The sequence below is a fragment of the Dryobates pubescens genome, chromosome 15 (assembly GCF_014839835.1).
Source record: "Dryobates pubescens isolate bDryPub1 chromosome 15, bDryPub1.pri, whole genome shotgun sequence".
NCBI lineage: Eukaryota > Metazoa > Chordata > Aves > Piciformes > Picidae > Dryobates > Dryobates pubescens.
In genome coordinates, this window is record NC_071626.1 from 7304147 (window position 1) to 7880862 (window position 576716).

Below are 576716 nucleotides of genomic sequence, written 5' to 3' on the forward strand. Positions count from 1 at the left end.
AGGGATGCTTCTCCACACCCATCCTCCACCTCCCCTCCATCCCTCTGGGGAGCCTGTGGTAGGAAAATACCCTCAGCAGTGTCACCTGCTCCTCTCCAAGCATAGCCTGGGGGTCTCCAGACAGCAACAGCTTTTGCTCAGGCTGGGGTAAGCAACCTGGGGTACCAGTGGCCATTGAGCCCACCCAAAGTTCACTGCTGAGAAGCTCACCCCTTCACTCTGTGGCGAACCAGCTTCCAGGATGGAAGCATGGGAGATCATGGTGAGCCAGGGAGACCAGCAGTGGATTGGCCAAGTATTGCTCACAGGTATTAGCTCTGCACCTTGCAGGTGCCTCTCTGCTGTCCCATGATGGCACCAGGTTTTTGCTGCTCAAGAGCAGTGTGAGAGCATTTCCATGCTGATGAGGGGAAGAGATAGTGCTCCCCACCAAGAATGGTCCCCTCCTGCTGGGACATCTGCTTGCCTGCTTGCTCCTAGGAGCAGTGTCTTGGATAAGCACAAGCAGTGACTTAGTCTTGGTCTGCCTCTCTCCATTTCTTCTTTGAGTTATCTACCCAAACATTCTTCTTGGATGCTCCTTTTCAGTTGAGGGAATGAAACCCACAGTTGGGGAAGTCATGTTGCTACCATCTTCTGCCCTGTTGCCTTTGGAGGGGGGAGTTATCCAGAAAGAGCAGAGGTCTCTCCACATGGGTGCTCAGCTCTCTGCCTGCACTGACATTGCTGCAGCTCACACAACACTGGTGCTGCTGGACTCAGCCTTGCAGTAACTTTAGTGAGCATTTTGTGGCCCTGGACTGCCTCGGGATGCCATTAGCTTCTCCATTAGGAACTAGTGGGAGAGAGCTGGCAGATGTTGGTGCCTTTACTTGACCAATCACACAGATCATGGACTCATAGAATCATTTTGGTTGGAAAGCACCTTTAAGATCATTGAATAAAACCATTATCTAACTCTACCAAGTCTGGTGCTAAACCATGTTCCTTAGCACCACATCTGTGTGTGTGTGTTTTAAACACCTCCCAGGATGGCAGTTCAACCAGCTCCCTGGGGAGCCTAGTGAAGAAGTTTCTTCTAATATGCAGTGCAGATGGTGCTCCTGCCTCCCCTCTTGAAGGTGTATTTTCCAATGCATGGGTGGGATTTCACCATCCTGCCTGACTACACAGTGATGGAAGCAGCTCCTGGGACTCCCATGTAAGGGTTGCATGCACAGGGCCACCCAAAGCAGTTGCAAAGCTTCTTTATTCCAACCCAAACATCTGCATTTCCAAATATACTCCTTCACTATCTGAGGCAGGAGGACACAATCGTGACGTTAACTTCATGGTGTGGTGCTACGTGCCTGACAAACTGGTTGAGGCTTCAGCCATTTCTCTTAGACAACAAACACCTTTCAACCAGCAGACTCCTGCTGACCTGACATTTCTTTGAATGTATGTCCCAGAGTGGGAAACTCCTACCCATCCCCTACTTCCACACACACCAGCATGCTGTCTCGGTGCCACATGGTCCAAATTCTGGCATTTCAGTGCAAGAGCAGTGAAGGATTTGGTGCACAGGGTACAGCCAATGCTGCACAGCACCTGGAGCTCATTGTCTCCTTTGTGAAAGGAAGAGAAGGAAGCTGTGGTCTGGTCATTTTGGCCTGTCCAGAGCACTCGCCACCAGGGCCTGCTCAGCAATGCAGCTTGCCTCTGCTGATAGATTTGTGGAAAGCATCAGAAATGTTGAACTTGTCTTCTGCTCCACAGCAGAGCTACCAGTGCTTTGTTTTGCTCTAAGCTGGGCAGCTGCTGGCTACACTGCTCTCTGCACTTGTAATGGTCATTGTCACAGCATCATGGAATCACCCTTTGCAAAAGACCTGAGGCTCATCAAGTCCAACCATAGCCTAACACCTCCCAGTACACAACTGTTAAACCATGTCTCTAAGCAGCTCATCCAAATGTCTTTTAGACACCTCCAGGAATGGTGACTCCACCACCTCCCAGGGCAGCCTGTTCCAGTGGCCCTTTTGGAAAAGACATCTTTCCTAACATCCAGTCTAAACCTCCCCTAGTGCTGCTTGAGGCCATTTCCTCTCATCCCATCATGTATTACGTGGGAGAGGAGGCCAGCCCCCAGCTTGCTACACCTCCTTTCAGGTAGTTGTAGAGAGCCATGAGGTCTCCCCTCAGCCTCCTGTTTTCCAGGCTGAACAACCTAATTTTGTGGGTCCTGAGTTCAGATCATCCTCCCTTTTTAGAATGAGTGAACGACACTGACACAGCCATCACTTCTCCCCTGCACACCTACCTTCCCCTGGGATGCTTAGAAAGGTGTCGGAGCCCTCCTTCCACACCACACAGCTCTCTATTCTGCAGGAAGGGGTGGAAGCTGTACTTGAAAACGATTGTTCCTTCAGGAAAAAAGAAGAAAGGCGGTGGGGACAAATGGGTTTTCTCCCTCCCACCACCATGTCCAGCGGAGATGGGAGGTCAAACTGTGAGTTAGGACAGAGTGATGCCAGCCTGAGCATGCAGCCATGCCCTGGGGAAATGGGGCACTTTGTGTCTCTGGACAGAGTATTGCCTCTTACCTTTGCTCAACGCTGCCTGTGCCACAGAGCTTCTCTCTTAGGTGGTTTGTTGAAGCTTTTCCTCCTTCCCCCCACCAAACACAACCCTTAATGTGCTACAGTAAATGGGGCTGCCCTGGCTCATCACAGAGCTCAGGCCCTTTGCCGTAGGAGAAGCAGGAGTAGGGCTGTTTCAGCGGGCAGGAGCTGAAGAGAGATTTTCTTTCCTGGGTCTGTAAGCAATCGCTGCTCTACAGTCTGTATTTTTCCACTTGGGAAAACCAGGTTTGGGACAGATGCTACAACAGCAATCTGAAATCAGATTTAACAGTTAGGGCTTTATGCACTGCAGCAGAACAGAGGTTCAAAGGGGAGGGAAGGAGAGAGCCTGCAGCTTGCCAGTTGGAGGGATCCATTTAAAGAAGCAATAACAAAAACACACACACGCACCACCCCCCCAAAGAAAGCCTTCTTGCAGGCACGGCCTCAAGTAGATGCACATGAAGCCACAAAAGAGAGGGAACTGCCTGCACTGATGTGTCTGTCCCCAGCCAGAAAAACATGCTTAGGGCAATATGCACAAACTGAAGAGAGACAAACCAGGATGACATTGCTGGACCCAAAACAAAGTCCTCAAGGAAATAAATTCCCTGATCAGTCGGCATCTGGGCTCCAGGTCCTGAACAAACAAATACGGCACACAAAATGGACAACCATAACCAAGGACATCTGACATTCTACTCAGCTGGATGGGACATTAAATGGGAGTTCAGATTTCAGGGAATGGCATTTAACCTGGATATCACGCTGCCCAGATGAATACTTTCTCCACTGCTGAGGTCATCTTCTCCCTCCTCTTCTGTTTCAGTCCTGTTTCCATCACCAAAACTGTCTTGCAAATTCAGGATGAGCTCTCTACCAACTACACACGGTAAGTAAATCATCTAGCTTTAAACTCTCCTGATTCAGGCTGTTCCTCTCTTCTTCTTCAGGGTGGAAACCAGCAAACCATATCACTTCAGAGCAGAAACACCAGCTGATAACATAATCCTGACATTTGCTTGCTGCAGATTAAAGAAAGCTGTAGTAATTACTGGAAAACCTGTAAGTTTTGGTTCTGTCAATAGCCATCTGTATTCTCTATCGCTAGAGCACACTGATGTTTGATGTCAGATTTCCCACCCCCGGTAACTAGCACAGTGTTGACCCAAAAGTAGCATTGTGAAAAGTCATTGAAAGAACTTCACTGTATGTATCACTGCTGACACCACAGAACACTGCCTCTTGTAGCAGGAAGAATTTCTGGGACCTTTGATTTCCCAGCATCTGCTGAGGCTGTTGACAGATGAGTCACAATTTGATGCAGTGAGGGTACCAGGCCCTTTGGTAGAGAAGACATCACAGAAAACATTATGGAGCTTTCAGGTTTTGGCCAGTGAGAACTACAACCTGGCCTGAACTGGGAAAACACCACTAGAAAGCCAACCAAGAATTAGTTTATTCATAGACTGCTTACTTTCAGCTTTGCAGCCAACCTAGCTTGTGAAGCTCCTGAGCTGACTTTCACCTGGTGCATGGAAGTGCTTTATGAACCCAGGTAAAAACTAACATTCAGTTAATGGCCCACAAGCTAAACAGACAGAACTGGGACACTTAGTGAAATTCTCCTCTCCAGGGAAGGTGGTCTGGTCAAAGCCAAGAGTAGAAGCAAGAGTGAGCAGTTTCTAATGACACAATCCCTAATTGTGTAAGTCATCACTTTGACTCAGCTCCAAGAAAGCATGTCCACACAAAATGCTATTTGCATTAACTACACTTAGCCAGGCCAAGTCCTGCACCCACTGCACTTACATGGTGGAACTTAATGTTGACCTCAGTGAGTCACAGGCACAGTTCTCAGTTGTGTGGGAGTAAAACCAAACTCACAGTCAAAATCTGGACACAATAACAAAGAGCTGCCCATCTTGAGTTGTCTAGCTCAAGCCTCTGGTCTGCAGGTAATTCTCCTCCCTCATTCACTGACCGCCCACTCCTGAACACAAGACAAAAGACTTTGACAGGAAGCTCCAGCAGATTTTATTCAATGGTATACAATAGGGAGAAATTAAGATTACAGAAGAATTGTACACACTACTGATGTTTCAAGTCGCTAAAACAAACCCATAGTGACAAGAATGACTGAGGCTGACAACGTAACAAGAAGCATGGTGACCATCTCTCTAGTGTCCATACCTGCAAATACACAATATGTTAATGCCTTTTAAAGAATCATGTTTCCTACTAGTGCTGCTAGATTTATTCTCATTCCACCATGAAGTAATTAACAGGTAACACAGATGAAGATGCTGTGGAAATCTCAGGAAGAGCTCCACATTTCAGTTCCCCCCAAAGCCTATCCAGATACTAGTCTGAAGGAGCTTCAGCAATTCACAATACTGCATGCAACAGACCCTCAGTATAGTCATCTTTTGCCTTGAGTCCCATGGCAAATATAACCTGCATGGAAACAAGGTCAAGGCTTGTCTGAGCACCAAAGGCCTTACTGAACACCCAGAAGATGATGTTCATCCACGTCTCCATTTCTCATCATGCTGCCTATGCAATATTACATCACAAGCCAGGCCATATGGGCTCAGTTTTCCTTATGTATTCATTAAACATCTTCATATCAAAACTACGGTGCCTGTCATGTCAATTTGCACAGCTGCCTGTGAACCAGATCCCAAAGGTAATCCTGAACAGTCATAATACTGGTTTTGCTTTGTTTTAATTTGAATTAATTATTAACAACAACAACAGAAAAAAAAAAAAGGGATGGGGAGAGGGAAAATCCACTTGAGAAAAGATTCATGGATAAATGGTGCAGAATGATGCAAGTAACTGGCAAACTTCCTAACTACTCTCAACATTACAATTCTCTCTCAAAATACAATTAGCCTTCCAACCCATCCATGGCTCTCCTATTATTATTCTAACAATAGACCTTTGAAAAACACAAAACAAAATAAAGAATACAAAAATGATGAACAAATGGGCCGAGGCTGTAGCAATGGCTACATGGACATTTGATTTCCAGATGCTAGGAAATCAGTCTATTAATCTCTGAGCCTATTAGAGCTATAAAACAAATCACCAAGATACAGAGGGACCCAGTAAGACTTCTGGCACCTCAGCAGAAATGCTCTTGAACACAAGCAACTAAATTCAGGTCACTCGAATTGCCCATGTGGCAGTATTCACCTGAGGCTTCACTTGCAGTGAATTCTGCTTCTCTTCTGCTCTCCATTCTTTGGAGAGAATGTCAATAGAAATTGCTGTTTTGTAACAACTCTCACTTACCCCACAGCTATTTGGGCTTCCTTCAGAGCTCATCTAGCACCGGGTGACTAAGGAAAGGTCCTTATCAAGGAAGGTGTAGAAAAGGATTCTTTCCCAACAGCAACTATGTCCTCAAGCCCACAAATGAGAAAGACTATCTGCATATCTGACATTGATCATTTCTATTAACAGAAGGAGAATTGGATTTCTCATCTTGAGATCTGTGCAGGATACCTACTTTTGGAACTCCCATTCCCTGTTGTCCAGCGGACATACTTGGCGAGTTTTGAGCCAGCGAGAGATGCAGTGGAAGTGGAAAGCATGCTGGAAGAGAAAGTCCAGATCACATCATTTCAGAACACATGACTGTATCTCAATGTGAAAACTACCACTGAAAGCACCATGGTAAGAAGAGTGCATGCAAAGGTGGGGAGGACTCATCAGCCAGCTCGCTGGTAAACACCAAGGAGTTGATCCACATTTTCAGGGAGGAAGGGAAGATTAGGGAAATGGCAGCAGGGAGCCTGTTCCACAGTGCATGCAATGGCAACTGACTCACTTCTGAGGAAGGAGAGAACAGAGTTTAGCAGCTGCTAAAATTGGCAGAGCAGATGCTGATAAGAAGCATAATCAGAAAGACAAGAAAAAGGATTTCACAGTGAGTATCAGGGATGATATGTATGTATAAGTGCTGAAGCTTTCTGCCAGTCTTCTGGACAAACCAAAGCCTGAATAAAAATGAGCTTGCAAAATTACAAAGAAAAAAACCCCAAAACCTATTAAATGCTTAATGAAAACACCCTTTCCCATATCCCATACAGCTACTCAAAAGCAAGGTTCCACTTGGTAACTCTTTGCAGACAAAAACCTAGTTTTGATACTGGCATGGTTAAAAGAGTTGCTCTCGTTCTCTACAAACAGAAGTGGAACATTTATAATCCTGTTCCAACATTATCACGCTGTAACTTGATCCCATAGCATAGTGAGGATGGGACTGAGCCAGGGGAGATACAGGCTGGATGTTAGAAAAAAGTTCTATACAGAAAGAGTGATTGCACATTGGAATGGGCTGCCTGGGGAGGTGGTGGAGTCACCATCACTGGAGGTTTTTAGGAGAAGACTTGACGGGGTACTTGGTGCTGTGGGTTAGTTGCTTGGGCGGAGTTGGATTGGTTGATGGGTTGGACGCGATGATCTTGAAGGTCTCTTCCAACCTGGTTTATTCTATGTATTCTATGTATTCTATGTAGTTATTCCATTATGGAAAATTTATCTTCCAACTCAGGCCCAGGCTAGCTAAAAGGTATGCAAGTTTGAGTTCACATGCTAGTGGGACCACGTACAAAGGAGCGCATACGGCAACGAAGAGCCGGAGATTATACGCTGCAACTGATGTGATCTTCCTCCAAAATGGGAAGCAAATCACCTAGTTACCCCATACTGACTCCTTGAATCAGCCTGCACAAAGACAAATCAAGCATGCTGACACCCAAGTAATCCTATTACCAGGAGGGAAAAAAAGGCACAGCTCCCAGGCAGACTCTTGATCAGGAAAATCATGCTCAGAATGAAAGATCTGTTCTTCTTAAAAAAAGGGACAAAAAACAACAGGGGGAGGGGAAGGGGGGCAGGGTGTGTGTATAAAGGTCTATCTTCCTCCCTTCTCTTCTTCTCTATTACATCTCTTCCCACTCCTGCCTTTCCCCCCCGCCACTTCTCTCCCTCTTTTCTACACTCTCCTAAACATACAGTGTTTCAAGTGATTTTTTTTCTGGTGGATTATCTGGAAGATTCCATAGAACTTGTTTTGTCCAGAGTCATGAAAAAAGGGGGAGAGCATCATTACACACAAGCTCTGCAGTAAATCAGATTTCCTTACATTGCAGACACCCCATGCAACTGTGCACTCTTCAGAGGTAGCTGATGCTTGGTTTGCTTGACATTCTATGCCTGTGAAAATAAACACATATATGCAGGAGCAGACACACATGCAACACCCAGTGGTAAATTTCTTCATAATGACAAGTGAAAAGGAGGAGGAAAGAGCAACTTGTTTCATTTAATACATCAGAAAGTGTCAAGAGCTATGGTTTAATGTGTACTGCTTTCCCAAGTGTATCAGAACAAAATATACCTCATCCTGCTCTCCTCCATCATCTGCTGTTTCAAAGTTCCAGGGGACAAGGGTACACAGCTCATCTAAAGACAACCTGGGTCTGCCTCCCTACTTTTACAGATAAATGGTTTTCATTTGTTTTTCTCCTCTGTTTTGAGAGCTGTCTTTTGATGATCAGGTGAAGATATATTTACTTAAACTTCCTAGCCAGGTTTCTCTAAATATCAATGCACTGTCCTCTCAGACATTATGTACTACCAGCTGTATTTACAAATTCCTTTGCTCATGTAATGCCGGAGTTTGCTTGTCTTTCTTCTGTAGTCTTGTGGCAGGCACAATAGGAAATAGTTTTTAAATGTATGCTTAAAATCTTTTATATCTTGAAGCTGAGGACACAGGATGATCACAAAAAGGATAAAGACTATGGGTTTGGGTTATAGTTTGGGGGGTTTTTGTCAGGCGGCATGGGTGAAGATGAGAGAGAGTGAGGAAAGAGGGAAGAACAGCACTGAGAAAATAAATGCAGCAACCTGATTCTTCATTTTAGACCCTGAACAACTCACTTCTGCTCCAGCTCAAGAAGAAACTTCAGGAGGGAAAAAAAGCTACTTTCAACTCCTCAGTAGTCAACAGCACAAACCTAAGACTTACATTTTATTGTCTGCTAAAGGATGGTTTCTTTAAAAGTCAAGCCTAAATGACTTAAAAAGATGTGCTGATAGATGATCAGTTTAGAACTCAATACATGGGCTTGTTGCTTGCTTGTTTTTCAGATCTTATTTTCCTGGCAAAGCAAGTGTCTGAATGAGCTCCAATTCTCTGTTCACTGTTCATGTGGCCAAATATGCTCAGAGGAGAAGGAATTTGATTCACCAATTAAAGATTAAAACAAACCAAACCAAAACAACAACTTTAAAACCTCACAGGTTTGGCTGGAAACTGTGATTAAGAAAGTGGAAGATGGTCAAGAATCTTGAAGGGCATTGGACATTTGTTTAAAATGTGACACCCAAAATTGCTGCAATAACTTTGCTGCTACTGCAGTGTAGACTCATGATCTTACTGAGCTCTAAATAATTGGCATGAGCCTCTACAGTAACAGAAAAGGAATAGTAGGAAAGGGAGGGGAAATCAATTTGCAAGAAGAAAAGTCAACTGGTAAGCAAACTTTAACTCAAGAAATCTCTGCTGAAAGCAAGGAAAATACTTTAGCACATAATACCCTTAACTTGGTTCTTCTCCTCTTTCCCTGGTGGACACAGGATTTTTAGCATATTAGATCTGAAGTCCATCTAGCCCATTTTTATTTAATTTTCCCCAGGCGTTTAAGCCATCTCTAGTTTGACTTGGAGTGAGAGGTTTAGCCCTTTGAGGAGCAGCTAAGGACTTTGGGTTTGTCTAGTCTGGAGGAAAGGAGGCTAAGGGACAAGCTCATTGCTCTCCACAGCTTCCTGGGCATGGCAAGTGGAGAGGGAGGTGCTGATTTCTTCTCCTGGTTATCCAGTGGTAGGACACATGGGAATGGTTCAAAGCTGAGACAGAGGAGGTTTATACTGCACATTAGGAAGCATTTCTTTACCAAGAGGGTGGTAAAACACTGGAATAAGCTTCCTAGAGAGGTGGTTGATACTCCAAGCCTGTCAGCATTTAAAAGGCATTTGGACAATGCCTTTAATGACATTTTTAACTTTTGGTCAGCCCTGAACTGGTCAGGCAGCTGAACAAGATGATTGCTGTAGGTCCCTTCCAACTGAACTAGTCTAGTCTAGCTTAGTCTGTTCCCCCAAAATGCAGAGTGAGCTCTTCAATTTAGTTTTTCAAACTTCAGAATTTTACCCTTGTAGTTCTCTCCAGTTTCTTAGAATTATCTGCAGATTTCACTGAATACTTACCCTAAGTTCCCCTCCATCATACCATCATATGACTCCTTCTACTTATAACACCCATGTAATACACTCAGTATTTCCTGTTAGTATCACACTCTCAAAATATATGTACTCAGCTATCATCTTCCATTCCTACTTATGACTTAGCAAACTATATATACTGAGTTCTGTTCTTTTATTCTTCTCAGAAATTTCAAATCATTCAACCTGTTAAGCATCTTGAGACTCCTCTTCAGATTCTATGCAATATGTCTGTCTTTGTGAGGCTGGAATATCAAATATGGTATATCAGTTGTGCCACCAAAGAAAAGAGAAATGTGGTATATCAATTATGCCACCAAAGAAAAGAGATGTTATTTTGGTGGCTCATTTTACACAGTTCAGAACAATGCCAGTTACCTTAATGCAATACTACATTCCACATTGTAGGCCAGAAGATAATCCACTATACTCAACATAGTGTTTAGTGACCACTCCCCAACTTACCATGTTGCAATGAGAGTACCAGAGAGCAAGCCTTTGAAGAAATCAAGAGCACTCCTCAAGTAAAATCTAAGCAGGATCTGGGTCTTTTCAGAGAAGACTGAAATCAAAACACTGAAAATCTCCTCATTCCTCCTGTGCACTGAATACAAACCTAATTGAAGGTAGGGGGAATCCTCAGACTATATTATTACTGAGTCATAATGTACATTCATGAGGAGAACTGCATGACACCTTAACATTGATGCCTGACTTTATAAAGGTAACAATCTCTTGTTAGCACAGCTGGCATTACCTATTGCTCTTTTCATGTCCTCCCTTTCAAGGTTTCTCCTCCTCACTAGGAGAGGGAGCTATTTGCATCCTGCATTTTATCAAATTGAATCTTGTGCTGTTCTTCCCTGCACATTCTATTAATTTTTCCTCAATTTCCCATCACTTCACATCTTATGCTTGAAAATCTAATTAAAGTGTTGTTTAACAACATTAATGATCTGTTAACAAGGAAGTAAGTAAAGCCAGAGCCAGCACTGATCTCGGAACACCAATTTAGATACTCCTTCTACTCTGTACACTGTCAATATTGGTCTGTCATTTGCAGTCCAAGCTTTTCATAGCATTGCTCATACCCAAATTAATAACAAGTTATGCTGGAGGAACTAAAAAAAATGACACAAACAAACAAACAAAGCTACTTATTTTTCCTTTACTGTTTTTCCTCATCTACATGCAGGTTCTCAACCCCGCTCCCATTTTGGCAGGATCATTAGGGTTTCATTACTGGAAAACAACACTGGTCCACTCTCTCTCCAGGTCCTCCACACCTCTCTTTCATCCTCATAGGTCCTGTTTGCTATTTATAAAAAACAGCAAATAAGTGAGACAGCATTGGGTCTCTCATGGGAGACAGCAGTGATTTGGAGGCAAATCCATAGAATGAAACACATCAGCATCCACTATTTTCCAACACAGCCCACTTATTATGAATAATTATCCTGAATGACAGGATTATATGTATTTTTATATAAACATATTTTTACATACTTACATATAGATATATAAAAATGCTATAAATGCAACTTCTGTTCCACACAAATCCTTAAAGATTCCATTTGCCTGTCAGTGATGTGCTTTCCTTTCCAATATATCAAAATACAAACAGATCTGTCCCAAAGCAGAGAGGTGAACTGGCTTAACCCATGTTCAGGCCTGTGTGTTACAGTGTGTTTTCACGAAGTACAGCAATGTCTGAACATAGCTTTGCAATTATTATGTAAATATGAGGTAAAATCAGGTGCATCTCTCACCAGCTGGGACTATGAACTTGAGGTCTCAATTTTCTCAAGCAGTTTATTTTCATGCAGGCTTCCTGACAGCAAGTTACCATTACCAGTAGTTTCAAGGGTGATTGCATAAAATCAAAGTGCAACAAAACCATCACAATGTACCTGGCTCCTTGTTTTGGGGGTTCCACAATCTTCACATTTTAGTAATACAGGTGAACAAGACAAATTTCTGTCTTGGGGATATTAAAGTGTCACACATCCCTCATAACTGAAACCAGATGGACAGCTATGGTGTCAGCAGTATCTTGTCAGTTTTGAGGGAAAAATAAAAAGGTTTTGTACTCATTACCAATTCTTTAAGGGACTGAAAAGCATGCATACCTATTTCATGATAGAAATTTGCATACTTAGTTCCATTGTCACTTTCTTTTCCTACACAGCAAATATGACTATACAGCAAGAAATCAAACCAATACTAGCAATATATTGGTTTTGATTTAGGCATTGGACTATCTTCCTTTGTAAATGAACAATTAATTCTCTAGGTGGCTATAAAACTCCTCATAACACTAAATTATTTATGCAAGGTAGTCACTGCTCCAAGCCCTTTCTGGCCAGAAAGTGTTAGAAGATTTTTATCCTAATAAGTGTTAATAAAAAGTTGATACCCATAGCAACATCCCCAACTCTAAAATCTAATATCTCTCTTTATGAGCAATAGCTGTTGTGTCAATAATTTCAGTTCCTCCTGGCTCTTTATTATTACTCCCTTTCCTCTCTGTTGCATCTGAAATAGACTCAGCAGCATCATTTTGTCTGAGGATGTGGTATCAAGTGATGCTACTCTTTACAAGAACAGGGTGAGGGAAAAGCAGTAGGGTTACAGAGGTCACAAAACCAGGTTATAGGACTTCAGCATTACAAAAACTAGAGCTTAACATTTGCACTGTGAAGAGTTAGTTCCTAACTAAAAGATGCATTTTCTCCATTATACCCTCAACAGGGAAAGTTTCAGCTGTGCATCACATGCAAGTCCAAAGTGTCACTGTCTCCCCCACCATTTACTTACATAGATCCATAATATGGTTTCTGCAAATGGCACAGTTATCAACCACAATGTCCCATGCCCACAGAGCTACTGCGTTCCACTAGAAGGGAAAAAAGGGAAGAAAAACACAATTTTGATTCAGTTTACAGCACACAGAAATTCTTCTTATTCCTCAAGATCCCATGTAACTTTTAAATTTAAAAGTGGGGGTATTTAAAAGAAGATTTTAGAACTTCAGAGCAATTATTTTTCATGATTGCTGGTTACTAGAAAACAGGGGTTCATTCCTCTCACAAACCTCCCAGACTCTCCTTCCAGCCACAAGGCCAAGATAATTCCCATAGCTGCCCCTTTTTTTTTGTGAAACAAATGCAAACACCTCCATTTCTATTCAAAATCCAGAGGCAAGGATGCAGCTCATACATCCTCAGTTCTGATGGAAAGGGCAGTGCCTTGCAGAAAGGCCAATCCAGGTGTCATTTTGTTAAGGGAAATTTCCATTATTTGCAGCAGTTTTTATGGTAATCACCCCCCCAGAGCAGCTGGGGTCAAGAACTAAAATAATCTCTAATGCTACCCTTCACTGGCCCCTAAACAGTCTCCTCTGCAAGAAGGTTGCTAGACAATGACCTACCAGCATGGCTGAATATAAAGTTCTGGAAGTACTACTAAATTAACCTTTCAAAGACAGACTTTGTTTATAAAAAAGAAACAACAAGGAGTATCTCTGTCCCATACTACTTCAGGGGAAGGGCTGGCTACAAATTTCCATGGCAACTTTAGAAAATTGATTCAGAATAAGGACTTTAAGAAAAGCTATGCAGAAAAGCACAGCACCTTTTCATTCCTCCACAAAACCCAGAGTCAGGTGTTCTGTAAATTCATTAAATAAATGGGGTTGCCTTCAATATTCAAAGCAATCCAAAATCACATTGGTAGTCAGGATAATCTTCATTTATTACTTTAGTGGTGTAGATTTTTTTTCCCTTCCATTTTTTCAGGATATGATTGTACTGACTTTCTACTGTGTGCCATTTATGTCTCAATGTTTTCACTGCTTTCCCCCAGTTATGAATTCTGAAAGAGGAATGCACACTGCCAAGTATTGATAAGCAGTATCCATTTTGATAAGCACTTCCAATTTTTCATTAGTAGTGATATAAAAAGTCATCATAATACTACCAGATCAGTAGTGATCTCATTTTTAATCCCCCTCTTCCAACTTCAAGTCTAGCCAGCCTTCTGACCGAGGTACTCATCTCTCAAGGACTTCATCTGCACTCAACGGCAGCTAGGATAAAAGCTCCCAGCACCCTTATCTGTCACACAATCTCAGGTACTTAATCTCTTGCTCCAACATAAACCACTCTTGTGACCTGCAGACCCGTACCGAGTCACACGTGTAACAAGTACCCCTTGCTGGGGAGGAGCAATGCCACTGACACACAAAAAGCGTCCCCGCCTGCTCCTTTCATATACTATTATATCTGTCCCTGTTTCCAAAGAGCAAGCGATCATGTCACCCAAACAGCTCCTCCTGCATAGGCCTGCAGCCCTGTGCAGATAAGGGTTTCCATCGTCGCTGACGGCAACCACATTTCAAACCACATCTACAAGCAGGAATCACAAGAAATGTGTGCCAATATCTAATCAGAGGCCATTTCTCCTCAAATTCTACCTCAGTACAAGTCCACATAGCCACCCCGCTTGCTCTGCACAGGCTTGGCCTATCACCACCATCCAGCTGACACACTGGTGGCACTGGACAGAAAGCCGTATTATGGCTGGCTAGGGGAAGCAAAGCCAGGTTGAGAGGAGAGAGTTTACTGACTACATACACATCGTTGTAATTTCCTTTGAAAAAGTGGGGTGTGGGGGAATAATCAACGACACAAATTTGTGCCGAGTGTCTTACGCAGCACATGGGCTAGCTCAGCCGGCTGGGCCAGAGCAGCCGCAGCTGAGGCGGCAGCAGGATTCCACCCCTGCTCCTCGAGACGAACTGCTCCGACGCTCCATGCAGCGCGGCTGAACCGGTAAAGAGACCGAACAGCCGAGGGCGGCGGAGCCCCCTAACACGGGCAGCCCCCTCAGATCTCCCTCCTCCCGCCCGCACAGCCCAGGCCTCCCGCGCCCGCTGATTGGCCAGCCTCTGCTCCACGTGCGGCGCCCCGCCTCATCCATTGGCCCGGACGCATGCCAAGACTCCCCACAGGCACCGTCCCACCCCTCCCGCCGCGCCGGTGCGGAACCGGGCTCCCGGCTCCGTGAGGGGAGCGGCAAGTCGCCTCTACCGCGCCCCACAGGCCAGCCCTGGCCTCTCCCCCCTCTCTGTGGCCAGCTGGAGGAGCGAGCCGGCGGGCCTCACTTTTTTCACTTCGAAGCGCTTCTTGCCGGCGCCGCTGTTGGTGCCACTAGGAGTATCCACATCCATTGCGGCCGCCATTTTGGATGCGTGAATCGCCCGTCCTGCTCCGCGCGCGTGCGCGGCGGGGAGGGGCGGAGCACCGAGACAGAAGGAGCGGGCGGGGCGAGCGAATGGGCTGGGGCTGGCGTTCGCCCCGCCCCGTCGCCAACAGGTGCGGGGAAGGCCGCGAGAGCCGCCGGGGTAGGCCGGGAGCGCGGTCACGTGAGGGTGGTTCTTAAAGGCGCCGGCCGGGGCGGGGCCGCGCGCGTCCTTCCGCCGTTACCTCATCGCACCCCACCCCCCCACCCCCCACCCCCCCCCCCCGCCGCGGGGTTGCACAACCCGAGGGGAGCGGGAGAGCGAGGGGGCGGTGGGGGAGGCGCATTAAAAGGCCTACGCCGTCTCGATTTTGCCTTGTGCGGTGTTGCTGGGCGAGGCCCGGTCGCCCGTCAGGCGAAGCAGCGAGCGGTTCACCAGTCTGCGTTGGCCCTGCGACTCTTTCTCTTCTTCCTCCTTCTTTCTCCGGCTCCCCGGCAGAAGGATAAATTTTAAGTACTGCCTCAGACCCTACAAACCTGCTGTTCATACTCGGGCCCTGAGTTTCATGTAGCACTTCTCTAAAAATCACTTGGGATTTGTCTGACCTCCTATGAAGGGCTCCGGCCCTTGAACTTCCCTCTTGCTTTCATCCGTCGTAATTAGCAAGCGTAGAACGGGGCAGGATTTTTGGTGTTGCTCCTGTACCGCCAGTTTGCTGTTGTTCGCTTGCAGCCCAGCTTTTATTTTAAACAGAACATCGAATTTCTAGAGACAGAATTTGAGTTGTTCAAAATGCTCTTGCAGCACGCAACTTAGGCTGACAGTAGTTCTAATCAACACGAGATTAACTTGAGTGGCTGGAGCTGCCCGAGTCCTGCCTATTCTGTGGCAAAGCTGGAGACAACGGGCGGTGGAGTTCGCGTTCAGAACTGTCAGTACAGCCCAAAGCACTCTTCTGAGAAGGTCGGTAAGAGTATACCCCAGAATGTGGAAACTGAGGGGATGATACTTCCCAGCAGGTCCTGAAAACATCACCCAGCTTTGCAGATCCTTTTAAATGTGCTACCTCGGCAGAGTCAGCTCCTTTGAAGCAATTTATACACCGTGTAACTGCATGGATGCAGGAAGGAGGAGGTAATAGAAGCCTAGGAAGAACGTTATTTTATATGCATATAGGCAAGCAGTATCTGTCTTGAACCTGTCACAAGCATTTGGGCTAAACAGGGCTATTTCAGTCTGCCTCTATAATTTCCATCTTGCTGAATGCATGGAGGTTTTACCTGAGATCCAGTGACCCCTGGGATGTGATGTCTAGAAGTCTCCAAATAAAGTAAAGCCCTGTGGTAAGAAGAAGACAATGCTACTGTTGGATGTTTGGGGATAATTTTCAGTGGTATTCAAATCTGAAAGAGCACATTTGTGCCTTGACTTAAGTACATCAATGTTCCGCAGAGTCCAGCTGCACATGGAAGTTGCACACACGGATTAATACACCTTTTAACACCTCTAGTTGCCTGCATGGAGAGCTTCCATGTCACTTAACTGCCCCTTTCCCCAAGTGCTGCTCAGTAATGGTACATCTCTTACTGATGACAGCAAAATGAAGTTTCACAGATTCAGGATTTTGTCTCAGTGCTCCTTATTCAGGACTGCAGTGTGAAGGCCATTGCAAAGGAGAAGATTGAAAATGAGAGGTAGGGTGCTTGAGAAAATGGATTTTTCACCTTCAGGAAAATAGCTCTTTTCAAAGCAGAAATTTGCAGGGGTTTATTTATAATGGCAACATTAATTTTAACTCTAAATCTGTGGGCAGCAATGTCCCCAGCAGGACATTGCTCAGTAGGACTCTGGGACAATGAAGAAACATGTACACTAGGATATAAGCATACCAGACAAATGTTAACAGTCATTTTCATTTTAAGTGACTACTGCAATACAAAAGTGTGGTCTGGCCACCTCAGCTGATGCCACCACGGGGTGATGGTTGCCAGTAGCCAGCAATCATATAGGCTGGATTTATCTTTCTGTATCTGGCAGCAAAAAGAATGTAGCAATGCAGATCTTAAGTCTCACTGAAGAGACAGTGGTGTTTTCAGAAAAGAAGGTAACAAACATGGTGCAGAAGAGAATTTATATCTGTATTTAATTAATACTTACTGAATCAAGTATGCAGATACACAATACATGCAATGGGAAGAGTATTCAGAGCTCTCCAGCATGCTTCCCAAAGTGAAATTAGTCATTATAGTCTTCAGTAGTCTGCACTTCATATAAAGGTCTAAGCTACCCTCTTTACATGAAATAATGTGGGGTTTGTTGATTTTTCTGCTATCTCTAATTTCTTTCCTCAAAGTGCAGCCCCTCAGACCTGTTTCCCTCCTCCTAGGGCTATATGCTAGAGTGTCAGTAGCTGCTGCAGAAAGAAAGGCTGCACCTTTGAAAAATGTCAGCCTCAAAAGAAATGAAACTCTGTGGTGCACATTACCAGGGATGCTTTGAGGAATGGATCATTTTTCAAATCATCAGGACATGCAGGGGAAAAAGAGGAGACTGCTAAGACAAAAAAAGCAGGGAGACAGACAGGCTAGGTGACACATAACAACTGCTCTGAATATGGTTAGTCCCAATTAAAATGAGACAAACTCCCTCTCCTAGTTGTCAAAAACTGTTCCAACAGACAAGGTACCAACAACCTGATGACTCTAGTGCACTTACCTTCCAAAATTAGTGTATTTCATTTTGGTCATTGCCTGTCTCCTTTACTCTCATTCTGTTGGTAGTTTGTTGGGTGTTGGTTGTTTTCTGTTTGGTTTGGGGTTTGTTGTTATGGTGGGTTTTTTTCCTTTTTTTTCTTTTTCTGCAGCCACCAATATTTTTCTGTATGGGATTTGTCAAAATTATCTGACAAATGATTCCCCCCTTCCCCATGCACCCTTGGAAAGCATGTGCCTGGCTGGGCTGCTGTGGAACTGCTACTGGAGGGGCAGCTGCTTGTGGCCCTGGCTGTTCACAGCTGCACCCATATAGCAGGGATGGGGTAGAAGGCCTGGTAGTGATGCTTCTGACAAAATTTGTCCCTCCAAGGTGCCAAGACAGAGGCATCCACAACACAGTGGAAAGATGCCCCACAACTAACTGTGTCAGAAGGAAAACACACAGAGAAAAGGTTGCTTTGCTTTTCAGTCCTCGCTGCCTGAGCCCTTTGCATTCCACTTCCCAGCCCTGCTGGAGCACCTCCCCTATGGCGGCAGGCTGCAAGAATTGGGTCTGTTCAGCCTGGGGACACCTTAGAGCAGCCTTCCAGCATCTGAAAAGGGCCTACAAGAAAGTTGGGGAGTGACTTTTTGCAAGTGCTGGTAGTGATAGGATGAGAGGGAAAGGACTGAAGCTGGAAGAGGGTAGATTTAGACTGGATATTAGGAAGAAATTCTTTACAGTGGGGTTGGTGAGAAACTGGAACAGGCTGCCCAGGGAGGTTGTGGATGCCAGCTTGGACAGGGCCTTGAGCAAACTGGTCTAGTGGAAGGTGTCCCTGCCCATGGCAGGGGGGGTGGAGCTAGATTAAAGTCCCTTCCAACCCAAAACATTCTGTGATTCTATGACAAGATGAGCTGTGTGTCCCTCTGTTCACCCTCAGCATACACTCCAGTGCCACAGGATCTCTCTGGAGCCCTCAGGTCACTCTCAGAAATGAAACTACTCTGAAAGAGAGAACTGCAGCACTTTCAAATGCTTTCCAGAACAGCAACTTTACTGTAACAGTCATGAGTAGGGATGGGCTTTCCAAGACTACCAGCACCAGAGTGGGGGAAAAAAGAGAGGTGGCCCCTTTCTGAGTGCTTAGAAACCTCAGGTTTTTCTCTTGTTTTTCTGTGCTTCACCCTTTCAGTGCTGCCTGCTTGAGGTGTGGTTTCTGTGGCACCCTAAGCAGCATTGAGCAGGAGTTACCTGGTATATGAGTCTAATTCCTATTCAATGGTTACAAACCAAGGAGTAAAATTCAAGTGCATTTTATTACTTTTTAAAGCACTGTAGGGCTGTCTGGCTGCCCTCCAGTTGCTGATGCTAATAAAGCCAGCTGAACTAAGTTGGGATTTCCAGTGCCCTTTGCTTTTGGTTGCCCAGGTCCACAGACAGCATTCACGAGTGACTGTTGGGGCAAAACTGAATCTACTGTCTTTCCTTGTTGCCACAAAACTTCTTGAAGTTCACCAAGTAAGCAGACAGTCTCTCATCGAGGTTCTGTAGTATCCCCAGCTGATTTAGCATGCTTAGCATAGGAAAGCTGAATTCAAAGAACAGAGCTAGAGGGATAGATCAGACAATATATCCCAGAGATTTTTGGACCAGGCTGTGCTTGGTTTGTGCAGAGACCCAACCCCCCTGCCTCTGTGCATGTTTTCCAAATAATGGTTACATTATACCACATGTAGTACCAGGGCTTTGCAATGCATTACTAAAACCTCAAGAGGCAAGTGGAGCCCCCAGTCCCCAGTACTGTAGGTAAAAAGAACAATGAGGTTCTGAGAGAGGAGCAGGTTGCAGCATTTACTGAGATGGTGGTGAGTTGTTGCTCTTCCTTTCTCGTGGCATTTTACCTAAAGCTGCTTGGTAACTTGCAGATAAAATAACACACAACCAGCATGGCAGCTTGAGGTAAGAAGGAGCTTGCAAACCCCAGGATATATAATGACTGTGCCCAATCTCCTGCAGACAGCCTTTCCCCACACATAAGGGGGGAAAAAAGCAGCCGGGGGGTGTGGGTCAAGGCTCAGTGACTGACACTGTCTCCGCAATGGGCGTCTCAGCCCCACACCACACTTGACAGTGGGCTGCAGTTGATACAGAGAAAGATGATCAGGATAGATGGACCCCAGTGCAGTAGGTGGGAGAGGATGTTGGGCTGATTCCACTGTGCTTCGATAAAAGGTCTCAATATATGCCTCCTATGCATCAACATCCTAGTGGTCCCCATCCTAAACCTCACCCCCAAATGAGGAGCTCCACCTCAGAAGGAATCCAACACCATCCCCACCTCCTCGCTGCCGCCCCTTTGCAGTGCTGGGCGCCAAGCTGCAGATGCTGATCACATCTGGCTGTGCTGCCACCTTCCGAGAGAAACCAGCATCCCGGCTTCTGCTCCGAGGAGAGGACATGTTCTGCAGCCAGGCCTGCAGCCTACGCCTGGGTGCCCGGGGAAGCCAGGGCTCTCCTCCCTGCCCATGGCCTGGGGAGGCAAGACGGGGGTCCGAGAGTCACTATGCCTCAGCTACAGCCAGCTGCCGCCAGCTGCCTCTTTTATTCACAAGGCTGAAGAAGAGGTGGAAGAGAGAGACTGCATACAGCAACTGAGGTGAAAAGTGCACACGGAGAAAGAGTGAGGGCTTGAGAGAGAAGAGTCCTGCTTTAACCTGAGCTGGGATCCTGGAGAGATGTCAGAGACAGACTGGGATTGTAATTCAGAGAGGGGGCGAGTCTTTCAGAGGGTAACAGGAAAGTGCTAGCAGGGAAGTGATTGTTTTCAGTCTGAACATACGTCCCAGAAGAACTGCATAAGGCAACAAGAGGCTATGGGACAAAGAGGCTACTGTCCAAGTGAAGGAGACAGCATCACTAACCACAGCAGAGACATCATTTGAGCACTAGGTCACAGTCTGGATCTCTTTTGTTGCTTAGACAAGAGTTTGCCAAGTGCTTTTTATTCTTCTTAAAGAGAGTGCAAAAAAAGGGAGAATGTTATGATAGCTTAACACAAGTAGTTATATTCATCTACTACTGCATGTAAGCAACATTGGAAGATCTGCCAGGCTACTTAACAGTAGCCAGGAAAAACCACAAGAGTAACCAAAGTAGTAGCACAAACTTGCCTGTGTATCAATGAACTCCTACTGATTTGAGAAATCCATGAACCTTCAGTAACACAAGGAGAGGCAGTTCCAGACTGCTGTGTGGGAGACATTAAAGCACTGTTTACAGATATTCTTATCTACAGCTTCTCCCTGACAGTCTTGAATGTGAGAGTCACAGAGGGAATAAGCACTCAAATGAGAAACAAAACCCCACATTATCAACAAAAGGAGGTCTGGAAGCTACCTCCACTGAGTCAAAGGTTTTCATGCTGTTTGAAAGGAGGTGAGAACTATTGAGCTACAGCTTTGCACTTGTCTTCCCCCTGTAATTCTCTGTCTAAAAATAAATAAATATACAGTATCCCAAAATTCCTCCAAAGATCTCTTCTAGCTGAATCAAGTTCCTAACTGTAGGCCCTGCTCAACAAGACACAGTTCACAAGACACAAAGAAGCTTTTGCCATCCTGCTTTGTCTTAATAGGAGAGCGGCTGCTAGCAGTAAAAGCATTTTGTTGAAGCTCCTGGTAGTCATAGCAAAGGCACCATGTGGCAAATGAAAACTGTAAAAATCCAAATCCATGCTTGTCTTTTTAGGGTGGGGAGTCTTGAAGGTGGAGTTCAGATGTGATTTTAGAGGGGGGGAAAAAGTAAAGGAAAATAAAAGAAAATGACACCACATCTTGGAATGACACAAACAAATGGGAGAAAGAGATGATGTGGCCCATGGGCATGGCTATTACCAGTGCAAAAACTATATGGCTATTACAAAATAAGCCAAAAGTGAGTGAGCCAGCAGTCCCCTGCCTCCCACACCACCATAAGCAGGAACAAAAAATTCTGCTACCTAACTTGGGACAGTTCTTAGAAGGCAGGATTTATGCCATTTAACAACTCTCTGTCATGAATGCCTAAATAAAGGTAATATACTGAGTTTAGCCTTACTTTGGGTTCCACTGGAAAGTTCATTACAGCTTCTAGGTCAGTGACTCCCACCAGGGATGGTCTGCCTGCCAGTTCTACACTGAACAATAAAATGAATTAATAAGCTGTCATATTTCTTTGCAGGTTCATATACCTTGCATGCACTTTGCTGTGTCAAATATCCTTCCCTTTAATTTTCAAGCTGAACACAATTGGATTTCTAGAGGCCTAATGGAAAAAAAGGGACATATGAAGCAGCGAGCTTTCACTGATCATACAGCATGAGCTCCCCAATCCTGACAGCTTCAGGAAAAGCAGAAAATAGGAGCAAGCAGAGAAACAAGTGTAAGGCACAGGGCTGGTGCTTTGCTAAGTTTTGCTTTTGGTAATTTACCATTGCAAAGCAGTATAGTCCCTTCCTTTCTCCACTTCAGTTACTGGGATGTGTGTGTTTTGTGTGTTGTTCTGTTCCTTTTTCTCTCTGCTCACCACATTCATAAATTTTATTTCTCAACTCAGTGAAGGATTAACTGATTCCTGTCTGTGCTAGGAGAAAGAGGAAAGAGCTATGTCCAGCACTAGGAATGTTCTCCCACCCACCTGCAGCATCATCAAGACTTTAAGAAGAATAGAACAATAGGGAGGTTTCAGCATGACAAATAGAAAGTTCTGTACTGAGTGAGAGTTTACTACAACTATCAAGGGGGTAATTCCTTTACCTCAATATACAGAAATACTCATGAAGTTACCATGGAAGATTCTTATGTTCAAGTTCATTCTCATCCCATAACCTTCTTCACAACTCTGCAATCATTCAGACAACCAGTTGCACAGATTTGAAGGGGAATATTATAAATCATTTGGAGGAGCCACTAAAGCTGGAAAAAGAAAGAGGCCAGAGATCTGGCAATGCTATACACATCCAAACCATCATCACAAAACAAAGCCTTACCTTCCTTTGTTCAGAGAGTGACAAAGTACCTACCACTGCATTTAGAGACATTCTTCCTGCTGGGGGTTGGACTGGCAAAGACAGCTTCTGCAAATGCACATCAAACAGCAGCCTTTGGGAGGAAAGGGGTCTGAACCTGAGGAAGAGGCCTTCACACTCGTCTTTTGTACAGCAAAACTGTCAATTGGCTAAAAGAAAAGTGCAAGAAAACAATTCTTCAGTTCCAAGACAGGGGAATATGGAGCAGATGACAATTTATCTGGTTAAGAGTGAGGTGGGGGAGGTTGAAAGACCAACAGTCTCCAGAAGCAACTTGCATTCCCATGTTATTTCATAAATAATGAAGGTGGCTGCTCATGCTACACCACTTGCCCATTTCCTTCTGTCTTCCCCTTCTCCAAAGAGCCCTTTAATTCCATCTCTGCATTACCAGTCAAAATGGAGCATGGAGCATTTTGCATCTCCCATTTCTTTGCTGAGAGAGCAAAATCTCTCTGTGGAGAGAGCTTTCTACAGAAATTTCCCTATAGGTTTAGAGGTTGTGAAGATAAAGGGGCATCTCTGCAGTCCTCCAAGCACCTTTAGTGAAGCCTCAGGAGAGAGGAACAATAATCTACTCTGTGAAAACACCAGAGCTGCTGTGAAAGAAAACTAAAGGTAGGAAACCTTAGGTGTCTCAGTCTCTAGCAAACACAAACTAGAGGGGATTTCCTTTAAACTCACTTTGGATCCTTTTAGCCTGTGATACTCAGAGGAGGCCTTCTCCTGCCACAGTCTGGTGAGTGGTGGTGTTCCTGATGCCACCCACGAGTAAAGGATGTCCGTCGTTTGGCAGTGAACAGCTTTATAAACACAGCTTTCAGCTGAACCTTCCATGTTTGGAAGCTTCTTACCACAGTTCATAGTCACCCCTCCTTTCCTGACAGGGATGAGCAGATTTCACTCCATTAACTGATCTCCCTCGGGTTCACTGTTTAACTTGAAAAGAAAGTTCTTAAAGAACCTGGAGATGTCATTTGGGATTTGTGTACAACACAACAGTGGTTTGCTGGCAGCAGCTTAATTTAAATTGGATTTCACATCAATTCATTGACCAGCTGAGGAACCCCGTGTGGACACACTGATGTGCCTTAAGACTTGGCTTAAAATCAGCTCCTAATCGATTTAAGCTCCACTGATCAGGTTTAAATATGTATTTAAAAGGTCAACACGGCCTTGTGCATTGATTTAATGAGATGATATTGAAAGCCACGCTCGGGTACACTGCTGTAGCTCTGTGTAAGAACTGTCCAAGTTAGTGTAATATGGATTGTCAAAAGATACAGAAACATTCCTACCCCTTGAAGCTTGCAAATTCATTCTCCTGATTGAATGCTAGCAAGACAGAGGCTGATGGATCTCTCCTCTGACGGAGCCACATATTGATTTTATCATTAGTTATACAAAACAAATGCCTGATTTAGTAAGAGGCATCTTTTATGCCTTCCCTTGCTAGTGTCAGTCTTAGCCCTACATATATATATTTCAGCTCAAAATCACAAATATTCCCTCTTCCATACAGAAGTTCAGAATTCAGGCCAGGAGATGTTTTCAGGTTATAGAACAGAATAGAGTAGAATAGAATAGGATAGGATAGGATAGGATAGGATAGGATAGGATAGGATAGAATAGGATAGGACAGAATAGAATAGAATAGGGTAGGACAGAATAGAATAGGATAGGATAGAATAGGATAGAATAGAATAGAATAGAATAGAATAGAATAGAATAGAATAGAATAGAATAGAATAGGATAGAATAGAATAGACCAGACCAGACCAGACCAGGTTGGAAAAGACCTTTGAGATCATCAAGTCCAACCTATCATCCAACACCATCTAATCAACTAAACCATGGCACCAAGCACCCCATCCAGTCTCTTCCTAAACACCCCCAGTGGTGGTGACTCCACCACCTCCCTGGGCAGGAGATTCCAGTGGTCAATCATGCTTTCTATGAAGAACTTCTTCCTAACATCCAGCCTAAACCTCCCCTGGTGTAGCTTGAGACTGTGGCCTCTTGTTCTGGTGCTGGCTGCCTGGGAGAAGAGACCAGCCCCTGCCTGTCTACAACCTCCCTTCAGGTAGTTGTAGAGGGCAATAAGGTCTCCTTTGAGCCTCCTCTTCTCCAGGCTAAGCAACCCCAGCTCCCTCAGCCTCTCCTCATAGGGCTTGTGCTCCAAACCCCTTTAAAATATTATAATCTAGACCTTTTACAAAATTCAGATAAATAACAGCATGAAAGGATCACTCATGCCAGGAACCTATTGCACTGTTCAACAGGTGCAGGTAAGATACTCAACATAAATTAAATCTCATTTGTGCCAAGAGGTTGAATTGCTGAGGAATCACTTTATTGGTATGTGAAATATTTACTGTGTGTATCTGGACAGCTTCCCAGGAATTCTGATGAAACAGAACTAATGCACAGGGAAGAGAACAACATCATTTTTTCATAAGATTTGTGAAAATGGAAGCTTTGCTCCTCTCAGTGGCTTAGAAAGAATTTTGAAAACAATCTGACTTGTCCCTAAGAGTTTATCTGGAATAACTGTTTAAAAAAAAAAGATCATTTTAGGTAGAAAATTTTGTCTCCATTGAGTAAAGCTTCTGCTCTAGACATGAATATCCAAATTAGAATACACTTTCATCTAAATAACATTTTTCTTCACCCTATTTAGAAATTGGGTTTTTCCTATAGAAGGGTGAGAAACCAGTTTTGCTTTGGACCATTTCAGGTGCCCAAAAGAGAAGAGTGCTGTTGGGATAGCTTAAAATAGCACATGAACCTAAAAGCCAGTCACAAACATTTGGCTGGGAGTTACTTGCATGTGTCCTTTGAGTAAGAGCTGTGAGCTGTTTATTCTGCACATTGGCCACAGCAACCCCATGCAGTGCTACAGGCTGGGGTCAGAGTGGCTGGAGAGTGGCCAGGCAGAGAGGGCCCTGGGGTACTGGTCGATGGTAGGCTGAACATGAGCCTGCAGTGTGCCCAGGCAGCCAAGAGGGCCAATGGCATCCTGGCCTGCATCAGGAACAGTGTGGCCAGCAGGAGCAGGGAGGTCATTCTGCCCCTGTACACTGCACTGGTTAGGCCACACCTTGAGTCCTGTGTCCAGTTCTGGGCCCCTCAGTTTAGGAAGGATGTTGACTTGCTAGAACGTGTCCAGAGAAGGGCAACAAAGCTGGGGAGGGGTTTGGAGCACAGCCCTGTGAGGAGAGGCTGAGGGAGCTGGGGTTGCTTAGCCTCGAGAAGAGGAGGTTCAGGGGTGACCTTCTTGTTCTCTACAACTACCTGAAGGGAGGCTGTAGACAGGCAGGGGCTGGTCTCTTCTCCCAGGCAACCAGCACCAGAACAAGAGGAGACAGTCTCAAGCTGCACCAAGGGAGGTCCAGACTGGATGTTAGGAAGAAATTCTACACAGAGAGAGCGATTGCCAGTACTGGAAGATTTGCTTCCTTGATGAATTGTGAACGGCCCTGTTATGCTGCCCCAGGAACTCTGAGAAATACAACTGAAGGGGGACATGAAGTTCAGAGCTGTAGATACTTATATGGAAGTTCAGACAGTTCCACAGTTCAAGGCTAAACTGAACCAAGAGCAGGTGTCCAAAGCTCTTCATTAAACATATAAAGGTTCTCCTTATCTTCCCTATAATGCCTTTGGGGGTGCAAGGAGGAGGCAAAAAGAAAAGGCACACAGATTTTTAATGATGGGGTGGTTAATAGCTGGAACAATTCCCCACCTCATCCTTCTCCCTCCCCCACCCCTCAGATCAAGGCTTGATGCTTTCCTGAGGGATCTGCTGTTGTCACACACCAGCTACCAAGCTCAGCACTAAATTGAGGAGGTAAAATGCAATGGCTGTAATAGGAAGGTGCTCAAGCTACTTGATCAAAGAGTGGCTTCTACCCTTTCATTCAGTGACTCTATTAACTGAAGACAGGCAATATTCTAGAGGATTTTCAACAGTCCACTATTAGCTTGTGATTCATTAAAAACTGAGGCCTTAAGAGATGTAGCATTTGGTACATTTCTTGTCTTAAATGAGCTTAGAGAAACAGCTTATCAGTCTTCTAATTTATTATTAATATTCACTGAAATTTCAGAGAGAGTTGCACACTGGAGGCAAATAGCTCTCATATGTAATTGCTGAGATTAATTTGCAGTTATCAGTATATTAGGAATTTAGACTTTCACTACAAGCCTCCTTTTCATTAATTGCTACACTTGTTCTGTTTTATTTATCTAAGAAACTAAGTTAGAATTATGCATTTGGGTTCAAAACTCCATGTAGCTGAGAGTTCTGGATTTCAAGAGTAATAATCACATCCTTCAGACAGCACATTCTTACCTTTTGGGGAAAGGCACTCCTCAGGTGAGGATCACTGAATGCTGTCGCCTCAAAAGCCTCAAACTGCAAGGAAATTACATTACAAAACTGCAAAAAAAGAAGCCCTGAAGATGGAGGTAATGTTAAGGCCACAGGACAGTGATTTACAGTAAAATGTGTTAAAGAGATACTGCAGTTATTCAAACCCTAGGAATTATAAACCCTGGACATCCTTAGGCAAAGTGAAATTGAACGACGAGTCCAAATAAAGCAGAAAGAAATGAAGAGTGAAATACCTAAATAATAATTTAGCTTGGAGAAAAAAAATCTCTTCTAAACTCAAAGTAGAGAAAAGTCACCACATTTGTTTGCATAATGTGTGTGTGTGTGTGTGTGCTTGTGTTTAGCCTGCACATGCTTTAGAAGGTGATTCACACCTTTTCACTTGGGAGTGTGTAACTGAGAGTTCCTGAGAAAGCACTGTCTGCCCTGCAGGGAAGGGCAGAAAATACAACATGCCTTTAAAAATAATAATAATAATAAAAGAATAAATCTCTTATTCATAACCAAGTCCACAAATGTAGAACCATCTCAATATGAACTGGATGTTTTTGCCTGGTTACAGTCACCACAGTAACACTCATGTAGCTGTTGAAAAGCTCCTCTCCTGGAAAAATAAGAGGGGGGGGGGGGGAAAGATGAACATAAACCAGCATAAAATGGAAAGCAATCTACATACCAGAGAGCTGCAATGCATCACAGGAACCTCAGCAGTACCTTATGGACTCTGACAAGAAACAGGTCAGTACAAGGAGCACTCCAGAGGCTCTTTTGGCTGCAGGCTGGTGGCTCTACAAGTTCAGAGGGGAAAGACAGCTGGAGATTTAAGGCCTCTGTGCCAGGGGCGGTTGCACGGGGATGTGAGGACTGGAGACTCCCGAGCTGTCAGTAGGGCCCTTTCTCTCTGCCCCTCTGAGAACACGTACAGCTGGGCTGAAGGAGCACAGGCACCTTGTGTGAGGAGTCAGCCAGACCAGGCTCCGCCGCACTTCGTCCTGTGATGGGAACTCTCCTAATCCCTGACGCTACATCAAACCTTGTCTCTCCCAGAAGCAACGTAAAAAACGTTAAGCTGGTACTGGATCAAAACGGGATCCTGATGGCACATTAGGACAAGCACAGAAATGTCAGCACAGAGAGGCTACTAAATAGAAAGGACTCATCTGGCAAAAGGAGGTGGGAAAGGGTGTTTGTAGGTAGCATTCACTGCCTGTTTATGTAGCCTGGTAAGATACTCGCACTGACAAAGCTTAAACTCCCACCCCTTCAATACCATCAACAGCTGCACTTCCTCTGACTACAATGCTGACTACCATGTCCATAACCAAAATGCAAGTCTACTAATTACAGAGATATTGCTTGTAGTTGCCATAGGCAAACCTGATGGTGTGTGTTGCCCTCTGTGTGCACACAAACTAGAAAAACAGTTTATTACCCCAAACTTAAAGCACTGCCTTTCTGAATAAAAGATTCACATGATAAGAAGTTACCTGAGATCTGCTGTTTCCTGGTACAATAATCAGACTGCTCAATCTTAAACTGAATCAGTGGCCATCCCTGGTTTGTATTAATCTCTCAAAAGGGGGCATGGTCACGGAAGCCTTGTTTTGCCTAGGAAGGAAAAGAAGCTGAGCCTCTGTCCACTTCACACAAGAGTCTTCATAATGGCCCAATTTACTGACAAAACAAAACAAAAGAAGCAGTGAGCCTATTGCCCTAAATTTAATTGCATTTCGATCAGTTTTTGCTGGATTGGCAACTTCTCCTGGTCCTGATCATTGAATCACAGGCTGTGTTCCCACCTCCTGATGCCATGATATTCCTGCCTGAATCATGAAAAAGGAAAAGGAAAAAGAAAAGGAAAAGAAAAAGGAAAAGGAAAAGGAAAAGGAAAAGGAAAAGGAAAAGGAAAAGGAAAAGGAAAAGGAAAAGGAAAAGGAAAAGGAAAAGGAAAAGGAAAAGGAAAAGGAAAAGGAAAAGGAAAAGGAAAAGGGAAAAAGAAAAAGGAAAAGGGAAAAAGAAAAAGAAAAAGAAAAAGAAAAAGAAAAAGAAAAAGAAAAAAAGGAAAAAGAAAAAGAAAAAGAAAAAGAAAAAGAAAAAAAGAAAAAGAAAAAGAAAAAGAAAAAGAAAAAGAAAAAGAAAAAGAAAAAGGAAAAGGAAAAGGAAAAAAGAGATTCCTTTAAAAAGCCACAGGCTCTTCATTGTTTTGAGAAAACCAACAAAGAGCTTCAACCACTGTCAATTCTGGCCCACCACAGCATGTCTGAGACCCAAGAAGTTCCCAAACCAAGACTGCACATCACTCCTGCAGTGCTACTTGTTTTTCCAACATCAAAAGGGAAGGAACATATCAAACAGTAGCCATTCTTACTCCTGGGACTGCAGTGAGCTTTCTTGTTACTTGTTCCTTTGCTCAGAGATCTGCTCATCAGGCTTTCCCCCACAGGTATTTACATTTTTCCCTTTGCCATTGCTGATGGATAACTCTGTCAGAGTAGTTAAAAAAGGCATAGTTGGTATGAGTCAGCAAGAGAAGGTAACACTCATGGAGGACATGGAAATTCTTTCATGTTCTTCCCATCTTCTGAATAGTCTAGTTTTGGTTAGCCAAATGTCAGATGGTGCTTCAGAGACACAAGTAGGTGGGCTGAGGCATAACTTGCCACAGACAGGAATTTATTGCTCCACTTGCTGCTAGTCAAGAAGGCTCAGAGCTGGCACCCAGTTAAGAGGGCAAGAAAAACTCCAAGAAGCTGAGGAGAGAAACAGTGCCACTGAGGTTACAGTGCCTCACAATACATTTTGATTATAACTTCTGCTTTAAAAAAGTAACTTAATGAATTTTGTAAGTCAGGCCCACTCCTAGAGCCAGTGCTGAGCAGAGTGTTTAAATGATGATTTTTAATCAAGTAGAGGCTAAGCATGCATGTAGGGAACACATATACCAGAGATGCTGTAATGATCTCAGAAGATGATAAACTTAAATGCAGTTTAGATCTGCATAGTAATGAAGAGATGCCTACCTAGGCTTCGAGAAAACTCGATTTAAAAGAAATCAAGAAATGTCAGTTTAGTGCAGGGCAGAATTTCGTGATCCAATTACACAAAGTATTAAGCATCTCATCATAATTAAAGCATTTATGTCAATTATCTCACACTTCCCCCCCCCCCCCCCCCCCAATTTAGCACTAACTCTTTGCTTTATGGTAATTCTCCTGGGAGTAATTACTAACTTTCTATAGCAGTTAATCTGGGTAGCAAAAGAGCATGTAAACTCAGCCTTGCTCCCTCCATCACAGTGAACATCTTACCTAGAAATGTACTTCCCCACTCCTTGACATAATTTAAAATATGACACATGATCAATAATGTGAAACTATAGGAAACTTTCTCATATGATAATTCTATATTGATTTCAAACAGAAATAATTAAACTAACTGTTAAGACCAAGTTCATCAATACCGTTTGACTCCTTTGTTCCCCCACCTCCTGAGTAGGAAAAATCAATCAGGATCTCCTGGTTAGCATAACCAGTTTCCTGGAGCTATTGCACCACCCTGACAACACACTGAATAGCTATTTTACACCCTGTTGTTCTCTCCTTGCTTTCACATCCACCTGCACACATCCCCACAGCTCCAAATCAGCCCCTTCTCCTGCATCTCCTTTATTGCATTGTACAGTCCCAAGCCCCTCCGTCTCCATTCTCTTTTACGTGCTCGCTCAGTTTGCCTCTTCCTACACCATCAGGTTCCTTTGCAAAATAATGAATGCAATTTTAGGAAAGGCATATTCTATTTTTTCCCCAGATAATAGAGACAGAATGCCAAATTGTGTTAAATGCCAAGTCCCTTTTCACACTGATGACAGAATCACATCTGCGGATTAGCACCACTGCTCAGACTGTTACTTTAACAACAGGACTTCACTGCTAACTAGTTCTCTGCAAGGCAAAGCAGGCCCCTGGTAGAAAGTGAAATGGGAAAGCAAAGGAAAAAAAACTCCTGGGCTTCCTCTGAAAGCAAAGCAGCTTCTCTACAGGGATGGGTGGCTTTCATTTGGAAATTTTCTCCCTTAGTCTGGATTTCCTCAAGACCTGTGCCATAGCCGCAATAAAAGAGAACTTGCATGCATCTCAATTTCTCTTTCACTTTCAGTGACCCCACCACCGCCCTTACCATGCACCTGGCAACTTGGGCTGCCACCAAGAGCAGCTCCTGCACCCAAGTGGTGGGAGTGAGGAATCTCTTCTGTGGCAGAGACCCTAGCAATCCAGCAGTATGGGACAGGCCAGCAGGGAGGTATGCCACAGGTACGTGCCAGTGGAGAAGGGATTCTTTAAAGTTTCTTGACGAAGGTCACACAAAATGCTTATGGATTTAGTTGTGTTTAAGGGACACTGCACCATGTGTGTTGGCCCCAAATGGTACCCTGGTGATCCATTTCTGCAACAAGTGAGAAAATGCCTTAAAAAATGTATGCTGACAAGACTCAAATTTAATATATTCTGCAAAATGCACTCTTGTTTATGTGGAACAAGAGACTCAAAACATTAGCAGCAGTTGATGCTGAAGAAATGGCTGAGCACTGGAATTACAGCCAAAACCAGACACGCTTGGCATGGTGGGGTACAGCAGCCCTAGCAGATCCATTACTCCCCACTCAGCAGGGTTACAAACACTTCTTTACCGACAGAAATATTCATCCACAACATTGCTGAGATCTACTGGTGTCTGCATGTTGCAGGATTTTCCTGAGAGGAGTAGGAATTAGTGTGTGCCTACATTTGACAGTGTTATTTCAAGTGCAAGATAGGTCACAGAATGTTTTGATTTTTTTTTTCCTGGAGGTGCTTTTACCTGTTCCACAGCCATGAAACTTGATGGCCCAAGAAATAACTTCATACAAGTTGTTTGATTTTAAAACCAATGGGGTTTTTTATATGTATTTCCAAGGCTTATTTACAGTAAGTACAATCATTAACTCTGTTGGCTCCATGGGTGCAGATCAGCACACACATGTAACTCTCAAGTTAATGTGATTTTAAGCTTCTTACATAGTCCAAAACTCCAGGATTTGTCCCACTTGACATGGGTCTGACAGGTGTCACTGGAACAACAAATGTGTTAACAGATCATAGCCCCAAAAGTATTCATCAGTTCTGCACCCACACTTACCAAGCCTTCCTTCTAACAATTCACACTGTACATGTCACTGTAAACATGCTCATCTAACAGAGGCCTCCATCAAAGTTTAGCAGATTCTCCTAGATAGGTGAAACTTGATACACTGAACTGTGTAAAAGCATTTCCTTTTTGTCATGTTTAAAAAATAAAATGATGGCATGTCCTGGCTGCCATTCAAGTGCCAAATCTGAACCTCAGTGCATAAAGCCAGCTCCCATTAAAAGCAATGAGAGATAAAAGACACTGTTCACTTGGCCTTCATTAAGTGAAAAGAAACATGGAAAAGAAGGGAAAAGGAAGAAAAGGAAAAAAAGAAAAAAGGGCAGATTTCACTACAAGTTAACACAGCAACAGAGCCAGAGGTTGAACTTGGGAACCCTGCCAAACCTTCCCTACATGATTCTGACAACATCCACTGTGCAGAATTAAGGCAAACTAGGGGGAAGAGGCAGTGACATTACCTAGAAAGCAAAATGGATTAGAAATCAGTGACACTATAGTGGGTCAGTAATAGAGGATATGAGAAGAGAAAAAGAAAGATTATTGAGAATAACAGACAGAAAATACAGAAAGCTACCATCAGGAAGGAAGTAGGATATGTTGCAACAGCAAGCATAAATAAAAGGAGATGCACTGATGAGAGGCATCTTTCAGACATGTTAAACAGCTGATTGTCAAAATATTGTCAGTAAATACACAGACACCATGTTTGCCTCCACAGGTGTATTTACTATGGCATACAGTGGCCTGGGTGGTAGATCGATGTTGAGAGAAGACAACTCTTCTCTTAATTCCTCATCCTGCCTAGCTCCTTATCACATTTGCAGCTCCCTCAAAAACATTACCACAGAGTGCCAGTTACTGACTACACTTGGCAATACCCAAAAGGCAGCTCTGATCATGGACTTGAGACTTGCCGCCGGGCAGACTCGTCAAAAACACACCGCTGAAGTTGCTGGCACTTACAGCACAGAACAGAAAAGTGCTGTGACTGTCCCACAATCAGGCACCTCACAACTAGCAGCTGACCAGTGGGGTCCAGCAGAGCCAACCAACATAGCCCTGATTCCCAGGATAGAGACAGGTTGAGAGCAGGAGACTGGAACGGACACTTGGGACAAAAAAGAAGGGAATGTGGAAGACAGCAAGAACGGGTCTGTCCGACCTCCTGAGCTCTATCTGTCCTTTTTGAAATTACCAAGCACTCCAATAAACTGAAACATCACAACAGATGCTTTTCACTGCTGCTGGCTTATTTTGCATATGTTTGAACAAGGTCCAAACATATCTTTATCCTTAAAATACTAAAAACATTCTCCACAGGCTCCAGTTAAAACTATCTCCCAACCAAACCCATCTTTCTGACTTCCAAAACCCTTCCCTTTCAGAGCTCTGTGAAAATCAAAGCTGTTTGATGAGACTTTCTTTCCCCCAAGCAGCATTTATCAAGGCTTCATTTTTAAAATCTGTGGTGAAAAGGGACTGTTGTGTCCAGGGTTTAAAACAGGCCCTGGTTTCAGTGCTTGCACCTATGTGTCCCGGGAAGGACCACACAGAAGCCCTGCTGGTGGGACTGACAAAATTCATCCCTCTAAAGGCACCAGAAGAGATGGATCCGCACAGCAGAGGGATGAATTCACTTCTTCATATCCTGCAACAGCTCAACATTAGCACTAATCACATCAGAAGGAAAATTCACACAGAAAAGGTTTCTTTACTTTTTCATCCCTGGGCACCCAAGCCTTTGGCATTCCACCTCCCAGCCCCTGCTGTGGAAGGAGCCATCAACTGTCCACATCATCCACCTCTTGACAGCCACAGCCAGCTACAAGGATCTGCATCCCCGGAGGGCTGTGTCTCCCAAGGAAGGCGAAAGAGGCAGAGAAGGAGCATCATGAGCTGCGACCACAGATCTGCTCAATGTGGTAGATCTCCTTGGGACAGTCAGCAGACAGGACGAGAGGAGCATCCTCAGTTATCACAACATCATCCTCGATGCGCACACCAATGCCGCGAAACCTCTCCGGGGCACTCACATCATCCTCAGGGATATAGATGCCTGAAAAAAGAAGGGGAATAAACCCATACAGCACCCTGCAGAACAACATCTTTCCCTTACTGCCCCACCATGAGAGCAGGGCTGGATTTTCAGCAATCTGAGTGTGATCCCAACATGTTTTCAGTAAGGAAAGCCCCTCTCTTTTATCCCTCACTCATGGCCGATGGGAGGCAAAGGAAGAAAAGTGTCCCTCAGTGCCTACAGACACTAACATATTAACAAAAAGCTTCCACCATTACAGCTTGTCTTTCCACACTTCTTGCTCTCAATGCTATGTTCACAATGATGATTTTAACAATGTTCTGAATAGAGAGAAAGAGAAAAGAGCCAAGCATTAAATACCAAATTCCAGCTGACAGCTCCAAATCCACTGGCAAGCAGAAAGAAAGACTCATCACAAAATGCCCAACTTGCAAAGCTAAGTTATGGATGCCTGTAACTGCAGACTGCAAGGCTTGAGACACCACCAGGGACTGGCAGTAGTTCAGTCACAATAACGCAGGACACAGCACAAGTGAACTGACTCTGCTTCTCTGCACTGCAGTTGACCTGTACTGCTGCAGGTCAGACACTATCAGTTTGAGGTCTTCATTGCTCTGCTTTCTGCTGCACAGGCACTTTCTGAGAGCTTGCTCCCATCATTTGTTACCTTGGCTGTACCTGGAAGGGAAATACAGTACCGACTTTGGGTTGGGGATAACTTTAGGTTTTCCAACTCTGTAACCATTTTCAGTTTCACCAGAAAGGACCTGAATGCTTTGGTCCGAGGGACCAACTAACTACTGAAAGCAATACTGTTATCCTCAGTGCTGCATGCTTTTGTCCACCACTGGCTGCATATCTTTTTACCTGGTTCGATGGTTATCACCATGCCTGGCTGGAGCGGGAGCGATCGGGACATGTCTGGCGTGTCATGAACATCCATGCCCAAGTAATGGCCTACGTGATGTGGGCAGTACTTTCGAACAGCCTAGCAGAAGACAAAACAAGTGTCACAGAGGCAGTTAAAACATATCCCAGTCTCTTGTTCTAATAGAAAAGATGGGGAGAAGAGGCAGAATAGTTGTGTGTTTAACTAGTAATCTTACTGCCATGACTAAGTCATCAGGGGCTGCCTTCCATTTACCAGAGCTGGATGGCCCTCAAAACCCATCAGTACCAGGTGCCTGTTGTGAGACTTGCAGACTGCCTTTTCCCCCACTGAAAAGAATAGTCCAAGCCCTTCAGTGTGTCAGGCAAGACTTCAGTTTTCTGCTCACTGAGCTTTGCTGCCCTAACCCTTTATATTCTTTAAACATCCAAGTTCTGTGCTCCCAGCAGCAGGCCCTGACAACCAGCGGTAGCTGATAGAGCTGCTACATGGTGTGGCAAAAAGGTCTCCTATGCAGGACAGAGAGAATGCTGTGCCAGTTTCACTCAGCAGCTACAGCAGGATTTTAATCCACCTCTGCAGGGCACAGACACCACCTCCCCCTGCAGCATCCTAATACCCCTCCCTCCAGAGAGGAGATCCTTGACAGCAGGAATCCAAGAGCTAATTCCTCCTCTGTCTCACGCTCCTCACATTCACTGGGAAGGGAGCTGCGAGCGCTGGTCTCATCTGGCTGTGCTGCCGCCTGCCGAGAAGAGCTGGCGTGGTAGGCTCCCTTCATGTTCTGCACTGACACTTGTAGGACAACCAAATCGGGTAGAAATCTGTCCTGCTGCCAAAGGGGTGGTTCCAACACCTGGTTCCACCTTCTTTCTTGTATTGGCATCAGCAGTCATGCAGGTTTGCAGTGACTGGGACTGGATGAACTTCTCTAACCACAAGCCAATCCTATTTTACCTGCAGGTTCAGCTCTAAGGCAGACTAGTTTCCCAGCCTCCTTCACCAGGCAGCTCTGTGAATCCCAATACTGACACAAAATAGCACAAAACAGACAACAAGTAGGAGGACTGAGAAGAATGGGCTGCACCTCTTGGTAGCACTGCTGATTTATGTTGCTACACAGATCATGAAACTGTGACTAAGTGCCTGCAGCCAGCCCTGGACCCAGAATTCAGTGTTAGTGCCAATGTCCCTGTAGGTCCCTTCAGACTGCCTGTACTCTAAAGCTGCATCTACACTAACAAGTACTGTCCACCAACAGGAGTGGACCTGCAGAATGAAATAGCAAGTGCAGAGGAACACATCACAGAATCACACATGCAATCACAGCATTGTAGGGGTTGGAAGAGACCTCTGAAGATCAAGTCCAACCTCCTGCCAAGGCAGTTCACCTACAGAAAGTCACACAGGAATGCATCCAGGCAGGTTTTGATGCCTCCAGAGGTGGGGACTCCACCACCTCTCTGGACAGCATGTTCCAGTGCTCCATTATCCTTAAAGAAATTTCTCCTTATGATTAGATGGAAGTTATCACATTATGTGCATACAAGACTGAGGGGGTTACTTCACAGCAAACTGATCAAGTTTAGCCTTGTCTGAGACAAATCCAGTCCTGATACCAGCCCACAGCATGAATTCAAGCACAGTGCGTGGCAGCAGTTAGAAGATACACCTGAAAAGCACATTCCTGAGCCAAACTAGAGCCACTAACATAACCCGAGGGAAAAACAGTCAGGCTGAGTACCTTGAAGTAGTGGCTGTCAGTGACACTGCTCTTTAGGACCCCCAAGTCTTTCAGTTTCTGTCCAATAAGACTCAGCATGAGGCTGTAGATATTTTCTAGACTCATGCCTGGGGAGCAGAGGCTCAGGCAGGACTTCTGGATATCCAGGACAGCCTGGTATAGCTCTGCTTGGGGTTTGGTGAACCTGTAAATCATTGAGAAAAGGAACAAATGACATTTCTCACAACTAAGCCTCTACCTAGAACCTATTCTGGGGACAGATTCAGCTCAGCTTTGGAGCAGGGAAAGTCAGAAATGAAAGCGATTGGCTCCATATAAGAAGTGCCAGACAAGCATCACTGCAATATGCCAGTCAATACACTGAGGCAGGGGTTCTCAGCTGACAGCTTAACCCCAAAGTAAAGCAAGGCAAAGCTACTGCAGGAAAAAGAATGCACTTGAGCCAAAACATACCAGATTCAAAGACACAATCACAAGGACATCCCAGCAGCAAATTCAGAACTGACAGAGTTGTATGTACAGGTCAACTAAACTCCTGTTTGCTTACACACAATCTAAGTCAGTCACAGCTGAATGCACAAAACCCCTCCCTGCACTTTAAGCATGCTGCAACAGCTGAAAAAAGCAGTAACCACATATATCCATGCAGCAATGAATAAGGCAGCCAGATTAGTTTATATGATTTGATTACTCTGAAGAACCACAGAATGGTACATGTTGAAATTACTCACAAGGAATACACACATATATTAAACCCATCAATAATTTAAGAGCTTCTCAAAGTTCTTCAAAGCAGCCTTATCACAGCATACCTTCCATTGACGGGCCAGGTACGTGTGATGTCACTTACGTAGCAGGAAGACTCACATCCACCATCTAGCAAGACCAGTTCACCATCCTGGAGAATAACAGGAAAAATGCCCTATGAGACAGTCCAGCCATTGACTGGATTGATTTTTCTGTCTGAGAGCATGAAAGGAGATTATGTTATCTATTTTTGCAAAGCAGCTGCAGAGATGTGAATTCCTTTTGCAGACCAACACTGCAGGTGCAACTGTTTTAGAAGTAGGCTAATTCCAGTTGGATTGTTCCTCTGCATGGCAGTCTTTCTGTTATGCTTACCACTGATTTTCAAACACTTGAACTATTCTGTGCTCTAAGACATCAGTCCTATTTATACATGGATTGCTTACTCCAGCAAATTGAAGCAGTGACTCCTTTCACTAGAAATTCTCTGCTAGTGACTGAGATAGAAGAGTTCTGCAACAAAACCGTAAGATTTGTGAGCTACCCCCATGATCACTGCCAGCTCAAATTTAGCTTTGTCACAAGGTAGGAGGACCCAACCAAATCACCCCTCTGACAGTGCATCACTACTGTAAATGTAATTTTGAAGAGCTTGTACCATCTTCCCACCCTTTTGATTGCTCAAAGATATACTTCTGAATCTACCTGGTGATGAAGAAAAAGCTTTTGGAAGTGTGAACTTCCAATTCACTTCAGCAAGACTGTTCCATGTCAATTAAATCACTGACTGCACATCTTCCAGAAAGCCATGCCAAAAAGACAAAGGGCTAGGAATAAAACTGCTGCCTTGCCTTCCCTCTTTAAAGAGGCTGAAAACAAAGGGAGCAGCAAGATCTGTAAAAGGTTTGAATTAAACTCTCTAAGGATTTACACTACATGTACTCCAAGGCCTTTTATAGAGATCCACGACTGTGCCAGCAGCCATGATGTGGAATGACATAGCACATTAACAGAAAAAATAAGCAGCAAATGTAATTGCTAGCACTGCTTCCAGTGCTAGCTGCTACCATTTTGTACAGTGAAGTGCCACAAACACCTCACAGTAGATAAACAAGCAGTGAACAGATCTCACTTTCCCAGTGAATAGACAGAGCAGAAACTATTCCATTTAAAGGGTTGGGGTTTTTTAATCAGAACAGCTGAATCATTTGATTCTTTAAGTAAAACATGAGATTATAACACCTGCCCTCTTCCAAGCAATTAAACAAGCTAAGTAACAATTGATTGGCTAAGTCAATTCAGCCTGTGGTTTGATTGTCCAGTAAGTGCCTTATGTCATGCATCTTGTTCTCTTTCTTTAAAGCTGAGTCCACTAAGTGGTGGACTGAATAAAGCCCACATAAGGGCTTCAGGTGCCTTCCAAATTAGACACTTTGTTAGCCCATTTGGCAACAAGATCTATAGGAAGTGTCACACAAAGGAAGAGTCAAGTTTGTGGGTTTAACCTCCTACTTAACAGCTCTGAAAAAACCCAAGTGACAGTCATTTAGCTGAACAACTTTAACAGAAGCAACTGGAGCTACATGAGCACGCCTGACCTTGGATGACAGTACAACAAAGGAGGCTTCTTTCTGCCAAAAGCAGCCTGTCATATCTTTTGTATGTCTGTCTCTGCAGATCATTTCAAGGTCTGCTAGCATGCCAACTTCAAGAAAAGACAATGCTAGTGGGAAAGCTTCACCCTGCATTAAGGCAGAGGAAAAACACGCTTCTCTGAAAAATGAATCATGAGTGGAACAGTAAGGGAATACTGCTTCTGAAAATACTTATCTGAATCTAAAGGTGTATTGTTAGGAAAGCTGGAGAGCATTCAGTTCAATGTGAATTTTCAAATTAAGCCATCTAAGCCACCCCTCACCACTTAACACTAAGCCTTTCCCTCTGTGTTCCCCTTTTCTGCTTTGCTGGCCTACAGAATCCAAACTGCTTTTTGGATTGACAGCACCCAAAGGGTGGCTGTCAATGGGTCCATGTCCAAGTGGAGGCCAGTGACAAGTGGAGTCCCTCAGGGATCAGTACTGGGACCAGTCTTGTTTAACATCTTTGTCGGCGACATGGACAGCAGCATTGAGTGCACCCTCAGCAGGTCTGCTGACGATACCAAGCTGTGTGGTGCAGCAGACATGCTGAAGGGAAGGGATGTATCCAGAGGGACTTTAACAGGATTAAGAGGTGAGCCCATGACAGCCTCATGAGGTTCAATAAGACCGAAGGCAAGGTCCTGCATCTGGGTCAGGGCAATCCCAAGCACCAATAGTGGCTGGGCAGGGACTGGCTTGAGAGCAGCCCTGAAGAAAAGGACCTGGGGGTGCAGGTGGATGAGAAGCTCAACATGAGCCACCAGTGTGCACTTGCAGCCCAGAAAGCCAGTCACATCCTGGGCTGCATCAAGAGACGCATAGCCAGCAGGTCAAGGGAGGTGATTCTCCCCCTCTACTCCACTCTGGTGAGACCCCACCTGGAGTACTGCATCCAGTTCTGGAGCCCCTATTATAGGAAAGATCTGGAGGTGCTGGAACATGTCCAGAGAAGGGCCACGAGGATGATCAGAGGGCTGGAGCTCCTCTTCTATGAGGACAGACAGAGACAGTTGGGACTATTCAGTCTGGAGAAGAGAAGGCCCCAAGAAGACCTTATTGTGGCCTTCCAGTATCTGAAGAGGGCCTACAAGAAAGCTGGGGAGGGACTTTCTTGGGTGTCAGGTAGTGACAGGACTAGGGGGAATGGAGAAAAACCTAGAAATGGGTAGATTCAGATTGGATGTTAGGAAGAAACTCTTCACCATGAGGGTGGCGAGATGCTGGAACAGGTTGCCCAGGAGGTGGTGGAAGCCTCATCCATGGAGGTCTTTAAGGCCAGGCTAGATGCGGCTCTGAGCAACCTGATCTAGTGTGAGGTGTCCCTACCCCATAGCAGGGGGGTTGGAACTAGATGATCCTTGAGGTCCCTTCCAATCCTAACAATTCTATGATTCTATGATTCATGAAGGCAGGAATGCAGTAATGCACCTTATGCTGCAAAGCAAGGCCAAGCAATGCAAGAGATGGCAGAAGACATCTTCCGCCCCCCCAGCACCTTCACGCTGCCAGCTGCAGAGGACCTCTCTTTTGTGAGGTTAGTAACCCACAGAGCACTGCACATTGCTGCATGGAGTGGGAGCAGACATGCTCACTAAATGAAGTACTTGCAAGCTTGCATTCAAGTCCTCCCACTTCTTGAATAAACACTGCTGAGTTAGGCAGCAGTGTTGAGGAAACACTGCAGCAAGTGCAAAGAGGAGAAGAGGCTAGATGGAGTGAAGTTAGTCTGTCACTGACAGTAATTCTAACCAGGACAGGATTCCTTTCCCCTGTTCACTTGAAAATACTTATTTAAGTGTTTTGGTCTGTTCAGTCCAAACAAAGAGCAGCTTGGGGACTTCCATGGGAACAGTGTATCACAGCACTGCATTTTAAGTTACTGAACTGCATATGGTTTACCTTGATGAGCTGATTGTTCTTCACATAGTGCAAAGTGTTTGATCTGTTGCCACCAGCAACAACAGGGGGGTACGCCAAGATGTCAGCACCACGAGCTCGGCACTCAAATTCAAACTGGAATATCAATTTAGAGAGGAGGAGACCATTAGTGCTGACTCAGGTGATTAAGTGCCCTGGGGCTATTCTAGTTCATGTCTTACAACTATTTTCTTAATTTGTGTAACACAAAAGTAAAACTGGAAGGATAGACAACATCCACCCCCATCTGTCTCACCTCCAGCTACCACATACTCACCTTTGCATACAGAAAGGCTTCATCCACCGGGGATTTGCTTGCAAACATTGTCTCTATGAAAGCCTAGGAAAAAAGAACAACCTTTCAGTTAGCAAAGGAGCCTGAATTTAAGGGAAGTTTGGTTTTTTTACCTGCTGTCTTTTTAGGAAGGTCTAAAATCACCTGGCCCAGAACAAAGGACCAGAGGTAGCTGAAAATGCAGTCTTGTCAAGACTAGAATCAATTAAACTCTGTTTCCTGTGGCACTGTGTTTAGAAGAGGATTGATTCTAGTTTTTAAAAAAGGATTAGATGATTGAAGCTGATCCCAAGGGTTGGCATTTTACAAGCTGCCTCACCTGTGGAGTCTCTCAACTACAATAGGAGTGCCTTATGCAGCTTTTCTTTCAGAGAATGACAAGCTGTGCCTCTCTTTTCTATTTGGCTATCTATTGTGATAATAGTCACAAAACTGTAACAGCATTTCCAGCATCTTTCAGATTTGTTTAGAATTGGCCAACAAGTTCTAAAGGAGTTTTTGAAGGAGAAGGGAGAATACAGACACAGGCAGTGTGTTCACAAAAGCCCTGTTTCCTCAAAATCAACTGGATAAATGGGCAAGAAAATAGTGTGGGGAAGGAGAGGGAAAGGTGGGGAAAAACGTGAAGAGGCTACCCTTGCTCCTGAACAGATACTGCTTTTTCTCCAGGCTGGGAGAGAGTTAATTTTTCTCCTGATAGCTGGTACAGTTCTGTGTTTTGGATTTAGTGTGAGAATAATGTTGATAACACACTGATGTTTTAGTTGTTCCTAAGCAGCACTTATCCTAAGTGAAGCATTTCTCATTTTCCCATGCTGTACTAGCCAGGTGCACAAGAAGCCAGGAGGGAGCATGACCAGGACAGCTGACCCAAACTAATCAAAGGGATATTTCATACCATAAGATGTTCAGTAGATAAATATGGGGGGAGTTGGCTGGGAGGGTCAGCAGGTTGGTGAGCAACTGCATTGAACATCACTTATCTTTTCTTGGGTTTTATTTCTTTCTCTTTTTACTGTGATCATTTTCATTACTAATTATTATTATAGTTATTAAACTGTTCTTATCTCTACCCATGAGTTTTGATTCTCCTCCGCCCACAATCTGGGAGGAGTGAGCAAATGGCTGCACAGTGCTCAGTTGCTGGCTGGGGTTAAACCACAGTACTTAAAAGTCTACCAGCTGCTAGCTTGTCTTCGATGGAATTAGAGTCATTGGGAGAAGCTGGCAGTCCAAGCAGTCTTCTTGCTTCTCCTTGTGACGTGGAGGGAGCCGAGTCCAGCCAATGGTTGCAACAAAGCAGTTCAGTAACAGATTAGACCAAAGCTATCCATGCCACCTCACAAACAGCCCTCTCCCCTTTCTTCTTTAAAGGAATGTATTGGTTCATTTGGAGAGCTTACAATCCCTTACCTCTGCTGTCACTCGCCCAGCTATCTTCATCCTTTCAATCTCCGCAGGAGATTTGATCAGCCGAAGGTTTTGCACTAGGTGTCGGATGCCCTGGATATGGTTTTTGCTCCTAGCTTTTATCTCAGCCAGTGGCTGCATGTAGTCAGAGTGTAGCTCTGTGTGCACTGGTTTTCTCATGTCATACCAAACAACGTTTGACTCACCTGGAATACAAAACAAAAGCTGACACAGATGAAAATAAATGTAGAAATGTCCTCCTCATATTGAACAAACTCACTCCTGAACTAGACCTGTTGCTTTATTTGAGACATGAACTTCCCCTGACTCTGCATTTACAGGCCATATAGATGCTTTCCCTGTCACAGGACATTAGCAATCTCTTCAAAATCTGGAAGATTACCAATCAACAGCCTGCACAGCTGACAAATCCCCACTCCTATGCAAATCGACTTCCAAACCCGTACCATTCAGGCCCTGCAAATCACATCTCATCTCATTCTCCCTCCATTCTTTGTTACCTTTCAGCCTGGCCACCAAGTGCCTGAACTCCTCGATGGTGTAAGCTTCGTCCACTCCTGTGAGAGCAATTGCCCCATCCGTGCCTGATCTGGGCCCATCCCAGAGCTCTCTGCTTGGATCTCTCCGGGGCACAAAAAGTATGGATTTGTGGGAGGGCAGCGCCTTGCCAGGAATGCTCTGCAGCACCAGGATGCTGTCAGGCTCCTGGAACCCACAGAGGTACAGAAAGTTAGTGTCCTGGTGGAAAACATAGGGGATGTCATTGCTCATGTAGTACGTGGGGTTGGCCAGCAGAATCACTGTGTGTTCCAAGCCATCCCAGGCCTGGCTCTCTTTCTGGATCAATGCCATCAGCTTGTGGCGGCGAAGCGCATATTCCACTTGTGACAGTCCTGGGGTTACCTCTCCTACAAATACAAAACAGAACAGATCAAGAAATTCAAGGCACCCTGCATATTTTGCCTGATTCCTGCCTAACCCCTGATGCCTTTCATTGTGGCTCCTCAGTAGCCTTTCCGTGCTTTCCCATGCATCCCTTCAGCTCCCATCCCCCTACAGCACATCCTCACTCAAACTGCTCCTCCATCATGCAAAGCCAGCAATTTGTTTTAACAAATTGGATTTTCTGTTATGCATTTCTGTGCAAAAGCAGAAATCATAAAAACCTGGTAGATTTAGACATACATCCAAAACAGATGGATGCTTTCAGACAGATGTTTAAAAAAGGGGAAGGGGCAGAACAAACTGGACTTTGACTGCTGAAAACTGATGGGGTTTATAGTACCTGAACATTGAACAGAAGATTATCTCCTGAGGCACTGATTTCCTCAGATAAAGCTAGAATGTCTATTCAAATACACACTAAGTCAACTCATTAAGTAACTAGTTCTAAATCCCAAGGGGCAGTTTGAGTGTTGCAGATACTGGGAGATCAGGCAGAAACACAGGGGTTGCAGAGTCTAACCAGTCACAAGACTCCAGGCAGAAACAAACCACCAGCTGTAGGCTGGTGTCAGACTCTGAGAGAAGGAATTTTCTCCAGGGCAGATGTAGCTTTTCTCAACAATTAACACTTTGGATTTTTCCAAAGTTGGATACTATTACTTCTAATGACTCTAAACAAATGATCTCTTAAGATAAAAGTACATTTTAAATTGCTGCAGTGACAAAGGATATGAAGTAGAGCAACCAAGACACTCACCAAAACCGGACTGAAGCTGGAAGAACAACCAACAACAGACAAAGTATGTATGTTTAAAAACATGAGGCTGTGATTTCAACTAATACATAAACCTTAATCAATGCTTTGGCTGATATCCTCTTTTAACACAGGTTGCATTTTCATACAGCTAACTGTCCACTTTCATAATCTTTTCTTCCACTTTAATGTATTAGTAGTGGCAATTCTAGAATCAAAGTGGACATTTGACTTGTACTGTAAGTAGGTTCTTTCATGGGTGGCGTGGCGTGGGCTGGGCAAGTTCTACCCAGAATACTTTCCCCTCTAAAAAGAGGGTTTAAAAAAAAAATCATGTATGTGGTATTTGCATTTAACTTTACACCATACAACCCCAACACCTATTTGGTGTAAAAGGTGGTGGGGTTTAAGCAAAAAGCCAAACCCACAGAGTCTGGTTTACTCTGCAAAGCTAGAAATTACAGAGAACACAAAACCTGGTTTGTTGCGATCTGATCCCCCAGTTCTACAATGTTACGCTGTCAGTTCCTTATGCTCTGCTGCATTTCAGTCAGCTAACGACCACAACAGCCCAGTGAAGTTCAGAAGCTGCAGCAGGGTGGAACATGGGAACTGTGTTTTTCCCTTTGACTGCAATGTCTGGGAATTTTCCTTGCCCTAAAAGCACTTGCTTTTTAAACCAATAACCGAAATAAAACAATGTTGTATGATCTTAAGGAAAACACTTTATTAATGGAAAATGAATCTCCAGTGTTTCAGCTGTGAATACTTTCAAAGTGTCAGCCTCATTTCCAGTGAGCTGTTAATTAACCTGATCTAATATTGAAGTTAGCTCATCTTTGAGCAGAGTCATAGACTCATAGAATGGTTTAGGCAGGAAAGGACCTTAAAGATCATGTAGTTCCAAACTCCCTGCCATGGGCAAGGACACCTTCCACTAGACCAGGTTGCTCAAGGCCATCCAACCTGGCCTTGAACACCTTCATGGAGGGAGCATCCAAGACCTCCCTGGGCAACCTGTTCCAGACTCTCACCCCCTCACTGTGAAGAATTTCCTCCTAGTATCTGCCCTCCTCAAGCTTCAATCCATTCCCTCTTGTCCTAGCACTCCAGGCCCTTGTAAAAGTCCCTCCCCAGTTTTCTTGTAGGCCCCTTCAGGTACCCGAACACTGCCATAAGGTCTCCCCAAAGCCTCCTCTTCTCCAGGCTGAACAGCCCCAACTCTCTCAGCCTGCCTCCATAGGGCCAATTCTCCAGCCCTCTGATCATCTTTGTGGCCCTCCTCTGGACCCGCTCCAGCAGCTCCATGTCCCTCTTATGCTGCAGATACCAGAACTGGATGCAGTACTCCAGGTGGGGTCTCATGAGAGCAAAAGGGGAGAATCACCTCCCTAGTCCTGCCGGCTATACTTCTTTTGATGTATCCTAGGATACAGTTGGTCTTCTGGGCTGCAAGCAATCGTTGCTGTCTCATGTTGAGTTTATCATCAACTGACACCCCCAAGTCCTTCTTGAGACTGCTCAAGCCACTCCTTGCCCAGCCTATATTTGTCCTTGGGATTGCCCTGACCTAGGTGCAGAACCTTGCACTTGGCCTTGTTGAACTTCACAAGGTTGGCTTGGGCCCATGTTTCAAGCCTGTCCAAGTCCCTCTGGATGGCATCCCTTCCCTCCAGCATGTCACCTGCAAACTTGCTGAGGGTGCCTCAACTCCACTTTTCATGTTGCTGACAAAGATGTTAAACAGCACTGGTCCCAGTACCAATCCCTGAGGGACACCACTTGGCACTGGTGAGACTGACCGACCTACAGTTTCCAGGGTCTTCCTTTTTCCCCTTCTTAAGATTTGGGCTATATTTCCCCTTTTCCAGTCAGCAGGGACTTCACCAGATTACTGTGACTTTTTGAATACGATGGACAGTGGTTTGGCAACTTGATCACCCAGTTCCCTCAGGACCTGTGGATTGATATCATCAGGCCCCTTGGACTTGTGCACCTTCAGGTTCTTCAGATGCTCCTGAACCTGCTTTACACTTACTGTGGGACCAATAACTTCCTAAGTTCCTTCTGACCTGAATTATTCTACATTTAAATATGCAAGTATATACTTAGATATTAATCTGTTCTCTCTGTATACCTATCTAGGGATAAAGAACACAAACCCAGAATATTTTCCTGGGCATATCCTGGAATATATTTTTACTTCAAATTTCTTTTAGATTAATCATGATCCCCTCATACCCACATGCTCATTTTCATTAATCTCATAAAAGTTCACAACCTCATGTTCTCTGTCATCACCACCTTCTAACTTTATAGCCACAAGTTTCTTTCTTCTTTTCCTCACAACTTAAATACTCTTTTGCATGGGGTATATACTTTAGACAAGGGCTGTCCAACTCTCAGTATGTCTTCCCTGATCTCCTTTTCTAACATCTTTCTTCTGTGACCCACAAGACATTAGATACAAAGCAGTTCAGCTTGCACAAAGGACTCCTTCCTAATATAAATTGTATTGTATTTGCAGGACAATGAGCTCCTAAATATGCCACTGCCACCAAGCATTCCATAAGAAAAAGGTAAAAAGCTAACACATGAAGCCTATTTTTGGAATCAGTATCATCACAGACAAGGAAATTAAATACTGAACATAATTACTGTCTAATGAGGCTAATCCTAAACAGCTGAGATCATGGACAACTGTATGATGCAGCAAATCAATACTCTGTCCCAGACAGCTCAGAAAAAGAGAGGCAAGAAAGAGTAGCAATGATTGGCTTACGCAGGGCCTGAACCTAACCTGGTTTGAGAAGGTGTGGGTGTGTGAAAGGGCTGGGCTGGCCCAGATATCGGCTTGGAATCTTCTGCTGGGCAGGCTGGATGGAAAATCTTCGGAGAGCACATGACTCACAAACTAGAGAAAAAGAAATGCACCAGGTCAAGGTAAAACACCTTTCCAATTAGCAAGATGAAGAATTATACTTCAGACACCTAACTCAGTAGCATTCATTCACCTTGCATCACATAAATATCCCCCCTTCTCAATTTGTTGTGTACCAGAACAGCTTATGAAATGATGTGCACGACTCAACTAATGATCAGGTATTCATAAAACAGATTAATATGCTAAACCTAACAATCCAGCAAGAAAACTCAGAAAGCTATGCTGGTTTGCAGAGGCCTGATTTCTGTACTTGGTGTTTATGCTGCACTCAGAGCTCTTCCTGGCTCACTTCACTCAAACACTGCAGGGCTTGACATGCACTGTTTTCTGTAAGATTCCCTGTTGATGTATTTACTTGACAGTAGCATTAACTGAATTGAAAACAGTTCCTCAGAAGCATACAGTTATGTGTCCCTCTTCAAATCCACACACAGCCAAAGTAGACCACTTTGAAAGAGAATTACAAGCATGCATCTGGGAGCTGGGAGTGTGCATGATAAAAGATAAAATTATATCTGTCACAAACTTTACCAACTTTGGAATTCTTAGTCACAGCCTTTTGCAGCTAAAGAATTGCTTCTTCCTACAGACAAATAAGCACGTGGAAGAAGACAGCTTTTGCCTAGACACAATTAAACACATGGAAAGAGATAGTAATCAATCTCCTCACATCTACCAGCTGATGTTTTGGAATATGGTTCTCTATTATGCCACTTGCTATGTGCCTACGATAAAAGCAATTCATGTTGCTATAGCATGGTACTGGATTCTTAGACTAAAATTTAACCAACTCATCACTAGCACAAATAAGTACAACAAAAGCAAACCAGCTGCCTGCCTTTCAGGGAGCTGAGGCTCAGAGACAGCAGAATATACAGGCTGTGAGTTTTCTGTGGGAGCTAGTATTATTAGCCAGTAATTGAAGAGTACTTATGTATGACAAATGATAGTCATAACAAAGTATTCACTATGTAATGACTGCCGGCATTAACAGTCTGGAAGCCCAGGCAGTGAAATGTAATTACAGCTTTTTGTGAAGTTTTGAAAGTGTTTTCACCGTTTCTCTCCACCTACACTGGAGAAAAACACGATGGCTTACAACGAAACAAGTGAACACAACAAGCACTAAATAAAGCAGTATTCTGAAGACAGCAAGAAGCTTTCCATATCGTTGCTTTATTTTTCAAACAGGCTGTTCTTTCCTCGGATTGAACCGTGACTAGGGCTATAACTTAGCTTCCAGAGAGAGATGCCTTCCGGCACCTCTCGCACCTACAGCCCAACGGAGGCGAAGGCGGCCTCACAGCTCGCCCGCTCGCCTCTCAGCACCGCCACTGGGGCAGAAGGGCGGGCTCTAACCGGCAATAACACTTAGCGTGTCTCGGGCTGTCGGTTACCAGAGCCCTAATGTAGGAAGCAGATACAGGCGCGGGGCTGGACAGGACCCGGCATGACCGAGCTGGGCTACACCGGTGAAGTACGGCGCGTAGGGGGAATAGGAGTCTCTGACCTGGGAAGCCGCGCCAGCCCCTCACCGCCGCCACAAGCCTCCGAGCCGGAAGGCGCGACATGCCCGAAGGACACGGCAAGCGCGGGGTTCTCCAGCCCCCCACACCGGCCCCCCCCGTGCGTGGCAGGGCCTTCTCGCGCTGCGGCGCTAAGCGCTGACGCCATCAACGAGCACGGGCGCTAAGCACCGCCCACTTAGCTGCCAATGAGCGGCGCTACACCGGTTTAGGCGTCCGACAAGGCTGCCTGTCTCGCCGCAGTAGAGATGCGAAGAGGAACCCGGTCCTCAGCAGAACTCCGACAGTGCGGCGGGGGCGGGCAACAACACCAAGGAGAATAATGTTGCCGCTTCTGGCGGGACTGGGCCGCTCACCAGCCACCTTCCCTTCTAGAACGTTCCCGCCACTGCCCGGCAGCGGGGCGGGGCGCTAGGCCCTGGCGGGGGCGGGGTTCGGCTGGCGGGGGCGGAGCCTGAGGGTAGGAGGGGCGGGCTGGAAGCTTCCGCGGCGCCGCGCGGCGGTTGGGTCGGGAAGCAGCGGGCAAGTGAGCTTGGGCTGAGTGGTGTTGCTGCTACTGCTCCGCCATGGACTCCCGCAAGCTGAGCGAGCTGCGGGCCTTCGTCAGGCTCTGCAAGCAGAACCCGGGCCTGCTGCACACCGAGGAGCTGGCTTTCCTCCGCGAGTGGGTGGAGAGGTCGGTTATGGGCCGCGCCGCCGTTCAGGTGGCCGTGAGGGGAGGTGGCGGGCTTGGGAGGGGGAGGGGTGGTTTGTGGTTTCGCGCGGGACGCGGGGCGGGGAGGAGGGGTCGCCTCTCGTCAACGGGAGAGGGGGGTGGCGGCACGTGCCGGCGCGCAGCCCTGCCGTGTCGCGGGGAGGGGAGGCGGGGGCCAGGGTAGGGGTTGTCGCTGCAGGTCCGGCTCGGTCCTGTGCGGCGGGGTCTTCGCCGGGGAGCGGCTCCGGTGGCTGCCTTCTCCTCTCTCTTGCCGCCGTAGGGCGCGCCGGTGTTACAACTCGGGCATTAAAAAGACTTATTTTTGTCTTTTGTTTTGCTTTAAACTCTGGCTCTTCCCGTTGCAAAAGCCTGCCCCCCGGCCATCTCAGTTGCTCAGCTTTCCAGGCTGGAAAGCCCCAGAGTAATACTTAACCGAGCCTAATTCTCGTATTATGCAGCAGAGTTGGCTAGCCAGTCTGTCTTAAAAGGAGCCGAGTTTGCGGGGAGGTGAGTGGCGTTGACTTACATCCTGGTACTCAAAAGCATAAAATACTTGACGGTTTAACGGGCGGAGTAGTTACAGGCTAGAAGATGGTTCGCCCCTTCAAGTTCCGCGTGTCGCGTAGTTGTAATCTTGCCTCCCCTGCGAGGCGCTTCAAACGCCTGCTGGTTATGCTGCGCAGCGCCTTTGCACGTGTGGCCTGTCATAGCAGAAGCCTCTCTGTAAGCAAATCAGCCTTGGTTCCATCCTGAGCACCCAGAAAAGCCAGGCTCGAAAGGTCCTTTGCTGCTGGCAGGGAATCCATCAACACACTGTATTCAGCTAGGGTCCCACTGCTTGGCTTTCGTGGCTGCAACCCTCCTTATGCTGAAGAACTCGGAGAAGTGAGGAAAGTCCTTGCAGATAACACATTTTTTCATGAAATGGGAAGTGGAAAGATTATTATCTAGTGGTGACCTGAGATTTGTTGTAGAAAACGTGCTTTACATTTTAATCTGAAAGTATTTTAGCTGTACTTTTTCTGCTATATAGCTCTTGCAGTTAGTTGAAAAACTGGCAGGGCTTTGTGTGTATATATAGGTAGATACTGGCATTTCACAGTATGTCATGTAATAACAGTGGCCTGCAATGGACTACTGTTGTTGGGAGGGTTTTTTTTCGGTTGCTTGTTTTTTGGTTTCGCGTTTTTTGTTTGGTTTATTTTGTTTGTTTTTCCCAGGGGTGTTTAAACCTTTTTATGCATCCGAACGTTGGCATGGCTATGAAACCACTCCTGTTCAACCTCACTTTGAAGTGCTAATAGTATCTGCACGTATGCCTGGGAAGGAGAGGCACGTCTCTTAACCTTCCTGCGGATCTTTAGTTCCTTTTGCTACCGTGAAAAAAGACTGAAGTGCCTCACCCTAGATTGAGTCCTTTCTTCTGTTGTGTAATTCTGAAGGTGTGGACAGAGTATTTTGGAAGGGAGAGGAAGAATGATAACTTCTTTTGGCCTGAGAAAGCATTAGGGAACAGAAAGCTGATCACTTGATTTCTGACTTTCTTTGTGTTAATGGGGAGGACTCTAAATTCCACATGAATTTTGTTTGGTTAATAGAAGGATGCTTGTAATGCCAGTATAAAAATTAGATTGTGAAATGTGGAGTGTGGAGTTTTTTTTCCATATAAAGTCTTAATTGGGTATTTTATCTCAGAAACTGAAAAATATTTCAGAATAGAACCTTCTATAGCCCTCTGAAGGTTTCTAGTTTTCTTTACATATTTTGGAATGGTAAACAAATAAATTTTTGTGTCAAAATGGAAGTCTGTTGAGTTCCCCTTTGCCCTTCCATAGTAGTGCTGTTTGCAGTAGGATAATTACATGTATTTGTAGCATCTTCTCATTCTTTGGAAACTGCTGGAAACCTAGCATGGCTGGGTGGGAAAAACTCTACAAGTCCTATACCACTGACAGGTATTAAGAAATGAAGATATAGGCTTAATCACTGCTGTGGGTGGTTACAGAATAATAACTAAACTGTACTAGAATCCATCATTAAATTTTTCAACTAAAATTCTGATGATCTACCCTTCCTTCTCCCCCCCCCCCCCCCCCCTAAAGCTAGCAATTCTAGCTTAAATGATGCTAACTGCTCATAAACCCAGAATGGGATGCTGTTAATATTGCATCAGAAACATTGTCCTACCTGTTTTCATCCACTTGTTCTCTTCTAAGCTGTGGGTCTGGCTGTTGTGTTTGATTTCTGTATAGGAAAGCATACACTAGCGTACGGTCTTGTTTGGAAAGTGCTTTGACATCCCTTTTAGTCATGCCTGCATTTTCATAATTGCATAAAACACAAATATTTTGACTTGAATTGCTGTGAGATGAGTCATTAAAGGGAACACGTTTCAAAAACCTGCAATTCAGTGAAGAAACAATAGCTAGTCCTTAAAAGTAAAGCGCAGAATCCATTCCAACAAGGCTTTTGGCCTTGTTTTCTTCTTTGGTGGTGGTGGTTGTTTTCTTCACATATTTTGGCCACTTTGAATTCAGGGTGATTCATTTTTATTTTTTTAAAGATAATTTTGTTGTCAATTACAAAAGTGGCTGCAGAAATAATGGTTGCAGTTCTTCCAACAAGTCGTAAAAGCAGCAGTTTTCCCTCACTGATGAGTGGAAGCATGGAGTCATTGTTGCATTAGAGCCCTGACAGCTCCCCAGAGTTGTTGCTGGAATTGCACAACTTTGGTTTAGCACAAAGGTTTCATTTATTTTTTTTTTCCCCTCCTCTCTGTGTGTGCTATTTATATAACTCATTACCTGCCTTTCCTACAAGTGTCTCAAACATCTTGAGGCTAAATACATTGCAAACTTACATATATGTCCTTGCTATGCATTTAATCGTTGTAATCAATATTGGTATAAGGAATTTTAGAGTAACTTGTGTTTGAATTGCTCTGGGATTGTAACTCTAGTTTAAATAGATAGTAAAAAACACTTTCAAGGACTAGAAGTCAAACTCTTTAGCCTTTGCAGTTCATGAAATAGCATGTTATAAAATATGCATGTGTATTAGTAAAACATCTTACATATTCTAAGCTTGGATAGTTTTGGGTGGATGTGCAGCAGGTAGAGAAGATGAACCAAGTTGTTTTGTCCTTGAGATGATTCAAGGTGTCAGGCTTAAAACCAGCTGATCTTGAGACCCATAATTTGGAACTGTTCAAGAACTTGTTCCCTGTGTGGTTTTTAGCTTGAGGTGTTCTTAAATACACGATTGGAAGCTGTGGATGTTACTGACCTCTCTGAGTTAGAGGGTTCTCAGTCTTTTTTTCAAGTGAGGCAGGCTCTGAAAGGCTCTTACTGTTAGGAAATGAAAAAGAAGTGGTGCCAACAGGCATTAGATGACTTCTAATTTGTGAGCATTGTGTTATCCTCTTAGCTATCAGCACTACTAAAATTCTTCAGAATTCATAGTTTCCTTTGTGCAGAAGAGAAATTCCAAGGGCTTCCTTAGACAATCCTTCTAATCCTAGAGAAAGCTTCTATTTTTCACAGACTGGTAGAGAGCTGTGTGCCCTACTGTCAGCATGTGAAGGTAAAATTTTGGTAGGAACAGTTATTCCATGTCTTGTGTGTTACCGTTTGTCAGACTACAGTTATTTTGTCCTTGCAGTGTAACTTGATTAACTAATGTCAACATTCCAAGGACACATCCTGACTTTTGCAATAAGTTCAGAAGATGCCAGCTTTTGTAGCTTGTGACTTTTTCTCAACAGTTTATCCTTGTAAACTAGAGGTAATGTAGTGCTGTTTGCCTGGGTTTTGCTTCAGAGCCTTGTGCCAGGGCCTGTCTATCTTGCCACCTCCTCTTCCTTTGTCTACCCTCTCTCCCCCTATTCATCCCTGTCCTCATTCTGTCTCATCCAGGTTTGTTTTCAGCCAGTTTAGGGTCTGACTCTGGGATGGTGTTGGGAGGGAAGAGAGCGGAGAACAGGATGCCAGCAGCCTGACTTTAGAAGCCATAGAATCTCATCCATAGGGTATAGTTTTATGTTGCACTGTTTCTTGAAAACACATAGTTCTGCACACTTCTAATTCCTCCTGCCCACTCCTGTTTGCCCACATCGTTCTTCCCTCCCCTGCATCACATCTAACAGTGCTGTGGGGCCCCAATGAGTTGGCTGAGTCTGAGTTTGTAAACTGTTAATAAGTGGGAATATGGAGCAGAGGCTGGGTGGGATTGGCAGTCCTTGTGGCAGCCTGCCATGAGGTGTGAGTAGATGTTGCATGAAATAGCTGGAGAATTCAGCCTGTGCTTATTTTCTGGCTGCTCACCAAAGTGGGTATAATACAGAAGTTATTCTATACTGAAAGCATGCTGTGTATACTGGGGGTGCTCCTTAACTTGTAGCTAAGAAAAGGCCTGAATATTGCAATACATGAGAGAAATTAATTAGTGTCCCCTGGGCAGCAGTTTAACTGCATAAGCATTTTAGGCCATGGTGATTCCCTTAACTTGTTTGGTCTCTGTTCTAAAACCAATTATAATTTTAGTACCACCTGTAGTACTGTTTAGTTTTCACTTTAAACATACATTGTATTTTCAGGAGAAAATGAATTTTGGCTAGGGAGGCAGGTTTTTCTTGTGAGAATGGGTGGGTGGGTGGGTGATGGGTGAGGAGCATTGAGTACAAGTCACAGTGGAGTTGTAGGTGAAAGAGCCAGCAGACAGTGTGCACTGTTACGCTATGGAAAGCATGGTGGATGTGTGCTTTTCATTTGCTGGCTTTACAGTGAATTGGATCATCATGTTTCTGTCACTGCAAAAAGCTGGGATTATCAGAAGCATTTGAAACAGTAAAACACGTGTCACTGTCTTGATAATCTTACTGTTTTGTGGTTGTTTTTTTTTTCCTCTTTGTTTTGCTGAAAAGTATGGGAGGCACAATACCACCTGCTCCAGCCAACACCTCCACAGAGGACAGAAGTAAGGTGAGATATGAATAATTTATGATTGCAAACTAACATTTGGATTCTCTGCAGATACAGCTGAGCAGCAGGAAGGGGAAAAAGTGCTGTCAATTTTTGTTCAGACAGGGTGGGTGAATACACTAGGGCGAGTGAGTGTGACAGTTCAGTTTGAAGCCTGCCCACTGCATGTTGTAGATGCCTTGTTACAGATGGCTTCCTAGTTTATTTCAAGTATTATCATGCTCCATTTCCTTAATCCTGAATGCCTGATGTTCTGTGCAATGCAAATGCCAAAAAAAGTCTCAGTTTCTCTGCTTCTTTTTATGTTTGTTGTGTTTATACACCTCCTCTGTAGTCTTCAGTGGATTAATCAATCATCTTTGCATAAAAAGAAATATTAATGAGGGTGATAGATCATGAAGTGAAGAGTTAAACTGCCAACTTTTCCAGGCAGTATTGTGGAAGAGGTTTTTGTTGGGTTTTGTCCATTTGTTTTGTGGGAGACAATAAATTTGCCATGTAGATATATATAGCAAGGTTGTCCTAAGACTGAAATTATTTAGGAAGAATTCTTGGTTTGGATTTACTAATACAGTGGATGCTGGAATTGCTGGCTGGTAGGAACTGTACAGAGGGATTGTGTGTGTATGTAGTGAGTACAGTCTGTGACACTGAATAGTAAGACAAGCAGCTTCTGTCTGTGATTAAAGCAGGATGTGCTAAGTTCTGGGATTCAAAGGAAGGAAGTAATATAGTTAGAAGCTGATGGGAAAGTTATTTGAAAGACCTCTCACTATGGCAAGTGAAAACAATATTTTCATCAGTGACACCAGTTTATTGTTCACTGCTAAAGGCCCACAGCCTAATAGTATTTGATGGAGAGAATTTTTGATCCAGAGAATGTCTGAAGAAAGGCAGAAGAGTTGGTTAGTATTTATTGCAAACCAGGCTCTGAATTGAGTGTTACCTGGATTTTGTTTGTTTGTTTGTTTTGATTATTGAATTACACAATTTGAAGGACAGGCTTTACCAATAATAGAAGTTTCTAAGTCAGGATCTGGGCTCTGAATTGTTTGCATGCATGATAGACTTAATCTGAGAGGAGGAAAAAGGGGATTTGTATCTTAAAGCGGTTTGGCCACAAGGCAGTCTCATGCTTTGCAAATGAATGTTGGGATTTTGGATGCATTGTTATTTGTTACAGTAGCAATAGGATAGCAGTCAGAAATAATGTATAGTTATAAACACTTTTTCTTTTCCTTTCAGGGCAAAGCTGAGCAACAGCCAGAGGAGCCAGTTAAATCACCTGAACCAGAAAGTGAAGAGAGTGACTTAGGTGTGGAAAATAGATTACTTTATCACATTTCACCACTTTCAGCATGGTTCTGGAAATCCTTTCTCTGTTTGTAGAAGGAGCTTAATCTTGGTGGTGTTTTGTTTTTTATTTTCCATTCCCTACCAGAAATTGACAATGAGGGGGTGATTGAACCAGACAATGATGACCCTCAAGAAATGGGAGATGAAAATTTGGAGGTAAGCACACTTGTTTTCAGCGTCCATGGCTGTAGGGAGCATAGGGAGAGGTTTCAAGTTTAGTGAAGGATAGAAGCTGAGGGGTGGTGAGCACAATATTAGCTGCACAGCCAGATGTTGCTTTGCCTCTAAGTAGAAATAGAAAATGTAACTGTCTTAAAACCTTCTTATTCAAGGTTAAGAGTTCATCAGAGAGCTCAGTGAGGAAAATCAGGTCAGAAAACACATGCACACACACTATCAAAACACCAGTGAGAAGCAGATACATAGAAATGTGCTGTTATTCAACTTCTCTTTTAAGCATTTCCTGGCTAAAAATAACGGTGGCTAATGTCTCCAAGCTGAAAGCAAAGATTTGTTTTGTTTTTTAACAAAATAAAGGTTCTGGAATCACAAACTGGAGCTCTTCTCTTTGGCAGTGTCATTCTGGCATGGCCTCTACAGCTTCTGTTTTGTGTGGGTTTGATTTTTATTTGTTTTCTTAGGTAACGGAAGAGATGATGGATCAAGCTAATGAGAAGAAGATGGAAGCCATAAATGCTCTAAGTGAAGGTGGTCAATTGTTTTTTTAGTACTTAATCAAGGACATTGGGGTTTGGTTCTCCTTTTTTAGAAAATAAACAAGTATGTTGGACCATTTGGAAGGCTTTCAAGGAAGAGAAAACCATCTTCCTGTTGGATGGTATCTGCAATTAGCCCATGTCTGGGGATAAACTGTAGCAGTTGCTCTGTTGCATGATGACCCCTCCCCAGCTGAGAAGAGAAATCAGGAGGAGGAAGACACCTCTGTGTTGAAATCAGAAGGCTTTAGGGAAATGGCAATATTAATACTAGTACCAATATAAAGTACATGAACCTGTGTCCAGCCTGATGAATGTGTGGCAGTTACAATGAATGAATCACTTCAGGAATGGTGACCCTTGAAAGGAGGAGCCTCCATCCTCGGCAAACTTCCCCCTCTATCATGAGAGTGGTGTTTGTGGTATGGGATACACCACCTATGAGCCAACTCAAGTCAGCTGCCCTGGCTTTTGCCTCTCCCAACTTAAGCTCCTGGCTGATTTGAAACTGCTGATGGGCTGCATACTACAGCTGGCCTGTGATTCTGTCCCAGTGAAACCAGGGCAGATAGGCAAAACTAACCACAACATGAAAGCTTCTTTAGTACTGTCTTTTCAATGTAGCTATAGTCCTGGGCAGGGGGGATTGAGGTACAGCAGCAATTCTATTACAAATAGATTGTTACAGTACTTCCCTATATATTCTTAGGAGTGTCTCTAGTGGGTTGTCTTAATGCAGTGAAAAGCTGTGTAATGAAGAAGTCACCTCCTATTTAATTTCATGCAAAGTTAAATGTACCAATTCAACTGGTAGAAGTCTTTCCTCCCAGCATTAATTTTTAGAGCTTGTACTTCAGTAACACAGCAAGCAGGAGAGTGATTTTTCTTTTGTGGATAATGTTCTACTGAAGAAGTGCCCAGGGATGTAATACCCTGTCAGGCAGGTTTGGCAATTTGGATGTAATATCATTGTATAATGATTGAAAATTAACTGTAACTCATGTTTAGGTGAACTGCAGAAGGCTGTTGACTTGTTCACAGATGCTATCAAGCTGAATCCTTGTTTGGCCATCTTGTATGCCAAGAGGGCAAGGTGAGTCATTGCAAACCAGTGATTTATATGCCTGCTTGTTCTGGGTTTTCCTTCAAGAGTCTAAATACAATGGCAACTTCAGGATCTATGTAAACTTAAACTATGTGAGGGAAAGAGGAAAATACACTTACTGCATTATTTTTTCCTGGATATGATTAAGCAGATTTGCTAAAGCAGCCATACTCTGAAGTGTCTGTTGTGATTAAGGTGATGACTGAAATCATGTCCTTTTTAGATGCAAAATTACTTGTGGATCACATGACTCCTCTCTCTTGCACCTGCTAAATCAGTTGGTTCCCTGTGAAAGAGACTTGTTTCTGTTCAACAGTCCTCCATTTGAGCAAGACCCCTATTTTTCAGCCCATTCAATACCCACCTTGGTGCTAGTTCCATCTTCCAGACCGCAAATAATGCGGTGGGACCATTGTCGGGTTTGGCGTAATGCACAAACAGTTCTATGTTCAGGATTCTTGAGGAAAGGTGGGCAAGCATGGGTTGAAGAAGCAGAAGTTCCCAAAGACTTTTTTCCCCATTATTATTATTCTATTTTCTCCTTTTACACAAACCCACCCCACCACTAAACATGGGTGATCTGATACCTTTGTAGATCTTTTTCATAGCAAGGTATAATTCAAAGAGACATTTGGCTTTTGATGGCTTCTATGTGATTGAGTAGTGTCCTTTTAACTCTTACATTCCAGTACATCTTAACTGGTAAATTATGCCTTGCTGTTTTTAACCTTTCCATATCAAAGATTTTGCATGTAGCACAACTTGTGTACCTTAATACTCTGTTGTCACCACAGTGGTATTTTTACAACACCTTGCAGTGCCATATCTTCTCAGGACTAGAATTAGCAATGAAAAATAAGTGTTAGGAGAAGCTTAAAAGTTACCTCAGTTTGGTCTGTTGTAGAAGTGAACAATGTATTAGGATATTGTAAAGCCTGCAGCGTAACCGCAGTGAGGATCAAGTGCTGTGGCTCATCTGCCTCTCTGCTTGGGGTTCGGTTCTGAGGGAGTTGATCATTTGGAAGATGAGGGGGTTTATGCAGTCAGCAGCATTGGTGTGTGTGGCTTTGAGACAGTTTCTTGGCACATTGTCCAGCTGTTTGTTTCTAGAAGGGAATGTGTGACTTTGTGCTTGCTTTCTAACAGGCCTTAATGATGAAGCTGCTGAGGGGCGTTCTTAGTTGCTGATTATTTTCAAGCAGATGTAAAAGGGCACAAGTCCTGACTTGGAGTATATTGAATATCAAACACTTCTGTTAATTCAGGAATGGTTTTTTTTTAGTGATTCCTTCAGAGTTTTTTTAATTTAAAATGCCTGAACCTCCTCAAATACTGCCCTATACATGGGATAGACTTCTGCATTGTAAAATTTGCAGTTACTTTGCTTAACTCTCAAGGGATTTGGGCTGCTTTGTGGGTTTGTGTTTTATTTTGCCTGTTTTGGTTTTGATGACTCCTCTCCTGTAGTTTCAGATCATTCTTAGCTGTTGATTCTTGTAGCCTGTATGATAACTCATGTTTGCTTTGTCTTACTCTTTTAAAGACTATTTAATACAGTGTGTATAATATTATTGTTCAAATTGCTAGTTGCTGTTTAAGTGCCAGACACCATGAAACTGAACTGCCCATAGCATTCATGTATCCTTTCCTTGTGCACTGAAGTCATTCTTGCTGGCAAGGCTTGAGTCTGAACAAGCAAAGCTTCTGCAACTACAGTGGTGGGGTGGAGGAACTAAATTTCAGTTATTTCATTATCACTACAAAGTCTTTTTGAGCTTAGCTTTTCAAATGTATTATCTCACTAGCTTGCCTGTTAGTCATGCAAAATTATCTCTAGCTTGACGTAGTAAGTTGGTATTTCAGTATACACATTGAATGTTCTCCTTCCCACAGTGTTTTTGTGAAGCTACAGAAGCCAAATGCTGCCATTAGAGATTGTGACAGAGCCATCAAGATTAATCCTGACTCAGCACAGACCTACAAATGGAGGGGGAAAGCACACAGGTAATGGCCTGCATCCATACTTGATAATCACTTTACTTAATGGGGCTGAACAGCTTTGTTCAGAGACACAGAGAAGACAATGCATGAACTATCTGTCTTGCAATTGAGAGCAGTAGCCAAGAAACCATTGTGCTGAGTGTGTGGCTTGCAAAAGATTGTAGTGGTTTATTGATGGCAATTTATGAGCAGTCTTTCTGGCACTGTCTGTCTTTCCTTCTGTTTTAAATCTCCTTGTAACAACATTTTCTAACCATTTGCTGCAAGATTGAGTCTGAGGATTGTGGATTTTATTTGTTTGGAGGCCTTTTGTTTTCACTTAGGGTTTTGGGGGTTTTTTAAATTTATTTACTAATCTATAATTCTGAAACAATTCTCTGCTGCCTTTATTCCATTAGATCCTAGAGCTCTTACATAGTAAATGGATCTCTTAACAACTAGGCAGTTCAATTTGTTGTGATTGAAGAGTGATTTTTAGCAAGCTGTGCTTATTTTAAGTAGCATTAAGCCAGTGTGCATCCCCCCAACTATAGTTAAAGGTGGGGTTTTTAAATGACAAGAGGTGAGGGGACAAAAAAGACAGTTCTTACAGTATGTATAGAAGTGGAAGGAGTAAATGGTAATAGAACTTAACAAAACAGATGTTTTAAACAGTGCTCAGAGAGCAGTTTGCTGATGTCTAGAGTTCTAATAAGGAACACAGAGCCTTAAAGTGAGAGGCCTGGAGCATAGGTTGGAGTAACACCTCTGCCCCTATGCAGAAGTGCTTTGGCCATTTAAAAATACCCCCCATTTGCTTAGTTTTTTGATTATCAAGAGTTAACATAAATAAAGTTAAGAGGTGTGCACAGTAATTCATGTGACCTCTTCAGTTAAGACATAGTGCCTCCTGTTGGCTAGGATGTTTTGAGTGCTGAGTAGAGAGGGTCCTTAATCTTGGTGTAGAGTTGTACAGAACACTGAATGTGTAGTTTCAATGTGAACATGTCCCTAGTGGTGCAGAGTGTTTTTATTAGTGTCCTTCATGTGTTTAGGTAGGTACCTTCTCCCTCTTAGACCTTTCTTGTTTATAACAAACAACGACACTGGTGAGGGAATTTTGTGTTTTCCTGAGTGTTACTTCATGCAAAAGTTACTGTAAGGGTATAAAGCAACCAAGTTGTCTCTAATGGCACCACAGTGTGTGTAGGTTACAGCAAACACCAGGACCATTAAACTGCTGTAAATCCATACAGCTGCAAGTGAAAATGCTGTGTTGGATGCTGCATGGTTTTAAATAGTGTGAAGAGCTGTGAGAGTTCAGTTTGCTTTTTCCTTCTTCTGAATTGCAGACTTCTGGGTCACTGGGAGGAAGCTGCTCATGACCTTGCTTTAGCTTGTAAACTGGATTATGATGAAGATGCTAGTGCCATGCTGAAGGAGGTGCAACCAAGAGTAAGTGGAGGAGGCATAATGGGGGTCCCTCCTCTATTTATTTGAGTGACATTCCTTGCCTTCAGGGTCGTCCAGTATGTATTGTCTTGTGGGAATGTGTTCATGTCATGTGACAGATCAAACAGCATTTAGAAATACCTCTGTCTTTGATCACAGCTGTTGATGGCAGTGTGTGGAGAAATTGAGCCTCTGGTGCTGGGCATGTAACCAGACAATGAAATATGGTTCTTCCAGAATACCTTAACAGAAAAATCTGAAGCAGGCTCTTTAGAATATAGCCTAAAAACACTCAGAAGAGCAGGAGAACACTTAATGGTTTGGGTTTGGTTGGTGGTTCCCCTCCCCACCACCCCCCCAAGATGTTTGAGTTGATCAAAGCTTCATCCTAAATGTGCTTTACAAAGGAAGCCTTCATTGCTTGATTTGTACTTTCTTTAGTCTACCCCGTGAGGGCAGCACAGCCTCTTGAAGAATGCTGTTGGCCCCAGCATTCTTCTAAGGGAGAGCTTTTGTGTGACAAATGTGGCAGTGTTGATAGCAGCCTTTCTTCTTCACCTGTGTTGTGTATTGTTTTAAAATGGTCGACAGACCACAGATGGCAGCTGTTGCACTTCATCGGATTTACATGGCAAGGTTTAGGGGCAGTGGAAACTGCAGTGATGGTCTCCTGCAACAAGAGATGTAGGGCTACCCCTGTGTCATAAAAAGCCAGTTCCATCTGGCTGCAAAACAGACCCTGCTGGCCAAAGCTGAGCCAGTCCGTGATGCTGGTAGTGCTTCTGTGGTAGCATGTGTAAGGAAGGATTACAAAATGCAGTGTAAGAGCTGGGAGAGAGGTGAGGGTAAAGTAAGAAAAGAAGCAACCCTACAGACACAAAGGTAAGTGAAGGAGGAGGAGGAGATTTGCCAGACACAGGAGCAGAGATGCCTCTGCAGCCTACGGAGAAGCCTGTGGTTAAGCATGTTGTCCCCCTTGAGCCTGCAGAGGTCCACAGGGGAGCAGATTTTCACTCTGCAGCCCGTGGATGATCCCATGCTAGAGCAAGTGGGTGTGCCCTGAAGGAAGCTGCAGCCAATGAAGAGTCCACACTGGAGCTCATTCCTGTCAGAAACTGGCCTGTGGAGAGGAGACCACGCAGAAGCTGGTTATCTGGCAGGAGATGCAGCCCATGGGGTACCCATGCTGGAGCAGTCTGTTGTTCAAGGACCGTGCTCTGTGGAGAGGACCCATGCTGGAACAGTTTGTCAAGGGCTGTATCCTGTGAAGGGGACCCCATGCTGGAGCACAAAAAAAGTGTGAGGAGGAAGGATTGGCAGACTTGCAGTGTTCTGAGCTGACCACAGCCTCTATTCCTCTGCATTGTTGCTACTGGTTGTAGAGAGGAGGTGAAAGAGTGGGGAACAGAGTGAAGTTGAGCTTTGAGAAGAAGGGGAATGCAGTAAAATGGTTTTCAGTTTTGTTGTTGTTTCTCATTCTCCTACTCTATTTGTACTTTGCAATAAGTGAGAGTCTATTTTGCCCATGATGGTAGCAGATGGGCAATTTCCTTGTCTTGAGATAAAGCCAGGAGCTTCTCCATCATCTTTTCCTCTCACTGTCCTGGTGAGGAGGATGAGTGAGAGAGCAGCTTAGTGAGTATCTGGCAGCCACCCAAGCTTAACCCACCACATAAATAAACATTCCTGTATTGAATAACTTCAGCTTTCAGTTTTCCTACCACGTCTTTGTAGAAGATTCTGTCTCCAGGAAAACAACAATGAAAACCATCTTACAGCCTATTAGTCATTTGTGTTGGTGCCTATTGATCTGTGGTAAATCTAATTAGGTCTTGAGTCCTAGCCCTCTTTGTAAGAGGCATTCTTTATGCTTGGCTAAGGGGGGAAACTGTTTTATTTCCCTCTTAATCTGCTGTACAGAAACAGCAGAATATGTCTGTGAGACATTGATGTGTAGTTGCAAATGGGAGTTTGTCTGTGTAGCTCAAGGAGAAGTAGATGACCACTTTATGGGAGACTTCCTTTTTCTTCCTTTAATTAAAGTGAAGATGATCCATTCACTTCCAGCTTTCCCAGAACTCTGAGACTTTCACCTGCAAGTACAATTCTCAAAGTACTGAGTTCATGCTGAGAAATATTTAGAAACAATGAAAATCAAAACTCTGGAAAATTTTCATGTTTAATTAAAACATCACAACAAATAAATCCACACAAAAACCCAACCCAAAGCACACAAAAGCAAAATGAATGAGAGAAGCTCCCCACAAACCCCAAACCCACTTGGCCTCTCTCTTAATGCATTACTGAGGGGTTGTAACACTGATTTTTGATAACACAACTGCATTCAATGTCTGTCAGTCCTGCTGTCTGCCCTGTGCCTTCTCTGACAGAAGTACTTCCAGGATTGGATTACAGTACACACTGGGGTGTGGCTGGAGAGTGGCCAGGCAGAGAGAGACCTGGGGGTACTGGTTGATGGTAGGCTGAACATGAGCCTGCAGTGTGCCCAGGCAGCCAAGAGGGCCAATGGCATCCTGGCCTGCATCAGGAACAGTGTGGCCAGCAGGAGCAGGGAGGTCATTCTGCCCTTGCACACTGCACTGGTTAGGCCACACCTTAAGTACTGTGTCCATTTCTGGGCCCCTCAGTTTAGGAAGGATGTTGACTTGCTGGAACGTGTCCAGAGAAGGGCAACAAAGTTGGTGAGGGGTTTGGAACATAAGCCCTATGAGGAGAGGCTGAGGGAGCTGGGGTTGCTTAGCCTGGAGAAGAGGAGACTCAGGGGTGACCTTATTACTCTCTACAACTACCTGAAGGGAGGTTGTAGACAGACGGATGTTGGTCTCTTCTCCCAGGCAAGCAGTACCAGAACAAGAGGACACAGTCTCAGGCTGCGCCAGGGGAGATTCAGGCTGGATGTTAGAAAAAAGTTCTATACAGAAAGAGTGATTGCACATTGGAATGGGCTGCCTAGGGAGGTGGTGGAGTCACCATCATTGGAGGTGTTCAGGAGGAGACTTGATAGGGTGCTTGGTGCCATGGTTTAATTGATTAGGTGGTGTTGGATGATAGGTTGGACTTGATGATCTTGAAGGTCTCTTCCAACCTGGTTTATTCTAATCTATTGATGTCATGTGGGACAAATATCTCCTAGCTAAAACAATTTCTATCAGAACTTAGAATGTTCTTCAAACAAATGATTTGTATGAAAAAATAGAGGAGTAGCCACTGTAGTTATTGTCCCTGTTCTTGAATCTTGATTTTTGCCATGTTACAGGAGTAGCCATCATAACAATTTGTGAAATCATAAACCATTTTTTGCAATGCTGTCCTGATTTCAGGAATGCAGCCCTATGGTTAGGGCTTGTTGTAACAATAGAACCCTGAGTGAGGAGCCTTGAGGAGCTCCTTGCTAACTGCTCTCTTCTGCTGTGGTTGTAGATCTGACAGACTTGAGAAGAGCTTATAATAGGAAGCAGACTTTCTCCCCACTGGCCCTTTCTTGGTTTGGTTCATTAATTCTTTGGTCTGCTTACATCTGGCTGTATATGCTGCAAAGACACCTGGAACAGCAATAACACTATCTAAAAAATTTGTGCAGGAGGAGTCATATTTCCTGTGGTACCAGTGAAAATCCCCTTTTGGGGGGATAGTTGCTGTTTTTAGCTTGGAGGAAGTAATATTTCAAATGGACGTGGAATCATAGAATTGTTCAGGTTGGGAATGACCTCTGGGATCATCAAGTCCAACCATTGGCCCTGCTCTACAAAGTTCACCCCTAAACCTTATCCTCAAGCACCACATCTAAATGACCTTTAAACACATCCAGGGATAGTGACTCAACCACCTCCCTGGGCAGCCTATTCCAGTGTCTGACTAAAAGCTTTTCCTAATGTCCTGTCTAAACCTACCCTGTGGCAGTTTGAGGCTGTTCCCCCTTGTTCTATCGCTAATTACCTTTGAAAAGAGACCAGCACCAACCTCTCTACAACATCCTTGTGGGTAGTTGTAGATCATAATGTGTTTAAGCTCCAACTATAGTGCAAGCCCCAGAAGTCTGGCAAGAAAGAATGCTAAGAGTGCATGTTCTGGTGAATCCAGTTAGGGCTGAGTACACCTGGATAGCTGACTGCCTTAAAGAGCAAGTAGCAAATGGCTCCTAAAACAAAGGGGTTTCTAGGATGTGAAGTCAATACAAATACATGTATTTTGTATTGAGGTGACACATTTCTAGCATGTCACATGAGGTATGAAATTGTGGTGTGGTGTTGCAACAGGCTCAGAAGATTGCGGAACATCGCCGAAAATACGAGCGGAAGCGCGAAGAAAAGGAAATCAAGGAAAGAATGGAAAGGGTGAAGAAGGCACGGGAGGAGCATGAGAGAGCACAAAGGGTAGATACTTAAGCTTTACTATTTTAGTCATTTGGAGAGTGTCATTGTTATTTTGGTGAAAATGAATTGCAGAGAAGAATTGCTTTAAGTCTTGGAGAAATCAACTCTCTAAAATTTCATTCTCCTTTTTTACTTGATTGCTAACAAAATATGGAGGAAAGAGAGTAGTCTTGCATCTGCTGTTGCTGCTTGTGACAAAAGCAGGCTCTGGAATCTCTACTAATGCTGTATTTTAATACATTGGTTCTTGTATAACTGCACCAGAATACTTTCTGCCTAGTGTACTTCTGTCTTCCAAAGTGGGAGGTGTTTTCATTTCGGGGTAGCACTTTGCTTTTTGTCCTGACTTCCTGACACAGTTTGGGGTTTTTTTCATCATGCTTTCTGATATATTTTAATATGTTGGAAGTAGGAGTTCTGTAAATACAGGTTGAGGAGCTAAACCAAATGATGCAGTTTATATTCAAGGAAAACATAACTCTGCTTCATTTATCTACAAAACAGACTAATTTAAGCGTAGATGGGACGAGCTCTTGTCAGTGGTTCTGTATGTAGTGGGGTGCTTTGTTTGTTGCCATAGCCTGCCTGAAACAGTCTCAGCTATTTTTTTTTTTTTTCCCTCCTAAAAGCAGTTGAGCTATAGAAAACAGGCTGCAGTTCCATTACTTTGTGTGGAATGATGTGCTTTCATCTGTGCAGGAGGAAGAAGCAAGACGACAGGCAGGAGGAGCTCAGTTTGGTGGTTTCCCAGGTGGCTTCCCAGGTATTTTATTTTTGAGCACCTATATTTGAGGTAGAGGTGACTGTTGTTTCCATGGGGAGTGTTATAACCACAGCTTTTACAGCATTTGTTCTCAGTACAGGGAGAAGAATATTGATGAAGTCTAGAACTTGTCTGCAGATAAGTGTTTGAGCGCTGGTGGGAAGAGGGATGGGATTCTTTCCCTGAAAGAGGATGGATGCTGGGTAGCAAATAGAGCAAAGATGGAAATCAAGGTCTCAATAACATAAAGAAAGGATTTAGGTCTGAAAATACAGAGATGCAGTATTTGCTTAATATGTGCTGAAAGTGAGTCTAAAAATGTTTTCAAAATTACCCAAGGTGCCTTGAACTGCTGAAGGAGTTGTAAAGTTGGAAACTTTGATGGAATATTAGGGAAATCTGTGCTGATTGCAGGCTACTGTTGAACAAAATAGATTCTCATAGGAGGTAGTGCAGTTTACCTTGTAGAAAAGCTGTCCTTGGCAAGTTCCACAAAACTCAGGCTTTCCATGTTACTTTGGGGTACAATAAATTGGGGAGAAACAAAAGTACTTGAAGACTGAGCTGTAGTTGAGGTAAGCAGTGTGCACGCTTTAACGGGATCAGCCTGCAGGGGAACCAAATAGAGAGCAGATCTGCCCTGTTTAGCATAGTTTGGGTAGCTGCTGATTATAGATTGGAAGACAGAACCTCAAGAATTTTTCCTTCAGGGATTTTTTAAATATTTTTTTTTTTAATTTGGTGTTAGAATTTCCTCAGAGTTCCAGCCAAGAGTGGAACATGCCTGGGACATACTACTACTGCCCTGCTTTTTTTTTCTGACTTGTTCACCCCAGGTACTCAAACTCCATACATTTCTGGGTTTGAGATCCACCTGTTTTAAGTTAACCAGGAAAATGACTGCATCTCTTCACAAGGTGATAGAACCCAACCCTCATTACAAGCCTCTTACTCAATTGGGTTAGAAATAATAGGTAAAATAAGATATATGTCTTCACAGAAGGTGAAGACTAGTTGTAGCTTTATGGAAGACATGGCTTTAGAGGTGTGACAAAGGAAGTGAGCTTCTTGTATAGACAAATGTTTATCATCTTTCATTATTCTTGTCTTGGGTTTTCAGGTGGATTCCCTGGGGCTATGCCTGGAGGTATGCCAGGAATGGCAGGGATGCCAGGTCTCAATGAGATTCTCAGTGATCCAGAAGTTCTTGCAGCCATGCAGGTGAGTATTAGTTAAAATCAGAGCTAAACATTCTGAACAGTGGAACAGCACCTGTGAGCTAAGGGAAGGAAGAAAGATGTGACCTTCAGGTGTGACTGCCCCTGGAGATAGTCAAAAGTGAGGCTCGACAGGGCTCTGGGCAACCTGATCTAGTTGAGGATGCCCCTGCTTACTATAGAGGGAGTTGGACTAGATGACCTTTAGAGGTCCCTCCCAACCCAGACCATTCTATGACAATGGGATGCTTGCTTGTTTCTGTTGTGAAAACCCCTCCTTGTGTGTGTGGGATCACTGTCTGGAAATAATGTTAGCTGTTTCTCAAACTGATGGCAACTTAATTAACAATCCACCCTCATACTTGCCTGTGATAGGCAAAACTCTGCTATATAGAGCTCTCAATCTCTTTTGAGTCTCTTGAATTGTTATTTTCCACTCGGTGTAATTCACTTGCTGCTTCTTTGAAGGGACACACATTGTGGTGAGATAATTATGCCCAAACAAAGAAAACAATGATTGTTTATATTGTTGCAACACAAATATTACAATAATAGTGAGATGAATGAGCATCTATTTTCTCTTAGGGGATTACTGTTTGGTTATTACCACAGGCAAGCAAGCATCAGAATAGTTCTGCATCTGGCATTTTCTAAATTCATGTTCAGAAAGCTTACTTTCCTGGTGGGCTTGCTTAATTGTTTAATTAGCAAATTGCTCAATGTCATGGCTACTTTTACACAAGCAAATTCTTCCAGCAGGTTAAATAGAGTATATCTGACATCAGTTTTAAGGGCAGGTGGGCTAGGAAAAGTCTGAGCTATATAGATACATTTGTGTACAAACATGATCAAGTATAAGAGTCTTGTTACTTTTACTGGATTGCTCTGCTGTTTCCAGCTCACTGGACAGCTATGATCCCCATCTAAATCAAAGCATCACAAGGGACCCTTTCGTGCTGTGCTCTCAAATCACAGCGAAGGCATCACTTTCCATGCAGCAGCTCATGGGTTCCCTCAATGTTTCCAAACACCAGCAACTGAAGCTTTATTTAGGCTGCCACAATTGGCAATGTTAACTTCCATCCAAACCATCTGGGGGAAAAAAAAAGCTCATAACTTGTAGTTGTATGCATGGCATGGCTAATTTATGCTGCAATGCAGGAGTTTGAAATTCCAGTTGTTGAGAACAGAGCTTTGGGGTGCAGCTCACATGACTTTAAGAAGCCTTCACTGCATGCTAATCATGCATAGCCCAGCACAGTGTAGGCCTCTCTTGCAAGAAAATGTTGATGGTGTTTCCTGATAATAAAGGCAGGCTTTAACATGTAGAGTCTGTAAGGAAAGACTTGGGTTTTGCTGATCTCTTTAAGAACTTTACATCTAGATACTGTTTATTCATCATTTTGCCTATGTCTGCTCTGCCATCTTCTCAGATGTCCAACTGACTATATTCTGGTTCTTTCTGAATTGGAAGTGCAAACTTTAGTCTTGAAAGAATGGTTTCTACTGCTTGGCTTCTGCTCCATGTAGCTATGGAATATGTTGATGGATAATGGTAGCAGGCAGTTACTATGTAGCTTATATCTGAGGTGTTGTGGAAAAATCTGAAGATACTGAATCACACAAGCCTCTCCCAATTGCTAATGTTAAGATCATGTTTTAACTGGCAGTAGGTAGAGGCTTCTCAAAATGAGGAGTTACTGCTGAAACTGGAGCTGCAACATGGTGTGATGAGGGCTAACAAGGTTCTCTTCCAATTGTGATTCCTTGGAGGAGGTGGGGAATGACTGAGAATGAGAGATTGATTTATGGTTGGTTTGCTTATTTATTGGTTGGTTTATTTATTTAAAGTCAAATGTTGCCACATCATCTGCTTGCAGTCCCACAGGTAAAAGTTTCTGCTGCTCAAACAAAGAATTGAAAGGGATGAGTAGCAGCTGTTGCTCAGAGGAGGGTTATTCTGTTGTGCATGCTACATGCAAAGCTCCTGCCTTCTTCAAAATACATTTGAAGATGCCTGAAGTAATCCAGTGGGTGTGGCTGTGATGCTTGGCTCCTGTTTTGGGGAAAAAAAAAAATTTCATCCCCCCTTCTCTTACCCCTCTTCTCACACGCTGAGCTATTAGTGTAGCAAGTTCAGTAATGATGGTGGTGTTTACTGATGCATTGTTAACAACATGCACTGTATCATTGGGCTCTAAATAGAGACCTTGTGCCCAAAACTGTCATTAAAAGCTGAGCCAGACTAGATTCATGTTGGAAGCACATAACCACTAACTTTTGTGGACTAAATGCCCTATTTTTTTTTTGCTTTTGTCCTGCAGGATCCAGAAGTCATGGTTGCATTCCAAGATGTTGCCCAGAACCCAGCAAATATGTCCAAGTACCAGAATAATCCCAAGGTTATGAATCTCATCAGTAAATTGTCTGCCAAATTTGGCAGTAAACCATAAAATCCCTGGTTCTTAAAAATCATATCTGAATGGGAAGGTTTGGATTTGGCTGACCAGTGTTGCAATAAAACAAACCATTGTACCTCTGATCTTCTTAAGAAGAGAAATGGGGTGTTCAAAGGAGACTGCTCTTTAGCCCCAAGTTTTGACTTTACTCAATGATTGGTTTATAGCACTCTGATTATATTCAGATGGCCTAGTTTCAACCATCCCTCCTTGTCCTAGAGTTGCAAACTTTTGCTGTAAGTACTGCAGCCAGTTTTCCTCTGAATTAACACTCCTATAAAAGATGTAATATTCTAGGAGTGTAAGATAAAAACCTGCTGTTGTGGTGTTTGGGATTGTTTTTATTATTATTATTAATTACTCTCAGTGAGCAAAGAGGAAGGAACATTAACAGTTGAAGCCTGTCTTAATCCCCTTAGGACAGAAATGTTGGCCTAGTCACAAATAGCAAAGGTGGGACAAGTCTGAAGAATTAACTGGATAAAGGAATTGTCTTCAAATACAAGTCCTTAATTATTTTTTTTTTGAATGGGTGACTGACTTTATATAGCTGTTTCAATTGTCAATGTAACCATGCTAGCTAGATACACACTGGAACTTCTGGCAGTACTGCAAGTTATGTAATGTGTTTTGATCACATCTGTGCAGCAAAGGTACAGTTCTATCCTTTGCACACCCTGGCATGAAGTACATATTGCAGAGGCCACAGAGGTTTTGTTATTTGCTCAGTTTTTGTCCAGCACCGTTATGTAACGTTTTATTTATCACTTTGGGTGTGGGAGAGCAGCTTACTGTCTGCTTGTGCTCTTGTCCTTTCCCAGTTGGCAGGTCCTCCACTGGTTGCACTTGCCCTTCCTTGGGGCCATGCTTACCAGCTTTTATCTATTTGGAAACTTTAGGGAAGGAATCTTACTCTCACCACTACCTCTGTCCCACTGAATGCAAGCCATCCAGAGCATGTAAATGCAGATGTACAAATCAGCAAAAGGGAGAGAATACACAACAAAATTGCAGCTCTGTGTTCTGAGTCAGTTTGAGTCCTTACATGCTTACTGATTACAATATTTTGGCCAAAGTCCTGCTGTCTCTGTAGAAGTGATGACTCTTCCTTCACCACATACTGTAGTCTTCCATCTTTTCTTGTATCTTTTTCCTCAAAAAGCAAACACACACACACACCAGGGGGAAAAAAATCACAACCCACAGAAAACCCCCCAAAAAACACCAAGCTGTGGTCATAGGTTCACCCTTTTGTGTTTTTGACACTTGTGATATGAAGAAAAAGGTTGAAGTATTAGGAGCTGACAGAACACCGGTCTCACGCTTGTGGATTACGAGCTAGTGGGCATCCTTGAAGCAGTGTCTGTTGATGAGGTTCAGTTGATTTGTCTCCTGATAAAAGACAGTTGTTGCTTCTGTTTGTCTTAGCTAAAAACATAGCTGTTCCGTGGAAAAATGACCGTAGTTACCTGTTCACCACTCGAGTCTCAGCATTTGTGTTAACTCTTTTGTAATTCTGTATCTTAAGCCATAACTGATGTTACCATTTTAAAACAAATCTGGATTGATGGAGGAACTGGACAACAGTTGCAAAAAAAAAAAAAGGCAAGAAAAATCCCCAAATGCTTTTTGTCACACTGATGACCCTGCAGGAAGAAATGTGAATTGTTTTTGCTTAAGAAATATAGTTCTGAATACTTAGCCTTTAAAAAACACAAAATAAAGTATGGTTTTGAAAAATAAAGCTTTTTGGCTTTGTGTAACTTTCTGGTAAAAACTGTTTTGCTTGAATTAAATATGGAAGTGCTTTAATTAAACTGCAAATCACACATCCAGTTTAAGTTGGAACTAAATGCTTAAGGGCTTGTCTCTGTGACCAAATGAACTCCAAGGACCGAGTGTTGCTGTGTGCTTGGCTTTTGATTTGTTTCTTTTCTTCCTGTTCCCCAGAGGAGATAATTTAAGTAGGTCCTTCCTCTGCATGGGCTGACACTCAGCTTCTTTGTTCAGGCATGAATTAGAGTATTTTGAATATATAGATTTACTCTCTGCAGGTTCCTGTCGCTGTCTTGGCCGTTGATGTCTGTTTATCCGTGACTAGTCAAAAGTGGGAAGTTGCCCCTAGCTAGTAAAAGTGACCCATTGTCTGTGTCCTCCCTGCTTGCTTACACATCAGTTGCCCTTATTAAGAGTCAACTGACTCCAGGAAAAAAACAAAACACATTTTCCCCAATTTTGGTGTCAATATTAGCAGTCTAGCTGAACTCTTGTTCTTTGGGAATGCACATCCCATGACTCCCTTAGTGTGGTGAGGTTTATGGTTTTGTGTTTTTGTTGTTACCTGGTAGGTTACTTGAGGAGACAGCTGGATGTCAACCCTGTTCCCCAGACTAGCATGTGGGCATCTAAGCAGCTAAACTGGTTTGAACAGAAGTGTAGAAAGTTACCATCATAGCTCACCTTCTGTGCTGTTAAGTTCCAAATGTAGGGTATAAGTAACTATATGAGGATGTTGGTATTTACTGGGAGCTCCGTTAGGTGACTTGTCTCCATTGCAGCACAGAGTTAGGTGTGGCTCTTGCAAGCATCGTGTTAGTAGTAGCTCAGCTGACCGTTTGACTAAAAGCTGCCAGCATGTATGTGTGAATGGCTCAGGTGGTGCAGTGTATGTTGGAGGTGCTGACCCAGAGCCAGGTGTGCATTTCAGCTATCAAAAGCAAGTCCTGCACTGTGCTGTTTGGCCAACCCAGTGCCACAGTTTAGATAACCTCATCTGCCAAAAAGTAGGATGATATATCTGCAACTGGCTGGTGGTAGAGGGTCATAGCCTTGTTACTGTGTTTGTCTGAGTGACTTGTCTGTCCTTTGTTGTCCAGCTGCCGCTCTGAGGAATAATAAATGTCAGGTCAGATGCCACTACCAGGCTCTACTACTGCACAGTGCTTCTCATTGTGTAGTAATGTGGAGAATGCAAGACTCGGTGCCTTTACTAGCATTTGTCTGAAAATGTCTCTCACTTCAGTGTCAGGCTGTGAATAAAAGCTATTTGCTGAAATGGTTTGGTTTGTCTTTGTTGGAAGGTGGTGATCAGGTGGGTAGGAGCCTGACTGTTTCCAGTTAAGTGAAGCTATGTAGGACAAGACTGGACAGAGCAGTGATAGGCCAGAGTCAGCATGTGTCAATGAGTATTGAAAAGCTATGCAAAGGTAAAACCATGTAGAAACAGCTCATTGCCAGTGGCCAGCAGTAATATCTGTGGTTTAAAATGACTCTTAAACACCACTTCATTATTCTTGTTACCTTCAGGCCTTTTGCATAAAGGTCATAGAAGCCACACTTGTATATGCTTGTACATAGAGTCACAGAATCACATCCCTTTTCTGTATGATGCAAGAGCAAACTACTGCTGTGGGAACTGCTGTTTGAGTCCTTTGCCCAAAGTGATAAGTTGTGGAGCCAGCTAGGGTGAGTTGGAACCAGGTTGGCTTTGGCATGTACCTTCCTGCAGACCGTTGCATTTTCCTTACCTGAAAGTATTTGGCAGCTCTTTGAAATCCCACAGGGCATCTAGGTTGAGGGATATGGCAGTGCTTTTGGGGTTGTAGGGCAAGCAGGTTGTTGGAATAGTGGTAGAGGCTAGAGGGTTGTTTTCTGTTCCTTAGCAGCAGGTTAGCCTGGTACGGATGTGGATTGGCATCCTCAAGCAGGAGGAGGATTCACTGAGGTAGGTATCTCAAACCTCATTCAGAGCTTTGCAGAGGTGGGCCTCAACCTTACTTCATGCATGACAGACTGAGGATAGTGTTGTAGGAAAGTAATTCTGGATTACCAAAAAGATGAAAAAAGGGGCAGCTTCCAATTGGACACAGAGACCACTATGCTGAGTACTACAGGACAAGTCATAGGAGGTCAGTAGTGTAATAGAAGCAAATGTGAATCGGATGAAGCAGGAACAGTTTTAATGTAACAAAAGAGATTCAGTAGGTTAGGTGGTGTCAAGTGGATCTGTGCTATGGAACAGCAAAAAAATTCAGGTGACTTTGGGCTACAAGTTACTGATCACCTTGTGGATCAGAGCTTAGGTAAGTCATGTTTTCCTGGTGTGGTCCTTATGAAGAGGAACTTTATATGAGACATCTCTTGCTTCATCCCCACTAACTAGAGGCCCTACTGAATGTAAATATGGAGGACTTTTTCCTGTAAATCTGAACCTTTATGACTAACCAAGATGTTAACACTTCATTAGCAAGATTACAAATTATTACTGTGCCTGTCCTTGATGTACAAATATACTTTGAAATATATATTCTGGATGGATGGTCTTGGGCAAGCTTAAGGTCTTGTCAATAAATAAATGCATTTGCAGAATGTGCTATGACTCTTTGTTAAGTGGGTAACAAAATTTGGCAGCTTTGTGGCACACATCTACTAAAACCAGGATATTTTTTAGTGTACAAACACTTCAGTGGCTACAGCAAATAGAAGTTGCTTCTACCGTTACAGAAATTAAATGCAAGAGATTACAGGCTTAGGAATAGCAGTTTATCTTGGAATGAATTTCTGAAGTATAGCAGCTGAAGCAGTCAGAGGGTAAGTATAATTTGTATGGAATAAAGGTATTGAGAAAGACAAGCTACTTCTTACTGAACTGTAAAGAAAATAATGTGACATCTAAATCAGTTAACAGTTGGCCTACGTTAACACAGCCCACTCTCACAAGACCCCCTCTCTCCCCACACAGATGGGAGGGAAAGTAGCACACGCAAAAACCTCTCTGGGTTGGTATCAGGAGTTGAGATAGGCTCAGAGACATCAGAGAAAACTCTGTGAAGTATATTGAGACAACTCAGCAGCATTCCAGAGGTTCAGTCAAAATCTGTTCCACCAAAATGTGCTCACACATCTACTTTAAAACTGGGCCTTTGAATACATTAGTGTTTGTAATGCTTGCCCCTGGAAAGGTATGGTCTTACACTGAAGCCAAATCTTGCTGTGTTTGTGTGATCAAACACTGAGCTGTTTAATTAATTCAAATTGTCAACACAGTGTCATATGTTAATCTCTGGTTGCTTTAATGTATGGTGCACTGGGAGTATGATCCAGTTTATCAGCATTTTCTGAAAGATAAAGTTTTGCAACAAGAGTCAAAGTCCTTTTGAAAGTAGTAATTAAATCTGCCTTAACATGTTTTTCCTCTAGTGAATTGAATTACTAAGCAAAAAATAGTAAAGGGAGACATACCTGTCAAAATATGTAATTTTTTTTTAATTAATACTGGAATAAGGTAAAGTTGATTTAGGTTCAGAGTTCGTCTTTTATTTGCTAAGGAAAGAGTGCAGAGACAGTAAACTTGACCTCTGGAGCAATTCACAGTGTCCTCTTTCTTTGTCATAAATCAGGAACAAAGCTGTGGCCTGTCCAAACAAAATCTGTCCAGCTTCAAGTTTCTCAACATCTGTTACCTGTGTACAGGAATCTTCACCATTAAAATTGTGCAAGTAAGGAATGGCAAAGATGCAGTTCACGTACAGAGAACGTGTTTGTGTTGGTGAGTGTTTAACTTGATTCACTTTTTCTAGCAGAACTGACAAATTTGAGGAAAAAGAGAGAATTTGTGCCTTCTGTCCTTCAGTAAGCTCTGCCTGCACAAATCGCATGGTTACCTGGAAAACTGTTGAATTTGCAGTGTTTGTGTGAAGACCTAAGGCCATGTCCTTCATTAAATTTTTTATAGGTAGGTTCCATTGTTCTCCCTCCAGAACACCCTGGCATGTTTTAATATAACCTGTGGTTTTTCTCAGACAGCTTTGCTAGGTCTGTGTGCCGCAAAAGCAAAGTCTGTTAATTTGAGAGTATTGCAGTTGTTGCATTACCTGTTAACGTTCTGGTTTTCAACACATACAGGGCATAGTGTTGTGTGAAAAGTGCTGGTAAATAGAATAGCAACAGTACAGAAAGAGCTGGCTGCACGTGATGGGAATCTAGTCTGCGGTACAAACTGACTCTTGGTGAAAGCGTCCCTGGGCACAATAGAGACAGAATCAAGAACAGCAGTAATTTGAGCTCGAGTCTTGCTTGGGGCATTTCTCCCAAAGTGCATGTACCTAGCTATGCAAAGCCACGTTGTGTAATTGTTCCCAGGGTTTGTAAAACCTAAGGTGCTCCTGGCTGCTTTAGTGACAGGAAGAATTAGGATTACAGAATTAAGCAGGTTGGAAAAGACCTTTGAGATCAACACCATCTAATCAACTAAACCATGACACCAAGTGCCTCATCCAGTCTCTTCTTAAGCACTTCCAGTGATGGTGACTCCACCACCTCCCTGGGCAGCCCATTCCAATGGACACCTCAATTCTAAACCCCAATACATTTGAGTCTTTTGCATGTAGAGGGGTGTCAGAGGTGAATTAAGAGAAGTCATTGGTACTTGGTGCCATGGTTTAGTAGTCATGAAGTCTTGGGTGACAGGTTGGACTTGATGATCTTTGAGGTCTCTTCCAACCTTATTGATTCTATGAAAAGGATTTCATTAATGATTAAATGATGGTCAAGTGATAATTGACCGAATGAAATGGTAACTGAATGGTTATTAAGCAATAAGTAGTAATCAAACAGTGATTTTGACAATGATTTAAATAACTATTTAAACAATAATGTAGACACTGGTCAAACACTCTACTGCTTACTGCAATTCTAATAATTATGCTATAGTTAGATAGGTATATAAATGCAGTATACCTTTAGGCCTAATTTACAATATTGGTTGCCTCATTACAGATATCAAATGCCAAGTAAGGGGTCTTTCTACATCAAAGAGTAACCTTGAGAGGCATCCCTGCTCCAGGAGATCATCATTAAGCAGCTCACTGCCATATAGGAGAGCTCAGTTGGCTCATAGGGGCTACAGAAATTCATAGTTTGAAGTGACTGACTCCTAGTTAACCCCCCTTTTGGTGTATGCACAGCTGTGCAGCTGTAGCAGTTTCAGTTTGGGTCTAATCCCAGCTCAGGCTGGTACTTTTGACTTCTGAGACGTGCACAGCCCAAGTTCCTTAGTTCCTGAGAAGATGTGACATAGAATAATTCTCAGAGTTTGTACTTCAGAGCTGATTTCTGACAGGTCTGTGTGTTGGTGCTGCCTGAACTAAAGCTCTGTTCACTCTGACTGTTCATCTGTCGCAGGGACCCTGGTGGGGGGAAAGTAAAAAAAGCGGGACTACCAGTGGTAGTCAGCCTGGCATAAGAGAACTGACAGTTATGGCCTCTTGGGTTGCTCATGTCAGCATCCAAAGTTGGAGCACAGGGATGCTGCAGCACTGCACTGGAAGAATGTTTTTCTTAAACTGAAAGGTTTGCTTAGGCAGAGTATCTCATGTTCTTTAGAGCCCCCCTCCTTCACAAAAGATCATGGGATTTTCCTCACAGAGGGGTAAATAAAGACAAATGGTCTGTTATTAGGTCACCTGATGAAAGAATGTCTTCCTAGAAGGAAATGGCTTACCTGCCTGTGTGGTAGTGAAGCTCTTGGGAAGTGTGTAATGTGCTCTTGTTCAGGTAATGTGATTTCTGCCACAGGTGTATGTGCCAGGAGCTTAGCCTGGAGAGGAGGAGACTCAGGGGTGACCTTATTACTCTCTACAACTACCTGAAGGGAGGTTGTAGACAGACGGATGTTGGTCTCTTCTCCCAGGCAAGCAGTACCAGAACAAGAGGACACAGTCTCAGGCTGTGCCAGGGGAGGTTCAGGCTGGATGTTAGAAAAAAGTTCTATACAGAAAGAGTGATTGCACATTGGAATGGGCTGCCTGGGGAGGTGGTGGAGTCGCCATCACTGGAGGTTTTTAGGAGAAGACTTGACGGGGTGCTTGGTGCCGTGGGTTAGTTGTTTGGGCGGTGTTGGATTGGTTGATGGGTTGGACGCGATGATCTTGAAGGTCTCTTCCAACCTGGTTTATTCTATGTATTCTATATGTATTTTTGCAGCTCAAGTGAAAGGCAGCTGGTGAATTGTGGTTGAAGAACGAAGTATTTCAAAAGTATTTTTACTGCTAATTATAGTTCTTTCCAAAGTACAGGTGCAGCTAAGAGAAGGATTGTAAGCACAGGCAAAGCCTTGAAGCTGTCTGGAAACTAGTAATGTATGTCGTGAGACTGGGCAAAAAACACCAAGGCAGGAACAGACAGATCATCCTGAGTGTGGCATCTCCAACCTCATTTCCTCAGCTTCTTCCACCTTGCAGAACCTTTTCTACATAAAAGGGGGCTGTAGGATTCTTGACATTTTCTAAAGTGCATTTAATAGCTTTGGCACTGTGTGACCTAACTGCTGAGAGCTGTGGGTACCCTGCCCTTGGCCATCTACCAGTGCAGCTACTCCTTGTAGCACTTCTCATTCTATCTCCAGCTAAAGGGAACAACGTGCATAGAGATGCTGTTTGTAATGGTGTACTGTCTGTGGGCACTGGGCAGCCTCTCAGCTGTGAAGGCAGAAGAGAAGTAAGGGTTTATGGTCCAGAAACAGGAGAACATTAAGTAGCTAGAAAAGGCAACAGGCTTGGCTGGTCCACATGGAGTAAGAAATCATTGACTTGAAAAACCGTTTTAATTTTAAAGATACTGGGCTTTAGCTAGAAGGGGCTGACAGAATATCCCCTTCATAATTTAATGCTTATGTTAAGTGTTTGTGAAAGGGAAGCTAGAGATGAAAGACATTATTGCAGTTTCAGAGAAGGAACAATGGAGTTCCTCAGTATTCCCACGGGGTAACTACCCTGATTTTCTATATATATATATATATTTAATACTCATCAATTATTCCAAGCTTTTATGAGGTAAGGACTACTCGGAATAGAGGGGGGGGGGGAAACCCCAACAATCTGACATACGAATCTAGATACAGAAAAAGCCGTTCAGATCTGAAGAGTCTTCCCATCAACCAGCTCTTCAGTGCCCAGACTATCCATTCACCCCGCATCTCCCCCGGCTTGCTGCTTTACAGCTAAAATTCCCGCCTAAGGCTCTCCTTCCACCCACTCCCGCCGCGCCTCCGCCGCAGCCTCCGCCGCCAGCCTGCCCACAGCGCGCAGGAGCTGGCGGCGGCGGGCGGGGCAAGGCGGCACGTGACGGGAGGGCGGGCGCCATGGCGGGACAGGAGGTGGAGGCAGGCAGCCCGGCTCTCGCCGGTGCCGAGGTGCGGTCGGACAGGCTGGCGGCGGAGCCCGCTAGAGTTGTGGCCATGTCCTCCATCGTCTCTTACGAGAGCCTGGTGCACGCCGTGTCTGGCGCTGTGGTGAGCGAGCGGGTCGGGGCTCCTCGCGAGCGGTGCCGGGTTGGGGGAGGGGGCATCTCGTCGGCGGCCAGCGACGGGGCCGAGGCGGGGGTCTGGTTGACGAGTGGAGAGGAAGGGCAGGCAGGGTGGCCTGGCAGGGGGGCGCTGGGGAGGTCGCAGGCCTCCTTACGCTTTGGTCTGGGGGTCCGCGCCTGAGGGGGCGGCTTCGGAGGTGTGCGGAGGGTAGGGCGGTGCGGCCTGGCAGGGCTGGGGTAACCCGGCTGAGGTGCGACCCCTGCGCGGTCGTACCCGAGTTCTTCGTAGTCACAAGGAGAGGGGTTGGGATGAAGGCTCCCCGACACCGAGTCTCTTCTCTGGCACTCATCCCGTGTGAGCACGCCGCTCGCAAAACCCTCGTTTTGCTGGTCACTGATTTTGCATGTGGATTTTGACAACTGGTTGAACGTAATCCAGCAGTGTGCTCAGGTGGCCGAGGCGGCAAACAGCATCCTGCCTTCTACAGGGAACAGTGTGGCCAGCAGGAGCAGGGCAGCGATACTCCTCGTGTTCAGTACTGGCGAGGCTGCACCTCGAATACAGTGTGCAGGTGTGGGGCCCTCGCTACAAGAAAGACATTGAGGCTGCAGTGTGTTGAAAGAAGGGCCGCGAAGCTGCTGAAGGGTCTAGAGAACAAGTCTCATGAGGGGGTGGGTGAGGGAACTCGGGTGTTTAGCCTACAGAAAAGGAGGCTGAGGGGAGATGTTACCGCGCTATACAACCACCTGAAAGGATGTCAGTCTTTTTTCCCAAGTTAGAAGCAATAGGACGAGACTCAATTTGTTTGCAAGTTGTGCAAAGGGAGGTTTATATTGGATATTACAGAAGATTTCTTCACTGAAAGGGTTACCAAGCACTGGAGCAGGCTGCCCAGTTGATGCAGTTCTACTCTTGGGTTATTCCAGAGAGACAAGAACATCTAAATGTGTATTTTGGTAATTGCTGATCCATTCTTCTGGCAAAGCTTCCCCTTATGAGTCCTTAACTCACAATGCCTTATGTAGGATGTAAATCACTAAATGTTTTTGAATAATTAAGGCTGGTTCTAAAAGATAAAAACTACTCTAAAGTGTGTTTTGCCTTATCATATATAAATAAATGAGAGATTGTCTGTTCTTTAAAGTGTTTACATCTGCTCACTTAAGCATCAGAGGGATTTTGTTTACACTTTCAAGAAATGATCACATTATTGAAATACTTCCTGCTCTCCTTTTGCTGATTTGTATGGAGTAGGTAGTAGTTTCTAGTCCTCACTGGTAGTTTCTTGCTCTCAAGTGCAGACCACTATAATCAGACTGTGTTCTTGAACAGATTTTGTGATATAACCCAAATTTGTGAAACCAGCCATAAACTTTAAATTGGTAATGAAATGGCATCTCAGGTTCCTGGGTAGTGTTAGTAGGAATTCTTTATTGTATTGATGATGCTTCCATCTCAGCAGTGATGTCGTCATGAAGGGATAGAACACATTTTGGAGCGATTGGACTTCCGTGTGCTCGTGTCTTCCACCTACTGTCACTAATATTCATATACAGTTAAAGTTCTGAAACAAGAGTTTTTAATGATGTGACTTTTTCTTGGGATTTTTGTTTGGGGGGTTTGGTGGTTGATTTTTGGTTGGTTGGTTTGGTGTAGGTTGTTTTGGTGGTTGTGTTGGTTTTTGGGGGGATGGGGAGTTGGTGTTTGGTGTGTTTGTGTGTGTGTGTTCACACAGCCTTATGCTGGAAGCCTCAATTCATTGATTTTTCTTTTTATAGTAAAGATTTCTGTTTGCTGCTGTAATACTTAAATTTTGGCAAGACCTTTGTCATGGGTATTAACTTTTCTGATATTGCCTCACCATTTATTTAAATTATTATGAAGCACACTGATATGTGGATGTGATGCAAGAATTAACCCACAGAGCTGTGCTGAGGTAACGAGTCAGAAGAACATGTCAGATCACATGTGATAGTTTTTGTTTCTGTTCTAGTATGGCGAAAGTTCATTATCTTCTAGGCTAGCTAACTAAGCCTGGGACAAATGAATACTTCAGAGGGCAGCAAAAAAAGAAGTGATTGACTTCTGTGAATGTTAATTGAATTGCATAAATATTTCATAACTCTGCTTATAAAGTAACCTTCCTCCTACCCAAGCCATAGGAACGAGAGTTTTGTAGGAGTGTCACGCAGTAGTCAAGCTGCATTTTTTGACTCTGAATGTTGTCTGAAAACGTTTTTTATTTCCCCTTCTAATATGTATTAAAATGTTTATTATTTAGCAAATCAAACTTTAGGCTGTGCTCCTGCACATCGCTTTTTGGTAGCAGTAGCCTCAGGCCATTTGTTCTGGCCGCTTACTGCCTCTTCTTGGCTACTGCACAGCTGTTTATGTGCTGCTATGGCTGATGAGGGAACTGCTCTGACTGAAGTAACCCAGTGGAAAAAGTTACTTTTCTGACAAATTTGTTTCCTTGCCTGCATCATCGTGTAAGTGCCCCAAAAGCTAAGCCACTAAAACAGAGGAGACCGGAGCACAAATACAGCTGACCAAGACATGGGATTGCTTAAGCCAGTTTGTACCTGTCCTAGTGATTATTCAGCAACAGCACAGCTTGGCAAGCTACCAAGGTTCAGCACAGACAGGGAGGTGGTGGGAAGGCTGACTTTGAACTTCTCCCTTTCAACAGTGCAGGGCCCTACGTTTTCAGGATATGTTCCTGCAACCAATAATATGAGTTACTATGGAACTGTTGGTCTCAAGTGCAATTCATTGAGGAATCTGAGCCCATCTCAAGGGGTTTTTTTTGCTGCTGGAAAAGTCCTCTCTCATCTAGCTATGAAATCCTGTCTTCTCCATATAATGCTTCTGGCAATCTTCTCACCATGCTGTTGAGTTGTTACTTTTTTCCTGGGTTTATAAACTGAACTCTGCTTTTCTGAATTTCTTTTTGTGTTTAGAAAAAGGAGGGTAGAAGGTACCAGTTATCTTTTACTGGCAGTAATCTGTCAGATCAGCAGAATTGTGAAATAACTCTGCTGATCTGTACCTTAATACATGTTTTAAAGCAGTTCAGGCTTGTGCAGGAGTGCTTCGAAACTGTGCCAGGGAAGGTTTAGAGTGGACATTAGGAAGCATTTCCTTTACTGAGAGGGTGGTCAAACACTGGAACAAGCTTCTTACAGAGGTGGTTGATGCTGTAAAACTCTTAGTGTGTAAAAGGTGTTTGGACAATGCCCTTAATAATATGCTTTAACTTCTGTGCAGCCCTGAAGTGGTCAGGCAGTTGGACTAGATGATCATCGTAGGTCTAACTGAAATATTTGTTCTGTACCTTGTGTCTACCCATTTCTCCTGTGTGCCATTGCCCAGACTACTTCCCCATTTTCTGATTTTGAGTGCATGTGTGTGTGTTGCTGTAAAATTGATTGCATTGAGAGTAGGACTTAAGATAAATACCACTTTGGGAGGGTGGAGGTAGGATAAATGGAGTTGCAGAATGCTGGAACTTGCAGTGACCGTGCAGTCATGTGGCTGTTTTGTGTATAGCTGTGTGTGACTGTTTTGAGATTGTTTTCAGAGCTGCCATAATGCAGCTGTCATTAGGAATCTGTTTTGGCTCTTTCTGGCACTTTTTTGGTGCTGGTAGTAGCCTTCTAACTGAAATTTATTTTTTGTAGATTTCTAGTCAAATGGGTCACTAGTCCTACTGGCTGTCCAGCCTGTGCACAGCAGATACTGAGAATAAGCACACAGGAGTATATGGGAGAGCAGAACCAACCTTTTGGTTAGAGCCCTAAGCAAATGAGTTAAAAGAACCAGGTAGTTATGGCCCAGTGTTTCCTTTCTTCTGCTACTGGCTGTTATGAAAACTGGAAAAACTGAAGTCTTGTTAAGATTTCAGCCAGGAGTTGTCTTGGAGGAACACCACCTGGAAAATATTCCTCTCTTGCTGGTTGCAGAGATAGGTCCAAGCAGCCTACTTGGGAGCTGGAGTGTTTCCAGAGGCAAAGCTTGCTTAAATGTATGGCATAACCTAGCTCTAGAAAGTTCAAGTCGGACTATGCCTTGTGCTTTAAACACAATGTGTGTGTGCCTTGTGGTACCAGACCTTTCCAGCATTTGCGTGGCTGATGAGGGGACAGTGCCACAGCTTCAGCAGCCACTTAATGCATTTAATACTACCATGGAGTGTTAACAGGCTTACACCAAGCCAGGGTCTTTTTGAGTTTGAGATCTTTTCCAAGAGCTGTGCAGTATTAGTGTTGGAGTGCTAAAGAAAGATGAAGCTGAATGCTAGTGGAGAGAGAGAGGGAGCAGCTGCTTGATGAGCATTTGCAAGTACAGTATTTAACCCTGTTGTAAAGGAGAGTGGCTGCTGGCTCTTGCATGTAGAAGCTCTAGTGGTTGGATAGCACAGGGCATGAAGAAGGTGTTAGATTCACAAGGAGTTAATCTGGTGACATCTAGTCACGATTTCATGTCACTCCTGCCAGAGTGTGTCTTAGTAGGCAGATCTTCATTGCCTGCATTGAAATTTCAGTATAAACCTGGATTAAGTCCCAAGAAGTATGTACTGTCGGTTTTTAAATGAACAAAAGTCTATATGTTGGGAGGGTTTTTAAGTCAAAACAAGGTTATTGTAATACAATGTTTGCTTGTGGTGAAGTATTTTACTTTATTTTTTAAACCAGAAGTTGGGTACTGAGGCTAATGGGAGGTAGAGAAAGTGCCATATGATTGTCTCCTGGAGCCCACATTATTACTTCTCAGATTTCAAAAACTTTCTCTTTTGGGCAGAAAGCTTCTAATGGTTTTAATGTCAGCTTGATCTAATACAAGAGGTGAAAAAACTTGTAAGTATGGGACCAAACCTCCCATTCAAACAGATGTTGTTATGCATGGAGTTCATCCTCCTTTTAAACTTACTCAGTGACTGGTTTCTGGATGAGGAGTGAAGAGCTACAAAAGGGAGTACAGAGCTACCAATATGCTATATAGCCAGTTTATTTTGTTTTTCAGGGCAGTATGACTGCAATGACTGTATTTTTTCCTTTGGATACAGCTAGACTTAGACTTCAGGGTAAGTGTCAAACTCTAGTTTCTTTATATGGTGGTGTTTTTGTTCATCTTGGCTTGGGCACTTGTAAGGGTGGTTGCAGGGGGACCTAGGAATGGGATGAACGGGAATCTTATCTATGTAATACACTATTTGATCACTCATACCATTTTTCTAGCTGAGGGGTAATTGTCCCTTTCAAAAGTATTGGGCAACCTTCTAATTGGCTGAAAAGGCTGTGTGATCTATTGCCAGGCATGGCTTTTAAATTGTTATCTAAGACCAAAAAGAAGGATGTGAGATTACCCAGGGCTGCACGTGTGTTGTTTGCTTTTGGCTGCTGCTAACACTCCAAAACGCAGGGGCAGCATCATGGAAAACAAATCGAGAATCATTCCTGAGAATGGTTTAAAGGGAAAAATGAGGGTTAAAAACAGGAGTAGGAACATCAAGTGTTTACAAAAAAAACATCTGGGTATGACCTTTTTTGTTCTAATGCTCTGTCTTCTAATCAAAAGTCACGGAATCACCAAACATTTTGGTGCTGTCACTAAAGTGCTGTTGAGAACTAGCAGGAGATCATCAACCAAATCATTAGAAATATGTGGTTGAGAAATGAGCACCATATCACTATTGAGCAGCTTTCAATGCAGGAAGAGACAGTGTTTTGTTAAGGCTTAGCTGTCTGCAGATTAAGAGATTGCTCTGCTAGTGGTGCTAGTCTGGCATGCAAGGAACAACTTCGTGAGCAGCTAGGCAGGGCAAATTCTAGTCTGTTACCTGAGGGGAGCTTGCCTTCAGTTTATGTCACAACAGTTAGAATTGGTAACCACAGATGCTGTGGTGCACAACAGAGCCAGCTAGCCTGGGGAAGAATTAAAGAAAAAAACTAAAGGAGAAGTAGCCTTACCTAGCAAATTAAAATAAGGACATGCTTTCTGGAATTGCTGCAGAAAGGGGGAATGTCTGTCCTTTATTAGAAAGAAGAAATGTGCTCCTCTGGGGTATGTTCAGAATAGGAAGGATTAGGACTTCAGAATGTGTGCTAAAAATAATTTAAACGTTTGATTCTTCTGTTTTCCAGTTGATGAGAAACGGAAGTCTAAGACAACACCAGCAGTTCTACTGGAAATAATCAAAGAAGAGGGCCTGTGAGTAGATACTCATTTTCTGCCTGTCTTCATGTAGACAAGCTCTGAAACTAATTTGAATTTGCTTTTAAAGTAGAATAATTAGCCCCTATTTGAGTGGACAGTGTTTTTTATTCTGAATTAAAATGTCTCCATGTCAGTTTGATAGGACTTGCATAATCTGGTATCCTTGACTTCAACTAATTTGGATTAACTTTCTTGAGCACTTTATGCAATTGATCTGTTCAGTGATGTAACTGTGCCTCCATGAGTGAGGTAGCTGTGCCTCCTTGGAAATGCAGGTTTGTACACAACTGTCCCTTCAGGTACCTGATAAACCAGCTTCATCTGCCTGGATTCTTGGGTGTGTCTGTTTCTCACAACAAGGATGAAACTCCTGGGGTGGCTGAGCCACTTTCAGCAGGAGAATTGAGATTGTGTCCCAGTTACAAGGTTTTTTTTTTCTCCTGAGCATGTGAAAGTAAATAACAAGTGGCTCTATGCTGGTGAGATTCAAGATCTAGGAACTTTCAGCAATGCTGTGCTTTAGTATTTGTCACATAGCCTGGGCTGAGCTGATTGGGAAAAACAGCGGTTTGTGTGTCCTTGTTACAAGTATTTTCCCAAGTAAATCCCTGGAACTGAAGTACAGCAGAGGTTTCAGGATGCACAAGTTGAGAAAAGTTTAACTTGGCCAGTAATGGTTTACCACCTTTTAACTTGAGCAGTTGGCAGTTGTGTGCTCGAGTACTTCTCAGAGATCTGCTTTGTTCACATTCCTGCATTACTTTTGCCACATGAGGGTGGCAAGTAAGCTTCAATTATTGAAAGGGGAAAAAAAAAAAAAGGTTAAAAAGGAAAGAACCAAGAAGTCAACTGAAGTGGAGAGATTGCAAAAGTGCTCATCCTCCCTTTCCTGTAAAACAAAACAAATTCTGGCAAATGGGGAGCATTGTTTCTTCCAAAAGTACTGGGAAGGCCTGACTAAGCAATGAGAGATGTTCAGAATAACCAAAGAAAGCCACAAATGACAACAAATCTGAAATGTGATGCAAGATCATAAACATCTTGTTTGCATTATCTTGTAGAGTCTTGTCTCACATAACACGTGTGTGACATTGCTTTTCTCATATGGATAACGCACATGGACTTTCTGTGTTTATCAAACAGCTTTACTTTCTTCCCTGTGCTTTTGTCCTTTTCTAGGACTGACATCTAAAATCAACCAGATCACATAAATACCTTGCTGATCCTTCCTGTGACTTTTTCCTCTCTGTCAGGTTGGCACCATATCGAGGATGGTTCCCTGTTATCTCCAGCCTTTGCTGCTCCAATTTTGTTTATTTTTATACATTTAATAGTCTTAAAGCCCTCTGGGTCAAAGGTCAGAGTTCCACAACTGGGAAGGACTTGGTTCTTGGGGTTGTTGCAGGTAATTCTGAAAAATCTCCATTTCATTCAAAATGTGTTTTTAAGTGTATTATAGCTTTTTTTTTCCCCCCTTTATGAACTCTACTGGAGGTCACTTTGAGTGCTTACACCTCCTGCTGTGTGCACTGCTTCATTGTAGAGTTCCAACTGCTCTTCTGTGCCTTCCCTGCCTCATAAGTAGATACATAAATTATTGCTGTTGTGAATTCTGGCACAAAGCACAGCACTGTTGTCATCTAGTATTTTATTTGTGTTTGAGATGTTGTTTACCATGGTCTCTAAACATCATTATTTAGATGCTGAAGACAAGTGGCAGGGGGAGATGATAATTTTATTTTTCCAGAGGAATGAAATAGATCTATTTCTTATCTGTCAGTTCTGAGATATTTTCAACTGCAATAATTTAAGAGTTTTTAATGTGAGTGACAGTTTTCAGGCTTCTTTTTGGGTTGTCACCTTAAGGTGACAGTAAATCCCTACTTAAATACAGGTGCAATGGGACTATGAGTTATTCATCCCTTCCTCCTACTTGGATGCTGCAGTGGTTTCTTTGAAGGGACAATGACATTAGTGGCTTTTCTAGCAAATCCACTGTGAAAAATTGCTACTCTGTGCCTGCTAGAAAATTCTGCAGGAACAATTGCTCATGCAAGGGTACTGAGACAAGCTGGTTTTAAAAAAAATCTTGCAAAAAAGGCCTGGGTTATGGGCTGGTTTTGTTTGGGGTTGGTGGTGGGTTTGGTTTTCTTTTCCTGTTGTTGCTTGGTTATTTGTTTTGGGATTGGTTGGGTTTTTGTTTTGGTGGGGTGGTGGGTAGAGGAAGGCTCTTGTTTCTTGTAGGCGTAATGAATGGTTGAATACTTGAGGGAAGTAAGGAAGGAAATTAAGTTGGCTTTTCTGGCTTTCAAGCTTTTCTGTTGGGGTTTATAACTGCAATCATGTCATCTCTGGCCACTTCTGAGCCTTACTTGAAATTTTTGCAGAATCCTGTGTTTCCCCCCTTAAGTGTACTTATGCTGTGTCATTTCAGGAGTGTTTGAATTGGGGTAAAAGGGTGCAATAAAATGTTTAAAACCTTCTTGTGGGTCTTGCTGATTTTCTTTGTGCTGTATTATGCCTTAGGTGTAGTGAATGTACTCTTGACTACTCCTCTTTGGGTAGTGAACACACGTCTGAAGCTGCAGGGAGCAAAGTTTAGAAATGAAGACATTGTACCAACCAATTACAAAGGCATAATAGGTAAGCACCTGTTCTTGTCTTCAACCAAAGAGAATTTCATCACATGAAATACACCAAGGCCTCTCAAGTTCAAAGACCTTGATTTATGTAATAGATTTCCCTCTGGAATCTCTGTACTTCCCCCTGCCTTTGCAGTCACTGAGTTTTACAGGGAGCTGCACTTCGCCAGTTCTGATGGTAATGAAGAGTTTGTAGTATACACACCTGTAACTGAAATACCTTTTGCCTGGGCACGCATCTTCTAACAAAAGTTACATGCTCACTTTTGGAGCAGAGTAGCTTCTGGTAGCTGGGACAGACAATCTGCAAGTTAAACTTCACTTGCCTCAATCTCTTAATCACCTGCAAGTTCAGGCTATCTTAGTTGAAAATTAAAATAAAGATTGATGATTTGAAGAATGTTTAGAAGACCTTGATGTTGATGCTGAGCTTGTACTAAAACCAGTGTAGTTTCCAAAAAGAGCTTGTACTAAAAAGAGCAGATGATAAGTTTTGTTTATGGTAATGTGAGCAAGAACCAACTTGGTCACTATTTTTTCCATTACCACCCAGATTAGAATGGAAGCTTTAAAAAGTCCCATAAAAGACTACAGTGGATTTTTATGCACTTCGAATTTTAGGCTTTAAGTGTAGCTTGTCCTCTTCTGCAGTTAGAATTTGGTACTCAGTGGGTTTTTTGCTATTTTTATAAAGATTTTTGTACACCTTTTTCCTCAGATGCCTTTCATCAGATAATAAGAGATGAAGGAGTCTTAGCTTTATGGAATGGTACTTTCCCCTCCTTGCTACTGGTCTTCAACCCTGCCATACAGTTCATGTTCTATGAAGGCTTCAAACGCAAGCTTTTGAAAAAGCAGCAGCAAGTGAGTATGTTTTGAGGCCAGGTAATGGGACATGCTCCTTTATAAGAAGTTCTTTGACATGTGTTACTTGAGCAAATTCTGGAGTGTAGGTTTGGGTTTGATTCTTGTATTTTTTGAGTTTCTTTTGAGTTAATGTAGCTTCTAAAAATTGCATCATTGTGAAGTGAGACGTGAATCTTTCACATCCCTAGGGAATGTATTCTAAGGATGAATTCCTCTTCCAGTAAAAATAAAAGTGCACTTCTTATCCACATTTGTTTAGATTTGTTCACAGGTCTTGATTTAAAGTAGAGAGTTCAATTCTGATATATCTGGGGTTTTTAAAAATTTTAAATATAACTATGGATGTACAGGCTGTTCAGAAGTCACCTCTTTAACCCTTTCTCCAGTAAATCAAGCACATAGAGCCTCTGAACTATCACAGATTTGTTCTGGGCTCTGTCATTTGAGCAGTGCTTTTCCTGAAGCCCTCAATTTTCCAATATTCTTTTTCCAAGGATGACCACTAGAACTGAACATGGCATTGCAACCACACCTCCCTGATTCTTTAAACTGAGGTAGAATCACTTTTCTGTCCCTGATTTGCAGTCCCTTTTTTCTTGATTCTTTTTCCTTATAGCAGCTCACCTGAACTCATGTTCCTTTTACGTTCTAGCAAACTGAACAGCATTTGGTTATAATTTATGATATTGTCATAACATATGTATGAGCTGCAGTGCTTTGCTATTCATTTGTGACTTCAGAATGCATTTGGCTGTGTTAAATTGCTGGATCATATCAATATGTTAAAGCCATTTTGGTTCTTCTCAAGACACAGTGAAATTATTTTCACATGAGATCATGCCTCATGGTAAAAACCCAAGCCTCATTTATCTGTAGTCAAGACTACAGCTGTAGCACTCTGTACCTAATGGCTCTGTCCAGCTACAATGGACAATACATTTTTTTTGAGCAACAAACTGAGCTTCCCTCTGTGTTGTTGTTTGTCTGTTGGCCAATTGCTATGTTTATTTCTTGTGTTTCTTTTTGGTTACTTAGTTCTGCCTTAAATTAGGGCATGTTTTGTCTCTGATCAGTGGAGAGGAAGCATCCTTTTTTTTTCCCCCCCTAGCAATGTTAATTTTTATTTTGGACAATATTTTTCCTCCTATTTTATCTTTTCCTGATTAAGTATATCAGATTCTTTTCAAAGCTGTGCCTCTGTGTGTGTATTTTTGATTGAAATCAACATAACTTATAAATTTGGGGCATGGTTTGATAGGGGCACCTGCTTATTTTCAGTGATAATTCACAATGTTAGACTGAGATGCAATGTAATTAGCTTAGGTGTATTTGGTGCATCATGGAATGTTGTGGGCTTTGGAGATGAGGATGGGCTTTCAGCAGGTGTTCTTAAGGGATAAGGCTTTTTGCCTATGTCATCAAGACTAAGATTCTGCCTGACAGCATAGTGATTATGTATCAGGGCTACAGAGTGATGTTCAAAGAGTCTTTTAAATGTCACTTTTTCCACAAGTGATGTGTAACTTATTAGCTCACATGTTGCAAAAAGCTGAAATGCTTATTGATTGGTGGTATGTTGAAATGCTACTCCCCTATCTGTTGTCTACTCTTGGTGCTTTAAACTGATCTAGTCATATAGCTCCACCACCGCTTTGTTTGAGTAACCTAGTTATAGTGAGGAATTCAAAAGCTTATGAGCAGGTAGAAGTTACAAATAAACTTTAGTTGGTTGAACTATAGCTAAGTCTTTAAAGTGAGAAGACTTGATGAGATCTTTATGCCAAGGCTATTTAAATAACCTGGTAGCAGGTACCAGAACCCTCGAACGCATATGGGTAACTGAGTGGTTTGGTTCTCTGTGGAAGTAATATGTTCTTTATCTGTTGAACAGCTCACATCTTTGGATGCTTTTGTCATTGGTGCAATAGCCAAAGCAGTTGCCACCACGCTCACTTATCCTCTGCAGACAGTACAGTCAATTCTGCGGGTAAGTAATAATTCCATTTCAGGGCAGCTGCCTCTGACTTGTTCTCTATAATGCGAGCCTTGTGTGTATGGCTTTCCTTTTTATCTATGGCTTTCCTTTTTTGTTAATGAACCCCTCACTTTGGGAGCTCCTTTTGCATGATGCAAGTCACTGAAAACAATGCCTCTCTTTGATCCTGTACTGGCAGATTCTGATAGAACTTTGAATTCCTGATGCACATTTGTTGCAGATGGCTGCTAGGATTTGCAACATAATGCATTGGTCCAGTGTCTCACAGAAGCTAATGCTCCATGCTGCTGCTATGCATTACAAAAATGTACATTTAGTTCTTTGAATATATATTTTGTGTCAAGTGGGCAGTTAAAATTAAATCCTCTAAAGCTAGTTTGTTTCTAAATGATCTGGGGTAATCCAAAAAAGTTCTCTTCTTAGGTTTTGTTTTATTTGTGTGGTGGCCTGCCCTTGTGAGTAGCCAGGATGTGAATCATCAGGGGAAGCTGAGCTCCCTCATAAATAATATCTTTAACCACTTGCCTGGCCTTGTGCACTAATTGTAATGGTAATGGAAACACTGGAATTTATTCTCACTTGTAATCTGTATGTATGCTGGATAATGCTGCTGCCCTCAGCATGTACCAATATTGTTGTAATATTGAAACAAGATAAAAGTTGGTGAGTGGAGAAGAGACCTGGCCATACATGAACAAGCATTCTGTGCCTTTAAATCTATTTTTGTAAGTTGCTTCTTGATGACTTTTGTACCAGTTAAATATTAATGAATGTTTCCCCATAAAATTTAGGGATGTGTTCCAAAGTGAGGAGAAGCCTTAACTTGCTTGCATGGTAAAACCATTATCATGTTCTGAGATGTGTATAAATTTGCTGAATTAGTAGAATTATTGAATATGATCCTTCCATGCTAAAGATACCTCTTTGCAGACTTGTCTAATTGGAGAGTTTTCTTGTTAATTGTTCATCTGGTTTTCATGCAAGTGGTCTTCATGCAAGTTTTCATCTGGTTCATGCAAGTTTTCATCTGGCTTTCATCAAGTGGCTTTCATGCAAGTTTTGTGATTAATTTAGTTTTTCTTCTCTCTAATTGGAGTGGACTAAATGTGTTTTGATTTTTTGGATAGTTTAGATGCTCTATTTCAAACCAACAGGACTTGAATATATTTACTGTGTGTTTGCTGCTACCCCGAAAAGACACTAGGTAAAACTTTTCTGTCTGCAAAGCTTTCTGCCTTACCACCCTAATGGTGCCCAGAATGGCACCTGCACTGTTGATGTGTCAGCCACACTGTAGTTTTGTCAGCAGTCACCTCTTCTGAAGTTTGATGATAGCTGAGCTATTACCTTCATTTGGTGTCTTTGCTTTTAACAGCCTGGACACATCTCAGAAGTTAACCTAGTAACAGAGACTTCTACTGAAGTACAGATACAGAAGAACATGTGAGCAAATATAGCTTCATTTGGATGAGTTGCAGCATCAGTGTGTTTTAAATCTGTGCTGCTTTCTCTGCTGGTGTGAAGCAGGACTGGAAGAAAGTTGGAGTGGTCCAGTTTAGCTTTACATTAGAATACATAGAATACATAGAATAAACCAGGTTGGAAGAGACCTTCAAGATCATCGCGTCCAACCCATCAACCAAGCCAGCACCACCTAAACAACTAACCCACAGCACCAAGCACCCCATTAAGTCTTCTCCTGAAAACCTCCAGTGATGGCTACATTGCATGACAGGGCAGTTTTCATAGGGCTGTATCAATGTTACAGCTTCAACTCTTGTTCTTCTCTGTGCTTGCTGTAGAAATGGTTACTAGGCTTTTCATGTTCTGTCTGTCTCCTTTTGGCATTGTGAAAATTCTGTCTCTTGGTGACATTCATTCTTCAAAACCAGGGCAGTTCTGTTAAGTTGTGCTGCCAGCTTGATTTGCAAACCAGCTGCTGCATATTGCTCACCTCTGCTGAAGTCAGCTCGTTCACTGCTCACTTGCCTGAGCAGTGATGAGCTTCCTTTCTGCTGGACCACAGCTAGCCAGCAGTGTCATGGTGGAAGGATTTTTCTCCCAGCAGGCCACTGTGAAATGGGGGCCTATATGCTACTTGTCAATACCAGTCCATCCTCTCCCTGTGATAATATGGAATACAAGGACCTTGTCTGTAGTTCTGCAGTCACTATGAGTGATTTCTTTCCCTTTCCTCTGTGAAAGAAGTAATAGCCAGAAACCCTGAACACTTCTGTCCAGAACAGCAGAAGCATGCATCTGTGATGCTTGTGCTGTCCAGTTCAGACTTACACTACTTGGCAATTTGCTTTCTAATCTAAAGCTGCCATTGTTAGATTTGATGAAATCTTTGTTATTCACACGAAGTGACTTAAAGAGTTATGGCTAGAGGTTTAGTATTTTCATAAACAAAATGCTGCAAGAAGTATATTTTGTATAGCTGTGGGCTTTTTGAAACCATTGCAGCAGATTTACAAGCTAGTAGAAACTTGACATCATTCATAAAAACTTGCACATCATCATCATGTTCTGTATAACATATAGGTATAACTACAGGACTCCTCAACCTGAAAACATCAGAAACTTATTGTTTGAAAATTAGTGGGGTTCTCTGTAATGATGTCTCTACACCTTTTGCTTTCACCATTTTGACAAGGCACTCTTCTGCTTCCTGATAATGAACAGTTATTCTGTGTAATGGATAGTGGGAAGCAGCTTCCAGCTTTGTCATTTGGTATGTCTATCTCCTTTTCAGTCATTAAAAATAGATGGCACTGGTGTTACTCATTATGCAGTGAAATTGTTCTTTAGCCTATGTGTCAGTAAACAGTAGGTAAATTAAATTTGCCTCTGGAGAGAAAGCAGTACTGTTAATGTTCTCACTGATCCTGGGTGAAAACTTCTCTTCAAAAGCCTCTTTTCTCTAGTGTAGAGAATGCTAGTTCCTTTGGGAAATCTTCTGCAGCAATCAGTGAAGTATTGATGTCCCAGGAGAAATCAGCTTCCCCTGCACAAACCTTTGTTTGCAGTACAAAAATAGCATGATGGTGGAAAAAGAGGAGGAGGAAGCACCGAATCCTGGTGTAGTTTGGAAAACTATGAGTAATCTGGGCAGTGACAACTGGCATTGTAATTTGAAACCTCATTAGCAATGTTTTGGGGCATGTCAGAGTTTCTGGCAATAACCTTTAACATTGATTTATCAATATCAAATGAGTTAGTTGCTGATGAGAAGATAATGGATCGTGAGCATGTATTTGCCTAATAGAGATTTCCAGTAGTATTCTGTTGCTGCTGTTTCCATCTGGGTTCTTAAGACATAGCAAAGGATCCTGTGTCATCCCTGTGATTTCTTACAATTTCTGAATTCCCTACATTTGCTTGTGCACTCTGCCCACTGCTGATGCTGATTTCTTATGCCTAAGAAACAACAGTTGCCTAAGTTTTGGAAGAAACTCATCCACAAGCAGTTGCTCAAGTTCACCTCTCTTAGCAAATAAGCATAATAGAGGCTTCAAAAGCTATTTGGCTATGTTGTTATAAATACAAGTGTGGCAACCCTTGTTTATTAATAATTCATGTTTGCAGGTTGCTGAAGGTACTGTTGATGTGTTGTTGCTGAAATTTCTGGTTGAACTCCCAAGACATAAAATTACAGCAGCAGCTATCATACCTACTGAAAAAACAGTTTGGGGATAAGAAAACACAGTGTGTAAAAGAGAAGTAGTATTTAGGCCACAAGTTTGGATTGTTCCATAGCAGTTAACCTGTAAATGTTTTCCTCCAAGACCGTTGTTGGGCAGATAAGTTCAGGGTTCAACTATGCACTCTCAGTGTAGTTACACTTTTCAGACATAGGAGGCTTTGAATCTTTGGTAAATGAGAGTTGATCAGGTCAGAAAGAATAGAATACATTTAACCAGGTTGGAAAAGACCTTCAAGATCAACACATCCAACCTATCACCCAGCACCATCTAATCAACCAAACCATGGCACCAAGTGCCTCATCCAGTCTCCTCTTAAATACTTCCAGTGATGGTGACTCTACCACCTCCCTGGGCAGCACATCCCAATGGCAAATCACTCTTTCTGTGAAGAACTTGTTCCTAACATCCACCCTAAACCTCCCCTGGTGCAGCTTGAGACTGTGTCCTCTTGTTCTGTTGGTGGTTGTCTTGCTGTGAATGTCATATCCCTACTAAGAATCAGCAAATGCTTTAGAGATCATGAAAACTGTTTCCTCCAGAGCAACTGGAAGAGGGCAAATATGGCCACGTGTAAAACTTTCTTAGAATCCAGAACAAACAACTGCAGTATATCCCAGACCATTTTAATGTCTACTGTGTGAAGGTCCATAGTGTCAGCTTTGGCCTCAGTTCTTCACCAATGGCTCGTGTAACCTGGAAGATGTTTTGACATGTGTTGGCTTCTCTGCCTGGCACCATGGGGAAACAGCACAATGAAACACTCTTCCTCTATTTCAGTTTGGGCGCCACAGGTTGAACCCAGAGAACCGAACACTAGGCAGCCTGAGAAATATTCTCTACCTTCTTCAACAGAGAGTGAGGTGAGCTTTCCAGGTGTTTTTTCCTAATGTGACAGAAGACTGGATTCTTGCTAATATGTTGAAAATATTGCTGGATCTGACTTGGGGGCTTTTCCCTCCCTGAAAGTTGCCATTTGGGTCCATTTGGCTTTCCTTATATGTTGCAGAGTAAGTTCACGGAACTAAATTCTCCTAAATACCTGTACAGTAAGCAGTATCAAGGATATCTGTGGGTACAGATTACTTCACCTCTCATCTTTAAAAGAAGCAAGTTTCTTGCACAGAAGACTTAACTTTCTGCAGAATTTTCTCTTCAGAATATGATTATTGAGCAGCTGTCACTCAGGCCAAGAATGAGTTTAAGATTCTTACAGTTGTCATTAACCTGTGATGTTGGTTTTTCTGTGTATTGTACTGATTTACAGAAGGTGGTTCATTCTTGCTTCCATGTTTGTTTCTTTCCTCCTTAGGCGTTTTGGATTAATGGGACTCTACAAAGGCCTTGAAGCAAAGCTTCTGCAGACAGTCCTTACTGCTGCTCTTATGTTTCTAGTGTACGAGAAACTGACTGCTGCCACCTTCACAGTCATGGGATTAAAGCATTCACGCAGACAATGAACAAGGAACCGATGCCAAAGATTATGGGGTCTAGAAAGCACATTTCCTTTTCTGAGACCAGGCTGGGTAACAAAGGGTCCTCGCTGTCTCTGTTTCTCTTTCCGGTTAGTCACTTCCATGTCCAGTATTTGGAGGAATTTGGAACATACTTTTTAGGACCTGTTGCCATGAATTCAGGGATAGCCCATTCCCTGCTCTTCTGTGGACTTGCTCTGTTACAAAACAAAGCAGAGACCTTATTTAAGCACTTGACATGAAATTTTGAGTACTATATGATTTGTTTGACATTCTTGGAATGAATTAATATCTCACCATACTTTCCTCAAGTCATCATCAGCTATTCTTCTGTCTTTACCTTCTGCCAGCAGCTGGTGGGGCTGCTTTCATGTTATTTTCCTTGATCTGTGTTTACATTGCTTCATATTTGATTCATTAAACTAATTAATAATGAGCAAGATTTTGGACATAGTTTTCTTTTAACTGCAGGATATTGCCCCAAATACCTGTGGTGAGGTTTCTGAACTGTTAGAATATACATTACCAGTGAGCAGACACACTGCCTTCTTGGATCCATCTATTCTGAATCTTGGCAATTTTGAATGCATGTACTGGCTAGATAGGAGGAACAAAACCTCTTGCTTTGCCAAGCTGAGTACTTCAGGCTGCTTCAAGAAAATGGGCTTGTTAACACAGACATGCATGAAGTTCTGCAACCCTGTCCCTTGTAAGAATATGTGAATTCATGTCAGGCAGGGAGCTCAACCCTATGCTGCAGAAGTGGCATGCCCTCTCAAAAATGTGCTTTAATTATTTTTCCACTAATCTTTCCAGACATTTTCCTGACCATAAAGCATAAAAGTCATAACAGTTGTCCCAGTTACTGCAAGTTTCTTTGTTCTTTTTGCATAGTTTTTTTTCAATAGTCCTAGCCCATAAAATCCAAATAAGTCCTGCTGTGTCTGTCATGAAGTGTGCAGTAGGATTGTTCTGAAGAAGAGTTTTACAGGATCACAGAATGCTGGGGGTTGGAAGGGACCTCTGGATATAGAGTCCAACACCCCTGCCAGAGGAGGACCATATAATGTAGTGCAGGTCACACAGGAATGCATCCAGATGGGTCTTGAAAGTCTCCAGAAAAGATTGCACAACCTCTTTGGGGAGCCTGTTCCAGTGCTCCTTGACCCTTACAGTAAGAGAAGTTCCTCCTCACATCGAGGTGGAACTTCCTGTGCTGTAGTTTATATCCATTGCCCCTTGTTCTGTCACAGGGTACAAATGACAAGAGCCTGTCCCCCTCCCTCTTCAAATACTGAGAAATTCCATGGTAGTTCTAACACCAAGGATATCTGGAAGAAGAATGAAGTGCTGCAGGAAATGTGTTACTGAAATGCTCTCAGTTGAGCAGCTCTAAGTAGGAAATTGGAATGCAGTTCTGCAGATAATGCTGTCTTTTGGTCAAGAATAAACCCTTTACACTGGCTGTTTCTTTTAAGAGTATTGGGAGTATCTGTATACAAGAAAAATGCTCTTCATTGAGTGCTGGCTGCTTTTCGGTCCACATGAAATTTACATACCAAATAAGAATAAAAAAAGCATAATGGGCTGTAATTATACTTTGATAGATGACATGAAATTTAATGAGAGACTACAGACCTCACCATGGGAAAAGAAACAATCAGAGTTCTGAAAATTTCAGTGAAAATACTCTTGGCTGAAATGAGTTATCCTGTGGAAAGACACTCTGCTGTCTTTTTGATGTTTTTAATTAGGAATTCAGCATCAGTAGTGTGTGGCTGCTCTTGATAAGCTACCTCATTTTGAAATTCCTGCTGTGGGGAAATGGAGAAGCTGGTGGCTTTACACAAATACAAAGTGCTTCTTGTTGCTACTTTGGCCGGAGTCTGTGCGGCTGCTAGAAGATGCAGTTCAGTATCTCTCGGATTTTTCTGGTCTGTGACATGAAAGAGCAATTCCTGCACATACAAAAAGGGTACCTGAGCTAGTTGAGGATGTCCCTGCTTACTGCAGGTGTTGGACTAGATGACCTTTGGAGGTCCCTTCCACCCCAAACCATTCTATGATTTTTCTGGTTGGTATAGCTGTAAGAAGAAAGCAGATGATTGCCAGCTAGCCAAAAAAGCCTTGCCTGCTGGCCAATGTTGTTTCAAAGGGATAAAGGAGTAGCTCACTCTTGCAAAAAGAAAACAACAAAACCAAACCCCAAAACAAACCAAAAGCTGGATACATAAAAACTGTAGAGAAGAGTGCTGGCCTTGGTTGTGTCTGTGTTAAACCTGGAACAGATAGCCTGTATTAAACTTTTGTTACAGCTTTCATTTGCTTCCAACTGAACTGGTCTGGCAAAGTTAATGTCTGGGGGGGGGGGCTGTGTGTGTGGAATTTCATCCTTCAGTTTGTGTTTTGAAATAAACAGGCTCCAAGACTTTTCTGACAAATAACAACTAAAAAGAGATCCATCTACTATTTGCCTAGCAAGTTTGCTGTTTGTAGCAATGTAGTGAACCTGTCAAAACAGCTGTGAGGACAGTGCAGCCCCTGTAAGGTAAAGGGGCAGAAGCTTGCACAGAGATACTTATTTTTGTGTCCTCTGCAGTTCAAGAGGTACCAGTGCAGGAGACAGAAGAGCTGTAGCGTGGTGGTGGAGTGGTGAGACAAGGGTCTTCCCCCACAGCTAGCAGTGATGCACAAGTGATAGCAAGGGTTAAGAACTCTCCGTGAGGGCTTCCCTGTACATCTTCAGCAGGTCAACAGATCCTGACGCAGCACTTGCGCGGCAGCGCCTGGCTCACGGGGGTGCTGTCGCAGCGGCAATGAGCTACGCAGTTCACATCATCCCTTCCGGCTGCATCGGTGGCGAATCTTCGTTTCTCACAATAACTGCCTCATTTGGAGCCCAAATGGTCTGGATAGGATTTTTCCCTTGTAGAATACCCCTTTATTCGGTGCTTTTAATTTGTGGTGTTTCTTGCTCTGTTTTCAAAGCAGCTGCAGAAAATAATAGGCGTGTCCAGGTTGCTGGTATTTTCACTTGGATTTTGGCTGCTAAAATCACATTAAAAGGCTTAGGAGGTCTCCCAGCTGATATGCTAGGTTGTAACCAAGTCAGAAGCAATTTAAAAGGCACAGGGTTACCGGGCATATTGGGAACAGCACCTCAGAGGAGTAGGTTTTAACAACAGTGAAATCCTCTTCACATAGTTTTATGTGCGGCTTTAATGCCAAATGACAACAGGTGTGCTGGCCTCAGGGCTAGCTATGCAGAAGGGGCCTGGGGTTAAACCCTGCCAGCCTCGGGGCAGTGGGATCAGCCCCAGTTTAACCATAAGAAACCATTTTTTTCTGCCTTTCCCCAGTGCTCAGCTGGGAGAATTGCTTGTTTTCCAGCTGGCGTCACAGCACGCGTTCGTCTTATTCTTAGTAACAGCTAATCTCTGCTGAAGGCTTCCACCCAGATACGGAGGACGTGGTTTGTTCCCTTTTTCTGATAGGATTTATTTGGAATTAGAGACAAATGCCAGCCAGGCTTTGGCAGGCTCCACTATGGCTTCCTTCGTGAAAATCATCGCTTTACAATTCTTGGCCTGGCCTTTCTGATCTTAATCTCTGATGGACAGAAGATTTCAGCATGTCTGGATGGATTAGAGATGCGACAGGGCCCTGCTGAATGTCCCCCTTAGCTGAGTGGTGGTGTGCCAAGAGGCCCAGAGTTGCTGTTTTGAACACACAGAAAAAATCTCTTGCTCTTAGGAAGTTTGACATTCTTTTAATGTCCTTGAGGAGCTGTGCTGACTTGCTGATGTGAAGGGTTTATGAAGTGCTGCCTTTCTTGAATGCTGATGTGAGAAAACTAATTTGATGGATTTTTCTCATCGTCTCCTCCTGTGCACGTGTCCGTGCAGTCCTAAGCCTCAGAGTCACCTGTTGCATACAAAATAAATGTCATCCTTTCTTCTGAATTATTTCTCCTCGGCTTGCCTTGTGACCATGGACCAAAAATGCTTTGACACCACGGTTTTATAGTTTTGAGACTCCCCAGATGACAGCAGGCAATGGATGAGGAGCTTCTGATTTTTTTTCCACAAGGGAAGAGAGCCCATTATCTCCCTGATGCATTTTTTTACCCTTTCTATAATATCTTCAAAGATAACAGGTTAGAGACTTCATCTGCTGCTTTCAAAACTCTCCAAGTGTTTATCAAGAATAAACCAAAATGTTTCAGGAAAGCTGAAATACTTTTGCCTGTAAGTACTTTAGTGTTAGAGGATAAAGGGGGAACATTTTCTGCTTTCCTCATAAGGAGAGAAGAGGACAAAGAAATGGAGAAAGAGGTAATAAATTCTTTCCTCGTTGGCAATAAGAGGAAATTCCCTGCTTTTCTCTGGAGCAAATGCATGTAAACTTTAATGCTGAAACAGAAGAATTCATGGAAGTCTTTCTGTAATGGAGTGGCATCCTGGCCTCACATTTGAGAGGGTGTGTGTTTGGCTGACCTTTTAACAATGAAAATTTACTCTGGAGACTTTATAGCTCCTGTCTGCAAGATGTTAACCACTCCTGTAGCATTCCATGAGCTTTCATAGCCAAGTCTGAAACTGTTACTTTGTGAAGCTCAGCAACCCGATTATACACCTCTTCTTGTGGAGTCTGGTTTATTCTTTCTGAGATAAAGGGGGCTCTATCTGGGGATGTGTCTGCATTTCTGCATTTTTGGTGTGTCGTGGGCTTTGCTTTGGGTTGGTTTTTTTTCCCCGGTGTTGCTCGCGGTTTTTCGTGTGCCTGGTGGAGGAAGGAGCTGGGCACCGGCAGAGGGCAGCCGAGCCCTGCTCTGCCTGCCGGGGACCGAGCGGCGCAGGACCCGGGGCGGAGAGGCTTGCACGTGATCCAAAAGAAATCAAATTGCAGTCTGAAGATTTTGAACCTTAGCCTGCGGGAGTGGCACACCAGGAGCTGGTGATGAGGATAGGCTCAATGCCATTCTGTGTAGAAAAGCTGCACCCCCTTGCAGGAGGAGGCTCATAGAATCGCTTGGGTCAGTGTCCTGGATTTGCTGGGACAGAATTGTAGGCCCACCATGGTCTCCAGACCATCAGCAGTCTCAATGCAACCAGGACAGCTGACCCATGCTGGCTCATGGGTGTATCCCATGCCATAAATGTCACACTCGTGAAGCGGGAAGTTTGCTGAGAACAGCGGGGAGGCCTCCCGCTCGGGCCCCTGCTCCAGCTCTGGCCCCCACTCCCTCTTAGTTCCCTCCTGCTCCTGTTTACTGTGGCCACCGTGCATTCACAGGGCTCAGTATAACCTTGCTTTATATTGGCATTTGATATTTCAGCTATAAGGTTCCCCAAGAGTCTTCTCTAGGCTGAACAATCCCAGCTCCCTCAGCCTATCATAGCAGAGGTGTTCCAGCCCTTGGAGCATCTTTGTAAAGCGATTGTAGCAAGGAGTTGTGTTTAAATTCAGGATGCTCCAGGGGTATGGTGGGATAATAGTTTCATATTGCTGCCACCATCACCAAAACCTGCTTGGCCATTTGAATGCAGTTTTTATTCTGCAGATTTGGTGTGATTTTGTGAGATGGAGTGAATTGGGTTGGAAAAGGTCGATGTTGTTGCTCTGTCTGATTGTTTGCATTTTGGGCAGATTCGTTGCAAGCAATTGGCTTAAAGCTATCACCAAATAATTTCACAGTGCTGCCAGCAGTCATAGTTTCAGTCTCTGCTTTCTGGTTTGTACAACTGAGTCTCTTCTGATGAACTCAGCCTAAGCCATACTTCCCTCTGCTCATTTACAACTTCAACACAGCTGTCATCCTGCCTAAATATACTCCTTTTCCCTGAGGAGTTTGCTTTCCAGTCGCATTAGAAAGTCAGAGGTGAAGGAATGAATGCAGCCTGATAGCTCTGGAAACCTGCTTTTTCAGTTGTAAACGCCTGTGCAGTTTGTAGGGTGGCTGTAGTCATCTATTTTCTTTGTTCGAGGCAACAGATGGAGACTTGGAAGTGCTGTTAAGAAAACTGGCTCTTTGCAACAAGAACTGTCCCAGGCAGCCACCTCTCCAGCCCATTTGCTTCCCAGAAGCTAGAACAGTTTAAGTTAGCTGCCACAGGGCAGTTATCTAGTGCTGTATACACTGAAAGAAATGGGGAGGAAGTATCAAAATCATCTGCTAACTGGACAGCACACTGACCACAAACCCTTTTATTCTGTCCTGATAGATCTTAGTGTGCTGTTGTTTACTGCTGCTGGAAAGATGTATGTGGTTCTGGTAGGCAAAGGAAAGGAAAAAGTGATGTAGCCTCACCCTGCCATGGCACATCAGCCAAGGACAGACATGCTTGTCAGAAGATCTCACTGCAACACTGCTCTGCAAAGGTAATTAACTTTAAAGCCACACTAATGAATCTTGACTCTCCCTTCCTAGCTGCTTGAGCAGCTAATGTGATGTATGTTGTGATGCCTAAGCATGAAGCTTGGCTTTCCAGTGTAACACTGGAAGACATCTGACTGTCCTTGGCAGGGGATGGGAGCAGCAAAGCTGCAGCAGAACCTCCCCAGACCCTACTTGGCCATCTGCCTTCAAAAGCAAAGGCACTCACTAGCTGTGTCTGAAGGGCAGGCTGTGGCCCCTGCCTGGGGCTTCCTCCTGGCCCTTCTCCTTCCCAGTCATCTTTCAGGCACAGGCTGAAGGAATTGCTCTCTAGTGTTTCCTCACTGCAGCCCTTCTTTGCTGAGGGACTCTGAGCTCTTTGGCCACTCTATAAGCAGAAGTGGCACTGTGGCCTGTGATGTGAGGATGATGGGTCCCAGTAAATGATCGTCATCTGCATGCAAGCTGGACCATGTGGTGAGTTGTGCATGTTATCACCTAACATCTAACCAGCTCTGCTGTGTGATCCAAAAGTGAGCATGTGGCATACAGTGCAGTTTGGCCCATGTGGAGAGACTTTGAGTAATTCCTCTAGAAGGTACATGGGCTACCAAGCTCAATAGTGTGGATGGCTGTGATCTTCCAGCCATCTTAGGTTTGGTTCAGACCATGTCATAAGCCTTTCCCAGGTGTCTCAAGCTGTGCAGAAAAGGGAACATTCACTTTATTTTACAGCAAAATGAGGTCCTTTTGTCTGTCTCATGATTGGTAAGATGGGGGATAACATCTGACCATGCTCCCCAAAAGGAAGGGACTTTATAAAAGGAATTTCCTTCTTTAGTGCCTTGGGGTCAGTGCACTGCAAATATGACCAGCTTTTAAGCTTGAAAATTAAGCTGGTTCAATGCTGACATTTGCAGTGATCACTGCTGACAGAATACCCTCAGCTTGCAGAGACATGGCCAAATCAGGTTCAGGGCAGGTTACAGCAAAGTCCTCTCTCAGCTCACAAAGAGATATGCTTCCATCACCCTGTGTACCCTGGCAGTACTTTTAATAAGATGAAGCAGGAATTACAGCTTGGTCTCCACTTACAGTGTTGCCACTCATCCAACCACACATGTGATGAGAGATGTGAACCCAATGCACCTCCTGGTTTTGATAACCACAGGCAGAGGAGCTTAGAAGAGCCCAGTATTACCACCAGGAGAGGCTCTGAATAACCTAGAATGGCAATTTAACATCTTTCTTCTCTTGGCTGTGAGGCACCTTGTGGCTGGGGTGTGTGCTAAACCCTCTTAGCTAGTGGGGGACTTTTAGGAGACTTCCCAAATCTCATCTCAGAGATGACATAAGCCCAGGAATTCCCTGGGTGATGGCTGCTTTGATGAGCTGGGCTGAGTCGTTTGATGCAGTCACCTGCTTCTGGGCACAAGTCTACACTGTACCAGCACCATTACAACTGGTAATGATTAATTCCTGCCCTGTCTTTCAAGGAGTTTGGTAAGAGAAGCCAAAAATTGCAGGAACTGTAAAAGCTGCCTTCCTCCTGGTCTCCTACTGATTGTCCCTTGTGTGATGCTGCATCTTCTGGTGGGCTTGTATTTTTTGTCTGCTGTTGCAATCATCTCTTCTGTGGAATACAGGCAAGAAATGCAAGTATGGTTTGAACTCACTTATGATTGTTTACAGTAGAGGAATCCCTGGAAAGATAAGTTGGGCATGCTGGTTATGCAGAAGACATCAAAGATCTTCTTACTAGCTCTTTTACTGAGAAAAGATCTAGCAGGAAGGAGGAGAGGCTCTATCAGGCCATTGTTTTGTAGTTCTGCTCTCTAGTGTTGATCATTTAAAAAGATGTGAACAGAGAAGAAAGAGCAGGCCTCCTTTTCTCTTCTGCAGAACCACAGAATGGTAGGGCTTGAAAGGGACCTCTGAAGATTATCTAGTGCAACTAGAGAGGATCATGTAGTCCTGCTAGAGCAGGGTCACTTACAGTAAATCACACAGGAACATGTCCTGTCAGGTTTTGAATGCCTCCAGAGATGGAGACTCCACCTCTCTGGGCAGTCTGTTCCAGTGCTCTGCCACTCTCAATGTAAAGGAGGTTTTCCTTATGTTTACATGGAACCTCCTGAGCACCAGTTTGTGTCCATTGCCCCTTGTCCTGTTACTGGGCACCACTGGGAAGAGTCTGGCTCCATCCTCCTGACACTTCCCTTTTAGCTATTTCTCTTTCTGCCTCCGCTGTACAAACACTGTACAAACTGCCATGGTGAAAGGTGGAAACCTTAAGCTTCAGACCCTTTCCAGTGGTCCTGGCAAATGTGAAGTTTCTGCTTTAGTTTCCCCTGTGTTACTTTACTAAGACTGGTACTAAACTGGAAAGGAGACAAGATACATAGAGTGGGGAAATAGTTTTCTTCTCAGTGGCTGGAGTTCTTTGTGCAAAATAGGGGTGCATGCTTTTCAGTCTTAGGATGCAAAGCTGGGCTGAGTGGGAGTCTCTCCTGAGGGGAGAATTATTAGTTTTAGAGAGAATGAGTAATCCTTCCCCTCATCCTTTTTCATAGTGGACTCAGAAGGAAAAAAAAAGAAGAAAGAAAGAAGTAGTATTGGAGCTAAAATGACTCATTTTTCTTGTGGTTGTCCTTATCTGGGCTACAGGACACTCAAGGGACTTGCAGCACTGCAGATGGATCTTTCATAACCCAAGCAGGATGGGTCAAGGGATGATTTTGGTCGGGAGTTCCCAGCAGCGGAGGGTCCCCTGCTGCTTTGCCTAAGGCCTGTGATCCAGGATAGGAAACAACTGCAGCCCACTGAGTGCAACCAGCAAACAAGTTCAGGCTGACTTCTGCACTCACACAAGCAGCTGATGAGCAGTTTTCCTCTTTCTCCTTCCTGCAGTCACTACTGATGTTTCACGTCCAACTTAACTGTATCCATTTTCCCACTCTCCCAGGCTTGCTGCTAAGCTGGAAGAGGTAGCCTGGGGAGTCTGCTGTGGAGTTGGGTGGTTTGTTTGCAGACAGGAGTTGAACAGCATCTTATTCTGAGTATAGGGGATCATCATCTCTCCTGCCTCCTTCCACCACCATTGGGACAGCCTTACCCCAAGGTGGGCTATAGCCAGAAACATCTGGAATCACTTAGGATGGGGTTAGTGGTTGACTTCTAAAACTTCATTCATACATCAGAAAACAAAAGGAAGGTAAACCTGGTTCCTAGAGCACACAAAAGAGCTTGAGACTTTCATCTAGGCTGACCATGGGTCTTGCAAAATTTGGGCTGTTTGGTGGATGGCTGCAATTTGTGATGAGAAGTTGTGGGATTGGTGTTGATTTTCCAGAGAAAGTGCCTCTTGCTCTGGATCAATTCTCAGGCAGGTCTCTGGTTTGAAATCAGAGAGCAGCCACCCATCCTGTATTCAGTACTACACTGGGTAGTTTAAATATTTTTTTAAATGAAAGATTACTCTTTTAAATGAAAGATTTCCCTTGTGGCTCCCATACATACAGTCTCCATCTCCCTTCACAACCTAAACCAGGTCTCTAAGCTTTCATAAGTTTAATTCTTGGATAGATTGGTTGTTCATTAAATTGGATTGAAGCCTGAGGCAGGGTGAATAGAGCTGGTGCAGGTGGAGTAGGAGAAGCTGTTGCTACATCCCCTTGAGCCAAAGGATGTTGAGATGGAGCAGTCCCTGGTGCTTCCAGCCAGGACAGGCAAGGAATCTGGTTCTGTCTTACATAAAGGGCCTTGCACTCATGGTGGCTTCGTAAAGTGCCTTCAGGGTCTCTCAGAGAGAGCTGCAGCCCCTTTGAGATTCCTCAGTGATAGCAGAGGAAGGAGATCCTGCCAGTTTTTACTTGCACAGGAAGGTATTTGGGAGCAGTTAGTAAAAATGAACTTTGTGTAATTGTGGGAACAAGCAAGCTCCTGTCTGCTGCTTGGATAAATCCATGTTGCTCTTTAATTCCTGTCAGCTTTTGCAGGTGGATTTTTCCAGAGGGGACTGATGGCCCTGTGGCAGGCTGAGCCAGGGACTCTCTGGCTGCCTGAAGGAAATAATACCCCTGCCCCTTCTAGGCCCTTTCTTTTCACAGCACATACTTAAAGAAAGTGTAAAAGAAAAACAAAACAGAAAACCAAACCAAACAAAAAAGACCCCGAAACAACCAAACAAAACCCCACAAAAAGCCTTCTTCCCTTTCTACTCCTGCCTCTGACAGACATTCTACCTACCTCATGCCTGCCTAGATACCACCAATTTCCTGCTCCTCTGTGCTTGATGAGGGGGCTGTGGAGTTTCTCGTTGGCTGGCTGCTCCCTCAGTGCTCTGAATAACTTTGCTGGCCCTTCCAGGGGTGACAGTCAACCCAAGGGGCACCAATTATTTTTAAGTTTGGAATTTGACAGCATGGACATTCATGTCCACCAGTGGCCTCAGCAAGTGCAGATGGGTTACAGGTGTCAATGGATGAGCTCCTTTTCCAGGCTTTGAAATTAAGAGATAAGTCCCTCTCTCTCTTTTAGCTGTTCTTAATAAAAGCCCTTCTTACAATCACGGAATCAATAAGGTTGGAAAAGACCTCAAAGATCATCAAGTCCAACCTGTCACCCAAGACCTCATGACTACTAAACCATGGCACCAAGTGCCACGTCCAATCCCCTCTTGAACACCTCCAAGGACGATGACTCCACCACCTCCCTGGGCAGCACATTCCAGTGGCTAACAACTCTCTCAGTGAAGAACTTTCTCCTCACCTCGAACCTAAACCTCTGCCGGTGTAGTTTGTGACTGTGTCCTCTTGTTCTGCTGCTGATTGCCTGGGAGAAGAGACCAACTCCCTCCTAGCCATCATTTGGTGCTCCTGGCATTTCGTGCCCATACAGCATTGCTTCCTCCTGCCTCCACCCCAACCCACTCTCCCACTAATTCTTCTTTATGCTGAAATATTTGTCTGTTGGGCATTTGGCAGCTTCATCCACCTCAACATGTCAGCAGCCCTTCAACCAGAGAGAGGGGCACACTTAGAGAAAAGGGAGGGCTTTGTTTTAGGAGGTGTCAGACACCCTGGGTGCATAAAAAACTGCTGAGGGAGGCACTGTGCCAAGGCTTAGTGATGGGAAAGAAGGAAACTGAAGTCTGGTTTTGTGCAACATATCACTTCTCATTGTGAGTGTGTGTATCAGGGCAGGTGGGCAAGAGCCTATGAAGCCCTCAGAGGAGGTGCTGTGAGGACTGGTGGCAGGGATTGCTGCTCTCCTGCTTTTCCCACCTCTCTTTTCTCACTCCCTCTCTTGTTTTCCTCAGTTGATTCTGTGCTGACTCAGCTCTTTCTGATGGGAGCTCAGACTAAAGTTTTAGCAGGACCTGGAGTGCTGGCAGGGAAACGTGATCTTTTCTCCTGCTGGTTTTCTCCTTTTCCCTCTTCTTGGATCAACTTGCCTAACAATACTCACTTACTGGCAACAGAACCCCCATCTTTTGGTAACAGTTTACAGCTTCTGTCAACTCCCAGCCCCATGACAGCTGCTGGGACCTGACAATACTTCAGCAAAGACAAATTAACCAGTGAGAGAGGTTCAGGAGAAGGCCTCAGCAGTGCTGGGGGACATGGGAACAAGGAGCTGCATGTAGGCTCTGGCCACGGTCCCAGCCCCAGACTGATGATGATGTCAGATCCCAGCCCCAGGCTAATGATCAGTTAGGACTGATCTGTGGCCTGGATGTGAGGGTTTTGCTGTGACTGAAGGAACTCCTGTCCTTGTCCCATGCCTGGCAGTGCTGTCTGTGCCTGCCCCCATCTTGGGATTCATTCCCACACTGGGGACCCTGTGGGAAGGGAGTACTGTCATCTTGACCTCTTCATGAGTGGGTGAGAGTTTCCCTAAAGCCCACTCTCCTTCTGATAATCTTGTACCAGGTGCAATCCAGAGCACCACAGTGGACACCAGAGCAATGTCCCACATGCTCCCTCCTGTCTGCATCTTAAGAGGGAGTTGTGCACATTGCCTTATTTTATATTCCCCAGTCACCAGGAAGGGACAGAGGATGCATGGAGACATCCATGTGAGTGGGATGAGGTGTCACACCTCCATTAAATGGCATTAGATACCATCACCAGCCATTTAAAAGGGGCCAAATTGCCATTTCTGCTCACAAGCCACTCTGCTTGGTCTATTTGCTTTCAATGCATCAAGGAATCCTTCACGTCTGATGCATGAGCAAATGATCCAACTAGCCCCCCAGATGGGGACAAACTGGTTGTTTTTTGAAGGAAATCTATTTAAAACTGAAGGGAAAGGTGATTGTTGCCCTGTCTGAAAATGCTGCTTTTCCAGAAGGCTGCTGCAAGGTTGTTTCTGTTTAAGGTTTCTTTTGCAACAGGAATTGCAATTTTGGCTTCTTCTGAGGAGGAGAATCTGCACTCCAGCTTGTCCAGGATACAGAAATCAGCAGGATATCCTGCAGAGCTACTGGCAGAGGTGTATTCTCTGGGCTACAAAGGTATCACGGCCAACATGTTTCCAGTGTTTATTCCAGAGCGAAGCTGCCCGCTGGGACTTTCAGCCCTCTGTCACTGGCAGAGGTCAGTGAGGTAGTGGTGGCTCCAGCAGGCACATGGCTGGTGCAGATGCTGTTGCAGTGGCCTGCATGGTTTCTCAGGTGGCTTTTCTCCATCTGTGTCAGGTGAATGGAAACTCCTGGCAGGGACAAGTTTGCACCTGAGGCTTTTGGGACACACACCTCTTTCACCTTGTTTGCTTCATGATCATGTCTGACTGAACTGAACAAGGATGTTGGCTTTGTGGCATATGCAGGAGGTCACCAGGAAGGCTTTTCTCTTAAAATCTCTTTTTGCTCTCAAGGGCAAACTGTGTGGATGGGTTTGAGGTGCTGATGGCACCTGGTGCTCGCAGAATCCACCCTGCAGCATGCTGCTAGATGCATCTGTCCTCAGCCTCTCTTCTCTTTCCGTAAGGACTGGGCCAGTGCAAGCCAGCAGGCTTCCCTGCCAAGCCCAATTCCATTCATCACACTGTGCCCATGGCAGCTGGTTGACATGATAACTGCATTTCCCAGCATTGCTCCTTAGTTTCCTGCTTGGAGCAGTGTTTCTAAGTCAGGACCAAAAATGCCTCTGGGCATCTTCTGGGGATGAAGGTAGGACGTGGGTACCATGGTATGGCTGCAGTATTGCCTCAGTCCCCTTTGCTCCCAAAATTCACCTTCCTGTGTGCTTCAGACAGGATTTTTCAATAGGCCATTCCTACTCTTAGGCTCCCTGTCTTTTCCCTTGACTTCTTGGAACACTGGCTGCAGCCACTGCCAGCAGCCAGTCAGCCTTGTGAACACCACTTCCAACTAGCATTCTGGACTCTTTTTCTCCTTCTGAACCCTTGCACCTCTCCATTTTCCCAGTAAAATCCCCTCATCTCCCTGACAGACTGTGAGCTTTGCCTGGTCCCAAGTGTGGTGCAGGGCTGGCACCTCAGGGACCCTCTGACCTCTTGCAGGCTCTGTGGAAGTTGCCAGCTGCTGCAGCCAGAGCCTTAGTGAGTGGAGATGTTTGATGGCTTTGCAGACGACCACATTGCAGACTGCTTCTGTTGGAGGGGCCTCAGCCCCACCAGCTCGTACCTGTGCCAGCCATGTGCAGCACAGTGCACAGCGAGTGCTGCCATGGGTGATGCAGTGAAGGAGCCACATTGTCCATGGGAGCTCCCCTCACTGTCAGACTTGTGGCTGTGTGAAGGGACACTGATGGCTGAGGGAGGAAGGGCATGGCAGCCAGACCATTGAAATCATATTTGTTTCCTCCCTGGATAAACTTCAGGCAGAGATGAATGGCTTCAACCCTCTGAGGGACACAGGTATGGGGTTGAAGAGAAGCTGCATCTTTTACAACAATAATTAGCAATGTTTCAAACATATCTGGCCCCAGGGCTGCAGACAGCCATGTTTGTCCTGCAGCACATGAGAAGGCCCCTAAACATTCCAAGGTCTTGGGGAGCTAAGCTCAGCATCACCTTCCTTTCCCTAGCTGTTTATTCCCTGCTTCAAGCTGTCCCAAGCATTCATGTGGTCAAACAGCTCAGGCCATTCTGCCTCACCTGGTTTATTTTGCATCCAGTGTCCCTTCCTCCAGGGCTTTTTATCACCTGGCCAGCAGTCAGCCAGGGCCAGGGTAGGGGGTAGCAAGTCTGGTATAATCCTCACTGAAGCCTTTAATATGCCAGTGCAGGGAGCAGCAGATCTGACAAGAAAAGGAAAAAAAAATAAGCAGCAGCTTTTCTGTTTGTTCTTTTAAATCTCTGCTTAATTGATTTATTTTTCAAACCAGTATTTTTCTAAATTCTACCCACTCAAACGGGTTCTCCGTGGGCTCAGATGGCAATGTTGTCATGGGTAGCACAAGGAGAGTTAGCAGGGTGGCTTCTCTCGGTGGCAGAGTTCTCCTGCCCAGGCCAGGGGACCATCCCACTGGCTGTGGAAACACAAATATTGAATCACCAGCCAAACTTCATGCCTGCAGAGCAACCAGCATCAGCACTCTCAAGCCTTCGCAGCTTTGTTTTCCTCTGCCCCCATCCAACAGAGACAGACTAGCAAATGCAATTACTTGAGTGATGCTAATGGGATGAAACATGCAGGGCCTCAAATGCAAGGACAGGTACATGAGACACGGAGGACAGGCAGCAACGGCCTGGAGGGTTTTTCCTGCCTACAAGTGAGCTTAGGCCTGAAGCAGAGCTTCTTCCCTTCTGTGGTCGTTTGAGGCTGTGCCTTTAAGAACAAACACTGCTGGAACACACTGGCTAATGTTTTTGGTACTAGAACCAAAACATTCTGATATTCTAAACGAATTTCATTGGTTGATAAACAAAAATGCAGCTTTAGATTGTGAAGCAGTTGGAATTTTTTTTTTCCTGAGTTCAGTTCGGTTTGGGGAGTTGGGGGAGTTGGAGGTTTCAGCCTATTCTCCCTGCCTGCTTCTTCTGTGAACTGCTGGAGTTGGCCTTCAGATAAGCAAAAACTAATCCTGCATGGGCTTTTGAAGCTTGCTAACAACTCTTTTCCTTAGTAACTTGCCTTTCTCTCTCTCTAACCCCTTTTTGGGGAAAAAGGGAGGTAGGGGGGGGGAGAGAGGGGGTTCCAAGGAGGGGATCCCTTCCTCATGGAGGGATTTTTGTTGTGTTATTTCTCTTTGCTGTGTATTTCTGTGTATATATTGTAAATACCTGTCTATATTGTGTTATATATAACCTGCTTTCCATATATGCTTGTAAATATATAACTTGCTCTTTCGACTGGGCTAGTTGTGGTTTCTTACTCTGTGGAGGAGGGAGAGCTAAGCCCTCTCTCAACCTACCACACCTTCCCAGTGAGTGACTTGGGTCAGTTCTTCCTGGACTTGGCTTGATGCAACCAGACCTAACAGACCTAGTGAGAAATGGTTGGGGCCATGGGGATTGAACTTTATCAGGGCCTCTTGAAGAGGTTCTCGCTCAAATAAGGCTTTCAGGCAAGGGCTGGCTGAGTCATGGCTGTGGGAGAGGCTGCAGCCGGCAGATAGAAGGTCTGCATCAGCGGGAGCTGTCGGGATGAGTGTTAAATTAAGTGTAAGAGAGACATGCTGTGCTTAAGGCTCAATTTACTGTTCCTTTTCACCGTGAAAGCTCTCACTCATGCTTTTACTATGTCCCATGCTTGTTAACTGAATTCTGACTTTCACCAACTACTCAGCAGTGATGTCTGCCTGGGGCTCAGCCCACGTCTGTGTGTGTGGGCAGCTCTCTCAGGGCTGTGGTTGAAGTGAATGATGAACTTCAAAAGGACAACCATATGCAACAATCTATTTCACCAGTCGAGTAAACAGAGCTCAGGCTGCAGGAGGCTCTGGGTCTGAGGTAGCCATCAGCTACAGTGGCAGTGTGAAGCCCAGAAGCCACGTAAGAGGAAGCTGAAGTGCAAGTAGAGCTGTGGTCCGTGGCTGCGGTTCAAGGGGGTGGTGTTATTAGGGCACAACATGGCGAGTGCCATCCACTCCTGGGAGGGTTTGTATTTGCAAAGCCAATTTCCCTGCAATGTCCTGTGTGATGGTTGGTTCCCTATTGCTCTTGGAAACTTTACCTTTCATTGTTTTCTTTCTGCCTCTCGCTTATTGGTCCCCCTCAGTGGCACACAGAACTCCAGGTGGTCTCAAAGAACTCAGTTCTTCCTCAGATTCCCCCTGAATGTTGCTGCAGCTGGTTGCTCACACAACTGCTCCTTCTTTATCACCAGAAGCTTTTGAGACCTTTTGCTAAGACATAAATTTCTGACACATTGGAAAAATTGGAAGGTGAGGAAGGGCCCTTTCCCAACCACTTGAGAAGAGTGGAGGGAGAAAGGCACACTCCCCCTTATTTTTTGCCACATGAAGAATATCTCTGAACACAGAAACAAACCTGGTCAGTAGAACAAACTGAAGCAACTGAAGATGGGTTTTGTTTGGCTTTTCCCACCTCAAAAGGTCATCCCCATGGCCTGTGGGTTTCCAGCCCTGAATAGGCTTCAGGGTGTCTGGAAGCACCAGTATGGCCCCAGATTATAGGATGCCTGATGCCCACCCGCTCTGCTAGGGAAAGGAAGGCAGGACTAGGAGGGCCCCATGCTCACACCAGTCAGTTATGCTTGGGGCTGGCTGAGCTTCAAGGTCTGCATTTTCCTGGAGGGCTTTCTATAGCAACAGACAGAGGTCTGGCCCTCTTCTCCTCCTATTTTATTGTGTTTTCAGCCTTGATCATTCACCTGATAGGAACACATCATGCTGCAGAGGTGACAGTGTGCTGAGATGCACCTGAAGGGAAGGAGCAGATGGAGGTGTAGGGAAGCAATGGTTCCATGAGTATCAGTATTGCTAGTGAGGGCCTTCAGTCAGGAGATGATGGCCTGAGACTTCTGTCCAGAGATCTACTGCATAGGCTACAGAAATAAAGCCACAGAACTGGATCTTTTCCCTTGAGGGTGGCTGTTGCCAAGCCCTTCTTCAACAACCCCTTGGATGGCTCTGCTGATGGAGATGTTCCCCTGCACAGTGAGGTGCACAGGAGCTCATGCTGCTGGGTCACAGAGCTCCACTCACAGCACATCTAAACCACAAATAAGCATGGACTGAGATGGCCTGATCTTGCTGATGTCTGTGTTTTCCCTCTTGATATCACTAATGAAACACCTCTTGAGCTGGCAAACATAAGAACACTTTGCCTAGTTAGGACAGTACCTGATTTGGGACATGGATGTCTGAAAAGACACACAACCACCTTTGCTCCTGCTGAATCTGACATAGGCTTTGTTCATCTGCTTCCATGGTCACATTTTCAGTGGCATGCAGAAATCCCTTTGGTGATTCCCTGGTGCTACAGACCCATCACTAGCAGCAATGGAGAGATGGATGCTCACAGAGACTGTAGGTGTTCTTCCTCCACTCCACAAGCCATTGTGCTGGATATCGCTGTCCTTTTACATCGCTGCCTCGGCCACAAAACAAAAGGATAGCAAAACACTGCAGCTTTCTGCAGGCACGTGTGGCTCCTCCAGTGTCACAGCTAGCAATAAAACTGCTGACCTGGAAAGATGAGCAGGGCTAGATCTCACTATGGGAGGTGCAGGGAGGAATACAAATAGCTGAGTTTACCTGACCCTTCCTCTTAGCAACTCTCATTTAAAGTTGCTGATAACATTGACTAGTGGTATGGGCAAAAGTCTGCCTGTGGTCTGTGTTGTCTCTGGGAAATTCCAGATAAAGAGACTTCAACCCTGACTACGGGAAACAAGATCTGTTACTGTACAAAGAAAACCACATCCCCTTTCCTTAAGATTTTCTAACAACCACCCTAGTGGGACTTCAGACATGATGCTGGGCTCTTTACTACCCCCTGGTCCATGCCTGTTGAGATTATAGATTACAAATATTTAAATAAAAAGACAGAGCACCACTGACATCTCTCTCAGCATGGGCAGGTGATGCCTCCACAGCATGTGCCATGCTTGGATGAAGCAGAGCTTTCCTGGGGATTGTTCCTCCCAGCAGCAGGACACTGTTACATTACTGGCATTATTTTGCCTGGTTTATATATGGTTGCAATTATTATATGGCATCATGTTCAATTATTGCATGAATATCAATGATACTCATAATGATAATGAAACCAATAATGATAACTATAATGATAACAATGTTGAGAGAGACTGCTCTTAGCATGTTTAGTGTATTTATGTTGAAGTGTAGGAGCTGAGTATCACAGTGTCACAGTACAGTAGAGGTTGGAAGGGACCTCCAGAGAGCATGGAGTCCAACCCCCCTGTCAAAACAGGATCGCTTAGGGAAGTCTGCACAGGAATGCATCCAGGTGGGGTTTGAAAGTCTCCAGAGGAAGAAGACTCCACAGTCTTTCTGGGCAGCCTGTTCCAGTGCTCTGTCACCCTCACTGTAAAGAAGTTTCTCCTCATGTTGAGGTGAAATCTTCTATGTTCCAGCTTGAACCCATTGTTTCTTGTCTTATTAGTGCACACCACCAAAAAGAGCTTGGCCCCATCCACTTGACACCCACCCCTCAGATGTTTGTACACATTGATGAGATCCCCTCTCAGCCTTCTCAAGACTAAAACAGCCCCAGGGCTCTCAGAGGAGACAAAGTGGTCAAAACAAAAATCAGCAGATATGGGGAAAATATCAGTGGTAGAAATCTGGGGAGCAGAGGATAATAAACAGAACCAAAACCGAGGGAAGGATGGAGCTTGGGAGGGGTAAGATGGTGCAGGACTTGGTCACAAAACAAGCAAGAGGAATTAAACCAGGGCACTGTAGTTCATCCTCCCAGCCTGCATTGGCTGAAGCAGTCCAGAGTCTCCACTAGCACATCAGCAGTGCTGTCACACCGAGGGTTGCTGTGGAGCAGAGAAAGAGCAGAGCACTGCCGGCACGGCACGGCACGGCACGGCACGGCACGGCACGGCACGGCACGGCACGGCACTTCTGCCCCGCCGCTGAGAGCTGCAGCAGGGCTGCGGGCTCTGGCCCGGGGCCAGCCGGGGAGCCTCTCCTGCAAACAACGCCAGGCACCTCTTTGAGCGCTGATTTCTGCTGTCTCAGACGGGCTGGCAAGCAGCAGGCCCGCGGGCTTTGTCTGAAGGAAGGCTGCAGACGTTTGTGCTGGCTGGTAGTTCCTGGGCTTCTGATGTACATCCTGTGAAACACGCCGAGCATTTTCCCAGTTAAAAAAGGGCACTTCACCTGGCAGTTCCAAACACACGTGAGTGAAAACATTCTGAGAGCACTGCCCTTGAAACAAAATGCCCAAAGCCTCAAAAACATGGGGAGTGCTCTGATGGCAACACATTCCTGTCCCCTGCCTCCTCCCTGCAATCAATCACTATCCTGCTCTGGCCTCAGAGCCCCACGGACAGATGAGCGCTGGGCCAGGCGCCTGTGGTGCAGAAACCAGGGGTGCAGGAAGGAGCAGAGTGATGGTTCTGCATAGCCTAGCCCTGCCAGGGCCAGGCAGAGTGGAGTGGGGTGGTGACTTGCTGCCTGGCACTGCATTGTGCCCTTTTAAAACTGTCATCCTGCTTGCCAGCAGGAATCCCAGGCTTTTTCATCCCAGCATAAACACGGAACAACGAGTGCTCAACGACTGCATGTTTGTTTGGTTTAAGACCCAAAGTTTATATAGTTTAAAACTTCCACATACTGCTTTCAGGGGTGCCTCTGCAGCCTGGTAACTTGTATGTGACAGACAGAAATAAGCAGCAGAGCACTTTAGCATGATCTAACATCAGAGTTATTTGATCTGGGGTTTGGTATGTACTGAAAATACCAGTGGTTAATGTACTGTGGACATGGCACAGCAGCTCTTTGCCTCCCTGCTTGTGTAGGAGTTAATCCTTCAGAAAGCTGACAAGGTTGCTCTCCTTTGCAGCATCTGTCCCACTGATTGAGAGACCAGCCTTGTTTGACACACATCCACCAAGGTGCAGCCATTCAGGTATTTCTAGCCTTCATTTTAAGAAACCTTCATCAGAAAATAGAAAAAGTCGACCTGGGAAGCTCTGCTGTGATCTCTGCTTTTGACCCTTAGCCTGACTTTCTATTTCCACACCTTTAAACGTTTTGTTTAGCTACTGCTACAATTTTCTAGCACAGTGAATACATTTAAAGACTGCTTCTGTTCCTGCCTGAAGTATTTAACATTTCCTCCACATGCTTTGTCACATCTTCTAAACCCCAGGGACACTCCAGTGAAGAGAGGGCACTGTCAACCTGAAAAGCAGTGACATTTTCTCAGTTTCAGATCTCTCATCTGCACCACGTTCTTACCCAGATCAGACACCTCTTTTTTTGTAACTCTCCACCCCCCTCCTCCTTTCTGCACTAGAAAACTCACCATGGAATGGAGGAAACCAAAAAAAAAAAAAGAGAGAAAGAGGATGAAATCTGTAATAAGAAGATAAATCACTCTTGTGCAATTTATTTCTCTCCATAAGTGGAAGAAATGCTTTTTATAGGCTTTTCATTTTAGACATGGAAACTTATGATGTGTGTGTCCCCTATGCGCGGTGCCCAGCAGAAGGTTGTGCCATTCACTAGCTGCGTCATTTGCTACACGCGCCAGCTTTCTGCTCACTTCTAATTTACTGCTTCTGAGGGGTTTCAGCCTCTCCCTTTTGGGGATTATTCAAATCAAGCAGCAGTTATTATTGTTGGCTCTTTCCATTTTAGGCAGCCACCATCACCACGATGTTTTTGAGCGGCTCCCATATAAAAACTCACGACAAGAGTGAAGCTTGCAGCGAACTCAGTGTAGTATCTGGTACTTTTCCTCTTTCAAAATAACCACTTGGAGGAAAGGTTTTGTTTGGTTTCTTAGGCTTTGTGCAGTTACTTATTTTAGTTTGCTTTATTTAGTTTATATTTTTGTTCCTTGTACTGAGCCAGAATTTTTCCTTTTCTCAAACCCACTTGAGTCCTTCTGGTTATCACACTAGCACCACTGTAACTATTCCTCCTTCCTCCACTATTTATATCCTCCAAAGTTTAGTGAATCATTATTACCATTCTCTTCTAAATTTATATAGCTGTCATCCAACCAAATTATACAATGGATTTCTTTAAACATTTTAAAGCCTGGACTCACCAGGGAAATTAAACACCCTTTTGAAGTCTTTCTTGAATCCAGGCACCTGCATGCAACACTCAGTATCCCCTTTAGTTCAAATACTTTTAATCTTTGGCTTGCTATTTGCCTCCTGGGAAAAACTGTGGTCAGTCCCTGCCTGTCCTGGACCACTGACCTGAAGAGAGATCCAGTGACAGCTCTTGTGACCCTCCAAGAACATAAGCCAGCTCTGTCTACAGCCCAGGGTGATGTCCACATTTCAGGTGCAAGAGCAGATGACAATCAGAGACTATATGTATCTACAGAAGCAACTGATACCATGTGCAGCAGATAAAGACCAAGAATACAACAACTGCAATTTCTGTGGCTCTTTTCACCTAAAGTTGGGCACTCTGCTGGGCAGCTGGAGGAGAAGAGCCAATCTCTTGAATTTTCTGTTTGCAGGTAGCACTATGTGAGGAGTGAAGGCCACTCACACAGGATGCAGCCAAAGTAGGGACTGTGAATGCCACAGTCACTGGCACCATTAGAGCCACGATGAACCTGCCATGAAGCCAAACCAGGGTAATGCTCATGAGGACATGCCCACTGGAGGCAAATGTCCAACTCAGCAAGAGGAGACTTCCAACATCAGAGGGAGAAGATTGGTGAATAGTGTCTAAACATCATTCTATGCACACAGAAGTGAGAACAGGGGTGCTGGGGAACTGTGACTTCCATAGCAGGGGGATTGAACATGGAGTTGCCCAATGTGACAGATCCCACTGCCCAGGCACTGGTAGATCCCAAAGATGAACCGCCATGGAAAGACTGAAGACATCTGGAACATGGTGGCACCGGAGAAAGTTGGATTTCTTCACTGCAGCAGAAGTGGCAACAGAGATGAAGACAATGTCCAGAAGATAGATGATGCCTAAGATACAATCTTGGGCAATACTAATCTAAGAGATGCTCTGAAGGCTGGGTTGCTGTGAAAAAAATCCCACATCTGGGATAGAATTGAGTGGTGGAAAAATCATGTCAGTCAGTATACCCCTATCTACATTTGTCACTGCTTTTCTGTCAGTGAAAAGGGGCCTGGAAACAGTCTCTGAAATTCCAGCTCATACCTTTACTAACACACCCTGCAGTAACAAACATACTGAAAAAAAAATATATATACCCCTGCAGGCTATCCTATCTAGGAGACAAACCAGCAGAAGATTACTCCCAGAAAAGTTCAAGAGAAGAATAGGATAATTTGGCCACCCAAGAAGTTAATTCTCAGCCATGAGTTTTCTGAGGTTGCTCTATGCCTTGAAGGTAGTGGGATTTTATCCCTCAAACGTGAAAGAGAGAATAAAAGCAACAACCTCTGATTATCCTCTTCCCCTCTCCCCCCTCCGGCCCCTTCTAATCTTATTTAAGACTTAAGATGACTCCTGTCCTCAATGATGCCCCGTGAAACTCTCATTTTTCTGTAGTAAATGCATTTCCTGTACACACATAACATAACAACTCTCTGTTCCCTTTTCTGAACATCTCCTTGTAAACTAAATACTCACAGGGTGCTTCAGTATAGCAGCCTCTCCCTCCCTTTAGTCATATCTGTTCTTCAGATTCCAACCTACCCCCTTCCTCCAGCATCCATTTATTTGAAATGAGATCTCCTGCATATTTCAAGCAAAGCTGTCTCCTGATATTGCACACTGGAACCATGCACATTTCTGGAGAAATCAGCTCTGCAGAGAGCACTCTATCATCAGGCCCTTTAAGCAGACATTTAACTCTGACTCTGACAAATGGCTCCCTGTGAGCAGAAGGAGTTGGGGAGTGTTGGCATCCAAGATGCTGAGCAGTCCCCAGCGCTAACCAACTGCCCACAGGCGCTCGTCTGGTTTATGTGGGCTTCGTCAGGAGAGCCCTGGCCAGGAGCCCATCACTCTTGTTATGTTGCCAGCAGTTGGAAGAGTCTTTGGTGTCAGCCAGGCAACTCTGCTACACAAGGATATCTTTCTTTGGGAGCAAATTAATCTGCTCAGTTTCAGTGTTGTGCTGCAGCAGGGGCAGAGGCGAGTGGAAAGCAGCTCCACTTGATTTTCATTCCTGCTTCCTTTGTTCATGCCTCGTTTTTTTCTCCCCACTTTCCCCCTGGGATGCTCATTTCTGGATCTGTTATTTTTAAAGGAGCATCAGGCCTGTCCAAGAGAGCCTGCTGCTGTGCTCCCCAGACAACATTAAACACTCGTTCTTCTTTTCCTTTCATTTGATCCCTCTTTTCTCAGACATAACTCAGCATACTCTGATTTCCCTCCAGAGCTTTCCCCTCCACTGCTTTTAATATATATTTTAAATCACATTTTATAATGTTTATTATCACCAAAAAAATATAATCTTGTTATTAAATCTGGAAGGCTGAATGTTATGTTAACAAGCCTTAGCTGGACTAGGGAGATGGAAATACCAGGCATAGTAGCTGGCCGAGGTGAAGAGATAAATGTAAATTGAAGCAGAAGAGGAGCTTGCAGTCAGGTTGCTGAGTTCCAGCATGCTCTGCCATTGTGCCACACAATTTCTTTGTGGACCACCTTCATCTGTGCACTGCCAAATTCTTGCTCCATGGACTATGTGATGCAGCTAAGCTATGTGAAGGTGATTGGCAAGACTTAAATGTCGAAGCAACCATTTCCCAGCAGATGGTGACTACTGCCTTCTACTCATTTCTGCTGCTGTGGTCTGTTTGCTTCGAAACCCGTGGGGTCATGGCAGTAGTGTCCAGTTTTCACTGAGCCTCTCAAAAGCACACTCTCTGTCTAGCACCTCTTCCAGAGAGTGGGACCCCACACTGCAACTCCCTGGTGCAGGCTCTGAAAATAGCTCTGAACTTTCCCAGCCTCTGCATGTGTTCCTTGGAGCTGCAGCCCTGCTGGGTGAGTCAGCTCTTTCGGGATGATATCGCAGCTGAAATCAGACCCGGGCTTTACAAAGAGAAATCCAAAGATCCTCTTGTACTCATTTGCTCCACGGGAAACATCTAAACAAAATAATGATGTGAGTGTCACACACTTCCTCTACCCATGCTGATTACTCACCTCTCTGGGGAGCCCCAGGGTTGTGTGGGGCTCGAATCTCTTCTTCACAAATCCTTCAGCTGCACAATCTCTAGCAATGAAAGAAAGTTGGACTCCTTTGAGAGCAGACTTTGGACTTAGAATGGCAGCTGGGAAGTAATAGTCTTGATGAGGATTTGCTAAACCAGAGTGGGCTCCAGCACCTTTTCCTTCTTCACAACAAGCCACTGGAAGAGAAGGCTCAATCCGCAAGACTGCTCTGTCCCCAGAAAAGCCTTCCCGGCCTCCTCAGTTGTTTGACTCTCACAGGCTCTTGCTGCATGTCTGTGAAAGAGCTAAAGTACAGGGGCTGCTTCAAATGCAGTTGTAGGCATAGAACCACAGGGATATAAAACTGGATGCAGAGCAGTTGCACGTTTGTGTTACTGGCATATTTACTGACACACAGCCTCCATGTTTCAATTAGTCTTTCATGATTCAGTCTGAACGCTGAGTAACACAATAGTAAGAGTGTCCCTTTAAATTTAATGATCTTTTGAGAAAACTACCTGCCCCAGATGTTTCCACAACACTTTCAAGTCTGGCGTAATGAAACTAGTTGCCAGGTAAGTAAAATCAGTGTGGAAATATTTACTCTTGCCCTTTACTGGGACATAAGCAGCTTTGCACTGTTCTGAACACAGGTGCTGAGATGCCTTCCATGGCTCTTGAAGTGAGCAAAGAAAACACTGATTCGCAGTCAGGAGCTATGATTTCCTACACCCAAAGGCAGGAAATGCTCACTCCTTACCCTGTAATGCTCTTTTCTCTGTTTGGCTGATAGTTGAGTCTCTCTTCTTTACACATTTAATTTTTTTAATCAAATTGCTGTAATTTAGCCATCACTTTGCAAGTGGCTGAGACTGTAGAACCCTCTCTATTCTCTGAAGTTTCTGCTTTCATTTACAAGTCATTGTACTGCATCTGTAGATCCCAAACGTTTTGCAAGTGGAAGGCCAGAGTCACAAGACCTGGTAGAGCAGAATTTTGCCCAAGATCACAGTGGAAGGAAGAAGCCTCCAAAGCCTATTTCCTAAGACCCTTTCCTACTGCTTTATCCATTCAAGAAGCATAAAAATAGACCAATAGCCAAAGCTGTGCTACAGCATGTAGTAAGAAAGGTAATATTTATGACATCTGAAAAGCATATCCCCTTGAGCTGAACGGGAAAGTCAGTGTCAGATCAGTGCTTTCATGTGGCATTGCCTGCTGCTGCCGCACTGTGGGAACAGACCCGAGAGAGAAGGAAACAGTATTAGGGAACCGGCCTAGGGGAATGGGCAGGAAATGGGGCTTGGGGACACACGATAACCTCTCCTACTACAGTTCTGCTCTGTGTTTTTGGGGAATCTGCATTCGCTGCTGGTGAGTCACCTGAAGGTGCACGATGTGGGTTTGGCTCCACCTATGGGAAGCAGTAAATTACTACAATAACCCCCAAAACGCGCTGCTGTCTGCTCCAGTCCTCCCAGGCAAAAAGATGATGGCCCAACTTCAACTTTTCTTATGAACCACAGCGTAGCTTTATCACTGCACTTTTGCATCGATCAGTTTGTAAACATTTTTCTACCCACGTGGATCACAACTTGGAAGCCACAGTCTTAAGTCAATAATTTATGTGTTCTTTGACAGGAGACACAGTAGTTGCTAAGCCTGAACTCTGATACTAGTCCACACACTTTGGATGTGCACTTACCACTTCCTCCAACAATTTATCAGAAATTCTTGTGCCTGGTGTCTGCCAACAGGACATACTTTTTAAAGGATGTCAGTTGCTTTTGCTCTCCTTTTCCTATATGTTACTCTTTCTCTGAGCAGCTAAGCACATAAAATCCTCTTTTTGTGAAAAACAACAGATCAGAAGCTTGATTGTTTGCCTAGCAAAGCTTACACTGATAGAAATATGTTGATGTTTACCAGACTGAAACCACTGAGCCACTTCAAAACAGAAAATCCTCAGTATGAGGAAAACTGGTTGTCTCTAATGCTTTGAACAGTCATTGAACTACCCCTGTAAGATGTTTATCCTCTCCTAACTCCTTTCCCAAGAGGCACTTGTACCGAGGGGATTATAGGACAGCAACCAGCTGATGATGTGCAGGACATGGAAAACAGGAATGCAACCATAGAAAGAACATGATTCAGTTAGAAGTGCAATCTACTGACCTCTCTGAAGGCAAGGAATCATGTCTGGCACTTCCTCTGGTTGTATCTTTACTCTTACTTGTCAGGACTTGATAAACAAGGCTGAGAACATACCATCTCCTCCCAGTTTTACAACACAACCCCATGGTCAACCACTGCCTTTAAAGCTCCCACATAGCAGGACTGCAGTGCTACCCGAGGTGGCTGCAAGCAGCTGCTTGCTCACAGCTGGATCAGGGACAGAATGCAGTCTTCACATCCATTTTCTCTCCATTAGGAGCCCAGTCTTAAGCATCTACACCCCACTACTCCTCCTGTGTACTCAAACACACATGCCTGAACTCCAGTAGCTGCTTCTGCACCCACCTATTCCTTTTCTTAACCACCCCTGCCAGGCACACCCTCCTTGTCAACTTCATCCCTGCAGCCTGAGAGGGAAGTGTAGGCTTTGGCTTGAGGCCATACACAGAAGCTGAGCTTATCAAGTGACTGACAGTGCTTGGTCTGGTGGAAGAGCTCATCCAGCCTCGACGCAAGCAATTACCACCCAGGAGAAACCATCTACACGCAAATGCTTGCCAGGGCTGCTGGGGGAGAGGCACTACAGAGGTGGCTTCCACTGTAGCCCAGGCCAGTGACTTGCCTGGCCATAGCAGCTGGCATACAGGCCCTGCCTAAGCAAAGGGCTGGCAACCACCTCTGTTTGGGGAAATGCCTCTAGGAGGATTTTTTTCTGGGCCCTGGAAAGCCCCTGCATACTCTCACTTGTGCATGCACATACGTGAGCATCTGTTGCTGTGGCCTGGACAAACCACTGGAAAACCTGGGATCTTCCTGAGCTGCTAAGATGCATACAAATAGTCAGAAGCCAAGTTAGCAGAATTCATCATTAAACAGAACAACCAAAAAAACCCAAAACAAAACCCCCCAAAACCCCACACCAAACAAAACAAGAAAAAAAGAAGCTGGACTAGGTAGCTGAGCTGACCCAGTTCTTTCTCCATTGGGAGATGATTTGTCCATCAGCCTAATGTCAAGACAATAAACATCATTAGGCATGTTCTGAGTTGTTGAGTCATTAAGGTTTCTTTATTAGCTTAAGGTTTTAAGCAGAGTCATCTTTAGATGGCTGAAGGCCATCCAGCCTTTGAGGTTAAGCTTAGCACTAAGTCATTTTAAGAATTTTACCTTTAGAAATACTCTTAGGGACACCTTTGAGCTTTGTTCTAATTTGCTGGGTTTTTCCCACATTCTTCTTGCTTTTCTTTAAAGGAAATCCAAGTGCAAAACCAAATGTAATGCTAAGAAAGTGATGACCAAGAGAACAGGACAGGAAAATCAAATATTTCTGTGGAAGATTCTAAGCTTGGTTGCTCATGGTAGGCAACCAAAGTAACATCATCATTTTGTAATTGTACAGTTGAACTCAGAATTAGTCTGTACTTAGAGTCAGTGCCATTGTATGTAGATTGAATTCTGCTGTGTTCCATCATAACCTCACGAGTGTTCTCTTAGCTCAGGGTAAATCTTCTACCATTAAATCAAATGGAAGTCATTTAATATACTTCATCTGCTGCCTTTACCAACACTGTTGACTGTTCTTACACATCTCTTAATAAAATGTTAATTTAGTTCATTCATTATAAGTCTTAAGGTAACTGGAAGCTACTGAAAATGACAAAGAGGTCTTAAAGAATAAGACAAAAAACCACAGCTTGCATAATACATGTTCTTCACATTCCATTATTCCTGGTGAAGACAGAAGGCCTTTATGGGCAAGCAGATCTCTTGATTTCTCTTTTTCTCTTCTGTATCTTTACCAAGGTCTGTAAATACCTTTGGAACTTTAGTAAAATGTAGTAGTAGATATCAAAACCAACCAGTAATACGTAGAACATGTGTATGAGTAAAGACATTAGCATAGAAATAGGATAGAAGCTAAGGGGAAGGCTTCCATCTCTTAAACATTCATCTGTTTGAAGGAAGATACAGCCTGGTGAGTAGGACTCTGGCTTGTGAATTGACAAAATTGGCATAGCTGTGATTTTTGTCATCAGTTTGTGGTATGCCCTCGAAGACATCATCACTCTGCCCACATGTAAACAGATCTATTAACGAGTCTCCTAAGCAAAGGATTTCAAGAACATGCCCCACATCATTCTAAACCCAGCATTGTAAATGAAAGAAACCCATGCTCTCCCATCCACTTGGAGCTTTCCTCTCAGATCATTAAAGAGCTGTTCTTAACAAACATGGGAGAAAAGGAAAGTAAGTATCTCTGAGTTGTCATTAAACCTAAACCTCCCAGAATTACCATCGTGCCTGAGAATGTTTCATAGTTTTGACTTTACTTTTTCACTAAACTACCTCTGGAGGGCTAACCCTGTCAAAGAGCATTGAAAAGAATTACATTGCATCAAGATGTACGTGTAGAGCCAAAGCTGAACGAGATCTCTGGGAATGAAACACAAAGAGCAATAAATGTCTGGATTAGAAACTAGGGCGAGATAGTGGCAGACTGGCACTAACTGGCCTTTTGGTTCTTCTTGCATCATGAAGCTTCTTATCATGAGTTTCATAGGTTAATTGTACATGGCACATTTTTTTCCTATTTCACATACACTGCTTTGCAGTTATATCATGTCCTCTAGTTCTTTCACTACACAAGAGGATAAAGGCCTATCTTGCCTTCTTCACATGTCCCTCCTCACGTCCCCTTTTGTTTTCAAAGGCAACCCTATTTTTTTTCCAACTTTGCAGTGTGAGATAATCCTTCACTGAGCATCGTTACAGCTTCTGTTATGATTCATGCCCTTAACATTCTTTTAAGATACAATAAGCAGGGGTGAGAACAACGCTGCAGGTAGATGTTCACCAACTATTTATAATAGCACTGTAATAGTCTAACTATAATCCTCTGCCCAACTCTTTATGTATGGCATCATTCCTTTATTTTCTCAACCATCTTTCCCAAGTTAACCAAATTTTTTGCTATGGAAATTTCACCCATTTACTATGTCTTTCCCCAGCTTCAAATTAAATGCAGAAAAACCATGCTCCTCCAAGAAAAGGAGACTCACTCATCCAGCCATGCTGATGTTTCAGCCAGCGGAGGTCACAGGTCAGACAATGATGGCAACATGGCTGCTGGTCTCTCCCTGCCACCACTGGCAGAGCTGTCCTGTTCCCCCAGGGCCAAGCCCCAGCCCAGGCCCACCTAAAGGGATAGGGGTGGGTGGCATTGGGTAAGCAGGTCCCGGGGCTGGGGTAGGCAACGGAAAGGGAGTAGATGGCAGGCTGGCAGCCCGCTTGTCCTGGACTCCTAGCACGCCTTGTCTAGTCCTGCGGTGCTGTTTCAGGTCCAGGGGGTCTCTCACTTGCCCACTGACGCCAGCCAAGAATTTGCCACGCTATTCCCATACTCCCACTTGGGAGAAACAGCCCCCCAAGAAATAATAAAGAAATAACCCCAAAAAAGCCTGGCCCACTCCAGACACACTCCTCCATCCACACCGCTGTCCCTTTAAGGGCTGAACCCGCCCCTCCCCGCCCCCGCCTTCCCGGGGACGCCCCGCCCCCACGCCCCGCGATGACATCATCCCAGCATTTCGATTGGCTAGTAGTCCCGTCAGGCACAGAGAGCCCGCCTCCTTCCCGCCCCCTCGCCCTGCCTCGGGCCTGTTAGCTTCCCCAGGTGCTCGCGGGCCATTGGTGAGTCCCGATGGCGCTCACCCGCACAACTCCGCTCTGACTGGTGGAGCCTGGCGCGTGTCGCCGAGACAGGGAGGCGCGGGGCGGGCGCTTCCGCGGTTGCGAGGCGCCGGTCGACTGTGGCGAGGCCGGGTGGCAGTGCTCGGGGGAAGCGCGTTCTCGGCGGGTGGCGGCGGCGGCTCCGCCAGCGACGGGCGGGGTCGGAGCGAGATGGAGCCGTGACCAGGTACCGTACAGAGCTGCGGCTCGGCCGGGAGCTGCGAGGCGACCTCCGCGCTCAGGGGCAAAGAAAGGCGGGGGTGGGCGCGGGCCCGCCTGCGGGGACCCGCCCCAACGCGGGTCTCGCGTCGCCGCCCGGCCCTCTCCTCAGCCGCGGCTGTTGGTGTGGAGCGTGAGGGGGCACCGCCTGTCCCCTGCCCACCCTCCTGCTCACCACGGCCTCCGGTCGCGGGGCGAGGCAGGTGCCCGGCGCGGCTGGACAGCTCCGCTCCGCGGGGCCCCGGACAGCCTTGAGGGGCCTCTCTTCACTGGGGCATGGCCGCTATCTTCAGCCGTGGGCCGGCTTAGCTCCTTCCGAAGCCCCCGCGTCAGTGTCCCTTCGGCCACTGTCGCTCCGACCGCTCTCCGCATTCTCCCTCTGCGAGGGGCTCGTTGCACCGCTTCCCTCTCTGTGGTCCCGGTCACCTGGAGTTCAGTAGGTCGGTGGTGGCTTTTTCTTCGGTGCTGTCTCACCGATTTTACAAGCCTGGTAGCGCTGACGGTAGTTTACAAAGGTTCGTGCAGCAGCAGTCGCCCGCTGTCCCCACCGCTCCATGCACACACCAGATTGTGTTAAGCAGGGCTGTTTTCACCACTGGGAAGATGCTTGTGCGTGCTATAGCTTGATGTGTATTTAAAGTAACATCAGAGTGTCCTAGACGCCGGTCCAATGGGGACTACATCGCCCCCGTCTGTGACTAAAATTTTGTATCCAAGAGGGCTTTAATTTCATGTACCTTCAAATCAAGGGTGAAAACTGACCTTTTGCCGTGTAAGTGGCAATACACTTGTGAGGCCTTTATGCCCTTATCTGTGTACCCCTATGCTGCATCATATGAAGTTTTTGTTAATATGATGATATGGTTCTCTTTTGCAAGATCAGCTTTGAGTGGGCTGAATAAGAGTTTTCAGCTTTGCTGCTTCTTACAGCTCTTCCTTTCTTGTATCATGTTCGTCCAGACAGTGTCAGGGTCTCTGCCATGAAACTGTCTTAAGTCTACCATCAATAAAAAATACGTTTTGAAGGCATTAAAGATTTTTCTGTTTAAGTCTGTAGCTTCTTTGCTGGATTATGGAAGCAAAAATGTGCTTCTTATTTCTTGGTAGGATTTGAAGACACAGCTCTGAATATTTGGAAATGAGAAAATGTAGCTTCTTTGGGCTGAGTGTGTCTGTCCCAACGTTTCCAGTATGGGCATGGAGAAAATTCAGTATGCTATTCTGTCTTTAAAGTTGCATTTGACATCAGGGCTAGTTAGGCATGGCATAGCTAACTTACTGGCAGTGTGTTTAATTGTGTGTGTTGATTTTACTGTCAGGTAAAGACACCGTTAAAATCCCTGCTGTAGCCCTGCTAGAAGTGTAGGTTAGGCCTTCAGTTCTTCATAAGTATTGCCAAAAATACTTCAGTCATTTCTGTGTATGAACTAAGAGGGACACACATTTGTTCCCATTTGCTGCAGTGATTAAATGAGTGATCTAATAGTTGTGATTAAATAGAATCTAATAATAGATTTAAAAATAAGTGTATGATCTTAGGCTGACTGTGAACTCCTTTTCTGTTCTTTAGATTTGTGCTTTCTGCTAAAAGAGATTCAGGGCTGGAAGCAAATGCCATAAGCTTTTCACAAGTAGGTGAATTTACCCTTCTTCACTACCAGATATTAACACAGTGAGCCCTTTTCAGTCCTTTCTCACTTATAATTTAGATCCCAAATGTGATTTCAGGATAAGAGTGAGATATCGGTCGTTATGGCTTCTTGGACATCGTGTCGGCTGTACAAAATGCAAGTAGTGCTGTGTTTGCTGGTTCCAGCAGATGTGGAAGCAGCTGTAATTAAGGCCATCCGCTCTGACATTATGTGGGAGACTTCCAAATCTTGAGCAACAAGCAGATCATGAAATAAAATGCAAAGAGAGGGAGTGCAAAAGACATTTTGACACAGGCCTGAGAGAATATGGGGTTTTCCCGAAACAGTGGTTTAGTCTTCTTCCCCTTGAATATGAACTGATTAGGAAGGTCTTGGTTTTAGGGAGGAGTGCTTGCTTGAGACTGGTTTTTATAACTCTGGCTTCTGTTGGCATGGTATAGCAGTAGCATTTTTCACATCCTTGAACCCTCAGGTAAAATGCATGTTCAGGCAATCAAAATACTCCGGAATTCAATAGTATTAATAATAAAAAGCCCTACTGGGTTTCCTTCACTGTTGAGCTGTGATCACACTGCTGTATGGTACTAGGTGGGGGGCAGCTGTACTAGATGCAGATTAGGATCAGGGCAAAAATGATTTGAATGTTAGAGCAGAAAGCAGATAAATTCTTAGGATGTGTCAAAACATTCTCACAAGATGAATTGTTACACTCCCAGGGAATGTGTGAGGTGTCTCCATAGATGCCCTTTACCTGAAAAGCACAGTTTATAGCACTTCCAAGAGTCTTCTGTCTTTACTTTCTATACTCAGCTGTCCTTCTTGTGTTGTGGGTGACATAATTGGACTGTCTCAATGTCTGTTTACTTACTGATAACTCAGGCTGATGATTATGATCCCTTTTGAAGAGTACAGTTCATTTCCTTTGTGTGAAAAGAGGTAACAATTAGTAAATCTTATTAGGGTTACACAATGCTCTTCCTTGAAAGGTTTTTTTTTTTAAAGTGTGTCCTGAGGGTCACTGTCTTTTCCTGAGAAACTTGAAGAGGAAGCAGAAAAAGAAGCAACTGTTCAGCAGTCTGAAGCCGTCAAACACCTACTCTGGGAAAGCCAAATCTAATTATTTCCTGCTGGACACATTGCTGAACTGAGACTGAAAACGGAGGATGTGGTTACACGACGTTTCTTTTAGTGGTGGGGCTGTCTTAAACAGCTCATATTCCCATCTGCCTTTTTTCTCTCTTCTCATTTTTTTTTTCTTCCCTCCCAACCATGTGCTGTCACCTCAGTGGTGATGGTATGTCTGCGGGGCTGCCTGCTGAGCCAGGTTAGAGACCTGATTTTTAATCTGTGCATGTTCTGTTCTTCTCCCTCTCAGCCCCCAAAATAAAAGATGGAGGAGGGCCGAAGGAATGCATGGCTAGGGTGGAGGGAGTGCAGGAGCCGATCACTAAGAGCTAAAGCTAAAGGGAACGTTTTTGGAACGGTTGTTTAAAACTGTTCGGTGATTGGTCTTTTATGTGTGTGCATCGGATGAAATGGATGAGTTTGTGTGAATTCAGAAACCCGGTCCTTTGTCAGATACTCTGCTCACTCCTTCGGGGACATAATGTGTGGTTAATGTGTCCGTTTTACCTTCCCTCCTTTGAGTGCTTTATGGAGTGCAAACACTGTTAAGTGGCTTCTTCAAGGGAAATGAGTGGCATTGGGGTGAGGGCAGTTTACATTACCGGGCTTAGCTATGCCATAGTGGTCAGTCAGTGCCTTCAGGTTTTTAAATGCAGGTTGTCCTTGTGGAGGGCAAATGGTGCATGCAGCTTATAGCAGAAGCTGCCATCAGTCTGATACTGTGTTTTCATAGTATGGTTTCATGCTGGTAACAGTATCTCACTTTCTTAGATCCTTTTCTATTTCTGATATGAGATGCTTATTTTTCACACAGATGGATTTTAGAGTTTGTCACTGAGCAAGGTCAGTACCTTGTATAAATTGTGCACATTAAATTGGTTTATGTTTCAAAAGCTGAAGTAATGAATTTTGTTTGTGCAGCATTCCTTTCCCCTTCCCTCCCCCATTTTCTTGTGTGTGCAGCAGCATCATTATTCTTGTGTGAAGAAATATTTTGGATTTGGGCACACAGCCACATTGATAACATCTCTGTATGATGGTGAAATTTAACACACAGTCACAAGTCTTTTTAAGTCTCGAAAGCTGGAGGCTGAGCTTTTAATTAGGGATTTTCTTTTGCACCTTAACCTCATGCCATCCATCTACTTTTGCTCTTCTACCACAAGCTAGCATGTCGACTGCTTGTTCTTATCCTTCTTAATTAACTTGTGCTCCCTATTTCAGCTTGTTTTGGCCCTGCTGATCCAGAAAAGCAGGGTTTTTGTGGAGCACAGCAGAAGAAAGCGTGGTACCTACTGCATGCACCAGCATGTTATTTCTTAACAGCTGATCACTGGGGGCTGCTGCTGTGGCACTGAATTTATTTCCCTCTCCCTCCCCTCCTGGATGTGGGCAGAAGCTGCTGCTGCTGCTATTGTCTCTGCTTGCCACGAGTGCATTTTGAAGTGTGTATGTACCACAATGCAGGCGCCTCTGGCATAAAGCAGTGCAGAAAGTTCCCTGGTTTGCCATCTTCCTGTGAGGCAGATGAATGTGCTGACTACACATCATCCTGCATGCTAGGGGAACAGGAGACTGAAATGCTCTATCTAGGTTGGTGAAATTGGTTCTGTTTTGGGACAGAAGTCTACATCACAGATTGTTTCAACCTCAAATTAGTGCTTCCTGTAACATGTGGCAATTACAACTAGTTGTAGCCACACTAGGGAGGGGCTGTATGTATACTGTGGTTCCTTGAGTTCTGCCCTTTCTGTGGTTTAGTAGAGACACTGAGGATATGTCTTACTGCACGATTGATCCATTGGTCTGCACTATTTAGGCTTACTCAGATGAGATCATCCTTTACACACAGCCATCCCTATTACGATGAACTCATTCTTTCTTTGTGTGTGTGAAGGTATAGCTCTGAGCAAAGGTAAGACAGGATTCACTTTCAATTACAGGGAAACTTTTCCTTCTTCAGGAAGAAACTTCTGGAAAAGCATTGAAAGGCTCTGCTCAAATGATTAAAAAGTAGTTTGTTTTCCCCCACCCCCCTTGTTTATTTTTGCTTAGCAATAAGAGAAGTTTCCCATAGAATGTAATTACAGTCTGCATTGTAACTTAATTACTATTTCATTGTATAAGATGGACCCAAACCCAGGAGAGAGGTTTCTGAGTGTTTGGTAGGGCCAAGTTAATGTAAGACCTAATAAAACCATGTCTCTACATTTGGTCTTGTATGTCCTGTCGGGCATGCTTTACAGGAACAGATCACTTGGAGTCTGAAGCATTTCAAAGGCTCCCAGAGGTAGCATGGCCATTAGAAAGATGGGATATGGAATCTGCATTGCCATGTTCAGATCAGACTTGCAAATCATGTCAGTGAGTTTCTGTGTTGTTCAGACATGCTTAAGCTCCAAGTCACCAGTGAAGGCAATAAGCCATTGTAATCACTGGAATAGCAGCCATTTGGCTTGAACATGTAAACACTGACATATAAACATTTCCATTGGATGGAGAAGTTTATCAGCAAGATGAGACTTCTGCATTTCTTAGAGATGACACTACTTTTTTCTTTCTTCCTCAGAAGATGTAGGACAGTAGACCTTTGGCTGCTTTAACTGTATAGTGAGAGGAAAAAGGAGTGTTGGAGGAGTGTTTTGATTGTACTATAAGCAAAGAATAATAAAAGCAGTTTAGCTGTGGAATTTTGCCAGAAAATGTTTCAGTTATCAGATTAATCTTTGTTCACTTGCTGCAGTATAGAAAGGGCAGTAAAGAGCTTGTCTTTCATTACAGTTGTGAGGCTCTTGTGCCACATTTCTGTCAAGTCTGACTTGTTATTTTGAAGGTGGTGGTGTGGGGGGGGCATATCTGTGTTTTCTGTTGTTCCCTCTTCAAGCTGGGTTGCAGTTCTGTAGGATGACTGAATAAGGATAATCATAGAAATACATTATATCTGCACATCTCTTAGCTGAATGGCACATGTATATTAGGGGAAAAATAAGTCAGTGACTGTCCATGACCTTTGCAAGCCAGTTTATCTCATAGTTGGGGTTCAGGTGACTAAGCAGTAAATTGCAGGATGCAATACTTCAATCACCTAAGGTTGAGCAGGAACTTCCTTGATAAATAGGACTGAAAGTTTTAAAGCTGGCCTCGTATTCCAGACAGTCTGTCCAGTAAAACTTTAGTTCTTAGTAGGGAAAGAAAGAGAAATATGTGCTGTCCTGGAGGATGAGTTATGTGTGGGAGGAAAAGGATCTCTGGGCACCTGAGAAGTGCTGGAAACTCAGGAGAGGCAAATAAACTGAAGCAAGAAAGTTACTGAACCAATTTGTCCTGTTTTCTGAGCGTGTTTGCATCTACACATACACAGACATGCACGTTCTTTTCTGAAGGGTAGTGCTAAGTTTTTTGCACAGATGCCAAGGATCACTGAGTGTATGTGTGTATTCATACATGTACTCTTCATCTGTATGCATACCTTTAGAGGTAAGACTTCAAAGTCTTCTATAGTTGTGCCAGGTGAGATGTGTCCAGTGTCTTGTGTTGGCTAATTGTTGTATTGAGTGCCTTAGAAAGGATAGAATAAACAATAGAGTAAACCAAACCAGGTTGGAAGAGACCTTCAAGATCATCGTGTCCAACCCATCACCCAGCACCACCTAATCAACTAAACCATGCAACCAAGCACCCTATCAAGTCTCCTCCTGAACACCTCCAGTGATGGTGACCCCACCACCTCCTTGGGCAGCCCACTCCAATGGGCAGTCATGTAGAACTGGGGGTCTACTGAGAGTGTTTTTTACTGGTTATCTGTTAAAGACTAGCAGATGTCTTGTACCAGGTAGCAGGAGGGGCAGACCAAGGGAAGGCTTCTTGGAGCTGCCTTGTCTTGGCTCTCAAATGAGATTCAGAAGAACATGAATCTTAAGTGCTGCAAATTAAATGGAGTAACATGATGATTGTCCAGGTTTATCAGAGCTGCTGCTGTCTCACATTGGGAGAGAATATCCAGGGAACCAGGTTCACTGAAAATTTGAGATTGTCCAGCAGAAATCTTCAAATGAAATGCATCTCTGACTTCTTCACACTTTCATGTGTGAAAAGCATTTTTAAGGGATGCACTCAATGGAAAAAAAAACCACACTCAGATAATAAGAATAAAAAAATCCCACTCAGACCCAAATGATGCCAAAAACTTGCACTGGAGTAAAGAACTAATATACAGACAGACTTCACTTGCTTATAATTTGTGATTAACAAACAAACAAAACCAAATCCAGCACCCCCTTCCCTCCCCAACCCCACCATCACAAGCAAATGTTCCATAGTGGAATTTGATGCTTAATTTTATCAGAAGAACGCTCCAGCAAAATTATGTTGTCAGCTTATATAGAGCACTTTGGTCATCAGATTGGACTATCAGATTCTTAGAATAGAATAGAATAAACCAGGTTGGAAGAGACCTTCAAGATGATCGTGTCCAACCGATCATCCAACACCACCTAATCAACTAAACCATGCAACCAAGCACCCTGTCAAGTCTCCTCCTGAACACCTCCAATGATGGTGACTCCACCACCTTCCCAGGCAGCCCATTCCAATGGGCAATCACTCTCTGTAGAACTTCTTCCTAACCTCCAGCCTAAACCTCTCCTGGTGCAGCCTAAGACTGTGTCCTCTTGTTCTGGTGCTGGTTGCCTGGGAGAAGAGGCCAACCTCCACCTGTCTACAACCTCCCTTAAGGTAGTTGTAGAGAGCAATAAGGTCACCACTGAGTCTCCTCCAGGCCAGGCAACCCCAGCTCCCTCAGTCTTTCCTCATAGGGCTTGTGTTCCAAACCCCTCACCAACTTTGTTGCCCTTTTCTAGACATGTTCTAGCAAGTCAACCTCCTTCCTAAACTGAGGGGCCCAGAACTGGACACAGGACTCAAGGTGCGGCCTAACCAGTGCAGTGTACAGGGGCAGAATGACCTCCCTGCTCCTGCTGGCCACACTGTTCCTGATGCAGGCCAGGATGCCATTGGCCCTCTTGGCTGCCTGGGCACACTGCAGGCTCATGTTCAGCCTACCGTCAACCAGTACCTCCCTGCTCTCTGCCTGGCCACTCTCCAGCCACTCTGACCCCAGCCTGTAGCACTGCCTGGGGTTGCTGTGGCCAATGTGCAGAACCCGGCACTTGGATGTGTTAAATCTCATGCCGTTGGACTCTGCCCATCTGCCCAGCCTGTCGAGGTCCCTCTGCAGAGCCTCTCTACCCTCCAGCAGATCACCTCCTGCCCCCAGATTGGTGTCATCTGCAAATTTCCTGATGATGGACTCAATGCCCTTATCCAGATCGTCAATAAAGATGTTAAAGAGCATGAGGTGGTTAATGGAGTTAATAAGAGTGGTTAATAATTTATTGTCTTTGGGGAAGGCTTTCCTAGAGTTCTTGAAGTCTTTTTGCCTTGCCTTTTAGGAAATCAAGGCTCTGCAACTCTGTAGAAAGTACTTTCTAAGTGTATACTTGGTTTTGTAGCCTTGCATCAAGATTGAATTTTAATTACAGTTGTATCAGTTTGGCTCCTTCATTAAAGCAAAAAATAATTGCTTGTTATGGGTTCCCACATTAAGTGGTTGTAAGTAGTTCTAAATATTGACTCGATGACAAACAGTGCAGGAGGTGACAGAAGGACTTCTTAATTCTGTAGCAGAGCCATGTATGCTGACACACTTTATTCAAAGAAAAGTTGAAACATTCCCTGAGAGGGACTGTAAGGGAAGTTTCTAAAGTAATGGTTTCCTTACTTTGGGTGGTGGTTGTTTTTTCTCTTTTCCCCTCTTATTTTTTCCTCTTTCTAATTAGTATCAGTATTCTGAAACCCTTCTCCTACAAATGGTTAATTGGAGGAGAATTGACCAAGCAGATGTGCAGTTCCTTACCTGTAGCTCCTTCTGAACAGCTTCCTTTATTTATTTGTTGGGGGTCAGGGAACTCTTTCAACTTTTGTGGCAGGGTAATTAACCAAGTGTCTAGGTGTGGTCATTTTTTTTCTTCAGAAGAGACTAATCAGTCTCGAGATCTATTTCTCTTTTTACACTCCAGCTCTATTAATGCTTGTGTCCTAAGTCCATCTGCTCTCAAGTTTGTATTTAGGGAGGTGCCTGGGTTTCTTTTGTTTTCTCTTATGGACACATCTGTGGTTCTGCTGTCTAGGAAGCCTTCAAGTCTGAAAAGCTCAGATGAGGAAATAGAATAGAAACTTGGTGTTAAAATCTTTATATAGTGATTTGTATTTTTTGGTCTTAAAAATAGCTGAGGAAGTAGTAGTGAAAGTATCAACTTCTGGCCCTTTCTATTGCCATTTGAGACAACAGTCTTCCAGAATCTCCAAAATAATTATTTCCTAGTCAGGTGCTGCTGTGCACACCTATTAAAACTGTACTGACAGTGAAAGATGACGTGTTACTTCAGTACATTATGAGTTTTTAAGGTGTGCAGGATGTTTCCATCCACTCCCACCTCCAAAATGGGATTCCCACTGCTGTCTTGACAAAGGTCTGAAATGTACTTTTTTTCCCCTCCCCTTCTCTCTTTTGGTTTGGATAGATAACATGGTGGAACGAACTAGTCATAACAGTCTCCAACTTCTACTATCCAGTGTTTAAGAATGATTTCAGGACAAGGACAGGAAGATGGAGTGCAGCATTTTGTGAATATTTTGGCTTAGTAAATCTCAAACAATGCATTCTTCAGAACTGACAAACCAATAGTCCTAAAGCAAAAGTTCTGCTCTCCAAGTGCCATGGGTATGTGTATACAAGTGTTGCAGTCTTTATGGTATTTCAGTCTTAACTTCTGTGGTGTGTGCCAAGTCAATTAAAGATTATATGAAAAAATAATCCTAGGTAAAGAACTTTGCTCCCTACTCTTAAGGGAGAAAATGGGCTGGGTTTGAGTTGGATTGATTTATTATTGTTTTTTTTAAGATTTCTGAGTATTTGTGTCCTGTTTTCCCTTTTAGTGACTAGGGGAAGAGCTGCTGGCATGGAAGTGAGCTGGGTTTGTCCATGGGAACTGTGAGTAAGGTATGTATTGTGTTCTCTTTTCTCTCTGTAGTGTGCACCTTGAAAATTGCTTATAGTCAGTAAACACAAGAGGTAGTAGTGCTAGGCATGGAATATTTTGAATTTGTACAGATGTGACAGCTGTCCAGCAAGGACTTCCTAGTGTAAGAGTGGAAATGGCATGCTTGTCCACTTTCCACTGCTGCCTAACGATTAGACTTGTCACAAGTCAGCTGTTACTTACGTGCCAAACCTTTTAGTGTTACTGATACTTGCTTCTCTAGACTGATTTATATAAAAGACTTTCTTGTCCCAGCCTGCCCCAAATCCACATTCAACATGAGTGCCTGTAAACTTTCAGTCCCTGAGTTTTCCTGCCATGATTTTCCAATTCAAAGTTCATATCTGGCTGCAGATTGTCAGCATTCACTTTTCTAGCTTGCTGCAGCCTTCCTGCTTCCCTTGGCCACTGGCATCTGTTGCCGTGTGCCGTTGCTTCATCTGCTCACCCCTCTGGGATGGGGAGGCACGCTCTGCCTCCAACATGAAGGAAGTTTTAAAAGCTGCATCAGACAGCAGTTTCAAGGAAGTCAGTCAGAAGGTGGTGGAAAACAAGCAGTCATGTTCTAAACACACTGTAGTTCATCAGGCATTTTTTTGGCACCATTGCAGGCTTAAACAGCTTGCTCCCTTTCACAGCTCCCTGTGTTTTGCTGGCATAGCTGTTTCTGTGGCCATGGTGAGCCACCCTGGGGAACAGATCCTCTTGGAAAGAAGTGGGTTTTTTTTCCTAGATTATTTTTCATCTGGTCCAGTACATGTTGTCTCTGTGAGGTTTATACTATCTTTACAATGAGGAAGGCATGAGAGAGAATGTGTAGCAAACTGCCTAAGTTGGCACCACTGCTAGTTGTTTAAGTGTGCTCTTTGATGTTACAGTTAAGTTGATCTTTCAGTGAGCAAAGGCTGGTCAAACCTCTATGCAGCTGTGCATTCCTCCTTTGCATCAGAGCTAGTGACTGTGCAGCCACAGGGCATGTCCAGCTAGCTGACTGATCCTGTAGAAAATGGTTTCTAATCTTTTGCAGAGTTAATTGTCTGCTGGTGCAGCTGACCTGAGTCACCCCCGTGGGTGCACACTCATTACATCAGACAAAAGGGAAGCAGCAGGATCCAGTAGCTCAGTAGCAGAAGGCTGGATTCCCCTTTTAATTCTGATGTTGAGCTGTATCATGACCAAGACCTAAAATATACAAGAGTGACACAAGACCTGAGCAGTACATCTTTTTAACTCTCTTTTGTTCTTTGAACTTCAATGGAACTTACTACTTCTTTAGTAGCTATCTTTAGTCTCACAAGCTAGGTGATTAATTCAACAGAGACTGAGAGCTATGATAGAATTAGGTACCTATAAACTGCTTCACCAGTTTAAGGCTCAGTGTCCTCTGAAATTAGAAGAATGTCTTCCACCATGCTTTAGGCTTAAATAAGAGCTCCAGAAATAGGTGGGCAGTTCATTCTTTTTCAGCAAGGATTGTTTATCACAAATACCATTGTGATCCTCAAAACTAGCTTTGGTATTATCAGCTCTTCTGTGTGTGTAGAGCTCCATGAGCTTAAAAGCCACAAAGTTCTTTCTGAATCATGGAAAGTATTTCTTAAAAAACATCTGGAATGCCAAACTACATTTCTTAGCCTGCTAGATGTGGTTTTAAGAAGTGGAAGTTGGATGATGATTTTTCAAGACAGCTTAAAGATTTTCTATCAGCGCTGTACTGAGCGAAGCAAATGGTAATGTCTTACAGAGGAAATACTTAGGGCTTGGGAAATAGGATTCTTTATGAGTGGCTGTTAAAGGCATGTCTGAGGCTGTGTTTGTCTGCAGCAGCAATGATGCAGTCGATTGCTTTGCACTGGATGTATTCTTTGCATCTTTTCTCCCTCAAGTCTTAACATATGGAGTCACAGTATCACCAGGGTTGGAAGAGACCTCAAAGATCATCAAGTCCAACCTGTCACCACAGACCTCATGACTAGACCATGGCACCAAGTGCCACGTCCAATCCCCTCTTGAACACCTCCAGGGACGGTGACTCCACCACCTCCCTGGGCAGCACATTCCAATGGTGAACGACTCGCTCGGTGAAGAACTTTCTCCTCACCTCCAGCCTGAACTTCCCCTGGTGCAGCTTGAGACTGTGTCCTCTTGTTCTGGTGCTGGTTGCTAGAGAGGAGAGACCAACCCCTTCCTGGCTACAACCACCCTTCAGGTAGTTGTAGAGAGCAGTCTCTCCTGAGGTCTCCCCTGAGCCTCCTCTCCAGGCTAAACAATCCCAGCTCCCTCAGCCTCTCCTCCTAGGGCTTGTGCTCAAGGCCTCTCCCCAGCCTCGTTGCCCTTCCCTGGACATGTTCAAGTGTCTCGATGTCCTTCTTAAACTGAGGGGCCCAGTGTAGCCATGGCACTTCAGGGCATGATTTAGTGGGCATGGTAGTGTTGGGTTGATAGTTGGACTCGATGATCTTAGAGGTCTGAAACAGTTTTGTGATTCTATGATTTTAGCTCTGTACAGCTGTTCATGCCTTTTTGTCTGATAAAAAGTATGCTCAGGCCAGCAAGAAAATGGCAGGAAATGTTACTAGACTCTTGTACAGATAGATTTGCTGGAGGTGGTAATGGAGAGATATTTCTGGTGATGATTGAAAGATGTCTTCTCTTAATGTAGTGTTACTGGCACAGCATTTCTACAGACTCAGAGTATTTATTGCAGGTAGGAAGTTGTGCTCATCCATGTTTTACCAGCAGGTTTTGTTCATATATGTTACAATCTTTGAATTTTTAATAGGGGCTTTGTAGGGTAGTAGTCTGTGGCCATGGTAAGATGGACAGTTTACACCTTCAAATCAGTGGTTCTGATCCAGAATGAACTTGGTCTGAAGAGAGTCTAAAGACTCACTCTTACTCCGTTAATGGCTTCTCAAGCTAATGCCACATTTTGGTTTCCATCTGCTGCAAACTTCACTTCTCCTGGGTTATTCTTCTGATTTGTGAGGATCTGGGGGTATAGTTGCTTTTGGGTATGTCATGGCATTCATTCTCTTTCTTGCCTCTCATTCATTGCAAAGATTCGTCCACTTAAAGCCACTGTGACACAAGGTTGCCTCTTCTCTTGGCTGGATGATCTCAGCTGGCATAATCATTTAACAGAGAGCTGCTTCTAAGTTTGAAATAAAGGAACCTGACTTCTCAAAATAACCCAGCTGCACACACATGCTGTTGCTGTTAGGTGCTGTAGGTTGCTTAGCAATTCTTATATTGGTAGGAAATTGCTATTACCCTGGCAACTCAGCACCAAAATGCAAACAGGGGAAAGTTGTTTGTAGGTATCCTTGCTTGATTTGGGAATTGTGCTCTTTCCCTCCCCCCCCTCCCCTTTTTTTCCCCCCTCTGCCACCAGCTTACTTCTAAATTCCTTTTCTTTCATGTTTAATTATTGAGGTTTCATGTTAGGGAAGATGGTATTGCTCTTTGGTTCATTTAAATACTGGCTGTCAAGGTCTTGATTATGCCATGAGCATGTGTAATATTGGCAAAATTGGGAGCAGTCTAATGCATGAGGACCTGCTGCAGGTGTCCATGTCCAACATGAATGTTGGATAGAATAAATTGTGTAACTACAAAAAAGCAGCCAGCTCAGTTTCTTTTCTAATTCCTTGTGCCTCATTCTCCCTCATGCTCGCCCAGGGTTTTGTGAGGCTAGGTGGCAAGCCAGAGCAGGAACTGCTGCAGATTAAAGCTGGTAATTGCGTGTGTGGATGTGACCAGATCAGATTGAACACAGATCAGTTCTTTGATCTGGTTCAGCCTGTGATGGCCCACAGAAGGTGAGGAATGAGCAGGCTGGACTGCTCCTTTTGTTGGCAATGCCAGTTTCATGTCTGACCAGAAGATGTGGTCTTGTGATGCAGCTGAATTGATCTAAGGTAGCTCTTGCCAAAAGGGGTGGTCTTGGATGCAGGCCTTTTTTTTGCTTCCTTGTGCCAACATTGGTGGTTGTCTGCCCTTATGATGGGATGATTAATGAAACTAAAATGGCAGGAAACTAATCCTAATCCCTTCTTCCCCCTCCCAGTGTTCTTTTCACTTAACACTGTGAAGTAGTTTACTGTGGGTCAGACAGGTTTCAGTACTGCACGTGTCTGTCTGTTTTGTTTCCTTTTGACCTCTCTGAGCTATCTTTCAGTGATTCTGCACAAGCAGATTTATGAGAAATTTCTTTAAGTAATTTTGTCATATGGTAAACACAAAGCAAATTTCCACCAAGGAGTGAGCTAATCAGATTTCCTGTGATATGGTGTTGTCATGGCAAGAAAATGTGCCTAAAAAGCTACCATGTAGAGGCTGCAGAGGAATTGAATCTTCTGTAATTTGCAGGTCTGATAATATTTTCCCAGGAGTTTTTATTAGCTATGGTTCTCAATCCATACACAAAACTGACTCTGCCTTGTTTATCTGAAATGGAACTTTCTTAGTTGCCCCCAGAAGTTAGAAAGGGATAAAGATAATTATATATTTATAAGTAGTTATCTAATGTCTCTTTTGAACAGCTTCATCTTCTCCCCAGTTGTGGTCCATGTTTATATTGTTGTGACAGTGGTTTTTTTGCTCTGTAGCAACATAATTTGAGTACTCCTAGCTCCTGAGGTCTTGCTGTTTCCCCTGCATTAGGGTGACACAACTGTGTCAATGGACTAGAGTGGGGAACTGATTTTGCTGAATATCCAGGAAAAGATGGCTGGTTTTCATCTAAACTGATTCTCAGGTTGAAGAAAGGACAGTCTAGGTACAGAAATGAGCAGCTGGACAGTGGAGGACTTGTAGGTTGCTTAAACTGATGTTACTGCTATAGAACATCTGTGGGATCATAGCTGCTCTTGTCCCAGAAGCAGCTGGCTCTAAGTAGAAAAATGCCATGATAGGAAGCTGATTTCTGGTTAGGCAACAAATCCATGAGGGCACTCACCCTGAAACCCTTACTAAGGATAAGAAATACTTGCTCTTAACACTGTCCATCAGCTTCTGGAATGACTCACTGAAAGATCGTGGTATGGCGCTGTTCTTTTGTGGGAAAGTTTCTGGTCTCCTCAGAAATGACTGAAACCCAAACATTTTAAAAGTTTCATTAGGTTCTAAATATTAATGTATGTCACTAACTGATTGATCCTTCTGCAATGACAGTTGTAGAGTGGGTAGTGTAGAGTCTGGGAAGTCTAAAAACAGCCTTGCTGTTGGTTGCAGAAAAGGATCCCATGCCTTTCACAGGACTTCCAAATAACGTAGCATGGATGATTATAAATCTTTAAAGCATCTTCCAAATCCCCCTATGTCCTTATCAGCCTTTAAATTGAAGACAATAAAATCAAACTCATCCAATTAAAGCTTTTACTGCAGTCTTGTGGACTGGATGCTTTTTGTTGTTGTTTAAAGTGGGGATATGTTGCTTACTAAGACTTAACATTGATCTGAAAACATTTCTCTTTCCCTTAAAAGGTGGCGAGATGTTTGGATGTACAAATGATGTAAGCAGGTTCTCCCCCTGTGCTGTGCTGGCACAAGTGTTGGTGTCTGCGTGGCAAACTGCACCAGGGTCCTGATCTAGCTGGAGTGTGAACCAGAAGACTTTCACACCTGGGTCAGTTTGCTCATTCGTTTATTATGTGTCACTGTAGATTGTTGTGCCAGCCTGAAATGGGAGGGGGTGTGGAGGAAGGAGAAGGCAGGAGGTCCTAATGCATTTAATGGTTCATCCCAGTCTAGATTTGTTTGAGCAGCAACCCTGCTTGAAGTAATAGATTTGTTGTCCAGGCTGGTTGAGATGCACTGAGTCAGACTGTGAGGTTTTTTTCATTTTGTGGCAGTGTCCTCCTGTATTGTGCTGGTTCAGCTGTGGCTTGTGTAGTGGAATTGACCCAGCAAAAAAATCATGTAGGAAAAACTGCATTTCAGCCAAATCAGCACAGTGCAGGATGCAGTGGCAGGCGAGGAATGAATGTCAAGGCAAGGTTTGCTTAAGCTGTTCAACCTCTGATGTAGGACAAACATTGTATGACATGCCAACTAGAATTAAGAAGAAGGTACCTTCCATCTGTGTCATCTTCTGCATGAGTTAGGAAACCTGCAGGTTCAGGTGCAACTCCAGATAATCCAGCCTCTGTGCTGAAGTTTTGTTCAGCAATGTACTGGAGAAACTCTAATTTATAATCCAAGTACCAGTTAACACCACTTGGTATGGTGTTGCTCAGGGCTGCATAGCAGTGTGGGAGTACTGATGCCTTGCTCCACTTTTGCTGCAGTTGGCTGGACTAGACTGCTTCCAGTGCAGCTCGATATGGTGCTTTTACTCTAAGGATATAATTTCAGTGGACTGGCTAATGTGAATATACCTAAAATGGTGTTTGGAATGTGATTTTTCTTTTGTTTTTCTTTTACAAGATACAAATTCCTGTTGAAAAGAAAACCTGCTATGTCAGAAGTACATCTATGGTTTAGCTAGGAATTTCCCACTTTTAAAGGCATAGCCTAAAACTGCCACAGTGGGTGAAGCAGTTCTTACATATTTGAGACATGTCAAGTTTTCCCCCTCCCTGATTTTGGGAAAAGGAAGTAGCTGCTTTTCTAGGGTAGCTTGAGGAGGGAAAGTTGAGTCTCTTGCCATCCCAAGTCCTTGTGGGTAGGTGTTAGATATGTCAGACATACATGTCTGTGGGTTCAGGGTTGGCTACCTTTGTCTTCTTGCATGATCTCATCCAACCATCATGTGGTGCTAGCAAAGTGTAATGTCTCCAGTGCATCTCCTTTGCTAAAACAAATGGCTTTGGCTCCACTAAGATGGTGACAGCACTTACCAGCCTGCCTCCTCACTGAGTAATTACTCTTCCTTTTAGCCCCTTTCCACAGGCCTCCCATCCTACGGGGACAGGGCCTGACGACAATTATATTGGTCATGATTTAACTCTTCCTAGCCTTTTCAAGGATTGTTATACTTGGCAAACTCTGTTGTTGCAAGTCTGTGGTTTAAGGGTATATGTTTCCAGGCTTCATGTATCCATTGTAAGGAGAAGGGCACAATCCCAATTTTTTTCTCTTTGCAGATCTTACCGTTAGAGTTTGCTGTCAAATGGACGTGAGCGATGTTTGCTTTGGACAGGAAATATATCAAAGAGGGAGTAGGCACTTTCTAGCCAAATTGTAACTGAAGTAAAAGCAAATACTTCATATGGCAGTAAGGGTTGGCTCAGTCTCATTTGTTTTGTTGTAGCAAGCACCAGCTTCAGTTGGTAGGTTTTCTTTTCTTACTCCCCCCCCCATGTTTTTTTTCCTTGCTTCTCGTCAGATCATGACATAGGGTCCTGGGAATGGAATGTATGACAGTATGGATGAAATAGTGTGTGTTCATTACCAGTAAATTCTGGCTGTTGCCTTGAATATACACTTAACAAAATTTTGAAACAAATGTACTACTACTTATAACTTTGTTCTGAGCATTGCTGAGCAAACACTACTAATCAACTCAAGTACAAAACTGAAATGGAAGTGGGGAAAATGACTGTTTGAGCTACTTTATCAACTATTAATGTGCTGATGTTCTCACACTCATTCAGGTTAATAATGAGTGTGAAGTGGGGAATACTTAATAAAAACTATTGTTAAAGAACCTTACCCCAAGTTCAGGGTTTCTGGTTGATTTCTGGAGGCTTATCCTATGTATTTTACTTTGCTTCTTTGCAGCTTGCTTTACTTGAATCTCTTTGAAGTTGAAGGTTAGCCGCTGGAAACACCTTTTGCTTGATAAATGACTACAGAGCAGCAGAGTCCTGTAGTGGTAGTCTTCTGAGTTCAGAGTGGTTGAAACAGCAGCATACTAAGAAGCAGGAGACTTCCATCTTCATTAATCAAACCCAAATATGATTGCCCTTGTATAATGTCCGTTACTGTTTGAATGTTGACACAGTAACCATTAAACTGGAGGCTTCCAGCTGCTTTGTTTCTGTTTAAATGACTGAGCATAAAAGGACTATAATTTTAACCTAGTGGTGGCTGGTGGCCCTTTAATACTTATTAAAAGAAGTATGGAAATATCATGAAACATTTAAAAATGGCTTGTTTCATTAAAGCCCTTTATATATTACACATTTCTGATACTGTTGCAGAGGTTTTAGGAGAGATTTTTTTTTGTTTACTTCATGTGGAATATTTTTCTTCCATTCATTTTCCCTGCTCGTGAATGGGGAAGGGAGGATGGAGCAAGGGAATTATTTTGCAAAATGCAATTGATTTTCTTTGAAAATCCTCATTTGTTGTAGTCTGCTGTCCTGCCAGGTTTATTATGAGAAATTACTTTACCTGACTGGATTTCCAGTTGTCCTATTAGAGCACCATTGTTGGTATGAAAGTACGGTAATCAAGAGTTCAGCAAGGTTCTAGAGAGGCTGACTTCACTGGAGCAACTCAATCTGTGCCTTCTCAAGGCTGTGTTTCTAAAGTACCAAAAACTTGCAAATGTTCTCATTCTTTTTCAGAAAATGACAAGAATCTGTAGTTTTGGTAAGAGTTTCTGTGGTGGCACAGTTGGAAGTTTATGCAAGAAACCACTGAGTTCTAGCAACTTTCAGTCGCTAGTTGGGTTTGAATTGGTGATGCCACAAAGACTGTGCTAAAGACCATGTTTCTCTGGAGCATGGAGACACCATGCTGAGCTGGCCTTACGGCTTAAGGCTCTCATGGGAGATTTTAAGTGTGGTTTTTGTCTGCTTTGTCCGGCAGGTAGCCATCACGAAAGCCAAAGTGGATTTCTCCGGGGTGGTGTGCCTGCCCCCTTCCGTCATTGCTGGAAATGGGCTGGACGGAGGAGGGGCTGGCGAGAACGACGATGAGCCGGTGCTGGTGTCGCTGTCGGCGGCCCCCAGCCCGCAGAGCGAAGCTGTTGCCAATGAGCTGCAGGAGCTCTCCTTGCAGCCCGAGCTGACCCTCAGCCTCCATCATGGCCGAAACCCCAACCTTCCTCCACTCAGTGAAAGGAAGAATGGTAAGTGGTAGAGTGCACTCATGGCCCCTGTAGCAGTCCTCGCCAATGGAATACTGTGGTGTTGTCATGGTGTGCCTTGTGATGACGGGGCTGCCACCTACTGCTTCTGACAATGTTTTGTCTGTATGAAGAACTAATAATAATCTAAGTTGACGAAAGTGATTTACATTGTTTGAAGGGAAGGATGGATATTGCTGGCTGTGGAAATTCCAGAGAGCTCCAATGAGAAATGCTTTAGATTATTGTTTTAGTTGAATACCAGGAACAAACTCCATGTGCTTTGTGGTTGCTGAAATTGTACTAAGCTGAGACAGTCAGTCAAAGGAAGTGTTAGCTCATCTTCACACCATAGCCATCTGTAGATTTTTTTTTTCTTTGCCACCTTGATCTGTACTTAACAAGGATGAGTAACTTTCTCACTGCAAATGTCCAAGAGGTACTGTCCAACTTGTTAGGAGGAGGAACCAGACCTGGAGTTAAAAATGCAATATGCCAGTAGACCTTCTCATCCTAGAGTGATAATGACCTGTTTCGCAGTTTGTGGGTAGCGTATGGGTATGACTTCCCCTAACTGTTTGGTGGCTGACAGTGGAATGACGAAATATAGGGTCACTTGGTGACCAGGATTCCTGAATGTGGAAGAATGTGAACTCTCTGAAACTTAGGATCACCAGGCTGCCATGGAAGCCTTCGCATGCTCAACAGCATCACGTGACAGACTGGTGAAACCATCTGAGAACTGCTGCCTCGTCTGTGAATTCTTCTTGGTGATCTCCTTCTTGCAGGGTTGGTGGCTGGAGTCTGAATTCTTGCTGTCAGCTTTACCTGACATGCTATGGATTTGGGCATGGTTAAGTCCTGGGTGCCTTACAGTGTTGGGCATTATATGTCACATTATATGCATTACATAGAGTTGTTTGGCACAGCATGTCAAAAATGCAGGGGAGCTTTGGAGTGGCTTTGCAGCCAGAATGTAATGCTGATGTTAAAGTGATTACTATGGGACAGTAAACTGGATTGGAGGAATACCTCACTTGACATGCCTGGTTCTTTACCTCCAGAAACTGAGCATGCTCTTCTCTGAACAGTGTATCAGTGTTTTGCTAGTTGGAAGAATGAATTAACTTCAACCAAAACTTTTTTTTTTTCAGGATAATAAAAGGAGTTTCCTCATTCATATGCATTATACTGTCATGGTTATAGTCAAGTTACCAGGCCTTAAACATGGAGAAGCTAGATACTGCAAAAACAGAATAAAAAGCTTCTAATCCTTAATGTTTGCAGTCCTCTAAGTACAAGATAAACCAACAGATGGATTTAAAGGTGGTAGTAAATAAGAGAAGAAATTGGAATGTTAGTCAGTGTGGTAGACTGTGATGTCAACACATTTCAACTAGTGGTAGACTTCAGCATTTTATAGTTATGAAGGCAAGAAGAGATTTCAAATGGAATTTAATTGAGGTGGCTTTGAAACTGCTAGGAGGCTTGAAGCCAGCATGGGAAAAACACATGAACCTTTGTTTCCAAAACCTGACACCTAAAGGTGACATTGTGGATTTACTTGAGGCAGGGTTCTCTCCTTAATGAATACAGCATGATTAAGGGCCCTGAATTGGGAAGAAGCAGTTTATTCTTGACTCCATAGGGTAAGGGGAACTAGTGCTGGCTATAAGTAGAGTACCTTTTAGGAAAATGAAACTTGTAGCAGCACTAATGATGGATACAAGCAGGATACAACAGCATTTGTTACAGTCAGGGGAAATAAATGAAAGAGTTTTTATATGATTCAGTTGTTTGGATAGGCTTAAAAATTGGTGTCTTGGGAGTGTTTTACATAAATAGATTGTTTTCCTGTGTCAGAATAATGTTATTTTTATGGACTTGACTTCAAAGCTGTATCATTGTGGGCTGCAAATCTGCTTGACTGTAACAGGTAAAACAGAGTTGGCTTTTAAGAGTATTTGAAAAGGAACACCTCTGCCCATACCTTTTGCCAAAGAAAATGAGGATATTCCCGGAAATGACTCATTAGGTGGGTCTCTTCAGAGCTGATTCTTTATCAGCCCTCTACACAATAGTGGGAACTTTACTGCTGGAGGTGAAGCTTTTCAGACAAAGCATAAAGTCCAAAGTCCCTGATCTTGGCTACCTGGAATATTCCTTGTCTTCAAAGGCATACAATGCTGTTTTCTCCTAGGCTGCAGTGTGTTGTCATATGTTGTTTGCATGTACACTCATTAAAGTATTGTGGGACATTATAGTGCTGTTGAAATACGGTTATCTGCAAACTGTCACAGCAAGGAGACTTGGCTTAATGAGCTGTTGAGAGACTTAGCTGGTGCCTTTTAAATTAATAAACTTGTTCCCTCAAATGGGGAGCTTTCCAGTTTTATCTTGGGGTAGAGGTTGCCCAGCTGTTGAAAGCTGATGAGCTTGTTAAAGCTCCTTTTTCAAGTGTGGTGTGTCTTTATTGTTGTGCCTTTGGCTTCAGACATGTTAAAAAACCTTTAGAGATTATCTGGCAGTTGAGATGGCAATCTGCTGAAACATTTGAGCAATCCAGCGTAGTTGTAGAAGCATATCTTGTGCAGTGAAACTGCTTCTGTGACAACCTGCCAAACTCAAGGTATGAGGAAGATTCAAGCTGAGGGGCAGTGGGAGGGGAGGAGATGGTAAATGAGAGACTTGCTGGAAGCTGTCTATCTGTGTCAAAGGGTCTCCTGTTTGCAGTTCTAGACAGGCATTGCTGACTCACAGCTGAAGGAACTGCTTAGGCTGAAGCTTCTATCAAGTTAACTCTTTGTGTGTAACTTCTGCTTATGGAGGACTTTGTTTATCTGTAGATGTCTGTAGAAAAACATTACGTGGTTTTGTACTCATTTTTTTTTACTGGTTCTGGAACATGAACTATCAACTGAGTTAAAATAGAAATTGATTTGGCATGTGAAGCACCAAGGAATTATGTATCCCATGGGAGAACTGGGAATGCAGTTCTGTATGCACATGCTGCCATATGTCCTAGAACAGAAGATTCCTTTTTTGTTTTCCTCCTGCTCTCAAAGATCTGAAGAGCAGCAAGAGAGAGTTTCTGGGGGGTTTCTTGTTGGGTTTGGTTTGTTTTGGGGCCAGACTTCTCTTCTCCTTGTATGTGTATGTACCTACAAGGATAGGTATACTGAGGTAGGCAGGTTTAGAGACTTTAAACATCTCAACTGAATATTTGTTAAGTAACATGAAATTAAAATGAAATAAAAACCATTAAAGGTGTGTGTGAGGTATTGGCATGTATCAGAGAGAAAGGAAACAATCTTTTGTCACTTCTGTGGAGGGAAACTGTATGTGGTAAGGCGGTAGTAAAATATTTTGACACGGTTCTTAGGTACTATTGAGCCATCAATGGAACATTTAAAGTGTAGTTTTAAAGTTGTCTACTCCAAATTCCCATTCCTTCTCCTTTTTTACCAATGTTCATCAAGGCCTCAACTTTCTTAAACTATGAGGAGTTACCTGTGACTGACTCATTCGTTGCCATACAAGTCAAATAGAGGTCATTACTGAGTTTCTGAAGCTCTTAAGTTTATCTTGATTTTTCTCAGAATGTACTAAGATGCCAAGATAACTTTCCCCACCCCTTAGAGCAGGATTAGAGCATGCCTCTGATGAATGTTACAAAACCCAGAAAACCAGAAAAAAACCCTGGTGATGAATATACAAATCTTAGCAGTTTGGTAATTTCTGATCAAAATTGTCTTTGTGTTTAGTTTGAGGTAATTGCTCCACTAGCTCATTGATCCTCTCTCCTAACCCATTTTCCCCAGATGAATTCATAGTTAACTCTGTTAACTTTTGCTATTAGAAGGTTAGCACAGTCCTGGTTTCTTCTCTCTGGAGATTTGTTGAAGATGAGGCAACATTCTTTCAAATGAAGTGTTGCATTTGGGGGTTATAGGTTTCAACAAGACTTGTACCAGCTTGTCGACTTTTGGGGTGCCCTGGATCTGGGACGCTTGATGTCTACAAAGTACCATACGTGCTGGGGGGAAGGAGACTAGCTGGAATGTGTGGAATTTCAGTATGACTAAGTCATATAACAGGCATGTGCTTTAGGTATCAGAAGGTACTCCTGTTACTGTATAGACTGAGTGCTGTGCAAAGCGTGGGATTAACTGCTGCCACATAAGCTGTGGGTGATTATAGTCACGAACAAACTGCAAAGTTGAACTCTTAAAATGGTTCTAAGGGGCTGATTTAGTGCTGATGTCCCTGTGCCCATTTACTGTTAGGAGCAGTACTTTGAAAGTTTCTTAGGGCACCCTGGTTTATTTTAAAGCATTATGTAGGTGATTGATCTTATAAGTCTTCTTATTAGTTTATATGTTCCTATCTCCCTCTTCTTTCCCTTCCCCACCTGGATTGTTATTACATTTGAATGTAGTCAGATTCAGGATTTATTTAAAATATAACTACTTACATTGGTTTTGCAGATTTTGTGTGGCACTGATCATAGAAAATACTGATAATGTTTTCTTAAAATCATGTCATAAAAATGCCCTTTTAAAAAGTGAACATTAGAATAGAATAGAATAGAATAGAATTAACCAGGTTGGAAGAGACCTTCGAGATCATCATGTCCAACCTATCATCCAACACTACCCAATCAACTAAACCATACAACCAAGCATCCTGTCAAGCCTCGCCCTGAACACCCCCAGCGACGGCGACCCCACCACCTCCTCAGGCAGCCCATTCCAGTGGGCAATCACTCTCTGTGTGTAAAACTCATTGAAGAAGTCAGCTGTGCTTGTTTGTCAATAATGGTGGTATTTTATTCCCAGGAAGAGGTTTTAAAGATGTAGGAATTATTCTGAAATTATTTTCTCAGGTTTTTGGTGTGACTCAAAATTACATTTAGTTACCAAGTAGTGGCTGCTACCTCATCCAGAACTTCTGGGTGAAGAAGATTGTCTGTATTGTAAGGAAAGGACCAAGACAGGAAATATACAGCATTCTCAGATCTGCCCTTCACACACATTCCAATGAGGCTTGCTGTTTTCTCTTGTGTGTGAGTAAGGGGAATGCTTGTTAGAGTAAAAACAACCAGTCTGTCTTGGATAGATTTGTGTTAAGAGACTTTTTGTCCCAGGAGGCTATAAATTTAGCATGCTGTCTGAAAGTTTCTGATAGAGCCATGAGATTGAGAGCATGATAGAAATGACTGGCCTGTTACTGTTGGGAGCTACTAAACAGCTGAGAAGTGGTAATCTCTTGAAGTATTTAAAACAAACTTTTAAATAGTGATGGGGGACTAGTTGAGCTGGAAGGGGTAATGCCAAAGGCAGGCTTTAATTTGGTGGCTTTAACAAGTTAGCGCTCAATGCAGTTTTTGTTTGGTCCTGATCAAGTTAACAAGATTAAAGCCCTTCTCCAATCACTAGTTTGTAATATTCCTCTCCCTTCTGTTTCTCCTTGCCAGGTTCTCTCTTACTTCAATTTCCCTTTGAGGTTTCGAGGTTCAGGGCTGATAGAGTAGGCACATAATTTCATAGCTATTTCAGAAATATTCCTTTTCCATGAATTTAAACTGCTTGCTAACCAAGTCAGGCCCAAATCTAGCAGCTGGGTTGCCTGTATGAGTAAGGACTTCTGTTGCTAACTTTGCTTTTTAGGTATTACAGGTAGTAATGGGAAAAGGAAATTTGGCTCTTTAAAGAGAGAATGCCATTCTCAGTCTGTTCTATTTCCACAGTGACTGAAAGGCTGCTTCATGCAAGAGAGATTGCGCTAATTCACAGTAGTCAATTGCTGCTAATACTTAGCAAACTGAATCCTAGGTTTGGGGGTAGCCTGCTTCTGTAATATGTGGCTTTCCTCATGAAAATAGTGTTTTCTATAATTCATTTTTATTGGGACACTACGAGCCAGTTCTGCAGGCTGTAACTCTCCCTCTGCCACAATCAATATGTTACTACAAAGTACAGTGAAGAAATCTCTGCCCAAAGACAATCAGAACTGCAGTCTTCATCATCTTTGCTGGTCAAATAAGCAACATATTGATTAATGCTTTAAATTTCATCTTATCTGCTCGTGGTCAGTGACAGTGCATATGTACATACTGCAGGGAGTTAAGTGATGTCCCTGGACACTGTAGGAAAGATTTCCTTTCTGCTTTCTTTTTGCTGCTTCCCATTATATTTTCCCATATCACCACAAAAATAAGCATGGATTCTGCTGAAAACTGATGGTTACCTTTGTGTTGAGCATGGATATTCAAGCTGGGTGTTACAGTGACTTTTCTGGCACTTGTGTCTCTGAATTCTCAAGATAATGCACCACTGGAGGTCCTCTCTTTCTTGCACAGCAAGAATGAGTATTTAGGCTTGCAGTTTTTGTGGAGTCTGGCTGCAAATCTAGGACAGCATAGGTGATGTTTCAGTGTGAGAGAAGCCCAAATGAGCTGATTCACATCCTTTTACAATATGCTACTGGTGCAAGGAAATCGGAGAAAGGGTACAATACCATCACTGTAAGGGGCTTTCCTTTATTGTTTAAAGCTGCCACATGAGTTTCTGCTGCCTCCTTTGAAACCCCAGATGAGTTTGTGTGGGGGAGGGAAGATGTTGCTAAAAGCTGCCATACTCTTCTCTCAGCTGTGGAGCAGCTGTTTGGAAGTTCTTGCATCTGAGTGCTAGAGAAGCCCTGAAGTTGTTAAAGATTTGAGGGCTTAGAAAACAGAGTATAGGGACAGGAGAGGGATTCTAACTTGCTAGAAGGGAATTTAAAATCTAGAAATTGGTCTGTATCTTTTGATGCAGAACTTGGTGCAAGTATGTGCAGATACTTACTTGACCTGCTGAGAAATCACAATGAGCCTTGGGGAAAGATGGGGAATAAGGAAAAGATGCTCTGGGGACAGGAGGGTTGGAATTAGTTTAAGATAATTAAATTATCTGTTGGGCAAATTACTTGAGACTCTTTAGAGACTGAAATTGAATTTCCTTTCTGTTGGGAGCTCGAGTTATCTAGTGAAGAGTAACTTAATTCTATTTTTATCTTCTATTCAAGAAATACTTGCCTAGAAAAGTTTTGTCCACTATCCCAAATAATTGGAGAATAATCATCAGGATGTGGGACATATGGTTTAAATTTTTTTTTGTACACCTCTAGACAGGTTGGATGAAGGGTGTGATCCACAATGGGAAAAGTCTGAAGGAGAAAGGACATTTGATTTGTTTGTTTTAAGAAACAAATCCCACCATGGAAGAAGTTTCAGTCCTTTGTTACAGTGGCTCGAGTTTAGTGGTCAGCAAAGGGAGTTGATAGGGATAGGGGAATAGTGCCTTTATTAAGAAAAAGGGCTGATAAAGATTGAAGAGAAGTGACTGATCTGTCAGCAAGATGGATATGGTTTGGCCAAGCTGTTTCAGAGCTGAGGATGTCTGCATGTTTATGTTAACACTGGGTCTCCTTGTCCTTGGAATGAAATTGCCTCATCAGCAGAGCCCCTTAGGGAATTTAAAGTCTACCCAACACGTCATCCTTCCCTTTTAAAAAGGGAAAAAACCTGCCAGTTCAGTGTCTCTGACCCCTTCCTCCCCCCTCCCCTTTACATACAGAGCATCAAGGGGTGGACCTTATTTTTACAAACTACATATCTTACGTTCCCCTTTGAGTATTCTTTTTTTCTCCTAGCAGCAATTTGATTCGGGGCTGTTCCAACTTGTCTCTAGCAAAGAAGCAGAGAACTGCATGTTGAAAGACTGAGTCTTCTCAGTAGGCAGAGTTTTCATCATCTAAAGATGAGAATCTCTTGCAAATTTTGAATGAGATTGGACTTGAGAAGTCCTATTGATTTTTTTTTGTTGTTATTTTTTTAACATAGCTTTATCTATCTGCTTATAAAGAAAGATTTTTAAGGGATTGTAACTGGTGAGAAAAGGATCAACATGACATTGCTGGCACCAGAAATGCAGATGACAACACTCCAATCAGGTATCACCCCGAAGAGATCCCATGGGCAGATTTTGCTAGGGAATCATGGTCGCTGAACTATATATGGAGTGCCAGGAGGCTGTGTGACTTTGAGTAAAGACAAATTAGAGAGCTGTGGTAACTTCATGTGCAGGTTGCAGATGGGTGCTGGTTGGATGTTAACTACTGATCACTTGAGAGCTTCTTCAGAGATAAAATTGTCTTTCTGTTCTTGGTTTGTTGGTCCCCAGTGTGACATTTAATTGTCTCACAAAGATCAGGAAATCTCAGGCAAATCTAGGACTTGTTCTGAAGAAGTTTCCTCTCTTAGCTTTTGGTTGGTATATGTGGGTTTACTGTTAGTTATTTTCCAGTGAAACACATGCTTTATGAGAGAGGGATGGAGACATTTTCAGTTGTGTCCTTTTGGAAAAACATTTCTACTTTGAAACATCCCAATACTTGGTTTACATCCTGCAAGACTATTTCCTTGAGGATGATGATGATGTGTTGATATGATTTTGTCCTAAATACTACGCTGATTTTTGTGCTTATCTGTTAGATACGTTAAGAGTTGCATTTCTGACGCGTAAAACATGCTAGAGTGAGAATTATCTGTTAATGGTAGTGTGGTGCAGTTCTGTAGGGCATTATTATCTGAGGCTTTGGAACATTCAGTACTCATGAAGCTTAACAAATATGTATAGATATGAGTGACCTCTCTTCTGTGGTTGGGAACAGACTGTAACCTTGGTAAGATCTGACTTCAAAACTAGCAGTAGCTTAGAAGTTTAGGTTTGCATTTGTGTCCTCTTCAGCTGTTGTACAGTGTTGCCTGAAAAGCAGCCCATGTGTAGTGCTGAAGGTGTCAAGGCAGACTTGTTCCTGAAAGTTAAATGCTTTTTCTTTTCCTTAAGTAGTGCCTTGGAAAGAGAGAACTAAACCAGTAAGTTCACAGTTTAATACAGCCTTTTCCAGAAATGGCTGTGTGGCTTTTTCTCTGAATTAGCAGCACTGATTTTCCTACCTTTAAGTTCTGTAAAATATCTGTGAAGGCTGTGTGTGCCTGCAAAGATCTTGTCTGACCTTTATTTTATAGTTCTGGCATACAGTTGTATTCTTCATTGTTTAGAGAAGCAAAGTACATTTTTTTCCCCTCCACGTCCTGTTGTAGATAGGAAAGGCAAGAGAGGTGTTATGGCAGGAACACTTTTGTATGAAATACATAGATTTTGTCTGTGTTCAGAAGGGTGTTGGGGCATAATACATCATTCCTCTAGTCATACTCTCGGAGTCTTTGAATTTTGGAGGTAGGATTTAGACTTTGGCAAGGTATGTAGTGTTGAACAGGATGTGTATAGCAAGACAGTGCCTAATCTGTATTCATTGTAAAGAAATTTTTTGTTTGTTTTTCTTGATCAGACAGTTGTAACATCAGGCCTGAAAAAGATGCTTAACTCGTTGTGCTTTGTTTCTAATAGGTTTTGCAGTTATGGTAGGGTTTAGTTTTGCAGACAAAGAGCCATGCAATCTGTATTTTCAGGGTTCTTACAACTGAATTCGTGCATGATATGCTTGGGACTTTCACAGGATAAATTGTTAAAAGCCCTTCATACTGGCATTACTTCCCCCCAAAAAACTTTATTTGTGGCTATTTTTCTCATGTTTTCCAAATTATGAAAATTCCTGAGGCTTCCATTTAATTCTTCTGGTGAGAGTTCCTCCCACTACAGAGTGCTTGTGTGTAGCTTCCGCTCAGGTCAGCTAACCCTGGTCCTAGATGATCCAGTGGCCTTCTGCGATGTTGAGGCAATTTCCTGGCAAGCTGAGCGTACCTAATGAGGGATGCAGATTTATTGCACCTCTTCCATCAGTGGCAAGTCTCTTTTCTCCTGGATCAGCCACTGCTGGAAAAATATTAAGTGAGAAGCAGACAAATATTTACTTGAACAGATTCGCGAGATTGGTGGGGAAATTAAGTCTGCCAACAGGATGTAGCCCATGTGCATAGTGACCTGTAAAGATCAATCTCGAATAATGGAAGTGTATTACGAGCATCTAGATAAGGAAAATGGCTACTTGATGCCAAGACCAGAGGATGAAACCTTTTTTTCAACAAAAAATATTTTGTGTTAAGCTGCTACCATTGTTTTGCTTAATGAAGTAATTAAGTTGTCTGTAGGCTAAACTACTTAAGACTTCTTAGGGACTGAAACTCGATCTCTTTTCTGTTGAGAGCTGGAATCATCTAATGAGAAAACACCTAACTTCTCAAGGCTTCTTGGTTCTGATGCTTGCCTCCAGAAGCCCTGCTGGAAAGATGAAAGCTGGAAACAGCTGTCCCAGTCAACTCATCAGGTTTCTGAACACCCATTAGAGAAGTATGGTCTAAGCTAGGTAAAGAAATTATTGTGATAGACTTTACAGAGCCTGCATGCCAGAGACCAAGCATTCTTAAAGCATATGGGTCATAAGACTCTACTTTTTTAATGCTGGGGTACCAATGGGAGTCCATTCAAGAAGCCACAGCATCTGAAGCTGCAGTTGACTTACGAAATAATGTTTGCATTCCATGTTGACTGGCACATAAAAAGAAATGCCTTTGATGTGATGAGAAGATGAGAAAGCATTCTTAATAGAGAAAGAACTGAGGGAGAGAACACAACTTCTATTCTGGGAGCAGAATAGCTTAGGCAGGGAGGGACTATTTCTTCAGAACAAAATGTAAGTGAAGCAGGAACAATATGATTAGTGAGGTGCACGTTGTGTTAGAAAACATTAAACACCTTTCGAATCGAGAAAAGGAAGAGCAGAAAAATATAAACAAGCGATGACAGCCCAGGAAGAAAAAGTGAAAGTGAAAAATCAGGCTGAAAAGACATGTGAAAATAAGTGGAAACATAAACTGCTGTATTTGACATCTCCTTGGGCTACTGAACTCATTTGAAGAGCAAGTGTTAGTGACCCAGTCACTCAAAAAGTGAGTGCCTTTTTGTCCTCACTCATACACAGTGAGGAAAACTCTACATTGCTATTCAAGGATATAGTTTTGGAAACTGTGTGTGTTTTCATTCTGTTGAAAATGAAACTCATGTGCAGGTCTCTATCAAACTCTTAGCATTTGCATTTTTCTCCAAGAGTCACTTGGTCCTTTTTGCTGCCTCGATTCTTAGCATCTGACTCATTTTGGTTTTCTTGTATGCATTTGCTGACTCCAAAGGCTTGCTGATTCCTTTCCATTATCTACTTCCATTATAATGTCCCCGTGTAGCCTCTTTTTGTTCCCTTGAAGCCTTTGTGTTTTTCATGTCACTGCCTAATTATCCCATATGGAGAGCTTGTAAATTCTTTTGCTGTTGGTCACTGTTCTGTCAAGATAGGGACTGAGTAGTTTGTTGATATGACCTGTCTTTGTTTTGTAATAGGCTGCTTGACCCATTGAAAGAATGAGTCATGAATATTGGTGGTTTTTTTCCCCTCTCTCTTTTTTTAATGAAGAGGGAGAGTGTTACAAGGATACTCCTGTTTTAAACACAATCTACAGTCTGGTAACACTTAAAACTCTTGTTGAACAGCTGTATGAAAGACTCGTGCAAGAAGGGGAAATCTGAGGAGTTGTGCTGCTGGCCTCTCTATGCAAATGTTGTGCTTAAATGGCATATACAAACTTTCCAAGAGAATCTTTAAACCCACTAATTTTAGTTATTGTTTTTCACAAGTTTCTTTTTATGACTGCTAGTAGGTGGCTGGGCAGAAATATATGTGGAGCACCCATAGAGAGATGCAATCAGCCAGCTAGATAAACCTTCAACAGCAGCTCATTTTTGTGCAGACCTTTAGCATGGGTAGACAAGAGTTATGGCCTCTTAGGGTCACTTAGAATCTAGCATTGTCAGAATGAATGGATGTTAGCACTTTGCCAAATGACTACTTTTGTTAATGAATTCTATTTCTCTGAAATTTCACTCTACTTAACCTTCTTCATTTACTCTTCTGGGTAGCGCTGGTTTCCGTGTACTGTACTGTGGTTTGCACTGTCACCATCCCTATTGCATGGTAATAATACTCTGTCTTAAACTTAATTTCTTTCTGCAAATACAGTGGAAAAACAAATGAAGAGCTCTTCAACACAGAGTGATCTATTGCATAGCATCTTTGGGTTTTAATATGTTGTTCCATTGACCTGCAGAAAAAACAATCTTGGAGTCTGTTAGGGCTCAATCTGGGTATGCAAACCAGACGCAGATGGTTCTAAACCGTTGGAAGTGCAGTTTAGATGGAGAAAGTCCTTTCCATGCACATTTAGAGAACAAAAGAGGGGTTGTTTCGAACTTAGCCCTGTAAATACGCAGAGACATAATTCAGTTCTCTACAGTGGATAAAATTTGACTTCTCTGGTCTAATTTGCTTTGTATCCAACTGGTTCTGAAAAGGCAACAATCATTTCGGCCGAAAATTAGCGTCGGCTTGAATCAAATGTAAAACTTCACTCATTTTCAGGGGAAAAGTTGCATTTTTGTGCTGCTTCAGCTGGTTATGGGTATATTAAATTCAATTTAGGGCAAACTGATGCTGATCACATTCACTCTTTCTCTCAAAACAGCTCCCGGGCTCTTTCTCTTCCTTCTTTAAAGTATTTAATTTGAAGTGCTTTTAGGGATGACTGTTGCTAATGGGAAGAAAGGAGGCAGCTTGTCTCTGTATTCATAGAACGGAGGTGTCCCCCTCTCTTTAGCTTTCAGGAGTGACAAATGTCAGAGCTGCAGTTTTTATGGTTGATTTTTATCACCTGTTTTAAATTAAGTTGAAATTCACTGCTGGCTTTCATGCAGTGGAATGCCTTGTAACTTCACTGTGTCTTTGTCAAGCACCTGTTAGTAGGATCTTTGCTGTGCTCTTGTTTTTGTGTCCTAGTTTTCTAGTCGTGATTCCCCCCCCCCCCCCCAAATTCTTGGCACTTCATTTTGTTTGCATAGTAGTAAATACTATGCATAGTACTAAATATTTGTTTTTCTTCTCTCTCTCTTTATTTTATTTCATTTCTATTCTTACTTTTCTTCTTCTTCTTTCTTCCCTCCCCCCAGCTTGCGATTTCAAGATGAGTTCTTGGGTTAACACAGCCAGGGTTTTGGTTTTGGATGGAGGGTGGAGGTGAAGGAAAAACATTCCTAGCTTTATAGTTTGCATCAATCACCACGTTAAAAATAGAACTTTTTATTTCAGTTTGGAATCTATGGCATTTGGAAATGTAACATTTTGTATCTAGGTAGCAAGTTCCTGGGAAGTCTAAAGAGTTCCCTGGACGCTGGTGCAGTTCCCTGAGATGTGTATACTCTGACTAGTGATAAAATTACTCTTCACTGGCTTTTAACCAGAATCCTGCATGTGATCCAAAGACTGAACAAAGTTATGTGAGCTTCATCGTCATCATGCAGTGGGAATTCTTTCCGAAGCAGCAAATGGGACGTTCCTGAAGTCAGCTTTAAATATGGAAATTTTTATGCTGGAGCTACTAACTGCGTGAGGTTCTGACTTGGCTGTTATAAGATGTGGAGTGAGGAGTGCACAACTGTAAGCTGCACATTACCAAGTTATTCCATTCATGAAAGATTTGACCATAACCTTTTTCTGCCTTTTATCCCTCCGATTAACTACTGAATAATCAAATCACCGTGGTGGTGTGTTAGCCAAACTAGAGTTAAAGGATTGTACCGAAGCTAAGGATTTAAAGATTGCCTTTTTTGTGTGTCAAGAATGACAGCCTACAAAAACCCAAACCAAACCCAAACCAACAACAACAAAAAAACCCCACACCAAAACAAAGAAAGAGATTACTCATTACAGTCATTTAGTTGAGCAGTACCTTTTATCCTGCCTTCCTTTCTGCCTTCCTTTCTGCCTTCCTTTCTGCCTTCCTTTCTGCCTTCCTTTCTGCCTTCCTTTCTGCCTTCCTTTCTGCCTTCCTTTCTGCCTTCCTTTCTGCCTTCCTTTCTGCCTTCCTTTCTGCCTTCCTTTCTGCCTTCCTTTCTGCCTTCCTTCCTTTCCCCCTCAATTTAAACAAGAAACTATTGGAAATCTGTTAAGACTTGCAGTATTTGTTGAAGTCTTGCCTTTTTATAATACTGATTTTTTTTTTCCTCTGTCTGCTTTGGAAACACTCCTAATTCATTTTATGCTGCAAGTGTTACACTACAAGTTGAGAAAGAGGGAGCATGAAAGAACCACCCAGACAGCTTTTTTGTCTTTATCCATTCTGTGAACTAAGATGAACTTGCAAGGTCACACAGGCTGCATTTGTTCTAAGCCGGTAAAGATGTGGTAGACATGAAACAATTACTCACCAATTGCTTTGTTTTCTAACCTTTCTTATGGCTCCAACTTACTTAAAAATGTAACTATGGAGAAATAACTCTGGGGTGTGTGTGTGCATTTTAACCAGTTTCCAGTCTACATACCAAGATTGTCATCACCATACTATTTTTTTTTTGCATCATTCACCAAATACCATTAAAAACTAAATGAGAGTTTAAAATGGATGTAAACTCATGACAGGTTTTATATGGTGTAGCTTCAATCAAAGTGCTTCGTGCTGTGAAATTAATGCCTTGTGTATAATGAGCTGTGTTTAATTGCTCTCATAATATTCTGTAAGTTACCTGTTCATTTGCATGATTAATATGAATCAGCTTTTCCTTAGGAACATAGTTCAAGTGTATGAGCAAAATGAAGTAAAAAGGAAATATTTAAATCAGTTCTTGGGTTTTTTTAGGCATAACTGTGTAAAAACTGCTTAAAGATAATTAAAATAAGCTCAGACTGATCATTATTATCTTTGTACCTCAGACCAGTCATAGTCACCTCTGTGGCCTGCCACTAATTCAGGTTCTGAACATGTGTTGTGCTGACTCTCTCCAAACTGGTATGATGATTACATCATGCATGCTTTGCCTGAAGGCATACAGTGTAGACACACATCCGTTCTGCCTTCCAGTTACCTGGTTACTCCTTGCTATCCAGTGTTTGCCAGATTTGAGATGAGCAATGTTTAACAAAATGCTCAAGTTCCATTCCTGTGTGATAGCAGAAGTTTACATTAGGGTTTAGATTCAGGATTATTATTATTTTTAATATTGGAATTCCTGTCCAGTCTACCTTTTAATTATAGGCATTAAAATATGATAATTTTTTTATATCTAAGCTTCAACATAAATCTGTCTCTAACACATGCCTAGAGCTGTTCAGGTCAATGGTAGGGATTATAGGTAACTGTTGAGGTTTTGGGAATGTCTGTGATGTTACTGTTTGATGTTATGTGGAAAATGACATTGATACATTTTAGTATTTAAATCTTTGCCATCTGCTTTCATCATTCTCAGATGACTCCTGCAGCACAAAACCAAAAGACAACACCCCTCCCCCCTAATACCAACCAACCAAACTGTACAACCCAAACACAATTCCCCACGATAAACCAAGCTCCCAAACCTGAGTAACCTACTGCTTTGTGTTGCATCTGGGTAGTCCTTGTTGCTGGGCTGATGCACCTCACTTCAGACTTACAGCACCCTCTGCTGTTCTAACCTTAGGGCTCTTCCAAGAAGTGACTGACACTTGTTTCAAAATGTCTTTTCAAGTGGAAAAACCTCAGGTGGTTGTCCTGAGATAGCCTGAACTTCTGGTCATTTGCAACTAAGGAAACGTGAGCCCTGCTTTATGGAGGTGAAAACCAGAATCTTCAACTGAAAGGAAGAAATATTGCCCTCCTCTCCCCTCAATTTCTTTAAGAGAATTTGACTAACAGAATCAATATGGGAAAGTAGATTAATTACATTGGCACAGCTCCCTTCCATGATTAACCTCAGTGTTGTTTTAGTAGGTAAGGAGCCGTGAAGAAACAGAACTTGAATTACCCTTGAATTACCGAGCCCACTTCCCTGCTGCTCCAAGCAATCAGGTCATACACTCCCCTTCAGAATTTTATCCAGCACCACTGAAAAAAATATTTGATTTCACTCTTACCAGCAACTCCTATTGGAAAGCTGTCCCAGAATGTATCTCTTTCTTTAAAAATCTTCTAATTTTCAATATTAAATGAGCATGTGTGTCACTGTCTTTTAGTCCAAATAGCTTTTTGTAGTTCAACTGATGGAAACCTTATTGCAGGTGAAATATTTTTCTGCAGAAGAAGCTGCTTCCCGTTAAGAAAAGCAGGCAGGTGCTGTAATAGTGTCTGCTAATGTGACCTGCTGAATACTTTCTCTTTTTTGTTTCTGTCTTTCTGCTGTGATGCGTATTTGAAAGCATATCCTCTAAGTAGTGTTGATATTTCCTAGTCATTATATACAGCATTGGAGTCTCAGCAGGTTAGGAATCTATTAATTATCCAGTATGAGAAGTAGGTTGAGAAATGTATTTATGGTTCTTTGTAGTCTTTTCCACTTTCTTTGCCCTGATAGTTTTTTTTTTCAGAAGTGAGTGTATCCCAAACAAAGAAGTTGCAGCTTCCAGTGAAGCAGAAGCTGGCTTGATCAGCCTGTAATAAGTGACCTTGCTGAGCTCTAAAAATATATGTATATATATTATTTTTCTGCTGATGATACTCTTCTTGAAGCTGGTTTTCTTTGTCTGTGTCTTTCAGTAGTTGAGATTTGGACTTGGGGTTCACTGCTGTCAGCTCATTGAAGACATGCTTTTTAAAAATCAATTGGGTAGTTTTGGTTTATTAAAGTTACTGTCTGACTCTGGGGTACCACCAGTTAAAAAGTATCACAGTATCACCAAGGTTAGAAGCGACCTCAAAGATCATCGAGTCCAACCTGTCACCACCGACCTCATGACTAGACCGTGGCACCAAGTGCCATGTCCAGTCCCCTCTTGAACACCTCCAGGGATGGTGACTCCACCACAACTCCCCAGGCTTTTGGTTAAGCTCTTCAGAAAGTACCCTGAACTTGATTTATTGCAAAACACTCCCAAGACTTGGAGCCTTCAAGATTCTTCCACTAAAAGATGAAATAAACAGAATACACTTTGCAGCATGACTTTGCTGTGACCCCATCTTACCTCAGCATAAGCAAGAACAAGATCCAGATTAGTGGGCTCCTTATGGAGAAACCTCTGCTGCTAATTTTACCCTGAAAATCCAGAGTCATGCATGTGAGTGCATGGAACTCTGTAGTGTATGGAATTTGTCTCTCAGGTAGGAAAAAATCAGCCAATTTAAAGCTCAAAGCATCTTTAAGTTTAAGCTGGGAGGTCACTGGCAACCTGAATGGACCAGGAAAGAATAGCAGTTTTACACAGTAGTGCAGTATTCTACAGAAGTTTAAGTTTGGGGGTTTAAAACTTCTTCATTTTTGTTTAAAATGTTGATTTCCATGTAACTTTAAATGTACTTCATACAAGTTTATTTCTGCTGTGTGTTTTTGTTTGCTTTTGCTTCGTCTTTTTTCTCCTTTCATTTTGTTATGCTGTATTTTCTTTTCTTCCTTGCATTGTGCTTTTTTGCTTTATGGTGACAAACTAAGTGACTGCTTATAATAAGAGACTGCTCCACTCCTCCCAGTTTTCCTCAGATAGAGGCACTTACTGTTTGCTGTGGTTGTTGATTTAGTGCCTGGGAAGAATGAGTTTCTTTGGACCACTTCCTCATCTCTCTTGCTAAGGGAGCCTGCGTCATTGAGAAATGTTTAACCTTCTGGCCCTGAAGCAGGGCTGGAAACTTTGCTGCAAAATCTAGAAGCTCAAACTAGATCTTGAAAATGTTTTTTTTTATGCAAACTACTCTTTCCTGTGTCTTAATTAGGACAGGAGATTGCAGAGCTTGATTTAGAGTTTTGAGCAGCTAATAATTTGGAGAGTGAGCAGGAGGAAAAAATTAGTTCTTTAGTGAAGAGTGGGGAGTAACTGATTTAGGGGAGGAGGAGAAAAGAGGCAGAAGACAGAAAAGTGTGGGAGGACTATGTGGGGAAAGGCTGGCCTAATATAATTCTGGCATTATCTAATGCTTAAGCAGTTCTCTCTAATTTGTGTAATGGATGACTGTGCATAATTTCATGCCTTTGACATGATGGTTTCAAGATGCTGATAGCTGAAGCACATCCTGAATAAGCATTGTGGAATGGGAGTTATCAGACTTAAGCTTGAAGCATGGATTGGTTGTGGAGACCTAGGGACCTAAAATGTGTTGGGAGCTTTCATTTCCAGAGGCTTGATCTAACAACAGATAATTGCATCTCCTTGTAAACTTTGGTATGACTCCTATACGTCATATATATATGTTTCCAGACCGTCCACTTCCTCCCCTCCCATCTGGACCATGAGAGATCTTCTAAGACTTGTGCAGAGTTTCCAGATGTTTGGCTGCCCTGCTGGAACTACACCCCATTAACTGACAGGGCAGAAGACATCCAGAAATCCCAGACATTTCTGCAGCATTATCATAATAAAGCTGACATGTCTTGAACATGTTGTGCTTTTGCAAATTAACTGTGGAGTGTGCTTGTAGTTCAAAGAGTAACCCTGATGTGTTCACAGAGTGTTGGGCTTATTGTAAATGGCGATCTACACGTCACATGCTTTTTGTGTTTAACTTCAGGATGTTCCAAACAGAAATGTAGCAGCTTTTGTCTCTCAGGGTCTAATCTATTTACTATAAAGAGACTGAAACTGAAATGAAGAAGCTTGACTCAAGGGTGAAATAACAGGAAACAGTTTGAACTGACCTAATGATCAATGGAAGGGAAGGGGCTGTACTGATCTTCACTCTTGGTTTTCATCATTAGCTGCTCAGTGCAGCTGCTGTGTAGCTCCAGCTAGCTTGGATGTAAATAGGATGATTGGACTGTCTTGTGAGTAGTCCATCTCACTTTTATTATGATTATGCTGCAGAAACATTTGAGATTTCTGAATGTCTTCAGCCTCCTTAGTTAGTACTTCAGTCCATTATCTTCATGGCCAAAGTATCTCCATGTCTCCCCTGTACTAGAAAGCCCAGAAATGGACACAGGACTCCATGTGTGGCCTCACCAGTGCTGAGTGAGGATCACCTTCCTTGGTCTGATGGGAGCATTCCTTCTAATGCATGTGAGGATACCATTAGCCTTCCTTATCCCAAAAGCACATTGGTGGCTCATGTTCAGCTTGGTGCACCCACCAGCATCCCCAGGCACTTTTCTGCCAAACTGTTTTGCAGCCACTCAGCCCCCAGCATATGCTGGCACACCCTCTGGACATGGCTCTTCAGGTAGTTTTCAGTCCACCCAACTGTTTCTTCATCTAACTCAAGCTGCCATCAACTTCTTCATGAGGATGTTGTAGGAGACAGTCTCTAAAGCCTTAGTAAGTCAAGGTAGACAGCATCCACAGCTCTCCTCTCTTCTATCATGTCTGTCTCTCCACATTGTAGCTCAAACCTGAAGGCAGTTCTGCCCAATAGCTGTCTCACTTAAGCAAAAATATTCTCTGGTAGGAGAGAATTGTGAGTTTATAGTAAATTCTGGACTCACTGTAATGTAGTTGCCAAAAGTAAGCATATGCCAATGTCTATACTATTGAAAATGTTTTTGTTCTAAAGAGTTTGTTTGTAAGTGACTTCTGTTAAGCCAGCTGTTAGATGTATTGGGAGTGAGCAGCCAAGTCCTGTCAGATCATAAGAACTGGCAGGCATATAAAGCCCATCTATTTTTCAGTTGCATATTTGTCTGTTCAATTAGATCATCAACCTGTTTGCTTTTATGTGCTCCTGCCCAATGGTCCCTCTCTTGGGTCTGGATTTATAAAACCCACTCAGTAGGCAAGGAAGGATGCTAGGATTTCTAATTCAGGTTCTGATACACAGCCTTTGTGTTACGTGGTAAATCTCTCACTTGCTTTAACCCAGTTCATCAAACCAGAGGGTTTTTAATAGAATTGAATTGTTTAGAAACCATAAATACAAGGTCCTGTTTGATGAGTTCTGGTAACTCACACCAAAGCAACAAAAGATATTAAATGGGTGTCAGCCAGCTGCTGAAAGACAGCAACCAAAGAGAATTTTCTCTGCATGTTGTTTCAGGTGAGCTCATTGATTTAGGAGGAGGGAACCAGACCAGATATCTGAGTACTGAATCAGAACACAATGTTCCATGTGGAGTTATCTTCACAGTTACAAGCAGTTAGGGTACAGCCTTTCAAAGCTTTTAAGACAACTGGGGACTAAAACTCGTAAGGTTTAGCGAGTGTTGCTGGGGCAACAGAAGAGGATGTGCACTTCCGGTTACTTGCCTTGTCTTTGCTTTCACAGCTGGGATTGCCAGAACTCTTGAGTCTGAGATAAAACTAATTTTAAAAGTCATCATGCTCTGTGCAAAGGAGATCTGTATCTTTGCTTCCACCTTGTGCTCCCTTTCGGGTAACCACACGCAGCATTTTATTGTGCTTTCCCTCTCTCCCAAGTCTCTTGCCAGCGAGGGCAGTATCACTTGAAAAATTGCAGTCTTGCTTATTTAGAAAGGTCTTTGGGGCAGGGGCTTGGAACATGGATAATGTGCAGGCTAACTCTAGGAGATAAAGCTGCAGCATATTGTTTTGTGGCGATTCCTTGTACGGGTGAATGTAACGCTGAGATCCCAAACAGGAAAAACAAGGTAACCTCACCCCAGTGTTCACTGAAGGGAGCTCTTTATGGCTCTGTCTGTGAAAAATGACTGATTCTTGCTTGAGCCTGGGTTTTGGTGAGCTGCTTTTGCCATCCAGACATGGTTCTTTTCAAATGCTTGGAAAACAGGATTTCTTGTGAACTGCATTGAATAGGTTGGGTTTATATTCAGGTGGTTTGGGGAAAATATTCCATTTTGGTCTGGTACCTGCAAGTGTTGTGAGCAAATCGCTAGGGAGAGGCACAAATGATGTATAAAATGGGAGAAGTTGTACATTTCACACCAAGAGTCTGTCTTTTGTTATAGCCTTGAACAGCTTCAAGGAGAATAAACCTTTGGTTTGGTTAATGCAGTACACAATGTACTGGAAAATGCAGTCTGTGGAGAAGGAGCGGTGGTCCCATCAAAACCATAGCTTCCTGAAGTGATAGGCAAGTGACTCCCATGAAGTTGTTAAAGGACTCCTTAGCATACCCAGACTATATTTCCTGCTAATCAAAACCTGAATAATGTAGTAGTATGCTGATTAAAAACTCTCCCAAATCCAGTCTTATGCTGTCTCTCTCTTGACATTCATACTTTGTGTTGCACTAAAGGTCTGACATGTCTGCACAAGTAGAGGGGAAAGGAGTCTATACGAGACCCTGGAAGCCCTTTCCAGGACCAGTGCAGTCCATTCCATGAGATTAAATGGTTGCCTACCTTAACATTGTTTGTCTTATTTTATGATGTAGTTAAGGATTGCAACTTGCACATACCATACCATTTTATGTGTGAAACATAAATTCAGCTGTTGAAGCTGCCATGAAGGCTTGAGATTGGCATCTCTCCAGGGAATAGCTGAGTTTTGGCACTAAAGGAGAAGTTTAGGCATTTGACATTGGAGGTGATTTATAGGTCTTTGGCAATGCAAGAACTGAATTTTACATTCCAAGGACAAAATGATTTCCTGTCTCTAATAATCCTGTTTTTTACTGGGGGGTGAGATAAGCATCCGTGACCACCATTTTCAGTGGCAACTAATCACTGGCTTGGCTTAGAAGTGTGATAAAACTTCCTCGCCTATTTTACCTCATCCAAGCCTGCACTACTGCCTGACTGTGGAAAAAGAACTTGAACCATTTTTAGAGTAGAAATTAAGAGTCAAAAAAGCCACATGTCTAAAATTCTTAGCATTAGTTCCCTATTAATAAGTGGGATGGTTTAAATAGAATAGAATAAACCAGGTTGGAAGAGACTTGTTTCAAAAGAATTTGATCTCCGTTAGTGCACAGTTGTTTCAAGTTGGGAAGCAGTTTTCTGCAACCATAAAGAGTAAATAGACATTTAAATGAAAATCCAGGTTCTGGGATTCTGTATCAGATTAACCAAGGATAATTGCCACATTGAACCTCAGCAATGTTGTTACTGCCCATGTAAGTGATGCGTCTGGAGGAGGAACAGTAACTTTGTGGGTAAAAGTCACAAAGCTGTAAGAAGAGTTTACCTAGTAGCTATTGAGCTGGTAACAGAAGAAAATGAAGAGTTTGCTCATCTTTTCTTTCCATGAGCAGCGCATGAACATCGAATGCAGACCGGCTGTTTCCCAGCTTGTTTAAGTGGTTTTAAAATAGACTGCATTTTCCAGGTGTTTGCAGGTAGCTCCTTTGTGCAGCAGAGAAGAAACTTTTAATTGCCAGGAGCTGAAAGGATGTGGGAGGGAGAAGTGCAGGGTATCTTCTGCTCAACAACCACAGGAATTAGTGACATAACTTCTCAAACTCTTAGACATGCCTTAACAGGAGAGCAAGGATCTCTTTCTTTTGTCCCTTCCCAGTTATTCCCTCCTAAAAAGAAATTGCTGTTTTAAGACAAATTTGATTTTCCTCCTTTTCTGCTCTGTCCTGCTCACTGTTCTCCTTGGTCTGTCAGCCAGAACTTTCTTTTCTACTTTCAAGAGCAAACCCAAATGTTTTGGCATTTTTCATTGTCATTTGTTCACAGTGGTTTAAACTAAAGCTTGGAATATCTGCAAGATATGTTTTGAAAATTCTGGATTCCTGTACTTAGTGCTCTTCACTGGGCACAGTACATACTTGCATGTCAGTCTTTTTGCAGCCTCTGGATGTTCCTGCCTCTCTGCTGTGGTGGTAGTGGGGAAATACACATCTGTATGTGTGAGCACATCTGCCTACCCCTGGAGCGGGTGAAGTTATTTAAGGTGCATGTGGGTGGATTAGCAGATCTAACTGTAGGTGGGAAGGCTGATGAGAACAATCCTAACTTTATTGACTGTCTCTGGCTTGAAACCTTTGATTCTTTTATAAGAGGTAAACTATTGCTCTTGGGTAAGAGCAGGGAACTGTTACTCTCACTTCCTTTGATCTCAAGTGATTATTTTAGCGCAAGAGAGGTAATAGCTGAAGCACTTCTGTTGCAATTCCAGCTGGAGCAGCTCTCGCTAAATCCCCTCCACTACAGATACCCACTCCACACTGGAGATGCTGTACTTGATCTGTGAGATCTCACTGTGAAGATTGTTGGCTTAGCAAAGGTAATTCGAGCTAATCTTTCTAACTTTGCCCTGGAACAGAGTGAGAGCGTTCATACAACCCGTTCTGAGGGCTCAGCACAGGGTGTCATTTGAAGAAGGGCTAGTGACTTTGAACTATAAAGATGCATGCAACAGTGTTTGCATCTAACCAGGATTTGTCAACCAAAATGGTAAAAACCCCCCAAATACAATGTGTTTTGATATGTGCTTCTAATTTACTTGTTTGGTTTTACTGAGCTCATATGTGTAGTAGACTGCAGTTGTTTGGCAACTAGCTATAAAACTTCTTCCTCATAATCTCTCCACTTTCCTCCTGCTCTCTGCTGTTCCATTGTCTGTTGTGGACAGGTCCTTTCACTGCATTAGCTAGGGAAATGCACCTATTAATTGCATTTCTTCTCTACCTAGGCAATGCTGTTTTGTAGTCAAGAAGTGTATGCTCAGCTTTCTAGACAGCAGCACTGACAGAGCCATTGCCAATGGATTGCAAAAGAAAATGCAACAAATGCACCACTTTCTGTGTCTGGGTAGACAACACATTCTGAGAGGATATCACACTCCAGTGTAGTAATATTAGGAGCATGTGCTGCATAGTGCTTCTCTTTTGGTGTGATCTTGAGTAGGGTAGACTTCTGGACCATTTCCTTCTCTGAATCATAGAATGGTCTGCATTGGAAGGGAACTCCCAAGGTCCAACCCCCTCTGCAGTAAGGAGGGGCATTCTCAACTAGATCAGGTTCCCCAGAGCCCCAGCTTCCTCTCAGTACAACAGGTCTTGGAGGGAGGGAGGAGGAGAGACATGAACCATAAGCAAACCAACATCTCTGCTTCCCTTCCTCTTTTTCCTTCCTCTTTTTCCTGTCCTTGTAGCAATATTGCCATAGTCTTCTTGCAGATGACCTTTGGTGAACAACACTGCCCAAATGAGTTCTTGGTTTGTGGAGGGCAGAGGTGAGAAAAGCAAAGGTTTCAGTTTCCTTCTACCTCTTCCTCCTCTGGTCTGCAGAGGCAGGGCTGAATGACTCAGTCGTAGGGAAAGGGGGATGGGGCATCGCTGCTGCTGTCTCTCCACACCTCGCTTGAGAGGTTGCCTTGCCTTGCTGGTTGGAAATGGCTTATCTACGGAGTTAATCAAATGCAGATCAGTGCTGCATTCCTTGGGCTGAACGGATTCTTCTCACTCCTTAATCAAATGCAGATCAGCGCTGCATTCCGTGGGCTGCACTGATTCTTCTCACTCCTGTGTTTTGTAGATAGGGATCGTGGATTTCATGTGCATGTTTTCAGGGAAAGACAAACTGACATCTTGGCTGAATCCCAAGGAATGGGGTGGGTGGCAGAGTTTATATATGTGCTGGGGGGGTGATTTGGCTTTAGCTGCTGTGTAAAGTTCACTACGGCAGCTGAAAGATGCAGAGAGAAGCACTTTCAGAATTAGAGACAGTGAGGTAATGAGAAAGTGACATAGGAAAGGAAGTGGTGAGGGGGAGGGGAGGGCTCAAAACACGTCTTGACATCATCTGATAGGTTTTCCAGCCTGTGCAGTAGCTATTTTTATGCTTTCAACTCGAAGTATTTACAGCTCAATGACAGCCAACTTGCCAAAAGTGGGGGTGGTGGTATATCCCAGAGTGGGTTGGGGGACTGAAGAGCTGTTCAAAAGCTATGACAAAGGTCCAGGTTCCCAGGCATGCCTGCTGCTGTTGCCTTTTTTTGTTCTACATCTGCATGGTGGTTTACCTTTGGCTACCTGTTATGTCTAGGAGTTTTGTGAATGTTGACTGGCAGTGATAGCTGTCACCAGCTAGTTGAAAATAGTATGTAAACTTCAGGCTCTTCCTAAGAACTGGAGAAGTAAGAATGTACAGTGCTCCCAGCTTGGCATTTATACCTCTTCCTGAAGGTCACTGTTGGTGGGAGGCAGGATCCTGGGAATATCCAAAGCAAACTCACATTACATAAATGTGATCCTTAGCTGAGGAAAAGTGACACAAGTGTCAGTGTGAAGACTGTGTTTATTCTGAAGTATAAAATTAATAGAGTCATGAGACATCAAAGCTTTACAGTGATGTAGGTGAAGCATTCTATTATTTTTCCACCTTTTGTCTGCTTGCTTGAAATACCAGAGACAGCTCTTCAAATATAGTGGGCTCATACCTCTTTCTGAGGCTTCTTCTGGCTTAGATCTCAACTGAGATCTTGCTCACGTTGCCTGAGTGATCATATATTGCAGCTGCTTGACAGTTTTTAGGGGAACGTTGTATTTCATCGTTAAATTGTGTGCATGCAGATCCTTGCGGGCATGGTGTCGCCTGAGGACATTATTAGTGGGGGAAGAAAGACCAAAAACCTGCATTGAGCTGCTTGGAGGACTAGAAGTGCAAGGTGGAAAAAAACCCTGCACATTTTAAGTAGATGTGTGTGGGGTGTAAGTGCATTTCCTATCTGTTCATTAATTTGAACTTAAAGAATGCATTAATTTGGGGGGATAAACCTAGAGATGCAGTTTTGTGTTACAACTGAACTGATCCAAAGTCTAGCCTGTGCCAAGACTGGTGAAGCCCCTCTCTCACTTCCCGGCAGTCTTCAGCAGCCATCAGCTACCAGCTGTGCTGTTCATCCCACTTGTTGGTAATGATACTTAGTAGGTTGAATTGGCTCATTAAGATACTGCATGAGTGACAGAACTGCTATTAAGGGGGCTAAGAGAGTGCATAGCTGGGAGAAGGGCAGGAGAAGGTGAAGTGGGAGTGATCCTTTTGGTGGCAGCAAGCTTTAAGCTATAGCACCTTGTAGTTCTGAGGCAAATTTTTGTGTGCTCCTGGACTTTAAAGGTTCCAATATCTACAGTGGGGCTTGCATTTTACCAGGAACTGGTTCACTCTTCCATATTTCTCTTCTAGCACAGAATGGGAATTTGAAAATGGTGCTGCTTATGTGCTGCCTTGGTTTTGAGGATAGAAAAAGAAGAGAAAGTTAATGAATTAAATTCATTCCAAAGTGTAAGTAATGATAATTGACATCCGAATGCAAGTGTTGCATTCTGTGCCCACCATTCCTCAGAACCAGCAGCAGTATCTGTGCAAGCCATATGTGTACCTGATGTTTCTTTTCATTTCTGTATGAGGGTATAAACAGTAATGCAGTGTCTTGAGGAAGAACACCTTTCCATAGCCTTCCTCATTTCACACTTGAAAGCCAAAGGCTTTAAGTTTCAATAGAGGTCTCATGGACAGGGTATGAAAATTGGGCCAGATGTTTTCCAAAACATAAATCTGTGGCAAATACCTAAGTCCTGGTGGTAAAGGTGACCTTTTCTGCCAGCAGCACCGCTGCCAGTCCCAGGGTGAAGGATGTGCAAGACTCTGAATGTTGGCATGCATTGCTGTGGGTTGATCCTACTTTTCTGGAGTGGCTAAGCAGCAGAAACTGTTGGAAGTCATAACTCTGCCATCAAACAGACCTTCCCATCTACCTTGCTGATTTCCAAAGTAACTGTCAAAGTTACACCTTACTTGTGCTTACAGTCCACTGATATTCCTATCCATGTGGCCATTGACCAGAATTCCAGATCTCTTATCAGGATCCTACACACCAAACTTTGGTTTAATTTTTCTGTTGCTCATCAACATCTGGCAATAGTGTCACTGTTTTGTACAAGACAGTGTCTTGGTCTTGACTCACCTATCAAAATCTCTGTTTTGCAAAGAGATAACCCACAAGTGCTTGCTTAGGTGCTGAAGACCTGGGGCCCTTGGAGTTTGTGTTCTTACAGCGTGGAGGACATTATCCAAGTCCTTTTTGGAGTGTTCTGCCACATACTATTCTGTTTTGAACACTTGCTCCTAATTTCAGAACACAGAAGAATGCTGTAGGATTAATTTGATACTGTAGGCAAAATTTTGCAAAATATTTATCTGTCTACCACTCAGCCAATCAAGAGTTTGTCTTTCCAAGCTGTTTTCTACATAGGAAGAAAGAAAGGTGTGTCTGCAGCTCTGCAATGATGCATTGAGAGGCTCATATCTTCATCAAGTTGGAGCTGTCAATTATAGCAGCAGAGATTGCCAGGACTGGCAATGTACTTCATATGTCAGTAGCTATTTGGTGCCTCACTTCCTTAAGTTTTTGAGGTTTTATTCATCAGAACTCAGGCAACATCTTAGGGCTGTTTTGGCAATACCAGGACACTGGTGAGTCAGCTGGGTAGAGCAACTGGCTCCCAGTTCCCAGGCCTCATACACTGTAGTGAGCTGCTAGCTTAGAGCAAAGTAACAGCAGTCTTTGACCTCTGTAGCTGAATCTTCTTGTTTCGACCATCCAGATATGGTGCATTGCTTGCCAGCAAACATAGGACTCAGTCTGGCATAGGATACCTCTTCTTTGGTTATTAATTATGGGATCTGTCTGCACAGAGTATGAGGCCTGATTCTATGTCAGTTTTGTGTCATTGCTGAAAGGGGAGATCTAGAGAGTGTGTTTTTCTCTCTTCTCCTTCATCCTGGCGTTAGCACTCCTATGGCCTGCCAGGTCAGCTTCCCGAGGCAGCTCTCTGCAGTGTCACGACTGCCAGTGCTCATGCAAAAGCAGGCTCATCTATTTGTGCAGTAATTTGACCTTACTGGCCAAAGTTCATTGTGAAACTGAACCTTTGCTTGACTTTTACAAATCCTAAATTTAAGGTGAGAGTTAGTGGTGAGTATACATTGTTAATTTGGGAATAAAGCTATTGTGGAGCTTTATATTATTCTGGCCAAAGGCATTTCTTTAAACCACGGGAATTTTGTTTGAACCTGGACTGAGTGTGGATTCTTCTCTGAGTCAAGGCTGAAAATTTCAGAGTAAGAGTAGTACTCCTGAAGGTGCTCAGAAATGTTACTGATGCCATCTTGCATAATTATGGAGTAAATGTGTAACATTCTGTGTATTAGTTTCCAGTTTGCCATTTAAACATAGGTTAGATTGTTTTGTTCCTCTAGTGCAGCTTGTGACAGAATTAAAGTCATACTGTTAAAATCTGATTGCACACTTTTCTCAGCTATGATCTTCAGTATTAGAGACTTTGTTTCCCCTTTTACTCCAGCCTTATTTGATAAAATGACTTGGAAGCCTCTCAGACTATTTGGAGACAGGAAATTTCTGTCTTGACTGGGGTGAGTGTGTGTGCAGAATCTGAAAAGGAGACTGTTTTTTAGACTGTTTACTTCTTAGTTTTGTAGTGTCCATGAGGCTGTCTTTGCTTCAGGTTGCATCATGGACCTGATGGAGCAGGTTCAGATCAGGGCCATGAAAATGATCAGGGGGTTGGAACACCTCTCCTATGAAGGTAGGCTGAGGGAGCTGGGGTTGTTCAGCCTGGAGAAGAGAAGGCGCTGGGGAGACCTAATAGTACTTGAAGGGAGCCTACAAGAAGGACGAAGAGAGACTCTTTGCAAAGGCCTGGAGTGATGGGACAAAGGGCAATAGGTTGAAATTAGAGAAGGGTAGGTTTAGATTGGATGTTAGGAGCAAGTTTTTTATCGTGAAGGTGGTGGAACACTGGAACGAATTGCCCAGGGAGGTGGTTGAGGCCTCATCCCTGGAGACATTCAAGATGAGGCTTGACAGGGCTCTAGGCAACCTGATCTGACTGAGGATGCCCCTGCTTACTGCAGAGGGAGTTGGACTAAGTGACCTTTAGAGGTCCCTCCCAACCATTCTATGATTTGTAAGATGACACTGGTTGCTGTTAACCTTTTTGATTTGGTTGTTTTTCTGGGAAGACACCAGAGTACTTTTTTCAGGTCTGTATAGTCATTGGACAACTCTTTTTCTTCTCCTTCTTCTTCTTCTTTATATCCTTCCTTCCCCTTGTCCTCAAACTTCATTGCACCTTTTGTGCTGCATGCTTTGTGAGATCAAACCCAACATAGCCACCAGCTGTACTGGTGAGAGTACCTCCTGGCTGTTCTTCAGCTGGAGCATGCTTTTCCTCAGCTGGTACCAGTACCAGCCTGGGCAATATGTATAACCAGAACTGGTCAACCATATGACATCTATTTGTGATATGCATTAAATAATCTCCAGATGAGATAACTGCCTCCAGAGAAGCACAGATTCTGCAGCTTTAGTGCTTGCAGGAGAGGGTTGTGGATTGGGGGCTGCAGATTATCTTCAGTTAGTCATTTGCACTAGGTTGGGAGAAAGGATTTAAGGGAAGAGGTGGGAGTATGTGCTTGTACAGAAGTAGCCTGCTGTTACCTGTGTGTGGTCTCACAGCAAATGCACAGAAGAACTCTGTTTTCCAGATTATCAGTTTAGATTTCTCCACAACTGAAATTTGATTTCTAATGTTTTCAATAGGAAGGGAAAAAAGGCAGCCTTGCTTCTGCATGCAGAGTGGTGGTGTTCTCTTAGTTGTGTGCACAGTGTGCTTACAGTTGGGAGGTGCAGAGAGAGGGAGGGTAATGCTCAATCACATGATACTGCCTGTCTGGCAGGTGTCTGTAGTGTGAGTAGAGAAACCAACTGTTCACTATTTTGGGTGAATGAGGTTGGCTGTTACTGCAAGTGGCTGCACAAAGAGTCCACGCATCTGTTGATAAGCACCGCTCTGCATACTGGGATCCTAAATGCTTACAGCCGCTTGCTGAAACAGTAAAGTTTCTGTCTGAGCCTTGAGACAGAAGGAAAAAAAGTTTTGCTAAGAGCTTTGCTGATTTTACTCTTTAGATGTTGGCTATCAGGATTTGTCTGTGCCTCGAGTACCTCTCTGTTCCTATGCAAGCACAGCCTTGGAATCTAGCAGTAAACTGATTTTTTTTTTTCCCTACTCTGCCCTTGGTGCAGTGACTGAAACCTGGTAAAGAGGGATTGTGGTTGGGTCTCTTGTGAGGATTAAGCATCCCTTCCACTAGCCTGGGACACCTCCTGAGTTACAGAATCTGCCTTCAGGTCCAAGAATTTCCTCTAATATGTTGGATAAAGCCAAGACCCTCCAGCCTGCCTATGTCGGAATTGTGCCACTTGCAGAGACTGTGTCAAAGCAGGGGAAGAGCTGTTCAAGCACGTATCAGGATTCATACCACAGCTTACGAGAAGGTTAGCAGGCTCTGCTTTCTTTGTTGTAGGCACTGTAGAATTGGGGTTTGGGTTGCTTTTTTCTTAAATCTTTTTTTCTCTTGCATATTGAATCTGCCTGCTCTTCCTTTGGTGGGCAGTAGTCCAGATTTTGGGTTTCCCTCTGACTTTTGTGACCTGTTGCTCCCGCGGGAGCTCATCGGCGTGTCGCAGGACAGGGCTGGAGCCCTGTATCTCGTGATTTACGGTGCCTGGACCCTGGAACAATTTCACTTGCACTTGAGGAAATTTTAATTTCATAGTTTAAATTACTTACAGTCTGTAGGGCTCTTGTGAGCTATGTTTTAAGGCTGTTTTAATAAAGGTGTAAAGGTTTGTTCTGGAGTGGCAGCTCTGCCTTTAAAGAGTAGTGTGTTTTAAGTTGCAGGCTATTGTTTGCAGAGTGTGAAAGGACTGGGGTGTGTATATCTAAATGTGATTCAGGTTTAGGTCAATAGTGTTCTTGTGCAAAAATGTGTGGCTTTTATACGAAGGTTTGACAATTCTGAAGGAATTATGTAGACAGAGGTCAGATTTTAGGGAAAGAAGAATATCCGGAGGGAATGAAAAAGATTGAGAAGATGAAACCAGACAGTGATCCATTCATAGCACACAGCATAAATAATAGCAACAAAGAGGAACTGGGAGAATGGCAGAACATAACAAAATGCCAGTGGCAAATGTGAGAAGGTTTGTTTTCTCAGAAATACTGGATGCATCTAGCTACAGGTGACATTTGAATAGGAACTTGCAGGAATGAACAAAGATCTTGAGCGCAGTAGCTTCAGAAAAAAGGTGATGATTGATATAAAGAGCAGGTAATGAGGGAAAATGACTTTCAGTGACATTTTGGATAGAAAAGTAAAGTAAAGGGTGGTAGGAGTTAAGGACAAAAAGCCAGGGAGAATAAGGCCATGTGTGTTGTGGAAAGACGGCCGGGGTGTGGGAGATGATTGTAGCAGTTGCATTTAGAGGATTTCTCTCTCATATGAAGCTTTAGGCCTGCTGAGGCTTTCAAAGCAAGCTGCTAAGTTTCTACCTGCTACTCTCACTCCCACCTACCAAGCCTCTTTAGCATGTATCAAGAGTCAGTTTGATACTGGATTTAAAAAACATTACTATTTTTTGTTGCTCACTTTCACTGGAATATTCGTTGGAGATGGAAAGGGAAAAGAAAACTGAAGTCACAGTCCTCAAATTTATGTTCTGGAGTTATAAATCCAATAGTGTAGGCAGTATTCCCAGATTATTTTGCTTTGTAGGCAAAGAGCTGCAGCACAGAAAGAAATGAACAAAAGAGAACTTGCAGCTGCCTTGTACTTGCAAGGCATTGATTTTCACAAGGTGAATGCTCTTCCTTCGGGTGTGCCAGAATGTATCTTTCATCCAGTCACTACATACCACAAGTGCTCCGGTAGGAATCCATGTAGAAGGAGGAAAATGCAATTCTGTAGCACTTTAATCAATATAAAAATGTTTGCTGCACAGTATGTCAAGCTGAAGTGAACAAAGGTCATTGAATTTATGTGTAATTCTGATTATTGGAAAAGCTGTGTTGACTCTGCAAAGTCAAGCAATATCATCAGCCTACCCCATATCTAATTCATGCTACTCTAATATTATATGTGATGAGGAAGGCTGCTTTCTGCCAGCTACCAAGCAGGAAGAATAGGGAAGAGAAATAGGTGCTGATAGATTCTTGCATCTCTGAAGAGAGAAAAACCAAAACCTTTTAGCTTTGCTGCTGCTCCGCTCAAGTCTCCTGCAGTCTTGAGATGCCTGTTGTGTTTATGCTGTAGCATGCATTGTGTCTTGCAGAACCAAATCTTGCAGGCAGTGGAAAAGCAGATGCATGCATGTGAAAACCCTTTGAAGCTCTGGAAGTCCCAAACTAGCATTAAGCTGATAGTGTAATGACTGTAACACCTTAATTTTGATCCCCCTACAAAGGAGATGGCTTAGTTTTGTTATGGGCCAGGACAGAAAGTGGATGCACTTCTCTTCCTTGCTCTTTACCACACACAGGTGAATGGGTGCCAGTCTGCCTTCTCCTCTCAGTAAAGCCAGGCAAACACAGGCCTTCTGCACCATGCTAATAATGCTCATACCTATTCTCTTAATGAATCCAATGAGTCTCTGGAATAGACTTCATCTTGTTTCCTTGCCTCGGGAAACCAGATGGTCTCCTAAATCAGATCAATTTGTTATTAGTTGTTTAAATTAGGGCTTGACATTGAAGTTTGGGAACTGCTGATCCTTTCCACACAGAAGTGGATTTGACATGGACATATCCTTGCATTTTTCAAAGTGTGTTGGGGCAGTTACTTGTAAAATTCCTAGAATTCAAGACTCTCTAAACATGTTTTCTATTCAAGAATGCCTTGCAATGATTTAGTTTTCAAATACCAGAGCCCAGTTTACAGTTCCTAGACCAGTTAACACAACAGTGTTGGTAGCCCTCGATGAAAGACAGAAATCATAAGCTTTAGAAAACTTCAGAAAGCTACTCCAAAACCAAGTGGCATTTGTCTGAGTCTAGTTTAGTAGTGTTTCCAGAAGCAAATTGCACCTTTCCATCTCTGTGCAATGTCTTTCATTCATTGCTCTTAAATGAAACACTTCCCCCCCCTGCCCCCCCCTTAAAATTCTCCCTTCAAAAATGCTGAGTGTGATTTGGGGGTTGACAGTGAAACTCACCTGTCTTTTTCCAAGATTTGTGTCTGAGGGTCCAGACACATGAACGAGTTCCTGCGTGTGCCATCTGATCTGCAGTAACTGTGTGCACATTCTTGGTCCACAGCAAATGTGAGGTAATTTGAGTTAGCTTAGCCTTTGATTAAACTATTAATATCTGTTCAGTACTTTGAAGAGATCAGGAGTCATGCAAGTGCTCGTTACCATACAGCTTTCTTCACAGCTGAGCTAGACCTCACTGTCTTAACACCTCTGGGCACCTGGACGTAAAGCTGGTCGGTGGCCCATCCAGTAGAGGGCAGAAGAACCTGCCTGTGCAGGCTTGGAAGCGCTCAACACCGAGGAGATGCCCAGCAAGAGGGCAGCCCCTGCCTCCGAGGCATCTCACAGGAATGCAGGGTGACCTTTTTCTGTAAAGGTCTTTCTGGTTCAGAGTGAACCTGAAGATGCTCTTGGGGGTGTCAAAGCAATGTCTCACGCAGATGCACGAGGGAGGAATGTCAGAAATCAGTCACAAAAGCTAACAGGCACACCTCTGAATTATGGCCAGACATATCCTACAATTCAGAATTGTTTATGCAAACAGTGCTGTGACATGGAGAACACAGAAAACACACTGAATGTCTGGGGAGCCAATCTGCTGGCATTTCTTGTGACAGATCCTGAGGCACACTGGGTGTATGGAACTGGACTCCCTGGAGCTTCGTGCTGCAGCCACTCTGTGCACGTGGGGCACTCTGTGCACGTGGGCCACAGTGACTGCAACTGTGCTTAGAGGATAAGAAGTGCAGTGGTGTTAAGGTAATTGTATATTAATGTGAGGTAGCTTGAAATGGGCAGCAAGATGGCAATTTAAGTTATTTATTTATTTGCTTGTTTATTTTTCTGAATTCCCAGTGTGCTTCATTTGACTGGAAGGCCTGGAGGTGTTTCAGGGCATTTGTTAACTTTGTGACATGATTGGGAAGCTTAGGGAAAGGCTTAACACTGGATGACCAGGGTTTTTATAAGTTGTTATCAGTGAAAGGAGAGTCATAGCATTGTCCCTGGAGTTGAATTCACATATTTTTGGGGGCCTGCTGCCCTAGTGTGTTTTTGGTTTTTTTTTGATGTGACATGTTTTCCCCTCTTGGAGTTTACTGACCTATTCCTGTCAGTGTAATGCTCCCCAGCTGTTGCTTTAGCCCTAGCTATTTTCATGCTGGGAATGGGAGGAGGAAAAGGACAGAAGCTAGCTTGTTTACCACACTGTGATCTACTTCATATGTCAAAAAAATGGCTACTGTAATACTTTCTTTTGCACTAAGTCACACTAAAATGAAAGAACTGTAGCCTTGGACCCACAAGAGCACAGAGATGTAAGGACTCAACACATGCAGAAAACAAAAAGAACAGGGACTGGGTGTGGTGTGATGAGTACAGCTGTCAATAGCATTTATGCAGCAGTGCTTTGAACTCGTAATGATACCAAGGAACAGTTGCAGTAAGCACTTTCCTGCCCCATCAACTGAATTTTCTTCACAGCTGAACCGAGCTTCATGTTCAATGGCAGAGTTGCTGGGGTATTGATGATCCCAGCAACTGGGAAACATGTTAATAAAGCTTGAAAAAACATGGGTGGCTAAGGAATTATTCATTATTGGATAATTATCTGTTGTTTGTATTTGAAAGAAATTATTGGTACTTGTAACCAGCAAATGACTGATGCTTAGACTTCCAGGGAGCTTTTGAAAAGCAGATGCTTTTTTGCAAGCAGAACTATGATACATAGGCTCAGATTGCCTGTTTTGCATCCATAAACAATTTCTACAGTTGACATGCTTGTTCAGAGCCCTTGCCAGACAGATGTCACTGTAACTCTCCTGCCCAAAGACGATAAGGGGCAGTGACAGTTGTGGTTTCTGCTCATGTTTTTTGGATCCACATCAGACTGCCTGTGTAAGCCCTATCTCACTACTTTTATCACCTATAAGGTCTGTCACTAGTCACCTCAGATTTTTCAGCATTCTGTCACACCTGCAAGTCATTGATCAACAACTTAATGAATATCTATACCAAAAATAAGTGCCTCCTTATATCTTTCCTTTCATGCCCCAACTCCCATCTATCCAGTCTTTTCAGAGCATTGAATTACTGGTCTTGTCACCTGCTGTATCAATAAATTTTGATCCAAAATGTTAAAGCAGCACATTTCTTGGCAAGAAGCTGTGCAGCCTATGGTAGAAAACGGGTTATGACCCCTGAGAGAGGTAGGTTCAAACAAAAACATGCACTGGAGCCCATGGGGCACATGGTGTGCCTTTTTCTTGCAAGGGACCTCTAAGTGGATGCATCATTTGCTGAATGGCATAACATGGAGCAGAACTCACGGTTTGCTTTCTCTTCCTTGGGTTAATAGAAGCAGATACTATGTTTTTCCCTGGCAGTATATGAAATGTGCTAAACTGATACCTCTCCAAATTAAAAGCAGACTTGCAGTGGCTGAAGTACCTTACTTACATTACTTACAAGAACTACAAAAAGGTTTCTTGCTCATCAGTGTATTGAGGATTTTTCTTGGGGTTTGGTGAGATGGGGAGAAGAATTGTGCAGGTGACCTAGTGTCAAAGTTTATTGTGTCTCTAATGCAGTAAGCATTCAGCCAAGACAACAGTCTGCAGTTCTGCCATCTAGAGTTAGACTCAGTCTGATAAAGCTGAAAAGAAATATGAAATAAAGTCAGCAATAAGAAAGGGGACATAGATTCCTTCCAAAATTGCTAGTGAAAATTGGTGAAATCCAGGCTTTCCAAACTAACTAATTTTAAAACAGCCTTTGAGAAGTAAGCATCTGTACAAAAAAAAATTTGAGACAAAAAGAAGCCATAACCCCCACAAAACCCCAACTGTTTCAAAGTTTTCAGTAGAAGTGCTCATAATGAATTTTTCTCCATGGTAGGGACAGGGATCATCTGTTGCAACCATGCTTCTGAAGACCTCATTCTGTGGTCTTCATCCCCAAAGGCAGCTCATAGGCCTGTCACCATCCTGAGGTTTTTACCAGAATATCTCTGCTGCATCCTATCAGCTGACACATTGAACATCTTCTTGGTAGCTTTGCTCACTGAAACACTTGTCGAGGCACAAACATTGCACAGCCCAGCTGGATTCTTGGCACAGGGGATCCGAGTGGTGCACTCTGCATGACATAAGGAAGAGATCCACTTTGACTTTGTGTGGTTTCCTCATCTGCCTTCTGCTGTATGTCAGATGTATGGAGGCAATAGCTGCAGGGTGTGTAGAAGTTGAATGTGGCAGTAGCTGTGTTCCTTGATTACTCATCTCTGCGGATTTCACGGCAGTGCTGAAAGGCAGGATGTGCAAGCTCCCTTTGTGGAATTTGGTCAGTATCACAACCAGCACATAACCTCTCCCTGCAAACAGTTGTGGGGTTTCTTTCTTATTTTGGTGAGTGCTCTTTCTGGTGCTCTTGTGATGCTCTTCACTTTCACTTTCCTAAGCTTTCCTGCCTCTTTCTGCATTGTATTTGTGTGTGAATGTCCTTCTAAGCCTGCTCGTAGCTCATAACCCTTTTCCATGCTCCTGTGTCAAATCCTCCCTTTTCAGAAGTGCAGGGCAGAAGTAGAAGTAGATGCAGTGAGTAGCACCTTTGTGCCTCATTGAGAGACTGTTTTACTGCTGCTAATAATAGGTGTCACATTGACAGTTTAGAATGAGGATTGTACCTTCAGGACTGACATGTGACCACCAGACTAACTGCCATGGTTGCAAACACCACGTAGCTATCTCCTCTGCCTCTTTCCTGGAGGGAGCCACAGAAAGGAAACGTGCCTGTCCTCCACTTGCTTTTGTTCAGCATGCTGGCTAAAGTGCACATCTGCTAGAAGTTGGAGAGAATCTTCCACTGTGTGTAATGAGTGCAGGAGTACCTGCTGCTACTGGCCTTCTCCTCTCTGCCCTTCAAGCAGAGGACTGAGCCAGCAGTAACACTTTAAACATCTGCAGAATTTGTCCACCAGTCTGAAGTCAGTGGTCATGCAAGCCATTCTGGACTGCTGGGCTTTTTTAGTTTGCTGATTGACCTGTTACACAGAATTATACTGTTTAGATATTTATAGCTATGATAGCATGTAAGAACTGCATTAAGCCTCGGAGCTGGATTTATTTTCCATGCTGTGGGTCTTGCCTCATGGAAAAAACCCAAGCAAAGTCAGCCCTGGAGATCTGTAGTCCAGAGTTTTGAAAGGAAGTAAAAAGTAGCAGACAGACTTTGAAGGAATTTGATGTGCTTTCTATGTGTCATTCAAATTCTGGGGATCAGCTTCCACACTGGGCTGCTGTGAAGGAACTGATTTCTAATGTGGAGGGATATGATGGTCATAGCTGAATCTTGTGACTTTCTTACAGGTAGAAAGAGAGTTGTGATTGTTGTATTGTAAAGAAAGTGCCAGACTGTCGCAGTACAAAGGCTGGGATCTTTATTTGAACCTCAGATGCCATGATTGTGGCATGTGTTCCTTGTAGTCTTTGAGAGGAGAGCAAAGATCTTCTCGCTATCCTGAGTTAAAGAAATCTGGCAATTCCCTGTAGCATCCACCTGAAATTCTTGCTAAGAGAGGATGTTTGGACTAGGACAAAAGCTGGTGGCAGGAATGGTAACTGTCTGCAATGGGAATGCTCTGAGTATTTTGCATGTAATAGGCATGTTGGACACAACTGCTTTTGTTCCCTGTCCTATGAAGTAACTGCAAGCAGAATCATAACCAGCTGAAGCTGGGAGATGCCCCAGCTAGCTAATTTAAAATTATAAGGGCCAGCTTTTTGAGTACCTTATAATAACTGGTTAATTCCTTCTTCTAAAGAAGTGCTGGTTTTGTATTTAGATTTGCATACTTCTAAGTTCATTTCTTTTCCCTACCACTTGTGGAAGAACACATTTGTTCTCATTTGCATTTGGTTTCAGTAAACCAAATGTCTTTAAGTGGTTAAGAATCTGAAATGGTCGTGGAAGTAGAGAATTGTTCCATGTTTAAGTGGGAAACCCCAAAATTACAGCTCTTATGTCAAAGTGTCCCAACTGTTGCCACAGAAGTTCTGTGGTATCTTGACCATTAGGAGATCTCTGTGAAGGAAGCTTTTAACTTCTGTCTGTAGAGGGTGCCCTGTGGCAGAAGGAAGGCTGAATCACTGGGCCAACACCACAGTCTCCAACGAAATGTTTGAGGAAGCTTTTGGCCTTGAGGTGAGAGGCTGTTAGTACACTGGAGCACTCTGCTGTAGTAAAAGTTGTAGTATGGGAGGTAAGCTGTGAAGGAAAAATGTTAGACATTGTCTCTTACTGCTGAAAGAGTCATGGAATGTTTTCCTCATCAATATCAGTATTGCAAGCACATGTTTTATGGATGTGTATTGGCACTGTCTCAAGACTTGATTGTTTTTCTGCATATTAGAAATACACAACAAACGTATCCCTTGAACCCAGGGCTTTACATAAAATGACACATTGTTCCCATTCTGATGTGTCTCCACACTGTACATTTCCCCTTTTTTAACTGCTGGATAGTTTTCCAGAAAAGATATGTGAACAGCTCATGTCTCATCTCTAAGGAAAGCTCTTTCTTCGTGTAACCAGAGATACCAATGTCTTTGTAAGAAAAAATGAACATGATTCAAACTTGTTTTTCCCCTGTGCAGCTTGTCTTCCTGTTTTCCCCTTGTGTAGCTTGCCTGTTGTGCTGTCACATTAGTAGACAGCTGTAGATCTGATTGTCAGGATGTATCTACCCATTCCTTCTTTCACCTTCATTTGTCCCCATCTGCCATGTCATATTAAATTATCTTGGAGAATTTCTTTCTAGGCTCTTTGCAAGGTGGTTAAGGGCAGTGTTAGTTCCTCCTTGTTTGTTCTTTCATGGAAACATATAAATCAGTATAGACTGTGACTGAAGTTTACATTCACCCTTTTCCCCACCTTAATGCTTCTCTTCCAGCTACAGATTGTAGCAGTGGATATATAGATGGCATCAACAAGCACTGATTGCACATAATCTTTACTGCCTTACGATACTGGTGTGTCAATTTGAGGTTGACATTTCCATGTAGCTATTTTGTTACAAGAAGAGACTGGATGGGGTGCTCAGTGCCATGGTTTAGTTGATTAGATAGTGTTGGATGATAGGTTGGACTTGATGATCTTAAAGGTCTCTTCCAACCTGGTTAATTCTATTCTATGCTATTCTGTTCTATCATGCAGGGTAGCCAGATGTGGCTATATGCCTAGTTATTCACATGCTTAGTTTTCACCTAACCAGAATTACTGGGACAAAGTGATTTTACAAGAATCAGTCCCTTGCACAGAGAGCAAACCAACTTTTCCTGTTAACAGGCATGTTGCACATTTTCACATGTTGAGTATCTTACTGAATATACCAGCTTACATGTATTTTAGGTTAATTTCTTAAAGTCCTATTATCACAGTTTCAGCAAGTGCCAAAATGGACTACTGGGTGTACCAAGATTCTATGATAAAAGTGGGCTCCTGAGAGTTGAAGAGAAACACAAGTGATGCTAGTAATACATTTCTCTGATCTTGAAGTGTTAGTATTAAAGAAGTCAAAGCTGGCATTGACAGAACAGCAATGACTAAATGGCATTAAATCCCCCTAAATTATAGATGTTTCATGGAAATGGCAGGAGTTAAATCATGGGGGAAAGCAAATGGTGTAAAATGCAGAGCAACTGCTAGTCTTTGTTTTAAATAAACATTAAAAGAACCCCACAAAACTTAGCATAACTTTGCTGGCAGGAATCATTAGCATATATTTAGAGTCACATACATGAGTAGCACTCATGAAAGAAAATTGTGTGCAATATTGAGAACTGAGACAGTAAATTCTAGACTGTGAACTGGGTCTTCCTCTTCTATCTGCACATTTTAACAGCCCAGAATGCAGATGCTGGCTTGAGCCTTTGAGAACCACTGATAGGAGTAACTATTCTGTCCCTTCTAGAGGTTACATGGGGACCAGGGGGACAAAATCCCTGTCACTGTAAGTAAAGGCAAGGTTCGTGACCACTCGAAGAGCCAGAACATACACAAGTCTATGGGACCTGATGAGATGCATTCCAGAGTCCTGAGGGAACTGACTGATGGAGTTGCCAAGCCACTCTCCATGAAAAGTCCTGGCAGTCAGGTGAAGTCCCTGGTGACTGGAAGAAGGGAAACATTACACCCATTTTTAAAAAGGGTAGAAAGGAGAACTCTGGGAACTATCAACCTGTCAGTCTCACCTCTGTGTCTTGGAAGAACATGGAACCTCCTACAAGCTCTGATAAGGTGCATGGAGGACAAGGAGGTGATTTGGCACAGACAGTATGGCTTTACTAGGGGCAAGTCTTGCCTGACCAACCTAAGTGGCTTCCTATGATGGAGTGACTACGTCGGTGGGCAAGGGAAAGGCTTGCAAGGATGTCATCTGTCTGGACTTCTGCAAGGCCTCTGACATGGTCCCTCACAATGTCTTTCTCTCTGAGATGGAGAGATATGGATTAGATGGGTGGACTGTTTGGTCGATAAGGATGGTCATATCCGGAGGGGTAGTGATCCATGTCTAGATGGAGATGGGTGACAAGTGATGCCCCTCAGGGGTCCATACTGGGACCAGTCCTGTTTAATATCTTCACCAGTGACACAGACAGTGAGATCAAGTGCACACTCAGGAAGTTTGCAGATGACACCAAGCTGAGTGGTGCAGTCAATAAGCCAGATAGGTGAGATGTCATCCCCCAGGGACCTGGACAAGCTGAAGAAGTGGGGTCCAGGTGAACGCCATGATGTATCAACATCATTCATGATTATGTCATGATACTTGGACCATGCTACTGCTTTTGTTTGTTTTGTGACCTTATATCCTAACAAAACTAAAATTGCTGTAAATGGTGGCTTTATCTTCTACATACAGTTCTTAAGTAACATGACTTAATGATTTCCATATTGTATCAAATTTGATATGAAGCCTCAGAAATGACCTGCAGAAGTCACTTGTTCTGTGTTCATGGTGTTAGCCTTGTGGTAGTATGTGAACATGGAAATAGAGCCTTGTGCTTTTGCTTTTGTCTTTGCTTCTGATTCCATACTCTTTGGAGACCAGTTTCTTCTGTAGGTTGGAATCTTTAATTTTGCTAAATGAACCATATCAAAGAATCTGTCTGTCTCCACTGAGGGAACTCTTTAATGCCTCCTAACACCAACTCATTAACAGATAGGACAGGGAAGTAGTTCATCATCCTTTGAAAACATTTTTTTATATTATCCTTACTTCTTGTTTCTCATCCAACAGTACAAGAAGGGACTATTGTCCTGTACCTGGGTTGTGGGGTTTTGTTTTAACCTTTCTAGTTGCCACAAGTGGTCTTCTGGAAAACAGCTATACGAATGAATGCAGTGCTTCAGCAGGGATGTGTAAGCTGCATGTCATGCTGATTTTATATGACCAAGAACATTTTGAGCTGTAGAAGCTTTGAAGAGTGTGATTTCATCTAGAAACAAGCCCTTCTTGTCCTCAGGTTGAGAGTCAGCTAATTTTCTCTCTTCCTCCTCTTTTTGTGTTCTTAAATGATGAGTTGCTTCTTTTTCTGTACTTCTCAGCTGCTGGGCATTTGAGGGCCTGAGGGCTTTTGGAAGTGCTGGATGGAATAAAGCATCCCTAGTGTTATGTGACCCACATTATGTTCTAAAGTTATTACTAGCACATCTGCTGTGAAATGGTTTGGAAGTTGTTGCTTTGCAGGTGAAGGATCTGTTCTGGTTTTTAAAGAATCACTTGACAGAGGTAGAATTGTACTCTTGTTCTCAAAAGCTTACTAAGAGGATAAGAAGGAAAAGGTGGCCATGGAAAAAGTTTCAAGTCCTCTATACTGCCTTTGAAGCAGCTGTATGGCTTTCTTGGTTAAACCTTCTGTTGGCTTCGTGCCTACAATCATCTCTGCTGGCCAGCCCAGCTGGGTAAGGAAGGAGTCCATAAGTGTTCCCCAGGCTGATCTGACACACCTGCCCATCCAAGTGCTTTGTGGCCAAACATGCTGATTTCTGCAATGCTGCTGAGAAACCCACTTTCATCACTCATGTGGCCTGCAACAGGGAACTGTTCCTGATCCTGGTTTTGTTTCCTGTTCAGATCTGCTTCAAGCCTCCTCTTTGGCTGTAGGAAGAATGATCTCAATCCTGCTTCTCACAAAAAGCCTATACAAATATATAGCAGGAATATAAAAGAGTGGCTTTTGCCTCTAGTATGAAAGGGTCTTGTAACAGTTTAAGGGACCAAAACAAATTCTCTTTCTATTCTTTATCCTCCCAAATTTCATTTTTGCCATAGTATGGTTGCTAAGGAAGAGCTGAGGAAACTGCCTGCATTTTAATAGCAGACATTGTTGCTGCAGGGGAGAAAAGGGGTAGTGGAATGGGAGATAGCCACAAATAGTAAAGAAAGAAACTTCTGCTTAACTGTCCCTCTGCCCAGGCTTGCTCCAAGCTATTCTTTAAAGTGCATCAAGTTAAATAGAACTGTATGCCTTCAATTCCCTACAAGAGTGGTTCCTTGCAGACTGTGAGGATCAATGGTGTGTGTATCTGCTGCTTCTCCTTCACCCCACAGAGGGACATGAATTCTTGGCATCCCCTTCCCAGGGTAGCAAACTGTCACATAATCCCTGCAGTTTGGGTGTCATTTACAGTCTGCTTCACTTAAATGCTTCTCTATTAACTGCACAGTCTGCTTAAATGCAAAGCCAGCATGTATTCCCCATCAGCAGCTAGTGGATTAAAGTGCTGTTAGGCTCAGAAAATTGCCTTTAAAAAAGGCCCCCAAAGTTGGCTTTTCTTTGCTGGTAACCCCCATTCTAGCACATTCTATGTGATGTGGAGGGGATGTTGTCTACAGCACCAAAACCATGCTGCTGTAGGGGTGAGGGAAAAAAGGTGTCTGTCTCAGCAATTTGAGTTCTTGTCAAAATTAATTTTGACCATTGTATACTCACTCATTGATTACAAACTATCACACCTGGGGGTTTTCTTACAGCTTCTTGTGGACACTGTAAAACATTTGGTAATACTGACCGCCCCTTGCTGCTTCTGCATTAGAAAGGTGTTGCAACCAGAGCGTAGCAGATGCTGCTGTTGCTGGTGTGTGAGCCAGCATGTACTCTAGCTTCTTGTAGATGGATGAAAGAGCTGGTGTGAGCCAACATTTGTTTTGTAAGCAGGCACAGCTGCTAAAAGCTCAGGTTTTTGGTGCCAGGGCAAGATTTTCTTGCCACATTTCCAAGGGACTGAATTCAGTTACAAAGGTATAACCTTCACTGAAAACTGCAGCTGGTGTGTTGCGTATTCCAAAGCTGAATTTGGCATTGGCACCTGGTCAGATAGGACTATTTAATGAGAAACTAGGAAAAATATTACCTTCTCAGTGAATGAAAAGGGCTTCTGGTGGTCAAGTGGTAAGTGGAAAGGTGGCTTCACCTTTCAAAGCAGTGGATACGTGGCATTGTGATGTTTAAGACAGAGGACCTAATTCTGCAGGAACATCTGTGGTGATTCTGTTCAGCAAATATCCCATGCCATCAGAGAAAATGTTTCGCCATGAGAACAGGTAGACATTGGAATAATCTCTTAAGGGAAGTAGTGGATTCTCCTACACTGGACGGTTTTAAGACTCAGCCTGACAGGGTGGTGGACCATCTCATTTAAACTACACTGTCACCTGGAAAGGTTAGCCCGGATGATCCTTGGGGTCCTTTCCAACCAGGCATTCTGTGACAATCTCTTATGGTTGCATATCATAATGAAGGTGGTCGCACACAGGCTGTTGGTTTAATCTCATGGTGTTACATACTCTGTACTGAAAAACTGAAAAATAGATGTGGGCTGCAAATGGTGGCCTAGTGCCATGGTTCCTTAGGCTGTGGTCTCAGACCCTCACAAACTAAACCCAGTCAGACCTACTCAGTCCTAGGGCAGTGAACACCCTCCTAAAAATCTTCATTGCTGCTGAAAGGTTTTGGTGCTGATGATCCAACTGGCAGGTTGCCATCCCAGCTCACACTGTATTAGTGCTTTGCTGTGAGCCAAGTGGGTGCTGTAACTTTCAGATGGGGTGTGCAGAGCTGCTCTACAGCCTGAAGAGTAAATGACCCTGAACCCTCAGGAGCATTAAAGTGCACAGTTTGCTTTTTACTGCTTTTACTTACGCTTGCAGTTTCCTCAGCCTAGATAATGAAGTTAGGCTAATTTCACTTGTTCTTCAGTAGTTTCTCTTTCTAAGCACATGGCTTATTGATCGGGTTGCAAGGATGAGTTTTTTCTGTCAGGCAGACTGCTTTCACTGAATGTACAAAATGAATAACTCACATCTGTGAGCATACAGCCTATCTAGTTAATATGTGTTTTATGGCTTGCACTCTCCTGTTTTTGCATGAGCATCCAGGCCAAGTTCCAGGGAGTTGTGCCTCCCTCAGCCCCTCTGTGGGATTTTGTCTGGCTATAGCAGCCTTTTTCCCTTCCTGTTCTGCACTGCTGCTCCTTCTGTCCCTGTTGTAATCCACAATATGGCTCTGCTTAATCATTGCCTTGGTTGGGTAGCCTTGAGAAGAAAAGATTTTGTAGAAGTGTGAACAAAGAGTCCCCTTGGCACTCAGTCTGTGTTGAACAGAGCAGCACAGGGCCTCGCCACAGGCTGCAGTTGGGAGCTGTGTGCTTGCCTTCACTAGTTTTCTAAAAAACAGGAAATGCAGAATAATTTTTGATGTGTTGTTGTAAACCCATCCTGGTATGTGACATAGGCTCTGAGATGAGATGATTTTTTTTCTATCTCCTGAGTTGCAGACTGCAGTCTGGTTTCTGTAGTAGTTCTAGTCACACTGTTAAACAGGAATTGTGGTTTAGAAATAGAAGGGCTTTCAGGGGTGTAAGGGCAGGCATCTGCTGTTGCAGATTTAGATGATGAGCTGCAAAGAACAACTTAGCTCATCATAAATATCTCTTCTTGCTACTGCCTCTACTACTGATGCACCCCTCTAGTACAACTAGAGCTGTAACTGGCCTGAAAAGGTCCATAGAGGGGCAGCCTCTGTACATTAAGAGGCAGCCTCTGTACTGCTTTAAGCTGCCACCAGCCACGAGTAGGCAGAAGTAAGCTCGGGGCTTGGAATATGCCAGTGGGTTCCCTGTTGAGGCAGTTTTATGTTAAGATGAACAAAAAATAGTCATGACTTGCTGCATTTCACTGGCAGTGTAACTGTTGGTAGCAGCTGTATTGCAGCGTTGTTTTTCTCTTGGTGCGCTCCCCCCTCATTTCGTCTCTACCTCTCCTCTTAAACAGCTGGCAGCAGTCCTGTGTGCCAGTTCCCATATTTCTCTGCAATGGTTTATTAATTCTTGGAGCAACTCATGAGAGATATAAAAGCCTTGCTCAAACTTTATCTGCATTTCAGAATTTTGAGTGCTGTTGGAATAAATAAATCATACCCAGTTTTGACTGGGAAAATCAGACAGACACACAAAGCCCACAGAACGTTGCACAGACTGTGACACAAGTTAAGTGAAAGAGGTGAGTAGAAGGGTACCAGCATGGAGCTTATTTTTAAGCCAGCAGGTAGATACTCTCCTTTGTCTGACCTAATTCATGTTTAAATTGAAAATTAATTTGAAGTTTAACTACAGGGACGGAGGAAACAGAAGATTGTTGGTTTGTGAGCAAGAGACTTACCCTCCAAGTCTATCTTTGAGTAACTCTGCATTTCTCTGGTCATTCTAGCCCTTTGGCTGAGCTCCATGTACAGCAGGGTTGGATTGGCTCTTGGGACATCTGTTAATCTATATATAGGATTCACACACTTGCAGATGTAAACAGGTGATCTCCTAAATATATGAAATCGCATTGGGAACTCCAAGTACTTATCTGAGCCAAAATGGATTTAGGAGCGAAGTAATCCTTGTTGCTCTCCTCCCTGCCACAAAAATAAGCTGTCTTTGAAAAGAAAGAGAAAAAAAAAAGAGTGCATTATCTGCTGGTTATAAGTTGTGCTCAATATGTGTGTATACACATTTATACTGTGTCCAGTTCTGGAGCCCCTGTTGCAAGAGGGATATGGACATGGTGACAGGTTGGACTTGATTGTCTTCGAGGTCTCTTCCAACCTTGGTGATACTGTGATCTCTTGGGTAACCCAGGAGTACAGACATGCTGGAAGGTATCCAGAGAAGGGCCATGAGGATGATCAGAGGGCTGGAGCTCCTCTCCTCTGAGGACACACTGAAGGAGTTGTTGTTTTGGACCACTAAATCCAAACAGATAATTACCAAACACCACCACAAATGTCAGTAAGTTGAATGAGTCCAGAGAAGGGCAATGAGGCTGGGGAGAGGCCTTGAGCACAAGCCCTGTGACAAGAGGCTGAGGGAGTTGGAGTTGTTTAGCCTGGAGAAGAGGAGGCTCAGGGGAGACCTTATTGCTGTCTACAGCTATCTGAAGGGAGGTTGTAGCCAGGAGGGGACTGGGCTTTTCTCCCAGGCAGCCAGCACCAGAACAAGAGGACACAGTCTCAAGCTGCACCAGGGGAAGTTCAGGCTTGAGGTGAGGAGAAAGTTCTTCACAGAGAGAGTTGTTAGTTGTTGGAATGTGCTGCCCAGGGAAGTGGTGGAGTCACCATCCCTGGAGGTGTTCAAGAGGGGATTGGAGGTGGCACTTGGTGCTATGGTTTAGTAGTCATGAGGTGTTTGGTGACAGGTTGGACTTGATGATCTTTGAGGTCTTTTCCAACCTTATTGATTCTATGATTCTATGATTCCATGATTCCATGACTGAGTTGGGGCTGTTCAGTCTGGAGAAGAGAAGGCTCTGAGGTGACCTAATTGTGGCCTTCCAGTATCTGAAGGGGGCCTCCAAGAAGGCTGGGGAGGGACTTCTCAGGATGTCAGGTAGTGATAGGACTAGGGGGAATGGAATGAAGCTGGAGGTGGGGAGATTCAGGCTGGAGGTGAGGAGGAAGTTCTTCACCATGAGTGTGGTGAAGCCCTGGAATGGGTTGTCCAGGGAGGTGGTTGAGGCCCCATCCCTGGAGGTGTTTAAGCCCAGGCTGGATGAGGCTCTGGCCAGCCTGATCTAGTGTGGGGTGTCCCTGCCCATGGCAGGGGGGGTGGAACTAGATGATCCTTGTGATCCCTTCCAACCCTGACTGATACTATGATAAATCCTAGGGAATTAGTCAGTGCATATTAAAGGTATTCTGAAAATTACCCTTTTCCTCCTCTCCAGTTTAGGCCTCTTGACAGTTGCCAGTTTCTTGCAGGGAAGGGACATAATGTTTAAAAATAAAAAAAAAAAGAGCATGTAGTGGGTAGAGAAAAAGGGTAGTAGATTGTAACTGATACAGAAATAAGATATAGTTAGAAAATCCATGAGGGAAGCTGAAGTCAGGAAGGGAATTTTAAGTCATTTGGTGAAGTCTTTTGCTGCCCATCTGAGACTGATGTCTAATAAGTCTGGGAAGAGCAGGGAGACTTCAGAGGAGCAAAAAGCCAGTAACACATTGCACCACTACTGAAACAGAGCAAGTGAGCAAAGGGCAGCTAAACTGGTGTAAGGTCTTGGGAAAAGGCTATGGAAAATGTGATAGAGAATTTAGGTGGGATAAGAACAGCAGTAGAGTCGTGCTAGTCAGCTTTTCAGTTTGTGGAAACAGGTCTGCTCCAATGTGCTTTGTCATTTGGATACACAAAATTTGGTTGCTAAGGGGTTTGTCTGGGTGTAACAGACTTCTGTAGCAACTTTGACGGAGTAGCCTGAGTAGGTATATTTTGGTTTTCAAAAGTATCTTTGAATGTAATGAAGTACTGCTGCTTAAGTGGATTAAGTATTGACCACAATCAAATAAAGTAGGAAAGCTTTTCCAGTTGGGATCAGCCCGGTGCAGTCTGGAAACAAATGCTAGATTGTTCCATGCACTGTGGATGGAGCAAAGACTAAGCAGAGGCATAAATAATGGCATTAAAAAAAAGTGGGTTAGAGCATTTGGGCAAACAGGTGAGGATCATTTAGGAGACAGGGGAGGGCAGTTGTGCACCAAGGAGCAAAAATGCCAGCCACACCTGTGTGGGGAAGCTTTTAACTGAAAACCCCTTACTCTGGGATGTGAAAAGTAACTAGTAGGTGTAGTTGGAAATGGGAGGAAAGTTGGATGGTCCTAGCATGTAAATAGCAACGTGGCAAAAAGGGCTGGCATGCACAGCTAGATGTGCAAATGGGAAGACATGAGTAATAATGAGATTATCTGCACTTAAAGCTGGTGAGATGAACCTGATGCTGCAGCTCTTCTGTGCCTTGTCTGTATATATTTAGTGAGATGTGCTAATTTAAGGTATGGAAATGAGTCCCTGAATGGCTCACTAGTGGAAATAATGCCATACAGTGAGACACTTAATGTGCCGTTACCTAACAGGTACTTAGTGGCACACTGCTGCTGGAGGGATGAAGTCTCACTCCCACCTTATGTTAGTGTTAGCAAATACCTGGCTGTAGAGTGTTCCTTTCAGCTCACTGAGCCAGAAAACTATTCCCTGCTTTGGATGGGTTGTGGTCTCTGGCATGTCTCTGGGGAGACCTTATAGCCACCTTCCAGTACCTGAAAGGGGGCTACAGGAAAGCCAGGAAAGGACTTTTCACAAGGATTTGTAGTAATAGAACAAGAGGGAATGGGTTGCAGCTTGAGGAGAGCAGATTTAGGCAGGATATTAAGAAGAAATTCTTCACAGTGAGGGTGGTGAGACACTGGAACAGGTTGTCCATGGAGGTCATGGATGCCCCCTCCCTGGAGGTGTTCAAGGCCAGGCTGGATGAGGCGTTGAGCAGTGTTGTCTAGTGGAAGGTGTTCCTGCCCATGGCAGGGGAGTTGGAACTAGGTGATCTTTAGGATCCCATCCAACCCAAACCATTCTATGAATCTGTCAGAGATTCTGGCCACAAGTTAGGGGAACATGAAAGACAGTGCGGGGAGCGAGCGATTTGATTCTGTGGCAGCAAGCTGTTAGTTCAAGTGCTCATGTAGATGTGTCATTCCCTGATTAATGTTTTGATCACCTCAGAATGAACCCAGTAAATGAAGAGCTCTGTGAATAGGTCAGTCAGGAGGCTGAATTAGCCCTCATGCTAGCACAGAAGTAGGCGTGCGATTGCAGGCTCGGTGGGAGGAAGAGTCTGGGACTATCACTTCTGTTTGCAGTTTCACAGCCAAATGAAGGCCCTGTTCCTTCCCCTCTGTGTTCCCTCCTCCTTGCTCTGGCTCTTGGCTGATCCCATGCAGAATTAGCATTGTTGTCTGTACACCCTCCTCTCTATTCCCCATACTGAAGGAAGTAGTTTTCTGCCCCGGTTGAATATATTAAGAAATCCTAGCTTGCCTTAACAGCCAGAAGAGAGAGAACTCGGTTGCACACTGTGGGCGCTGAAGGAAATATGGGTAGGAAATACAGGTAGGAAATACATTCTTACTGTCAAAGAAGGATACATCAAGAGACAATGAAAGTGGGCAGTAGACAAATCCAAGCAGAAATGTAAGTGTGCATTTAAGTGAGGGTGATGAGCCACTGTACAGGCAACCAAGGAAGAGGTGGATTTCTTGTTAACTTCACATGAAGACCAGATGATGTATTCTAGTCAAATGCAAACTGCAAATAGGAGGTTGAAAGAAACAGGTAAAATGTGATGGTGTGTGTAAGTAGATGGAGTGGCATCTTCTCCTTAATTTTTTTTCATATCTACTTCAGGGATTGTACAGTATACATTTGGATATAATGTGTGAAATGAAGGTGTTGGACAAACAAAGTACTTGGAAAGGAAGCATGAGAGTTATCATGAGATTGATCTCTCATGGTTCCACTACATTTGTGTGGACTTCTCCTGTGCGGACTGTGCATCAGACATAAGCTTGATGAAGAAATGAAAATGAAAAGAGGAAAGATGCCATGCCATTAATTTAGTAGTATTTTATGATTAGTATACTTAGAAGGTTGGGCTTGATTGCAAATGGGATTCAGTATCTGTGGATGCTGGCTCAGGTTGTGTGTGTGTGGGGGGTGTACACACATGTATGTGGCTTTTTTTCTCCGGTTTTGGAAAGACCCTTTCATATGGAAGCTTTGTCCAAGAATAATCTCTAGAGTGTTGCTTTGATTGTATAAATTAAAGAGAAACTGCTGTCATAATCTGCTGTGTTGAAATTATGACTAGTCCAGGGATTTGCATTGCTAACAAAACTATGGAACTGCATTTCACAGGGTCAAGTGTGTGTTGTGTTATGCTAAAATAAACAGGAAAAATTCTAGTGATAAGGGGTTCCTTCCTTTTGCTCTGGAACAAGGACACTTGTGGCTACAACCATGGTATTTCACTTTTGTGAAGGTGAATTTCTGGGTTGGGGAGGGAAACCAGCCTTGTAATTTAGAGTAATGACCAACAATTTTGTCATATCAGTTTAATCTGCAGATGGTAATTAGAGCTTTCGGGAGTCATTAGCAGCTGGGATGTCACTCTGTGTTTATTGGAGGACTGTCAGCTGGTGTTTCTCTTTGTTTGTTTTTTAATATTAATGGTTTGGAAAGAAGTTGATGCTCTAGAAAGAATTGAGAAAGAGGCCTGGCGTTGCGGATTTTTATCACCCTGCCAAGACCCTGTGCAACTTCCTCTCCCTGCCGCCCGCAGCGCAATACGGAAACCTGACTGCTGAGGGCCACTTCTGCAATTGGCAGTGGGGCAGGGTGGGAGGGGGATCTTTTTAGTTCTGCTCCTTGCTAGTGCCTTGGCACATGAAGAAGAATATACCATGAATTTGAAAATGTTTCTTGCACTGATGGGCTTCCTTCTCTTCCCTCTCTCTGCTGTCGTGCAGTGCTGCAGTTGAAGCTCCAGCAGCGACGCACACGGGAGGAGCTGGTGAGCCAAGGGATCATGCCGCGTAAGTATTGCACCAACTCTTTGTCTTGGTGGTTTTATGCATGGTTTTGGGTGGAGAATGGTTTCACACAGGGTTTGAAAGATCAGATTCTTCGTTTCTGCGTGAAAAACATCATATATGAGAGCCCCACCCTGTCCCACCCAGCTTGGCTCTTCTGAAGTGTTGGTACGCGAGGTACGGGGCCACCTCTGATGCTGAGGAAGGGAGCAGTGGCTCCAAGCATAACTCTGCTCCAAACCAATGTTTGTATTTGATCACAGTGCACCAGAATTTTCAGGAGAGCATCCTATGTTGGAAGTGCTTTATATAATTCATGCATGCTGGTAATCGCTCTTTTAACAGGCTTCCTGCCTCTGCTGTTTCTGTTCTTGTTTGTCAGCTCCCCAGACCTCTGGGGCAGTTGGAACTTTGTATGTGCATGTTCCAAGAACCCACTGACAACAAGCAGTACATACATGTTAGCCAACAAGGAGCCCTGTTTCATGTTTGCAGCTAGAAAACGTAGCTAGAAAGAGCCCTGTGGGCATCAGTCATTCTCCTTCCACCAGGGGAAGGCAAAATCTGTTGGTCAGGAGAGCTTGTACTCTTCTAGGTGTAACACACAGGATATACCCGAATCCCAAGCTCTAGTGAATTCACTGTCAGGTTAGTGTTGGAGAAGGTATTTTTTTTGTTGTGTTCACTTCCTTCTCCCCAAAATGCAGCAAGATATCTGACCAATAGTTTTATCATGAACTAGATGAATTCTAGGTAACAACTCGAAGCAAGACCCAAGAGCATGTTTTATTCTTGAGGGCCTCTCAGTTTCATTTATCAGCTTTAGTGAAAGGCAGTAGATCAGGTATGTGTTTTCTTCTTTCAAAACCTTTTCCCTTTCCCTATTTCACAAGCCTTACTTGAAGACACTGTAGTAATGAGCAGTTTCTCATTCCTTCTATTTCTGGAGTGCACACTGTAATATGACACAGTGATGTGACTTACACTTTATACTAAAGGTGTAAGGTTAGGCAGTTAGCTCTCTCTGAATGAAGACCTATCAGCAGCACTCTGTCAGCTGAAGTGGCTTGCTGGAAGGTAATGTCATGCTCAAGATGTCTCTGGGACCCCTACTTAAAATTCTGTTACCCCAAAAAGGAAAGACTGTCCTGTCTGGATATGGTACATCATGCCTGTCTTCTTACTTTTACCTGGGGGACTTATATATGTGCTTCTCCAGAATACACTTACTTGCTTTTGGATGACAGACTAGTGTCTCAGCATTTACTAATGCTTCCCAGAAGAAAATGTTCCTGGCTTCTTTGTGGTCTCCTCCTTCAGGTGGATATGTATGCAAATCCTGTATTAACTTATGTTCAGCACTGGCTTTCTTCAAAGTGTAGCTGGCCAGACTTGTGATTCCTGAGAGGGGTCTGTTTTGTGGGCCCTTTGAAAAGGAGGCCCTTGCAAGTAATTCAAGTAAGGCACCCAGAGTAATTAGTCTTAAATTTGCTTAAAATATAGCTTAAATAAGTAGTCTTTTCAGACTTGTGCCTTTTATTGCTTCATTTGTGTCTGTTACATATGAGTTTTGTGGCAGACCAAAGAAGAATGCTCAGTGAAATATCATTGTGAAAATACTGGGGACATGTGCAAAGGTTCTTTCTGCAATGGAGAAAAGCCTCTTTAGCAGACCTGTTCTAAACATCATTTGAAATTGATTCCATCCAAGTCATGGTATCATTTACCCTTACCTGCCAGCTGGGAATAACCACACATAAGGAAATGCTTGAAACATCATTTGCCTGGGCCATTTTTAGTGAGATCATCAGCTGTGAGATAAATTGTGATACTTCAAATTAAAGTCCTATTCTTAACCCAAGAGGTATGGAGGACGAGTAGGGACAATATTCCTCCTGAACGTGTCTCAGAGCCATGCCAGCTTTGCTTCTACTTCCAGCAGTTCAGAATACACATTTTTACTTACTACTGGGACTATGCAGGTATCCTGTATTCTTCCACCCCTCTGCCCTGTACCCCTGTCTGTGAAAACATTTAGGTACTTGGCTTGTTTCCCTGTCATCTACTAAGCATGGCTATACTGGGACTCATGTCTCCCTTCTGAGTTTGTTAGTCAGGAACCAAGCTCCAACCAGCCTTTTTTTAATGATGGTTGAACAAGAAATACCGAAGCAGGAATCCAGAGGGTGGTTTGGTCCTGAATTAAGTGAGCTGGAGTGCTCTTTCCATGTGAAATGCTGACTGGCTTGGAGTCCTTATTTTCCATCTGAGGAGCCATAACATTCTTGAAAGAATTGTGGTAGTTGCTGTTGTATCTACATTAGCATTATAGCTTGTGTCAAGAAGGTGCTTTTGAAGTGAAGCTCCTGATTGCACCTGCCTACTGTACCTTGCTTAGCACCATGGAATGAAGTTTCAGAGCTGGATTAAAATGGGTTGTAAGTAAACTTGAGAATAGTCTGCCTGCACTTTATGTTCATTCCATGAGACCAGAGTACAACTTGTCTGGCACTACACTTCCTGTTTCACCTTTATGTGTGGAGTGTGGATGCCAGTTCCTCAACATCAGCTGTTTCTTGCTATCACAGTACATTAGAAGTTGGAAGGGACCTCCAGAGACTATTGGGTCCAATGCCCCTAACAAGAGCAGGATCACCTAGGGGAGTCTGCACAGGATTATGCTGTGCACTCCTGCATGTTTATTAGACAGAACAGATTGGTCCCTGGATCTTGAAGCCAAACTGACATGCAAAAATCCATGAACCAGGTGTGAGAGAAGTAAAAGTTTTTGCTTTATAGTAAAAGCTATTTAGTGTGCAAACTCATTTTGGTAGCTTTGGTTCTCCTGACTGCAGTATAAGTCTTCCATGGCGTTCAGATTCAGTTTGGTGCCCTAAAAGAGAAATTCTGTTTCAGGCTTCCCTCAACACAAGGGTTTGGGGCACTGCAAATCTGAGAAGTGGGAGAAGACACATCTGTGTCACATCAAAGTGAGAGTTAGTCACACTATGCCTGCTTTGCTTGTTCACAACAGAAATGGAACTTGCTTACTTCATTCCCACATGGAATTGTGTTTACATGGGAGAGCAAAGGCAAATGTTTCAGCATTTTCTTACCAAGTACACTAAATCTTACTTGAATAACCTTTCCAACCCTCCAGTCACCTACCAGGGAGCTGTGCTTCACTGAAAGATAAGTGCACTCTAGTAAGAAATAAAGCATTTATAAGCAGTGACAGAGGATTTGGAGTAATTGGGATTTGTGCTTCATTAATTCTTCTTGCTTTTCTGTTATCACTTTGCATAACCTTTTCCTAGTAGCAGGATTCATTAGCTGAAGATTAGAGTTCTCAACTGCCCGTACGAAAGCGGTGAGAAGCAAGTCATCAGCATCTGGTGTACCTGAGCTAGAAGGGCTGTGTCTAGAAACCAGATCTGAGTTTTCCTACTTATTCAGGTTTTGGCCTATTTTCTGATAGTTTAAACAGAGAAGCTGTTTTGCTATTTGCATTTTTTTTATAGCTATGCAGAGGTGAGTTTCATCTTCACAGCCTCATGAAATGCAAGCTAAGCAAAATCTGCTGTCTGTGCTCAACTCTTTGAACTCTGCCATGCTATAAAAGAGCAGTCAGATGCTCTCAGTTCTTGGAGTGTCAAATCTAAAGGTTATAGCTATTGTAAGTTCTTTTGGGGGAGTATTAAACACCCAGGTTTTCACCCTTGAGTTTTTATAACAGGAGCTAGTGTGCATCTGCACAGGAAGATGTGGAAAACAGGAAAAACTTTCAGGGGAAAGACATTTGGCAAATGTGGCAACACTCTGCTTTGCAAAATATGTTGTGCTTTCTCTCTTTTGCAAGGTCTAAAGCTTCACAGACCTGTTGTTTTATCCATCAGGATTGTGATCTTTGGCTTCTGGCTGCAAACACAAAATATGGGCAAGCAGACAAGGTTGTCGTGTGGCCCTGTCCTGCAAGGAGGCCGTTGCTGTGACCATCAGATTCACCTAAGCAGGAGAAACAGAAGCAGAAGATAATTCCTGGGAATGTGCCTTGTATTGCTCTGTGGTGCTGCTTTGTGAATAGCTGAAAGATGACACAAAACAGCCTTTGAAAAAGGGCATTGTCCAGACTGAAAGCTAGGAGTGTGGCTGCAGCCCAGGCTGAGGATTTGCAGGGGCTTCTTTTTCACTCCAGTGTATCTGATGTTTGCCAGGGTTTTTGTGCCCCCATCCAAGTATTCTGCCTTTATGTTTGCGTTCCAGGACGCAGTGTGTGCAGGACACACAGATGCATAGAGAATCCTAAGAGGATGCAGTCTGTGTTGCTTTTCTGATGTGACTGTTTTCACAGGTGCTGGGGTGTTGCCATGCTGTAGGTCTGTATTACCATCACTCTGATGCAGTTTTCTGCTAGTTAGTTGCTTGAAAGTATTTCAGAATACAAGATTTGTGCTGCTGGGTTTCAAACTCTCCCAAGGGGAGTATATTTTATCTCTGGACTGCAGGAGGGGAGCCATAGCTCAATTGCAACGTAGAATCATAGAACCAACCTGGTTGGAAAAGACCTCAGAGATCATCAAGTCCAACCTATTACCTAATACCTAACACCTCCTGATAACTAAACCACAGCTTCAAGTGCCACATCCAATCCTTTTTTGAACACCTCCAGAGATGGTGACTCCACCACCTCCCTGGGCAGCACATTCCAATGGCCAGTTACTCTTTCTGGGAAGGACTTTCTCCTCACCTCAAGCCTAAACTTCCCCTGTAGGCACTCTGTATTTTAATATCTTAATATCTCTGACTAATATCTTCTTGTGCCTCTCATACCACTAGCTGCAATTATTATTATTATTATTATTATTATTATTATTAGGCCATAAGGCTAATGGAGAAAGTTCAATATTTGTTTTAAAACTAAAATACAGTACTTGCCTTTTTTGGGCTGTGAGACATTGCTTAGAGTCAATGAGGTTTAATTCTAAAAGAGTTACTGTTTACTGGGGGTGCTTAGGGATTTAAGGAGACACAACACAGGTTATGCTGTGGCACAGCAGTGTTGATCATCACCTAGGCAAAACTTGTAACTGGTCTCCCAGTGCAGCTACCCTGATGGGAAACCAAGGATCTTTGAGGTGTTAATTCCAGGAAGCAAAATGCTTCCCACCTGGCAGTCTCTGAAGTTCACCACGTCTCTAAATTTCAACAGCTCAACCCCAGAATTTGGCCATACAGATCCACACTTGTGCTTTAGCCTTTACCTGATAGTCTAACCACTTCTCAACTGAAAAAAAAAAAGGTTGATGAAAATTCTGCACTTCAAACTCAGTTCCATAGCTCTGTAGTTAATCACTTTTTCATGTCTATATTTTCTTAGGAAGCTGCCATCATAAACCTGCAACTTGTCAATACTGTGTATGGTGTGGAAGTTGAAGGAGACTTGTCCTTTGAGTTACCTCCATGTGCAGTATTTTTGTGGCAGGAGCTGTCCTGCAGTCGTGCTGATGACTGCAGATACAGTTCTGAATGTCATAACAATGTTTTATCTCCTACATAACAGGTAGGACAGAGGGTGAACTGCTAGGCCGGTGTGGAGTTTCACTGATTTGGAAGTGCTGCAGGGGTGGCTACACAGTCAATATTTCAAGACTGTTGTGTGTTATAGTTGAACTGCAGATAAAGCAACTGCTTGAGCACCTTGAGAAAGCTCTGCCTGCTCTACCATCTCTGCTGCAGAACATGTCCTGTCATTCTCTTGCTGCTTTACAGACCAGGTCTTGCAGTGACATTCCCTTTAGTTCTTGTGGGAATATATTTATAGCACCAAAACAAAAGGAGAAATTTCTACTTCCCTGCCATCTAGTGTCTGCTATTCTGCTTATTGGTGACCACTTCATAACTTGTTTTCTACAAAACAAGCTGAATCTACTTTCATTTAGGATAAGGAGTTAATGACAAGCTTACTGGCTGCAAATATTCTTACTCCCAAACTTGTTTAATAAAATTGCCAAACCTATAAACTCATTGAAGAGCTAAAAATAATAAAAGCTTTTCTTTTCTTTTTTAATACTTCATTTCACTTCTGAAACCTTGCTTGTATCCTGGTTCATTGTCTACAGCATGGGACTTCAAATACAGAGATTGCAGCAAGGCTTTTGATACACTTGGTACCATGGTCTGAGAGTAAGGCTGGAACACCGAGCAGGTATCCTCAACCAGACAAAACCTGCAGAGGACACTTGCAGCTGGTTGTTGGGTTTTGACTGTTGGGGTTTCTTTTTGGTTCATGGCAGGTAGCACAGAAATTTGATTTTAATTTGATCATCCCCCTGCAAGTTGTCTCCCAGGAATTGTTTGCTGGTTCTCTGATCTCTTGAAGCATGATTTTGAAGCCTTAAGGCATTGTGTGGAGGAGGAGTCTGTACATTTAAGCTGAGCGCCTCGTTGTCGGGGGCCAAATAACTGCACCTGGTTTGCTTATGTTTTTAGATGAATGTCTGTGTTTGTTTTCCAAGTGTTCATATCCTCTTGGTTAATAAGACATGGTTGGAGTAAGAAAGTTCACTGTGTTAATAATGGGAATGTGTTGTTTCCCACCTCCAAACTGAAGAGGAAAAGGGAAGCAAGGATTTGGTAGGCTGCTTTTAGTCCTTGATCCCTGCAATGATAAAAGATGTAACTCTGCCAGTTGCAAGAGAAACATAATAATTCAGAGGAGCAAAATCTGCTATGTAATACAGCTTTCTTCCCTTCATGTTCCCACAGTTGTCTTGGTTTCATTCTCACTTGCTGGCTGGGAATGGTCTCTCTTTTTTCTTCTCACGACCCCACGCCTCCTCCAGCTTGGGCACTCTGTAAAGTTGTCAGGAGAGTTTGCAAAGGGTAATTATCCATCCAAGAAGCAGAGATGAAGTCTGCTCTAGGAATACATGGATCAGAGGGCTTCCAGTAGAAGTTACTTGTTTCCCTTTTGCTCTTCAGTTTGAAGGTGGCACAATCCTAATTGCAATGAAGCTTTATCCTTTATGTTTCATTGCAGGATTTGAATGCCAGTGGATGGAGTGGGTTGTACATTATCTCTATTTGCTCTAAATGTTCTTTGGCACAAAGCTGTAGCCACAGTCACCCGAAGATCTGATAACTGTTGCCATGGGTGACACTTTCTATTTTGCTCCTAAAGAGGACAGACTTTCTGAGAAATTACACACAACTGCTAGAGTTTAAATTAATTCCATGTTGTGCCTTGAAAAATCTTAGTCTTTTCTGTCAATAATGCCATGTTTCCTGTGGCAAAGCTACGTGTGAGGCTTATAGCACTGTTGAAACTAAGGACAATCTTAGACTTCAGTTGCATTGTAAGGGAGATCCCACAGTTTGGTGAGTTGTGGGTATAGGCTCTGGAGTGATGCTTGGTTCAGGTGCTGGAAGCAGTCAGCTGGTGTGTGGCTCCACAGAGAGCTGAGCTGAGGCAGGGTCCCTCAGTTCCACCTGTACAGATGCTCATGCAACCAGGGCAAGCCCAGTTCAGGGAGCTGGAAAGTAGCCTTGTTTGGGGAGCAACCAGCTCCATGAGCCAGGATGCTGTGCTGGCTGGCTAACTCCATCAGTGTTGATGCAAGAGAAGGGGTGGCTCTGTAAGGTAGGGTGTCAGGGAGGTAGGGCCTCTTCAGCTCTGGCTTCCACAACTGCCTGAGTCTCATCAAATGATCAAGCTAGCATGGCTTTTATTTGGCTGCCTTCTTCTGTGCCCTCTCTCTGATTGTAATAGCCCAGCAATAGGACAGACTTGGTGCAACCGTAGCACTGTAACTGTATTGTTATGTGTTTGTAGTGCAGGCAACAGTAACAATGTGAAGAAGGACCTTTCCCCAGCTTGCCTTCTCTTTGAGACCAGAAGTACTCATAATTCTTTAATCAGAGTGATACTGTTATTGAAGGGTGTCATTGAAGGCCAAAGCTGTGCTTGTCTGGGTACCAAAGCTGTGCTTGTCTGGGTACCAAAGCTGTGTTTCTCACCTTCATGAAAGTATTTAGCTTGTGGGGTGGTTTTTTAGGTCAATCTTAATTTTGAACTTCCTAGGTTTCTGTATTTTAGAGTTTGAATAGTCACAATTTACCAGTTGTGGCTTCTTTTTTTATCCTTCCCTTGATACTTACATCTTAGTCGTAATCCAAGGGCTCTTACCAACACCAGGAGTCTGAGATCCGCAAGGGTTCTAAAGTATGATCAGGTCTGTGTATTGGATGTGGAACTCCCTGGAGCTGTGTAAGGAGAAGGTGGTGCTGGTGGGAGATCTCTTTTCTCTCACTGGTGTGTTCCCTGCCTCCTTTTCATATTTCTAAAGCTTGCTGCTCTTTGATACTGTCCCACTAGCAAGGCAACAGCTCCTTCTGTGCGTGCAGCTCAGTTTTTGAACACTTTTTTTCTTCCACGCCATGAAAAGCTTTCTTGGAAGTGGAGTGAAGATGAAGGGAGGAGCAAAGTGCCAGCTGCACTGCTCTGTTTCAAGTCCTGTGTCTCTTACCAAATGCCGTGGGCTGGGAGCCCCACCCTGAACCGACAGAGGAAGTCGTGGAGCTTATTTGCAGCACTTTATCTCATCTTTTTTACGAAAGCATAGTAAACAAGAGAGAGAATCTAGAATTCGGTGGGGAGCGGGGGTGAACAGCTGCAGCAGAAGCCTTTCTGCCATTCTGCCTTCAGTCAGCATGTCTTTGTTGTAGCAAGGGAAGATCTTACCTTCCTCCCAGGAGCAGAATGCTTGGCTCAGGGTTTTGAATGTAGCTGTTGCCTTTCTACAAACACTGCATGTTGTCTGACCAGCTGATTTGCAGTTACAGTATCACCTTGGTGTCTGTGATGAGCTAGACGCTGCAAGCAAGGAAAGCTCATGTGCTATGTCACCTGTCAGCCCTTATCTGATAGCTTCTAATAGTGATCTTACTGATAGCAGAAGGTTTTGCAGTCTCCTCCCCACCTAGAGCTGTGAGGACATGTGGAGACCCTTTTGCCTTTCTTCCCTTTATTTGGTTGCTTGCAAACCTTGGTGCCTTCTGTGGGCTACACAAACAAATACAGGGTATACAGATATTGGAACCTTTTTCTTTCCTCAGCAGTTGAGTCAGTCTCCCTCCCCTGCTATGTTTCATTCTTGGAGTGACTGAATTTGGTTCTGATTCCAGTTACTTATCACAGTAGGTAACAGGAACTGAAAGATCTGCATATGACCATCTCTGGAAGCTTTGCAAAGCTAAAATCTGGGTTTGTACACTGCAGGGTAAACCCTAAAAAGAAATGTTCAGGGCATTTTGCCTGGCTTTTGGTCTCTGCTGTCATATTGGAGATTTGGGGTTGGTTCCTGGGCATTGGTTCAGTCTGTTCAGAGCAGCACTAGTTGGATGCTTTGCAGCAGTATCTCTCTTCATTCACACATTGCCATCCTCAAAATGTGGCTTGGACTGAGGGAACACTGAACTGGTGCTTTGCAGTTTTGGACCCTGTTCCACTGGAATTGATACATTGCTTTGAAAGGAAGATTAGCAACCTCCATCTCTGCTTTGCATAAAGTGTGCATCATTGTAGGTAGCCCTGTGTGCTGCTGCTTAGCTTGAGGGGGTCAGATGGAAAGACAGTTGCAATGGATAGCTGCAAACTGCTTTGAAGCAGGGTGGAGGCACGGAACAGTTGCATCATTGATCTCCAGGAACATTTCTTATGGTAGCTAAGGGTGTGACCACAAAGATACTAATGCTTCAGGAATTCTGGTGGTGAAGCACCAAAAAGCTCCACAACAACTAGTACAGAGACTAAAAAGCCAGTATGTATGTGGTGGGAATTGCATAAGATCCTTGCTAGCCAGCCTGGCTGTGGTAAGAAAAGCATCTCTTGCTGTCAGTCATCTAAAGGTGAGGGGGAAAGCTTATCCTCCTAACTGTAGATGTTGCAGACTGCCAGAGGCTTGTCCAAGTGGGACAAAAGTATGTACAACTCAGTGACTGGACTGTGCAGTCCCAAACCCTGCTGGTGATGCCTTTGTCCATTCTGTCACTATCCATTTTTAGTGTTTGGCTATTTGTGACATCAGGCTGTTTTCCTAAGGCAAACAGAGCAACCTGAAGACGTAGGAGCAGTGGTTCAGCAGCACGAGGGCTTCTGCTGCAGCACTGGCCTCAAATCCAGCCTCTCATTTCTGACTCTGGCAAGGCAGTTTTTGCTCAGTTTTGCTGACACTAGTATTTGTGAAGCTGTGCTCTAAACTAGCATACCAGTCCAGGTTCAAATAACTCTTTCCAAACAGCTGTGTTCCGAGGCCACAAACGGTTTTGTCAGCATAACTGAGGGCTAACATGCCTTGTCTTAGGCCAAGGTACATGAACAGAGGCAGAGAGTGTAACTGACAGTGAAAATTCCAGCCCCATGTCATGGAGAAGCAAAATCTGAAAGGCAGGCAAAAGGTGTACCTCCCTGAAATTGGGCATGGCAGAAATTACTTCTGCAAAAGAAATGTAAGGGAATTTTTTTTCTGCAGACAGTGTATAGCAGGAACTCTCAACAGCTAATACTGCTGTGGTAGTTTGGCAAGTGGTAGGTTGTCAGTTTTTCCTCTCTGACAGCATGCAATTCTCACCAGGGATTCACCCAAAGTTCTGCTGGCAAAGCTAGATCAAGGATTGGAACTGAGTTAACTTGTACCTCCTTCTGGTGAGAGGCAAGTGCCATGGGGAGCTGCTGGAGTTGCCTTATGGAGACACTTCCCTAAGAACAGCTCCCTGCGTGGTACATTGGAGTGTTAATGGCAAGGCAGAAATGTGTGGGACACGGGGGAGGTCATTACTTAAGCTGGACCTACCACCAGACTAAGTGTTGAACTGTCTCCCCAGGAAGTCAGAGTGTTTGTCTGTTTGCACTTCTTGGGTTTAGCAAGGTGTGACACAGGCTCACCTGGTGCTCTCAAATCTAGTTGATTAGGTGGGTTGGATGATAGGTTGGATGCAATGATCTTGAAGGTCTCTTCCAACCTGGTCTGGTGTGGTCTGGTCTGGTGTGGTCTGGTGTGGTGTGGTGTGGTCTGGTCTGGTCTGGTCTGGTCTATCCTATCCTATCCTATCCTATCCTATCCTATCCTATCCTATCCTATCCTATCCTATCCTATCCTATCCTATCCTATCCTATCCTATCCTATCCTATCCTATATCTGTGTTTGCAGCTGGTGAGAGGACAGTATTGGAATACAAACTTGGTGCCAGACTGGCAGCATGTGTTGAGCTTTTGGGGGGCTTTTGGGTGGGGAGAGACAAGGTCGGTGTCTGATACTGCTCAGGAGTTTCAGTCATTTGATGTAAACAAGGGAATGGTGTCCTATTTATTAAGCCTGCAGGTTGCAGGCTGAGAGGAGGACAGGTTTGAGACTCACAATATTTAGAGAAGCTGAGAAATACAGGACAAACCCCAGCTAGTCAGTGGCATGAATTGAGGATGGAGAATGACTGGCTGGATAGCAGCTCTGCAGGAGGGGATTGGACCTTTCATGGTTTGTGAGCCCAGCACAAGGGAGCGTTTATGTACACAAAGGGCAGCCTGGCTGGGACATAGAAATGAGAAGTGTTATTTAATAACCATTTAGCTCCATAAAAGCTGGGAAAGCATAGGCTGAAATATGATCCCCACTTTGAACACTACACTTCAAGAAAAATGCAGGTCAAATGGAAGGAGTCCAACAGAGAGAGAGAGTCCAACAGAGAGAAGATCTGGAGAAATGGCATCTCTAAGCAAAGGTTGAGGCTTTGGTCATTTTGTATAACAGAAGACTGGGAAACCCTGAAGTTCTCAAGTATATACAGATGGCAACAGGAAGAAACTAAGTTGCTCTCTGTAATGACTGCAGGTAAACTAGAAAATAATGAGAATAAATTGCTGGAAGGGCAATGTAAGTCAGACCTTCAGAAAGGGTTGGTTTTTCCCTAGGAAGGACATCTGTGCACTGGGATTTTTCTGCAATAATACTACATTTCTAAAATGAGAGCTCTTCAGATTAGACAAACCCTACTGTAAGGAGTAGTTCAGTGTATTTGCTAGTTTAGTGCATTTTACCCAGCAGTGAGAAAGCATTGGCTGATTGGAATGTCTTCATCCCTGTTTTCTGTGGTTGTATCTGCTGCTTCAGGTACCAAGAGCTGTGGACATGAATCCTGTTAGTGATAGAAGTGCTGCTCCATGCCTACCTGGATACTACTGTTTCTGCTCTACCAGCTAAGCCACTCATTTGTGTGCACTGCCAGAATGAGCCAGAGTAGCTCATATGGCTGAGAACAGTGGAGCTTTGTCAGTGTGGGTTGTTTTGAGCGGAATGGATGAAGCAGCACTCAGGTGAACAAGCCAGAAGGGTGCAGGGGGCAGGAATGGTTCTGCAAATACCAGTGGCAAGTGGCCAGGAAGGGCAGTGGTAGGAGCTGAAAAAGGGACATAGCTCCACAGCCCTGGTCTGTACAAAGCTTGGTTCATTTCAAACGGACTCTGAATTCACAACACCTCCTCTTCTGACAGCCCCATCCGAGAGTGCTGAGGGAAGCAGTGAAGGATTTGTGCCCTCTTGACATTTTCAGAGGTCGAATATGAAGTCCTCTGTCACGTTGCCAGCCCAGAGAGCTACGACTCAGTGTTTGTGTCCAGAGGACTGGTCATGAGAGACTGAAATTGTTCTTTACAAGATTCTTCCTGCAGCACTTTTGCATTACTTACTATTTAATGTATAGGTGTTTGGGGGCAAGGTTGCCTGGGCTTTTCCACTCAGGGATTCTTTTCTTCTTGTTTTGTTGTTCTGTATGCAAGAATTGCCCTGGACTACCTGTGACATCAGCTGAACTCTTGCAGTTGACTTTCCTGACCATTTGCTGTGGTCAGGGAAATGTCATTTAAAGTTCATGTGCTGCCTCTTACTGACAGCAGAGGTAGGCAGAAGGGGGAGAGTCAAAACTGACTGCCAGGCCTGCACATTCCGGTGGGAGAGCTTTTAAGGGATGAGGATGAGACCTGCTTCACTTGTCTCCAGGGTAGATCTTTATACTGATTTATAGACAACTGTTGAGGTTGGCAGAGACCTTTGGGATCACCAAGCCCACACTGTATGGTGTCTTTGCTGGAGTGCACCTGAACTTTTATTTCTGATTTCTTTATTTCTCCTATTTCTGAACTTTTCAGTGGTATGCATACAAGGAGAGAACCCCAAATTTCAGTTCAAGCACTGAGTGTTCGTGCAGCTTGGCAAGAGTATTTCCCAATCTCATTTGTGGCTTGCTCTTCATGGGAGTTGGTGTCTCAACTAGCCAGGGAAGCTTTTTGTGCTGTTTTTGCAGTTATTGCAAAAGCATATTTTTCACTCTTGCTTTCATTTATCCCAAAGTGCAATCAGTGCCCTCCCATTTCACAGCTTGCGTAACTTTCTCTGGAGATTTCTCTTCTTTGTAACCAGATTGTATGAAACTCTCTTTACTCTGAACAGGAACTGGTTTTCCCATCCTTGTGGGGGTCTGTGTACCCACTGGCTAGGATCAGTTTGCAGTTATTGATAATTTATTCTAAAGATTATTCCTCATTCAGTTCTGTAGCCTGAATCCCATCTATTGTTAGGAAGAAGTTCTTCACCCATGAGGGTGGTGAGACACTGGAAGAGGTTGCCCAAGGAGGTGGTGGAAGCCTCATCCCTGGAGGTTTTTAAGGCCAGGCTGGATGTGGCTCTGGCCAACCTGATCTAGTGTGAGGGGTCCCTGCCCATGGCAGGGGGGTTGGAACTAGATGATCCTTGAGGTCCCTTTCAACCCTAAGAATTCTGTGATTCTGTGATGCCCTGCTGTGTTCAGAGTTCCTGACATGTGGGCTGTATTCAACTTTTTACCTCACTGGTGTGAACCTAGAGGGATTGTCTGTATTTTGCAGAACATGTGTTGGTCTCAGCACTTTGTCTTTGTTCCACGTTATTCCACAGGAAAGAGTTCAGAAGTTACACATGTGTCAGGAGTTGTTTCTTATATTATATTTATGCAAGGGCTTTTATTTTTCAGTAGTCTTCTGAGGTTTCATTGTGAAGTTACACTTGAGAAATATTTAATCATTGATCTCAAGTGAAAAATAGCACAAGTAGGACCTAGATGCAGTACTTTGGAGTTACTAACTGTATGAGTGTAGAGTTGTCTTCAGAAGACTTGCGAGTTATCTTTAAAGCTGAAGGGTTTTAGCTTTGCTGTCTAGCTTGATGGCAATTCAAAAGCTTCATCAGGCAGTTTCAAATTTATTTCAGAAATATGAAAATAGATTATTATGTTCCCTCCAGCTGGGTCTGAACACAAGCCACAGTGTGATTGTTTTAAAAACCAAGCCTGCTGGTGGGTTCAGGAAGACCGTGAGCAGCTGGTGACACTTAGTTTTGTCACCCTCTTTCTCTGCTTTTACTGTGGGACGTGAGCTTTGTGTGCTCCAAAGGAGCCAGGCAGAGTGAGAGATTCCTCCAGGGTTAGTAGGGTCCTGGACAGCAGAGGATCAGTTTCTTAAAACATGATCCATTTTGGCTATGGTTTTATACTGGGCCTGAGGGAGTGAGGAGATCTGTTATACAGGGAGCTGCTGTCAATTCCTCAAGTCTTGGTTTTCTGTCAACAGACAGATGTACTTTCCTGTCCGAGCCTTCCTGTTCTCACGATCCTTTCTCTTGCAGGGAACAATGTGTAAGTCTGTGGACCTGCAGAATTTGCAGCCAGCCCTTGCATGCTCACAAAACACAGGTGCAGACTAAGGAAAGACTTTCAGCTTCCTTTGACATTAAAAGATAGTAAAGAGGATTTACAGTTCATTAGAATCCTCCTCCATCCTTCCCACCATTTCATGAGTCTCTTCAGTGTTTCACTGCCATTCCCTTACCTAAGGATTCTGGATACCTTACTCTATGTTGAAGCTCATAAAAGGCTTTTGGTTTGACTCATGTTCTTGGACCTAACTTTGTTAACAGCAGTTAGTTTGGCTAGAAGTGTACCTGTATTAGTCTCTTCAGCAGCCCACAAAATGTCCAGGTCAGTTCCTACAGCTTCTGTGCTGTCAAATGGAGAATGCCAATTCACATTGCTGTATACCAGCTGGGCAGTGTGTTGAAAGATGCAGGAGGCAGTTGCTGAGGTGTATGTGTTAGCTTAGTTGGCCTGAAGGGATGTGCCGAGGGAGACCGTCCATAATTCTAATTCACTCTCTGAATGTTTTCCTCTCAACAGCTCTGAAAAGTCCAGCTGCATTTCATGAACAAAGAAGGAGTTTGGAGCGGGCCAGGGTAAGATGGAGCAGTCTTTAATGTTTGGGGGAAGTCAGGAGTAGTGTGTCTTATGTTCTGGGACACGCTGTAGCTGCCAGTGAGATGCAGAAGGGAATCATTCATATTCTGGGTGTAACACAGTGCTGCGTAGGCAGCAGGATTGGATGGGGTGTTCCTGTACCTGGGGGTGGTGGTTAACCCTCAACGAACTATTTGTGCCTCAAAACCATTGAATATGGTGTCTGGATTTCCCCCTGCAGTCTTCTTTGTGGGAGTCACTGATACTCTTCTTCCCCACTGCCCATATATTTCTTGTTTTTATGGTGTCTGCCCTTAAATGCTCCTATCATGGGGAGCTCCGTTTTACCTTTGAACACAGTGTTTGGTTTCTCTGTTGCCTGCACTTGTTTACCCAGGACACTAGAAATGGAAAACTGAATAGAGAGACACCACCCTCCCCCAGTCTCTCACCACTGAGATCACACAGACCTCCGGCCCTGCAGAATGAGGAAGCCAGGTGTCACACTTCATGTGGCACCTCTGCTAACTTGGGGGGCTCTTGATGATTTGTGTTCCTCAGGAGGCCTCTGGGGATAGGGTTTTAGCCTGCAGGGGAATAAAACCTGTTATGACTGCTGGGCTAAGTTTTGGGTTAAAAGTGAAAACAACATCACTATAAAAATAACAGCTGTAATTAAAACCTGTAAGGAAGTGTTAACACTTTAAACTGTGGAAGGGCTGGAAGAGTGGACGTGGTGTTAAAACCAGTGTCCCAAAGGCTTTTCCTTCTTCCTCCCCCCTCTTTTATTTCTTTGCCCTAAAATGTTCTTACTAAATTAATATTTTGGTGTAGTCAGCTAAGCAAATATAAAATCAGTTTCTGATTGACTTTAATGTTTGTTTTCTCTGAAGGCCCATCCTGGTGGCCAGTACTTACCAGTCCATTACCTGCTGCTGCCAGATTCCCATTCCTGGGTGGCGTGAAGAGTAACACGCTCAGCCCAGACAGGGTCATCTCTGTCCATTGCTCTGTAGAGCATTCTCCAAAGACAGACCTAAAAGCAGCTCTGGAAATGAGATGAGTCTTGTTCCAGCATTTAGATTCTGCCTGCCAAGGGACTGCACAAGGTCTTTAGCTTAATAAATAACATAGCTTTAAACAAATAAAAGAGTATGCCCAAACCACAAGTCAGCCCCGAATGCCAGCAGTATATGAAAGTATTTGCTGTGAACGATGGAAGCACTTAATTTATCTTCTATGTAAAAAGCAATGTCTTGAGTTTAACCCTGACACAAGTTAGTGGTGCTGCATAAAAGGGGGAAAGAGGGCTTCAGCTCTTGAGGAAGTCCTTCCCAGTTTCTGTTCTACAGGGCAGCAGTGCACTGTTAGGCTGAGGCAATTACAGTGGAAGTTCATCTTCAGAATAAGCTCATTCTCTGGGTGCTCTGGAACAGAAGATGTGCCCCTTCTCTGTTCTGTATTTATTTAGAACTCGGCAGCAACTAAAGATGGTTGTTTCTCTTGTTTGTGCTCTCCAAGATTACATCACTCTTGTGTCTGATCAACTGAAACTGGTTCCTGCTTGTCTATTTTTGCTGCAGACAGAGGACTATCTGAAACGGAAAATCCGGTCCCGGCCAGAGAGATCAGAGCTGGTTAGGATGCACATTCTGGAAGGTATGGCACGTGCTAAACAGGAAAACAGCAACAATAAACTGTATCTCAATTACTTACTTAGCAGCTTTCTAGTTTGACCTTCAAGTCTCTCTTTCATTTGGGAGCAGGCAGAAGATCATGTCTGTTGCATGAGTTCTTGGGAGGGATTCAGCTCTGCTTGAATGGAGATTCTCAGAGGAATCTGTGATGTGAACTCAAATTGTGCAGTTTTGTATAGCTGAGCAACTGTGACATAGAATGGCCATGGATTGCTCTTCTGAGGGAAGCCACTGCAAAATATCCAACAGGCAGTGAGGCAGATCTCATCTTCTTAGTAAGCACCTCCATACTGTGCTGCTGCTCAGGACACAGCTGAAAGAGATGAAAGCGATTTTAGAACAGTGACTGTGTCCTATTCCAGAGTCACCAGGGTTACTGTAGTTACCTTTTCACTTAAATATCCATCATATCTATAATACCTTTATAGTGCACAGTTACCTATTGGTATCTGCCACTGTTTTTGTGTGCAGTTAACTATAGTTACCTTTCTGAAGTGAAGTAAAACACTGCTGAAGTGCCTAAGTTGACCATTGCTGGATTAATGCCATTTTACTCACTTTTCCCTGAACAGAGACCTCAGCTGAACCCTCCTTGCAGGCCAAGCAGCTGAAGTTAAAGAGAGCCAGACTGGCAGATGACCTCAATGAGAAGATAGCACAGAGGCCAGGTCCCATGGAGCTGGTGGAGAAGAACATCTTGCCTGTGGAATCGAGCCTGAAAGAAGCCATTATTGGTAAGGCCAGAGGAGGATCTGTGTTGAGGACATTTCCCACAGGTGGCTGAGACTTGCTATCAGTTCACCTGCCTGTCTAAGAGAAAGCAGTCCCATGGTTGGTCTTGTTTTCCTGTCTCAGAATCACAGGTTTTCAGCCCCAAGGATTCTGAAAAGCAGAACTTGTTCTGACACATAGTGCTGCAGAGACATAAAAGTATAGGGAGTATGGACATCCCAGAATAACATGGAAGCAATCAAACAGCCTAAAGACTTGAAAGACTGTGTAAGATTGCATTCTCTAGATTCTCTCCTTAAAAATTCCTCTCTGTATAGCATGTCCACAACCTTTGCTCAGGGAGAACCCTCTGACTTACATCAGGGAGAAGAGACTGAACATAAACAGGTGTGATGAAACAAAAGCTGTCTGTGAACTTAAAAACTTCAGAGGATTCAACTCCTTTAAAAATAAACCAGAACAGATGTCATCATGCCAGTGCCATTCCAAGGGCTGGAAGGAATGCTGAGGAATACCCTTCCCACTGCCTCAGCACTGCTCTTTCCCATCTCCCCAGACTGAGGCTGTGTGTGTCTGTGGCTATTCATCCCCTCAAACATGCACAGCTACTTTTAAGACAAATGGGACACAACTGTGAGCAAGATGAAATACTTCTCATGAAAAAGAAGGAGAAGGACAGTTTGGGACAGCCTGGCTTCATTATTGCCAAGAAGTGGTTGAGGAAGAGAAAGAGTGAACTTGTGAACTGGAGCATTAGAGATGTGGCTTCCTTCTGACTGAGCAAAGCACATCTGTCTGGGGTTTTGTTGCTTTTGCATTAGGTGCAAATGAGAGCATTTTCCTGCTTACCAGGAGTGATTTGAGAGCATGTGATCTAGAAACCATTGGTACATCACAGATGTGCACTCAGATGAATTTATCTGCTGGACATGTAAACCAACAGAAATGCTAGTAGCAGCCAGGGCCACTGCTTAATGCATTGCCCTTGTTGCTTGTGAAATTACAGGAAAAGCTGGGGGTCTGTCTTGAGGAGGAATTCTACCTTCCACCACACAGGATGAACACCAAAGAAGTCATGACTCACCCTTACACTGTCTAGCCCCTTCAACCTCACAACATCTAACCACCTTCTTTTTGGGTGCCAGAGGATAATCAAATAAGCCATGCCCCAGAGCTGGGTTTGGGCAGAGTTAAGTAGCTCTTGTTAAACTTCCTAACAAGGCTGAGAAGCAAGGGAAATGGTTCACTCCAGTCTGCATTATTTTATTCTACTGATAGCAGGGATGAATGCAAACACTTAAAACTGATGCAGTTTGGGCTCTGTTCTCTCAGTTGCTTTAAGCACAACTTAGACACAAGTCTCCATTCCTTCATTATCTTTGAGAAACCTCTAGTGGCAACTGAGTTTCTTACTCCACTTTAAAGACCACAGTTGATGTTTGTGTTTTCAGTTGGACAGGTGAACTACCCAAAGGTTGCAGACAATTCCTCCTTTGATGAGGACAGCAGTGATGCCCTCTCCCCAGAGCAGCCAGCCAGCCACGAGTCCCAGGGGTCTGTCCCATCGCCGATGGATTCACGGATTTGTGAGCCTCTCCCTAGCACCACTGGCACATCAGTAGCTCAGGTGAGAATGTGATGACCTCCTGCAGTGCCCTGGAGCTTCACAGCTTCTGCTGCTATGCGGCAGAGGATGCTAAAAAGTGAGACTGAGGGTCCTTAAGAACTGTAGTCTGTGAGGTTTCACAAGGGGCTTAGCTCTGTGTGATATCGGTGAAGTCCTCTGGTTCTTGAGAAACCCTCATAGTGGTGTGGGGGATGGGGGCAGTCTTTGCTTGGTGACACACACCCTGTGTGTGACCGAGTCTGGCATTCAAAGTTGGGAGATACTGGAGTGGGATTTTGATGCCTTTTCTGCCCTTGAGGAGTTGTGCTACTTCTCAGGGACAGATGAAGCAGCGTGTTAAAGGAGTCTGATTAATGACTTGAAATCTATTCTGCTTCCCTGGACACTTTCTGCACTCTCTCAAACTGTGTATGTGTATTCATTATGCCTTCTTCTGTCCCTGCAGGGTACATCCCAATTGCAGATTAATGCAGATGCCACTGAAACACTTTTCCTACCTGAACAGCCACCCCCACCTCTGCCACCTCCACCTCTTCTGCCCCCTAGTCTTACAAATGGAGTGGCTCTTACTGCTGCCAAGCCCCCCCCAACACTCATTAAGGTACCATTCTGGATGATTTCTTCATGGGTTCTGGTCTGAAGGCAGTTAAGATGGTTACTTTGAAGAAGATTTGGAGTTGGACATACGGTGTTAACGGATGCAAAGTGTCTTCCTCAGACAATGGTTGTAGCATATTCAATAGGTTTTTCTATTCCATGATGTATTCATCTTATGTGAGATGGGTCCTGAGTGCAAACCATTTCAAAACAATTAGCACTGCATTGAATAAGAAAAATGATCTTGGGTGCTGGGAGAGGTGACTTGCATCGTGGTGCAGTGTAAGCTGCTGCCACTATACTGTTGTCTGAGTTAGAGAAGGATGGAAAGACCCTGAGGTCAAATCTGGAGAATTTTGAAATGAAAATGCCAGTGTGTGTAGTTTACATGGGGTGTTGTATCAGTGTTTCCATTCTTACTTGCTTCCTCCTTTTCTTCTCAATAGCAAAGCCAGCCCAAGTCTGCTAGTGAGAAGTCTCAGCGCAGTAAAAAAGCCAAGGAGTTGAAGCCGAAAGTCAAGAAGCTTAAATATCATCAGTATATTCCCCCGGACCAAAAGCAGGACAAGGGAGCTCCTCCCATGGATTCATCCTATGCCAAAATACTGCAACAGCAGCAGCTCTTTCTCCAGCTTCAGATCCTCAACCAGCAGCAGCAGCACTACAACTATCAGACCATCCTGCCAGCCCCACCAAAGTATGGGTCCTAAATGGCAGCTCTCTCTTAGGAAGCCTTTGCTTCCCCAGTACTGTTATCAGAGACACTGTGTTCTGGGTGTGAGGTGTGGTCATTGGGTGTAACTCACTCAATCTTGTTAGGTGACAGTGAGCCTGCTAAAGGGCTGGTATCAGATGGATCAGACAAAAGTAACTGAAGTGAGTTGGTTGGCAGAGTAAGGCCCATGGATACAGTCAAAGACACTGGTGTGCTGCTCTAATGCCTAGGGGGTGGCACTGGTGACCCAGGTGTTTCTGAATGTATGTGATTGTTTACACTGAGGGCCTCTGGTGCCTTTTTGCCTAGGTTCTGATGCCTGTGTTTTTTCATTCCCTGCAGGCCTCCAGGAGAGCAGCAGAGTGGTGCCAGTGCCCCTGCTGTGCGCAATCTCTCTGCCACAGTCAGCAGCACATCTTCAGTATCCTCTGGTTCCAGTGGGCTGATGCGACAGAACAGTAATGCTGCAGTTGGCAAGCCTGGCCCTCTCCCTGCCAACCTGGATGAGATGAAGGTAAATGTCTTGTGAAGCTGCACAGCCCCTTTTCTGGCATGGTAAGGGGGCATTACTGAGCAATCTTGCTGCCCAGAGCAGGGCTGAGACAAACTGACAGCAGTTAGTGCTAGCAGCCGGTATTGCTACCCTACAGTCTGTACCCGAGGTGAAAGCTTGCAGAAGGGTCAGTTTAGTCACCTGCACTATGGCTCTGGTGGCTGTTAATAGTTGTTCTGGTTAGAGTTTATGCTTTCTTAATGTTGCCCTCTTTTGTAACTCACATCAGGTAGCAGAGCTGAAGCAAGAGCTGAAGTTGAGGGCCTTGCCTGTCTCGGGCACAAAGACAGACCTGATTGAGCGTCTCAGAGCTTACCAAGAGCAGAATGGTGCAGCCGGCCAAACAACCCCCACTCCCAAGCCCAGCACAGCAGCTGTCCTCCCAAAAGCTGCTGAAGTGGTGGTAGCTTTCCCAGCTGCCAGGCTGAGCACAGGGCCAGCCCTGGTCACCACTGGCATTGCACCAGCAGAAGTCGTAGTGGCCACAGTCACCGGCGGGAGCGTGATGAAGTTCGGCAGCACAGGCTCAACTCCTCCTGTTTCTCCAACTCCTTCTGAGCGCTCACAAATGAGCACAGGGGATGAGAACTCAGCCACAGGAGATACCTTTGGAGAGATGGTGACTTCCCCCCTGACCCAGCTCACCTTGCAGGCATCTCCAGTACAGTTTCTGGTGAAGGAAGAAAGCTCCAAGTCTGCCTCCTGCAGCATAAATGCGACGACCAGGTCAGAGCGGTGTAGCACAGGTAACAGCAGAGATGCAGAAGTTAGGGACAAAGACCAGATGCTGCAGGAGAAGGACAAGCAGATCGAGGAACTCACCCGCATGCTGAAGCAGAAACAGCAGCTGGTTGAGATGCTTAGGCTACAGCTAGAGCAGGAGAAACGCTCTCAGCAGTCACTGTCGGCCCCGGCAGCTGCGGCAGAAGGAACAGCCATTGCCCCCAGCCCAGCAGCGTTTGACACCCAGGTCAAGAGTGAAAACGGTTTCCTGAGTTGCCAGTCTGCAAAGCAATCCAGTGGCCAAACAGACCAATTCAGCCCTGCACCAACCACTAGCCAAATGGACACTTCGAATCCAAGCCCGGTGCCAAAGAAAGCCGTGATGGTGAAGCAGGAGGTGCCAGCCACGGAAGCGGAGCCACCGTGCCAGTCCCACAGCCCGCGACTTGTCCTTGGCCAGCAAGGGAGTGCCCTGAGCGACCTCATCAAGGGCACCCCTCCCCCCACCCTCATTACGGACTCCACAGGGACCCACATCGTCCTCACCGTGACCAAGCAGAGCGCCGAGAGGCAGGGCCTCTCACCCCACGGGAAGGCAGGGAGTAGCTGCCCGGCCTTGCAGGTAGGCAGGGCTTCGATCACATCCCTGCTCTTGGCAGTAGGGTTCCTCTCTCCCTCTTGCTGCTCCTGTGGTTCAGGTTACCATGGGATGACTTAACACGGTGGAGACTGAATGCAGTAAATACTCCAACGTCTGAGCTGTCTGCTCGGGTGGCCGGTCGATCATGGCTTTGTGAAGCAAAGCCACAGGAGTTTGACAGTGATGAACCACGTCCAGCGATGCTCCGCTGCCCGTGTGCGTCACAGGCTCTTCAGCCTGCTTCCAAACACATGGCTCTGCCTTTTGTCAGGCAGGAGCTCAGGCTTGGAGGACAAGGGCTTGCTGCCATGTTCCACTAGTTTTTGAGAGAACAACTAAAGGATGCCTGCCATGATAGTAAAAAAAGCAGAGCGTATTTCACCTCCTGTCCTTTACTGGAGACATCATCATCAAAGTGGTAGTAGACAGGTCACCTTATCTACTGACAGCTGAAATCAGACCCCAGGAGCAGACTCTTCCTTTTTGACAGCTCTTTGTTTTAATGCATGTCAGCATTTCAGTGTTAACAGAGTCTTTAATCAGGGATGGTCTCCTATTCCCCTGCTGGCATGAGCTCAGCACTTAACAGAAATGTTCCAAGTGTTTCTTCCAGGAAGGGATAAATACGCCTGGGTTTTATGGCCTGAGTCAAACCCCAGCAGGTTCCATGGCATCAAAGATGATTTTTCATTCTCTGCTGCTACTTTTCTTGAACCTCCTGCACAGCAAGCAGCAGTGTCTACCATCGAGGATAGGCACTGAGCAGGCTGCATTTGCTATGCAGCAGGTGAGATGCCAGGCAGCTGTTAAAATATCAACATCCAGTGTCACCCTTGACACCCCAGGGTATCTCACCTGAACTCCAGCCACCCCTCCAGAAGGGCACAGGTTAGGTCTGCTAGCACTTGAAGGATGCCATGGATAGTCTAGGGATTCAGACTGGTACTACCTTCTCTTTTAGAACTCTGAATCCCACCCCAGCCTGATTTCTCTGCTCGGTGAAACACAACAGTTGACTAAATTTCCTAAAGCATAAAGAGTGGGGGAAAAGAAACTTCCTGAAGCCTTTAAGAAACATAAGCCTTGCTCGGCGATGTGGCTGGGCAGTCACTTCTCACAGATACCCTTCTCTTTCCAGAGAGTACAATCATCACCCTCTAAAGCTTCCAGCCAGCCACCGTGTCAGCTACCTAAAAGCAGCCCTCCACAGCCCACGCAGCAGCAGAAGCAGCAGCAGACCCTGCAGCCGCAGCAGTCCAGAGGACTAAACCAATCTGTCAGGAAGGTAGCTCACTGCCTGCTCACTTATCTTCCTTGTTTTTCTTTGCCTGTGGCTGAGGGTTTGTAGCAGTGGTGGAAGGGGACACACATGCACAGGATGGTCAGTGACCATCATGATAGCAAGTAAGGTTTCACAGCCACTTCTGCCCTCCAAGTGTGTCAAAAAAGTACCCTCCCAGCACATCCCACTGGCCTGTGCTAGCCCTCTCAGGATGAGAGCAGACACCAGAGCAGGTCTGCTAGCCAGGATCTGGGGTTGCTACTCTACCTGCAGGTCACAGAAGAGATGAACAACTTTCCAGGAAAACGAGGATGGGCATCAACATGTACAAGGGTTGGAGCTGGCATTCAGCTACTGCCCAGGGATCACTGCTCCAGGGGACCCAGCTTCAGTGTGGATCACTCATAGCTGCTGTAGAGGCCTGATCCACATTTTAGCTTTTCTTCTGGGCAGTTGTGTGCTGATTCATCTGGTAAAGCTGAGTCACCAGCACCACTTCCTGCAACACTTGGGGTTTCCTTTGGAGGTCTCTGGTGCTGCTGAGGGCTCTAATGCTCTCTACCCACCACCAGGCTGTGAAACTTGCTGCCAGTGAAGCATGACTGTGTCCCCCAAAGCAGACACTGCAGAGGGAGGTGGGTGAAAGATACAGAGCTGGCTGAACAGAAGAGGGAAGTGCCCTCTGTCTCCAAAGTGCTAGAGGAATTCCCCACCTGGAGAGATGAGGCTCTCCCCATCCAGGAGCAGCCAGGGGGTGGGTTGTGGTGTGGTTGCTTTAGTGTTCAAAAACTCAGCAAAAGATTTCCAGCTGTGAGTTGGAAGGGAAATCTGTCTGCCTCTCCTGCAGCCAGGGCAGAGTGCTCCAAGTGCACAGAGGAAGGCAGGCTGGCTGCTGGGAGCAGAGCGGTGCAGACCTCTGCAGCACTGACCAAGAGAAGGGGTGATGGTCTCTCAAAGCAGCTGTGAAACAGGGGTTGATGTGGACTTTCTTCCTTCTAACCCCCTTCTGTGTTCATTCTAAACAGCCCTCATCACAGCCTGGCTCTCCTGCTGCCCATTCTCCATCCCAGATGGACCTAGAGCAGCAACAGCACACAATGCTCTTTGGAAGTCCTCCACCTCCTCTCCCTGTTCCTTCAACCCCCATGAAAGAGCCACCAGGCTATGAAGAGGCTATGAAGCAACAGCCAAAGGCCCAGGTGAGAGCAGTTCTTCTCCCTGGTTTCCTTGGAGATTGTAAATCTGCTTAGATTCCTGATCTGGGCCTGCAGTAAGAGAATGGAGGCACAACTGTGCCTCCCTAGTGGAATTCCTTCTGGAAGGTTTGGGGAAAACCCTAAACCATGGGTAGGGATCCCAAGCCACTCATGGCCTGGTGAGTGTTATTAGTAGGGAGTTGCTTTCTATCCAGTAGCAGCCTGGGGTTATGGGGACTTCTGGTGCCATGTTTCCCTGTTGCTAGATAACAGAGGGAGGAGAGCCAGCCAAGGGTGTTGCTGGAGGTGAAAGTTCCTCTGGTAAATAGGAAGCTAATGCTGTGGTTGCTCTCCTCAGGAGAATGGCTGCTCCAGCCAGCAGATGGATGACTTGTTTGACATTCTCATTGAAAGTGGAGGTAAGGAGACAAATCCAGCATTTCCCATAGTCCTTGGGTTTCAGCCTGGAGATTACAGAGCACTGAGGAAAGAATCTGATGTGGCTAAGGTCTGTGTCCCTGCTTCAGTGCCTTCAGTACTGGCAGCAGTCATTAAGGCTCTGAGGGTGATGTCAGTCAGGCATGAGTATGCTAGAGAGCTTCTTAGCTCTGGGCACACTTCTTCTGCAGTACTGGGCAGAGCTTGAACTCCCCAGAGGCAGGCTGAAAGCGTGCAAGAGCCAGCCAGGCGTGGGCATAGGAGGAGTTTCCTTGTCCCAGTGGTGGATGGTAGCTCAGTCTGGGAGGTCCCCCTTTCCCTGGTGGGTGGGAGGGAGCCTTCTGGTGCTTGGCCCAGCTCTCCCTCACTCTGGCCTGCCTCTTTGTTCCTTGCACAGAGATTTCTGCTGACTTCAAGGATCAGTCATCCCCAGCTGGGAAAGAGCCAGCCGTGGCCCCGGTCTGCTCCCCACCGCCCAGCAGCCACCCTTCCTCAGAGCTGGCGGTGCCAGTGTCCCTGGGGCAGCCTGTGCCCGTGGGGCGGCTGGAGGACTTCCTGGAGAGCAGCACTGGCCTCCCGCTGCTGACAGCAGGCCACGAGGGGCCGGAGCCTCTGTCTCTGATTGATGACCTCCACAGTGAGATGCTGAGCAGCTCGGCCATCCTGGACCACCCGCCTTCACCTATGGACACCTCCGAATTGCACTTTGCTCATGAGCCCTCCGGGGGCATAGCCCTGGATCTGGCTGAGGCTAACCTGGACAGCATGGACTGGCTGGAGCTGCCAGGGGGGCCTGTCATGAGCTTGGCTCCCCTTAGCACTGCGGCTCCCAGCCTCTTTTCCACAGACTTCCTTGATGGACACGATCTGCAGCTGCACTGGGATTCTTGCTTGTAACTCTGTGAGCAGAGACTGGAGGGAATGGGGAGTGGGAGGGCACAGGCATGCAGGGGGAAAAGGCCAGTCAACCAAAAAAAAGAACAAAACAGAACTGAGCTCCTGGTATTTGTACTCCTCCCCCAACAGTGTCCTTCCTGCATGGAACTGGTGCTGCTGGCAAAGGCAGACCCGCTGCTCGGGCAGTGGGCCAGGCCAGGGCAGGGAGAACCACTGCTGGCGGGTAAGAAGAGGCTGTGTGAGCTCTGGGGCTGGTGGCCTCCTACCCCCTCAGTGTGGCCTGACCCAGCTGGGGTGAGAACCCTGCCCTTCAGGGCAGGAGTAGCCATGGCCTCACGCAGGGTGCAGTGGGGCCAGGCACAAGTTCCCTCAGAGCAGGGCAGAACACCACTGGGCCCAAGCCCTTTCCAGAAGCAGCTCCCACACCTCGCTGGGACTGGGCAGTAAAGGGCTGAACGGTTGCAGAAGGGGATTCTACCTGTGGAGCGGGACACAAAGGCAGGAGTGCTGGTTGGGAGCCCAGCACGGCTGCTCTCTGCACCACCTGCCATCTGTCAGGGGAGGGTCTGATCTGCCCCAGGGCTGGGAGGAGCTGGGCAGAACAGGCACCTTTTCCAAACGTAGCCAAAGGGAACCAGGGTTCCCCAGCAACCTGGTACGTGTGTCCATGCTGGTTTCCCATCGCCGAGCGTGGCAGAGCCCTGCCTCCTTCCTTCACTGCTTTGGGCTGCAGAACAGATTTTTAAAGGTGCTAAAATCCAGGTCCTTATATGTTAAATCTGTCCTTCAGTGCCCCAGCCCTCTGGCTGTGGCTCCAGATGAGCCTTCAGGCACAGCCTTGTCCCCACAACTTCTACATCACTTGTGCCACCTCCAGGTGAGCAAGGCAGTCTGCCTTGGTGGGGGCTAGGGACAAGAAAGTGCTTGTGAGTGCTGGGGAAGTGCACAGCTAGTAACAAACAACATATCACATGGGGCCATGTGCAATCTGTCTCCTGCCTTCAGCTGTGCTGGTGCCTCCCTGTAAATAGATGCCCTAGTGGAAAGAAGCAGCTGGGCCTGTCACCCAACAGGCAGGGACGGGGAAGTGGCACTGCAGAAGGGGTGTTCTGTGGCTCAGTAGCGTGACTGTGAGGGCCCCTTTCTGCGGAAAGGTAATGGGCAGCTGACATCTGCACTTCCTTCCCTCCAGCCCCATGGGGTAACAAAATCAGATGGCTGCCTACTGTGAGCTGCTGTGTCTAGGTAGCTCCTGCCATGCAGGTAGCTGCTGACTGCTGAGGGGGTAGACAAGGACCGGAAGCCCAGCGAGCCATGGTGATGCTATTCTCTGAGCAGCTATTGTGCTATTACTCCTGTCACTTGTAAAGTCCTTTGTTAGTAGCAGCTCACCCCCACCTTTACCAGGGAGAGACAGCCCAGCTCTGCCCCACCTGGCCTCCTCACCACACAGCTGTTCCCACTTGGGCCCCAGCTGGGTCCAGGCTGTGGGAGCTGTGGGAGCAGCAGGAGATGGTTGGCAAGGGCAGGGCTGGAGGCAGTGCCTTTTGAAACCATGCAGCCCCAGGTGCTGACCCTGCTCAGGCAACAAAAGGATAAACTGCCATCCTTCCCAGTATCTCCTTGAGGATGCTGTCTCCACCTTTCCCCTGTGCTAGGCTGCAGTGCTGCTTGCTGAGGAGAGGTAGTTGTGGGCAGGCTGCTCCCCTGCCCCTTTGGTACCTGGTGGTGCTCTTCTCCGTGGGGAGGCCTTAATGCACTGCCAGGCAGGTGAACACGAGCCTGTTTTACAGCTGGGAGAAGCTCCTGTTTTTTCTGAGCTTGTTAACTAACTGCATGGGGAGCCCCTTTCTTAATCATTCACTGGGGGGAGCCTGCTGGCAGCTTCCTTCCTTTCTGCCCCCTTCCCTCTCCTCTCACCTACAGCTGGAAGCAAGTCAGAGTCTCTTCTCTGCCTTCCTCCGTGTCTGGGTTGGAGAGGATATCCCCTCCCTACCCACTTTCTGTTGCCCAAGCTGCAGTGTTGAGTCCTAATAATGAGAATACCTGGGACTGGTGGACTCTGGCTTCACCCTGCTGAGCCCACCCTCATGTCTCTCCTGGTGTAGCCCTGCTGTTCACTGGGAGCAGAGTGCATGAGTGCATGAGCCTTACAGAGCTGCCATCAGCCCTTCCTAGGGCAGCTGCCCAGCTTTGGGACCAGGTGGGTGCAAGAGGGAAGAGGGTCCTTAGGAGGAAAGTATAGTGGGGGTGGGTAAGAGGATCTTTCAGTATTGTCACACTCAAGCAAAATGAGCTTCTTCCAGCCCACAGTGAGCAGTAGCCTCCTCACACACCACCTGTGTGATTTGTTTTGCAATCAGCAACTAAAGAATGACATTATCAAAGTGCAGTGAGTGCTGAGGAAGGTGGGAGCACTTCACCTGCAGCCTGGCCTCACCCAGCCCTGGTTCAATGCACTGGGCCAGGCACCCCACACTCTTTGTTGGCAGAGATGCCAAGGCCTGTTAAGGATTTAGTCCTCGCCCAGGGTTGATGGTGAAAGGCTGAGCTCACAGCTGCTCCCTTTCACCTGTCCCACCCACCTTTCTTTGTGGAACTTTGTAGGAACTTAATTACATTGATTTGCCCAACATACTTGAAATTGGCTGATGGAGCCCAGCTGACACAGAACCATGAGCCTCACCTCCTGAGGAGCCCAACCAACCTGCCAGAGCCCCTCTGCACAAGGGGATTCTGCCAGGAGAGCCAGCAACAGCCCTGTGCTCAGGGGCAGAGGGGAAGAGGGTTCCTCATTGCAGGACACACCAGAAGGTCTTTCCCCCAATCACTGCCCAGAGCAGGCTGAGCCCAGTTCTCTGCTTTCTTACTATTATTTGTTTGAATAATAGCTCCGTAGTTCTTTGTTGGGAGAGCTCTTCCCCGGGACATACATTTTTGCACCCTTTTGGGATTAAAAAGAAAAGCAAAGTCTGATGTTCTGCCTCTACCTTGAATGTAATCCTGAATCTTTCTGCTGTAACCACTACTTGTTTGTACGGCGTTTCTGACGAGCACGTGCTCTCCCTTCCACTATGCAGCAAAGGGCGAGGGGTGATCAGCACCGGCCCAGGCAGATGGCGCTGGGGCAGTGGATCCAGAGCGAGTATTCAACTGGAAAAGGGTAAAAGTGACAAAGTTAATGGGGGAGAGAATGGATCTTTAAATTGAATTATTTTTTCAGTTACAAATATTTGAAAAGAAAAAAAAAAATCCATTTTATTAAAAAAAATTCCAAACAGCCACCTGCTCAAAAACTTTTCTGCTACGCTGGTGGGAGGGCTTGGGGCTACTCTGCCTGTTCCAGCTAAGGGGGGGGTGATCTGTCTGGCTCTCTTTCTCAAATCTGGAAAAAAAAAAAGAAAAAAGAGTTTTGAGTGGTGGTGCCTCATCCTTTCTTGGCTGCAGGGAGAGTCCCTCGCTGTTTGGAGGTTGCCTACCCCACAAACAAGTAGGTCTTCTGGGAGGAGAAGCGTGGGCAGCTTTTATAGTCCAGGAGGCTGGTCTGTAGCCCAGCTGTTATGGTGGTGAGATGACACCACAGCCTTCCTCAGCTGGATGCCAAACTGGGATTACTTTGACAGAAAACATTGATTTTTCACAGCAGTAAATATGCTGCAGCTGCCACCCTCCCAGGAGCTTGGGCTTCTGACCATGGTTCTAGAGCCTGTGCCCTGTTAGTGCCCCACTTTGCAGATGAGACTTCCCCTGCTTTTCTGGAGAAGCTTCTCATACAGACACCACCACAACCCACTACTGCCCAGCCCTTTCTGCCAGCCCCCCTCCTGCAGTGTCCATACCCCCCTGTAGTTTTGAGAGCATCTTTTCTGGGGCTCTGGAGAGCTGCCATGTGGGGAGGGCTGGCGGCAGAGAGGCAAGGCAGGGCTGCCACTGCTGGCTGCACAACTGCTCTAGCCCCAGCCACTACCTGGCCTTGTGGCCTGCTCTGATGCAAGGATGGTGACAAACCCACCTGCTGCCAGCACCTCAGCTTGGTGCTAGGAGGAGTCAGCACAGAAATGGGGTCACAATTATCAAATGGCAGAAACGAAGAGTTAGATCTAGCCCTGGCCCTGTCAAAGCACAAAGCCAAAGCCAGGCACTCTCCCAAGATGCAGTTTATTTACAAACCCACCGAATAAAGTAAGAATCTAGTGTCATCTCACAAGTAGTTTGTGCTCACAGACAAGTGCTTTCAGTAGAAAGTCACAGACTTCATATCCAGAGCCACCACCACAAAGCAGCAATTCTGCACTCCTGACCTGCGTCCCTGCTGCCACCGCAGGGCGAGGAGTTAGTCTCCCTGAGCCAGCTCCAACCTGAACCCCGTCCTGAGCTACAACGGTGCCAAAATATACACATTCCTGGAGTTAAATTACAGCTTTTTGGTTAACAGTAAAAATCATCTACAGACTAAAATGACAGCATGAAACACTCTTCTTTAGGGGAGAGGTGTTTTTTTGTCTGCTCCTAAACCAGGAGACAAAGCCCATCCCCTAAGGCCGTTGTGGTGGTAACAGGCTGGTGCGGTCGGGCACCCCTTGTCAACACCCCACCCCCCACTGCCAGAGAGGTAGGAAAAAGCTGATGCTGGATTCCCCCTTCTCAGCCCTGTTTCCAGGACAGAGGAACTTGGACAAGTGCTTCAGGTTTTGTCCTCCCTCTCCCCAGCAGAGGTGAGCCCTTGGCTGGCAGGGCGGGGATGTGCCTCCCTGTGCAGCAGGGAGTCTCTCACCAGCCCAATTCAACTTGCACCTGCAGTGCCAGCTGCCAACAGCAGCAGCTCTCACTGTTCAAAGCCACCCCACAAGGGCTGCCTCTTCCCCACAGCTACAGCAGCTGCTGGCCCATGGGGCAGTGGGCCTGGCTGCTCCCCCAGGCACCGAGGGGGAGGCAGGGCTGAGGCAAACAGGACATGGTAGTGGCAGAGATGGGCAAGGCTGGGAGGGGGCACTTGTTTTTGCGGCCAGAACACACTTGTCACTTTGCAGTATCAGCCTCAACCATCACCTCATTTGGGTCTGCAGCCTGGCCTCTCAGAACTGTTGCCATCTGTCCAAGGTGGCCTGGCAGCGCCCCCCTCCCCCAGGGGGATTTTGTCACAGATACAAGCGGGTAGGGTGGGGAAGGGCAGGGGGTGAGAGACGATGGGAGTGGGGGGAAGGAGTGTGTGCCATTGAGAAGGTTCCCCAGGATGGGGTGGAGTGGGGGTCACCCATCTATGTCCCAGCTGAAGAGATGGTGCTTCACAAGCATGTCCTGCACACCTTCCTTCAGTGGCTTCTTCTCCTTGTCCTGCAGAAGGAGAGACACCCAGGTCAGTGCACTGCACCCAGAAGAGGGAAGGTTGTGCCTGAAGGCAGAACCCCAGCACGCTGAGGTCTCCAGCAGCCTTCTGCACTGCCCACCTCCGTGTGGCTCAAACAGGGAGAGGCTCTGTGGTTTAGAATGCTGGGGAAGGGAGAGGCCTGACACTTCCCTCTGTCCAAGCTGGGTAGGGGCAGGGCAGCACCCTCTGCCAGCTCCTCCACACAGCTCCTGTGCACAGCCTGCCATGGCAGGGACAGCAGCCCCATCCACAGACTGGCTGCAGACCAAGAGGCAGAGGATGGGCTAGAGCACAAAGCTGGGAGACAGAGATGGTAAGTGAAGCCTCTGGCTGAGGCAGAGAATGGGAGACACCACTTACTCACCTCCCTCTTGATTGGCAGCTCCCAGTCCTGAGAGAGGCTGAAGGCAAATTTGCAGAGGACTCTGCAATGGAAGACAATGATGGTAACACACACCCCCACTCCCAGATGACACTCCCAGCCTGTGCCCACAACTGCTGCCCCCAGGCACACAATGGCACAGCTCCTCAGCTTGCCTCGGCAGCCACTGAGCTTACAAGGATGAAATTCCTTGCTTGTTTTTGTTCAAAGGGCAGCACAGCCCAGCCATCCTGTTTCCCCCTCTGTGGGCTTCACATCCTGCCATGTCCAGGCTGGAAAGAGAAGCTTGGAGATGTGACTCAAGTGCAACCCCTACAGAGCCTGACACAGCAATGCAGGGAGGCAGAGGCAGCCCTGGACTCTGCTGGACTGTGGAGTGTGCCTAAAAACTGCATGCAGCTGGCACTGGAGAGCTGCAGGTGCTTCTCCAGAAACCAGACCAGTGCCAGTAGCACCTCAGAGTTTCTGCATCGCCTTCCCTCACTGGAGTAAGAGAAGTGTCCTAGCACTCATGCACAAGTGCCACGTGGGGAAGGCCCATGGTATCCCCTCACTGGGGCTGGCTCTATAGAGAGGCTGCAGGCACAGCCTCAGCCTGTCCCTAGGACAGGGATGCACAGCTCAGACCTCCTGGCAATGAGCTTGTAGTCTATCAGCCTCAAGGCAAACTCCTGTGGTGGGGGTCTCCTCCAACTCCTGCTGCAGTGAGGGAGCCAAGGCCCTCCACAGGACACTGACTGACAGATACTGCATAGGCCTCTGCTCCTGCTCCACAGACTCCACTCCAGTTCCATTTGGTCCTTTGGCTGTGCTGAAGTAGCAGTGTGCCCATGCTGTGAGACAGAAGCCATGGGACAGCACAGAGGTGGAGGGGACTCCCATCCTCCTACTCAGCAGCAGCACAAGGAGAACAGGGTACCCCCTGTACACACAGGCACACTCCTGGCTACTGACTCTCCCCCTGGGCCAGAGGCAACCAAGTGGCGTAGGAAGATGCTGGTTCCCACAGGACAGCACCAGCAACAGGGCTGGAGGGGTTTCTTTGCAGCTTTCTGGGGCTGGGAGGGACTTTGCAGAGTGAAAGAGCGCTGGGATGTGTGCTCCGGGCTCTGAGCAATGTGCTTGGTGTGGGCTCAGCTGTGTTCAGCCCCTGACACTGCTCCCTTGCTTAACCTAGAGGTGTCAGTCAGTGACAGTCAGACTGTCTCCTCAGCACATTCCCTCTTTCCTGCTTGGACTAACAGTGGTTGGCAGAGGACTTGGAGACCAAGGGTTGGAAAAGGCACCACTGAAGTAGACATGGGGGACAGCAGGAGGCTGCTGATAGCAGAGGCTGCCTGCTTGCCACAACAGCTCCCCAGAAGCCAAGCTCTGCTCTTGATCAGGCAGGCACAGTGCAGCACATTAAACTGGCTAGACAGCTGCTGCTGCCTCAGCACGCAGAAGGAAATCTCTGCAGTGGGGATGTCTCAGAAGCCCTTGCTGCTACTCAATGCAGAAGGCCCAAAGCCAGCCACAGTGAGGGCCACCTCCTCTCCACCCCAGACCCTGACAAGGCCCATGGGAACACTCACCGCAGCTCACATTTGATCTGCACCCAGCCAGGACTGCGCAGGAACGACCAGGGATGAAACCACTTCTCCACAGTCTGCAGGCTTGAGCACAGCACCTCCAGCCACAAATGCAGCACCTGCTCACTGCAGCCATGGGGTAGAGGTACATTACTCAGCTGAAGACAGCAAAGCAGCCCCATCCCTTTGGGACAGTCTATTTTCAGTCAGTGCCTTGATGCCAACCCACAGCCCTGTCCCCAGTGGGAACAGGATAACCCAGCACACTTGTGTGAGCCACTCCATTCAGTATGAGCTATTGCTTAAAGCCAGGAGCCAGGCCAGCAGGAAGTACAACAAAGGAAGAGGTCCTACTGTGTGACTGCAGTGAGAGGAAAAAGAATGCTGTGGCCTAAGGTATATCAAGGTAACTGATGTCCTTGAACCCACTCTGCTCCTTCCCAAGCTCCTCACATCCACCAGCCCCTCCACCCTAGGGGTATCAGGCCCATATGACTCACTTGAGCCCAACACAGATGAGGGACCGGAGCTTCACATCCATCTGTGCATGTGCAGCGTCGTGTGTCATGTTCACAGCCTGCACGGCCTGCAGGGAGGGAAGATGTGGTCACTGTCAGCTCAGCATCACAGCCACATGCTCCACTCCCCAGAACCCTCCACCACTCCCCACCACTATCCAGTGCCACCTGCAGGATTCAGAGGGGCTGAGCCTTCCTGATAGCTTCACTTCCTGCCTTTTCCCAGGCACCTGGGTGTCTTCACTGCTTCCCATCAGGGAAGGGCTAGGAGACTCTCAAGCATCTCCCAGGAGACAGACATTGCCCTCCAGAAGCCTCCATGGCAGAATTCCCCACTTCAGAAGCTGGGCTCTGGCTGGAGGCAGCACTCACCCGGTAAAGCAGCTCCTCTGGAGTGAGAACTTTGCCATCTTCATCAAGCCTGCAAAGATCACAGAAGAGGCCTGGCTAGTTCCAGAGCCAATCGAGGCACATGCAGGCCTTTCACCCTCCATACCCCCATCCCCCTCTTGCTGCTGCTGAGCCCAAAGGTGATTCTGCAGCCATGAGAGAGCAAGATACAGACCCAGAAAGAAACCTGGGGCCCAAGGGAAGCCAGCCTCAAACCAGGACAGGCACAGCAGCCCGCTGACACCACACCCACAGGAAGATGGGGTTGACCATGACCCTTGTCAGCGTGGAGAGCAGCAGCACTTTGATGAGCACACGAAGCAGCTGGGGCTATCCCCTGCCCTCAGTGAATAATGTGGCCTCACCTGTAAGTCTTGCAGAGCACAAGGCGAGAGTACACCGAGTCGAAGTCCCGTTCCACCTCCCGGCCTGCAGCCTAGTGGGGCACAAGGACAGTCAGCACTCAGTGCCCTGCAGCCCCCTCACCCCAGCCCTCTGGCAACACAGCCCCACGAAGGGAACTGAGACCTCTCACCTCTTCAATGAACAGCCAGGGATGGCAGGCCCCCCCCAGCAAAGATGGCTTCTTCAATCCATGTTCAAATATGGACTTCAAGGCTGGACACAGTGTCCCTCGCACCAGGTCTGTCACCCCTTCTGTCACTGAGTCATCTCCAGCGATGGAGTACTAAGGAACATGAAGAGCCAGCTCTCAGCACACTGGAGAGGGGGGCAGAGCACAGAGGTGGTCCACTCACCTCACCTAGAGTGTCTCTGTGCACATTTACTCCCAGGTGCCCACCAGCACCCACTCCCTTAACCCCTTGTGCTTTTGCTGGCTTCCGCTTAAGGCATGTTTGGTGCTCCTCCCTGGAGATGCACGGGGACACCAGGACCTTTTGCCTAGGTGCTGCCCAGGAGACCACACAGGTGACCCCAAGCATCATCCTGGCAGCCTTCAGCATGTAGGAACCGTTGCAGTTTGGTGTGAAGATAACTGAACTAAGGTGAGAAGGAGCTGCGCTGAGAGTCTCTGGGACTCTTAAGCTGCTAAAAGTCAAGACGAATGGGGACAGACAGGAATTCCCAGGTCAGCTGGCACACCACTCTGAAGTATCACCCTGACACATACATTCCAAAATTAGGATGAGTGAGGTCCTCTCCAGTTGGGAGGAGGACTGCTCAGCAGCTCAGGCTGTGTTTATACACAGAGAGATGATCTGCATCTAAAGAACCAGCCCTGAGAACTGAGTGAGGAAGCAAATGAGCTCCAAATATCGACATCTCTCAATGGTCTTCTCTTGGTGGGGGTGTCACAGGTCAGCCTCTAAGCCCCTCTTCAATCTCCAAATGTTGAGAAAGAGGGAAGACAGGGTCTTCTCCACTTCCCCTACACATAAGGCAGCAGCTGATGGTGTCTCCTATCCCTCACTCCTACTCCTTACCCCAACCTTGGGGCCATATTGAGGCATCTGCTCTAAACAGGTGGCCCCTCACCACTGCTAGTTACTAGACGAACCAAAACAGAGTGCATCCTTGGGCACAACTGCTTAGGGAGAACCCTCTGTGGCCACCACAAAGCATGAGTGGAATCCACAGGCTCAAAGGAGGGAGAGAGAACAGGCAGCACGAGGCTGGCAGAAACGCTGCCCACAGGATTCTCTTGTGCACCTGCCTGCTGCTTTCTCAGCTTTCCCAAAGTTCATGTCTAGGGTCCTTGCGAGCCCAGGCATCACACTCCGCCACCCTCTGCAGCCTTCATTCTCCACTTGGTCAGCACCAGGAAGCTGAGCTAACAGGCTTAGGAAGACAAGCTGCCTGATTACATCACTAAATGGTCAGTAGCCAAACAGACTGAAGGAGGGAAATACAGGGCTCTCTTCTTTTCAGCTCTGCTTTTTCAGTTATGCCGTAATTCTTTGTTTAGTGCTGGGGGGTGTTGCTGCTGCTGGTGGTGTTTTTAATTACCTCTTTACTCCGCTCATCCAAGATCTCCACAAATTTTGCAGGAAACCAACCTACAAAGAGTGGACAAAGAGGTGAGCCTGATGGGCACTGAAAACCCCCTACCTCCAGACAAGAGCAGAGCTCAGCAGAAGCTGAGAACAAATCAGTAGGGTCCAGCCCCAAAGGTGGCAGCAAGCAGACTCAGAATCACAATTAAGGCATCTGCAAGAGGAAGCCAACTAAAGGACACTTCCCACGAGCAGCAGAGGTGACATGCACCCAACCACCTTGTGCTGTTTGAAAGAAATAACCAGGCAGCTGCACTCCTGCTCTCATACCCTGTCTGCTTCAACATTTCCCTCATCCCTGGCAGAAGCTCAGGTAACTGGCAGAGCCTTTGCTGCAAGCCTGCCAGAGCAGTTGCTGTGGATCATGAATGGATGCTCTGCATTCAGCCCCATTCTCCCCAGTGCAAACCATCCTGCTCTCACCTCTCAGTCCATTCAGCTCTCCCACCCAACAGTGCTCATCCTTCTGAGAAATGATCTGAAAAGAAAAGAAGTGGAAAACACTGGTTGAAGAGAGTGCTGTGGCAAGAGGTCTACAGCTGCCTGGCTGTGTGTGGACAACGCAGAGCTGCTTTCTTCTCAACTGTTTGGCCAATGTTCTCTTCTCATGCAACCCAGGGCCTTCAAGGGCAAAAAGCTACTGCAAATGTGACCCCTATTTTCCCCAGTGTTCAGGTGGGATACCCACAGGTAAAATGCAAATGGATGCTTGTACACTTTTACCACAGCCTAGTGCACAGCTTTAAACTGGGACCCAGCTTGGGCCAAACCAATCTTTTGCTCAGCTGTATGGTAGCCAGAAAAGGGACTTGGTGGTTATGCTGAGAATAAGCCACGAAGCAACACTCACAGCAGTACTGCCTCGCCCCCAGGAAAGCCCCAGCCACCCCAACTGCTCCTAATTGAGCTCTGAGATGTCCCCCCTCCCTTCCCTGTGCTGTGTGGTGTCCTAGCTAAGGGGGGCCTGCGTGGCCTGCCCCAGCACACCGTGATGATGTCGTTCTTGCGGAAGCCCAGCTCATCGTCGTCGTGCCGCTCGAAGTCCAGCAGCGCCTTGGCGCGCCGGCGGCGGTTCCGGGAGCAGGCCACGTAGTTCTCGTGGTCCCGCTGGTGGCTCTCCATGCTGTAGTCTGGAGTCAGATCCTAGCCCACATGTGGATGAAGAGCAAAAGAGCAATAAAAAGCCACAGGTCAGACTCCCAGATTGCAGAAGCACAGAAACATTCAGGTTGGAAAAGAGCCTGGGGATCATCAAGGCCAGCCGATAACCCTGCTCTACAAAGTTCACCCCAAAACCATATCCCCAAGCACCACATCCAAAACACCTTTGTGGTTGGTGACTCGACCACCTTCCTGGGCAGCACACTCCAATGCCTGACCACTCTTGCTGTGAAAAAATTGTTCCTGATGTCCAGCCTAAACCTACCCAGTCACAGCTTGAGGCCATTCCCTCTTGCTCTCTCACTTAATTACCTGTGAGAAGAGACCAGCAGCAGCCTCTCCACCAGGTCCTTTCAGGCAGTTGTGGACAGCAATGAGGTCTCCCCTCAGCCTCCTCTTTTTCAAACTGAACAGCCCCAGCTCCTTCAGTCACTCCTCACCAGGTTTATTCTCCAGGAGCTTCCCCAGCTTCCTTGCCCTCCTCTGCACTGGCTCCAGCACCTCCACATCTCTCTTGTATTGAGGTGCCCAAAACTGGCCACAACACTCAAGGTGTGGCCTCAACAGAGCTGAGTACAAGGGCACAGTCACCTCCCTACTCCTGCTGGACATGGCATTTCTATTACAAGCCAGAATGCCACTGGCTTTCTTGGCCACCTGGGCACACTGCTGGCTCATATTCCATTGCTTGTTGATTAGAACCTCCAGGTCCCTTTCTGCCAGACACCTTTCCACCCACACTTCCCCAGGCCTGTAGTGTTGCTTGGGGTTGTTGTGAGATGATTTGCCAAAGCTTACACGCCCCTGTTCCCAAACCCTTCCTGCTCTTAGCAGGCAGACAACCTCACAGAGGAGCTCTCCTTCACAAGGGATGGGTTGAGCAACCCTCATCCTCTACCTGTTACACCTGGCAGGTTCTTTCTTGAGCCCATGCTCCAGGAGCATTTGATCAGCCCTATACTGTGATGGACACTCAACACTCATGCCTGGAGCACACAGCAGGGCAGATTCAGCTGTTCCCACTCACAATGCTGCAGTTCTTGGGATCCACACACTGGAAGTGCCGTGCCACCTGAAGAATGGCCTCACGCAGGTCGGCCACCAGCTCCGTCTGCTTGATGTTCTTGGCTTTCAGTGCCTCCAGATCATCATCCCCTGGGAGAGCCCACACATCCAGAGGAAAAGCAAGGCAAGGAAAAGAAGTATAAGCTATCACAGGTAGCAGACTTAAGTTTGTTTGACAGTTCCCAGTATACGATGAATTTATCACATCCAGGCTTTACTTCCCCTCATTCAAGCTGAAGTTTTCCATTCTGGTCATCTGCTGCACAATGGCAACTTCTCTATTTTCACCAATATTTTAAATCCAAACAATAACATTAGGTAAAAAACATGCCAGTCACTGCACACAAACATCAATAAAACCAGAAAACACTGGAAATCATCTCAGTTCTACCACTTTGAAGCTGGAACGTTCTCATTTTGCACGGGTAGAACTCAAAATGGCCTTCATAAAACTACTCAAACTTGGTGAAGGAGACTGTCTGAGACACAAGAATGATGCACTGGGCAGCTAAGTTCCCTGCTGCTTCAGCCTGTACTGATTGTATGACAACATTATATACAAGAGGCCTGAGTTTAGGTTGCACAAGCAACTTTCCTGCATTTCTTCACTTCTGTGTGCTTGACTTAACAGCTTCCTCAGTCTTCTACCAGAACTTTTCTATGTAATGCTGTAAGTGCCAGTAGCAAGCCTGTGACAATGTATCAGCTTCCCAGAGAACATCAGAGAAGCTCTTCTCTGAAAAGAGCAGTAAACCCCAGTTCCAGATTTATCCAGGCCACCCCAATCACAGCAGGAACACTTTTTGAACCCTGCAAATTCAGGGTGTTGTCTTCCTCTGGAGAATCCCCTTCAGTGGTGAGATGTAGCAGTTCCAAGACAGCTACCCAGTTGCAAGGAAGATGATGACAGTGAGGCTTCTAAGAGGAATGGCTACTGTGGACTCACAGAAGCAAGTCACTGTTAAACCCATGCAAAACCTATTCTGACTGGGTGCTTTCTGGACATATGTTGGCTGAGGCCACAAGTGAAGAAAATTAAGATTCAAAAGTGTTCACATCAGGCTCTCAGAGTAAGGAAGAGCATCACTGATGTCTGCATTTGTGAATTTTGATAGCTGACACACTGGACCACCCTGCCCTGTCTCAGATCCTGAGAGAAGTTCCTGAACTGTGCGGAATAAAGTCAGGAGAGTAAAACATTCAGCCTAAAGGTCTGCCAGCAAATGTACGACCTGTTGGCCAGTGCAAGAAGGACATCAGGGCTGGGCTGAGCTGCCACTCACTGCCAGTCACCATCAGAATCATAGAAGAGACCTTCAAGATCATCAAGCCCAACCATTAACCAAACACTGCTAGGTCACCATTAAACAATGTCCCTAAGCACCACATCTACACATCTTCGAAACACCTCCAGGGATGGTAACTCCTCCACCCTGGGAAGCCTGTTTCAATGCTTTACACCCCATAAGAAGAATACTAAATATTTGAGCCTTGAGAAACCCCACTTGTGACCAGCCACCAACTGGATTCAAGTCCATTCACCACAACTCTTTGGGCCTGGCTATCCAAGCAATTTTTTTCATCCAGCAAAGCATTTGCCCATCCAAGGCATAACCAGACAGCTTCTCCAGGAGAATACTGTAGAAAACAGTGTGAAAGGCTTTACTCAAGTCACATTTGCTAATCTCCAGTCAGGTGGAGGATGGTCAGTCCATTCAAGGACTATCTAACCTAAAATTTACATTCTGACCAAAGCGAGCAAGTAGAAAACTGCACTTCTTCCCTCTCAAACCTCAGTTCTGTCTCTCTTCTGTCCTTTCTCTGTACTGGTGTTCCCTGCTTTGCTCACTCCCCTCCTTCCTAGGCTATTCTATCCATCAACACCAGGTGAAAGGCACAGGATTGCCCTTACCAAAAAGCAGAGAGGTGATGCCAGATTTCCTGCGCTGAGTCCTGCGCCGCACGATCTGCGGGAAGAGGAAGAGAGAGAACAAAGTGCACACATCAGGGCAGCTATCAGAAATGAAAAAAGCAATCCCACACATGGCAGTTTTGGGCAAGGAGTCCTGACAGCTACTACTGGAGGGGGCAGGCAGATGAGCTGGCAGTTCTAGACAGGAGTTGTTCTAGCTCTAAATGCAATGAATCAGCTCTAGCTCTTGATCTGCTCCATGTGCAAGGAGTTATTTATAGCTCAGCTGTTACCACAGCAAAGTTCAAGAATCAGCCAGGATTTGAGTGAATAATTTTAGTTCTGCTTGTTGCCAGAAGCAGTTCTCCATGGAATTACAGATACATTTCTAATGCCTACTACACTTTAGATTTGCAGGAGTGTCATGTGATTAGCATACGGAGAAGCATCAAGGATGTATCTTCCACACAGGCTTGACAGGAGCTACTACCTCTGCAACTGCAGACTGCAGTCCAAGAGGAGACACAGGTGGGTCTTTTATTCAGCTTCTCAAAGGCTGCTGCTGTTCTCTGACTGTACCTTCCAGAGTTATTTTAGTGCATCGGTTTTCCACTAATGGATTAAATCCAGTCCCTACTCTGCATGCTCCAAGCAAATTCTGCCAAAAGCAGATGTCATTTCTTTTAGTTTCCATTAATAAAACGCATCACTTTCCAGCATAACTCTCATTAATGAGAATTAGAATCCATGTCAATAGCCCTTGCACCTGGGGATTCATCAACCAGGACAGATCTGGCAGTGTTTCTGAGCACAGAGCTCCCCCTCACTTCCCAATACTTTTCCTCCACTTGATGACACAGTCATCCTGGAGCCAAAACCCTCTCAGACAGGAAGACCTCTTGCTCACAAAGAGCACCTGGCAGGGAGCACATAAGGGAACAGTAAAACCAGAGCAGCAGAGGCAGATGGGACGCTGCACACTCACTTTGGATAAGTTGTTGACAGCAGTGGTGGAGCTGAGCAGCTGCCCTTGGTCAGCAATGAGGTAGGCCAAGTGTTTGCGGCGCTGGGTCTCCACTGCCACGTCCGTCAGGGAGCCGGCCACGCGCATGGCCTCCCGCAGCAGCACATCGGCGTCCTCGATCTGGCTGGGGATGTCCGACAGCGTGTTGAAGATCGAGGCAGAGTTTTCAGACTGGATGAGTTCATCCTCCTGCAACAAGTGCAGTCATTACACCACACAGAATATAGACAGAATTAACCAGGTTGGAAAAGTCCTTTGAGATCATCAAGTCTGACCCATCACCCAACACCATCTAATCAACTAAGCCATGGCACTAAGTGCCTCATCCAGTCTCTTTTTAAACCCTTCCAGTGATGGTGACTCCATCACCTCCCTGGGCAGCCCATTCCAATGGCCAGTCACTCTCACAGAACAGTGAGTGCAACAGCTCTACTCCTGGGGCTGCCAGAGTACAGCCTGGTCCAGCAACAATGCAGGAACCACTGGATAATTCCATCAAAACTCCAGCAGGAAGAGTCTAAGCTACCTATGGGAGGGGAACAGCTTCTTTTACTACTCTACGCCCTCAAAATTCTAGCTGGTCTGTTTTTAATCACAGCATCCATCACTGAAATGAAGTCAAATCAGCAAGGAAAGACAAAAGAGCAGGTGTTCTGTCCCCACAGCCAGGACTGGGCACAGCAAGGATCTTGCTGGGGACAAGAGAATGGAAGCTGCTCGGTCTCACACACTGTAAAGCACCTACCACGTCAAACTGTGCTCCACCTCCCCATTACTCCCAGCAGGCTCACCCTTGCCCTTCCCACAGCATGGTGAGCCACATTATTTTTTGCATAAAAAGGAAAAGATCAGGCAGTTAAATGTAAGCTAAATCAAATACAGGCAGGACAATGCCAGTTTCTTGGTGCATTCAATGGTGCCATCAAAAAGCTTCCCAGTTAACCACAACCATGGCTTTTTACCTCTGCTCACAGATGGTATAGAATCAAGAAGCATCTTGGTTTAGGTAAGATTCTCAGGATGGGATCTAGACTGAATGGAGGAGGGCAGCTGATGGGGTTTAATTATGAGGGGAAAACAGTAAGGCACTATGAAGTGCCTTAGAAGTTCTTCACAGCCACAGCACATTCCCAGACCACACACAGGAAGTGGATACAAAATCTTGCCCCTAAAACATTGAATTAAACACCAAAATACTACACAAAGGAAGAGGAGGAGGTGGAAATTACCTTCATACTGAGCATGCCTAAAGTGACCTGGAAAAGCACCACAGAGCCCTGGTAGAAGAAGAGGTCCCAGATACGAAGCAGCAGCTTGATGTGGACAACACTAGCGAAAGAGGTGAGGAACCAGTGCAAGGTGATCAAGGAGAGTTCTGTGACACAGAAGAGAAACATCACAAGGGAAGTTATCCAACCAGTGAAGCTGGACTCTCTTCAGTACTCTCTTCCCAGCTCAAAGATGACCATGCACTCCCCACCTGAGCCAGGAGGTTTGCTCCTAGCCCTGCTGTCCTCCTTTCACAAAGGCAGCACAATAATTTCTGTCTGGGTGTCACCCTGGCAAGACAAGGGATGATTGCTAGGGCACACTTTTACCAATGTCGTGCTCCTGGAGCAGCTTGTCCAGGCGGGGCAAGTACTGCACGATGAGCTGCCGCAGGACACGCTGGTCAGTCTGCACGCCCATCAGGGTGGTGCTGAAGTAGGAGGCAGGAACCAGTTCCTCAATGATAGCACACATCATCCAGAATGCATCTTCCTCCTCCAAGAAGAGCAGCAGAGAGGCAGCCACCTAGGATTTTGAAGAAAAAAAGAACTGGATGTCCTATGAGAACCAGAGCTCTTTCACCATTTCCTCACGTGGACAGATGGACCAGTATCTAGATGACCAACAGCTTCCTTCTTCCACAACAGCTCTCCTGCACTCTCCCACTGAAGTGATGTCTCCTCAGTGGAATGCCTATGCCCCCCTCCTCCAGCAACAGATGGACTGAATTCTTCCACATTTTTGGACACGTGGTGCTACTCTGTTCTCCCTTCCCTAGGCAAAATGCTCCCATCCTGGAGGTCATCATGTCTGGCAGTACTGCCTCCAATCACTTGCCCCGGCATCATGACAGACGGTGACTCAGACAAAGTGCTGCCTATCAGGAAGGCTCTGAAAGCAGATTACCATGCCAGTGCCCTGGCAATACCCAATGTCCGGGTACAGCCAGGCAAGTCCCCGCAGTATCCTGCGCAGCCGCGGCACCCCGATGCTGTTCATGTTGGAGAAGCAGGCGTTGCTGGGCATCGTGCGGAGCAAGTCCTTTTCAATCTGTCAGACCACGACAAGCAAGGACAGAGTCAGCTAGCAGCATCTGAACAATGGCTTTCTTCTCTCTGCACTTCCCCATGGCCTCTTGCCTCAAGGAACTCTCTGCTTCCCCAAACTCACACAAGTCCTTGGGCACCAAAGCAAATCACCTTATCCAAGCACTGGGGCCAGTTAACATCCTTCACTGACCTGTGGGAAAATGCCAGTGCAGATGGTGACTTGGTGAATCCCAAGAAATACTTGCCTAAACTCAGCCTCCAGCTTTACCACTGAGAACAGGAGACATACTGGCTGGGAATTTCATCTGTTTGTATTTCAAGCAAGGTTTCCCAACAAACATGTTCCAGAGAGAAACCAACAATCTGGTCACATCTGTGACAGAGGACGTGGAGATGAACAGACCACAGACCTCCCTTGGGCAGTGCTGTTCCTCATTCCAACCATTTTGAACCTAGCTTCTTGATAAGAGCTGAACATGTACAGAGTTCAGTTTCTTTTGTCATGGCCCTTGCTTCCTTCCACAAAAGGAGATGTCAGAGGAAGAGGGAAAGCACCCTGTAACAGTCTTTTTGGTGCTCACAGACTTTGCATTTGAGGGAACAAAGGCAGTCCCTGGGAGCAGATGTCACTACTTCAACAGAGGTGCATCTGTCAGCCTTTCACCCTTCAATTCCTGCAGCAAATATCAGGATATTTCCTGAGATGCAACTGCAGCACTGTTTTCTAGCCTGCAGGTAGCATGGGTCCAACCCCTTTCCTGCTTGTCCTAGGAAGGAGGGGAGCTGCACAGGTGCTATTCCGGTGAAATCAAGGATTCAGCTTCAGAAAGATTCAACCGCACATGTGCTCTCTACCACCCCTGCTGTGGGCAGATACCCCTTCCTCATCACACAAGAGATCTTGCCCTTCTCCCCACCGCTTTGTGCCCAGTCAGCACTAGGCAGTGTGTCCCACCTGTTTGGCAGCAATGGTTTCATCATTAGAGCTGTTTTTCACAATCTCTCGATATGACATCTCTGAATTCCTCTTCTTCTGCAAGGCTCCCGACAGGCGCATCCACAGCTGGGGGGGACGGGATGAACAGAGGTCAGGAGAGTCACTAAGCAGCCACAGAAAGCCATCATCTGGCACCCTCTCAACCAAGAGGAAGTAATCTTTCTCCATGATCTCTTACTCCAGGCAGGAGGGCCTGGGCAGAAGAGGCAGCACTCTCACCTGTGGCCTCATGCTGTGAGGAATGCCGGCTAGCACCAGGGAGCGCAGCTTGTCTGAATGCGGTAGGGTGACCTCGATTTTGTCCCAGGTGAGGTCACCCACGTCATGGTTGTGTGTGAATTCCAGATGAGCCTGCCACTTGAGCCTCTGCTGGGGCTCCTCTGTCAGCGGGACCCCCAGAAGCTTGCTAGAGTTTGGCTCAGCACCATCTGCCTCAGCAAACGGAGGAGAATGAAATGGAGCAGTGAGGGAAACAGGAGAGAGAACAAACATAGGAGAGGGGGAGGAACAGGAGAGTCATTTGAAGAAGGCACATTAAAACCGTTCACATCTTCCAGCCACAGCACAGAAAGGTAAAGCTTGGTTTCTAGACACCTTCTCTATGCAGCAAATTTTATAGTCATAAGCAAAAGGCACTGGGGCCTTAAGAACTAAAGAGCTGCTAGCAGGCATCTAGTCTCTACTCACTCATGATTTAGAGCAGAGTGTGGCTGGAATCAAACAAGACCCCAGCAGCAGTCACCCTGCCAGGTTTTGTATGTCAGGCTGACAAAAGCACAGCAAGGCTCCGAGCGGGCAAGCAGAAGCTGTATGCTCATGCAAGTCATGAGGTGCAAAATGTTAACTTTGGGGATATTCAATCACCAAAACTGCTTTAATAAGGATGCTTCCAAATTCACAGTGAGAGAACCTTAACCTGAGGCTAGCTTCCTAAAATAGATGCTTTAGCACAAGTACAGGCTTGACGTAAGGCACTCTGTCCTTCATCATGTAACACATCCCAACAATGCAGTCCAAAGCTTTCTGCTGATTTTATAAAGCATGAGTCTAGCAAATGTTCTGGCTGAAGAAAATTGGTTTGTCCTGTGCTCATCTCTGGGTCATTGCTTCAAAGAGGATCCTCTATGACTCAAGGTGCCTCAGCACGCTCACACAAACAACTTCTGCCCTTGCACTGTATAGCTCGAACCCTGGAAATGTCCTCTCAGAGCACAGAAAGCAGTTCCTGCATCCCCCACTCCATTCTCTTCCTCTTTGCATAGTGAACCAGCTATTGCAATTCCACATCTATCTGCAATAGCTCTCCACACCCTCCTTCTATTTGTTCACCTTCCTCTGTCATGCAGAAAAACTAGGCTGTGGATTCTGCCCCTACAACGTGCCCTACACTTCACCAGCTGCTTGCATGTTTAGGACACATACTGCTGCTACTCATCTTGGCTGTGGGCTCTTCAACAGACAGCATGTGTCACTGTGCCTGCTAGCAGTGCTTGCAGTGCTACTGAACACAACAGAGACTCCACTGTGAACTGGAAGAGTTGCCCTTTTGCCCTTTCCCAGCATACAGCTGCTAATGGAGATGGTAACGTCCTCTTTTCTCTGTCTCACCTAGGGCACATGCATAAGGGGATGGAAATGACTCTGCTGCACAGTCTGTGCTCCACACTCCTGTAAGGCCTCAAGTGCAAGATGTGCTCATCTTAATGCACTTGATTACAATGGCAGGATGTGAAAAGATGACAAAAGGTGGGTAGATGAGACCTAGCACAGAATGGGTGCACTATCACCCTGCCATAGATGCAAGCATGGGAAGGGCTGGATGCAGCACACAGTGGAAGGGGTGGGGATGGGCCTGGCTTTACCTTCCTTATCAACTCGGAAGCCAAATTCATCGTAGCGGAACTCTGGCTGCTCGATAGATTCTTCTTTCTGGGAAACACAAGGAAGGACAGCAGACACTTTCATCAGTTTAGCACTGAGCAACTGAACAGAAACATGGGTATCATCCCACCCCATCACTGTCTGCACTGTGCCGAGTCCTTTTATATTCAATGCCACCCACCCTAATTTCAAGTTGGGGAGATGTTGCATGCCATTCCCACTTCGATTTCCCCATGGAAGTTGTGAAGCCCTGCCTGCATACTTGCACAGATTTTCCCATCAATCCTTTCTAAAGCATCATGTCAGGATCAGAACTCTGCTGCTGATGTGAGCTCTCCTCCTGGACACACCCACCCCTCAGGTAAAGAGGTCTCTACTCCCTGCAGCTCTAATCCACTGCAGACCTCTGTTACCTCTGCACACACTGCAAATTCAGCTCCCTGCACTGCTCCACCTTCTGCCTGTTGCTCTCAGATTTCCTCTGCAAGACAGCAGGCAAAACCAGGATTTGCACCTCTGAAGCAAGCCCAAATTATAGGGCCAAGGAAATTAAAGTACATGACCTAAATCTCAACTTTCCTCATGGCTTCCATTGAGGGATACACACTGGAGGTTACAACCAGGATTTTTTTAATGAGTGAAAACCTACAGATACCACATCCCCTTTCCTGCAAGACCACTTGTGCCTCCTGTGGGATGGCTCATGAACAGTGCACTCAGGCAGCACCCATGAAGCATGCTTCTACCACAGCCCCCCCCCACAAAACCCCCTTTAATCTGCTTCACTGGATGCAACTCCTTTCAGCAAACACTGTGGGTAAGTTATGACATCCCATGGCTGCTTCCTTCCTTCCTGCTCTGCCCACCTGGTCACAAGTCTAGAGGCCAGTGTTTCCTGCTATGCACAAGCCATCAAGAGTAGCCTGATGGTGACAGAGACTCCCTGAGGGTGTCAATGTTTTTACAGTGGAGCAATAGTTGCAAAACAGCAGGGCAATAATCCACTCGAGTCTCTGTGCTCTGCAAGACCCTCTTGCAAGAGCCAGGACACAACCACAAAGCACATCACGTAGTAAACAAGCATCCACAACCAAACCACTGGAGATAGAGTGCACCTCTCCCTCCTTTTCCCTAGGGCTTTCAGAAACCACCAGAAACTACCAAGGGCCCTTTACTTTGTGTGCATATCCAGAGAACACCTGCTCCCTGCCCCACACCGTACCTGTGTGTATTTTGCCAGGATCTCCTGAGGCCAAATGCTGGGAGTGAGTGCTGAGAAGGGACCCCCAGCAGAGGGAGTGTGATGGCCTGAACAGAAAAGAGATCAACATACAGCAGTGAGAACCAGGAAGAAGTGCCTTGGAAGACACACATACTCAAATATAGACTGTTCATCAAGAGAAGGACTCTCAGCAGTTTGTCACTACTGCCACTCTAGAAACTGACACTGCTTCCACCTCACCAAGGAAGTAAATAATTTCAGATGGGTTTGTCCCTTACCATCATGCAAAAGAAGCAGGAAAGCCACAACCCTCTGAAAAAAAGAGACTTTTAGGGAAGAGAAATAGTTCCATGGCATAATGCAAACTTTCTTCTGCTTGGAAAAGCTGTCTGGTCAGTGCCAAGCCAGGGGAATCGTTACAAAAATAATAACTGACCTCAGCACCTGCAGCACTCCAGAGTCCTCTGGAATTTTTTCATCCAGGCACAAAAATGAGACATCTGAGCCCCTAGCAAGAAGCTTCCTGTGCTGCAGAAGGACTGGGATATTTCTGCAAGGTTGTCAGACCATGCATAAAGAGCTGCAGCAATGAAAGTACACCTATCATCATGGTCTTTTGAGTTCAAGCCTTGGGTAGTGTCCCACTGAACAGCTTCTTTTGCAGTAATAGCATAAGTCAAGTTCTGCAACTGAGGCAGACAAGGGCGTGCCAGGCCTTCTGCTGCACATGTCAGTGACAAAACGGTCTACTGGGCTTTGAAGTGGAGTCCTCCTCGGGGTTACCTACCCTGAAATAACCAGCTGGACTGGGATGGAAGATGTACACAAGTATATGGGGTGGGAGAGTGGGCCACTGTCAAAGGGACATGCTGGAAGAGACCTAGTTTTAGCAAAGCTTGTATCTCAGTAGCTCACAGCCTATCTCCAGTAACTCTTCTGCTTGCCTGTCGTAGTTTGGGTTGGGTGCCCTCTGCTATGGGGGTGTTTCCTGTGTCCAGAAGTCCAGCCCAGTGGGTGGACACAGGAAATTATGTATTTCCACCATAATCCCTTGCACCACTATACATTTTATGGTAGGGTCTAGCACGTTCTCTTTTCCTTCCTCTCCGACACCCGGTAACTGGGGGAGAGATCTCCTGGCCATGGGCCTGGCTTGGCCCAAGGCCACGGGGGGATGGGCAGTCTCAGATCTGGCCAGCTGAGACTAGCCTAGCAGTGGGGGGAGGGGGAAGCAGGAGCCCTGGGGGTTTTGGGTGCACCCTCAGGTGGGGTGGGGATCTTTCTGGGACTGTTTTGAGGTCTCTCTTGTCCCTGTGTTTCCAGCTTTCTGCACACACTCACTGTTCTCTATTTAAACTTTCCATTCCTTTTGCAATCTGTTTGTCCGAGTCGTTATTTCTGTGCGTGGTGGGAGGGGGTTTGCCCCAACCCTTTACACTGCCTTAGTGACACCATTTTACAGCAAAAAAATATAAATCTCTCAGTTCATTTTGGAGCAAGTCTTGGGAAGAGAACAGAACCAAGCAGATCTCATCACAAATGGGGAAGGGAGACTACATCTCCTTCCTCCTTTGTGTCCAATGGCTGAAGCAGCTTCTGCAGGCTTCAGCGCAGAGTTAAATAAAGAACTGAGGTCACCCTGAGTGAAAATGCAGCTGGGCTACAGAAAGTGGGACAGTCTTTTCTCCTTCAATTTGACCAGACAGCATGGCTCTTGGAATCAGCAACTGTCTTTTACTAAGCTGCAGCTGAAGAAGGAACAAGCAAGCAAGCAAGACGCTGTGTCCCGTTTTTTCTGTTCACCTGACATTGCGCTCAGTAAGGTTGAGTAGCAGAGGCTGTCAGCAGGTCCAGAGAGGCTCTTCTCAGAGGTCAGAGGTCACTATCCTGTTACAAAAAGGAAAAAAAAAAAAATTAGTGATGAGAGAATTCAATTAGCATCTAAGAACATGGTGGGGGACAGACAAACCCCTCATGCACAACTTATCCACAGGAAAATTATATCCTGGAGTGTTCCGCGGCAAAATTAATTTCCAGAGACTGGAATTTCCTCTTGGTTTCATACCTCCCTATCAGCTAGAAAGAGCACACTGTCATATCCCAAATTCCTTGTGACAGTAACAGCATGGCTGAGTGAAAAAATGTCAAAAATCAAGTCAACTTCCATCACCCTTTCCATCACATACTGAGAGTTAAGTGTTTCACAGAACCATAGAATTGTTTGTGTTGGAAAAGGCCTCCAGGATCGAGTCCAGCCATAAACCTAAACCCATGACCAAACCATGTCACTAAGCACCACATCTACATGCTTTTAAAAAGTACCTCCAGGGATGGTGACTCCACCAACTTCTCTGTGTAGTTAGTTTGTGTTTAATTATGAAAACACACTATCCATCATTCTTTGAATACACTGCTCATGGAGAAGGGAACGGAACAGTGAAAAGGGCATAAGGGGGGAACAGTAGATTCAAAATAAGCCTGAGAGAGATTTTAGGGGTAGCATTACAAGAGCAAAAGGTTGTGGAATACATCTCCCTGAAGGGAGCTGGGAAAGCTTCTGACAAGGATTTTCAGAGGTGAACTAGACTAGGATGTGGACAACATGCAGCTGAGTACCTCTGCAATGAGCCAGGCTCCTCTACACTAAATCTGGTGATCAAGCTCAGATGATGAAACAGCCCACCTAGCCCCCTAGCCTCCCTCCTTGGTTTCCTGACATCACTCCACAGCAGATTTTTATAGGGGTTTTCCAAGACAACAGAAGTAAAGAAACAGAAAGAAGTATTTTGGATTTTCAGATCAACCTTATAACTCCATGGGCTGGAGACAACAAAAGCCACCTCTACCAAAAGGATAAAGCCAGTGCTGGGTGTATGCATTGGTCACTCTCCTTTACTTGGGAAAGATCTGGGAGAAACTGACATTGTTACATCTGGGATGGGTTTTCCACCTTCCCCTTTTCAGTAAAGCTACTTATGACTGCAAATCACTAAAAGGAACCCCAGGGATTCATCTGGCAGGCCCTGTCCAAGTTGTTTACAGCACTCAGTAGGACAGGGTTATATTGCCTTCACATCTCAGTGAGCTTTCCAGCAAGCACCTGCAGCCTGGAAGTGGCTTGCTACAGCACTCCAAAATAAGCAGCTGTGAAACACTGCAACTGCAAAATGCATCTGTCTGAGAACACAAACGGTAAGGCTTCCTCCTCCCAGACTGCAACAGTTGCATGAGAAAGACTGGCAGGGCTGAACTGACACTGATCTTCTAACACCAACTCTCAGGGGGAAAACAAACCAACCAACCAAATGAGAAACTTCAGCTTTTGTTTCTGAGAAGCAACATTGTGCATACACTGGCCAACCACTTACACTTGAGCTCTGGAATCCCTCTTCTTACCCTTCCCATCACTCTATCCCCACTTGTTCTCTTAGAACCAACATTTCCCTCAGTAAATGAAGACGCAACAAGGACTACAAAATGAGCACCTGCACACTCATGGCAATGCACACAGCAGGTACATCAAGCAGGTAAATCTGCTAACATCACTTATTTCCCTTCCATCATCACTGAGTGTATTCTGATTTTACTTCCCCCCCCCCCCCCAGGTTTATCACTGCTCTGTAACCACAGCTGCTCTGCTCCTGAGACTGCCATATGTCCTTCTCCTCATCTTCTCTCTCCCTGTTTCAAATTACTTTTATTAGGAACACAGTCACTATTGCAGCTCTGCGGTACTTCTGCCATGCTCCTTGTTACCTGTGCTCTGAATCCATGCCCAGGGTCTCAGGCTTGTGAGCAGGGATCCTTCTTGGTCATTATTAACCTTCACAGCACACACAATCACTGCTGAACCAACCTCCTATGGAGGAGCCAGACCAGTGTGCTAGGCACATAGAGGAGAAAAGACCCCATAACAAGGGAACTAACCACCATGCTTGGGAAGCAGAGGAGGATAGTGCTGAGGTCAGAACTCAGTCCTCATCCCAAGACAGCTGTAGCAGAAGGGAACACCTTCCCTTGTCCACGTCATCACATGCTGGCCTCTTGCCTCTCTGGAGATCACTCCTCTGCTGCTGCCTGCCATTAGAGCACTGAACTCGGTGGGCAGGTTTTTCCTGCCCCTGGTTCCCATAGAAACCTTCCCACAAGCAGCCATCTGGGACAGAGCCCAGAGAGAGCAGGAGGCTCACCTTGCTGCTGGCACCAGGGCAGGGTAAAGAGTGTGAATCACACCAAGACAAGGCTCCTGCTGTTGTACGATGAGGCAGTGGGCTGGGGCCTGCCCACAGAGCCAGGTGTCTCCAAGAGAAGGTGCTGAGGCCCTGTAGCTCTTTGCCACCCTGCTTTCTGTCCCACTCCTACTCACTCTTCCTTCAGCAAAGCATAAGAGGAACTGGGAGGAAGGTTTCCTGACACAGCCAGGCACTGCCCAGTGCAAGCCAGGATGAGAAGGAGGATATATGGCATATGGGATTGGTACAGTAAGTACTTGCCTTTGACTGAGTGACTCTCAAACTCTCTGAGACAGGAGACAGCAAATAACATAAGGGTCTCCCATGAAGCCTGGGAAACTGCATGCATGAAATTGCTACAGCTAACTTAGCTGACACTTAGCAGACACTTCTGGAATGAGCAACAGAAAGGGACACAAAGGAAAAAAGAACATATTAGAGGCAACAAATATTAAAGGCAACTCTCATATGCTCAGAACTTTGAAATTAAAACCAGTTTCTGCCCATGCATTGAGAAGCATCTCTCATGTTGAAAGGTAATTTAGGTTTCCTATATGAAGGAATTCTGGTCACTTCACACTTTGGAAGAACAAAATGTTTGTTAAAATGCAAATGGTGTCTGTTATTTGTGGTTTTACTTGTTGAGCAAAACAAAGGCTGGAAGAGAAGTACACAGTCAGCATCAGATACTGCTACTTGAAACATTCCAGCTGCAACACCTGTGTTAGAGTTGCAAACACACACCATGCAGGATTATATCCAACCAGGTTGTTTTCCAGCGAGTGTCCTTTAGGAATGGATGTTTGCAAGGGAGAGCTGTGAATTTACTTCCACTTGGCAGTTCCAAGCCTCCTCTGGATGCACCTGCTCTTCCACACAGCTGTGGCAGGAGAGATTTCAATCACCTGGCTTCTTACAATCACCGGATAAATCATCTCCTGCTGCCTATGTTTTACTTGCTAGGCCTCTTTTGCCATGTGATGTCCACTGAAGCCTGCTGTGATAGTGCCTGGATATGCTAGGCCTGAAATCACACTGTCCAAAGCCTTTCCTAAAAGTAGGATCTTTATTTTGGAACAAAACCTCCTTCCCAGGAGTATTCTTCCCCTGCTGATTTTAGCAAAAACCAAGCCACCAAAAAGCTACCAAAAAAAGCAAAAGGAGACATTTTACAAAGCGATGATTTTGTATGCTGAAAATATTATTACTGGCAACCATGCAGGAACTGTCAGTGAACACCATCAGAAGGACTAGAACAAGCATGGAATTATTTTCATCCACTATCATAGGAACAGTGTACACAACAGTAAGGTGGCATGTGGAGAAGCTTAACTTGAACATGAGGCAACACCGCACACAGTAAATGCCATTGCCACTTCTGGATTACCAACTGCTTTCCACTGCTCTCTGTTCCCTTCCTTTATTAAAAAAAGGAAAAAAAGAAAAAGAAAGTATGTTTTGTAAGAGAGAAAAGCAATTGCAAAGCCACTGTACTCTCCCAGACATCATGCACCTAAGTGTAAGCCTCTTCCAGCTCAGCTTTTAAGACCCCGTGGAGATTGCATCCAATTTAACATTTAGACAGACTCTTCTTCTCTCAGAAATCACACCCTGCACTGAATCAGGAAGTTCATTTCTGTCCTCTTACACTTGGGAAGCTTTGATTTCCTAATCAAAATCCTGATTTGCTCAATGAAATGCACAAGAGGAGCTCTCAGCAGGAAGCCCTTCACCTTCCCTTCCCCCATGAATTTCTCCCTGAGGTCAGGCAAAGGCATATCCTGGAGCTGCAGATGCCATCAGGCCCACAAGTCAATATTTACATTGTATGTATACAGTCAGAAGAAAATTCCAGCTTCACAAACAAGTGGGTAAGTGAACAAAAAGCACAGCCATACACCTGACCAAGGGGCAGACAAGATGCAGACAATATATGGCACTCACGCCGTGACACCTTGGCTTTTGAAGTGATGCAGAACCCTACGGGGACACGGATATGCACCAGCTCCTGGTTAAGGAGTCAACAGGGTGCTGGTGAGCTTGGGTCACACCAGGAACTATCTGTTTAAGGCTTACAAACCACAACCAGCCTCACACTCCTTTGGGTGTTGAGCAACTACACCCTGCACTACAAATGCAGGAAGAAGGTGCTCAGGTAGCTTTCATCCTTGAATTCTACCATATGACTTGGAATGAAAAGTTGGTGGACTTCAGCGGCCCTCAGACCATTTATTCCTAGCAGAGGAAGTAAATCAGAGACAAAACAAAAACCTACAGAATTCCTGAAAAGCAGCAATGGTGTGAGGGCCTTGCCAAGCTAGATGGGCAGGCAGGAAGAATGGAGCTGATAGTTACAGAGCATCACTCAGGACTCGCTAACTGGGACCGCAAACTGACTGCAGGAGCGTGGTGGGGGCAAAGTGCCTCCTCCCAAGTGCCCCAGTGCTACGAGAGCAACATGTAACAGAGACCAAAAGAACTAAACTGGAACTCTGTGTCTCCTGCCATAAAGCATCTTGGAGACCCCTGGCCACACTGGAAATGCAATTCTGTGCAGCAATGTAGCTAAAAGGTATTTTCATGCAACAGAGCTTGATCTCTGAACAGTGTCCAACAAGTCTGCCTGCTGTAATGACTGAGAGCCCCACTGGGGCTGAAGCTGCTGAATGATCTCCAGCTCATACAAAAGGAACATAACAAGTAACTTCCAGTTTTGTATCCATTTCATCTGCATTCTGAAAACAAGGATGTGAAAACACAGAATCCTGTTACCTACTGCTTACACATTGGATAGGGAGGCCACAGATGGACTTCCTGATTGTAGTTCAATGTGTCAAGCTGGCTTCCATAAAACCCACTCCCCATTACCTACTTATGTAGAACGCAAATATGCTACATGTCAACCTGCATTTTCTTTTCAGAGCTGAACTGCCTTCGATTTATCTAGCTCCAAAGCAGACAGCTGATCCTTTATGCAGTACACAGACTGAAAAGGCTGAAGCTCTTCTAAAATCTGGAGATAACAAAGTCTTCCTCCATGTGGCTCGTGAAACAAACCAACAAACGCCAAACAAACCAGAACCAAACTTACTTATGGCTCTGCTGCTTCCCTGTGCTGGTAACACAAGCTCTTTTAGCCCTGGAAAGCAGAGAGGTTTATCCTTACACAGCAGACACTTGGTACCTGCTAAACATGAACTACACTGCTGTGAAGAACCTTTTGCTGCTGTGGAGAACCCCTTGGGATCAAAAGAGGAGGAGTTTCCCCTTTGCTGGTGCTCCCATTATTTGAGTGGTGAGAGGAAATGTGATGGGAATACAAAGTGCTCCTCCCATCTCACACAGGAAGATTACAATAGGACAAGCACTGCAGCAGCAGTTGCTGGTGTTTGGTTTGTTTTGTTTTGCTTGCCCTTAAAAAAAAATCTGCATTGAATAAGGGTGGGGAAAAAAAAGGCCACGACAGAAATTAGCAAGGTGCCCACTCCTACTGCACAGCAAAAGTCTTCTTGCTTCCAACACAGAGGGAAGAAAATCAATGCATGCTAAAAGGCAGGTCTGCAATTGCCCTAATCTCCAAGGCTTAGGATAAAGGCGATGCCACGTTAAACACTGCTACACAAACACAGCCCAAGGGTTTCTGGCCAGTGTCTAAGGGGCCCCAAACGTTTTCCATGAGCCAGTTTCTGCACAGTAAATGGATGGTGCAGGGCCACAGCACTTCTGCAGAACTCTACAGGAACTCATTTCCCCCCAAACTCTCCAGAAGCAGTTTTTTATCTTTTGGTCCATGAACTTCTGCAAGTTTGCAAACCATTTGTCAGATATCTGTGAAAGGGAATGGCAACTGCCCAGGTTCATTTGCTATACAGAAGTCTGAAAGAAAAGGTTTCAGAGATGTAGGGTTGTACCAAGTGAAGAAAGGTTGACAGACACTACTGACAAATATCTAAAGACAGATATTATTATGTCTTCTACATGACATCCTAAGCAGTTATGCCATCCAAGGGTTAACATCACCTCCAGATCCAGCCCCTTAGTTTGATTCCCAGGCTGGTCTCATCCACTGCTCCCAGTGACAAAGGAACAACAACCTGAAGAACAGCTCCTCCCTGACACAGCCTCTGATGGATCTGCAAAGTTTTAGCTGTTGGGGTTTGCCATTCATTTGGTGAGATAAAAGAAAGGCTAGATCCAGGTCACTCTCCTGTAGCTCTGTTGTATTACTCTTTGCTCTAGTATTAGCAAACCCCTGCCAGATTCACCAAGCAGAACTCTAAGCAGGTCTCACTTTGTTTCCAAACCCCAGCTTTTTAAGGGAAGCATATTCCACAGCACTCCAGATTTTCCTCCTGTAGGGAGCTGTTTTTCCAGAACTCAACTTTCTGAAGAGGCTAGTAACACCCAAAACACCTCTCAGGACTGTTTGCAAAGCTCTTATCCAGCATGTCGTGTTAGACTACTTATGTCTCGCTCCTGCAGAAATTTACAGGCAGAGATAACTCAGAGGCAAAAAAAAAAGGCAAAATATAAAATGGTCCTTAATGTTTGTAACATACCAAGCCACTCCCCCTAATGCTTCCTGTTATCAGGAAGATATCACCTCCAGAACAAAAGGGCTGTCACGTTATGGATATTTTCTCTCATCTCTGAATCATCAGGTACTTCCCAGTCGAGAAATACTACACTGACAACAGTTCTTGTAGCCCTATTAATACCAATATCTATCTTCTCCTAGCTCATAAAACAAGTGTGTTGACATTTCTCCTATGTTTTGTGTGTCTGTTTTTCTTAAGCCAGGAACAGAAGTGCTCTCTTATGGATATAACTTGTTGTACTCCAGTTAAAAAAACATAAACTGAGACTTCCCCAGAGACAAAACAGATGTGGCAGGACGCTCCTCTTCCCTACCCAATGCCAACAGTGACACAGCTGACCAGTGAGATTTTCCCCAGCATTCTCCGATCCTTACCCTGTGCAAGCTTTACACATCTAAAATCTTGACTGTGTGATGAAATGTGGTGTAGAAAGAGACTTAAAGATGTCTTTGTGCTGCTGAGGATACAAACCTCAAGTAACAACACCTCTGCATCTCTTGAGGGACATTTGGGACACTGTGCTCACAACATACAATGAAGCTATTTGTCTACCTCATCTTACCTGACTGCTGCAGGCAGGATAGGATAGGATATAGGATCACCAATGTGATCCAGATCACCACCTAGGACCACCCCTGACTTAGCCAGAAGAGCTATAGGACCACATACACAAAAATAGCAGGTACATTACTTTTAGCACTATTACTTGGAATAGTTATGATACTCTTTGGGCTTCATTTTTCTACTTTCTTCTTATGTTTTCGTGGAAAGGTTTGTAATAAACAGAAGACAGACATCATCCCAATCATTTCCAAACCAGTTACAGCCTCAAGTGCAGCATCACTTGGGAGGGCTGAATACACCAACTCCTTTGTTAAAGCATCCCAAATACGGGAAGCAGTTTTGCAACAAACCAACCAGCTCCCTGTGAGCAGGACCGAGACTGGCAGCTCATCTCATACAGATCCCTTAACCAATAATCCCTGCTGTTACCATGCCACCTCAGGTAAGAGATGTTGAGTTTTCAAAGCTAAATGTGTTTTGATTATTGCCTGCCTTTTAAGAACATCAAGGTCCTTTAGAACGCTGGTATTTGTAAAAGACATCATCCCACAGGAAAGCAGGCAACAGGTTAACAGCACAGCAAAGAAGGAAAAACTGCATGACCTGAGCAAAAACCTCAAAAAGGGAAAATTATTTCAGTAACAGTACTTCACTCACCTCAACAGCTGATGTTAACTCTATCAAGGACACTTCCCCCACAAATACGTCCCTCCTCTCTGCTGCCCCCTTCACCCTTCTTCTGAGGAAGAGTCACTATGAATGACATCTCCCTGAGATGACCAAGATTACACAGTACCAAAACATTATCCTAAACAGGAATTAAGGAAGGTGGCACCTGCTATTTAAACCTGTTAAATACATAATTAATGTAAGTTTATATCAACATGATGCAAACAGTCCCCAACCCAACCTCTTTAATTACTTGTCATGCCTCTTGTCACATCCTCCCTTCCTTTTTACTTCACGAATTCTCCAGGAGAGGAATCTGACCTTTGTTTCAGCGTAGGGAAAGCCACATACAAAGCAAGCTATTCCAGAAATAATGAAATACATCTTTATTCCAGTGACTGTTTCTTTCTAGCACACCACTCCAGACTCTGTAGCAGCTGATAAACTGCTCTAGAATTCAGATTATCCAGCAAGCAACTGTATTCTGATCAGAAAAAAAGCACAGCAGTGCCCCGCTCCTGCTAGGCTGGTAGTTCCTTCCTGACTGATTCTGAGATCCAGACTCTCACTTGGGAACATCTACTATTCTTAATCCCAGCAATACTAGAAACAGCAATAAAGATCATCCAGTTCCTCAAAGAAGTCTTTTACTACTTTATTCCCACCACTCCCCCTCCCAAACATTACAGCAAGCCGTACAGAGTAACGAAGGCTGTGACACCATGAAGTAGGAAGCTATGACATCACATAAAAACCCCCACACCAACATCAAATCTGTCTGCTTAGCACTGAAGTACCTGCCTAAATTCAAACATCACTCAAAACATTAGAAAGGAAACCCAGCAGCAACAGGGAAGAAAATTTTCCTCAGTCACCCTTACCAGCTCTGTGAAGAGACAGCAGCTGTCCCAGAGCCCACAGCCACTGCCTGCAAAGTGATTTAAATCCCTGTCACGGCGGTTCTTTCCTGCCTTGAATTTACATCACCAGGTACGAGGAACTCAATTTGCCTCTCAACTTGCTTTTAACATTCACTACAGCTGACAGTCATAGGGCCTGCAGCGTCTCTATGCCCACTGCCTAGAGGACACTGCCATATTTCCATCTGTTTCGTGTCTGCTCCTTCCCCACAGCCAGACAGGAGACAGGCTGTCTCACCCCTGGGGCCCCTCCGAAAAGACGCAGGCGTGGAAGGCAGATGAGGCTGGCAGAGCTGGATGGAGGAGACCACCTGAGAGCCAGAGCCACCGAGAGAGAAGAGGCAGGTTAAGGGAGAGGCATATTCCGGGGAGCAGGAGGGCGCAGGAGTGGCTGGGAGAGGGAGAGAGCAAAGCCTGGGAGGAAGCGGGGAGCAGGCAGAGCACGCCAGAGGGAAAACGTACCCCAGCCTGCCCAAGGGAGCCTGACGAAGAAGCTGTGCACACCATGAGTCACTCGCCGGAGCCCAGACCCTGCGTCAGCGCAGCAGGTGAGCGGCAGCCTGCCCAGGATAGGGAGGGAGGGGATCCCTCCCTTTCCCTCACCGCTGCCCCCAAGGGGCCCAGGGAGCGCACCCCTTGCCCCCCCACCCCGGGCCACCCCGCCGGCTTCAGTCCTCTCTCCTCAAGGGGCACTGCAAAGAGTAGGGGAGAGAAGAGGTGAGGTGCCGGGGGAGGTGGGGGAGGTGTGCGCGGGGCTTCCCACAGGTGGCGCGACCATTAATGAGAAGAAGCGGGGCTGGCAGCCCCGGAGGGCGAGGGGCGGCCCGCCGAGACCTCCTGCCCGCGAGCAGGACACCTTCCCTTCCCCCCACGCCTAGCGCTGCTCGCCGACGCCGGCCCGGCCGCGGCAGCCCCGCAGGCACTCACCTGCTCTCGCCAGCGGTGTCCCCAGCACCGCCCGCCCGCCGCGCTGTCCCCACAGGGCGGGCGCTCGACCCCGACCCGGCGGCCCCCACACGCCGCTCGGGAGGGCGGCGCGGCGCACGCGCGGCGGGCGGGCGGCGGCGCGGGGCGCTGTGGGGGCTGTAGGCCGGAGCCGCCGCGCGGCGGGAAGGGACCTGTCGGCCGCGCGTGGCGAGCAGCGGGCGTGGCTCCTGCAGCCCCCTTCGCACGGAGCAGGCGGCACGAAGCCGTGAGAGGTGCAGGTGGGGAGGGGGGGAAGAAGCAGCAGGGAGGGTTGCGCTTAGCCCCTGTACCAGCCTCGGAGGAGGCGCGGGGCAGAAGCTGCTGAGTTCTTTTCCATCATCGAGGTCTAGATTCATTTCTCCTCAAAGCATGGCACAGGCCAACTACTGCTTTACAGGTCGCGTTTCTCATGGACACGGACTACAGGGCTGTGTACCAGAGTGGTCTGGAAGAGTGATCTGGTCCCGTGAATCAGCAGAGACGTGCTTCTGAGGCACTTCTTGGCAACCTCCATGAGCAACCTGAGGGGGGAACTACACCGTGGTCTGGTACCACTGTTAAAAACAAAGCAAGGTACTCAACAGAGCTCTTCCAAAGAGGAGTAGAAGCCACCAAAAGGACCTGTGTATGTGCCACTGCTGTGGGGAGGTGACATTTTCCTTGTGTCATTGTTACTGTTTTTAAACTTTACAGGGAAAGAAGTCCAGTGCCTCAGAGGTGGCCATAGAGTCTAGTCTTTCAGTTAGTTCTGCTTTCCTTAAATCACACTTGAAAGAAGAATCAAGCAGTTCTGATCATGTCATCTCTGAGTCTAAGTAACAGAGGTAAGAGGGAGCTTTTGATTGCACTCAAGCAAAGGAAGGGGGTTGTAATATAACAACACTGGGAGAAGAGGAAAGGGAATCATTTGACTTTAAGTCATGTCCAGTAGAACAGAGACATTGCCAACAGAATGTGTCAGGGTCAGAAATAAGACCAGACCCTGAATTTCTGTGGCATGCAATGAATTGCAATGTCTTTTTTTCGTTCCTTATCAGACTAAACTTGCAATAGAGAATGACTGCCACATGCCAGGAGTCCAAATGCCATTCAGTATCAAACACCTACAGCAAAGGACTTGGAAAAGTAAATCGCAACAGCTGGTTCCTAACCCACATCTGGAAATACGATTTTCAGACCCATGTGTACAGTATTAAACTAGCAAGGGAGCACTGAAGGACTAACAGATGAGCCAGGAAGTTTTATGGCCTTTGCCTTTCATTATTCTGATTTTTTTGGGCCTGTGTGCTGCCCAAATCTCAGTACTCTGAAAGCCAGGAAAATATTTTACCATCTTTTCAGAAACCTGTAGAGAAAATTTAAGAGCAAAAGAGTAAGATGGAAAGGCAAGTGGGCTCAGTTCCCCTTACCTGTGCTCAGTCATACATGTCAGGCAGCACTTGGCAATGCTCTATAAGGGGCCAGTGAAAAGTACTGTGATAAAGTTACCCTGTCACAATCAAGGATTTCTCAGTAACTCAGCACAGAAGTTGAAAGCTTGATTAAACATCAGACAAAGAATGAAGAGCCCATCTGGGGGTTAAATGTACTGTAGAGAACCAAAACAAGGTGACAGAGTAAGCAGACCTGGTTCAATAAGGCTTTTATTATCCTGCACCCACACACCTTTGCAGAATATACCTAAAGTGCCAGCTCAATTTTCCCACCCATCTTGTTTTGGTATGGATCCAACGCTGGGCGCACTTCCTGCTTCAGGAACTTTGCCACCTGTTCAAGGACAGGAAAGAGAAAATTAGCCAAAAAAAGGGCTTGCCCTCTCCTCCCCATTCAGACCTGCTTGTCTCACTGGGATCTGTTTCACACAGACACCTAGCAGTCTGACAAGTCCAGAGTCAAAAATGTGAAGCCCACAAAGACAGACAAGGAAGCCAAGGAAAATGAAAGAGATAAATGTGTCAGTCTTAGTGGCATAGGCAGAGGTATGTAACATGTACGCCCTCTGGCATACAACAGCATGCAGGATTAAGCAACACACTGCATTACAACCTGTAACACCTGTAGCCTCTTTCCACTACTTCACCTGCTGAGGAGCACGTCCAGTGAAGGAGGAGGGATCCAACAGACTTTCAAGTTGTTTATGGATAGGGGCAAAGTAAGAATCAGCACGGACACGGTCGATGAAGTCATTATCACCCCCTTCCTGTTTCACAACAGCAGCAGCTTTCTGGGAGAGAACTCGAATCTTCTCGTGGCAGTCCTTTAGAAGAGGAGGGGAAAAGAAAAAAGCTATTCCATTGCTACTGGTAGCACACATTCATCCCACTAACCTGTGCAGGAGAAACTTCGAAGTGCACTGCACTGGGTAACACACAACTGAGACAGCTTGGACTGACTGCAGTGGCTCATATACCACTCTGTTAAAGCAAGATTGTCTTCATCCTTCCACATCTGTCCTTTGAAGCTAAAACAGTCTGAATGACACACACATACTCTGTTGAATTATACCACCAACTTACAATACTGGAATCCTTCACACTTCTTCCAACTCCCCAGATGCTTTTAGGAGTTGTCATAGGATTTTTTTTTGGTTGTTCTATTCTCTACTTGCATGATTTTTCCAAAGACAGAGTAGAGTAACTGCTCCCAAAATATTCTATGTACTGTAATAAAGGAATTCCTTATTCACCACTAGTCAAGCCCTGCATGGAACATCTTGGGAGCACAACAGCATAAAACCTCTAGAGGTTTGGAAATGGGAAAAGAAACAAAGCTAATGAGCAGTGAGATGATGTAAACCACAGCTTACATAAGGACAGACTGAAGACAAAAGCAGCTATTAAAAACTTGAGGCCTTAAGACATTCTCTCCCAGAAACCCCTCACATGACACTAAGAATGGGAAAAGCCCTCTTAACAGTTTTTCTGCAACATTTCCTAATGCCTTGATTTCCTGTGGAATCAATGTGTAAAAACAAGGGAACCCAGCTTAGTCAGGCCCCAGCTGCAAAATCAGATGCTGCCCTGCTGGCCCTAAAATAGTCATGTGGTTGCATTTACAGACATGTAAGAATCTTCTCCTCACATCGATTATCCTTATCTGTCTTCAGTCAGGAGAAAAATTATCTCCTGTTCCTGGTTTCCTCCACCCAAAGGTCATCTTGCTTCAGCACTGACCTGCCTTAGGTGAACAGATGTGGATGTTTAGGGGAGGGAGCTGTTCAGTGGTGGGGGAAGAAAGTGAGTTTCCATGCTGTGAGGTGGGAAAGCACAGAAAATGTGCTGTTCTGGGGTTCCCAGAATGTGAAAACAGAACATACCAATGTGAATAAGAACAGATTTGATGTGTGCTAAACTCCATCAATTGGTAATTAACCACCTCCAGAAAGAAGGTAGGCCAATAGCAAACATAAATGAAATTCACTCTTCAATCTAATCGAAGTAGAGAGGACCATTGAGGTAAGAGTAGGATACTTTTCTAGAGAACCATGACACTGACCAACATGGTGTGACCCTTTATACTTTAATTGGGAAGCTTACTAACTGACCCAGTGGCAAACTTGAGACACATAGGAAAAACAACCCTTTGAAATGTTAAAAAAGCCCTGACAACATGGGTGAGCTGCCAGAAATAGTCCAGGGAACTAGAACTTCATATCCTGCTCAAAGCTCCCAGCAAACCCTTCCACTATTGCTATCTTGCAAGTTTAACTTCTATCCCTGCTGTGGAAATAATCATAGAAGGACAAATTACTACCTAAGTGTAAGTGGAAATAAGATGGTTAATTAACATGTAAATTTGGTTATCAGTTTGAAACTGAATTATGAAATCAACTGCTAAGAAAAATACAACCTAATTGTGTCTGCATTTATTTACTAAGGAAAAGATTTAGTTTCCATTTGCTTGAACACATGAAAGAAGGGCCAGAACTGATGACAAAAAGCACTATCCTGAATTACAGGAGAGGGACACATGAATGAATGGTTCTTACTTGCTTTTTCATTAACAGCACTGAATCATTCTTTTAATTTGTCAGGTAGCCAAGTGCCAGCATGCTCCATTTAAAGCAGCCTGCCCTGTGTTCCAAGTGCCTTCAACGTTTACAAAAAGAAAACGCCTACTAGTATCTAATATAAAAATAGGTCTCCCTCTTCTCCAGCACAGGCAGACAGATGAGCTCAACACACAGTGTTCCAAACAGTAAATATTGTGTGCTGGTTTTAGGCTACGCCTTTAAAATGTAGCTGCAGATTTCGAGCAGAAAAGTAGAAAAATGTAAATAAATCACCCTGGGGTGTAAAAAGGCAAAACCAAAGATTACTCTAAACAAATTCATTGGGTAAGTATCTGGAATAAGAGGAGCTGTACCACTACAGTTCTTTCCATTTTCTCTTCTGCTCTTGGCTGTTTTGCTTTCCTCAGGAGAGATAACGTGCTTCTGGCTGGCCTTGGATAGGTCTAGCCCACTGCCTTCTCTCTCAACTCTCTCTCTCTTGGGACAGGGGGTGGGGGGCAGTGGAACGGCTTCCCTGGTCTCCTTGACCAGGGGTGTTTTTGTGTTGTTTGCTAATTGTAAATATCTGTATAATACTGTAAATACTGTATATTTTGTACATATCCATTGCATTCCATTGTAGAGTGTAGTTTTTGCTTGTAAATACAGCTTCATTTGCTTCTGAGTTAGTCTGGCTGAAGTTAATGCTGGGGGGAAACTCTGCCCTACCACAACTACTCTCTCCTCAGAGAGCAGTCTGGCTTTGCAGCACCACTGTGCTATTAGTAACTGTGGGAGGAGGCAGAGAACAAAAATAGGTGATATGGTCAAGCACTTCTGTTTCTCTGGGGTGAAATGCCAGGCAATGAACAAAGGTGTAATTTTGACTGCGCTTGTACCTGACGATTGCCCCCAGCTTTCACCATCGCCATGATTATATTCTCTGTGGCCATAAAGGGCAGCTCCTGACGGATCCTCCTCTCAATCACCTTAAACAGAGCAAACAGAAAACAGAAACAGCATTATAGCAATTCTGTAAACAACTGGGAGTCCCAGTGAAATTTCTCCCTTTGAATCTCCTGGACTGGCCAGTAATGCAAAGATTGTTTCTCTCTGTGAACTTAGCCATAGAAATCCAAGTACTGAATCTGATAATACTTAGACTGTTTATCTTGTAAAGGATGTGGTGAAGATGGACAATCAGGGGCATTTTTAACCTATAGGTAAGTTACAGGACTGTATGAGATCTGCCTTGACAGTATTTTTTGGTGGTAAGTTCTACAGATCCATTGTGTAGTTCAGGGGAAACTATCCTTTTGGAGAATTTTTGAATGTACTACCTTTTGCTTTCAAAAAGTACCCTTTCATGTCTGTCCTGCAAAGAGTGAGAATGAAGAGCAACATTCAGAAACCACTTGAACTAACATAAAAATGTAATCCTTTGAGTGGGAGGATTTTTGATACACTTTGGCATAGCTGCAGCATTACCAAGGATGCAACACTGCACACATTATCTCCTGCTTTACCTTTGGATATACCACAAGTCCCTCGGAGATATTCTGCAGTGTACTCAGAATGATGTCAGCTGTGAGGAAAGCCTCAGCCAGACACACGCGCCTATGAAACACACATACCCAGGGCCCCAGTTAGCAATAAAGGCCACGTTCCCATCTACCTCAGATCCAGCTCTTCAGTTTCTGTAAATAGCATTGCTGTGGCCCTAAAGCTGGAACTGAAGCTGAAGGTCACAACCAGGAAAGCTAAAGAGCGTTTTATAGCAGTAGATCTCAAGCTGGGGAGGTGGGAGGGGGTTTTGGGTCTCAGTTGATGTTTCCTTTGTTAGTAGAGAGTGGAAGAGAGAGGAAGAGTGAAAGCACCCATAGAAAGCTCAAAAATAATTAAACCATTACACAGCAATTTACAGAGCTAGCAAATACATGTGTGTCTTCCACTATGTGTTCTGTGTTGCCCTACTCTCCAGGAGTAAGAGATGGTGTGCTGTCATGCTGTGCCTGGCTGTGCTTAGTGGAGAACTTCCAAAGTGAACCATGCATGTAGTGGGGGCTCCCTCCAAGAGACCAGCTCCTGGCAAAAAAAGCATGACAACAAGGAAGAGGGAAAGGATAGAAGTAGTTGGAACTGAGCTGTTTCAAGCAAAAGGCTCCACATCACAGTGCAGCAACTACAGCATCATCCATCTGCAACAGCAGTGCCTGGCCCATTCTAAACTGTGAACCTTTAGAAGACAGTAGTACTTGAACCTTGTGCTACATTTAAAGCTCCCAGTTCTATCACACTGTCTTCAAAAGGACTTTGCTGCTTTGCAGGTTGATAGCATTTTCTCTGACGTGCTCTCCTTTCAAATCATTTCACCTTTAACAAGAAGAATGCAAGGCAAAGGGTTTTTTGGTAATAAATTGGGTTATGAAGTGGACAGAAGACCCTTTCTGTTAGAGGAGGTGAAAATAAAATTTGAAAGATCCTGGTGTATCTCCCAACACTTGGTAGCTATTGGGAAATAAACACATCACATCAACCAGTATTCAGTTTCTTGAAGGTTTTCGGCTGCCTGTGCAGCTCTTTCCTTAACAAGACTGTGGAGTAAAGGCCTTTTGGGAAAAGATCTGCTATGCTTTTGGGACATTTTATGCACACCTTACGTTTGTGGACACATTTTTGTACCAACATTCTCACTAACAATCTGAATGGTGGCCTGTAGCCAAAAGTGCTGTTATTCCTGGTTCCACAAGCCCCATGTTTTAAAAATCTACAGATTCTGGGAGATCAGAGGACTACTTTGAAGTTAAAATATATCAAAAGGCAAAGATGTGATTTATACAAATCTAGTGCTAACTGGAAGATGGAAGCATTGAATTTAATGGCTGTCATTGACTTGAAAATACTTATAGAGAACTTTTGCTCATCTCAAAACAGCAGTAATGAAGAATCAGAAAACAAAAGCAGAGTTTGCTGAGCTAAAAGACCTGCACAGGTTTTAAGGAAATAGTACTTAAAAAACCCAACAAAACCAAAAAGTTTGTGCTCTTTTGTTTTTCTTTATAGGCTCTGAACTACATCATGTAGAGCACAATGCAATATAAAGATGAAAATAAGTTTCTTCAGATTATTTGGAGGGAGTTAAAGTATTACAGATAAAATGTTGAATTATTCTTACTGAAGCAGGGTCAAAAACCACCTTCAAAACAGACAGGGAGGAAAATCTGAGCAATGCAAGAACTGCTACAGCACGCTGTGGAAACAGGAAGACTACAAGAGCAACTTACTACCAAGGCTTCTGCATCCCTCCCTCTCTCTGCTGATTTACTTTGCAGAAGATCTTGACGTTAACAGCACCCCAACAGTTTTCATCTGATCTTAGAGAGGAAACCGCTCTGTAGTCTCTAGATTCTACTGAGACTCCTTTGCATCAAGGTGGTAACTTGTGGTTTTAGTTTAAAACCAGTGTTTTCTAAATTGCTGCACTGCAAGAGCTAAACAAACCTGTTGGCACTGTCATCCAACGTTCGCTCAAACCACTGCACAGAGGCCGTTTGGAGGGGATCCATCACCAGAGTCATCAGGTGTCGAGCCAGGCTGCAGCAGCGTTCTGAACGCATTGGATTCCTCTTGTAAGGCATAGCACTGGAACCTGTGAAAAGAGAGAGAGTGATGGAAATGGGACACAGGAGCAGTGCATGCAGGGGCAAGGGATGAAGTTCCTCCCCCAGGTAAGAGAAGCGTGCCAGGAATCATGGTTTTGACTAAAGCACCAAAAGAAGATGATTTTGTAAGGACAAAATGGCGTAAAGAAAACGACGCTGCCACAATTCCTCTTCTGATCAGAGACATCAAAATGTGAGGAGGAAAAAAGTGAGAAGACCTTATGCAATTCTGCAAAACAGAAGTAGTACTACCACATAAAAAGAACAAAGGGACTTAATGTTTAATGCAGCATTTAGCACCACCTCTCTAGGCTACCCATGGCAACTTCAGCAGTGTTCAAGACCCCACAGGCTCAGTAACATTGTCCTTCATAGCCAGATACGTCTACTGTTGGCCTGGTGAATGGATATCAAAATCAACCATAGAGAGTAGAATGATTGAAGTAACAAATATGACTAAGACTTAATTTTCTGATTCAGTCCTATGCAACTACTTAGGCTGCCTGTCTGGACTTTCTTTCACCTAAAAACCCTTTGAGCAACATCAGAATCACATCACTGGTACTCTTCTAGCAGGGATCCAGTCCACTTTCATTGTTCCAAACTTGTCTGTTTATAAAGACCAAAATACTGAGTCAAGCAGAAAACCTGCAGCTCCAGCTAGCTTCATGAGGAATGGAAAACGCTTAAGTACTCCTCAGATTCAGTTTTCCTCTGTGGGGAGTATGTGACTGCTTCTGCTCTGCCCTGAAACCCAGGAAGTGCAGAAACACAAATCTGATTTTAATTACTTAATACCCAGAAACCTTTGGGCAAAGTGCATAATTTCCCCCCTCCCCAAGTAATCGGTAACGATGTCAAACCTCAGCTAATTTGGAGCGACTTCTCACGGTGACATTTCTAAGCTTGCTTAAAAGGTTACACCAACATGAACACATGTGTAGGTCCAGGGAATGTCTCCCATCCCTTACCTATCTGCTCTTTCTCAAAAGGTTCCTCTATCTCCTTCAGGTTGGCCAAAAGACGAATGTCAGTACAAATCTAGAAAAAGCAGCAATAAATGAACAAAGAGAACCAAATTAATACACACCGATACAGGCTCTTCTTCGTGCTCTTGAGGAAGTGTTTGCAGCTGTGTCAGGAACTAACTTTGGGATACAGTGAAACATTTGACCCCCCCCCCCCCCAAAATAATAAATTGATACTGCAATCACACTTCCAGGCCGAAAAATCCCAGTCAAGAAAGAATATGGGGGGGGGAAAAAAAGTGTTCACAGTATCAGAATAGAATAGGACTCCAAGAAGGGCAAACGTTTGCAGGGAGACACCAGGAGGGAGCAGTGAAAATGCTTAACAAAACTACAGTGATTTGCAAAGGGATACATGTGCATTGAACCAGCCAGCCTGTAAAACAGAACCAGAAGAAAATACCACAGATCACTTTAGGCCAAGAGAAGGAGAAGGAGGGAATATAAATAAATCAATGAAAAGAATCCACGAGGACAGAGAAAATAACACCATTATCAGCAAGGCAATTAACCAGGAGCAAATGGTGACATTCAAAAACTTGTGCACCACCAGGAAAGACATTTACTCTAATTGGATCAATTTAGCCTAGATTAGACTTAATATCTGGTATGGGATTTGTTAACCCATATGCTCAGTAAACTTCCTTCAGTTTGCCACTGGTCTTAAAATTGCTGAGGTTTGATTACTAAGCATGTATCCTGTGGTGGATTTACATCATCACAAAGAGAACAACAGAACAAGAAACAGCCATTAATATTTCTTGAGAACGGTGTTCTGTGCCATGAGCACCTTCTCTTCAAGATCTCAAATGTATCCCACTCTTCCTAATCTACATAAAGAGGGCACTCACCTTGTGTATAGATGCCCCAAGACTGGCCAGCACAGACAGGACTTCAATATCCACCTTGCGACTATAGGTCTGCCCTGTGACCATGTAAGACCTAAAAATAAGCACAGAAATGGAGTGTCCCAGACAGATAGAGCTGCATTGCAAGACTTTGAGCAAGGAGTGACATGGCTTTTGAAATGGAGGGCTGTCATTCTGCCCTGACAAGAACAACTTTGGATACCAGCTGTCAATTTAGGGCAGCATGCAGATGGGAGAGAGGAAAGCAGAGGGGAAACAGCCAGCCATACTTTAACAGGGAGACAGGTAGAAGTAACCTGTTTAGGAGATGAAGTTTCCTGTGGGAAGCTGCAGCTGGGAATGAAAGATGGCAAAGGGAATAAGTCCACAGCAGCACAGTTTGGCAGCCAGAGGAATCTAGACTAGGATGAACAGCATGGGTCGCTTTGTTAGCACCAAAGTTGGGTGACTAATCATGCTTGTTACATACCGCTTGAATCCTGCCTTTGCAGTCACTAATCTGTCCAGCTCTTCAACCTCAGAGTGAAGGGAAAAACACAAAACAAAACAAAGAGAACTCAGAATGCAACAAAGGTCAGAAACAGCAAAAATGATCCTTTGCTTTCTCAGTTTACTGTCAACAAATGTTATACTTGCTGGGAAATGCCCTCTCCCCAAATCCTGCTCACCATCACACAAGGCCTTGTCAGCTGGCCTCAGAGGCCCACTGAAATGCCCTGATGCCAGAACCTACGTGTTCTCCCAAAAAGAACAGCATTCTAGAGGAGAGAATTGCAAAGACAGCCTGGAGTGGAGACTTGCTATCTGACTTACTTTACTATGGTCGCCCTCAAAGAGCTGCAAGAAGCTGGCTTGAGTGCCAGTGGTGCCTTTTACACCCCGAAAACGCAGGTCATCCCGAGCCCGCTCCAGGTTCTGCAGGTCCATGCACAAGTCCTGAATCCACAAGCAGCAGCGTTTCCCCACAGTGGTGAGCTGGGCAGGTCTGAAAACAGCCAAGGACAAAATGTGATTTGTTGGCAATTTGCACAGCTCCAGAAGGATGACTGAGCTTTGCTGCTCAGTCTACTGTCACGACCTCCTCGTGGGTTGGTCTCTCTGACTCCTCTGAGCACAAATCAAGACACTTACGCAGGAAGACGTAACAGCACATACACGTCACCAGTAAATGGTAATAAAGATATTATCATTCTTTTCAGGAATTAGATGTAATTACATCAAGAGAAAACAGTAATTGAAGTTTCTGCATGCATTAGGTGATTAAGAAATAAATGAAAATTGGTACCTGAGGGTGTTTCACTACTACTGCTTTTGAGAATTTCCGAAATAATGTGACTGGAGTCCTATTAGTCAGAACATCTAGAATGGGTTTCAGGGCATTGTTCATGTCCAGCAGCACAGCCTCAGTCTGTGCAGGTGCCCCACTCAGAGCCCTTCAGTCAGCCACTGCAGGTGCCGCTCCCCGCGCCCGCTCCGCTAGTGGATGGCGCCCTCTGGCGGCCGTCGCACCGCATCGCTGGTAGAATTCTGCCCACCAGGGAGGCCGGGCTCTAAAGACTGGGGGTGCATCCATCTCCCAGTTTAATTCTGTTCCCTCAGGGCACAGAGGACATCCTGGGTAACTGATAGCACTGGCGTGCATTTCTCAGTGCAGAAACATCTACAAACTCATTGTGATTTTAAATTACTCCTTTAATGGACTACTGGTTTTGTGTACAACCCCCCACTCCCCCCCCCCCCTTCCTGAGCCTCTGGGCAAATGTGCAGTAATTAACAATGCTGTTAGCTAATGATGTTCTTAGGACCTGTCTTGAAATGAGTAGCTGCAAGCTTCTACCACTACATCCCCCTGCAAATACTTTGAGGAGAAAATGGGGATAGTAGACAGAGCCCTTCAAAATGTCCACATGAACTCCAGAGATGACTTCTGTAGTGCTTGTAAAAAGTGTATGTGCTGTTTAAGCTCAGACATAAAAAAGGAAGCATACAAGATGTGGAAGTTGGGAGGGAAGAAACAAGAGGAATACAAAGGAAGTGTCTAACACTGCAGGGACAGGACTAGGAAAGCCAAAGCTGGACAGTCTCTTCACTGCTGCCCTGTGATGAGGGGCAACAGACAAACCTGAACACAGGAAGTTCCACCTCAACACGAGCGAAAACTTCTTTACTGTGAGGCTGACAGAGCACTGGAACAGGCTGCCCAGAGAGGTTGTGGAGTCTCCTTCTCTAGAGACTTTCAAAACCTGCCTGGGTGTGCTTCTGTGTGGCCTGCCCTAGGTGACCCTGGCTTGGCAGGGGAGTTGGATTCTATAATGCATACGTTTCTTGAATAATCCTTTGTACTCTTTCCAAATGCCAAGATAAAACTGAGCCCAGAGAAAAGCCACAGATCAAGAGAGGCCTAGGACTAGAGCTGATTGAACTGACATGGCACATACAGCAAGACACTTAATCAGAGACATGGCCTGATGATGTTCTTTCTCTCCTTTTGGAGAGATTATAAAGTGCCAGACACTGACTCTGACACAACCTCTGCTTCATTTCCCTGCTTCTGGTCTACCTCACTGAGGCAAAAGATCCAGGCTTACCCCAGGGTGTAGTTTAATGCCTCTGAATACAAATTGTTCATGGAGCAGCAGATAGTAATCTACTTCAACAACAGACCTACCAAGATCATCATCTTCTTTTCAGTAGTCAGCCTAAAAATATTCTATTCTGTTCCACCCTATCCTATCCTGCTCTGTCCATTCCACCCTATCCTATCCTATCTGCAGTCAAGTGTTGGAATTGCTGCACAAGAAGCATTAAGTTTCCCAAGAGACAGGAATCAGTATGATCCTGTTAGAAGAAATTCCTCCTGATTCTTCTCAGGGATGTATGAAAACAGATGGATTCTGAACCATCACTTCAGAAGAAAGCTTCAGGTATAGAGACAGAGTAGCAGCAGTACCAAGTGGCCAGCAGACCTTTCCAAGCTGCATTTGAAACTACCTTAACTGACAGAAAACCAATGAAAATGTGACTGGAAGACAGGCTTGCTGCAATTCCCAGTCATGCTTTTTGAAGCAGCCCAGAACACACACATCTGTGCTTGCCAGGAAGTCATTGCTCATGAAGCTGTGTTAAACAACTGCTGACAACTAGTCAAAGCAACAACTCAATTTCCTGAGATAACCTGGAGTTAGGCATACACTCTTTTTCTGAACCAACAGCAATGTCTTAACAACATCCAGCAGGACCAACTGCCACCCTTCAGAGATGGGAAAGAGAAGGACGAAAGAAAAGCAGTAGCAGGTCAGTTTAACCAAAGCACAGCTGATAAAATGAAAGCAAAGGCTGATGGCTACTTACTGGTAGTGAGTGAAGCCCAAAGTAGGCATGTCAGCATACTTCTCAGCAAAGTCGGCCAGCCGGCTGATCACCCTTGCGAGCTGGTGAACGCGAGAAGGACAGAAGAGAGGCAGAGTGAGAGAAACCCAAAACTCACAGCAGAAGCCAGCACGCTTATGCACAAGACCACTGTGAGAAAGAGGGGAGAGAAACAGCTGATACTCTCCTCTAGTAACAGAATTTGCTTTATTTCATTTTTTTTCAGGGCATGCATGTAACTTCTGCTTGCTACAAAACTCGAGCAAGAGATGATACACGTGTTGGACTTCAGGTCAAACTAGGTCAGTCCTTGTGCTTGACCCAGTCCTGGAGTTGGTTTCTCTCTCAGTATTTTTTCGACCCCTGGAACTGTTCAGAAGTAAAGCTGCTATGGGTGTAACTGACAGATGTGAAGGCCAGGGAAAACTGGGTGCTGAGACTTTCAAGTCAGATAGACAACACTGCACTACACTCTCACTGTATCTGACTGCAGAAAACTGTATTATATTGTGTCTCGAATGCTGACACACTCCTAGGAATGTAGTTAAGGGGATGCCTCGGTTGCATCTGAAAACACTACAGCTGTTCTCTGGAACTAGTACCCGTGGTACAGATAAACGAGGATCCACTTCTAATTCCCATGGTGAGCAAAGCAGCTTTAGGGAAAGACTTGTGAAAGGAAAGGCAAGTAACTGTTTGCTTTCTTGAGAATAACCCAAACAGTCAGCTCCTCTCAGCCTCCCAGCAAGGCTTAGGAAAATCCAAGTTAAACACAGGCTATTCACAGGACTGCCCACTCTGGAGACACTCTGCACTACTGCCTTCTCACCTTGGGTAGCAGCAGGTCAAACCCATCACGGAGGACAATCAGATCCTGAAAGAAGCAAGGAAAGGAAATTTGGGCCATGTCTGAAGGACCAGACATACTGGCTTCTCTCAGAAAGGACACAGACAATTAAAATATGCTTTGTATGCTCCAAAGTCTCTTCTTAAGGCGAAAATTCTGCTACCATTCTCGTATCAAAACTCGCAGTGGATTTAGTGAACTTGCTGGATGCATCACTGCTCCTCCTATACTTGTCCACAGAACTTCCCACTGCACAGTTGGAACACCTATTTCCACTAACTGAGTACGAATGATCATTCAGACATACTCCTGATGTCCATGGACTGTTAGACTAAATCATTCATCCCAAGTGGAAAATGCAAGCACTGTAGGTTAAAGACAGCAGGAAAGTCAGTGGACTGAGCAGGCAGCAGTTGTCTTTACTGCTTGAGACTGAGGTACAGCAAGTGTCACAAGGAAGGTGGTACTACCTGAAAGCCAAACATGCTTGAAGAGAAGTAGGGTAAAAATAATCATGCAGCAGCTTCTCACATGAAAAAGTGGATGTGAAGTTTGCAGCGGCATGGACGTGAGGGAACAGCAGTACGTACTGAGAAATCAGGCTTTAGTTTGCACTCAGTTTTAGACAGGCTTTTCCCAAACATTTGACAGTTGTGTGGAGCAGTGGCACTTCCTTTTTCACTTAAAACACTTATCCACTCTCTTGGCCACTGAAAAGCTTTATTTGCTCTGAATTAATATGGAGATTCCAACCAGCAGTTGAAAGCTCATGGGCTGTGTAGATCAAAAGTGGCCTTGTACAAGTCACTGAACTCTAGGCTTGTTGGTGTAACTGACAGTTCACACAACTCACAATCCCTTATCTCCTTGAATATTTAACATGCAAGCAGATCTTATGGAACAGTTCATTTGCAAGCAGATCTTGCTTCATATCAAAAGAAAGCAAGCAAGAGAAACTTGCCCTCTTAGGGTAGCTAGGATAAAGGGGAATTGACCAATCTTTCTGATGTTATTTTATCAGTAAAAGTCTACAAAGAGCTACCAAGTAAGCAACTGCAGCTCTGAAATATGATGTTACCGTGTTATCCCCTACGTAACAGGAAGTTGCTCCAAGGTGAATGATGGCTGCAGCTTTTGGGCAGCAGTGGGCAAAGGTGTGAACGTGAGCCATCACATCGTGGCGCAGCTTCTTCTCTTCCTCTGCCGCCATTGCGAAGTCGATGTTGTCCAGGTTTGCTTCCATCTCCTGTATCTGCTCATCAGTGATAGGAAGCCCAAGTGACTGCAAAGGCAAAAGAACTTTCTATTTCTTTTTGTCTTTAAGAGACAACCCAAACTGAGAGAGGAGCTGTTAAGACAATTTCTTCCCATACGACTTCTCATGGCAGCATGGCGATTTGGCACAGTCAAGAGCTGTAACAGCAAATGCTTTTATTCTAGGGTTCTCCAACCTTTTCCAATAGCATGGGATTGTGTTCATGCTTAGATGTTCATGGTAGCATGGCAATCTGGCATAATCAAGAGCTGTAACAGCAAATGCTTTTATTCTAGGGTTCTCCAACCTTTTCCAATAGCATGGGATTGTGTTCATGCTTAGATGTTCATGGTAGCATGGCAATCTGGCATAATCAAGAGCTGTAACAGCAAATGCTTTTATTCTAGGGTTCTCCAACCTTTTCCAATAGCATGGGATTGTGTTCATGCTTAGATGTTCCCCCTGGGCTTCACACTTTCCTCAATCATGCAACGCCCCTGTGAGAACCATAAAAAATCTAGACAAGTGGGGAAAAGTGACATTAAAATAGTACAGTTTTAGCATCTTTTAATGAGATTTACCCTTTGAGGGGGCACAATTCAGCCACCATATCACTAGCTAGCTTGTGTCAGGAAAAACTCTGGATCACAACGAGATCTACACAACTGTAAGCAGCAGATGCAGAACGTAAGGTAAAATACACATTTGTACCTTTCCAAAAATCCTAAGGTACTTCATCTCAGTCTGAATCTGGAAGCTTGAGAAATTAGTTACTTGACCTGGAAGGAGGAGATAAATGTTCCTACTTCTTGTTCCAAAAACATCTGCTAAAGCTTTTTAGCAAGCTGACTTAGAGTAAGACACCGCACCTCAGAATTACACACTGGTATGACTCTTGCACAGCTCTGTACTGGCAGAAGCTAAGCTCAGAAGAACAGCTTTTCCTGATACTGGGAACTTAGAAGTCTCACAATGAACTCAGCATTACTGCCTTTTCCAAATTAAAACACTCATCTTGGGCATTAGTAACCAGAAGTCGCCAGCCAGAAAGCTTCGAGGATACAAAGTATTACAAAAGCTGCTTCTGCCCAGAATCAAACTGACTGAAAAAGCATTTTGCCCATGTGGAATCTGAACTAGAGAAGACATCAAGTGAAGCAGATGTGTCTTTGAGGTTCTCATCAGATTAGCACTCATAGAACTTAAAATAGGATGCTGCAAGTGTATACACAACCATGACTGTCCAGATAAAGAGGAAAAGCACCTGGCCCCAGACTGCTGTCTGAGGGGTAGTGATACAGAGTGCAAGTGCCTGAAAGCACAGGGACACCTGAGCAGGCAATACGCTCTTGTGCCAAGATCAAAATCTCATGCCCTGTCCATACATCCATGATCTGTTGGGAAAAGCTGACCACAGCATGCAGCCATTGACAGCTATACAGAGGAAAGAAATAATCCCCAGGAATAGGACTGCTTGTCACAGGAATACGACTGAGGCAAGGTAGTGCCAAGGCAAATGCTGTTCTCGTGCATCCACAAACATCACCTGAGGCCTCTTCCCTGTGAGCTTTTGCTGATAATTGGCAGTACCTCAGGAAGAAAGCAATCAAATGGCCTTCCAACCAAGTAGAACTACCCAAGGGAGAACACAGGGTTTTCTCCAAAGCACCAGAGGTCAGAGATGTGCCTGCTGCATTGTGAAGCTGTAATTCCTCTGAGGCTGTTCCAATGCTTTGATGTGCCACTGCAACAACTATGACTGTTCCTTCATCCCTGTTCCTTAAGGGCCAGAGCAGAGCAGGCAGATGTCATGAAATATCTCCTGCAAACAGAGTGATGCTGGGCTGCTCATCTAATGAGGAACACATGACATAAAAATGAAGAAAAAAAATGTATGAAGTACCATCTAGGCTCTTACAGGAGAGGAAACAGATTTCACATGTGCAAAACTCTTTGTCAGTTTGATGCTGCAGGATGTCAAAGCTACTTCTAGAAGAAACAAAAGCTCCATGAAATTTGTACCTGACTTTCACATAACATATTTAGGGCAAGAGCTCAAGACTCAGAAGAAGGATGAGATGTTAACAGAAGCATCATAATACAAATGAATTTGTGCTAAAAAAATGTAAAACTAGAGTTTTGGGATGGGCATAAATTCAAGACACTTCAGCATTTAAGCCCAACTAACTACTATCAGTTGGGAAAAGATCAGTTTAAGTTCTGATTTATCTTACTAATCAGATGCTTTGCTGAGTCCCCTCCTTCAAACTCCTGGTATTGCCTGTAGTAAGGAACAAAACATCAACTGTGAAAAAACAACTCTGTCTAATCCAGTTTCCAGTGAAATAAGTTTTCAGTTCTTAATTCACACATTCCAGGTGGACTGCTTGAAAATTTCTCCCCTAAGTAGGGTGCATATTGAAACCATTTACCCAGCCTTGTACTTTATCTGAAACTTCATGGCCCCTGCAACTACTTCCCTGCAACCTTCAGAAAACCTATCATTAGATTTTCCTAATCTTCTGCTTTACTCCAAGTGTTGCCCATAGTTTATGGCTTTTTAATGTACCCCAAAAGAAATACTATGCACCTTCAAAAAGGACCCTAAACAAACTGCTTTTATTATCTGTAACTAAGTAGTCATTAACAGAGCTAACAGGTGCTGAAAATAGCTGACTCTTCCCCTTTCAGTCCAGAGCTGACATCAGAAGACAAACTCCTCTGTAATGAGGAGAGAGACAAAAATAGCAATCTCCCTCTTCCCACTACAAAAAGGGTGCTAAAGAAATTGCAAGATCTGTCTCTGCCTTCTGGGGATAAAACTCTACAGTGGCAATGGGAGAGAAAGCAAGGGTCAAGAGGCAGGGGAACCTGAAGTCAAGGACTTGAGAATGCAAAACTAGTACTTTTGGCAGCTTGCTTCCTCCTATTGGGCAAGTCATGTAAAGTAGTTTCTTCTTGATCAGCAGAAGAGGTGATGGTTATCCACTGGAATTCATATGGCAGTGTTTAAATTATGTTTTGAACATGGTAAAGCTCCTTAAGCATCCGGCCTTGGTATCTACACTTCCTGCACTAGATGAGGTTCGCAGTCTGCTCACTCCAGCATCTCAACTGCGGTGCCACTAGCACGTGGTATTTCAGAAGGCAACTCGTATTTAACACAGGTGTAAAATTACATCTGCAGCTTCTAAAATATCATGTTTGGTGCAGCATACTACCAATGAGGCTGCTGTAGTGGGATGATGCTTGAATGGAGAAGCAGCATATTCATTAACACTGTTTGCTCATTCTCCAGGACGGTGTTTCTCTGCCCTTACACTAGCAGCGATGTCCAGACAGAGGGCTTAGATTGCTCCCTAACAACCCCAGTGCTTCAAGAACAGAAAATGAAGGGCTGTATAAAATGAATGGGCAACTGTTGAGTCTGAAAGGTAAAGCTGTCAGCAGGCAGAGTGCTTTTGTGTTTGCTTTGTTTTCCTTTGGTTTTTTGACAACGCATTTCAGCTTCTTCGCTGTCAAAAACCTGACAAGGATTTTCCTCTCAGTGACATAAAACCAAGTTAATGAAAATTGATTGTTTCAACTAAATAGTAATAAAGGGCTGTACACATAACCCAAATCATGGTAAGGTGGTCGAGCTTCAACTAGACAACAACCTTAACTCCATGGAATCTAACACGACAGCTTACAATCGTATGGATGTATTCCAGTCACTGCTTCTCAACACCTGAATTGATACCAATCCTTTGTGCTATCAGGGTGTGACAGTTTTAGGCTATGCCTTCAAGGACAGCTACTGAAACGCTCTGGCTGAATATTTTGGTGTAGAAAGGAAAACAAAAGATAGTTCTAAACTAATTTCATTGGTAGATCAGTGGGAACACAGGGTTGGTTGTTTTTGGGGGCACTTAGCCTGTGAGAAATACAAGAATTCCAAGGGTAACTGTTCTGATCACTTCACACAAAAGTAAACTTTTCTCAGCTGTAAGGGCTGTCTAAACAACTGGCTGCAGATGTGTGGGGTGGTCCACTTGGCACAGACTGACAGCAATCTGATTGCATGGTACCAGTCACACCTCCTGAAAAACAAACAGTCAAGCCCTAAAGAAGGCCACTGATGTTTGCTCAGAAGGCAGCCCCCCCCGCCCCACACCCCTCACCTGTTTACCAAAACCGTTACAAAACCAATTTCACAAATAAGGCAAGGGGGAGGGTACGAGCCAAGCAGAGATGATTTGCTGGGGGGATGCTAGGTACGTGGACCACATACTTAGTGTCCTGTAAAACCAGCCTTGCACAACCTCCACACCCCCTCGTCCCTGGAACAGGCGCAGGGCCGCCCCAGAGTTGCTCCGGCCAGTTCTCTGCCGCTCACTCCGGGCAGACCTGGGCCACTGCAAACCGAGGCCGCTGCTCGGTCTCGTTTCCCAAGGGCAGCTCCGGGAAGGCAAGACAAGTGCCTCCCGCCAGTTCCCGCGCCGGGGGGCAGAGCCCTGAAGGTGTGATGGGAAGTGGGACGGGGGTGGGAGAACCACGACAGCTCTCCTTTCCCCTCTTACCCAGCCCTCGTCCCATGCCAGGGTAGTGACATTGTCCCGTCCCGCCGTTACCTTCTCGGCCTGGGCAAGGTAGAGCCAGAGGCGCCTCCAGGTGCCGAACTTCTTCCTCTCGCTGAAGTTGTAGCCCATCTCAGGGCTGGCGTATCGCGACACCAGCGGAGAGCGGTAGCGCGCCATCGCATCCTCCTCAGCTGGGGGGGCCGCCATGGCAGCAGCGGCACGGCAGGACGGAACGATTTCAGCCGCCCGGGGCTGAGCGCTCGCCGGCGGCCGCAGATAAGGGCGGGCGGTGGCCCCGCCCCGCCGTCGCAAAGAGCCCCCCCGCCCCTAGCGCGGAATACGGCGCCGCGGGCGCAGCAGGGGACGCCCCCTGGCGGGAGGAGGCCGCGCACGGAAGGGCCGCAGCGAAGATGGCGGCGGGGGCGCAGCAGGCGAGAGGGGAGGCGCGGCGGAATAAAGGTGCGGAAACCACCAAGGTTAAATGCTTAGCAGCCAAACACATTTATTAGTCTTTTTTTTTTTTTTTTAAACTCCTTTTTTTTTTTTCCTTTTTTTTTTTTTTTTCTTTTCTCTCCAGGAACCCAAAAATATTTTGTAGTTATAATGTAAGCAACTGAGTTGCACATAATACAATCAATATCTTTCGAAAAAATAAAAATAAAACAAACGAACAACAACAAAAAAAAGCTGTTTAAAAGCAAAAAAAAAAAAAACCCAAAACAAAACCAAAAGAAAAAACAACAAACCTTCAGAAAACTTATATAAGTATTACACCATCTCTCAGTTTCAATGAAATGACGACGACTTAATTCCTTATTACTCTTAACTTGTCACACTCCCAATAAAACACCACCCTTTTGTTTGCTTTTGTTTGTTGTTTTTTTTTTTTCCTCTTTTTTCATTTTTTTTTTTTTCTTCTTTTCCCTAAATCCAGCATGAGAAATACAGTACCTGCTATGGCAAAAATACACATAAAATGCAACATTTCAGCTTATTTGTACATTTAGTAGAGTTTAAACATTGTTGGTTTGTTTTGCTGTTGTTTATTTTAAGTGAACCAGTGATTTTAAGTACCACTATACTAAAAGTAAAATAAAAATATAGAAAAAGGAGGAGAAGGGGGGGGAAGCAGCCAGCCATACAAGAGCACCTTCTGAAGTGCCGAGTTTCTGTGTCCATGGAAAACCCTTTGGAAGTTCGAACATGTGCGAGTGCAAGGGATGGAAATTAAGATGACACCTGGATGTGCAGGACATTGTGTCTCCTCTACGTTCTCCCCATTTGTCCTGTATCTTTCTTTACTGCACACTAGTGACTGAGGGGAGAAACCAGAGCTACAGTAAGAGTTTAGTAAAGGAAGCCATTTCAAGTATAAGAAAAAAAACCAAACACTTACAGGTAACTTGCAAATAGCATCAATATACAAACAGCCACTATTGTTATTATTACAATGCTTCTGGGGGACAGTGTTTCAGGCAAGAGGACTTTAGCTGTACCTTCCTGTTACCTATTTATGTGCAAAGTAGAAAAGCTGCCTTTTCTAATCCAGCCATTTTGGACATCACTGATTTCCTGTTCTGCAACCTCCTCCCTCCGTTTTCTGAGGAGGAACGAAGGTGGCATTATTTTACCAAGAAGACTAGATGAAATGAATCTGTTTCTCCATTCCTCTTCCAGACACACCCATCTCCCAATGAAGAGAAACTCACCAAACATCTGATGCCCACCAGTAGCCAGTTTCCTGAACAGGTAGAAGGCATTTACCTTTGTAAACATAATCCCTTATATGTTTGTGGAACTCAAAGCAGCATTTCATATATCCATTCAAGCAGTTGAGATTAAAATAGATCAGAACGCTCCCTCGTCACTGCTTTTCCTCCTCCCCCTGCCCCCAAGAAGATTCCATTTGGTTACTTTTGTTAGAAGGTGGGAGTTTTTTTTTTGGTTCTTTGGGGAAAATACTTAGCATTTAATTCAAAGTAAACATTACAGAATTACCATCAGCAGACTCACACTGCTGTTTGTTCTGCTTTCTAGAAGAGGAAGAAAAAAAAGCACTGTGCATCAGGTATTCTGTATGTTTCAGACAGGGTGTGGCAGAAATCCAAGACACGTGTGTGTGTAAATCCCCCTGGTGCGTATGCATCGCTCCACCTTATTCCTCTGCAGAATCACTGCACACACTTAAGAGTGCTGGCAGAGGTGGAGCAGATGGCATACGGCAACAGTGGGGAGATATTCCTAAGGCCACAGGGAGGAAATGCAGGACAGAGAGGACCAGGGAGTGTCAGGTAAGAAGGTTTCAGGTACAGAAACCATACTCTTGATATTCTGAAGGCCAAATTCCAGAAGGCATGGGCTCATATGCACATCCCTGAGACGCACATCCAAGAAAGAAAAAACAGCGACCACGCGATTGGAGAGGGGAGAAAGTAGCAGAGGTTCCCTGACAGCTGTGGGATTTACCCAGTGAAGACCTCTTCCCCCACCACCCTCCCAGAGACACTCTGGGAGAGCTGTAAGGCATATACACAAGCAGCATCTACTATCATTCCCTCTGTTCCTACGTTTTATTGGCAGGTGATGGCTTCTGTACATCGTGGACAAGAAGAGACACTGCATTTGAAGTGTGACTGGCTACACACTGAAATTAGTTCAGGGAAGGAAACAGAAAGCTACTCTGCCCTTCATCCCTGGAGCAGCAGCATAAAGTGGCAAGGTTCTTCATATCAGTCACCTCTCTGGAACCACGTGCCACCACCTCCCCTTCCTGATGGCAGGAAACGATGTGTCCACTTGAAGGATGACATTACCAAAAACACTTGTTTAAAAGCAGGGAAAGGTACACAAACTGATTCCAATTTGGTGATCCGGTGAAAGAAGCAGCAAGCTCAAAGGACTTCAAGTCTGAAGCTTATCTAAAAAGTACAATTAGAGACATGTGACCTGTAGCAACACTGGCTTAACTATGTAAGGAAGAGCAGAAGGAAACTGGCATAAAGACAGAGAACTATGAGTAACTGAATCTCCATCAGCTTGCTACTTAGTATCTGAGTGTATGATGGCTTTGATAATTGAAAAAAGAAAAAGTTATCTCCCTCCATACAAGCAAACAATGTAAAAAGAATGAATGATCTTGCTGTAAAAACCTCATAATACTTCTACCATGCCTTTTTGTGTCTTTAAAGCACTGTACAAACATTTACTAGTTGATCCTCACAAAACCCCTGTGAGGTAGGTAAGTATTATCATCATCACCCTCACTTTCAGATGAAAAAAACAAAGGCAAAAAAAAGTTGCATGACTCGCCCGAGGCAAGGGAAGAGTAAGGGCCAACGTTAAAACTCAGGAGTTCCAGTCTTCTGGTCCTGTGCTCAAAACTACTAGTTCAAACATCTTTTTAGAAAGGAGATAACAGATGGAAATAAAAGCCTGTTAAGTTCAGAGAAGGTAAGATTTAGAAGGTTACACCAGAAGGGGAAATGTACCACGAGGTATTTTTGTGAGCAAGTTTTAACTTCAGATTTTTTTTTTTTTTTTTTTCTTCCTCCTCTTCCTTTTTTTAAAGGCAATCTGACAGAGTGGAACCCTGATAAGATCACATCTGCAAGGCAGGCACAGATGCGAGAGTGATCATCAAGTCTATTACTTATTACAGTACTGTGAACGTTAACAAAAACAAAATTGCTGCATGAAAACACTGCATACAGGCAGGATAAGCTCGCAGTTTATGATATTACACCTAAGATAATGCCAAGGATAATGCAGGTACCATGGTACACCATGGACAAAGGAAAATGTCAAGTCAAAGGGTCCCTATTAAGATGATGAAGAGGGCAGTGAGATCTTCAGTTTTGAGGAGACTGCTCCTGGAAGCTCAGTTAGCTTCAAGGAACACATGTAATTCACAATGACTGCGTTTTGGAGATGTGAGGAAGTGAATCCTTTTTTTTTTTTCTGACCATTGTGATACCACCTTATAGTAAAAAAAGATAATTGCTGTTAAACAGAGGGCCTTGTCTACACATCAGTCTGCACTCCCTAAAATTTCACTTACTGCAACATGAATGCCAAGGCATTGGCAGTAACACCAAAGTTGTAGCAACCACTTACAGATGAAAATAAAGCAGTCTTTGTAGTCATGCTACAAGTACCACCTCCACTGTCTTGTCCATAGCTGTGCTGCCACTGTGTGAGCTTTGTCAGAAACAGCAGCAAAAAGAATTACAGGGAGGAGAAAGTGTAGACATCAAATACCAGCTGTGTTCCAATTCTGGAAGAGCACAAGGACTGCTGTAATGGAAAATGGGCAGGAAATAATAATAATGATAAAACAAAGAGGACAGTGCCTATGACACTGTGTTTCCTGAGCTTGACAAGGGCCAGAACACAGGAGGTGGCAGATAGTTTTCCAGGTAGAGCTGGTGTCCCATTTACCCTATTGGCCCTGGGTTAACACTGCATGGCTAGAATGCACAACCCTGCACAGTTTATAGCTGACTCTCTTTTGCAGTCAACATCAGTTTTCCAAATCTCTGCCCTGTTACCTACTGGTCAACTTCTGGGGAGGGGATGGGGGGGGAAAGGGAAGAGGTTCTCATCAACTCCTTTTTATGTCAAGATCATCACCTCCCCACTTCCGCGAACAACAATGGATATAACCATGGACACAGAAACTCCTGAACAGTTTAGCAAAGCTGCTGTTGTCCCCTGCACCCCCTTTGCAGAATGCATAGTTTACAATTCACTTACAAAATAAAGAAGCAATGCCAACCACATATGGGACCTTTTTTTTTTTTTTTTTTGAAAAAAGAACAAACAACCTCTTCTTAAGTTCAGTATCAAAATTCACATTTGCATAATAATACATTTCAAGGCCATTAGAGAGGAATGAGAGCGAAGCAAAGAAAACTGCAGAGTCTCTCCTCTCTTTGTCTTCCTGAATAGAGCTGAGGGATCCCACTGGAGTTTCTTTCAGGGTGGGAATTACGAAGGGCTACAGCAACAGCTCTTGATTTCCTACACCTCATGTTTTTTCGGTGGGACAAAGAGGTGAACTATTAGAAAACGACCAAAAACAAATGGAAGGAGACACTGCAGATTCCCATGTTTAGCTACAAACAGCTTCAAAGAAACAAAAGAAATTACTTCAGACTTTTTTTTTTTTTTCTCTTTTTAAACACTTCTACCTCACCATTTCAAAAACTTTTTTGTTTTCTTCTTGTGTAATACCCTGTTCATTTAAATGGCAACGTTAAGTGTGCTGGAAGTTGAAGGGTTGAAAACAAACTTTTTTCCTGTTTCTCTTATCAGGACACGGACAGAGAGGGCAAAAGTGTGCCTGCATCCACTATTTAACAGAAGCTACAAAACATCATCTTCTCTACATGTATAAATTTTGTCTCAAACGTCACTGTTTCAATTCTCCAGTGCTTACAAAAAAATAAAGCCACACGCACTCACACTCATGCACATGAACGTAAAGAGAAGCCACATAATACAGATACAAACTCAACCTGCAACAGCAGACTAGCCTAAAACTATCAACAGCTTCTGTGCATCACATGACACCCCTTTGCACCCCCCCACCCCGATCTCTACCACATATGAATCCGTATTGTGCAGTGTAGAGACCAGCCCAAAGATGCTGCTTGTCAAAAAGGGACCAGTGGGCTGCAATCTCCATGTCTGACCTCTTGAAAGAATTGACCATTGTCTCCCCTCCAGCCCAAGTGGTCTCCTCAATTAGACAGTCACTATACTCACAAAGGCACATTCATCAATACCACATTTAACTTACTGCTTGTAAAAACATGGGGGGAAAAAAGTTAAGCGCTTAGACCCCAACCCATCCCTACTGACCCAGCAAGAAGTATCACAATAACATGTCACTTGGTGAGACCTTACTCTACCTTTAGAAGGTACATATTAAAGAAGTCTTCCAACACCTCTTTTTCATTTTTTTTTTTTTTTTTTGCATAAATGAAATGCTCTTTTGTTTTTGGCTTACGTATTTTGGAATACAGCACACTCACTATAAAGCTCTGTTGTAAGGTTACCCCCTAAAATAAGGCTGTTCTACCTTGGCTTGCATTTTCACTTCATTTTGCTTCTTCTCCACACGTTCCCAAAACAAAACAAACCCACACAGCGCCTTATATAGAAAAGGGTGAGCCATATCTGGCAGGGAGAGGGACAGGAAAGAAAGCACATATCATCATAACCATGTCACTAAAATAGCTATTCTAACAAGCTGTGCAACCTGCTCTTACTGCTCAACAGTAAATGATGAAGAAAATGTTCACTTATGGTTGTGTTTCATCTGAAACAGGAGAAGCTCCCACTTCGTCTTAATTAAAAGAAACAAACATTAAAGAACCCAAACACGAGGAAGTTAGTTCTGTGAATGCAACAACACACACTAATACCCAAGAGGAGGCATTCAGTGCTCAAGGAAACATTTCTTGCTAAGCACTGCCTCCTTGTATTGCGCATCCATGCAAACTTCTCCAGTCTCTCCTCTTCCCCTCTGCCCACCACAGTCAAGAACTTCTGCTGCAAAAATACTTAACATTGACTGGCACAAAGCATTCTTCAATTTTCCTTTTTCTCTTCTTTTCCCCTGGAGCACTCTGTATTCATTAACAGAAAGGCTATCAGAATCAAGTCTAAAAACCTCCCTTTCTCACTATAAGGTTAACAGGAGCCCTAACACTGCCGAGTGTCACCAGTTCCAAATGTCACACATACAGGGCTAAAATGGCTCTTTGCAGAGGGCACTCCATTTGCCAGAAGCTTGCTTGTATAGCACAGGACTCAGGGAGAGTTTTTAGAGAAGGATTTTCCTGCATAGCTCAATGAAAAGCAACACGCACACGAAGGGTGGACACAAACAGATGTTGTCTGTTGCACGCCACAGACGAAGCTGCATCTGTCTGGGCCTGACAATAGATTTAAAATCGACTCCAAACCATCAGGAGCTGTGGTGCTTTTTGTAGCAGAGATGAAATCTTAAATCACTTTTCATATAAGAACTAGAAGCTATAGTTACTACAAAGTTTAAAGTCTCACATAACAGCACAAAATAGAGCTATATTTTAAACAGGACCCTGACTCAGCTTTAACAGCAACGTAGACAGACCTTGAATTCTACTGTAGACAAAGCTCTGCTTGGTGACTCACTACAGAATGTACCACTTTCCTATTACCTACTGCAGGAGAACTTTGGTAAAATTCAGCAACACTGGTATTTACAGTGATTGGACACTTAATGCATAACATTGTGAGAGACAGGAACTATCAAGGCTGCTAAAAATCTCCAGTGAGGCTCCTGTCGTTTAGCCCAAGCAACAACTCTGCTCCAGCATAATTTTTGCTCTGGTAGGTTTGGATGTGAATCCAGAGTAACAGGGAAAACCAGCTCTGCCTATATTGGGAAACGCTGTCCATTTCTCCCAATTTCTGTTAACACCCTTCTGCCACAGGTGGAAGCCTAGTACTGGAGGTGAAGGAAGAGAGTCTGGGTTTTAGATTTCTGTATTTTAATCACCACAGGAATGACTGGTATGATCTAGCTCACAGTAACAGTTCCCAGCGTTGTAAAAGAGTAGAAAAGAGAGAACTGAAATGGTATTTTGTGCAAAATCAATGTTGACAAACCACATTCTGCATATGTTGTTTCACACTCAGGATGAAAGTTGCACATCAACAGAATTGTTTGGGGTTTCAGAAGATTTTTATAGAATTAAGTTCAACTTGGTTTTCTTGGCATTATTATTCTGCCCACAAAAACATGCATGCCTATTTACAATTAAGAAAGCTGCTTCTGCTAGGGAAACCTTATCTCTTTGAAGAGAAGAAAATATTCAATCAAGACTCATACCCTGAGATGCTAACCATCCACCACAAAACCAGCATTTCAATCCACTCGAGAAACCTGGATGCTAAGCTCATATGATTTACAGTGAACGTGATATACACAACATAGGTATTTGCTGCACTGGAAATAGACAGGTCCTCATCTGCTACCTTGGCCCTGATCCAGTTAAGGTTTACCTACACAAAGAGCCCTTACCCAAGCAGTACTCACTAATCTAAGGTCAGTAGGACTAGTATTACCACATGAGGATTACTCCTAATTTCCTGGACCAGACTTGGCCAAATTTGGGTATCTTAAAGTCAATAGGAAAACAATATGTGACATGCTTAGAAGCCCAAGAGGTAAACACAAAAAAGAATGAAGTGAAAAACCCAACCAAACAACAACAACAACAAAATCCAAAACACCCCAAACAACCCTACAGTACTGTTCAGATGCACTATTAAGTCACAGTGGAAGATGTGCCAGCATTTTTAGGAAGAAAGAACTGAGGAAAAATTCTAAGGAATAAACTCTTTGAAATTTAATGGAGAGGAAAAATTAAAAAGAGGCCAACATAATTATTATTTCTTGGAAGAAAAACCCAAACCAAGACTGCTAGGCAGGAGCCCAGGCACAAGCATAAAAACACTGGGAAAAGATGGCAAGTCTTCTAAAGTACATGGTACTACAACTGCTTTCCAAAGGAAGTATCAGAGGCGTCAACACATGTTTCTGAGCTGTACCCCATCATTTTTAATCTATCTTTTTTGCTTGCTAGACTTTGCTGTCACTGGTAGAATGAAATACTCAAATGTAGCAAAGAATTATCAAACCCACCAGAAAACTCAATGTGTGTCCAGACTGCAGGGTGGGGGGTAAGCAAAGTGGCTGGTAACAAATGGATACTCACTTAGAAGACTGCTTTTATCTCATTTTTACAAATTAAGCATTGAAAGGGTCAAAACCAGAAAAAAAAAAAACATGGGAAGTTGAAACCACCTGTAAGGTCTGTGAATGTTTCAACTGTATAACCTGGAGAACCAAAAATCAACAACAAAGTGATAAAAAGGGTTCTGTCACTTGAGATAGTGAAAAGTGTTTCTCAATGAAAGATGTTATGTTTGATTTTTATCCTATTCTGTCCCAGGCTGTGCTTTCCCCAGCTTCGTTTCCCCCCACTTGTCAGCATGTTTAAACAAGATACTGTTACCAATTCCCTCCCTGAACAGCTTGGCAAAAGCTCAGAAATACCTTAACATTGATTGACTCCTGCTGACTTTCTGCTGCTAGGTGCTCACGTGGTAGCAGAGTATTTACAACAACATTGCCCCCAGAAGATGAGTCTGCTTAGCACAATGCTCAGAATCACTCACAATGGGTAGGAGTGCCATGACTAAGCCATACTAGCAACATGGCTAGCTGCATGTAATTCGGAAAGGAACAGAACTGTCAACTGTAGTGGGAAAAGAACTTAATGTTTCTTTAACAATTTAGGAAACTACCACTGAAGAGACAGTCACTAAGGTTTGCAGGCCTGCCTGTTTAGAGAAAAGAGGAGCACACTGTTGTACTGCAATAGGTTTGGACCCAGCAGACTGATGATGCTCCAAACTGCCAAACCTTCCGAAGTCACAACCCACTTCAAGTTACTGTCAAGATCCTGGGCTCTTTTTAACTGAATGCTACAATTTCCTCTCATTTAGGACACTGTGGGTTTGATGAAACACACGGCCTCTGGCAAAGCACTCAAAATTCTCTCCATAAAATAAAACAAGAAAGTTAAAAAAAACCAAAAAAACACCCAAACCCAAACTCCCTAAAGTAATCCTTCCTACTGGCTCATGACAGGATTCATTTGTCCTTTAAAAGCTTATTATTATTGATGAACATATCCACACGTATACACGCATCAGATGTACACGCAGCACGACATGAAAACACGGGCAGCGGATGTGAAAAGGACAGGATTTTGGCATCTGAGTCTCTTTTTCATAATGAAAAGTTATCTCAACTACTGTTACGTAGCTCATTGCACAACATGCTTACGCAGCAAGCTCTTCTTCCTCAAGAATAGGTACAACTATTTCCACAAAGTGGCTATACTGCCTGACTTTGCCTCCTCTTCCCTCCCTTCCCCTACAGTAGGGCATGTGGGTGCATGTAAAAAGGCACTAGCGCGGTTTTTTGTGGTTTGAGCCTAGCCGTTCCAGGCAGAATAGGCCCCTGACCCTTACAGCTAGGAGATCCCAACACTGAACTCAAGATCAAGACTATAAGCCCTGACAGCCAGCAGCAATAGGGTGAACAGAAGAGTTTAACAGGTAACTTCCCTCTTATAAAATAGAACAGAAAGACTGGGAGGTGCGGTGGATGGAAAAAAAGCAAGCAGCAAATTTCCAAGTGGGGAATAACCTGACCAAATAGCTGAAAACAGGGATGCTGATTTCTGATGTACATTTTACTGGAGCTTTCCCACATTCTCTCCTTGTTTTTTTTACGTTACTGAAAAAGGCAGGACAACAAAACTACTTCATTATTGGGTATTGTCAGCACTGGTTTCCTTTAGCACTACTTAAAAGTGATTCAAAGAAGCACCATCATGTATTTCCTGTTAGCCCTCCTGACTGAGGACTCTTTCAGTTGAACTATACTGCATTTAACTAGGCTTAGTTTCATTTTGCTTTTTAAAAGGTGCTTGGAAGAGTATTTTTGTTGCAATCCAGAGGGAACAAAGTGATAGATTTCCATTCACACACTTCTATGCAACTGCACACGTCTGCATGAGTAACAAAGCACTATAAATGATAATCCTTCTTCTCCCACAACTTGTTTAAGATTACAACGAATTTCTGTTGCTGATAAGTTTTCTTAATGTATTTTAATTGTATGCCTTTAAAATTCTTGATCCCTCACTTGACAGTAACATTTGGAGAACTTTTTTTTTTTTCTCTTTTTTTTTTCCTTTTAAAATTTTTTTTTTTAAGCATTTTTCTTTTAAAGTAAAAACTTTTCAAACATTTTGAAGATTCAGGAACCTGTAAAAGTTTTATCGACGAGAAACAGCCATCTATCTAGGATAAGGTTAAATAAACCATCTTCAAAAAACTGGCTTCCTACCCTAGAATTCCTGAGAACGCTTGCAAATTTAAAGCAGGAAAACAAAAGGTTAAAATAAAAACAAAAACACTGTTAAATGCTCCCAGAGTTAGTCTTCATCTAAAATATATATATGCACTTTTTGGTCTTTTTTTTTTTTTTTTCCTTCTTTTTTATTTTTTTTTCCTTTTTTTTTTTTCCTTTTTTTGTATGCTTTAATTTTATTTTTTTTTTTCCCTTTAAACTTACAATGGAAGAACAATTTAGCTTTTCTTTTTTTTAAATATTTCAAATCCCTCATTACGTCTTGTAAACAAGAGGGGCTCTAGCACCCGGCTTTCACCGTAGTATCGCAATGAACTCAAATAGCCCAAAGTGCAGGAAAAGGGACCTTAGGGCAGGTTGGGAGAGAGAAGTGAAGGTGGGACACAGCAATGAACCAGCATGTATATAGCAAATCATGTGACAGAATGCATACTGGCTTCCTCAGGCCAAAGGTGCTTCATTAGGAAGTACTGCTGGCACAGGACTTTAAAGTACCTGCTCTGTGTGTCTGAGTGCGGCTGGTCTTTGAGCAGACTCTAGCAGAAACAAAAGCTGGTGGATGTGTGCAGGCGAGGGGCACTAGCTAGCAGGAGCTGGAAAAGAGAGTTTTTCTTTGTGCATGGTGGGATTTATGGAGAAGGAGACATGATAGAAAAGTATATTCAGAAGGGGCCAGAGTATGCTGCACACTCCAGTTTACTGAACAAATACAAACCTACTCGTACTTTTTGTCACTTAACACTTTGCATACAAATCTACAGGCATGTGTATATGCAGCATTTCCCTCAGTCTTCCTTATGACACTGGGTTTACATAGAAAGGGTGAATTAAAAAGCCACGCAACACCCTAGCCCTTCCCTCCCACCCCCAGCACACAGGCACACACACACACACATGCACACTCACACATACCCCTACATTACTTGAATCTGCTTTTACTTCTCCCCACCCAACCCCTGCGTAGAGCTAAATGCATTAGACATTGTCACATCCTTCAATGAAAATGCTGAAGAAAGAGATTTCCCTATCCCTCCCCCCAGGTAGTAAAGCCTGAGCACTGCTTCTGCTGAGGGCTGGAATGGACAGATAAGTGCTGGTACAGAATGTCGGCACTTCGTTAGACAGTATAGCAGCTAGACACAACCACATGGAAGTCCTAGCACTTATGGAAAACGTACCAGCATCTCTCTTCCCTCTTCTCCCAGTCCCACCCCCCTGAAAGACTTCCCACTGTGTCAAGAGATGTTCCTTCAAGTCTGCTACAAGTCTTTCCACAAAACCAGGTCTTTTAACGTTTTGTTCCCAGCACACACATGCATGCACACACTGGCTATCACTGTGGATTATAGGTCACCCCTATCCTGCCCAGAGTACTACTACACTGATGCTAAAAAACACCCCAAACCTTTCCTTAAATACAGAAATTAAAAAGCAACAGTACAGAAAAAAGTAAAAACAAAAAAAACAAAAAGGTGCAATACTTTTTTTTTTTTTTCCTCTTTTAAAAAAAAAGTCTTTGCTAGTTATATACCTCCCTAAGCAAAACCACGTACACAGGAGAAAACACAACACAGAGAAACAAAAGGAAACGTTTGAAGTACACACTGGTTTTAAGAACATTCGTAAGTAAACGTTTCTGTCAGTGATGGTCTGGTGCTGTAATACACCAAGGCCTGGCACAGGTAACGCTCACCATGAAGGACGCGGAAAGGAGTTAGCTGCGTGTGCTTTCAGGAGATGAGGCAGGCCGGCCAGCGATTTGCTGACGCCACGTAGTTTTTGTCAGTTTTAATACAAGCAGTAAATCAATTACAAGGCTAATTTGGTTGGGCTGGACTTTCAAGCTTTTGATGGATTCCTCTAGAATGAATAAGGGTGCCTATTTATGCTAGGGGTGAAAAGAAACATTTGTTTGAAAGGTACTGAAGCTTGCGAGAGACTGGATAAGAACGGCTGTCTCAGGCGTACAAAAAATGGCAATGTCCTCTTCCCTCCTCTTTTCCCCTTGTTGGAAGAAAAAAAAAATGGCTTGCATTATATAACAAACATTCTAGGGTTCACTCGATACAAAAACCCCACATGCAGACATAAATAAATAAATACACTGCTACTCAAAAGACAACATTGGCTCCCTCCTCACCAAATCCTTTGGATATGGCAGTGTTCTGCTCTACCACAGAGTTAGAACAAGGGCTAGGAAGCAACTACCCACTCAGTATGATCTGCAGACTTGAGATAGCACCCTGCTAAAAATCAATTTAAAAAAGATCTACGGACAAATTATAACCCAGCCCAACTGGATTCTGCTTCAGCCACAGGGACTCCGTCACGCCTCTCTTGTTTTCAGAGTCAAGACAGGCAGAGGGCCGGCCAGCCCGTAGACCGTCAGCACTGCAGCGTTTCAAGATTATATATAGAGAGGAAAAAAAAATGCACACACAGGAACATGTGCACACGCACTCACACAGAAACAAGCACACGTGGGCAGTTACATGTGCCAGAACACACTGGTACTTATCAACCAGCCGATCACAAAGTGTTGGTGGTTTTTTTTTTTTGTTGGTTTTGTTTGTAAATTTTTTTCCTTTTTTTTTTTTTTTTGGTGGCTTTTGTAATTTTTAATTTTTTTTTTTCCTTTTTCCTTTTTTTTTTTGTTTAAAGTGAGGCTCCGTCAAGTCTTCCCCTCCCCCCCTCCCTCCCCCCCGCCCCCGGCCCCCCTCCCCCAACCCTTTTTCGTTTGAACCCCTCCCCTCCTCCAACCCAACATGGTAGACCTAAGGACGGAAACACACCCAGTGCAAACAAAGTTAAAAAGCTATTTTTTCAGTATATATGTTTCTTAGCAACAACTTCTGTATAACATGAAAAAGTGAAAAACTAGAAACTAATTTTTTTTTGTGGTTTTTTTTTTTGTGTGTGTGTGTGGTTTTTTTTTTTTTTCCTTTTCTTTTGTGTTTAAATTTAAATGGTATGTGTACTTGCTTCACATTGTCTTTCTAGGTTGGCGTTCATGATTCAAGTATTTCAAGAGTGATATGTTCTCTTTTTTTTTTTTTTTTTTTGGATTCATATTCCAAACGAAAAAAAAAAAACTGAAGTTATATAAGGGAGGCAACTATGTGCTCAGACAGTCTGTCAATGACCCACCTTTTTTTTTTTCTCCTCTCTCTTTTTTCTTTCCTTTTTTTTTCTTTTTTTTTTTTTTTTTCCTTTTATAAATGTATTTATTGCAAGTTGAAAAAAACGAGAAGGTCAAGTTAGTGCTGCTGCTGTTCCAAAAAAGGTCACGAGGTCAGAGTTGAAAGTTCTAAGTTCAGATTGAATCCGACCCTCCTCCCAGAAGGTCTCCAGGTAGTAAGGGAGCAGGGCTGCCCATTCTGTGTGGATCCTCTACGCTCGGGACCCCCCACAAGCTCGAAGAATAGTTTGGAGGCCCCCACAATGAAGCGCCAGTGAGATCACCCCCACTGCTGCCGCCGCCACCACTGCTCCACTGCCCAAGCCCTGTTGACCCACCAAAGAGATTCAATGCAGGTCCAACTGGATCTGTCTGGTTCTGTCCTGTCTCCAGGGATTGCCAGCCTGCTGTGGGTGCACTTGGAGTTGCTGCAGGTGTAGGGGGCTGAGCTTGTGCCAGAAAGCGACTAACCTCTTCGTCTGTGGCAAACTCAGCCAGGATGGTAGTGTTTCCCAACACACACCTAAAACACAAGATGAATGGAAGAAAATACAATTATGAGCGCCAGAATGTAAGGGATTTGTAAGGCAAAACCAACACTATTAGGTGCCCAACTCAGAGGAGATAGACTGTCACAACGGACTAAACATGGGAAACCAGGTGGCTGACAGCGAAACTGAATCACAGTACAAGAGCTTCCAGTTTATAACGGGAGGAAAACCCCTCCAAACTAAATAACTAACACCCCTACCACAACATTCAGTTGTTATGCCTGCAACAAAAACCTTTCTAGATTTAAACTAAGGTCCTGATCATCAATACCAAGAGCAATAAAAGTGCCTACACAGTGTAAATAAAATGGTAAATGCGTATATGCCAACTCACAAACATAACAGCAGGAGAATAGGTTAAAAGCCTGAGAAATTCAGGGTAACTTTAGCATAGTTTAAAAGTTTTCACTCCCTTACACTGCCCAAAGATTTTTGTCTCAAAACGTCTCATATTTTCAAAACATACCAGAATTACAGTCGGTTCCAAAAAGCTTAAGAACAGGAAATCTAAGATCTGCAGCTTTCTAAGTAAGTTATTTCAGGTGTATCTCAAAACTATAGCAGATTCCTACACATCTGCATTACACACATAAGAATGATCTTTATCTGCTACAATTTGCAAGCTTTTATAAAGTGCTCCAATTTGTACAGTAAGGAACATACTGGTCACAATTCCACCCTATTTATATCTTCTTAGTTCTGTGTGTGTCAGTTTGTGCCAGCAATTAAAATAACACAGATAGAACGCATCTTTGCTTCTCTTCTGCTGATGAATGAAAGATTCCCTTCCAACCATGATAACTGAAATGAGTTTTGAAAGCATAGCACCACACAGAGTAACACAGTAACAAGGAACAGACAAGGGAACTGCTTACATGTGCAGTGCAGTCTGGGCCTTGGCCGCCTCCTGTTTGGTGTTGTATCGGATAAGAGCGGTGCCCTGGGTCAGGTTCAGATGGAATGTCAGCAGTGGGCCATGCTGCATGCAGATCGTCCTCAAGGTTGACCCATCAATCTGAAGAGGAACAGCCAAGATAAAAGAAGTTTGTAACTGTTTCTCTGAGGGTACTTCAATCCTGACTTCATCTTGGTTATTAAAAGACAGTTGGCTTTCATAAAGGAGAGCAGCTGAAAGCACTGAGGAGTAAGCAAAGATGATTTAGCTTTCAAACCAGAATCAGCATGTTTTGACTTCTCAAGTACGATGACTTTGCTTTATTGAGTAATCTGAATTATTTTCCTGCTCACTTGTAGCTTGGGCCCAGTTTTCAATGAGTTTCTTACACTGTCACTATCCCTAGGTGTTCCAGTAACTGTATATAACGTGTACTTCTCCTCATCCTCAGCCATCAGAATAAACACCAAAGGAACGAGAATGCCATAAGTCTCCAGCACTCCAATTTCAGTAGAATGTAAATCACCCAGTATTTACAAGTTCTTTGCAAACCTGGAAATACCACCTCTGCAACGAGGGGGTTTGAAAATTTCACTTTGGTGCTTTTTTTGTCTTTGTGGTTTATGAAGCAGTCACAGAAACCAGCAGCGATCGTTCTGCCAAAGCCAGCAATGCTCCTGAACTAAGGTTTTCACAGCAGTTGTTGCCTACATTCCTTTGGCAGCAGTTACAGCTTGTTACTTACCTTCAGTAACTGCTGTTCTCCAAGGTGTTCTGCACAGATTCCATTCCTGGTATGCCACAGGAGCATGGCACACACGGATGGGATCCATATGTGCAGATACTTAAGGAAGTGCTACTTCTTCCTTCTCCCTTTCCCCTCTTTCGTATAATCGAACCTCATATGAAAGGAAAGGAAGTTGTGTGTGGGTACAAAGACAGACAAAGTTAAAATGGAGAAACTTGAAACGAAGATCCTGTCCTTGAGTCCAAACCTTCATGCTTCCCTCTCTAGTGTACTGACTCCCAATGAACAGAAGCTTTCCTATGGAACAACTATAATTTGTGTCTCTCTCTTTTCTATTAACTTAAATGCCTCCAAAATACAGTCATCTGCCGCTAAATGATTCCTAAAACAGTAATAAACTACTCTGCAGAAGGGAGACTGCACCTCTTCTTCACGCTATTCCTTTTTCCTTCACATCAATAAGAGAATTTTTTTCTACAAAAGGAGCAGAATTTGCCAGTGTCAGTGATTAGAAGGAGACTTTAGGTTTTCCTCTCACGTTGCTCTTTTTCTTAGACTTCATTAGAAGCATGATAAATTACCCTGCTGAACAGGAAGCTCTGTCTAGACCACAGGGCACTGCTGATAATCATATAGGCTTTTCCCAAACCTTGAATACAGACTGATTGATATTGCTGAAACCATCATCTCCACAGACATCATTCTGAATGGAAGCAAGCTATGAGTATACTTGCAGGAATAATCTAACTAGACTGTTTTGGCAGGAGCACTGGAAACATTCTGTGGTTTCACTATGGAAACACCAAAGTGCAAACTGGCAGTTACACCAGCTTTCTTATTGACAACATCCCAAAGAACAGCTTTAACAGCTATAAACAACTCCACATTATGGTCATCCAATATATCCTCACTTCTAAGAAAAATCTTTCTGTTCCAGTCTTTTTTTTTTTTTAACTCTAGGTAAAGAAAGGTTATGATGATCATGTAGCAAAACCTGAACACAGTAAAGTCAGCTGAAGGAATTACAATAGAAAAACCCATCAGACTCCAGCCCAGTTTAGTAAGAACACATCTTATATGTGCTGACAAATGTGGTTGCTATCCAAAGAGAAACAAGGGAAGAATCCACAAATCTGTGTCTCAGTAAAGCAAACTAGTTCTTGGAGACAATACCTGTGGAGTGAGATTGTGAAGAACCAGCCAGTAGCTAGGACGAACTGAGCCACCATCACTCCAAGTAGATGCTGCAAATTAGAATATAGAGCAATGAAGACAGATTTCATACAAATGCCCACATTTTTCTTGAGTCAGGTCTTCAATCTCAAGTTCAGCACTATCAGCCCCGGTAACACGTGATGGCTTAGTCGTGACAACAAAACCACATCCTTCCTGCATTTCATGTCAAGATTCATTTTTCACTAGTTTATCTTCAGGAAGTTTCCCCTATACAGAAGGCATCTAGCCTTGAAAATCCCCATGCAGTAGGTACTTCTTCCTGAGGGTTCTTGGCCCCTCTTCACTTGCTCCCTGCAGCTAGACCCTGGATTCCACACACCATCTCCAGCCACTGCCCACCCCAATTACCCAACTGCATCTCAAGAAGCAACTTCTCCCCTGCCTTTTTACTAGACAACTGCAATTTTCTTTCCTCCAAACCATTAGTGATGTAAAATGTACACTCCTCAGGTCTGATCAACGGTTCTATCAGTTGATTCTTCTCACCAGAGGCAAGCCTTGAGTCCTGTGTCCCCCAACCCCTGACCGACCGCGGTGCTGTGCTGTTCCATGGAGATGATGGTTTGGGGTTGGTCAGGCCAGGAGGTGGGCGGGGCAGCCCTGTAGTGTTCCTTGAGGAAATATGGTTTTTCCACATCTTGTTGGAGAGATGAGTGGGATTGTGTCCAATGGGATCCGGGGACCATGTTGATTTGTAATCACTGAATTTTGCTATTAGATTAAATACATTGTAAGTATTAGAGAAAGAGTTTCAACTAGTGTTCAACTGCACTGTTACCGTGAACTGATCACATGTACATTGGAGAAAAACACAAAGCACAGAACCATACAACAGAACTGAAGCTATCAAAAAAGCCACCTAGATGTAAGTTTATCTTTGCTTTTTTTAAAATATAAGCTGACAAAAAGAAAAATCCCCACACAATTTATGATCCTGGAATCAGCTGCAGTATATTCAATCACGAGTAAGATGAACCAGCAACTTTTATGTCCACACTACATTTGAGAGCTTTTTACAAGTTTGGACACTACTGATCTTTAATGCAACTGAGCCTTCTTCAGGCCAAAAACTTGCAGAGAACTGAAATGAATATTTGCCACTCTTGGTCCACTAAGCTAATGCTACCTCCTAAAGATGCCCTCCTATAAATCATATGTTTCATATAGAGTTGGCACAATGGTAACATATAAAGGAGATTATTTAGTTGTGTTACTAAAGTAGTTGTTTTTTCTTAAAAATTCCTGACAATGCATATTATTATTATTATTATTTTTTTTTTAACTAGGAAGCATTATCTAAATGCCTATTAGGAGAAGTTAAGACCAACAGTGGACATCCCTAACACATTTCAAGAACTCTTATGTATTAGAATTCAGTAAGAGAAAAATGAGCACACTCCCCAGAACATCACTCTTGGTGGTAATGAATATTTGGGAGCTCTTCCTAACAAGTTTTCCTTAGGAAGACTGACTGTAAAGTCTCCTAGACCTTTTACCATCAAGGGACATTTGTCAGCCAGTAACAAAAACAAACCAAAAGTCAAAATTGCTCACGTAATTTTGTTTTGCCTTGTCCAGTAATGAGAACCAGTGAACAGAGACAGGGCAGTCTGGAGGAAAAGGTACTTGTGTCACAAGTTATCTTAATGAGAACGTGTGTGTGTGCAAATACAGGTATCAAGCTCTCTCTACTAACAAAAGATAGTAAATTACTTGTTTGAAACAAAGGGTAAAAATTCGGGTTTACAGTATGCCAGGGTTTCACATAATAGCCCATTTGGGAATTAAGACCATAAAGCTTTCAGTAAGTAAATGTGTTTCGTTTTACAGTTGGATCACAGTATTTCCCATGACAGAGTAACTGTCAATAGCAAGCAGGTTTCAAGCACTAACATATGAAAGTGTCAGGAAGTGCTTAAAAACCTGTTTTCATTAGGCTCAGTTTGTTTTACAGATACCATGGGTTCTAAATCCCTAAAATTCAGATGACCTACTTTCTGGCTGTCAAATGCTGGTGTCTACTTTAATGAGAGGAACAGAAGATGCTATATGTGCCAGCCAGTGGTCTAGTTTCCTTAGTCCAACTACAACACTTCAAACATTTTTTATCTCTTGGGTCTTCATGTGCTAGACAAAAATTAAGCAAGGGCAGGAAGCTGGTACATGCCACTCCTTTCCCTAGGCTATGAAAAAGCAATCTTTTTATGTCATCAGAATGCTGCATACACAGATATTGCTTCCAATCAAAGTCACTCACAAACTGGCATCAGGAACAGAGCTTTTCTTGAGGTCTAAATAGGATTTTCAACACATTTTGTGAGGATGCTGAGGTAACATGAACACAGCTTTTTTTCAGTAAGATGCAAAAACCAGTCTGGGCCAAGCGCAGTTCTCGGCTGCGTTCATCACTTCTGCTATTTAAGCACAATTCTTCAGTGTGAAGTAGATGTCAAGACAATGATGTCTCAAGAGAAATCTCTGGCATTTTTAAGTTCTAAATTCAAACAGTTTGTCTGGAGCAAGTACTTCCAGCATCCCACTCAGAAATGTGTACAGAAACCATTTTTCACAAGAAAGCTTTGGAGATGTTCTTATCAAGGATAAGAGGCAGCTATCTAAATTGCTATTTACAGACAACCATTACAAGCTAGGGGCCTAAAAGCCTCCTCTCTGTCTCTTTAGGTTTCAGGGAACGATCGATGTTACAAAAAGCGAGGCAAAATGCTACTTCCAAGGCACTCCAATACTCTGGAGTTAAAATGAGTCAAAGCACTCACCTGCTTCATTCACACATACAGGAGCACTTACATGTAAAAAACTGTGACAGTCCCCAAACTCCTGACACATGCTAGACTGTGCAGGTATTATTTTTTCCCTTTCTTTAGTATCTGTTTCTCACTGCTACCCTTTTCTTCAACTTCTGTAACTAAGAATTGTCTGTTTGGGCAGGAGGAAGGGCAGAGGACCTTAGTCTAGTTTTTGAAGCAATTAAAACAGAGTACTTTAGCATCAGGAGGAAAACTATCTGACCAGCCACACAATTTTCAAATTCCTTAGAAATTACTGGAAGACTCAATATTCAAAAAAGAACAAGAATGAGAAACCAATTAAGTGGAAAACTTAGTCCAAGTAAGGTTTGGAGCCTGCATACCTGAAGTGCTATGAACGTTGGTGAAGGAATTGTCAGAGGCACTGTAGGGCCAGGCACCAGGTGAAGGCAGCGAGGTGTTGAGGGAAGAATTAGACCCTATCAAAGGGAACATGAGAGAGAAAGAGCAGGCAAATTTCACAGAGTTTCTCTAATACTGATAAACCTCAAGAGAGCCATGATTTGTACCAATGCCAAGCTCTCATGGGATATACAGCCAGAGTGCAAAGACACATAAAGCTTCTCTCTGTCAAATGCAATAAACATATGACAGGAACATCAGAATAGTCTCAAGTATCTGAATAACTTCTTTTAATTATTTACTTATTTAATTAAAATGAAATAATTTAATTATTCATCAGATACCAATTGTTCACCATTTTTACCTGTGGTGGTGTCCCGCAGAAGTTGGTGGTCAGTATCTACAATGGGAGATGTGGCTGTCCCCCCCAGCACACTTCCAGGGGTCACATAGGGGTCAGATTCAGGGTCAATGTTTTGTATACCTTTCCATGGCACTCCTGGTTGGAACTCTGGGATGGGAAGGAAAGAAAGGAGTTAGAGGCAAAGAGGGAAATGTCATTTACTGGAAGTGATTGTTTAAGATCTTTTAGGAGAGTAAGTAATTGTCTTCGAAGCTGTTCCTCAGGGGGAAAAAAAGGAAAACAAAAAACTAAGACAACCCAAATCAACAAACAAAACATGCCCCACAAAACCACCCTGACTTTTCTTAATTAAAATCTACTTCACCTTTCCTCCCATGGAACTTTCTTTAGCATCTGAATACAAGTCTACAACACTGCTAAAATCAACCACTGGAAGCGGCACAAGTGCACACAATACTCCGTCGACTCTTTCTGCTTCACTACACTCACTCAAGGCTTTGTTTTACCCTTAATTCAGTGTATGTTTTTAAAGAAACATACCATTGCAAGACTGCAGCCTGCATACATTTTGTGCATGCAAAAGCCTTTCTCAAGGAAAGGCTACAGACCTTAAGAGTTTGTAACATGTCAAATGTCTTCACACCTTAGGTACGCACAAGCTCTACACATTACCTATCAAAACTGAGGTAATGCTAAGGTGAGATGCTTTGTGGCAAAAGCAATGTATATACTCATTGATAACCTTCATGCTTCATAATGAGATGGAGTATCTTTATCATGCTTTAGTTTGCTTTCAACTACAGCTCCAGGCATGCCAGATTTTTAAGATAAGAAGATGAGTTATATGAAGTATGAAAATACAACAACTTGTCGCTGTAAGAAAGATCAGTAACTGAGTAGATGTTCAATGAATAAAGTGCTGTGATCAGTTTTGGAAACAGTGATAAGAAAGTAACAAATGCCAAACAAGAAGTAGAGAAGCTTCAGATACTACATGACAGTTTAGCTAAGTGTGAAAAGAATGCCAAAGTGGCAGATTCATCCCTTGCAGATTCAAGTTTTGAAGTAATTAATAGAATATTTGAATAGAACTAAAAGTTCATGGCTGAAAGTAGGGTTCAGGATGTGCTCTCTAGAATAAAAACAGCTAAGGTGAATCTGGCATGGAAGGGTTCATGTCAATCAATCACCTTTGTAATGAAGAAGCATAGTTAAGACTATGAACTTCACAGACAAGTACAGAAGAAAAGGTAATACAACCAGTTGAAACAATAGGCAAAGCAAAGGCAGTATTAGATTCTTGTAATGCCCTGGCAGGAGAATCTCAGAGAATGCCTAAGAGACACTCCATTGAGTGAGAACTGCAGCCCATATCACCCAGTATTCTGCTAACACTGACAGGAAAGTACTTTCAGGGACATAACACAAACCTGGCCACTATCTGTAGGCTACTGCCCCCACACTCAAAGCACTCATAGTCCTTCTATCTAAGATGTCAGAAATACCCTCTATCTGCTAGCGCCTGCTTGATTGTGAAACTGTCTAGCACTTGCACCATGGTTTTGGTGCTGCAGGATTCACAGAATTACAGTTCTGCATTTCTCTTGTTCACAGCATTCCTTGTTTCATAAACCTCAGTCACATCTCTGTCTGTAGTAACCAAACAAATAATAGAGGATACCATTGCTTATTGGTCATACAGTCAGAAATGTATCAAGGAAAGAATACGCTCAGCTACTGCCAAAAGACTGCAATCCTCTGACAAGCAGAGGCATCTTTTTCTTAGACCATCTCTGTTCTGAGATAGAGTCCATGAACACAGGAATATTAGGACTTGTTTGCAAACAAACCCCCCAAACAACCACCAAATCCCCGAAAGGATGATGTCCAAGTCTTGCCTTTGTAAAGATTTCTGAGATTTGGTGAGACTGAAAATCAAGTGCACAGTAAGCACTTGTCAAAAAGTTAAGGACTATTCAAACCAGGCTCAAAAAAAATCAGGTGGGGTAGTGTATATAAATACACTGACTCATCAATGTAACTTCAGCATACTGACAAACTGACAAACCAGCCTTTGGGTCACATGCACATTCACTCTCTCTACAGACATGCTCTTTTAGTTTTAGATAGTCAAGAAAACATGAAGTAATTTCTCCACCAATACTTGAAAAGTCCTCCTCAAATGTTCAAGCATAAGATTATTAGGAAAATCATGACAGACACATCCAGGTCAGTTTGCCTTGAGTATGTGATTGAACTACTCTTAAAAGGGAAAATTACAGTCCAGCATGACCTAGGTATGCAAGTCTGTGTGACAGAACCAAAAGATACAGTTCTCACCAACGCAGCAAAACTTGCTCTCACCTCCAGCTGTGATATCAGTTTGACTGGGCACCACTTCATTTATCTTTGTGCTGAACAATACCGCTTTCTTGAACGGCAGAATGTCTGCAGCAGATGGCATTTAGGAGGAAAATGCGAAAGGTGCAGTCAGGGTGAATGCCGAGTGACTACTGTATTCATTCAGAGGAAAACCACACCTATTTCACGAGGTTTTCTCTTGTAAATGTGTTTCTGTTATTTTCCAGCAACAGGAAGGGGGAAAAAAATAAATCTATCTCCAGTGACAGTGGGCTTCATCTTCAAACTTGCAGAGAAAATGGATCTACAGTGTAAAACCATTTTGGGTCTTTACTCTTTTATCAAGGGTGTCGATAAGGTAGGTCATGATTTCAGCTAAGTTTTTCTTCCTAAAAAACCCTTAAGCTGGAGAGGTTATGAGACAGCCTCAGTGGCTGATGTTTATGGGGCAGTAGGACTTGTCCCAGTAGTCTATGGACTCATGAGAGAGGCCTAGCAATACAGCAATAACTGCATAAAAGCCACATGCCAAAATTCATGACCTGCTACAGACATCTGCAGTCTGTCATGGGCTACTCATTCCCACAATAAATTAGGCATGATACTGGTGACCCCAGTCATGGTTTATGTTCACACTTTGTGAACTCCACCTATGCCCTCACAGTGGTGAAGTAGTCAGCAACAGCTATAATTCTACTTATTACCAACTCAGACTGCAGGCATCACTAGGGAGGCTCTATAGTACCAACAAATGGCAAGGAGTAGCTATTTGGCTTCTCACTTCTTTAACAGCCTTCTGGTACCAAGAAATGTGTCAGAGCCAGTGGCTGCTTCAAAACCTATAAACGTGGAAGACCTGATCCTCATATTCCTCTCCTAACGTTCCAAGCAGGACTGTTTCTCAGTATTATACAGACAAATGATGACTGAAGAAACACGTTCAGCAACGATGAGTCTACAAGAGATCCTGGAAAAATGCTTGAGTTGGGGCATTTTTGGCATTATGAGAAATTACTCCATCTCAAGAAGCTCCACACTTAACAGAAATGTAGTGATAATATACTTCTACAGAGAGCAGTCAGTGGTATGAGATGGGACTTTTAAATCAAGAGCTTGTAGTGATAGGATGAAGGGTAATGGCTTTAAGATAGAAGAAGGAAAATTCAGACTAGGTATTAAGAAAGACATTCTTTTAGAGTGAGGTTGGTGAGATACCAGAACAGGTTGCCTAGGAAAGTTGTGGATGCCTCTTCCACAGAAGTGTTCAAGGAAGCCAGGTTGGATGGGGCCTTGAGCTACCTTGTCTAGTGGAAGGTATCCCTGCCCATGGTTTGTTTGTAACTAGGTGATCTTTAAGGTCCCTTAAAATCCAAATCATTCTGATTCTATGTTATGGTTGTACAGATGTTTTTGAGATAATTCTTGAACTCTCTTAGCTCATCAGAGTTTTCTTGCTGGAGTTACACGCTGAAGGGTTCCCACATAAAAAACTCTAACTACTTTTTGTAGGTTTCCCGTGGTTGTATTTGTCACACAGATTCCCAGGCTTTCTGATGCAAAGTCTCTGCTCCTGGATTACCCAAGAGATCACAGTATCACCAAGGTTGGAAGAGACCTCAAAAATCATCAAGTCCAACCTGCCACCCAAGACCTCACGACTAGACCATGGCAAGATGGTACTTGCACCTTTACTCTTCGTGCTTGAGGGAATCCACAGCAGAAGATTTGCAGTCTTTCAGGCAGAGGAAAAATTATAATTGCAGCAGCCACCACTTGCTGAACAGCAGCACTGGTGATTAGTCCACACAACTTCAAAGATGTACTTAAACAGGGCAAACAGGGGACTAAGAGGATCTCTGGCCATCCTTTTCAACCCCTACCATTCTCTGATTCTGTGACTCTACTTGGTCCTTAATGAATGTTTTATATAGAAAATTGTGTGTGTGTGTCTGTGTTCAGATACTTCTTTTTCCCAGATGTCTGAGTTTTCTAGCAAAAAGATAGAATTCTGCCAGTGAAACTCTAGAGGACCTAAAGAATGTGCTACTGCCTGTAATCCCAAAAAGCAAGAGACTTCACTCAAGCCGCAAGATTGCTGAGCAGTACTGAAACAGAGCAAAGTGAACCACAACAGCAGAACAGAGAGATTTTACACATATCATACCGATACTGCTGGCAAAACTCCCTCACGGTCTGCAATACATCACGCACTTGGAAATTGCCAGAAAAAACGTTCATGCTATATAAAATACGGAAGGTCAAGGCAATTCTGTTCCCACCATCATTAAAAAAAAAAGCTTTCACCTCTTCTGCTTTCTGATTCCATGCCATCAATCACAATTTTTACACCCTGTGTCAGCCTAACACAACACAATTGAAGAATCAGCGCAAGAGGAGGGAGCTGTTATTGTGTCTGCTGTGAACCAGTACTCCCATGAACATTTTTTAAGTGTGAAGTCAAACTACAGAAGGTAAGAGTTCACCCAACAAAACCCACAGACTATTCAGGCAATTCAGCAGTTACTTCATATTCAGCCCAGCAACTTCTTACTGCAAATTTAACATTTATGTTCTAACGTGGATTAAAAAACCCAAACCAAACAAAACAACAGAACAATAAAGAGGATAGGCCAAACAAAGGTATTTCTGTTGGAGTGGTTATTTAAAAAGTATGATGAGGAAAGATGCCAGCACATCTACTCTAAAGCTGGGACATAACCCCTGCCCTTGTCTAATACCTGGAGGCCAGCTGGCGTTGCTGGATTTGCTTCCGATCTTGTTTGTTGGTGGAGATTTGGCAGGTAACCAACTATCACCAGCAGGGCCTGCATGGCCACCCAGTGGGTCGCCCTGAATTATATCAAACTGGTTGTAGGGCGATCCTCCACGAGCCTTTCCAGGGGGCACTATTGCACCTGAAGAATTAAAAAAGATACATTTACACCCAGGAAAAGTTGAGAGCTTTATAAACGTGGTATGCTAACCCAACATCTATTTAATATGCATACCGGTGAGGTAAGGTATTTACTGACTTGAAGCTATTTTATGTGAACTGTTTTACCAATGGCAAGGTGATACTGCAAAGGCATTCTCAAAACAGCCAGTCCCCTTCTCACCATTTTTGTGGATATTGGCATCTTGTGAGGCCACAGAGGGCAGCCCTTCCATCATAGTCCACTGCTTAAAGCGGGATTCTGTTCCAGCCTCTTTTCCTCCCACCATGCCGTAGTCCATGCCACTTGAACCAAAGCCTGTGAAACAAACAGAACTCCACTGTTATTAGCTCTTTTTGGTTTAAACAGCTTCAAACAGTGAATAATTTGTGATCACAGGAAAGGTTAAAAAAAAAAAAAAAGAAAAAAAATTAAAATCAACAGCAGCAAGTTAAATGTTCAAGAGGTAACTTCCAGATAGGCTTGTTAGGGCAGTATGCCACCAAAATACACTTTGCTGATAGGTTTACTGTCTTCCTCTGTAATGGAAAAATAATGCAATTTGATCAAGAGTTGACAATTGCAACCTTTACTCTAATGGCTTACACAGAAATGACTCACTTCTGGACCCAGACATAACTGGCCAATATGGTAACTATAGGCAATGCACCAAATCTCTTTCCACAGAGCACTTACCTGAACCGTATCCAGGTATTTGCCCTTTGGTCTGTAAATCTGAGAGACCCACATTCAAAGGATTGGGTACCATGCTGTCTAAATGTGGCTTAGGCCCAACAGGGTGGGATGGTGAATGCTTCATGCCGGGCTGCCGCTGCTGCTGCTGCTGCAGGGCGCTCACCATACGAGCAATCTGCAAACAAAAACAAACAAAAAAGAAGATACATCCTATACTGTAACAGAATTCCACTAAACATGAAGAAATGGTGACTTGAAAGTGATCTAAAGGACCTCATGTTCTGAAAAGTGCAACCTGAAGAGCATGCAGACTGAAGAGAGCAGATGATGTTACTGAAACTAGTGTCATCTTTGCTGCAGAGGGCGTTTACCTGGGACAGCTTATACATTACACGAATGACAAAAGAAGAGCCACACCTGTTGCTCCTGCTGCTGTCGCACAGCTTGGTTTAACTTTCTCTGGCTCTGTAACAGCTGTTGCTGCTGCTGCTGCTGCAGGAGGAGCTGACATGCCTATGAGATAAGTTGAGGTAGGAAGAGTCAAAATACAGAGCTCATCAAATGAACTGTAGTTGTCAGAGGCCAGTTACTAGGATATGCTTTGCTCAGAGCTTATGTAAACCGTTTCTCATTCCACACACTCAAAATGACAATGAACCCCTTCAAAAAATAATACATCCTTCACTTGTTTTTAACTTCTTAACATCATGCAACAGTATTACTGCAACCTGCTTTATTACAATCATTGTGACTATGAGTCTGAGGAAAGCCTCATTTAAAAAAAACGACAAATAGCTTTCCGTACAAAGTCATCATTAACCTACTGCAACACCCACCGTAACGACACAGGTCTGTTTAGTTTATCTGCTGCCCTCTGACAGGGCTGTATTTTCTTCTACACCAAACAGGGCATAGTTGTACAAAAATAACACAAGATCAGTAGAAAAAAGCCCACAGAATTAGAATAAACGTAAAAAGAGAGCTCAGCAGACAATTTATAAACTGTCTCACAGGATTACTAGCTACTTACTAATTGAAACTGGGGAATCTGTGGAAGCTGGCTCAGCATGGCAATCTGCTGGGGAGAAAGCTGGGGGCCCATATTGAAAAGACCAGGATTCAAGCCACTGTTGGGAAACTGTTTGAGCATGGAGGCTGAAACCTGCATGGAAACAAGTTACACATCCTTAAGAAATGCACTGCTGTTAGGAAAGATGATGAAGTAGAAGCATTTTTATAAAGAAATGGGTATGGCACCAATCTTAAATGGTGTTCTGGGAAAGACACTACGGATTTCTTAGCACATCACATTTAAACATGCACAATCTATGACTTGAGCAGAGTGAATACCTCACTTGATTGACAATATACAATATTACATGTGCAGATGCAGACACACACACAAAGGTTCCTCCCCCAACCAGGCGGTTGCTAGAGACTGCACTAAATTAAAATGCTGATATATATGCAGCTAACCAGTAATCACAGCACTGCATCATCACATTAAAAATGTACTGGCTGACAAGGGAAAAGAAAGGCATTCAGGCAGTCACTGGAGCAAAGAAACAGTGCCTCACAGAAAGAGTTAATCTCTTTGTATGCTGAATAAGCTATAGGAAAAGACAGGAGTAGGTGGAGAAGAATTACCCAATTTCTCCCTGCATGATTTGAGTTACACAAGTACAATTCAAGAGAATCTTTAGAAGTCTTCACCAAGTCCAAAGCAAAAAGTAAATGTTTGTATTTGGAAGCCCTGAGGTCTTAAGAGCTCTGCAATGTAAATGCAACATACAGCCCTTCATTTGGCCTCTTTCCAGGGGGCAAGGAGCAAAGGACAAGGCTGACTGAAAAAAAAAGTAATAACCTGTTGCACTTTAAAAAAACAACAACCTTGCAGCTTTCTTTTTTGTTGCTGTTTTGTTTTTGTTTTAAAATACTTTGCAAAATCTTACGCAAGACATAGGATTCCTGAACCCACTTTGAGGTTTAAAGACACTGGTAGCAAGCAGTTACCATCAACTGCCTTGGAATTAGAAAGGCTAATCCTTCTGCACTCCGAGATTGAATTTTTTATCTAAGTTTTCAATTTCTTAACATCAAGTCAAGACTAAAATAGATGTTTAGGTAACCTCCATGATTTGCTCTGAAGGCTGTAGCTCTATTTTTACAAGTAACCAGTTACTATAAATTCCTTACCTGGGGAGAAAGAAATTGGGGAGGCACTTGCGCCCGGATATTGGGGGAAGGATTTAGTGGCTGCACTGGTGTGTGCATGCCCCTCGATTGTGCTGTGCTGTTTCCAAACAAACCATGATTGCCACCCTACAAAATTAAAGCAGTAGTGAGAAGATGAATCTTTCAGGATATGGATTTCTATGCTATGAACTACATATCAACGACAATGAGGCAAGCACTGATTTAAATAGAGTACCCTTTGGATTGCTAAGAGGTCTGTCCTAAATTAGTGAAATTCTACCTGGGTTAAAACTGGTCTGCTGTGTTTTCAGGATGCAGGCTCTCTCTCCTCAGCATTGAAGAGTCATGTTTATCCACTTGTATCAAAGCACAGGACAAAGCTAAGGTTTTGTATTTTTCACATATTGGGAAATGGAAACTTGGGAGTACGAACAACATGCTCAAAAGAACTTTCTATCGGCATGGTATGGAAGACAGTGGCAACAAGAATTCAGGGCCATCATTTTAGAAAAGCCATGTACTTCCTCTGACTAGGTTGCTGAAATACTGTACCATTCATAAGCCTATTATTTCCTCTGCAGGCCTGCCTTACAGTAACTGAAACTAGAATACTAAAAACTTATTCTACAGTTTCCCTTCTGATGTGAAAACATCAGCATTCTGGATTGGGATGGTTTGGTTTTTATTTCTTTGACATGAAAGTGAAAAGTGGGAAAAATTTCTAGTGAGAAAAGAATGTTTGGGCTTTTTTTTCCTCCCAAGAATACCCACTGCTTGAGCTTCCTTAATGAGACATATTCACTGTTTCATAAGCAAATTCTGTCATAATAAACCTTACTGCATGAATGAAAATCACCAATGGAAATTCATGATTATGTTTCACTATTTCAGCCTCTGAGCAGACTGTCTTTATTTGTAACATCCTTCAACAAAAGCCACATGAAATGTTATGGACAGACTCCTACACTGACAGTCACATGCTGCTGCTTCTAAAAGCTGAAGGTCATACTCCAAAAGGTCCTCAAGTACCATGATTCTATCTTTTCATTTTCAAGCCCCTAAAAACATCACATCATCTGCTGTGTATCAGAATATTTGTAATTCTCAGGTACCTGGAGCTCTAAACAACACATTTTCCATCACTCAGCCACCATTTTCTGTTCTAACTCTCCACTGCAGTACTGCTATACTCAGTCCTTCTTCCAAACTGAGACTGTGCAGGCCTTCTCATAAACACACTTTCCCTCCCTTATGTACCCAGATTTCATAAACTGTGCTTCCCTTCTACCATTATACAGTGCAATCTCCACCATCCTTTTCTAAAACTGAAGTCTGTTACCCTGCCTCTACACTGGCAGCATTATGGATTATCTCATTCACCTGCATCATGTTTTACTTCCTTTACATACCTTCTTCTACAGAAGCAACTTAAGGGCAAGCATGAAGGATATACAGAAGTGTTTATTCTGGAAAGAACTGACTGGGGTCAAACTACACTGAAGTTTTTGAGAGGCTTCAACCTGCAGCTACAACTTTTGTTCTCCCTAAAGCTCAAAGAAGTTCTGCACACTGAATTCAAGAACATGCCTGCAAATCTGGGACTTCCTCTGATATTCTACACTGATTGTGTCACATGGAAACAGAAAGACAACATAAAGAAACATCATCATGTTAGGCACGTGACTACAAAACCTAGTGTCTAGTTGCAATAGTGAAGTTTGTCTTTTGTTTCCCAGTATTCCTGAAACATTTTCTTCCAGCATAATGCTAAACATAACAGCCAGAAATTCTTCCAAACTACAGTTAACCACTTCATTTCCTCCCCATCATTCCCACCCACACAGAACACAAATATTGCTACTCAGAGTTTTTAAAGGCTGCTAAATGAATCCTCTCTTTGGGGAAGGCAGAAGGGAACAGGCACAATGCAAAATGAATGCAATTTTTTAAAGGCACATTTCTATATAAAAGGTCATCAGGTGGAGTCTGGAAAAATTCAGTGGTGGGGCAAATCAACAGCCTCTAACCAGGTTTTAAACAGCTACTGAAATATGAAGGTTGCCACTAAATTCAAGGCATCTGAAAAGCACATCTATCTGCCGCTGCGCTGTGATTCAGGAAGTAAGAGGCCAACAGATGGAATACATTTTGATAATAGATATCAAAGTGGATTGATTCTTAATGGCCCAATATAGCTTCAATTTCCACTAACAATATTAGTTTATTTAGTAGGAAAACAAATGCAAACTGGGATTAAGCCCAGGTTGCAGCCTTATAAAAACACATCTTACAAGGTGGCCTGCTTACTTGTCTAGCAGCGAAGTTTTGGGGACTGAGCCCTGAGCCGATTGCCCCAAGGCCGACGTTGGATAGTGTGGAACCAGAGGGAGACAGCTTGTAGCTGGGAGAAGGGGAGAAGGGAGAGCAGGGAGCCTCATCCCCAAGGCACCCATCTTGATTGGAGAAAGGCAAAGTCAGCTGAAGCAGCAGTTAGCCAACAGCAGGAGTTGGTTAGTGAAGCAACAGAATGCAAGAGGAGAGAAAGAGGGACTGTGAGTGACTAGGAAGAAGCAAAGTTAATTTGTAAGAGCAATTACAAAACTACTGACTCAAATGATCACTTGACAATTAGGATTTTGGTCTAAGGAGATCATCAGTAATTCCTAAAGGCTCCTTTTTAAGAGTACGTTTTGAGCTCTCATGAAGTTCATTTCTGACAGTGGCTCTTACTACTACAGAACAATAAATCTTGAATGAATTCCTAATGTTAGGACACACCTGCAAACATAATTTGTAAGGAATGCATGAGCTCTGCTACTGGTATTTATTAATTAGGTCACCAGTGTAAGCGGACAAAACTGGTTTTTGGCCTGTTATAACAAGATGGAGGAGCTGAAAAAATTCATTAACACACCTTCAGAATTTCTAAATCAAGTTTCTTTTCTATTTTACATTCTACTGACTGCATTAAATCCCCCACCAAAGCATTCTCACTCTGTTAGACACCTTCCAATTCATAAAGTGAAGCAATTATTATTTGCTAATGACAGCAAAAGCTTCTATTTAAAACAGGCAAGACCGGGAAAGAAACACTACCATAACATACAACAGATGTCACAGAGAAACAGATGTCATACAGAAGCCTGCAGTACAGGACACACAACAGAAGAGGTTACAGAATTTAGAAAGGGGTTTCCACTAAGTGACAGACATGAAAGCAGAAAAAAAATTGGAAGACTGTGATTACTTATATTTACTTAGATCTAAGCCAATGTTTTATAATAGCTGATTGTAGTCAGTAGCCAAATGAATCATGATTAAACCTATAATGAATTTCAGTGCTACCAGTAGTTCACCCTTCCAAGAAAAACAAAGGAACTTCTGTCCATATAAGAGCAGTCTGTTCTAGCTTCATTCACCTCAGAACATTTAGTTTGGCTACGCTCATCTGACACCTCAGTTTTGTACACACATTCATTCTACACAATCCCCCGTATCTTTGGGCATTGAGTTTGTCCAAGCACTTCCAGAGGAGGAGGGTAAAAACTGGGACCTCAAACACAGAGGTTGAAATTAATTTATCTAAAGATCCTTTTCTCACCTTCTCAAAATAAGGCCCACTATCTGTGGTTCCCATGTCTTTGGAATTAGGTGGACGGAACCCAGATCTATCCTTCCTCATCATGTCGTTGAAATCCCCGAGATTCATGGCTCGTTTGTCTACCTCAAACTTCTTTTCTGGGAGACCACCTGTCAGGAAAGAAAAAAAAAAAGGAAGGACAAAATTAGTGCAAAAAATTCTACTATGTTTTATGACAGCAGGTTTACAGCCAAAGAAAGTATCTTTAAGAATCAAGGTACAAATTACATCTCCTACAATGTAGCATAGATATGGTTGCCATTAGAAGTGCTGAACCACTTAAGTAGGAAGTTCCACTTCCAAGCCTGAACAAGCCTATTTACAGAGCTCAGTGTGAAGTACTTCCTCACAATTTCTGTACAAATATGAACATATGCATTTCTGCAGCAGCCTAGTTCAGCTACTGCTCATAACTTATTCATAGTTCTCAATCTCTTCCACAACTCACACTGTTATTTATTGCAAGGCATTCAGGATCCATAGACACCACTCTTCAAGGTCTCCATATATCCATTTACTGGGTTTGGCACTGAGAAAGAATTTCTCAAACTACAAAACCACACAGGCAATTAGATCATGTCTCCAAAAATTGTTTTGGTTGGAAAAAACTCTCTAAGATCACTGAGTCCAACCATTGACCAGCATCTTCCTGCTAGAGAAACTGCCTGCTCATGGCTTGGATAGGTGGATGCTTCGCTGGGTAAAACAAACTAACTGGATGGCCAGATCCAAACAGTGGTGCTGAACAGAGCTAAATCCAGTTGGCACCCGGTCGTAAGTGGTGTTCCCCAGGGCTCAGTATTGGGGTCGCTTCTCTTTAGTACCTTCACCAGTGACTTGGACAAGGGAATTGAGTGCACCAGACTGAATGGGAGTGTTGATCTGCTCAAAGGTAGGAAGGCTCTGTAAAGGGATCTGGACAGGCTGGATTGATGGGTCAAGGTCAATGGTACAACGTTTAACAAAAACAAGCGCTGGGCCCTGCACTTAGGCCACAACAACCCCATGCAATCCTACAAGCTTGGGGCAGTGTGGCTGACAACCTGTCTGGCAAAAAAAATGACCTGGGAGGTGCTGGTTGACAGCTGGCTGAACACGAGCCAGCAGTGTGCTCAGGTGGCCAAGCAGGCCAACAGCATCTTAGCCTCTATCAGGAATAGTGCAGCCAGCAGGAGTAGGGAAGTGATAGTGTCCTTATACTCAGCACTGGTGAGGCCATACCTCAAATACTGGGCTCAGTTTTGGGCTCCTCACTACAAGAAGGATATTGAATTACTGGAGCCTGTCCAGAGCTGGAAGGGCATGAAGAATATGTCTTATGCAAAGTGGCTTTGAGAACCAGGATTGTTTAGCCTGGAGAAGAGGAGGTTTAGTTATGATATTGGGGACAATTTCTTTAAGAGTGGTCAAGCATTAGGGCATGTTTCCAAGGGAGTTGGTGGAGTCACCATCCCTGAAAGTGTTTAAAAAAACCCAAACAACAAAACAACTGTGAACTGTATAGACACGGCACCATGGGACATGGCTTAATGGCCACAGTGATGTTAGGTCATAAACTTACAGCTCTTAAACAACAAACATCATCTAGTATAGTGTGACTTCCAGACAGTTAACCAATATCCTTCACCCTGTATGCAATGATTATACAATCACTAACAGAAACACTTTTCAAGTGTTCCATATAGTCAACTGCCATTGCTCAGCAAGTTATCTGGTAGAACATGAGAAAGATGTTAACAACAGGTGATCAAACTGCACATAAAGAAATATGGAGTGAGCAAGATAACATCTAAGGTTATCAGCCAAGTACTGACTGAAGTTAGTTTTCTACCTTACACACTCAGCTGACACCAAGAAACAACATTTTGTCACATTTGGCACCTGTGAAGTATCAGATGCATATTACCATGTTGAAGTAGATGGGAAAGATATTTGCTTCTAAACAGGGACAACATGATTGAAAAAAGCTTAACTAGTATTTTTAGCTTTAAGTAATTTTGGTTAGTAGCACAGATGGCCTTTCCAAGAACAGTTTAAGAGTCCTGTGACCACAGCTAATCAACAGCTATGACTCTTCCAAAGGATACCCTACCACTGACAAAACACCTAGATATTACCAAACAAAATGGGCAGTTCCAGTATCATTCACGTACCTCCTAAACACTTCTCTATTCCTCAGATAACCTTCTCAAAACCAGCATCTCTTAATGTCCAATCATGAATGAGTAATATTCATAGGTATGCTACAGCAAATAACCCCATGTAATTAGTGGTTGCTTTCACAGGTTTTCTTCCTGGCATGGCTTTCAATGTTGATCCAGCTTCATCCTTTCCAATGCTTTCAACATCATTTATCACAAAAGCACTTGACAAGTCACCTACCTTTCTTGGCTCAAAATTGGAGTCAACTTGGATGAGTTCATCCCTTTCTAACATATCCTAAAGCTAGAACTGGCTTTGTAAAAGCAGTCATATAAAATGTCACATACATCTCAGTCCTGTCAATACCTACATCTAACCACTGCACACAACAACAGGGCACTACCAAAACACGTGTGCTTTAATTCTACACAAGAAGCTCTGTCAGTTGGCTCCTGAAAAGAAACTGAAAGTGAGACAGGGTTGCCTCACCATCAGAAATGAAACTGGGTCAAAGCCAACAGAAGATGACTAAGGCACAGGAACACCCTTTTGTTTCTTCAGTTATCCCCATGTTCCAATCAACTCCTCAAACATTACTGAATGATGCCTTGCAAAATGGCTTCTTAAATAACATGTAGAGCATTAAGCAGCAACTTTAAGGGCTTCAAGCACAGATATGCATGCCACTTAGTGCTGAGGCAGCTGCTTAAACTTCAATACAAACAAGATCTTGCCAGGAGAGATGGCAGCATTCATTTATCTCATTCACAGAAAACTCTGGTATAACCTTGAAACGTGTTACACGAGTCTCTCTTGCATCTGCCAACAACAATGCAGGTGCAGAAGACTAGCTTTACCTTACATAGGACAAAACAGAAACCTGGGAAGTTTGAATTTTATCCTCTGTACATGAAAAAATATGAAGGCCCGAATCTTCTACATGCAGTAAGGTAGAACAGGTCGTAAGTCAAATCATCTCCATAAAAGACACTACATCAATTCTTAGGTTTTCCCTCACTATTAATAACTGTGAGAAAACAGTGAAAAATGCAAAATGATGATAAACATGAACTTAGGAGACAACTCTAGTGAGGTAAAAACCCCATTAGGCAGATTTTCCCCATGACATGGATGCAGCTTAAAATAAATATTAAAAAAGCCTATTTGTAACTGGATATGAAGAAAATTACATATTGTGATCCTGTACTAGGAAACAGGAGACAGAAAATGCTGCTGAGCAAAGTTACCTAAAACACTGGCAAATGAGAATCAACACGGTGAAAATACACCCAGTGGGGTAACTCAAATGGGAAGAAAAAAGAAACAAGGCAAAAATTTGAAAAGCTGAAAGTATTTTAAAGACATTGGCTTTATACCACTGCCATAAATTTCTGCTGTCCAAACCTACAGAGCAAGCACATGTGCTTAACCAGAGGTGCTGCACCTGGATGCTAGATCAGGTTATGGCTTTGTAACATATTTACAACAGACAGCTGCATCTCTCATGGATAGAATTTGGGAATGAAGTTCCCAGTTTTTACAGGCAATCTGATGATAATTCAATGATCTGGAGAGTCTGCAACTAATAAAAAAATAAGAATAAATAAATAAAAAGACAACAAATACAGGGAAGGTAAAGGTCAAGTATTGGTTGATGGGTTGGACGCGATGATCTTGAAGGTCTCTTCCAACCTGGTTTATTCTATGTATTCTATGTATTAAGTGGTTCTGACAAGCTGCTTATGACAGCAAACTTCATGCCTCAGGACTCACATACTAGGAGAGATGTCAATGGAAAAAAAAGTTGTATCCTACTTTCAAAGTAAAACAAGCTGTTTGTTGAAGTGATTTGATAGAAAAGTAAGATGGGGGTGGGGGAAGTAGATACATCTCAGGCATGCCATTGCTCCATCTCTGTCCCAGTCAGCAAGTATGAGTCTCACTCTAGCACCTTGCAAGAAAAGCAGAACACTTTTTAAATGAGGAGACTGAGATGAATGTAGTAAGAATTACTTACTGACATCTGGACTTGTTTTATGAGATATGATGATCAGAACCAATGTGCTCTACCTCAACAACAAAACTGAAGTTTCCTCTGAGAAGTGTGGTCTCAAACCACAGATGTAAACCTGGGATCAAGGTGTATTTATCCATAAACTAGGAAATATCCTGCTGGGCATTGTCTAGTTAGCAAAACAATGTACATAATAATTTTGACTGCAAACCAGTTGAACAACTAGCCTACCACCTCCTAAGTCAGCCAAATTATTAAACATTAGAAGTTGCTGTTGGCTGAGAAAAACAACAGGTTGTAGTATTCCACAAGCAACTGCTATAAGCATCAAGGACAAAACTGCTAAGCAAAGAAGTTACAGAAAACCCTGAGGAAGATCTGTTACCTTCTGAGTCTTTGAAACAGAATACAAAGTATAATAAATGCCTCTGCCTAGGATCAAAGATGCCACCATTAATGGGCACATGAAACTTAAAAGCAGTGCAACGTATCAAGACTGCCTTTGGGCAGCATTGCACAGGATATTCTGAGCATCAGCCATCTTTTCTCAGAAGGTCTGACAGCCTTAAGGTCCTTGACAGCAGAAAGCTGTAAAGGATCCAAAAGCTTAATTTGGAGATAAAGAACTAAGAGAGCTATAATAAGCATAATCCAGGCTACCATCCTCTTCATTTGTATATTCTTAGATCTGTTGTTGAGGAGCAGCATCTGAAGGCAGATGAGAAGTGAACATCCAAGATGACGATTTATCTCCATTTAGAACGTCTTCATAGAAGCATGACACAAGCAGAGCCAGAATTCTAAAGCGGCTGTGCAAGGTCAAAGTGGAGAGATCCAAAAATTCCAGTGCCTTCTCCAAAACTGTGCGGTACTATATAAAAGCACACTTTAACATCTTACTGGCATCCCTGACTATTCAGAGGTAGAAAGCAATTCTGCAAAATATGAAGATCTTAATCCTTTTTAAGGATTTTAAGAACGTAATGGATTCAAAGCTGAGAGACACCGTAGTGATTAGGATTGCATTAGAACACCAAACCTGGAGCTAATATTATATGCAATTATATGCATATATATACACACACCTTTGGTAGCAATGAAGATCAATGGATATTCCCAATACAAGAAGCTTTTTGGCTGGGAAAATCCACAGCATACATAACATGCAATACAACAACAGTAGGGTGTGAAGAGGGTCAACATCAGAGCATTATTTCTTGCAAGACCTAATACCAGAATAATTTGGTCAACAATACCAGAAAGACACAGGAGAGGTAAGGCAGAATCAGAAGAGGTAAGGCATAAACTAATTCCAGCACAATGTCTGGTTTCACAGAAGTTCTTCCTGCAGTACCTAAAATCTAATGTTCAAATCAAGAACTGTGTCCAGTTCTGGGCCCCTCAGTTTAGGAAAGATGTTGACTTGTTGGAATGTGTCCAGAGAAGGGCAACAAAGCTGGGGAGGGGTTTGGAGCACAAACCCTGTGAGGAGAGGCTGAAGGAGCTGGGGTTGCTTAGCCTGGAGGAGGTTCAGGAGAGACCTTACTGCTCTCTACAACTACCTGAAGGGAGGTTGTAGCCAGGTGGGGGTTGGTCTCTTCTCCCAGGCAAGCAGCACCAGAACAAGGGGACACAGTTTCAAGCTGCACCAGGGGAGGTTTAGGCTGAATGTTAGGAAGAAGTTCTTCACAGAAAGAGAGATTTGCCATTGGAATGTGCTGCCCAGAGAGGTGGTGGAGTCACCATCACTGGAGGTGTTTAGGAAGAGACTGGATGGGGTGCTTAGTGCCATGGTTTAGTTGATTAGATAGTGTTGGATGATAGGTTGGACTTGATCTCAAAGGTCTTTTCCAACCTTGTTAATTCTGTTCTAACAAATATTTATACTGCTTGCATATGCAGGGTTTGAACTTGTGCTGTCTAGTTTTCCACTGCTACCAGAAGCTCCCACAGCAAAGGCTTATTTTCAAATATATGGCTACTGTACCAGGACAGAATACTTCAGAGGAAAGCAGGATCTACTACTGGATTACTTTCTGTTGTGAGTGGAACATCATACTAGTCAAAGGTGCTTAAATAGGGTTAATCCAAATGGTCAATTCCAATTCTGTGTTTTCCACATGGCCCAACTCACTTGAGCTGTGTAGCATCTGTGGTATTTGAGGACAAGAATCTAGCTCTACTGAGTGTAACTTGTTATGGCCTGAGGCAAGCAACTTGAGATCAATGATAGAAGATACTCTTTTTCCTCACATCAGCTTCAGGGAGCTGTGCTAATTGGGATGTCCTACTGCCGAGTGCTATCAGTGCTCCTCTCCCATCAAATGAAAAGGCATTTTCCCTTTCTTGAAGCAGTTACAATGAATATTCACTACACAGATCAAAACAGACTTATATGATGTCCCTTCCACAAGCTGCAGCTCTGTTCTGCACAGGTACACATCCCCATTTTCATACCAGCCTTGACTGCATAGATATTGAAGGTATCAGATGCTGTAACTCTATCCTTCTGAGGAGTGCTAGAAGTGAGGACGAAACCTTTCCAAAGCACAGTATGTCATCCACATCAAAATATTACATCAAAATATTCCACTTCAATCACATTTAAATTAAATTATACACACCTACAGACAAGTCCATCTTACTGCCTGGAATGTCCTCAGTTTGACTCTGGAAAAGAAAAAAGAAAAATTAATTCTGACTTCTAACAAATGCTGAGGAATATTTAAGAAAGTGGCCCTTGATGGTATAAAGGTGACATGAAGGAAGGATGTGCTTGTGCCAATAAAAGTCTTTATTTTAAACTAAAACTAAACACAAGGACTCCTGGGAGCACCCAGGACATTACACCTCAACCTCCTAAGGCTGTATGTGGCAAGTTTACTCATATGAAACCGGACACATGAATGCACACGACAGAGACTAAGATTGACAGACAGCTGCTCTGTGAAATGAACCTCTGTCCTCATGTTCCAGCGGTCAAGGGATGAAACACTGAAAATAGTGGCCAAAATGATAGCTCATCCTCATGACCTGTCAAGACATCTTGAAATGTGCTGCCAAGTTATTCTTTAGTTGGCAGTCTGGGGACAGGGTGTTCCCATAGCCTTCAGAAGTATCTATGGTCTAGCAGACTGAATTTGAAGCTGGGAGACAACAGACATTACAGCCTAATCCTAGTCATGTCAGTGACAGTTTGTGCTGCCACAGCAGCTCAGCATCATTATCTTTCACTAGCCTGCATTACCAACTGCTGCTCCTGCTTCACAGGATGACATTGGGCACAATATTCTTTAAAATGCTTAGCATGTCACAAGCTCTAAATAAAAATGTTGTGTAACTACTGTTGAGGTACATCTCCCTGTGGATCTCTTTTCTGGACATTTGTTTATTCACCTTACCGATCAATCGTTAAGTACTGATTAATAACAAGCCCTTGTGTTGCTAAAAATCCCATGCTGTACAGGATTCAAATAGCCAAGACAGACACAGGGCTGCACCTCCTTTTCTAAAAGGCAGCTGAGAAACACAATGAGCAGACTTGGACTAATGAGATCCCTGACACTGCAGCCAGGAGTTGAGGCCTGTACCTTGAGTACTCTAAAGAGCACAACTAACCAACCCACCCTTGCCCCAAGGACCACCAGAAAAACCCCAAAACCCAAACAACACCCCCCCAAAACAACCACCACCAAAACAAAACACCCCCCAAACCCCAATACCACACCAAATAAACAAAACAAAATTACCCCCTCAAAGCCTATTACTTGAAAGAAAACTGCAATCTCAGAACAACAGCTGTCAAAGTAATTTCAGGTTTTTCTGAGAAGCCATTCTGAGTAGCAAGAAGTGCTGAATACCCAACCAGTGCAGGTATTATAATCAACATGCCAGCACAGCAAATGCAGAGCAGCAGTTACACACTATGAAGCAGCTGATCATTCCACTTTCTGAAAGCTTACTGCTTTTTTTATTTTTTACAAAGTAAGATCTTATATTTAAATACAATATACTTACTAGCAAGCCCATATTTGAAAACTGTTTGGACAAAGGGTTCATCCATGAATCACTATTTCCACCTTTTAATGCGCACTGAAGGGGGCAAAAGAAAGAAAGAAATTATGTTGAAGTAACTTCTTGATTTCCCCCATTCTTTTTTATCCTTCAGATGCACAAGTGAATGAAAATCCTGGTATCTGAGAGATTAATCTCCTGAGCAAATTACTTGTTTTTTTGCACAGTTGGAAGCATTGACCAAATAGTGTTCTTTTTTCTCTCTCCTTCTGACGTACACCGCACCGGATGAACACTGGCTGTGCAGAATGTTTATCACACCTTCCGTTCTGGAATCTGGAAAGCTTTGTGAATGTTGCTGTTTGGGGTTTCTCTCCTCCTCTCTTACAATTTAATACATTCTTTAATCCACCACACAGAGAGGTAGATTTCTTTCTTGGCTTTCTTCTCTTCAGCATTGTGCTGCCCTGGATTGACCCTACAGTAATTTGACCTTACGGTAATTTAGAGGTGATACACAAAGTTCCACAGAAAACATTCTGAACAGCTGCTTTGGTGTTCTAAACAAATCTTCAAGTGAGAAAAAAGTTCATGAGAATCGTTTTTGCAAGCTAGGACTTGTGTAACTCCATACTACCATGTCACAACACTATCTCTGCACCCTAGGAAGCTGCTCTACACTTGCCTTTTGAGTTTGTCCTACCTATTAGAGGTGGACAAAGCATAGCCATTCTAATATTTATATAGTGCCAAGAGTTACTATACTAGAAAACTTCAATGCACTATATAAATGCACTATATAAATGACACTATAGCCAAGCTTCTGCTTCTGAGGTTAAAAGTCAGTAACAAAACCAAGTCAGACCTAAATCTAACAGTACATGTGCCAAAGGAACTCTGAACTTCAGTAAGCTATGCAAGGAAAACCACAGCAGCCTAACATAAAGATGTGTCGAGAAGAGCAATAGCCTTGGGACACTGCAGAATTTCATTTAGTAACGTCTCTGCAGCTTACATACTGAAAGAATGTGACACCTGCTGGCATATTTATTAGTCATAGCAGGTGTAATACATTAAAACAAATCCAGAAATCTCACTTTTTCCTAGGGTTGTAACAGACACCTCTCTAACTGAATTCTGTAATACCCTTTTAAAGGAGCTATTCTAGTGCTGTAACATATCAATCATACGGCTTTCAGACAAGACAATAGTTATGAATCATTCAAGCATTTTACCTTCATTTGTGTTTTCTTTCCCCCTTGCCCCCAGCTTGTTGAGTTGTGGGAGGAACTGCTTCCCTGAGAGCCTGCTGTGCTCCAGACTCCTCCTTCCTCCTCCTCTTCCCAGCTGGAATGACGTGTTCCTGTCACTGGCCCATCACTCTCTCCCCAGCCATCTTGCATAGATTTAGAACCTTTAGAAGAAGAAAAAAAGCTCAAAAGCAGTCTACAATACCATGCAGCTGGTGACTTGATCTCAACCAATTTTGCACTATCATCAGAAACCCAAAAGAACTTAAAAAAAAAAAAAAAAGGGCGGGGGGGAAGGGAAAAAAGCCTTTACCAAGCTGCAAAACCTTGTGCATGAATCCCCAAACCCAAGAGATTCAATGGCACGTTAGCATGGCATGTTTTGCTACTACTCCAAAGCAATGTCAAATCCTTAAAGAGATAACAACCACAGGGACCTCGTCTCTTAACTGATACAGCTGCATTTGGGTTTCTTTACAAGACAACCTATTATTTTCCAAGCTAAATGGAAGACATGTTACTTACACAGAAAAGGCTACACTTCAGGATTACAACTGTAGAATCAATAAATTAATCTGGAAATGTGATACACAGGGCAGACTCTACAGTCTTATTTTATTTCCAGTCACAGTGTTTAAATGGAATCATATTACCCTGGGTTTAACTACATAGCCATAGATTGTTTGCCTGCACTGACAGCTCTCAGGTCTGAGATTCCCAATTGTGACTGAACAGTGGTGTAATGATGACTTGCCTCTAGGACTCCTACTTAATTTTCTGCATTTGAGTGAGAAGGCACAAAACAGTGCCAGAAAGCAGCCATCCACTTAGGATCAGTCACAAAAGAAAGTTCACTTTGTGAGAGTTACAATTTCCTCAAGTCATTAAAAACAACAACAAAAAATTCAAATCCATTTGATGGCAGAAGTTGCATTATCAAAGCACAGATTACTATGTCATGGCCTCCAGAATGAAATTTGTCTGTACTGTCCATTCAGTTTTCTGCTATCACCAGGAAAAATGATTTATCACATAACAAGTTTGGATGGTAAGTAACAAGTTAGCAGCCACAGAAGACACAACATTGAGAAAAAGACATTTCCTCACCCAGATGCTCTAGTGTTTCAACACTTAACACAAACTGGAGCCTGCCCAGTTATTTGCTTAACTAAGAAATTTTTGATTACCTTACAAGACAAAGTTCTAGTCATTTGCAAGCACTCACTCATCCACTCAAAATCTTACATGACATTCAACACCATTTCTAGGCCTGAGGTAATTCCCCCTGTGTCAAAAGGCCAAAGACTGAGAATCTCTGGGACTACTGCAAAGAAATTGGTACCTGGCCTGTACTCACTGGATTTCATGGCATTCGGGGCGTTGGAAGGTGCATTTCCCCAGCCTGTTGTTGTTGCTCCTGTATCATCTACTTCACCCCACCCGGGACTGGTTTCATTTGGCTCACCCCAGGCGGATGTACCATTATCTGGAGCAGGTGGAGTGCTTTTGCTCCAGACTGCACAGAAGGAGAAAGTTTTAATTTACAGACCATTAAGACAACATACTTTCTACAGTGCAGTACCATGTCTTAAACCTACTGCTTCATTCTTCCTGTTGAGAACTTCTGATTCTCAATAGCATGAGTACAACAGAATTAACAATTGTTCACATCAACTTAGAAGTGTGCACTGACCTCCAGGGATGAAATGGAAGAGAATGCCATGATGAGTAAAATTATTTTTCCAGGTTAAATATAAACCCCACATCTAATGCTGTCCTCCTATCTAGTAAACTTTTGTGACTAATTAAAAGCATCAGGCTAACTCTGCATTTTCATATACTGAAGAAAGAATAAGGACATATTTGAAGTACATATTAAAATGAAATACTATTCTTTAAAACATGTCTGAGTCACAGATTACATAAAAACATCTTAATATATGTCCATACTATGTAATTTTTTCTTGTCTTCAATCCAAAGAAGGAAATATTTTGCCTAGTCTTCCTCATCATATAGCAGAACCAAAATGAGCTTTAAAAAAGTAGATCACAGACTCACTCAGTTTCAAGCATTAACTGTGAAAGAGCAAAAAGTTAGTGACTAAAAATGAGAACCTTTTTTCCCCCATGTATACAATAATTCAGTATTAAAAATGTGACAGTCTGAATAAAAGAAGGTCCAGGGAAGACCTTATCTCTCCCTGCAACTATTTGAAAGGCAGCTGTAGCAAGGTGTCAATCTCTTCTCCAAAGTAAAATGCAATAGGACAAGAAGAAATGACCTCAGGTTGTGCCAGGTGAGGTTTAGGATATTAGAACGAATGACTTCACTGAAAGGGTTACCAACCCCAGGGAAGCAGTTGAGTCGCTTTCCTTGGTGGTTTTCAGAATAGGCACTTAAAGATAGGGATTAGTGGTGGTCTTGGCAGTGTTAGGTTTATGGCTGGACTCAATGAGCTTAACAATTTTCTTCCCAACTCAAAGGATTTTGTAATTCAATCTGTTCTTCGGAGCTATGTTTGCCTATGCAGATCTGTCAGCTAAGAAACTTTTTTTTTACTGTCAAGCTGACCAACATTCAGATCACAGTTACTGAGGCACAACACATCAAGCAGAGGACTGATTGATTCAAATTTTAAAAATGCTTTAAATACAGAACCAACTACTGAAATAAATTGCTTTTCTTTATGGAATTAAACTACCAGAAATTGGAGGCTACACAAGTCTCTCATATATTTAGTTTATATTCATATATAGGAGAGCAGTAAAGAAAGGAAAAAGACTAGTACCTGATGCTTGTGATTTGCTAGTCATTGGAGTAGGCAGGTTCTGCTCCCGTGGGGCCTGTCCTCCTTGTGAGTTCTTGTCCCACAGGTTCACATTCTTGTAGTTATAACTGCTAGGATCTCCCCACGCCGAAGTGCCATCATCAATATCCATTTTCCGACTGATTGACTGTGGAGAAGGTTCTTCCCAGCCACTAGGCTCCTCCTCCTTGGGGGCAGCTGGCTGTGGTCCGCTGTTCCAGTTTGGGTTTGGAGGTCGCCCATTGCTTGGTGTTTGGGGCGGTGGACCCCAGGAACCAGAAGCCTCCTGCTGTTGCTGCTGGTGCTGCTGCTGCTGCTTGTTCCAGGAGTTGGGCTGTCGACCCGTCTCATTCCATGTTGAAGTTCTTTTACAATCATCCCATCCACCCTTTGAAGCAGCACTTGTATTTGCACCATTACCCCAAGTTCCAATCTCATTTTGCCCACCTTCACCCCAACCAGACACTGGCTTGTTTCCTGTACTTTCCCAGTTGCTGTTTTTTGTTTGGTCAACTTCCTCTCCCCAACCGTTCTTTCCAGAAGACCATCCTTGATTAGGCTGCCGTCCACCCCACCCCTGATCCTTACTAGAGTTGTCATTCCAAGAGGAAGATGATTTTTCTTCTGGTCTTCCTCCTCCCCAGTTTGAAGAATTTGGGTTCTTATAGTCATTCCATCCTCCAGTATTTTTGGGGTCCTTCCACTCCGTTGGGGTTGAGAGCTCACCCCATCCAGACTTGATTTGATTGCTTTGGCTGGGTACATCGCCCCAGCCCCCTGAGTTCTTTGTCTGTGTGGCAGAGCTCTCCCACCCCTCAGTTCCTTTATCAGACTTCCCCTCAGACCGTGGCATCTCTTCAATATCCCACACAGTATCTTGCTTAATTTGAGTTTGGCCCCAGCCAGTGTTTGAGAGCACTCGGGGGTCCAAATCAGTCCTGCTCAGCAAAGTCTGCAAGACTGCCTGGCAATCAGGATGTGTAGGCCTGTATGAGCGGCGTCCAGAATTGTGACTGTCACTACTTCCTGCTTTGTGGTTGCTTCCAGTGCTTTGACCTCCAACCTCACTTCCTGCAGAGCTGGAAGATCTTCCCCAACAGGGAGCCTGGGAATTGCCTTGGTTTTCAGGAAGAGGGTGGCCTTTTTGATTGTCCCATGCTCCAGTGCTAGAATTTGGTTGGTTTGGACCACTCCATTCTCCAATCTTCAGTTCATCAGACCCAGACAGCTGTTTCCATTCTCCCTGAGAGACCCCAGATGTTAATTTGTTCCCTTCACCCCATTTGCTTTCATTTGCATGCTGAGGGCCAAAGTTCCAAGACCCACCACCCGTAGACCGGTTATTGTTATCCCAAGAATCACTTCTTGACCCATTAGATTTTTGAACAGAAGCTCCTTTCCAGGAGTCCTCTCTATCCTTTCCATTGTTCCCATGGTTTCCAGAATTGCTTTGTCCAGAGACTGTGTCAGTTCCAGAAGACCCCCTAGCTGTACCCCAAGATCCAACACTCCCATTCTTTCTTTCTCCAGTGCTTTGTGAAGGGGTGTCAGTGCTCCTGGAAGGGTTCCCCAAGCCCATTTCAAAGGGCATTCCCTTATTCTCCATAGGGTTTGGTGAACTTAAGTTCAAGGAGTTAGTGTTTCCATTTTTTGGTCCATCAGTGTTATGAATTTGAGCCTGTTCTCTGCCAGAGACAAAGTTAACACCCGCATTTTCCATCTTTGACTGCTGTTCCCTAGAGGTCTGACCTACTGTGCTAATCTGTGCATTGGAGCTACCGCTATCAGATTCCAAAGTCCCTTTCCTAGAGTTTCCCTCTTGAACCAGTGCCGGCCAAGCAGATGGGTTGCTATTTGGGTTAAAGTTGCTGAAGCCAGAACCAGGACCAATTCTGTCCTGTCCACTCAAGTTCCTCCAATTACCTAGTCCATTGTTACTCTCGGCAGCAGGGTTGGAAGATTGAACAGATTTAGCCTTGGGATCAGATTTCCAGGCCCCAAGATTACATTCGTTTCCAGCGCTTCCAGACTGGCACTGGCTTCCTTTTCCTTTGTTACTAGTGGTGCTTCCTGGCAGAGCGTTCTTCTCCAAGCCAGGGTTTGAGGCACTGTTGTTATCGGTGGTGTTTTCGGAAGAAGACTCAGCATCTTTGCTGGCAATACAAGGCCACTCTTCCATGTCAGACCCGTCTACAATCACCTTGTCCCAGATGTGAGTTGGGTTGGCGTTGGTGCCGCTGTTGGAAGAGGCTCCAGGACCCCAAGTGGAATTTGCATAATTTGAAGCAGCAGCACCTCCAATTGCTGAATCTAAAAAAAAAACCAAAAAAAACCCCACCACATCCAAAAAATATCATTAATAATCAGTATTGTTTACAAGCACTGAACATCACATTTTTTTACTCTACTGAGTACTGCTTTCATTAGTAACAAAGAACCCTTCCCTCAAATGTGCAACAAATTAGCTTTGGAAGACCATCAGCCTGCCAAACGTCACTGAAAATACTGATGAAAACTTCAGCAAAATGCTCTACAAATGTTTTGTGGGCATCTGAATTCACTGTTGACTTCTGCTACCAGTCCAGCTCTACATTCAACATAACAATTACAGCCCAGTTAAATGAACACTAGTGACACTGGTGGTAATTTTTCAAACACACATTTTGCACCATACTATATATACACAATAAGCATCTGTGTGCACACATTCATATGCATGTGTATGGACATGCAGTCAGCTGTTGGTTTGTTACTCAACGGATGCAAAGCAACTACTGTTTATTACACATCAATAGATGAAAGACTGAAGACAAAAAAGCATCTAATGAATGAATATCTAGAGCTGAAGAACTCTACCCTTGTGATTTGAGTACCCTTTTTTTTCCCCAAGCTGATTTTGCTGGTAGGAATGTCTTTCAGTCATTTTCAAAACAAGAAACATCAGTTCCAAAAGTTACTGTATATCAAAATTGACTCCAAAGTTACATGAATTAACATTTTCTGTGTAGTAATGTGCAAGCTGGATTCAGTGTGTAATTACCCCGCATTTTATGTCAATGGTGCATTTACTCTAGAAACCACAGTTTGGTTTAGTGAGCAGCTAAAGCTGATCTCGCTGCCGCTGGATGGATGCTAGTAAGGGATCTCACTTTTCCTTCACTTTCTCACCAGACCAGCTCTACCTACTTGAAGCTTTCCACGTTTCACCTCTCAATTGTGATTGTTCTGATGGCAATTAAGCTTTAAGTCAGCTGTGTTCCCACAAAACTGTTCACTTGGATGGGTTAGTTGTTTGCTGGCTCACTGCATCATACAGGGTAACCTGCAAATTCAGTGAACTCTGGAGTCACTGTAAGGAAACTAGCAGGAGGAACAACAATGAAGGGAGTCCCTTTCCTTCATCTGTGATGAGCTACTGTTATGTTCTACATGGTATGGCTTCGTATGGACAAGCTATTTGAATGTAGTTTTAAAGCAGACAAATTAACACAGTGCCACAGTGGGTGAAGCCTATGTTAGGGGCTGGCAACATGATGTCCTCATATACACAGACATGTTATCACCATCAGTTTAAAATGTCAGCCAAGATTTCCTTGCCATCCATATAACTACCTCTGATCCTCTAAATAATTTAAGTTCATGAGTACTTCAGCGCTGTTCTCTATATACAGTTCCACTCACCTTTCCATGTATTTTTAATACCAAGGGACCCTAAATTGCCCTTGCCACAATTTTTCCAGTGATGAAGACTAAACATACTCACTAAACCCTAAAATACTACTTTTATCTCACCCAACCTATTTAACTGACTCTGCAGAGCATGAAGTCCATAGTAACACTTGCATCAATATTCATACCCAAATACATATTGTAGCTACCAATGCTGGCTCATATGACAGCTTCCACGCAAGGAAGGCATAACGACCTTTTAAAAGTGGATTTCACTCCCACCAAATTCCTTTGTTATACATTCAAAAGCGAGGACCACAATCTCTGGTTGCTAATACCTCTAACAGAAAACAGACAACTTTCAACACCTGTCCTAGGCTTTCAGTTCATCAGCTTAACCAGCAACCATCTACTGAATGACTTCCACATCTCCATGCATTGAGCACACCAGTAAAGATCCAGGGTTCATAGCAAGGTTAGAATTCTCTTGTAAGCTTTGAATACTGATGAGCAAGTTTGTCTTCATCCATTAAGCCCTAGCCACCAAGATTCAAAAGACCAAGCAGTTCCCACGCACATTCTGTTCCTCCTGTTGCCTTAACCTCAAGTGCAAACTTAACAATAGCAAGGAAGTGTGACACTACTGATATTTATATCTGGCTATCTTTTCAGTACACACTGACTTTTCTTTTTTTTTTCCTTTCCCCAATTAAAAAACCCTTCTGATTAGACAGATCACAGGAATAGATTAAGGAGGGCAGCCAAAGACAAGTTCAAAAGACTGCAAGGTTGCTCTCTTTTGAGCTAAGCAATGATTCAGCAAATAAATGACACGCAGGCAGCTAAGCGCTTAGCAAGACCTTCGCATGGGTTTTTTTCAATGGAGCACATCACATTTACTTTCTGAAGACATTCTAGAAGTATTAAGATTGGGATGCTTCCTAACAGAGTACAAGGACACCATGAAATGGACTGTTTTATAAAACCAGCCTCCTCTTGCTGCATTTGGCAGGGGCAACAAAATTTTGAAAAATTAGAGTTTTGTCTTAAGATAATGGACCAAGGACTCTCAGTTCTTAAACAAAGTCTTCCTCAGTAACAAACATGCTGAAGATAAGTAAGTTTCTGCTATGACTAAAATGAAAAAAATTGCTAACAAATCTTCAGGATACTTCCCAAAAGATAAGGATGAACTAAGTGAAAGTACTGAAAGTCTGAAATGAAGAATGCAGTTTTGTTGTGAGAGAAGGTGGTGATTCTTAGAAGGTATTGCAATTACTGCCTTTGGCCAATAAAAATTTAAGCTTTGTTGTCCAAAAGTCATCCTGAATATCATTGGTATTGGAAGAATACCAATCCAACCCAATCCCCTGTACTCCTGCAAGACAATAGTGAATTTGGTGTCATCTTTTCAGGGAACTAGAGTTGTGCCATCTCACAGAAGCATTTAAATTCCAGTAAACAAAGATTCATGTAAAGGACTGTGCATTGACTTTTTGTATTAAAGCCTCACCAACACCATTGATAGTTATCTGGTGAATGCAACAATGTGAAAGAGTAGATAAGCTGGTTTGTTTTTCCTCTTGGGAACCTGGTTTTGTTTTCACACAGGATAAATTAGTGGATAAGTGCCTGACAGAAATCAGGCCCAACCTGAAATCCAACCGCAGATGCAAGACAGACTGCAATGCCATACTTCCATAAGCACTTTGATAGAGCACCCTAAGTGACAGCCCCAGCCGTTCCCTTGTCCAGCCATTCATTCCCATTCCTCTAGCACATCTCCTCTTACATGCTTGCACATTTGTTCCCATTGACATTCAGGTGACCTGAACTGCAATATCACCTAGACCTGCTGGAGCAGGTCCAGAGGAGGGCCATGAAAATGATTAGGGGGCTGGAACACCTCTGCTATGAGGACAGGCTGAGGGAGCTAGGGTTGGTCAGCATGGAGAAGGCTCTGGGGAGACCCAATAGCAGCCTTCCAGTACCTGAAGGGGGCCTACAAGAAGGATGGAGAGAGACTCCTTACAAAGGCCTGTAGTGATAGGACAAAGGGAAATCGCTTGAAATTAGAGAAGAGTAGATTTAGATTGGATGTTAGGAACAAGTTCATTACCATGAGGGTGGTGGAACACTGGAACAGGTTGGTCAGGGAGGTAGTTGAGGCCCCATCTCTGGAGACAGTCAGGCTCAACGAGACTCTAGGCACCCTGATCTAGTGGAGGATGCCACTGCTCACTGCAGGAGGACTGGAGCAGATGAGCTTTGGAAGTCCCTTCCAACCCAAATCTCCTACAATTCTACAAATTCACTTAAAAAAACACTTTGGGTTAATTTTAATCCAAGTCATCTTCCCAGCCCAGTTAACTCTGTGCTATGGTGAGGAAATTTGGATAAGGTGAGGCAGGTCTGAAAGACCCCTACCTTTGTTGGCAACAATCCTAACTTACATCAGGATAATGCAACTAACCATTGGCATGAAAACTTGCCACAATCAATAAATTACAGCCATGTAACATCTTAGCTGTTAATGCATCATTAAACTAAGTGTTAAGATATGAGGATGTATAAAATCAAATTCCAGACTCAGAAAAATTAGGTGACAAATACAGAGAAGGAGCTGCTAGAATACTTCCAAATGGTCCTCACCTAGTACATCCAACAGCAAAAAACAATGCTGTCCATGGAGAAACTTTGGAAATTTTTAGAATGCTTCACTGCCATAAAGTCTCTTTTGTCAGTCTACTACAATCACTGTGGAGGCAAACTAAGGCTGACATAATGCTAGGATTTGAAATACAGTTCAAAGATTTTTTTGGGTGGGGTTCCCCCCTGCTTTTTATCTTTCAGGTGTTTTATCAAGATCAGCCATCTCCAAGAGATCTGTTTCTAAACTGACTAAAACTTTGTCAGGTAGTTTGAAATTCACTTCACCTCCTTATTAAACAGTAAACATCAAAGACAGCAAAATCTGTCAAACAGGGATATGCTACAAAGGAATTCAAGTACTGTAACCACAAAACAAATGGAATTATTCATTCTCCTAGAATATTTTTTAATGAAGACAGCCAACCCATCTAGCTTGCTTGAATATGGAGTTCCAAGGCACCTCTATTTTCATTTGTGAACCACAGAGAACTACAAAAAGTTTAAGTTCTCCAAGACCGTGGTAAAAAACCCATACCATTAGTCCAGTAGGGTTTTCAAAGGTTTTCAAACTCAGTATTGTTCTTTTCCTCTTTTGACTTTGAAGCGTTTATTACTTCTTTTTAGAATGCTGTTACGGCTGGGAACTGATGCTGTCCTTGACTTCTCAGATCACCTAAGTTTTTCTTTAGAACACAGATGTCTTGACCAGGATTTTGTTTGTTCTACTATCATAACTTAAAAAGGAAATATTACAGTTACTGAAATCCCCCAGGGGTCTAAAAAATTCAGAGCCAGTCATATTTTCTCTACGCTCATGAACAATCATAAAATCAAATTATCTTCTGGAATTCAAAGTGAACAGAAAAGTAACAACAGGGCAGTTGCTACTTTCATTAAAAGCTTATCTAAGGCAGAAAAGATTCCTACTAAAAAAGTCAAGAGCAAAAGGACCATCATGTAACATCTCATTTCATCCAGATGAGAAGTGATGCACGCTGGCCATTTGCAGACTTACCTACACGTGTTTTACCACGTCATATAAAAAAGTGACAAGATAGGAAACGCGCACGTCAAAGGAACCTATAGAGCTCGTAAGTACTACTCGCTAACAAGCATAGAATGCTGTTTATCCATTCATTGTCCATGCATTACCTTGCTGCAGTCTTGAGAGTATATCACAGCGTAAGACCCAGATCACCCAAGACATTTTTTTAGATCAACTTTCTTGTTCCCTCTAGTATTAGAAATTGCATCCACTGCTCATAGAGCACAAGTCTCTACACCAAAATCAAAGCAAGCTCTCCAAGGCAATCTGAGGAGTTATATTACATGAGATGCTTATGCACAGCTTATGATCCCTTTCCCGCCACGCACACACATGTGTTCATTTAACAGTGTGACTTGCCTGTTGCAGTCCCGCTGTCACTCTGCAGCAGTGCTCCTGTCACTGGTTGTGCGTTGTTTGGGTTTGCTCCTGGTGCTGTTGGGGGAGGAGGCCCTGCTCCACCCCCAAGGAGCATACAGGATGGCGGAGGGGGCTGCCCACGTTTCAGTAACACTTTGTGATCCTGCTGGCAACGGAATCGCGGCGGCACCTCCCGAGGCATGTAGCGGGCGGCGCTTGGCGGTTGTCCGTTCGGCACTGCCACCCTTTTGGCATTGTTGCCACCATTGACTGGTGGCGATGGAGAGTTGCCAATTGGGCTGGCAGCCACTGGTTGGCTTAAACTTGGTTTCGTCACTTCGGGCACTGAAAAACAGAAAGAATGAAAATTGGAATTTTTTTCCATTCAAACCTGTGTTAACTACAAGAACTCAGAGGCTCTTTCCTTTCGTAATTTCATTCTTCTCTGCAATGGCAGAAACAAGCAGTAGCAGGCATGCCTCTTGCTTCCATGTGCAACTTTATACCCCAGGACGAAACTCTGCCCTCAACAAGTATTTTGCTCTAAGCACCAAATTTTTTGGAAACTAAGTTGGTGAAGAATACACTCTGGGCAATGAGTCATTTTAAAATCTGAGCAGTCAAATATAACTGGTTCCCTCACCTGCCCCCGTTTCCCTGATCTTTAATTGGTTTTTTGGATTGTTATGCATCATCCTTACGGGAGATCTTAAATCAGATCCCACATTTTGATCTGCTTACCAGGCTACAAATTCACTGCCAAAACAAAGAAGGAACCCCCCCCCCCCCCCCCCCAACATTCCTCTTGGAGTCAGTTAGCAAATGTCACTAGTCCGTACTGCTCTGAAATAAAACACGTTATAGTTGACTCTCACCCAAAATGCTGCATTTGTACTTGGGTTCACCTAAAGTTTCCCATCTGGTCACCAGGTGCCCTTATAAGAGGGACATGCTGCTTTGAGGACTATTATGCATTGGAAAACAACAAACAAATCCTCAAGGAAATAGCACTATCACAAAATTTAATAGACTCTAGACTTGTGACCCCTCATTGACATTCTCCTTGTGCTTTCCCTAAACAAAGCAAAAGAAATTCCCATCCAGGCACTTACAAGGTGTAATTGCCTGATCATCAGACTCCAAAGGCAAGGAAAATTTAATACATCTGCTCTAGCCTTTGTTGAAGATTAAAGTTTGAATCAGCACAAGAAAGAAACCAGTCCAGGAAACCATCCTGAGCAGTAAACATATCAGTTGAATTTTTCCTCTTAGACATGCAAGAACAAAACAAGTGAACTCCTCTTTGGCAACACGGCTGCATTATCCGTCACATTTTATTTCAGTAGGGTTTTCTGATTTCTTTATCTAATTCTTATTGCCCCAACCCCCCAAAATGGTATTTTCAGCTGTAAAATCAAGTTACTATCTTAGTTATCTTCTGTCTATAACAGCAATTTTCTCTCTCTTTTTTTTTTTAAAGAAAACTGCCACACACAAATCAAGATTAAATATATTTTTAGGTAACCTAAATAAGCTTAACTTTCAAGATGCTCACTTATCAGTCCTGCCTTATCTGCCGGGCATTCAGGTGCCTAAATTTCTCTTGTTTCCAAAACTGAAGCAATTTTCACTCATTTTTCTGTACCTCACCATAAGCAGTACTTGTCTTCCATTTCATTTATATAGGTTGACTTCAGGTTTTGTTTATCTGTTTAATGATTTTTAGAAACTGAAAGCCTAACGTTTCAGTTCACCTATTGTATCTATAATCCTTTCATCCTCACTTCATGTTTTAGGCCCTGCATTTTAATCACCTCAACTTTTATTTCTTCTAAATACACATCTTCAGTATTTCATCTTGACTCGTAACTCCCCTTCCTTTTCCAACAGTTTTGATCGAGATCCAAGTTTTGGGTCAAGTCAATAAAAATACTCTTTAGGATCAAAAGATTCTTACCTTTGGTTTTTTGATCTGTGACCTGCAAATTAAGAGCAAGAATGTAAATACAGTTTTAAGAACCTCAAAACAAAACATTGCACAGGCTGCACTAAATCGTGACTTTATAAGCACAAGAATAGTATTTGCTGTTGCTGAATGAAAATACTCAGCTGATATACTACAAGCATTCTTATAGTCAAGTTTTCAAAAACAAGACAGCTCCTATAATATCTGTCTGATGTAAAATTTCCTGGCAGAAACACTAATTACTTCCACTACAATTTCAGTATTCACCCCCTCCTCATCCCAAACATGGGCTTTTAAAGCACAAACAAATGTGCTACAGTACTACAGTTCTTTCAGGCTTTGGACCTGAAGCATTGCATGTGAAATGTAACAAAAACTTCCTTCTGTGAGAGTATCCTTCCAGCAGGCTGTTGGAGCTAACAACCGCACTCCCACAAGAGTAACCACAGGTGAAAGTAGCAGTCTGTCTCTGCCATCTTCCCATTTCACCGTTCTCATGACACCTTTTCCAGGTAAAAGAAATCCTAAACCTTACTGGATTCATTGCCCATTTACAGGAAGCACCAGCAACACCAATAAAGCAGCAGACTTCAAAAACCTCATGAACACAGTAAGAACTTGATTACTGGAGTGAGCCATCATACTGGCCAACATATGTGGCTTTGCTGTACTCCTACATTCTTTCAGCATGGCAGACTTCAAGCTGTGGTAGAGACAAACATGCTACTGGTATATTCTCTGCAATCATGCGTATTGTAGCATGGTTTTGAGCCTGTCGATCATGAGTTTCATTACACAATAATGGAAAAACTCTAAAGATCACAATGTGAGAGGTTCTACCACACCTGTTCTTAAAAGAAATTGCTGAACTAGTCCATAATTCTGGAAAGCACACAATGACAGTGTAGAATAATGAAACGACAAGTAAAAAGCACTTTGTTTCAACCAACCAAGCCAGAACTCCTTTGTGTGGTAAAGAATAAAAAGACAAACTGCACGGAACTGCTCTGGCATCATTTACCTTGCAAAGATGAACACCATGATGTGCAAAGTGGAACATTTGCTATGATATGAATCTTAAGCATTGTAACTTCACAGAATGCTGTCATCAGAAAATCTTCAAGACACTAAAAATGCACCTGTAGCAAAACTGTATCTGTACCAAATGGGACCACAATTTTCACTTAGGAAAAATCTGGTATGCATCAAATCAGATCCTCCATAAAACAGATGACAATTATGTTAAGCACTCAAGTGACTCTGATATTTTACTACTAAAAGAAGAGCAAGGAAGTAAAAAAATTACAGACAAATCAAATTTGGAAATGCTGATAGGTTTACTATGGTCAGCAGTAAACCAAACACAGTCAGTAAAGGAGTAACCTGTCTACTTGGCAGAACCTCACATTAACAAATCTTTAAAGAATTCCACATGATAATCAATTTGGATTAGGAAAAAAAAGAGAAACTACCTCTGCCTGCACTGCATTGTTCTCCTAGTCAAAATGATCTGGTTTTGTATTGGTTTTGGTGTTTGGTTTTTTTGTGTCTAGAATACTAAATCTGAGGACATGTGACAGGGTCTCAGATTTAAAGGGGCAACCTATACGCAGGACAGGAGCAGCTACAGTGAATGGGAAGGCAGAGTCAAGCTCATCCTTCTGACAAGCTAGCAAACAGCCCTTGAGACACTAACCACAGGAATTTCATCTGGGAGTTTTCTTGCATGACCTCTGTTGAAGTGATTTTATTTATTGTTTTTACATTTCAGAAGATCCAGACAGAAAATTGTTTCATGTAATATATATATACTTAGTCTGAAAAAAGCACCCCCGAATCATTACTGCTGGTTTGGTGACCACCACCACCACAGGCACTAAGAATGAACACACACACACACACACACAGATTTATGTTCTGTCCATTTGGTTGCCTGCTCTGCTATTACTTTGTATCTGCAAGTATTAGTACCAAGTTTGGTCTCTAAGAGATTTAAGTTATTTAGTGTTCACCCTTCTCAAGATTTTGGCAAAATACTGTTACAATCACCCATACAGAGTAACTTATTAGATAAAGGAGCACACAAGAAAGCTGGCAAACCTATTTTGCACTCAAACCACTGATTTCTAAGTAAACACTCACTGCACTTATCAAGATTATCAGTACAACCTTTTCAAGATCCTCTTGTATGAGTGAGTATCAGCATACAACCCTTGGTCAACAGTATTAACAGGGTCTGCTCCTTGTGGTTCCTACATACACTTTCTGTACCTGAACATTAAACTGCAGCACACTGAGACAAAGACTCTAGAGAGTCTTACTCTGCAGCTTCTGATCTTTTGCAGTACTTGGGTGGGTTTACTGACACAATGGCTGGATAAAGGTTAACAGAAATCCACCAGCTGATCTCCACCTAATTTAAACTGGTAAGACTCAAACTAGTGGAAGTCAGATTTAAGATGATCTCAGAAGTCAAAATTTAACTGAAAATGGTGCTGGCTGTTCTCAGCAGAAATCTAACACAGGACTAACAGCTGATATTTTGTAGGACCTGTTACTGAAGCAAAGAAAAAAAGAGACTACTGAAAGAAAGTAAAGTCTTTGCTCTCCATTTCACATAATCATTGAGGTTGGAAGGGACAGCCTGTGTAGACTAGTCCATAGTTCCCTCCCACCCCTGATCCTCATCCATCCCCAAGGCTCTCCCCAACACAAAGCCATCAAAACCAAATTGTACAGGGTCATGTTCAAAAATGAGTTGAGCATCTCCAAAGATGGAGGCACCACAATCTGTCTGGGAAATCTGTTCCAGCAAGTGCCCTGTCACACACTCACACAAACCCAGTCTTTTCATGATTAAGTGGAATTTCCTGTCTGTATTTCAGTTCATGCACAATGCCTCATGCCTTGTCACTGAGAAAAGGCTGCCTCCATCTTTTTCACTTGCTCTCCCACAGGGTCTATTGATTGATACGATTCCCCTGAGCCGTCTCTTCTCCAAGCTGAACTGCTCTAGCTAGCGCTCTCAGCCTCTCATTTGTCCAGTCCCTTAATCATCTTAGGGGCCCTTTGCTAGACTCACTCCAGGGTGGTGACATCTGTCTTTTACTGGGAAATCCAGAACTAGACAGAAAGGATTTTACCAGTAAAAAGCATGGATGAAGCTGCAGGAGACTCAAGTTCACATGTCAAGTTACCTCCCAGAATTAGCTACTAGATTTTCCACAAAACAGAGAGCTTCTAATACACTAAGTGGTCAAACATCACTTTCTGAGCAAACAATTCTCAGTGACTTATCAGTACTCTATAGCTCAGAAGCAAACTGATAACATTTCAGTAAAAGTGCTATTAGCTACAGAAAATGGAAAGCCTAAGTGATACTTGGCAAAAATAAAGAGAATCATCAGTAGTAAGTATTTCATAGAAAATTCCTTAAGGACTTAGAAAAAAAGGAGTATCATCTCGCTCTAGAAAGTATTCAGTCAATTTTACTGCAGAAATTGCAAGAGCCTGGCAGCACATCTGCCCCCAGTCACCTAAACACAGCAGGAGCTGCACGGATCAAGACAGCCCGTATTTTGTACTTCATATCAAACCACTTTTTTCACTTCACATGACACTAAGGAGATGAAATGTCTAAGTAAAATACTTAAGTTCCAGAAAAACAATGCCAAAAAGCAGTATAATGAAGCATCACTCTAAACAATCAAACTCTCATGTACCATTTAATGTCTTGCCACCCCCATTCACATTTCAGCTGTATACAAGAATTCAAGTATCAAAACCTACCTTCTGAGCAGATTCCTTCTTTTTCTTATCCTCTTTCTTCCTTTTCTTGTCTTCCATTAACTGTTCTTCCCTTTCTTGCTCCTTCTCTCTGCCAAAACATGAAAAATGGTATGAGCACAATCAAGTTACACAAGAGCCACACATACTGTATTCCTCTTCCCCTCAAGAAAGGAAGTCAAGATCCTAGATTCCTCTTATCATCATACTTAATTTTCACTTGATGGTTTCAGTCTAACTGAGATAAGAAAAGCACCTTCTAGCTCAGTGTGGCTACAAACACACCACTTGCTGCATAAAGGAAAATTCCTTTATTCAGATCAGGCCTCTAATGGCAGTGCCCTATATAAATTAACTACATGCCTGGTATTAGAAACCGTCTTCAAGACATTTTGGCCAAAGTACCCTTTTAATTGGGTTGTGCTATTATTTAATGAACAGTCTCATGAATCTTTTCATATGATAAAAAAAGGGAAGTTGTAATTTAATGTAAGATGGTTCGGTCTGATACGACATTTATCTTCACAAGGGGAAGAGATTATTCTATTGCCTGTAGCTGTGTCACTTGTATGAGACTAGAAGTGTCATAGCAAATCAAAACCATCATTTATTATACAAATCACTAATTTAATTTCTAGCCTATTGCACCCACCCCCAGAATTTTTTTAATGAAACTTGCAATATAAATTACTTTCCAGGGAATCTATTTTTCCACAAGATCATTTTTTCAGAAAAGGGAGAGAAATGTGTGCAGCTGCTATTGTTGTCAAGCCATCATCTTGTTGCTATGTTTTGTATCAAATAGGAAAGTACCAGAAAATGGTTAATCTACTGCATATACGCCATTGCCTGAGCTGTTACTATGGTGAATCACATTTTTGTTAACCAGTTCTCTTCACCTCCTTAGAAGTAAATTTAAGACCAAGTTTTCAGCACACAAGGAGCAATTTCTTTTTACAGGGAAAGATTAATGCATAAACAATTGTCTTGATGCACATAGATGATCTGACAGATGAGTGGCAGGATCGGCGGCCAGAGCTGTGTACTTCAGAAACGGGAAGAAAGTAAGTATAGCCCATGATTTTTCAGAGTAAGATTTAAAAGTTTAATAAAATAAAATTGGGAGTTTGTAACAGTACGGATGTATTTCTTTTATTTATGCACAAATCAAAGCTCTTTTTTGAGCACAGTTAAAAAAAAGGTTCAGTGTTGAGTTGGCTTCGTCATACCGTTCACTTTCCCTTCCATTGCAGCATTTGTATTCTATAGGTAGTATTTTTCTTTTGCATTTTCAAGCAATTCCTACAGAACTACTTTGAAATGTTATGTGTTAACAGCTTCCTGATTATGTTAAAGAAGTATCTCAAAAAGTTCTAAGGATAGTAATAAAAAGTCTTGCTGGTTTCCTGAAGCTAGGCTCTCCTTCTTCACGGATGGAGAAAATGGGTAAAGGCAAGATGAGTCCCTAGAAAGGTCCTGAGGTTACTACTAAACGCAATTCCCACAAAACAGCAAGTTCAGTTTGTATTTAACCAAGTTTGAGGCAAGCATTCCACATCATATGGAACACCATTCTGCATTTTATGCAGCCTTGTCTGGTATTGTTTAGCCAGGTCAGTTCTTGCTCTCTTCTGTTTTCTATAAAGCATCAAAGCACTTCCCAGTCCGAATTCTGGCAAGCAAAAAAGCCCTGCAGGTTTTTCAGTGTTAGTAACAGCACAAGAGCTGAAGCACTGGGGACATCAGTGTACTGTCACAGCATCGAGAAAAGAATTTTCCCATTTTCTTTGAGCCATATACTGCAAGCAATATGAAAAATTCTCCAGTGACATCCTCATCTTCCAAAGTTACTATAGCCTCAAATTGTTTACTACTTTTGTACTGTCAAGCTATGTAAGCCTTCTGGGCTGCAGAGCCAATTACAAACACAGTACTTCCAAAAAACTCTCTGGCAGCAGGCAAAAAGTTTATGACCTGTCTTAAAAGAGTTGCTGAAGAAGGACAGGATCAAATACAAAATGACTTCCAGTAACTGTCTGGCACACAGACAACCTTCTGCTTAAAGCACCTTCCTTTGTTTTGCGAGCAGAAGAGCAGGGAATGGGAAATAATGAGAAAAATATTCACAATCAAAGCTGAAGCTATGGCTTAGAACAACCTGTAGCAACAATACTAAGAGAAGCCAATGACAGACGATTCATAGCCTGAAAGTAAACAGCTAGTTACGGTCACCTGTCTTTGTGCTAAGTTCAGGACAGGGACATTGCTAGAACTGCTGCCTTGTTTTCAGACTTATGGACAAATATGTATGACACTAAGGCTGTACAGAATTTCTTTGTTTTGCATGATGACCTCCCCTTCTTCCGCTCTTTCAGTAGAGATGTGTATCTGGTATTCCATTTGGTACATCACAACCAACTACAATATAGCATCAATCAAAACTTAGCAATTTAGGCTTCAATTCACCTAAGAATATACCTTTAGGTTCTTCGGAGGTGGAAGAATACTTGGGGTGCATCAAATGTACATGACAACCAAGTCCTTAACAACAGGCAACCAAAACCTCACAAACACATAGCAAGTATGAAGTTACATTCTCCAACTGATGCTACAGACATGCTAACAAGGAACCACTATATTGAAAAGTCACTGAACTGGGAGAAAATAGCGGAGCCCTAGTTCAGAGATCACATTTGCAGTCTTTCCACTTTCACTCCTCAGTGTGGTTTACTAAATTTCAAGTTCGAGGATCACTGTTTTCCCTCTGCAGTGGTACACTTGAAGCCTGTTGGTGTTAAGTATCCCAATAAATTCAACATAAATTTCAAGTACCTTATCAATTCATTCAGAAGACAGTGCTGACTATTAACCTTCTCCCATTGGCTAAAAAGTAATTCATCCTGGCCTGGTCCAGGAACCTGAGGGGTCCCTCTCACACACTCCAGCAGCAACACTGACAACATCAACAGGGGAGAACATCCATCAACTCCACATGAGTGAATTCAGAGTAATACAATGGGGTGTGGTTCCGGTTTTTGTTGCCGGCGTCGTAATGGGAACATGGACACACCACAACCCTGAAGAGGAAGTCTGCTGAACAGGAACCAGAAGCCAGCTTTCTACTACAGGTTTCTTCAAGAAAGTATGTGTCCAAAGTGTGACCTAATTGTACTTTAATGCTTTCCACAAAATCTTAGAAGCAACATTATTAGAAAGTACTTAAAAATCACATGGAGTCTTTCAAGTAAGACATGCTAACAGCTTACAAACGAGGACAAAATAGAGGCTGTAACCCAGCGTTTTCTTCATAAAAGCACCCCCCCAAAGCCATCCCAGTAGTTATGACGAAGTATATACTCAATACTGTATATGTTCTTATAACAATCTCTTCTGGCTATGACAAAAGTACTCATTTCAGAGAAAAGAAGGTATTTCAGCTAGTTCACTAGGTAAGTAAAAGAAAATACCTGCTAGGTCCAAGTTATTAAACTGGATTGCCATTCTGGGGGTGGGGCAGAGAAGAAGGGGGTTGGAACAAAGGGGTGTTCAGGAAGTGTGTCCTCCTGCAGCACGATTTACCAGTTCTGGAAAATGTTGATTTCTTGCAAAATTCTATTATGCATTTTTCCAGAAAAATAAAAAACTATTTAAGTTTTTAAAGGACTTCTTCTCACAATGTATGGGACGAGGCAGAGAGCTGTGTTCAAAGTTCTTGCTATCACAAACAGAGCTTTGAGGCAAGATGACGCATTATATTACATATCTGCTGGCAACACATTTTGATTGGTAAAGTGACACACAGTGTTAGACGACACAAACTCCACAACCCCACAGAATCACCCTCAAACTGCAATTACACACACGTAAAAAAGTGAAATGTACCAAATGAAAACTCAGGAGAGGCGTTTTAGCACAAGTAACTCCCTGTTCTTTCCACAGGGCTGTAGGACTGTGCAAGAGCACTGGGAAGTTCCTCTTACATGAAGATGTGGGCTAGATATCAGTACTGAGTCATTTTCCCTCCTCTTGACCCCATACTTAACTTACTTTCAGCACAGTGAACTTGCTTTAGCTATACCCCAAAAACACAGCAGTTGACAGAAAACTTGTGTAGGTGCATCCTGTTCTCTGTATTGTAATAAGCACAGGAGGATTTATAAATCTGCTTCTAAATTGAGCCAACTTCAGCATCCTCTGTACCTTCTTCCAGAATAAGGGGGATTCTGAAACTACACTTGCAGGATCAGCATTATGTAACAGGAAGATCTACTAGGAAAAGCGATTGTGTTTCCTTTTGAAATAAGACTCCTACATTGCTCTAATATATCCAGGAGAATGTTTCCTCTTGACTGTATTGTAGTCCTTTATCCCATGCTCTGCATATGTGATGGAAGCAGCATCATCTATATCTGTGCAATTCTCTTAACTGTAACAGAGGCTTTTTTGATACAATCCTCAAGTATATTTGTATACAAACATGTTAAAAAGCACAAACTGCTTACAACTAAGGACACTAAGCAATTAAGAAAAAGCATACCATGAACTCCCAAATGACTTTGTGCACCTTGAGGTGCAAGCCCTTCTTGCCCAAGCAAAGAATACTGCCAGTCTATTGCTTCAAACACTTCAGGGGGATGAAAGCTTTCAAAGTATATCAGGAAGTTGGATGCCAGAGACTAAAATGAAGCAAGATTAAATGCACTGGTACTGGAGCACAGAAATCTTTATAGTTCTCCTTTCATTCAACATGTCCCACTTAACACACGTGCTCCATTATTTCAGCAGCATGAGAAGAGCATGGTGTGTCCAAACACGCAAGTGTGCTCCAGCACATTTAAACAGAACATCAAACAAAACCAAGACTTAACAAATCATGGGCTAAATCCTGGGGTTGACAGACCCTAAATTCCTGAAGGTAAAATTGCTTACACTAGACTAAGCCATGAGAAGACTCATGATCTTATGATCAAAAGACTCAAAATAACATTAATTTTATTTAAAAACAAAGTTAAAATGCACATCATCACATTCACCTCTCCTGTTAAGCAATGACTGCATGCATCAACTAGACAAAGTCATACAAAAGCTGGTTAAATAGGAGTTAGCCATTAACAATGTTCAATCTTTAGGATAAACTGACAAAAACCAGAACTTGAAATTATTTTAGGCCATGTGGATTCTGACCTTTAGAAGATAAAACCCTGACCCTTCAGAGTAACAGCCCTGAATAGCCATGGCAAAAATTTCAAGGGTAAAAAAGAAATTACGTATTTCCTTGAAATAAGACTTATGTTTACAGCATCACTGAACAGCAGTATTGAAGAGACAAAATATGCAGTTAAAAAAAAAAAAAAAAATCAACTAGTTAGTAAAAGGACAACTGTCCCACAGCTTTTGAATCAAAGTGAAATGAAGATACTGGAACCTGGCCCTTCAGCAGAGCATGGAATTAAAGCTTTCGTATTTGTAACATCTATGTACATAGCATAACACAAGACAGTAACAGAAGTGTCACACCCGACCCCAACAGCAGGCTGTGGATTTTAAACACAGAAAACAGACACTTTGCCATGCATTAAATAAAAATACTTAAAAAGTGTGGTTTTAGAAATGCTCTGTAAAGCAGCGTTTTCAAAGGGCAAAAAGATTATTGCTTGTCAAGGACCTAGTGTAAGCTACTTTTTTTTTTTCCTTCTCTGGCTGGAAGCCAAAAAAGAGTGTCACAGCAAGAAGTTTGCTTACTTTAAATAGCGTATCTGGAACAACTGATATGCCTTTATCGCAGCAAAACATCAGTAATTTGAAGCTTCTGTAGAAAATAACCAACTTTAAAATACTGGCATACTGAATTCACCAAAAGTACTCATTTCTAAAGAAGGACTCCTTATAGACTGCTATTAGACTTGTTAATAAGAGTAATTATTTGTGGGCTTATACATATAGACATAAGCACACATAAACACATATATATACACATACACACGTATGTACATGCACACACAAATGATTTATGTAATAGAAAGAAAGCCACTCTGACCACAGAGAGCTGTTTACTTTAAATAACTGGACAGTATAAACCATACAACTACAGATGTTCATAAATAAGAAGGTATGCTCTGAACACTTCAGCAGCTTGGATTGTGCAAAAAAAAAGAGAACTGAAATGTTTCTAATACTCCATATTTCTTTCTTCCACCTCTTTCACAGAATCCTCCTCTCCAACTGTTGTCACTCACATGAAAACAATGACTTACAGGTACAACCCAAAGCTTCCAAATGTTAGCCACAGTTAATAAAACCAAAAGTTTTAAGGAAACACAGCTGAAGTTCTAGAACTACACAATGAGTGAGTTTTCTCCCATACTTTCTTCCATACTTCCATCTTTAAATGCTCTTACAGGGCAGTAATTATTATCTCATAGCATGTACACTCATGGATAGTAAAGATAAAGCACAGACAATTGTGAAATTGAGGATGCAAAACATTGTCAGAAATCTGCCTGTGAATAAGATGTCCAGTAATTTATCATATCAGAAAGCATTCATCCAGCAAGACATACTTCTATTCAGGACTTCAAGGTTCTATGTGATTATCAAATGACCTCATTCTCCTCTAGAAACTATTCACACATTATGGAACTCTATTATCTACAATTATATGCCAAAAAAACCCAAACAAATAAATTTGTAGCTCTGAAAACCATCAAACACCCCCAAAACCACCCCCCAAAGAAAAACCCAAACATACTGTAGAGAAATAAACGAACAACACACAATCTGCAACTGTAAATAGGTAATAGCTCAATAAAACCAGTAATGTCTGAACAAGGCTTGTTAAAGGCTTAGAAAGAAAGAAGTAATATTGACAAAGGAAGAGCTGGAAATCTATAAGTAGTACAGCTGAGATTTCTGTTCCACTCCAAATGGCCTATCCTGGTCAAACCATCTCTTTCAAACCATCATTCTCCACACAGCCATAATTTCAGCAAACAGACTACTCGGCAAAATATTTCTCTATATTTCATTAAGTGACTTTTAATTTCTAGTTACTGGGAAGGAGGGGTGGGGTGTGGGTATCAAAGCTCTGGACAGATGACCACACCAAGGGAGCTGCTATTGGAACTGCACTCTGGATGTGATATGCTTCTTTTCACTACACCACCCAAAAAAGAACGTTTTGCCTACCTCGCTGTGCTTACAGAAATACATTGAGAGTCCTACTGTACCATACAACAAAGGGCTTGAAATGAACACAGGCTATCTGGGAAAAGTGCCAGATGTCACTTAAGGATTGCTTATTAGTCTGCAAGTGCAGTATACACAGGTATTTGCCAGTATTGCTTTGTATTAAAAGATTAAGTTATGTAAACTCTACCAGTTTTATAATGTGAAATGGTTTGCATGTCAGGGAAAAAAAAAATAATAATGAGTCTTCCATTTGAAAACCACCGGAAAGCTAACAGAACCATTTCCTTACACAGTCCTTTCCAGTTTGGTGGTGGTGGTTGTTTTTATTTAACTGACACTTTCTGCACTAAGTACCTGATATATGCTTACTGGTCTCACCATAAGAATCACAAATAACTCTGAAGGGGCTTCTGGAAGTCACCCAGAGTCGAACCTAACCTCACACTCAGAATCATCACCGAGCAGGATGTTCAGGACCTAGTCACATTCTCCACCACTGTGGAGAGCTTATTCCATTATGTTTGTTTTCTTTCCCCTACAATCCCAGCATTTGCTTCTCCCAATATCAGAATTTCTTTTCTGCAGCTTGTGTTTGCTCCTCTTTCATCACTGTGCACCATCTCCAGGATAACTCTGGCTCTCTATACATTAGGCAGCTGAAGACAGCAGCAACATTACCCTGTTAGCCTTCTATTTTTAAGGCTGAACAAATACAGTTCTCTCAGCCCCTCCGTGTGCAAGATGTGCTCCAGAACACTAATAATCTTAGTGGCCATTTACTGTATCAGGGTCCATCCATTGTGAGGGCCAAACTGGACACAGTATATCTAAGGTGGACCTTTAATTGTTGAATAGAGAAGAATCACTCCAAACTACTGAGCTCCACCTGAACAGCATTGTAACCCTACAAATGCATCAACCACTTTAGGTGGTTTAGGATCATCTGCAAGCATGCTGAGGGTACATTCCATCCCACTAACCACGTCATTAATACAGATGTCGAACTTATTAACCCATGCACTGACTCCCACCAGACGTCATACTGCTCAGCTACCTGTGGACTTTGCATCACCGGCTGCAACCAGCGCTGCACCGGTGACTGGCAAGGCAGCTCTGGGGTCCTTCAGAGAAAACACCACCTTACAACAAACAAGCATTTATCTTCTTAACGGTCCAGTAAGCAGGGAACTAATTACAGACATGTCTTCTGCAGAAGAAACCCATAAATGAGCTACCCTTCACTTGAGGTGTCTGTACCAGTGCAGCACTGCATTTTACAGTGCAGGTAACTCTGCAAATCAAGCTCTACTGGCAGCTTTCCCAACGCTTCACTGGGGCTTTGAACGGGTTACAAATTGTGACTCAAGTGAAGCTGACGAGCATTACGACCACCTTAGTAACACATTCTTGCAGGTACGTATGAAAAGTGCTCTTAAAAAAACCTGCTTACTGCTTATCTTCTGATTGCAGTTAAATAGTGATTTAACTCTTGACTATGGTGTGCTCTAACAAAAGCAGCTCTGTACCTTCTTAGATTTGAAACGTCTGTCTTAGATGCCACGAATAGAATTGTTTTTTTAACACTAAAAAAGTCACAAGAAACTAATCTATTTGCTATGGTAACTATGCCACAGTACACACAATTATGACATTTGTTTTAATGTCAGAATGTGGCATTTCAGAAAGAATACTGAAAAAGTATAATATAATTTCATTAAACGAAATATTTTTCTGACAGAGCATTATTTGTGGCACCTGCACAGGCCATGCAGACATTAAGAAACTGGATCATACAGAGTCTTTGACAGCAGAAGGAACCAAATTAAAACCAAGCTTTAACATCAATTGCATTATGACTGGTATTTTTATTTGTGTTTCTTGATCATAAGAAGATGAGATCTACAAGCCAGCCCAGAAAGGACCCAAATTATTTAGATGGAGGACAACATTTTAGGGGAGGGTGGAAATAAACATTAGGTAATACCATATTACAGTGTTGCTGTAGTTTAACACAGTCCATAATATTTGAGGTTTTCTTAATTTTTGTGGTATGGCACTAAAAGCAGGGAGTAAGAAAAAAATAAACTGAAATACAGGTATGATTCAAGCAGTTTCTATTTAGTGACAGTTAAATTACTTGGGGCGGGGAAACACCCCAGCGAGCCCTAACTCAAACATGTTGCTCAAAAGCAGCTTCCACTTAACGATGAAATGCTTGGAATTCTACCTGCCTGGGGATACTATAAGGATACCCCCCCAGCATCAGAATGGTGTAATTTATACATCATTTTATAAGCAATCTGGTTGTTTACTTCTATTCAGTTTCCAAAGAAATACTCTAAAGTCACTTTCTGTAAAAACCAAAACACTTTATGTATACATTAATTAATAGCCAGACAAGCATGCTACGTATCTCTAGATCTGTATAATACTGTAAAATTTTCCATATACAGTCCTCCAGGGCACTGCAGTAATGAAAATAACATTTATCAAACTGTAAGTAATTATTTTAATTACACTAAATCAAAAGACTAAAGCGAGAATGTATTTAACTTTATCAGTGGGAAGTTAAGAACAAGGTTTTGCACACAAAGTTATTATTCATCTGTTGTAAGGCCAAGCTTGAAGAACCAGCACGTTAAGGTTGCCTGAACTGCCAATACATTGCAAAAAAAAACAACTCTTAGCTCGCTCAGCTTCCCCTGGCAAAGGTATTTAAGGTTTGTGTTTTCTACTCCAGTTACTGCCTTAGGCAGTATTTATTTTTAACAGGTAAGAAAATTCACTCAGCTGCTTCCTGCAAATACTCAGTTACAGTGTTTCAGAACTGTCATGATCTGTATCAGGAAGTCTAAATTAAGGGCAGAAGGAAAAGGAAGTAACGTATTTTGGGGGTACAAAAAAACCACGAGTACAAAGCCTGCCAGATTACTGGTCCATACTGAGTATGGTCAGTATACTTAGCTGGGGTTGTTGGGTAGGTAAATTCTTGATATTCCATTCCTGTAAGCAGGCTCTATAAATTAAGACTTGTAACTAGCATTATCTGAAGACTGAGGGGTTTTCCGTAATTGCTGTTCTTGAAGACAACAAACCATTGTTTATCCTCAAAACAGACAAACACTATTTCTCTGCATCCTTACACCAGCTGAGAGCTGCAGCAGGACTAAAGGCAAGCAAAAAAATCCCCAGCAACGACACCAGACTGCAATAAGGCATGACAAAAATACAGGTCATTTAAATTTGATTCCACCATAATGTATATGCACAAACCAGCAGCCATATTCAGCTATGCCTTGCAAGTTGGTTCCCTCCTAAAATACTTGAAATAACAGTTCTGAAGCCCCTTGTTTTAACACATATTTATGCATTGTGTGCAGATGCAGCATCTTATGTGAAATATAATAATGAAACCTCACACTTGCATGCATGAGGCGTAACTTCATTTCACGCTACTGCACCTTATATAATTAGATAAATTGTTAGCTGGCTAAGTCTTAGACAGATGTATACTTTCCAAAAGTTCATCAGTATCTTTAACTTTAATGACAGCACATAACCATAACCTTCCTCTCTCACGAGGGAAAACCACACAAGAGATTGATACGTTCATTGTTATGTAATAGACCAGGACTAGATGCTATAAGAGCTGATTATCAATCTTGGCAATCACAAAGCTCAAATACAGACAGTATTCGGGCTGAAGAAAGAACTTGTTTGCCAGTTAAACACCACGGATTAGGGAATGAGCGAGTTCTTAGAGTGCGATACAGATTCCATACACTTCTCAGTGAGGCCTCAGCTAAGCACAGCATATCCTGAACTCAAATAAGATCTGCAACAGGCAAAAACTCAGTCTGGCCTAAGACTAGATTACAAATTCTGATGCTGACTCTAAAGTTCAACTGCTACATCCACTACTTTCTCACCCTCTGCTACTTTTAATGATTCCTTAAGGCATACCAGCTATGCTCAGCAGCTGAGTGAAGCTGCATGCTTTTTTTCTTTTCATCCCCTATCTAGAATTGACTTAAGAGAGGGAAGGATGATATTTAATAACACATGCCACACAACACAGAGCTTTCCCAGGCTATGTTACAAAACAAAAGACTACATGACCTGCTCAAGGTTATGGTATGACTCCACTGCTCACTATGAATTAAAAACTGGATTCCTCCTGACTCCTCCTGTATCTTCTCTAATAAAATAATACCACTACTGAACACTTGGGCAGCTCCTTTCATCACAGGATGTCAGAGGTCTTTACAAATATTAATTAAGCATTGCAACAACGCTAAGAATTATGTAAAACTTAATGCTGCACGTGAGTAAACCCAAGCCAAGAATAAATAACCTGTGCTCAAAGTCACAGGACAAGTCAGTATGGAGAACAAATGGCTCTTGTCATTAAGGAGCACTCCAGTAGAAACAAGGACATAATTAATACTCCAAATGTGATGTGAACAGCTCTTGATTGCCAATACATTACTCTAAAGCCTCAGTCATGCTCAATCCTGGGGAAAAAAAAAGCCCTTAAAAAAAATCCCCACACTAAATGTCAGGCAGCATTCTCATGAAGACACTAGGTTTGGTTTCCTCCAAAGGAAAAAAATCCTGATATTTTTGGGTAAAATTCTGTTTTTCTTGTCTGGTGACTTTCCTTAGAGAGCACAGGTGTAAGTGTGATATTCTGTGGTATACCTACAAAATCAGCCAGAAATATCAAATTGAGACAATTCAAATATGAATTCAAGCCCCTGAATTCAATCATGCTCTTCAGACATTCAAGAAACAAAACAGCAATTTGTCTTAAGAACTCAGTATCACTCTCACATAAACAACCTTTATGAGTAATATTTGAGTGTTTTCAGCAAGCGATATTGCAGCCACCACTTAAGTACTTCAGTGATCTTACAACTTAATACACATTCACACTTGACCTGCTACAAACACTACTCCTTTGCAATTATTTATTCCTTTAAATAAACCTATCACAGAACTAACAGGAGACGCTAATCTGTAGCGCTCAATAGTTCCAGCGTGAAAGACAATCATGCTAACATACGCTGATGTGTTTTTATGGGGTGCCACATTTGCAGGCTTCAGTGACAAGAGATTAATTTTTCAAAATTCCTGTTAATCTACTGAAATGACCCCAAGGGTGACAAGCTCTGAACTCCTGCAAATATTCCTTTCTAAATTCCATTTGAGAATCTGATGCTAATGCGACTGCAAAAAATACTTCTGCTTTGGAGAAAGCCTACTGTTATCTACAACAGAACAAATCAAGCTGAACTAAAGACATTTGCAGATTCACTTCACCATCAACCCTGTGTCAGAAGAGGGGACCTTTGCTGTTAAAATGCCCATAAAGAAATTAATTGAAAAATAACTCATATTTAAGTCCAGTAGCTTTTGGGGGGGTTGTTAGGTTGGTTCTGTTGTTTGGTTGTTATTGTCTTTGGTTGGTTTGGTTTGTGGGTGGGGGTTTATTTTTCTGCTTATTTTTAAAAAGTTCCAACAGAAGTGTTGCTTCCCAACAAAATACCAAGAGTCAATGATGATCGACAAAGTTGGCTGAAAGAAAATCAGGTTTCTGTGGTTGTAACTGCAACACATGATTTAGTTCTGACTATGGAACGAATGCCAGCATCTAGGTGCTGGGGGGTTTTTTTAGCCTTTAAAAATGATATACTGTAGCAGTAGGAGCTCACTCTCTGGACAGTGAATGCATGTATCACTCTTGCAATTTTATCTCAAGTTCTCTGACAGCAGAAACCTGGAGAAGGAAAAAAAAACAAACTAGTATTTTATTTGATACATGGCTTGTATGACAGGAAGCAATTTTTGTTCCCTCTTACATGGGACAACAGCAAGTTAATATTGTTTAAGCTATCATTCAAACATTAGGCCTTCAGCAGAGGACTGGTAAGATTTAATAGCTAGGCTTCAGTAAATAGTGTTCCAACCCTTCCTCCTAGTAATTCTTTGGAAATCAACAGGCCCAAAGTTTTTGAGTTTTCCTTGTTTAAAACAGTTACCCAGCCTCCAACAAAGTCTTGAAGGTCCCGGTCAAGTAGTTGCCAATTAGTTGCCAATTAGCAGTACGACCCATGTTCAAGATCAAATACTGCTGAGATACGTGCAAGTGTACTTGGAAGCAAAAAGGGAGCAACCTGTTAAGTCTGCAGCCTCAGAAGCTTTATGTGAACAGTGGCAGTAATGTATGCTCTCCAGACAAGCAGATCTACTACAGACAACTATTTAAGCAGGGAATTCTCCAAGTCTGGAAAAGCAGAGATATGTGGATCCTTCTATTTGAACACATTATTTCCAAGTTTATGCTTTAATTCTACTCATTGAAAATATTTTTCAGTGTACTTTGTTCTCAGTAGAGTTTTATGTATTAGACAAAGCAGATTCCCAGCTTTTAACTAATATTACATAGACATCCCACGCAAAACATGTAATTGTATTGCAGCACATTCTGACTTTTAAGAGACCTTTCATAAGCAATCTCCTCTCATGAAGGACCATAGGTAGAGGAAGAAAGGAATTCAGACTACACTGTTACAGATTATGGTTGGACTTCAACTCCTCAACACTCCACGGAAAACAACAACAGCCAGGACTTGCCATGACAGTGCTACAGAGATAAAGTAAACACCGCACTACTAACCCCCCTTGTTTCATAAGGCTACTATTTAGCATTTGTTGCTTATAGGGTAATAACAAATGATGAAAAACTAAAATGTGGTAAAACAGCAGTACTAAATGTGAAGCCAGGTGTTTCACAACAAAAAAAGGTTAAATACATTTACCACATTAAGCCAATAATTAAAGCAGACTGGTCCTGTCACATCAACTGTGGCATGCATTTTAAGATATAGTCTTTACAACACACAAGCTAATATAACCTTCTTCCTTCCCTACTTTTGTATGAAGATTTAAACACTGATAAGAATTATCTTCAGAAATTTAATTGTCAGCTGTTTCCTTTAAGTAGTTTATAGAATCAGATGCTCAACCGCCATTCATCTGATGGAGTGATATTTGTAAGATGAATACATGACGCTGAAGAGAGTAATTCTGTTAGCAGACCATGCACTCTTGTTCTGTGGCTTGCATCTGCTGTTAAGGCAGAAAGGCAGGGATCAGGTCTCATTAAAGCCTCAGTGAAGATGACAGACGGCATACTCCACTCAAGCAACCCGGTAAATCACAAGTGCATTAAGTCCCCTCTCCCTGCTGCATTGCCACAGACATTCTGAAGGCCAAAACATGACACTTGGTCGTAAAACTCTAAGTGAATAAATGAAAGGTTTGGGTTTCACTAAGGAATCTGATACACGCTCCAGTGCAGTCTTCTCAAAATAAAGAGGCATGTGAGATGGTATCTACTTTTAAAGCACCAAGACCTCTGGGGCACTGAAAAAATAACAGTGTTTGTCTCTTTGTAAAACTTCCAATGTTAAGCACAGATTCTTTGCAGAGCCTGGTACAGAAGCGTGCGTTTGCCAGATGCAGGCGTCTCACCCTTCGTACTGCAACCAGCTGGCCCCTCCTTTTCATTAGCCATTTCCCATTCGGAAGGGAGATCGATTATTCAAAACTTCATAACTCAATACTTCACATCATGACTCGTAATTAAGATGTAAGCTGAAATTATTCATTGGCACACAGAATGAAAGCTAGGGAATTGTAAAGAAGCTATGTGAAGGAAACAGGAAAAAAAACCCGAAAACACCACCACAGCACAGGTGCAAGACATGACTTGTTTTGAACCACAAGTAACTAATAATCCCTCCCTGTGCAGTTTCTTAGGCAGCCAAAAAATTCAAGGCCTCTCCAAACTTGTCTCCTCATATAATCACTTCAGTTTTGAGGGCAGATATGACATGATCATTTTGATCTGTCATTCCACAAAAATGATTACTCAAGATGGCAGAAAGAACCAAATATCCTCATCAAGGAATACAGCATCAACAGACACCACTTGCACTCCTTGGTTACATAGAACCAGTTAGAGATTTTGCCAATCTCCAATTATTCACATGGACCACTGATCACTGTTGTGAATTAGAAGTATCATACAACCATTCTCTGGAACCTAGTGATTTGTTACTTGTCCAGGATGCTGTCAGAAACCACAGGAAGAACACACAGGCACTTTCCTAAATTTCAAAGACTTCAAATTGCTGTTGTGTTTTTGAAGAATAATTGCAGAACACTTTAGTTGACACTGCTTGTGCACCCTTCTTTCCTCATGAAGAACAAATTCTTAAATCATTCATTCTAAATCCTGACATTAAATTTCTAAGCAATTATATCCTAGCTCTCCATTTTATGGTACGACTGTGCACCAAGGAATATTCCTTCTGATTTAGGTATCTCCTAGGGAAACACGTGCAATAGACTTCAGAAAGGTAATAAAGACAGTTTACAGACACAGCAAAGAAAAAACCCTCATTCCCTTTTTTTCCTGTCTACAAGCACAATGCACTGGCACAATGCTTACACAGAAGTGCAACAGTGCCTGTTTGAAAGTTCATGGCATTTTATACTCATGGATGTCTCACTGCTCCTGTTTTTAACCGATACAACAGAAACCCACAACTATTTCTAAGTAAACATCTTACTATTATTTTTTTGTGAGGTGGGGGTTTTGCTGGGTTGTTTTTGGAGGTAGTGCTGTCTAGATTTTAGTAGTTTAACTTGGTTGTTGGCAAGCTATGCCTAGAAAGACATAGTTCCGAGTTCTCCATAGGAGGCATTATCAAGGATAGCAGAAATTCAGTCAAGGGCTTTTTAAGGTCAGAGAAAACCATAACTGTCTAATGACAAACATTTGTAAGGAGACAATCTATTTTATAATCAAGAGTGAACACCATGGTTAACTCTAGAAATCCTACTGTTTATTCACATATTTTAGCTAAAAAGAGGTGGGGGGAGGGAAGGCAACCAACCAGAAAGTTGCTGGAATCCATGGAACAGAACTAACACAAGTAGTGGCCGCTGCATTACAATGCAGTACTGTCATCCTAAATCCCATGCCTGCCAGATATCAATGGGGAAACACAACCATTGCTAAATGGAGTGGCACATCTTGCTTGTGATCTGTGCAGATGACCTGAGACATCTATATAGTAATAACTTAGAAAAATGTAAAAATGGCTCTTCTTCATTCCAGAAGGAACAGAAGAAAACAGCATTCTTCAGGCCTCTCATACCTGTTTAGCAGCCTATTTAAAATTAACCAGCCACAATGGTTATGAAGTAGAAACAAAAGCAACTTTAAGAAATAATCAGAAATAGGCAGAGCCGATTGCCACCTCTCAGATTTAATAATCTGACATGATGTTTATTTCATCCATTTTGGTAGTCCTGATACTGTGCACCAGTCCTTAGCTGTGGTGGTGTTTTTTAAAAGTTAACTTTATTTCATGCCTCCTGGAAATGAAGCATAGATTAAACCACCTAGTCTAGACATGAAACTCTTACTAATTGCTAAATAAACAATCACTTCCTTGTATCTTAAACAAAGACATTAGAAAGTTTCAGTGAAAACAGTTTGCTGTATCCTCAGGCATTTGTTTAAACTAAGGACAAGGGAAAGAATTTCTTTTAACTATGCTGTTATTTCTGTGGAATTGGTGCCTGCCCAATATCTCAGCAGTCACTCATCTGAGAGCTTTTCCTACTTGAGTGCAGAAGACAAGACTTTTGAAATCTTGATTGAGGGTTACCATTTCTTCTCTCTTTCCAGGAAGGGTAATTTACAGCTGAAGTGATGAATTTAACTTGCTGCTTATGTCATTCACAGATACAGTACCAGATCAATTTCTGACTTCAATCCCACTTAAAAATACCTTGCTTTTTAATACAGTACTGTAAGATAAATTACACAATTTTTAAACCAGTAAATATATCAGAGGACTGGATAGGTGTCCTGATTAAAAAAGAAAATATCCAGTGGTCATCCATACTCAAGAAGAAAGTACCACTAAAACAAATATATATTACTATCAAAGAAGAAATTTCTCTTGAAAACTAAGTCAGCTCAATAATGTCTATTTCAGAAAGCTTATGTTCTTGAATACATGGAAATTCACATCAAAAAGTTCTTCAATATAAAAAAACCTCTAAGATGACAGGACTTTGCAAACTACACACAACATGGCTATGATTTATCTTCCAGACCTACACCACTCCATTTTTCTGCTCTGGAAGAGTGAAATAAATTGTAAAGTGAAAGGCAAGCCAAGAAAGCATCTAAAATGAGGAAACCATGGCACTGCCACGTAAGGTTACAAAGGAGCACCACCAGAATGGTACACAGCAAACTGTCAAGTCACACGGGAAAAAACTCAGGCAGAAGTTTCAGTGATGAGTGAAATTTACCATTCAACAGGTTCCTGAAGTTCCAAGACTAAGCTGATTTGTCTTGTTGAATTCTCATGCCAAGTTGTGTTTGCTCCTTCTAGGTAATTTTTGCCTTCTTGAATTATGCAAAAGCAGTATCTTATTTTTAATGAAAACCAAGTACTTGTTGTCATGTTCAGCAATGACATCATGAGACACAGAAATGTATAAAATTTACAGATACTATGGTTTTCAAGAGAGCATTCTTTACTTCTCAGTGGTTAAAAACACACTTTTTTAGCATCAGTCCTAACAGAAATAGCCACATCAAACCCACTTAAAGCACTCAGCATACAGACTCACAAAAGTTCCATGTTTCAAGAGTCAAACATCATTTTTACTTCTGCTGACAGCAGATCTGAAGACTCCTCCTGTCTTCAGCTAACAGCTATCTCTTCCTATCTACCACTGATAAAATGCACACAAGTGTGGAACAGAGCAAGTTCGTTTTTCAGGCTCTACTGTATGATTTTGTGACAGGAATGTAAGATATGCACTGTTCCACAACCCCCCCCAGACTTTAATGTATTCAGTTAAACCTCCTCTCTATCCTCTTTGAGAAAGGTGGCTCTGCACAAAGACAGGTCAACTCTTTGCTGCTATTAAAAGTTGAAGGTTAAAATGCGTAAGCTGATGTGGGAGACTATTTCCTGCTGAAAGAAAAGCCCTTTAAACACTAGAACCTCAAATCTAATTTGTCAGCTTATTGATGCTTCCGTGCATACTGCCAGTGCAAATCATCTATGAAGCCACCACATTGAAAAGAATGGTCAGTGCTACCTAGCAAAAAGGATTAACATGACCTTCCAGTAAAAGTGATACAGAAATCACACAAGCATTTAAAATTCCCAATTTCAGGTGAAGCACCAGACCTTTGGCTTTAATCAAATCATATGCTATGCTAGAAGTGCCAGCTGGACTTATGATAGTCAGTGTAATTTACATGTGCCCAACTGAAAGGAGGAAGTGTATGAAGAGTCACTTTTTTCCTTATGCTCTAAGGGCATTAAAAGGGTGTTTAAATTTTTTTCATTGGACACCACACTGGAAACATAACCATGACTTAAACTGACCTTTCATAAGCTTGCTCTTAACTAACATGTTGTTTTAAAGAGAGGAAGGAGAACTTTACTCTGCCTCTGAAGCTATCACTACCAACTTCAAATAGGGGGCAGCACACCTCAGAATTAAACAAGCTCACGTGGGTCTCCCACGCACCATCACAAGAACCTAGCCCATAATACTGTTCCAGGTGGTGACTGAGTAGCAACTCAGCTACTCATCACTGTATGGTTACAATATTTCTGGAAGACATGCTAGAAAGAACTATACAATTTAGTTACAGCGTATTACCATCTGTAATAGGTAAACAAACCAAGAACTGCCACAAAAATGTCAACCTCTGAAGTGGCCCAGGCTTCAACAGCAAACCTGATGGACATCCAGTTAAACATCATCAGAGGCCCAAACCACACAAAGAGCTGCAACTGAAAGGGAAACTCAGAAAGGATTTTTCATCTGGCTTGGTTAGTAGGGTGCATAATAAAAGACAGCTAGTAAAAAAGTACACCACTAATGCTCAAATTACTATTTTCATTAATTACAAGTGGAAAGCTCTAGATGCAGCCTCAAAATGCGCTCCACTCAGTACAGTGCACAGCAGTCTGAACAGTGAGGTAGAGGCACACTACACATGCCAAGAGACACTGAGCCACTGTTGTAGCTTGGGGGAGAAAGGAGAAATGAGGGCTCAAGCATTTCAACCCCTCAGAAGTGAACTATTCTATTGTTAAGCTTTCTATATTTGGAAGTCTTCTTGGAACTATCTAGCATGTTTGTTATTTTCAACAGACAAAATTAAAATAACTTCCTAGTAAAGCACTCATGTATTTTGTGCCTGTTTGGGGGTTTTTAGCTTGTTTGCTCTAACTAGGTTCCATGTTCATAACAGAGGAAAACACCCTTATGTTACACTTGCATACATCCTGACAGAAATGGTGCACAGCTAAAGCAAGTGTACCTGTGGAACAAAACCACTCCAGTATGCTGCTAGAGCTTAGAACTTTTGACTAGGAAAAGCAACCTCCATTGACTAGGAAAAGCAACCTCCACTGACTATGACAATGGATTTAAATCACTGCCAAGATTTTTATGGAAAAGTAACTTGAAATGGTGATGCTCATTTTATATTTTAGACCAAAACTTACCCCCTTAAAGAGAACTCTTCAAATAATCAAAACTACCCATACACTCAGGGGAAGTTACTCAAAGCTAAGTTTTTACATTAGAAAGGAAAAAGGAAAAAAACCTGACACTGAACCTATAGCAGCTTTTCTCTCCTTTCATACTGTACTGAAGGATAATACCATTTAAAGCCTCATTAAAAACTTGAGTGTTAAATACAGCATGTGATTTTCAGTTTAATAAACAGTTACTTCAGAAAGATTGCCTCTAAACTAGGTTTTCACTTCTATTTTAAAACCTCAAAGAAAATCCTGCACTTCTCAGGAAATTCCTTTTAAGCATTCATTTTTCTCTAGGTAGCATGCAGAGCACCTTTTAAGCCCCGAATTCCTCTACCTTCAGCAAAAACCCTTAGTCTGACCTCAAGACACTGCACTATCATTTGTTACATTTCATGACCCAGCTACATTAATCATAGTCCCTGGCAAGTGGAAATCCACAACTGCTGCATACAAATTTTAACACCAAACGGAACTTCTAACATTTGAAGTTCTGAAAGAGGTGAAATACACAGTTCTTTTTATCCCCATTATCATTTTAGTTAAATCTGCTTTGTTCCCATGAAGTCAGAAAGGAAAAATAAAGCATCATTCTATTCACAATTCAGTACAGCTGTGTATCACTGGCTTCAGCTCCAGGCCACAAGCCAGGAACTTCTGAGTTCAAGTCTGGCTCTGCCACTGACTTTCTGTGTGGCCTTCAGAGAGCTTCTCTATTTCTCTGCTGGTCCTCTTGAATCTGTACACTTACCTTACTGAACACCACTTGCTTTCTGCAGGCTTTGCAACACCAAACCAAAACCAACCAATCCAAAACAAATCCGACAACTTTAACTGTGTTTGAGAGCAACTTTTACCACAGTTTTTATGCCTAAGGCCCACCAGTAAGTGCCTGCATGTCAGCTGATACTTAATAGTTTCTAAACACATTAACTACCAACATGCACACCCAAGAGATGCATATACACATGATACATAAATACCAAAAGATGAGTAAGTTTGAAAATAATTTCAGTGTTTGCTAAAAAAAGAAGATGAAAAAAACTAAAATCAAGTTATCAGCTAGAATTAAACAGAACAACTTACAGCCTTCTTATTAACCCACCAAGCCAGTGATGAGGCCAGTTTTTAATCACTTAACTTTAAATGTGCAGGGCACACAATACTTAAGGTAAAATTATATAAAGCAATTCATAGTTCAGTTAAAAAATGAAAAAATGACCTAAGAATGTGAAGGGGGGAAAATGGGTTTAAGCTTAGCCAAACTACCTAGCACTAACTGAAACATCATTTGAAAGATGTTTTCTTAAGTAAAAGACCACATAAACTTAAGCTGACCTATACATGACAAGTGCATTGTGGGAGACTTCGGCTTCACACTATCTAGACTGAAGCAGAATGCAATGGAGACTGACACTAGCTAACCTCAGCTTTTCCCAGCTTCAGTGATCCAGTCATGCAAATACAGCTCACTACCTTTAAAACACTACAGCTGCCTTTAAATCCACTCCTGGAAAAATCCATTCCCCAAAACTTTATGTAGACAGAGTAACTTTCCAAAAGTTAACCTGTTCAGTTACTCATGGCCTAGCCACAGAGTGACAGTTAAAGTAAGCAAAGGTTATCTTTATGGTACATTAAGCTGTCAGTGTAGACCCTAGACTCTCCAAGTTTAGCCTCTACCTACATTTGCCTTTTTCCATCTTGTTTCACCTAAAACCTGCAAAGAACACACTTACTACAATTTTCCTGTAACAGGACATAGAATTTATTTAATGTTGTGAGTTTAAAGATTGGATGTCTTAACCATAGAAACTGGTAAATATAAACAAAAACTGTCACCCAGTTAACAATACAGCAGAAGACCATATTATTTTGTGATAAAAGCAGTCACTCAAGGACTTCATCTAAACAGCTGTTCCAAAACAGCTACCATGCAGAGATGAGGAGGCTAAATCCAAATTTGTAACTGTTCCACAAATGGGACTAAACTGGTTTGAACAGCTGAAAAAATTACCTGCATGTAAGAGTTAGGATTATCCAATCCTAGGTCATTTACTAAAGCTTGCCACTGTAATCCAGTGGTTTTCAAAACATTACTTGCTCATTAAACCCTAGAAAGTTGGAGAAATACCACCATGAAGAAGTACATCTGAACACCTTACTGTAAAGATTAAACCTTTACCTAGAGAGATTTTGGGTTTAGTTTCTTACATCACTCCCATCACTGTGTTTCTATCAGAAGCAGCACTCGCCAATGCTACAGCAATGCCAGTAATATTGGTTAGCAAGCATTCCTGCAAGGCCACTCCAGATCTGCTCTGAACAGAATTACAGGACACAGGTAAAGATGAAATCAAAGAAAAACAATCCTAATGCCTTGTCCACTTTCTCAACATCATTTGGTCAGGTTGAGATGTATTAAACAGAAATCTGAACATTACCTGTGAAGGAAAGGAAAATTTAACACTAACACAAGGCAGGCTACTTAATGTAAAATGTCAGCGGATATTGCCATAACTGACTTCCATAGCACGAGGTGGAGCCTTCTTTTACACTAGGTTTGGAAAAAGCTTTGGGGGTTTTACTTCAGGTTAACCAAGTATTTTTACAGGCACTTTGAACCTAGTCACCATTTAGATCCCAACCAGTGCACATGAACTTGTAATGACATCCACAAAGAAAAACAGAGCTACATACAGAATGACACATGCCTAACCTAAATAGGATATCCTTTACTGCCATGCACTGCACTTTCTAACCACTTTGACATGGTTTTAAAATAATTTCATATTTAGTTTGGGATTTTGGTGGTGGTGGGTTGGTTTGTTTGTGGTTTGGGTTTTTTGTTGTTTGTTCAGTTTATATTTATTATTTTGGAACAAATCCAGCAAAAGTTACCAAATTAGCATTTCCAAGCATTAAAATATCAAAATTTGGTTTTATGTTGTGATTAAAGCATCCTCCTTATGAATCGTTCAGCAAAAGACTGAGCGTAAACATGCTGTATATTTAGCCAGCAAAGTGATGTATCAGAATGTACCGGTCTCGTTTTAGTTGATGCAAGCTCTCAGTAGTAGTAACCCTCCTACCAAAGAAAGCTGTTTTGTAGACAAGTATATCCAGAGTATCAACACTGAATTAGAACCATGAAATTATATACTATTAAAAACATAAATGCTAATACAGAAGCTGCAACAAGAATATGAACTCTCTCACATTGGGACTCAAATATTGTTGCAATGTCTTCCACTACAAACAGTAACATTTAAACAAGGGGGGGGGCAAAATGCAAGCAATATGGACCACATAAAGGTTTAAACGACACAGGACACTGAACTCTAGAGAACTGGATGGCTCAGGCATAGCCAAACTCACAAATAGAGACTGAACCATGATGACAACAAACTTGTGTATATTTGCCACAGAGCACATGTAAAATGGGACAATTGAGCTCAACTAATTAATGGTTAAGTGCAATTAGGAGGATATATATATTTAACTCTTCCTGTTTTCATACAGGTCAACTAGCCCAAAAACCTCAAAACCTATAAAGGCTATGGTGCACACATGTTTAAAAGAAAATAAAAATTCCAGCAGCCTCACTGCAGCTGAAGTTTTGCATGTTCTCATGTACGTGGTGTGGAGGCTGTGCCCAACAGCCACTACAAAATTAGCAATGGACAATAGCTTGTGATTGTGCTGTGTAACAAATGTTGTGCTTACAAAAGGAAAAAAAATACTGAGACTACTAGAAGTAATTTTGCCATTGTTTCTCTAAAAACCACTTATTCAATTCAGAAATTAAGACAATGTTCTGCTCAAGTTCAAACCAGGTTTTGGGTTCAGCTTCAGTTTTCAACAAGTCTCCCCTCAGTGGTTTGTCCCTGTAGTAGATGCATTTTTCCATACTATTTAACCCTTGGTTTGACATGTTCTGCCTTTAAAAGACCATCTTATGTTTTACTAGTGTACCTCCTCTTAGGTTTCCCACATGACTCAATGGGCTAATTAATTCTGGAACTAAAATTTTTTGAAAGAGGATGAAGGTTTGTCTTTTAATTTGTCCAGGCTATAACAGCCATGACACAACTTTTCAGAAATAATTATAAATAACTAATTCTAGAGCATTTCAGCCCTGAACTATAATGCCAACATCCATAAAGCCCTGGGAAGCCCTTCCAACGTGTGTTGAAGGCCATATGGATAAAAAAAAGCACCAGAATTTGCATATATTCATGGCCCTCCCAAAATACACACTTGGAAAATAAAAAGAACAGGAATTGTCTTAGGTTGGATGCATATGTACAAAGGAGAAAAAGAATTTGGGCAGAAGTGTTAAGTGTACAGATATCTGAAGACAGAACTCACCACAAACAGAGGCACTATTTCTCTTGTGCCTTTCGAAACAATTATGGCACCATCACACAAACAAAATAGAAATATTTTCAGTATATCTCCACAATGCCCCCAGATTTGCCCCCAATACAGAAATGGTCAAAAAGCACTATCTTGACACTCAAGTTTAATTACCTTGTTTGACCAACTAAATGCTACTTCAGCAATTAAAGCTGCTGCTTCTTGACATTAATACTGCGCTTGCCTTGCTTTGAGAGGCTTTGTATTCACCTAAGCTGAATTTTGTGTTTCTTCATAAAATTCATTCTGCAGCAATAATTATAGCTAAATATATAAAGTTTAGCCCTTCAAAATCTAACCAGCTTCCTCTGCCACATTCTTGTAAGTGAAAAGACTTACTTTTGCCCTAACATTATGCACCACCCTTCACAGGAGTTTCAGAAAGGTTACACAAAACTAGAATACAGAATCCCACACCTGATTGCCTTAACAGGACATGAAGGATTACTTTTTAGAGGTAAAAATCCTATGTAACATACTTTCCTGCCTCAAATCTTGATCTGTTTAAACAGGAAATCAATCATTTTACAAGTTGAAACAGCTTGTAGGAAGGAAGGGTTTGGGGTTTTTTTTTTAAAGAAAAAAAAAAATCTCTTAAACATCTCAGGTTTTTTTAAGCAACAGACAACAGAATACCAAATGTGCATATTCCAACAAAACCTGTTCAAAAGAAGCTGTAAATTTAGCTTCTCATCTTCCACTGTGGTCACCAAACGGAAAGCAGATCTACAAGGACTAGGAAAAGAATTCCGCTTCGAGGTGCAAGCCACAACAAGTTTTTGCAGAGGGACTAGGAAAGGTAGGGATAGAAATTCTCTTCCACCAATTTGCTAATTGCTATATAGGGTTTGATTCATTTATAGATTGGATGCTTTCTTGTCTACTCAGCCACCTATAAGTAAGACACTGAAGTCTCAAAACGTTTAGCTGAAAGAAGCCAGCAAAGATTGTACAGACTTAAAAATGTTATTTTTTTTCCCCTGCCCCGCACTCCACACCCCCTCCCCCACACCCCCCTTTCTACTTTCTACCAGAAGAGCAAGAGGCTAAAAAGGGTGCTGAAAGCAAGCATACTAATTTTTCAGACACTTGTTTCCCCTGATTTCCTCCCACCATTAGAACTGCAGAGTCCTATACACTGAAGCTCAGTGGCAATAAGGCTTTCCTTGTCGATTATTTTTCAAGATCCCTTAGATGTAGTGAAAAAAACTCCCAGGGCTCTGCCAGCTACATACTACAGCAGTAGTTTTCAACCTTCTAAAAGAGTCTGTTTTGGAAAGGGCTTGATTACTGTACATACCAGTAACAATTGACATGTAAAATGAAAACAAATTAAATAAAGCTTCGAACCCACTGTCATCACTGTGACCTGAATGAAGCAAAAAAGGCTCCTGTGCTTTGACACTTCTGTTGCAAGCTTCAAACTGATCTAGAAATTGCAACTCAAGTCAGGTCACTCAAAATTATTTTATTTGTTCCCTTTGTACTACTGGAACTTTCTGAATGCAATCAGTTTAGAACTGCCCAGACTTGCACTTTTAAAATCCTACGATTTCACAGGCTGCAAAGTACTCAACACACCCTGCACTAAGATCTGATGGGTCAAAGGCATATTTATATGAGGAATTATTTCAATTTGTTCTTGTTATTTGGTGTAGTCTCACAAAGCTACTTAAATGTTTGACCAACTCTCCACTAGAATTTTCTAGTATTCTCTATAATTGTGTTTTGTTTGATCCACGACAGGATCTATAGCTATAAGCAGTTGCAAAAAGCATCCAGTAATCCATGTCTCTAACAACCAAGCTGTTAACATTTACAGAATTTAGAAGTGTGTAATGCAAGACAGTAATGCATGAAGGTAAAAAACACCCAGGACAGACAGGGTTCGTTCCTGAAGTGCAGATTCTGTGACAGCTATGCCCTGCAATATTGTCAACTCAAGGCAACATTTAGGTTTTGTACTTCCTCAGTTCAACCATTGTATGCTACAGCAACTGTCACAGAAACTACATAGTTGATGTTTTGGTCTAGTATGTACTACAACTAAGAATACTACTATTTCATATTGCATTTGAAAACAATTTTAAAGTCTGTTTAAGTCTGTTAATCAACAGGTATATTCAACATATTCTGGCTACACCAGGTTCTCCACTAAGGCCAAAAATGCTTTGGATAACAAAAAGCTAGAAGGCTGCATCAGGTCAGAGACAGAACATTTCTGTAATAAGCTCTCACAGATACACACCAGTAACAGGAAGGCAGAATACAATGAGTTCATTAACCCTAAGAAGGGAGAATTTATTACTTTATAGGCAAACTGGGTTATCCAGTATTACCAACTTTAAGTCTAAAACTGTTGGCAAAATACACTATATTGACTCCGAGCGGTATTCTTTTCTATTGGCTTGCTCTAAAGTAAAAAAACGCTTAACATCCAAGAGAAGCTTCATACACTGTAGTATAGTTTCAAATATTTGTTAGCCAATGGAGAAAAAAGCCCTGATACAAACTACTACAGCACTATAGTGACGACAGCCAGATAGTTTTCAGCAAATTAATCCAAATCTGCCTCCTTTATTTGCAGTTAACTCTGTGACTGCAAGGCCACAAAAATACCTTGTACGTTTACAAAGTTGACCTGCCAACCATAATCAATGCACACATGCTGCAATGTGAAAGTACATTCACATGATTATTTGCATAATTATCTGCTGCTTAAATGTCCACCTACAAAAAATATCACCGTACAAGGCCTATCAGGAAGGGACGGAGAATAACGTACACCACCACACAGAATTTTCTTCATTTAATCTCACAGAAAGGAGCATTACATCACACTCTTACAATGCAGGAGGAGGAGCCTGTTCTCAGAAAGCAAGCTTCAGCTATTCCCCTTTAATTTTCTGCTTGGTTCTGGAGGGAGATGCAAATAACTTGAATTTAAATTTTTAGTAACACAGAAGACGGAAAAGGGGCAAGAAAACACAGCTTCTTAGCTACACTTAATTACACGCACTTGAAAACGGGCTTTAGAAAGAATAGAGAGCAACAGCCTACAGAACATCTGTAGCACCCAGCATCGCGCATTTGCAAGCATGCATTCCACAGTACCTGCCCCACATTCTATCAGTCGCCAGACCCGTTAAGCAGAGAAGGGCTCTCTTACTCTAGGATATGGCAAGAGCATTTTAAAGCCAGCACGCCCTTCCCGCTTCAACTCCCGATGCCGCGTTCATGGGGCAGCAGGACCATTTGGTCCCGACGAGGGCCGAAGCCACCGGGGGAGGGGGGAGGGGAGCGGCAGCCTGCGCCGAGCCCGGCGGCGGCTGCGTGTGCTCGGCTCGGCGGGCTCCGCCGGCTCGGACCCTTCCAAGCTCCGCACCGCCCCGCGCCTGGCACCGCAAGTGTTCGGCTGTCTGGTTTGGGTTTGGTTTTTTTCCTTTCTCCCCGGTGAACACACTTCCCCATCCGTCCCTTGTCGGACCCAGCAGCCGAAAGAATGCAAACCCATTTTTATATATGCAAATTTTTGCAGCAGATTTAAGAGCTTCGGGTGCTGTGGGGAAGAAATCCCTCTGTAAGAAGCGTCTATTTAAATAAAACAAGATTTTCAGTACTATCTTGTACTTCATTGGCTTGGAAAATACAAACGATCTTCTGCGATTTGCCTAAGCGTTTTAAATTACAAATAGCTTCAAAATCCACAATACACTTCTACAGAGACCTCCTTCTAAAAAGCTCTAGAAATACAGCAAAAAGTGCTTTACACCTAAACCCAGACGACATCTGAAACAAGTACCTGTGCTAGAAAAAGCAACTCTGCAAACCCGCGGATGCAAACGCTCAGCTCCGGGTCTTAGGAAAAAAAATAATCTACTGATAGGTAAAAACAATAATAATAAAATATAAATGTACCACTAACCTCATAAAGTGCAGCAGTGCTTAAATCCAGCGAGTTGAGGCATACAAGGTAGAAATGGAAATGAAAAAAATAAAAAAAAAATATTTCGTGTTTGTTTAGGTGTTTTTTTTTTGTTTTTATTTCAAATGTTCAGAAACCAGCAGAGACTCTGTCGGCCATTTTGGCTTGAACTCCCTCACTCACTCTCCCTCGCTCCCTCCCTCTCTCTCCCTCTTGCTCTCTCTAAAGGAAGCAGCTTTTTGTGACCTTCAAATAGAGACGGGTCACGTGACGCCAGCCGGGCTGTCAATCACCGGATGGGCCCGGCCCCCTTCCCGCCTTAAAGGGACAGCGCCCTACCCGCACCCAGGGACAACTGCTCCCCAACGAGCCCCCTGCACCCGCCCGATCCTTTTCCGCTCATCACGCAAAGGCAACGTACAGGAGCCGTGAGAATATACAGAGCAACTCAGCCGGAGCTTTTCTCTTTACAGCCAGCTACAAGGCGAACAGCCGCTTATGCTAATTCTACACTGCGGCTGCAGAACCGATAAAGGCACAATGATGAAATGCCTACGTTCCGCCAGCCACACGCACTCCTCTGCGGTGCGCCGCGGGACACATGGCCGCAGCGCTCACCTCCAGAGGAAACCCCTTTAAGTACCCCATCCCGACTGAAGGACAAGAATAGGTTCATCTTTAGCCCACAATTAATCTCGGTTGTAACCAGACTGGCTACAGGACACGCAACAAGCCCAAGATCCAGGTTCAGAGGCACGAACACCTGCAGCACAGCAGAGCAAACTCGGTCTCTCCAGCTGCCTCAACTGTTTTTAAATCTCTAGGCTGCAACTCAGTCATTAGGCAGACACTCGATAGTCTCTTTCCACAATTTCCATAGATAAATATTCCAAGAGTTGAAAGAGACAATCCCGGAATGTTGCAACATTACAGACATTACCTTGAAAATACAGAAACAGTAAAGAATATAGTTCGGAAACAGTATATGGTAACGTGAGTATGGCTGTGCTGTGAGACCTGCTCCTGAGCCAGCCCAACACAGGTAACAAATGCTTGAACTGAGTGTGTAATGGAACAGTGCCCGGTGAGATAAATGACAGCAGCATGGGAAGCTCAGGGGAGTACCCTCAGGATTGAGTCCTTAAAAATAGACACGATTTGGTTACAGTGCAAAACCATACAGAAAGCTGTAGAAAGTAAAAAAGGCCATATTAGCACTAAAAAACACCACAGAATGCAAACGACTTTAGAAGTCATGGGAGGGCACTCCATAAGAATGAAAGGAGGGAGGGTGCAGAAGCTGCATTCTCTGAATGAGAATAAACATCTTTGGTGTATATTATCATACTACATAAGTCATTGCCTAAACATTATGTTTCAAAAAGAAATCATCGCGAAGCTATGAATGGCTAATACAACATAGGATTTTGACACACTTTGCTCCTACTACCCTCACAGTAAGGTACAGAAACTCCAAAAGGGGGATTCCCCCGGGAAGGGATTTCTGCAACAGAACATAAGGTTGCACTCTAAGCATTCCTGCATCTATCTCTGCAGGCTCACAAACTGTGGACATTGCTAACGCACGTTGCATTTACACTTAAATAGAAGCAGTTAGATGCTAACTCTTTGGGTTGCTCTGTCTAAATCAGAGCAGAGAATTGGCCTGCTGGATGTAGCAGCTTGTCATGCTTTGTGTGGCACGGATAGCCCAAACACAGGAATTTAAATGCGGTGAAATCTCAAGGAAGGTGCTCTTATCTGTGGCAACACCTGACAACACCACAAATGCTCCGAATATCTGAAGTCAAAATCCAAACCAACTGCTAGGTGTCTGATACACACAGTTTCTAAAAGCAAACATATGCATATTCATAAACCAGCTATCCTCCATCTGGAAAATAACACTAAGTACTTAACTGCATGTCCCATACATGTTCACATTGAGTTTGACAGTATGCACTAAGCTACAGATAATTTTACTCTCTCTTAAAAGCCAAACTGTTTTACTTGGACTTACAAATCCTCTTAACTTCTGTAGGGCTTGCCAGCTCCCCCATCCTAAAGTCCTGGAAGCTTTTACTTCGAGTTGATAATACTGTGCTGACTTTAAGCGCTCAGGGCACTCATTTCAGTTGCTGTGTATCAAGTGTAAATCACTGCTATAAAATTTCACCTTGACAACTTTCTATTTATAAGGCTTTTTAAATCAGAACACTTTTTATAAGACAAGCTAAAATAATAAATGAACCAACAACATTTAGGCCAGTATGGGCAATTCTTAACATACCTGTGGCATGGATAAACAACCTTTGATTATTTAGCATTGTTCAACATGTATAGATTATGGGCTTAGGTTGTATCTGGACTAGTTTGTCTTCCATAAAGAACCATGAACAAGGCGAAAATTACCCATGTTTTGTCTCCTTTAAAATGTTATTAGGAAGCACTTCCAAAAAATCCTTATTTTAATATGAAAATAAATTCATAAATGCTTTAGTTTTCTCAAACATACCTCATTCTTTATCTACTCCTGTTGACATATTAGGTAAAACAGCTCACCAAAAGGTTTTACTTTTGTTTCGTTTCAGTGTGGGGAATGGGTTATTTTATTGAGTCTTTTTTGTTTGTTTAGGTTTTCTGGTGGTGGCAGTGCTTTTTTTGTTTGGGTTTTGTTTGCGTGTGTGTTGTTTTTTGTTGTGTTAGGGGTTTTGTGTGTTATGTGCTTCATTGGTTTTTCAATGCACCATTTCCCCAACCAAAATTGTGGGAGAAGAGGGCAGCACAGCAGTTCAGAAAACAATGGAGTAGAGCATGAGAATACACAGCATATACAAAATCTCCACGTCCCTTTTCAGAGGGCAATTGCACCTCAAAACCGAAGCTTTAGGCTTTCTGATGCTAACAACACTGTTAATAGGTAGTGTTAATAGGTTATATCCTTGTTATATGCTACTAACTTACTTGATTACAAACACTTCAGTTCTAAGCACCTTCCATCTGAGGATTGTAAGGCACTTAAAAAAACTTAATGAAGCTTCACAGTGCTCCTGTGAGGACAGTATCCAGTATGAGCAGACATATACATGCACACAGAGGCACATTAAGAGAAATGCTTAGAGTCATGGATTCTCTGTGCTGGTCTCTCAACTGAGACAGGAAAGAAGTGTTTTGTTGTTTTTTTTTAAATTCACATTAGGCTACACTGTGTTTCTAGTAACAGCTCATCCTTTCTCATGATCTTTTGATAAGAATGAATAAATTAGGTTTCGACATTATGTACACAGGCATGCTCCAGTGCTCAGTAGACAAACTGAGGTTATCAACTGTACCCTCCAGTTGTCATCTCAAAAAGGAGACCTGGTGTGTCTAATCTGTAGGTCTTCAAAATGATTCAAATTCATCTAGTCTTTAAGCAAAACTCCATCTCACGAGCTGGCATTTGTCCAGGCTCAAAGTCCTACAGTTTGATGCCATATCTTACTTGTTTTGAAGGCTGTGCCCTGTCATCCTACAAGACTGAATTAATCCACTGAGCTTTATACATTGCCCATGCATGTGTCAATGAATCTAATACTAGAAAGTTCTTCACAGCTGATGCTATGAAAATGAAAAAGGCAATTCAGCTCCCCCTGAAAATTCTTCAGCAGAAACCTCAAATATTAGCAAGTTTCTCATAGCATGAATGTCTTCTCACCAACTATTCTTACTTCCACAACTGTAAGAGGAAAAAAAGCAGATTCCCCCCGCCTTGGTCAAAGGGAACAGAAGTCTATCCACTCTTTATCCTACTGAGCTCATCAGTTAGATTTCCCAAGACCTCTTTCCCCCAATCCCAGAAGAGGGATGCAACAACAGATACAAGACAATGAGAGGCCAATTCTTCCTCAGCTCCCCAGGTAGTCACTGGTGGACCAACTGACCTTGATTATAATCCTAGCAAGCACAGCTCTTCAAGAAAGGTTTTTGTGAGATGAAGTTAAAATAATTCTTGGGGCAGACATGCCTATGGGGACTAAGCAACTTCTAACAATAAAAAGCCAGCACAGATCCCCATAAATTAAGTAGCAGAGAAGTCTTAACTATTCCCTGTGTACTCTAACGCTGCCACAATCAAAAACATTAATGTTAAACCAAGAGTTCGTAACATCTTGTTGCCTAGATCGGGTAACAACCAAGAACTTGACACAGGCACCTCAGTCCTGGATAAGGGATAGTTCATACTGAAATATTTTCTCTGAACAGGGATGCTGAGTGCCCAACACTTCTGAAAGGAGAAAACAGTACTATATTGGTACAGGCAGAGTTAGCTGTTTTGTTTCTTTCTCTTTTTATCTTCACAGCACACACAAACCGTTGTGCAAGAGAGACACTTCCCCTTCTGCAGCAGTGCAAAACACGAAAATGTTCAACCGTTTCCCTAAGGAAACCTGGGGTTTTATTTTGGGGTTCCCCTCCTTCACATTTAGCAAGCAGTGAGACATTTTATGCTGCAGAACTGTGAAAAAAAGGAGCTGATAGGGTTTAAACTTTATTAACCAAAAGTATAATGTAAATTCCTCAAAGAAAAATATCCTGACAAAAAAAGACTGACAAAGGAAAAGCCTCCTAGGTTACCAAAAAGGTTACAGGAGCTTTTGCATCCCTTACACAAAGGAACCTATCCACACATTTCAGGAATGGAGCTTACCGTCATTATTATTCAAAACTTACATTGAAAAAGTGCTTTGCAGCCATACTAAAGCTCAGATCTTATTCATATCTTGCCAGGGACCAAGGAAAGAATACAAGGCCTGACAACATAAGAAGTTTAAGAATTATACACAACTTTACGGACAAGTCTAAGTTCTGACCTTACACATTAATGAAGTAATCACAGAAGGTTAACAAACGAGAAGGGAAACTTTCAGCCTGTGTCTGAGGCACAGTGATGTATTCATATTAATCACTATGCCTCCACTTCTTCAGTCTTCTAAAATGAAGCTTACTAGGTACCTTTTTATGAAGCTGTACCATGAACAACAGAACTGAAAAATCATTTCCTATGACTCTGTCATATATCACCAATCCTCTACCACACTAATTTCACCTTCCTGCACAGCCAGTTCTTTGCCAAGGCTCTACCAGTATACTGAGTTAGCAGCAGCTAACCCTCAAACACACATGATGATTAGCTGTTAACAGACAAATCTAGAACATTTAATCTTCTGTTTTGTCCTGAAGCCTTCTCTGGACAGTTACTGATGTTTTATATATCAGTAATCACAACTATATTGTAATTTCTTACTCTTCTGCCTTACTTGACCAAACTTAGTCAGGAAAGATCTGAAAAAACTGACAGCAATTTCCTATTCAATCAATTCACCGAGTTTTAATACTCATAGCCTTGGAAATTAAATGAGTACACTCCCACAACATAACATGTAAGGGAACTTGAGCAAATCACAGTACTGGATTTTCTGACCAGGCTGGAACACATAATAAAAACCTTATCTTTCAAGCATTTTTCCCTCAGGTTTTACCACAACAGCACCCTTTCTTGATGCCATGCTTCTACTGAAATTCACCGTGTTCTACTCGCTTGAGTTTAGACTGCTCATGCAAAGAAGATTTCTTGTAAGTACCTATGCAAGGTCTTGCAAGAGACCTTGTTTGGACTGGAAAAGTCTTACTCTAGTCAAATCCTTTTATTTTTTCCACTTAAACTATACTGCACTTAGTTTTGGTGGTTTTTTCTTTTTAACACATGTGCTTTTTTTCTGGTGAGACAGACGAACACCTCTATGCAAATTGTTCTAACTTGCCTTTAGTTTTTGTATGGGGAGTTCAGTCACTGGCCCAGAAACCTCTGAGCAAAGGAATTTCTGGCATCTTGGTTGGAGCTGGCACCAACCCATTTTCCTTTGTTCTCATTAAAGGAACCATAATATGCTAAGTTTAAAAAAAAATAAAATAAAAAAATCAAACCACAAACAAAACCAAAAACCTAACCACAGAACAAACACAAACCAACAACAGCCACCAGACCCAAACCCCAATGCCCCCGAAAGACCAAAATAAAAGCAGAATACAAAAGGAACGCACATTTGTCAGATTACTGGAAGAGATTTCCCTAATTTGTCTGATTTTTCTAATAAAAGTGCTATTTATTGCTGCAAAAATCTGGAAACCAATCTTTCCAGGTGACTTGAACATCTTCCCTAAGTAATTTGCCTCCATGTACAGCCCTTCAGTTTGAAGTGTCAGGAAAGGAACAGCTAGCTATCCACGCAGAAAATTCTACAAGCTGTAGCTGTCACAAATCCTCAAATGCATGCATTAACCTTAAACCAGTATGACTCCCAAATAGGATCATCACCTTTGATGAAGGGTAAAGAGTTCCACAAATTCCATCTCCTTAGGTAGGAGTAAGAGAAATCATATCAACTCTCCAGATCACAGCATGCCAGAGGAGCAAGGGAGCTTAAAGAGTTCCAAAATATCTTTGTAAACAAGTTTTTAATTCATAACATGTTGACCACAGAGCAAAGTACTTTATTTTGTACAAAGTATCTTCTACATGGAATAAAAAGCTTGCCTTTTTTTTTTTCTCCTTCTCTCCCCTCCTTTAACTTATAACGGCCACTACCTGAAGGGTCTAGATGGGATCTGTAACTTAGGACCAAGTTCTTGGATCAGTTATCTTTTAATTTGTTAACCTCTGGTATCTCTCTCTAAGCCACAGTGGATAATCCATAAAATGTTAATTTTCTGGACACATGAAGCAATAAAAGAACACAAACTTCTAACTATTAGACTTCTTTTTCCTTCCTTTAAAGGAAGATTTACCCATTCATCTGGGTGTACATACAAAAAATACCAAAAACTTGATGAAGGTATTTATTCTTTGGCAAGAATGAAGCAAAGGAAAAAAAGCACTGAGCAACTTAAATTGGATGCAAAGGGAGATATTTACGACTGATTTTTAGGAGTTTTAGGACTGTAACACACACACACACACACACTGTGTTCCCCAAACTACTTACAAGTAGAAGGTACATTGTTGACAAATCCTTTCCCCTCTCAATATTCACCAGCAGTGTATGTTAAACTCATTGGGATAGTAAGTGGGAACTTCAATTCTAAAGTTGATTTTTTTTTTCCCTGTGTGATTTCCCACAGCTTTTATTTTTACTTCAACAGACAGCTGGCTTCTGTTTTTCCAAATATTAAGAAAATACTTGTAAAATAACAGTACACTAATAGCAGAGGTCAGCTGAGATACATGGAAAGCCCGGATCTGTTCAGGATAGAATAAAACACGCAGTGGGATATACTTTGTTACCTCCTTATTTACAATTTGAAAGTATTAAAAAAAAAATATAAATCACTGAGGTGAAATCCAGAATCTTAAAAGCCATGAAATGACAGCTGAAAACATTTTCAAGACTAACTTGCAGAAGTGAACACCTAGTTTTAAATTACTTTTGCTTAGAATACTCAGACCAGAGCTTTCCTGTGGGTACTATCTCTAATTTTAAGTATATTTATTTTTTTTTTTGCATTTAAATATAACATTAAACTGCTAGAATGTGAATAAAATTGATGGAGCTTTAGGCATTCTTGAGCACTCAAATTCTGCACACTTCTGTTACACTGTACAAAAATACTCCCCTGGAAAGGGTGCAAGCCAGTTTTTGCAACACTGCTGACTTACCAGTGTTACGGCTAACACCACAGCTGCCTCTACAGATAAGAGCATTCATGGCTGCCTCATCCATTTCAAGCCACTCAATTGCACATTTTCTCTATGCCTCAGGGCCCCCTTACATACACAGGTAGAATTGCCTTCAAATGTAAACTTCTCCTCCCATCATTCCACTGAAAGGAGTAAAGAGACTTTTACAATAGGAAGGTGATGAAAATGTTCCTTAAAACTTAGCTGGACCAGTTCTCATCTTTATAGTCTAATGGTCTCATGCCCTCAAATATCCTTTTGAAACTCCAAGGACATAAAGAAAAAGTTTCTAAGTTAGAACTCTCCTACTCAGATGCCAGTCACAGAGGTAGGCTGAATTACCACTGTTTCTGAAGCATATTCTTACACTCTAACAGAGCTGCAACATCCCATGATAAAAGTATCCAGTACAGCCACCGCAGATACAGCACATGCCTCTGTGGTGGCTTCTTAGCAGGTTGGGCAGAAGACTTAAGCGTTCAGGGTCATTTCTCCAATGGGCTACTTATTTTACACACACACACACAGAAAAATAAGCACAGAAAACAAATCATTTGCAACTTTACTTTTGACCATAATTGCTGATGTTTCCAAGGAAAGAATTTCAATAGAATTTGGGGTGATACCCAAGTTTAGGTACCCCAAAATCCAAGCTGACAACCTGAAAATTTTGGCATGAATTTTCTGGGAAAGAAAAGAAAAAGTAACTATCCTTCTACTTTGGTTGGTTCCCTCAGTAAGTTTATAAAGTGCAATGGTACTCAAGACAAATCTCAGTACTTTCCATAATATGGAATGTCCTTGAAACATCCAACAAAACCCCTGTTATACAAGCATGCGGCTAAACTGCATAGTTAAACATCTGGCAAGAACAGTGTTTTATGCTACAGGGACAGAGGCTACGGCCAGGGTACTTCATGGAATTTTAACATAAAAGAAACCCTTCTAAAGAATATTGCAGGACTGCATAACAACATCTGGCATTCTCACCAACCCAAGCAGGCATCTTTAGGGTATACCACTGCAGCCTTTTTTAGTTTTCAGCAACATTATGAAAGAATAAGATTGGTTGTTTCATGCCACTCTGGCTGTGAAATTTACATGTGAATCCAATATTGGAAGACTGCTGAAAAGGAAGGAAGACTGGCCTAGCAGCTGGCTCCTTAATTTGAAGTACAAGGAAAAGCTGATAGAGCTTGTTCCACTTAGTTTTAAAAAAAAATAACAAAACTGAACTGGGAGGGGGAGGAGGAATAATTCTGCAAACATAGAGCAAAGTTTTAATGAAGACTGAGCCAGACTTTCAGACATGCACACTGGAAGAGGAAAGGCAATGGACATAAATTACAATGGAAATTCTTACCAAGTATTAGGAAATTTTCTTTACTATGAGGGTGATCAACATAGCAACAGATTGCCCAGAAGGCTCTAGAATAATCCTGAGGAACCTGATAAAACTTGGATCTAACCTTTCAAAACTGGCCCTATTTTGAGCATGGGAATAGAAAAAGATGACTGTCAGAGGTCCTCTCCAACTTAAATTACTTTGTTAGTCTGTGATTCCTGTTTTCAGCTTAGTCCATTTTAGCTACTGCTTCCTCACACAAATAAGGAAGACATTGAATGCTCCTGTTGAAATGTCTAATGTAAGACAACATTACCAAATGCAAAACAATTTTGTGATCCTCACTGGTTGCAACCTCTTCCAGGCATAACTGAAGTTTTGGAGGGTCTCATCAAAAATTATCACCTGAGAAGCTACACATTAAACTATCAAGCCAGGAAAAAGGCTATATCCCATGGGTCTACCCATTTGTAAGTCATGGCAATTATCTTGTTTTGCTATTTTTATTGCAATATGAATCACTTTCATATGTATAAATTGTCAGGAAAATTGAAGACTTTTCTCTCCCATTACTACAAAACAGTAGGTGTAGGGAATACACAGTTGAGTTACTTCTGACAGCAGTAATAGCTTGGCTTACCTTGCCTGTAAACAGGAGTATGGACTCGGCTCATGTTTTGCCCTAATAGCTACTGCCATCAAACAGATGGCTTTGTGCATCAGTCAGGAAAAGCAAAACATTTACATTCTTATTATAAAAAGGAGTATTTTTTCATTACACAATCCCTTTTCATAATAGATCAAGGTGTGTAAGTTTCTGGTGGTGACAGGAAGGGATAATGTATTAGCACAGGCAGAGTTACTAATTAATACTGCCAGAACCAGGAGCACAATCTCAGTTTAAGAATTTGAGTAGAATTGTTTTCCTACCCAAAAAAAAACCAAAAAGGTACGAAGAGAAGCTGCTCTCTGCTCATCAACAAAGTTTGATTGTTTTGGAAAGATGTTTCTGTATCAAAGCTGCCTGTTTATCTTTGCTCAAGCAGTGAAAAACCTAAAAAAAACCATTAGAATTGGCACAGCAGTAAAAAGCTGCTGCCATATAAAATAGAAGTATTTTGGAGGGCAGATACTAGGTACTTGTTAAGTATGGCAATTCAGCTCAATCTCTTCTTAGTGAATGAAAGTACGAGAGAAGGTCCTTGAAAATGTCCAGCTGCAATTAAGTAGGATATTGATCTTTTCCCAATTGTTTTCCTTTGGAAGAGAGGGAAAAGAGGTTTCTTACCAAAAATATTAGCTATATAATAAAGCAATCTGGCCAAGTGTAACAAACAGTTACACTGCATACCAGAGAGCAGAAAGGAGGGAGGCGTTTACAGAGTACTTAAAAACTGAGAAGTAACAATTTCTCAGGGAGTCCACTGGTTCTCTGCTGCAGCAGAAGCATGGTCCAAGATGGCTATTACCAGCTCCAGAAGTCCAGGCAGACATGCTTCTTTTGAAGTGCAGGTTTCAGAGTAAGCCCTCATTGCTGCACAACCATGACAGTTTTGTGACACAGGCACTGCGTATAAACTGTACATCTCCCACAGGGCCTGAGATGAGTATGCTCATTCCATATTTCACTTGCACTAACAATTTGCCCATTCAAAACCTCTTCCTCATAATTAGCTTCAACTGAAATAAATTATATTCATATTGTAAATGATCAGCTGAAGATTTTTTTTAAGACCTTTTATACAACCACCTAACAGTGTTATTTCCTCCCCACAATGCTGGCAGATAACCAGCAGGGAGCAGGTCTCAGGCATCCTCTACAGTTCAATTTAGATTAAAAATATATTTTACAAAAATCCTAAAATGCTGCAGCTTCAGCACACTAAGTCTGTCTGCTGTTCAGCACAGCAAGAGAAAGGTTCAGGAGACTGACACAGGTTTGTATTTTTTAGTACTAGAAGGTATCCTTGCAATGCCAAGCGTCTATCCCCAAGTCAAATCAAGCTGAAATACTCTCTCCTATTTCAGAAATGAAGTGCCAAAAGTCAACCATGGATGCTGCCTTCTTGTAATCCATTATGAAGCTGTACTTTAACAAAGGAATTACTGCTTCCACTGAGAGTCCCTCAGAACTGTCTTTGTGTATTTCTCTTTCATTACCCAGTCAAGCACTGAATCCCTTGGAATGCAGTTAAATTTTAAGAAAGTATTGGGCTTGCATAGGAGGATTAACACTTGCAGACTGCTGCAGAACTCTGATGCAAGTGAGCTCCCTCAAAGGTCAGTTGCTGAAATCCTATCTTCCGAATATTAACCTCCTCAAGAACAACCTCAGTACAGTTACCCAGAGCAGGCTTCCTAAGAAAGGCAATTAAATTAACATGGCCAACTTTTCAGGAAGGCAAATTAGAAACTCTTGAAAAAAAAGGGGGAAAAAAAAAATCCCATCTGCACAGCTGTAAAGGCAGCAAACTCTAGGAAGTCTGATGAACAGCTGGAAAGGGAAGGAAGCATCTTCAGCTAGTACAGCTATTTCTGTAGTGAACATCTGACTACACGATCTACTTTTCACTAACGACCTCAAATTTTATCTCCAACCAACCAGGACAACAACAAACACAAGTAGACCATCACTGCAGATGGAAGTGATCTCTGAGATCAGCAATCCCACCCCTTTGCTCAAAGTATGGTTAACTACAGCAGGATGCTTAAGGTTACACCCAGCTGAGTTTTGAGTATCTTAAATAATAAAGGTAGCAAAACCTTTCTGGGGCAACATGTTCCCAAGGTCTAACTATAGTTTGTCTTCCTTACATTTGAGTTTCCTGTATTTCAGTCTACACCCATTGCCTCTTGCCTCTCCACCAGGCACCACTGTGAAGTTTGGCTCAGTCTTCCACAGTCCCCTCATCAGGTGTCTACACACAGGGATAAGATCCTCCCCCACATCTTCCCAGTTCTTTCAGCATCTCCTCCTTATGTTAGATGCTCCAATCCCTCTCTGTGGCCCTTCCCCTCCAGGAAATCCAGTTAATTGCCAACGCCAGTAAGGAATAACACAAAGAGGCAATTTCAGGTTTTCCTTTTAAATTTCATTCAAAGTGAATGTAAATTACTAATCCTTTGTGTGATTATCATTTGTTTATATCAGATACCAAATCAACATCACTCACAATAAGAGACAAACTCTACCCAGGCAGACAATTTGGTTAGGTAGTTGGGTATTGGAGATAACTGGTAGGAAAAAAATCCAGCAATTGACTTAAATGTAAGAGCAACACCCCACAACAGAATTTTGCTGGCATAATTAAACAGCTGCACAAAGGTATCTTAATCTCTGAGCCTCATTATTAAAATTGCACCTTTAGACTTTCATCAGAATATTAACAACATTATGAGGAATGATACTTCTTAGGACAGGATCCATCTGACAAGATCCTAGAGGCCAGCTGAACACAATTTTTTTTAGTTAAGCAAAAATTCTGCCTCTAATAACCACAGTTTTGGAGAAGAGAGAAATAATGTTGTAAGGCACTTGAAAAGCTCTAATTAGAAATCAGGTCAACTGTAAAGCAATTCTAGCTTCCACTTGCATCTAAAATAAGACAGCAAACACAAGGCTACAATAAATCCAACACAACTCTCATTGTCTACAATAACGTGTTTTGTTATACTACTAGATATCTAAAGAAACCATTCAGAGGAGCAAAAATCTAGCTCCTACTTTTTATTTCTGTACTTATTTGTCTTCTGGAACTTTCTGAAAGTTTCTACTTCAACAAGCATTGTATCTCTTGGTACCACAGTACGTTGGGCAGTCTGAATAGAAACGAATAGCAATTACTTTGAGAAGTTTGGCTCACTTCCATAATGGAAAGAATGTGCATGTTCAGCACTAGAAATTCCCTGAACTCATCTTGGCTACCTCAGAAACCATTTCTCACTGCCACAGAGGCAGTGGACTTACAGTTGGTAGCTTATCTAGAAGGCACCTTTACCCCAAGGCAAACCCCAGCCTTTCTGCAGCAAATGTACTGCTGATGGATGAGAACTTTCTCCTTCTCATGAAGAGACATCCAATTTGGCATAGAAGTTCTGTGCTGTGGATCTCCCAAAGAGAATCATCCTGCTTGATCCAAAAGGCAGGTCATGAAAAAGAATTAATTGTGGTACCAAAATTGAATTACCACTGCAATAACTACAGGGAAGAACACAGAAGACAACAATCACTGCAATACTTTCAGGGCACATCTCTGTGCTGAACTGAGACAATCTGAACAAAAACCCAGGGAAAATCCCAACCATTTCTGGATATCAGTTTGAAGTCATATAAAAGAGCCTTTTGCTAATGGAAATATGTTATTTTCTTCTCTGACCAAGCTTCTTCCCCTAAAGCACCATATACCAGCATCTTAAATTGCTCATCTGTGAAAGAGCACTTTGCAGTTTCTGTTCATTGACTAAAACACATTCTAAAGAAGTACAGCTTCTATTTTAGAGAGGAGCAATCTACCATAAGCACACCAAAAGGAAGGTCCTGGTTCTATCATATTTCACATTATTTCAGTGTAGAGCAGCTGTGTAAAAACTTCATGTACAAATTGACTACCTAAGAGCCAAGCTTCCAGAATAATTCTCCCTTTAAGAGCAACTTCCGATTGTCCTGAAATTGCAAGGCATATCCCTATGCTTTTCAGTTTAAGGCAAGTCAACATCCTTTTTCTCATTTGTTTGTGGTCATTTGCTTTCTTCAGCCACCATCCACTATCATATATAGATATTTAGGGAACCAAAAGGGTGAGCACCAAATGAACAACCAATGCTCCCAGCACATTTAAATAAGAGTGCTTCACACCATTTACTATGGTGAGGCCCTTTTTAAATAAACATGTGACTCACTGTTTGTTTTCTTCACCAGGAGGTGGAGTCTTGCCATGCCCCTCCATTACAAAATCCTCATGTTCCATCTGCAAAGGCAAGCATTGCAGGTCAGAAATTGGTGGAGCAAAATGCACATCACCTAAAGTGGCCCTACTCCATAGGAAACAGTTTTAAGACATCCACTTTATCCCAGTGGCTGGTCCAGAACAGATGATGTAGCTTCTTAGCAACATTATGTACATTTCCAACCCCATTGCTATGGCATCATTTTATAGCACAGTTTAAAAAAGTAATCTTACAATGGAACAATTTAATGGCTATTACAGAAGATTGTGAGGCACGGTATCTAAGGTTCTAAGTTTTGCTCAGTTATGGTCAGAACGACAAAGCAAGTCCAAGAATGGCTTCTACCACTTCTTCCTCACATGCAAAGAAGGAATGAAAAAAAAAAAGTTCCATCTATCAACATCTCTATAGAGAAAAATCAGAACTTTCAAAAGAAACTTACAAGCTTCTGTGAAAGCAGTGTATTTCTTGTGAAAAAGAGCTTTTGGATGAAAAAGATTTTCACAGCACACGCACAGCTTAATTAGCAGGGCGAAAAAGAGGCCTAAGGGAACCTCAAATAGATGCTGTTCCAATGACAACATAAGGTAGGCATTTCCTTTGGCGCACGTTAGAAGATTCCAAGGGCACTGAGGAAGCTTTCTGTTTAATTGTTTGCTCTTGAAATACAGTTTTAGCATACATCTTCAGTAATTCCTTTGTCCAAAAAGAAAAATTACATTCTATTTGATCATTAACTAATTGTGCACTCTTCATTGAATTACTTCATTCGGTTAGAATGCCTTGCACAGGTAGCAAAATATTCTTTTTATACCAAAATTCACCACATGCACTTAGTATTTCATATAAACTATATCCAGCTGTACAGTTAATGATGTTCTACTTCATGTGAAACCAGCAAACAGGCCACGCTGCAATATTCAATAAACCATATAACAAAGCAACTAAATCATAATCACACACAGATCCAAGATGCACTACGTTAAACTGGAAAGAGAGAAGTACTGTTCAGTCAGAAAACAGAACGTGGTTTAGTCAGCCTTTGAAGGAGGAAAACAAAAACCAAACCAATAACTCACTAAAAACCTTAACCAAAATCTAATGCTCACTTTCCCTTGTGCCCCTGTGGTCCCCTCAAAAGAATCAAGTGTACTCATTTGTACTTGATCATGTTGACAGGTCAAAAATACTGATAGAAACATTGCCTGCATACTGACATCTAACAAGGATAACAGAAGTTACCTGCAGACACAGCCATGTATAAAACCACAAGTGAACCAAGAAACCGGTGAATTATAAAGTAATAATCCAGAAGACACAGTAAACCAAACACATGTAAGGTAATTTCACATATGTAAACATGTACCCATGAGACCCACAGTCAAAGTAGTATTCTCATTTAAAAGCAATGTTTAAAAGCAAAACTGTACATTACAGTTTTGTAAATAACTCAAGACTCTTATCCATTTATTCCTACCATATCCCACATACTCCCCACATATCCCCACACCGAAACTTACTTGTACTTCAGTCCCTACCTGTCTCTCAAGAGCTCTAACGTCTGAACTCCAAACTGTCTAAGCTGAATAGACAGGTACTCATCCCATTAATTCTGTTGTGGTGGATGTTAAAACACAAGTGTGACAACTGGAAAACAGCTACAGATTTGTGGCTATATCACAAAACAGCAAGAATCATCTAGTTCCAATCCCCCTGCCATAGGCAGGGACACCTCACACTAGATCAGGCTGCCCAGAGCCACATCCAGCCTGGCCTTAAAAACCTCCAGGGATGGGACTTCCAGAGGAGGGCGCACGCTTAGGAGTTACTCTTAACATGACCTGAAATCAGAAAGCATTTTACTCTGTTGCTGGTGAAAGACAAGCAAAATTCCTACAAATGCTAAAGCAAGACAACAGTTTGTGAGAATGATGAAATACATCCTTTGGGAGTAAAGAAGTACTACATACAGCATATATAGTGCTAAATAAAAGATTCCCATATAAAGCAGAAATGAACATATAGAACCATAGAATGGTCTGGGTTGGAAGGGACCTCCAAAGGTCAGCTAGTCCCCCTCTGCAGTCAGCATCCTCAACTAGATCAGGCTGCCCAGAGCCCTGTCGAGCCTCACCTTGAATAATATTTCCAGGGATGGGACCACAATCACCTCCCTGAGCAACCTGTTCCAGTGTTCCACTACCCTCATGGTAAAGAGCTTGTTCCTAACATCCAATCTAAGTCTACTCCTCTCGAGTTTGAAGCCATTATCCCTCATCCTATCACTACAGGGCTTTGTAAAAAGTTTAATGAAGCTGCAGAAAAGGAGGGATCATAGAACATTAAGTATAAAATGGGAATAATTTTTAAATCAATAAAAACTTTAAATCATCTTGCTTTCCTTTCTATTAGATCATAAACTAGAGATCTGAATGAGAACCAAACATCCAGACAACCCCTACAAGGACCAGGCAACTGCTGAAGCACTGCAAATAAAACTGTTGATTTAAAATTAATTTTATAGGAAGAATGCTAGTGACATGGCTGTTCCAGACACATTACCATCTGGCATGCATATCTATCAAAATTACCATTTCAAAGAGAAGGGGGCAAATGATTAAGAACAACCAACCAACTAAGCTAGAAGCGCCAAGGTTGTAGGTGCAGACAAATCTGTTTTAAAGCTATCAGAAAACCTCATCTACTTTTAAGAAATGTTCATCACCTTGCTCTAACTTCAGACACTAGGCAGAAGTAATTTAAATTAATAAAATCTGCTTTATAAAAAAAACAAACTGAAGATACAGTATGATTATGTCAGCACTGAAAAAAAAGCTGGGCTTCAAATTACTCAGAGAAAGGCAATGACAATGTTTCTCATAACAACTTCACCAAGAAAATTAGTCAGGAGTGAGGAAGTACTCATTAACACAGAGAATGTTTAATACATAAAACAAAAATTACTTGGTAGGTTTTCACTGTTTAAAGAAAATGATAAAATGCATCAAGACACTAAAAGCAGAGATGGGAACTTCAAGAAACTGAGTGTAAGTGAACTAGAAATAAAGCACTTCTAGTTAGAATGAACAAACTAACTAGACTGCTAGGAAACGGTAGGCTGGTGAGGCTCGGAGGATAATGGTTACTGTGTTGTATACTATCTGGAGGCTTGTATAAGTTGGGTGCTGCAGGGGTCTACCCTAGGACAAGTCCATTAAAAAACTTCACCCATGAATTGAAGGGCTGGTAGGGTGAAGAGATTCAGTCAGTATGTCCAAGGGCCAGGCTGCCATTCTGATGGCCCTAGACAGGCTGGAGGAATGGACCTTGCACAAACATGAATTCAGGCAAGACAAAATCTTGCACCTGAGAAGCCCTGGCAATGACACAGGCTGGAGACTGACTGGTGAGCAGTTCTGTGGAAAAGGTCTTGGCAGATAGCAAGCTGATCATGAGCCAGCACTGTGCCCTGGCAGGAAAGGTCAACAGTATCCCAGGCTTTAAGAGAAGCCTTGCCAATAGATGAGGGAGCAGGTTATTGCCTCTACTCAGTGCTTATTATTCCAGATGTGTTCCTACCCACCTCCTTTTGGGCTGCTCAATGTAAGAAATCCATCCATAAAGTGGATTCAGTAGGCCGCCAACACGCTCAGGGAGTCAGAGTACTTGCCCTGTGAGGAAAAGCTGAGGACACTAGGCTTGTTCAGCCTGGAGAAGAGATATCTCTGGGGAGACCTACAGTAGCCTGACTGCATCTACAAGGAAGGCATCAAGGAGTCAGGCTCACTGCAGTGGTGCACTCTGACCTAACATGAAGCAATGAGCCTAAGTCAAAATAAGAGACATCCAGACTGGATAAAAGAGGAACATGAGGACAGTCAAGCACTGAAAGAGATAGCCCAGAGAAGTTTTGTAGTCTCCCTGATTCAAAGTTTTCAAGGCCAAACGGCACAAGGTCTCACAGCAGACTCTGCCTCAAGCAGGAGGTCAGACTAGAGGTCTCACAAGGCCCCTTCCAACCTGAATTTCACAACAATCCTGTGAATACACGAACGGTGTATGATGACAATAGTACCATCCCATCACAGAAAGGGTGAGAACATGGTATTTTATGTTTTTATTATGTTAACTACGTAGTTACGAACTGAAGAGAGGAACAGCACAGAACAGCTATAGTTAGCTGCAAATAGGCCTTTTCTTCTTCCTTCATCCATACTCTCAAAAAATTCTTACATACTTCATCCCCACAGGTCTCTCACTTTCTCTTCACTCTTATCATCAATATGATGCTCAGTACTCTTTTAGTCTTCTTTTCAAGGAAGCTGGAGCCCTAGAGTCTTCACTAAGTTTCAGCCATATATAGCAACCACAACACATCTGGCTAACTGAAAATGTTCTTAAAAGGCTCCCATGACTTACACTGTGTCTAGGACATGAAGGAGCCCTGAACACATAGAAAAACACTGGCAGGTGGAGGTGAGACATAACTCTTGTTACCTGTTGTATTGATCCCAAGGAAAGAAGAAAAGTTGGAATAGTAGAATGTAAGACACACTTTAGTTTCTCTGAAAATGACTGCAGAGGGAGCCATTGATTCCAAGAGCAGGAATCAAAGGAAGTGCCTTTCCACACCTGTTTCTCCTGGCAAGCAAAGAGGCAGCCTCAAGATTCTGGCAGCTGGAAGAAGGAACCAGAAATAGACCCTTAAACAGCATGGGGGGAGTCAATAGAAAGGAACTGCAAGTTGTTTTGACTCTGTATTTAATTATTTCAAAGCTTCTTTCTTCTTTAAAGATTCAGGCATCCATGAATATCCAAATTTTGACACAATTTTAAGCATTGAGTCTTTTAAATAATAAGACAAATAGTTTTATGTAAATTAAAATTCAAGTGTTTAGAAAAATAAATATACCAGAAGGGCATTAGATGTAAACAAACTGACTTTTTCTTCAGAAATCCAACACCTGTTACTACAGTTTCATACTACTCTTTCTTAAAATAACTTCAATGAGACCCTAATGGATTTGATTAATGAGTAAAACCTAATCTGCAGTTCCTAGATGAAGTCCACCACACTGTGAATTCAAGTCAGAAAGTTTCAAGGGCAAAAGCCTCATCTTTCCTGAATTCTGTTTACAGAAAGTACATTTTCCTGACATGATTCAACACATTCATTAGATATCATAGAATGGTCTGGGTGGGAAGGGACCTCAAAACAAAACTAAGCATACATTAAACCACACATTTTCTCATGAAAACAGGGAGATCTTTCTAAGATATCCTGTGCTGATTATGAAAAGCTATTAAACAGTATTTTCTCTTCACCAGTTACAGAAACATACGCCCGCAGCTTCATCACAAGAGCTACCAGCATTCCCTTTGCCCACTCACTCCACAATTACTTTCCATAGCTGTGATTATTTTTCTTTCCTATTTCACAAAAAAGACTCCAACCAGCCATCCAAGTGAACTGAAGATAAAGATGCTTTTAAGAGTTCTCATTTGTTAGCTTCTCAAGCACACACAAATTGAAAACCTTATCTGGCATACAACTAGACTCTAGTGAGGACCAGCCAAGGTCAAAAGCTGCTTTCTGCATGTTGTGGCAATTTACTTCCAGTGCTTTATGTTGCCTGGTATTTTTAACACAGCCTGCTGCAGTTCCAGTTTAAGACTGAAAAATTCAGTAGTTTGTAACAATTACTGCTTTAACATCACTGCACCTTCCCAATCATCATCAGCAACAGCAGTACAGTAGAGCAGGCCATCAGCATTTCTTTTATCTCACCAGTTCTTGCTTTAAGAACAATTGCACAACCTAATCCTTAAAATCCAAGCTATTAGTCAGTAGCCACTACTAGTAACACTGGCAGAAGCTCTACAAATGCCATGCAGCTAGAAGCACTTGTCAGAAACATCAGTGACAATTTGAGGCCTAACAGAAATGTAATCACTACTACAAATGAAAGGCAACAGACTCACCTATCTGCTTGGTTTTATGAGCACTTTGGACAAACTGCACTGAGGAAAATTTTACTCATTAGTACAGATTAAATTTTTAACTTTTTTAAATAGAAATCAATGCAATTTAGTTGCAAGTGCATTAGTAATTTTCTTAGGAACAGTGTTAAGATAGCATCTCAAAATTATACATGGAATAGCACAAACTGATTAGCAAAACTAGTCCCTAAATCATTATTTTCACTACAGAGATGAAAGCATTAGAAAACTCCACCTTAAAAATACTGATCTAAACTAAAAAGAAAATAAAATTAATAGAAAAACAGCCTCTAAAATGAGGAAAAGTGGAGTATCTCTGAACTGCACAGAAGAAAATCTTAGAAACAAGATATGCATGAAAAGTTATCTACGTTTTTGGCGTCTTTCAGGAGACAAGGTTTTCACTTGAACCTATTTATATTTTACTTTTCCATCTCAGTTCTGCCAAAGCAGTATGCAAAAAATACTAACACAAGATGGGAACCATAACCTAGCCTACTCACTTCACTTTCTTGAAGTTTCTCAGCAGCATGTAGATTGAGCATCTCAGTGCTACTACCATCACGCAGTTCTAACTGGTTTTGCTGTTAGTAAAACGAGAATAATGCAATGCTACTACTAAGTCACATATCACAGTCAGTACGCCCTGCTAAGCATTTTGAATGCTAACACACTTAAACCACATACAATTACTTCTTAAAATAACTAATCTCATACCTGTTTGGTATATGCAGCCTAATGGTACTTTAATTCCTGACTCAATGAAATATTACAACATTGACTATAAATGCCAATGCGTTAACATATACCATCATTAAAGCGTGCATCATCCTCACAGAACAATAAGACAAATTATCAATGGCAGCTCAATTAATCATTAATAGAAGGGTTATGTAACTCAAGATATGTAATTTATGTTTCACCTAAATAAGCACCAAATCTGCAGCAGAGATGAGGGACTAGAAGTTTAGCTTCCACCTTCAGCTGTTGCTAATTAATCGCCTGCAGCTGCAGAAGTAACCTATGACCCATTTTCTATGTAATTTTTAAGGTTTATGTTATCAAATATTCTTTATGAAATACCCAGCAGCTGAACAGGAATTCCCTGCTAAACTTAAGTCATTTTATGACTACCATGAAAATGACAGTCACTTTGGAAACACAAAGGTCAGGACATCAGCCATATTTCATACTGTGTAGATAAGAAAGTGTACATAACTTTAAAAATAGCTTTAAAACACTCAGCAGCTAGCTGCAAAGTATTTATAATATCATAGCTCATATACACACACACACTAATTCATCTGAATCCTGCTCTTAAGGAACTTTGAACTACTTGGTTGTTCAGAGCCAGATACTGTTTTGCAGGAAACACCTTCAACCACTAAAAACGTTTAAGTGACTCAGGTTATGGTATGACAGGGTACCTAGAAATGCTGTTTGAAAGCTTCAACTCTACAGCTGCTGAAATCGCAATCTCAGACACAAAAATGCAGAAAGCATTCTGAATGTTAGCAGGGATGCTCTCCTTTTCCTGCACCCCAGTTGATGTACTCTGTCCATTTCTTAGTGTTCTCTACATATACACTATAGACTGCAGAAAAATCTGAATCTAATAGGACACAAGTAACTCCAGTCTTTTATTTAGCCAACTTGCTTCAGCTAAAGATCATTAACATTTCACAAGCCAAGAAATCTTGCTAACTCCTGCAACTCTGAAAAAGCCTTTTACACTTCTGTAAGACATCTTTTACACTTTTTATTTAGGGGTAAAGTCTGACCCAAAAGCCCTTTAACAGTTTGCTCACCACCGCTACTTTGAACAGCCACTCATGTGCAGCCCAATGACTCTATTTAGCCAGCTTATTAGACAGTTAATTTACTATTTGTGGTGCAGACAGACAAGAACAAGTTACAGCAGTTTAAACTCACACCTATAAGTGGTTGATATTGTGATACACACATTGTTAACTGCCCTTACAGAGAAATTGCCCTCTTCCACAGATTTGGAAAATTAGATGATACATTGCCACAAAAGGACAACAGCCATGAATAACAAAAAGAACTTGTAATGGCTCAGGAAAGCAAATTAGAATTACTGAAAACTACATCACTGCTCATTCAGTAGCCTTCACTGCCACAAATACTGTTTTCTGCTGTTAGGAGTGACTGAAGTGACACAAACCAGGCACCCACAAAGAGGTGCGGAACTTATTCAGCCTTAAGAGATCTGACCAGACTGGCAAGGAAGAGAAAGAACTACTTTCATTTCTGTGCTCACAGAAATCTATTTGTGAGGATTCTGAATACATAGAATCTGTCAGTGTTCCTATATCCCAGAAAGTTCCTGAGCAATGAAAAGCTGGAGGTTGAGAGCAAGTCCCTGGTAAGTATGTAGTAACACTGCTTGGGCATTCATAGAATCATAGAAGGGAGGGGATCTGCCCCAACCCATTACACAACCCCAGCTCCCCTGGCCTCTCCCGGTAGGGCTTGTGCTCAAGACCTCTCACTAGCCTCATTGCCTTTCTCTGGATACATTCAAGAGTCTCAATATCCATCTTAAAACTGAGGGGCCCAGAACTGGACACAGTACTCAAGGTGTGGCCTAACCAGTGCTGAGTACAGGGACACAATGTCTTCCCTTCTCCTGCTGGCCACTCTATTTCTGATGCTGGCCAGGATGCCATTGGCCTTCTTGGCCACCTGGGCACACTGCTGGCTCATGTTCAGCATGTCAACCAGTATCAACAGGTCCCTTTCTGCCTGGCTGCTCTCCAGCCACTCTGACCCCAGCCTGTAGCTCTGCATGGGGTTGCTGTGGCCAAAGTGCAGCACCCGGCACTTGGGCTTGTTGAATGCCATCACGTTGGACTCTGCCCATCTGTCCAGCCTGTCAAGGTCCCTCTGGAGAGCCCTTCTACCCTCTAACTGATCAACACCTACTCCCAACTTGGTGTCATCTGCAAACTTACTAATGGTGGACTCAATTCCCTCATCCAGATCATCAATGAAGCTATTGAATAGGAGTGGGCCCAACACTGATCCCTGGGGAACACCACTAGTGACTGGCTGCCAGCTGGTTGTGACACCATTCACCACAACTCTCTGGGCTCAACCCTCCAGTCAGTTCCTGACCCAGCACAGAGTGCTGCTGTCCAAGGAGATCAGGTGGGTGAGACAGGACTTGCCCTTCTTAAATCCGTGTTGGCTGGGCCTGCTCCCTTGGCTGTCCTGCAGGTGAGCTGTGATTGCCCCCAGGATGATCTTTCCTGGCACTGAGGCAGGCTGACAGGCTTGGAGTTTCCAGGTTCCTCCATCTGGCCCTTCTTGTGGATGGGCACCACATTGGCCAGTTTCCAGTCATCTAGGACCTCTCCAGTGAGCCAGGACTGGTGGTAAATGATGGAGAGCAGCTTGGCCAGCTCATGTGCCAATTCTCTCAGCACCCCAGGATGGATCCCATCTGGTCCCATGGACATGTAAGTATCCAAGGGGCTCAGCAAGTCCCTAACTACTTCCTCATGGATTTCAGGGGCATTATACTGCTCCCTGACCCCATTTACCAGTTGAGGAGGCCAGTTATCCTGAAGTCCTCCTGCCTTACTGTTGAAAATGGAGGCAAAGAAGGTATTTACTAACTCTGCCTTTTCCTCATCTTTAGTTAGTGATCCCCTCCAGGTCCAAAAAGAGTGGAGGTTCTTCTTGCCCCTCTTTTTAGCATTAATATATTTATAAAAATGCTTTTTATTGTCTTTCACAGAAGTGGCCAGCTTGAGCTCTAACTGGGCTTTTGCCTAATTTTTCTCTTGCATGATCTAACAACATCCTTAAATGTGTCACGAGTTGCCTCCCCCTCTTTCCAAAGGCAATACTCCCTCTTTTTTTCCCCTTAATTGCTTCAAGAGGTGCTTGCCCATCCAGGCTGGTTGCCTTCCCCACCAGCTCAGCTTTTGGCACGTGGGCACAGCCTGTTCCTGTGCCTGTTTGAAGTAGATCCAACCGTCCTGGACCCCTTGGTTCTTAGGGGCTGCTACCCAGGGCACTCTCCAAATTAGTTGTTTAAATAAGCTTTAGTCTGCCCTCCAAAAGTCCAAAGTAAGGGTTCTGTTATTGCTCCCCCTTATTTCCCTGCATACTGAAAACTCCACTATCTCATGGTCACTGCACCCTACACAGCCTCCTACCATCACATCTCCCACCAGTCCTTCTCTATTTGAGAACAGCAAGTCAAGCAGGGCCTGACCCCTGGTAGGCTCACTTAACAGCTGCCTCAAGAAGCTGTCCTCCATACACTCCAAGAACCTTCTGGACTGCCTTCTCTCTGCTAAGTTCCCAGCAGATGTTTGGCAAGTTAAAGGCACCCACAAGGACAAGCTCTGATGATCTTGAGGCAACCTCCAGTTGCTTATAGAATATTTCATCAACCTCCTCATCCTGGTTGGGTGGTCTGTAACAGACTCCAACCAGGTTATCAGTTTTGTTAGCCCTCCCTCTGATTTTAACCCACAGGCACTCAAGCCTTTCATCCTCTCAAGGTCTGTGGCATCAAGAGATTCCCTAATATACAGGGCCACCCTTCCTCCTCTTCCCCCTCACCTGTCTCACCTAAAGAGCTTGTAGCCACCCAGTGCAGTACTCCAATTGTGTGACTCTTCCTACCATGCTTCTGTAATGGCAACTACATCAGTTTTCCTGGTGAACCAAGACTTCCAGTTCCTCTTGTTACTGCATGCATGGGTGTACATGCACTTCAGCTGGGCTGCTGATTTGTAGTTTATGTCCCTCCCTCTCCTCTCCAGAGAGACTGGTATCATCACCCATCCCCTTCAAACCTAGTTTAAAGCCCTCCTAATGAGCCCTGCCAACTCCAGTGCTAGAGCCCTCTTGCCCTTTCTAGATAGATTCACCCCATCTAGGTCCAGCAGGTCAGGTGCGGTAGAAGTTGCCCCTTGATCAAAGAACCCAAAATTCCACTGCTGGCACCATCCCTTGAGCCATTTGTTGATGGCATGGGTTCTCTGTTCCTTTCACTGTACACCTCTGCCACTGAGGGACCTGAGCAGAACACCACTTGAGCTCCTGCCCCATCAATCAATTGTCCTAAGGCCTTGAATTCCTTTTTGATTGTCTTGGTGCCCTTATCAATCTCATCGCTTCCAGCTTAGATTACCAGCAATGGGTAAAAGTCAGAGGGCTGGATTAGCTTTGGTGGTCTTCTGGTGATGACCACTGTCAAAAAAGGAGAAGGAACATAGGCTATTCACACACAGAAAGGACAGCTACTTTCCAGTTTCCAGCCTCATTTTGGTCACAAGTAGCCAATGGCAATGCTGCTTGTTTGGATAATTTGTCCAAATTTCTCAGGATTATTGACATTTTTAAGTATTTAACAAACTACCAAACCATTAAAATACCTGCTCATCTGTGCAGTAGAACTTGAGCTTTTCTTGCTTGCATACATTAAAACTTATCCTCAAACATCACAGGAGCAAGTTAGCTCCCCGGGAATTATCTGTGGTAACTGCATCTGTTGAAACCTACCAATGTAATTTCAGAGTACTTCTAGAACATTTCTTAGCAACCTAATTCCACACAGGCTTACTGCATGTGTAGACAATCATTACCTTCTCCTTTCTTCATAATATGCTGTACTACCTACTACCAAAGTGTCTCAGTGAATAGACTTTAAACAAGTGACAGGAAATGCTGACATGCTTTTAATGTTGCTTTCACCCTCAGGGGAACTGATATTGCACAATGCCTTTTTCAGAGTTCAAGTGTCCTCAGCTGTACACACACTCTCTAAACTATCTGCCATGAAGACTACCACAATTGGTTCTATTGTCTTCTCCCAAAATCCCATACTCATTTCTGCCACACTCGATGAGAGAAGAAAAAAATTTGAGGAACTGAAACAAATTCATATAGTTCACAGAACAAAATTTTCCATGGAGGGTCATGCCAATACATTAGGTCAATGAGATGGCTCAGTTTTATACCTTTCAGTGACTAAGCCGAACTGATCAGACTACAAATTATTTGGAAAGGAAATGTAAGCTTTTACTGACTATGTCTCAAATCTCCCCCCAAACAGCTATCCCCTCCATCTGTCAGAAGACTGTAAAAATGGAAACATTTATCAATACTTTCACATATGCAAGATGGTTCAGTGGCTAGTTATATGCAATTATCACACTGACACAGACTACAGCCACTGCCAACAACTCTGTAAAGCCAATACTGAATAGAAAGAGATCAAAAGGCAATATTCTGAATAAGTAGAACCCCCTTTAAATGGTGTGCCAATAGTACACCTGCAAAAGAGACGCTTCTCAAGCAAAGCCACACACCAATGTCCCTAACTGTCTCCAAAACCATAGTGGGACTCTACTATGATCAGCTCTCAAATGCAGAGCTGCTTTTTTTTAAGTTTCAGCAAATAAAAATTACTTTCTTGTCTGTTTTGCAAAGTATTATGAACCACTGTCATCAGCCTGAGATGCTAACAGCTGAGGGGAAAAAAAAAAAAAAAAGGCAAACCCACACTTATGAAAAGGGAAGAACCTTTAAAAGAATGGAAAATGTGAGTTTAAACTGAGCTTTATTAAGACTGAAGCATTTTTGCTGTTAGAAATCAGATCCACATCTGTTCACTGCCATTACATTTCCTCCACATGCACTGTATGTAGGAAAAGGTTGGATCAAAGGACTGTATGATGACAGCACTCATAGATCTCAAAGTCAATTTGGCAGATGATGGTGTTTTCCAAGGGAAATAAAACACAACATTGTATTAACCTTCTCTTTTGTGCTTCAAAAGCACTGTAGGGTATTCTGAGATTAGAAAACTGAACGTCATCTTTCAGTTTTGGATCTATAATTTAGCAGTCTTCACTATGTGTAAGTAGGTTTCAGATGAGCGATCCATCTTGCCCCTGTAGAAAACAGTACACCCAACTGGCAAAATCTGACACTTCATGCTGAATTTCTTTTATAATACCCAAGCAGCTAAGCTGTCAACAGCATTCCTTTACAATCATTCAAGTAGCACTGCCTGTTTAATTTCATGTTCTTTTTCACAAGGTCCTCCACAATTTTATTTTGCTTATAACTGCTGTTTTATAAAGCCAGTAGACTCTGATAACAGTTCTGGGTTTCGCTGGGACAGTTATATTTCTACACAGTATATGGTACTGGGCTATGTTTTGGATCCATGCCGCAAACAGCGTTGATAACATGCTGATGTTTTAGTTGTGGCTGAACTGCACTTACACAGTGTCAAGGCTTCTCACAGCACCAGCAAGTAGGCTGGCACAGCACAGTAGGTTGGGAAGACAGACAGCTGGCACAGCTAACCCCAACTGACCAAATGGATATTGCATTCTATATGATACCATACTTAACAGTGAAACTGATGTGGGGGTGTGCTTGGAGCTTGGCAGGGGTGGCCATTTCTCAGAGACTGGCTGGCTATTAGTTAGTTGGTGGTATTTCTTTCTTGGGTTTGGCATTTATTTGGTGTTTTGGTCTGGTTTCCCCCAGAACCCCTTACTTAAAAAAATAAAAATTGTAGTCTTCACTCACAAGTTTTCTCACTTGTACTGTTCCAATTCTCCCTCCATCTCAGCATGGAGGGGAGGAAGTAAGCAGTGGTGTGGTGCTTGGTTGCCAACTGGGGTCAAACCACACACCATAATTACAGCTTTTTGCTACAATGCCTTTACATTCTGAAATTCAAAGTGATAAACTGAAAAGCAGTTTGGTTTTGTTTGGTTTTTTTTTCCTCCATGTAGGAAGGTCTAACTGTGTAGAGTCTTGTAGGAAAACATTACTAGTATCTTTTTTGGCCACAGTTCAAGAGAAAAACTAACTCAAAATTTCTGCTCCACTTGATGAACTATGTTACTTTATTTCTAAAATAAGAGAATATGCCATGACATTTTTACAAGCCTTAATGCCATGTCATTAAAAGGGAGGACTACTGGAGGACTGCTTTATTAGCTTAAGATTTGAAGTAACTTCTTTCTTTACTGAGAGATTAAAGCCTCCCCTCCCCCAAATACATGTTATGCAAAGATTTTGCTTTTGAAATTACTCCCTTAAGCAACTGTACCACTTTCAGGCTAGGAAAAATGAAGCTAGCAGAGCCTAATGTAGATGACACCAGTAGTATTGTGAAAAACTTTGTGCTCAGACCAGTTCTTAAGCTGCCACCTTTTGGGAGAAGTGTAAGTGAAGCAGAATACCTCTACTTCCAACAGAATTTACAAGATACTTGTACTCTAAGAACTTGATATAGTTGTAGGGTCAGCATTAGAAAAACTAGCTGCTCTTTACAACTCACAGACCAGAAAAATGATGGGAACATACCTTGTGTATCAGGGAAGAGAAGCATTGGAAGCTCCACAAGTAATGCACCAGCACAAGTCAAAATGAACAAATGAATACATTCTGAAGATTAGAGGAGTGATAAAAAACACCTGAATGGCAAAGACAACAGCCACAACTGAAACCTATTCTGTCATGCCAGGTATTGACAGGAAAGTATACCACGGCTGATAGTTTACCTCTTCACAACAAGTCATAGTTTTCAGGAGCAGCAGGGATTCATCTTGCAGAGAAGCCATAAACTCTGAAAGCACTACGTACCAGGCCAATATCAGATTGCAAAACAGCTTTTTTAATTACAGTGATAAAGCATTTTGCTCATTTCATTACTGTATAGGCCTTCACTCAGCCTGAATGTTTTAAATTATTTAGTGCCATCTGAATAGAAACCCAGTTCTGTATGACTAAATAGTATTATGAGTTCCAGACATACAGGCATCACTACTATGAATGCCGTGTCAAGTTCAGTGACCCAAGTAAGAGTTTCTTTTTACTGTATTAATTCTAAATCCCACACAATAAAGGAACCAGCTTAACTCCTGCATCATTGACAGCATGAAGTAACACCCACTATCAAAAACTGAGCATAATTTACTCATACATGCAGATAGTGGAACATTTATGCTTTTAGGAATGATACCTCCTGACTGGCAACACTCCACCCTAACACTTCACTCTGAATTTTAAGCTTCTATTTACATATATAAAACCATGCAACTTAGATGAAACACAAATACTACTCAGACTACTCAGGCAGGCTTATGTTTCTTTAGTCTCAACATATGTTAAATAATCAAGTATTTGAGCTTTTAAGTGTCATACACTTTTTAACCTTTTCATTGTCTCTGTGTGACTAGTTTAGGACGGAAAAAACGACCACAACCATACCCCCCAAAAAAACATAGCCAGTGCCAAAAGAGTTCTGAAGAGGGATTTGAGCAGAGAGCAAACCCTAGTTTCACAATTAGACACCAAAAGGCAAGAAAAGTAAGAATTCACTAGGATGAGAACAGGCAATAATGGAAAGATTCAAGCTGACAGACAAGAACAGGGAAGCAACTTCAAGTAAAACAAGTACTAAGAGTGTGACAGGCACTGGACACAAAAACAGGACAAGCCTCAATGTTTTTGTCACTGGTTTTGGAAAAAACCACCAGAGCAGCCTTCTTTCTAGAGTACCTGTTCAGTTCAGTAACTGTTCTATAAACAATAATGAAAACTTCGAATAAAACTCCATTTGTCTAATACTCTATAGCACAGAATCTTTTCCCTTTCCATACTCATCAGAAGAATTACTACAAATACTGTGCACCCAACATTTTTCATCAACATTTTGCATACCTAGATTTTTATCAAACCATCAAAAGGGCAGAACTAGCTATTTTTCCTCCTTTCCCTTCTCCAACACTGAATCAAAATTGTATTTTCATAAATTACTTAGGGTAAAGTCCCTCCCTCCCTGCAAATGCATAGGTTTTTACTCTGACAGACAAAAGGAACAAGGAAGGAATATTTTACATTTTAGGTGGAAACTTTGATTATTTTTTTAGAAAAAAAAAAAACTGTAACAAATTTAAAACTCCTGCCAATATGGAAAAGAAATCGAAAAGTACTTCAAATCAGGCATAACATGTTAGCTTCCTCCTGCAGTATTTTACAGCAAAGGAACAACTGAGAAACAAAGTTCAAGTGTTGTCTGTGCAGTAATCCTTAACAGATGGATGAAAACAGCTGAAAATAAATCAGTCACAAACAAGAAGCACAGTGCTTGTTGATGTTTTCAGAGTACTGAGGCTGTTAATGGAAAAAGACGAGTAATCATTAGTGGCTAAGGAACTAACACAAAATATAATGCAAAAAAAATAATATAGACATAATCCAAAGAACAGTAGAGTGAGTGTATGGGGTTCCAAGTGGAGCTGCTGTCATGTGTGCATGTCCCCTCTGAAGGGAGGGAAAGAGATCCTTGAAAAGCCAGGGAACAGACACTCCAACCCCTAAACATTTTATAAAGTGAAAGAGTACTTCACTATGATATTCACCAAGAGATCATATGGATAAAAGATCCACTATTCCTGTCAAGACTTCCATATCTGCTAAAAATACCCAGTTTTTAAAACTCTGTTTATTTGAAAAAGCTTAATTCTGTACAGGTTGTTTCCCTTCTTTGGGGCACTAAGATCAGATAATTACAGCAATCAAAAGAGTGCTATTGACAGGTGCCAGCTGTCTTTACCATGTTGATGCCATTTGAACAAAAAGAGTATTTTCTGACAGTGATTACAAGAAAGAAACTGTGAGATCAAACAATGGAACCAGTTAAGAAGAAAAGCCCTGGCAACAAAACTATCAAGACAGTAAATTTTTCCAAAAGCAGCCTGTGGGGCAGGGTGGAGAGAAAAGTAGAAAGGCCATGAACGAAAGACACTCCTTGCTGGAAAACAATCTAATGAATGACAAAAGATACACTGCCAAAGGGAAAGACTGTAGAAAGGAAAATCGAGAGCTAGAGTACAACTCAACTACCACAATATAAAAATCAAAACAAACCCAAAATTAAATAAAAATGTAAGCATCAATAACACTGTGGAAAACAAACCTTAAACAGAAGGCTGAGTCCACCCAGAACTTCTCTTTGGCTTTATTACTAAGAAGCTGTCACTGTCACTCATTTCCTGAGTGGCAAAGACAAGCATGAAGACCAACTTTTGTAGCAGCACACCACACTGATAGTCGTCAAACAAGTGATAACCCTGCCTCACTACAGGGATTACATTTTGTAATCATGCCTCATGTAATGTTAATTCCTTCAAAACACATAAATATTTGGTCTAAGTGACCTACTCAGGTCTACAAGAGGCACAATTATTTTTTACCTCCTCAAAACCAGAAAGAAATCTCCTTCAAGGTTTGGTTTTGGTATCTCAGAATGCTATACAGTCCAGCACATCAGAGTATCTCAAAACAGGTACAGAACCAAACCAGTTCACAAGGAATAAAGCAATATGTGTAAGTTAAAAAGCCACAAACAAAAGGTATTTTATATAATTTATGTATCTTAAGACACAAAAAGCACAAAAATTCTATAATCTTTTCCTCCAACTCTTGCAACAATAGCTTTGATACTGTCATTGAAGTCCTACAGAATTGAAGAAGTAATGTCAAGAGAGAAAGATTGCTCACTTTTATTTCATAATTGTTCTGAGGCAGCCAATAAAAGATGGTCCAAATCACCATAAACAGCAATTTCATTCTTTTTATCACAGGCAAAAATATCTTTTTTTGGCTGGAAATGCATTATTTAGACTAAAGACGAAGAATGGGACCTTAATCTGTGCTCATACATGACAAATTTATTGTCACTGAAATTGCTGGAATGTGCTTAATCAGTATTTAATAATCTCATAAGACCTAGGAGTTGCAGACTCAACTTCTATGATGTTGAAGAGCTTCAAAGGAGCCGCTAACATATTAAGTGTTCCAAGTCCTCCTTAAGTGTTCATAGGAAATAAAATCCTAGATGATGACAGCTTTAGATATCATTTACAGGCTCAAAAAAACCTAATGAGGACTATGACAAACACTAGGTCATTATGCAAACCACAAGTGATTTGTGACTCAATACCTGCAACTTCAAGAAGCAAGCAAAAAATAGGACACAAGCATTATATTCAGCAGTACACTTCATAGCCTCTTGTCCCCACAAGGTATGCTGAGAATCAAGAGTATCCCAATCTCACAAAAAGGAGAAAACAGAAAAAAGGCACATTCTGGCAAGCACAAGAAAACAAGAATCAGAACTTGGAACACGGATCAGGCAGTAATCCATAAACAATGACACATTCCTAATTGTTTAAGACCGTTGAGAGAGTTGGGTGGATGGATAGGACAGAAAGCTTGACAAGCCCTTCCAGTTCTAACAAATGGAATACAATCAAGGGTAGTATTTCTTCTTAGCAACAGGAGCTTCCTCTTTCATTCCTGGGAGTGCCCAAAGACACATATTCCAATCCTCAGTAGACAGCAAAAACCTTCCACCTTTCTAAACACCATTAAAAAAAATAAAAAATCAATACCCCTAAGGCAATAAATATTATTTACTTGCATGCAGGTATTTATTAAGAATACTAACAGCAGTCAATGTTCACTCCATCTATCCTTCATTTCAGCCATGCAAGTTCTTGTTCCTCCAAAATATAGTGGCATTTACCTCACTGACCTTGGGACTGCCTTCCTCCAGTATTTCTCCCTCATCAGTTTGCATGGGAACGGGATCTGTGCAAAGCTCTGCAGAAATGCAAAATACTGCCTAAAGGATGAAAAAAGAAAGACACATTTTAAAACCAATGATTTCTCTGCCTCTGACAGTATCATGCAAGACTGTGGTGCACATAAGTAACAATTCTATAGCTATTATCTTTAAGGATTCCATTCTACACACATTTGCTGAAGTTATGTTTTATACAAACAAGACAACTGTTACCAAGGACAAGACTTAACTCTACTTTACTGTAAGAAAAAACACACCTAACAGGAGTACACTTTCTTTTTAAAGCATCTCATTGCTGAGTATTTAACATATGCATTTACTCATTTAAGCTACAGGCAGTAAGGAATAATCATAGGGATTAGAGATGAGTAATTCTTACTTGGAAATTGATTTTGTGCAAATATAAACTTCATGTATTTGGCTTACAGACAATCCAAAAGTTATTAGTTTGAAAAATTGTTATGGCTTCCAGTGATCTTGCAGTACCTCTGAATTCTTGCTTTAGGGAATTTCACCTTGATTTCATTTTAGAAATAAATACATTATATGCTCTGCATGGTTCAGAGAACTGATACAGTCATTCATCTTCAGGTTGACATTTCCAATCTAACCCAGGTCAACAGCTTTCAGTGTTCCAAATATCCAAAACTACTTGCTAACTTAACTTTTCTAATTTGTTTGACAGTGCAGTTCCCACAGGGGAGGGGGAAAAATCTACACTCCGAGCCCATTCTTAGAATTGTAACTTAACTTACAGAAGAATGCAAGACTCAGAGAGGCTTTGGTTACAAAGATAATGATGTCTTCTACTCCAGAGGATGAGCCATCCTTCAGAGGTAATGGATCAAATTTATCAATTTAGGAGATCAAACATGTCAGCAAATAGGCAGCGGGAATCTCTCACTCTCAAAATGCAAGATGTAAAGCATCAGCAGATCTAGAACACTCCAGGTACGTGGAAAGAACATGCTAAGAACAATTGGTCTTTGACACCTGCCTCTCTCAAGATGTAGCTCTTTGACTACACCAGTATTTAAAATAATGCTTTCATTTCTCCCATTTGGCATCTCAGCTACAGAGCTGCTGATTTTACTGTCACCTTCACAGCAGTTCCAAACCTGGAAAGTGACAGCTTCAGGAGTACAAATCTTAACGAGGTTGAAACAAGTTCATCACCTCCTTTATTCCAAGCTTAAAACCTGTTCTAAAGGTGAGGCTGTCTGCACTGCCAGTGTCTTCTGTATGTTGTACATAGGTACACAATATCTGTGTTGACACAAAGAATGATGAACATATTCTACTACAATTTTGTAGCATCAGGCCTTTTGTTACATACAATTTATTGAATTTTACAACCAACAAGCTGTTATGTTCAGTAATCTATCTTCTCATGCAAAGTAGGAGAACTGTAAAGATGTAGAGCATAGTAATTTCATTTTCTGGAGAAAGAGGAAAGAATAAAGCAGAAGTCTCATCCAGGTTCTCACCAAATACGCTGCCTGCAGCATATAATCAAAAATTGTAGGCATCAATGCTAAGCAAGGCTTGTATTATGCGAGATCCTCCAGCATAAACAAAGTACTTTTCCCTGCCAGGCTCTCTTCTGTCCAGCAGGAGGGGAGGAGTACAGGCCAAGCAGTCCCTGTCCATGGTACTTCACCACTGAGTTTCTGAAACCCACTACTGCAGCTGGGACTTTCCAAGCGTGACTTTGCAGTACCAGATACAAGCGACTGGGAAGCTTCACAGAGTGTTAAATAATCCAATGTCTAATAGCCAAAACACCTTTGGTTATAAAGATTGTTGTGGCACTGAAGTGGCTTCAAACTGGAGAAACAAACAAGACAGAACTTGACTGCACCTCGAGTACTGTGTCCAGTTCTGGGCCCCTCAGTTTAGGAAGGATGTTAACTTGCTAGAATGAGTCCAGAGAAGGGCAACAAAGTTGGTGAGGGGTTTGGAACACAAGCCCTATGAGGAGAGGCTGAGGGAGCTGGGGTTGCTTAGCCTGGAGAGAAGGAGACTCAGGGGTGACTTTGTTGCTCTCTACAACTACCTGAAGGGAGGTTGTAGACAGGCAGACGTTGTTCTCTTCTCCCAGGCAGGTGGGTTGGATTGGTTGATGGGTTGGACGCGATGATCTTGAAGGTCTCTTCCAACCTGGTCTATTCTATTCTATTCTTTACTGACACAGCTAGGCATTTGGGGATTCCCAAGTCTGTGGGAAATGACCTATGTGGCAGACTTTTGAAGCAGTCATTTACAACTGAGGATGACTTCTCAGCCAACAATGCGACTGCTTCATGTCAGCATGTGTAGGTACCAAACTCTGCGACTGCTTCATGTCAGCATGTGTAGGTACCAAACTCTCTCAACACAAGAGCACAGAGCAAAACAGGCACAACAGTGCTTTTCAAAGATGGTGATCTTGTACACACAGCATACTTGAAAAAAAAATCAGCTAGAACAAGGCAATAGTACTCTGTCTTATATGAGACTGCTTATGTGACACAATCGTAGTGATACATGATTGTGATCGTTAGGCTCTACCTAGGTACACAGACAAAAACATTGGTAATTATTAACAGATAGTCTAGCCATATTATATCCTACTGCTACTGCTTTGCATTACAGTTTAGGAGTGTACAAAAGCAACAAAAAAATAAGCATATGGAAAAATAACCTAATTATTTTTTTAATCACTTTAAATGCAAGCTGAGAGGTAATGAGATGAAACCAAGAGCATCCAGAAGAACAAAATCTGAATAGAACTTCATGGCTTATAGGAACTAATCACTGGCTCCAGTGACTATAAAATCTCATTACAAATCAATTTTCAAAGAAAACCATCATATGCAGCAACTTGGGCTAACAAAACTAAATGGCATCAGACAGTTACAGCAAAAACTTCACACCCAAACCCACAGGAAATAATACACTACAAAGTCTATAAGATCAGCAGTATATCCTAGAGCTTGTTAAGAACTAGTACTGGGTGATGTTCTTCTAACCTCTGACTTTCATGAATGCAGTATTGAACTTGGGTTGATTTTTACCTTTGACAGTTTCCAAGGGCTGCCAAAGCCCACAAGGATCCGTCCTGGCTACATTCAGTGCAAAAACAAAACCCTGGAAGGATAAACACATAAATAAAATTTTAGAAGTCAGTCAACTGTGGGCACTACTGAAAACAAACCCATGAAAACAAAAGTCAATTGTCTTTAAAGCTCACCAAATCTTACTACCAAAAGTGATATTCATCTTCATAAAAACATGTAGAATCAATAAATATTTTGAGTGAAAAAGCAGCAATAGAATCCCTCCCCCCACCCCCCAGTTTATGCAGTAATGGAGAGATGGGGGAAAAGAACTACAGTTAGGGTTAGAAGCAAGGAGAGAAGTACCTTTCCCCTCACTACTGTTCCACTTCAGCCTAGGAAATAATTCTTTGAAGGCAAGAAATTTACATATTGCAAAAATAATTTCCTTGCAGAACCTTAGGCTTAAGTTGTAACTAATTTACACTTTTACAGAATACAGTTGTACCACTGCTGTAAATACATCTTCAGCAACCTTGCAGAAAATGTTAAAAACATAATACCATTCATTGCTTATGCATACTTACTACTCTTCCATCACCACACAACTTAGACCAACAATCAGGTTTGAGAAGAATCTTCATACGGCGATTCACCAAGCCATTCAAGAATTATTTTAGACCTGTATCTACAGTATTTAGTCTGCTGGTTGATTAGTTTGCTATAAATCATCTATAAATACAAGCCTGATACTGAAGTCTAACAATGTACCTTGCATAGTGCTGCACAAAGGAAATGTCAAACTGATATTGAACAGGAAGCTCCCGTTCCAAGGATTTACTGTCACTATTAGTTTCCACAAACTTTGACACTGAAACCACTTGAATAAAAGGGCTAACATTTCCTCAAAGGTATAAACAGCAATACCTTCTAAAACAAATGCCATCATTTAAACTAGGCATTGCATATTTTACATGTACTGGAAATGTTCTGTTTGGCAGCAAGCTGCATCTTCATCTCCCCCTCCCCCATCATATTACCTTTTTCTCAACAGTTTTAACTGCTTACATAACTACATATAGGCACAAAAGACAAAACTGAAACATTCATGTTTCAAAGCTCCATCAAAGGAGATGTATAACACACTCAGCCTCCTCAGTCACTCTGAACTAGTTTTCCAAGTACAGTAAGCACATCATCACCTTATTAGCATGATGTCCCAAAAAGTATTAGCAACCTTAGAGTCCATGCCTAAACTTAGAATGATTTTACCAGGCAAAGCATTTTAAGTCACTGTTAGAAGCCAAAGCTCTGGAGACAGAAGTCTAATAAAACCCAAACTCTTGATTACTTTCACCATAAGTGAATGCATACTCTGCAATTACTGAGAAGCCAACATGGTACCACTTTGTAACATTTCCTCTGTTCAAAAAATAAGCAGTGCTTTCATGTTAGTAAATGACAAAGCAAGTTACATTCACCTGGCTTCACCAGACAGTGTAAGATTAGGGAAATACTCCTTCTACTGAAGTATATTGAAAATACAGGCAGAAGTCAAGAGTAACCCACTGTTGTCTCTTTTCAGTTTTCCCTGTTAAATTCCAAAACTGTAGAAAAAATACAAATTGATTTCTTTCTGAATTATCACACATCTCCCAAAATTACCTCAGAAATATCCACCCACATCATTTAATACACTATTTTTAACCTATGCAGTCAAGTACACAATACTTCATAGGTGGAGTCAAAGGCTCTTGTTGAGTTTGCAGTTTCACCAGAGTTGTGACATGTACCACTATCCAATGAGAGCACCAGCCAAAAAGAGTCTGTGCAGTTTTTGACAGTGCAGGATCTGAAGCTGAAGAAAGGAAATATTGCATAGAATGGCCAAATAACATTTTTTTTCTCAGAATGGCTTTCTTGCAGACTGGATACACTGTAATATGGCAATCTAGAAAAAGCACTCAAAGTTCTAGCCAATCCACCATCTGCTTATGGACCACTAGTGTCTCCATGAGAAGAGAGAGAACTGGCACTAATTATGCCAATTATCTGTCTTACCTCATTATAGAGCCTTATACATGGTGTACGGATTCCTATCCCTGACTGAAAAAAAAAGGCTTCTCATCAGCATCTAACTTTCAATAGATATGACAAGGCAATACTGATCAACCCCCTCCTATTACTCTGACAAATTTAGGCCTATGTTTCTAGAGCAACAACAATGTTAATTAGCAAAGTCAAAGTGACAGAGAGTAGACTCCAGTGAAAACAGTGTGGGTTAAAGACAGAAGATGACACATAGCCAAGAAGTTCTGCAAAGATGTCACAGCAAGGAAAACAACTGTGTCCACCACAGTCAGAATAAAATTTGAATATTGTGCACACATGTCCAAATTCAAGCTCTCAGAGAAGTCATCTACTTCTGCCAGAACTTTAGCATGCTTCAGTCTGTTTACCTGGAGCATGTAGGGAAAATCTTTAGTCAGGCGAGCAGATACAGTCCAATTCGGTAGCCAGAAGACAGGAAAAGGGAAAAAAAAAAATATCAAACAACTCATCCACAATTTATGCACCATTCCTCTGACAGAGCAAAGAGGAGGGACACCTTCCCTTTCCCTCCAAGAGCTCTGATAATTCCTAACCAAGTATTAATCAGCTAACTACAATACAGAGTTAATAGTTCAGGCACCCAGGCACGCTGAAAGATCAGACTCAGTCTCTATTATCTTGCAGCAATACAAGTAACTCATCATACCTGCACAATCCTCGCTTACATATATTGAATCCTGCTCTGACAGACTAGAATTATACATACACTGTAACCCTCCAAATACTCTGTATGTGTTTCTAGTTTCTGTGCTGCAATTTGCTTAGCTAGGTTAGGGAACCTATGAAGCAGTAGAATATCCTGTACAGAGTCAGGACTTCCAGACTGCCTTTTTCCTCAAGTATTTTTCAGGGTGTTGCACATCATCTTACATTTGCACACCAAGTTCTTCAATCACACCAAATACCTCCTTTTCTGGTCACCTCACACACTGCCTCTGTAGGGACACCAAAATACACCAGCAGCACAGAACTGAAAGGAATAGGCTGCCATCAGGAAAATACTTTCTTCAAATTCACCCCCTCAACCTTCCATCCAAATCTGGAGAAACAGTACACATTGGTACCACGCGTGACAATTTCCTACTAATTATGAGATATGACAGAGTAGTAGGAAGCTCTGAAAACATCATTTCTATTCACAACTAGGGAAACACATGGAGTGAAACTGGTTTCTTGTACAAGAACTGAGAGAACACATGCAAGTGTGCTCCTACAGTAACTCCGTTTTTGCAAGAATAACACAGCAGCTGCACTCAACTGGCTAACATTCAAGCCCATCTCAAATCATTCAGAATCCACTACCCTGTCTTAACCACAGCTAGAATCAAATACTTCAATTTTGGTTTTGCAAAGTACAACCAGCTTCCAAGAATGAAAAGAGGTCCAGAACTATTGGTTTACCGCTATAGCCAAGTTAACGGCACAAAAATCTAAACTGTTCCAAGGGACACCTTAAAAGAAAGGTTTGTTGTGAAGGTAACCAAGAGGTGGCATGTTTCTAATTGCTCACATCATCTTGCACATTAGTCTGCAGGACTACACAGTTTGTACACACAGATTAATGACAAAACAAGTTAGAATAGAATTAACCAGGTTGGAAAAGACCTTTGAGATGGAGTCCAACCTATCACCCAACACCATCTAATCAACTAAATCACGGCACCAAGCACCTCATCCAGTCTCCTTCTAAACACCCTCCAGTGATGGTGACTCCACCACCTCCCTGGGCAGCCCATTCCAATGGCCAATCACTCTCATAGTACTTAAGGATTTTCACATCACCAGCCCAAACACAAATTCAGCAAAACACTTTCAGAAAATAAACCACTTTTGAAGACATCAGTGGCTTTATGCTAAATGGGCATTTATACAACATGAGCTGTTAAAAAAATCCAGAATCAATGAGTTTGGGGTGGGGGGTTTTCATTAAAGAATGTTCCCCTTTTCGACTCAACATGAAGGGGGACACAAGAACCATGTGCAAAACATTAATTCTCAAACCACATTTATGGGGCTTTCCTCTGAGCAAACCAGTAGTACTTCTTAACTCCTACCTATATAGTCCTTTAGAAAAGCAAGCTTGATCACTTGGCCAGAAGATCATAGTTTCAAAAGCAATGAAAGGAAAGGCAGCCCTGGACTGCACAAAAATGGTCTTAAGTCAGACTTTCTAATTTGAAGACAGCCTTGAAAAATGAGCCGAACACAGAACATTGCACTGCCACCTTTCCAGTGTTCCAAAACATTTACATAAACAACATTTAAGGTGCTAAACCATCCTCCTCCCACTAAGGGAAAAAAATATATTGAAAAGTGCACTGTAAAAAATGTTTTGCTTACACCTTCTTGGCCCCTCTCTACTGCATAAAGCAGCATAAACACTCCCTTCTTTCCTGCTCATACTGATTTTGCTGAAAGAATTAAAGGTCCCAGTGAACACAAACGGTATTTGTCTCTACTTTGCCGTCTATCGTATGCTGCACATCACTTCTCAACTGCAATCAAGGTTATGTACATCCCAACTATAATCTGGCCCATGCTGTCAACTGATTGTTTCCTGAAGTCCTTTATGCTTTGACCCGCTCTAGCCTTCATTGTGGCTGAAGCATACATATAGACCCGTGTGTAGGTATGCATAATAAACATCCTGAAAACTATTTCTACTTTCTCTCTCCAAGTCATTCAACACTATTACAATGCTTATGATAACTATCAAAATTGAGGTTGTTGGGAGTACTCTATCTTAACTGATCAAGTGTCTTCTCGACAGTCAGCAACACAGTAAGGGTTCTGGTGAAGACTGGAACATCTAGGAATTAAAAGGTGATGGAGAGAATACTGGCTACTTTTTCCTGTATCAGTTTCACCCAACGAACATAAGGAAAGAATTTTTTCACTATTGTTGGAAACAAACTATCACTATAAAAATCCTCATTATTTTGAATTGTTCATTTGCTGTTTTCTTAGGTCTTGCAAATGAATGCTTTTCAGGCACAAAAGCAGGGCTATTTCACACTGATGATACTATTTCTGCTTGATAATGGTAGCAATGCTTGGAATCCTAATGGCACACAAGCAGCCATTACCATGAGCACTACAACTATCAAGTAATTCAGTGGTGCCCGGGTGGCAATAATGGGGATGCAGTCAATACACTCAAAGTGCCAGCAATCGCTGTATACCAGCATTCCTGTGATTCAGCACTGCTGGAGCAAAACCAGTAAAACGGTAGCGAGTCTGTTATTTCAGGGCTCTTGCAAAATGACAGAAAGTCTCCAGGAAACTCAAGTCCACTGTATTCTGAAGGAGAGACAAAGAGAAGGATGATGTTACACTAGACCAGGAACTCTATACATTTTTCTCCACCTCAAGCAAAACGTTGAGAGAGAAGCCTACTTCTCAACAGTTCAACTTTAAACCTGAAAGCTGTAACTAACTCCCTTAGTGCTGATAAACCCAAAAGAATAATCCCAACAGATTGTTCATACCATGGAAGACAATTCCGGATCGAAGGCTTCCTTTGAACTGCAAGTAGCAGTCATCAAGTGCTACATCAAGACCAGCAGTAACTAAATTATAACTGATAAAGTAGTTAGCAGGCATGCCCATGGGAAAGGGGGACAGGTGGCTCATCCACTGACACATTTAAATAACAATTTCACCAATTACAAGAGTTAAAAGAAGCACTACTAAAAAATCATTTAAATACACCACAGGATTGGAAGATACTGCAGCTTTCAAACTCTTTCCTTACTATCTTCCTGTATTATAATTAGAAGAGTATCAAAGTTCCCTCTGTTAAGCTATCCTGTTTTGTTGTCTTTCAATGTAAGAGCTGCAGTTAAGAAATTCTTATCAGTGCGGCAATAGTGCAGCTGCCTCCTACAGCAAGCCATGCCACATCCACACCCATCCCCCTGCACACAGAGCAGCTCTAGATCACCCTGAAATGCAGCTTTAGGTAGGTGTTTATAGCCATACTGAACCAAGGCAGAGCCAGGAGGGTCTGGGGCCCTTAAATCACAATTTTCTTCTATTTTGTATTTCATCCCGCTGTTTGTCCCAAAATTTTCATGCATGCTCCATATTTATCACATCTCTAATAATAACTGAGTTTGTTTTATACAAAGACATTTTGTCTTCCAACTGACATGATTATGTACACAGAAGTCCAAGATCTTAACACCATCATTGAAAAAGAAAACAAATACTGAGTTGTTAAGCAAATAATTCTAAACTAGAATTGCAAACAACAACTTTCAACACAACCAGATGCCAAACACAGCTTCATCAATATTTATAGCTTGACATCAATCTGAATTGTACTTTTCAGCTATTTAGGCACCTAAGGAATAAGAAGCTAATTTTCAAAAACCTGCTTTATCTTCAACGATGTTTTTCCAATCTTCTTCACAGAAATCAGGCAACACACTCGGTTTTATTTTAATTGCTAAACTTTTTGGTTTGTTTTTGTTTAAAAGTTCTTAGCAATACAATCCTGGTCTTCGACAGCGCAACGCCTGAAATCCTGCTTCAGTTAGAACTCCTGAATGGGAAGCTACACTTCCAAGGAGAGTTTTGAACCTGCTCAAGTATGCATGAGGTCAAGGGCCTAAATTTTGGCCCAGAATAGTTCTTCAGCATTCACATCTAATTTCCTCCAAAAATGGCAAGGTAATAAGTATTTATTATTTCTACCAAAAATACGCAAGTTTGTTTTTAAGCCACCTACTTGAGATACATGGGAAGTGATTTTCAGTCAAGCTCTACTATCACATTTAAAAATCTCTACATTTCTTTCTGGTTTGAACATTTTTCACTTCCATGTGTTAGGTTCTATTCATCCTTAACTCAATTGGAAACTGGAGTAATAAAAAAAAATCTCAGGTTGCTGGTTGCTTGGTTGTTTTGAGCTAAAATTTTGTAAAACTAAGGTTAGTTTCAGTTTATTTACATACCCTTCTGAAGCAAAGGCAAGTTAAAAGGGTATACAGTATCCATATACAAGGCAGTACCCATTTATCTATTTACCTAAACTGGAGAAAGTAACATTATCTAGCACTGGGTAAGGACAGGATTAGAGCTGGAGACAGAACAGACCAATTATGTTACTATATTCTTGCCCTGAGGCCACCATGTTATGCTTTCAGGAGTGTCTGCCACTGTTTATTAGTCAATATCAAAATTATTTGATAGAATGGGACTTCTACTTTCTTCCCTCCCTGCCCCTAATGTCAATGAAAAATAGTCTGTATCTTGATGAACAATCCTGAACACAAACTGTGGTTGGATTCTTTTTCATTCTTGCTCTCTTCAACAAAATCCAAACAAACAGGAAGACTCCGTTGCAAGAACGGACATCTGGTATAACGCAATTAAAATCTGACAAGGCAAAATCTTAGCCATTTGACAAATACAAATAGTCAGAAAGCCAATTTGAACCAAAATTCTTCTCAGAACTTAAACACATATGGAAGGATCTTAATTTAAATTACAATGGCTGTGATAGCAAAACTTCCTGTGTGGACACACATTTGTGCTAATCTTTTTTTAGCGTCTTAGAAGCAGTTGAAATTGAACATGACAATGCAAAACAAAACCTCAAACAAGAACTGTGGAACAAGCACTTTCCAAACACAGTAAAATCACTACCTTTACAGCAATGCAAGAATATAGTTATAATCACACAAACAGATCTGGAAAAGAAAAATACCAAGGCATAAAAATCCTAAAGGTGGTCATGGAGAAAGATATTAAAAATCATTACCGTGGTTGACTGTAGATGCTGCAAAGCAACTATTTCATGCAACATGTATTATATCCTTCTTTTTTAAAGTGATTTTCAGCTGCCTTGGGTCAAGGATGGATGATAAGTCATTTTGGACTGAGGTATATTTTGGTTACTGTAACAAGTGGGGTGAGGGGCACATTCCTTTCATCCCAGAGAAAAGTTTTCAAATCAAAAATTTATACACATACTTTCTCCACGTTTGTATTAAAGATGTTGTTCCATCTAGCTGCACCTACTGACAGCCTTCACTTACAATTTCAGTTACAGGGTGCACACAACAAAACCCCCAGACATCTGAAATACTGTTTGACAGTGTTAGTTAAGAAAATGAATGCATAGGTGACTTCACCTTCTATTAGATCTAACTTCTGGAAAAGCTTCCAACTCACACAGTTATGGTAGGTACAGTGCTACAAAAATTGGCTGTAGTGAGAAAAGAAAGTGACATCTACAGTAGTTCAACTGTCTCCATATTATTTCTAATGATCCAAAGTATGACCCAGGAGAGAATCAAGTGGTTTGCAAATGTACAAGTCTAGAGCTGGACAAGCTGTGTCTCTTCAGCCACACACAGCTCTTAAGACATCCAACTTTAACACGACCAACCTGACACAGGGTGGCTGGTAATTTGTACCTCCTGGCTGTAAGAAGCAGTAGGACAAGAGGGCCTACTCTTATTAACACCGGTGAATTGTCCCAGGACCAAAACATATATAGTCCACAGCAGAAGAGCAAGTCCCTGGAGCATTACTTTTGTCTCCTGGAGGTGAACCTCTTTCTTACCATGTGCATCATACAGCCATACAATCTTGCAGAGGTCACAGGGCCAGGAAAGCTAGCAACGACTGCCTGAAAACAGCCCAGGCATTTCTCAATGCTGATCATGTGCAGATGTACTAGACTAGCCTTAAAACAGGCATACCAGCATACAGCTTTTCAAACATTTAGCTTCTTAATTTAAAAATCACACTTTCAATTTGACTTGTGAAACTTTCTCACAAAGCCTACTTTTGCCACATGAAGAACACAGAGAAACGCAAGGCACAACCCATCTCTGCTGCAAGGGGAAAAAACAGAGAGACTGGAGTAGGAATAAATTTTATCCTAACACAGAAGAGCTCTCACTACATAAAAAAACCCACAAAACACCAACACTACTGAAAAACCCTTTGTTGGGTCGTTTTTCACTGTAGTACTTTTCATAACACTCAAGAGCTACAGCAAAATTACAAACAATTAAATGCAAGTAAAAACATCAATGACTTATCTCACCACTCATTTAGATGGCTCAGAGGGCTTCCCCACACACAGGTAACACGATACTGTTTTATCACCTTTTGCCTAATCCTCCATCAGGCTATCTAAAATTATCAACTCCAGCTTTTGCAACTTTGCTTCTTATCCTTTCATCCGCTAATTAGCTTCTCATCCTTCAATCTTCTGCCCCACAGGGTCAAAATATATTGACTACCAGTTAATACTTCACACATTTATTCTGACCAATGTTTCATAGCCTGCATCACGACTGCTGCCGTACACTACCTCCCAGTTCTCCTGACGAGCAGCATGGTTCTTCACAGACCTAAAAGCTAATTTCAGATGCCTTTTACCCCTTTTAAACAGAGATACTCATTTTTTTAAACAGTAGAAGTCTCAGATAGAACATCAACTTTCTTCCCAGATTTTTCACAGCAAAACTATTGTTTTTTCTAATCCACAGACATTAAATCAGGAAATACAGGCAAGATATCTGATTTCAGAGCTACTAAAGCTGGGGAGGCTCAGAAACGCAATCCGTACTGACTAGGCTGAAACTGGAAAAGGTCATCTCCATAGCTCACTACATGGTAAACACAGGGAACATCCAAACTCCAACCACAACCCTGACACTGATGAAAACTTAAAAACCTCAGAACATTCCCCTCCGACATGATGCAAACCATACTAAGCGCAGCGCCACCCGCTCACTCTTACAATTATAAGGCAGCAAAGGGGGAAAAAAATTACTCACTGCCTACTGCTCTAAAGGGGTGGAAAAATAATAAAAATACATGAACTCTTTGCAGCTCTGCACGACTGTAGCAAAATTAAAAGTGCAATGGAAAAAAGCTATGGACAGTAAGGCAGAGAAATGCAAGGAAGCGTAAGAGTTTTACTGTTTGCTGCAAGCGACATGGAAGAGCAATCAGAATATCCTGACTACTATTACCCTAGTTACCTCACAAGCAGAAATACCAACTTGTCTGACAGTGACAGCTGGCTTAAGTATCAAAAAGTGCCCCTATTTTTATTAGCAGATAGCAGTAGAAAATTCAGTTTGGATTCCCGAGAAATTAAAACTAATTCGCCACTCCTATTCCACACATTGCTGAAAGAACAAACTCAGTGTATGTATTTTACCTGAAAAGGGAGACAGCCTTCCTTAGCTTAACAGATACTATCAGCAAGAATCCATCCCTTAGTCTACCATATCTAGGCAAACAATTAGATGTTACTGTTTGCTTAGCAACTCTGCCCTACGTTCTCACTATTGGAACTGAAGGCTGACACCTTCTTGCTATTCTTTCCCCAAGATAGGCATAGAGTCACAGAATTATTTAGGTTGGAAAAGACCCTGAAGATTATCAAGTCCAACCATAAACCAAACACTGCCAAATTCATCACTAAACAACGTCCCTAATATTTCGCAAGTAGAATTTCTGAATTGCAACAAATAAATCATTAAAAGCAATTCCAGAGATCATTCCAGCAAGCACATTTTTCTAATCACTAAGGCAACAGAAAACTTTTACAAGAAATCCACTGGTATATACTATTTGCTAGTATCAGGTATTTCTTCCCACTTTGTGCTGAATATGCTTGGTGACATGAAGACAAACAATGCCAGCTCTTCACAACGACACATTCACTGATCCAGAAATTATATACAGAAAAAGACTGTGTGATGAATAAAACCCAGTAAAAACAATTTAATAGCTGTGAGGTATATTGTAGGTAGAAGTATTGCAGAATCTGTAAATCTTCAGTATAGACAGAACTTGTGGAGCTAACAGCAGCACTACAGAGCCATTACTAAGTAAAGCCATTGCAAAGAAGCTGGAAAATTCCTGTTAATAGGTATAATTGCCATTATTACAGAAACCAGACAGTATCTATGTATAAAAAGACATTCTGAGCAAATAAACACAATGATGGCAATAAGTGACTAGGACAAAAGACTCTGCATCCATGCATTCTGCAGAGAATGGAGAATAAAGTAACTGAACCATTATGCAGACTATTAATAAACTTGCTCAAGTCAATAGCTAAGTTCCTTAGCCTTGTTCTAGGATATCCACTTAGAATCATAGAATCAATAAGGTTGGAAAAGACCTGAGAGATCATCAAGTCCAACCTGTCACCCAAGACCTCATGACTTCATACTGCTTAAACATAAAACAAATCTTTCTCCAGAAATACACAAGTTTTATTGGATGGAAAAACTTAAACCCGTAACAGTGTTGGTCAAAACCCCAAGGAAACAAACCTCATTTGAGCATATTTTCAAATGACTTTTTCGACAGCAGTCTGCTAATACTTTCCATCATTCTGGACGCAGCTCCTCATGCCACTGTTCTACGTGCAGCTCTCTCTAAAATTTATTATGCATTGCTTTTGCAAAACAAATTTCCTAGTCCCTACAACAGCAAGCAGGTCTAAGGTACAACCACTAAAAATTCTCTTCTGAAGCTCACTCCTCTTCGAATCATCCTCCAGCACCGTTTTAATACCAAACACTCATGACCAAGCAAAGCTATGACACACAATTCTACCAAAATGTTTTATTGGACTATTTAGTCACAAACACTCCAGTAGATGAACCCTTTTTGATTCACAGTTTCAAGATTTAGGTTTTTTTCCAAACATTTGAGCTTATTATTTAAATGATAGCTTACATTTCCAGCTGAATTTGTAGCTGTACACAAAATGCAGTATCACACCAGTTCATAAAGCTGCCTAATCAAGACACGCTGACAGTTTTGTAATTAATTTTTCCTCACTACTTCCACATTACAGGATTGAAGCGATTCCCTTTCACTAAGCATCCCTATAGCAACATTATGACAAGAAACCAAGAACAGGGTCACAAAAGAATTTAAAATTTACCAATTAGCACTGAAACTGAATTGCTCCTATACATACACCCGGGCTTGCATCAAAATGTACATACACAGAACATTTACGTGCAATATCGCTAATCGAGATGCAAGCTAAAATTAATGATAACCTCACCTAGTTTCTACAGAGATGGGCCTGCACCTTGATGCCCCCACATCTTCACAGCAGAAAAGGCAACACACACTACTTTTCTGGGTTCCATTCCCCCTTCCCCAGCCTCACTGGTTTGCAGGGTGATTTCTTCACTGCAGAATTTTACCTGCAACTTAGTTAAACACAGGTGAAAAGTCACTCTTACAAACCACTCCCTGAGGTACGTCTACATGGCAGTCCCTACGCTAACCACGAATCGTGTAGAAAAAAAATGACCTTATCTTTAAATTTAGGATCGCAGGTAGTGCAGTAGATGAGAGCATTCACCCAGCTTCTCAACAGCGTGTATGTTCCAAGGAATCTGTACCATTAGTCACCATAGGAGAGGAAGGCACTGTTGAGCAACTCCAGTGTAGACAAACTATATAGAGCTGCTTGAATTTGTGCAGGTATTTAACAAACCTGGGAATTTAAGCTGCCATGCCTACACCACTTGTAGCTGAAACTAAAATCCAATTCGTCTGGTCTGCACTACTGCTGGGAAATATGAAGTTGAACAGATCTTTCAAATATAGAGCTATACGAACTCTAAAGATCTCCCTACTATTTCTCAGAAGGATTCAGATTCTGAAGATAATGAAACGCAACACTGAATCCTATCAAGTCATGATTTTTGAAGTTAATTACTGGGGGGGAAAAAAAGCGGCTCATGGAGATAGCTTATCATATACTTAAGGTTAGTGACATGTTAAACACGGAAAAATGAAGTACCGTTTACAGCAGTAAGAGAGTCTACTTTAGCTACGAAAACACTTTGTTGGAACTTTATTCAACAAGCTTCAGCTCTACCCTGTAGTAGATCCTCCTACATGCATTTTTCATAAAGCAGATTTAGGCTTGCAAGATACTATGCTACAAGCAGCGTTATCCACAGCCACTGAAGTGTCTCCAGAAACAAACGCTGTTCACAAGCAAAACGAGCTCGTTCGGGAAACTTTTTCTGCCTGGGACACGCCGCTGAACACGGTCACTCCTCCCACCCACATATACACATTTTAACTAGCATCATGTTCAACACATCCAGTGTGGTTTGCAGTGGTATCAACGCAACCTCAGAACTGTCCCCACGCCACAAAAAAAGCACTTTTCTCCCCGGCCTTAAAAAGGCTCCCCGGGGTCTTTCCGCCGTTGTATACCGGCCTGGGCTAGCAGGCAGGCGGGCGGGCGGGCGACTCTTCTCCGGGCTCGGCAGCCGGCCGAGGACACGGCGCTGCGCACCACGGCGCCAGGCAGCGGCCTCCGTCCCGTTCGCGCGTCCCGCCGGGGCCCTGTCGAGAAAACCAGAGGGGACGGCGCGGGGGGAAACCCTCAGCGACTGGGCGCAGCCGCGGCGGGCGACGGCCGCGCGTGAGGCGGGCAATGGGGAGGGGGCGGCGCAAGCTCGGCTCTGCCCCGGGACAGGCGCTGGCGGACGCGCAGGGGGGAGCAGCAGGCGCCCCGTACGCCGTTGGGGCAGCGCCCTTGAGGCGCCGCTCAGGGCCCCTCCCGCTAGCCCGGCCCCCCCTTCCCGAGGCACTGCCGTTCGTGGAGGGGGGAGGGGGCGCGCGCGCTCGGCGCCAAAGGCCCCTCACAGGCGGCGCGAGGGTCGTCAGGGCGGGAAGGGCCCCGAAGGAGAAACGCAGCCCGCCCGGTGGAGCGGGTTTGGAGCTGGGGGGCCCTGTCCTGCACTTACCGCTGAGGCGCCGTCGCGGTGCGCTGAGACCCCTTCTTCTCAGTGCCGGGGGCGGGTCTGCCCGCCTGCCCGGGAAACACAAACCCAGGAAACAAATGCGAAGAAGCTGTGAAAAACGCCCCCCCACCCTCCAAGAAAACACCACCGAAAAAAAAAAAAAAAAAAAAAAAAAAAGGAAAAAAAAAAAAAAAACTTTCCTCGCCGCCGTCTCCCTCCCCCGAGGAGCACGAACCCAAACACACCGAGACACGCCTCCGCACCGCCCCTCGCACCGCCCATTGGACGGCGCCCCGCCAATTCCCTTGCTGACTGGCCACTCCGCCTGCTCCTCTTCTCCCTCCGCTCCCCTTTCCGCCCCTACAAGCTACCCATTGGGAAGAGCCTCGGGGATCTCCCCGCCCATTAGCCATGGCCCACGTCAATCACAACAGACCACCCGCCTCTCGGAGCTTTTAATTGGACTGCCGCGTCACTACCCCCTCACTAATTGGCTGTACTTGCTGACTGTCATCGGTTAACATTACACCCCCTTCGCAACTCTCACTTGCTCCCACCCCTTTTTCCTTTTTGCCAGTCGGCTGCGAGATTTGCCCCTTAAATGGGGCACCCGTTCGCCCGCCCCTATTTGCCCCGCCCTTGCGCTACAGATTGGGTTGTGGGCTGCACCTTTGGACACCATTCGAGAGAGAATATGTCCATTACACCGTAACAGCATAAACACCCGCCCACCGAACTGCTCTTCTAGACAGCCCCTTCACGGCGGCGCTCGGGTCCTCCTTAGCTGAAGCGGGAGACGGGATTACGTCACTGTGCTTACTTCACTTGCGGGCCCCAAGGGCGGGGCGCTTGTGACAGGCAGACGTGATAACGACTCGGGCAGCGGCTATCGCCACAGGCTGACATCGCCGCACTTCTTACTGATCCCAGCGACATTTACTTCTTGCTCCGCTCCGCTCCGCCCCTCTTCTCTCCTCCCCTCCCTTCCCCTCACGGACACGCCCGCCCTGAAACAAGGAAGGTGCTAGTCGTGCAACTCGAGTGCCCATTGGCAATAGGCCTAGGCCTACGCCTCCGCAGCCAACTGGCAACTACCCCCATGTCACCCGCCGCATGACACAGCACACATAGGCGGAGGGGTGGGAGCGCGGGTAAGGACATGCGTTTGATTGGCGGATTTCACTGTCAATCTCCCTAGAGCACGGGGAATGGGCGCGGAAGCAGGTGCCATGTCGCGTGACGTGATGGACGGGGCGGCCCCACGTGGGCCGGGTAGTTGCGCACGTGACGGGGCCCACGAGGCTCAGTGGCGTCCGTTAGGGAGAGGGAGGGGTCGGCCGCAGCGGCTCTTGGCGGCGGCTCTGTGTTACGCTGCCGGGTGCCGGAACGCGGCGCGGTGGGCTGGCTCGAAGAAGACTCTCCTCCTGCCCTTCCTATTCCTTTAGGGTTTTCCTTTAACTGTGGAGGCTGGTCCCCGCCGGCCTAAGGGCGGCCTTGGGGTCACCAGTGATCGCATCTGGCCGGATTACCCAGCAGAATGGAGCGTTCCTGAGGGCTGAGATTAGCGCAGCCTTCGGCTTTCACAAAGCGTTTTTTCGCCCTTGATGCTTTGAGAGCTGGCTGTGGTTTCCTTCGAAACAACGCTTGAGGAAGCCGCAACGCTTCAGGCAGCTCGGTCCAGAATATCTACAGTTTCTTCATTCTGCAGGCTTTCTGGGGTGAAAATTACTGTTACTGAAAGCTGTAAATAGTGATCAGGCAAGCCTGTGTAAGACGGTTTTGCAGGAACTACATTATTATTCATAAATAAAATGGTTAAAAGTCAAGGCTGATCTTCAGTATCTATGGAGTGGGCTGCAGAAAAAGGCCTACAGGGATGGGGCAGTGGAAGAGTGAAGCAGGAGCTTGTCTGGGAACACTTTCTTGGGAGGCAATGTGAAACCAGCAGTGAGCTGCAGCGTGGGCTGGAAGGGTTTCAAGAGGAGGCATGGGGCAGTGCTGCTGGGTCTCGGGGAAGGAAGAAAATTTGAGATACATACAGGACATACATGGGACAAAGCAGGGATTAGAGGGTTTAGGATGAGCAAAGAAGAGCATGGCCAGAGGATTAAGTAAGTCTCTGAAACCGATGGAGAAAGCAGGTAGGGGAAAGCATGGAATAACTGATGCATGTGCAGGATAAACTAGGAGGAAAGAAGGTATCCTTGCTTGTACCGAATACTTACGGTCATTTATCGTTCTCCTTATTCTCCAGTATTTTTGAAGACTTCTCTTAGTGGCTGTCACTTCCTGACCTCACCCAGGGCTCTATGCTAATGATGTCTTCATTTGATCTCTTCTGGAGAATCCTATTACAAGTTGATCAACAGAATAGTGGGGCAGCTGAAAATACCGCTTTGGTCCCCAAAAAATAACTACAGAGATGTGATGTAACTGACATATTAGTGAGCAAGTCTGTGGATGTTTAGATGTAGACTGTCTTGGAAGAGCAAGAGCCCTTCATAGGTTAGTCATCACCAGGAGGGTCAGCTGCCAGCACAGCAAAACAAAGTACTGCTAGCAAGGGCAGCGCATGCAATGGGCAACACAGGATAGTAAATGGCAATGAATCTTTTGATGGCTTCCCCATTCAGTAATGGTAATTGATTTTTACATTGACTGGGGGGGAAGAGCCCTATTAATATGAATAAGACCTTACACTGGGTATATTTGTAGTTGTTACTGTGGTGCTTTAAGGAATGCAAAAGGCACTGTATGAATCAATATGAAATGTTGGTGTAAATTGAGGATGCACCTCATCTCTGCTCCTCGTTTATTCACTGAGCTGGACCTGTCTATATCCATGTGCAGTTTTCTTGGTGTAAGCAGAAATCACTATTATACTGTGAGTACACACTATACACAAGTGTACTACTGTGCAGATTGCACACACTTGGAGAGTAGCACACGTGCAAGAAGCTGACCTTGTCTTTACCATAAATAAAAAAAAGAATAATAAATTTCCCCTGGTTAGACTTCCTTTCTCCTTTCTGGTGTTCTTTTGCAGGTTTTTCCTTCATATGTTTTGCTCAGGATTTTGGTGTGCTGGGAGCAGGACATGGAAAGCCAGGTGAAGTGATACAATTCATTTTGATAAGCCTAGGAAGCCAGGTATTTTCACTGCAGAGGAGCAGAGGTTTTCCATTATCCCTATGGTTTCACACTCCAGAACAGATCTGAACTCTAGAATGCCGATTTTCTTGGTTTGTCTGGAGTGGTAATGGATGGTTTAGAAGTTCCCACCCAGATTCACCGGTGGATTTGGGAGGTATCACAACTCCCCAGCTAATTTCTGGCTTTCAAAAAAGTCCAAATGCTTGTGAACAAAGTAGGTTTTTTGTTTTGTTTTTCATACCTCCTCCATGTCCACTTCTGTCCAAAAATGGGACCAAGCTGGCTCATGAAACTGCATTTTTTCATCCACTGGATGTCAGTGTTACACTACCAGTGGCATGCATTTCCAGGTGCTGGGAAAGGTTTGGCTTCTTTGGGGTAAGGACTTCGGGAAGATCTTTCCTCTGTGGTATAAAAGGGATGTGAAAGAGGTTGAAGATCAGGGGAATGGACCCACGACAGTATGAATGGGCTCCCTTTGGCTTCTACAAAGCAGGCTGGGACCCTGCTAGCAACCATCCTGCAAAAGTATCAAACCTCTCGGGGACAGACACACTTCAGTGTTGGGATCAATTCCACAACCTTCTGACAATTCCAACCTCACCTCTTTATGCTCTGACAATACTGGGCCTCTTCTTATCCTATAATTGTTTACTTGTCATAGTGGTGAGACAAGTAATGCTGCACCTGCCAGGGATACAGAACAAAAGGTTGCATGAAGGGACTCCTCTGAACGCACAAGGACGACTGAAAGCAGGAACGAGAAGGGACAAAGCACTGGAAGCAGCTTTGCTATTTCAAGTTGGGTGTCGGGGGTTTTTTTTTAGATCTGACACTGGTTTATGATTTCTAACAGTGCCATAACATCATTTTTCACAGGCTTGCTAGGTTTTTTAAGCTACAGTACCTGAAGAAACTCTGGATAGTTGTCAGTAAAAGATCTGATAGTGAAAAAGTCTTTGCTAAGTTGCCTGGTTTTTTTCTGCTTCTTTAAACAGCAGCTATCTAGTGGGCACAGAAGGTAGCTGGTTAGTTCCCTGCGTTGCCATCGAGAGAGGTTACTTTTTGGAAAGCCAGAGTGAAGTGTGTATGCTCATGCTCTTTTTGGTGCATTGTGTTTAAGTGTTCTGGTATGGAATGTGGTGTTTAACATATGATCTAATGCTGTACTTTATCTGTGACTGAAATGCAGGCAGCGCTGGAGGAGAAAATTGCCGTTGTTAAAGAGATGATTCATAAAAATGTAATAAAATAATTGATGTTCTCTTGTTACATATAAAGGCAGGCTGATTAGGTTATTCTCTTGCTTATTTCTTTCATCTGGAAGCTGCTTTTTTATCTATCCATTTCCTAGAAGATTTCAGTGAAGTTTCAGCAGGGATCTGACATCAAAGTACCAGAGGAATAAAACATTAATATTTGGAAACATGTTGATGCTTTTTAAAACAACAATTATCCTTACATAAAATTATTTATGCTAATGATTGCTTTCAGAAAAGACATCTGCTAAGGATCCTGCCTTTCCTATTCCTGCAGCTGAGTGGTGAGAAGATTTCTCAACCATTGTCCTACATCTTTCACACAGCTTTTCAGGGATCAAGCAAAAGACAGAGAGAGAGAGGAAGTCATACTTCATATGCCTGGAAAAATGGGGGTAGGAAAAAAGAGTCTATATTTTAAATAGAGAAGAGCAGATTTCAACCCAATTATTTTTTTTTTCCTTTCTAGGTCACATATAACAGCAGAGAACAAACACAAAAGAACAAATGAAGGAAGAAAAAAAAGTAGTAATGAATGCTGGAATTATGTTAAATAGCAGAAGGAAATTAGGGAGATAATGTCCAGTGCAATTTCAAATTTGTATGTTGTGCTGCCATAGGTTGTGGTTATCTTAAGGTCTTTTCCAACAAGGCAATTCTGTGAAAATATCTTTAATGGCTGTTAGTGCTTAGCAACTGAGCTTTAGGCCCCAGTCAGGTATCTTCCACATCTATAACTGTTTGCAGTGTAATAGGCTTGTTTTGACACTACCTATTTTGATGTGTCCTACTCAGGAAAGACATGTAGCTGCAACACAATCGAGCAGTTTGAGCCCGTCTTGGGCGAAGTGCTTAGCTTCAATTTGTTGTGCTGTCGCACTCGCATCACACCCTTGGAAGGGAAAGGGGGGAAAGAGAAGGTTGTCAGCTAAAGGGAAGAAGTTACTAATATGATGGCAGGGGTTTTAACTGGAGAACAATTCATTATAATATTTTGTTTTGTTTTCCTGGAGGCAGAATTAAAACAAGGCTTCATTAGCATTATTTGAAGCTATTTTAAATACTGCCATTTCCAGCAAAACTCTCTTAACATGTGGGGGGGTTTAATGGGACAAAGGCAATAGGAAAATGTTTTGAAGAATTCTGTATTCTTTTACCCAAACAATCTTCTTATTCCCCCCCCAACATTTTTTCCACTGTTGGCAGAGGAAGATGACTGCTTTGTGCTTTCAGTGCTGGAAGTGAGCTAGTGTGCATATAGGAATTATTGGTTAGGACTGAGCAGTTATGCTGAGGCTAGAGATCACTTGGCTCTTCAGACAAGCTTTTGTTTACTATTTAAACACCTAATTCCACCAGCTTGGTCAGAGCTATGATACTCAATACCAGTCATAGCCTGTGCAGAACTCTTCTGAGTCACCTTTAGCTAAATGAAAACTGAAGTATAGGTATATGGAAGCAATTACAGTATTTTCCTGTCTCAGGTCCACCATCATCAGGACAGCATTTGAGAGCTAGCTGTAGGGTGACTGCTAACAGCACTTTCTCCTTCCACTTTACAAGGTTCAGATCTACACTGGAGTTTTTATTTTTCCCAAGCTATCCAGTTTTATATGTAGTTTATGGACCAATTTATGTCACCCAGCCCTGCCACAACACAACAATCAGGTATGGAAGAAAGAAGAGGGCCGGGCACATTCCTGCCAGCTTCTTCCCTATGCTTCAGGAGCTATGGATATGTACATGCCCATGCACTTGCAAGAGAGGAGGGAATAAGGAAACCTACATCTGATAATATCACACGAGTCTGATCCATACTGGTGCAGGGCAAAGATCCCACCTGCCCTTCTATCCCAAACTCTTATTAGGACCACAAAAGCCTGTGTGGTTTTTTAAATTGTTATTATTTTCTGGGAGTTGTAGCTATATAGTAATTTAAGATGGCAGGTTTCCAAGGCTTTGCTGTGGTTCTAATGAATTTGGTATGCTGTTTAATTTTTAACTCAAGCTTTTTTTCCCCCCCTCATAGTCAAAAGAGCTCCTATTGTCCTGTATTATTAATGAGATCAAAGCAAGCAGAACGGCTGCCATTTCTCTTTAGTCTGTGGAAGAGGGACTGTCCATAGTGCAAAACCACAGCACTGTCTGCGCTTGTCAGCAGAACTGAAAGCAACACCGTGGGCAAAGCAGCTGCCCTTCTTTGGTCTAGTGAGCTGGACACAGACAGTGAGCAGGAATAATGCCCTGCAAGAAAAACATAGTAGGAAACAAGGAGTGGGGCCTGGAGAACAGGGGATAGACTGAAGAGCTACTGGAGAATGGTGTGGCGGTGTGCCCAGAATGCTCAGCAGAGAATCAGGGGGGGAATCAGTTTCATTTTCTAGTTTGTAGAAAATTGTGCATCCTTCAGGCAGCCCAGGTGCAAAAGAAAAAAGAAACAAACCACAAAAGTTGCTGCCAGTCTTGATTATGGATTTAAAGCTCCAATTTAACTGTTTAAACTCTCCCACACTTTGGATGGTGGCTACATTATTGCCTCTTACAGGCTTCATTTTCTTCCCAAAGTTTCCAACCTGGTGTTTGATGGGGAAGCATAAGAGTTACCTTTTTATTAAGCAAACAAAAATACAACCCAAAAAATAAAAATCCAAGCTCAAAAACTGCAAACAAAACCAAACCCACAAAACAATACCAAGCCCCCCATCTCTGAGTGTTTAACTGGACTACTTACTGACACTTGCAAATGGGCCAGAGTCAGTCCTGGCAGGACCTGAGAACAGAAAGTGGCAATAATTCAGGAAGGGAGTATCATAAGCAAGAAAGATGGAGAAGAAAAACAGCTGAAAGACAGCATAAAACTGGAATCAGTATAAAAATGAGGTTACTGAAAATCTCAGTGCAAGGCAAAATGAGGGTGGTGGGAAAAAATGTGGGGAAGATGTTATATGCTAGGGAGTGGGAAGCTATATGGGAGGTTTCTTGGATGTAGGGCTGGCATTGCACACAGAAGGGTGTTATTCTGTCCCTCACACAGAGTTCTCATCAGCTGCAGTCTTCTTCAAGCCCTTGCATCATCCCTAATCATCTGCAGAGAGTCCCTGGCAAAGACCCTGCAGAGATAGCTGTGTGGAAAGGCAGAAGGGAGATGGATAGCAGCTACGCTGTATGAGTACCAGGAGGAAGAACTATGAAGGAGAATGTCCCAGGGTCACCCCACGCGAGGTCAGGTGAACACTGAGGAAGGCGTCAGCAGCCTTTCCCATGACTTTGCCTCTGGCAGCTGCAAGAACAAAGAACAGCAAAGCTGGGTGGGCCAAGCTCTTTTTTATTTACTCCTCTAACCTGAGTTACTTGCAAACTCCACAACTCGCTGTCCCAGCTTTGCTTCTGCAACAGCTGGCAGCAAACTCAACCCAGCTTCGTGAGTATAGCTTTCCCTGTCACCTCCTCCAAGGAAATCTGCCAGCAGCTTATCTGTGGCTGCCACAGGATCAGCTGCTGGGAGGCCGAGGTGGGGCTGTATTGGCAAAGCCCTTAGGCAGACTCCTGGGAGCAATTATAAGACCTATTGGTACTGGGAGATGATCTCTTAGGAGACACTGATAAACTCTGCACAAGCAGCAGTGGAGGAAGACTCATTTGCTCCGGGGCTACAGCAGTATTTGGCTCACTGCCATTTTCTCTTTGCATAAGAAGGAAAGGTAATGGAGATTCCAGTGGATTTCATAATTTGTAAGTGACCCTTCTCAAAACACCATGTTTTCTTTTACTTGGGAAAAGGCAAGCAAAAATTCCAGGGTTTCCCTGCTAATCCTGCCCTAAAGTAATGTCTAGATTGCTAGAGTAAAGTCAAGAGTTCATTGGAGCTTTGTTTTTCTGAAAGAGAGCAAAATGGGCTTTCTTAAGTGACTGCTGCTCTGGATTCAAGGACCTTCTAAAAAAAAGCATGCTCTGTCTCCAGAGCCCTCATCAGCTCAGTCCTATCCTTTTTGCTTCCGCTGCTTGGACCACGCAATTTCTGCTGCTGGATTGGTGGTCATATAGGACCTTACAGATCCTAAACCAGGCCTGGTAGCTATTGTAGCCTCCAAGTTACGATAGGGTAGTGCTAGTGCACAAAGAGCAAGGCAAATCATGGAATGGGCCAGGCTGGAAGGGACCTCCAAAGGTCATCCAGTCCAACCCCCTCTGCAGTAAGCAGAGGCATCCTCAACTACATCAGGTTGCCCAGAGCCCTGTTGAGCCTCACTGTGAATATCTCCAGGCATAGGGCCCCAACCAGCTCCCTGGGCAACCTGTTCCAGTGTTCTACCACCCTCATAGTAAAGAGCCTGTTCCTAACATCCAATTTAAGTCTGCTCTTCTCCAGTTTGAAACCATTGCCTCTCATTCTATCACTCCAGGCCTTTGTAAACAGTCCTTCTCCACCTTTCTTGTAGGCCCCCTTCAGGTACTGGAAGGACACTATTAGGTCTCCCCAGAGCCTTCTCTTAAATACACATCTACGCTACTCTTCCAAGACACCCCAGCCCAGGGCTGCATTCAAGAAGACAGGGAGGCTCTGTTTATCAAGGAAGCCCAAGAACATCTGCTGCAGCAATTGCTTTTACAGCAATATTCAATGCAAAGACCCTACAGCATTTCCAAGGGTGTCCTCATGCTAACAATGCTGCTGTGCATGGGTGAATTCCCAATTACTTATACCAAGCAGTACTTACCTGGAATATTTTGAAACAGGATGGAACCTGCCTGGGACAACACCCTCCTTTTGGCTTCAGGGTACAGCATCTGTAGCTGGCGCCTGTGTTTGTCTGTCTCTCTCTTTGTTCTTGTGAGTCTGTCTCCTTGGATGCAAAGAGGAAGCTGTTGGTCACACTGTGCTGTCAGTAACTCCAGTGCAAATCCAGCATAACCCCACTGGGTGCAGGAAAATTAATCTGGATTTGCCAAAGCACAACTCCTGCTCTGTAGTTGAATTCACGTCTTTAAAAGTGGTTTGGAAGTTGGTGAGAAACCAGTAGAGACAGCTCCAACTTTCCCTTCCAGAAAACTTCTGATTAATTGAAGCGCTGCCGTCACAAATACAGAACAAAGGCGGTGAATGTATTATTACAGTGTCCTCACAGGGAGAGGGCAATGGCAGACACTTCGATAAGCCAGGAGACAGCTCATCATTTCAGTGCAATGCCTGTCAGAATGATGTCTACCTACTGTACCTCTCTCTCTCAAAAAAAAAAAAGCTGTTTTTTAACTCCCTCCCTTTCCTATGAGGTTTATTACACTGTGAAGGAGAACCTCAACAAGCAGTAGAATAATTCTCCAAGCTCCGGCAAAGACGCATTGGTGAATTGCGTCGCATTGTACTTGGGCAATGGACCAGATGACCCAGTGGCCTTTTCGGTTTCTGATGTCTATGATTATTGCAGTTATACCTCAGGACACTAAACAGAGCCATTTTCAGTGGCAGCAAAATGTCCCTAATGGCCATGCTGAATCAGAGCAATTGATCCTCCTGCACACGCGTTGTGCACTTAGCCAAACAGCTACAGATGATCCTACTTTGTTTAGATTTGCAGTTCTCTGTTTCCTCTGGCGTTAGTGCTCAGCACAAGGGGACTGGCAGCCAAGGCAAAAAATTTCTAGTAGGAGATTAAGGATAACTAAGGAAATGGTTGCCTGACCTATAAAGAGAGGATCATAAATATTGCAACAATAAAAGCAATAGCTTTTTCAAAGTTTAAATAGCTTTTCTTTTCAAACACTTGAGGTAAATGCCCTTTTCCCAAGGTTGTCTAGCAGCTACACCTTGAGGTTTCACAGTTTCACCAAATACACTGTAATTTCTCAGGGAGCTAGCTTTTCCTTTTAATTATCTTTCTTTGTGGAAGTGTGCTCTCTGCAGAAGTTAGGCCCCAGCTACCTGGAAGTTCCTTATTATTTCCTCTAGTACTGAAGTTTCAGAAAAGCCAGAGCACAGAGATTACAAACCAGCCCCCTGCAATTCTTCGGCACAACCCCCACCAAACAATGCAAGAAGGGGCAAGTGTGGTTCTGCCCTTCAGCAGCAGCACTTACACCTTTTCTTGTGTCCTAGGGGGAACCTCAGACACAAGGATCTGCCTACATAAACACTCAGGCATAACATTTATATTCTTCCCAATGTGCAAACCCCCAGCCCTGGGCTGCCGCAGCTCTGCAGATACAGGCAACTGGCATTCCTATCCCACACACCTAGTTGGTGTGCAAGACATAGCCTTGGTTTCTAATGGCTTGGGTAGGATCCAGCCCTGGAGTAAGCAGTCTGTTCTCTCATGTGCTCGATTCCCTCCCGCCTGCCATTCTCCATCCTGCCACTAGCCTGTAGAGAGTTCAGGAGAAGCACAGACCAACGTGTTCCACCAGCTGTACGACAAGGATGCAGTTCTCACAGAACTGTGCCTATTCCATTGTCACCTCATGTTCACTTAGGTTGCATGTCTTAGCCCTTGACTTGGGAGTACTGCTTTGGGCACTTTTAAATGAAAGAGCACAACAGCTACCACAGCACAAAGGCTAGAGAGTCTTGACATCAGTGCTTCATCCTGCAATCAGTCAGCTATTGGTGTGACTGCAGAAAGCAGTCTCCTTCCTGTAACAGCCACTCCAGTTTGGTAAATCAAATAGCTGAAGAAACAAGGGTGTTCATTCAGCCCACAGCAGGCATGTGCCATAGCCATCCCCAAGCCCATGCAAAATGCCAATCAGTCCACAGCCCATTTTCTTTCATGCACATCAGAAATTTACTACTCAGAAGCTTCTTTAAATGAATTTAAAATGCCAAGGAGCCCCTGAATACAGCCAATATTCACAAATGGAAAATATCCTTATCCTGACCTCCCTGACCCTTCCCTATGCACTGTATGTATATGCACTAAAATCCAATCCTATGGGTTTCAGGCCCTCTATAACAGCGACAATCATTATTCAACTGTCTTAGTTTGCCTCTATGCTTTCTGCACAAACTCTTTTTCCTTGTTGTCCTGCTTATGTGCCATTTCACCCACCCACTGTCTATAAAATCATGGTTTTCAGTACTCTTCACCACCTAGAAACTGCAGCTTTCTACCTGAGGCAGGCAGAATGGCTGGTTTATGCCTACAGTTCTCCTACAAGTGACATATCTCATGTTTTAGAAGAAAACAAAACAAGTCACATGAAAAGGCATTGATACTACAGGCAGACAGGCTGGAAAGGGAAAGAGAGGCATGGTTAAAAACATCCCCAAAGCTTTATGAATTTAGGATACACCAGCTACTCTGCCCTAAATTCTTGTGCAGATGTTTTTGAGCTACTGTTCCTTTCTTCCCTGTCTGGCTGAAAATCATTGCAAATTTGCCCACACTGGGAGTGAGAATAGAGTAGCTGGGGTGCTGGATGTTATGCTGTTGTTTTCTGTACCCTAATTCCCCAAGTACACATGCCCAAACTTGCAAGAAAGATCAGAAACAGATGTTGTGCAAAGCATTAGGTAAACATCTTCCAGCCTTGTTACATGCATAAAGGCCTTGTTTCATCTACACCCATAGGTTTCTCTTCCAAAATGGTTCTTACAGTCACTGACTATACTTTTCCTCAGCCCAGCTTATTAATGAGGATTCCAAAATTCAGATTTCTCCACCAGGCTAAGGGCAGGGGATTTAAGGTTGAGGGACACAAAGAGGTCATTCATTCTGGGACTGCCCCCTGCTTTTGAAAGAGCACAGATAAAAGTGTCAAGAGACAAGGGAAAAGTGTAGTACTGAAGAAGCAGTGAAGCAAGGGGAAGGACAAGTTTACCTTACTTTCTTGGAGAACCTCCCTAAAACAAGTGCAGAAAAAGAAAAGGCACTAAGGCATGGTGATACCAACAGGATAAAGAAAGAGGCCGAGGATCCATGAAGCCCTGACATACCCTGTGAAACAAGCTTGGATTAGACAGACTCCTCTTAAAGAGTATGAATGCAGTTGCTATGTGGCCTTTAAATGCTGAAAGACAAAGATTTTGTTTCCTGTAAATACTTTTTCCATGGGCTTTAATGCCCAAAAGTAAAAAAGAGGCTGGATTTATTCAGAGACATGGTCAGGAATTTTAAAGCAGGCTTTTTGTACACACAAACAAAGGGAGCAGGGGAAACAAGAGCTTGGGAGTTACTTAAATGTCAAGGATTACATTGTAACAGGTAAAACTGAAATCTAGCAGAGGGACTTGGTTTCATAAATGAAATGTCACTGCTGATGGGTGCAAATTATATAAGAGAGATGGAAAGGGAAAAAAAGGTGGCACTCTGTCAGATGCATTTATAGCTGCTGCAAGATACAGTTCAGCCACAAGGAGAACAGTAGTAAAAAATAAATACAGAAAAAAATGAAGTGGACATCTGCTACAGCCTACTCCAGCAACGAGAGACCAGGAATGAATTCATCTCTCTCAAGGTACTCCAAGACACAGGACGCTGTACTTGTGGGGAATTTAGCTGCCCACACATCTTTTAACACGCACCACCAAACACCAGCCAAACATGTTCATGTGTTACACAGCAACCTGCTCTAATCCACAGGCCAGGTTCTTGACAAATAAACAAGAAAAATCCCCCAAACCCTAGGAGTGTAGCTGAGAAATTAAAAGCAACACCAATAAACTATCTGAATGTAACACAGTAAGGAGTTTATTTGTTTGCCTTAGAAAAGGTCCCTGGCATAATTCATTGGACACATACACATTAAATATACAAATGCATACCAAAAGAAACCCAGAAGGCATGCATTCAGTCAAGAGGCTCATTCAGAACCACTCCACATTTCATGCTAGAAAAACCAAGCCATGAGCCCCTGCTTCATTATTCTCTGTCCAAAACCAAGACCACGAGTGTCGGCTCCATGGTAGGCCACACAGACCAGGAAACCTGGGCTGACAAGCCAAAGAGTAAATGAGATCCAGAGAACAGGCATCCTCTTGAGATTGTCCAGGATCAGGCCAAAGAAAACTGATCTTGGTCTTTAAAATAGCAACAGAACAACAAATGTCTCTCATTTTTCCCATCCCTGTTGGAAGTTAGTGACTTGGCTGCAAGAGGTGGCATCTGGGGCACAATGACAGCTTATTTGAAGGCTGCTGTAGGTCCTGCCGTACCTTCAGCTTCCGCTAACAGGCTTCTAACAGAATTCATAACCACTGCTCCATGCCCCTCTGCCCCCCAGCACCATCAACCACATTTTATTTGGAGAGTGATAGTCATTTTACAGGTCACAGCCTCAGGTTTCTAGCACTCATCAAGAGCCACAATTAGCAAAACTAGTCAAAATAAATGCGGTCAACCTCACCCAGACTCACATCTGTTGCCATAGGAGCAGCCAAATAGTCCATGTTCAGCTGATCTTATCTTCAGGGAAGAACGAGTTCCACCAGAGTCTTAAACATCAACTCTGGATCAGCAAGGCTGGATGCATCCCCAAAGAGTCACGCTGAGTTTAAGAAGCAGATTCAGATCATGCAAGAAAGCAACTTTGCTCTCTTAAATTAAGTAATTAAACGCTGTGTGATAACCCTAAGGCATTCTACTAGCCCCTGGAGTCAAGGCATGGGACCTGACCTCTGCAACAAGAGAAGGAATTTAAAAACAAGTGAACTTTCATGAAGTAGTGTGGCAACAAAACAGAGGAAAGACAGATGAGAGAGAGCCTCTCTGCAAATGAGATCCTGTTAGTTGACAAGGTTAAAGAAAAGTGCTCTCACACCTGTCACAGGAAAGAGAAAGTAAAGTAGGTTAACAAGTAAGCACAGTGAAATCAGCTGCTGACCTGTGAAGTCACTCCACCCAAAATGAAGCAACATAAAACCAGCGAGAGGACTTCCTGGAAAACCTGCCCATATATATCTCTCAAGATGGTACTAATTAGTTAATTAGCCTATTGCACAAGTGAAAAATAAATAAATATTTCAAAAGTCTGGGAGAACAAGGAAGCACCAGATGACAATGTTCTGTTCTTATCATAAAGAAAAGTGGAACAGTGTTGGTCTGACAAATTTACCTCTAATCTCTGCTAAAAAAAAGGGAAATAAATACAAGGAGAGAAAAAAAAATAATCTTCCAAATGTGAGGAGAATAACAGAAGCATAGGAAAATGAAGCCATTTCAGACAGCTCTACAAACATACAGGGGGTACCTTTCGGCACATGAGCTGGACACCTGAGGCCAACTGGCTAACTCATGCGCGAAGTTGCCTCTAGTCCAAGTGATGGTGTCATTTCCAGCACCTCCTTTCTCCCACTACCAGGAATGATTTTATAAAACACTGCTGATAACAGGAGCTGGCAGACCCAGCTGGGAAACTACAGCTTGTTGCCAGGTGGATATATAGAATAGCTATATAGAGTAGCAAGCATTTAACCCACCGAGCAAGGATGAGTATGCTTAGTAGAGGGTAGAGTGCCTTTGGTATTGTAGGGTCTGAAGACATTTTACAAGGCAAACTCAAGCTAAACCAGGTCTGCTTGTCATTCAAGTTAAACATACTTCCAGGAATGGCAGTTAATCAATCAATCAATTAAACAGGCTGCCCAGAGAAGGGGTTGAATGGCCATCCCTGGATGTATTTAAAAGCCATTTAGATATGGTGCTCAAGGATATGGTATAGTAGTGACCCTGACAATGTTTGGACTTGATCATCTTGGAGGTCTTTTCCAACCATGCTGATTCTGTGTGTGTGATTTTATCACAGAAACATTCAGGTAGGAAAAGACCCTCAGGATCACCAAGTCCAACTGATAACCCTGCTCTACAAGGTTCACCCCTAAACCATATCCCCAAGCACCACAGCCAAAACACCTTTAAACACATCCAGGGTTGGTGACTCAACCACCTCCCTGGGCAGCACATTCCCAATGCCTGACCACTCTTGCTGTGAAATTTTTTTTCCTAATGTCCAGTCTAAACCTGCCCAGTTGTAGCTTGTGGCCATTCCCTCTTGTTCTATCACTAATTACCTGAGAGAAGAGACCAGCACCAGTCTCTCTACAATGTCCTTTCAGGTAGTTGTAGACAGCAATGAGGCCTCCCCTCAGCCTCCTCTTTTCCAAACTGAACAGCCCCAGCTCCTTCAGTTGCTCCTCATAAGATTTATTCTCCAGGCCCTTCCCCAGCTTCATTGCCCTCCTCTGCAGTTGCTCCAGCATCAACTACAGACAGCTGTTTCAGTGCAACAGTCACTGCTGCAGCCCAGCACCTAGAATAGTCTTTTGAACAGCTTGTTCTGCATTGAGAGTGCAGCAGTTGCCCTTCCTGTGAATTCCTTGTGCAGTGAAAACCCAAATGGTTTCTGCAAAGACAATGAAAGAAGACAAAACCTGTGGGTTTTTTCTGATGTCTGTACAGTTTTGGAGCCAGTAGGTCTGTCAGTTTTCAGGTGTCTACTTACAATTAGGATTATTTTTTTCCTAGGTGTCACAAGAAGGCTTATATATGACAGCAGAGTATGTAATCTAGATAGCATGAAAGCAGAGTGAAACATGAATCTGCACACTGAAGAAACAAAAACAACCTGCTTCTCCACTCTGTTAATGAGAACTGGAAAAGGCCCAGTGAACACGAGGACAGAGGTGTCAAACAGGTCCCATATAATGAATAGCTATGTATACCATGAACCTGCAACTTGGAAAAGTGATGACTGAGGACACAAGTCTGTGAAATCTCAAGTGGCAAGGACACAAGGCATAGGGGTGGTCATAGCTACCTATGACAGTGGAAGAATTGGCAAGAAAACCATTAAAACAGCCTGACAGCAATTCTTTCTTCAAACCACACAATGAACTCAGGGTTCACTGGCACAGAACACTGTGGAGGCCAAAAGTAGAAAAGGATTTTTAAAAAGGGACTAAGGGCATTTCATTAAGGCCAGGTCCAGAAGGAACTGCCAGTTCAGAAGGTCCACAGACTGCTGGAACAGTGTCAGAGAAAGACCTCTGTATACAAGCTTTATATTTTATGCTTCTGTGATCACCTGTTACTGGCTGTCCTCGGAGACAGGACAGCAGATTAGATGGCCTTTGGTCTGGTTGCATACAGTGCTTCTTATGGATCAAAGCTCTGGATTTTGGCATCATGAAAGTTTGGAAAAGTTAAAAGGGAACACTTGAAAAGCTTGCATGCTTCCTCTTTAAACCCTCAAATATGTGCTCTTTAATCATGCATTTTCCATTGCTGAATTAGCAGCAAACCAGGATTTTTTTTAACAGCCACCAAAGGCTGCATTATTACTCCCAGATCCTGCCCAGTCCCCCTTATATGGCATTTCTCCTGACCCAGTCTCAGCTGCCCCTATATCCAGCTTTTGCTCTTTACTGCATTCTTCCTAAACCAATTTGTTCGACTGCTTTATTTAGGGACGTGAAATGGTTAACATATTAATCAATTTGCCTCTGCTAGCTAAACCCTTCTCCCAGACCACTCATTTCTGTGTCAGTACAAGACAACAGGAATCTACAGGAAGATTCCTTGTGGAGACAGGCTTGCTACACTCTCTGTAAACATTCCTTTTTCGCCCAGATTTTGCCACTTTGATTTGATTTAGCCTCCCAGCCAGTCAGAGCAATACATTTCTGCAGTGCAGTAGAGTAAACAATGCAACACAGTGATCCTGAGTCTGTAGCTAGACAGACTGAAGTAGCAGCACAAGTAAGTCAGAAAATCTCCTGCATTTATCTGGACACAGAGCAAGCTCTGAGACCAGTCATCACAGTTGGTTTTGCATGTAAAATGTGTGCACACAGACACAAGGACTCATACATTCATCACTAACCCCCACTTAAGGGACCAACCATCCAAAGTCTGCACTTTGCCCAGTAAATGTGCTTTAACTGGGAGTGCTAGGTGCATCCAGGACTGTGCAGTAGCTTTACAGACCACTGCATGAGGACATGGCTGTAGGTTCAAAATCAATCAAGAGGTTATGTTCCAGCTTGCTCGGTTCTCCAGACGATGCTTCCCAATCAAGACAACACACAGGCAGATTGTTTGGTTTTATCACTCAGAGTGGAGTTTGGACCCAGGTTACCTGGAATGAAAAGAAGTTAAAGGAATGTTAAGTAAATAAGACCTGGAGAAAGTTTGGACTTGGGCTTCAATCCTCTCTCATTATTCACTATATACTTTGTGTTAGACATGCATGACTCTGCAGTCTCTCATGGTTTTATTTCCTATCACTGTGAAGAGAAGAGACATTAAAATAAGAACAAATTCAGAGTACACTGTGGAAAAAAAACCACTGGAGAAGTATTTATGGGTTTTGGCCTGTACCCAGGCTAGCTTCAGAGATGTTCTCAAGTCCCAACTGGCATTGAAAAACAGTATGGCCATGACTTGGGTGGGAGGTTTTCCTGAGGCATGGGGGAAAAAACCAAAAAAGGCAAGGCAGGTAATCCACTCTGTTTGATTCCCACACATTCAAAGCAGAGGTTTCTTCACAGCCCATTTTACACGTGTGCCAGTGTTAACAGGTGCCACTGTTTCCACCACTTTCACCAGTACTTCCACTTAGAAGACAAATTCTGAGGCCTCAGGGTCTCTCACTTAAGGAGCACAGAATACCACCCCAGTTTTCTATCATCCTAGTTTTTGCCTCTGCTCCCCTTATGGATTCATTCTGCTCCAACTGTTCCTTTCAGCACTTGCACTGCAGTCTCATCTCTTTCATTACAGCCAGCTGTTGGTCTGGATGCTCTACCCTATGTTTGCAGGATTTGTACTACAGTGTGTTTTGCAGAGGCAAGTGAGGGAGCTCCTCTGTGCTCTGAGCTCAGCAAGGCTCACATAACCTCTAGCCCAGGGCAGTAGGTACTGAGGGGGCTGCCGTGTAGCTTGCAGACAGTCTGAACAAGGGCAGACCCCACTCAGGTATTTGTACAGAAGAAATGTACATGTGCATCTTCCAAGCAGCTGGAGCCAGTGGGCAGTAGGACACTGATAACAGGGAGGGAAAACTGCCACAGCTTATACTGACATGCTACTGAGAAGTCTCAACCTTGCTAAAATGAGGGAGCTTTCAACCCAAGCACTGCCTCTGAACTGGACCTCAAGTGAGTAATTTTTCAGGTCACTCTTTTGGGTATTGCCACTTTTGCTTTTGGGGATTTGATCAATGTTTTCCTCAACCATAAGTGATGGGGAAAAGAAGAGCTATCTGCTCTCCCTCTCCTTCTCTTCACCTTCTTCCACACTGCAGCTTCTTGATATCCATGTGAAAGGCTGCACTGCAACCTGCCCTCACTTTTGTGACTGCTCTGTATGCTACTGCCTCATCCCCACACCTCCCAATGGCATTTCACTCTACCTCCTGCCCCCTCTTTGATCCATTCTGTACTGTTTATCATTACTCCTGCCTCTTCACCACTCCTGTTCCCTTCCCAGTCTGTATAACATTCAAGACCCCTACCTTTCCTTTCAAAAGTGTCTGTTCTCTGCTTAATCCCAACTCTTTTATTCTTCTCACTTTCTACTCTTTGTCATCCAACCTTTTTCTACAGATCCTACCACATTTAGAGCACTCACTCTCCTTCTATGTACCAAACAACCTTCCAGTCTTTCTCTATAGAAAAGAAGCTGAAAATTCCAATTACCACCCACCCATGATCCCACTTTGGCTGAAAAACACTGGTGATAAGTAAGCAGCTCTTTCTGTGCTAATGCAGTGCTCAGTGTAAATTACTTTTCTTGTTGTAAGAAGCACCCAAAAGTGAAACACAAAATCCTGCTGTTAACTATATGCATTCAGCAACCAACAGTCATGAGGGGCAAAGGCCAATGAATGGAGCAGCTGAGGACAGCAGACCCTTCTGAACGAGATCATTTTGCTTCTTGCAAGGGAGACAATAAAACAAAAAGCCAGCACCTTCTGAAGGCTCACAGCTTTCAAACCCTTGCAGCATTTCCCAGAAACTGCACATAGATGTCAGTGTCTTTGCTGATCACAGCCTGCAGCTTAAAATTAACAAGATTCTGGTCAGGTTCAGAGCTCCTGCTCTTGCGTTCCTAAGTGGGAAACAGTGAAATTCAAGAGTTGTGTCAATTTGACAATGTGGCTTAAGAAAGCTTTGTAAGACAGCCTCTGTGCAGTGTGCTAGGACAACAACTCAGGATGTTAATTCAGACACTTAGCATGGCACATTACTCTCTGTAGCCCTTGTATTTCCCAGACTCTCAGTTCTGACTTGTAGGTATCCTTTCCTAGCATGTAAATACCGAGTGAGATGCTCAGACTCTGCTGCAGAACACACTTTCATCACTTCAGTTCCCAGTTCAGATTCTCTTCATCACTGTCTGCTTTTACAAGACTGAACCTGACCTTTAGCCTGTCTGAATAATGTCTTTCAATTACTCTGTGAGCTACTTGGGGCGTGGATCTGGTCTCTCTATGCATTTGCAAGGTGGGATGTGTCTCTGTGGTGCTACAGAATTAATAGTGACTTTGTGAGATGTGTGCACAGCCAGGCCCACAGGGCTTAAGTGTGCTGTTTAATCTTTACAAAAGGTAAGGGCAGCTATTTCAAACTGTGAAGCTCTGAATAATTGCATCCTAACCTGACTGCATACCAAGCACCTTCTCCTTCTTTCATTTCCATTTCTTACCTCCCTTCTGTCGCCCAGAGTATCACAGTTTTCACTAGGCCTGCTCAAAGGCGACCCAAACATTTAAAACTAAGCCAGTCTTACAGTTGCCCAAGAACAAAGTGCCTCTATTCCATGACCATCTTCCAAGATTTTTTTATTCAATCCTAATGAAGCATGTGCTACTGATAAGTAGCTGCAGGATCTCCTGGGTAACTAATTTTTTCCCCAGAGTCTCCATCTTCCTAATGTGCCCTCTTACCACTTTGGGATCACTAGAGAAGCTGTCTCTCAAGAACAGTGATTTAATTCAAAAGCAACACCCTAGCAGTGAGCTTCCTCCAGCCTTTTACAACAGCAGATGACCTAAGTTTACTTACACCATACTTCAAAGCTGTGGAGACTCCCATTGCCACCATGAACAGGCATTCTCAATTTGCATAAAACAAACAAAAAAACCCCCACTTGCATGGACTCTTTGGAAAGACTTATTAGGGCAGGAAGTGCACAGCAGGAAGGCTGGTGTGCTGGACCTCTGCCCCTTCCCTCCACCTATTCTCAATTCTTCCTTCCGCTTTATTGAAAGAGGTGACAGCCCTCAGGAAGCAGCAGTGGCAATAAATAAAACCTGAACATAATAGCATGATAGTGTCTTTGTGGAAATAGGCCAGACTGAGCATCAGCCTGTCTGGCACTCATCCACTGTGTTAAAAGGAACAGGAACGTGCCGGCTGCCCTGGCTGTGCTATGTCCCAGAAGGGCACAGCACCCCCTTGAGACATCCAACTAGAGACGTCCCTCCCTTGCATGCCTTAACCTGGGCCTAATTTCATCACAACATTGTGGGAACAGTGCACTGTCTGCTTTTAAATAGCTGACAGTGAGAAACGTAGGGAATCTCTGATATTGTGAAGTGCTGACAAATCGCAGATGACACAATTCTCTGCTTCTGTCACTAGAGGGTAGTGCAAGCCCTCAGGTCCGTGTCTCAAGGAGGAAATGCCCATACATCTCCCTATAGATCTTCACTGATGCTGTTTTTCCTGGCTCTGAGGAATGGGGGCCAGCAGCATATGCTGTAGGTACTCAAGACAAAAAGTGATTTGGAGAGATCTCTTCAGACCAGGGTTTACTTCTGCACCCCCAAATGCCAAACACACGCTGTACAATGGATCTACGAGCCTTAAATAAACTATAGAGGCCTTCTTAGACTTCCTCTCTGCTGTTCCCTTAGCATTTTTGAATCTGTCCTTCATTCATCCAGAAATATTTCTAAGAACCTAATAAATTGTTGTTGCTGACCTTCCCAATACCGTGCTTTTCTCTCTGGTCTCAGGAGAATGTCTTTCCATTTCAAACCATGGCAGTCTCAAGGGAATTCAGTTTCTTTACGCCTGCATTTAGCATTCATCAAAGCACAGAATGGTCTATAGTTAGACAAGTTGAGGAGAAATTTCCCCCCTGGAACTGGTTTATTTTCCTGCTTGTGCAGGATTTATTGACACCCAGCACAGCTTGCTGAGAGAGGAGGACGACCAGGCTGAAAAGCCCAATCTGACAAAACATCTAAAAGTTGGGAAGATAGCTATGAAACCATAAATGGGGAAGAATCTTCATCATCTGTGTCTTAAACCAGATGAATCCCTGGAAGGAGTTAGTGAAAATACCAATCATGCATTAGAAAAGAAAAAAAACCTTGAGATCTAGTACTTTGTTGGAGGTCCCTTCCAGAACAAACCATTCTATGATTCGATGATTCTCCACAGCTTCTATTTTCACAACCCTCTCCCTCACTTCAGAAGGTGATAAAGGAGCAAATTGAAACTTCTGCCCTCTCTTCCACTCCTGCTTCCTCACCTCAACATAAACACATCTATTTTCCTGACTAAACCCCAATGAAGAAAGGAAGGGTTACACTGAAAATCTGTCTGCACCCTGCTAGCCACAACAACACTGAACACTGCTGCTGTTTATTAGGGCAGTGCCCTTCATGAACTGCAGACACAACCTATTTTACACAAGGAGACATTCACCTTCCTCTCCCTTTGTCCCATATCCGCTTGCTGGTAAGTATGAGAAACATTTACATGAGAAGTACTTTACAATCCGACTGCCAGTAAACTGCCTTCAACTTACATTGCCTCTATCATTTGATACAACTTCCTCTCTTCTTTGACCCTGCTTATTTTAGTACAGAGGAAGTAACCGGATCTGCTCACAGGTGCCTATATTGGATATGCCTGCACCAACCAGTCAAACTCAAAGCGAGGGCCACAGAAGCAGAACACGCTGGTAGAAGAGGTTTTACCTGGGATGTCTCCAGCGCTCCGAACGCTGGCATGGCCAAGGCTGAGCCGCTCGCATTCCAGTTTCGTGTTCCCAAGGTCTTCTCCTGAATGTCCTTCACTGGCAAAAGAATTGGCCTCAATGCTCGAGCCTGGAGATCGTTTGGCCTTGCGACTGAAAATGCCGCTGGCGAAGCGCTTTCCCTGCTTTGAGCTGGCCTGCACATCTTCTTTCTTGATGTCGCGAATGGACTCTCGGGATTTGGATTTATTTTTCAGGTCCATGTGGAGCCGGGAGAACAGTTTCTGAGGGCTCCGATTCAGCCTGTTAAAGTTCTCCAGAGGTGGATCAATTTCTGGGTACTCTTGCTCCAAGGTAATTAAGTCATTCAGAAACTTATTTAACCGTTTCTTTGACTCACTGGTTTCCTCCTTTTCCATGTTCCCCTGATGATCCTGCCTGTGACGTGAAGCCCAGAGCATCATTTCGCCACGGGTTGCCCCTGCCACTAAACCGTACTTAGGGTTAATAAACTTCCGAGCAACGGTAGAGGAATGAAGGCCTGGCTTCCCAATTCCGAGAAGGATTGGGTTAGCAATGCCCAGTTCCTTGTAGAAATTAACTTCCTCTGAGATGGCATAGAGCTCACGGAACTCAATGTCGAACATCTCCACGTGCTGTCCTGTCAAGACCAGCAGGATGTTTCTGTCGATGTGGGATGAACTCCATGTGAAGCTAGGAGTAGGAAACAGAACCAACATTAGGTTTTTGGGTGCACACTTGACTTAGCCCACCTTAACAATAGCCAAGACAGTGCATGGGAATTTGTAGCATTAGGCCGTCTGCCTATAGGTCCTTGCCACAATGGGTCAGGACAGCTACAAGAAGTCCATTATTACTGTCCTTCATTAGACATGCAGACCAGATGTGGAAGAAAAGGCCCTAAAGCTCTGAAGTACACTTCACCCTTTTAAAGAAACAATGCTGTATCAGCAGTATGAGTCTCCAGACTAAAAACCTCACTGAAGAGAACTGAGCAGAGCAGATAGTGGGGAGTCCCTGCAGCATGGAACTAGCATGGGCATGTTTTGTTCTCCCAGGAGCAGCCCAAAGGTGCTCTATACCACCTCTCCTGTCGACCCACCCCAGTTTCTACAGATGCCACACAGATTACAGAGGCTGGGATAACAAAAGGAATGACATGGGAAGAAGGCTCTCAAGCGTAGCCACAAGCCATTCTTGACACAAAGAATGTAGTTTTGCCTTAAGCAAGAGCAACCCACCTGTATGATCCAGTGGCCACCTTTTCACCATCCACCATCAGGAATCGGGATGCCAATGTACCTCTGATCTTCCCTGCTGGCATGTAGAACCCAACTCCTGTCACAGAACGTATCCGGATGTTCTAACAGGGAGGTGAAAAGACAAAATGTCACAGTAAATAGGGCAGAGAATTAGATAATTACCAGCTCCAAGTCTTAACATGTCACTCACATTATCTCACTACTTCTACAGCTCATTTTCTACCAGCCACCAGAAATCAGAAGGGCTGCAGAAAGGAAAGCATAGTGTCGTAAGACCTGCTGTTACCCCCTGCCTATGCAAGTCACTCCTCTCCATTGCTTTATAGCCCTGTGCAATGGGTCAGCATCTTTGTAACCCTGCCAGCAGCCTTCAGCTATTCATCTTAACCCACTGGCAAGACAATGCTTTCAAAATCAAACAATCCTCCGCCTCCAGTCCTGTGCTGTAGCTCACAAGGCCCAACCCAGTTCAGGGGAATGAATCAGAGGAAGCTCTGAGTCACATCAACACTCTGAGCCCTAATCCCTACTCCACAGCACCCATGAGCACTTCTACAGATTACGTTAGCAGGACCACAAAACCAAGGAATTTTGCAACACCTGTGCCCTGCAAAGGACACAGTTACTTGGAGGGTAATGTATGAGCCAGGTCTCTGTCAGCTCCTTTTTGTGTTTGTGTTATGATTCCTAGCAACACATGGCCTAACAAAACTGGGAAAATTAGAAGACAACAACGTAATTATTACAGAAGAGAGGGAGAAACAATCCTATTGCTCAAAAGATAGAAGTTTCATGTCTGGTTTAACAAAAGGAGAGCCCTGACCTTTATAATTTTGCTGAGAACCCCCAACAGCTACAGTGGCCACCCAGATTCCTCACCATTCCATGGAGAGTGACAAAACACAGAACTTGTTTTTGAACGAGTCCTGTAAGTGTCTCTACTGATGTCCTGAATAGATCAACAAACAATTTCTGAAGAAGAGGAAGGAAAAACTTCTCATGAAAAGAATGCAAGTAGTTAGAAAAAGAGAATACCTCTCTCCAAATCTCCCACCCAGCACCCTCTGGCCAGCAAGCCTGCAAGTACTCAAACAAAGGGCAGGGAAAACACAGATTCAACGTTACAGGATTTTCAACAACAGATGTGTGCCTGCACTTAACACATACTGCACAAGCAATCACTGGACTGGGTGTTAACTCTGCTCCTGGATCCTGGCTACAGGAGGCTGAATTGCCAAACTGCCTAACGTGAAACACCCTCCACTCCCCACCACCCAAAACATTGTCAGTGTAAGTTCAGAGCAAATTATCTTGTCACTCTGACACACAAATTGAGACCATTTTCTTCATTCCACCATCTGTTTCTGTAAGAATTCTTCACCAATGAAAAGCTAAAAGATATTGCGCTCCCGAGTAATAAAGCCAGGGGTAGGAGTCAGATAGTCCCAAGTGTAATCACAGTTCTGATGCTGTTCCCTGCCATGTTCTGGGAGAGTCAATTTGCTTTTGCTGCATTCTTCCCCTACCTGCAGAGCAGGAGAATCATGCAGACTTGGCTAATGCTAGCACAGCCTTGGATCCCACAAAGAGCCAAGTCCTATTATTACAAACCTCACTGACAGCTTAAATATTGATAGGCTATAGAAATCAGCATGCAGGAATGAGTGGTTAGAGGAATGCAGATTGCTTTCAAAAGGCATTTTTCTGAATATAACTCTTACCTTTTGAATCTGCTCCCATTTGCCCACTACAGTACAGCAGTGGCAGCACAAATTCTGACTAACAGTAACTGATGATATTACTATTTTGCATTCTTCTATTACTCGATCTGTCTGGAGCCCTGTGTGGGCATTAGCTAATTAAGGCTCCCAACACTGCTGAAAGTATTATTACCCTGTTTTAAAGGCGAGAAGCCTGAGAGAGAAAAAGGTGAAGTGACTTGCCCAAGGCCTAGCAATGAGTCATAACGTGTGGGATGCTGACTGCAGGTTGGGTAGAGCACAGGAGAAAGGGTGCCCTTTCCAGTATTTGGAATCACATTTTAGTTGGCTGACTGATCAGCCAAAAGATTCTCTTTTTTTTTCCCCTTGCTGAGTAAAGTTGCATGTGGGATTTGCCAAATCATGGGATATTGACTGCAAGTGACAAAAAAGGACATTTGTTCTTCAAATCAGGCAACAGCTCTGGAAGTCACACACCGTTGTGAATCCAGAAGTACCGGCCCGTGTGAACACAAAGCTTCCTGGTGTGTTACAAGCGTGTGCTTTATTGTGTTTGCACGTTCTGTCACCTTCTTGTGGGGGAAAGAAAGCACACATGAATTCCTGCAGTAACTGAGCTACACATGACACTCAGAAAGGCAGAGAGGAGACCGAACCGAACAGCTGAACGCATCAGCCTCCTTGAACAAAGTAGGCACAGCAGTGCATAAATACATCTTGAAATGCAGAAAACAAGCACAAAGTCATATAAACATCCAGTCACTTAACAGGTTATTTGTATAATGTTTTCTGCCTTGAAGGATCTTGGAGCATTTGTAGATGAATATCAAGCTGCACAGAGGAGGAACAAGCTTGGATTCACGTACTGAAAGCTCCACAATAACAACAGAGGAAAGATGAATATAAATGAGGTGAGATTGCAGTCATTTGGGGGGTGGGGGGGTTGTCACTACTGTTACAGTAGTAATACATATTTTGGGTAGAGGACCAGTTAGGCCACCAGACAGAAGTGACCCCTCCAGTTCTGTATTCTGGCAGGTTTGTCAAACCCTAGCTTATGAAAGCTGCAGTCTGCATACCACGTTTCCTTTATTGAGGCCTGCACCACTCCTCATCTCAAGCAGTGACTAATGTCTCCGTGGCAGCAACTTAATACAAACTGGTTAACAGGCAAGCCTGACAGACCATCCTAATAAAAACAGTGAAGGAAGCAGTCTGTCTTGCCTTATTATGACACACATTTAAACCTCACCCCGAATCCACAAAAAGTTAGATTGGACTCAGTTTAGAAAGTCAGTAACAGCCCATGTTGTGACTGACACTTAGTTGTCAATTGACAGACCCAGTCAATAATGCTCACAAGCAGGGCTAGAGATGGGGGGATACACAGGATAGACTCTGAAGGGAAATATATTTCCACCAGGGAAACCTGTGTGTACCTTCCCTCCTAGAACAACCACTGATACATACATTGCAAAGCAAGCAGGAATCTTTATTTCAAGCTGGGATGGATGAACAGCCTCTATAACCAACACATGTAAAAGAGGTTAAGGAGAGGCAACAGTAAAAAGTAGTGGCTGGTATATGACAGTGACTCAACAGTCCTTTATATTGGCCATATTTTTCAAAATGTGGAGATCCCCTTTCTGTCATCTGTAGAAAAACCAGATCAGTTCAGTCAACAGAACCTGCTGGGAAAGCCTCTGCCCTTTGTTTTGTTCCATGACTCTTTCACCTAAGCACAGGGCTGAGAAGCGTGCCCCAGATGCCCATTGTTTCCCACTTTACAACCCTAGATGGAAGTACCACAGAAGGCAAAAACAAGAAGAGAGAGATGGGATTCATGTGGCCAGGACCACAGCAATAACAGTAAAGGATTCTTTTCTTATTCATGGTCTGTAAGATTCTCATTTCTGATGATCAAACATCCAGGTCAGAGGGATGGGGAGTAGGTGCTCATCTCGCACCGGCAGACAAAAGCAGCCACAATCTGGAAGAAGTCACAAAGTAATGCAGGGAAATACTGTGGACTTACCCTATATTTGCCTTGAACTGGTTTGGAAAAGGCAATGCTTGCTGACAAAAGAGTAAAACTTGCAGGTATTCAAGTACCATACCAGCAGCAAGCTGGACCTGGTCTGCCAAGGTCATTACCGGGTCTTATTTATTTGGGTCTTTGCAAAAAGACTACAAGTAGCCTCCAACAGTTCTCTAACAGGTAATTAAAAACAGCAGCAGCACTGCAGCTTTGCCCCCACTTGAGTTAGGAATCAGTGAGGAAAGACATAAAATACTGAAATTAAATTCCTAAACTTTCCTAGGCAGAAACTTCTAAGAATTCCTGCAGTGAGGTGAGGAACTTCTTACAGGTTGGGAAAATGAATGTAAAAGTTAATAGGAAGGTGAACTGCCTTGACATAACTCGTTCCCTGGGCTTGTTTGGGACTCTCTGTCTTTAAGCAGGAGTGTCTGTTACTGGGGTCTTGGTTAGAAGAAGGATGGGGAGAAGGAGAACTCATCTAAAAATGGGTGAGAACAACATGAGGACTTTTGGGGCCTATGAATTTTGTATTGTATTTTGGGGCCATGTATTGTATTGTATTTTGTATTGTATTTGGGGGCTATGAATTTTGTATTGTATTTTGGGGCCATGTATTGTATTTTGTAGGTATGAATTTTGTATTGTATTTTGGGGCCATGTATTGTATTTTGTACTGTGTTTGGGGCTATGAATTTTGTATTTTATTTTGTATATGAAGCTTGATTCATTGTGATCGCCGAAGAACTCTCTTGTGTCACACATAACAGAAGTCTGGCAAACCATGTCCTGTAGGCTCAGGAAGCCATATGACTCATACACACACTCTTACTAGCACGCCAGGATGAATGTGCCAATGGTTGAACTTAAATGCATTCCCAGTGATCTCTGGCCTTCAGAGAAAAATTGAGGTTTTTCTCATTTCATGCTTGGAGTCAGCAAAGAACTTTCTTTGCTGAGTGAGGTGCTGTCTTCCTGCAGCAGTTTCTCTCCTCTGAGACTGTCAGCAGATCAAAATGATAAAAACCCAAAAATTCAGTGAAAATACCCAGCACTGTGTGTAGACATAGGCCCAAACCCAGTGCTGACAGTAAATCTCTGCAGTGGATGAACAGGGCAATGGAAACAAAAAGTCAAGAATTACAGAACAATCTGAGCATCTGGTGGTGACAGAAGACAGAGTAAGTATCCTCACCCTGCAGCACTGACAGCCCATGCTAATGTGTCATTTCTTTCTCCTTTTTCCCTGGGATCAGAACTTGCCTCTAAACCTTAAAGATACATCCCACACTGTTGCAACGTTCTGAGAAAAAGCCGCTCTGTAAGTCTTGCACCAGCTTTCCAAAGGAAAGGTGGGAAGAAGGGCAGAAAGGAAGAGTATGCAGTTATTTTGCTGACAAACTGTGGCCCACTGACGAAAATCTTTTAGAAGAAAGCAAAATAGTCACACAAAAAAAGCAATGTAAGGAGAGAATGTTTTCCCCATTGCTGAAAATCTGTAGAATGAACTCAGACATCAAAGCAGAGGTGAGGAGAAAGATGTCATAAATAAGAAGTGGATGAGTGATAGAGTTAGTTGCTCTAGAGTTTCTCCTTCTCCTCTCAGCAATTCCAGCATCCTCTGTGACCAAGCAGTGTAGGACAAAATGATTCTACCTGAATAAGATCAGAGGATCAGCTTGCTTACTTGCTTACTTAAATCTGGCTCTTAACAAGAAATGTTCAAACTGTAAGTTTGATAAAAGTTCAAAAGTTGAACAACAAAAGTTCAAAACATCAATGAGAAGGGGATTGAGGGAGTCCTCAAGGTGAAGTCTTAACCTTGCTCAAAATTCCTTTGCTTATCTAAAGCCTGGTGTCAGGAGAATCACTGTGTGATGACTTCTGCCTGGGCAGTAGCATAAATACACCCAAAGCAGCTTTGGGTGGGATACTAAGAGGCCACCTTCCTTGAGAGGCAAATTACCTACTTCCCCTTACAGGAAGGCCTTTCCCAGAACTTCCAAAGTCCCATAGACAGAAATAAATGGCACTGACCTTTATAAGATTAACTAAAGCCTTAACCATGCTGAAAAAGAATACAACAGCCTTTAGGGGAATTTAAGATACAAGCATGAGATATCAGAGAAAACAGGGGGGAAAACTTTTGTTTCCTTTTGGACAGCACTCTGGGCTGGAACTCTGCAGAAGAATGAACAACTATGTAAAAAAAGGATATCAAGAAGTTCTCAGTGGATCTCCTTTAGCTCAGCTTGTATTTGAGCTTTTATTTAGTTGAAGAAGTCTAGTGAAAAACATAGCAACAGTGGGTGTAAGAGAAGGGAAGCACAGAAGAGACACAGAAGAGTTTTCTCCTGCTTTTGATTGCACCAGGTTGAACTCTGCCTCTTTGGAAAGAGCTATGCAACTAGGCTGCTGCAGGATGTAGTCACTGTTGTCACACGAGTGGTTTTGGTGTGTGAAGTTCGTGTAGATACCTATGAAGAAAGAGGTAAGAGGAAGAGCAGAAAGGGGCCACTTACTGTTTAAAGGCAGAACACAGACAAAAAGGAACTTGCCTCTTCAATAGCATTCAACCTTTCCCAGAATGCCAGGGCATCTTTTCATTCACTCCATCCAGGAGTTAAAATACGTGGCACCAAAGGCATTATTCCTGCACATGATGACATGGTGAGAAAAGTACTGGGAAACAAGTACCAGAGCAAATGGTACTACTGCTGGGATTTCACAGATGTGTACCAGAGACTCAAACCTAGGCCACATCATACTGCTGAAGCTTGAAACAGGACTAATATAATGGTATCTGCCTTGCTTTCAAAGACACAAGAGGAAAGGAACTTCCATCTCTGTTTTGGAGAAAGATGAGAAAGCTGCTCGGCTGGATGTCTTTTTTGATGAAGTCCAGAAACTCAGAGCAGAGTGGTAGTTCACAAGAGCACTGTTCAGATATATGCAAGTCATTTTCTTCCAGATTTAAGATGGGTCTCTTAGAATGGTAAATGCAAGCCTCTATAATCTTCAGAGCTTTTTGACTTTTGGTTGTGCTTTTTGAAAAGAAAAATAAAATCAATTGGGTATTTATGGAAGATCTGCCCTTTCTCCAGGCAAAAAGGCACTTTGGTTCTGTTCCCACTGCTCAGAAGAGTTAGATTACAAGAAGGGCTAGTCTGGCACCCCATAGTTTGTTTCCAACCCAGCAACTTTTTTTGGTACACAGAACAAATCTGTAGTAATGACAGTGACAAAAAAAACCCCACCATGAAAAATCAAGGAATGCAATGCTAACTGTGAACACACAAAGGAATTCAGTGTGTACATAATGGAATGAGAGCCTACTGGGGCTGCTTCTGCCAGCCGAGCTAGGCTAACTGCTCTGTTGTGCTGCACGCACTGTATGGAGGCATACTCTGATAGGGAACTTGGCAGCAGCCATGGCCTTCAGTCTGTTATGTTCTCAGGCAAAGGAGGACTACACACTCATTCACCCCAAGATGATCACTGCTGGATAGGAAAGACTTCATTTCACAAAGTGTATGTGTCCTGTAACTGGGATCCATGCAGACAACAACTCGAAATGCTACTCCAGACTCTAGTTTGAATCCTTGCGTAGGAGACTCACAAGAATTTCCTGAGAGAATTTTCTTCCAAACCAGGACTTTTTAGGTCATAAGAGCCAAGAAACTACATATACCCTTATCTCACAAGAAAGGCCAAAAATCCAAATCTTTCCTTCCTCTTCTCTTCTGTATTAGCAGGACACTCTCTTATCCCTCTTATCCATCAATGTATAAGTGCTGTAGTGTGACTTGTAGAGAGGAAGAAACGTGTTTGCCTATGCAAATGAGTTCCAAGATTCATTACAACTGGAAAAGGCCCCTGACCTGCAGGAGACAGTGGTTCAGTATGATCTTACCCGGATCTGCAAGTCACTGAGGTCAAGGCATCTGCACATTTCCAAGAAGAGCTTCACACCCTCCTCGTCTAGGATAATATAGACTGGGATCCAACGCTTATATGCTGCGTCAACAATATCACGGAAGATATCTCGGTCTGTAAACACATCCATGACCACTGCAATAATCTGGAAACAAGAAGACAGTAAACAGACAACTGAATAAAACATTAGGAACTGAATGAGAGGCCCATCATAATGGTGCAAAATAAAAGGGAGCACTGAGACCAGGATATGGAGGAGGGGGACATAGGGAAGACAAGAGTACAGCGATGTACGTGCCCAAGCACTACCGATTCGTAATTTGCTGGCTTAGCTCCTGCTGCACTTTGAAAGGAACTTAATAAATGTCTTTGAAAGTTCTCCTTCTTCTAGGGTAAGATGACCTATTTCATCAGCCTGAAGAACACCAAAGCCAGATACTTAATTTTTGCCTCTGTGTTGTGAAACTTTTGTTGCCTTTGTAAGGGTTCACTTAAACAAAGAACACTGAAAACAGATTGAAAAAGTGACAGACACATTTCTAACACTTCATCAAAAGGTAAGTGATGGAAGAATGAATGTGCAGATGAATCAGGGCCTGAAGCTTCAGTCGTGGCACACAGTGCAGACAAAAAGAATTCTATTTACCTTTTTTCCCCAATTCACTGTGAGAAGTCTGCTCTCAGGGCTGGCTTCCTGAGGATCAAACATAAACACCTCATATTTGTCAGTAAGGTACTGGAGTAGGTGTTCCAGAGTTGGAGGCAAAATGCTGATTCTCCCTCTTCATATGTACATTTTTTTCTGTTATAAAAGTAATCCTCTTTCCAGACACAGATTTTACATAGAAACAAAAGGTGCTGACATCACAGACAAGCCTGAACATTTATAGGATGAGTAACAACAAACCCAAGGAGGTTACAGCCAACTTTAATGCTAATCTTACATGTTTTGTCATTTTCTCCCTTTCTCTATCTTTTACACCATCAGAAATATCAATTCACTTTTCTGCCTGAGTTATTCTCTCCATTTGAAAGGTTGTGAATGAAGAAGACTACTGTTTTCCTAGTCCATCTGGAAGGCACCACTTTGCCAGGTCAGAGCTCTCATGCTGACAGTATGCTGGGAGTAGAAGTGCCTCAATGTTAATTTCCCAGGTGCTGGGGTCACAGCGACAAGCTAAACTGTACTGGGGACTGCACCAGGATCAAACAGTAGGATTTTCTTCACTTGAAGTTTGGAAGAGGTGTGGCTCAAGTTTCAGGAGTCGCCTACAGAAGAGGGAATAATTCTCACCAGGGAGCTCTTTTCTTTGAAAAACGCCCTTGAACCAATTGCTTCTGGGAAAGTGACGCCACAGTAAACGTCCCCTGCTGAGCCTTTGCCTGTATGGCCAGCAACAACCAACAGGTCTGCTCCATCAGGCTCCTTCTGTCAACAGTGCTTACACAAGCTTTTCTTTGTTAGAAAACGACAAAAAGAGCTGACATATTTATGCTCATCCTAATACAGGTGAACCATGGGGAAGCTATATTATGCTAGTTCCTCAGTAACTTCTGCTAGGCAGAACCAGATTTCAGATCCTCCCTTGGTTCTCACTGCAGCATGATGCAGGGAATATTACCAGGACTTTGGAAAAGCAAAATACAGTTAACTTGTGCCACTTTATTCCTCAGCAACTTCACATGCATGCAGATTATAATTAAAGGCACAAGAAGTTCATACATTAATTCAGGCCTGTTATGCTCCCTCTCCCCTCCACACATTGTGGTATGGATGTGTTTAAGAGCCAGAATACCAGATAATATTCATCTGAAGAATATCCACATAGGGAATTGATCTAGCATAGATAGCAGGAGGGTGAAGTTTTCTTCCCATCCCTTCTGTCTGTAATGACTGCAGAAACTACACCACTTCCTGGGCACACCACTGATTGTTAGTACTGGCTTTGAAATAGGAAGGGATGGTTTCCTCCAGGCTTTGGGGTCCTGTGTTAGTTCAGACTTCTTTAGAAGACTGTGGACTAAACCCACGAACACTAGTTCTGCATGAAAAGCAGATGAGCTGCCTTGCAGATGGAGCTTCCAAGCCAGTAAAATGTGCAATGGGCAACCCCAGTTGTTATGTTTGTCTTCTCAAATGCCTGCTACAGCTGGTGATCTGTCAAGATCATGCCAGCAGCCTTCCCAAATACAGCAAGTCTGAGCATGAGTATCTACCCCTGCAATAAGTTTTCCCCACTCCTCTACCCATCCTATGGATAATACACTTATCTCTATGGCCCTTAGGTGTGCCTAGCTCTTCACAGGTATTTGAAGATTGGCAAGCATTAACTTGCCAATCTCATTGCGGCAAGGTAGCTTAACTAACATATGTTTGTAAAACCCTGATGATAAGCCACCCACAGACATGTGCCACATATTACTAGTACCCATTTAGACCTCCCCCCCAAAAAAACACCCAAACCCAAAAGCAACAAACCCCCACCCTCACCTGCTGAATAAAAAACTGCTACCTGGAGACTTTTTCAGCTCAGCTGAACACAACAGGTGTAGTTATCTATGAAAGGGGCCATTAAACACTCAAATGGCTGTTAAACATGAAACCACCTTTGGGCTGGGAGGGGCACAGTTCATCCAGTCAGGGAAAACATAAAAATCTACAAATTAATTATTTAGGTGCCAGGCACAGCTATTGAAAGAGCAATTTCCCACTCCTTGCACAGTCTGTAGAGGCATTTGTAGCAGCAGAAAGAAGATGTGAAGTCACACTACATCGGAGTGCGTGAATTTTACACCTTCTGGCTCTTCTGTATGACCGCCTCACACCCTTTGCTGGACAGGATTATGGGGTGTGCATGTATTCCTGTAAGCAGGTAGCTGAGGTGATGACCTGCTGGACTAATGCCTCTCTCAAAGTTTTGTGTTCCCAGCAGATTTGGTTTTAACAAGCCTGCCAAAGTTGTGTGTACAGTCCATGCTGCAGCAAAGCAGGGGAGCAGGAAGGAGGAAATAACTGGTGAATTAGAAAACATCAAAACTAGAAAGCAGCAACACCAAGAGCAAGAATGAAGTCTCTTACATTTTTATCCCCTTTTCCTATGAGGGATGTTAGCTCTGAAGATCTTTTCCTGGGTGATCTTCCCCAGAAACCTCACCCATACCTAGGAAAAAAAATCATCCTTGCCCCCACCTATTCAATGCAAGCTCTTGTAACATCATGGCTGGTTTGTTTTCTTGACAGAGGGGCATATCACCACTAACAGTCTTTTCCAGCAGAAGATAAATGGAAGAAGCAGTCACATAATGTCTGGATTCTGGCTACTTGCAGTCCAGGGTCAAGACCATAAAAAATAAACCCAGAAAACATTCCTCCCCCCAACAACTTTGTTGCCCTATGCTTAATGAGGGATACCTGCACATACAAAAGGGGTGGCTGTAACAGCATCACGACCTGCTTTCCCCTGAGCCAGGGAATCGTAATGGGACAAGACAAAGCCCTGTAGAAACCCTCAGTTGGGGCATGGAAGGGTGGATTCAGGGGCTTAACCCCATCCTGGGTACCAGCTTTGGCAAACCATAACATGACTGGCAACAAACCTCAGGGAAACCCCTGCCTGGTGGACACCAACCAGCCAGAGGGCCAACACACTCCCGCCGCTCTGGAAGGGGGTCAGAAAGGAAAACCAGGCTGTGAGAGACTCCCACCTCCCCTTCCCTCCACATGTCCCCACAGCCAGACCCTCGGCCCAGGTGCCCTCAGCCCAGGTGTGCATGCAGGCAGGGGTGGGTGTGGAGGGGTGGCCTGTCGAGGGTGCCCACTTCGTGTGGTGGCCAGGCCCTACCTTCTGTGCCTGCTGGATCATCTCCCGCACCACCTCCTTCAGGTGGGGCGCGTTCTCCTCCTTGCGGGGGTGCGTGAAGAGGACCACCCGGCTGATGCCGCGGTAGAAGGTCTTGTCGGTCCAGCCCAAGTCCAATGGGGGCACCTCCGTGTCTGAGCACTCGGGCCAGTAGGCCAGCGACAGAGTCTCGCCGCCGGGACCCCGCACCACCTTGCTGCCCTCCCGGGGGTCGTCATATCCCCGCCAGCTGCCCCGCAGGGCCTGCAGCTCACGACTGGAGAGAAAGTCACGGAGCTGCTCCTTCCTCAGCGCCTCCCGGTAGGCCGCCTCGCCCCGGGTCACCAGCACCTCCAGGGCCCGGCGCTGCTCCTCGCTGTAGTAGAACCGGGGCTGGGTCTCTGTCACCTTCTCGTTGACGTGTGACTCGTCCAGCAGGACCACCTGGGACTCCGCCATGCTGCCGGCACCCGCAGCGCCGGGAGGCTGCGGAAGGAGGGAAAGGCAGAGCCGGGACCGCCTCACCTGGCCTGCCCGAGCCCGCCCCGACGGGTGGGGCGGCCCCGCCGCCCTGTGCCGGCCCCGTGCCGGCCCCTCACGCTCCCCTGGCGCCTTGGGGACGCATCCGTCCCCTCTGCCTCATCCCTCTCTCAGACCCGTGTGGGGCCCCGGCCTCTGGGGATCGGGGTGACTGCCCCCTGGCATGGTGGGCACAGAGGTCCCTGACCACAGCGCTTGGAGGAGAAGCAGGCCTGAGCCGAAGGTGTATTTTGGCAAAAGGCTATTCAAGAGGGTTATCCCTCCTTTCTCACAGGTGGCAGCCACCTGAGGGTAGCTCATGGGGACAGGGGCAGAGGCACCATGGTAGCTGGATACAAGCTGTAGTCCACCAGCTGTAGCTGGTTGGTGGTGAGGTGTCTCAGACTGCCAGAGCAGCAGCAGCAGCTCAGTGATTCCCGAGCCCTGTTTACAGAGGGGAAGATGGCAGAGGGATTCGCCCAAGGCTGCCCAGCATGCTGGTGTCAGAGCTGGGAATGAAACAGCCCTGCACCCAGTCTCTGGCTGGGAGCTTGAATAAATACCCCTGGCTTGACACACGCGTCCCAGCTGAGAGACTATGGGCAATGATGTTAAATTATGGTTTTTGCATGGTATGTGAGAGTTGCTAGGGGCCCTAATCAAGATTCAGGCCCCACTGTGCTTTGCAGTGCATAGAGAGGATAAAAAGCTGTGCTTCCCCCTTGCAGCCCAGGGACACAGCTGGGAGGGATGAGCAAGGAAACAGGGATAAAGGCAAGGCAGTGGTGAAATGCAAACATTCGGAGGCATTTGCTGTGCTTTACATATATGATTAGCCCTAAGTGCTCACATGCACGAAATACTGTAGGGACAGAGCTGCTGAAGCTGCTCTTTGTCTGGTCTGTATGAGCAATCACCTGTGTTCAACGTGAGTTAGCTTAAAAAGACAAGGATGAGGTTGGGCACCAGAGTGCATCCTGTGCTGTTCCTCTCCTTTAGGTAGAAGGGAGAAATTTAATATTCCAGACTGTAATCAATAGCTTTTCCTACCATGAAATTCACTTAAAATTTGAAATTGCAGTTTGCAGAGGTCTACTCCTCCACCTATCAAGTCTCCTTTAAAAATTAATTTTGATATAGGTTCTTTTAAGCCTGATTTCCAACGAAAATGAGGGCTTGTGTGGTCAAGGTGTTTGCATCTGGCTGCCTATCCATCTCTAATAATTTATGAACCTACTGGCTGATTTTGAGCAAGTTTGGCAGAAGCATAATTACCTCCCTACAGATTTTGTGAAAATAAGTGGCCCAATAACAAAAAAGTGACCCTATCCCAGTCCCCAACAGGGAAAGTTACAATGTTCATGCCTTATTAGATTACAGATATTCCATAAAATTGGAAACAATAATAAGTGCCTCACATGAAGTGAATGCCACCTCAGATACCCTAGTCAATCAAGCACAATGTACAAATGCACAGGAGATGTGGATTTGTTAATCCCAGCGCTCACTAAAATACTTGTTGTTGTTTTTGTTCTGTACCATAGGCTGCCACCAGCTCTGCTATTTCATGTGTGGCTAAATAAAATCTCTTTAATCCTAGGTGCCTTTTTAATTCGTAGCTGCACAATGTAATCCTTTGTGCTCAGCTAAGGCTCCCACATGAAAGCGACAGTAGGTTCACAGATATGTGTTTAGTTTTATATTTAAAAGCAAAGCAAACATTTACCACAGCTAAGTAAAAACAGCAGAGATCTTTCAGTTTGTTGTGATGAAATGTTTATCCCTCACCTTGCACTCTGAAAGACAAAGTGTTGTCTATGTGTTGATATGATAAATAGGGGCAAGGAGCTGTGTGCAAAAGCTGAGACCCTCTTTCCCAGTGCATGCATGTGTCCTATTCCCCCCTCCCTGTTCTCACAGCAATACATTACAGCCAAATGTATTTTTATGTGGAGTTTTTGTAAGGTTTGGTGATTCAGTCCCTTTTGATATACCCTGTTCCTCCTGCTGACAGCCTCAGAATAAGGACTGGTGAAAAGGGCTGTGCAAACAAACTACCCTCTGTCACAGAGGCAACCCTTCAAGACTGGAGGAGAAACGTGGCAGGGTAGGGGGAAATACTTGTACATGGCCCTTCCTCTCTGGGATCAAGGAGTGAATTCCAGTTTCCACTCTGGAAGAGGGTCATTATTGCTTCAGCTCAGGTTTTCCTCTCTGCCCTTAGCACTGACTGAAGAGAAAAACCAAAGGGGAAAGCCTGCTGTTGAATTGGGCTGATGCAGCTGCAAATCCACAAAGAACTGCACTATCAGTCCTTTGATTTATTTTGTTCTTGGGGATTACTCGCTGGAGGGGCTGCGTGTGCATAGGCAGGGTTGGGTCTCTTTGCTTTTGGCCTTTGTTTGGGTGTATGCCAGCCAAGTCCTGGTTAAGGTCTTGCTTATTTTTCTGGTCTAGTTCCAAAACGTTTTCCAAAGGATGTAAACTAACCTATCAGGAAATATTACTTCTTGTTGTAACCCTCCCCCAACCCCATTACAGTGTTTTAAATCTTCTGCCTTCAAACACCTCCCACGTATATTCTGGTTACTTGGGCCTAATTACCTCACTTTCCTTTGCCAGGCAGTGCAGGTTGTGCATTAGATAAAGATATGGCAACTTATATTTAGCATTAATTGTAACTGCACTTGTCCTGAGCTTACATCTCTCTTGACAGTCCTTCCTGTGTAATTTCAGTCCCTAAATAGCCCACCTCATGATATATTCTTTGATAAATGTCCCAGCAGTGTTTTTCTTGTGACATAAACTGCTACAAGCTCTTGTTAAAACCATTTGGGTGCTCATCTCTTCAGGAATAAAATTCTGCTGCCTTCCCTCTCACCTACATCATATGTCTCCCAGGAGCACTCGGCATGTCCATGCAAAATAGGAGTAAAACCAGGGGTAGATACTAAAAAGAATAATTTTGTGACGAAGCTGTTGAGAATTGCATAGTAAAAGGCTTCTTTTGAAGGGTAGTATCCTCCAAAGCAAACCAACACGATGTACTAAAATGTCTCTAATCACCCGTGCTCACTTTTGGGGTTTGTTTTGTTTTGTTGGTGGTGGTTGGTTGGTTCCACCCCCACCCCCCACCCACCCCCCCATTAAAAGCAGCAACTGGTTAAAAACGAGTTTTGCAAAGAAAACAGAGTGGCTTAAGGGATGGAGGATACAAGAGAGTGTTTTCTACTTCTCTGTGTCCCAGATGCGGGTTAGCCTGAGGTGATGAGGCTTTGCCATCTTGAAATGGAAGGGTAAATAAATAGATGCCTCTGCCATGGTTGTTATTAAACACTGCACTCCTTCCCTGTGCTGGTTGGCACCACAGCAAGACTCACAAAGGCTTAGTGGAGATTGCATCTTCTCAACTCTTCCCGAGATGGGAATCCAGCAGTTTGTGGGCAGACTATTACGTGCACAACAAGCTGCTTTCTGCTTGTCCTGGGTCCGAAGTTTCGTTTGCTGCCAACCCAACACAGGAATGGGTGCATTAGTCACGTCCAAGTATTGGCAGAGCTAAAAAGCCTGAAACAAGGTGATTTCAGGGTGGAGAGGAAGAAGCGTTTGCCTCCACTGTTCTCCTTCCAGCGATCCAAAGAGCTGCAGGCAGTGGAAGGTAGGTGTGTCACTTCTGCAGCAGCAGTGACAGTCTGCAATCCAGGGGATGAAGAAATGCTTTCAGATGCTTCCTTTCTGTCATATTACACTGCCTCGGGGAGAAAACCTAGCTGCTGAACTGGAGAATTGCTGCAACTGAGTCAAGTGCTTCTGGTCTCCTACTCAGCTTTTCTGCAGTTGTTTCCATGTCAGAGTAAACAGGTGAGAGAGTCCTCTGAAGAGAGCAGAAAGGAACAACTGTGTTCATGGGCTCACTTCTTGCAGCAAGGTATTTGCTGACTGAGCACGTACGGAAAGGCCTTTAGCTGTTTTCCTCAGCTGCTGCCACTCACAGGGCAATGGTTTGAAGCAGTTCTGTGTGAGAAATAGTGCTGACCCAAGTCTCTTGCTTAATCTTTCAACTCCAGTATAGGCAAGGTCTCAAAACTGGTTGAAATTCAGAGCTGAGCTACCCTATGGGCCCTTGGCCAAGTGATCTGCTCTGCCTCAGCTGTCTCTAAAATGAGGAAAGTACTATTGTGCTTCATAAGGCTGCTACAGGGAAGGGCTTAAAAGATAAACGCCAAACCAGCATCGCCTACATCTACCTTGGTTTCTCCTGCAAGGGGGGAAGGAAAAACCAGACAACTGTGGAGTCCATTTGCATGTGAGCCAAATCCTGAATGGAAGAAAACAGTGAGGAATAAGCCGTGCAGTCTTTGAATAGGATGTTTAATTGCAGCTGTAATTATGTAGCTCTCAAGTCACAGTGTGCTTCATAGCCAAAGGAAGATCAGGAATGGGGGTACTGGTAAGTTAAAGCAGCAACAAGTCTACATCATCACGTACTTACCAGGGTACATGACAACCTGTTGGTGTGCATTGTGACCAGCTCTGTGGAGAATGAAATGCTCAGGTGAGGGTTGATGGGGAGAAGATTGGAGCACATAGGGAAAGCTGACGTGGTTGTCTCAGGTAGAGGCTGGAGGGACGAGGAGCAGACTGGCAGGAACCAACTAATGGGATAATCTTGATACAGTGGAGCAGGCCATCAGCCAGTGTAGCAAGATGAGGTGGGAGATGGAAATATCACTGATGACAGGGACAAGATATCCCAGTGCTATGTGGTGGGTAAGAGGAAGTCAGTGGGGGAATGCAAGAGAGGCATGATGTGTTCAAGAGTGAACAAAGTAATTTGAAAAGCTGCATAATCAGTAGAGGAATGGAGAGCAGTGGGAAGCAGAGATGAGTCTCTGGTATCCACAAAGTTTTAACAATCCTGGAAGATGGCTAAAAAAAACCCAAAGGCATAGCAGAATAGAACCCCCTGTTTTTCATAAGAAGGAAAGAACAGAACTATGGGACTTGAATATGAGGGGGAACTGCAAAAAAGGAACAGGTATGAAGCAATTCAGCCCCCCCACCCCCCAGTAAATGCAAAACTCTGTGAAGGAAGCAGCATAGGAAAGAAAAAGAGCATCCTCAGAAGGGGGTGGTGAAGAAAGCTGAAGTGTAGTCTTAGACATGGAGACGTGGAGCTGGAAGAAGATGATTTGTGATTCATGAACAGAAAGAAACATACTGCTATATTTTAAGATGTGGTACAAGTGTGCTCATTGAGTTTGGAAGATGCCCTTTACTGATCAGCACACATTGGCTTCTGACGTGTAATTATCTTATAAATATCCAGGAAGGCAATGTAAAGGACAAGTCAGCTGCTTGTGACCTTATGGGAAGTGCTGCTAGCTCCAGAGGACCCCTACCTTTCTTTCCCCAATGTTTCTGTCCAGCACTTCCACAGTGAAGGCAGATCAAGTGGGTGCAAGTGACTCCTGTGAGTCAGAGAAAACAAATAAAAGAAGCTGACCAGACCTCCCTCCTGAAAGGTGGTTTCCAGAGAGAGATGTTGTAGGTGTGAAAGCAATACTTTACAGGAAGTTATGCTTGAAATGTAGGGCCATTAAAAAAGTATTATGTGGCATCCCCTGCCTCTGTCCTGACTGCTCTTTCTGGGGACAAATAATGGTTCAGTCTGACTGAGACACCACACAGCAGCATTTATCCCAGGCTGTAATGTCATTCCAAGAAGGGGTGCTGTGTCCACTCCAAAGCCACACAAGGAGAAACTAAGTTTTCATACTGGAGACATTCCTACACTGGACTTTGGTAGGGAAGAGCTTCTAAGCCAGCCAGCCTGAGGCATGGTGAGGGTCATGATCGTGAAACAGTGTCACAGCAACCCAGCCTGTCCCACGGGTCTGCAGACACCTGAGTTCAGGCTCAGATGATCATATTTTCTGATCAGCGTTGGCAGAAAGATGTGATTTTGAATTCTTCCAAAAGCAAAACCCAAATGCATAATGTACTTATGTTCCTCCAGTGCCTGTTTTTAGATTTCTTTTGCAACTCAATTAATCAAGATTTTGCTGCTCATTTTAAAAGAAGTGGCATTTCTCTTAGGAAGGTTTATAGCTTTCAGCCTTAGAGGTTTAAAAATAATCAAATGGATTCTGAGCTAATCCAGATTCATAAACCATTCTTGTCTGTTAATATCAGAACACTTTCCTCATCTTATTTAAAAGATTTCTTTCTCCAGAAGGGTATTTTTCAGACCTATACTTTTCAGATTGTCCCTCACTACTCTTTATTTTGAGCCTGTGATATGTTACCCTGCTGGACTCTCATGCAAAACACACAGGAGAAAGGGAGAGGGAGGAAGAGCTGCAGCAGAAATAAGTCACAGCTGAGTTTATCCACGTTCCCTTTTCCCACTTCTCCTGGCAATGGGAAATCCGTAGATCTCTCTTTGTGTTTCACCTCGCCTGCTCTTTTCTGTCTGACCAAAGGAGCATCCTTTTGAGGGATCTTTTAAAGCTCTTCCTTTGAGACTGACCGTGGGCATTTTTCCTTTTACTCTTCCAGCAGGGTTGGCTCAGTAACATGTTTCTGCTTGTCAGACCCCCACACCTTCTCCTCCACCCTGCTGTATTTATTTCCTTCTGTTGGAGAAGCAGCTGCATTCGCTGAGGAAGACTGCAGCCTGTGGCACATCCCCGTATCTGCCAGAATATCTCTGCTCTGACAAGCAGGCTGAGAGTCCAGCCTTCATGGCTCTATTTCTACTTTCTTGAGGATGCCAATTAGTAGAGGAAACAATGATTGGATTTTGTTGATTTTTTTCCCTTTTCCCTCATGCTGACAATTGACCTGAGCCACAGTAAGGCAGGAAATGCAATTAGGCAGCAGATGATCTTGGGAAGGACTGCACCCAATGGCTTAGCATTTTGCATTTCTAACAAACATTTATCCTTCTATTCCTACTGGAAGTTGTAGATAGGATGTAGTGGGGTCATTTCATCCTCTCTTGTAAGGTAATTGCCTGGTGATCCTCTTTCAACACTGCAGAGCAATGTGAATAGCAAATGACAGCTCAAATATTACTCATGCCAGTGCTTGGGGTAACACTGTGACAAGCGATATGAAGGATGTACTGTTGGCCTTGGTCACCAGGTAGCACGGCAGCTTTCCAGCTAGACTTCATCTGAAGGGCATTAGCTGCAACAAAGCTCTTTTGAGCTTGAGGCTAAATCCACCATCATGTCCAGGAAGCTTTGGCTGACACTCAGACACTCAACGTTGCAGAATGAGAGGCAGTCATGATACCCTCAGGAGAAAAAGAAGCACCGTGAGTCCCAGCATGGGACCTGGCATTTAGAATGGGAAATGGATAGGTTGCTGCTCTGAGTGTCCAGAACATGCAGCTGTGAGACTACACAGCAATGCTGGGGAATTAATTCAGTCAAGTGGAAGAGAGTAAGTTTGGATTGGGTTGTTTGTTGCAGAACTAGGTAACCTACTTTTAATAACACTGCCCTGGAAAATCAGTTAGATGAGGGTGATTCCCTGCCTTCATCTACACAGTGACCTGCCAGTCCCTTTTGTTCTGAACTCATCTGCATTTGGAAGGTAAACACAAGGTACGCCCATGGTGACCTTTAGAACTAAAAGCCTTTACAGTTTGCATAACACTGCAGATACATATGCCACGATAATAAATAAGCTAGAGTAATTATGGAATAAATCCTTGCCCCAAAGAGATACCCAGATGGGAATGGTGGAGCATGCTGCCAAACATGAAGTACGGCTCAACCAGAGAGAAGCGTGCTGCAGAAACCTGAGAGGAGGGAAGAAAGCCTAGCCAACGTGAGCAGGCTCCGAGGGCAAGCTGAAAGAAGTCAGAAAGCCAGAAGGGATGAGAAAGAAAGGAAAGGAGGTGCTTAACCACTGTGTAAGGGTGAAGGCCCAAAAATAGGGGTGGTAAGAGATGACAAGAAATGCTATGCTGGCATCAAAATGGTCACGGCAAAGAAGGGAGAGATTTGAGTCTGACATCCATGGCTCTGCTCTTGTCCTGCTATGCTACCTTTGGCAAATCGCTCCACCTTCATCCAGCTTCTCTTTGTAAGCCTCTGACTTGCAAATTCTCTGGAGTAAGACTATCATTTCTACAGGCATACAAAGTGCCCACTGCAACAAGGCTTTGAACTCAGCCACTTCATCGCTATCATGAAGGACAGGAAAATCCAATGAAAGAGGAAAAGCTTTTTGCATAGACTTGGACACAGGCATGACTCATCTGTAAACAAGCACCAATAGCCAGTGCTGTGGGGATGAAGGAGAATGGGATGCTGGAGGGGGCAACATGGGCCAGCAAGAGCACAGCTTGCCTGTGGCAACAGGATAAGAGAAAGAGCAAGGAAGAGAAAGAAATGTTAAAATCATGATATGTGGGTGGAGCTGGGGAAGAAACAAGCAATGGTTTGGGAGAAAAGGCAGGTGCTATTTTAGTCAGGCTGGGTTAATTTCAGCTCTGATGTAACTCCATTTACGTCAATTTTAGTCAGTGAATTGCACAAAGGATTAATTTGGGTCAAGGAGTTGAGGTGAGAGTGAGTCAGCTCAAAGTAAGTTTTGGGGTGCAAGGAAGAGATGTGAAACAAGGACCAGGTGAAGAATCGGAGCCATCCTGGGCTTTGAGAGATGTTAAAGAAGGAATGGTGAGCGTAAGAGGGGGGGAAAGGCAAACAGGCCATGGAACCCTGCAGGGCTGTTTGCCAGTGATTTTTATTCCAATTCAGGACAATTTCTAAAGAAAAACAGTCTGTTCCCTGAACTCTGCAGTGTAGTGCTTATTTACCCCTTACTCCTCCTCATGGTCCACCTCCCTTTGCCACTCCTCTGGGCAGCTCACACACCAACATATCATCCTCAGCAAGAAAGCATAATGATTAAGCTTTGGGGTTTTTGTTTGTTTGGTGGTGGTTGGGGGGGGTGTGTGTTGGGATTTTTGGGGGTTTTTTGATTCACAAAACATTCCAGCTATAACCTGAAATACACTTTGGATCAGGGTTTCACAGGGCAACAGCTGCATTTAGCAGAGAGAATGAGTCTGAATAACTCCTGGTGCAGTTTCACTGGAGTTGATGGAAATGAATTTCCATTAATTCTCTAGAGACAGCATGAAAGCCAAATGAAACCAGACAGGGCCATTCTCAGGCTGATAAATGCATCCACACCTTAACTCTCACCAGCCTGCCCATGGAACACATGGAAAAAGTGTCTGAAATCATCTCTGGGGTTTGCAAAGAAGTGCCTGTCAACAATGCATAGGAAATAAAATGGAGCTGTTACACTTAATGAAATGAAAACAAAAAATAATTAAGCCCATCTCTTGCTTCCTTCCCATCCCACTCTCTTTTCCTTTCCCGGGACATTCTTTCCATCAGTTGTTTCTGATGTCTCTTTTGAGTTTACTTTCTTATAGTTCTGTGACTGAGATAACGTAACACCGTGAATCTCTGAGGTTTCTTTTCTCTCCCCATCCTCATCTCCTCTGGCTTTTATTTTCCAATTCAGTTTTTATGGGTTTGTTCTTAGAAATCATGACCTTCAATTCTACTTTATTTTCATTCCTTTTCCCTCCAGCTTGACCCCCTTTTAATTCCTCTCTTTTCTTGTGCTTTGTTCAGTGTCTGCTTTAATTGAGAAGGTCAGTAGGCTACAAGGTTAAAGATTACCTTTAACCATCTCTTTGACATTAACCTTAAACTCAGCTCCTCCAGCTTTCCACCTTCCACAAATACTCAGTACTGCACAAGAAAGTGCTCACAAAGTGCTCTTGTCTCATATCCAGTCACCATAATAAATACAAACTCTCTTCTGTAACATTCAATCATTATATTTAGTCTCAATATCGTGCTTTTCATCTGCAAACACCCACACAAGCATTGGTTAATTTGTCCTTACAACAGCCCTGCAAGGTAGGTAATTATGTGTTATTATCTCCATTTTACACATAAGGAAACTCCAGGAGAAATTATGAAACTCCTAACAAGCACACATACCCACAAATTTAAACAGGTACTAACTGTATCTTCTACAAACACACACATTAGTCTAAATACATACTAGTGTACACTGAAAGGAAAGGACTAGCAAGCTCGCTGTAGGACAGGAGAGAGGTGCTTGACGGGTTGCAAGCAGCACAAAGGGAAATCCTCAGAACATGAGATCGCCCTGGACGGCAGAGGAGAAGTGCAGGAAGCAAACAGTCAGCTCTCTGCAGCATGCTCTGTATTTTCTGGGCAGAATTTCATGACCTCCCTTTCCTGCAGATCAGCAAATGTGCAAGGTGAAGTCCTTCTTGCCCCCATGTACTTTTTCTGAAGCATCACTGGTGACTGCCCTTGCTCTATCAACCCTTGGTTCTGACAAGAAGTTGGGAAAAATCCAGTCATGCACAACCCCCAAGTGAGCTCCTGACCTATTTGAACGCTAATTACCTCTTAGTGCTCTATCCAACTCGTTCTACTGCCTATCAAGATGTCAGGAAGGGAAGATAATAGACCTTCTAGACCACAGGCAGCTGCACACACAAACCCATAGAAATATGGCAGAAACATTAGTAGGGAAGCCAGAGAACAAAATAAAGACACAAGTAATTACCTTTGATCCAGGATGTCAGCAGCCTGTGTCAGAGCATCCTGTGTGCAGCAACTCCCTTCCACCGCAGGAGCAGGATGCTCTTTTCCCATCCCACACAGTACTCCCCTGCAGCAGCCCGTGCACAGCAGAGGTTCCAGGGACTCTACAGGGACAAGCAGGGTCCATTTTGAAGGGTCAGATCCTCACATGTCGTCGGACATTGAATTCTCACTTATGCAAAGGAGCTCCACTCGCAACTAATGGGCATCAGATGTCATTACTATAAAGAAATTACATGTGAAAATAAAGGCTTTGGGCCTTTGTGGCTTCCCATTTCACTGTCCTTCACTCAGTGTGACAGTGAGGCTCTCATGGACTTGGGAGTCACAGTTCAATGAAAGCTATCCTTTGTCAGTCCTCCTGTCTTACTTTCTGAACCTGCCACTTGCCTTCTCATCATAGGTACATCCAAGCAAATGACTTCTGTATTGTCTTCCTCTCACCCCTTGTTTTGGGTGTGTCTGGGTGACAAAGCTGGAGGACAGCGTTTGCCATGCTGAAACTGTGTTGCTTATTCTGCAAACGCTGTTATAAGGCCCCTTGTCTTCTCTGCATCAGTAAGATTGTTGCTAAGTCTGTGTCATTGATAGAGATTTTCCTATTACAGATTTTCTTAGACTTCTTTACTGCATTTAGCTTTTCCAACCAAGGTTGTGTCCTTGATGTATTCAGTTTTCTATATTGCATGATTTCTACTTCAGAACAATTGCAGTCCCCCTCCCCAACTCCCCTCCCCCATTCTTTTTCCCTCCTAGTTGGCATATATTACTTTTTCATTTCTAATTGCTGTCTGAGCCTTGTCACTTAGCCAGCACAGGCTGCAGCTTCTTAAAACACAGACACTGATGCTAAAGCTGGAACTTCACAGAGTTCTGTGAAATCTACAGACTCTGGATTCCTGCATCACAGTGGTCCTCTCAGCTCCATCCCTTATAAGCTGCAATCAGTCGTTCATACCACAGGAGTGACCCAAACATCTGCACTAGTCCATGGCCTCAGTGTCTGTGAGCTGTGCAGACAGGGAGGGAAGGCCAGCCCTGTCTTACAAACTACAAGTTGCCAAGGAAAGGCAAAATGACCATTCCAGGTAAAAATGGTGGTCCTGCATAGATGAGCAGTCTTTGCTTTAAGGTCTCTTCTTTCCACTGTGCTCTTCACCTGGGTAATAAAGGATCAGCAGAGCACCTGTGCTAGCAAGGCTGTGCCAGACTCACAGGGTGTGGACTGGCTGCCCACATCTGTGCATGTCCAGAAGGGTCCAGTTCCCTTCTGCTCCATTCACTGGCTATGGGCAAACCACACTGCTTCCCTGAGAGTAAATGAACTGCTGTGAGAGGGGAGGAGCACCAGGGAGCACTGACAGTGGAGTTAGTACTTGCCTAAGTAGTGCTGTAGGCCATGTAGTACAGATAAGACTTAATAAGGATTTCAAGTAAGAGAGGGAAAAACTTTACTCATATAACACAGACTAAGATGTTCAGATGAGTCAAAAATTCCTGTTGCTTTGGCCATCACAGTGATCTGTCCTGTTTCATTGCTTCCCTCTGTTTCTCCTGTCTACTTGCCTATACTCTCTTCATATAACTAGCTGGAAGCTGCAAGAGCTCTGGGGCATGGCCATAGTGCCAGCACTGCAGGGCCTTGATCTTAGTCTGAATTTAGCATTCCCATGTGCTTATGGCAGATGGAAGTAGTAAGAATAAACACTACAGTAATACTAGCAAAACTGAAAAAAACCCCCAACACCCAACCACACATAACAAAAGGAGATGTCTGTGACACATAGAGCAAATCACCCAATTTACACACTCTTGAGGGAGAATGTGATGGGGATGGTGAACCTCAGGAACACTGTAGAATGAGGTCCAGAATCACAATGAAGCATTTGAGCTGGGGATGCAAGAGGAAGGAATCAGAAGCTGCAATGATGAATACAAGAGCTTCCAGCTAATGTGGGAGTGCAAAGGGAGAGAGTGACGGCATGCAAATAGGGTGATGAGATTGCAGTGCTGAGCCAGCCAAGCCCTGTCTATACTAGCAGTACACATCCTATTAGAAAGTTTTGCACCCACGCTCTAAGTGACAGGATGCTCAACATACATTTGAATTTTGTGTGAAAAAATTCATTACAAATGAATTAAAAATGCATTAAGAATGGGTTAGTCAGCCCTGGTTAATACTCTCTGAACACAACATGTGTCTTGTATATAGAGTCATAGAACCATTTTGGTTGGAAAAGACCTCTTCAGCCTGTTTGGGCACTGTATCCCCCAAAATGTCACCTCTTCTTTACATAGGATAGTCACTAATGTACGTTTACACCACAGGCATTCTCACTCCCCTGTGAGGTCTGTTTTCCTACCCCAGGTGGGTCTCCACTGAACACAGTGTCCTCCACTTCCTCTGTGTGGACTGTGCGCAGCCATGCAGGATGCTTGGCTTGACCACTTACTGTGAAACAGTCATGCCACTGTCACCACCCTGAGTCATTTACTGAGCTAGCTCTAAGTTAACCAATTGTTTGTCCTAAGTGACACATTGTCCCTGTACAGCCATGGTTGGGAAAAAAACAACAACCCTTTTGCAGCAGCTTTCTCAATAAATTGGAGGCTGAAGAAATAAAGAAGGCAGAAACAATAAAGCATAATATTAAAAGTATGTTGAGAAGAGCTTTGGAGATGTGGTCAGCTTTGAGTCATGAGAAAACAAAACCACAAGGCTTTGACCACATTAGTCTGTCTTGCACAGGTAAATCTAAAGATTTTTTAAGTAGATGAAAGATGATAATTATAATTTCAAAGAGGACTAAATCACTACCCACACCCTTTGGCTCCCTGCAGGAAGATCTTATCAAATTCAAGTATGATCTCTTTCTGGAATAATGAGCCAGGACCTCAGCTGGCAAAAATCAGAATAGCTCTATGGACATCAAATGTATGACACTGAGTTACCCAGATAAACCTCAGACCCACTTGCCTGTTCAGATGTCTTCTCAGGTGTCCCTCTTCTCCCAGAGAAACACTCAAGCCTGCACGTGCTATAGGTGCACGCTCAAGCAAGAATGGGCTGCTCTTCAGAGAGAGCTTTGTCTAGACCCAGGAAAGTCAGAGCTATAGAAAAACAGTCCTGAGATTTAAATGCTTATTTTAAGGACAATAAACACCACCAGGCTTTTGTTAGTAATGGTATCTCTTGTCACAGTGGTTGGCCTTCAATTCTCCAACAGAGCCAAAGGCTCCAGAATACTGAAGGGACAGTCGTGACCATGTTCTCTAGCTTCCCGTAACCAAGACCAGAGTATTTCCTCCAACAGATCTTTTATCCAGCCCTCTTGCTAGCCTTGATCTGGAGGCAGCATGGTAGGTGCCACAGGAAGCTTGCTATGCTGATCAAGTTGCTATGAACCTTCTCTTTTAAGTAGAGATGTTTTATTTCCAGTCAGAATTTACCCAAAGTCGGTGCAAAGCACCCAGGTGAGTGTCTTCAAGCTGTTTATGTGACTGGTGTTCCAGAGTGCCTTCTGCTGTGTAAGTGGTTGTGAAATGTCTGGGCTCTTCAAGTCATGCATGTTTTAAATGAGAATATGCAGCTCTCATTTTGGTCAGCTGATGCTGGAGATTTGAACTTGTAAGCACTGGTGTGCTCTTCAACCTGATAAACATGACTGATAGCTGCACCCCACACAGAAAGATAAGCATCAGCAAGTGGCACTAATTGAGTTATTTCACAGGGCAGCAAGGTGCCTCTTGCTAATATTTCTTTTATTTCTCCTGAAATTTGTTGTGCAGGGTCCACTCCTCTTGGAGACAACGTTGACAACAGCTTGAATGAGTGAGAATTTTACTCTTATGACCATGTTAGGAATTATTTTTTTCCTTCTTTAATTTACAGCCCAAAATAATAATAATAAAAACCTCTTACAGCTTTGCTCCTTAAGTGAAAAGATTTTCCATGAGTTTCCATGGAGAAGATGTGGGATCCAGTTTGTAGTGGATCTGAATCATTTTCCCCTTTCCTTCCCCATATCCCAGTTTCCCAAACAAGTTTTAAAGAAAGGATTCCCTACTGATGGAAAGGGAGTATGACAAGCTTGAAGCTAAGTCAGTTTTCATTTTGCTGAGTCTGCAGCCTAGGATGTGTTGATCTAACAGCTCCTGGTGCCAGAACTGGGAAGTCCTGTCTTACCCTTTCCCCTCCTGGCTGTGCATTCCCACTGCTCACCTTGTGCTGGTTCTGGGCCTCCTTAGACTGTCCATGGTGAGCTGACTCAACTCATTAACCCAGCAAAAAACAAGTGGATCGTTTTCTGCAGGATGACAGTGAGCTGTTAGATTGACTCACTTGCTTTGATGAAAAAAGGGCCATTGTTATTAGCACACCATCTTCACCTGATAACAGGCAAATAGCTGCCATCACAATAGCAAGCTTAGATATATAGATATGCAGCTACACAGAGATGATTCTCTGCTGCCACATATCCCTCTTCTTCACACCTCTGCCAAGTGAGTGCAAAAAGCAGCTAGTTCAGAATGAGCTGTTGCTGGTACACATACATTCAGCTCTATGAAAAGGACTCTAGAAGGGGTATAGAGCAGTTCCCCAGTCCTTTGGTGCTGATAGCAAATTTGCTGTTGGGGTTTTTTGGTTTGTTTGTTTTGTTAGGGTGTTTTGGTTTTGTTTATTTTTCCACGGACATAAAGGACACAATGCAAATAACCTCTAAAATAGAGAGGGTACTTCTTTCCTTTTTATTTTCCTTTTCCTTTTTCTATCTGTGGCTGGATGTTACTGAATGGTTTCTAGGAAACACCTCTTAAACAGGGAATTCTACTTCAGTTATGATGTCAGGACACTGTCACCATTTTATAGCTTTAGATGCAATAGGCTCATGTCTTGAACTGCCTTTTTTTCCCACCCCCCACCCCTGCCCCAGACCTGCTCTCATTTTCATTTGTGACAAACAAAATTTCCATGGCTACGTCTTTCATAAATCCTGGTGGAAATGAGCCTGCATGGGCTAGCAGGGAGAAGCCACAAGTTATCTAGAGATGTTTTAATTTGTTCATTTCTTCATCCTCTGTTTGTTGCCTGACACAATTGTGTTTCTGCATGTCTACAGGGATCCCTGCACACCTGCCATCGTGAAATTTTGCGTTTTCATGTTAGCAGGCTGGACATCCACCACTGACACCAGACAATGTGCTTTGACTTTTCCCTCTCTACAAAGGTCAGTGAACTTTTCCTACGCACTTGCCTGTTTTCTGGCTGTCCTGTACCGCCCAGGTTGTCTTCTACTGTCACTTCTCCTCAGGTAAGAAACATCATTTGATGCAAGTTAAGGCTCCTGAATCCTGTCCCACGAAAGCTGCCTCTAAAAACTGGAGGAATTGGCAAGGTCCTTTTCCTCAGTGCCATTACAGTCTTTATCATACACTCAGTTCATGGTTCCCACTGAAATGCAAAGGTTTCAGCAACAAGCAGGGGCTGCATGTCAGAAACTCCTTAGTCAATGCATGTGTTTTAACCAGTAAATGCTACTGCCTGGATTATCTAGGGAATGCTAAAGGTATCAGCTGATCTCTGTAGGGCTTCTTTTAAAAGCAGCTAAGCCAATTGCTTTGAACAGGCATTTGAAAGGAGATGTCTGCAGAGAGGACTTTCTATTGGCACAGAGGCAAAAGTTGGGAAATAAGCTTTCTGGTGCATCCAGGGACAGAGGGCTAGATGGGCTAAAGCTGCAGAGAGGTGTAAGTAGGTTTCATGGCCACACCACACAGGAGCAGGCAGCACCAGAGGAAGCAAATACTCACATCTAGTCTGGTGTAACCCAGGATCATTAGCAGAAAACTGCGGAAGCAGAACAAGAGTCTGGGCACAGCCCTAGCCCAGATGGCCACTTGTCTGTTCCACGAGACATCATTGTTGTCCCTATGATGTGACACTGATGTGATTAAAGACCTGCGTTTCCCACTCAGAGCAGAGCTCACCCTGCACCTCACTGCAGGGCTACAGCTGCTGGGGCATTCCTTCTGCTATACAAATTGACCCAGCTGATAACACATTGCTGTTCAAGGCTGATTTCTCCTGACCATAAGGTCCTGGCTACTAGATCTTTTATTTCTGCCATCCTTGGTTGCTCCCCACAAAGGCTGAAGGCAAAATGGCCTTTCAAGAGCCTGCAGCATCAAGATCCCATTGGAGAAGAAAGATGAGAGGTGCTGCTGAATAGAAAAGATGATGAACAGGTGCCTGTTGTGCTCCAAATTTCCTACACAGCCCATTGAATTTGAGAACTACTTTCAATTAAAAAACCCCAAACCCAACAACAAACCAGGAACTTCTTGCATCCCTGGTACAGGGGACTGGCCTAGCAGTCTGACCAGATGCTGGATTTGTGGCAGCACTGTGGATTGTGTCTCTGGTGCTCTTAGGCTGTTAGCAGTCAGATGGGAACCAGCCATGTTCCCTCTGTTTCTGCAGCACACTTCAGTGAGTGCAGCTGCTGCAGGAAGCCTGTACACCAAGACAGAGACATCTTTGTTTTGTGGCACAGAAATATGCCTGGACAGCTTTCACATGAAAGGAGATTTCCATTTACTATTTTTTTTTCCACTCAGCCTTATTAATCACAGAGACATTTATGAACAAAATATGGATCTGCAGCAGAATGTAGGCAAAAAGTTCATTGAGACAGGAGAAAGCACAGCTCAGCTGTGCTCATCAGACTTATTTTTCCACATGCAAGTCCAGTGTCCTCTGTTTCATTTGTTACAATAATGTTTGCCTTCCAATGAACTTAGCCTTTTATCTTTGTTTACAATCTATTTTCTCATGAACTGTCTTTCTTGCTTAAGAAAAATACCAAACAAAATGCTTCTTTGGGTTCCTCTTCATTTCTTCCTGTTTTGGTTTCACAGTGGGCTCTCTCAGAATGTATTCTGGGGGGTTAGTTCTTTAAAGAACGTTGAGAAATGTCAGGTAAAGGCAGTGCACCACACTGTGATCTCAAGGCTCCTGACCTGTATTGCTAACACGTGCTGCCTGCATGAGCAGTAGAATCTGAGGTTTTCACAGCACAGGTCTAAGTGAAGCCAGTATTAGCAAGGATTGTATTACAGTTAAAACCTATTGGAAGGACCAGGAAGGTTGGCAGGATATACAGATGACAGTGTCTCTCTCCCTCTCTTTCCTTTTTAAGAGACCTGATCCAAGGGAGATACCATTCATTTCATGAACAGACTACAGCAGAAAAAGCCACAGAGGATTGTAAAATGCCTTCATCCTGTGGCTGCAGCACCTTCATCCCCAGCAAAACTTCCCCCTTTGCCTTTGTATCCAGAGACTCCATTGATTTGGGAAGGGCCATGGTTATTCTCTGTGCTGTTGTTTTGCTAGTTTGCTATGAGGAAAACAACTTCTGCTGTGGGACCACACAAAAATGTCTGACACCTGTGCCTGCCAGCTCCTGGCATGCACAGTAAATGCAGGTAGCACTGCCTCTGCTCTGGGGAGCGGGCAAGGACAAGAGCAGAGGCAAGAGAGCCTGGGCCTTGCAGACCAGAGCTTGGCCAGCTGCACAAGGCAGTGCAGATCACGGCACTGGTATGGATATCACAGACGCCATGATACCTTCACCTCCCGGTAATTTTGGTGTCATTAGGTGCTGCTCATAATGAGGAATCAGCGTTTTACTGTGGTCCTGGTGTGTTGTCCGTAATTAGCGTGCAGCCCTTTAATGCTAATTGCCTTAAGCATTAATTCCTTAAATATCAATTAAAAAAAATCATGTGAAAATTTACCTCTTCCTCAAATGAGTTATGAGTTAACATGGGGGTACTTACAATGTGCTGCTTAGGCTTGCTTAATTAGTTAATCTCTGTAAAGGGGTTTCAAATGTACGAAGAGCTATCAAACCTCTAAGTGCATTGCCTTCAATTAATTTTGTGCAACTACATCTTCACTACCAGGAGGGTCTTTAGAGTGCTGAGGGAAGGAAAAGGATACATTGCTTCTAATTTTAAAAGTAACTAATAAAAACAAAAAAATGGAAAGATGATTTGACATGGTGGGAGTAAGGGCAAACCTATTTCTTCTGCTCAGACAGGCCTGAACACAAAAGATTAATCATTCATTTTCCTCCTCTGCCTTTGCTGGTTTCTGGGTCTTTTTTGCTTCCATCTTTCCCTGGTCTCACTGAATGTTAACTCTCTCTCTTTGAGATTTTATATTACCTTAGCAAAACCAAAACAGCAGGCTAAAAGAGAATGAATCACAACAAAATCCTCTTCAAACTGCGGAGTCACTGAGGTTGTCCTCTCACATCAACCCAATGATCATTAAACTTGTTCCAAAAGAAGTTTCATGGACTTCACTTCAAAAGGAGATGCTGAAGGTCCAGAATAGAACTCTCCCAAGAGAAAACAGCCAGGTCCAGTCCAGTCACATGGTATGTCTCCATTTCCTGACCCCCCCTGGTAGCTAGTGGAGCTGAGCTTTTACTCTTTCCAAGTATTCTATTCCATTTGGAGCTTATATGCCTTGTTAATGATTCCCATTTTACTTCACTCATTAATCATCTGCTTTTGGTGGAGTTCTCTCAAAATTTTGACAATGGGTTCTTCCTGCTAATACTCTTGCAGCTTTATTTAGACAAGTTACATTGAATATAAGCTTACCAAGAACATATTTCCTGGATTATTTTTCTCCCACTGGGCCTAACAAAAGATAAGAACATTTCTTTTCTTGCTGGTTTTTCTCATTTGTTTGTAGTTTCTCACTTGCCTTTTCTTTCTTTCCCACTAATGATAAACCATCACTTCCTTGCTGATTGCCAAGGTCCCACATTTTGTGAAAAATTCAGGCAGCTTGTTTAATTTCCACTTGCCTGAGTGGTGGTTATGCAGCAGTGTCTCCTTCACAGGGTATGAATCATTTTTAATGTGCACTTGCAGTATATTGGTATCACATCTGGGCATTCCTTCAGCAATGATTTGAAAACCTATTCATTTACCTTTGTTTTTTGTTTCATCCAAAAGGATCAGAGAGGGTGAAACAGTGAACAGACTATCTGATGGCCACAAGTTTATTCTCTACATACTGTGAAGTAACAGCTTGAGGCATTCTACTAGCAAGTCATCATGAATACCCAAGGTTCTCAGGAAAAGAACTTCTGCCTTCAAACCAGAAAAACCTCTTCTCTCCAACACCTCCCCAGCTCAGTTTTACAAAAGGAACCAGTGAGGAACATTCATTGTTATCCAGTTCTGTGGATATTCACTTAGCTGAACAGTCTGACCTGCTCTAACCAGGATGTCTAACAGAAGTCTAGGTACCTCAGAGAAGAGCTTGAAATGGGACAAGTTGTGGTGGTGGTGTGCAGAAAGAACAGCAGGACTATCAGAAAGAAGCAAAGAAAGTAGCTTCTTACCATCCCATGTCTTACCACTGTTTTGTTTGGAGAAAAGCTTATGGGATCCTTTCTCTTCAACTGCTGTATCCATACAGTCCATACTCACAGAAGGTACAAGAGAGCTAAGCCAGCTTCTTTAGAAAAGTCAAGGTTGCTTTGCACCTCAGTGTAAGACTCACTCATTTTCCTTCCCCACCTGAAGGATTAATGCAATTACCAGTGATAATTTAATTCACTGTTTCTCTTGCCTCTGTAAGACAGCTGAAATAGAGCCTGAAGAGACTGTGAAAGCTGCCACATCCAAGAGGTAGAGGTAGGGCTACCGGAAGCCTGACTTGTCCGAAGTGCATTTCACAGAACAAACCTAATTGCAGGATGTTATCAATACTTAGCCAAAGAAGTGATAGAGCAGGGAAGATCCAGCAAGGTCTCAAGGAGTAATACAAGATTCTTGCTCCCCTTCATTTTATGGATGTTAAAGGGAAAAAAATTCCTATCCTCTTGAAAGGGTTCCTTTCCATACCAACATTTCAAAAGATCAACTGACAATAAATTAAGACACAACAAAAATATCTTCTGTCCTGAGGGCAAGGGAAGATGCACTCCCTCTCTGTCCCTGGCATGGCAGAAGAGCAGCTCCAGTACAGCCCGCTGGGGCATTTTGTGCCCTCACAGGAGCACTGGTGTGACATAGTTGGCAGGGAAGAGACCCAGTTCCCCACGCAGACGTCCTTTCCACCACGATGGGTTGGAGCTGTCCAGGACCTCTACTATGTCTCCGCTGCGGAAGCCCAGCTCGTCATGCTCCATAGCGTCGAAGTCGTACAAGGCACGCACCCACAGCGTTCGCTGGAAAGGAGATAGAGACAGGCAGGGAACACTGAGCCAGAAGTCTTGAAGGTCATCCTCCTGTCACCCTTCTTCACTATGTATGTTCACTAAGAGAGGACAAGCAAGGCTGAAACTGAGGCCATTTGGAAATTAAATCGGGAAGCAGCCAAGATACCAGTAAGCAGGGACTGATTTACTGGGATGACTGAGGCATGGTGCCTGGGTTCCCAGCAGCCTCAGTATATTCACCATATGCCTCTGTATGTTCATCATAAGGTGAAAAGTCAGACTGAGAGTAGCTCTTCAGGAAATAGTGTTCCTAAGGCTCTGCCTACTCTGTCCTGTGAGATCAGCTGTGGGGGCCCTGTTTGAAGCCAGTTATGTGAGCACAGAGCAGGGAGGTTGTAGCCAGGAGGGGGTTGGTCTCTTCTCCCAGGCAATCAGCACCAGAACAAGAGGACACAGTCTCAAGCTGTGCCAGGGGAAGTTTAGGCTTGAGGTAAGGAGAAAGTTCTTCACAGAGAGAGTTGTTAGCTGTTGGAATGTGCTGCCCAGGGAGGTGGTGGAGTCACCATCCCTGGAGGTGTTCAGGAGGGGACTGGATGTGGCACTTGGTGCCATGGTTTAGTAGTCATGACGTCTTGGCCGACAGGTTGGACTTGATGATCTTTCAGGCCTCTTCCAACCTTATTGATTCTATGATTCTGTGACACAGAGTCCTGCTGGGCTGTAAGCTACAAGCAAATGACTCTGAGGAGATGAGGTGGTGCTGGTATGGATATGGAAAGGTGTCTTTGGAAGGATCAAGAGAGCCTGCACACAGACCAGTCTAGTAAACATTGTAAAGAATGGTATTTGTTCTTTCAGGCACTTCTTTGGCATGGATGTTAAGCCTTATTTGAACCCTCCCCGAGGTCAGTGCTGTGAAAACAAAAGGATTTAGGAACTGTTTGGGTGTGTCAGTTTATTTTGGGTTTGTGCTTTAATGAGCAGTAGGGTCAGATTTTTTTAATTATATTTTTGTTTTTTCCATTTGAGAACACCATAAGAGACTTTGCAGTCAATTACCCACTTTTACTGGAAACGAGATTTCAAAGGACACAGCACGAGCTTCTTTTATGGGAAATCGTTGGCACGTGCACAATGGGGCATGGACAATTTGCAAGGTATATTTTTGGGGCACAGATGGAGAGATCTGTTTGAAGACAGACTAACTTTTGCTAAATCTTTCATTCAGGGCCCTGCTTAGACATGGCTCCTAGTTATTTGGCTGGATATATGGACCTTCCTATAATTGGATTTGTGGCTTCTGGATCACTAATGAGGTGTGACAGGCAAGGGCTTGTTGTTAGTCATTGCCACAGCCTCTGATGCATAAAAGCCATTGTATTTTGAGCTGGATTACAATGAAGGTTTGATGTTTTTGTCAAAAAAAGACATGTCCATTTTTCTCAGTTTGTTCCAAATTTCCTAATCCAATCTGTCCTCTTTGTCTCACACTTGAGAAGGGTCTGATGTCATTTCCTTCTCTCCTTGGATCTCAGTTCTCTGGTTGTTCTGGGCTATGTTGTTCATTCCCTCACAGAAGAGCAGACCTCAGGTCACAACACTAGCAGGTGACAGAGAAATACTTTGGAGTCGGCAGTGGAATCACAGGTTGAAGCAAAGAGAGACACCATGTTCTACATAGGAGTTCACATAGTGGGAATTTGCAGAGCAGGTGGTTATTTAAGGTCAACTGTCAGGTATGGATCCAGGTAAGGAGGCAGTCTGAGGTGTCCACAGAAACATATCTGGATCATGCCCACAGCCACTGTGCTATGATGCTCTGTCAGATAAGGGTTACAGGAAGGTGAGTCCCACTTTGATGACTGTAAATCTGAAAGGATGTGCCAGGTGCAAACAAGTAGAGCTGAGTAATGACAGGTTTTCTCAAAGGTAGCAGAAGAGACAGTCTGACTACAAGTGCATTAGAGACAGAAGAAGCCCTGCAGCATGGCACAGTATCATAAGACAACTCTCCATAGGACTACAAAATATTATTGTACATCTATCATACTGTACTTCCTAGGCTACAAGTTTAGGAGGGCCTGGCTGTGATGGCAAAGACACTTGCTAGTCCCTTGCATTCTAGGAAAGATCATTAGGTTTGCAGAAATGTCCTCTGATGAACTGGACTCATGCTTGATTCAAATTCATAGGTGATCCTGGGTTTGTTCACCATGCTCCAGATGCCTACTTTGCTCAGCTCCTTCTACTAAGTCTGCATGTTAACTAAGACTGACCTTGAGAGCAGAACTAGAACATGCTCAGATAACACTGTAGTCCTACCCTCAGAGTACTCCAGAAGCAAATTCAAGTGGCTGGGATAGAGTCTTAAGATTCAGAAACGTTTTCTAAGACTTGTTCCATCAGGGTTAATTCATGATTCATCATTCAACCTCTGTGCAGCTGACATTGTCCAGATTGCCTGGCCATTGCTATGGGACATGTTCAGTTGGGGCCTTCCAGATACATCACCTACCGGTGTCTGATGGTGTGGTGGGTCTGTGTGTCTTCTCTGCATAGCTGATGCACTTCCCTGGCCGTGATCCCTTATTCCATGCAGCTCATCTTTCCTGTCCAGACTCCCACCATATCTATCCTAGAAAGAAAACAGCAGAAGAAAAGTCATAGATATGCTGAAGTGTATAAATGAGAGACTTTAAGAGTCATTGGTGGCCAGGGAGTCAAGTTTAACCCTCAAGTAAATCATCTCTGCTGTCTACGTTAAATACAGTCCCTATGCTGCAGTCCTGCAAAGCAAAGCAAGAACACTACAGCGTTCCTCGTTTACCACTTTTTGGGATGGAGCCCTCAAAAACTCTCCTTGAATACTCCTTGGTTCCCAGTGATAGGGCCATGGATGAGTCATGGATCACAGACCTAAGCAAAAGCCCACATATTTATTACCCATCAATGAGTTCCCCAGGCAACACCATCATGGCTACTACTCCCATACAAATACCTAACTTATTCTGCCTCCTAAGATGGGTTCAAGGGGGCAGAATTTTGACCAAGTGGCTGTTCAGTTGCTACCAATCAATTAACACCAATGTTTGATATGCCTGGGCTTGGATGTTCCAGTCCTCATTCCTGGTACTACCTGTTGCTGCTGCAATATGGGGATAGGATGCTCTACATATCTCTTGGACATGGAAGAATGCTCTCCAGCTGCTCCGCCCAGGTAGAATCCTTCCCGGCCCGTCCATTCCAGGCTTCCACCACGCCTCTCCTGATGGAAGAGAAGATCACAAAGGTGAGGTCAGGTTTTGCTTCCCACCACATCCTTGACTGAAGTTTAGCAATCATAGAATCATTAAGGGTAGTAAAGACCTCTGAAATAGAGTCCAACTGTCAACCCAACACCACTATACCCACTAAACTATGTCCCAAAGTGCCATGTCTATACATTTCTGAATACCTTCATGGATGATGACTCCACCACCTCCCTGGGCAACCTGTTCCAATGCCTGACCACTGTTTCAGTAAAGACTTTTTTCCTAATATCCAACATAAATCTTCCCTGGTGCAACTTTGGGCTATTTCCTTTCATCCTATTTCTTGTTATCTGGAAGAAGAGACCCACCCCACCTCACTACAATCTCCTTTCAGGTAGTTGTAGAGAGCAATAAGCTTCTCCTCATAAGACTTGTTCTCCAGACCCTTCACCAGCTTTGCTGCCCTTCTTTGGACACTCCATCAACTCAATGTTGTTTTTGTAGTGAGGGGCCCAAAACTGAACCCAGTATTTGAGGTGTGGTCTCACCAGTGCCAAGTACAGGGGCATGATCACTTCCCTACTCTTGCAAACCAGGATGCTGTTGGCCATCTTGTCCACCTGGGCACACTGCCAGCTCATGTTCAGCTGGCTGTCAACCAGCACCCCCAGGTCCTCTTCTGCTGGGCAACTTTCCCCCTACTCTGCCCCAAGCCTGTAGAGTTGCACAGGGTTGTTGTGACCCAAGTGCAAGACCTAGCACTTGGCTTTGTTAAACCTCATACAACTGACCTCAGCCCAATCATGGCACACTGATCACTACCACTACCCCATATAGGCTTTTCCAAAGGAATGTTCCTGTCCCTCAGAACATAAGACCAAATAAGGAATCCCATATTTTAGATCTTTGTCATAAACATTCCCCATCTGAAGAGTGGGTAGTAATGGGAAGTGCCAGGCTGAAAACGTGGCTGCTTTTGTAAGGACTGGCACAGGTGCCAAGCTTTCTTTGGAAATAATGCCCACAGACTTCATTTGCCTCTGCACTGTATCTGTATATTACTTTCATTTTGTGATATGGCTGTAGCATCTAGAAAATTTAATAGTGAACAGAAATCCCACTGTGACAAGTGCTAAATGTGCCCTGCTGAGCCCATCACCATAACAAATGTGCAGAGTGTTTGCCAGCTCAAACTTGACTCTTGTTCCTTTATTTGTCTGTCTCCATCTTGGAGCAAATGCTGTTCTCTTCCCTTCCTGTTCACAGATGGCTGACAAACAGGTTGTTTCACTGATATAGAACCATAGAATCAGTAAGGCTGGAAAAGACCTCAGAGATCATCAAGTCCAACCTGTCACTCAACACCTCATGACTAACTAAACTTCAAGTGCCGTGCCCAATCCTTTTTTGAACACCTCAAGGGACAGTGACTCCACCACCTCCCTGGGCAGCCCATTCCAATGGCCAATAACTCTTTCTGAGAAGAACTTTCTCCTCACCTCCAGCCTAAACTTCCCCTGACACAGCTTGAGACTGTGTCCTCTTGTTCTGCTGCTGGTTGCTTGGGAGAAGCACCTCCACCTGGCTACAACCACCCTTCAGTTAGCTGTAGAAGGCAATAAGGTCTCCCCTGAGCCTCCTCTTCTCCAGGCTAAACAACCCCAGCTCCCTTGGCCTCGATATACATGCAGAGAGCCTTCCTTTCTCCTTCCCCAGACAATTCTTTGCTGTGATGTGGGTCCCACAGCCTCTGCTTTATACCTTACTAATACATTTTAAAAGCTCTGTGTAAGTGGTCTAGAAGGAGGCAGCACAAGCCTCTTCTTCAGACTGAAAAATATATCCCTTTTTTGAAGCCAGCCAAGAATGACCCACATGCAGCCTATAAAACTGAACTGCTGCAGTGAGCAAGTCACATACTTTGTGCCTTGCCTCTGCCTGCACATCCTGGTAATTTAACACTGGAATCCGTTTCCCCACAAAGCAGGACTTTGGTTACCGGACTGACCAGGCATGTTCACTCCCAGCACTGTGTGTGCAGTGCACAGCAGTCTCTACTATATCATTTGCTTGTTCCCTGGCACAAACCCAGGCATTCACTGGACTGGGTTTCCCCTGCCTTCTCAAACATCTAACTCTGTTTTCCTTGAATGCACATCTTGTTCACGTATCTGCTATGTTCTTAGGAGTACTCTCCGTTCCTACCAGCCACTGCTCCAGGTTCTGCCCTCGATTCCTCCAAACTCCTTTACTGTGTTACTTGATAAGAGAAGATGAATGATTCTTCTGAGCAGACAAACTTTCAACTGTACTAGCAGCTACACTCTGTGTGCAGTCAAGGACACTAGGAAATAAGACTCCATTTTTTTTCCAGACACAACCTACCAGTCACCTGTGTACCTGCCCTTATGTCAACAAGGTAGATCCTGCTTCCCTTGGATGTGTAAGGCAGCTTAGAATTTCAGCTCTGGGGCCTTAGCACTGCTTTAGCAGATTACCTCTGTACAGATTTGCAGCACTGCCTGTTGCTATCCAAAACAGAATCAGAAAACTCAGCTCAGTTATGTAACTGGACATACCACTGAATCCACTAAAAACCTGCAGGGCAGGGCCTGTGTAGGGATGTGACTGGGTTTCCAAAAACAGGCTCTCTCTACGCCATTCTTGTGGACTGAATTCCTTCCACTGAAAGATTTCTTACTGAAAAGCTCCTATGGATAGTTTGTGTTTACCTTCTCTTCTTGGCTGTTATCCTTCAGGAAGATCTGCTTCTGCCTGGAGATGGAAGTTGTCTTGTAGTAGTCCACCAGCTTGTTTAGTGAATGGAATTTCTCTGTCCACAAGTAATAGCTACCCTTTGAATCCCTCATCACTTTGAAATGTTGCACATCATCTTCATGCCTGGATCCAATCAGAAAAGCAAGAGATCAACCAGACTGCACTTTTACCTTTGTTGAAAGAGCTTTTTACGTGTTTTTTTTTTCCTCTCCAGAAGGATACCAAAGTGTCTTGTTTGGACAAATCTAGACTTCTGGAAAGAGAAGCAATGGTGGTCCTTGTATGTACCAGACCTAGCTATGGCTCTATTTCAAAAGACTACTCATGTTACAAACAAAGAGTGCTGCAGGCTGCTCAGACACAAAGCACTATCAGAACAAAGCACAGGGTTTTAAAGCCTCTCCTTTCAAATAAGGGCCAGAGGAGCTTTCAGGGCCGCTAATAGCTAATAGCTTCATTCTGTTCTTTGTAGGGAAAACAAAGGTGTAGTTGTAGTCTATCACTAGCCTTTGCAGGTTCCTGTTAACATCCCCTTTGCATTGACTGCAAGAGATGTATTATACCTTTTCACATCATAGGCATCACCACTACATTCACAGAGTCAAATGGAGCCATACACTGAGTCTTATAATTATATAATATCTAGTGTAAAACTCATTTACTACTGGTCACACAAAAGAAAAAAAAAAGAAAAGAAGGACTTATTAGTTGCTGTTATAAGTCAAATTAACAGTCTCAACCTTCTGTCCCTGCTTCTCCTCTGAAATTCTTCACCTCTTACCTCTTGTCTGATTTGGACAAGTCATTTTTGCACCAAATGTGATCTGGGTCTGGTACTCACCCCTTCGTGTAACTGTAGGAACTCAAACCACTTGTCTTAGGGGCCACCTCCACACAAATAAACTAAACAGGGACCAGGTAGGGACTGAGTGCCATCTGGAGTGCTACAGTCACACAAGCTGTTAGCATGGTTTTGGTCTAAACCAAAAAGCCCCACCCTAGGGCCATTCTTAGGGAGACAGAGTGGACAGGGACCCATTTGCAGTGAGCTGCTCGAATACTTCTGTTTGTAGGGTGAAGAGGGATTAGTCCTATGGATCTAAGCTCTGCTGTATTACTTGACCTCAGGCACAGAGAAGAAGCCTGACTGTGCACACTGCCTGGAAAAAAGACTCTAGTTTAAAACTGGTTATCAGTTGTTTGACTGAAATTTGGGAAACCATCATTTAAGAACTCTGCTTTGAAGCAAATGCTCTGAGAAGGGCTGGGCTGCAATAATTTGCTGAAATACAGCTGGGGTGCAAGCAACTAAATGCCATTTCTGTCTAATAGCTGCTTAGTGACCTGTGGGAAATAAATTAACAATGTAATAGTCATCTCTTAATGGGCAGTATTGGAATTCTTGGATTCAGTAACCAGAGCTGCCAGGGAATTAAAACAAATGGAAGGCACATGTTTTGCACTGTAGGAGACATCCTGTGTACCACTCTGCTTTGCTGCAGCTCTTTCAGAGAAGGAGGTCACCAGAGGATGAAAGTTTGAAATGGGGCATTCACTGTGTCACTTGAAAAGAGGCAGAAACAGTTGGGAATCAGATGCCTAATTTGTTCTCATTCACAGCAGCAGCACTGCCAGCAATTGGCAGCATGCAAACCTCCCAAGAGGCTACGTCGCATTAGGAATGCTGTCAAGAAGAGACTAGGGACAAAAATAGCAGGAAAATGTGGTGAGAATAAGATACCTGACAGAGATGGAGAAGTCACCATGAGAGTTCTGACTGGCTCGAACAACGAAGGAGCCAACTCCTTTACTCATGAGGATGTTCTCTGCTTCGTGGCGGGATATCCTCTCATTGAACCAGCTGTCAAATGGGAAAAATCATGGAGATGTGAATAAGGAATGTGAATTAAGGTGAAGAACACAAAAGTAGAGGGTAAGGAGAAAGAACATGAATAAGAAGGGTGGAGGAAAGAGAAAACAAAAGGATCAGAAGAGCCCACATGACTACTCCCAGTGGCCCATGTGCAGGCTCAGGTACAAGGTTTCGATGGGTGCAGACCATTTTCTTTGAGCAGTAAAAGCAGGCAGATGCGAAGGGAACAATGTAAGCTTTTGCTTGCCAAGAAGGAACACTCAGCTGAAACTGTAATTACAGGTACAGTAAGGTGTTAGTCAAAGAAATTTTAAATCACAAATGTGTTCATATTTATACACTCTCAGACATATCCATCAAATTGTTTTTAGCAAGCCGATTGAAAATGACTGGACTGTGATGGATATATTGCAAGGGAAGCACATCAATTCTTAGCAGAAGCAAGCCATGACGTTTTAAGTATTAATAAATTGGTCCCTGCCAGAGCTGCAATGCCACAATATTGCAGAAACACAGAATACATAAACACCCTTATGTAAATCTATCCAAACAATAGTATGAGGCACTGGACAAATGCTGAGGAACTCATGATAAAGAATGAAATAACGCAGTGTCAGTAGGAATTTTTCACTAGAGAAAAAAAAATCAGTCCCATACACTTATATGTGTCCACTCCACAGCTAGTAAGATCTACAGTCTGCAGTATTCTGCTTTTATGTAATGCTTAATTGCCTGTAGTGCATTAAAATTAAGGACAGATAATTTCATAAGCTCTGCCATTTCCACTCCTGAGTCTCATTATACTTCTCCTTACTACCATCACAGTTTACCTACGTATCATTAGCAAAGGCAAGTCAGACTTTAATCAGCATTGATATCTGGTCTCAGTGACGTGATAAAGAAGGGAAGATTTTGCCCATCAAAAAGAGGAGACAGCTTTTTTCCTTACATCTGGGTTTTGCACCTGGCCTGAACTGCCCTGAAATGCAGACTTGCTACTCCTAGAAAAGCGCCAAAGTGGAAATATTTCTTCACAGCTCTGGCACAGAGAAAGCATCATAAGAAAAACATGTGTGAAAAAATGAAGCTGCTCGTGACCCTGCGTGGTGCCACAGCCCTGTGAAAGAGCGAACAAGAACAACCGACCGGGAGATCTTGTCCCCCTGAGGCCTGAAAGTACCAGGCTGTATTTGCACAGCAAACTAATGTTGTCCTTCATCTCAGCCAAGCAAGCTGTTTTATGTCCAAAAAAACCAGTAGGTGCCACCTCCAAAGGGGACAGTGGTGCTTAGTTGTACCCTCAAAACTCCTGTACCCTAGTTTTAGGCTGTACCTTTAAAATTTCCCACAGATCTTGAACAGGAAGTAGGAGAATGTAAATAAATCACTATTGGGTGTGAAAAGGAAAAATGAGTACAGTTCTAAAGAATCCCATTGGAGAGATAGTTACCATAAGAATTAGTTTGGTAAACAATCTTTGCTTTCCTTGCTCTGGGAGATGCTAATTTTGTGCTTCTGCTGGCTTCTGCTTGATCTTGGCTGCATTGTTTTGGCTGAGTTCTAACATCTTTCTGTTCTCTCCCTTGTCCCTTTGTGTCCAGGGGGGTAAGTGAGGGGAGCAGGGAGTGGAGAAGTTATTATCTCCCCTGGTTTTTGGCCAGGGGGGTTCTTGTGCTGTTTATAAATTGTAAATATATGTAAATATTGTATATTTTATACATATTCATTGCAGATTGTAGTTTTGCTTGTAAATAAAACTTCATTTGCTTCCAACTGGGCTGGGCTGGCAAATGTAATGTTGGGGGGAATTTTCAACCCACTACAACCCTCCCGAATTTGCTTGCTCAGGGCACCAGTTTGTTGTAGCTAACAGTACTGGGCTTGGAACATGCTCTGCCTGTTGGCTCCCGAAATGCTGCAGCACTTTTTAAGAACAGGACAATCAGAGTGGCTTCAGGGAGCATTTCTGCCAGCTGAAAGGAAGAGGTTGTAAAAATGCCATCCATGGTCATATTTACGGCACAGGGCTGGACAGCACATTTATCATGCATTTAAACACACAGTGCCACCTACTCAGTGGGAAGAGAGGAACAAAAGTATGGTTGTCCTTGGTCAGATCTGGATTTGGGTGTGCAGTCACCAAACGTGGAGACGTGTGTGTGGAGGGTGGGGGGTGTCTAGCACCCCTTCTCAGTCCCCGAGTAAGCCCCGCTGGCACTTTTCGTGTGGCGCTGCACTGACCTCTAGTGTAGCGAGAGAAACCGACACACACTGGGCTGTGTGGGGCGTGTGTGGAGGACGCCCATGGCCGGCTGGGGAAAGGGGAGTTAATGGAATTTGGAGCCGGGCAGGAGGGAATTACATTTTTATAATTCTTTTTGAGAGAGGTCTCTTGCTCTTCCTTTTGTGCTCAGCCTCTTTCTCTGTTGCCAGGACTTCACATCATGACTATTCTTCTGTCCAAGGAGACCTAAATGCAGTTCCTGCCACATCCCAGTAACATCCCTCTGAGCTACAGCAACAAAGGAGTCATTTGGTTGTGATAGAGAGCACTGGGAACCATTCAGCTCTGAAAGAACAGGAGATGCTTCAGCGTAGAAATGAAGTGTGCTGGCAGGATGGCATGCAGCGTTATGGCAATCCTTGCCAGCCTTAAATTGCAGCGTCCTAGAACTTTTCTCTGCCATGTCTTCCTCCATGCACACACACACACAAACACACACATATACTCTGGAAACGTGCAGTGGTGGTGCACACAGTTTCCAAGACACTTACGGAGGAACTTGAAAATCAATGAAATTCTTGGGAACGTATCCCTCTTGACTTCTGAGCTCAGCCTTGTACCACTCTTCCTGGGAGCTCAAAACCTGCAATGGAGAGATGGATGGAATAAGAGCATCTCCTGAGGAAGGCAAAAGTAACCAAGAATCTGGCAGAAACATAGAATTTCTTAGATTCATTGAATTGTTTTGGTTGGAAAAGACCTCTAAGATCATCAAGTCCAACCTTCAACCTAAGACCACCATGGCCATTAAACCATGTCCTGAAGTGCCATGTCCACACATTCCTTGAACAACTTCAGAGATGGTGACTCCACCACCTCCATGGGCAGCCTACTTCAATGCCTGACTACTCTTTCAGTAAAGAAACGTTTCCTAATATCCAACATAAACCTCCCCTGGAACAATTTTAGGCCTTTTTCTCTCATGCTATCATCTGATACTAGAGAGAAGAGACCAACCCTCACCTCACTACAGCCTCCTTTCAGGTAGTCATGAAGAGCAATGAGGTCTCCCCTCAGCCTCTTCTTCTCCAGACTAAACAACCACAGTTCCCTCAGCTGCTCCTTGTAAGATTTGTTCTCCAGACTCTTCACCAGTTTTGTTGGCCTTCTTTGGACATGCTCCAGGAAGGGAGTAGCACAAAACTGAACCTCAACAGTGCCAGGCAACAGGGGCACAATCACTGCCCTACTTCTGCTGGCCACACTATTCCTGATACAGGCCAGGATGCTGTTTGCCTTCTTGGCCACCTGAGAATAGAATAGAATTCCACATGTGCTCTCCTTCCCATCCACTGTGCAGCAAGGTTAGTGACTGATGACTGCTTCAGAGAAAACAAAGCAATAAGGAAGGCCGAGTAGAATTAGAGGGACTGCTTCTTGACGTCATCCCTTCATCTGAATGCCTTTCTAGGTGGCTAGGGATGCCATCTGCATGTCTCTGATGTCTGTGAAATTAATCTCTGAAGGACTTAATAAGGGTTTAAGGAATTCTCTATGCTGCTTTTAATAGTTGGTACAGGAACATCTCAGCTTCACAAGGGAGGAAGAAAAAAAAAGCCACACCTGTGAAAACTTCTCTGACGTTTGGGTATGGAGGGACCTCTCTCCCTCTCTGTTCATTATGACTGCACAGATGTTGCTATGTGTTCTCACATGTCCTTTTGCAAGAAAGTATTTGGTGGGCTAAGTCTTCAGCTGGCCTGATCTTTGCCAGGGCAGATAAAAGAAGGTGGCAAAAAGTATTTAAAAGCTATTATTAAACTGAAGAGATTGTAGGACAGTAGGAAGCAAGTCCATGACATGCACTAGAGCAGCTTCAAGTGTGCTCACATTAATGTTGACTGTTATGGTCCTTAGGGACTTCACTGCTGACCAGGAAATGTCCTAATTGTTGTGCCCTGTCTGACAGCCCCTGATACAGCCCTAAGCTAGGAAGAGGACAGAGAAACAACTGCATTGTGATTTTACTGCAGATGTTGGGGTCTGTGGTATTTGGTCTGACGTTCCAACTCCTGGGACAGAATTCTGCCTTATGAAATAGAATCTGTTTCTCCTCCCTCCAGTTTTGGAGAGGAGCCTGGAAGCATGAGCCATTGCAGTTTTAAAAGGAGAAAGCAAGTGGAAAAGGCTTAACTTAAAATCTGTTGTTAACAATAATAATTCTTATTTTGTAAGCCAATCTCATGGCTTTGGGAGCCTAACACACAGTCTAACTGCTTGGTTTTGGCAACAGGCCCTTGCTGTCTCTGGAGCCAATTCTCTATTGCCTTGCAGCCACGTAGACCTTTCTTCTGTGTTTGGGTATAGAAAGGCTGGGGAATAGAAAGCTGTGGAGTTCCCTGCTTGTATAGCCACTGCTTTCCCCATCTCTGGGTGCCTGATTAAGGCTCTGTTTTGTTGTTGTGGCCAGCCAAAGGGGATGGTAGCTACTCCCTGCTCTGCTGAAAGACCCACCTGCTGGTTCTTGGAGTACAGCTTGCAGGTTCCTCTCAGAGTGTCATCTTCTCAGGGAAGGATGTGGGGGGTGTGAGAGTGTGGATTTCTTCCTGTCACTGCTGGTTGAGGGCCTCATGTTTCCTGTTTTATAATCTCTACATCAATACTGTTCATCTTATCTTCTTTAGAAATCAGAAAAGACAGCCTGCACAAACCTGTGCAGGCAGCAGGAGGGGGCTCATGATGTGGTAGGAATGTACGTGAGCGTATGGCAGAAGAGAGAGGTTGCTCAGGCTAATTTACTGTCCTATGGCTTGGTGCTATTTTGTTTACCTCAAGGATGTTAAAGCAAGAGGCAGTCTGACTTTTCTAGAAGTGAAGTCTCTGTGAGAACCAATAGTAATACCAATATGTACTGTTATTTAACACTTTTCATCAGTAGATTCCAAGGTACTTTGAAAGAAAGCTCTATCTTACAATGATTTTACATGAAGGGAGATTGAAGAACAGAAGGAAAAGTGATCCAGCCAACAGCCATCAAGTCCAGCCAGGGACTTGATGATACTACAGTCTGTTGAGGAAGAAGATATCAGGTAAAGATCAAGGGACAGAAGGAACATGGGTACTACTTTTGAGCTAAGGAAGAATTAGGAATGAGAGCAGAATTAGGAGCAGAGGCAGTGATTTCTCCACAACCTCCTCATAGCTTTCTGGGAAAAAAAATGATATTTGATCTTAATGAGTTCTGGATGCCATCATCTCTGTCTAATCTTCAAGAACAAAAAGGGCAGTAAAATAAAAAATGGTGGTGACAGAAGATGCAAGGCTGAGGCTCAGTATCTGGTTATTAACTGGAATAGCTGGTATTGCACAGTGAGATAGTGAGGGCTCCATGCCAAATAAGGATTTAGATCCTGTTGTTCCACATCATCCACTGGGACACTAGAAGACTTAAAGCCTCACAGAGGAGTTTTACTCGGGCATTTTCAATTGAAACAGAACAGCTACACTAGGGGATAAATAATTAGGGTAGAACTGCATGGGACTTTGGAAGGGTTAACAAGAACTGTTCTACAATAACACATGCAAATCAATTTTAAAGAGACTCTTACATGTTCTGTATTGTATATGATCAATTTTACTTCTGCTATCCCCTCACTCCTAAACACTATAGAAAATTATTAGCTGAGTAACTCCTGAATTCTTCCTTTATACGTGTAACAGACTGTCTCATGAACTTCTATTTGCAATTGCCTAAAGCCCTGCAGCAACTAACAGCAATTACTTACAGTGAAAAGTCAGATATGAGTTCTATGATGCATGATAACTATCTTTTCAACAGTTTAAGAGCTGGAAATAAGGAAGACAGCAATCTTTCTGGACCATACGAATCTTCCCTGCCTTTAGACATAATCATCCTAAATGTAGTCACCCTAGACTACCCATATAGCAGATGTGAAATGAAAACAGCCAGAACCCTCCAGAAATGGATTACTGCCCCAGCAGAAGTACTTACCCTTCCTTGATGATTACTGGAGGATTGTGGGGCAACTAAATCCATAGTTTATGGACCTAAAATCAAGTGAAGTGGACATGGAATCAAGTGATCTGGAAATTGTTGGTTGAACTAGGGGGGTTGAGTATCCTGCATTTGTATCCCAGTTTGTAGATGTCTGTCTCCATTTGTTTTGTCAAGGCATATGGGGGCATAGAAAGATATGGCAGCACACTGAGAAATGTTTTTTTACTTAGGCCTGGGGCTGCACTTACCTTCAGCATATCCCCAGCCTGGAAGCTCAGTTCATCCTCTCCAGAAGCACTGAAATCAAACTTGGCGATGGCTTCCATACTGTGGCTTGCTGGCAGAGCAAAGCTGGAAGAAGTATGTGCTTGTCAACACCTGTGAGCTCTGGGACTGCTGAGCCTAGCTCAGGAAAGCTCACAGGCAATGCTGTGATGCACCAATCATTGATAGACATTAATTACTAGACATGGAAAGACATCGGCTGGTAGAAGAGGTGGCGTGGCCAAGAGGCTATGATCAACTCAAGCTAGTAGTTCAAGCAACCCATAGTGTATGCTTATCCCAAAAGATCTCTTTCTCTGTAGCAATCTCATGGAGAATTTTTGCATACAGCACACAAATTATCTGGTAGCAGGGGAAAAACCTTCTCAATGGACCAGCCACTATTCTGTCACAGTTCCCAGTAAAGTAAGTGGCTGTCATGCAATAGAAGAATACATTTGCCCTCTGCAGTGACTTACTCTCTATCACAACAGTGAGACAAATTGCAAACAAAACAAACAGCCTGCAATAAATACATATTTTTTTTTTTCTTGGAGAGAGGCCACAATACTGGAAAGGCTCTTTTCTCTGTGCTGTCTTAGCATGAGTGACCACAATGGTCAGCTATGAAAAACTGTTTGCAGAAAGGCTTTACTTCCTATTTTTGAGCACGCATGGATGAATTTAAGGCACACATTTGTCCTGCCTTGGTGTTGGTAACCCAGGAGGTTGTGATATACCAGACTGCCTGCAAACCAAAGCCTGCATTACATGAGCAGAGCAGATGTGGCAGGGGAAGTAGCAACATGAGCTCCACTTTTCACCACTTCCTGCTCATGTAACTCAGATGTACCCCAGCAGGACCACCTCTATAATCAAGAGAGTTACTCATTTCCCATGGCTGGCTCATGAACCCTGCAGCCTAGCAGTGAGGCTGGCAGTGCTGCAAGAAGTAGCTAGGCAGTGCCACATTAAGCAAGTGCACTGTTAATAGCTGCTCTTCTAGCCCAGCTTGTGGAGACCACCAGACAGCTCCAACATATAAGTAGTTCTTATGGCTACTCAACTAGATTAATCTGGTAACAATGACCCTGAAGCCAAAGGATCTATTATCTAATCTCAACTCTCACAAAAAGGTCCAGACCTGAAAAGATGCCATCTTGTCTAATCCAAAACATTCTTAACCATAAAGCCCTGGAAAGAAACAACAAACTGTTGTTTCTTGTCTCCCGTTAAATCTGAGACAAGATCTCCAAGATATCAACTCTGGATACTGAACAGGCTCCAAAATTATGTCACTTTTAAATCAAGAGGCCACTGTAACCCTCCTTCTCTGCAATATCTGTTGAAAGTTTTCTGCTTTGACACATAGCCCAGGAATGTTACAGGTAGTTAGTTACCTGTGTACCGAGGATCCAGGGCCCAGCTCTGATGCAGTGCAACTTGACTGAAACAGCTGAGAATGAGCTTGGAGAAAATCTGCAGGGCAAAAATTATATAGAGAGGTAGGGCAGTTGAGATGGACACTAGCAGCAGCCCAGGGATTCAAGAGGTAAAAATATGAACACTGACAGGTATAAAATTTCAGAGGAAAAACACCACCACAAGAGGTATGGACAGGACAGACAATCTAGCTGATGATTTGTCATAGATCTTTGGAGCCACACAGTTGAGTAGGCACTGCCATCAGTCCTGACCCAGCCGGTGGCAGATAACATGGAGGCCAACTCTTCCCTTCCAATTGATGCCTGCCTCTGTCTAAAGACTCTCCAGGTATCTTTATGCAGGTGAGGAGGATGCTAATGCTTAGCCTAATGTTTCATTAAATCACAGATAGCTTCTATGTGTGTGTGTTAACTGTATAAAGCAGTTATTTATTGGGTAAGTTCTGTATTTGCTGCTTGCAGAGTCCCTTTGCACTTGACTAAAGATACCCAGATAAAGTTATCTACAAGAGGAGCCATAAGATCACTGGAGATTAGTTCTGAGATTTATTATGTCTCATTTCTAACTATAAAAAGGTTTTCACATGCTTCCTTTTGGATTCTGCTAGCACCTTTTTTTTTGCTGCTTGTAGGTGAATTTGGATTCATGTGACTGATGTGAGTGAGGCATCAAGACAAATATATTAGCAGTCCTTGGACAGCTCGTTCAGCATGAACCTATTCTACAGCAATTGGGGTTGTTTCAGTATTGAGACCTTCCATATAGGGTGGAGTACCCAGCTCAGTTGTCTATGCTATGTGCCTACTATTCCATCCCTGTGCCTTAGGGTTTTATCAGTATAAATCAGTACTGAACTATCTAACACCCTGTTTTAGCAATGTGCTTTATTCTCAGTTTTCAGCTTTCCAGCTGTTACAAACATTTTCACTCCTTTTCTCTCTGCCAATTTACTGTGACTGCTCTTTAATTCTTACTTGGGAGAACCTGTGCAGATTTGCAAATACAGCCTAGGTTTGCTCTCTGATTTCCTCTCTCTTATTCCAGGCATTGTATAAGCCTGCAGATGCAGCTCAGGCCTGATCTGAGAACTGTTTATTGTTGCACCAATATTTTTGGAACTGTAGTCTAGAACCTCCCACAGGCAGTGAATCCCTTTTGCACTGATAGTGTGTTTGGGTATTAAATTGGAGGGGAATTAACCATGGAGGGAACTAGAAAACAATGATATTTTTTCATGGAAGAGAACTGAAGAAAAAGACTAAAGAAGAATTACTTGGTAAGGGACGTTTTCAGTGTTTTATCTTGCAGCAGTGGGCTGCTGCAGAGACATCAGAGCCAACAGTGTAGATGAATCCTGGGACTCCTAAATGCAGAGCATTAATCCCAGCTTGAGAAAAAACCCACACACTTAGAAACAATAAACTGTTTAAATACAAATCCTGTTTTTGATTCTTCTCCCTTAGTCACAGAAAAGACAGTGGGGGTTCTGTCTGCAGCGGGCAAGACAGGAGAGAGAAATGTCAAAGATGCTGTTGGAGATCTGCCCCCCTCAAAAGGAGACAGGTTTGTGAAACAGTTAAAAATCTCCTCTCTCACCTTCTTTTAAATTTCAGCAATGGGGAGAGACCAGGAGACAGATACCTCTTCAAACAATCTAACACATGGATTAAATGTGCTTTTCATTGCCAGTGGCTGGATTTAGAAATGTCTCAAATACCATACACAGTGTTGGTTGTGTTGATAAATCAGCAATGCAGTAATGCTGTGGCCTTAAGCTCTTCCCCACCTCCCCTCCCTAAACAACTAAAGCAACATTAGCCAATAATCCTGTCATTGAACTCCAGCCTACCACTTTTCATCAGCTGAACTTCCAATCAGTTCAGCATTTCTGATCCTGTTCCTCCCTTCATCTGTAACTCGAGAATCCTCACTCTGCATGGTGGCTAGTGCTGGGCCGTCACAAAAACTCCCCTGTCAGGGGCTCTTTCTTTCCCTCTCTGCATGTGTATGATGTCAAGGACCACCCCAGAACACAGAGAGACAGGATTTTTTTTCTTCTTGTCATAACTTACATTTCTCAAGCACCTTTTATCCCAAAGGACAGCACTGCTGTTGGCAGGCAGAGCCAGATGCTGCTTTTAACTGCCTGGTGCAACTCCTTTAAGCTTTTTAGTAACTAAGCACAATTTTAGACTGTGCAAAATGTTCTATGTGAAAATCACCTTTGTACAGAATTTAGCATGAAGTCTATGCAACGTTCAAAGGAGGATTTTTCAGTGCTCATTGTGAGTTGACCAGTACCTTCCATTTCATACTGGCTCTCTGCATGGAGGTGAATTTTCTCTGTGGCTCCCCATAGTAATGAGGTGGATCCAAGGGACATTAGGCTACAGCAATTCTGTGGGACTGGCGCAGCAGAGCAGCCACAAAAGGAGAAGTGAAAAGCTGCATGGCTTTAAGAGCAGTAGGTAGGTATTTTAGTTTGGCAGAATGCCATTCCCTGGGCAAGAACATCAGCACATCTCTGTTGATGAAAAGAGTCAAGGCCTAAATCATGTCAGCAAGCAACAGAGTCTGACAGCAGCATCCCAAAGAGTTTAACACAGATAGTTGGGTCAAAATTCAGTAATAGCAATGCCAGAGGAGGTCACCACCTGTGAAGAGTTTACTACTCAGGGACTGCCCAGGCTAAGCCCTGGTCAATCTCACATATTAGCATCACAGAAGGAGGGCATAGCTGCAAAAACACCGCTGCTTACAGCAGCCATAAGAACAAAAGTTCTTATTTTCATGCCTGCAGCACAAACATCCCCAGCCTGCAGCTCCATTCAGTGAGGGTTTGCACTGAGACATGTACAGCATGAGCTAAATTGTCTTTGTTTGGCTCTGCAAGAACAAGCTATCGGACTGATGAGCAACCAGGGACAGAAAGTAACCCTGAACACCTGTACAGACACTCCAGATGACATTTCAGCAGAAATAATGGAGAAGAAACCTGCTATCTGGAAGAGCTGTAGTAGATAAAAGTTCTGTTTTCAGCAGCTTAGCCACATACAAGCACCATGGGAATAGTTCGGTCCGAAAACACAACCCTCTTGTTACGGAGGCAGTGGTGGAGCTCCACTGACTGCCAGTGATAAGAGGGGAAAATTTATAAGGGAGAACAAGCCACCAAAACGCTCAGCGCTGTCACATTTAAGCCTTTGCTGTCCTGCCATCCAAAGTGATGCAGAGCACTTGGGCTGAGCCTCTGTGTGCAGATGAAACAAAGCCCCCTAGGAACCGAATTCACCCAACAAAATTTCAGGGCTCTATAACCAACAGTAGTTGGGAAGAAAAGCTCCAGACTGGGAGTGTGCTCAGTCTCCCTGGGGATCCTCAATCTTCTGTGCTGCTTGTAGTCATGACAGAGTAGAGCTGTGCAGCACCATGGGATGCCTGTGCATCGGCAGCCCCAAAGAAAGTGGCACAATGCTACACAATATTGTGAGTATAAAATTGAATCCTTGCTGCACTGAAAGGGTTGGTGTGGTAGACTAGGGTGGGGGGAAACACCTCTTTCTGTTTGTCCACCTCCTCCCTTGGTTTCCAGCTGGTTAGATTTGGCTGAGGCACAGGGATCTGTCCTGTGAAAGCACTGCGCTGTTGTTGAAGGTGATAAACAAGATGGCACTGGGCTCACTTGCTCTTCCCTTACTGCGCAGTACTTGCCTCTCCTTCCAACCACCCCCCTTTCCTCCTTAGTAGCCTTCCCATACAGATCCCCCTGTGAAGTTTCAAAGCCACACTCGCCCCATACCTTGTAGCAGCTCTCCTCTCCTCTGGCACTTTGCTAGAAAGCAGGAGGCACGTTACCATCGAAGGGAAGGAAGAGAAGGAGAGCTCAGCCTTTATCAGGCTCCTCCCTGCAGTGACAGTGTGCCACATCAGCAACAGGTTGACATGTGTGGATGAGGACAGTTTGGAGTGGGCATGGGGGACAGAAGCAGAGGCACAGAATAGTGTTTGTTGCAGGACAGAGTGGGTCATGGGCAATTATCTGTCTCAGATTTCGGAAGTATTAGGTACACTGCATATTAAAAATGGTGGTGTCAATTGAGAAGGACCTGGCCTTTGCTGCTGCCTCAGCCCAGGTTGGTTTAACAGCTGAATAAAGGAGGATACTGTATATTAAAAAGTGCAAGTTCTACCCAAATAAGGGAAACAGAAAAGAGCACAGATCTGGTAAGATAAATAAGAAACCATAAGAAGTCCGTTGAAAACCATATCTTGAGGAACAAGTAGGTGAAGACATGAAAACATGTAATAAAATTATTTTCTAAGACAACAGAAGCAGGAAGCCTGCCAGAATGTCTTCAGGGCTGACAGATTATTGAGATGTAAAAGGAGTGCTCAAAGAAGATAAGTATGAAACACAAAAGCAAAATGAATTCTCTGCATCCATGCACTTTCTGTAGGGATGTAAGGAGGTCCCTACACCGAGGTTTTCTTAGTTGAGAATAGCCAAGGGGCCTGTCTCAAGCTGAGGAATTGGAACAAAAGGTTTTAGGGTAAATCAGTAAATGAACAAGAGTAAATCCAAGGATTTGATATTTCAGAAATGTTGAGTGAAATCTAAACAACATGCAGTAGTGAAAGGTGAGCAGTTAAACTGTGGCGTATGATGTAAGACCAAACCCAGCCTCAGTGCTAGGAGAAAGAGCAGCAATGTTTGCAAAGTGTTTTGCAGGGATGCAAGGGGCAGGAGTTCTAACTTCTGTATGCCTGAAATTGGTACAAACGATAATGAAGAAAATAATTACTGGGCATAAGAGACAAATTACATAGTAATTGCCCCTCAGAGCTTTGGTAGAAAGAAGTCATGCTGCACAAAATCTGACTGAGTGTTTTGAAGGAGCTGATGAGCAGGTGAATATGTGTGATCACTTGATATAAAACTTGCATTTCTAAATCCTTTTTGATGAAGTCTCTCACTGAAGACTCTTAAAAAGCCTCCTAAGCTCTCACAGAATAAGAGGGAAGGCCCTATGGAGGATTAACAACTGATTAAAAGTTAGGAAACAGCCTGCTAGACATATTCATAACTGATCTGGAAAAAATGAAGTGATGAAGCTTTCAGATGAAAAAACCCAACAAACCTAGATAATACAGATTAAATCTGATCACAAAGACTTGCAAATGGTTTTCAAAATACTGCTGAAAGCAAGATGAATCTCAGTTCTGATGACTGCAAAGTAATGGACATGGGAATAAACAACTGTAACTATATGAACATAGCAATGAACTTAAAATTAGCAATCACCACTAAGGATAGATGCCTTCAAATTGCTGTGGATAGTTTATCGAAGTGTTAGCTCAGTGGAAGTAAAAAAAGGCAGATTAGGAAGTGTCAGGAGAGAGACAGAGAACAAACCAGGAAGGAACACCACATCCCTGCACACATGCTGGGGGCACTCGTTGGAATAATTCTGGTGCTCACCTCAAAAATGGAGACAGCAGAATTAGAAACAGTAGAGAGAAAGTAATTATGGGCAACCAAAGGAATGGAAATGTTCTGAACAAGGAGGAACCAAATTAAACCAAATTAATCCTCCACCCTATCAAGAAAAAAAAAAAAGTGGACAGAGGAATAAATGCACAAGCAATGCAGAAAATAATGAGAATCATGAATAAGGCAAAAGGGAGATTTTTATCCATCATTTCTCATATCAAGGAGCTCATTCTCCAGAGCATCAGGATCTGGAAGACCCTAGTGAAAGAAGCTTAGCTGTGTACTTGCCCTGCTCTTACCTTCCTTCCCCAAGCCACCGTTGCCAGGCACAGCATCATGGGCTGCATGGAGCTGTAACCTGACTAGATGAATCCTTTTCTTATGAGCCATGGCTCTTTACAAAAAACTCACCCTGACATGCTGGTCTAAGACAATCAGTCCAGCAGCAGTGTGTCCACCAGACACACAGCATGCTTTGGGGAGGAAATAATTTCCCTACAATACTTGCCAGTTAAAACAGAGGCATGCTGTAAATTATGAAGCGCTCAAACCAGTGAAGGGTGGAGACAATGAGAATTCCCTCTAAACAGGATAATCCCAAATATGTTTTGCTGGAAAAATGCCCAGGTGCAGAAAGCAGGGGGCCAGAAGAAGAGTACAGCAGCTAGCTCTCGTCATGTTGTGAAAAGTTTTGCGTGCAGCTCTCGCTATATACATCGGTAATATAAACTTCTCTGCAGGCAGGTGGGACACTAAACCTCACAGCCTTCCTGGGTTTAAGCTACGTTAATTCTCATGCTCTGTGAATGGCCTGACAGATTACATTGCGTTACACATTACATTACACATTAGAACAACAAATTTTCTCTGTTTCTACCATGATGTGATCTAATGGGCCCCACAGCAAGAGCACTGCTGTGAGCTGTCGCTCATGCATGCTGCCTGGCAATGTCACAAAACACTCTCTGGATTCCTGTTGGGTATCCAGAACTATTCCACCAGGATAGTAAATCTATTTCATGTCAAGCCATAAAAGATGTGGCTTTCTACGCCATAAGCAAAACACTCAATAGCGGTGGCAAGCCCCCAACAATGATAAAGGATAGGGTAGGATAGGACAGGGGTAAGGACAGGGGTAAGGACAGGGGTAAGGACAGGGGTAGGAAATGATCCTCTTTTCTTTATTCTCCATTTCAATATACAAACCTTATGGGAAGGGTGTTAGGCTCTATGCTTCCATGTTCTAGCCAATCTCTTTCAGACAACTGATTAAAGTCCAACACAGGGAGATAGGTTATTCCACAACTACCTGCTGCAGACTTCTTATATTAACATCTACTCCTAGCATAATCCAGGTGGGATAGCTGAAGCATAGCTATGTTACAGTCTGGGAAAACCTGGATTTAAAAAAGCTTGGTGTGCAGATAATCTTACACTTAGGTGAATGGCCCAAAATAGATGTGTCTGCAGACCTGTCTGAAAACCGCCTATGAATACATTGTCTTACAAAAATTAAGTGGCCAAATTTTGTTTGTCCTCAGTATAAACTACTTCCCTATGTTCTTAATGAGTTTACCTCTAGAAAGTAACTTTGCCAATAAAGGCAACAGAAGTCAAAGTATATAAACAAGGGAAATTTCAATTGCTATGTTTTGTTGGAAGTAGCTCAGCATCTGTGGTTTCAGAGGCATCAGGGCCGTAAATCCACATAAAGCTGGATGTTATGAATGGAAGCTGTCTGGTCTTTCCTGATCTCCCATCTATTCCTGTCCCCATATTCAGATACACTACACACAGTGAAATTCATCCTCTCTCCCAGCTTTGCTTTCGGCAAACAGCTGCTCGGGCTGTCCACAGTGACAGGTCATTAGTGGGCAGTTATTTTTTTCAGGACTGAGTGTGCAGGAGTGGCAGTGCTATAAAAGCCTCTCTGCAGAGATCCATGAACTAACCTGGCAGAGCGCTGTCCCAATTTCCTATCCTTCCTCCTAGCAAAAATTGCCTCAAAAGCTCTGCACCTTGTTGCTCACCTGAAGCAGTCCTGTTTGATCAAGTCCCAGGATCCTCAAACAGCTCAGTCAACAGCATCAGCTGCATAGCTATTGCTGCTCTAGCGCTGGTCTTGTCACCATTACCCTCATAAACCACATTCTGTTTAGCTAGTATGACTGCAGCTGGTGGTGCATGCACATGTGGTACAAGTGCTTCTATTAAGGGTGTGAAGCCATTCCTCTTACAGGAATAAGCTCTAACTGTAAGAGAACTGTTCTAATTCTACAGTTCTGTGTGCACTAGGAGAGTGCACAGCTTTAACTGTCTGCTGCCATCAATGTAGCACCATTCATTGTGATAATTCATAGAATCAGCAAGGCTAGAAAAGACCCCAGAGATCAAATCCAACCTGCCACCCAACACCTCCTGACAACTAAACCATGGCTCCAAGTGCCACATCCAAGCCTCTCTTGAACACCTCCAGGGATGGGACTCCACCACCTCCCTGGGCAGCACATCCCAGTGGCCAATTCTTAATTCGTCCCAAAAGATATCACCTAAAATTCCGCCTGATGAGCATTTCTGCATTTCTGAGAGACTTTTCTTTGGGAATGTATTGCTGTGATCCTCTAGTTTCCTATTCTAAAGAAGTACTGGCAAATTTGATATTAAATATCGTCTTCAAATGCTTCTAAACTTGCCAACTTTCTATTCTGTGTCCCCAACCTCACAACTCCTGATTACTGAATTATTAGTGTCTCACTAGCAGGTTTTGTATCTAATCAGTTAGGTTCTCTACCTTCTGCATTTGCAGGGTGATTACACTGAGCCACACTTATGACATCCCAGATTATCATCTTGACAGCAATTACAAGATCACAAGAACTGAACTGTCACAGAACTGACTGGATTAGCGGAGGATGAAGGAGCAAATTACAACAGCAAAAGGGAAGTTTTGACTTATTTTCCCTTGCCCCCAAACAATCCTCCTGGATTTTCATAGATTTCCTTTAACTCTTTCATTGCTGCTCAAGCATCCAGACAGAAGCAACTGCCTTACAACTGTGTTGCCAGCTAATCTAAGGACACCTAGCCAAAGCAAGCCTGCTGCCTTGTGTAGTGGTCTTCATGGTGCATGAAGTACTTTTTAAGGATCATCAGATGAGAACAAAGAAGATCCATCTCACTGTCAAGGATGCCTCTGTTTACTACACAGCCTTCTACTTTACTACAGAGCACTATCTGTGCCTTCATTGGGAAATCTGGGTCAATTTGCAAGCCTGAAGAAGGTTGGACATCACAGGAAAAGGTAAACAGAATATGCTTCTCTTGATAGCATTTTCTCCAAGCCTGAGCTATATTTGTCTCGCTTAAGCGCTAAAGAGCACCTCACTCAGGGCAAGAAGCCATGGGTCCCGCAGCCTGACCTCTGCTCTGGAGCAGGACTAGCTTCTGAATACCCTCAGCACTGAGACAGATCTAAGAAACCTTTCTTCTCCTTACTACTGTCTTGAAAGCCAACACTACCTCTTTCAGAAACTCTTAAGAGTTAATCAGTTGATCTCCACCATTATCTCTGAACTATACCAAGTTACATCAGCAGCAAATTTGGCACATCTGACTTTGTCAAACACTGGGATAATTCTTCACAGAGTTCAAATCCCCCAAAACAGCGAGGCAAAGACAGAACAGAGAAGCACTGCTACTGATAGGAAAAGGAGCCTCTTCCTAGTATTTACAATGTGTTTATTATCATCCATTCTGAACACTAGGAAGTAGCAAAATAAGTCCAAGAGGCTGTGCATTCCTGAAAGATAAACATGACAAAAATAGAGGACTCAAACACCTAGACCATTATGATGATAGCTGATTCTGTCATCCCATCCTTAGACTCTGAACTATAGATAGGCAAAGCAGGGGCTGCATGCTTATCAAGACAACATCAGCATGGGCTGCACGAGCTGCTGATTTTCTTCTTTGCTGCATGCAAGGGGCAGATGGAGAAATGAAGTGAGGGAAATGAAAAAGAGTCTGCTCTTCAGTTACTTGAATCTAGTGCTGGAGCACTGAACAAAACATTCCTTTCCATGATTTAAATTCTCCCTTTGATGAGCACCTAGCGACTCAGTGGGATTTGTTAAGCTTCCATTTGGAGATAGAGAATAGTAATCTCACTCTCTGTTTCTTCCCCCTCCCTGTGCTACACCCCTCTAATCATGATAAATATATCTAAACATGCCTGATTAAGCCAGACAGAGAATGAGCCCCTAACCTGAACTGATCAGGGCTCTGGAGCTGCCAGAGTGAACCTGCTGTCTCTCTATCAGGCAGAGCAATAAGGGGTCGGTAATGCAGCTCCATTAACTGCTTCCCACAGAATGAATTTCCCTGACTGCTCCTAAAGAGCAGACACTTGAGGAATGCTGCCTGATGGGAAGCTGCTTTGAATGGTCTCTTTTGGCACAATTGTTGAGCAGCTCCTTCTCAAGCCCTCCAGACAAACGTCTAAAGTATGAAAAATGTACCCACTTCCTTCTATGCCAGTTTTTAAAAGATCTCCTCATACCTTATCTAGCTAACTGCCTCTCAATATTTCTCATCTTTTCGTGGTAAGTTGCAGCACTGGCTGACATGTGTTGTACTGCAGCTGTGTGGTTATCAGAATAGTAATCCTGTTCCCACTGCCCATGTGCATACATACGCAAGGGATCTGCTCTTGCGTGCAGGTGGAGCTGGCACTTTGAGCATTCACAGAATTTAGGGCTGCAACAGACCATTATATCAATAGACTGTCTCCATGTGTGTTTAGGATGGTTACATGAATTTTGGAGGTGCTTGGAAGAGAAATGGGTATAGGTCAGAACAATTGCAAGAATGTACACCTCTGAATTTGTTCTGGAACCTACAGGTGTGTACGTGTATCTGCTTTCATAAAGGTGTAGCCCTCCATGATCCTTACCTCTGAGAAGAGCTACTCTTGGTAAAAGACTGTGGTCAAGAGGGTTCAGTGGGGTGTCAATCTGAGTTTTAGCTCTGTAAAATCTTTGGACTACTTATCCTGGTCTTTGTTATAATTACAAGTACCTTCAAAGCCTCTCTGACTCACACCAGCTGTGAAAAGCTTCAAGAAACCATACCACTAGCAGAAAACCAGATGGAGAATTATACTTCTCAAGTTGATCATACAAGAGACTGGGATAAGGAGAAAAGCTATATTTCAGACATGCTTCCTATTGTGAAGGACTTTCCACAAGTCACTTCCAGAGCAAAGGAGTCAAAACAGAATCAAGAATCTGATGCTGTGAAACTTCTTTAAAAACAACCAATTGCCCAAACACCCCCAGAATATAAAATAGGTACCTAGGATTAGGTCCACATACACCCAGGTACTTTCCTTGTATTTGGGAAAGATGAGTTGAGATTCATTAGCTGTGGCTTTGACCACAGAGAGAGATTGCAAAAAACCCCAAGGTCTAGTGGAAGTTGTCCTTGCCCATGGCAGGGGGTTGGAGCTCGATGATCTTTAAGGTCACAAGATCACAGGATGTCAGGGGTTGGAAGGGACCCAAAGAGATCTGTAATAGTATAGATGTTTTATAGACGTTGGATTTGCCTCGTGCAATGCTTTCTGGACCAGATGGAAGCAGGCAAAGAACTTTATTATGTTATACAGCAAAGTTATATAGTTTATCAGAAGGCACATGTGTCACCTCTCAATTGGCCATTTTCTACTGGCATAGATGTAATTAAGGCATACAATAGGTCAAAATAACAAAACCAACCAAATTCTGCCTAGTTTCTCTCCTTCAGTTACAAGGTGTTTACGTTACTCTCAGAGTCAAAGACAAAACATAGCCCTCTCTAATTCGAGCAAAGGCAAATCTTCCCTATAGTCTTCTAAAGCAATCTGAAAACAATCCTTCTCCTACAGTCCAACCCCCCCTGCCACTAGAGCAGGACATTACAATCTAGCTCAGGTCACAGAGGAACGCTTCCAGATGGGCCTTGAAAATCTCCAGAGAAGGAGACTCCACAATCTCTCTGGGGAGCCTGTTGCAGTGCTCTGTGACCCTTACAGTAAATAAGTTCCACCTTGTGTTGAAGTGGAACCTCCTGTGCTGCAGTTTACATCCATTGCTCCTTGTCCTATCACAGGGAGCAAGCAAGAAGAGCCTGTCCCCTCCCTCCTGACACCCAGCCCTCAGATATTTATAAATATTTATTAAAGCTCCTCTAAGTCTTCTCTTTTCCAGACTAAAAAGCCCCAGGTCCTTCAGCCTCTCCTCACAGGGCAGTGCTCCAGTCCACTAATCATCCTCATAGCCCTCTGCTGGACCCTCTCCAGCAGAAACCTGTTCCTCTTGAACTGGGGAGCCTGAAACTGAATGAAGTACTGAAGATGAGGTCTCACCAGGGCAGAGCAGAGGGGGGAGGAGAACCTCTCCCAATCTGCTGGACACACTCTTCTTAATACACCCCAGGATCCCATTGGCTTTCTTGGCCACCAGGGCACATTGCTGTCCCATGGATAACAATGTGTGCTGGTGGCCAAGAAGGTCCCTTGCAACGCAAACCATTCTATGATTCTACGATCCTGTTCTGCAAACCTGAGCTCCTGTACTGTAACTAAGAGCTGAGTGATTCTGCTGTTCTTGCACGCCTGCAATGAGTACACACTGGATGTGCAGGTGAAGGGGGCATTCCCTTTGTCTCTGAGCAATCATACATTTTGCAATGTGAAATGAAAATCTAGAAAGAAAATTGGCTGTAAATATTTGTGCTAAAGCAGGAGTAAATTCACCTGACATCTTTAGTTCATTTCCACAGCAGTTAAGAAACTCCTCTTTTTAGTATATAAAAGATGAAGGATGCAACAGAAGGCCATAAATGAAGGCATGAATCCAATTGGGTAAAAATAGTTTGTAACCTTCTATTGAACTCTACTATCTAGCAATACATTTGAGTGGGATATGTGAACAAAATGGTATGAAAATCTGCTGGTGTATACTTTGGGGTGCATAATACTATACTTCAAATCAGCTACTGCAGGTTTCTTTGATCAGGCCAGCTGATAATATTTTGTGTAAAATGGGAAGAGGAGCAAGATCAGTAATGAAACTGCTGTTTTCCTTGGTACTTTTTTTGTGTGTGTGTGTGTGTAAGATTAATCCTGGCAGCACAGATAATTGTACAAAATGGGAACTCTAGCACTAAAATTACCCTGTGTACCGACAGATGCGATTGTGCACAAAAGCAGAACTACAGTTAGCTCGGGGAGATAAAGGTAATGCTTCTTTATCCTTTTAATCATAAATCTATATTTGTACAAAATCACATCTGACTGCACAAGTTGTGGGGTTTTTTTTTGCTATAAAAATTTGCCTTGTCTCTTTTCCTTTGTATTTTTCCCACTCCTCTCATGCTTTCATGAATAATTGAAATAGAAAAGTGTAGTTCAACATACATTTAGCCATGATCATCTAAACACAAACATAGGAAATCTGAGAATTAGGTTCTCAGAGCCATCTTATCTTGGACATAGAATCAAAGAGTGCTTTGGGCTGGAAGAGAGTTTTAAAGGTCATCTAGACTAACCACCCTGCAATAAGCATGGACATTTTCAACTAGGTCAGGGTACTCAGTGCCTTGTCCAACATGATGCTGAATACTTCCAGGGCTGGGGCTTCTACCACCTCTCTGGATAATCTGTCTCAATCGACCCTCTTTTAGTTTAAAACCACTACTCCTTGTCCTGATGCAGCAGCCCCTGCTAAAAAAATTGTCCCCATCTTTTTCTTATAGGCTCCCTTTAAGTACTGAAAGGATGCAAAAAGATTCCCTAGACTTTTCATTTCTGTGGGCTGAACAACCCCAAGTCTTTCAGCCTTTCTTCAAAGCAGCAGTGTTCCACCCCTCTGATCATTTTCATGGCTCTCCTTTGGACCTGCTCCAGCAAGTTAATTTCTTTCTCTTGCTGAGGACTCCAGACCTGGATGCAGTAGTCCAGGTGGGTTCTTAGCAGAGTGGAGTAGAAGGGTAGAATCACCTCCTGTGAGCTGCTGGCTGTGCTTCTTTTGAAGCAGCCCAGGATATGGTTGACCTTCTGGGCTGCAGTTGCACATTGCTGCTCCTGTCCACCTTTCCATCCACCAGTACCCCCAGGTCCTTCTCTGCAGGGATGCTCTCAATTCCTTTATTCCGCAGCCTGGGATTGCCCCAGCCCAAGATCTTGTACTTGGCCTTGCTGAACTTCATGAGGTTTACATGGGCCCACTTCTCAAGCTTGGCCAGATTATATACAATTGCAGCTCATAGCCACCTTTGCTCTGAGAAAATCGGATACACTTTATATGCAAAGCTTCCCATTCAAGTAAGGATGAAGAAACTGAAATCTACTAATGGTATCTGCCACGTGGTGTAATGAGCACTGCTGTGGTCCCTTCACTGCATAATGTCACCATGTATATATTTACCTCCTGAGCTTCTGTGTTGCATTAACAATGCTTTTTCTGCTTAATGGAGCTCCATGGTTCAACTTCCATTTAAACACAGAACCCCTTTTACAAGGCCTAAGTGCTACAAAACAGCCTTTCTCTAAATTACAAGTCAGTCCATGCACATCTGCATTTGGGAATGCTTCTGAAAGGGTTTTAAAGTAATTAATTACAGTAATTCATACATTTAAAGATGCAACTCCAGCAGTCAATCCACCTTTTTTTCCTCATTATAAGGTAAATGTGAACATCAGCTTGTTACTGTTCCTGGGGGTTGTCTCTGCACAGCAATTGTACCATTTTAAATGGAAATGTGGGGCATCTTTCATGTTTGTAGATGCATTTTTTAGTTCACTTGGATTATGATACCTTGGAAATTAAAGTGCAGCAGCAGTTCCTGAATGCTTTAACACATAGACATTTTTACTCTGAAGCAGGAACAACTTGTTCTTGTTTGTCCTAACCCAAAACTGAGTTATATAAAATTTGAATAGCTTCATCTGGAATAACAATACCCAGGTCATACCCTGATGTAGGAATATTGGTTACTGAACTACTGTGCAGACTAAGGCTTGGGGAAGTGTGGGTGGAGAGCTGTCTGGCAGAAAGGGACAGGGGGATTCTAATTGACGAGCAACTGAATAAGACCAAGCCACGTGCCCAGGTGGCCAAGAAAGCCAATGGCATCCTAGCCTGTATTAGAAATACTGTGTTCAGCAGGAGTAGGGAGGTGATTGTCCCCTCGTACTCAGCTCTGCTGAGGCCACACCTTGAGTGTAGTGTCCAGTTTTGGGCACCTCAATACAAGAGAGATGTGGAGGTGCTGGAGCCAGTGCAGAGGAGGGCAAGGAAGCTGGGGAATGGCCTAGAGAATAAACCTGGTGAAGAGTGCCTGAAGGAGATGGGGCTGTTTAGTTTGAAAAAGAGGAGGCTGAGGGGAGACCTCATTGCTGTCCACAACTGCCTGAAGGGACATTGTAGAGAGGCTGGTGCTGGTCTCTTCTAACAGGTAATTAGTGATAGAACAAGAGGGAATGGCCTCAAGCTGCGACTATGTAGGTTTAGACTGGACATTCAGAAACATTTTTTCCCCAGCAAGAGTGGCCAGGCATTGGAATGTGCTGCCCAGGAAGGTGGTTGAGTCACCAACCCTGGATGTGCTTAAAGGTGGTTTGGATGTGGTGCTTGGAGATATGGTTTAGGGGTGAACCATGTACAGTAGGATTATTGGCTGGACTTGGTGATCCTGGGGGTCTTTTCCAACCTCAATGAATGTTTCTGTTAATTAAACACGTTTCTTAGCGGTAGATCAGGCCTGGCATTCCACATTTCCTGTTCCTACAAGCGTGGGCACTTTTGTGGTAATGAGGCTAACTGGAGCCTCACCCTTGTACACCCTGCAAAAACAATCACAGTCCCACTCCTTTGGTGAGCAAGTGATCGATTGCTGCTCTGGAGCAGGGAACGGCACAGCCTTCAAACCGCTCAATAGATTGCATGTGGCAAAAAGGGAAGGCTGCGCAAAGGGTGCGAATGAGTCACTCGACATTTCAGGTTGACTGAAGTCATTCTGCTACATTTATTTCTAATCTTGATGTGCCATCCACATTTGCATGTTAAGCAGGATGGGAAGAAATAAATTTGAATTATTTGCTACAATGCACACATGGAAAACAGCAGGCTCTGCATGTGTGTGAGAATGTGGGGTTGCACGCATGACTTGGGTGAACGTGGCATCATGTAAAGTGCTTTTCCCACCCTCACACAGGAGCAGGCATTCTGCACACAAGCCTGAGCACATCTAAGCCAAAGTATATTTGAACATGTGCATCTCTTGGGATCTGATTATAAATGAAAGATGTTCGTTTGCAGTAGGCCTGAACAGAGGAACAGAGGTCCCAAGAGCACACTTCAGGTGACATGTGTGTTGTGTTTTCTTTGGCAAACACAAATCCCAACAGCTGTGAATGAGCTGCTCTGTGTACACTTGGAGGGTAGATACCTGTGTTGTGTACATGTGGGTGACAAGGAGCACCCATGAGCACGAGCAGACATCAGCTGAGGCTGGAATTTATGTATTAGTCAAACACCAGCACCAGTGAACCACCTACTTAAAGATTTCCATGGAAAGAATACATGGCAACTTCTCAAGTTATGATCTGGCCCAATACAATGCTCCTTCATCCTTGGTTATATTTTCAGTTTAAAGTACAAGTTTGCAGAGAGTCTGACTTCTTACAGCTCATCCTAAATGCTGTTTGATCTGTGCACATTTAGCAGCTTTAAGCCATTCTAAAGCCTCACCTCTGAAGCTTAGGAGCCTCGATTCAAGCACTTGAGTTTGAAACTCTGGGCAAAGACATGGACTTAACCTTCACTGAAGAAAAATAGTGCTGTTAGTGTGGAGACAAAGATCCTGGTGAAATGCCTGAAAAAAATAATCTTTTCCAGGGGTGAAGAGGCAACTATAAGACACTTCATGAGTTACTCAAGGCTATGCCACAAGAACTCAGTGCTTTAAACTGAGGATGGAGAATCTTGTGAATATGGAATCAGCAGGCCACATAGGAACTAATCCTCGAGGAGACTGAATATCATTGGGGTTGGGCAAGCAGAGCTGTAGTATCTCACCTCAAGCTAAAAACAGTCAGGTTTGGTTTTGCATGGAACTAAAGATGTATTTTCATCCAGAGCAATAGACTCACAACGTGTTGCACAGGTAAGGGCACTGCCAAGATCTGCACCACTACCTTTATGGTAATGTCCAAATTACTGTGTCTTCTAAATTATTAAGATTTGCTTACTGCACAAAGCATTGGAAATCCTGCCTACCACTTCTATTCTGGAAGTTACTGATACTACACTCAATTAACCTTGGTAAGTGCCTATAGGATGGACACTGTCTCTCCTAGTTTCAGTCATTTTTGCCCAGTGTCACAGTCTGCATAATAAACCACTGAATAGTGAAACTTACATCGTGAAGTAAAATTGCTTTAATAGAAACAAAAGTGCATGCTGAACCTCCTATGCTTCATTATCTGAAGGCCTAAACACTGGGCCTAATCTGTGCAGAATCTATTCTATTAAAGAAAGACATGAGTGCAGCTCTGGTTCAAAAAGTTTAGAGAAAATGTACTCTTACATTTGTTTGTGTGGCAGCGCAGGCATATTATTGCAATTCCAATCTACTTGTGTTGTATTGGCTTCATGAATAAGACAAAAAGGAGCCCCCTCTAAGGCATACTTATCGAGGTAGATAAAGCAGCCATTGGAACAGGGGATGAAATGAGGGGAGACCCCCACAAAAGAACACTGTATAACCCACAGAGGTCTTGAGTAACAGTGGGAACTCAGGATAACACAGCACAGGTAATCAGGGCAGAGGCACAACACGATCAACAACAGCTACAAACCAGTTCACAGATTGTCTGAGAACCAGTGCTGGTCCCAGCAGCTCACTTAACCATGAGAACACAATCATTTTACCTCAGCTTTGTTCTCAGGCTGAGGTATTTAAAGAAGCCAGATGTTGCATTCAACATTACATTATGTTTTATGAGGAAAGGACAATGTCCTATTTCTTCCACAATACAGTAAAACACCCAACACACTTGTTCCTACAGTTAAGGTCCACCATACACTGTGCTGATGGCAGTGGTGTCATCTAAGAACCACCTCATGAAAAAGAGTTGAAAGCAATAATAATAATCAAGGAATTGACAGTCTGTTGGACTGATTATTGAGCTTGTGTGTTACATCCCTTCTCCTTGCTAGTTCGTGGTCTTTCCTACTCATAAGGCAAACTACTTGAAGCAAATGGTTTTCTTCTAGATGGTTCAACTTCACAGAAACCAATGGATCAGAGCTGTTTATAGAGTCAGGCACTAATTAGATTAAAAGGGATCTGCCGAGATCATCCCATTCATGTTCCTTCTCGGAGCAGGGTTCACTTTGAAATTCCACAAGATGAGAATGTAACCTGATTTTGCTGCAGTGACTACTCTAATGGAACACCAGTCTCATTCAGGCAATGGTATAAATTATGTGCATGTCTAGGATCAAAGACCTATGGAAAATCATTTGGGTAGAAGATCTGCATTAAATGAGATTTCCTTTCAATATGCATTCATAAGATGATACTGACTTCGGTGCTAGACTCCAATTGCACAGCTGCATATAATCAAAACACACACTAAAATGAGGCTAGCATTACAATCATTATTTCCTGACCTCTATGTGCTTAACATCCTTGTTATGTAATAATAATTTTAAAAAATTAATATTTGTGGACAGAATTCAGCAAACAAGGCAAAAGAGGAAAGAAGGAGTAAAGTCCTGAATAGAAAAAAAGAATAAATTACTTGACTAAGCACTGCAGAAAATGCTGTATCTCATGTACCTCCCACAGCCTTCAAGAAGGTGCTCCTCTTCTACACACTTTAAAAACTCTGCAGAAGAAGGCTTGAGGAACTACAAGCTGTAGGAACTGTGTAGCTGTCACCCTTCAAGATGCATCGTGAAAGTAGTAAGGGCTCTGCAGCCGAGAAACTACAACTACCTGAAGGGATGTTGGAGCAAGAAGGTGGCCAGCCTCTTCTCCTCAGTGTCACACCCAGTCACAGGACTAGAGGAAATGGTTTCACGCTGCACAAGGGGAGGTTCAGGCTGGATACTAGGAAATACTTCTTCACAGAGAGGGTTATCAAACATTGGAATGGTCTGCCCAGGGCAGTGGTGGAGTCTCTGTCCCTGGAGGTGTTTAAGCAGCCTGTGGACCTGGCACTTATAGACATGGTTTAGCATTGACCCTTCAGTTCTGGGTTGAGGGTTCGACTAGATGATCTTTGAGGTCTCTCCCAAACCGATGTTCTCTGTGATTCTGCAAGGACTGCTTGTCACTAGACTTAAACAAGGCCTGTCTCCTGCAAGGAGATTTAATGCCTCAAAATAGAGATTAGTGTGATTACTTCTGTGATGAATAAGGTGAATTTCATCCAAATCTAAAAATGTTATCAGCACTGCAATTCTGCTTCCATATGAAAAAAACCAAAGCCCTATGATGCCTGCTGCACTTAAATTTTTTATGCTCTTCTCTATCAGTGTCTTCTACTCAAGTGTACTTTACTTGCTATCACATTTAAGGAACTGTAATGTTCAGATTCATTACTATTGCATATCTTAGAATACATAGAATAAACCAGGTTGGACGAGACCTTCAAGATCATCGCGTCCAACCCATCAACCAATCCAACACCACCTAAACAACTAACCCATGGCACCAAGCACCCCATCAAGTCTTCTCCTGAAAACCTCCAATGATGGTGACTCCACCACCTCCCCAGGCAGCCCATTCCAATGGGCAATCACTTTCTGTATAGAACTTTTTCCTAACATCTAGCCTGAACCTCCCCTGGCGCAGCCTGAGACTGTGTCCTCTTGTCCTGGTACTGGCCACCTGGGAGAAGAGACCAACATCCATCTATCTACAACCTCCCTTCAGGCAGTTGTAGAGAGTAATAAGGTCACCCCTGAGTCTCCTCTTCTCCAGGCTAAGCAACCCCAGCTCCCTCAGCCTCTCCTCGTAGGGCTTATGTTCCAAACCCCTCACCAACTTTGTTGCTCTTCTCTGGACTCGTTCCAGCAAGTCAACATCCTTCCTAAACTGAGAGGCCCAGAACTGGACACAGTACTCGAGGATCTTGTGGTATTTGATTACAGTAGACTGTTTTGCCTTGAACATAAGCCTTGTTTTTTAGTTTAGCTTATTAAATAGATTTCTAAAAGTGATCATCTTTGTAAAAGAAGCTGGTGCTCAAATATCCCAAAAGCATTCACTGAATTTTAAGATACTGTTCTCTTGGTTGCTCTGTTTGAAAGTCATTGGACTTTGCTCATGCCTGCTACTTGTCAAGGGAAGAGGTAGATGTTCAGCCCTTCCAAAGCTCAAGTCAGCTAGACATCCAGGATTAGAGAGCAGAAGTTGATGCATTCAAAACCACCCCCTTAATGTCATACCAGGATTGTTTAGACTGAACAGGAAAACAACATTTCAAAAGAACATCCTGCTCAAAAGCTAAAAACCATTTCAAACAGAAAAGCAAAACTCAGCCTACTACGCAGAAACCATTCAAACCAGTCATAATTCCTTAAGAAAGTAAACACCCTTCACCTCCAGAGATTCCCAATGCAATCCACAAATCATAAATTAAATTCACTCACTTTGTATTTCTGGTATCCTGATAGGCTTCCTCAGAGGGGGATGCAGCAGTACTGGGCAGGGGCCACACACTGCTGTAGTATCTCCCTGGTGTGTTTTAAAGGATTGCAGCTGCTCCTTTGGCTTCTCTTGCTAAAACAGACCAGCACTTTAATTAAGAAGTGCTACTATGAGCTCTTTTCTTGCCACAGCCTCACTGAGAATAATACTTTCGTGGACACCACTGGTATAGGTTAGCTGAGCTGGTAAGCCTGAATGCTGAAATATGATGTCTGTGTCCTTTGACCCCAGCTTTACCCTGGAGGGTACCTCATTTGGCTGCTGCTTTCCCTGCCTCTGTATCTATTCCTTCACCTAACAATGAAATCCATCCTCCAGTGCTTTTCAGCAGTGCACAGCAGGTTAGGAGCTGAAGAAACAACTGCCCAATTAAAATAAAAATGTCAGATGTGCAGAAGGCAAACTGAAATCTGTCTGGGCTATCAGGGCAAATGCCTTCAGACTTAGGCAATTAGCTGAAGGATAATTGATGACCACAGGCAATCAGCCTACAGTTGTGTGTCTTGTGCAAGGAATGTCCTAGGGCATATCATTCACTATTGACTCAGAGGGAAGAGCTTGAGTCTCTCCGAGTCACCTTGGCTACCTCCTGCAGTGCTGAAGGTTTCCTTAGAATTTCCCCTAAATTACTAGATGAAATAAAAAAAAAAAACCACTTAGAAGAGTCAAAGCAGTGGCTACAAGTGTGCTACCACTCCCAGTGTCTCTGGAAGTTATGGAATACGAAGAATGGTAAAAGCTCTTTAGCTGGCTGTGGAGGGGAAAGGAATCCTTCAGTCAAAAGCAGTACCCCTGATGATTTATTACAGTGAGACTAATAATACAGGTAAAGGCAGTTGTGGGAAGCTTTGAGGAAAGGTCAAGCCAGAAAAAGAAACTCTTATTCTGGAGTACCAATGGCTAGCCAAAGAAATTTCCTGAAACAACTGCCCTGGTACAACACCACTTGGGAGAGCTCTTCATTCAAACAAGCCCTTCATCTTTCCTCAGTTCTACTTTCCACTCTTCATTTGCCTTTCTCTTTAGAATGAGAACTTGCTAAAGCCTGGGTTCTCTTCTGCTATGACTTTGTCTGCACTTCAAGAACCGATGTCTTTGGTTGTTTATATTTTAAATTAAGACAGATACTGCATAGTAAATTCTCAATGGAATTATTACCTTGATTTAGCTGCTTGAGGTACCTCCCAGGTATTTTATTGGTGTATTTTATTGACCACAACAAGTCACACTGTCGTAAAATCACCCATGCTTTCTCTTTCCTGAGATTCCACACTGAAGAATATACCTAAACTACTTGAATATTAAAGCACTGCTTGTTTATGGCAGTGAAGACATAACCTCTGTCAATGAAGAGCATCCAGTGTCAACATTGTGTGAAATTCAGATGAAGCCTTTCTGTAAAAGAGCTAATTAATAATAAAGCTCAGGATGCTTAAAGATTTGACCCTCGGAGACTTTGGAGATTTAAGAAAATGTTTCTAAACTCATTCTGCTGCTGCAATTATTAGTTAATGATTAATTTCTAGAGACATCATCTTGTGGTTGCTTCAACCCCATTTCCCACAGTGACCTCAACAGTCAAAGGGAGCAAATCAAAACAGTCTTGAAAAGCAGTTTTAAAAAAATAAAAATAAAATTAATTAGTATTTATTATGGAGGTACTTGTCAAGCCTGTGTACTTAGAGCTGAGCTGAGTTTTGCATTTAGAAGAGGTTTGTGAGGTCTGTGGAGACAGGTTGGACTCGATGATCCTGGGGGTCTCTTCCAACCTTGGTTATACTGTGATACTGTGTTATATAGGAGAAGCACAGCACACATTAAGAATTACAGCACTAATTGTAAGGGCACCTAATGAATTTCCTAAGTTACAAGTAAACCTATTCACTAATTCATTAAGTAAAATTACCCTTAAACATGGGGTCTTTAAGAAACTGGACACTTGGGGTTTGATCTTTTGGTTGCTTTTGTAGCCTTGATAATGGATCAATTAACCCAGCATTTTATTCTACTTAAAGATCACTAAAACCTGGCATTGACAACATATGAAGACTTTTCCAAGACTTTTTTTACCTTTCTGGTACTCGTTACAAAAATTTTCCTGTCCCCCAACTCCCCCTTCCAGTGTTTAATGTATTCCTTCTGACTATTCTACAAATGGAACTTCAACTGGAACCTCAACTGGCCCTTTCAAAACGTTCATCACTTTACACCCAGATTCTTGGTAGACAGCAGCACCTCCAGCATCTTCCAACAGGACACTTGGTTTCACTTATGTTTGAACAGAGGGAAGCAGCTGCTGCTCTGAATGATGAAACTGTGAGCAGTGGTATCAACCCCATTAAAAGCATTCTTGTAATATTGGGGGAAGGGAAAATTATTTTCTTGAACATCATTTAAAGCCAATCTGACAACACAAACATTCAGAGGCTTTGATTATTGAATGGGCTCCTTACAGCTAAAGGAGAAGATAGCACTAAACCAATTAGGCATGTAGTAGAGGTGTAATTAATTGGGATACAAGAGATAGCAATATACACTATGTCAAATCAGTAGGCAAAGGATGCAAGTGCCATACATGGCCTCTGCTGAAGGTAATGACATTGTTATGACGGTGCCTATATAATGTTGAGCAACATCTATTCATCCCCTTCTACTATGAATGTCAAAGTATTTAATGACCTCAGTGAATTAAAGTTCACCTTCTGTTCAACATGGGAAAGTATTTTCAGACTAGATTCAGTCCTCTCTGACAGTAAATAGGGATAACTTTTGTTTGCTTTGATGGATGTAATTTCATAGCTCTGTTACATTATTAGGATGACCAAGAAAGGAGAAGCCAAGCACATCATGGTTCAACGATGGCATTATTTCTGTCAGTGTAATGATAATGCAGCTTGAAACTTGATAATACAACTTGAAACTGTAAACCAATCACCCTGTTAGAGTTAGAAAGTGTTTGTTTCACCTCTGTGTAGAGCCCTGAGCACTTGGTTAATAAAGGGCTCAGTCACCTTTCTCAAAATCCCTATGTTTTGACCACTATTTTGGGACCATAAAGGACACAACAGACAAATAATCTGATGTGGTACAACAAATGCTGTGTACAGTCAGACAGAATACTCCCAGTATTTTGCTTTTATACACTCTACCCTTCTGCATGAAAAACTATTACCAGGGCACAATCAAGCACAGAGAAAATTATAGAAGTTTGTCCATACCCTAGGTTAATCCCTGCTTGGATATCAAGGGTTATGGAGTGTTTCTTCTGTGGCAGACCTCAGCTGTAGCTTGGAGTGACCACGACCTGGAAACATAATGTTATTTAAGTAGCTAGTGTTTTAAAAGCAAAAAAGGAATGCCAGAGCTCTGATGGTTAAAATTTGTACTCTAGGGGTTACTGGTGGGTTTCTCATTAAATAATAAAAAAAATAATTAGGGAACTAGAAAGGGGAGTCTAGAGAATGTAAGGCATACAGTGCCTCAGGGAAAAAAAATGGGATGTAATTAGTACTGTACACTGCTCCAAAAAGATAAAGCTGTGTGTAAAAAAGGTTACAGACTCGGAGAGAGGGGAGATGGATGGATTTGGAGCTCCAAGAGGGAGAAGAAGAAAAAAGAGCTTCATCATATATTGGCACATGCTGTTCATTTAGGCATTTGAATAATTTCCTTTCATCTCATAATATTTTGCAGTGCTGACCTGTGATCTTTATGCTTGGATAATGTGTCCATCCTTTCCTCAAAGGGTAGTCTGCCCTGCTTAGATGTTATTTGAATGGCACTTTTGCACAGTTCTCTAATCAGCAGAATATTTAATAAATACTAAAAAAAGAAGAAAGAGAAAAAAAAAGAAAGAAGGCTACATGAAGAACTCAGACCCTTTTCTTCATTCCCATCCATTTGAAATCCTTCTAGAAACCATATTCACAACAACTACACTTCAGAGACAGCATTCTGGGCTAAAGTCAAAAGAAAGATGCCATTCCTCTCACCCAGGCTAGCCAGGTGGATGTGTTTGACATCCACAAGACAGTAGTGACCAAACATCTGAAGCATTTGGGTAAAGCATCAAACCATTGTAATGACGATATCAAAGGAATCAGTTTGTACCTCGAAGCACAAAAACTATAGCACATATACTTACTAGCCTAGCTAATGTCTAATTATGTTAGCTAATTCTACTCATGTTTGTGTGAGTCTCTCTCTCCCCCACCCTCTCTCTTTTAAAAAAGTGCTTATTTGAAATCATATTTAAAATTAAACTGTCACTATAAAATGCAAAACCAAGACAGCCTTGTCTAGTGATGAAGGAAAAAAGTTCAAGATTCCCCGGTTCGGAGCTCGGCTTAGCTAAATATTTGCTGTGAATTCCTAGGAAAGTCATCTTACCTCTATGTACTCTAGGACACATCCACAAAGTACAGTGTGGTCATACACAGAGATATTTCAATGGAATGGGAGTACCAGAAGCAATAAAACTGCTTTCTCAGGAGGCCAGTCCATTTTTGCAGACTGCCAAGTTAGTTAAGCTAGTACAGCTTTAGTGCTTCTGACATCTCAATACCATCACAATTCATGTATGTGGGCCCAATTACACACAAAGTGAGAGCATTCATTCTCACCTGTCTTAAAGGCAAATGGGCAAAATGCTCATCAATAGGCAAAAAAATTTCATCTTAATGTGAAAGGCTTATAAAGGAAAGGCAAAGTTGCCACCATATAAACCCTGATGGTAAAATGCTGCTTTCCTATATGACTGCAATGCAAAAAGAATGGTGGAAAACTAAGCTGAAAAGACTAAGAAGTCTCCTTCAGGGGAGATGCAAAATAAAGATTTTTTGAAAGATATCAATGGGTTTATGGATACCATTTGAGTTGATTGGAATATAGCTCACAGCCAGCCCTGAGAGCGTCAGATCAAGCGTGCAACCATCATTATGTTGTGTATAGCAGTTTGAGCAACTGCAAGAAGACAGAATAGCTACATTCCTCTTAAACCAAAGCCAAAACCAGACTCTAGAGACAAAGAAGAAAGGTAGAGGAAGACAGGGCTTTATTATATTGTAAAAAGTAAAATGAGCCCCAAAGACATAGGCATAGCAATAATTCATTACTGGTAAAACAGAAGGTGTTTTCTCAGCCACATTGGGTAGACTCTTCTGACTAATAATCATAGACTGAACTTGCTAGGAAGTGTATTTCATGGTATGTCTTACAGCTCCACTAAGAGGAGATTTTAAAGTGAAATACTGTTAAGGGAGAAAACATAGTGAAAGGAATGAAGATAATTTTCATTATGTTGGGCAGTAAAAACAAACCAAAGGAGACTGCCTATAGCTGTAGTCCCAGACCTGCGGCTTGATAGCAAACTCTTCCCTGCCAAACTTTCAGATATTGCTTGTGGCCATGGAGAGCTGCTGTCAAGCTGCAAACTGATGGGGAGGGCAAAGTATAACATTGCACAGAGAACACGCACTGCTGTTTACCTTGAATCAGCAAAAATGGTGTGTGGTTGCAAGAAGGGAAGGTAAGTTTGGGAAAGGAAAAAAAAAAGAAATTCTGTATGATTAAGTGAAGGAAGACAAAGTTTGAGGAGAAAGTGATGTCTTTTATACAGTCTTTATACTCCATGGGATGCGATGTCTTTATAGAGCAATAGCTATATGTCATAAGATCCAGACAAGCTTGCGGACATTATACCTTCTGCAAACTAATGCAAGAAGTTTGAAGAGCTCAGGATGGCTGGCTGGCTTGAGCAGCAGAACCCTGGTTCTCTGGAAGTTGTATAGAATTATACATTGTGAAAGATGAGTTTTTATTTTGCCTAGGCAGATCCCTCAGTCTCAGCAATTTTAGGAGACGTGTGCGGAAGGGTGTGGTAGAGATGAAAATAACTTCATAATCCAGACAATCCACACAGGATCTCTGTGATCCAGACAATAAAGATTAAGTTTAGATGTGTACGTTTCACATTGTTCATCTATCCATCCATCCATCTCCAGGTTATTCTGCCTTCTTAATAAAAATGAGAAAGACACACAGTCCTATTTTGTGTTTAATGTCTTATCTGTGGGACTGTCAGGTTCGGACGCAAGAGACAGAAGTAAATATCACTAGATAGGAAAGTAAGAGGAATTGGCTCACTGCGACATCAACATCACCACTGAGCCACTGCTAAGGGAACTTGTTTTCTCGATATCATTTTAACAACTCATCTCACCATCACATCACAGCCAGGGTTTATGTCCTATTCAGAAACTTGGGAGCAGAGGCTAAAGCATGGGCCTCTCTCTATCCTTCCACTTACAAGTGGATGACTGCTACTGTATTCCATGCCAAGCCATAACTGGTGGGCAACTTCTTTTCATCCCCAAATCCATCTCCTGCCATGCTTGTTAATAAACAATCATTATTAAACCTTTCTTCTCCAAGCAAATACAATTGTGACACTTCTCCTGCTGCTGAAGAGAGTTTAGATAATTATTTCTACGAAAATGTTGTGCTAAAAGGCTGCTACTAAATCCCATCTTGGAGACTGATTCTTCTTTGCTCACAGGTCAACTGCAAGTATTATGAACTTTCTTTGTGCACGCAGACACACGTGAAGCTCAAACTGACCTCGTCATACATCTCTATAGCACTCCATTCTAAAGAAACGTCTTGCAACAATACTGCACATCACACACACAATGCATCAAAAAGCTTTACAAGACCATTAAAAAGCAATTGAAGGGAAATTACATTCATGCCTGGCCCCTAAGATCCCACCACATTCTGCAGAAGACACCAAAAGGAGGCTCAGTGATGCCAGATCTACAGCTGCCAGAAGCATTTTCCTTTCTAGGCATCTTGCCCCAGACAATATGATGACCCTGGGTGTTTGAAAGACACAATAGCCTGATCTCTGTCAGAGCAACCTTAAAGTTTCTGGGAAATATGAATATCCCTTTGCTTTGTGCTTCTGACTGGAAAAAAAAATCCCCATTTATTATTTTCTTTTATGTGTTCCAATAAATAGCCTTCTTCTGAGCACAGCCCTCATCTCCCATTGCCAAGGAGAACCTGATTCACCTGCAGTGAAAATGAAAACACACTCAACCTTGAGCCCTGCAGCTAAGATGTTACTTTGTTAACTCTGCAGAAAATGTGATGCTAATTTAGCCAACACCTCTACCTTTAAGACTTCATAGTGAAAGAAGCAAGCAGATGAGCAGATCTGTACCTTTGAGGCAGGTGGTTGCACTCTGTTTCAGGATCTGTGCCGAGACAAAGCAGTGGGAAACAGCACAATTCTCATAACACCACTCTTCTCCTGTCTTCAGTGCAAGTGCTTAGCAAGAGTCGAGTCTGAGGAGCCATGCAGGACACGCAAGACTTCACCACAGCATTTCCCCCTTTCTCTCATGCCATGCAGCCAATCGAGCCAGCAGGGTGCAAACCACAAACTCACAGCCAAGGTAGCTTTGCCGAGCTGGGTGTGGAACTCAGCTTAGTGTGGTTTTATTCTCTTACTTCAAGGGTTACAGCTGCTCTACAGTGCTTTCTTTGAAAAGCTACAGCTGGGTTACTGCACTAAGCTGCCTCCCCAGGGCCACAAAAATGATCAGAGGGCTGAAGCACCTCTTCTATGAAAACAGGCTGAGAGAATGGGGGCTGTTCAGCTTTGAGAAGAGAAGGCTCTGGAGAGACCTTAGAGCAGCTTTTCAATATCTGAAGGGGACCTACAAGCAAGCTGTGGTGGGACTGTTTAGAAGGGCTTGTAGCGACAGATCAAGGGGCAATGGTTTGAAACTAGAGCAGGGTAGATTTAGACTGGACATCAGGAGGAATTTCTTCACAGCAAGTGTAGTGAAATACAGGAACAGGTTGCCCAGAGAAGTGGTGGAGGCCACATCTCTGGAGACATTCAAAGTCAAACTTGGTGGGGCCCTGAGTAACCTGATCTAGTTAAATATGTCCCTGCTCTCTGCAGGGCTGTTGGACAAGATGACCTTTGTGTGTCCCTTCCAACTCAGTGCGTTCTATGATTCTGTGCCTGTGAGAGTTCCTCTTCCCGCCACTACAGAAAATGGCAGGGGCCTCCCATCCCTCGCAACAGGGGCGGGAAGGCAGGGAGGGGTGGGGCTTGATGTGTGACTGACAGCTGCTTTGAATACAAGGATCCTATGGGGAAAGGAAAGGCTGGTTGAAAGCATTCTGGTTGGCTTAGGACAGAAAAGAGGTGGGTATTTGCAGGTGATTGACAGCAGTTGGATTCTCCCTGGTTACCCAACCATCACTGCTGTTCAGGCTTCCTGGAGTGTTTGCAGTTTGGGCTGGGTGCCCTCCAACCTAGTACACTGGAGTAAGGAGAAGCAGGGATGAGGGCCACAAATAGGGCTGGTCTTGGCAGTGCGAGTCCCTTTGTGTTTCCTCACCTGTGTCAACCCCACTTGGAATTAATTCCACACACAGTTACCCCTGCCCTCATTCTGTGCCTGCTGGGGCTTGGCCACCATAAAGGCTGCTTTCCTCCCACTTTTATCCCCTGCCCTCATTCTGTGCCTGCTGGGGCTTGGCCACCATAAAGGCTGCTTTCCTCCCACTTTTATCCCCTGCCCTCAGAGCTCTAGTCCCTCTTCCTGCTTGAAGGATGCCCAGCAGAGCCTTGTGGGAGACAGGACATAGGTAGTAGGAAAACTGGCCGCTGCTGGAGAGCAGAAATGCCTTTCAGCAAATGCAGCCCTTTCCTTGGCCTGTGGGCTGCCTGCAGCTCTTAGTACCACGCATTCCAGAGACAAGTAAAAAAGAACTGACACCATGTGAAATGTCTCCCTATTGCCATCATGAAGACCACTTAAAATCGTAGCCTAAAAGCATAATCTGGATTCTGTCTGGTAGACTGGTTTTGTGCAGCTGAAATAGCCTAATAAATCATCAAGTTTGTGAGATCCATGTGCCCTGGTTTCTTAAAGCCACTTTTCTTGACTTTGTACTTATTTGAGGATCTGAATGGGATTCAATTTCTTTGAGTATGGTTCAGAGCCTGCCCAAGTGGTCTGTGCTTTTTCCAGCCTGATGACCAAAAGCAGCAGAAAAAGCCCAAATGTTTTAACTTCTAATTCTTGTTAGCTTTGAAGAAAAAGCAGCCAAGCAGCTCAGGTTCCATCTGTATCCCTCCAAACCCCACAGGTGTTACGAACAAAAATGGGCAAAGTCTTAGCAATAATATTGAAATATCTAATATTGAAAAAAAAGGAAAGTATTCTGAAGAGGATCTTTTATTCCAAAAAGTTAGAAAAGGATTAAGCTGTTTTGTTAATTTCTATTACATTACTCTTTTTGCTGTTTTTAATGATTTAAGTACACCCAATATGAAATGTTCTGATTTTTTCAACTTACAGCAGCTCTTTTTCTCAAAATGTACTTTGGTTTGAATAAAATGGTAAAAACACCTTAAATAACAAAGAACATTTTGGGGGAAAAATACAACTTCCCTTTTGGCTTACAAATATTCAACTCTTCAGCCATTTTGTTGTTGTTGTTTTGCATTAGACATGTCAATCTTGCAAGCAAACTAAAAATGGGTTATTTATGCAGCATTGTAGCCCTAATCAGATTGAGCTGGCTCAAGAACAGAGGCACAGAATGCAAAAATCAAAAGCTGATGTCTAACAGTGTTCAGCTTCATTTGTATGACATGATTTGTCTGGCATTAACTGACAAACAAAAGCACAAGACAGGAAATGAATGCATGGCTATATCTAGGCTTTAGGCCTTTATAGTCTCAGTGGCTCAAGTGGAATAATATTTAAATTCAAACTTCTACCAAGTGTTATATTTTGGGGTGGGTTTGGGGGTTTTGTTTGTTTGGGGTGGGTTTTGTTTTGGGGGCTTTTTTTTTGTGTATGGTGGTGGTTTATTTTTTTTCCTGTTTGGTTTTTACTCTTATTGTTTGGTCAAAGCAGGATCATTTAGGGTAATGAATTGGTTTAGTTATGATTCAACTATTTCAATGTATTTTTAATCCTAGCATATCCTACCCTTCTAGTGCCTTAGAGTACTGGATGGATAGCTGACTATTAAGATGATATGATTTGTCCGTGCAGGTAAGAGGTCCAATATAGTAAAGCCCCTAAATGCTTATAATCACAGGATGTTAGGTGTTGGAAGTGACCTCTGGAGATCATTGAGTCCAAAGCCCCTGCCAGAGCAGGACCATAGAATCTAGCACAGGTTGCACAGGAATGCATCCAGATGGTCTTGAAAGTCTCAAGAGAAGGAGACTCTACAACCCCTCTGGGGAGCCTGTTCCAGCACTCTGTGACCCTCACAGTGAAGAAGCTCCTCCTCATGTTGAGGTGGAACTTCCTGTGCTGTGCCATGTCACTGTGACACATTCTTTTTCACACCTTTGAAATATTCCTGAGCAAGGCTTATGCTGTATTATTTTTTTTTAATACAGAACTTCAAGCTGTCACTCTTGAACTTTTCACTATTTACTAAAAATCAAGAAACCGAAGAAAGCATGGCGTACCCACCAAAATCCTTGACCTACTAGCACCCAAACCAAGTGGGGACTAAGGGAAACAGGGGTACTAAGTTTTCTGTTAAAGCAAGTTGTGCTTGGAAGAGGATTAGCTAATAAACTTGCAAAACAAAGCAGTGTCACAGTGCAACCCTGACACAGGAAGAGACATAAATGTACAAAGGCAAAAGAGGAGTCTCATGATTGAAGTTTTCAATAGCTTCATTGAAACACATGATAAAATCAGTTTCTCTCAGCAGGAGAGACAGATAAAAATGGACTCCATTTGAAGTGGAAACAACAAAGAGACACAGGGAGTTGTAAAATGTACAGCACCCTCCTCATAAAGATCCCACTTACTCTCAGTTCCAAGTGTTTGCAACTGTCTCTCCCTGTGAAATCTTAATTAAAGCAATATATTTCCCATCTAAGCCATTTGAAGATGTGTGTAGTTTGATAAAAAGGTTAATTAGCTCTATTCTTAAAAACGTTAAAAAGGTATCATTTTGATCTTTTGCTTGAAATTCATGCTTATCCTTGCATTAAAAATAGACCTCAGTCTGGACTGTGGTAGCTAGTAGACGGGAGAAGGATGCTCATAAGTGGGGCTGTGGGGAGAGAGTTCACATGGAAACCAAACATTTATTAGGAATTTTACCTTTTGTTCTCATAAAGTGTATTCCAGATTGTCTCCCTTTTTGAGGCTGGGTGTTTATCAGGGCTTGAAATCAAATTGATACATGAGGAAGGCAGATCCTTCTCTGGTGACTCGGCTGGGAATAGCACATAAATCTACCCAGCCTGATGCTAACTAATAAAAGAAAGGGAGGAGAACAGGAACATCTCATAAAGCTGTGAAATGACAATTCACAAGCATCATTTAAATAATTTGGAGGCTGCATTCCCATTTTATGCTATTACTGCGTTGACTAAAATGTACCTCCCGTTGAGCACACCAGCTGTGAAAGCTGACAGATTCAAGCTGATTGGTCTAGAAACTGTTGTTACAGTTTAGCAAAGCAATTCACACACAAATGGAAGGTCTTGTTTAATGCCTTCACCTCTCTGCTCTTTAGAGTCCTTCAACAATTCCACAGACTGAAGGTCACAATAGAATGACACAGGACATTTCCTTCCCTTCTCCCTAGTCACAGGTGTTGTCCTTTTGCTGTAATGTAATTTTTTGTGGGTCTGACATTTGCATTTGGGTCTTGCTGTAGGTGTGGTCAAAGTGATAGGTACAGCAGCACAGAAGTCAGACTGAAGCTGTGGTTTGTAAGTTGGTGGTCTTAGGCTACATTTAAACAATCTTAAATGGAAAATAAAATTAGCCATTGCGTCTTTTACTTACTAATGTAGTAGGCTTTTTGTTGAGAAACACCTGAATATGGTGCTTTCAACCTATAACAGCCAAAGCACTTAATTACTATGGCATACCTCATTGAGCAGAACTAAACCACTTTCCTTCTAGTTGGTGTCAAAGTGTAGTCTCATGAAAAATAGAATGGAATGGAATGGAATAGGAATTAACCAGGTTGGAAAAGACCTTTGAGATCATCAAGTCCAACCTATCACCCAACACCATCTAATCAACTAAACCATGGCACCAAGCGCCCCATCCAGTATCTTCCTAAACACCTCCAGTGATGGTGACTCCACCACCTCCCTGGGCAGCCCATTCCAATAGCCAATCACTCTTTCTGTGAAGAACTTCTTCCTAACATCCAGCCTAAACCTTAGCCTAGTGCAGCTTGACACTGTGTCCTCTTGTTCTGTCACAGGTTGCCTGGGAGAAGAGACCAACCCCCACCTGGCTACAACCTCCCTTCAGGTAGTTGTAGAGAGCAATAATGTCTCCCCAAAAGGAGAGACTAGGCATATTGTCTGCATTTTCTCCTTGGGTCTGTCATGGATGCTGTATTTTTGGTTAAGGACAGTTGAATGTGACCACAAGGTTACTGCAGAAAGCAGTCCAGTCTGTTCTCTCTTCCTGTTCATTGATTTTGCTACTGTGGAATCTCAATGCTTTATGTTTTATGCAAATGAGAAATGGAGAATGAAATTATTTCTGTCTCTGCTTCTTTCTCCAGATTTTAAAGAAAATGATGTCATATTTGAACTGCTACTTTTACAGATTTGTGATGAGTTTTCTGATTTGGAAGACAGAATAAGCACCAAGTGACATGTTTGCTATCGCTACTGTCTCTCGATGCAAAATACCTTTTACCTATGCCACTCAGGAGACACATGAAGAACTTAGTAAGTAATTATCCTGAGGCCAAAGTAAAAGTCAGAGAAGCAACCTCTAACTTTCCTTGGGCAGGATCACCAGTGTGAGACGTCCATGAGCTGATACACAGTGCAGCTTCTGAGATTAGGGACATGGTATGCCACAGGCTGAATGACTGCAGTAAGAACTGGAGGCCTGTGTGTGAATGCCTCACACGGCTGGATTAATTTACAAATAATGGATCAGAGAAAATCAGACACCATTGTCAACAGGGCTTCTTCAACACTGAGGCACTGAAGAATTTTCATTATATAGATAATAGTGGAAGGAATCAAGGATGACTTGAGAAGGCCTTAGTCCTAAGAAGTTTAGAGGGATTATCTAAACTACTTGCTTAAGGAAAGATAGCAAGTAATTACAGCTGCACAAAGACATCAGGCAAACAGTAAGGGAACTCAACTTTTCCATGTTATTTTCAGGAAAAAAAATCAATATTTAAAAATAAGTATTTTACAAGTAAGAACTTTGGGAAAATGACATCACTGCTGAGTTTAGGTTTGCATATCAGTAGAAACATTTTTTTAATATAAAGACAGGTAAACTGAAATGCTGAAAATAGGAAAGGAATTTGCATCTATTTTGCATTTCTGAAAATCAATGGCTTGAAAAATAAACAAGAGGAACTAATATTTCCTGGCTATAAAACACATACTGAAATAGATTGGGGTTTATATTGCTCTCTCATAGCCATATTTTCCTAGATTTAATGAAGGGAACTGCACTGTAGAAGAATTTGTGTATACAAATCCCTAGTTATATGAGTTACTAATATGAGAACAGAACAAATAATATGGCTGCTCAGTCAAATGATAGCCCAGATAAGTTACTAAGCAGCAGCCCAGGTGTATGCCAGTTAGGAAGCAAGTTCTGAAGCAGTAGGTTTGCTCATTCTACAGTTCTGACGGAGGCTGCTGGTAGAACTAAGTTGGTCTTGAAGCAAATGTGATTTTGCCAAGAAATTAGCCTCAAGATTAGAATAGAATAGACCAGACCAGGTTGGAAGAGACCTTCAAGATCATAGCATCCAACCCATCATCCAACACCATCTAATCAATTAAACCATGGCACCAAGCACCCCATCGAGTCTCCTTCTAAACACCTCCAATGATGGTGACTCCACCACCTCCCAAGGCAGCCCATTCCAATAGACAATCACTCTCTCTATGAAGAACTTCTTCCTAACACCCAGCCTAAACCTCCCCTGCCATAATGCACAGGAGAACGCTACAATAACGTACAGGGTCAAGCAAAAGGCACACCTGGCCCAATGTCCTTCAGCCAGGAGTGCCAATAAGACCTACTCACAGAAAAGAGACAGGAAGAAAAGAAACAAAGTAAGCTTTCTCTTGACATTCTTTCCAGGGATTGATCCCTGCAACAATTTGGGGCCTTAATGAGCCAAATTAAGGGGGGACAGGGACACCACACACCTTGATGTGGACATTCAGGACTTTAATGTGGCCTATAAAAAAAAGATGGGAACAATCTTTTCATCAAAGCCTGTGCAATGGGAGAAAGGGTAATGGTTTTAAACTAAAAGAGGGAAGATTTAGACTAAGCACAAAGAAAAATTTTTTTTTACAATGGGGGTGGTGAAACAGTGGAACAGGTTGCCCAGAGAGGTGGTAGAAGCCCCATCTCTGGAAACATTCAAATTCAGGCTAGCCTGTTGTCGTTGATCAGGCTCACTACAGGGGGAGTGGCCTAGATGATTTCTACACATCCCTTCCAACCTAAAGCATTCCAGGATATACAAGGGACTCATTTTCTGTCAATTTGTCTATTTATGTTCTTGCCCTTCACTATATTCTGTGGCAGTAAATGACAGAGTTTATTTAATACACAGTATGAAAGAATACTTCCTTCTTTTTATTATGAACTACTACCTGGCCTTTTTGATCAGGTATGTTTGTTCCTCCTGGAGAAGTTAGGTTACATTAGCTTAAAGGACTTCAAGTCAGTAGTCTGATGTTTACAGACTAGACTCAATGTTTACCCTCAAACATCTTTAACATGGACATTTAAGTAATTGTTTTCTCAGTTTCAATCAAATCAATTGAGAAATTTTATTGCTTAAGAAACCTGTAACAGCATATCAAAGCTGTTGTCTTTATTTTCAGTATCATCCCTGTTTTTAGCTCTGAACCTGTAAGAAGTTGTTGATAATTATTATCTAACATCTTAATAGCGAAAGGAAATGAAAATGCCAATCAATTAATAGTAGCAAAGTGTCCACATCATAAGGACAATTTTTCTTATGATCATATAAATTATTCTACCTGCCAGTAATCCCTGCAGAGAACCTGAATGTAAGAGGGGCCATGGAAAGTGAATTTCCAATGGCTCATCCTGTTACAGGGTGTGTCCTCTTCCACTGACACTGATGGAAGAACAAGTCACGTTCTGTTCTTGCTCATATGGTAACTAGCATCACTAGAGAGAGGAATTCTGTATGTTAGATATTGTCATCCTGCATATAATATGAGAACCCAGATTTTGAAACTATGACTTTGTAAGGAAAAGAAATAGCACCAGGGTTTTCACTCAACATGAAATCAAGGTAGCTGTTGCCCATATTTTTCTATATGATAGTCTTTCTAATATGAAAGACTGAAATATTCTGGAATGGTTATGAAAAAGTCAAACCCAGAGAAGCAGTCTTCTTTTTTCTCCCCCCTTCTTCACTGAAAATACAGCACTCTTAATTAAAGCCAGGGTTGTTTACACAGGACACGGAATTGCTCACCAATTCAATTTGTGTTCCGGGGAACAAATAGATGGATTACAGTATTATGTATAAAACTTATTCCTGCTGTAGTGATCCATGAAATTGCAGTTAATTTTGCTGAAATGGACCATTATATTTTTAAGTAGAAGTGAAAGAAAATGAGAAAGAGGAGGTAAACTGCTAGGAACTGAACTTCAAATACAAGATTAAATTATTAGTAGGAGCGAAACACTGCTGGGAACAGCATGAGCTGCTAGATGAAGCCACTGACCTGTTGGCTTTCAGACACAATCAAGTGCCCGCCTCGCCATACTAAATTAGATGAATTATTGGTGGTGATGGGCCTGTCACATTGCACAGTCATGTCCCCAAGTGATGTATGTGAAAGTGAATTCCCGCTGATATAAGCTCCGTGCAGCTCCTGCTGGCTCTGAGGTGCCAACAACATGCATCTGTTCTGTGCAATGAAATAATGGCATTGTGATGCTTCTATAGTACAGCTGTGCATACTGATTTGGCTTGATTTTGTGCTGATACATGAGATAAATTCATGACTGTTTAATGGTTGTACAAAAATCTGGGGGCTATGAGATTAGACTAAGGCAAACTGTACCATGAGAATTTGCATTTAAATGCCCTTTTTTTCCTCTCTCAGCAAAAGATGTCAGACTTCCACCTCCTCATCACTGCCTAACTTGAATCTAGTATGTGGTTTAATGTGGTTTCACAGCCAGTCAGAAAAAACAACCAACATTTGGCCATTCATTTCTAAGGGGTGTTTCACTGTCTTAACTAGCTATTGCCCTTTACCTGAGTTTTGCTAACTAGCAATATGAACAGTTTTCACCTCATTTGTGAAGCAAAATGTTTCTATTTCAAAAGCCCTTTGAAAGCCCTATACTGATCAATGACCAGAAGTAACCACCTGAACCACCACCTGCAACTCCAGCTAATCTGTCAATTGGGTCAGTCTGTTTAGGATACCCCAGACCAGAAGTCATCAAGGTGACACTGCAGGGAGGCCAAGGGCACTATCAGATTCAGTGCTTGAAAAACCTGATCAAGAGACAAGAGACACAAGAATTGGAAGAGAAAAATCGATACTGTGAGAAGCAGACCTTAGTACTGTATTTTCAGGTTTATAATTCTGAGGACAAAGCCGGAGGTCTTTCACTATCTGCAATCTGTCTCCTGCGGCATTCTGTAGCATATGTTAATATCTCTGCTCAGCATACCAAACCCAGGAAAAAAAAAATCTGTCTTATCTTTCCTTTCCTATGGTTCCTGACAGCATCAGAAGCAGTAATATGACAAACAGTCATCAAGATAACTAAAACATAACCACATGTTGTATCTTCTATATTAAGCTGTGCCCTAAGAGGGCTACTATGAAAGGCTGTTCAACAACATTGTATTTCTCTCAGCTGCTATCAGAATTTCCCAGTTCAGACCTCAAGCTAAAACAGCTCAAGCTTAAATTTTAAGAAGATATGTGCTAAAACTTTAGTCAATTAAAAACGAAAATGTTTTCCGTGCTAAAAAGTGCTGTCTGTTAAAAATAAATGCTAAAAATCCATGCAATCCACCCCCCAAACCTCTGCATTTTAGAAAGAGGGGCAAATGGAACCAGTTAGGAATAAAGCAATGGGTCTGTTACAGTAGTCTCTTGTATAGTCACAAATAGAGTTGTACTGTGAGTGTTGAAATTGTAGCAAAGATTTCTCTATTTCAATCTATTTGTTTATTGTCCTAGTCACTATCTGGTACTACTTGGTTTGGCCAAATGATTTCATTCAAAACTGGAATAGCAGGGTCAGTTGATGGTTAGTCTTTAAATAGCTTGAGAGAAAGTGCATTGAGTTCCCACAACCAGGAAAACACCGAATTACTTTGGGTGAAGACTGAGGCACCTGTGCAGAAGTAGGAAGAGAGCATCAATAGGGGAATAACAAGCAGACAGTCTAATGGACTCTTGTCTAATCTGTGACAGCATTGGCATTGCAAAATATGGAGACCAATACCAGAACAACAGGCATGCTGTAGAAACTCTAGATTAAATGCTCTGAGAAGGTGGGTAGAGATCAATAGAGTGGTTAACAGTAGATTTCCAACACAGCTTTCATCATGCTGCACCCCAGCTACCGATATTTGGCATAACTTGGAGACCCTTGGCATTCACACAAATTGTGCAGGTAGGCAAAAGAAGAAATTAATCTTTTGAGTTTTAGGCAGGATTCAAAGAAGCCCTCCATGGCCTAGGTGGATCCCTACTTTCAGAATTAAATGTCAGATGATATTCAGTGTGAAATAACATGGGAATAAGATGACTGTATGCTAGTGTTAATGAAATCAGTAAGGCTCTGTGCCACAAAATTCCCATTGGTAGCATATTTTTAGTTATTTTTTTTGCACAGCTTTTACATACATAAGATATTACAGAGGTCTGAAAAACATTAAGGCTATTTATTCATAAGTAAATAATTCTACATAACATTTAAACTATAAAATGAACAGAGAGGAGACTTATGAATAATTGATATTGCCAGGAGTTAATTTTGTTCAGATAATCTGCAAAAATGCTGTAAATTTTGTTGGAGCTGAAGTTGCAGCAGGAAACTTCATTAAAGATGTCAGTGTTTAATTCAGATATTATTTTTTTTTGTTGGCTTGTTTTTCTAAGACTTAAATGCCAGATATCGAACACAAAGTTGCAGGACATGACTATTCAAGTTGACACACCGTCCAAACCAACCCAAGTCACTGTGTGCACCGTTTAGTCTGCTGCTGCACCTTTCACCCTGATCCATCAGTCCTACGTATTTCTGAATTTCAGATGCAGTCAGTATAGCATAAAGGATATAATGTTGTCTGGTTTCACCAAGAGCAATCCAGAAGTGCTGCAATGTTTGGACAGGGCCACAACAAATCTTGCCTGATGTGACAAACTCATTTCAAACAGACAGCATATTACATCTGTTTTGTTTTTTTTTTATGGTGGGGATGTGTGGTCTGCTTGCTGCAGCTATTGTGGAGACAGAGAGTATTTGAAGTCCTTCCTCTGCAGTAACATCTAAGATTTATCTGTGTAGCAAATCCAGGTGCAGGATAGCAGGAGGCAACTCCTTGTTTGCATCAGCTACAGCGTATGGTCAACAGTTGGCAAGCATGCTGTGTTTAGGCGTTGTGAGGTCTTCAAACACAGCTTAATGCTACCATACCATATGTACTGTAATATCTAATCACCATGGGAGTCTCATGTTTCAGCATAATTTATTTGTTGGCTGATTAAAAAAAAAACCCCAACAACCCAGCTATGACTCAAAACACTGTACCTTACTAGGTTTTTATTCCCCTCCCCCCTTCATCCCCCCAAGGCAGCCAAAAGCACTGTCTGCATATTTTCTGCTTTCTACCTCCCAAGCTTGCTTTCTAATTCTCACCATACAGGAACCATAACCTTCTCCTTCTTCCAGAAAACTTAAACATTTTCAGACATATAGGCTCAGGTGATCTGTTTCTCAAATATTTGGAACACTGTGTTCCTAACAGAAGAAATTTTAGAAATGAATTTTCTATGGGAGATTAAAGTCACCCTGATATAAAAGAAATTCCTGCCATTTTATGGTTTAGGGCTGTTTGGTTGTTTTTTTTCCATTTCAATACTTGCATATTGCAATATTAGCTGCAAACAAGCTTGCATGGAAATTACCAGAATCTCTGATTTGCTTAGATTTCCTCCCCACCACACACACAAAATTATGTTTCTTCAGTTAACTGTAAACATAATGATCATACCAAAACTAAGAAACTGAAGGATGAAGATGCCTCCAGTGTGTACTCCACTATCATATAATTGTGGAATGGCATGGGTTAGAAGCAACCTCCAAAGGTCATCTAGTCCAACCACCTCTGGAGTCAGCAGGGACATCCTCAACTAGATCAGGTTGCCCAGAGTCCTGTCAAGCCTCACTTTGAATATCTCCAGGGAATGGGCCTCAACTACCTCTCTGGGCAACCTGTTCCAGTGTTCCACTACCCTCATGGTAAAAAGCTTGTTCCTAACACCCAATCTAAATCTGCTCTTCTCTAGTTTGAAACCATTGCCCCTCCTGTCCCTCCAGGCCTTTGTCTCTCTCCATCCTTCTTGTAGGCCCCTTTCAGGTACTGGAAGGCTGTTACTAGGTCTCCCTGGAGCCTTCTCTTCTCCAGGCTGAACAACCCCAGCTCTCCCAGCTTGTCCTCATAGCAATGCCTTAAACAATTTGTAACTCTCACTCCTAGCCCCATAACTTTTTCTTTTAAAAGCAAATTGATGCTGAAAGAGGCACCTATGCAAACTCATCATAATGGAGTGAAGGAAAGGTGGTTTTTTTTCATCATAATTCCTACAGCTCTGTGCAGTAATCCAAACATATCATCCCATTCCTTCCTCTCAGCTTCAGCTATGCTCCTGAGCAGAAGGCTGTATGCACGTAACCCCAGTGGAGAGCCTAATAACTTTTAGAAGGATGAAGTGGTTTTCCTCCTGTATAACTCCCTTATTCTCATGGTTAAAGCTCTAGAGAAAAGTGGGGAGGAGTGCATGTTGGGGAAGAGGAGAAGGAAAGCTGAGAGATTGCCCACTTCAACAACTGCCAACATAAAATCACAGCCTTTCACACAACTCTGACAACGACGAGACACTTTAAAGCATATGTAATTTGCACTGTATTTGCACCCTCTCTTAAGAGTATTTTATATTGCCAGAATTATGTGAAAAACTATACTGCAAGTAGAAAAGTAGACTTATGCACTACCAAATTCAGCAACTTCTAGCTTCCTTTGATTAACTGTCCCTACAGGATATGTGCTGGCTCAGGACAATTTTATTCTGTTGACTGAGAAGTCCTAGAAGGCAGAGAATTTTAACTTTTTCATCAGTGGAGCCCTAATGATTGCACAGTTTAACTTCAGTCTTCTGCACAGAAAAAGCAAACATAATGATGATAGTCTTACTTTTTTGAGCTCTCAGGTCCCATAGGAGCTGGTAGGTGTACCCTGAAAATTTGGATGAAAGCCTGAGAAACTCTTTAAAAGTTAATATTGAAAATAAAAGTTGCATCAGCTTTCTTCAAGGTTCTACAGCAGTTATGTATGCACAAGTTATAGCATAAAAATCTTAGCATAGAATAGAATAAACCAGGTTGGAAGAGACCTTCAAGATCATCGTGTCCAACCCATCAACCAATCCAACACCACCTAAACAACTAACCCATGGCACCAAGCACCCCATCAAGTCTTCTCCTGAATACCTCCAACGATGGTGACTCCACCACCTCCCCAGGCAGCCCATTCCAATGGGCAATCACTCTCTCTGTATAGAACTTCTCTCTACATTTAGATCATATCTGGGGCTACACTATAGCAGTGGCTCTATTATCCAGTAACCCCTCCCCAGCCAAGAAGGGGGAATGAGGGAAAGGAGACCCAGGGATTGAAACAAAGACAGATTTAACGAGACAGCAAAACTAACGCCAGTATGAAGTATACAAAGTTATACTCAGCCCAGGGAACATACAGCAGCCACAATAAACAGGAAGGCAGCTCCTTCAGAGATCAGGAGAAGCAGGAGGGCACCTTATCCTCAGCAAACTTCCACCTTTATAATGTGTGGAGTTTATGGTATAGGATGCACCTGACAGCCAGATCAGGTGAGCTGTCCTGACTGACTTGAAACTGCTGAAGACCTACAGTCCACAGCTGGCCTATGATTCTACACCAGCAAAAGCAGGACAAAATCTTACTTAACCAGATTCAGTGTGGTTACCACTGATGTCACTGACAGTAACATAAACAATACAATATGCTCAGATAATAGTGCATGGCAACTGTCCCCTTAGGGAGCTCGGCAAAGAATAGTGGTCAGCTCACACAGCAATCCCAGTAAGTTTTAACAGAAAGAACTCTTTGTTATACAGCCTTGGCAATGGATGGTTAAAAGCTGAAGAGAGACACAGAGTGTGAAAACTTAAACAATAATATGATTTTCATTCTTAGGTTTTAAATAGAAGATATTCCAGTTTAAACTCCCTTTGGAGCAATACAGACACCACTTTTTTCCTTTTGCAGGTCAGCTGTATCTGTGTTTTCTCAACCTGAAAGGCTTCAACTTCCTGTAACATAGCAGTTATTGCCTTCACTGGCATATAAATCATCTAACTTTTCATAACATGCCTACGTGTGGACAAAGGTCAAAACACAATCTCAGATTTTATTACAAGTAAAGGGTCTTGGCTTTTCTAGGTGGACTCCCCATCAGAGGTGCCCAGTAAGGGTTAGTTGAGAATACATTTGTAGTGTTCTGTATGTTTTTATTCAAATCTCAAGGGAAAAGGTAGATTTTCTCCACCATACCCTTCTCAATCCGTTCTGAGGAGGGTCTTCCATCAGATTCTCCCCTTTGGCTATACCAACAGCCCTCCCTTACCGTTTTTTTTATCCTCACAGAAGATAGGGTGGGTTTATGGTTGAGTCATTATGCTGGATACAGGCCTACATTTTTATTTCTGTCACAGATTTCCTGTGTAGTCTTGGACAAATAATCTCTTTATTCCTCTGATGGTAAAACAAGGCTAACATCTCAAATTCACAAGGATATTCTGAAAATCACTTGATTAGGCTTTGTGAGATACTCTGATATTAGAGCACAGATGCTTCAAGAAAGCCAGTAAATATACAGAGATCTTTGCTTTCTGGTCTTCCACAGACTTTCCCCCCCCTTTTTTTTTTTGCTTCAGGAAAAAAAAGCTTTCTGCTTAATAAATCCCAGCTGGAGGACTGTTCTTTTTTACTCAGCAGCTCTTACATTTGTTTTCTAAGGTGGAGCCAAATTTCTTCCTTCTCCTTTTTGGAACTCTTTACTCTTTGGTGATTTAGTGTAACATATCCTTTCCAAACATTATTGCTTCCCAACATTATTTGCTGCATTTTATCCTCATGTTCCCAAGTGCCTTATAAATGCATGCATATAAAAAAACCTTTGAACACAGAAATAAGACTGCTGTGGGGTTCCCACATAGCAGACAGGGAAGTAAGCTATCAAACAGTTAGCTATATGGTCCTTTCATGATAACCACCATGGGAGGGCATGGGAGAAACCCCATATATTCTATAGAAACTGCAAGGAGGAGCTTCTAATTGTGCAATGTAATGCGATCATGACACTAAAATTAACCTCCTTTTAAGTGTCATTTGGGATAATGAGCCACTGCAAGCAGTAAGGATTTTGGGTTATGCATCTCATCTGTAGTTAGTTGTGAGGCCAATGTCTCCTGTGAGTGTTGATGCAATAGAAAATGAGAGACATGCTCTGCATGCTATATTGTCATGACTGATTTCAACAAAGTTCCACTTGGAGATTCCTAGCTGAGACTTTGCAAGGCATGATCCCAATAGCCTAAGTGAAATACAGAGCTAAGAATCCAAAGTGGGTGCACATACAATCTATGTCAATTTAGGGAATGCTCTACACTGACATACTGAACTGCATTCTGCAACGAGGGCTTGCTACCTTCTCTGGGAAAGACACTATGATTCAGGACAAGAAGCAGAAATGTGGTGCTAGGGCACATGGTTTAGCACCAGACTTGGTAGAGTTAGCTAACAGCTGGACTCAATGATCTTAAAGGTCTTTTCCAACCAAAATGATCCTGCAATTCTATATGCAGAATACAGAAAGCTTTCGCACAGGGCAATCTGAAGCAGCCAACATAAGCACATACAGCAACAGCTTTTTATTTTCCTTCTCTATTTTTTCACATTTGTTTTAGAAATAGAGATTTCTCTTAGGAAACTGCAATTGAAAAAAATAGATTTTCAAGGGCTCCCTACTCTCCTGCTTTGCTCCATGTTTTATAGGGCACATATCTGACATTATCTTGCTATAGTGTTCATCTTAGAGTAGCAACTGACTGGGAGGGAGGGGATGCTGATCCTGGTTTGCTGGATGTTCACTCATCCATATAATTTTCACATAAATGAACAAACCAGCCTGGCTTCTTATATTCACATCTCCCCAGTTAACAAAGAATGCATGTTTCAGACACTGGGGATATAAACCCAGAAGACAGCAGGTAAGAACAGGAGGGCTGTGCTGAACTGTGAATCTGTCTGGCTTTGTCAATTACCATAAAGAGATATAAAATCTGTTAGTATTCAACTCCAGCCATTGGCAGTTGGCATTGCAGTTAATGGACTGCATGATGCCTCAGAGGCATTTTTCTACCCGATTAACCACAGGAAATTTAACACCTGTGTAAAAAGTATCACACCCCACTCCCCCTTCCCCCCTCCCCCCAAAAATTAAAACCCCACAATTCTCCTCAGAACAATTTTTTCAAGGCAGCATCCATGCCACATCAAACAAACCAGCTTTCTCCAGTACCCAGGCAAGCAGCACTGGCTCAAGACAGACAAGTTCTTTGTGGGTGTAAAATCATCAGGGGACTGTTTTAAGGGTAACAGTGATGTATTTAGAAGGGAAGAGTTGATGAATAGTTAACAGCTTTATTTTTAATCATCATTCTATTCCCCCACCTTCGAAGTAACAAATAGCAAACAGATGGTGTTAGCAGTCAAATACTCCAAATGAGGATGTTATCTCAGGGGAAGAACTGTGGGACCCAAACAACTGAAATGAAGGCAGTGATTTTATCTGTCATCTTTTTCTCCTGGTATAATTGCAGTAAGAATCCAAACTTAACTATGTCTTGCCGAGTGTCTACCACATTCTCAAATGCAAGGGGCTGTGGCAGTTTCTTCCCTGGATTCCACTGGCAGGAATCAAACATTTATTGCAACAAATGTACAAACTGTCAATTAAAAATTACATTAGAGAGAAAACTCCACAGTTGGAACATTAAAGCTTTCTCTGGGTCCTCAGCTGCCCTGTTAGATCTGCAAAGAACGATGTGCAGGCCAGAAGACTGCAGGATGGTTTTTACTAGGCATTGTGGTGCCGTAGGGTAGAGTTCATTTGATTTCATAATGTAAATCTGCACTCAGAGATCCCAGTGAGATGCCCTTTTTGAATTATGCCCTGTACTCACTGACATTCAATATTGTCTTACATCATGGGTAATCCTGTTTAAATCTATCAGGTGCTACCTAATATGAATAAAAATATCACAGTTTGACTCAGTGACACAGAAAGGGGATTAGGTGAGTTGACTAAATTTATCTTCTACCTAGCTACCAGTCAGCAGAAATGAAGCCCCCTAGAAAGTAAAATACTCTGTAACTTGCAGGAATAAATGTCTAATAATAAATACTAATAAATGTCTAATAATAAATACTAATAAATGTCTAATCATTAAACTCTGAGTATTCCAGGGCAAAACACTTTACACCCCCTTGGTGCTGCATTGGACACCTGGCTGCCAGTTTCTGCACAAAGAGATGTTGTAAAAACTAGTTAATTAGTATCTAGTTATCAATGTCTGTCAAGCCCCAAAAAATATTTCACCTGGGTAGTTAAAATCCTCAGGTTGCAAACTGGTTTGTACATGAATACACCACCCAGATGACACAGGGTCTGTGCATAATGACAGAGTGCTGAAAGATCACGAAGCATTGAAGAATCAATAATCCTCAAGGTAAGGCAAACATGCCTGTGCTCTTTCCTTAATATTAGAAATAGAGCAGGGCACTGCTATGACCTATATTGAAACTGGCATACTGAAAAAGGAAAAAAAAAAGGAAAAAGAAAGAAAAAAAAGGCAAAAAAAAGGAAAGAAAAAAGGGGGGAGAGGGGGGAAGGGGGGAAAAAGAGGGGGGAAGGGGGGGAAAAGGAGGGGGGAAGGGGGGGAAAAGGAGGGGGGAAGGGGGGGAAAAAGAGGGGGGAAGGGGGGGAAAAAGAGGGGGGAAGGGGGGGAAAAAGAGGGGGGAAGGGGGGGAAAAAGAGGGGGGAAGGGGGGAAAAAGAGGGGGGAAGGGGGGAAAAAGAGGGGGGAAGGGGGGAAAAAGAGGGGGGAAGGGGGGGAAAAAGAGGGGGGAAGGGGGGGAAAAAGAGGGGGGAAGGGGGGGAAAAAGAGGGGGGAAGGGGGGGAAAAAGAGGGGGGAAGGGGGGGAAAAAGAGGGGGGAAGGGGGGGAAAAAGAGGGGGGAAGGGGGAAAAAGAGGGGGGAAGGGGGGGAAAAGAGGGGGGAAGGGGGGGAAAAGAGGGGGGAAGGGGGGGAAAAAGAGGGGGGAAGGGGGGGAAAAAGAGGGGGGAAGGGGGGGAAAAAGAGGGGGGAAGGGGGGGAAAAAGAGGGGGGAAGGGGGGGAAAAAGAGGGGGGAAGGGGGGGAAAAAGAGGGGGAAAAAGAGGGGGGGGGGGGAAAAAAGGGGAAAAAAGGGGGGGAAAAAAAAAGTGTATGAAGTTATCAGCTACTCATTCCTTAGAGTTTACAGCAGAGAACACAGACTATGGCTGGGTCAGAATTCAGCTGCTGGGTAAATGTGATTTGCAGCAACTGAACTGCAGAGCAGCAGGAGAAAAGAGAAATTAGAAAAAGAAAAAAAAAAAAAAAAGAAAAGAAAAGGAAGAAAATTCAACCCCCAAAGATTTTATCTGTACTTTTAAAGCCAACTGTAACCGGTTACAACCCAACGTTGCATGACTCTGAGGACATATGCTCCAGCCGAGGCAACTAATTCTGTGTGCGCTCAGGAGGGGAGGAATATAGCCCCAAATATTTCACAGCACCTTACAAGGAAATGGAGGGCAGCCTCATCTCTGTCTTATTTCTACCTGTCTCTGATGATTATTTCAGGGGGCTTTGGTAAAGCCTGCTGTAACTACTTTGCAGCCTTCGTCAGTGCAAATCATTTCTGATCAATTGTGCCCCCTGCTAGTCAAAGAAGTTTGGAAACGATTGCCCCCTGCGCCCCACCCCCACTCCTTGGTTTTAAAAACATTATTTTATTATAGTGATATTCCAGCATATTCTTGCCAAGTTTCATGCTAGTCTCTGCAGCATCCACCATAATCCAGCTTGTCCCTCAGCTCAGCAAGCTGCCTTCTCAGTCGATGATGAAACTTGGCATGGATAAAGAGAAAATCTTATTAGCGATGCCCACACGTGCTGTGCAAGGGCTTGTACGTGATCCATAGTGCTGAAGGAAGACATGCAGGCTGATTACAAAAGGGGATTTTGTAAAGGCTTTGTGTGTGTGTTTGCTCAGTCAGCACAGGCAAAGCTTGCACATCTCTGTTTAAAAATGGTTGGAGATAAAATCTGCTTCAGTCCTTCCTGCTTTCCATGCATAGCCCACAGGAATTTAGGAAAGCAGGCTACTTTTTCTTGCTTTGTAATACTAATGTGTAGCATTTAGGCAGCACTTTAAAGCTGGTTCAGCTCAGTGCCTAATTAAATACCACTGTAAGATACTAACTCTCCTAAAAAGGTAACAGCTCTTCAGGCATAGTACTGCACAATGATACCTGGTATTTTGCACTTCTGTTCTTAAAATAGGGAGCTGCTCTGATTTCTCACAATATGATAGCAGCAGGGAAACACTGACTCTTTAACAGTAATGCTACAAGGTGGGCATTACTCTTCCTGATGTTAATGGCCTAATTATGGTCGATGGGAGCACTACTGTAAGCAACATACAGAGATTATTAGGTGTTTGAATGCTATCAGGTAATTTCATTCCCTTTGTTGGGTTTTGTTTTTTGGCATCCTGTGCCATATTCCCCAGCTGCCTAACTTGCTTGCATGTTAGAATGTTCCTGAGCTCTAACTGGAATCAAATTCAGAAGTTCTCCTTGTAAGGAAGGGTGACCACACTTCAGATGTGATTATTGGACCATGCTTAAGAGCAGCCTCTTCTAATGCATCCTGACAATTATTCCTAGTATGGCTCAGAGCAGGTGTGAAGTACAGTTAGCAACAAACTGCAAAAACATAGTGCTGGCAAACTGAACATCAGTTTTAACATTATATGATCATTGCAATCAATAGATTGCAAAATGGCTGAGTTTGGAAGGGACCTCTGCAAAGCATCTGGTTCAAACCCATGTTTATGCAGGGCCACCTGGAGGTAATTGCCCAGGATCATGTCCAGACAGCTTTTGATTATCTCCAAGGTGGGAGACTCTACAACCTCTATGGGCAGCCTGTGTCAGGGCTTGGTTACCCTCACAGCAAAGAAAATGTTTTCTGATGTTTAGATGGGGCCTTCTGTGTTTCAGTTTGTACCCATTACCTCTGGTTCTGTCAGTTAAAGAGGATGGAATAGCCTGCAGTGAGCCAAACAGATGGAAGCTAATCCACATATCTCATTCCTGTTTCCAGCTGAAGTATGTAGCACAGGACTATCCCTCACAAAATCTTTGGTTTGTTACAGCCTCAGCCTTATGGGACACATTGAAAACATGATATCCTCCTGTCATTCCCCTCCTCTGCCCTCAAGCTGGAAAGTGTCATGACTTCCTACAAGGACATCTTCCTAAGGAAACACATCTAGCCCATGTGATTATCATACTAGCAGCTGGACAGTGCCTGCAGCCAATAAGAAAGGGAACTCCACATTACTCACCTTCCCTATCTGAAACTTATCTCAAAGTACATTGTCATACAAACCATAACTGTTAATTAAGCCACTTTGTATATAGTTAAATCACATCACACCAACTTTTCATCCCTGACAAGCATGAGTGCCAGTTTCCTACTTCAGAGTTTTGTAATACAAAAACCAGAAGAAAAATAGCTGAGTGGTACTCAATAAATCCATGAAAATAATCACAGAAAGAAACCACCACTAATAAAGCTCTCTTAGAAAGGTATAACAAGTATTACTTTCCATTTCCTGGGACCTGTGGCTCCTGCCTTGCTCAAGACCAACATGTCTGGTCTGGTGAGATCCAAGTGATGTGAAGGAAGATGAAACCCAAGTCTCCATGAGATAAATCATTCACTACACCTCAATATAGGAACAGGTGCCTGGGTTTGCTGCCAAAGTGACATCATGCAGAGAATTTCAGAATAATTGTACAAAATCAGACCAAAGGTTCCCCTCATTCAGTGTCCTCTACTCAACACAGCAGGAGAACTTAAATACAATCTTGGGAAGGACTACAACAGACAGAATCAGTCCTGGGTTTTTCCTGAAACAATTTTCTAGCTTCAAGTCATGTAACAACTTGAAGGAACTGACACAAAGCTTGTATGTAGAGCATCAAGTTCAGTAGCATCACTGTATTTATCCTCAGAATTAGTTCAGTCTGGTTTTCAAACCCCTTTCTGCTCTTGGCCTCCACAAAACCCTGTGGTGCTGAGTTTCACAATTATATGCTGTGGGGAAAGGTGTTGCTTCCAGATTGTATTAAAGCTAATTTATTAGAGCTTATAAATTCACTGGGTGCCCTTTAGTTCTCGTGTTGCAAGAAATAACAAGCAGTCATTTCCTATTCACTTTCTGTGCTCCACACGTCTTTTATGGAGCTGCATAATATTGCCTGCTTTTATTCCAAGCTAATGAAACCATTTAGTACTTCTTCCTGTATAAACCTCTCTATACCTTCAATCACACTGGCTCTCCTTCTCTGTAATCTTTCTAGTTCTTTGCAACGGTCAAGGTTGAAAATGCACCAAGGATTCATACAGTACAATGATGCTTTCTGTTTTATTCTACTCTCTTCTCAGTAAATCTTAACACTCTTTGCCTTTTTCACCTCTGTGCAGCACTGGGATGATGTTTTCATAGACCTATACAAGACATTTGCATGGTGTCTTTTTGCAAGCACTAATAACTAATTTAGAACCCATCACAGAACAGCAAAAAACACTGAGAAGGTTTCTTAAGGTCTGAAAATAAGAGAATTTTGACAACTGTAGCAGATTCAGTGAAAAGTAGCAATGTGGTAATTGAGCAGCAAACTGGGCTAATTTCTTATGAGGCACCTTTACTCTATGGTCTTAATTACTTTAGAGTAACATGGAAATTTGCTGTGTGGTGGCGGCACAATGGTAATGGGATAGGTGAGCACTGGGTTTGAATTTGGTGGAGCAGTCAAACATGGATCCAATTAAGGGATTTTGAATATGTGCTTAAGACTACAGGGCCTAGAAGTAGAGGTGGAAACCAAATCCTCATGAGTTTTCAAGGAGGGGACATGGGAATCTGGGGGCAAATTACCCTTTTTGAGAATAGACAGGGCCCAGAAGTAGCGATGGAAATCAAATCCTCCCGAGTTTTCAAGGAAGGGACTTGGGAATCATAGTATCAGTCAGGGTTGGAAGGGACCACAAGGATCATCTAGTTCCAACCACCCTGCCGTGGGCAGGGACACCCCACCCTAGATCAGGCTGGCCAGAGCCTCATCCAGCCTGGTCTTAAACACCTCCAGGGAAAGGGCCTCAACCACCTCCCTGGACAACCCATTCCAGGGCAAGTGACCCTTTTTGATAGAAGGCATACAGCATTGTATTATATTGCAACATGGTCCACTGGAGCCTGATGTTCCAGACTATTTGTGACTGGACTGAAAATGATCAGCAAAGGAAAAGGTAGAAGATTAGAGAAGGAGAAATTGTGGTGGGAAAGTTTTCAAGAGAAGTTGTTACAAGAAGAAGTAACACAGAGGACATTTTGCACAAGTTGTTTACATGACATTAAATATATGCCCCAGGTAGGCTGCCTAAACAGCTTTTCCCCTTCTGTATCCAGATTTAATTTTTCTTGCTGCTTAATCCATGAAAAGAAGTCCAAAGCAGATTTTACTAGAAAAATGAGAGGCAAGCATCGCAGAGCATGAGTGAGCAAAACCATAATATTGCCTAAACTACCAACACTAAGCCATGAAATGCACTTTGGAGATGATAATTGGTTCAGCATAAAATCCCCCCACTTCACCCCACACAATGCAAGTCTCAGAAGACAATTTAGGGGAAAATGAAGAAAAATGCACACACAACCCAAATTTTTCAGCTTAAACATTAAGTTTTGAAGCTATACATTTCATCCATGTGGTGCCAGAGCTCCAACATCACCCAAACCGATGCTGAATTTGAAGCAGATCAGCCCTTTTCCTTACTCTCTTGAAAACGCCTTTGTGTTTGTGCTGGAAATGGCTTGGCAATATCTCTGTTGATCAGGGCCAGCACTCCAGATTTTCCTCATGTAAATCTAACACTGTCATTCATTTTTGTATTTTGTGTAAATTCTAACATATCTCCTTTGTAATTCTGACTGAAGATGGCCACCAGATTGAACTGGAATACTAGATCAAAAGTGTAGGTCATTTTGCTATGTATGCTGAAATAGCCTTTACAGGCCCACATTTATTGTAGTGGCAGCAGATGCCTCAGAACAGTATCACAGAATCACCAAGGTTGGAAGAGACCTCAAAGATCATTGAGTCCAACATGTCACCAGAGACCCCGTGACTAGACCATGGCACCAAGTGCCACATCCAATCCCCTCTTGAACACCTCCAGGGATGGCGACTCCACCACCTCCCTGGGCAGCACATTCCAATGGTGAACGACTCCCTCAGTGAAGAACTTTCTCCTCACCTCCAGCCTAAACTTCCCCTGGTGCAGCTTGAGACTGTGTCCTCTTGTTCTGGTGCTGGTTGCCTGGGAGAAGAGACCAACCTCCTCCTGGCTAAACCACCCTTCAGGTAGTTGCAGAGAGCAATGAGGTCTCCCCTTAGCCTCCTCTTCTCCAGGATAAACAACCCCAGCTCCCTCAGCCACTCCTCATAGGGCTTGTGCTCGAGGCCTCTCCCCAGCCTTGTTGCCCTTCTCTGGACACACTCAAGTGTCTCAATGTCCTTCTTAAACTGAGGGGCCCAGAACTGGACACAGGACTCAAGGTGTGGCCTAACCAATGCAGAGTACAGGGGCACAATGAATTCCCTGCTCCTGCTGGCCACACTATTCCTAATGCAGGCCAGGATGTCATTGGCCTTCCTGGCCACCTGGGCACACTGCTGGCTCATGTTTACAGGCATGTGTGAGCCACCTAGAATTAGAAGGGACACAGCCTTGTGCAGAAACATGAGCCTGAACTTTGTCTTCTCAAGCCTGAAGAGGATGAGATAAGCACAGTGAACAAATAGGAAGGTTTCAGGATGGAGAATAGAAATAATGCAAGGGAAGTTTTGGAACAAGAGAGGAATGCAAACACTGACCAGGCAGCTCTGAAGAGAGACTTTCAATAGACACAAGTTTAAGCAAAACAAACTCCAGTATTGAACTCAAATAGTTCTATTGCTGCCAGATGTGTCTAAATGAGGGCAAGGCTGTGTACTCCACAGCTCTTGACAAGCATTTCACTCCTTGACAAGATCTTGGAAAGGGAGCTGAAATTGCAGGAAGCTGTCCTTCTGAACACAGAAGATAGCATCGCTATTGATCTTCATTGTTTAAGTTTGTAGCTAGCTTTGCAGCTTCTGCATATTTTAAACTATCCAAGAGTCCTTTTGCTGGCTTCTGAAAATTCATCAGGTCAGAGGGAATAGTCAGAAGTTTGGATTTAAGATCTGGAGAGAGCTAAGCAGCTACAAACACACAGCAAATGAAAAATTTCAACGTTGGACAAAATATCAATTAAAAATGTCTACTATCTGTCACTTGGTTATTACTTTAGCCCTTTTGATTGGTTTAAATACAACTGCCCTGAATTAAGACTGACCTTAAGATACAGTGCTATTCAGATCCCCTTTGTTTTCTTTTAATTTGCAGCTGGTCCTGACACGATCAAGCATGGCTATTGGAATAATGTGTCCATCAAGTGGAGTCAGATTCTCATTTAGAAACAAAACAAAATGGCAAGCCATTGTCTTCCTTTGGAATTGAACCTAAACAAACAGTTGTAGAGAGTCAAGAATGATCTGTCAGTTTTTCCAGTCATTTTTCATGTCAAGCTCTCAATTTTTTTCCCAATGTAAAATAAAACACAGAAATGCTGAAAGGCTTTCCTCCCACCCTGGTAATTCTAGTCTAGTTTTTCAAGTCTAAGAGGAGGGGGGAAACAAACAGCAGCCAAACTTTTGAATGCTTACATAGATCAAACTACCAAGACTACCAAGTTGTGCCAGCTCTGAGCAGAGTAAAGGGTTTTGGACTTCCCTGGCAATGTTTTTTCTTTGTTGCCAGAAAAAGAAATAAGCATGGATGAGGATTATTCTCTGTTTTTTGGTCTACTTTTCTTACTGTTGTTATAATTGTCTTGAAGACAGACAAACAAAGACAAGGGAAGTATGAATTTCAGGGTGCTTCCTGGAGAGTTTTGTGTTCAACATTTCATCCTGTGCATCATCAAAGAAGTGCTTGCCACTTCTACATGTCTGTGTCTGTTAACACACCCACATTGCAATCCTGTAAGATCATATACATTTATGTCACTCAGAGCTGCTGCTTTCAGTCATACGCCAATCACAGCTACCCCCTGTCTATCTTGTGGCTGTCAACCTGTCAGTCTGTTATCAGGGCAGAATCACTTTAACCTGCTCTAAAAATTTATGCCTTTTGTCATGACTGTAATACAGAAATATCCTCTGCTAATAGCAGGTGTCAGCAGTAGAGAATTATAAAATGGTTTGGGTTGGAAGGGGCCTTGTCCTGACATATTTAGATGTTACTCAGCATCATTGCAGCTTTATTTCTTCTCATCATCCTCCTTTAAACAAGTGACTTTTATTCTAGCATAGCAAAAAGCCTTAGTTCCCTGTTCAGCTTCTTTCAGCAGCAGACTGATAAACCCAACCTATTAAAACTGTTTTCCCGGAGCAGTTTTTAAGCCTTTTCTGTAAAGGGAGATAAACATCTCAAATATTACATGCTTGGATACTAGTCTTGTATGTTATCAGCTGGTATGCAAGCAGAGAAGCCTGTTATCAGTTTCTGATTTCTCCTTAAAAAAACAACACAAATATCAGTCCAACTTCAAGGGGAAGTCTTTTACCTTACTGAAGACATGCAATAACTGACTTCACTGGGGCAATATCTACTCATTTTGCACAAAGACCTGGCCTTCCAGCTCTTGAACAGAGCTCAGAGAGGAAAATCCTCTTTCCATATGACCTCAGATGTATTTCAGTGACCTGTGCCAAAATTTCCATACCCAGGAAGGCATACCAGGAATGAACTTTCTATTAAGTGTTACGTCCAAACAGGTTATATTCCCTTCCTTAGGTATTTGGGAGGCATTGGATGTGTTTACAAAGTTCCTTCTCTCATTCCAGATGTGTTTAGCTCTTTTATACCCTATTACATAATTGTGCTATGCAGCTCATTAAATTTAATCCTTAAGTGCTTTAACACAGAGGATATGATAAAATGCAAAGTGTTAGAAACACTATCAACAGAAGTAAAACTGTCAGCTGAATAAAAGACTGCCCTAATTAAAACATATCTTTTCAATAACATCCATGGAAATGCAGTACAAAGACTTTAAAAAATTGGGTGTTTTAGACCAAAGTTTGGTCTAAGCATGAAAGGTGTCCTTTAATAGCTCAGGTCTATGAACTGTGCCCTCTACTTTGTTTTAAAGATGATCAGAGAAGCCTGTGAGTGCCCATTGAAGGTTATTGTCTTCTTGCTGTAACACCACAGAGGAAGAGCAGCTGTAGTTGCAGCAGAAGCCCTGCTGATAGTACTACCCATAGCACTGGAAGTGTTCAAATCTGCCCTAGCCTGCGTGGCAGAGGAGAGAAATAAACATTCAGTTATTTTGGGTATTAAATATTTGCTTCTAATCATCTCATTTCTCATGCTAACACTCAGAGTGATCTGCTGTCTTAAGCATTTTAAAAATACTGACACTTGGGCCAACAGACTCATTAGGCACCAACAGCAGTCAAAGTACAATTTGTGTGCACCTTGCCCTACTTATTCCTCCTCCAGCTTAAAATAATTGAAAACAACACACACAGAAAATCCTTATAATGATCACAGTGACTCATATATGAACATTCACTCTCCCATTTATCACTTCTGCATTTCTTTTTCATCATGACTTGCTAGTCTTCAGTGAAGATGAGCAGATCCCCTCCGCTATCACTTCATCACTTTCTCACTGCTGTTTTGCCAGGAGCTCTGCAGATGAATGGCCACCAGTGGTTAACAATGCTGTCAGTGATGCCTAGAGCAGAAGTATGATGTTTAAAATGTGCAGAGCTTGATGAGGACATATATCATGGTTAACAGAGAATCTTCAAATCCCTGAACTTTATCAAAATGAGTCTGTTCAGAAACTTATTGCTTAATGAAGTATTGGCACAGACAGCAAAACTGGTCTTGCCCTTGAGTATTTGAAACTAAGGTCCAATCCACCAGGAAGAAATGGTACAAGCAGAGATTTCAGAAGAGGTTTGGTTTGATTTGGGCAACATATTCACAAGCGCAGATGTGCTTTTCAGATGTAGATTCTAAATCCTTGTTCTTCAAATATATAACCCATGTCTTAGACGTCCCACATCAGCCCTATTGCATACAGATCATTAGCCTATTTGCTTGCTCACAGGCATCCTTTGTCTTTTGGTTTTCTAGCATCTCACATTCAGAAGCATATAATTACATTACACATTACAAAAATACAGAGCAACACAGTGGAGTACCAAAACTCAGCCTGGAGAGACACTCACTATAGCAAGGGGCCCATTTTCAAAAGATGCTGAAGAGTGTAGGAAGGATGTGTAGCAGAGGAACTTTTTTGGAAGCAGACAGGAGTAGTGAGAGAGGAAGACAGAGCAGAAAAATAGAAAGAAGGATCAGAGCTAGATAACATGAAAGGGGATTTCAGGCCATGCAGCCTGAATGGCAAATTCTTAGATTTATTGAGAAAAAGTTATTGTTAATATTTTTAAGATCCATTTTGCATAGTGCTAGTGTAATGGAAGCAGTCCCCGAAATGGAGTTGTCTGTGTATGGATTCCTAACAGCTCATACAAGCTTAAAATAGCTTTTTATGTAGGAGCAGTTCAACTTCCCCCCCAATATGTTCTGTGCTTTCCTTCTATTTCACTGAGACTAAAATCAGCTTCTTTGAGGACAGTCCACCTCTTCCTCCGCTGCCTCGTCTGTTGCACCTCCAAGAAGAGTTCTCTGTAACGTCACCATTGATGTCACTAGCAGAGGGCCAAGAAGGGAAATACAAGGCATAGGGTGACAGAAGAATCAGTAGTGGGAACAAGGGAACCAAGAGACTATTTTCATGGCAATGCTTGTCTCCTTAGAGATGAAAAATGAGGAGGAGTCAGATGAAGGAAACCTCAGTGATTAGAAAGTGAACTGAGCTTAGATATTTTATGCATTCAGGGAGATTTCAATAACTCTTTGCATTCACAATGGAGACATCAAATTGAAGATGTGAAACTGAAGACTTAATCTATCTGGAAATTTGTATTTAGGTAGGCATATAGGAACTGTACACAGAATAAAAAAAAATAATGTTGAATTTTATTCCTTGCCCTTGACTATAAAAACCACAGGAGAATGCATTACTATTTAATTGTGAATATACAGCAAGTCATTAATTTATTTCTAAAAAGCCTGTCAAAAAAAATAGAGGTGGTGGTGGTAATGTAATGACAAGAAGGTTCAGTTTTACTCATGTTAATTCAATAGGTCACTACAAAAGCTGCTGCAGTAAAAACCAATTAAAAAGACACAAGAGTGGAAAAAAAAACTACTAAAAGAAAGGTTAAAAAAACCAACCACCCTAACTATACACAGGGCTGCAGTGCTCTTGCATTTACCCTGAAGAGAGAAATAATCATTACAGTGTAGTAGAAAGCCTCAAATAAGATTGAGAGGCTCCTGCTCCTCTAAATAGAGGGTGTGTCCCACAAATGTTTTAACATGGCCTTAGCAAACATCTGTCTTAAACCACAGCAAATCTAATGCAGGAGATTGACACTGTTCTCTGTACTGTTGCCAGCTCAGTCATTGTCAATTTGAGTGCATCACACGCACGTTTCTCACTCTCACCACGCACGTGAAAGGCACAGACTAGAATCTAGGCAGAGGGTGGAATTCAACTTATGTAATCCAACAAAAAAACCACAACCCCAAACCAAAAAAATCAAAGCAATATCAGAGCACCTGCATTAATTATACTTTTCATACCTCTCATGCATGTCAAATTCTGTATGTTGCCATCACTTACTGTTAATTCAACAGCATGTCATCAATCTTGTATACCACCACTTGCACATTACCTACGTATAGGGAGCAAACGTCTTGGTATCTCACTGCCAGATACACATTCACTTGGCAATAAGCCCACTTAAATCAAAACATTACCTTTTCTACTCTGTTTATTGCTGGGTTTGGTGGAGATTATGACCTGTATGTTTGAACTTTGTAAACCAAAACATATAAATACTTCTCACTTGCTTCAGTGTGAAGCCAGGTCATTAGCCTAAGTAGGGGAAGGTGTTTTGAGGCAACTTCACTGGCTAATGTATTTCCACACCTGGAATGTGAAGAGATACTTTAGACTTCCTGGCAATAGGGAGAAATTTTAGTTAATTAATTTATCTTTTAAAATGTAAATGCTTACATTTTAGCAGGTGGTTATAAATTAGTCTATTGGTCTTCACTTCCCACCCTGATCTTCAATAAATCTTTTTTTCTATCCATTTTGTTGATGATTACCATGACAGTGGGAGAGCAAGAGCTGTAGGAATAAGGCCAGTGATGAGGAAATGCATATATTTAAATAATCATAGGATCATAAAATATATTGGGCTGGAAGAAACCCTTAAAAGTCATCTAGTCCAACCACCCTGCAAGAAGCACAGATATCCCCAACCAGACCAGGCTGCTCAGAGTCCCATCAAGCTTGAATTTGAATGTCTGCAGGAATGGGGCCTCCATCATCTCCCTTGGCAATCTGTTCCAGTGTTCCACGACCCTCACTTGCACTGTGGTAGCACCTAGAGATCCCTGTGTGGTCTTCATTTTGCTATGAACTGTGATCCAATGAAGAGTCTTTGAAGAGCTTTATTTTGTTTTGTGAGAAGGCAATGGGCAAAGTGTGAGTGGGGGAAGGGAACAAAAACCACAACTCTGATTAGCTCAATAAGCAGAAAAAATTGTCTGTGGCTTGCTGGAGTTGCAGTCGACTGACAAGTACCTAATTTCATTTCTACAAACAAAAACACTGTACACAAGACTACTTTTTCAGTCAAGCTTTTCCTGCTGACAAAATGGTGGAAAGCTAGCAGCGCCCTCAGTCAAAAATCATTCCAGCTTTGCAAAAGCAGCCCCAAGTGCTAGTCTTGTGTGGTCTAGTAAATGCCATATGTATTTGCTACTTACAAACCCCATTTCAGAGCTGCTCAGAACCTCAGCTATATCCCTTAAGAACAGAGAAAAGGTACAGTTCAATTTTTAATAAGCAGAAGCAACCTGAAATTGGTGCAAGCTGCTTAGCTCTAGATAAAGCAGCAGCAGTTAAACCACAGTTAAAACCCCACAGAGAGAATGACAGAGAATCAGGAGGGCATCCAGAGAGACCTGCAGCATTTAATTGACTCTCATGATACACTGCAAGCAAGGTGTGACTACAGTCAGACTGAATTTAAGATATCTTAATTTTGTTTTCTCCATCTTCCCTTTTTTGAAAGCAAAAATAATCTCATTGTCCACATTCCCCATGCTGGAGGTTTGGCTGCCTGCAGTGTGCTGCAGTAGCATTCAAGGCAAGGCTCTTCAACGAAAGAGAAGATGCTTTATACCTGAAACTGTCATGTTTTCCTGTGGTAGTTTTTGAAATGGATCTAGCTACTTATGCTTCTATTTCTCTGCCACCAGCATCAAGAAGTGTTCCAGAATGCAGGTGGAACACTTGAATTTTACTTACTTTTAAATTGCCCTGTCCCTCCTCCCCCCCTCCCCTAAAAAAGGACCATGGACACCAGAGTCAGCAGGGTACAGAAATGGCATTTTTTGATTGGTTATGTCTAAAGAGCAGACTTCTCTATTTTTTTTTCTTTTGGTCAGCATCTTCAATGATTGCTCTGTAAAAATAGCCCCAAGTTTGCCAGTAGGCATGTCTTTGAAGGGAGAAACAGACTCAAAACATGGGCCTTGGAAAGAGATACAGTAAGAAATCACTCTCTCAGTGGCATTTATAGATGTATTTTTTTTCCACACACCAGAGCACTAAAGAAGCAATTCTGTGTCTGAGTATCAGATTTCTACCCACTGCAAGTGAGAGCAAGTCAGATCCACAGCCTTTCTTGCAATAATCTGTTCAGACTTAGCACAGATGAATTATGGTAGTCAGACCAATGGCCTGGTCTTCTAAGTTTTCTCCAAGAGAAGACAAGTTTGATGGTTAAGTTTCTGTTCTCTTCAAAGCAAGCAGTGACAGTAAGATTTGTTTTTTGATCTCTGAGACAGCTACAGGAAGTTGACTTCCCTCTTGCTTAAACTAGATTTGGGTACTGAAACTTGTAGGCTAAATAAACCTGCTGTCCTCCTGTTCTCCCTGACCTGGTTAGTCTTTGGGTTTTCTGTTATTTTAAAAGTTGTCAAGGATTTGTTAAACATTTTGCCTTCATCAGGACAGTCTGTGAGACTTGAGCCTTCAATCTTTATCTTAGTTAGTTTTCCCAGCTTATGAGACATGAAGATCGCTGAAGTCTCTCATGATGTTGAGTATCAAGTTTATTAGCCCTTGTACAAGATGTACCAAAGCTGCTTATAACTTTAGGAGCAAGAAAAAGAAGTTTAGGACATTCAGGCTCTAACTTAGCAGGCTGCACTGCAGTAATGCATCAATAAGAGAACTGCAGAAAGCAAAATTATATTGCTTTTATCTTCCCTGTGCTCTCTTGTTGGCATCCAGCCCATTTCGAAGCTATGTCAGAATGATTTCTATGGGTTAGCTTTCCTTGAATTCAGAGTAGCAGCTGAGCAATTAATTCTTTTTCATTTCATTTTGAAAATAAAGAAAAGGCAAGTAACAGACCCTTCAACTACTTTGCAGGAAGTTTTTGCAAGCAAAGTAGTCAGATCTATTTCTGTTTAGATAAAACAGAATATATTTCTCCTGAGGTACAGCAAGGAAACCAGAAAATAAGTGATTTTTAAACATTAGCTGCCTGACAGGGTAAGTGCAAGGAGCTGACTGTAACTGAGAATGACTTTTCTAAACTGCCAAGCACTTCCATCCTCAGTGTTGAGGCCAAAGACACATTTTCAGATGACATCCACATCCCTCTGCTTCTCTGAGAAAGGTTCTCCTCACATAACCCTTTTGTTGAACAACTCCCCTGCCCCCCCCCCCCCCCCCCCCCTTATTTTTTTCCATGATTGTGAAATAATTTGGAGCTAAAAAACTGACCCAAGCCTTTGTTTAGTGTTAAGAGACTTGCTCTATGTACAGACCTGGTCTCCAGAAAGCATTCATTTGGCCTGCTGACTTCCTGTGAGCGTTTGGGTATCTGCAGCAGGGCATGACGTGGGAAAACTTGAGCGGCTGCCAGGGCAGGGCAAGTTCACTGAGCCCAATACTGCACTGCACAGAGGAGCCAGTCAGGATCCAGGAGCAGCACTGTTACATCTGCAGAGAGCTGGCTCAGGGCTAAAAAGCCCAGCTCTTTCACTGCCATCTCCTATGCACAACTTTCCCTCCTCTGGACAAGAGCTGCTTCACACAGCATGGGGTGTGAGGAAGCATTCGGAACAGCCAATAAAATCCAAATGTAAGTACCGGAGAGATCTGTCTCTGTAATCTCTGCCCCAGCTTTAATGAATTTTTGCTGCACAAATGGCAGGCCATCAGATCATGCCTGGCTCCTAAAATACATTTGATCATGCCAAGTCTCCACCAGCCAGTCACAGCAGCTTTAGAGCATTGAAGATGGATATATCCTGTTCTCTTTCCCCCCCGCCCCAGGCATCTTTAACCAAAAAAAACAAACTAAGGAAGTGAACAGCTACAAAACTTGCCCAACACATGTAAAACAGCTGCTTGCCAAAAAAAATCGAGATGCAGCAGTTCCAAATCTATTGTCAAAAGTTGCACCCCCCCTCTTTTTTTTTTTAAAGGGAATGCTTTAACTATCTGCTTTGGGAAGACTGTGAAGTAACTCTTTTATGACTATTAACACTGCTGACTGAATTGAACACTTCAGTGTTCACGACTACAACACAGGTATCTCAACTCCATGATGACTGCCCAGCAACTTGTCCCCAGTCTTTGTCTCAAGGAGTATCTCAATTGTCCCATGCCCAGCAGAAAAGCTACAATAGGAAACTTTGGAAATGTGTCTGTGTGCCAATCTTACAGCAGCTTCTCCCTCACATCCAGAATTTCCTTGGTGTCTGTTAGGTAGGAAAGGTAGGTTTGTTTAGATTTCCTGGGTGGAAAAGGGATTTTTCATTTCTCAGATGCTCCTGGGTGAAAACAGAAGAAATGAATTCCTTCTAATTCCCTCCCCAGCAAATTCAATGCTGGTTTCTTGAGTTGTTTTGAAAAGAGTAAATAAACTAATGATTGTTTGGTGAATAACTGAACAAGAGTTACCAAATCTTTATTTCTCTACTAACTAGACAAGAACATTTACCAAAAAGGAAAATTATCCAGGAAATAACTTTTGTAGTGCACACCAGTAATTTATGCCAGCAGACATCTAGCCTTGTATTCAAATAATCTGAGTATCACAAAGAGTAACTTTGACTCCTGGTCATGGATTGTGATTGTGACAGGCTCCTCTTGCCCATCACACTACCAGCCACACTTTGTGGTTGGTTTCAGCTAGTGTTTATCTCTCAGATGAAAATATGACTGAATGCCTTCTGCTTTATTTGAACACATGGAGACCTCCAATCTTAAACGTTAACCGTGCTGCTACAAAGACTATGCTTCTGTCTGGCTCAGAGAGGTGCAAACAAATGGATTTCTCTCACATTACCTCAGAACTGGAGCTTTTTTTATTATGGTCTCAAACTCTCTGTTCATTAGACACCTTTGCATCCTCAGGTTGCTGACTCAGCCAGGCAATTTGGGCAGAAAGCTAGTAAGTTCAGTATTACTTAGTTCAGGTTGCTTAGATCAGCAGTCCAGGGAGCCTTACCTTCCCTCTTGTTTGTGAGCAAAGACTAATTGCGACAGACTTTGACCTTTTCATTAACAAAAAGCGCATTGCTGAAGAGCTTCAGCTCTATTGCAATGCAGAGAGTTTATTGTGTTTTTGTGTGTTGAGACCAAGATAGGCCACTCTGGTTACTTCAGAAGTTACCAGAAGCCTCTGCTAGTATTTGTACCTGCAACAACTGCAAGGGCTTGTTTAAGGGTGGTGTCTGACTTCAGGGCCCACGTAGGGAGCTGTGCCAAAGCAGTAGGTGATGGTGATATAGCAGTTAGAGGGAAGGAGGTAACACTGGTGAAGTCCTTGCCCAGAGAAGGGAAGGCCCTGTGTGGGTGAGATGGCAGAGTGCTATTTACCAGCACTTTCACACTCTCAGCTTGTCATAAACAAATGAACCTGTGTTTCTCACAAGTAGTGAGCATGTGAATGTACTTGAAAATAGCATCAAGGCTTCAGGTGCAGCAGGAGCCTGACAGTGACTGCCCCAAAGCCCAGTGCAAGCACTCAGGAAGGCTCTGATAGCACCCATTCTGTTCACACTCCGGTTTGCCACACGGCTCACAGAGCAGCAGGGCTACCCAGCTCCTCCTGAAGCTTCTTGCTTAAGAGCAGACCTTTGTAATGTGATGGGCAAAAATACTGCTTCAGTGAGAACTCTTGCATCCCTTTGATACAACTTCACTTTTCCCCTCAGTTATTTACTTCTGGTTCCCAGCAGAGGATACTCTTTGCAGGATCAATGCCTGAATATCTCCGGATCATTGGATAATTTTGCCTGATACTACAAAACACACCTTTCTCCATATTCTATTAAAAAGGCTGTGCTCACCACTATGAACACATTTTCCCCCCTCCATTCACTGCCTACAGTCATTATCAAATGCCCCATTTTGTTAGCTTGTGTGTCTGCCTTTAACTGAAAACACTTCAATCTGATAGCCCACTAATGTCCCACTGCAGAACCGTCCACTGACTCCCAGGGAGGCAGCAGTAATTCTTGCCATTCTTTTTATTTATGCTGAGTGCACTTTGCCAAAACTAAATTCCTGCCAACCCCTGGAATTTGTAAGAACCATGGATGTTCTTCTAAATGCAAGGGGCTGCCTTGACTTATTTAGTTTTTTTGCATAAATAGCTTTGTATGTGGAAGGAGTTTTGTGTGAACCCTACCTTCCTTTTGCACTGTCTCTGATATCTTTTCTCACAGCATTTTGAATTTTCTAGAAGAGGAATGCCAAACATTTCCTTAGCAATGAGATATTAATTTTATGCCTACCTATTGCACACAGAAATAGTGTAACAGAGCAGTTTCTGTATGTTTGAATCTGTCTAGGACCCTGCTTCAAACCACCTAAATCCAACATCTCAATTATGTTGTCCGTAAGCTGTTGTTTGGACTGCCATACAGCAAAGCCTTCTCTCTCCAACCATTAGTTTTGGTTCTCTAGTGGCTTTCTTGGCTTTGAAAGTTTGTTGAAGGACAGTTTCATGAAAGCCTTCCCAAGACAGCAAGAACTAGGCGAAAATACAGTTTGCATTTTCAAACCATTTTCAACCTATCCTGGGATCTCCCAAACCTTCCTCCTTCATACAAATGTAGCACCTTTTACATTTCTGTTACATGGTTTCATAATTGAATTTTACTGGTTGAAATAACAGAAAACTATTTAATACACCTAGTACTCCAAACCCAGCTATTGTCAAGAAATAAAGGTCTGTTCTGATTGCTTTCCTTTTTCTGGCAACCATTCATTGCAGCAACAATGTTCTGTTTAAATCCTTTCAAACAGCCTTCTGTAATTCCAGGGGGGGGCATGGAATAAATCTCAGTTAAGGCTTTTAACTGTATCATTTTTCCATCTGGGATATTTTAAAATTCCACCTGACTCCCAGTACTATCATTGCTCAGCTACCATTTAAAACCTAATACAAGTCTGCTTCATTGAGTCTCTGATTAGAATTACACACTGCTGCACAAGAAAAGTGACCTAATTGTTTCAGGTAACTGGGCCAGAACTCACTGCAGAATCAGAGTTAGAGGGCATCAGAAATCGTTGCAGAATACCCTGCCATTCCCTCAGCACGATGAATCGCCCAAGGCAGATGCACCAAGCCCTAATACTTCCAGCTTCACGTGCTGATTAAAACTTACTTTTTGTTCTTTTTGAGAAGATCTGCAGGAAAACAAAGTGATCGATAGTTAAATTTCTCCTAGTGGCCACCCCTCTCTCCCTACTGCAAACCCTGGCCCTGGGAGCCTCAAACCAGATGCTTAAGTGTTTATAGAAAGCTTGGACATTTTACTTCATTGCTCATTCCCTTGGATGCTGAGATCAGAGCACATTCTGGTTTCCTCCCCATTCATGCAAAAGAACTGTGCACACTAGTTCTCACCTGAACACATAGCGAGGGCAGGGGTCATGGCACGCAAAGCAGGGTTATGAACTACGCTGTGGAGCCCACCTGCCTCAGCTTTGGCAAAACCACTGTCTTCAAGCAGTGCCAGCAGTCTTGAAAGCTGTGCTGTTGCTTGGAAATTCATAGAATAATTTTGTACCCCGATTTTAAAGCATTTTGCCTTTAATAATCTTAATACTGTCATTGCAGGCCTGCTCCCTTGATTGTAGAAGTTGACAGCCCCCACATCCTTTTTAGGACAAAGTTCAAGAGGGACCTGCACAGAAGCTGTAGCCAACCCTTCACACACAATTTATTTTTATATCAGGAGGTTTATACAACTTCTTGAAATGGGAGAAGCTTGGTTGATAGTGTATTTGCCTACTTAACTGTTTCTGCTGTCCTTTGATATCAAGAGGAAATTAGTGTTTTGGGGAAGGAAGAAGAGGAAGATGGAGGGGAAGAGAGGATGGAGATGAATTAAGTGACTCAGCAGCATTTCCTGGTATCAAATCTTCAGGGGAAGCATTTTGGGTGATTAGGCCAGTATGTACATTTCAGTAAGAAAGTGCTAGCAAGAGAACTAGAGCCTAGTGAAGAATGATAGTCTCCCAAACCACAGGAGAGTAAAAGGATCTGCAACTCTGACATATTTCAGATGGATCTCTGCTTCACAGAGATTGTACTCACCAGCTTCACACCATGCTACAGTGTGAGTAAGCCAGAAGGCTAGCACATCAGCTAGCACATATATATTGTTATCTCTCTGGGAAAGCTTTTGGATGTGTTTATTGCTGAAGTTATAGCACGAAGATCCTGAGTGTAAAACATCTCCCTGTTTTCAAAATGTATAGATTTGTACAGACATTTCATGTCTTTCCATTACTGAAGAGATATTATTGCCTCATCTTTGTATAAGTGGTGAAAGAAAGAGGAGAAGAGAGAAGATTTAAAAGCCTGCCTCAAAGGAGGTGTCTGGTAGAAGACCTGCAGTCATTGTCGAAGGACACAATGAATCTACCTTTAAATGAGTTCATTAAGCAATTCAAATTCCCCTCTGTATCAACTGTTTAGTACTACAAGCAATTACTACACTGGCCTTTCTATTCTCTCTAAGCTCTATTTCTTTCAGCAGGGTAATTATTGAGGCAAAATTTGTTTCAGTTGCACATTCTCAAATCAAGAGATAAAGTTAAATTATTAGATATATTTTTTTTAAATCCATTGTCATACTTGCTGACTTTGCTTTGTAATCTTTAATGGGATATGGCATATCAGGCTACTGGAGAAATTACTTACAGAGACAATCTCTGGGAAAAAGAAATAAATCTAACTTCCTCAAAGAAAGCTCCAATTAGCAGTGCATGAAGAACAATGTGGTATACGCCTACAATGAGGAGCTAAAGTAAGCCAGCAGTTAATAGAATAGACTAGACCAGGTTGGAAGAGACCTTTGAGGTCGTCGTGTCCAACCTATCATCCAACACCATCTAATGGACTAAACCAAACACCAAACACCCCATCAAGTCTCCTCCTAAACACCCCCACTGATGGCAACTCCAGCACCTCCCCGGGCAGCACATTTCAATGGGAAATCACTATAAAGAATTTTTTTCCTAACATCCAGCCTAAACCTCCCCTGGCACAGCTTGAGACTGTGTCCTCTTGTTCTGGTGCTGGTTGCCTGGGAGAAGAGACCAGCCCCACCTGTCTACAACCTCCCTTCAGGGAGTTGTAGAGAGCAATAAGGTCTCCCCTGAGCCTCCTCTTCTCCAGGCTAAACAACCCCAGCTCCCTCAGCCTCTCCTCACAGGGCTGTGCTCCAAACCCTTCCCCAGCTTTGTTGCCCTCCTCTGGACACCTTCCAGCAACTCAACATCTTTCCTAAACCGAGGAGAGATTCCTCCAGGTGATGCAGGGTACAGTTTCTTCTAATAGCTACAATATAATTCTGGGCTGCACAAGCTGATGTCCTGTGAATCCCTGTGGGCAGTCTCTGCCTGTATGTACAGCTCTTTAGGGTTTTTTTTATGCAAGCAGCTTCCAGTGACTCTTGCTTTGGGAGGGTTTTCTGTACAGGCTGGAAATCTCTCCCTACCTTTTCTTCTCCACGTGGCTCTGAGTTTACTAATGACCATTTGGTGCCAGCAGCTAACTTTTACTGAAGATAATCTATCAACGTGGGACGAGTGGAATGTTTTCTACTGTTTTGCTTTTCATGGGAAAATAGAAGTAATCTGGTGATTTTAACAGTTGTGTTGTCACTGATATGGCCAAAGTGATAAAAAATAAATCATTCAGTCTTGACAAGAGCTCCATCAGCAACAGCAAGGCTGTTCAATAGATCTCACAGCATAAGCACTTCAGCTACATTCTGTGCATCTGTGGTACTGTCAACAGTTTAGGGTATTTTATATGTATGTACACATACACACACACATTTTCTTTGACTTCAAGCTTTGATGCTCATAGCTTAGTTTATAAACAAAGAGGATCCTGCATCTTGACATTTTACTTCATTGCTAATTCCCAATCCTCAGTACTCTGACAGGGTCCTAGTGCATTGATGAGAGTCACTCCATTAAGAGCCACAATATCGTCATCAGAATGACTTTTATTTTGCCAGAGTCTGCATAAAATCCATTTTCCTGGTTGATTTTAGTTCATTATTTTCAAACTAAGATGGGCATTTGTTTTCATGCCAAATGTTTCTGTAAATCACCTCTATTATGACATATCAAACCATTTACAATTTGGTAGGCAGTACTAAAAGCAGCCAGAGAACTAACAAAAACTTTCAATACCATTACCCAGTGCATTAATTAACAAGAAAAGTGTATTTTGCCCCCTTGTTTTTTCCCCCCAGTAAAAATGGATTCATAAGAACATTTTCATATTAATTCTGGGTGTTCTGCCTCCAGACTTCTCTCAAGCCACAAATGCAATGGCAGTCACCATTCAGGACTAACTGCAGATGGACAAAGAAAGGTCATTTTACAAATGCTTTTGGTGAGGGCCTTGGGATTACCTTCTCTGAGGGCAGAACAAAAATGAGTGGCATGGTGTCAGATTGGATGTTAGGAAGAAGTTCTTCACCATGAGGGTGGGGAGACACTGGAACGGGTTACTCAGGGAGGGGGTAGAAGCTCCATCCCTGGCAGTTTTTAAGGCCAGGCTGGACTGGGCTCTGAGCAGCCTGATCTAGTGTGAGGTGTCCCTGCCCATGGCAGGGGGGTTGGAACTGGATGATCCTCAAGGTCCCCTCCAACCCTGACAATTCAATGATTCATGAGTCTTCTGCTCATGTCATGAGTCAGAACTTAACACTGAAATATTCTCTCCAAACATGCTTCAAGGCTATCATCTAGAGGAGCGGCAGAAAGTACTTCAAGAAATAATATCAAGCATATTCTGTGATCCCACAGGAGCACATGAATCTTATCATGAATGTTTTCAGGGGAAAAAAAGAAAAAATAACCAGCCACCAATGTCTTTCACCTTCTCCTGGAATTCAGTTGACCTACTGTCTTTAAACCAGGTGCCAGCACATGACTAAATGCCACTGAACTTTACAGAAGAGTTATTTTTCCCTAAACTTTCTGGACAGGTTCATTGCTCTCTTTCTGATATAAAAAAGGAATTGCCTCAGCTGTCATCCCTGTTGTTGGGCTAAGACTAACTCACTTGTTTGTTTCACAAGATCACAGGATGATGAATCATAAAGAGATGTGAGGCCTGTGTTTAGAAGCTGCAGGTTAATTTGCAATAATTTGATCCCTTCAGTTCACTTCCTAGAGCATTGATCATAAATTCCCAAAGAGCCCACATTATACAAGTCCTTATTCTTATTTTTCTCATACGGAGGTCTTTGCATATTTAGACCTGCTTTAGAGATAAGTAAGGAAATCCTTTTTCAGTAAATCAGGCACTCTATTAGAAGGACATAATGGTAATACTGCTTTAACAGCTAATAAAAATAAGGCAATGTGATTCATAAAGGGCTTTTATCATGCAGATACCAGACTGTCAGTCCTGTGAAAAGCATCTAGTCTATAGCTGAGCTGGGTTAAGGTTTCTCTTTTTTTTTTGCCAGATGCCATTGCAAGCAAACTTTTCATAGCTTTAGTGGCCAGGAACTTTTAGCATCAAACCATCCACTGATGTCCAAGAACACCTCAATCCATCATGAGTAGATAAAGAGTCTTCCTTATCTTTACAGTGACATACTGATACTGGATTATAAAAATCAACTTAACAGGTACAAAGTACCTTGAAAAGCACAACAACAGCACAAACCCATCACGGTTTTCAGAATTGCTCTGCCGCTCGTGTTTTATGGCTGTGCTTGATTTATTTATTGCTGCTCTTAGGGAACTACTGAGAGTTAGATAAAATCACTAGGAGATTCCTCTCTTCTAAACTATATTTACAGCTTTTTCATGACAGAGAGACAGGCCTTCACCGTTCTCCTGGACACAAGCTTTGCACAGTGCTACGCTATCCTGTCTTAAACGGAATGAAGCCATCAGGGTCTCCCTGACTGTAGCTAAGTTACAAGAGGAGGTCTCCACTTTCTGTAAACACAGTCTATTTAGCAGTAGAAAAAGACATTCTAATCAATGAAAATTTAGTTATCTTAACTACAGCTTTTCTAAGACTTTTTTTCCCCTTTGGTAATGTGACAGTTTTAGGCTGTGCCTTTAAAAAAAGCTAGCTGCAGTTTTTTTGAGCAGGAGAGTGAAGAGGTACAACAAATCCACAGTTGGGAGTAAAAAGGAAAACAAGAAATGATTCTAAACAAATTTCATTGGCCAGATGCGAGATGTACCTCTAGCAATATCTCACATTCCACTTCATTCCCTTCTTTCTCCTCTGGCTGCTGTTTTCTGTCTCGGCTGAGAGAAACTGAGGAAAAGGGGGAGGGAGAAGTTAGGGGGGAAGCAGGGTAGTTTTTCCCCCTGGACAAGGGGGTTCCCTTTCTGTTTTCACCTTGTAAATACCTGTATAATATTGTAAATACTGTATATTTGTTGCATTCCAGTTCATTGCATTCCATTGTAGATTGTAGTCATTGCTTGTATCACACAGCTTTCCATTTGCTTCCCCAACTGAGTTAGCTGAGCTTTTGTTAAGGCAGGTGGGTTAAACCACCACAGGTAATGAAAGAAAATATCAGGGAGTGCTAAGTCCTTCTCAGCTTCATCAGACTTCACTTGAAACTGGCCTTTTTGCTGTAGTGCCTTGATTCAGAACAAACCAGAAGTGCTGGCATGACAAAATGCTCTCACTGTCTTCGTGTCACCAGCACTTAATTTTGCCAGATTGATTTATCTTGAGAAACTGTAACAATTACCTGAAGACAGTGTTTCCTGTATTGTTATGGATTACTAAGGCAGGTTGGAAAGTGATGTGTCCCACTGCTGCACTTTTTTTTATATATATAATTCACTCTGTCATCAATATTGCTACTTTTAGGTAATGTTTTGGAAAGACCACACAGCAGTCTGAATAAGTTTCAAGCCTTCCTGGACTTTGCTGAATTGCATCATGACTGGCAAGACCTCCATGATTTCCCTTTATTAGGCAAGGAGATAGCTTCCAAGCAATTTACCCAGCCAAGCCAGAAGATTTGGTGTCTGAAATTACTGTACACACAGAGGTTTATTGCAATATCCTGTTCTGCTGTCAGACAACAATGCTCATTTATCTGCTTGTCTAAAAAAAACAAGGCACAAAATAATCTTCCAATAGCACTGGCATTATAGAATCATAGAATCACAGAATCAACCAGGTTGGAAAAGACCTCAGAGATCATCAAGTCCAACTTATTACCTAATACCTAACACCTCATGACAACTAAACCATGGCTAGAACAAGACAATAATATACTAGAGGATAATTACTCATTGCAACCTGATTTAATATATTTTACTTTCCCCTCATGGCATCAGTTTCTCCAGCTGACAGTCTGTCTTGCAGTTTTATCCCAGTCACACATTTCTCACTACATAACCACCCAAGTGATCTTAACAGGCATCAGCAGAGAAAACCAAGGAGATTGGGTCACACTCAATGCCACCTGGGTTCACTTAGTATTAAGCAAGGACTGCTTAACAGAAGCACTGTCTGTCAGGGGAAGGGAGTAACATCATTTTAACATAATACAATACTAAATGATTTATCAGCAGGTCAGGATCTATCTTCTGATCATCCTGTTCAGAATTCAACAACCTTTTCTTTCTTCCTTTTTTTCATTACAGAGTGATCATGCCAGTGAGGAAATGAGAAGCCTTCATGTTCAAGGCCTTCGAATGCAGAGCCCATTCTGAATGCACAGAATAAGCATAACATTTAATTATAGCCATATAAATTCTACATTTCTGATCAGTTAAAGTAGCTCAACAGTTTATATTTACAGGTAGGTCACTCCCTCTCCCCATTGAAGTCCATCAGAAAGACTGTCCCTTGAAATCCACTGCCAAATCTCGTTTTCCTTGGCTGATCCAGTCCCAGGCTAACAAGACTGAAACTTTGTTTTTCATTCTTGATGTACTATTAGCAGAAAATAGACTTAGTTTTAGCAAGTTATGCTTATGTGCAATTTGATATTCATCAGTTTCCCTTAAATTATTCTGAAGAACTACTTGATAGCAGTCAGTTCTTCCCCAGTTGTAGCGTGGCACATTTGGAGCAGTCCCTCTCTGTGGAATCTCAAGCCTTTCTTCTTGATAATGGTATTAAACAAGAGCTTCAAGTAAGATTCTTAAGATAAAATTTTAAAAGAAACTAACTAATGGTTCGCTAATGATCATGTAAAAGACAGGAAAAAAGAGGTTTTGCAGTAGGAAGAGGTCACTAAAAAAGTCCCTTAGGAGTCTGTGCTGGAATGTGCCCTGTTCAACAGACTCAGAAAGGATCTAGTAAAAGAATGTGCCATGTGATTGCAGACTTTGCTGGGAAGCCTACATTAATCAGGTTATTAAAGACAAAGACTCACCACAAAGAACTGCCAAAACCCTGAACATGAGTGTTGTAAGAAGGCAGAATGGGTGCAGTGCAAGTAAAGCAACATCCATGGGGAAACCCAGCAACTTTACATACACCGTGATTAGCTTTGAGATGACAATCATCACCATGAAGCAAGGCCTTAGCGTTGTAAAAGAACTGTGAATACATCAGTTCATTGCTCAGCAATGGCCAAAAAGCAAGTGGAATGGCATGACCAGCTAGGAAACAAAGAGAGACCAACATGGGTCATCACTCTGTGGTTGTGTGCAGTTGTGAATATTGCCCACATTTTGAATACTTCATCACGTTCTCATCTTTTCCTGCCAGCCCCAAATTTATCCCCAGAATCACACAGCAGAACTGTAAAAGTTAGAGGTAGGCATCAGAAACCTAAGAAAAAATAATCACAGATAAAACAATAAGAGAGTGAATAGGGAACAGCTTGAATAAAAAAGCAAAGAAACAAAGGTGACATAAAAGCAAACAAAATGGAACTCCTTTAAGTAAGCAGTAGTTGAACTGTGGAACTCCTGGCCAAAGAGTGTTGTGAACACCAGAAATGTACTTAGATGCAAGAACTGACTGAACACGGTAATGAGAATCTACTCAGTATCATCCTGAGCTGAGAAAGGCCTTGGGCAGTAATCAGCCTGGCTGGTCTGTCTGGTTTAGTAGTTCAGATGTTCTGGTGGCACATACCCATTTGTAAAGTACATTGAAATGCATAATCCTATTTATGCTGAGCCATTTACACTCTGACCATCATCACAACATCCTCCCCCTGCCATCTGTGATACATTCCTTTTCTGTGACATTATTTTCATGTGCTGCCTTGCAGGTGTTGCTTCCTGTCTTTCAGGGACATATACCAAACTGCTTCACAAACAGGGGACTTAAGCAGGAAAAGAGATAACATTGCCTCAAACCCTACTTCCTGTGTCATCCTGAAACAGTTAGGTGCAAGAACTCTGAGCGACACAACACCTGTCTTGCTCAATCCTTGATTGCCAGTCCTAAAAGATGTCACAAGTTACCATAAAAACCTCAAAGTCAGACCTTTCACTCAGTAGCAAAGCTTCTGTGGAGACCATCTACCTTACTTCTACATTCAATGCCTTTCAATCTTTGGGAAACACTATAGCAAGCAATGCAATTTTGAGGCCAACACCTTCCTCTTGGGATAGCAGGCAGGCAGCTGGCAAATCTCCCTATCCTTCTCCAAGGCCAGGTGAGTTTACACAGTCCATGCTACACATATTCTTATTTATTCATTCTCTCCTCTCCCAGTCTGCTTCCTAGTGCTTGCTGCGTGAGAACTCCCCGATAGCTCAACTAAGCACATCAGCCCTTCACAGTCTAGTGCATGTTATCAGCATCACCTTTTGTGCTGCAGGCAATTCTTGCTGTCACCCCAGGTGAGTACAATATTGAATATGCCAAGCTGCTTCAACAGAGTGCAGGCTGTACAGGGTTTAAGTAATCATTATAATTTAAGCCATCATTATTCAACAGCAGGGCTTCTTAGTAGAGGCTAAAAATCTAATAATGAAAACCATTAACAATCATCTTTAACAGAGTGTTTCAAAGTCAGGCAACACCTCTGTGCATATTCACTTGTATGGTTTTAGCTCTGGGTAAAGGCTCTGGCTTGCCAATCACAAAACCAAAGCTCTTCAGTTGAGCAGCTTCACCAGGAGCACAGCAAGCTTTTCCTTCACCCAGTCCTCTCTATCAGCCTTTTGACCTTGAGGGAATTCAAACCTTACAGTTATTTCTAGACATTAAACTATTTTTAAGTTTAAACCTATCATTTCTAACATTTTCTAGGCAGGTCTACAGCCAAAGAGATGTTCTCAATCCACATGAAAACAAAAATGCATCTGTTTGGTCAGCTGAAGAAGGGACTCTCGCTTTCACCTTGCCACATCACAGCATCATTCATTCCAGGGGAATGGCAGTGGCAGGCAGAGCACCCATGCTGCTGGAGGAGATGTTGCTCTGCCAGATGAACTTTTGCATCCTGCACACAGCTGTTCTGTAGCATGTAGGAAATGGTTTCAGAGCCTCCTAGGGTGACTGCTCTGAATACACTGGAAGATGCATTTATATTTCAGCAGAGAAACAGAAAACAAAACAAAACAATCCTAAAACAAACCACTAAGCATTTCCAGAATAAAAGAGAATCCACTCCCATGGAAGTAGAGAGCAGAGAAGCTTTTGTCTGAAATAGACTATGTTTAGAAAAGTTAAAATCACCTTGCTTGGAAATATAGAGTCACAAAGCCAAGATTACTTGTTGCAAAAAGCTGCCATGCAGCAGTCCAAATCTCTGTATCTCAAAGTTTTCTGTAAATTAATAAGATTACCTCCATTCAGTTAAAATATCCCTGTTATTCTCATAAGCATAGCATTTCATATTTAATATAATGTAACAAAAAGATTGCACCTTATCTGCATTCTCATGTGAGTTGGATGGCTGCCTAGCTATGTACCAGTACCTCTCAGCAGCATGTTACCATGTGAGAAATAAAACATTGAGTCAACCAGGTTGGGAAAGACCTCAGAGATCATCAAGTCCAACCTATTACCTCATGACAACTAAACCATGGCTTCAAGTACCACATCCAATCCTTTTTTTGAACACCTCCAGGGATGGTGAGTCCACCACCTCCCTGGGCAGCACATTCCAATGGCCAATTACTCTTTCTGGGAAGGACTTTCTCCTCACCTCCAGTCTAAACTTCCCCTGGTACAGCTTGAGACTGTGTCCTCTTGCTCTGGTGCTGGTTGCCTGGGAAAAGAAACCAACCCCCACCTGGCTACAACCTCCTTTCAGGTAGTTGTAGAGAGCAATAAGGTCTTCCCTGAACCTCCTCTTCTTCAGGCTAAACAACTCCATCTCCCTCAGCCTCTCCTCATAGGTCTTATGATCGAGACCTCTCCAGCCTTGTTGCCCTCCTCTGGATGCATTCAAGTATCTCAATGTCCTTCTTAAACTGAGGAGCTCAGAACTGGACACAGTACTCAAGGCCTAATGAGTGCCCACAAGAACTCTTCATCATCTCTCTTAGTGAAAAGAAGCCACAGAAGTTTTCTGAAAGAAACATCCTTGCATCCCCTCACAGATATGGAAATGTGCTGGTTTCAAATACACTCCTGCATCCCAGAGAAGGAATATACCAAAAAAGTAATAAATGGCTGCAGGGCAATTTCAAACCAGCATAATTAATTAGCTCAGAGGCTGAACACATCCCCAGCTGGCCCTAGGAAGCAGAGGAAGGGTGTAAAGGTGGCATTCCCACTTGTGAAGTTAGTCCTCGGTGTAATCTTCTTGTTGGGTTGCAAGGCAGTGCTCATGGAGACAGTGGAGAAGATAAAACTCACAGGTGGAGAGGGAGAGAAAAGCATAGGTGAGTCTTGAAAACAGCAGCTGCTCTGCCTGCAAATCTGTCCCTAGACAGGCCACTATTTCATGTGCTGTGGGTTGAGTAAGTGCTTTTTGGGACATGCATCAGACCAGCGTCAAGCTTGGGACTGTGCCAAGGGCAGTGTGGCACTGTGTGTGACATGTAAGACTGCGGTGTGCTTTCCGAGGATGCTTTTCTGCAGGTGAATGACTCTTCTGGGAAATAGAAGCCAAATCCTTGTTAAATCTGGAGGCACTTTTGCTGACAGCATCTCCCATTTAATCCTCATCCCTCTTTCCCTACTCTAATACCCCCAGGCTTCCCTTCTTAGGAGATGGATGTTTCATTGCTCTCCAGTGACAGTCCATCAATCCCACAGCTGTCACCAGTCAGTGGAGCAGCTCCACCTCTCTCAGATTGTATATTCTATCCTGCAGGTTACAAAAATCAGTCTGTAGGAGCCTGTGAAGTGCAGAACTAGTTCAAGCTTCATCCTTCCAGAAGAGGTGTTACATAACTGGCTGCTGTTTACTTCAAGCTATCATTTCCCCCCTTCCCCTTCCTTCAGCTAAGGCCTGAAAGGTGTGGTAGTGGCAACTGCTGCTACCAGTTTTTGCAGTATTGAAGGGATTGCTTCTGAACAAAAGGCAGACTCCATAAATTTATGCTTCACATCAAACCCCTCAGTTTTAGTTTAGACAACTTTCTAGTCAATAATTTAAACACATTTTCCCTTTGGATAGGGGAAAACAGCTTACAAACAGACATCAACAGCCTCAGAAGCAGAACATGGAGTGACTTAAAGAAATATGTTTTCATATTTGTAAAGCTTCAATTCTATTCTTAGATACTCTTGTGAAGCCATGTTTCTCAGTGTTTTCCCTTGGCTAACTAAACATGTTTTTCCTACTCTCCCTTTTGAATTCCCATTTGGTGGGCTGGGTCTTGCTACAGCTTCCCTCTGTGCTTTGAGAAAGTTGAATGAGGAATGGTGAGGGATTGCTTTCCAGCTCAATGGATAGAATTATGTGATCCCACAACAGTGTTATAGATAAATGGGCAGCACTTGTTGGGGAAAGCTTATGGCTTTTAAAAGGTCTCCTTAACCTAAAACAAATACAGTGGTGTTCACTTTCATACTGGCCAGGGCATCTGACAACCTGATACAACAGCACTACTTGGCAGTTTGGTACCCATTCCCAGCATAGAGCTGGATAAGAATCCTTGCTCATTTTGAATTAAGCTTTTACACTCACTTTTGCTACAGACCTCTCAGGAAAGCAACAAGCAGCCTCATTATTTCCTTATTTTTGTTCCCAGATCTCCTGCCCCTGCTCTTGTCTATTTAAATTGGTCAAACTTCTAAAATACACTCATTTAAGTAAGAATCAGGTCAACAAGTATTTGCATCAGATCCATGTTAGCATGCCCATTAGCAAATAGCTGCTGCACACAACTGCATTCTCATCTCAGAATGACTATTTCTAGGAGACTTTTTGGTGGTTAAGACTTGTAAATCACTCTTCATCTGAAATTCTACCTTTGTGCCATTTTCCACCACCTCATTTGTTGATTCTTAAATCGGTCCTATACTGAAAGGGTTCAGCACGCTTCTCTACCTGCCCGGTCTTCCACAAAATACAGCTGCATTTAAACTGGGACCTTGAGGAGCTGATTTAATGTGGCAAATTTAGTCTACTCTCACTGCTAATGAGGACTCACAAATTAAGCTTCTATTTTATGAAAATCTGGTACAAAGTTGATTTCGAATTCTCCCTTATGTGTATTTTAGATTCAACCATTCCCATGGCATCAACTTCATTTTACATCTTTGTCTCATCTTCCTATTCAGTTGTTCCAGTAGAAAAAAATCAGCTTTTCCTTGCTCCTGCCACAGGGACTTCATGTTCAGGGGTTCTCATCTTCCATTATTATTCAAAGAGCTCAAGAACAAGGCTGTAATCTCCAGTTGTTTTCTCCCCATGCTGGAGGAGGAAAATTAATACTCCATCATCCCAAATCTTCATTCAGGTAATTCAAAAGAGACTATTGGTAAAGAAAACATTTCTGATAGAAGAACTTTCCACATTTTCATTGGGAGAACAGAACCTGTGCACCCTGAACAGCCTGCTTCTGGAGGGTCTTTCTTTATGGACACTACACTGAACACCATGGTCTTGGACATGAAAAATGCAGTATTATGATCCAGGAAATAAAACTATTAAGAAGGAGGTGGAAATCATGGTTAATGCCATTCAGGAACTGATCAGATTTTGAACAACACCCTCCAAGCATTAAGGATGCCTCTAGTCACTTGTAGGACCACTACACTAGCAGAACTACACCAGCCTCCTTTCCAACTTTCTATCATTGTTCTGTCACAGTACATGTCACACAGGCCATCAGATATCATTTGTAATGCTCAAGTCACAATAGATGTCACACAGGCCATCAGATATCATTTGCAGTGCTCAAGTAATTATAATCAGAGACAGAGCATTCATCTCTCTTCTTGAAAATAAACTTCTCGCATCTTGCACTTTGCCAGTACCAAAAACTATTAGCATGTCCCCATCATGGAAGAGTTTAATCCTTGAGAACTCTGCATGTAGAAGACATACATTTGTGCAGTGATATCTGCCTGGGTGCTACTCAGCTATCTGCACCTTCACCTGTATTTGTGTCTGTGGGTTGTCCCTGCATTTCCCAATAATCTGATCGTCTCATAAACAGAAAACTACAGATGTCTTATCAAGCTAAGCATCAGGATAGTAGTGGAGAAACACATAAAGGGATGCTATGAAGGATGCCCATGGATGGCTATAAGAAACAGCAGGCAAGAGGTGGAAGATTTATGATGATAACCCAAGAAGGGCTCAAGTGAAATATCTGTGAAAATGTTTATTGCATCAAGAGGGAAACCGCTGCCTAAAACTTGGAAACATGCTGCACAATACAGAACCTGATTGATGAGAAGTCTAAGCAAGTCTCCACTTCCCTAAGTGATGGACTTTTTAAAGCATTATTTTACAATTTGTTTTTCATACCACAAACTAAATAGACTGTGAAGGACTCTGTTTTACAGTCCACAACCTCACCAACCTTGTACAGCAATCGGACATTTTCCTCCTGGCAGCTTGCCAGCCTATGTTCCGCATACCTTTATAAAATAGCTGGCAGCTTCTTTCCCAGCTATAAAACCAAGCCTGTATAGATAAATTTTCCATTATCCTCAGAGTGATCCTGTTGCAAGGGCAAAGGGCTGATGCAGGAGTGATTGCAGACCACTCCTACAAATTGTACAGTACCCAGTGAGCCATGCAACGGACCCAAACAGCTTTTGCTACCCTGTCACAAATAATAAACTGAACTAGCCCTATGATAACTAAAACAGGCAGTTTAACTCCACCAGCACAGTCCTGAGACATGCTTGTATTTTTTTAACAATCCTGGGAACTACAGAAACATTCTGCCTTAAAGTTCTTGAGATGGTCTCAAGCTGTGCCAGGGGAAGTTTAGGCTGGAGGTGAGGAGAAAGTTCTTCACTGAGAGAGTCGTTAGCCATTGGAATGGGCTGCCCAGGGCGGTGGTGGAGTCACCATCCCTGGAGGTGCTCAAGAAGGGATTGGATGTGGCACTTGGTGCCATGGTTTAGTCATGAGGTCTGTGGTGACAGGTTGGAAGAGACCTCAAAGATCATCAAGTCCAACCCAGTGATTCTGTGATTCCTGAGTAGACACTTACGATCTCTGTAGAGTCTTACCCAGAACTTCAGACAGCTCTGGCAGGCCCCTAAATATGTACAAGCAACCTGTCCTTCAGTAAAGCAGAATGTATCCAGCAGCAAAATGGTGTGCCAAACCAAATAAACTCTTCCTCTCTCCCTGACAGGGAGTTTGCAGCAGAGAAAGGAATTGAATCCTTCCAGTGATGGGTGTCACCAATATGATTCATTCAGGTTGGACAGAGCTGTGTGGAAACCTCCGAAAATACCCAGAGGGTGCAATGCACATGCGACATCCTTCCTCTTAAGCTAATATTTAGCTGATCAATGAGATGTAGAGGAAACAAGGGCTTCTGTACAATGTCAGGAAGAGGTGGCACAGGACAGAAGTTCTAAATGCTTGATTTTTGAATTATTAATTTTTTTGGTGGTATCTTTGTCTGTGGCAAATCTTCACGAGCAAAAAGCCCTCCCTGCACTTTAACTGCCACTCCACTTTATTCCACTTAACAGAAAAGTCCTCTTTGCAATTCTACTGAAATTATACTTCATTCCCTCTTGTGAACTGTCATATAATATTATTGCTAAAAATCAACTGAATTTAACCTCAGAAAGGGCAAAGTTACAGCTTTGGCTCAAGCTCCAGGTGTAGAGCTACTTAAGTGTTTTAGCATCTCTTAGAAGGGATAGTGATGTGTAACAAAGAACACCACAGAAACACAGGACCTTTATAGAGAAGATCTTGCCTCCCACCCTCTCAAAATTTTGTACCAGTTCCAAGCCCAAAGTGCCCTTTCAGATAAAGGACTTTCATATTACATAAAGGTGTCAGCTACATCTAACACAAAACATAACCTGTCACAGTTGTTCATGAAGAGACCGATTATACATTATTCCACTCCAAATGAGTGACCTTCTTTGCTAAAGGGTATTCAGCATGCCCAGACAGCCATGGATGTTGCTGCATCCATTCCAAACCAGGCTGGGAGGTAAAGCCATGGTGCTCCACATGTGCACATGGTGCCATGATATCTACAGACATTTTCCCACAGCTCTGGGACGGAGCCATGCCTCCAGGCACTTCTGCCTGGACAGCTTGGCCTGTGTGGCTGGCAGTGTCTGTCCACACAGTGCTGCCTGCTCCCTTGGAAAGTGAAATGGAGCCTCAAGCAGAAGGAGAGAGAGCAACCAGAAGCGGACAGATTTACACACCAATATGAAGAAGATCAGCTGATGACATTGAGGGCACTGAAGAATACATATGATGATGACAGAAGTTAGTTGATTGGAGAAGCTGAGAACTGGGAATTGACATGGATATGCCAATAATAAAGTGGCTGCTTTCAAGTGGTGCTTTAAAGGCTGTCTGATAAAGGACTAATGGGAGAATAAGTGACTGGTGAGGTTTGTTTGGAAGGCAGCATGCGGAGAGACAGAGCGGATGGATGGGCCCTGATCGTCATGCCTTGGTGAAAAGAGACAACTGCTGTTCATCAGAAGCTGTCTGACACTGATGAATATATTAAAATCCACCATGGGCACATTGCCTTCCTCCTTCTGTCCAGCCAGATCAGCAGATAAGCAGCTAGGAGGTTTCCCCTGTGCCTGCTGCTAGAGAGGTGCCTGAAGCTTTTTGCATTTATAAGATATGACTCCTGTGGAAGGGTTTGTCTGCTGAGAACTTGGCCTCATCTCCCCCTGACCTTAAAGGTGCCAAACATAAATCCAAGTAAGATCCAACAATAGGGCAAGACATGGGGATCTGATGGTATGAAAAAGACAAAGTTAAAGTAATAAGCCAGGCGTGGTTGTGCAAACCCCCCCAAAGCAGCCTGCTCTGCAGCACAGACTTTTCCCTTTCTCATCTTAAACTGGTGGCAAATATTTTTGCTCGATGGTAATCTTTTTCCATGACCCAATTTCCACCTCCTCCACAATTTAGGCTATTTTGGCAGATGCTTGTAATTTTTATGAATTAAAGTAAATGTCAGAAGGAAAGCTGCTCCTCCTGTCCCTCTCAAAGAGCTGGAAATAAACCCTCATGTCTAAGGTTATAAAGCTCAATGCTCCATTTTGGAAAATTGCTAGAACAAGTTGGCTTGGTAGCTCCACAGTGAGAAAAAAAACACGTTTCCAGAAGTGTTTCTAAATTCCTTCAACCCAAATCAAAGAACAACTCAGGCTACATTCTCCTTCCCCACCCCCCCCCCTTTCTTTTTTACAGATGTTTTTTCCATAACAGCTTCAGTCTGCACATTCACTTTAGCACCAGTCCCTTAATGTTAGATACTTCATCAGATAGATTTGTAGAAGTCTTAAAATAGAATTTTTAAAGCCAAGCTGGTTGCAAGCTGAACTAACTGTACAGCATTGGTCCCAAACCTCAAGTCTGGGCAAGGAAATAACACCATTTCATGGTCGGAAGTGCAAAGCTACAGAAACAGGTACAACTTCAGACCCATTCTTAAGAATGTGAAGTGACAGAAATAAACTCTCTCTCTCTCTCTCTCTCTCTCATCAGCCCCACTTCTTTTATTTTTCCTGTTTCTCCTCTGAGCCATTTACTGCTCACAAAAAAGAGGCATGGAAAACAGCTTTCTCCAACTGGACAAGAACCTTGAATTCCTTGTTTACTTGTCCCCTTAGAGGCAACTGTGTTCTCACTAGGAATACCTTCTGAGAAGCCCTCTTCTGATTCCTGCAAATGATTCCCATAGCCTGACTTAAGGTCCTTTTGGATATAAGGGAGAAGAAAAGACTTAGCAACAAGGAAAAGACAAAAATGTTTCCCCAGTCAGCATAATGGGACAGAAGGACACAAATGCAAGTAAGGATTCCAGCTCTGCAACCTCTCAAGGGGATTCCTTCTCTTCTGTCCCTTAGCATAGTAAACTTTATATGCAGCCCTTGATTTAAAGCTCACAGGGAAACAAAGCATTTTGGGATCACTCAGGACACTCTAACAGGACAAACTATTACAGCAATGAGATACTACCTTACTTCAACGAATCTGTAGCTTCTATATGAAATTCTCATTTAATAGTGTTGGACTACAGCTTCTGAAACAAATCCCTCAGCGAGTCTGCAATACCAAATGAACATTTCTACTTTTGAGATTAACTGTGCTAATGGTCTAAACAAAACTAATCTCCTCTAACTCAGACAAATGAGTGTTTCCATGTGGCTCATTAATGCCTGCCTCTTCATCTGAAGAGGCCATGCTTCACAGGACCAATGTATGCAAAAGAATAGCACACCAGGAATGTCTCAGACTGGAAGGGCTGAGGACAGTAGGAGCATTGCCTGATTTTATCTAGACATCTAAGGTACTGCCCAACTTCCATTTGTCTCCCCCCTTTAAAAGAAGGCCAAGGTTCCACCAAACATCATGATCTGCTGCAATCCCACTGAGAGCACAATCTGAAATTTAAGGAACAGTCATCTGTTGCACATTTTATCAGAGAAAGCTTCTGCCACCTGGATAAAGGAGGAAGGAACCAAAGTGTCTTCAAATTTAATAAACTTGCCACTGATAGTCATTCATTAATAAGTTAAGAGCCATCTTAACAGGCAACAACAGACAAACCTTCACATATGGTTTCAGCACAAGGGGACAACTGAAGAAATTTCTTCCCAAACTTTGTAGTCTTTCTTCAGAGGTTGTGCTATCCTGTCCCTCCCAGCTCTTCCAGGTACAACTCCCTGAGAAAGGAGCAGCCCAGCACTGAGTTCAGGTTCATCTCCAGACCACCACTGCCATGTTTAAAGTGAAGACGTGCCTTGGTTATAATCTTCAGTTGCTAGTACCGAATGGAGCCATAAGCACAGACCAGTCAAGGTGAAGCTTTGGATTGTGCAAAATCTACAGTACATTCAAGTCACACTTGTGATGATTTTCAGTCCTTAACATATGATCACACACACAATCTATGACAAAGCAAGGACTTGATTTGTTCACTGTCTTAGGCTTTGGGATCTAGCCTGGGTATCATCTCCCTTTCCTCATAAACCCCCCGATTTAAAATGCTTTTGCTGCTCTCTCAAGGTATTTGATCCCTGAGGCCTGAAATCCTCAGTGTGGGTACTCACAAATCAGTTGCTGCTGTCACACACAATATTGATTCCTGCAGTGCAGTGCTTAGGAGCAGCAAGTGCAAAAAATTGTCAGTTTCAATTGCTAAGCAAAACAGAAGATTTGTTTGTAATTAGATGACAAGTGGAAGATTACAAATAGCTACATTCTGGGGACGAAAATAAATAAATAAAGGCGGCATGTTCTCACTTCACAAAAGCTACAGAAACCTATATAGACACTAGATATACCCAGAGACATTATTTATGTTTCCATGCTGTTGAATTAACTGAGATACTTGTAGGTGTAATAATAATATATATACACACACAGTTGCCTGCAACAGCATTCCCCTTTGAATGCAGCTCAGACTGATGAGAGAGAAGTGTGACAGGGTGATTTTCCAGTGCATTCTCTTGAACTCCCCTGTGCTACACCAATTTTGATGAGTTTTAACCAGATCCCCTGTCATCATTGTATCTGAGCACCTCATTGGCATCACTGAATGTAGTCTGGCAAAACAAAACAATCCTATGTGGGAAGTATATCTCATAGTAAACACAGGGAGATCTGAGAACTGATCCCCACAGGGAGGGGTGAGGTGGTGTCCTTCAACAAAGAGACCTGCAGGCCCCTGACATCATCCCCTCTTGAAGGTCAACCCCCACTAGAAGAAACACATCATCTCCTAGCAGAGAACTGAAAAGCAATTTCTACTCTGTGTTCTGGCCACTGCTCCCACTGACATTTTTCAGCCCTAGCTCTGTCAGCAATGATGACCTTCCCATTGCAAGATTTCCTGACACCCAGGCTCAAAGGACACACTGCTGCAATGAGAGGGCAGTGCTCATCTGACTCGTGACAATGCCACCCTGGAGAGGGTTACAGCAGCAGCAGAGAGGACAATAAAGCTACTCTGCTTTTGGTCCAGCCAAGACATTAACATCTACAAATGTGGCCCAGAGCTATTTTCCTTTCATTTCCTCCAGGCCTGCCTGATCTGTGTCAGGAGGTGTGCCTGCAGATGAAGCAGGCTACCTCCAACAGCGGTAACAGCTGCAGGCAGGCTGTGCAGGCATCAGTGTGTGTGGCCAGCTGATGGTATGACATCTGTGGAAAAGGCTGCACCTCTGTGTTCTCATCACAGATATTTCCTATCTGTGGTTTAATCTACCTATGGTATGTTTGTATGAGCTGCAGCTTGGCTTCCTCATACTGCGCAGAGGAGTCTCAGTTACGTTACAGGGGGCAAATTGACGTGGTATGAAGTGGTGGTGCTAGAGACTCCAGCAACTTACTGACAACAGTGCACCAATGACTTCCAGCAGCATCAATGCATGGGCAAGAAGCACTAAGTATTGACAGTGGGGATGTCCTCTTGATTCTTGACATCTGCAGTTCTTGTCTCTGGCCCATATGTCACACCAAAAGCCTTTTCTATGACCTCTCCTATCCCTCAGAGTGGGCAGACTATTCCTGCATCTAAACTGTGGGTGGGTGTAACAGTGAGGTCCAAAGAGGTTGCAGGGCATTATTCAGTGTAGCAGGCCACTCAATGTCATGTTCTCTCTCCTGTGGAAGGAGAGGTAGGGAAAGCAAGAGTAAAGCAGGCTAGATACACTTCAGCTCTTATTGAGTGCACTACTCCTTTCACACAGCTTCTGAACCAGCTCAGAGCACAGCTGAAGGATATGCAATGCAATGATGTGCAGGGCAACATCTGAGGCACAAGAGATTATAGAATACAATTTGCACACCCCTGTGACTTCCTTTCCTCTACACTCACCTAACCCTCTCCTTCCAGTTTAGCCAACACATTTATGGCTAGAAGCCGATGCATGAGAGTTAAAAAGTTAAGATTGGTTTCCTTCAGTATGGCTTCCTTTTTTAAAATAGAATTGTTATATTTCCTTTTGTTTTCAGACTTGCAACATCCACAAAGGTACACCTTTCAATGACATTTAGGAAAAGGCAGTATTTTCATGCCATTGCAGGTCCTTGTGCTGGCCCTTGAACTGCAACATGAGTTGAAGCTATTTCTGAGACTGTTAAAGCACAAGGAACATTTTCCTGAACCTATTTTGCTGGAAAATTATGTGCAGGACATTACTTTAGAGATCTAGAGAGGTCTGCATTAGGACTTCCATTTTTCCTTTTAAGACATCACTGATGTTAATTAAGATTGACTCTTAGGTGCATAAGGCATGTGATTTCCAATTGGAATAGGCCAGATGCTGTTCCCAGTGGCACCATCAAAAATGTTCCACTACAACCCTGGTGCAAAGGGCAGAGTAAACCCTTGGCTTTTTTTTGGAGTCACTATCCCAGGTCCAGCTTTGCAAAGGGTAACAGATTTTGCTTTTAGAAGGATAAGTCTCACCTCTCTGTAGCTTGAAGTGACCTTGATAAATAAAAGCTAAATTGCATTTGCTTAGCTTTGTGGTGTGTCGGGGTTTATGCTATTGCATAAGACTGTTATGCTCCTAAGTCTGCTGGTGACAATGGAAAGATGCACATAGCAGGTTAAGAGGAGAGGTAGCCTTGCCACAAGGGCCCCAGATCCATGGTTCATAGAGTGTGACAGACAAAACTCTCATAGACATGAGGTGGCTTTGACTCAGATATCCTCCATCAAGCCTTGGGTCAGTTTTCATCAATCTATCAGCTCTGCTTGGACCTAATGTCATCCTTACTACTCTTCCTCTGTAGTTCTTTACTGCAAAACTAAAGTTTACAATTAGCTTTAATCATGGAATCATAGCATGCATTGTGCTGGAAAGGACCTTTGGAGGTCATCTTGTCCAAGGTCATCTTGGCTCAGTGAGCTGATCCAAGTAGATCAGCAGAAAGGGCAAGATGAATTTGCCTTTCTGGAATTAGTCACACCTCAGATCACAAAGAACAATAGAAAATGCCCTCACTGACTTCAGATTGGAATATCCAAGTCAAAGAGTCTAGCAGAGAAGCAGTAGGCTCCTTGCTTTTCCAGAAACTGTCAAAAGAAGCTCCAGCTGTTGCCTGAGTGAGCAGTTCCAACCTCTGCAAGGCAAGAGGTGAATCCTACAAAGTGCCTAAAATAGGGATCAAAAGTTAAAGAAATTCCATAGAAAAAACTTCTTAAGTAAGCACTTCATCTTGCCAGGACTGTTCTAGCATGCTGCAATCAGCAAACACACAGGTTGGGTCAGAAGGCTATTTCTTGAATGTAATAACAAACAGCTTGGCTGAGGGAGTTTGCAAACTCCACTAGCTTCCTGGGCAGACCCCATGAATCTTCTCTCAAGGGAGAAGGGCTGAGCCAGAGCTCACCAAGTTCACAGGCAGTGCTAGGATGGCATGAAATTCATTTGGACCTGAGTGGTTCAGCTAGTGGAATGCAACATAAATTATTATGGCCAAGAGAGCCAATGGTATCCTGGGATGCATCAAGAAGGGTGTGTCCAGCAGATCTAGGGAAGTTCTTCTACCTCTCTACTCTGCCCTGGTGAGACCACACCTGGAATACTGCATCCAGTTTTGGGCTCCCCAGTTCAAGAAATACAGAGACCTGCTGGAGGGAGTCCAATAGAGAGCCATGAGGATGATTAGGGGACTTGAATATCTCCCCTATGAAGAAAGACTGAGATCCCTAGGGCTATTTAATCTTGAGAGGGACTCTGATCAATGTGTATAAATATCTGAGGGGTGGGGGTCAAGTGGATGGGGCCAAGCTCTTTTTGGTGGTGTGCACTAATAAAACAAGAAACAATGGGTTCAAGCTTGAACATAGAAGATTTCACCTCAATATGAGGAGAAACCTCTTTACAGTGAGGGTGAGAGAGCATTGGAACAGGCTGCCCAGGAAGGTTGTGGAGTCTCCTTCTCTGGAGACTTTCAAAACCCACCTGGATGGATTCCTGTGCAGACTACCCTAAGTGATCCTGCTTTGACAGAGGGGTTGGACTTGATGATCTCTTGAGGTCCCTTCCAACCTCTATTGTACCGTGACACTGTGATACTGTGATCTAGAAGAGTGCAGTCACAATTGCCAGCTCTCTCAACCCAAGCAGCACAGCTTAGGCAGTTTGAAAACCTCCCTTCCTCTTCCACAGCCCAGCACCACCAGTCTATGTTACACTTTCTGGATAGGGTTGAAGTGGGGTTTGCTGTTGTCCAGCCTTTGACCTGTGGAAGTCCATGCAGGGATCAAAAAAGTTAGAGAAGTGTCGGATGCTCTGGCAAATTCTACCCTTAAGAGTCTGAAGCAAAAGTTTGAAGAGGCCTTGCCAAATGCCTAAAAAAGTGTTTCCTAATTTTATCCAAAGTCACACTTTATGTTAGCATATTATCATGGATTCTTGCAAAACAGTTTCCAAGCCAAGTCAGTTTTGAGACAGAGCCTGAGAAAGAAACATTTGCAATAAGCAAACAGCGCAGTTGATATTAGAGTTTCATTCCAACCAAACAGCCTTCAAGTGCCAGAAATGCGGTTTATTGGCCACACATCACACAAACAACTGAAGTGAGGGACTTTGTTACTGAGGGGATTTAGAAGGCTTTTAGAATTGGATGCAAAGCTAGTTAAAATCAGTGCCACATAGACACTGCCAATTCTCCATGCTGTACGCACACGTACACGAGCTGTGTAGTCACAGGGGCTAGCTCGCTGAAAGTGTTAAAAAAAACATTCCACTTCTGCAGAAATGGTTACTTCAGAAGCACAATATGTTTTCCTGACAAGGAGATGTTATACTACACATGATTAGGAGTCTCTCAATGGAGCAAAATTCAGATATTGCAGCTTGTACAAAACTTGGTCTCTGACAACACCCGAGTTATTTAATAGCACTTGGCATATTAGAAGCACACACGGTATTAACAAGAGTGTGACAGTCTCTGCTAAATAATCTGTGCAGCTTTAGCAATGAGGAAACAGTGCAGATGCACAGCAGCAAAATCTGTATACAACATGCTTCACATATGTGAGTGTGAATAATTATCTCAAATCCTCTTTCTCTCAGCTCTGTCATCTCCTTGTAAGATAGATCTGCCCAATATTGGTGGAAAACCCTCTTGCTAAGGGAAAAGGTTCCTTTTTTGATAAGATTTATATTCAGCAGGGTGAGCATTTGTAAAACAGCCTGCACTTGTCCCCATTTATAGCAGTTTAACCATTAGACAGAAATTAAGCAGTCTGTCCTAAGAAGCTCCCACTTTCAAGGTCATATTACTTCAAGCAAAGTCCATTAGGGAGCCCTTTGCAAGGCTGAGTGAATCAGGATTCTTGCCTAAAGACCTGCCCTTTATCTGTTTGATGTACATGCATTGGTATGTTCAAGGCATACATGATACAGAGGCAAAGCAGCTTTCCCAGGTTCACTGGGAAATGCTCCATTTAGCAAGGCTTGAATCTATTTCCCCTAGCCTAAGGACAGCCTGAAGCCTGTCTAGAAGATTAGGATTTCTTTTCTGTGACCACACAACAAATGTTCTCAGTTCACAGAAGGGCCAAGAAGCAAATCCACTCACCCAACCCACAGCTAGCCACAAATTAAAACCAAGTAAGTGAAGGGACATGAGGAAGGATACTGTTTAATGAAGGACACATCTTCCCAACAAAAAGGCTTACTTCCTAGCAATAACACTTCTTGGGTAAGTAAGATGGGTTTGTGTTCAGACTGGATGAAGATGCATTTGGATTGTTCCACTTTATTTATTTGTTTAAATGTAAGGCCTTACAGAAAAGACTCAGAGCATTCTAGTATGTGGCAAGAGATGCCTTAATCTGATCTTTGCAACCTACCAACTGACTAAACTGCATCAAAAGTGAGTCATAATATTTTCAAACCAAAGCTCTCAGTGGGTGTTTCGTAGCACCAGCCACCTGGCAACGGGCTGCGTTTGGGTCGTCACAGGAGATGCATTGGCTCAACCTCAGCTTGGAACGTGGTTCCTGAGGTTTACACCTGATCTGCCTGGTCAGGTCAGCCAGTGCCCCCACACAGAAGATCAGTAGCCCTTGGAAGTCTTTGCTTACTGGAAGACACACTGATACTAACATGTGCAGTCATTCAGGGCTGGAATAATGCAGAAAAAACTCCACCATGATGGCTGGGTGTGTCTGACTCCACTGCTACCAAGCCAGGCTGGGAGTCCCACCACTGTGCTTCTTAGTGCTACCTGTGTCAGAAAGCCTTTCCAGCTCAGACACCCAAACCAGAAGACAAAGGCAATGCCTGATCAGGTCCAGTGAGTGGAATGTTTCTGCATTTGTGGGAGGCATTACCCACAGGGGGAATAATCTGCAGCCAGGTGATGGGGCACTGCCTGTGCAGCATCACAGGAGCAGGGGCAACAGTATCTTTTCCTCCATGTGCAGGGGCTGAGAAGCACCATGACCCTCATATCCAGGAGCTCCAGTCCCAGAGAGATATTGAATGCCAGCCTGCTGACAGGAATCTTCTAGGTGAAATAAAAAATCCAGCTTCTTTGCCTTGCCCTCCTAGTCTCCTCTCTTCCTCCCTCAGAAATGCAGCAGGACACTGCTTAAAGGCCAGGTGCTCCTTGACAGTCAGTGACATGATTTACATTTCCTTGGCACTTTTGTCACTAATGGATGCCAAAGGACAGTTCAAACCATTTTCACAGAGAAGGTGGTGTACCTGAGTTATGATAAAATACTGCAGCACATAAGTATCACACAATAGGCTTATGACAAGCAGCAAAGATGAGTAGCAAAGACAGCGACAAGGGGAATTTTGGTGGGATGAGAGCAGTTTCTCACATTAGTTCTGGCCAGAACATCAAAACCAATATCATCCCTGGTCTTGCAAAGGATGGCACAGAGGTCTTAGTAGCTATATGTTTTTCTGTCTTGGAAGATAATGTGTCCTGGAGCTAAATTCATACAGAGCAAGTGGAATTAATGACAAATCAAATATTAATGAGTTCCACTCCCTGGGTCAGTCCTCATCATGACCTGCCATAACCTCTGTCTTCCCTTCAGTGTGCTCTCATCAGGTTCATGATGACTTATAATGAGATCTCAAACCAGCTCAAGGCAGCATGTCTAGATGCAAAGGGCTAACCCTCTGCCTATGTACAGTGACAAGGTGTCTCTGAAGTTGGAGAAGTGTTATCAATTTACAACAGCTGAGGATGTGTCACATAAGGTAATCAGACTTTAAAAGGAACGTGATGGCAAGAGTCCTAAACATTTTCAAAACACTACTGTCAGAACAAATCTCAGAGTACAAAACCCATCTTTGAGAAGTTGTCAAGAGACCCAGATGGGTTTCTGGTTTATTTTCTCCTGCCTGGAACACCGTGCACTGATCTCTTCTCCTTTCCAGTTATTACTATTCCTGTACCCTAAAGCCCTACTGATAGGGCTTGCTGATATCACAGCAGCCACAAAGCTTGGCTCAAAATTAGCCAAATATTTTCCTGAGTTTTCTTTCCCTTCCTGCTTCAGTTGCTAAAACTTTAGCTTAAAACATTTATTTTTTCATTATGTGTGTGAAATGGGGAGTTTCAAGAGAGACAGAAAAACAACCTGTAAAAGGCAATTACTAGCATATGCCAGTGTTCCCAAACCTGCTCAGAACACTTCTTTCAACGAGGCGTTCAGACAGAACAGGAGAGCTGCTAAAAAGCATGCAACAAAGCAAAACCCTGGCAAAGGCAAAATAACCTGCACTTCTGAGCACCTTTGAGTGCTTTGCAGACATATGTGCACATTACACAGAGGTCATTCATCTAACTCTGAAGTACAGCTGGCTTCACATCAGAACTCAGCTAGGTAGCGGGACATCGTAACATTGTACACCGGAGTCAGAGAGGAAAATGAACAGTAACAGGTTCTAGGTGAATTAAAGAGCAAATGCCAAGTCAGCAGAACACCACTTCCTCCAGATGAATTTAAGTGGAAGATCAAAGACTGCATTCAAACTCGTGTGGAACAAGCTACAGTATCCCTAGTCATTAAGCCTTCAGGTTTACCTCTGAACGAAAACACAGCACCTCTGGCAGCAAAATGCCTCTACCACAGTGTCAGAGAGGGTCCAGATGTCACTCCACGAGTTAACAACATTCATTTCTAAACCACCTGCATCCTCAAAGGTCTCCCAGCCAAATATCAATCAGTGAAGCCCAGTGAAGATTAATATTTCTGAAGAGCCACTATGATCACAGCACCAGCACAAAACTGCTTCTAACACACCTCTTAGGCCAGGAGTGCTCAGTATGGTTTCTGGGACAGGCCAGTTAGGCTACAACATGTGCTTGCTCTGAAGTCTGTGGTCAACAGCATGATAGAAATGAAGTATGAG

The 576716-nt window shown here is 43.2% G+C and overlaps 10 protein-coding genes across 22 annotated transcripts; 3 read left to right on the top strand and 7 right to left on the bottom strand.

Annotated features, from left to right (window-relative positions):
- Window positions 1–4622: 4622 nt before the first annotated feature.
- RBX1 (ring-box 1) lies at window positions 4623–15203 on the bottom strand. Its single transcript, XM_054167920.1, has 5 exons — window positions 15070–15203; window positions 12723–12801; window positions 7762–7832; window positions 6121–6206; window positions 4623–4796 (listed from the first exon to the last, which is right to left on the bottom strand). The coding sequence occupies exons 1-5, from the start codon at window positions 15145–15147 to the stop codon at window positions 4784–4786; spliced, it is 327 nt and encodes a 108-aa protein (XP_054023895.1). The 5' UTR covers window positions 15148–15203; the 3' UTR covers window positions 4623–4783.
- A 17106-nt stretch (window positions 15204–32309) lies between these two features.
- XPNPEP3 (X-prolyl aminopeptidase 3) lies at window positions 32310–49433 on the bottom strand. The gene is made up of 10 exons (XM_054167971.1): window positions 49347–49433; window positions 47693–47806; window positions 43694–44101; window positions 43176–43378; window positions 41745–41807; window positions 41450–41563; window positions 37976–38061; window positions 37164–37347; window positions 35398–35518; window positions 32310–34548 (listed from the first exon to the last, which is right to left on the bottom strand). Exons 1-10 carry the CDS (start codon window positions 49405–49407, stop codon window positions 34382–34384), a joined length of 1521 nt encoding a protein of 506 aa, XP_054023946.1. The 5' UTR covers window positions 49408–49433; the 3' UTR covers window positions 32310–34381.
- Window positions 49434–49819: 386 nt separating this feature from the next.
- ST13 (ST13 Hsp70 interacting protein) lies at window positions 49820–71000 on the top strand. Its single transcript, XM_054167842.1, has 12 exons — window positions 49820–50038; window positions 54978–55035; window positions 56281–56350; window positions 56477–56547; window positions 57033–57099; window positions 58116–58200; window positions 60106–60216; window positions 61545–61647; window positions 65922–66038; window positions 66738–66801; window positions 67922–68022; window positions 70343–71000. The coding sequence occupies exons 1-12, from the start codon at window positions 49929–49931 to the stop codon at window positions 70469–70471; spliced, it is 1086 nt and encodes a 361-aa protein (XP_054023817.1). The 5' UTR covers window positions 49820–49928; the 3' UTR covers window positions 70472–71000.
- An 8604-nt stretch (window positions 71001–79604) lies between these two features.
- SLC25A17 (solute carrier family 25 member 17) lies at window positions 79605–97112 on the top strand. Its single transcript, XM_009902468.2, has 9 exons — window positions 79605–79766; window positions 84804–84864; window positions 85925–85991; window positions 87251–87402; window positions 88524–88640; window positions 89358–89503; window positions 91398–91493; window positions 95987–96069; window positions 96519–97112. The coding sequence occupies exons 1-9, from the start codon at window positions 79617–79619 to the stop codon at window positions 96664–96666; spliced, it is 1020 nt and encodes a 339-aa protein (XP_009900770.2). The 5' UTR covers window positions 79605–79616; the 3' UTR covers window positions 96667–97112.
- Window positions 97113–127196: 30084 nt separating this feature from the next.
- MRTFA (myocardin related transcription factor A) lies at window positions 127197–224115 on the top strand. Of its 2 annotated transcripts, XM_054168191.1 has the most exons (16): window positions 127197–127399; window positions 137205–137268; window positions 146069–146330; window positions 197198–197263; window positions 212516–212571; window positions 214156–214231; window positions 214842–215003; window positions 216453–216628; window positions 217074–217229; window positions 217672–217922; window positions 218283–218454; window positions 218723–219838; window positions 220995–221141; window positions 222164–222337; window positions 222693–222753; window positions 223170–224115. In XM_054168191.1, the coding sequence occupies exons 2-16, from the start codon at window positions 137251–137253 to the stop codon at window positions 223667–223669; spliced, it is 3393 nt and encodes a 1130-aa protein (XP_054024166.1). In that variant the 5' UTR covers window positions 127197–127399; window positions 137205–137250; the 3' UTR covers window positions 223670–224115. The 2 variants fall into 2 exon arrangements, with proteins under 2 accessions (XP_054024166.1, XP_054024167.1); XM_054168192.1 differs by lacking the exons at window positions 127197–127399; window positions 137205–137268; window positions 146069–146330 and adding an exon at window positions 176357–176549.
- A 4315-nt stretch (window positions 224116–228430) lies between these two features.
- Window positions 228431–257513, bottom strand: SGSM3 (small G protein signaling modulator 3). 2 transcript variants are annotated; one of them, XM_054167852.1, is made up of 22 exons: window positions 257404–257513; window positions 247297–247380; window positions 245494–245579; window positions 244253–244319; window positions 242610–242818; window positions 242349–242456; window positions 241251–241394; window positions 240674–240869; window positions 240305–240450; window positions 239037–239264; window positions 238052–238106; window positions 236102–236229; window positions 234901–235056; window positions 234337–234391; window positions 233867–233916; window positions 232434–232586; window positions 232264–232334; window positions 231881–231929; window positions 231491–231576; window positions 230994–231116; window positions 229402–229462; window positions 228431–229003 (listed from the first exon to the last, which is right to left on the bottom strand). In XM_054167852.1, the coding sequence occupies exons 2-22, from the start codon at window positions 247301–247303 to the stop codon at window positions 228920–228922; spliced, it is 2262 nt and encodes a 753-aa protein (XP_054023827.1). In that variant the 5' UTR covers window positions 247304–247380; window positions 257404–257513; the 3' UTR covers window positions 228431–228919. The 2 variants fall into 2 exon arrangements, with proteins under 2 accessions (XP_054023827.1, XP_054023828.1); XM_054167853.1 differs by lacking the exon at window positions 257404–257513 and adding an exon at window positions 256438–256787.
- A 1558-nt stretch (window positions 257514–259071) lies between these two features.
- On the bottom strand, window positions 259072–277273 carry ADSL (adenylosuccinate lyase). Its single transcript, XM_009902471.2, has 13 exons — window positions 277077–277273; window positions 272287–272490; window positions 271191–271235; window positions 270344–270423; window positions 267806–267977; window positions 267462–267508; window positions 266975–267065; window positions 266067–266136; window positions 264935–265082; window positions 262960–263050; window positions 262333–262422; window positions 259523–259699; window positions 259072–259209 (listed from the first exon to the last, which is right to left on the bottom strand). The coding sequence occupies exons 1-13, from the start codon at window positions 277230–277232 to the stop codon at window positions 259123–259125; spliced, it is 1458 nt and encodes a 485-aa protein (XP_009900773.1). The 5' UTR covers window positions 277233–277273; the 3' UTR covers window positions 259072–259122.
- Window positions 277274–291214: 13941 nt separating this feature from the next.
- TNRC6B (trinucleotide repeat containing adaptor 6B) lies at window positions 291215–413625 on the bottom strand. Of its 11 annotated transcripts, none has more exons than XM_054167659.1 (26): window positions 413492–413625; window positions 399624–399696; window positions 396517–396606; window positions 377859–377926; window positions 335704–335791; window positions 331906–331927; window positions 329949–330293; window positions 322205–324532; window positions 320758–320931; window positions 319401–319579; window positions 318169–318243; window positions 316776–316821; window positions 309957–310105; window positions 308663–308833; window positions 306356–306481; window positions 305190–305321; window positions 304577–304672; window positions 304160–304334; window positions 303647–303781; window positions 303269–303445; window positions 298170–298316; window positions 297787–297882; window positions 295122–295346; window positions 294573–294643; window positions 292632–292771; window positions 291215–291728 (listed from the first exon to the last, which is right to left on the bottom strand). In XM_054167659.1, the coding sequence occupies exons 3-26, from the start codon at window positions 396559–396561 to the stop codon at window positions 291341–291343; spliced, it is 5598 nt and encodes a 1865-aa protein (XP_054023634.1). In that variant the 5' UTR covers window positions 396562–396606; window positions 399624–399696; window positions 413492–413625; the 3' UTR covers window positions 291215–291340. The 11 variants fall into 11 exon arrangements, with proteins under 11 accessions (XP_054023634.1, XP_054023635.1, XP_054023633.1 ...); XM_054167660.1 differs by having other exon boundaries at window positions 320773–320931; window positions 396508–396606; XM_054167658.1 differs by having other exon boundaries at window positions 396508–396606.
- Window positions 413626–430903: 17278 nt separating this feature from the next.
- On the bottom strand, window positions 430904–449115 carry FAM83F (family with sequence similarity 83 member F). The gene is made up of 5 exons (XM_009902473.2): window positions 448645–449115; window positions 444780–444947; window positions 437087–437208; window positions 435826–436538; window positions 430904–430968 (listed from the first exon to the last, which is right to left on the bottom strand). Exons 1-5 carry the CDS (start codon window positions 449098–449100, stop codon window positions 430904–430906), a joined length of 1524 nt encoding a protein of 507 aa, XP_009900775.1. The 5' UTR covers window positions 449101–449115.
- Window positions 449116–469921: 20806 nt separating this feature from the next.
- Window positions 469922–484580, bottom strand: GRAP2 (GRB2 related adaptor protein 2). Its single transcript, XM_009902474.2, has 7 exons — window positions 484485–484580; window positions 480770–480861; window positions 477863–477982; window positions 476076–476244; window positions 473229–473357; window positions 472608–472727; window positions 469922–470101 (listed from the first exon to the last, which is right to left on the bottom strand). The coding sequence occupies exons 1-7, from the start codon at window positions 484560–484562 to the stop codon at window positions 469922–469924; spliced, it is 888 nt and encodes a 295-aa protein (XP_009900776.1). The 5' UTR covers window positions 484563–484580.
- Between the last annotated feature and the right edge of the window lie 92136 nt (window positions 484581–576716).

Coding starts and splice junctions, on each gene's coding strand:
- TNRC6B (XM_054167658.1), bottom strand. CDS start 396,561: ATGCAAACTGATGAGGGAGAAATACTGGAGGAAGGCAGTCCCAAGGTC. Junction 331,928..335,703: donor AGAAGGAATCTGCTCAGAAG/GTAGGTTTTGAT, acceptor CTTAATTTGCAG/GTCACAGATCAAAAAACCAA. Junction 310,106..316,775: donor TAAGATGGACTTGTCTGTAG/GTGTGTATAATT, acceptor CTTTCCTGACAG/GTGGTCTCCCAGAAAAGAAG.
- MRTFA (XM_054168191.1), top strand. Junction 212,572..214,155: donor GGAGTTTGGAGCGGGCCAGG/GTAAGATGGAGC, acceptor TTTTTGCTGCAG/ACAGAGGACTATCTGAAACG. Junction 216,629..217,073: donor CTGGCACATCAGTAGCTCAG/GTGAGAATGTGA, acceptor CTGTCCCTGCAG/GGTACATCCCAATTGCAGAT.
- GRAP2 (XM_009902474.2), bottom strand. CDS start 484,562: ATGGAAGCCATCGCCAAGTTTGATTTCAGTGCTTCTGGAGAGGATGAA. Junction 477,983..480,769: donor ATTGATTTTCAAGTTCCTCC/GTAAGTGTCTTG, acceptor CCCATTTGACAG/CTGGTTCAATGAGAGGATAT. Junction 473,358..476,075: donor ATAACAGCCAAGAAGAGAAG/GTAAACACAAAC, acceptor CTCTTCCATCAG/GAGAGGCGTGGTGGAAGCCT.
- XPNPEP3 (XM_054167971.1), bottom strand. CDS start 49,407: ATGTCGCGCCTTCCGGCTCGGAGGCTTGTGGCGGCGGTGAGGGGCTGG. Junction 41,808..43,175: donor CTGGGCGAGTGACAGCAGAG/GTAAGGGATTGT, acceptor CTTTTTTCCTAG/GCTTTCATAGAGACAATGTT. Junction 35,519..37,163: donor CTGACAGCCACTACTTCAAG/GTACTCAGCCTG, acceptor GTCTTCTGCTAG/GCTGTTCGAAAGTACTGCCC.
- RBX1 (XM_054167920.1), bottom strand. CDS start 15,147: ATGGCGGCCGCAATGGATGTGGATACTCCTAGTGGCACCAACAGCGGC. Junction 12,802..15,069: donor AGCGCTTCGAAGTGAAAAAA/GTGAGGCCCGCC, acceptor TTTCCCTTCTAG/TGGAACGCAGTAGCTCTGTG. Junction 6,207..7,761: donor TTGCATGGGGTGTCTGCAAT/GTAAGGAAATCT, acceptor TTTCTCTTCCAG/CATGCTTTCCACTTCCACTG.
- FAM83F (XM_009902473.2), bottom strand. CDS start 449,100: ATGGCGGAGTCCCAGGTGGTCCTGCTGGACGAGTCACACGTCAACGAG. Junction 444,948..448,644: donor TGATCCAGCAGGCACAGAAG/GTAGGGCCTGGC, acceptor TCTTGTTTCCAG/ATTATTGCAGTGGTCATGGA. Junction 436,539..437,086: donor GTGGCCACTGGATCATACAG/GTGGGTTGCTCT, acceptor TCCTACTCCTAG/CTTCACATGGAGTTCATCCC.
- SLC25A17 (XM_009902468.2), top strand. CDS start 79,617: ATGGCGGGACAGGAGGTGGAGGCAGGCAGCCCGGCTCTCGCCGGTGCC. Junction 89,504..91,397: donor TTTTGAAAAAGCAGCAGCAA/GTGAGTATGTTT, acceptor TCTGTTGAACAG/CTCACATCTTTGGATGCTTT. Junction 96,070..96,518: donor CTTCTTCAACAGAGAGTGAG/GTGAGCTTTCCA, acceptor TTTCCTCCTTAG/GCGTTTTGGATTAATGGGAC.
- ST13 (XM_054167842.1), top strand. CDS start 49,929: ATGGACTCCCGCAAGCTGAGCGAGCTGCGGGCCTTCGTCAGGCTCTGC. Junction 56,548..57,032: donor TGGGAGATGAAAATTTGGAG/GTAAGCACACTT, acceptor TTGTTTTCTTAG/GTAACGGAAGAGATGATGGA. Junction 60,217..61,544: donor TGGAGGGGGAAAGCACACAG/GTAATGGCCTGC, acceptor TCTGAATTGCAG/ACTTCTGGGTCACTGGGAGG.
- ADSL (XM_009902471.2), bottom strand. CDS start 277,232: ATGGCGGCCCCCCCAGCTGAGGAGGATGCGATGGCGCGCTACCGCTCT. Junction 272,491..277,076: donor ACCTTGCCCAGGCCGAGAAG/GTAACGGCGGGA, acceptor TTGCCTTTGCAG/TCACTTGGGCTTCCTATCAC. Junction 262,423..262,959: donor GACTTGTGGTATATCCAAAG/GTAAAGCAGGAG, acceptor GCTCTGTTTAAG/GTGATTGAGAGGAGGATCCG.
- SGSM3 (XM_054167852.1), bottom strand. Junction 231,577..231,880: donor CAGAGGAGCTGCTTTACCGG/GTGAGTGCTGCC, acceptor CCCTCCCTGCAG/GCCGTGCAGGCTGTGAACAT. Junction 231,117..231,490: donor CTCATCTGTGTTGGGCTCAA/GTGAGTCATATG, acceptor CCATGGCTGCAG/TGAGCAGGTGCTGCATTTGT.